The 576,716-nt window shown below is 36.7% G+C and overlaps 1 long non-coding RNA gene across 2 annotated transcripts; it reads left to right on the top strand.

The window, feature by feature from the left end:
* Positions 1 to 90,888: 90,888 nt before the first annotated feature.
* Positions 90,889 to 443,451, top strand: LOC110257000 (uncharacterized). Of its 2 annotated transcripts, XR_014840918.1 has the most exons (5): positions 90,889 to 90,928; positions 91,527 to 91,746; positions 437,705 to 437,828; positions 439,729 to 439,898; positions 440,353 to 443,451. It is a non-coding gene; the product is annotated as an uncharacterized LOC110257000 (long non-coding RNA). The 2 variants fall into 2 exon arrangements; XR_014840925.1 differs by lacking the exons at positions 437,705 to 437,828; positions 439,729 to 439,898; positions 440,353 to 443,451 and adding exons at positions 232,367 to 232,461; positions 303,276 to 305,105.
* The last annotated feature ends 133,265 nt before the right edge of the window (positions 443,452 to 576,716 follow it).

The following is a 576,716-nucleotide window of genomic DNA, read 5'->3' as shown; positions in this document are numbered from 1 at the left end:
AAGCAGTTTGGAAAAGTGTATCAAAAGAGTAAAGGGAATACTTAATGGAAAAGGAAAAGGGACAGCTATTATAATGGGATGGGAAGAAAAGTAGAGTCAGTATCATAGATGAACCATACTGAGTCCTCAAGGACCAGTGTTTGTCTGCAGCCATGTCAGTGTTTAGATCTTCTTGCACTAGTTCTCTGGTATTTAAATTCCATTCTGCTGATTCTTTTCCATTCTTGTTCGATTCTGCTTTGGTGAGCGCCATAGAATATTGTTATTTACAGAAAGTATCTTTTTTTAACAACACCTTTAATCTACTACTTCCACTTCCCAGAAAAAGTTCTTTTTTGTGTGTGTGTTAAGATACCCTTCTATATAATTGACAATTATTTATTGAACACCTGCTGAGTGCAGAGCACTAGAGATACAAATGTGTGTTTAATCCATTTGAGGATATTTCAGTTTAGAATGGGAAATATTACATATATTATTAAAAATAAAACATAGTATATAAAATTTATGTCATGAGTGGTACAGATAGTAAATACTGTGATGTCCTAATAAGGAGTAATTGTTGTATATAGTCTCAGCTGGGAAATGTCTTCAGCTGGATCCTCAAAAAAGCACAGTTTTGGTATAAGTGGAGATAAAGTGCCAAGTTTGCATCAGTTCATTATCATTGCCTAACCAATTTTTAAATTTAATTTTTAAATCACAGAACATTTTTATATATATGGTATAATTCCAGAGAAAGCTCCAGAAATTTCAACACTACTGAAAAGTTACAGTAATCAAAATAGTGTAATTAGCAAAAAAGCAGACATACAAATCGATAGAACCAAGGTAGAGAATTCAGAAATATACCCAGGCAAATATGGTCAATTAATTTTTGGCAAGGTTACCAAGGAAAGAAAGGTACTTCAAGCAGGAAATAATAATCACTTCTACAAATGATGTTATAATTTGCTAATTATACATGGGACAAATAAACAGCAATCCTTATCTCACACCTTAGACAAGATTTAACTTGAAATAGATATAGATCTAAATATAAACACTAAAACTATAAAACATTTACAAAAAACACAGAATATGAAATATTTCCAAACTTGAATTAGGTAAAGATTTCTTAGAAATCACACTAAAAGTACTTGGTGTAAAATAAAAGAAATAGGAGTTCCTGTCGTGGCTCAGTGATTAATGAATCCAACTAGGAAGCATGAGGTTGTGGGTTCGATCCTTGGCCTTGCTCAGTAGGTTAAGGATCCAGCATTGCTGTGAGCTGTTGTGTAGGTCGAAGATGCAGCTCAGATCTCACATTGCTGTGGCTCTGGCGTAGGCTGGTGGCTACAGCTCCGATTCGACCCTTAGCCTGGGAATCTCCATATGCCACGGGAGTGGCCCTAGAAAAGGCAAAAAGACTAAATAAATAAATAAATAAATAAAATAATGTCAGTGTGGCAGACAAAATACCCCAAATTTTCTTATACATTAACCTCCAGAACCTCTTAATATGTTAGATTGTATAGCAGAAAGGACTTTGCAGATGTGATTATGTTAGGAATTTGGAGGTGGGAGAAGGTGATCTTGGGCTGTCAAGGTGGGCTCAGTATAGCCATGAGAATTCATAAAAGCAGAGAGAGATGTGACTAAGGAAGAATTTCCAGAGATATGCAGTGTTCCTGGCTCTGAAAGTGGAGGCAGGAGAATATGAGTCTGGGAATGGGAGCTGCTTCTGGAAGCTGGACAAGGTGAGAAAAGACATCCTTTGCCAGAGCTTCCAAAATGGAATGAAAGATCTAGGTTGATTCAATAGAAACATGTTGTTTATAGTCAGAGGATAATTTTTCATCCTCCCCCAGAATGGATGTTTTGAAAATAAGACGTTATGTGGAAGTCATAATGATTCATTACAGAGGACGGTGATCACAGATGATATGACACCCACCGCTAACAAAGGCTGTCACAACCCCCCCTGCCTTGGTGGAACTTGATAAATTTCTTTCAGTATGGCTTTTCAGCTGTTCTAATTGCCCAGCCCAACTTGTCAATTCTAGAGTTTCTATTTGAATGGATGGTAGTTATAATAGTTGGAGGCATGTAAGAAATACTAATGAGAGGTTTTTTCATTTACCTCTGCAGAACAAAGAACCATACAGTGTCTTAATTTACAAAGTAATCAACTGCTTCAAGCTTTTTGCACTTGTATTGAATATCTGACCTCATTGCATCTTTCCTCACACTTAGGAGATGGCTCAGGTTTGAGAAAAGCCTAGAAATATTAACCTTCTGCCACTCAGTTTAAGGATTGAATTGCATGTCCACTCTTCCTCCACAGCTTCTGTTCCAGTGCAAACGTGGGTTTCATCTCCTGTCTCAATCGAGTATTTATCGTGGTGTTACTCTGTCCCTGTAGAGAACTCATTTGCAAGGATTACCCTTTTTCTCTTTTTCTCATGATCTCTCCTCAACTTGCTCTTTCCAAACAGTATTTAAAATCACTCAGATCTTGCCTTTCATCTCCCCCAGAGCTGTCTACACTAGCATTTCACAAACCAAGCTGCATACCAGGACCATCTGGGAAGACTCTTCACACACGTTTTGTCCTAGCTCGCTTATTAGAAGTTCAGATCAAGTAGGTATTCTATACGTATTAGTAACCTGACTTTTATATTATTCTATTTTATTTCTGCCTTAATCACCTTATTTTGAACAGGCAAGCAAATTCCGTGTAAATGTCAACGACTCATTTTTCATTTACACTATAAATTGTGTCACACTCTGCTGCTGTTGCACAAAATGGTCAAAGAAAAAAGAATGACATATTTTATGACATAAAATCTTGTTAGGAGAGAGCTTATGAGTTCACATCACATTATTTCTCTTTGACAATCCTTTATTGGCTAAAGAAATGATCATAATATATTATATAGATATAATATACATATATGTGTATATCATATCTGCTTTCATTATCTCTACTTTTCAATTCCATTCATTCCTTGGCTCATATGCTCAATAATACTTGTGTCTCTTTTTAGGAATTAAGCAGTTTTCCTGAGACAATAAACAGGGGATTTTAAAAGCCGTTTAACACGTTATTTGGCCCACTGAAAATACATTGACATATGAAAACTTGGAAATATTAATATTTAGAGAAGATGGATGTTTAGAAGACTTTGAAGTAGCCAGAAGAATATAACAGCACATAAATGTTTACTAAATGTTCTGTCCCTTAACTACCCTAGAAATGGAACATTAAACTGCTGTTGGAGACTTAAATGGCATCCTCAGGCACCTGTAGATTTGGAAATTTTAGCTATTTATACATTAAAGTCACACTGTGACAAAACCCTATGTAAGCCAGACCTATGGCTGCAAGTCATAGATTGTGATTTGCAGCAATGAAAAACAGAGCTGGTTCTTAATAGAGCAAAGCCGGCTTTCTATAAGAGCTTCCAATACAGGTTCAACTTTTGGACTAATCTTTTAAAGCTGAGTTTCTCTTATTTTGGAGGGCTTTATTTTATTCAGAGATGAATCATGTGGTGTTTCTAAAAGAAATGGCTTCAATGCCTGAACAAGCAGAGGCCTATCTGTAAGGGCTCTCTTGATTACATTGTCAGAGCGAGTGGCTAATTATTGTCTGTTACTAGACTTCTCACATAGGTCTTTTACAGCTGGTTTCTAGGTAGTTCTGTGTAGGTGAATTCAAGGCATGTAGGTATTAAATTCTTAGATACATTTAGCCAGCATTTAAAGAGAGTTTGCTATTCTCTTTAATGCTAACAGTACAGATTTCAAAAAGGAGCAGACTGTAACATTTCCCTTATTTTTTAATTTAAAAAATTTTTTATGGCCGCACCTGTGGCATATGGAAATTCACGGTCCAGGGATTGAATCCAAGCCACAGCTGTAGCCTAGGCCACAGCTGCAGTCACTGCAGTCGGATTCTTAATCCACGCACCGCAGCAGGAACTGCTTGTCCTTCCTATTTTTGACCAGATATCTGGTGTGCTTCCCTGAAATTCTGACTGGCCCAATTCGTTGCCACCGTTTATGTTGAATGTTTCTCCTGCACACGTGATTCTGTTGGCACTTATGTTTCTTCATTTGTACATTCAGCAGATGTTAGTTGAGTTCTGGGGATTCAGCCATGAACCAAATGTGTCTTCAGATAATTTACATTTGATTTGATGGTTGCTCTGGTGATCTTCATAAACGTTTAGCCTTGGTACACAATGAAATGCAAGTTAACCAGTTCAGAAACTCTCTACATTTTTAGGGTTATTGTTCCATGACTTGGTATTGAATTCCATGTTTATTTTCAGTCTTTTTTGTAAGTGAAAATCCTCTGAGAGCATATGTTGGGTTTCATTCTTGTATTTAGCTGTCCTTTCATTTATTGCTAATAATAATAACATACTGCTCACTGTCTACCGGTAATTGTTCTTTATGTAATATTTATATGGACGCTTTATATAAATTCACTCACTTTAATCTTCACAACCATCAAATGAAGTGGATACAATTGTTATTCCTCTTTTACAGACAGGAAAATTGTTGCATAGACAGGTCATTTAACTTGCCCAAAGTCAGCTAGCACGTGGCAGAACAGGTGTTCAGACCTAAACGGTCTGGCTCTGGAGATTGTGCTCATAACTGTTACTGGAGTGCTCATTTAGTACATGTCTTTTAATACTGTTCATGCATATCATTTTACTAGTTTAATATAGAACATATAAAAAGACATACGGCAGTATTTGTATTGCGACACTAACTTGAGCCAAATATGAAAGCATTTTTGTCAGACAGTCACTATTAATTCATGGTGTCTTTTGCGCACAGAATCTTCTACCTTTGTGCCTAAATATACTAAATGGTGGCATCACTGGGCACAGATGTTTGCACTCTAGGCACCCAAAGTTTTCACAGCTCTTGTATAGTTTTCTTTTGGAGATAAAAGAAGGGATATATGAAGAGATAAAAAGTGCTCTGGATGGAGTTCCCCTCGTGGTGCAGTGGAAACAAATCCGACTAGGAACGATGAGGTTGTGGGTTCGATTCCTGGCCTCGCTCAGTGGGTTAAGGATCCGGCATTGCTGTGAGCTGTGGTATAGGTCACAGATGCGGCTTGGATCTGGCGTTGCTGTGGCTCTGGTGGAGGCTGGTGGCAGCGGCTCCGATTCAGCCCTTAACCTGGGAACCTCCATATGCCACAGGTGTGGCCCTAAAAGGACAAAAAGACAAAAAAGAAAAAAAAAAAATGCTCTGGATGGAACTGTGTCCCTCCTAAATTCCTGCATTGAAGCCCTAATCTCCAGTGTGATGGTATTTGGAGGTGGGGCCTTTAGGAGGCACTTAGGGTCAGATGAGGTCATGAGGGTGGGACCCCCCCCCCCATGGTGGGATTAGTGGCTTTATAAGAAGAAGAAAAGAGAGAGATCACTCTGCCTTGTGAGGATACAGAAAAAGTCTGCAGGCCAGCACAGAGCTCACTCATCAGGAATGGAATAGGCTGGCACCTTGATCTTGAACTTTCCAACCTCAGAACTGTGAGAAATAAATGTGCACTCTTTAAGTCACTTGGTCTATGGTATTTAGTTAAAGCAGTCTGAGCCCACCATACAAGAAGGAGGGAAAAAAAGGAATTACGATGGAGTTCTCATGGGAATTGTAATCTGGCTTTAACCAGGTCTCAAACCTACTTAGTGCTCTGTTTTGTTTACAAAATGTCTTATAACTATGACTGAAGCTTGAATGTCTTACATATACCTTGTTATATATACTTAATTATATAAACATATGCTTAGCTGAATAAACATGTACTTTAAATATGTTGTTTAATATGTATATATGCAAATAGATACATTCTTGGTTGAACTTTGCAGTTTCATGAATTAAAATAAAATATATTATTGTAGATTATTTTAAGTATTAAAAAATTTCATCAGCATCATTCTTTATGTGTGTTTAAAGGTTATTTCCTGGCATGTATAGCTATCAAATAACATTCTGTTATTTCTTAACATATGTATTATTTGCTTGTATTTGTAGATTTGTTGAACTACATGAACAGATATATGATTGTGAGATCCATAACTCCTTTAAGAATTCAGACTAAGGTAGTATGTAATTACACTTTTGATTTAAAAGCTCTTCTGTAGAATTAGAGGAATAGATTTACATTGAGGTTGGTGTCTATAAAATCAAAATATATAGATTTTCCCATATTGATCTAGCACTGAGTAGCAGGCCTGAAATGTTTGCCCTAAAAACCCAGTGCCTACCAAATAAATAACTGACCTGAATTTGGAAATCTGAAGACATCACAGACACCTTTTGGTCAAAAGACTGTCAACTTCTAGAGGTGTCAATTTCTAGGATGACGCATTGTTTCAGAGAGCTGTGTAACTTAGCAAAAAAAGAAGAAATGCTTCTGGAACTGAGCCACATCCTGAGTAAGTGCTGAACTTGTGGATGTGGCTGGTGAACCACTTAAAAATTTAATTTTTAGAATTTCAATGTGTCAACTATGTTATCTAGGAGAATAGATCAAGTTTCATGACCAAGAGAACAATTGCGTATTTGTGCTCCACATTTTTTATATGCCCCAAACAACCCTATCATTTAAAGATATCTCTAATTTTCCTGAATTATTTAGGGGAAAATATGTGGGCTAGACTCAGTATTACCCTTAGGAGAACTCTCAAGTTATATTTCTATCAGATTTTAAGATTCAAAGATTTAGCCAGGACCAGTTTCCAAAGCATAAAATATTGTGTATGTTCTTGCTTATCTATTTGTCTGTGTGTGTGGGTGTGGGTTTAGGAATGGAGAGTTTGAATACAGTAATATATGGTGTATAAGAAAGTAGCTTTAAAAATAGAAAGCCATTGTTAACAAGATATAGATCAATATTATTAAAAATGTCCCCTCTCAACTTTCAATGTAATAATGATATTTACAGAAATATGAAGGAAACACATTGCAAAGATAGTTAATAAAGGTTTTTTTTTTTTAATTTAAGCTAAATTCTAAATGGCTTTAATGATGACTAACTAATGTAGAATTGGGAGTCGCATAGCAGGGGGAATTAAAACCATTTTTCTTTTCTGCTAGACTTGAGGCCATTTATCTGCCCTCCTCAGTTGTCACTGACTCTTCCTGAGGGCCATTGTTGTGTGTTGCTCTTTACTCACAGAGGTGGTTTTGTTTATTTCACATTTTTTATCTTTCATATGCAGTTCTCCACATAATCATGAAAATCTGCCTGTAAGCCTCAAAGCATTTAGACATGCTTTGAATTAAGGATCCAAAACATAGTAATAATATACCCGCAGAAGTTCTTAATACACTCTGCACCAGGAGGAGCCTCTTCTGTTACAGACAGCATGCTGGTTTTGTTTTCCGGGTGTTTTGAACTCAAAGGGAAAAAAATGTTAACTTCTTAAATAAAAGTGGTCATCAACCGCTGTTCTCATTTGAACATAGTTTGTCTTAATTTAACAGACTTTATGACGATGCATTTAGAATATTTTTTGTTTAATGATTTTTAAAGGCAGGCTACTCAGGCCACAGATGCTGTATGTTTCAAGTAAGGCAAAATGAGGTTGTCTCAAGCGTTGTCTTAGTAAAGCATATTATGTTTATTACTCAGAGAAGACAGGACAACAAATGTTGTGTAAAGCTGTTGAGACCTTTACTTTGAAAAACTGTCTTGGAGTTCCTGTTGTGGCACAGTGGAAATGAATCCAACTAGCGTCCATGAGGATGCAGGTTTGATCCCTGGCCTCACTCAGTGAGTTAAGGATCTGGCATTGCCATGAGCTGTGGTGTTGGTCGCTGACACATGGCTCGGATCCTGCGTTGCTGTGGCTGTGGTATAGGCCAGCAGCTGCAGCTCTGATTAGACCCCTAGCCTGGGAACTTCCATATGCTGTGGGTGCAGCCCTAAAAAGACAAAAAAAAAAAAAAAAAAAAAAAAAAGAGGAAAAAGCTGTCTTTGCTGATGCTTTTCTCTAGGATGATGTGGACAAGATCAACATCCTCTTCACGTGGTTCTCTCTTACTCTCCGACTTTAGCACCCTCTGGTCACATGGATGCCCTCCAGGAAGACTCCATGGCTATTGCAAAACAGCCTCTTCCATTCCTGAGTCTTTATGCCTACTTTCATAACTTCCTTCCATAGTTTTGAGTCTCCTGGCATTATGTTGGTACGTGGTGTCAGGGAACTGCATGAAGCTGCCTGTCATAGTACCTCTCCAGAGCTTCTGATGCTGTTATGTTGGCTGATGCTTGTACACCTGGGGGTCTCTCACTCCTTGAGAGCTGTGTCATCACGGTATGCTTCATGGAGGAGGTGGCACAGCTATCGATCACTAATGAACATGCTTCCTCACAGACTTACTTTTCAGTGGGCTTCTTTACAGGGAGCCCCCCCTGCAGCTTCATCTACACCTCTATGATGATTTACAGATCTTGCTTCTGGGCTCCAGACAAGTTTCTCCAAGTGGCAATTCCAGAGGGATAACCAGTTATGTTTGGTTCTCAAAACATTTGAAAATGAAATCAGCTCTACCATGATCACCACTGGGGCTTCCAAACTCCACCAGACCATTTCCCCCAGACAAAGTGTTGTCTGGGGTCATTTTAGACTTTACTCTCTGGCCTTCTCCCTCCCTTTCTCATTGACCTTTATTACATCAATGACTTACTGCTGGCCCCCTATCATTTGCATTGAACCACTGTAATAGTTTTGAGTTTGATCTCCCTGCTTTCAAGTTCCTAGTCCTACAATCTGTCCCTCTTCTTTTTAAAGAACAGAGAATGAAGTATAATTTAGACTCAGATTATTCTTGCCAGAGTTATTTTTCTACCAAGAAAATCAGAATATGTGATTCTCCAGCCTAAGTTCATGAAATGCCTCCCAGTGATGGCAGTTTTCTTATTTATGAAATGAGGATAGGAGGTGGCCTACGTAGTTATTGTAGGTATTCTATTAGACACCGGATATGGTGCCTGACATGTAATAAAAGTATATTGTTATTAATGTGGAGAGGCCCCTGAGCCCCTGGATGTCAGGTCTTTGCTGTATCCCTCTGGCTACCCTCCAAAGGAGACCGCCTTTGTCCCCCACTCACTCACAGGCTGGCTTTCAGTATTATTCCTTTTTGAAACTTCTCATGGCAGAAACTTCCCTCATTCCTGAACATGAACACTTTAGGAGGCCAAAGACTGCCTTGTTTAATTTCTTAAATAATACATGGGAAGCACTTAGCACTGAGCCTGGTTCTAGGAAGAAACTTCTCTCATTCATTAGATGCCATGTCTACACCTACACCAGCATCTGCATCTATACCTGTACCTGTCTGTCTGTACCTATATGTGTGTCTGTCTACATCTACACCTACATTTCCATCTATACCAATACCTGTCTATGTTTATACCTATGTGTGTCTGTCTATACCTACATCTATATCTACACGTGTATCTGTCTATAGGTATACCCATATCTGTGTCTCTGTCTAACCATGTCTTAATCCATATTTAGGTACATATCCATATCCAGTCATCCACATCATTAGTAGAATGATCTTGTTAAAATAAAATAACATGGAGATGAGGCTTAGAAATCTCCCAAGCAGACAAAACCTGGTAAGCTACATAAGAAAAACTAAATCTAGCTTTTTTCATGAACATAGTGAAACTTAGCTTATTTCTTATAAACACCTCTGGTAATCATAAAAGAAACCTAAGTTCTCTTCCTGAAAATGGTAGAAGATGATCGTTTTTAACTAATCCCCTGCTGTATGGAAACCCTCATTTAATAACCCATCAAGGTAGAGTTTAAGCGATCCTTATTTTTGCTTTAGAAGCCACCCTGTAAGATTACGCTTCTGAGCCTCGCGTCAGTTTTAGATTCAGAATATCCCAGTTTTGGAATATCATCCTGTGGGGCACAATGAAGTCTACTAATTATTATTTTTATTGTCCTGGTGGTGTTAATTTTGCCATTACTGGGTTTTGACCTTCCTTTTAAAATGTATGTTTCGATCAATCCCTAAGATAATATGAGGAAAAAAAGTATATATATGTATTACTGGGTCACTATGCTGTATAGCAGAAGTTGATTCAACACTGTAAATCAACTATACTCTAATAAAAATAAATTAATTAAAAATAAAGGGAATTACATATTGTAATGGAACGAAAAAAGCATATTTTGGAATTCTCGCTGTGTGCTGTGGGTTAAGAATCCAACTGCAGCAGCTCAGGTGGCAGCAGAGTTGTAGGTTCCATCCCTGGCCTGGCGCAGTGGGTTAAGGATCTGGTGTTGCTGGATCTCAACTGTGGCTTGGATTCAGTCTCTGGTGTGGGAACATCCATATGTTGTGGATACAACCATAAAATTTTTAAAATAGATAAATAAAATAAAATGTACATTTCACTATGCACACTTCTCTGATTTACACCACTCAAGTTTCTCTTCAAAGCCTAGAGAGTACAATTCAGAGCTCTTGGAATGTCAGGAAGGCTGTTGATCTGATTCTTGCTGAATCTCCAGTTGCTTCTCTACAGGAACACAGATGTCCCAAAGCTAAGGGGCTCCCTGGCTGTGCCTCTGTCATCTGTGCATATGCCATTCTCAATATCTGTTCACTTTTTTTTTGACCTGTTCCACAAGCAATCCAGGTATCAGTTCTGAGCTGTAGGTTCTAAGCAGTTAATCTGTATTATCTCATATGGGATGAGATAATTACCACCATAATTCCCAGCTTGTCATTGGGGAAACTTAGACACGACAGTATACCACTTGCCTACAATCATGTGGCCTTATTTCTCCACTAGCATTGAAATGTTGAAGCCAGAGACAGCGTCCTTTTCAAGTTTGATAATTCACCTGTGTAGCACTAACATTTGCTGGGGAAATAAAAAGTTTACCCATCATATGCTGTCAGACAGCATCTTCACCCTCATAGCTTTCTATAAAGTCAGTGAGCATTCCTACTTCACACCTGATTTTGACAGAATGTGTCAGGCCTCCAAAGAACCTGCTGCCCTTTTTCCTTTGGTTCATGGTGTTGCTAATTTGTGAATCTAAACATGGCTTAAGTACCCAAATGGTATCAGGTTTCAGCTCTGAATTTCCAGCCCTAAGAGTGGACTGTCTGATCTTCTTGAAGTAGGTTGCTCCCTGCTTGTGAATAGTAGAGTCTAGCAGTTCCTACATCAGTGTAGCACCAAGTAGCAAAGGGGGTCCTGGCGGTTGAACACAATAGGCATGGCAGAGATTCTTGTAGTTCAAACGAACTGGATGTGGAGTTGAAAGATACAGCAAATTAAAGAAGATGTAAAAAAATGAAAAGATGTTTCATGCTCCTGGATTGGAAAAATTAATATTGTAAAAGTGGCCATACTACCCAAAGAAATCTACAGATTCAATGCAATCCCTATCAAATTACACATGACATTTTTCACGGAACTAGAACAAACAATCCAAACATTTATATGGAACCACAAAAGACCCAGAATTGCCAAAGCAATTCTGAGGAACAAAAACCAAGCAAGAGGCATAATTCTCCCAGACTTCAGGCAATACTACAAAGCCACAGTCATCATGACAGTGTGGTACTTGTATCAAAACAGACATACAGACCAATGGAACAGAACAGAGAACCCAGAAATAAACCCAGACACCTATGGTCAATTAATCTTTGACAAAGGAGGCAAGAACATTAAATGGGAAAATGTCTTTTCAGCAAGTATTGCTGGGAAACCTGGACAGTGGCATGCAAATCAATGAAACTAGAACACACCCTCACACCATGCACCAAAATAAACGCAAAATGGTTTAAAGACTTAAATATAAGACAAGACACCATCAAACTCCTGGAAGAGAAAGATAGGCAAAACATTCTCTGACATCAACCTTATGAATATTTTCTCAGGTCAGTCTCCCAAAGCATCAGAAATAAAAGCAAAAACAAACCATTGGGACCTAATTAAACTGAAAAGCTTTTGCACAGCAAAGGAAACCATAAAGAAAACAAAAAGACAACTTACAGAATGGTACAAAATAGTTTCAAACTATGCAACTGACAAGGGCTTAATCTCTAGAATATACAAGCAACTTATACAACTCAACAGCAAAAAAGACAACCACCCAATGGAAAAATGGGCGAAAGACCTGAATAGACATTTCTCCAAGAAAGATATACAGATGGCCAATAAGCACATGAAAAAATGCTCAACATCCCTGATTATTAGAGATGCAAATCAAAACTACCACGAGATACCACCTCATACCAGTCAGAATGGCCATCATACATAAGTCTACAAATAACAAATGCTGGAAAGGGTGTGGAGTAAAGGGAACCCTCCTGCACTGTTGGTGGGAGTGTAAGCTGGTACAGCCACTATGGAGAACAGTATGAAAGTACCTTAGAAATCTATACATAGAACTGCCACATGACCCAGCGATCCCACTCTTGGGCATATATCTGGACAAAACTTTCCTTGAAAAAGACACATGCACCTGCATGTTCATTGAAGCACTATTCACAATAGCCAAGACATGGAAAACACCTAAATGTCCATCAACGGGTAGTTGGATTAGGAAGAAGTATATATACACAATGGAATACTACTCAGCCATAAAAAAGAACAAAATAATGCCATTTGCAGCAACATGGATGGAACTAGAGACTCTCATCCTGAGTGAAGTAAGTCAGAAAGAGAAAGCAAATACCATATGATATCATTTATATCTGGACTCTAATACAAGGCACAAATGAACCTTTCCACAGAAAAGAAAATCATGGACTTGGAGAATAGACGTGTGGTTGCCCTGGGCAAGGGGGAAGGAGTCGGGTGGACGGGGAGCTTGGGTTAATAGATGCAGAATATTGCCTTTGGAATGGATTAGCAATGAGGTTCTGCATGTAGCACTGAGAACTATGTCTAGTCACTTATGATGGAGCATGATAATGTGAGAAAATAGAGTTGAACATGTATGTGTAACTGGGTCACCATGCTGTACAGTAGAAAAAAAATGGTATTGGGGAAACAACAATTAAAAAAAAATAAAAAAAGAAACAGCTAGTGCCATATGTTGAAATTATAATGTTTTGGATATATTACATTAAATAAAATGTACCATTAAAATTAAAACAATAAAAAATAAAACAAAAAAAAAAAAGAAAGATACAGGGCTCAGGCTCCACGGGACCCTGTTCTGAAACACTGTGTCATGATCTAGGAGCAGATCTCAGTTCTTCACACTATAGCTGTGCAGGGTGCACAGTCTTTGGTGAGATTCAATGAGATGCTAATCCTGGGATTTGCACATCAACGAGGGTAGGAAGAGACATCTCCAGGTCTGTTGTTCAGTGACACTCAGATTTCCCCTCACTGAACAATCATGATTGATTAACTTGTCAATTGGCCAATTTGCCAAATTTATAAAACCTACGGTCATAACGGTCATAACCAAAGGTTATTTTTAATAGTTTTGACAAGACTGTTACCAACTTCAAAAACAAAGTTTGAAAAATGTTAGGAAGAATTTTTGACTTATTTACTAAATGTGGAATATATGTCTATTCTTGGCAAATCTGTAAATTGGTGAATTCAGCAAATTAGTCCTACTGTTGAGAAAACTCTTCCAATACCAGCATGTTTATGAATTTCAGCTCCAAGAGGACGTGGAACATGAGTCTCTTATTTAATATTGTTTTCTTAATTCCCAGGAGCATGCCTAGGTCATAATTAATTGAATAAATCTTTGTTTTATAGATTAATAAATGTGCTTATGTATGAGATTATGGTTAACTATTATGTATGGTTAACTGTTGTGTAGAAACGCACTTAAAAATGAGCATAAGCTGTGCCAGATTTCACGCCTGTGAAAATTTTGGTTAGCATTATCAAATTTGTATATAATTTGTAAGGTTGTACTAAACATACTTGAATTAGGAGAGCAATGGCTCCTTATAAAAGTACAACAAAATATAAACAGGGGTTTCTAGGCTTAAGTAAGCTTCACGATGACAACAATACATTATTTTAATAGATGTTTCAATTTAGCACGAGTATTTACCCAGAAACCAGCTGTAATGATTCAGAAATTAAGGGAAAATCATAAACTTCAGCATGTATGTGCGTAATCCATTCTCTCAGGCAACATAATGGTTTAATCAGTAGATGGTTGGAAGTCAGGCAGATAGTACAAATTTTGCTAATGTGCTACGTAATTTGTCTCATTTTCATGTGAAGAATTGAAATTGCCTGGACTTCACATCACTCACCACATTCACATTCACAGGCTCACCACTTTCAAACAATAGGGTTTTGATTGATTATACAATTAGCTTTATTACTAAGACAAATTGTGATCTTCTGATAAAGTGCTTTATTTTGGATAATCAAGGGTTATTTCAGCCTCAAGAAAGTAGTTGAGCAATGGAATGCCAAGCTGACTTATTTTCTGAAAGATCTAACTGAACTAGCCATGAAACATGAGAATATCATTTCCTAATTTTCAACCTCAAATATACTATATCAAATTGACTGGTTTAGGCAATGAGATAGTTTATTTTGACAACTAAGAATAGATGCCCAGCTGTCTTCCTGTTCTTAGACAGAGGTCTTAAGACTTAATCAAAACTGGGCTCCTGTTATTCAACCTGTATGATGTGTCAGGAACAATTATGTATTTCTTTGAAGATAAAGATAAGCTATAAGCCATGAAAGACAATATGTTTGGAGGATGACTGAGAGGTATAATGATGAAAAATAGAAGCTTCAAGGATGAAAAACACCAGGAAAAGCACATGTATATTCATTACCATATCCGCTGTTAGTTCTTAAATCCATCGGTTCTGGTTTTCTTCATCATTTTAAAAATGTGGATTAGTTTTGAAATTGTCATTGAAAAAAATCTTGCTTCTAGGTATAACTAACAATGCCTAAGAAATCTGTTAATTTATGCCAACTATGTGAAGTTAACCATTGTGTTTTTAGCACATCTTTATTACTCATATACCAAGTGTGTGTATGTGTGTGTATATGTATACATGCACATATATATATACATATACACACACAATTTTATATGTGTATATATGTATGTAAGTATATGAATATATTAATAATGGTTAGATAGTATTTATTATGTGTAATTTGCCTTTCTAATGTATGTGTTTGTATATGTTTAAAATCCCATAAAACAAATTCAATCCAAACCCACTGGGGGTCCAATATACTCTTTGCCATTTGGGAACTTCATGGTTCATAAACTGCAAACCCTCTGGCCAGCCTCCAAACTCTCTTTCGTTTGGTCCTTCTTCTGTGTCCATACTTTCTGACGGCAGCTCTAGAACATCTGAACCCATTTCCTTCTAGTCTCCTGCTTTTCTCCACTTGAAAAAACTACAGACTTATGGGCTCTGATCCCTTAGTGCAGCCTGTCCCTTAGTGTTTCTCTAAGAAGCGGCTTTTCTTACTGACATAACTGGTGTTCCACTGTTGTTTCATGCTCTCAGGCTGCTACCTCCCCTGAAATGCCTCATTCCTAGAAAATACTACTATTCAAACTCCTCCCCTTCCTAATGAGAAACTAATAACACCAATAGCAGTAATAATAATGATGAAAGTTACCAACATTTGAGAACTTGCTTAGTATGTGCTTACAATGTTACTGAATTTCATGTGTTCTCTACTTTAAAGAACCCCATAAACATATGAGGTAGGTACTATTATTATTTCTGTTTATAAAGAAAGAAATTAAAGCACAGAAGGGGAGAAGTGGAGCCTACTCTTACCATCACTATAAATATACCATCATCTCTGGCCACTGTTTCCTCAGTTTTTTCACCTTGATTGTGATGGTCACACTGGTATATGCATATGTCCAAATTCATCGAATTGTGTACATTAATTATGTGCCATTTTTTTGTGTCCTATCCATACCACTGTAAAGGACTTCTCTCTGTTTTATTGCCTGATGACCTTCCCTGTTTGTAGTTAATTCATCCCCTCTGTGTTCTGTATCTCAGTTCCACCGTCTTATTCAAAGGCATCACCTCTTATTTTCTCCTTCCCTTCTCCGGACGCTCCATTTCTATGTACATTTATTTTTAGAGCCAAGTTTTTTCAATTGTGCTTTTTGCTTCCTGGGTTTATTTTATAACTAAATGACTTTGTCATCTGGATTTTTTTTTCCTTTCTCATTTCCATTGAAATACTCATCCTAAGTTTGCCAGTCATCTTCCAATAGCCACAGTTAATGGGTGCCTTTCTTCTTTTATCTTTCAGAGCATTTGTTACTGCTGGAACCCCCTTTCTTGAATCACTTCTTCTAGTGGCTCATAAGTCAACAGAGTTTCTGGCTGTGTTTCCCTCACTTCTGCTGGTATCTTCTCTTTTGTTCACGGACAGACTCTCCTTTCTCAGATTGCTCTTCATGTGCTGATATTCCCTGGTTCTCTCTTCTTTAACTCTGTGCATATCCCTGAAAGATCTCACCTGCCAGTGATGTGAAAGTCAGTATTTAACCGTGGATTTATTTTCTTATTTCAAGTGTATTGCACTACTGGACAGCTCCGTGAAGCTCTCCTGCAAGTTATTTTATTTTATTTTTATTTTTTGGCTGCAGCTGTGGCCTATGAAATTTCCTGGGATAGGATTGAATTAGAGCTGCAGCTGCTGGCCTATGCCACAGCCACGGCAACACTGGCTCCTCAGCTTGTGGCACCATTGGGTTGTTAACCCACTGTGAGTGGCCACGGATTGAACCCATACCTTCACAAGACACTGTGTAGGGTTCTTAACCTGTTAGGCCACAAGGAGAACTCCTGTGAGTGCTTTTAGCTTGAACTCCTCATCTCCCCATACCCTCTGCCAACCCTGTCCTTGCCCTTGTGGTAAATGCTGCTCCTGTCCTGTTAGTGACCATGTCAGCAATAGAGATTCCCATGATAAGATCAGTTACTGAGCTCTGTCAGCTCTCCTTTCTGTCCACCCCCATTGCTGTTACCTAGTTCAGGCATATCTGGTCATTATGTGATGATCTTTGACCAGCCCAATAAACCTACTTCCTGCCACAGTTACCTGCACACTGTGCCCCAACACCAATGTCCAGTTTTCTAAGCATCATTCCATATATAACTATGCATTTAGCTCATTCGTTTCCCCTCTACTGTTCCTGATTACATCTGTTCACCTTCAGAGAGGGTTCATATGCTTCCTCTTCTAAGCAGCTTTCCCCCGATTCCCCCACTGGGTTATATGCTCCTGTTTTATGTCTCTCTCTGGGAATACCTGTAATGTAGAAGTTATCACATGTAATACGATTTTATGCAGATTTTGGTTTACTTGCTTGTTGTCCCCGCTAAACTTAAAGACACAGCATGGCTCTCTCTTGTTTATTTCTGTGCCTCCAGCTCTTCCTACAATGTCAAGTCAGAGTATGTGTTCAATAAATGCTATTTGAATGATTGAATGAATTTCAAGTGGCCACTTAACCAAAGGGAAAATAAAAGATTAAACTCATTTTCACTGCAACTATTGAGTGCTAAGTGGCAGGACTGAGAATAAATTTTCTCAGCTATCAAACGGTGTTTGTGTAAATATCTTGTCCGTATGCATTCCACATCATGAAGAGACAGATTTTTTTTTTCACCCTTCTGAATGAGACTTTGCATATACCCTGTGTGGTGAAATTATACAGAAATCAGAGTTGAGAGGAACGAGAATCTCTCAACTTTCCTAATAACATTTCTACAGCTTTGGGAGATTTTGCATTTTGCTTATATGCCTGCTCCTCAGAGTCACTGAGTCAAAATTGGAAGCTGCTTTTGGAATTATCTATTCCAACGCTATTGTTTTACATATGAGGAAGCGGAGCCCCACAAAACCCACTTGGACTAGGGCTGCTGAAATAAAGGACCACAAATTTGTTGGTTTACAACTATGGAATGTGTCCTCTCAGTTTTAGAGGCCAGAAGCCCAAGATCAAGATGTTGGAAGGACCAAGTTCTCTCTCACGGTTCTAGGGGAAAATCCTCCCATGTCTTTTCCAGCATCTCATGGCTCCAGGCTTTCCTTACATTATGGCGTCATCCGTCTAACCTCTGCCTCCATCTGCCCTTGGCCTTTGTCCCTGTGTTTTCTCCCTTTCTGTCTCTAACAAAGACACATGTTACTGGATTTAGGATGATCTCATTATGAGATCCTTAGTTGCATCTGCAAAGTCTTTTTCCAAATAAGGTCATATTTTGGAGTTCCCATCGTGGCTCAGTGGTTAATGAACTCATCTAGGAACCATGAGGTTGTAGGTTCAATTCCTGGCCTTGCTCAGTGGGTTAAGGATCCGGCATTGCTGTGAGCTGTGGTGTAGGTTCCAGTCGTGGCTCGGATCCTGTGTTGCTGTTGCTGTGGTGTAGGCCAGCAGCTACAGCTCCGATTTGACCCCTAGCCTGGGAACCTCCATATGCCTCAGGTGTAGCCCTAAAAAGACGAAAGATGAACAAACAAACAAAACAAATAAGGTCATATTTTGAGGTTCTGGTAGACATGTTTTGGGACTCCACCATGCAACCCTTTACAACTAATAATGGCAGAGTTGCAGCCAGGTCCCCTATCCTGTCCCTGATTTGAGCACAGAGGGAAGAAAGGTAGTTGACCGCGAGTGGGCCAAGTCTCACCTGTAATTCATTTTCTCCATTCGCTGTTACATATGTTCTGAGGCACACACAAAAGACCCGTATAATGAAAATTATTGAGATTCTGTTCTGAATGATGCCTCTAAATCTTTTCTACACTATTTGGCTCAATTATATTTGTTGATATATTTCCCTCCAGGAAAGAATCAATAGTTGCTCCATTCTCTCTCAGTGTCTACCCATCTTAGTTATATGTTTTCTTTCTATATATAAAAAAATAAGGTTGTGTTTTCTCATTTTTTTAATCAGAATCAGTTTTTCTCCTCCACAGACAAAACTCAGAGGACATTATTAGGCACGTACTAACCTTCACAAGAAGTATAATGCTGAAAGCCCAGTAAAGATGCTGGGATATGCAGAGAGTAGCTGTTATGTGTAATTGAGAGTGTTTCCCATATGTTCCTCCCAGCCAACCAGGTGAGGAACTTCAGACTTCAAGGAGTTAATTGAGCAATTCAGTGTCTGATCAAAGACTTAAACTGTGGGTGGCCAAGGCATATATTCTTCTCCAAATGCTCTTTGTATTAGTCTCTCTTGATTAGGTGTAGTAACAGAGATACAAGTAGAAATAATAGAACAACAGACTTTTATCTCTGGTGGCAGCAAACATCCATCAGAACTGTCAATAATTGTCATAGTATCTTTGATTGGAGTCATACTTGTGGACATGGGGTAAAAATTAAAAAAATAAAATTTGCCGGAGAGACAGGAAGAAGATAAACGTGAGTGAAGGGCACAGACAGGAGGTCACAGGGTGCAGGGTTTATAACTCAGAACAAGGTTTCTGACTTGGTCATGGAGAGTCATTGAAAGCTTTTTTTTTTAACATTTAAAAAAATGAAAGTATTGATTTACAGTGTTGTGCCAATTTCTGCTGTACAGTAAAGTGACCCAGGTAAAGTGACGCAGTATGTGTGTGTATATACACACACACACACACACACACACATTCTTTTTCTTTTATTATCTTTCACCATGTTCTATCCCAAGACATTGGATGTAGTTCCCTGTGTTAAATAGTAGGACCTCATTGACTATCCATTCTAAATGTAATAGTTTGCATCCACTAGCCCCAAACTCTCAGTTGAGTCATTGAATGCTTTTAATGGGAGGGGTGCATGATCAGTGAGGCAACTCTGCCCCCTTGCCTGTGCTGAGTTCTCATGCAGCCCCCCAGTGGTGGAGGGATTTCAGGCTTGGTGGTTTACCCTATTCTTGAGCTCTCCTGCTTGGGGAATTCTTTGGTAGGGCAGTATCTTGTTTAGCTGGTGTGTGAATCAGCAAGTATAGGGCATCTCATGTCATAGCCATCAATTCTCAACAAAGGAGAGAGAGGGGAGTTTTTCATCCCTTAGAAGGAAATACTGAGGAATTGATCCATGATCCCTAAAGGGATTGAGCTCCAGTTTCTCTTCCGAGCAACCTATTTGTTAGATTTTTTTCCTTTCTCTGTTGCTTTGGTTGTATTTCCAGAATCACATCCTAAATAAACTGCCTGCATTCAAGTCCACATCTCAGTGTTTTCTATTTAAGGAAATAAAATGAGGAGGGTTAGTACTGGAAGGTATATTAAAAAACAGACATTAAAAATAGGGTTCTGGAAATTGGGCCGTTCACTGGTGAGAGGGTATAAGAACCATTGCTGGTGGCAGTTATATGGGATACTCATAATCCACAGAATATTGTACCATCATAATTATGCAGTCACCTCTGTGGGTTGGTTAAAATAAAGGGGACTAAAACCAGTCACTTAGGTGATAACTCATGTACTTGATCCAATATGGGGACAATGGTAATTACATGGAGTGTAGGGTCTTCAATTTAACATCCCTTGAAGCCTAAAACAAGAAAAGGAAGGCTCAGAACAACAGCTGTCATTCAGAGAACAATTTAAAAAGTGGAAAACTCCTGCACCACAGGAAAGATTGCATTAAAAATCTGACAGGAGACAGACATCTGAAGGAAATGGAATGCATAAATTTAGTTAGTTCTCTTATGCAAAGGTCGGGGTTCTAATAATAAAGTACTAGGACCCTGAGACATGGGATGGGGACTTTTGGATGGACTCTCGATAGTCTTGAGCCAGACCCCTACCATTTCTCATTTGAACAGTTTGCCTGTAGTGTGACAAATCCTAACCTTAACCTTAATCTAGTCATGTTGATAGCTTCCAATCCCTCATGTCCTTGTCTCTGTTTTTCTGCTGGCAGCTGCCTTCAGGGACATAAATGCTTTCCACCCCCATGGATAGACTTGGAACTGGCTGGGATTTAATGTCCACTGGGGTAACTTTCAACAAATAATGGCTCTCACATCCCTCACCGGGTCAGTTAGGAGATGTGCTCTGAGTGGTCACTTGGAAATGCCCATCAGTGCTGAGGTCCAGTTGACCACAGTCATCATTGACTCAGGGCTCGTTACTATTTGCTGCCTCCTTTCCCTACTCTCTCACCTGTGCTTCATGTGACCACTTCCCAAACAACCCACCTACACTCAAGTCATTGATTCAGGGTCTAGTTGAGGAATCCATACTGATACAGAGGTATAAAAGGTCATTCTCGTTGCAGTCTGGTGGGAGTTTAGAGAGACTGTAGGGAGACCAATAGGGAATGCATTGAGTTGTCCAGGTGAAAGAGGCCAGTGGTTTAGACCAGGACCGTGGCTGGGCATGGGACAGTTCTAGAGATGGAATATACAGTACAAAGTTGACTGCAGTTTGAGGGAGGAATTGCTTAGGTTAACTTCCCACCTAAGAGATAGTAATAATTGCCCCATTGCTATCCTGGGACCCATGTCTGCTACCCCAGTGGTTCTTAGTTTTGGCTTTTGCAATATTTGGGAGGATATTTTGCTTCTAAATACATGTCCATTTTGGGGGTTTTGCTATTTATTTCCAGATCCCTTCTGAAATCAAAGCATTCAACTATATATACTTGATGCTCCATGTGTTGTCACCCATTGGATCACTTTTTAATTAAATTTTATTGATGCATAGTTGACTTACAATGTTGTGTTGGTTTCAGGTGTAGAGCAAAGTGAATCATTTATATATATACACATATCATTCCTTTTCAGATTCTTTTCCCATATAGGTCACTGCAGACTATGGAGTAGATTTCCCTGTGCTATATACTAGGTCATTGTTACCCATCAGATTTCAATTATGCTTTACGTGCCTTTTAAACATCTTCCAGTTTCTTCCAGGCTAGCCCATCCTCCTGTTTAACTCCAGTTGTTCTTTCTTGCTTCTCTTTGTGATTGAGCATCCTTGATCTAAATGAGTACTTGCTCTAGATAAGTAACGGATAATCATCAATTATGTCCCTACCAATTTAAACGAACCCTCCCCATCAAGTTGCCTTAATTCATGCAACTACTCAGATCTTCTGACATGTACTGCTATAAGGTAAGGATACATCACTTTTGTTAAAACTGGGTGCTTTTTGGGAGTTCTGAGTGTTATTTTTCTCTGTACATGAGAGAGAGCTTGAGGGCTTTAGATGAACTATAGTATAATTCCACTTCTTCCCTTGCATCCCACCTCTTTGCTGAAGTGGGTGAGCCTTCTATTTGGCTGAGAACACAACTCTCTCTTCAACTTTCACAACATCGTGGCAACTCTGTCTCCTTACATCTGGTGCATAAAGCATATAGTTCTGGCTCTTTACCACATCTCAAAATATCTGCATTTAGAAGCCCCTGTTAGTGAATTCAGTCAGGATTGACAACAAGCCAAGCTCTGGCAAAATCTTACCTAAGATCTTTAATATTTGCAAAGATCTGTGTATTTACAAAAATAAGAAATACACATGTAAAATGTTAAATCATAAAAGTGATATAACTAGTAATTAAAGGAAAAGTGTTACAAGTATCTGAAAAAGCACCATTACACTATTTCTGTGGCAGAGAAACATAGCTGTTTAGAAAAGCCCACATTCATCCTCTTCTTTCTGGCCACATTACTAGCCTACATTTTGTAGTTTCCCATAAAGTTAAGAATGCTATATGACTGAGTTCTGACCAGTGGAATCGTGAGCAAATATGACATCCCCTACCTAAAATTCTGGCTAGTCTCTGACTGGTGTATCTGTACCATCTATCCTCTTTTGATGGTCTAGAATGGAGACCATCACCAAGGTCACCTTGGAAATGATGCACTGAAACCTTTTCCCCCTTTGTCTTTCTGGTCCATACATCACAGTGTTGAGGTGGGCTGCCCCTACCTGTGTCTGCTCAGTACTCTTCCCTGAGCAAGAAACAAACTTTCCTGTTTATGCCATTAACATTGTTACAATTGGTAGCTTACCAGGTTATTATAGTACCACAGTAAGATTATTTCAAGTTGGATATTCTAAAGCATTCTAAAGTACATCTTTTTGGAAGATGTGGATTTGTAACTGGATCTTGAAAAACAGGGTAGGTTTTGAATTGGTTGAAGGAGGGGTGAATATTCAAGAATAAGATAATACAAAGCAAAAATCAAAGAGAATTTTTTGTGCAAGTTGATTTGAAAGGGCTCTGGAAAAATAAGTTTGGGCAAAGAAGAAAGATTTGAAGAATAGTTCAAAGCATGTATAATAGGATTGAGCCAGGTCGTGGGAGACCTTTAATAGTTGGAAAAATATTTGATTTTATAAGGTAGGATGTATATACATATGTATTTGAAAAAATGAATTTTTCTCTGGCACAATAAAGTAGTATTCTCATAAGTTTAATCTTGTGAACATAGTTGGAGGTCAAAAAGAACTTTTCCTGGAAGTCTAAGTAAGCGAAATGGCTATTCTAGCTATGAAGAGAACTTTTGCCTTCCCTTTCATCAATTTTAAATCCTGAGGATTTTCTTCAGTTTTGTAAATAAAAAGTAAAAGAAAGATAGAATTAGCTTTAATTACTTCTCTGCATACCAAGAATTTACCTCATTATTTTCATGAAATGAGGGACATGTATTCTTTAGAACAAAGGTTGCTTGACAGCATTTATAAAGGTCCTTTTCCTTACAGTCATCTCAGTCTTAGAGAAAGAAAGACATTATAAGAACAATCACATACTTACTGTGCGGTCTAAGTGCTTATGAGGAGGGTTATAGGCATTACTGTATAACAGGCATCACAGAGGGGGACAAGTTCATGTTCAGGGAAGCTTTCCACCACAGTGGCAATGACGGTCAGTGTGGGACATTGATTCTCCCTAAGGATTATCAGTTATTTTATGATGTCATGAGGTTGAATAGGGTTGGGGGTGGAGAATATCAAAGGGGCAGGTGGCAACTATGGAGGAAACATGAAACCACAGACAAATCAGGAGGAAATGAGCAATAACTACATGGCTTATTGGACGTTCTTTAGTGCAGAGAAGGAGAGTGTAGTGTAAAAGGGTAGGAAGGGAAGACCAGCAACCATAAAACTACGTTTCAGATACACCTATTTAAATCCATTAGAGCTTCCCTATTTGGGAAACTGCTCAGACAGTGGTTAGAGGAATAGGATAAATAGCACTAGTATCCTCAGTGATGTACTTAGGTCCATTTAAAATGTTTATTGTCAGGCTGCCTTTAAATTTACCAGAAAAAAAGAAAACCCTTGTACCAGACTAATGCATCTTACCTTAATTTCCTTTTAAATCACCTCCTCTCTGTTTAGCTTAAGCTTCGATTTCCTCACTTTAACTCCCACATTGCTCATAGCCAATTCTCCTTAAAATAGGTTGGATTTTTGGTTTTTGGTTGTTTGTTTAGCATGATCATCTGGAAACAATTTAAACAAACTCCTTCATACATAAGCTCAGATTTCTGATTTCTGAAGATTTTCAGAATGATTCGTGTTGACTGGTTAAATATTGGAACTGGTCCATAAGAGCAATAAAGACACTAGAAAAGGAAATAAATAACAAATGCTCATTCTTAAGACAAGAAAGGAGAGTCTGTATTCCACTAGCCTGCCTCTCTTCCCAGTGCTCCAGAGTCTCAGTAGTGTGCCTTGTGATTTATGCTTACACTTTCCTTTCATATAATTATTGATTACACAGGTCTAGTCTATCTTTGTTTAATGCATAAAGAGCAAGAAAGCCTTAGGATGTGTGATTTCCCATACCTATTACATTATCTAGTATGAATTATTATTTTTTAAGTTTTATTGTAGTATAGTTAATTTACAAGGTTGTGATAATTTCTACTGTACAACAAAGTGACCCAGTCATACATATATACATATCTATTCTCTTTCAGATTCTTTTCCCAGAATAGATTATCATAGGTTATCATAGAATACTGGGTAGACTTCTCTGCATTATACAGCAGGTTGTCCTTGGCTAGTTGTTCCGTATACCTCAGTCCATCTCTCCCACCAGTCCAAACCCCCAGTCCATACCTCCCACCACCCCACCTGTACCCTCTTTGTTTGTCATGAATTATTTTTTGAATGCCTACTTTGTGTTGGGGGTGAGGATGGGTCTTTGGTAAACCTCAGTGAGAAGATAGCTGTCTTATGGAAGTGATGTCAGGGTGAGGAAACAGAGGCTAAAGAGTAATTATAATGACCCGGGGCATGTGTTCTAATGGAGGAGGTGGGGTGGAATGCAGGCATCCAGGAGGGGAGCTATGCTAATCAATGGCCTAGAAATGTTCTTCCTGAGAAACTGATGCTTGAGACCTGGAGGAGCAGTGGAATTAGCCAGAAGAAGGTGATAGGAAGAGAAGTGTTCTTGGCAGAAAGAAGATTGTTGGCAAAGAACACGAACAGCTTAGTGAGACAGAGGAAGTGAACGAATTTCAGTACGTTTTAGGAATAAAAAATATTTTAGGAGATCCAGAATGGAATCTGGAGATGAATCTGTAGGCATAGGCCATACAGTCAACCCAGGAACTTATGTTGGATTTTATCTTGAGAGCAAGGACAATCCATTGAAGAGTTTCAGGCAGGAAGAGGCATGGTGTTACAGGGTGTCAATGGCTAGATTGGGACGCTTGAGATTATTGCATTTGTAATGTGGATATGATGGGCATCTATACTAGCATAGCTATGGTTATAAAGGAGCAAAAATGTGACACTTATAAAAACATCACGTGTTAGGGTTTATGTAGCTTACTGGTGGCAGGACTAGAATTCTGCTTTGTTGTCTTTCAATCTCTGATGCTGTAACTGATTCATGATGTATTGTCATTCATCCATTAATCTTCAGCATTTTAAAATGTGTGCATCATTAGAATATGTCTCTCAGCTTACAAGGCTTGGGCATGAAGTTCCTGTGAAGAGTTTTTTTACATCACATGAATTACTAAGAGCACTCATTACTTGAGGCAGTGTTTTCAACAACACCCTAAAATAACCTTCTGGTCTTTTAAGGATATAAGACTATTTCTATAGAAATTGAAGTGAACTAGCAGGTGAGAATGACAATATTTCAAATTTTTATCTAGCTTGTCACATTTTCCCTTGGGGCAGACTTCACTGAAGGAGACTTTAAAGAAATGGAATAGAACATAATATTCTTCAGATATGAATTTATTAGCATCTCTCTGGGGGTCAGAAGACACCCACAAAGCAGATCTTTTATATTGTGGGCTAAGTTCTCCACTAGTTTTTGGTTTAGAAATGTGCATATCTTTTGTCTTTCCAGAAGGAAGTTACTGACCAGGGTATTCTGAAGGTCCAATTATTAGTGGTATTAAAAACATTGATTCCTAAGAAACCAAATGATCAGTTCAACATTTAGATATTTTGTAGGTCTATATAAAAAAAAGGCTAACACCCTCTCCATGTTAATTTTTTGATTGTGGCGATGTTACTAAGAATCATTTTTCCAGAGTTCCCATTGTGGTGCAGTGGAAATGAATCCGACTAGGAGCCATAAGGTTGCAGGTTCAATCCCTGGCCTTGCTCACTGGGTTATGGATCTGGCATTGATGTGGCTGTGGTGTAGGCTGGAAGCTGTAGCTCCAATTGGATCCCTAGCCTGGGAACCTCCATCTGCCACATGTGTGGCCCTAAAAAGCAAAAAAAAAAAAAAAAAAAAAAAAAAAAAGAAAAAGAAAAAGAATCATTTTTCCTCCTGTAATTAAATGTGTTTAGCATTATCTGAGTACTGTAGTGTTTCTGATTGGTGTGTTTTAGGCCAAGCTGTCATATACCAATAGTCTTAAATAGGACATTTGTTTGCCCCAGGGAGCAGGTTTGTATGTTAACAGAAGCTCTAGCTCCTTTTAAGTACCTTTGAAGGAGGTTGGGTCCGTATTGCCCCAGATGCATCCTGACTAGTTCTGTGCTGAACTCAAGCAAGGATAGGCTTAGGTAAAAGCAAGCTCTTGAAAAGTGGGACTCAATCCAGTAAGTGCAGTGCTTGGATGAGTTTAGTAAATACCACCTGAGAAGACAAACACTGTGATCATGCACTTAACATTTTTTTCATAGCTCTGATAGCCTAAACTATGAATTGATACATCTAACGGAGAAATGGTTAAAGCTTCCTACATTCTGTCTCAATTTTTTCCCTTGACGTTCTTTAAGAAGTAGAAAGGTAGAAAAATAGATGGGTAGATCATTGTGGAGGCTAATCCCATTTTTCAGGTGGGGATTTGTTAATATATGTTCATCATTTATGATATTTTATAATATCTTTTTCAGTTATAATTCATCTTTGGTAAAATTTACTGGGAGTTAAGTGTAAAACAGGCCCAAAGAGTAGACTTTTTAAATTGAAGAAAATATAGTATTGAATCTTAAGGAAATTGACCTTATCAAGAAAATTCTACCATGGATCCAAAGCATATGCATTTGGTTTTGTAGTTAACATGTTGATCTAGTCTGAGAAGTCAAGATTCTAAATTTTTCTTTAATTATTGTTTTAATTCCAAGTTCAGATATTTGGAAAACAGCTTTAGCATTGTTGTATGACTGCATTTCAACCATATATATTTAACACATTGAGCCTTCTACAATTTCTTGTTAAGCTTCCTCAAAAACACTACTGTCAGCCAGCCTCCTCAAGCTCCTGGCAGTGATTTGATGACTTCATAAGATTCCTTCTCCTGTGTTCTTTTTGGTCAATATCTAAGGGGCTTAGTATGTACCAAGCTGAACTCTTGAATATTATCTTTTTCTATCTATAATCCTTTATCTTTTGATTTCCTTGTCTCAAATGTCACAGTCAGCCATTAGTAAATACTGATGACTCTATCTTGTGATAAATTCTGAACCAAGCACCTCCCAAACCTCCACAGCCAACCCACTTTCTTAAATCACCATCACCTAAGGAAACTGCTTCCTGCCTGCCCCCCCTGATTCTGTCCTCATACCCTTCCAGATTCTGCTGAGCATCACACCTTGGTATGATAAAAAGAGTCATCCTTTTATGGGCAAGTCGTGTCACTTATTTAGCCCCCTCCCCCAGGAATTGCATCCATATTTCTTATTTTAGACTTCTCACGAGTGGCATGTCATTCTGTAAGAACAGAGGTAGCCATTATTTGGTTATCCTTGTATTCTCAGTGTTTAGCCTAATTCCTAGCACCTAGTAGGAATGGAGTACATCCTTGTTGAATGAATGACGGTGTGGATGAATAAGTGAATGACTATTACTGTGGAGGCTAGTGGAATCATCAGGGAGAGCCTTGACATGAAGATTCCAGACTCTTCTCTTTCACAGGGGAAACTTCCGTTTCTCTATAATATCCAAGTAGAAAACCTTTGTTATATGCTTCTCGCTTACTAAGTTGTTTATTTGTAGCCAGATGAATTTAAATGGTAGTTTTTCTCCCAAATGAGGAATTCTATCTTATGACTTGCTGTTGAACACTAATCCCAGGGAAGCTGCAACAATGCCTGTGTTTGAAGCTGGGTTTCCAGCATCAGGTGGGGGATGGGGGTTTCTCTGACTTGAGAAAATTTCAAGGTGAAGGGAAAAGAAGTTCTTGTCCTTGCCCCACATTGACCAGGGCACCTGGGCCTGTCCTAAGTGACAAAGGACCTGGTAAAAAGTTAAGGACTGGGGAAAAACTAAAAACAGATATGAATTCCAGAGAAAGCTGTTTTATAAGGTGGAGTTTTGAAAGTTGTAAAAGTATAAATGTAATTGAGTAATAAAAATGCTATTAAAAATAAAAAATAAATAAAATTAAATTAAAAAAAAGAAAGCTCCTGTGATGAGAGAGAATTCATGGCAGGAAGAAACCTTTTATGGATGCCAGCGATGCACTGGGATGATAGTAAGCCTGGAGAGTGCTGAGTGGTTTCCGGCTTATGCCAAAGCTGGGCAGGATGCCAGACAACAGCACATTTTTGATAGAGATGAGGATTAAAATTAGAAAAGAAACCCACACTAGTCCTCCCCCTCCAAAAAAAAGTAGGAGCTTTTCTTTCTTTCTTTTCTTTTTTCTTTTTTTCTTTTTTTTTTTTTTTTTTGTCTTTTAAGGCTCACTTGCAGCAAGTTCCCAGTTCCCAGGCTAGGGGGCCAATCAGAGCTGCAGCTGGAGGCCTAGACCACAGTCACAGCAATGCCATATCCTAGCCTCATCTGCTACCCATGCTGCATGTTGCAGCAATGCCAGATCCTTCAGCCACTGAGCGAGGCCAGAGATGGAACCTGCATCCACACGGATACTATGTTGGGTTCTTAACCTGGTATACCATAGTAGGAACTCCTGGAGCTTTTCTTTTACTTAAGTACAATTCTACTTTTCAATATAGTGGTTTCATATCTAATAAAATTACTAAATAAATGACAGACCCTACCTCACTCATGTCTCCAACTCTCTATATTTCGAAAAAGACTGTTAATATTTATGGTCTCCTATAAACAGCTTATCTGGTGTCCACGGACATGTGATTCTTGGAAAAAGTCTGACTAATTTCTTCTGTTTACTGGGCCTGCCAGATGTTTATGACAAATAGGCACACTTAGTTTTGGTAAGTACTCAGTCAGTATGATATTTAGCAACTAGAGAGTTGGCCCCACTTTTTAAAACATGGTACTTATGAGAGCAATTTATGATAATAGTTTGAAATACCTGTGTTTTCAGTTTTTGTTTTCTCAGTAAAATAAGACACACCCAGTGGAATTGTCAGTCATCTGACTTTGTCAAATAATAATTTGTATGAATTAAATATTTTAATCATTGGCTATAAATTTTTGATTACACAGCCACATGGACAGATAATTTACTATCCACTTTTACGCATAGATGAGGAAGATACTTGAAGTTAAAATTTGTGGAGCTTCCTGGTTACCTAGCAGGTTAAGAATCCAGCATTGTCACCATTGTGGTGCTGGTTTGATCCCTGGCCCAGGAACTCCCATATGCCAGTGAGTGGCCAGAATAAAATAAAATGCTTTAGTAATTTGTGTATGCTTATAAATATTGATACACAAATGACACATTGATCCTGATATTCCTCTGTTATGTAAGCATTCATACCGAAGGAAAAATGACAATTAAGAAATAAACAGGGTCCTGGAGGTTCCGTACTTTTCACTCTCTGCCATTCTCTCTTTATAATCTTGCTTTATCACCTCAAGAGTAGTTCCAACACCACTGAGAAATCAGTGCTTACCTGAAATGCCATGTGTATGTGAAGAGGCCTAAATTACTATTTCTATAGGAGGGAAGTACAGTTTGAGTCTTCTCCTCTGGCTGAGTTTAAAATTTTAATTTTACTATGTCAGTAAAGTGAGTTGAAATATTTGTTTTGGATGTCAACAGAGAACAAATTCTGGGGATGAAAATCCTCTACATTTGGGGCCACTGACATAGTGACTTTCTGTTACCATGGCTAAAAAATATTTCCCCCTAACCAAAGCCAGCTAGCTTTCTGACATTTACTTTTTTCCTTTAAAGAAGTGTAATAGAAATATTTCATACCATAACTATTAGTACTCCTTATCATGGCCATAGGTTTTAAATTTGATATGTTTTCTGATGTCAGCAACTATTTTCTTCCTCAAGGTTGTGTCTTAAAGTTAAGCTATAAATGATATGCTTGTGTTACTCTATGTGCAAATTTATTCTTGTGTTTAAAAATTTCCAGAGAGATTGGATAATTGAAAGCTTTTTGGAATTTTAATGCAATTCTTATCAGAAAAGTTGCATTCATTTCCCTGGGATTGATGCTTTATCATGTCAAATGTCTGGAGGTTCTCTGGTTTTCTTTGTAGCTCGTGGGAACAGGTGCATGTATTTATAGGTAATTTACAAGGGGACATATTTAGCATTGCAGTGCTCAAGGCATCCTAGCAAATAAAGGTAACCAGGAAGGATAATGATCAACATTGGGACAGCTACGGTGAGATTGCTCAGGTTTTAATACTGGATCTAGATGTGACTTGTGTCAAACCAAATGCTAAACTCTGTACTTCAGTCCACTCACTAGATGAAAGCACAAAATATATTCGATACATTTATTATTTTTCTAGAATGACATGGTGTCCTAGAAAACAGTACATTCTCAATAGGGGAAATTTGCTGTAGCCTAGTAGTACTTCAAATGATATTTAATTACTTTAGTTATGAAATTTGAAGCCTATTAAAAATTACTGTTTTTTTTTGTGATGTTGCAGTATTTGTCTTTGTATAAGACAGAGAGGTTCTTATTTTTAAAGGAAAATGTCAGAGTAAGATCACCTCACCTTGAAGTAAATTCCTGCAGCATATTTAAAGCTAAATATATTAATATCTATTCAAAATAAAAGTCAGGGGTGGAGTTCCCATCGTGGCTCAGCAGAAACAAATCTGACTAGTATCCATGAGGATGCAGGTTCGATCCCTGGCCTTTCTCAGTGGGTTAAGGATCTGGTATTGCCGTGAGCTGTGGTGTAGGTTACAGACACAGCTCAGATCTGGTGTTACTTTGGCTGTAGTGTAGGCCAGTGGCTACAGCTTCGATTTGACCCCTAGCCTGGGAACCTCCATATGCTGCAGGTGTGGCCCTAAAAAGACAAAACAAAACAAAACAAAACAAAAAAAAGTCAGGGAGTTCTCATTGTGACTCAGCAGGTTGAGAACCTGACATAGTGTCCATGAGGATGTGAGTTCAATTCTTGGCCTTGCTCAGTGGATTAAGGATCTGGCATTGCTGCAAGTTATGGTGTAGGTCACAGATGTGGCTTGGATCCAGCATTGTTGTTGGTGTAGACTGGTAGCTGCAGCTCTGATTTGACTCCTAGCCTGGGAAGTGTTCCACATGCCTATGCTACAGGTTCAACCATTAAAAAAAGAAAGTCAATATATAATATAAAAAAAGAATAACCATAAGTGACATTCATTGGCCAGGCTTCACTCTCAGCACAGTTTACACATGACCTCATTTGATCACCACATCAACTAAATAAACCAGACTCTGGTGTTCAGCACTTTTTATAGAGGAGGAAACTGAGGTACAGAGAGGTAGGTAAGTTTCTCAGGCCATCTACAGAGTATCTGATGGTAGCAGGTTTTAGACCCAGGCTAACTGCATCTTTGACCCAGGCTAACTGCATCTTTGACCCACTTAGGACTAAACATCAAACATAAGTCAATTCACCAAATATTTATTGCTGCTATGTATTCATTGAAGTTCTAAATAATTCCACTATGCTCTCAGATATAGGGGCGGAAATAAAAGAGAATTTTAATATGTGGATTTATTCCTAAGATTCTTAAAGACTTTAGAATCTGACATATATTATGTCATTTTGCATTAAATTCCTGAGATAATACATGCATGTCCTCTATAACTTTGCAAGACATGATCTCCTTGGAGTTTTAGGTCCAGGGAATAATAATAATATTCATATATCTGATCTTCACAGAAAGTAATTATCCAATATCATTTTAACTTGGAATATTCAATTCAAATGGACTAATCTGTTCTCAAATTTGGATTGCCTATTTACATTTTTAGTTAAATTATAAGGAGGAGGAACATCAGAGGTAGACATTTGATGGCTGGGGAAGAAGTGTTGGTGTTTTTGATTGGCTAGCAACAGTGTGTTTATACTCCAGGGGACACTAAGCATTTGGGAGGATAAGAGGGTGAGAGGCACCAAAACAGGTATTTACTTCACCTGGCAAAATTCCTCTACTTTTTCCCAAAGGTTTTCTAGAGTGGTGCTTCTGACTTAGATTATTTAATGTAGGATGAGCAGAGATGGTGGTTAAAATGGAGTGACAACTGAAAAAGGTGGAATTCTTAAGCAACTCTTGCTTAATTCTTACTACACTTGTGTTATGGAGGGATTTTGTATACTTTGCAATTAGGGTTGGTTGAATGAAGTTAATTGTTGAACTTGTGCAACCACCTCAGCTAAGAGGCTGTGATGTTTTCTAAGAAAAGCAAAAAGCAACTATTATCAAAATGTCAGGTTTGCTGCATAATAACAGATTTTCCTCATTTTCTTCTTCTCTAAATCCTAGTGAGGATTAATAGTGATAAATATATTATTTAAGCCCTTTTAGCAGAAAACAAGTTTGGCATTAAAGAATGCTAACATTAAAACTTTTCAGAACATAAATTATTATTTTTATTATGCTCCAGATTTCCTAATGGGAGCACAATTACATGAAAATATTCAGTATGTTAAAAGGAATGAAAATGATCATTTTGAGGATTTCATTAGATTCTCAATTTCCTGATAGTACCACTATTCTTGAGAGAATACCATACCTATGAAAAACAGTGTGATTTCAAAGATTTATCAAGACCTTTATTCCATAGATAGTCAAATGATTTTCTTGTCAAATAAATACTTTACGACATAGTTAAAAATAACTGTTGGAAAATACCGGCTAATCCAGTGTTTGGAATGCAAATTACACCCAAAGCCATAACCCATGGGGTAGCTCTCTGGGTATTATTTCATAGGATTTTTTCATTTCCGTCTATCAGATGCCATTTCCTATGTAGTTTCCAGATTACAGCCTTTTCTCTGCAGCTAAGAAGGAACACGGTGTCAGACTCAGCTGATGGTCTGCAAGTCCCGGAGGACCACGCAGGTGCACAGACAGGAAAGACATACATTTTTGTGTCAGGGGGGTAATGAGCATCTTTTTTTTTCCCCTGCAGTTTTCACTGCAGTTCTTTGTTTGCCTGTTGATCCCAAACAATTCTTCCCACATGACATTCTGTCTCACAGGGCCCTTTATTCTTCCCCTACCTTGCAACCCGGGATGACTATGGAAATGCGAAATGAACATGAAAATAGAATTCTGACTTGGTGACATAGAAAAATAATGATGAAGGTAAATGATGAGCCCAGTTTTGATGTATTATTTAGAAACCTCGCATTGCTTTCAGAAGGCTGTTCCCCTGGGTACCGACAAGGCGTGACAGTAGGAAATGCAGTGATGGGCTGATGGAAGAGAATCGTGTTAAAACCGCTTCCCCCCCACCCCATATGCCTTTGTGTACTTGCTCAGGGGTCAAGAAAGAAAAAAAATCCCTTCTCACCAGCATGACTTATAATCATTACACTGCTCCAGATAATTGCACCCTGTTGGTAGTCGGTCATTAATTATTTGTCTATTTGTCAGGAATCATTTGCTATATGCTTGTTGTTCCCTTGCCTTGTTTGTCTGAATGGTGTTCTATTTTATTTCATTAATCATGCTCTTCTGTACTGTGAGGCAGGAGACCTAGAAACAAGGATGTATGTTTATCTAGCAGGCAGGTATAGCTTTCACTGCTAAGGTAACAAACAATGTGAAGGGATATTTTTACTGCAAGAGGCCATTTTCGCTTATGCGGTTTTGAAAAGATCAGAATGCAATCATTTTGCCTGTAGAAACCCTAGGTAATTCTGCAGTAGAATTAGAACCTTTCCATGCTGTACCTCTGCAGCCATATCATTTAGGTAGAACCTGTAAAATGTATCTTTTTAATTAAACAATAGACACAGGTTATCTGTAGGTTAATGGCCTCTGACTTTGACTTCATTACCAGTCTTCTTGTTTCTCGTTACCCTCTTTCTCCTTCCTAAAAAAATTAGTCAGTGACTCATTCTCTAAAGAACTTTCTCGGGAAATTGAAGATGGCACCTACTGCGGTTTTAGCAGTGAAGTTTGCAGTGCCCCATCCCATTAATGCCCACCTCCAGGATCCGAAGGGGCGAGTGGCCTCTTCGTGAATTTACCTGTGCAATGGGAGGTCAGTCAGTGAGGCCAGAGACTATTCCATGTGAAGGCTCAGACTTTGCTTTGAGGTCCGGTTTGAGAGATAGGCACCAAAGTGACCACTTAGCAGGTGTTGGCGGGTGGGGTTATCTTTAACACCGAATAATAAAATCAGGTGATAAAAATGGATATATTAAAGAAGACAGCACCTGGGGAATGATGAAAGAGCAATCCAAATGAGATAAGACTCTTGCTAAAGGTTAACCTGACCGTTTGATGAAGAAAAATTAGGATGAGAATAACCACGAGACAGTGCAAGGATGCATTATGCCCAGATTGAATGTTTAGGGGGAGGCATAAATTGGGAGGCAGGAAAGCACTTCTTAAGGGCTGAGTTAGAAACTATGCTTTAGAATCTTTTAATATCACTGTAAAAAGATAGCTAACCTATGATGCCTCAAATCAGAGACTAAGAAGTAACTTATAATTGCTACTGGTGGTTTTATTTACTCAACAATATTGAGATTCTATCATGTGTAAAAGGAAAATACAAAGAAAGCTTGCATTCTACTTTTTTTTTTTTTTTGTGGAAAAGTGAATACATGGGATGAAAGCTACTATCCATCTCTCTCTTGACGGGAGTTCCCATTATGTTCAGCAGGTTAAGATCCTGAAATAGTGTCCCTGAGGATGTGGGTTCGATCCCTGGCCTTGCTCAGTGGGTTAAGGATCTGGCATTGCCTCAGGCTGTGGGGTAGCAGAAGATGCAGCTCGGATCCCTCATTGCTGTGGCTGTGGAGTAAACTGGCATCTGCAGCTCTGATTTCACCCTTAGCCTAGGAACTTCCATATGCCACAAGTGTGGCCCTTAAAAGAAAAAAGAAGGTGTTCCCACCCAGTGATAAAAGCTGCAAATGCTCACACAGGAAACTATGAAATAGGGGCATGATGGAGTTCCTGTTGTGGTTCAGCGGAAATGAATCTGACTAGCATCTGTGAGCATGCAGGTTTGATCCCTAGCTTCGCTCAGTGGGTTAAGGATCTGGCATTGCTACGAGCTGTGGTGTAGGCCACAGATGCATCTCAGACCTTGCTTTGCTCTGGCTGTGGTGTAGACCATTCTACCCCTAGCCTTGGACTCTCCATATGCTGTGGGTGCAGCCCTAAAAAAAAAAAAAAAAAAAGAGAGAGAGAGAGAAAGAAAAAACAAGAAATAGGGGCCTGATGGTATTCGATGTTCCAGGAGAACTGTTTGTGCTGCTCCTCAGGGTGAGGGGTGGCGGGTGTGACACTGACAGAGGGCATATCTTCTGAGGATAAGGTTCTGACTAGCCAGGGGATATTGATCAGCAAAACCCATGCTTCTAAGCCAGAAAGCCTTAGCATTTTGCTATAGAGAATGACTCAAGTACCTTTACTCCCACAGCATAGAGAAACAGCTGGGAATCCTTCAGCTTGGTCCCAGGCCTAAGCAGGTTTCATTTACAAACTCCTGGTTTGCCTTTCTAGAAGCCTAAAATCAACCTGATAATGTGAATAAAAAAGGCTGAGAGGCATACCATAAACTAGAGGTTCTAAGGTCTTGAGTGCTTAATTGTTGCAATCAGCTTATTCATGTTTTAAATTTTATTTCTAAAATAATTATGTACTTTATGTATATACAATGGAATATTACTCAGTGATAAAAAGAATGAAATAATGCCATTTGCAGCAACTGGATGGACCTAGAGATTATCATACTAAGTGAAGTAAGTCAGACGAGAAAGGTAGCTATTGTAAGGTATCACTTATATGTGGAATCTAATAAAAATGATACAAAATAAACTATTTATAAAACAAAAAAAACCTCACAGATTTCAAAGTAAAGCTTATGGTTGCTGCATTGGTGGTGGGGGAAGGGATAAATTAGGAGGATGAAATTAACATGTACACACTACCATATATAAAATAGATACCTAACAAGGACCTATTGTATAGCACAGGAAAAAAATGGATATATGCATATGTATAACTCATTCATTCTGCTATACATCTGAAATTAATACATTGTAAGCCAACCATATCTAACAAAATTAAAAAAATAAAAAATCGAAAGTACTAAATTAAAAAAATTATGCACTATAAAAAGATGCTAGTGGTTTTGAAACTGTGGATTTCTATGCTTTGTTAGAAAATGTAAATATAAATGAATAGATCTATGTATGTTTTAGAAGCTGCGAAGTTTAATTTTATTTACTTCTCTAGATTTTGGGGCATCACCCTTATGGTGATGTTTGTTTGTTTCTTTAAGAAGTCCTACGTTAGGAGTTCCCATTGTGGATCAGCAGATTAAGGACCCAATGTTGTCTCTGTGAGGATGTGGGTTTGATTCCTAAACTCGATCAGTGGGTTAAGGATCCAGCATTGACACAAGCTGCGGTGTAATTCACAGATGCGGCCTGGTTCTGGTATTGCTGTGGCTGTGGTGTAGACAAGGAGCTGCAGCTTTAATTCAGCCCCTAGCCTGGGAACTTCCATATGCTGCAGGTGTAGCAGTGAAAAGGAATAAAAAGTAGTATATTAGGACTTTTCTTCCCAAGTTGTCTCCCCCTCTTTGGGAACTGCGCTAATAGTGTGAGTGCTTTTCCAGCTGGAATGTGGGCACATTTATTTAATCTACATTTGTTGAACTCCATCAGTGCCACCATTGCAGGGCCTGGGACATAGAGATGAATACAAGAGGCCATGCCCTCATGGAGCTTGCGTTCTAGGGGGAGAGAGAGAAACAGAAAGCAAGTAGCTACATGATATAAAGTCAGGTCATAACTGGAGCTGGAAGGAAACCCCGGGCCTCATGGGTGATGTGGTGGGCGGGGGAGGCGTTACGTTTGATCCCATATTCAGGGCTGCCTCTCTGATGCTGGGACAAGGCACTGGAGGGAAGAAGAAATGCTTTGCTGAGGTACAGGGAATGGACTGCCTCAGAAGATTAGCTTCATGTGGTTTATCCTGAAAGATCATAACTATTCCCTCTCTCTAAGGTTCTTTCTTACTTTCTCACGAGTTCATATTTTGTGCTTATGTGTATCACTTTGGAGACCTATATGGTTAGCTTTTATTTTATTGGTAATAAATTCCTTAGATTGCAGCTTGCAGATTTCTCTCTCATTTTGACAATGAGATATATTCACTCTCATAACGTCTGAGATTTCGTGTTCTGGGAGGATGGCCCACGATGGAAGGAAGACTGAGCCCTGTGCTGAGGAGATGTGAAAGGTGGAAAAGGCATGTGCTTGCATCACGAAGCTTTTACATTATTTCCGAATCAGGATGAATCACAAAGCCAGATATGGATTGATGACTGGTTTTGCAGAAGGGGCAGTGGGTTAAAAGGGTAGAGAAACACTGTTACAGTCCCCCTGAGATAGATCATCATTCTCATAGTTTTATTTCATTAAAAAAAAAATCCTGAAATGCTTACTCTCTTGGAAGAATTACACCGTTGGAAACATTAGAATTTTATTACAATTGTGTGTGTAAATTCTTTAGAGGAAATTTCATCTATAGCAGCTAACCCAGCCTGGCTCAGTGCAGAATTACTTGGAGAAAAATTGACATGTTTTCATGGTACCCATAAAGTAATCTGTATTTTCAGACAAAGAGCCTCAGAGTGGTCTACCTTACCTGGAGTTTATGCTAGAAGCCTGTGGTTGGAATTTTTTTTTAAAAACTTGAGGGGAATTTCCCATTGTGGCTCAGTGATAGTGAGCCTGACTAGTATCCATGAGGATGATGGTTCAATTCCTGGCCTCTCTTAGTGGGTTAAGGATCTGACATTGCTATGAGCTGTGGTGTAGGTCACAGAGGAGCCTTGGATCTGGTGTTGCTGTGGCTGTAGTGTAATTCGACCCCTAGCCTGGAAACTTCCATGTGCTGCAGGTGAGGCCCCCAAAATAAAAGAATAATAATAATAATAATAAAGCCTTGTGTAAAATAGCCCAGTTCTTACTGGAAGATAAATCCAGAAGAGGGAGTACATTGTATATTATGAATAATCCATGTGTACGAGGTGCCCAAGGTGGGAAGGACCTGTGAGGAAGCCTTATGATGCAAGATCTTTTCATCTTTGACCAAGTATTGCTTGGTTATTCAACGCTTGTAGTGACTTGAATTTCAAGAAGTCACATTAATGTCAAAGTTGAACTTTTCATACTTCTATTATCAGAAAGTTCAAAATGTACATCTGCCAACCTCTGGAGTTCTGTCCCATTGCATATAATCAGAAAAATTAAAAATGAACGTCTCATGAAAACAGATTCCCAGTGCAGAAGTTGAACTTAGTACCTTTGAAATTTAAGGCAGTCACTTAATCAAACAGATTACTTTGCTTATAGCTGATGCAAATTCACAGGTGTTAAATTAGCTTCAGAAGGACTCCCCTATTGTTTCTTAATAGAAAACTAGAACATATGGAGACTTGCACATGGAAAATAAGCATAAATCAAGTGTAAGAGACACTGAACGTTGTCTGAGCATTTGTCTTTAGTCTTCTGGGCATGCACGATTCGGTACCAATTGAGCTGTCTGATATGGCTTGCTATTTCATTTCAAAATAATAATGCATCAGTTTCAATATTTTAACTTTAACCTTCTCTGTAACTAGAGAAACTATTCAAATGCTTTTGATATAATAGTAGAGTGATTGTGTCTTTTGAGAATGACAATCAGTGCCTTCGTGATTTCACCCTATAAACTAATTGAAAGCTAGAAATGTGAAATGTGGAGGTGAGTTGCCTGTGATGATATTGGAGCCTTTGGGTATGTTTCTGAACAGCTAGGAAAAGAGAGGAAACATAAAGCTGGACTGGAAAGAGTTCTTTTTACCCCTGGGATTTTTAGACTTTCTCCGGGCATTTGGATTTTAGAAAAAAATTTATTTGGATTTGATTTATTCTTTTGACCTTGACGACATAGAGTATAGTTTTCTAGTCTTCTTATAGCAGAGTCGGGGTCTTAAATGGTCATATTCACACATTGGTTACAGATACCAAATTATATAGGTTATTTGTAGACCGTTGGTTCAATAAAGTCATGGAAAGCATTTCTAATCTATTGTTATTCCACAGAGACAAAACATCTGACCTGAAATCATAGCATAGATTTATTGTGTCAGTAGAGTTGTGAGAATAAAATAAGCTTGTTTTGGTCCCATTGTTTCAAAAACGTATTTCAGCATCTGTCTATGTTTTCACATTCGAAGAACAGCTACAAATCCCAGTGCCATTAAAACGTGGCAGTTGTTCAAGAATATCATCCCTCAACCTTCATAAACTGTTGGTGGGACTGTAAATTGGCACAACTACAGAAAACAGTATGGAGGTTACTCACAAAACTAAAAATAGAACTGATCCAGCAGTCCCACTCTTGGACATCTATCTAAACAAAATCATAATTCGAAAGATAGTTCATTGTGGCACTATTTACAATAGCCAAGATGTAGAAGCAACCTAAATGCCCATCGATAGAAAAATGGATAAAGAAAATGTGGTAGATATATACAATGGAGTATTACTCAGCCATAAAACAGAATGAAATAATATCATTTTCAGCAACATAGGTGAACTTAGAGATTATTGCACTATGTGAAGTAAGCCAGACAGAGAAAAACAAATATCATATAATATAATATATGTGGACTCTTAAAAAAACGATGCAAATGAACTTATTTACAAAACAGAAACAGATTCATAGACTTCGAAAACAAGCTTTGGTTAATAAAAAGGGAAGGGTTGAGGGGACGGGATGGATTGGGGGCTTTGGGCTGGCATATGCACACTTTTGTATATGGAATGGATGATCAACGGGCACCTGCTGTATAGCACAGGGAACTCTACTCAATGTTCTATGATAACCTATCTGGGAATGTCTGAGTGTTATGTGTGGCTGAAATCACTTTGCTCTACAGCAGAAATTAAAAGAACATTGTAAATCAACTATACTTCAATAAAAAAATAAAGACTAATGATAAACCAGAGAAAGAATACCATCCTTCATGAGTTAACACTTCCAATGAACACAATGATTGAAGGCATAAATGGGTGAATATATAAACCAACTTATTTGCATAAACAGAAATGTGAGGCATTATGAGATTAATGATCATGAGTTAGAGAAAACCTTGTCTCATGGATTTGTTTGGTGACTCCTCCATTAAAAATACCTCTCGAATTTTTTTTTTGCTAATTATTACAAAATTAAAGATCTCTGAAATTACTCATTTATTTTATATTAATTGATTCTCCCGCTAATTGGTCCTTCTCTGGCCTTTGTTGTTGTTGTTGTCATCATTATTCTGACCTGTCACCACTTTGCATCCACCTGCATTTATGGAAAGATACTGCTCCTGGACTGCCTTAGGAAAAACAAATCAATCAGCCACAGCCCTCAAACAGATAGGAACCATTTGTATGTGATGGGGAGGCTACCACCTCTGCTTCTCATTTGTAACAGCCTGAGGTTTCTCCAGAGAAAAAGGGGTGTCTGTAGCAAGTAAGCTGTGGGTTGAATTCAAATTTAAGACTTCCGTCTTTCTAGATTCTTATTCAGTTTATTAAGTGTCTTGCCTCCTGCTGGATAAGATACAGATGAAGAGATCGTGGTTTTCCTGGGGGTTTGAAACTCAGGTTAAACTGACATCAGAAGGGAATTCTCAAATGAATTTTCAGTAAGCGCATTGACAGTGTCAGAAATTTCAACTCTAGCAAACACAACGCTCTTTTTCAATTAATGTCAAGACATCAGTGAGCTTGTCGTTCTGTTACACTAACACAGTATCTATATTCTGTGGTTTTCATCATGGCCCTGTTGGAGGTGAGGTTTTTATGGTAGCCTGTTTCTTTGAATATCTATTGAATTATTTCAGAATTTTTTTAAACCTTTTTAATTGCCCTGAGGTTATTCTGATATGAAACCATCTCTTCCTGATCTGCAGCTCCATCCGTTGACTCAGTAAGTGGTTCAGAAAATCTTTCCTGAGGAAAGTATAGAAGGTTTCCATTCATTTGCTGGGCCTTTGCTGGGCCTTTGCTGGGCCTTTGCTGGCAAAGTATACTTATGTGTTCCTTGTGGAAAAACAGTTGCAAATTGTTTCCTTCTGATGTGTCTGATGTATTTCTAAGTATAGAATAGCTCACATAATTGATGGACAATGTCATACCATCAGTGGTAAACTGTGCATGGAGCAAAGACTCTGAAAAGTAGTCCCTCCTTCTGTGTTTTCAATAATTACATACTGTTAGCTTTTTGGGGTCTCAGAGCTTAGCAGTGTCTGTTACATAGATGATTAATAGTGACATTGCATCAATGAAAAGATGGAAGAATGAATAATGAATGTGTGAAACTTTGAAGGACTCTTAACTCACATGATTTGTAGAATGCCTACTATTTCTGAACACAGGCCTTTGGATGCCTACATGTCTGAGGCTGTCTGAGAGGGAACCATAAGACACAAAATGCAAAGAAATGACACAGAGCAAAGCATGTGGAGGGCAGCGTTTCTGACATGCACATCTCTTCAGCTACACATGCGGATGTGATAGTAAGCCTGGAAGATACTTTCTGTTACAAGGATAATAATTATTATTAATTATAAGTATAAAGTCATATAATATATGCATGGATCATTTTACATTTCTATTTGGTACAGATTCATTTGAACTTGGGTAAGCTAATTAAATTGTCTGCTGTGTTTCTGTATTTTTTAGGGTACATTTGATGAGTCAGCTAAGAGTGGCCCCAGTTGATGCCTTCTGGTTCCTGTGTCATGTTCACATCAAGGCCATGCTTCTTCCCATACTTCTTACTGCCCCAGGCCAGGAACTAAGTGTGGCAGGGATATCGGGGAAAGTGGGTTGCAGGGCTTATCCCGGGGGTGACTTTGCCTTGAGGACTCCCTGTCAACTTGGCTGAACATTGCTTGAATTGCTCTATAGTCCAGTACTCCTTCTCATCGATGCTCCTTTTTTCCTCCTCTCCTTCTGCAGGCATCAGACTTGCCCTGTGATCTGAATTATTGTCTTGCTTTCTCTTGCCTCCTCCTTCAGTAATTTTCTTGTGTATCTAATTCCACATTCGTATCTGCTTCCTGGCAGACCCAAAGTAACGTAAATGGTACAGAGAGTGGTCCAAAAACCCAGCAAAAGATGGAGTTTGGGATTGGCTTACAGTGGGTGGGGCCTGGGTTATCCCTGGACTGGGTGGAGCCCCACTGCAGGTGCCTTGCAGTTGCCTGTGACTCAGGCATTTGAAAGACAGGGGTGGGGAGAGAGTGGCAATGCTTTGAAGAAAGCAGACACAACTGGCTAACTTATGTGGAAATGCCCTGCAGAGGAATAATAAAGACTCAAGGGCCATTAACTATCACGTAAAGGGTTGTTACCTCCTGAGAGCCGGAGAGCCTCTGAGGGGAATTACAAAGAAGCTGTTTCTCCTTCAGTGGAAAAGCAGATGATTTTAGAGTTATAATCCCAGAGCTTCAGAGCTTCCCTCATTTCATGATTTCTTGTATGAACCATGCTTCTAATTTCCATAACCTTGATGCTTGAACATCTGCCTTACATGCATATATTAAATACACCTTTTTCTGGACACCTGGTGATATACCTGAGTCATCTTGTCTTGGCTTCCTGCCTCCCTCATTCTCCACTCCCCTGCTCTGAGGAGTCCTTTTCTGATAAAAGCTAACCAATCAGCATCCACACTCGCCACCACTTCCTCTCTTCTGCTATCACACTGAGGGCCACTCTTCACCTGCCCTAATCACTCCAGGGTCAGACAACTAGGGACAGCCGCTCTACTCCAGAGCCCCCTGAAATTACTCCAGCTAGCCAATCCTTAGTCTCCTGTGCTTTTCCTTCCTGGAGAAACCACAGTAAAAACTCTTGCCAACAGCTCCTCTCTCTCCTCTGCCTATGACAGACCCCAGAATTTCCCTCTGTGCCCCCCTCCCCATGGCAAGGCATCCCCCTCCTTTTGGGAATATGAATAATAAACTATCTATCTTTTCAATAGCAATCACTTCCTGATCAAGTGCCCTTACTATATCTCACATTTTCTATTAATACACTGTAAATTAAAAAAAAATATATATTGGTATAGAGTTGACTTACAATGTTGTGTTAGTTTCAGGGGCACAGGAAAGTGAATCAGCTACACATATACATATATCCATTCTTTTTCAGATTCTTTTCCCATATAGGTTATTACACAGTATTGAGTAGATTTCCCTGTGCCATATAGCAGGTCCTTGTGACTTATCTATTTTAGTAGATAGTAGTGGAATACATGGTATTTTAAATCAGTGTAGGCCAGTGCCTAAGGGAAATCCCAGCATGATCAGCTTGAGATATTCTGGATCTCATAAGGGAGGCAGGAATGTCTATGCCACAGGAGCTGTAAAAATGGGCTCAGCTGGTGTGTGCTGGCAGAAGCCAGGGGGGCACGCCTGGGGTTGGATCTTGAGGCTGTTTGACCAAGAGGATTCAAAAGTAAAGTTGAAGGAGCAAGTATTCATTGTCTTAAGGGTGCTTGTTCAAGCCTTGGAATTAAACACTTTGTCAGGGAGCCCAGGCTATGGGATGAACTTAATTGCTAGAGTGGCTCTTAGAATCCTGGAAATAAGTCATGACCAGTCCCCCAAAGAAGGAGAAATGAATGAGTTACCCTGGCAGATGGCAGAGGAAGGATAAAGAGTCTGAGAGGGAGTTGCCAGCAGTGAACATTTCAGTTAAGGCTGGAAGAGCTCTGAGGGCCCAGAGGACACAACATTCAGGAAAGGCATTAATGACTCGCTGACAGTCGGGGTGCCAGCATCACCAAGTTCAGGGGTGGTTCTCCTCTGAAGATCCTTAGAAATGAGCCAGATCCTCCAAGGGCATGATGTTAGTCTGGGGTAATGGAAATCAGGTGGTGAATCTGTTGTGATGAGATTTACTTAAATGGGATGTACTTATTACATGTGGGCTAGAAAGAGCATTTCTGGAACTCTTAGAAGCAGAAGAATCTCTGGCTTGCAACCTGGTGATGGCACAGCCTGATCACCACTCCCTGATGCTTCCTGTGTGGACATCCCAGACTTCGAATGTGTCCTGAATAGCCTCTTGACCAAAGGTGCCTCAGATGTGGGGCACATAAAAGAACTGGACCTGTACATATTTCAATAAATCTAGCTATATTCTTGCTGAAACTGCCTGATACCCACTGGGAAAAGGGAATCTGTTGAAGGACTATGGCCCATTATACACATGACCTCCAAGAAGGACTTATTATCCCTGTACTAGCCCTTGGGATACCCCTGTTCTTTCCCTCATAAAGACAAATTGGTATGAATGCCACTTTGTACAAGATTTAAGGGCCGATAGTGAGATTTTTATTTCCCTGCTTCTCTCTTTGTCTTCAACTCTAATACGATCCTATCCTCAATCCCAGAAACTGCTGCTTACTCTATGGCAATACAACCATGCTCAGCATTCTTTAGTATATCCTTCCTTTCATTTTTTTTTTTTTTCTTTTTGGCTGTGCCCATGGCATGCAGAAGTTCCCAGGCTAGGTACTGAACTCTTGCCACAACAGTAATCAGAGCCACAGCAGTGACAATACTGGATCCTTAACCCACTGAACCATCAGGGAATTCCTACCTTCCTTTTAGATTCACTGTATCTATTTGCATTCACTTAGGAAAATCAGTGATGCACGTGGACAGTTGTGCCCAAGGGTTTACAGAAGCATCCTCTTCTTGCAAATACTCAGCTATACCTGAATCATTAGAAACATCCAGTTTCCTGAGGGATCCACTCTTATACAATATATGAATGATATTCTGCTTATTCTCTAGATTGAGAGTCTTGCAGAATTGAATTTCTTCCACTTGCTGACATTATTATTGTACAGGGACTAAGTCTCTAAGGATAAACTTCAGTTTTACCAGAACCAAGTGTATTTTCTTGACCATGAAATCAAACAAGAATTAGGGGTTCCTTTCCCCTTAAAGATTGGAACATAGTCATGACTTTCCTGGCCAGTTAACAAGAGACAATTTAGAGGATTACTTGGTCCCGGAGGGATATGGTAGATATTGGATTCCTGACTTTTCTGGAACAGCTGTTCCTTCTTAGATGCTAATGACAGCTGACACTCCTGAAGCCTTACATTACAGAGACTCACTAGAGAATGGTTTTACAGCCTAAAAGACTCTCCAATGATCATAAATCTTTCTTCCTATTTGTACATTGAGATAAGATTTGCAGATTCTAACTTACCATGAAAATGGACATCAGAAACTCTTCACATTGTTTTCATGACAAAAGCATGCCTTTCTTGTTTGTGCACAGTGGCAGCAGCTCGAGGTCAGCAGAGGGTCCTGCTGACTTAGTCTTAGGATCTCCACTTAACCCCATGGCCCCTTGCACCACTCAGAGCTACCTTTTGATTGAAAGTTCAGGGCTTTTTTTTATTTTATTTTTTTTCCTGTTTCTAGACTGACTTCCTTTGAAATCCTTTATCTCTCACCTGCATGTATTTCTGTCCATTACAGAAACACCCTAAAACCCAACACTCTTCTTCTCCCATTAGAGCAACTCATGATTACTATAAAAATACTTGCGAGTTTTCTTTGGTTGTGTCTGACCTCCTTAAAACCCCTTTGGACAACCCAGATTTTGCAGTACTTGTGGGTGAGTCCTGTTTGGGAACCGAACAAGTAAACTATCAACCTGAACATGCCATCAGAACCCTCTAAGACTTGTTCAAATCCAATCCTCTCCAAAACATGAAATCTGTAAACTTTCCAAAATTGTAGCCCTTATAAGGCCTGTCGTTAGCAAGAGATAAGAAAGCAAATGTCTGTACAGAAATGCTTTGGGAGTGGTTTAAGATTTTGGTTTGCTTTGGAAGAAGTACCACTTAACTGCAGTTGGTGTATTCCAGTTAAATAAGCAACCATATGAAAGCAGTTTCAAGAAGCAAAGGCTCATTGTTTTTAGCAGATTAATATACTAAACAAGCTATGTTAACACATCCAGGCTGTCCAACATATCCAAAATTCAAAGCCAAGATGAATTTCCGACTATTGGCATCAGGCTCTCAGGCAATTCCAGAATAGGGCACCTGATTCTGATTCTGGAAACGATCAGATTGTTGTTTTACCCAGCCAGCTTCTGGTGGCACCAAGATGGTTATTTGGTCTGCATTGAGAGTCTGAAATAGAGCATCTCAAAAATGAGCTATAACCATCCAGAGAAAAGAAAAATTTAAAATATCCTGATTAAGTATTAACAGGGAAATCTCAGAGAACAGAACACATCTTTGTTGCATGTTCCAGCTGTTAAACGCGAGGCTGTTTGAAAACTGTAAAGGTGGGGGAGGCCATGAGCCAAAACTTTGAGGCCACTTAGAATGAATCTCTTAATATCCAATCCATTTGCAAGTGGATTTCATTCAGTTACACCCTGTATAATTATGAATATGTTCTTATATATTCTTTATTTTTTTCTTTCTAGGGCCTCACTTGTGGCATATGGAAGTTCTCGGGCTAGGGGTCAAATTGGAGTGCAGCTGCTGGCCTATATACCACAGCCACAGCAACCCTGGATCCTTTACCCACTGAGCAAGGCTAGGGATTGAACCCACATCCTCATGGATACTAGTCAGGTTTGTAACCTGCTGAGCCACAATGGGAACTCTCATGAATATATTCTTAATCACAGAGTATTGTCTATTTTCTGGCTACCTGGAATCATTTCCTTTCCATAAAGTACCATTTCTGATAGTAGCAAAGCAACTTTTAGATACTGTGTTTCCCACTGGAGTCAGACTTGTCTATACCCAAGTAACCAGGACAATTATTCAAAGACTCTCTAAGGTGTGGCCTGTCACCCAGAAGCCTAACTACTCCTGCAATTACCAGTCCTCAGAGAAATCAGGAGCAGTGGATGACCCATTAAAGTGGAAACTTGCAAAACTCTGGGCAACTTCACTTGCTCTTTGTCCAAGGTTTTACTGGTAGCTCCCTTGGGTATTAGGCCCATTGTCATAGGAACTTAAATACCATCCCTAGGGCTGGGTGCCTGTGCATATGGGGAACTCACCTCCATCCTTGACTGTGCTTGTTCACAGGCCAATATAGCCAGAGGTTGTAGACTCTTAAGGGCAAGCTTATTTTCATTAGGTCCATGTCGCTTTACCCAAAGATAAATCATGTGTAGCACTGCATGATGTTTAGCCTGAAGATCTTCTCTATGAAAAATGAGACCAATGTGAAATTATTCTCGAACTGTAGTGGAGGGGACTCTTAACCAAAAACACTGCAGTGAAACTCCTAGAAACTGCCCCTTGAATTCATGTCTCTTTGTCAAAAAGGCAGCGTACACCCATCTCCCAGACATCCAGGCTAATGCTGACATTCAAGCTCAAATGTTGAAAATCTCCTGGGCTTCCCCATAAGCAAATGCCATCATAAAGTAGGTGTTTTTCTCAAGAACTTTATATCATCACCCATCAATGCTGGGAGTCATGGATGGCCTCCTCATTTCTTCTCCTTTTTTTTTTTTTTTTTTCTATATTCCTGACTCTCATTTTCCCTCTGTTGGTTTAGAGATTTTGATCATAAAAGTGATATTCTTTTAAGTTTATCCCTGATGTGTGCCATTTTGGATAAGTCAATAATACACAAATCTATTAATATAAAATCTCCCTCTCTGCAGACCTGGCCTGGGGGTGGGATCTGTTCCAGCTGATCCCATTTCAGACTAGATCTTGGTTAAGATGCAGTGTCCAAGACTTACTGGTAATCTCTGTCAATGTTCCTCTCCATCCTCATTACTCTGTTTCTGCCAAGGCTTTGATGCTTTTATGAAGCCACTCACTCAACAAATAGTTGAATTTTAACTGCAAAGAAAAAAAGTCATAAGAAGCTTTGATGGCAGTCTCATCAGCAAAGAGGTTAGGATGGCTGTTGACCAGTAGTGAAGATCAGGAATCCTGGAAAAACAAAGCAAAACACCAGAGATAACAGAGAATAAACTAGTGCTTGGGAGAGTGTGGGGGATGGGTGAAATAGGTGAACGGGATTAAGAGATACAAAGTACCAGTTATGTAATAAATAAGTCACAGGAAATAATGTACAGCACAGGGTATATAGTCAATTATATTACAGCCTTGCTTGATGGATAAGGTATAAAACTACTGAATCACTATGTTGTACACCTGAAACTAACATAATATTGCAAGTCAACTATACTTCATTTGAAAATGAAAAGCAAAAGAGCAAGATACGGTCAAATATGGAGACTCAGAATGTCCACTCACCAGAAGGTAGACTGGGAAGCCTTGAGTGCCTGAAATCTGAACCTCCAACAGTGTTAGTCTCCATGACCATTCCCTCCCTCTGTCTTTGGTAGTCCCTGCACGAACTCGGTGTCCTGGCATGTTGATAAACCCAAGTCACTCAATCTCAGGCTCTCAAACCACAAGAATAACTCCTCCCTCTTCTGGGTCCTGTCTTCAGTGAATGATTCCCGAAACTCAAATATGGTGTTCCCCTCTTTCTAAAGGTTTATAATATCTCTTTCTTCCTCAAAGCGGCACACCCACACCCCCACCCCCACACACCTTCCCACCTCAGGGTCTGCCGGGAAGTCTCTCCTGGCTGCCTGTACTCTGCCCTGCCTAATTCTTGAGATCTCAGGATCAAAAATGTTGCATCCTTAGAAAAGCCACCTCTTTGACCCCTGCAATATGCTCTTTTCCTTATGACACATACACTAATTTTCAGTCATCTTTCAGTCTTTCCGCCCTAATAAACTGTTGATTCCCAAACATAAAGACTGGATTGGATTTGCAATCATTTTATCCCAAGCCACTACCCAGGGTGCTTGGCATGGTATAGCCTCTTGATACCATGTTTCTTGAACAATTAAACGAACAACATAATATTAGTTCATTTGTTCATAAGAGTATGCAGAGATAATTTCACTTCTGGGAACCAGAAGATTTCAAACACCTATACTACACGTTTCTGCATCATCTCTTTAGCAGAGGTACTTTCAAGCTGGGTTTTGTTTCATAACTGATGGAACTTACTGGTTAGTTCATTTCTCTGTCATAGGGAAGCATTCTCTCTCTCTCTCTCTCTGGCCATGCCCATGGCATGCAGAAGTTCCCAGGCCAGGGATCAAAGAAGCATTCTCTCTAGGTTTGTGAATATATGTGATCAGATAACCAACATATCTTGTTACTCCGAGAGCTCAGACTATTTCATTAGTGAAGAAGGAGAAGGAAGAGGAGGTGTAGGAGGATGAAGTAGCTTTTATAATGAGAAAAGTTTATAGTGGAACAAATTACATTTCCTTACTATATTATTTTGGAGGTAATTCAACTTAGCTCATTATACATGTAGAATTATCATAAGCTACAGTTTGGCTGAAAGATCTGATTTTTGCCTGATTAGGCAGGGCCTCCATTAGTGTGTGATGTGTTTTTCATGCCCTTTTAGAGGGAAAATTGTGAGCTGTCGAAACATGGATCTAAATGGAGAGATAATGCCAAAGCTTCTTCTAAAACACAGTAGGATATTTCAATTCTCTTAGCAAGAAAGAGCACAAATTTAATTATGGATCAAAATGCCTTCTGCATCGAGTGGAGAGAGGTGGATATTGGAAATCCTGCGCTGCTACTTATTTTTCAATATGACAAGAAACTAGAAACCTAAATATCCAAGTGATCCGGTTTATATTTATTCCCATGGTTTCTAATACATAGGAATGCTTCACACAGTTCTATCTGAAAACAAAAAGGTTAATGAATTTCCTGACAGTATGCTAATATATTTAAGCCTATTCTTATGGCCTCTGGCAACACACACGTTTGTAACCTATGGGGTGCTAGTAATTTACTGACAATACCGCATTTAGTAATAGTGAGGTAACACTTTGTCACATCTTACTTGATTATATCATGCCTGGAGTTTCACCCGTCTGGAAATAGATCTTTCCGTAATAGCACCACACGCTAAGCCCAGAGGTGGAAAACAAATATCAAGATAGAGAATCGGCTTTCACTTGTTTTCAGTGAATGTTCACTATGTAGAGTAGCATTTCTACCATCTACCGCTTTCCTGTGGATAATCTTTAAGCAATGGAAGCTATTTTCACTGCATTTAACACTTTCTTAGGTTGCAAGAAAAGTGATGTGAGTCCACTTTCACATTAATCATTATGAACTCATCTATCACGTAGCGAAGACATGGGGTCATGATGGGTGATCAGTCTCTGAACCACTATCAGCTTCAAGAATATGGCTCATGGCACATCTTACGTCTTTCATTGAACGGTAATAACATATAAAAGCAGCTAATAAGTAATTTTTGGAGTTTTGTAAGTGAAAAAGATCCCAAGCAAGACTGTTGTCTTTACTTATGTTTTTTTCTCATGACTCAGAATGCTTGAGAATATATGTTTGAAAAATATACTATGGAAAGACAATATACCTAATTTTTCAAGTTTGAAAGAAATATCACATAGCAACTTGCCCCAATAATTGTTAGTTGTAGGCAAAGTGATTTGTCAAAAATGTCTACAACTTAATGTCCAGAACATGTAATTATGTTAAATTACATGACAAGAATGGATTTACAGTTACAATTAAGTTTTTGGAGCTTAAAAGAGGGACATTTTCTTGGATTGTCTGGGTGGGCCTGACCTAATCCATGAGCTCTTAAGAGCACAGGATTTTCTCTCCCTGGAATCAAAAGACAGATGTGGCAGAAGGAAAAGGCAGTTGAGATGTGGGAAAGAAATTTGAGGTTCAAGAAGTGTTGGACCCCACAGCTGCTGTTTGAGGATGAAGGGACTGCGGGCTGAGAAATGCAGGAGAGACTCCTGGTCAACAGCCAGACAAGAAATGAGCATCTCAGTGCCAGACCTTCTGGGAAATGAATTCTGCCAATTACCTGAATGAGCCTGGAGGTGGGGTCTTCCCCACACCCTCAGAGAAAACACAGCCCAGCCCCCACCTTGATTTTGGCCTTGAGAGACTGCAGCAGAGACCCAGCTGGTCTTCGGATGAAACTGGGAGATGAAATCTGGTGTTTTAAACCACCAAATTCGGGTAGTGATAGAAAGCTAATGCATGCTACAAGATGAATGGAGGACCATCTATTAAAAGTTTTAAGAGTTTACTTGAGCAAAACTAGATTGAAAAAAGGCAATGCGAGAGTGGATAGGAGCCATGGGAGAGACAGAGAGAGAAAGTGGGCGAAGTAATAAAATTATTGATTGTTTGTAGCTTAAAGCTTAGTTGGCTATTTGTGATTGGTTGTCCTTAGCATTTTGATTTTGTCACCTTGATCCATCTATAGACTTAAATTTTGGTTTGCATGCGTAAGCCACCAGAACATTAAAGCCACCTGAGTCTGTTGGCCCCCTTGTTTAATTAAACACATGGTAGTCTTGCCATGTTAAGATTTAATGGATTAAAGGTCCGATTAAATGTATTAAATGTATAAGATATTTTATGGAAAGTATCCATCCACACATCTTGTTGCTTCCAGAGTTCATTTTCTACAAAATGTTCCAGTTTCTCAGTGGAGAAAGAAAAATGTAAAAACTAAACGTTTTGAACTCTTTTGAAAATCTTGAAGAAATGTATTCTGAGGCTGTTTTAAGCTTGGCAAAACGTGTCCTTCCATCTTTGCCTTTACTTTCTCACCTAACCAGGCAGCACAACCCTCCCTGGAAAACTGGGAGCCGTGGGTAACTCTGTCATGCTTCCATTCATTGAACACCTGCTGCTACACATCTCTGGTTATTATCTCTGCAGCAGATTTTGCCCTTGAACACTGTGTTCAGTGGAAGTACCAAAAGAGGCAGGCTGTTGACAAAAAGGACGATTATTTTTTTCTGTATCAGTCCTTTTAATTTAAAATGGAGCTGCAGAGAAGAGGGATTCTTTTGGCAGATTTCCTTGCCATTCCCATGGGGCCAAAAAGAACTACCTTTAAGATCTGAGGGCATGTCACCTAAGAATGTCCCCTCCTCCTGTTGTACTTTGAACTCAGGATGCTCCATAAAGGTTTGCAGAATGAATGAATCATGATGCGAGCAGTCACTTTATTATCAGTTTTGGGGGCCAAGCCACTGACTGATGAAGTCCAATTTTTATGCAAAGCCTTTCCCACGAACTTGCAGCAGCCCTGCCCTGTGTGAGGCACATTGTGTATAGTAGCTCATGTCAGTTGGAGTATCGTATCTGTACATCACAGGAAGGAGGGTGTCCTGTATTTCTTATCCTTAGAAACCTGCTTCTGCTCTTGCTCTACAAACAATACCCAGACCTCTGAAGTGCAGGATTTATCTGAAGCCAAGGGAGCAGTGATTCTTCCAGCAGCCATCAGTTTCCCAGATTGTGGGGAGGCTCAGTGATTTGCTGCCACGTGGGGACTTGCACTGGTATTGTGCTCATACAACATCTAACTATGTAAGATGTGCCCAGAGAGAGCCAGAGTGACATCTGTCAAATCAGAGAATCCTACCTGCCCTAGAGCCAGCAAGGACACACAATGCATTTCTTTGCACAGGAATGATTTCATTTTGAAATATACACATCATGAAAAAGCTTTCAGATATTAAGGAAGTAAATATTTCTTTTGGGAAAAAAACTGAGGCCAGAGTTCTAATATTCTAGGAATATTTAACTGTGAAATTGGACTTTTTGATTTTACCAGATCAGCTTTCTTTAAGGATTAAAGGAGACACTCCCTTATATGGTTATGTAAGAATTATCTTTTATCTTCTTTTTTTTTTTCATTTTTAAAAGTTTTGGAATTCTCATTGTGGCTCAGTGGAAACAAACCCAACTAGTATCCATGAGGCTGTGGGTTCAATCTGAGGCTCGGGTTCAATCCCTGCCCTCGCTCAGTGGGTTAAGGATCTGGCGTTGCCATGGCTGTGTCATAGGCTGGTAGCTCTAGCTCTGATTTGACCCCTAGCCTGGGAACTTCCATATGCCGCGGGTGTGGCCCTGAAAAAAAAAAGTTTTATTGTGGTATAATTGATTTACAAGATTGCAATAACTTCTGCTGTGTGTACAACAAAGTGATTCAGTTATACATGTACACCTCTTTATTCTTTATTTAGTTCTTTTCCATGGTCCAGAATGCTCAAGAATATGTATTTTAAAAGAATTATCTTATGAAAACATTTTATACTAAATTCTTTAAATTTGAAATATACGTCACTTATCCATTTGTTATGGGTTGAATTGTGTGCCCTTCAAAATTTTAATGTGAAATTTCTAACCTCCCAATACCTCATAAAGTTACCTTATTTGGAAAAAGAGTCATTGAGGATGTAATCAGTTAAGATGAGATAATCTTGGAGTAAGGTGTGTCCTTAATCCAGTACAACTGTTAAGATCATAAGAGGAGGGATTTTGGACATAGGCAAGAATGCAGGGAAAATACCATGTGAACATGAAGAAAGGCCTGGAACAGACCATGCCCTCAAACCCCTTGGAAGGAACCAACCCCGTAACCTTGGTTTTAGACTTCTGGCCTCTAGAACTTTGATATTTCTGTTTAAGCCACAGTTTGTGGTGCTTTGTTGTGGCAGCCCTAGGAAACTGATATTAATTTTTTAAAATCGCTTTTCAAGTTGCTGCAGTAACTAAATATATGTAACACAGGATGGCCTCCCTTTTAATCTCAAGTTGTATCTAAATCTTATTGAGAAATTATATTACTCTTCCTTCCCACTCTCCTGCCCAAACCTATGACTATACTGTCACATGGCAGAAGAGGCTTTGTAGATGCAATTAAGCTTATAAAAATAGTTTTAAGTTATCAAATGGGAGAATGGAGCTCCATCTTTTTTTTTTTTTTTTTTTCCTTTTCATGGCCAGCACATGGAAATTCCTGGGCCAGGGGTCAAATCAGAGCTGCAGTTGCCAGCCTACCAGCTACAGCAACGCCAGATGCCGAACTGCATCTGTGATCTACACCGCAGCTCATGGCAATGCCAGCTCCTTAACCCGCTAATCGAGGCCAGGGATAGAATCTGTGTCCTCACAGAGATCACATCAAGTCCTTAACCTAGTAAACCACAATGGGAGCTCCTGGAGCTCCATCTTCTCTGTCATCTGAGACAGAAATTCCAGTAGGCTCAGGGAACCCCTGAATATTTGAAGTAACACCCAAATATCTGCCAGGGTCCAAATGAGACTTTTATCTTCTATTATTATCATTATTTACATGGATTAAAAAACAGCCTTAATTTTACTTAAAACGTAAACGCATATTGAGGACAGCACAAGATTTTCGTACTGGTCAATTATGAGTCAAAAAATAAAAAGAGAACGGCTTCTTAGAGTTAATCTTTTATATTCTCGAAAGGACTAAAAGAACAGGAAAGCTACTCAATTGTTTTACTTAGCATTAAATTCCCTGTAGGAAATCCAGTTACACATGGAGACCTATATTATTTAGGCTAATAAATGGTAGTTGTGAAGATTTTTGATCTTTATTTATTTGTTTAGAGTCTTTTCAGAGTGATTGCTTTTTCTTAATACCTATATCTTGTTTATTTTTCCACATAGATTTTTAAATGTCTTCTAACGTTTTATATTTTTTGCCTTGTATTCTAAGCCCAGTAATTGCCTATTTTTCCTCTCCTCTCTCTCTCAAATTGGCTGTTATTTTCCCATCACTAACCCACACACTTACACGTGACCCTTTTACATTTCCTCCTCGCCTGAGACATTTTTCTCCCTTACCATAAGCCCAAGACACATCTTTTGAAGCACATAGAACATCTTTTATGTCAGGAAGCTGGTTTAATGCCCACATCTCTGGCATTACAGAATGCTAATAAAGATCCCTCCATGTGTGTGCTTGTGCGTGGCTGGGTGTGTGGACCCGTGTGGCACTTTAAGACCATCTTCTTTTAGTGACATCTGTTTTCAGTACTTTGCCTTTTAGGATAAATGGTTGAACATAGTCTTTTTTAAGCTTTATTGGTTCCTGGTTTTTGAAAATCTCAAGTTGTGTCTCAATCATTAGGGAGAAACGGCATTATTTTTTTTTTTTCTAAAAAAGAGTCTGTATAATTGTTTTGCTACCATTAGTTTGCAAAGTTATGAATTTAAATTTTTTCATCAAGCACAAGAGAGGGCTTGGAATGCTATGGAGACATGCCCTCAACTCCAGCCTCCAGGTCACAGGAACCTGGACAGGGACTCTTCCCACACTGTGTGCAGTCTCTTCTTTCACAGCTCCCTGCTGCGATATACGGTCAGCCCCAAAGGTCAGGCCATTAGGCTGCTTAGCAGTGAAGGAGAGAGCTCTCTTTGCCTTGCCATGAAGTAGAAAATTAATATTTTGAGAGTTATATAAAGGAGGTTTTGTGGACATCCTACTGATATGAGAATTAATTCATTACTTGCAGATTATTAATATAGGCTCAGCAAGTAGGTTTTTAAGATTGTTAAGAAGAGGAAAGTAGAGCGGCTAATTAAACCTCTCATTTCCTTTTTAGATTTCAGTTTGTAATTTTAAAAAAGTGTGTGATTTGGCCAAAAAAGTCTTTTATTAAAAATGAAGATTTAAAAACCAACAATTTTATAGACAAAAAAAGTCACTCTAAGGATCTCATCATTTTAGTGCCAGAGAAGAGACAGAGGAGCAGATTTTAATTTTCATGGTGCTGTCATAGACTGAGGACATCTAAAAAAGAATTGCCACAATTCCTCAGGTTTTGTGAAAGTCTCATTTAAAATTCTAAGGTCTCATTTTACATGGGAGAGAAAAAATATTATTCATATGCAAAATAAAGAGAAGAAATAGTTGATATAAATGTAATCAATCTGATTAGAACCATACTTTATCTTTTAGCTGCATGTGGGATTTAAACCTTTAATTCCCATCCCTCTCATTTATTTTCCTAAGACTCCAGCAGGACTGCTGGGCCATAGCTATTTTATGTCTTTGAATAAATTAGAAGAGGTTCCCCCTCTGGGTGGTTGGGGGTACTGTTCTTATGCCTTTATGAGAAGAAAACATCCCCAGAGCATCATCCTTCCACTGAATGGCTTTGCTGATGGTTTCTTATCCCTCAGGGTAATCTACTTTGGGGGCCTTTGGGTCATGCCTGACTGGCCAGTTACACCATGAGTTTGCCTGCTGGCTATACTACTACTAGCCCCATTCTCTTACATTATTGCCAATCTTCTTATTCTCAAGAAAAAGTTATGACAGAGCCACAGCTTGAGAGTCAGCTATCCATATTCCTACCTGGAGCTCCTGTTAGAAGAGAAAGAGATCAAGTGGAAACAGACCCATTTACAAATCAGCAGAGGAAATCCATGTCAGATCTCAAGGATCACTGGACACACGAGGGGAATCAAGAGCACGAAAAAGAAAAATGAAGATGGATGAACAACAAAGCTGGTACTGGGGAGATGGAAATAATAGAGAACATGAAATATAGCTAATATAAAACAACCCAACTTAAACATTACTTTCACTAACACATACACAGAGATGTTAGGAAGATAGTACAATCAATGGAAAAAGACAGAATGGTATGGAAAATGAAAAATTCAAGAACTTCAGTTGACAGAAATTAAAAAATAAATATGAGTACCTTCCCAAAATGTAGGGCAACAAGATAAAAATGAAACTGTCAAACCATTGTGCAGTGCACAAGTGAAATGAAGTTTATCGAGGGAAGTTAGCATGTGAGAAGCAGCAGAGTGTATGCATTCTCCTACATCTCATTGTCCGATACCACAGGACCGTTGTATGTGGTCTGTGATGATGGTCAGTACTGTGGTGAGAGGGGCTATCCCCTAATATCCCATGCATTTATGGATACGGCAAGGGGACATCTGTGTGACTTTTTTTTTAATGGTCTGACCTCTTTTTTTTTAAATAATGATTTTTATTTTTTCCATTATAGCTGATTCACAGTGTTCTGTCAATTTTCTCCTGCACAGAAAGGTAACCCAGTCACACATACATGCATACTTTCTTTTTTCTTACAGTGTCATGCTCCATCACAAGTGACCAGACATAGTTCCCAGTGCTATACAGCAGGATCCCATTGCTTATCCTTTCCAAAGGCTATAGTTTGAATCTATCAACCCCAAGCTCCCCATCCACCCCACTCCTTCCCCCTCGCTCTTGGCAACTACAAGTCTGTTCTCCATGTCCATGATTTTCTTTTCTGTGGAAGGGTTCATTTGTGCCCTGTATTAGATTCCAGATATAAGTGATATCATATAGTATTTGACTTTCTCTTTCTGACTTATTTCACTCAGTATGAAAGTCTCTAGTTCCATCCATGTTGCTGCAAATGGCATTTTTTGTTCTTTTTATGGCTGAGTAGGATCCCATGGTGTATATATATACCACTTCTTCCTAATCCAAACATCTGTCAGTGTTCACTTGGGTTGTTTCCATATCTTGGCTATTGTGAACAGAGCTGCAGTGAACACACGGGTGCATGTGTCTTTTTCAAGAAAGGTTTTGTCCGGGTATATGCCAAACAGTGGGATTACTGGGTCATATGGTAGTTCTATGTATAATTTTCTAAGGTACCTCCATACTGTTCTCCAACTTACATTCCCACCAACAATGCAGGAGGGTTCCCTTTTCTCCACACCCCCTCCAGCATATGTTATTTGTGGCCTTGTTAATGATGGCCATTCTGACTGGTGTGAGGTAGTATCTCCTGGTAGTTTTGATTTGTATTTCTTTAATAATCAGTGATGTTGAGCGTTTTCTCATGTGCTTGTTGGCCATCTGTATATCTTCTTTGGAGAAATATGTTTTCAGGTCTTTTGTCCATTTTTCAATTGGGTCGTTAGCTTTTTTGCTGTTGAGTTGTATAAGTTGTTTGTATATTTTAGAGATTAAACCTTGTCAGTTGTTGCATTGTTTGAAACTATTTTGCCCCATTATGTAAGTTGTCTTTTTATTTTTTTAATGGTTTTCTTTGCTGAGCAAAAGCTTGTCAGTTTGATTAGGTCCCTGTGGTTTATTTTTGCTTTTATTTCTGATGCTTTGGGAAATTGACCTGAGAAAACATTTGTAAGGTTGATATCAGAGAAAGTTTTGCCTATGTTCTCTTCTAAGAGTTTGATGGTGTCTTATCTTACATTTTAAGTCTTCAAGCCATTTTGAGTTTATTTTTGTGCATGGTTTGAGGATGTGTTTCAGTTGCACTGATTTACATGCAGATGTCCAGTGTTCCCAGCACCATGTACTGAAAAGACTGTCCTTTTCCATTTAATGTTCTTGCCTCCTTTGTCAAAGATTAATTGACCATAGGTGTCTGGGTTTATTTCTGGGTTCTCTATTCTGTTCCATTGGTCTGTATGTCTGTTTTGATACAAGTACTACACTGTCGTGATGACTGTGGCTTTGTAGTATTGCCTGAAGTCTGGGAGAATTATGCCTCCTGCTTGGTTTTTGTTCCTCAGAATTGCTTTGGCAATTCTGGGTCTTTTGTGGTTCCATATAAATGTTTGGATTGTTTGTTCTAGTTCTGTGAAAAATGTTATGGGTAATTTGATAGTGATTGCATTGAATCTGTAGATTGCTTTGGGTAGGGAAATTTTTGTAATATTAATTTTTCCAACCCGGGAGCATATAATATCTTTCTATTTCTTCGCATCCTCTTTAATTTCCTTGATTAATGTTTTATAGTTCTCATCATATGAGTCTTTTGCCGTCTTGGTCAAGTGTATTCCCAGGTATTTGATTTTTTGGGTGCAATTTTATAAAGTATTATGTTTTTGTATTCCTTTTCTAATATTTAATTGATAGTATACAGAAATGCAACTAATTTCTGAATGTTAATCTTATATCCTGCTACTTTGCTGAATTTGTTGATCAGTTCGAGTAGTTTTTGGGTTGAATCTTTAGGATTTTCTATATGTAGTATCATGTCATCTGCATACTGTGACAGTTTTACCTCTTCTCTTCATGTTTGGATGCCTTTTATTTCTTTTGTTTGTCTGATTGCTGTGGCTAGGACTTCCAATACTATGTTGAATAACAATGGTGAAAGTGGGCATCCTTGTCTTATTCCAGATTTTAGTGGGAAGGCTTTCAGCTTTTCTCCACTGAGTATTATATTTGCTGTGGGTTTTTATTATTTAAGCTAACCTTAACAAATTTAAGAGTATAGAACTTATTTCAAGTATCTTCTCTGAGCACAATGGCATGAAAGTAGAAATCAACCATGGGAAAAGAAATGAGAAAAAAACTATGTGGAGACTAAAAAAATAGTGGGTAAATGAGGAAATCAAGAAGGAAAGTAAAAAAATACCTTGTGACAAATGATAATGAAGACACAACCACTCAAAACCCTTGGGATGCCTCAAAAGCAGTGCTCAGAGACAAAATTAATAGCAATACAGGCCTTCCTCAAAAAAGAAGAAAAATCTCAAGTTAACAACTTAACCCATCACCTAAATGAATTATAAAAAGAAGATTAGGGAGTTCCTGTCATGGCGCAGTGGAAACAAATCCGACTAGGAACTGTGAGGTTGTGGGTTCGATCCCTGGCCTTGCTCAGTGGGTTACGGAGTTGGCGTTTCTGTGAGCTGTGGTGTAGGTCGCAGACGCAGCTTGGATCTGGCATTGCTGTGGCTTTGGTGTAGGCTGGTGGCTACAGCTCTGATTAGACCCCTAGCCTGGGAACCTCCATATGCTGTGGGTACAGCCCTAAAAACAGAAGAAAAAAAAAAGAAAAAGAAAAAGAAGAACGAACAAAACCAAAATCAGCAGAAGGAAGGAAATCATAAAGATCAGAGAGGAAATCAATAAAATAGAGATTCAAAAAAACAATAGGAAAAATAAATAAAATCAAGAGGTAGTTCTTTGAAAAGATAAACAAAATTGACAAACCTCTGGCCAGACTCACCAAGAAGAGGAGAGAAAAAACCCAAATAAACAAGATCAGAAATGAAAAAGGAGAGATCACAATGGATACTGCAGAAATACAGGGAACCATAAGACAATACTATGAACAAGTGTATGCCAACAAGTTTGACAACCCAGAAGAAATGGACAACTTTCAAGAGACTTACAGCCTGCCAAAACGGAATTAAGAAGAAATAGATCAACTGAACAGACCAATCTCTAGAAATGAAATTGAATATGTCATAAAAACACTCCCTACAAATAAAAGTCCAGGACCAGATGGCTTCACAAGCGAATTCTACCAAACATACAAAGAGGGAATTATACCCATCTTCCTTAAACTTTACGAAAGGTTGAAAAAGAAGGAACACTCCCAAAGACATTCTATGATGCCGCCATCACCCTAATACTAAAACCAAACAAAGATAGCATGAAAAAAGAAAAATATAGGCCAATATCTCTGATGAATATAGATGCAAAAATTCTCAACAAAATTTTAGCTAACCAAATCTAACAACAAATAAAAAAGATCTTACACCACGACCAGGTAGGATGCATCTCAGGTTCACAAGGATGGTTCAACATACGCAAATCAATCAACATCATACACCACACTAACAAAAGAGAAGTCAAAAACAACATGATCATCTCAATAGATGCAGAAAAAGCATCTGACAAAGTCCGATACCCATTCATGATAAAAACTCTTTCCATTGTGTGACTTTGTAACAGAAGATTGTCTTTGGTCACATAATGAGCCTTGCTAGGAAAGAGAGTCCTTAGAATCCCACTGCCTGTTGTCATCCTGATTTTCTGTTGCACTGACATCCTGAGCCTGTTCTTTGCTAAGCTATCAAGGAAGAGGAAGTAGGTCTGCAGGGTCATTTAGATGATCTCTCCTCAGAGACACTGATGATTAGGAAATGCAGCACTTCTGACTGCAAGAATTCCAAAATGAGAGGAGTGAGAATGCGGAAAAGAACAATGCTCAATAATAATAATAATAACAATTTCTTTGTGCTGGAGACAGACCCAAATCTTCATACTGAGAGAGCCTAAAGAATGAAGAAAGTCAGTGTAAGCCTAGACCAAGCATATCCTCAAGGTTCTCAGAATAAATAGGATAAAAAGGATTTTGTACTTGATGGAAGATATTATGAAAAACAGAGTATATATATGTATGTATATGCATAAATGACTGGGTCACTTTGCTGTACAGCAGAGATTGATAGAATGTTGTAAATCAACTATACTTTAATACAAAAACTAAAAATAAAATAACATTTAACCAAGTAAATAAATTTAAATGTTAAAAGTAAAACAAACAAACATAGAAAGAAGTTTCTAAAATCTTAGAAAGCAAAAGAAAACAAAACCAACTGGGTTATAATAGAGAAATTAGAATCAGACGGACAGCAGACGTTTATCTCCAAAATTCAGTGCTAGAAGATGATAGAGAAATACCTTAAAAATTCTGAGGAGAAATTATATGGAACCCAGATTCCAAACAAAGCTAAATTATCAATCAAGTGTGAGGCCAAAGAAAACATAATTTCAGATATTTGAGTGATCAAAACACCTCCCCCCCATGCCTTTGCTTAGAAAGTTAATTAAGTAGTCCAGAGAAAAAAATGAGAAATAAATCAAGATGTGAGTGTGGGATCCAGGAAAAAATGGATTCATGCCAGATAAGTGAGTGAGGGAATTTCTAGAATGATAGGTCATGGCAGTACCAGAGTTCAGAATGGAGCATAAAGACAGAGGCCTCCAAAGAGAAAGGAGAGAGAATTCCGCATAATAAATGATATAAATGATATGATTGAGGGTCAAAAAAATTAAAGCAACACAAAACTCCAGGAAAAAAAATGCAAACCTAAAGCTGTAATCCAAATACAAAGCAAACTAAAATGTGTCACAATAAAAATTCTCCGATACAGCATAGAAAAATAATTTATTTGGCATTTTTTACTAGGAATTTTGTATTTCAGGTGTCCTAGGGTCATGACATTGGGATGTAGAAAAAGGAATGCAATCCTCACACACTTAGTGACCCAAACAGAGAACTGATAGTCATAATAATATATTTCTGTCCATTGGCCTTTCAACTTTTGGAAATCAAGCCATAAAGAAAGCACAGAAAACTTGATTGTGATTAAAGAACAAAATGTCCATGTTTTCAACTTCAGAAGTCTGCAAGTCCAGTTGAGCAGAGAGCAGATGTGAGGAGGAAGTGAATGGATGGTTGAAAATATGGTGAGGGTGCTACTCTTCTCACCTTAGAGTGAAAGTTGACTGATACTGTCAAAAATTTTTGGAGTAGACTTGTGGTCACCAGAAGGTGGGATGGGAGAGGTAGTGGAATAGATTGGGAGTTTGACATTGGTAGATGCAAAGTATTACATATGGAATGGATGAGTAATGGGGTCCTACTGTGCAGCACAAGGAACTATGTCCAGTCTCTTGGGTTAGAACATGATTGAAGATAGTATAAAAAAAGTATATATGTGTGACTAGGTCGCTTTACTATACAGCAGAAGTTGAAGGAACACTGTAAATCAACTCTACTTTAATAAAAATTAAAAAAAAATAAAATTAAGCAAATAGACCAGTTTTTGGTCAGAGGAAAATGACTTTTGAAGAATAGAAAAACACTTTTATTTTAAAAAATTGATGGAATGGGAAATAGTTAAATATATTATTCAAAGATACTAAGGTAATTAATAGAAATTTTACATAACTATATCTTTTTATTTTATAAAAAAGGGTTATCTGAGTCAGTATAATGAACCATATTTTACCTTTATATTGGGTGATCAAATTTTTTTGTTAACATTTTCAAATGAAGATATAAATATATTCCTTCAAAACTATTAGAAGATTTAAACCAGAAAGAGTTAAGTGTTTGTCTCTGACTAGTGTTGGGATGGTGAGCTCTGGGAAAAGATGGGGAAAAGGAATACTACTTTTCATCATGAACCCTTCTCTACCACCTGATTTATTGTTATGAGCATTATTACTTGGTAGACCATGAAAAATCACTTGAAAATACTTGGAGTATAAATAATTCTATAAACATGAAAACAATCTGGTTTTCTTTAAGAATGTATCTTATTGAGTTTACATTATTATTTAATGTTATTTAGCATATTATTATACAAATACAAAAACTGTTCAATTATTGTGAAATATTGAAACAATAGTGATAAAATCAAAACTCCTCCTAACCCTCATCCAATCCTATTCATCACACTGGTAATACTCTATCATTTGTCCTATGATAGCATCTTATATACACTTATATTACACATATATGTATATAGGGCAGTTCCTATGCTTTTGTTTTATCTTTTTGCATAATTTTAACATAAAGAGACCTCTCTAAATATTGATATGCAACTTCTTTTTAACCTAGCAATATGTCACTGAGGGGTTTTCAGTTTAGTTTGTATGGATTTGCTTCATGATACATTCCTTTTTGTGTACTCTTATTTTCTCATATATAGGAACAGAATTCCTGGGTGATAGCATGCATGCATTTTAAATTTTACATTTATACTTTCTCATAAAGTATATCAAAATGCCTGTTTTCTCAAATCTTTACCTACAAAGAGTGAAATTAATGTATTACAATACAAGTAGTGTATTGAGACTAAATTACTATTTAAATTCATTGATTCATATTGTTTTATGAGATCAAGTTACTTCTCATTTTTCTGGAGAACATGTCACTTTCAGAGCAAAGGTATGGAGGAATAAATGCTTTTAGTACTCAAATATCTTAAATCTATGACAACAAATTCCTAATTTTAGATAAAATGGAGAAAGTTAAAAATTTAACTCACCAAAACAGACACAAGAAGAAGGTCTGAAAAATTATGTATCTACTTAAGTAATTGAATCTGCTATACATAAAGAAGTATAGTGTATTCTGGAGTGTAATCTTTTTTTAATAATACATGTTAGAAATGGTTTCTCCCCAGTTGTCACTTGACTTTTAATATTGCTGATTGTTCTCTCTGACATATGGATGTTTAAAAAATTTATGTAGAGTTTGTGAGACATTGCTAGTGTTCTCTGATGTATCCACTTCATCTCTTCTTCTGGGAAAACGGAAAAGTACTTGGTTGGCTTCCATAAATTTCACTGTGGCCACATAACATCTTTGCCCAGTGATATGTAATGAGAAGTGACATGTCACCTTCCAGGTGAAAGAATTTAAGAGTCAGTTTACAATTCTCCATGCCCAGTTTTTCCCCTGGAACACTGACCAAGGAAGCCATATATTCCAAATAGTACAACTGCTAACTGGGAAAGGAACTGATACAAGTAGAAAACAATTCTTACAAATGCAGATTTAAACCCAGGTGTATGATGGACTACTTTACATATAGAAATTTTCAAAAACTGTTACACTGGGTAAAAAGCAAATCCAACCATACGCTGTTTACTGGAGATAGATCTTAAATATAAAAAACCAGCAAAGTTAAAAATGAAAAGATAGAAAAGCATATACAGGGAAACTACATAAAAGATAGCATTGTGGTTATGCTTGTATTAATGTAACAAGCATAGAGATAAGGTGAACAGTTCATCATATTTAAAGTGTAAAAGAACCACAAAGATTGAACCATTTTTAATTAAAATGAATCTAATCATAGCACTCAAAGAAGATGAATATATAAGGAAAATTATAAAAATATTCAAATTGACCAAAAGAGAAGAAAAAATATGCACCTACATTTGTTTCGGAAAATGATAATACAAACAAATAAAATGTTAGAAGGGATATAAAATAGCTCAACGTCTTGATTAACAATTTGATTGTCATATACACAACACTTCACCCAACATTAGAATGCATGTTCCTTTCGAATACTTATTCATTATTTAATTAATCAACCATATTTAGAGCCATAAAGAAAGTTAACAGATTTTAAACAATTAAAACTTTGTGCAGTATGTTTGTTGACTACAACGAAATAAAAGAGACATGAAAACAAATATTTACTAGTAAATATTTCTAAATTAGACATTTTACCCCTAAATGACCCAAGAAAAGTGCAATGAGAGAAAACATTAGAACTAAGGGATTATAAAAATTATTATACATCAAAACTTATGTAGCTAAAGCTACATTTGGTGGGGGATTTATTTCCTTAGTTTAATTTGAATAAAAGAAAAATTGAAAAATCAGTGAACTACATATCTATCCCAAGAACTTAGACAAAGAAAAACAAATTAAATCCAAAGAAATCTTGCAGAAGAAAATTATATAAATAAGATAAGCATTTAGTGAAACAGAGAACAAAATTTCAGTAGCCAAAACCAACAAGGACAAAATTTGGGTTTTTAAATAGACTAGTAAAATTGATTAAGCCATAGCAAGACTAATAAAAAAAAGTCAATGTTAACGAATGGTGAATATTGGAGGCTTAAAAGGAATACTAGTACAGATCCTACAGAAATTACAAATATTAGAAGAGGAGATTCTGAACATGTCTATGACAACAGAATTTTAATTTAATAAAATGGAGAAAGTTCAAGAAGAATGTATTTTGTCAAAAATGACAAAGAAGAAATTTTGAATAATTTTATGTTTAAGTAATTTATTACAGTGAAAAGAGAGAGTGACTAAAGGTTCAGTGGATTTTTATAGTAAACTGAAGGGGCGTAAGATGTTGTAATTGAGAAGTCTGAGATCTAAAAGAACAGTGTTTCTTGCAAAAATGAATGTCTCTAGCATTATGGAGTAGGCAAGAACCTAATATCACCGTTGGAACTTGAGGGGTGTGAAGTGTGAACATATGAATAGCTTTTATTAGAGCAGCAGGGAAACTTTGCTAACAGAGGAAAGTTCTATTTCATTTGAGGAAAGGGGTTAGAGAGAAATATCACTGAAGAAATTTAGGATTTTTGGAACCATCTGAGATGCAGAAACTTATAAGTTAATTATGAATACACATTTTATCAGAAAATTTCAATTCAGGATTTTAAAGATAGTGATGTGGAAATGCTGTGTTCCAGTAAAAAAAGCAATTTGACCTTGCTCTTTTGGTAATTATATTGGTGACTGTTAAAAAATTGTTAGTGGGTACAATAGACATCTCAGACCATTTCAGGCTTAATTCTTCCCTCTTTCTAAGCCTTATCCCACCCAGAAATATAACCACAGAGGTAGATTGGGTTGACATGGGATGGGTTGATATGGGATGGTAGATTGGCTTTAAAAGGTAATAAGTTTTTTTTTTTTTTTAAAGGCCAAGGGTTTACATTAAAAACAGATTGTGCAAAGATAGCCACTCTTGCAGTGTGAACACCTCTGTGCATATAGCCACATCAAAACAACTGACAAAGTGTCAGGCATTCCTTTTGGAACATAATGGGGAGGTGGAGAGGAAAGAGTTAAATCATCTAGACTATTTTTATTCATACTTTTTCTACAGTGGGGGTGGATGTTGGTATACACTCCTGGGCAGGGTGGTGGGGGAAGAAAAAAGACAGATGACTTTGTCAGTGTGATAACTGGTCCCCCTGGTAAATAGATCAGGGATATTTGCTAGAATACCCTTATCTGTGCAATGTTCTTAACAGGATGTCTCATCGGGAATTCTTTCAGCTTTTCACCATTGAGAATGATGTTGGCTGTGGGTTTGTCATATGTGGCCTTTATTATGTTGAGGTAGGTTCCCTCTATGCCCATTTTCTGAAGAGTTTTTATCAGAAATGGGTGTTGGATTTTGTCAAAGGCTTTTTCTGAGTTTATTGAAAGGATCATATGGTTTTTATTCTTCAGTTTGTTAACATGGTGTATCACACTGATTGATTTGTGGATATTGAAGAACCCTTGCATCCCAGGGATAAATCCCACTTGATCATGATGTACAATCCTTTTATCGAACTGCTTTAGTATTTTGTTGAGGATTTTTGCATCTATATTCATCAGTGAAATTGGCCTGTGGTGTTCTTTTTTTGTGGTATCTTTGTCTGGTTTTGGTATCAGGGTGATGGTGGCCTCATAGAATGAGTTTGGGAGTATCCCTTCCTCTGCAATTTTTTGGAATAGTTTCAAAAGGATAGGTGTTAGTTCTTCTCTAAATGTTTGATAGAATTTGCCTGTGAAGCCATCTGGTCCTGGACTTTTGTTTGTTGGAAGTTTTTAAATCACAGTTTCAATTTCAGTACTTGTGATGGTCCATTCATCTTTTCTATTTCATCTTAGTTTAGTCTTGGGACATTGTACTTTTCTAAGAATTTGTCCATTTCTTCTAGGTTTTCCGTTTTATTGTCATATAGTTGCATGAAAGAAATCAAAGATGACACAAATAGATGGAAAGACATACCATGTTCTTGGATTGGAAGAGTCAGTATTATCAAAATGGCTATACCACCCAAGACAATCTACAGATTCAATGTAATCCCTATCAAATTACCAAGGACATTTTTCACAGAACTCAAATAAAATATTTTAAAGTTTGTTTGGAAGCACAAAAGACCCAGAATGGCCAAAGACATCCTGAAAAAGAAAAATGGAGCTGGAGGAATCAGGCGCCCTGACTTCAGACTATACTACAAAGCAACAATCATCAAAACCCTATGGTACTTGCACAAAGACAGAAATATAGATCAGTGGAACAGGATAGAAAGCCCAGAATTAAACCCACGTACCTACAGCCAACTAATCTATGACAAAGGAGGCAAGAATATACAATAGAAAAAAGACAGCCTGTTCAATAAATGGTGCTCAGAAAACTGGATGACTATATGTAAAAGAATGAAATTAGAACACTCCCTAACACCATACATAAAAATAAACTCAAAATGGATTAAAGATTTAAATATAAGACCAGATACTATAAAACTCTTAGAGGAAAACATAGGCCAAACACTCCCTGATGTAAGTGACAGCAACATCTTCTCAGATCCACCTCTTAGAATAATGACAGCAAAAACAAAAATAAACAAATGGGACCTAGTTAAACTAACTTTCTGCACAGCAAAGGAATCGCTTAACAAAATGAAAAGACAACCCACAGAATGGGAGAAAATCTTTGCAAATGAATCAACTGACAAGGGATTAATCTCCAAAATTTATAAACACCTCCTACTGCTCAACACCAAAAAAACAAACAACCCCATCAAAAAATGGGCAGAAGATCTAAGCAGACAATTCTGCAAAGAATACATATGGATGATCAAAAAACACATGAAAAAATGTTCAACATCGCTCATTATTAGAGAAATGCAAATCAAAACCACTATGAGGTACCACCTTACACTGGCCAGAATGGCCATCATCAAAAAGTCTAAAAACAATAAGTGCTACAGAGGGTGTGGAGAAAAGGGAATCCTATTACACTGTTGGTGGGATTGTAAATTGGTGCAACCACTGTGGAAAATAGTATGGAGGTGCCTCAGAAAACTAAAAATAGAACTACCATTTGATCCAGCAATCCCACTCCTTGGCATCTATCCAGGGAAAACCATGACTCAAAAATCACATGTACTCCAGTGTTCACTGCAGCACTATTTGCAATAGCCAAGACATAGAAAAAACCTAAATGTCCATTGACAGAGGAGTGGATAAAGAAGATGTGGTACATATACACAAGGGAATATTAGCCAGTAAAAGGAATGGAATACTGGCATTTTTAACAATATGGATGGACCTAGAAATTATCATGTTAAGTGAAGTCAGTCAGACAATGAGACACAAATATCAAATGCTATAAGCGACATGTGGAATCTGAAAAAAGGACAGAATGAACTTCTTTGCAGAACAGATACTAATTCACAGACTTTGAAAAAACTTATGGTTTCCAAAGGAGACAATTTGGGGGGTGGGGAGATGTGCTTGGGTTGTGGGATGGAAATCCTATAAAATTGGATCGTGATGATCATTGTACAACTATAAATGTAATAAATTCATTGAGTAATAAAAAAATGTTCTTAACAGGATGTCTCTAAAGACTGCCTATAGTGAATATGTTTCCTGAAATAATGTCATATAATTTGGATTTAAAAGGTGTATTTTTCATAACCTAAACAACTCCATGGTGAGGAAATAACTTTGAAGTACCTTGCTTACTTTGGGCCCTGGAACACTTGTCAGTGGCAGGAAGGACCTGAGATTAACCTTTAAAGCTATCTTATTCCCTTCTATTGATTATCTGTATCTTTGAAATTACAAAGTAAAACCTGTTAACAAATAAGATCTTTGATTCATTTGAATCTGAAGTGACAATATGGTCCTCTGTCTTTGCTCAGGCATCGGTGTGTCTGTGGTTTCAGAGGAGGGATATTTGTCAGCATTCAGCAATTTTTCTGTGGGAAATGGTCTCACATATAGGTGGATTTTCAATCTATTTGTGGGAGTAGATGAGCCTCACGTCCTACTACTTCACCACCATTTTTCTCTCCCCCAGAAGAGGCTTTTTTTTTTTTTTTCTTTTTTTTGTCTTTCTGCTATTTCTTTGGGCCGCTCCCGCGGCATATGGAGGTTCCCAGGCTAGGGGTCCAGTCGGAGCTGTAGCCACGGGCCTACGCCAGAGACACAGACACAGCAACGCGGGATCCGAGCCGCGTCTGCAACCTACACCACAGCTCACAGCAACGCCGGATCTTTAACCCACTGAGCAAGGGCAGGGACTGAACCCGCAACCTCATGGTTCCTAGTCGGATTCGTTAACCTCTGCGCCACGAAGGGAACTCAGAAGAGGCTTTTTTAAAGAGCTGAGTCCAAATGCTGAACACAGGTTGATTATAAGGAAGGCATTGGTAGATAAAAAGGAGCATGAACAGGGTAAAAAAATAATTCTGTGAAGGATATTGTCACCGGGAGTGACAAGAGATAAAGTTAATAAAATAGGATGAGGCCAGTGGTGAAAAGCATGTGCCATGCCAAGGGAGCTGACTCTGGCCCCCTTGTGGGAGGGAGGTTTACAGCAGAGAAGCAGGCCCAGAACTGAGGGAGGACCAGGTGGAGACACTGTGGATGCTCTTTGGAGGGAAGCAGGAGCACTGGTGAGGATGAACGGGCTGCCCATGAAGCCGATGCTGAGGAGGCAGCAGAAGGAATGCCTTTGAGAAATATTTAGCAGGAAAAGCTTTTAGGACTTGCTGATTTATTATAAGTTTGAGGTAGAAAATGAAGTCAGAGATGAGGGCGTTTTCAAGCTTGATTGGCAGATTAGGCAGCGATGCTGTGATAGGAAGTGCCTGCAGGAGAAAAAGCAGGTGTAAGCGGCACATGGTGAGAGCTCTGTTTTAAACACATAAAACTGGAGGTGCCTGTGGGTGCACTGATGTTTATACACCAGTTGTGACTGGTCCCTTGGAATCTGGTGAAGCTCAGGGTCAAAGTCATGTGAGCATCATCTGCATATAGCTAGCAGTTAAAACTGTGGAAGTATGGAATTCCCTTGTGGCTCAGTGGGTTAAGGATCTGGTGTTGTCACTGCAGCGGCTTGGGTGGCTGCTGCAGCATGGGTTTGATCCCTGACCCATGTCCTCAGATGCAGCCAACAAACAAACAAACAAAAAACTGCGGAAGTAAATGAGATTGTCCCCAAGGAAGGAATAGTATAAAAAGGGCAAAGTACATTCAGTTTAGTGTGTAATTTTTTACTGAGCACAAATAGCTATTTATCACTATATTCTTCAGGACTCTGAAGTTAAGGTAAACTTAATATGATCCTTCTATTTAAAAAAAGCATAGGATTATCTTCCTGGGTTACTTTGAGAATCAGCCTATTAGGATAATGTCATGATATTATCTAGTTTCCATAAGAGAGAACTCATGTCATGTACAATGATGTATAATTTCGTTTGTTCTCATTGTTCTAATGAATAGGAAATCTTGCTAGATCCAGTAAATGTGATGAGAAAGTCTAATAATAGGTACCATTTTTAAGTGCTTTTTCTATGCCAAAGATTTCATGGCAGGAACCAAATGTATCATTATATCTTTATCATTGTGTATTCAGTAAGCACTCAGTAATTGTTATACAAATGCAACCATGCCTATGTGAAGTCCTTTACATTTTTTTAGAAGGGGGATCTACATGCTAAAATAAACTAAAGACTTTTACTGGTATTATTAATAATCTCAAGGAATATAGTATCTTAGCTTCCTGAAAGTTTTTATTGCAGATAAGTAGCTCAAAACTATTGTCTATTGTCATTTCATCATTTTATGAGATTCTTTATTGTTAAGTTGAGCTGATTGCTGGCTTTATTAAAGTCAGTGCAATATTGGATTTTCATTGCAAAATTTCATTTTCTTGGGTAATAATGTTTCACAATGCAGTTCTGTTCACTTCTCACTTAATTTTCATTTTTTGAGCTTTTATTGTCATCTATATTTGGAACGGAATAAGCTTAAAGAAAACCTCTTGTGACTAAAGATTTCTTGTACTTCAACCTTTTGAGAATTTACTTAAACATTATATGTCATTCCATTATGATATTGACACATGGGGTTTGTTTCATTTTTTAGAAAATATTTTTTTTTTGCAAGAAGAAGGGGGCACTTCTGCTTTCCTTTCTGTATGACTTTTTTTGTTAGACATGATGAGAATTTGATGCACAAACTAACATTCATAGTATGGAAGACAGAAAAATGAGTATCAGAAGGAACTAAACAAGAAAAGGATGCTGGAATTAAGATGTGACACATGGCAGAGGATCTTAATTATAATGTTCTTTTCTTATAATTTTTCCTACCTTAGGAATTACTTTCTTATTTTGTGTTTCTGATGACCTTGATATTTCCTTGGCTGGTATTTGTCATTTTAGATTTTATCTTTGCTTTACTTGGAGATATTTAGGCTGAAAGTTCTCAACTGTTTCCCATTATTATGAACTTTCTCATTGGGAATAAAATTTCTCTTCATTTAAAAATCTAGTCGGTTTAATGCAGTCTTATAATGACTTATCACTCAACAACAGCATTTTGGATAAAATGTTAATTACACCATGAAACTTCAATTATCATAATGATGGTAACACTCGAATCTTCATTTTTAATCCCTTCAGTGAATTAACTCTTTCTTTCATGACAGTGTGATATAAGATGGTTAGCTTGTAAATTACAGAACAAGCCTGGTGGTAACACCAATTAGCCTTGTGACTTTGGATCAATCTTGGAAACTGTCTCACCTCAATTTATTCAACTGTCTAATGACGATATTTGACCTCCTTCTGGCTTGAAATTTCTGATACCGATTTTTGCGTTTGCTTTGTTTTCTTTTTGTCTCCTCTGTCTCCCATTTCCCACTCCTTTCCTTTATCATTTTACATGGTCAAATCTAAGAGCTCACCCTGAAGCCAGCGCTTTTTCTGCAGACATTAAGAATTAACAACCATGGTGCAATTTTACACCACTGTCTTAATTGTCCCTTTGGGGATTTACAAAGACAGCCCTGTTTGTGCCAGCTGTAAAAAGAAGGGCTAAACTAGTAACCATAAAAATATATGCTTAAAGCCTAAGGTGAAAATATTGTTTAGAATTTTAAATATTAAAAATGGTCTGGATTTATTGTGCCTTTGAGGCTGAGTGAGTTTGTGCAGCCTGATTTTATATGTGATAGTGCTATTTTTGTCAGTCGACACAACATGATAACATCTTTTGATGGAGGTCAGTGAAACTGTGGGTTGGAAGCCTTTAGGGGGTCACTGAAAGAAATATAGTCCTTTAAATGTCAACCAAAATGAAAGGACACTGTCATTTTCTATTGGTATTTATATATCTACCTGCACTTGGGGGAGATTTTCTTTTCTAAGCCCTCTCATTCTTCCTCAAGATATTTCTGTAAAAATAAGCAAATAATTTTGGAATGTGAAAAGCATGTCTGTGGATGTATTTGTTTAATGTTGATGCAAAGACCAGAAATAAAATCAAATGCCAGAAATATAAGTGTTTAAAATTTTAGGTAGGTAGAGAAAAACTATTAATATAAAGAAAGAAATACAAAGAAGGAAATCTATACTGATAGGTCATTGCTGGCAGAAGATGGCTGCCTATTTATTACTTTATACTGGAAATAAAAAATTGAAATATGAAAACTTTTTTTGGAAAACTACATTCCAATTGTAGTTTGAGAACAGAATTTCTAATCTCTGTGGCTTGTGGGGATCCAGAGACAGTCAGTGCAGTGTGAAGAATTTGGTCTGAATATCTTGATTCAGTGAAAATTTCAGTACACACACTAGCTGCAGTGTTAGGCAAGATACTACTTCAAACCCAAATCTTAGTTCATTAGCTGTGAGTCTGTGTAATTAGAGGATTAATAAGAGCATTAGAATGGAATCATAAGTATAAAAGTATCCAAGAACTATATAGATATAGTAATGTATCAATATTTTGTAGACAAATCATGGTTGTAATTCCAACTTCATATGTTTTGGTACCAATTTACCTCTATTTATACACTATTTTATGTCATAAATAATTCATGGTGGTTTAGAAGAAAATGGCAAAATGCAAATTTGAATAAAATTATAATTTAGAGAAGTGTAAATTAAAATAGGCAGTAGATTTCAGGGGAAAATTGAATCTCAATTTGTGGGCCACATGAGCCTAATAATGGTTATAGGTGAGGCATAAATTTGGTTCTGAGTTTCATGGAAAATGTAACAAAAAAGGAAAGTATTCATTTATATAGATCTTAACTGATAAGGCAATGCTTTGCTTATTTGAATATGGGATATGAGTGGCTTTTTCTGACATCTCCAAGATAACAAATTCACTTGGGGCTTTATAGAAGAGTCATTAAACAACTTAGGGATAATGTTCTCAAAAAAAAGAAAAAAAAAAAAAAGAAAATCCCCCAAACCTCTAAGGAAGGAGGGACTGTTCTGTGATTGCCCCTCCATAAAAATCCAGGATATAAAAGTGCATTACCATTCAAGTACAAGAGGATATGGTCTAAATCAGCATCTTTCTGATAATTTTGGTGGCTACTATGAAAACCCTAGATGATCAAGGGTTTTTTTTTTTTTTTTTTTTTTAGTCCACATTCCTACACTGGGGCAACATTTCACAAAGAAAAAAATTCATTTATTGAATGTTAATTAAACATTTACTATGTGCAAAATATGATTGTACTGGTGGAGGATGTCCATTTACAGAGGTTATTTGATGTTGGTCTCTGTTAGGGGTCTTTATCACATCTTCTCTCTATGCAAACCTCCATCAGAACCACTGTCATCCTCACAATAAACTGAGGACCTTGTTTCTCTCTTCCTGGAGAAAACAGAAACAGCTGAAAGGGATCTCTCCATTTCTCCTCTCCAATCTCCTGACCTACGTGCATCTACACCATGCACTTTGATGTTCTTCCTCCAGGACAGGAGCTGAGCTGTTGCTGACCCAGACAAAGCCATCTATACTCAAGGATATTATTCTGACCATTGACCCTCAATCTTCCTCATTACATTATCGTCTACATTATCTTTTTCCCCCTTTTTTCTGCATTGATCTTATCAGCATGAAGGCTTGTTATCGCCTTGCCTTAAAATATCTATTCCCCCACACTACATCTCCTCAGTTCTTTTACCATTTCTCTGTTCTATTTATAATAAGAATCCTTGAAAGATTTTTCAAATATTCCTTTTCTCCCTTTTTTTTGCATATGAAACATACTTGAATCAAATACCAAAACTGCTTTTGTCAAGGTTATCAGCATCCTCTATTTTGCTAAGTTAATGGTCAGTTCCCAGCCCTTACATTCCTGCCTTGTCATTTGAATGAAGTAACCACTACCTCCTACTTGCAACACTGCCTTCATTTGGCAGCTGGGACTCCATCTTGTCCTGGTTTTCCTGAAACATCTTTGCAGTTTCTACTTAGCATCTGTGACTGTTTCCTTTTCCCTCTGACGTCCCTAAATGCTAGAATGTCTTTTCTCTTTCCTAACTATAATCAGTAATTAATCTCTTGATGATCTCCTTATCTTTCATGGTTTAAACACCACTTAGACCAGTAGCTGTCAGTCCTCACTGTGTTCATTACTGCATGGTAATCCTCACTATATCTTAACCCAGGAAGCTTTTGTAAAGATCTGTGGTATAAGGGACCACAGATATTCTGATATATTTGGTTTGTGATGATGCCCAGGGAATGGCCTGTTTTAGGAGCTCTCCTGTTGATTCTGATGTGTTGCTATCAGAAGAAGAGTCACACATATTTAGGTGGAGACTGAACTCAGTTCTGAACCGAAAGAAGAAAAGACCTGTTTTTTTAGCCGCACACCCAATCAGTCATAAGTCCTAAATATCTCTTGAATTTCTCCACTTGCATTCTTGCCATTGATGCTTTATTGGGCCAATTGGATGAGATTCATAAACATAACTAAGTGTTCAAATGTTGAAAAAGCAATCAGCATCTTCTATTTCTCTTCCTCATCGCTTGCTTTAAATTCCTTGCCCTTAGAAAGTCATATTATTATTTCATACTTGTTTTCCTAAGTTTATGTTTTAGAGTAATCATAAATTAACAGACATAATTTTAGATGAGTGAAGGAGGTTGTATTAGACTACGTGAAATATGATTCAATATTTAACTCTGTGTGTGTAAGTTATCTGTAGGTGGGAGTGCTATAGATGGCTTAAGGCAGTTTATTTTCTTTGTACTAGTTTTGTTTTTTATACATAGGTTTTATAACTATAGAATACAGTAAATGACAATTTAGAGATGCATTTTCTTTTAAGAAAAAAGTCTCACAACATATTACTACATATGTATTCTACATATTTGTACATATTTTTATTGTATATATTTTTTCATATTTTATGTTACACATTTTTATACATTAGTTCAACTACTTTGCATACCTTTTGGTCTTAGTGACAGTAGTATTTTCCTGACTACTCTGTATGTTAGAAAACTATAGAAATAAAAAAAAAAAAATAGGAGGATTCCATGAGTTAAAACTCCAGTGCAGTTACACGGATTAAAAGATACCAAGTTGTCTGTGTAAGGTGGTAATTCTCTTTGCTTTTTTACACAGGCAGACTTCCCCTGGTATTGGCATCCAGCAACCCTGTGTTTTCATTAGCCATCATCACTTTTTAAATAAAAGGCATCTTTTTCTATACAAATTAAAAGGAAACCGCTTATGTAATTAAATCTGAAGAGCCTAACTTTCAGGAATGTAGATAGACTGTGCTTTTTAATAGCTATCTTGACCTTGTGTTAATAATAATATATTTCTCCTGCTAGGCTAAACATCTTCGCAGCTTGTAGCAGGGTAATATAAGGGTTAATTGCTTACTGAATCAAAATTAGTCAAGTTATGTTATTGTAATGAAATCAGAGCACATCTTGGTAATAACTCTGTCCACACTGCAGTTGCCATTTATCATGGTAACTCTGTCCACAATGCAGTTTGGTGGTATTTGGCTTGAAAAAAGAAAAATATGATGGAATCTTGCTCTTTATTTTCAAATAATATTTCCCCCAACTTAAAAAAAATCTCAGGTGTTTTCTCCAGAATATCCTAGTTAGTTGCCAGTGCTTTGCTATGGTGCAGAGTGCCAGAGGTAGAGTGTGGCATAGGGCACTTTTTGCTCTTTGCATCCCCAAACCATGCCAGGACCTTGGTTTCAAATTATTCATAGTGAGCTTGTCACAGTACTGTAAGACAGCTTACAAACAGCAGGACATTTCATTAGTTGGACAGTAAACACGGGGAAAAGGAAACCCATACAATGCAGGGGAGACTGAAGAATGCATTCAGTTGTCTATGAATAAATGATGTTTTTGACTATGGAATTAATCATTTGCTTACAACTTTCCAAAATTTGATTTTTATGGTTTCCCTTTACATATACAATGAAAATTGTGCTGTCATGTGCCTCCTTAGCAATTTAGACTGATTTCTTTATCCTCAGGGTGGCTTTGCCTGCTGTTTGGGGTTTGTGACTCTAGGTGGGGGTACAGGTGCATTACCAAGGACTGTTCAGGTTAGTTTTGAACTAAGGCTCTCAAAGACCGATTAAGGATATACTAAATTTCAGAGGTATTTTCAACTCTTTGTATTACAGAAAAGAGAATAATTGGTCATACTTCTTAATTTACCCATTAATGGCATGCCACTTCATGCACTGTCATGTAATGCTGTTGTCTTTTAGGGTTTGAAAATTAAGGAATTGTTTGCATCTGGACAAAACAGAATGGGATATAGAGCCCAAGCAAGACCGCTTCTATTGTTTTTGTCGAAACGACTCAAAAATTTGGAGCCTTAACTAATGCCTGCTTTCTGGCAAACTCTGAAGATAATGAAGGTGTTGCTCAAGAAAAGGAAGATATCTGGAAATTTTGTGATTCACCCTTAATATGAACAGTATGATTCCATTTTCCAGGCAATTCCACTTGAAAACAGTGATACAAACTTACCTTGATTATTCTTAAAATTTCCTATTTCATATTTTTCCCTTTCCCTAATTCTAAGGTAGGAGAGGGAGTTACATTTCACTCTGGAGTTGTGTACCATCCACAGTTTAAAATGATAATGCCTGTCCTCGGAGCAGTAAGTGTTTCCTAACCTCCAGGCTGAACCTCTTCCCCAGAGCTTCATGACTGTGAGCAGTTCTTTCTTTGCCACCTCTCTCTTCTCTCCCCCCTTCCTTTCTTTCTCTTTTCCTTCCCTCTTTCTTTTTCTTCCTTTCTTCCCTCTTTCTGCCTTCACTTTCTCTCTCCTCGCTTTCTTTCCTTCATCCCCTCTTCCTTCCTTCTGTTGACGTAAAACATACAAACAGCCAGCAAAACAGGTTTATTCAGGAAGAACTGCACTTTGGGACCTGCAATTTATAGTGAACCACAGGCATGTTCAGTAAATAGAGGAAAGAATGTTCTTTTATAGAGGAGAAGAGGAAGTTAGGAGGGGCTGTTATAAATAAAGAGCCCACTGGAGGAAACTAGGAGTTTCAAGTGTAGTAGCTTTTCATTGGCCGAGTTGTGATGGTCTTTCCTTGGCTGGGCTGTTGCTAAGCCAGGAGAAATTCTTCCTTCCTACTGCTGGGTAGTAAAGCAGTAACTTTTTCCAGCTGGATATGCAAAAGTATGTGTCTTCCTCTTAGCTGTGCAATTGATGACAAGTGGTAAGGGCTAAGAGCTCTCCCTTGTGGCCACTCACCTCTGTTTATATTAATTAATTAATTAAGTCCTTCCCACAGCAAATGAGGCTCCTGGGCCAGGGATCAGATTCGAGCTGCAGCCACAAGCTAAACCACAGCCGCACCAGATCCACTGTGCCACGCCAGGGATCAAACTGCATCCCAGCACTCCCAAGCCACTGCACCATTGCACCACAGCAGGAGCTCCCACGCAACTCTATTTTAAATTAGGTTTCTGATCATTAATTTTCACACTTCCCTCTTTCCTTCCTTTTTTTTTTTTTCCCCCTTCACTGGAGTGGATTGAAAAGAGTGTAGCCTTGGAGATGCATCCTGAGTTGAATTCTCCTGAAGCCTCATGCCTGTTGAGGAACCTTGGAAAAGTGGCTTAACTTCTTTGAATACTATTTTTCCTCACCTGTAAAATAAGGCTAATTCATAACGCTTTTCACATGTAGCTGGAGGGGGACAAAGGAGTGAATGTGTGTAAATCAGTTGTCACATATTATCACTTACACCTAAGTGAGGTTAATTTTATTTTCACAGTAGGAGCTGAATAAATGGCAGTTATTACCATGTGAACATTTTTTAGATATTTTAGTATATTTTTTTCAAGAATGTGCATATGTTATTTAAATGCAATATTATTTACCGTTTCTCAGTGGCTTAAGGCTATTTCACCTGGAGGTCACAAATCCTCACCTTTCTGATGAAGATCACCTTGGGTCAGGAGCTCACCTATGCACCAAGGGCACAGTCCTAGAGCCAGGCCAGACCAAGCAGCCTGAGACCTGCTTTGGGCTCTGCCGTTAACTAGCCCTGGGCCCTTTCTTGAATCTTTTCTTTGGTGGGAAGGGCTTTTCACTTTTTTATGGGATTGGAAAAGCAGATTAGGAGTTCCCATCGTGGTTTAGTGGAAGCGAGTTAGATTGGCATCCATGAGGATGCTGGTTTGATCCCTGGCCTCGCATAGTGGGTTAAGAATCCGGCATTGCCATGAGCTGTCGTGTAATTTCATAGATGCAGCTTGCATCTGGTGTTGCTATGGCTGTTGCATAGGCTGACAGCTACAGCTCTAATTGGACCCTAAGTCAGAGAACCTCCATATACCGCAGGTGTGATCCTAAAAAGACAGAGGGGAAAAAAAAAAAAAAAAACAAGAAAAAAAGAAAGAAAGCAAGAAAAAAAAAGGAGACTATATTGTCTGTCTTCCCAAGGCCACTCCTAGATTGGGCCAGGTCCAGATGGAAAGCCAATAGTTAGAGATGGGGTGTGATCAATTTCTCTTCTATTCTCTCTCACTTATTTATCTTCTCACCAGCTAATTCCCTGTGCTCTCCGACCCTGTGGGATCTGCAGGAGGGAGGACGTTTGATGGTGGAAATGAGAGGAAGGGACAGAGAAGGCTGTAATTAGATACTTTCATGGCACGTTTGTGGCTTCCTCAGACATTTCCTTCTCGCTCCTCCTGATGCTGGAGATCTCGCACCAGAAATGCTCTGGATTCTACAAAATGCATCTCCTCTGGCTTACTGCTGAGTTTTCCCTCAACCCATGGGGTCTTGCCTCTCCCCAAGCTGACCTTCTTAGACACCTCCAGACCAATATCACCTGGTCCAGGGGAAAGGTCAACGTTGGTCCACTGTTGAAGTTCTGATGGCATATGAGGTGGACTTAACTGCACACTGATGAATCGTAATAAAGGCTTTTTCTAGTCTTCTTTTATTGGTGGGGAGTGAGTGGTCACAGGTGCGTGGCTGGCTCCTGCCCCCTCACTTGCAAGTCTTATCTTGATGGTCTAGCTCTTCATTTTTGGGTGTGAAAGTGCTACCATTTTTTTTCTTTTTTAGGGCCACACCTGTGGCATATGGAAGTTCCTGGGCTAGGAGTTGAATCAGAGATGCAGCTGCCGGACTACACCACAGCCACAGCCACAGCAATGCCATATCTAAGCCGGCTTTGCAACCTACACCATACATAGCTCACAGCAACGCTGTATCCTTAACCCACTAAATAAGGCCAGGGATTGAACCTGCATCCTCTTAGATACTAGTTGGGCTTGTTACCACTGAACCATAATGGGAACTCCCCCAATTGTTGTTTTAATCTAAATCTTTTTGCTGAAACAATGAAGCAGTAATTTCCCATTTTATATCCTATTCCACTCAGACTGATGAAGGAAACCAGCTTTGCCATTTGTGTAGTTCTTGGCACCACTTCATAAAAGTGGAAAATGCATCTTGAAACCCCCTAGAGGTCCTTTGTAGCTTCTTTTCTCATTCCATGTATTAACTGACCCCATTTGTACTTCATTATTTCTGTTTAAATTTTAAATGATAAATATTAATTGACTTTCCAATGGATTTTATTTGATTGATTGATTGGTGATTGATTCTAATGGATTTATTTCTTATCCATCCCTAACATTTAACAGCTTTCAAGGTTAGGAGATGAGCCAAAAACATCCATCTGAGAGTGACATCGACAGAAGTGAAGCTGGGTATTCAGCTCCACTGGTTTCTGGAGGCCAGCAAACCATTCTGTTAATGTGCTCTTTGCTTTATCATTTGCTTCATAATTCCTGAACAGAACTGAGCTGTAGAACAGGATGCTGGAATAATTGCAGCAATGATAACTTGAGTGGCTAAACCCTGAGATGACTGAGAAATAGTGGAGGAACTGTGGAGAAAGGAAGTGTTTATTCCACACCTCCCAATAAATGAATAGCTATGAGAGCCAAAGAAAGAAAACAAAATAACCTCAGAATTAATAAATTATGGGAGGTCTTTCTCAAAAGCCATGTCTCATCTAGCCTTTTGACCATTTTCTCTTATAAAATATAAATATCAATAGAATCATTAAGATTTAAATAAAAAGGTTTTAAAAGGTACTTCTCAAGAGTAGACGGTGACCTTAAAATTGGACTATACAAATAAATCACATCTCACTGGCAAAGATGGTGCAAAATAAATTATTGAACTTTAAAAGGCCAATAAATTATGTTTTACTTTATCATGATATATTTTAATCAACAATGAAATTGATATATTACAGTCAAGTTTTCCAAGCATTTTAAGTAGAAAATTGTTTTTTTCTTTGACTCCCATAGACTGTCTTTGAAATTCACCCAGTGTAAGAAAATACAGGAAACTCTCTTGATGTGAAGTGACACCTTGTAAGATTCTGGAATATTTTATAATATATACAATCCAAGAGTGATGACCACTGCTTGCAACTTACTCTAGATATTCTCACATGGGCTTTTGTTGAAGCATATGGGGTTGATTTAAAGAGAAAATGCTGCTTCCAATTCTGTAATCACCCTCTGCTTTGGCTCTGGAGTATTAGTCTATTCTGGAAGCTAGAATGACAATTGGTGGTGTATTTTGAAAAATGGGAGGAGTTAATGAGGTCTTTTATTATATGATTATGTTCTCTGCTTTCCCATCTAATTTGCTAGAAGGTAATTCAACCTGTATTTTCCCATCACTTAATAAGGATGAATAGCAGCACAGTCTGTTTTAGGGGCTTTAATTGTTTGCTAGACATTGCATATCTGTTCCAAGAATGCTTATGATACTAGAGAGAAAGTTCCCTTCCTTGGAGTATTTCTGCCAATCTGACTTTTTGAATAAGATCTAACGGTAATACTGTGGAGAAGACCATTAGGTGGATGCTATCGAAGTCTTGGAAATGAATTATAGGCAATAGGAGAGTCCTAAAGGTAGGGGAGGAGGGAGGAAGAGCCTGCAGGAATACTGGCCAAGGCTTTCCTGTTCTTAACTGTAATGAAGCAGAGTTGTTCCTTGTTTAAATTGCTCTAGTTAAAAGTCATGAGTAAACTACTAAATCTTCATCTTGTGACGATTTTGTGATCTCTGTATGGAACATAGCATTCATTTCCTCCATTCTGGGTTAGTAATTTGTAGCATATTTCCTTGATAAAAGGTCTATGGCCCTCTTCTTTTTAAATTTTCCTTTTGATAAAAGGTCTATGGCCCTCTTCTTTTTAAATTTTACTTATGGTCATCAGAAATCTTCCATACATGAAAGTGCACCTCAGAAGTCTCAAAAGTCTCCTTATCTATCTATCTATCTATCCATTATCCATCTGTCTATATCTGTATCCATCTATTTATCTATCCATCCATCTATTTATCTATACATGCATTGTAAATCAGATAGTCCCTACAAGTTGCTATTATCTACAAGGAATGTGCCTAGTGCTGATTATGAAGCATGCTGGGAAACAAGGAGAAATAATGTAAGAGGAAGAAATGGTTAATGTAGAGAAATGTGGAAAAGAGGAGAGGTAGAGGTGCAGCTGGATTCAACAGGAAACAATCCCGACAGTGTCTTTCCCTGGAGCCTGTGACTTTGGACAGTGGAAAAATATTCTGAAAGCTGATGGTGGAATGGATTTGTGGTTGTTTCTGTGAGCCATGCAGATACCATAGAATAGTTGAACAATGATCAGGAAAGGGTGAGACTATATTCAATAATAGTTAACAATAAGGCTGAATTTTTTCTGTATATTCTCTTTGCAATTAAAAAATAAAACAAGTAGAAAGGTTCATCTTGATTTTTTGGCAGTGGGTAAAGCTATAAAGTTCCTCTACCTTCTTTTGTGAAAAATGAATAAAATTAAGGGCCAGATCAGTCATGAGGCTGCAGCAAGGAGGAAGGGTATTTGGTGTGTGACGGGAAAGTGTTTATGCTTTCTTCAGGCCTAGTGAGTCCTTTTCTTTTTGGTTGCCTTTTGGGATCAACGTCTAATTACTACCATTCAGTCCTAACCCCTAACATCTAACTATACCTCCAACCCTTCCATTCGTATAGTTCACACACTCTTGGCTGCCTCCAATTAGAGAGGTTGCTGCATCTGGGCTCCTGAAAAACCTGTGATTGATTGTTTTGGCCAGTTTAGTTCAAAGTATTGGAGCAATCCTTTAAAATGCTTTTGGGGGTCATTTGACTGGTGTACGTGTGTGTGTGTGTGTGTGTGTGTGTGTGTGTGTATACACAGATGTTTGTATATGGAATTGGCTTACGCAGTGATGAGGTTTGGTTCAGTGGTCCTTTGGGTTCTGTCTCCATGTCTGGTGCTGGAGTAGGAAGTTCAGGGCAGATGGTCGGAAAGGAGGAGCATGAAGAGGCTGGAATCCCATGAGTACAAGCTGAAATCCTATAAGAAGAGGCAGAAACTCATCCTCATTCTTGCTCCCTGTGATCTTAGTGACAAAGATATCTGGAGGGAGCTAGGGCCCTTCTTCATGTTGCTGAGATGCACACCTGGCCCAGGGCTCCTTTATACCGATGGGGTGATTCAGCAGATCAACAATGTGTGTAGGTGCTTCAAGGTGGCTTATGCCTCCCTTCTAAACTCTAGAAGTGCTAAGAACCTCTCCTCTGTGGCCTGTCCTAACCAGACACCTAACCTCCCAGGGGAAGGGAGATTTGGGGAACATTGTTCAACCTGTACACAGCAAGGTAACCAGTCTTGTAAAACCTGTGATGGCCATGGTGGCAATGGTGACATTGATAGCAGCTGACATGTACTGAATGAATGATTGCTGTTTATTAGGCACTGAGCTAAACTCTTCTTATGATTATTTCATCAGATCATAACCACAATCCTGTGAAGTAGATTCTATTATCTCCCTCTCAGATAAAGAAGCTACAGCACAGAGATTCCATAATTGAACAGCTAATACGATTGGAATGCAGATGGTTTTAAACAACTGTCTTCAAAATATCACCTCTGCAGCATGTTTCTTAGTATAAATGGTTTTATCCATCATTACAATGTCACCTTTGTGTTGAAGTGTGCACGTGTGTGTGTGTGTGTGTGTGTGTGTGTGTGTGTTTAAACATCAACTAGGATGACTATCCATATAGCCACTTGTCATCACAAGCAAGGTTAATAACTTTGGAATACTAAACGTTGACAGCTAGTAATGTAACTTACCCAAGATAACCAGTGTACCTCTGGTACAAAAGAGTCTCATGATCATTTCCCATCTCACTGCAAATGTTGTAGTGATCCTACTGTACTTTACAGATGCCATTTGTATAAAATTTGCCAGATCCATGACGTCCTGTAGCACATTGTACATTTTGCTGCATTTGCTTGCTTATGAATAATGCAGAGGAGAAATTCACTGGTGGTGCTACCTCGTTTATTCACTCTGGAATTCTTTGTTTCAACCAGAGCAGCTGTTCTATCAATGGTTGTTTACACTTTTTTTTCCTATAAAAGATTGTTTTTTTATTTAAGAAATAATTTAGTATTGAGATAGCATCTTTTCTAGTATTTCTTTCTGGTATTGGCTCACAAAAAGTAGCTTTTCAATATTGAAAGGGAGTCTATAGTATACCAAATATTATAAGCTTGATTCATTAGCAACATCTGTATTTTCATCCAACTGTGTAACAGTTTTCCCACATGACTTATTTTTTCTAACATTGTTTTTTTAATTTTTCAGCAATGTTTACCATGTTTTCCAATAATATTTGCTGACAAAGAAATGCATTTTACTTTGCCGTTGTACCATCTTTCATGTGTGTATAATCTCAGTCATTCTTTCTTTCTTTCTTTTTTTTTTCCTTTTTTGTCTTTTTAGGGCCGAACCTGCAGCACATGGAGGTTCCCAGGCTAGGGGCTGAATTGGAGCTGTAGCCACTGGCCTACACCACAGCCACAGCAAAGCCAGATCAGAGCCTCTACTGTGACCTACACCACAGCTCACGGCAACGCAGGATCCTTAACCCACTGAGCAAGACCAGGGATCGAACCTGAGTCCTCATGGATGCTAGTCAGATTTGTTTCTGCTGAGCCGCAATGGGAACGCCTGTCTTTTATTTTTAAGTGAGAAAACTCGACAAAGCCTTCTCAGCATTTGGAGTTTTGTAAGATACACTATTATCTTTTGCTGAAAACTTGAGGTGTTTTCATGTTCTTGATACTTACTTTTAAGATAAATTACTGATTATTAGCTAATATTTCACCATATACATTTAGCATATTGTAAATGATAAATGGTTTTCTTGATACAATTTTTTGGTCTAACTTTTATCAGATCTAATTACTTCACCATTGTTTTTATTTATTTGTTGTTATTATTTTTTGGTCTTTCAAGGCCCCACCCATGGCATATGGAAATTCCCAGGCTAGGAGCTGAATCAGAGCTGTAGCTGCTGGCCTACACCATAGCTACAGCAATGCCAGATCCAAGCCTCATCTGCAACCTACACCACAGCTCACAGCAATGCCAGATCCTTAACCCACTGAACAAATCCAGGAATCGGACCTGCAACCTCGTGGTTCCTAGTCAGGTTCATTTCCACTGAGCCACTATAGGAACCCTCTCCATTGTTTTAAAACTCATAAAACAAAGAGCTTTTACTAGAACAGTATGTTGACCACATCTAGCATTTTTGCTGTTTGACTGTGCTTTCATCATTAATATTATCTTCAGTTTTGATTTCTTGGATGCATCATTAGAACCAACCTCCCATGTTGTGGTTTAAGAAAAACTAGGAAGTATAATCTGGAACTCCACGAATTTGAGCCAGTGCAGATGGTTATATAGTTACCACAAATTTGGTTGTAAACATAAGTAGAATTTATTTTTTTCTCATAATTTTTAAATTAAAAAAATAGCTATAATGGGAAATTCTTAGATGCCATTTTGGAAGAAATTTTGGATACTAGGACATAACTGGAGATTAGAATTCTATCTAGACTTAGGAGAAGAGGCTGAGGAAGCTGCTAAGGCTGCCTTTCTCCTTGACCTTTAACCTTCACAAACATTGTTCAGTGATGCTCAGAGGTCATATTGGTGACTTGAGGCAAAAACTTCATGATAATCAACAGAATGTCCCTTTGCCCAGCCTCCCTGGGAACTTATCTCTCTGAAATCTCATGGAAGGGCCTAGTAGCTTGGTTGGGATGTGATATATGATTCAGAAATACAAATTAAGCATATTTTCTACTTTCATTTAAATCATTTTGACTGTTGAATAAATTGATCAATGAAAACAGAACATTTTTCTGGCAGGAGGAGAAGTTTCAATGAAATTACTGTGTAAAAGCATATGGCTTTTGTGTATTTTCATCAAAGCATACATAGCTTCTATACATTTGATTTCATTCAGTAGTTCTTAATTTGGTCTCTATTTCTATAAAAAGGATACTATAATACCAATTTTAAACAATTTGTGGGACAACTAGTAGCTATCATAGTCTCAAAATTCCCCTCTTTTTATGTATTGTGTTGGTTATTGACACAAAACTCTGTTACTGACACATACTGAATGAAGTTCATAGAAGGAAAATAGAGAATTAATATTGTTTTGGGACATATTTACCATGAAAACAATCACTCCTGAATATTTCTGGTAGTTCTGCCTATGGCCTTACTTCATAGTGACATCCTGTATAATATATACTTTGCTACCCAATGTAAATTGTGAACTAAAAAGAGACCGTAAGATTTTTGGCTTAGGGTAGCCAGTGTTATCTCACTGGTGTCAGTGAAGCTGTATAGAAAGGAATTCAGGATTAAGGAGGGTGATTCCCTCAGATTATGAAACTACTGTTTGCCAGGCTCCAGCCTAAGTCCTTGAGATTGACCCATGAAGACAGCATATACACTGTACAACAAAAAGTATGAAAGAGAAGGCAGTGTAATCTTATGTGTCAAAAATATCTACACTGCACAGAAAATTGCAGGTATCAGTGAACATTTCAGGTGGCTAAATAGAGACATTAAAGTAAGTGTTATTCTAGGAAAATGATTGAACTCTGTGGCCATTTGGACAAAGTGATAAGACTAATGACACGTGCAGAAGAGATGCAGACAAGCTCTCAGTGTCTGCTTTCTGGGCATTACCTGGATCAATTCTTGGGCTAAATGCAGAGCATCAGGGACAATCCTGAAGGATATTATTGAAAATTTTATTTCTTACAAAGTATAACATTGTTTCTCACAATACAAATATGCAATACCCACCCAAAATCTTACAGTATATACTTTATAATTCAGATTCTTGGGCATTCTAAAGAGTCAATAAAGTCTGCTTGTGGCAAATAGGTTTCTGACTTTTACAGCCAGGCATCCAAATGACGCTTGGTGATACTTATATACCTACAGTGTGTGAGAACTGCAAAGGCATGAGAAATGATTGAACTGATTCTCTGAGCACAATCTAACAGAATTCGTGAGGGGACTTAAGGAAATGTGACTTTTTTATCCAAGGGTGTATTATAGTCAAGGAAGGAGAGATTGAGAATAACCAGACTGCTGTACTTTCCTCTGTGATAGCAGATTTCAAAAGCTTAAGCGAAATGTCAGCTTCATTTCAAAGCACCAGTCTCTGGAAAAGAAATTACTGGAGATGGTTGAACTTCTCTTGCAATTCAATTCAGTGTGTAATTATTTAACTTTCTGGTAATGAATAGGGCGCAGTATCTAAAGATGCCAATATGCTTGTTTTCGTCGGAGCTTTCTGAGTTCCAATTTCTGAAAGAATGTGCACAGGACAGAGAACAGGCTATGATACTCTCAGTCAAGAGTGAATAGAAGGTGCTGGCACAGGAGTGTAGGGTAGAAGGAAAGTTGTGTCTTGAAATGAGCAGAGGTCAAAATGCCAGCAACACACATTTATTCATTTATTTGTTGATCTCACTGGCTTTTCATTTTACAAAGATCAGGTGAGGAAAGTTTGCTATTTGGGTTTATTGTGAAATGATAAGGGTTTACCTTTTTAAACTGCTACTCTATTTCTATCTTCTAAGTTATTTACCAATACAAGAAAGCTGTTAAGAGGACATACGTAAAAACCAAAAGAGGACCATTTTTCCCCAGGTAGACATAGCTTTGAACTTGGCACTGTTACTCCCTACGTCTTGGACTTTAGGAAATTTCTTATTTGGCGCATCATTCTTCTACTCTTACCTTAAAAATGAGAAGAAAAAAATATCTGAATCATAGATTTTTTCTTTGTTTACTCTTTTATAAAAATTTTTATTATGATTTATTTATAATGTTCTGTCAATTTCTGCTGTATAGCAAAGTGACCCAGTCCTACATATATACATTCTTTTTCTCATATTATCCTCCATCATGTTCCATCACAAGTGATTATATATATAGTTTCCTGTGCTGTACAGGATCTCATTGCCTGTCCACTCCAAATGCAAGACGACCAATACATCCCACTCCCTCCCCTCCCCATAGCAAACATGACTCATAGATTTATTGTGGAAAATAAAGAAATAATATAAACCCCTTGTGCAGATACTCAAAATGTCACTTTTCAAAAAAGTTTTGGGCTCCAATTTCTTCTTATCTTACCAAAGGCATTTGCAAATGAAATGGGAATTTGCTGAATCAGGTGGGTCATTTTTGAAATATGTGGAAGATGGGAGAAATACCAAGACAGTGCCATTTCGATTTTTAAACTGGGGATAATGTCAGATTTAGAAAAGTAGAGGTTCATGGATTTAATATTGGTCTACAGCAGGATTTTTATGCATATTATTCAAAGAATGGAATGTTTGCCTGTACAGGAGACATGAGACAACCAGGTCTAAACACGAGTTTGTTCACTATGAGCAAGTCACACCAGACTGACTGAATTTCCCTCTCTTTCTTTCTTTCTCTCTCCCTCCATCGCTCCTTTTTTCCTTTCTTCTGTCTTTCTTCCTTCCTTTCTCTCTTTTGCCACACTGGCGGCCTGCAGAAGTTCCAGGACGAGGGATCGAACCTGTGCCACTGTAACCAGAGCCACAGCAGTGACAATGTCAGACCCTTAACCTGCTGAACCACCAGGGAACTCTTAACTGAATTTATTTTGTTAAGGTGCATCAATCAGGAGACCTTGTCGGCCTAAATATATGAATTGTTGCAAAACATCTGTTTCTTTGTGCTTAAAGTGTATACTGTTATAGCTATGACTGTTGGATTAGGAATAGATTGAATATTAATATTTTTTCACATGTTAAAGTAGAAACTGAGGCCTGTGAAAAATGTTCACAATCTATTTGAACAAAAATCAGTTTGAATTGGGCAGCACCCCATCTAGCAGATAGAAAGGAGCTCTGAGGAGCTGTACAAAATGAGTTTTACAGGCAGAAGGAATTGGGAACATGGAAGTTATACTATATGAAAAAGCAGGTTGGTTATTACAGAGTTTCCCTTCTTTAGGGGTTGGTGGTGGGGGCGGGAGGGTGTGGATGGGGGGTGTTCCTCAGGCAGATGACCTAACTAGAGTCAACCAGGTGATTCCTGATTAACTTAAGATTCGGTTTCTGAGAGAACAAAAACTGTAACTAAGTTTAAGTCTTGGTTTGGCTCTGTGTGAATTAGCATAAGTCACTCCATCTTGAGCCTGTTGTCTTGTTTTTAATGCATGCTATTAATTTTCTTCAAAAACATGATGATAACCCTTTACAGCTTGTTACCATGGAGAATTAAGTTTTTGAATTTAGGTGGCTTGAGTGGTTTCCCTCTGCAGCTAGAGACCTATTTTTCTAGCAGTCTGTTCCTTTTAATGGAAAGACCAATGGGGTGGTTTTTATTAGTAGGGCTGAGTGTAGGTGCACAAAAGGGAGCCAGGCTGTGGATCCCCATAATTGCCAAAGTAAAGGCTCTTCTAATCTCCAGGGAGAACACTTAATTTGCATTTACTCCAGGGTAAAGCTGCCTTCTATGTTTTTGTTGCAGTGTATTTTATTTTTCCAGTATCTGATATAAAGTCAAGAGTTTGCTCAAGCTTCACTCTTTTATCTTGAGCTTGACACCCACACTGGTTTGCTACCTAGACAGACCACTTTCTTTTGAGAGTGGTTCTCAAGTTTTATTCAGAAAGTTAAAGCTCTTTCTACTCTCTGCCTAACTGGGGATGGGAGAGGCGGCACCCACTTGGCCAGCTGTCATGAATTAAGATTGTTAGTGGTTAACCTGCTCGTGAGCCTGAGGTTCACACCTGCTCCTTATCTCCAGTGCGTTTCTGCTGCAGTTTCTTCAGAGTTCTGGGGAGAGCCACCCTTTCCTCTGCTCTCTTGGGTGAGTGTTTCCCTTGGTTGTTATTTTATTTTCTCTTGGTCTGTTTCTCAGTATCTTGGGCTGTAATTTTTCCACTTCATGGTTTTCAGTCTTGTTATGGTTTTTCTGCTTCCCTTTATATTTTCTTTTTGTTCTTCCATTGGGACCTTGAGAGATAGAGAAGGTAAGCAGGCCCACTGGTTGTTTTCTTTGGTTCACAATATTTATGTGGTAGCTTTTCTGGGGAAAAAACTCCAAACAAGAGAAAAATCTCATTAGTCATGAGACACAGCTTTGTGAAGTGCTGACATAGTGTTTTAGGCCTCAGAGAAATAGTTTGCTACAAATAAATGTCATTATCTCAACCTTAGAAATAAGGAAACTGAAACTTAAAATGGTTGGGTAACTTGGCCTCAACTAATGAGCTAGGTGTTGGCCCAAGTCTCATGACTCCAAAGGCAAACTTTTATAGTAAGTGTAGCAAAAACCATTGCAGTGTATTGGATGAATTGAAAATATATTTCTAAATGCACTAAAAATCCAAGCTGATGTAATGAGAATATACATTTGTTGTCACTGTTTTTGCCATCCAGAGTTGTGTTACTGTTTATGTTTTTAGATGTCGAAAGTTCAGACATAGCAGATGTAAAACCGCTGAATCGCCAAGATAGTAATTAGTAAAAGTTCAATGTGCACACGCAAAAAGTTGGTGAGCTGGAAGCCCTTAAGCCAAAGATTAAATGAGTCTCAGAGGCCTGTTAAAGAAGCTCATGGAATGACGAGGCAGCAACTGTGTATTCCTCACACTGGTGGGTTTTAAGACTAGCGTTTTCTTGATGGTAAGGATTTGGTTAGTTTATATTAACTTGTGTGAACCATTTAAATTTCACTTAAGATTTTTCAGAGGGATTAACAAGCGACATAGGTCTAGTCTCGCTCTTCTTGGAAAACATGCTAAAGTCGTTTTTTGCTTGTATGACTGAAGTGGTTTTGTCTGTTCAAGAAGTTGTCATATTTGGTCTCTGTGTTTAACTGTAATTATTGCAACTAATTTAATTATATTGTACTAATAATTACTTATTACAGTGTGTTCCCATTATAAAAACTTGAGGCTTCATTTTCACCAAAAAATTGGTGTTAAAAATATTGCTCTTCCACACCTCTTAATGGAATTGCTTTCAATATTTCCTGAAGACATTTGCACCAAAATGGAAATTTCAGTTCAGAGATTAAGAGGTCTAAACACTTATGTTTTTATTGTATATTTATAAATCATTTTTTTTGTCTTTTTGCCTTTTCTGGGGCTTCACCCACGGCATATGAAGGTTCCCAGGCTAGGGGTCTAATCGGAGCTGTAGCCACCGGCCTAGGTCAGAGCCACAGCAACACAGGATCTGAGCCGCGTCTGCGACCTACAGCACAGCTCAGGGCAACGCCGGATCCTTAACCCACTGAGCAAGGTCAGGGATGGAACCTGCAACCTCATGGTTCCTAGTCGGATTCATTAACCACTGAGCCACGACGGGAACTCCAGACAAATCAATTTTTAAATGTTTCAATTAATTTGTGTCTCATAGCAAACTCTTTGTAACATTCTCATCCTTATTTACCTTCAGTAATTCTTCATATACTTAAAAATGTTAACGTAAGACTTAAAAATTAAACAACTTTTAAATGAAAAAAGAACGAAATTTCTCCAAACACAAAAACAATTTGTAAGAATGGCATTGTTTATCACTTTTGTAACTCTCAAGGTCTGGCTTAATAGAAGACAGGTGAGCAAACAATTCTTAATGAGCTGGCTTTGACTCTCAGTTCACCTTAAAGTACAGGGTATGGGAGATGAAGCTTAGTAACTGTTAACATAAAAAAAGGCAAAAAGTCTTTATCTCAAGATTTGTATGAGGAAAGATGTGTAAAAGCTAGCAGAAATATAATATTGGGTTTCCAATAAAAATAGGATTTAGTTCTGGTATTCTAAGTCCTTAATTAGTTAAACTACACCCAGAGTGTCAAGCCCAGTGCATGATTTATAATAGCTACTCATAATGCAAAGAGAAAATCAAAATACTTTGAGTTCTCAATGGCATGCGTTTAAAAATAATGATTTTATTCTGCGTGAGTGAAATGGATGCCAAAGGACTTAAGACTTTGGCATGTTAAGAACAGTGAAAAAATATAATTGGGGGAGAAAATTAGAATTATAGTCATTAAAAATAAGACCATAATCAGTCTTAAGGGGTAGAACTAGAAATCACACAGATAAGCAATTTGAGGTCAATATGAGGAGGAACTTTCAAACATCCTAGGAAATATAAAATCTGCAGTTAGGTCTAATGAATTTCTGGCCACTTTCTTGGAAATTCTATGGAGTTTCTAATGAGTTAAATTTGGTAAGCTTTATAATTGTGCTGCTCTGTAATAGTTAGCAATCCACCTTGATGGACTCTTGTAATCTATAGAAATTGAAGCCAGACTAGAAGTGCAGGTCAGGCTTTATTGGTACTGGTGCTGCACAAGGAAGTGAGAACAAGTAACAGGTGTCCTTACTTTCTTCCTGAGTGAGGTGGGCTGGTTTCTTAAGTGGGGTGAGTGTGGATGGGAGGGGATTGGTGGGGCTTGGGTGGCCTGCCATCCTTTGAGGGAGTCTACTCAGGCTCCAGCTTTTGCTTCCAGCACTTCAGAAGTGGCAGTTGGGTTTTGAACTTTGAATTTTGTTCATAATTTGCTCCAACCTCACATGTGTGCAATCATATTTGGTCCCTTACCATTTCTTCATATTCTGTTGCTCCAGGAGGCTTTTGTTCAGGTGCAAGCACTGCAGGAAAGGGTCCCAGGTCTCAGCCTTTCTCAATATCCCTTGAGAGCATTTCAGTACAACTCAAAAGTTAGTCTGGAATTGTAATCGCATGTCTGTATGACTCACAAGTGAGAACTGATCGAATTAAGTGATTAAAAACAATAAAACTGTTTGCAAAAGCATTGTTCCATAATTGGGTTTGTCTCTGAATCTCTAAAATTGAAGGACTTTCCTTGTGTTTATTACAAAACAAAGTAAGATTGGAACTAATTTTGGTTTTTCTATAAGCAGAAAAAAGGGAAACACAGTGTTTTGGGAAGAGATGTATTTGAGTTTGTCTTAAAGACAGTGATTTCCAAATAATTGGTTGTCTTTCAAGTATAATTTGATGTATAAGTTTTTTACACATTGCTTTTTGGAGACATCCTGATAACGGACTTTTTATTCAGTAAAGATTTCAAGGAAGTGTAATAAAATCTATTGTTTCCACAAAACATGGATTTGCATTGTCATATCAAGTCTATTTTATGGTTGGTTTTTAAAAAGCAGTAGTTATTACTGTAGATCACTCCATCTATTTTGATGGTAGATTGCTTCACTTGCTATTCATGTGGAAGATGAAAGTAGAAAAATCAGTAAAAAGTGTATATAGCCTAAAATCCTAGATAGTAAAGGAGAAAGTGGGATTGATGTTTCTTTAGCAGACAGGCTGGAGACAAGGGAACAAAATATCAATAGTACCGGTTCTAAAGTTTCCTTCGAATAACTGACTTTGAAAAATGACTCTCGGAGTTCCCATTGTGGCTCAGTGGTTACCGAATCTGACTAGCATCCATGAGGACACAGGTTTGATCCCTGGCCTTGCTCAGTAGGTTAAGGATCCGGCATTGCCTTGAGCTGTGGTATAGGTCGCAGACATGGCTTGGGTCCTGTGTTACTGTGGCTGTGGTGTAGGCTGGCAGCTACAGCTCTGATTCCACCCCTAGCCTGGGAACATCCATATGACAAGGTGTGGCCCTAAAAAGCAAATGCAAAAAAAAAAAAAAATGATTCTCGGGCTTGGAGTGTGTCATGCACTAGACAGATGGGGCCACGAATGCAGAGGTGGAAAGTTCAAGGTCCTTATCGGTAAGAAAGGAAATGGTTTTATGTGATTCCTAGGGCCACTGGACCACAAAGTGTATTTTTATTATGAATCATTTTATAGTAAATAAATGCTTCCATTTCTGCATAATGCTTTAGGCATATAAACAGAAAAGTCCTAAACAGAGTGGCCCATACAAGGAAACAACAAACATAGTCACCTCAAGCTTAGGATCTCTGGTAGATTCTTAAGGCAGTGGATGAACAAGAGCAACACAGATGGGGACAGAGTTTTGAGGGCAATAATAGTAGTTTCCCCAAATACTTTCCCTAGTGGTGTATGCTAATTTCCCTTCACATAACTTAGATTTGTCAACAATAGCATGGTAATTTTTATTGCTGTCGGCTCTATCCTTGGTACAATTTTGTTTTCATTTCTATTATGAACCCACTTTAAAAAGATGTTACCTTCTCTTGTCAGGTGACGTTGTTTTTGCAGATTGTTGAAAGCCCCCCCCCCCCATTCTCGATCTTGAATCAGCTGAGTTTAAGCCTTTCTTCCCAATGTGTAGAGGAAACAAGGTGAATGACACAACTCCCCCTACCACCTCCCCAGCCCCAAATCTAATTTAGGCTTCATAGCACAGTGAAATTTGCTGAGATTTTTAAAGAGGTTGGAGGCAGCCCCCAGCACTAGTTTAAAATGGGGGCTTCAAAAGGAAGAAAAGCTGAAAAGGAACAAAACAAGTGCCTCATTGACTCCCAAAGGGTGTTGTTTCCTAGTTTCACAGCCCAAATATGGTCTCAGGGTTCATAGCTGAGTACTTCTTGGAAGTGAAATGTGTATCTGAGTTAATATGTACATCTGAGGTGGGCATTCTGTGAGTATTAGTTATGGCCAAATCTCTTTATTTGGGTAAGGAATAGCACCAGGGACACCTTTTTGGAAGGTGGGAATAGAGATTGACAGAATCAGTTGATTCTAATCCTCTCTATTTTCAAAGCATCTTAGCATACCCTGGGACTCCATTTTGACTAGCTGAGTAGGTTTTGCCTGCTGCATCTGTTGTTTCCCCTCATGATAAAATCCTTCTATAGTTTGCCATCCCCTACCAAATAACATCCAAGTGTTTGGGAATGATTTATATCGGTGGATCTCAGGGTTGAGCAGGCATCAGAGTCACCTGGAGGGCTATTAGTATAGTTGATCCTTAGGAACATGGGTTTGAGCCACATGGGACCACTCATTTCAGTAGTAAATACTACATGGTACTACCCAATTCCCAGTTGGTTGAATCCTTGAATAGGGAACTATGGCTAATGAGGAACACCATATATGGATGGACAACTGTTATATGCAGAGTTTGGATGGCACAGATTGTTGGCACCCCCTCCCCCAATGGTACAAGGGTCGACTGTGCAGATCCTGAAACAGAGGATGGGGCCTGAGTGTTTGAATATCTAGCAACTCCCAGGTGATGCTAATGCTGTTGGCCAAGGGACCACACTTGGAGAATCAGCAGCATAGAATGTTTCCTTGATCTGACCAAGACCAAGGCTAGCCTAACCTTGGACTATTTCCTCATGCTCAGGGGGATTTGTCAGACTTTTCACAGTTCCCAAATAGGAGTGTTCTTTCATGCCCCTCTGCTCTGCCTTCTGCCTTGAAGGGTCTTTACTGAAGTCTTGTCTGAAGTCTGACTTGCCAGCATAGCCTGTAGGTCTCCCTTTTGCTGTTCTCAGCCCTTTAATTTTTATTTTTATATTTTTTATTTTTATTTTTTTTTATTTTTAATTTTTTTTCCTCTACCTTTTTTTTTTTTTCCCCACTGTACAGCAAGGGGGTCAGGTTATCCTTACATGTATACATTGCAATTACAGTTTTTCCCCCACCCTTTCTTCTGTTGCAACATGAGTATCTAGACATAGTTCTCAATGCTATTCAGCAGGATCTCCTTGTAAGTCTATTCTAGGTTGTGTCTGATAAGCCCAAGCTCCCGATCCCTCCCACTCCCTCCCCCTCCCATCAGGCAACCACAAGTCTCTTCTCCAAGTCCATGATTTTCTTTTCTCTCAGCCCTTTAATAAGTTTTTTAGTGGATAGAGTTTCTCAAGCCTCCTTAATTTTATTCTGCTAATTTTCGCTTCCCTTAGTTTCTGCCACTGAGTTTTGGGTTTTCTGGGAAGGACCATAATCACTTGTCAGGTTCTTAAGTTTCACCTTCATTTTATCTGCTCTGATGCAGTGGTTATGAGCAAGTATTTTGGAACCAGATGATCTGGGTTCAAACCTCAGTTCTCATGGCATGGTGCTGTCCGTAGCTGTGGGAAAGTTACTTAGCTTCTCAGAGCCTGAGCTTTCATCTATGTATAAGGATGATACTAGTAATTCCATTCCTTGTAGTGGGTATTAACACACATAAAGAATTTAGAGTAATACCTGGAAATTTTATATGAATGTTTGATGCTGTATTAGAATGTATTATCCACAGGACTTAGGCTTAAATATTTGTTGAATCAATGAATCACAAGTGATCCAAGAGACTGGGGGGTGGCCTCAGTAACTTGAGTTGAATGATGAGAAAATTTGCAGTTGAAAGTTTAGGTCAGCAAGAGCTGTACCGATATGGTAATGCTTTCCTTGTCAAATATGCAGTGTTTACACTTTAAATAACCTTTTTTAGAGCAATCTTATGTTCATAGAAAAATTGAGAAAATAATTCCTATTTGCCCCATCTCTCTGGCACATAGTTTCCCATGTTATTAACATCTTCTCATTAGTGTGGTAGATTTTTTTTTATAATTGATGGATCAGTATTAATACATTGTTATCTAAAGTCTGTAGTTTAATACATTAGGGTTACCCCTTTGTACAGTTGAGTTTTGATAAACTCATGTCACATATTCAGTGTTGCAGTATCATGCAGAATAATTTCATTGCCCTAAAAATGGCCTGTTACATCTCATCACCTCCCCCTGAAACCATGGCAGCTGCTAATCATTTTACTAAGTTTGCTTTTCCTAGAATTTCGTTAGAATTAGTCCATAGCCTTTTCAGTTTGGCGGCTTTTACTTAGCAATGTATACTGAAGGTTCTTCCATATCTTGATAGAGCTCATTTCTTTTTATTGCTGAATAATGTGTTATCTGGATGAACCATGGTTTATTAACTCCCCTATTGAAGGTTGCTACCAATTTGACTGTTAAGAATAAAACTGCTATCAATATTCATGTGCTGGTTTTTGTGTGAACAAAAGTAAATGGGTAAATATCTGAGTATGTTTGTTCGATAAGCCTGTTTTCACCCTTGTAAGGATCTGCCAAGCCGTCTTCCAATGTAGCTGCACCCATCTGCATGCCCAACAGTAAAGAATGAGCATTAGTGTTGCTGCACATCTTCTCCAGAATTTAGTGCCATTAGTGTCTTGAATTTTAGCTGTAATAATGTGTTTACTTTGTGTTTTCTTTTTTTACTTTTTTAAACAACCTCTTTCCCTTAATACGTCTTGATCAATTATTGGTCACGTGCTTGTATGGGGGATAGACGGATACACTGGAATGTCCGGTGCCAGACCTTTCCTGTGTTTCTAACTGGAAGCTAAACTGAGAGAAATAGGCCAATGGAATTGCATAAATTAAGGAGTGTAGTATCACTGACTTGAGTTACATGAGGAACTCCCTAATTAATCTTGGGAATAGGGCAGCACAGGCAGAGAACTGATCTCTGACCTAATCTCTTTTAGACTGTGCAGGGTTTCCATAATAACAATTCTCTCAACACAGCATAGGCAAAGCTTGTGAGGACTGGCAGGAGCCTTGGGTTAATGTAGTTGATGTTCCACTACTTAATCCAGTGACCTTCTGCACGTCACTTCACCTGTAGATCCCAGAGAGAGTTGTACTAGAGGATTTGTAAGATCCCTTTAAGCCCCCTAATTCTGATTCTAAAATCCCTCTTGGAACAGCTCTATCAGCCCAGAACAAGGGAGAGAGACCACACAGCCCTCACTTTGAGGCAGACGTGATTCATCACACACAAGACCCTCCTGAGTGAATTTTCAGCCTTTTGAAGCAGCTGAGATGTGTGACAGGGTGGCCTCAGGTAAATTTCTTTGGGGGAGATGCTGAAAACTTGAAAAAGGTGATCCTGCGTGTTGAGGGCCTGAGCAAGGGGATCACAAGGAAGTGGGGCATCTTTGACTAGATTAGGGGATTCATCGTTTGCAGCAGTAGCAGCAGGGGTTCTGGAAACAGTACAACACACCCATTTCAAGCACTCAGGTATACAGTGATACAATGATTCTGTCATGCTGAGAGCTTTTTATTTTTTTCACTGGTAGGTGAGGTTAGAGGGATTGTGTGACAAGCAAATTAAAAACTGAATAGGGTGAGCAGTGACACAGGGAAGAGCTGGGGAGTGACAGAGAAAAGCTATTGTCAGACAGCATGATTACACATCACGGCGCCTGCAGCTAAATGCATTTTTTAGGGGCCACTGAAATCACCTTTCTTCCTTTGAGACTGGCTGACTAGTGTGATATTGCTGGGGAAAAAAAAAAGGGACATTTAACTTTAAGAAAATGAAAGCTATCGCTCAAATTTTCCTGTCCTGCTTGTATCTTTATCTCCAGTTACATTTCCCACAGAGCTAATTGGTCTTTTTGAAAAGTCACTGGGGTGCAGGAAGCCAAATGGCTGTAAGTGAAGCCCGGATGATTTCCGCCAACTCCCCTGGGTCAGAGTTGTCCTTAATGATAATCATTGGCTTTAATAACTGTCCTTTATGGGAGCAGAGGAACAGAATACTGCTCATCCATGAGGCTATTTTAATCTTTCTGGAATGACCCCCCTGAGCATTTCTAAACTTCTTTAGCGTATTATCAACCCTGACTACCTGTGCTGGAGACCAAGCAGGCGAGGCCTCATCACAAAGGAAATAAAGCCATAATGGGATTGGCGGTCTTGCATCAAAGTGCAGAGGCAGGTGTGTGCCATGGGATGTCTGGCTGTTCATGTTGTGGGGACGGACTAGATCCAAGAAGAAATGGGCCCCCACATGATTAATGGCTCAGACACAATAGAAATTGAAATATTGGCGGGTTGGCCAGGCTGCAAGGCAGCCCCTGTCACACAGAGGTCCCGGAACTGGGGTGTAGGGCTTTACCATCTTCAACAAACGGGGTCTGTGTTCACCCTGGGCGCATAGCTGTTCTAGCCAAAGAGAAAAGCCTAGAACAATAACTGGTGGATATTTTTGGGGTCAGATTAAATAGTCACTTGGGTCACTTCTATTCCCACTCCATTTTGCATGAATTCCAAGATGGTTATCTCTGATGTAAACACTAACATACCTATTGACATATCTCCGGTCTGCAAGCAGAAAGACTTGATTATATTTTAATTGTTACTAGTATGAATTTGGGAAATTTCACCTGTTCTTTGTTAGCTATTGCATAATTTTGGGGTAATAATATCCTCAGAGTTGTTACAGGAATGAGGTAATACATGTCAACTTTGCTCTTTCTTTAGCCATGTCTAAAGCATGCAAAAGTTCCTGGTCTAAGGATCAAACACGAACCACAGCAATGACAATGTTGAATCCTTAACCATAGGGGCACCAAGTGACTCCTGTTTTATTCTAATATGTGCTCTCAATTCCATAAAGGAATATTTTAAAACTTATCAATATATTTTAAGAGCATCTATACTGTTTAGTATTCCACAACAGGTGTTTTGAATTCTGGGGAGAGGGGAGGAGTCACTGAAACTTCTAAAATGGTTAATTCTTCTCAGTAGGTCTCGATGAACTGTTAGTATTGGTGTATGTAGCAGTCAGCTACATTATTTAAAAACTGGAGAAACACCTATAAATACAGAAAGGTCAGTAGGGTCAGGAGTGTAATGTGTAGGAAGTGAGACGTGGCAGGGTAAGATGAGAAAATCAGGGAGGGGATTACAAAATGGAGTCACGTAAAACATATTGAGCCCATTGTGGGTGCTTTGCATTATGCTGATCTCCAAGGCAAATGCAGAACCATAAACCACAACTTTGTTGCTCTTCTCAGCAAGATTTTATGTAATCATAAAATCACAAGTCATGCTGATACCCATTTTAGGGACTGTTTTTCATTCCCGATTGCTAATAAAAAACACTAAAATGTAAACTACTCTAAGTCATTAATAATTTCTTAATTGTTAAATATAAAGAGGATAGTTTCAATTTCTCCTCTTAGTTAAACCCTGGGCTCCAATTGACAGGGTTTGCTGCTCCTTCCATCTTCAATGGCTACCCCTTGGGCTTCTGGACACTTTTTCTTCCTGGTTTTCTTGGCTCTTAAAATACTCCTTTTCCTCAGAACGTTCCTTAGAATGTACCTCACCCTTTGGATCAACACTCTATAGGTACTGACTTGGATCGATACCATAGTATCACTCATTAGCTTCAAATGCAAACAGGGCTTGCCCATGTAAAACTGCTGTCTTGCATGTTATCAATCTTGGTGATTGCCAGCTTTCATCCATCCATCAGTCATGCTTAATTCTTTCTTCTCCTTTAGACCTCCTCAATCCCATCAAGTCAGTGATGAGGTTATATTTTCATTTTGCTGACTTTTTTTTCCCCTTACTACCTGTATCAGGATATGATCAGTAGTAGTACCACTATGATGTATGTACATATATGTATTTTTTATATTACTGTTTATTACATTTATAGTTGTAAAATGATCACCAAGACCTAATTTTATATTCCATCCCAAACCCCTAGCATCCCTTCACCCTCCAACTTCTCTCCTTTGGAAACCATAAGTTTTTCCAGAGTCTGAGTCAGTATATATTTTTTCTCATTATGCTTCCACCTCTGTTACATGAGAGATTTGTCACAGGGATCTACACTTGACTGTGGGAGCTGGTTGAACAGTCTCTGGAAGGCTATTGTCCTCACATCTGGTGTTGGAGTTGGAAGTGTACAGCTTGCTCCCTGACCTACCCTGCTCCCAGTCACCATCTCTTAATTGGGTCATTTTTTGGAGTAAAGGCAGATGCTTGCTCTAGAGCCTGCAATGACTCCTTGATAACATGAATCAGATCATTTCTGTATAAACCCTCTGGTGATTCCTATTTCACTTAAACTAAAAACCAAAAGTGCATCCGCATGCTCCATGGAACTCTAACATTATGTCTGGTATGATACATTTTTTTGAGATAATCAAAAAGTGGTAATGAAATTGGAACTATGCAGACTAGTTAGGGAGTGGTTTTATAGACTGGTTCTCTCTAGGCTCTGACAGAAATGTGGGAGTTCCACACAGTCACTTATATCCTTTGACTATTAATGAGAAAATTTTAACACTTTAGTCATTTCATTTTCAAAACAATTTGGCTCCCCCCCCCCTTTTTTTGTTGTTGTTGTTTTTACTATTTAATCAAATACCCATGGATAAAATAGTAAATTTTTGCGGAGTCTATTACTCAAGTGTATGTTTTCTAAATGACTTGAAATTATTTGTAACTGGCAAATTCTATTTGAAGAGAATTCACTGGGCTGGTGTCTACTCAGGCTTGTCAGAGGGGAGGGACTGCCTACCATTGATTTTGAAATGACTAGGAATAAAAGCAGCTTTAAAAGGCTAGGGATGAATTGGAGTCACATTTCCCCTAACCGCTCATGTTAGGATTATTCATATGCATTTTTTTCTTTAAACACACATCCTAATTCCAAAATAATTGGTCACAATTATCTTTATTTATGTGCCTGATCACAATGAGGTCTTCAGTGGGAAAAAGCTAAATGCTTGTTACCATTGTTGGGCATATTAAAGTTGTTTGATAAATACATGTTGTCTAAACAGTATCTTTTCTGGTCTGCCTTTCTCCAGCTTCTTTATTTACTAATACTTACACAAACCTTTAGAAACAAAGTTGTCTAAACAGTATCTTTTCTGGTCTACATTTCTCCAACTTCTCCTTTATTTACTAATACTTATACAAGCTTTTAGAAAAACAAAGTTAAAACACACAAAATGAGACAAACAGAATTATCCTTGCCTTAAAATTGTACATGATTATGAATTCCTAATATGTTACTAGAGATTTTTATAGGAAGGTTAGTCTTCTCTAATCCTCATATACCTGAGCAAGAAGAACCAGTTGATAAAGGATAAAAAGAAATGTATTAGTAAAATAGCTAAAGAGTAAAATTGATAGATTTAAGAATTTAAAATCTTATTTTTCCAGTTATATTGAAAGATAATTGACACAGTATGTAAATTTAAGATGTGCATACGTATTGATACTTACTGCAGAATGATTACAGCTGTAGTGTTGGTACCTCTTTTTCATTATATAATAGCTTTTTTGGGTGTGTGGAAAGAGTTGATGATATGACAACATTTGATTCTCTTAATGTGGTATATTTCTTTATTGATTTGTGTATGTTGACCATCCTTGTACCCTATAGATAAATCCTGCTTAATTTTCATATAAGATCCTTCTAATGTACTAGTTGAATTCAGTTGGCTGATGTTTTGAGAAGTTTTACATCTATATGCACCAGGGATATTGGTCTGTAGGTTTCTTAGAGTGACCTTTTCTGGCTTTGGTATGAGGGTAGTGCTGGCCACATAGTGAGTTTGGGTGCATTTCCTCCTCTGCAAATTTTGGGAGAATTTGAGAGGGGTCGGCACTCACTCTCTAATGTTGGGTAGAATTAACTAATGAAACCGTCTGGTCCCGGGCTATTCCTCATCAGGAGGTTTTTGATTACTAACTTAATGTTGTTATTGAACTATGTGGATTTCCTCTTCAGGATTTAGTCTGGGTAGCCTACATGTTGCTAGGAACTCTTAAGTGCATTTTTGCTGTGTTTTGTCTTGTTTGGGCATCTTACCAAATAGGACAAATTTAATTTTTGGTTATGTGTACATTTTGTCTTTTCCTTCTATAATGCTTCATTGTACATACTCAGTGTACTTAGGCTTCTACCTTCCGATAGTGTAACCTAACTTGCCTTTAATTGGCCACTACAATGGATAATCTTAGCATTTCTCATACATATTTCTATTGGGATATATGCAAAATTCTCATTGTTATATATACCTGGTATAGAATTACTGTATTGTAACCTAATTGTAAAACTCAAGTAATGGAAGTAACAATGGACAGTTTTCCAAAATAGCTGTGCTGTGTTTGTCCCAGTGCTGGTGCCTGAGTGTTCCATTGCCCGTATGAATATATACCTATATTTTTATTTTGCAGCTTTCTAATTCTCACTAGGCTTTTGGACAATATCCAATATATACTCTGAAACACTGTCAACTTCTACTATATGAGAAAATAGAATATGCATTGAAACTGAAACTTCTATTTCCCATTTTATACACTACCCCCCAAAAAAACCCCAGAAACCTTAAGAATGCAACTGAACATAAAAGGAGATGAAGATATCATGGGTTATAAGAAGGCATGCTTGGCAAAGAAGGTGCAGTGTAGTCCTGAAGTCTAAAGGATTTCTAAAACACCCAAAGCATAGTAGAAAAAAATCTGGATTAAAAATTCCATTTTTAAATTTTCTGTGGTGCTGAGTAAAAGGATGTTCTTTTGGATTAGTCAAATATTATCTGTAATGAAAATTTCAACATTAATAGGAAACTGTTAAGAGATTTTAATATGAGATCATTGGAAAAATCTGATTTTTTAATGAGTATTTCAGTAAAGAGAAATGAACAAAAGGCAAGGTATTTTGAGAAGGAAGAAAAAGATTAATGCTCAGTAAGTGTAAAAATAAGTCCATAAGTTTCAGCTATCAAAATAACTGTTATTTTTATTTTGTCTTTCTGGAGCCATATCTGTGGCACATGGAGGTTCAGGCTAGGGGTCCAATCAGCGGTGGTCGCTGGTCTACACCATAGACACAGCAATGTCAGATCTGAGGCATGTCTGTGACCTACACCACAGCTCAAGGCAATGCCAGATACATAACCCACTGAACAAGGCCAGGGATTGAACCCGCGTCCTCATGGATGCCAGTCAGATTCGTTTCCACTGAGCCATGGTGGGGAACTCCATAATTGTTTTTTTAAATGCCTCTTTAGTATACAAAGATACTGAGGTTTTATAAAAGTGAAAACAACAAAATCAAATATTCCTGATATGCTACTAAAACACCTCAATGTCAAACCGAACTGCCCAGAGAGCCTGAACAAAGGATGAAAGGAGGCAGAGGCCCAGAGGGAAAATGCTGAGTTATTCAGTAATAGTCAACAAAGGCATCTTCAAGTCCCCCTCTCTGTCCCCTCATTCCACATAATGAGGCCTCAGCAGAGGCATCTGAGAGAGGTCTTGTCCAAAGACCCAGGCACAGAATGCAGGTCTTCATAAGAGTGTGGCTGGCTTGGAGTGGGGAGGCCTGAGTTCGTGACTGAAACTCCTTCTGAAGACTGCAGTGTGTTCTCTGCTCCAAGTCTGGGGGTGGTGGTTGTTGCAATGGAGACTGCCTCTGTCATTGCTTAGGGTCAGGCCTAAAAGGATCACACTTAGGATTTGGAATTGAAAGCAGACTCCTCAATGAAACTATTTTGAAGTTTAAAACTACAAGTGCCGGAGTTCCCGTCATGGTGCAGTGGTTAACGAATCTGACTAGGAACCATGAGGTTGCGGATTCAGTCCCTGCCCTTGCTCAGTGGGTTAAAGATCCGGTGTTGCTGTGAGCTGTGGTGTAGATTGCAGATGCGGCTCGGATCCCGCGTTGCTGTGGCTCTGGCGTAGGCCGGAATTTACTCCGATTCGACCCCTAGCCTGGGAACCTCCATATGCCGCGGAGCGGCCCAAGAAATCGCAAAAAGACAAAAAACAAAAAACAAAAAAAACAAAAAAACCCAAAAACCTACAAGTGCCAAAACTCACATTTTGTAAGCTGGGGAAAAAGCTTTCATACCTTAAAAATATAGGTGTCAAAATATCAGTGGACATGGCATTTTACTAAAGTTTAGAATAATTCTAATTAAGAAATGAAAGGATGATTGTTAAAAAAGATACCATACTATCATTAGGAGACGATATTTTTTTTCTCTGGAAAATCTGAGCTCCGTTAGAAAATTTCCAGTAAATAATATTTTGGAAAAGTGGTTGGAAAAAAAGTTAACTAGCAGTATACAAATAGCAACTAGTAGATAAAGGAAAACAAAAACCCGTGTCTTAACATAGAACTGAAGTCTCTATTACCTAGGAATAAACTTTTAAAAATATCAAGTAAAGGAACCATCAAAAACATCAAGATGACCTTTATGAAGTCTGTACAATATTTCTTCAAAGAAGTTCCTGAATGGGAAGAGTCAGTATTGTGAGGATGGCTTCATGATATTTTGACCATCGATGGATTTCTAGGTGAGTTTTTTTTTTTTTTTTTTTTTTTAAATGGAGCAAGTTGAATTTGTTTCTCTGCAAGTAAATACAGAGAAATGAAGCCAAGACTTGTGGGTTTTTTTGTTTTTGTTTTGTCTTTTTGCCTTTTCTAGGGCCGTTTCCGTGGCATATGGAGATTCCCAGGCTAGGGGTTGAATCAGAGCCGTAGCCACCAGCCTACACCAGAGCCACAGCAACTCGGGAGCCACATTTGCAACCTACACCACAGCTCACCGCAACGCCGGATCGTTAACCCACTGAGCAAGGCCAGGGATCGAACCGCAACCTCATGCTTCCTATTCGGATTCGTTAACCACTGCCCCACGACGGGAACTACAGCCAAGACTTGTTTAAGGGATTAAACATACTTGATACAAAAGGTGCTATAATGATACAAACAGAATTTCATGAATCAGATAGCTTAGAAACATCTATATTTGAACTTGGCAACTAATCAGACTCAAAGAATTGTCCATACCATGATATTAATTTAGAAAAAGCTGAATCTCCATCTGACATTTCATAATTTCCAGATGATTAAAAGATAAATGTAATTTTCTGGCATTATACACAAGTATTTCTATAATCTTAAGACAAACACAAAAGCCATAAAATTTTATGAACTTTGAAAATACTGAATACTTTAATTTTGTAAAGATAAAAATTACTCCATTATTTGGCATTTATACCTCTGCAAAGATTTAAATGTGCAAAAGTACCCAGAAGTTTTATACATTTCTTAACTTCATGGAAGAAGCACTTGCCAATGATTATATTGTGAAGATAGTCAACTATATTAATTGGACAATATCCATTAAAATATACTTTCCATCTGGCTATAGCTTAAATGGATGGATGTGGGAATGTGAGGGTTTTCATACTGGTGTGATGGAGTGTGAATAACGTCAGTAAGAGCAACTGGGAGATATCCATCAAGCTTAATAACACATTATTTCATGCTAACAATGTTACTAACTTGGAACCTGTCCACACATGCTGTAGCACACAAGATGTAGTAAATACTGTACCTGGGCTAGAGCTTACTTTGCAGATGGCACTCATTCCCCAACTGCTGGTAGGGTGGCTTATTGAGGGCTCACAGCTGAGTCTCCTGAGCACCAGCCTTGGCTGGAAGGTGACACCCTGAGGTGGCCCATGTTCAATGACTGGTCTGTGCAGAGTACAGAGGCCCTGCTGGTAGCCTTAATTGGGAACAAGTTGGAAGGTCCACTAAAGCTCCAGGGTTCCTCACGGGATCAACTAAGGTCCCCATGTAACTATCATTTTTTTTTCTCCCTCTGATTCTGGTGCCCTCACTCCCTTTGAGGTGTTACCTGGGAGGACACACCTTGTGTTAATTTCTAAAGGTTGCCATTAAAAGTGCCACAAAACCAGGCGGCTTAAGACATAGCCAGTTATTCTCACGATCCTGGAAATTAGAGGTTCAAACGTGAAGTTGTCAGCAGGGTCATCGTTTAAGTCTCCAGGAAAGAATCTACCCCATGCTTTTCTCTTAGGTCCTGGTGTTGCCATCAACCCCTAGTGTTCCTTGGTTCTCGAATGCATTCCTCCAGTCCTTGGATTGGTTGTCACGTGCTGCTCTGTCCATGTGGTTTCAAATTGTCCTCTCTTTGGGTGGCTGCCTCCCTGTTTCTTCCTTAAAAGATCGCAAGTGTTAAGAGGACTAACCCTGATGACTTCATCTTAACTTGATTATGTCTTTATAACAATCCTGTTTCCAAATAAGATCATATTCACAAGGCAAGTTAGGACTCCAGCATCTCTTGGGGTGCAGGATTCAACCATAACAGGCCTTAAAGTCTAGTATCACCAACCAGGGCTATGAAGTGTTACCTTTCCTTTCTGCTACACAGTTAACAGATTAGCATGTTCCTTCTTCTGCAATAACTTTCTGTAAATTCCTGAAGAGAAAATAAGATGTTGAAATAAAGTGTGTTTTAACCATGTAACAGTATCCTCATTTTTCTTCTAAATCAATTTAAAAATTCATTCTCATTTAGACAATAAATAGTGATTGGAGAAAGATTGAATTGATACACAGATAAAAATTTCAGTAACTCCGTATACAATTTTAAAACCGTGCTTATTTGCGTTTCCAATCTTCCAGAATATTTAGGCAATTAATTTGTGGATGTGTTGACTCCACTTGGGGTAGAGTCCTACATTTGGAGTTTTCCAGAGTTACACAAATGTGCTACAGTATTACTAACTGCCAGCTGTAATTTCGAGCCAGACTGAGTAACAAATGCATTATTATCTTTTGTGATTTTCTTGCCAGATTGCTTAATGTCTGACTATATGCCCTCACAAAAAATAGAATTGCAGTGTGATATGATGACTTATGATAGTTTTTTTTGAGGTATTTGGACAGTTACTGTTGCCATGTAAACAGCTTGATAACTTGACTGCCCGAGGTGCCTACAGAGTCTGGATAGGTGGCAGTTTTCTGAGGTTTTCCTAAAATTGAAGTCAGAAACAGTACAGAAGTGGTGCTATAAAAAATGAAAGTGTCTGGGAAAGGGAATCTTACACAATTAGTTCTGAATATTTACACTTGCATATGACAATGAAACAATAGTTGTATGTAATGACCATTGCTCATTACTACCCTTCCTGCCCCACCCCCACACCCTTAGATCTGCTATTCTTAGGCGCTTAAAGGTTATACCATCAAAGATGAAGACAATTATTTTAATGTCTCACCTAGAAATCTCAACAAAACCTGTGCAAAAGTGGCATAAAGTCTAAAGAAAGACAACCATTTATCTTATGACGACAACCATTTATCTTATGACGTGTTAATACTTTCTCTTGCAAGGAGAGCTTGGATAACTTTTTTCCTTCATGAAACAATTTTTCAATTTTTTTTCTTTTTTTTTTTTTTTTTGCTTAGACTGTTAAAACTGATTACAGTAAATTGTACTGTCTGTGCTCAACACCTAATTTCATGTACTGCCCTTCTTGAGACATCATCTCCCAGGGTGCCCTGGAAGAGTTGCAGGGCTCATCTAAAACAAAACCCTGGCACTCTGGCGCAAAACATCTGGCAGAGTTGTTTACCTGTCCTATGGCTTTCTTAAATTTGTCAGCTGTCTTTCAAAATTTGTCAGCTGTCCGGTAAAATTGGTTTCCTAATCATCAGTACCTAGGATAATCTAATAAGAAATTCAGCATTTTCTTGAGTATCAAAGATTCAAAAATTCCTGAAACATTTTATCATTGTAATGCCAATTGATAAAGTTTAGCCAAATGTTAACCCGAGTGGACTTATAGGTAAACTATAATTCTTGGAAATGACAATCTGAAGGTGAAGTGTACTCTTTATACTCATTTCTTAAAAGATTAACAGTATCTGCACCTACTTTTTTTTTTTTTTTTGTCTTTATGCACCCACAGCATATGGAGGTTTCCAGGCTAAGGGTCTAATCAGAGCTGTTGCTGCCAGCCTATGCCAGAGCCACAGCAACTCCATATCTGAGCTATGTCTGCGACCTACACCACAGGTCACAGCAACATCAGATTCTTAATCCACTGAGAGAGGTCAGGGATCGAACCCACAACCATATGGTTCCTAGTCAGATTTGTTTGTGCCGTGCCATGATGGGAACTCCTGCACCTACAATTTTAATAATGAGCCATACTAATAAACTTGACCTTTTATGTAGGTAAGTAATAATCACTATCCTTTTCTTTGCTAGTAATTTTTATCTTCCTATTGACATTATTTTTTTTTTGCCATCAATCAGTAGAAACACAAAACATAGTATCCAAACAGAGAAATTATTCCCTTTCTTTCAACAATTGGCTTAGTCTAAGTTGAAATCAAGTTTAGAATTCCTACATTAAATTTGAGTCTATATACTACCATGTCAAATCTTTAAGAGACCAGCAAAAAATTCTCTGGGCTATTTTTCCCGCTTAAATCCTAATTGACAGATTTTCAACTACCTTGCTCTGTTGTTTCCATATACTCCACAAAATCCTTGTTCATCTGGTCTCAACTGCTAAGCTGTGTAGATGTCACTCTGAATTATGCCCCAAAACTAAAGACCCTAAATACTGTTGTATAATCATCTGTCATAATCATCTGTCATTGTCTTTCTGTCCAAATATTAGCCTTCTCCTCTTTATACAATAAGCCTTTAAACAAAACACCTGCTCTAGGCCAGCTGGTTGCTCTCATGGGGCTAATAGAGTAGTAGAAGTGACAGACATCAAACAAAAATCACACCATAAATGGTTTCACTGCAATTGAAATAAGCTCTGTGAAGCTAAAGCACGAAGGGCAAGTTGTCTTGGTGAAAGCATTTCAGTGGACCCTGAAATGTTGGAGAGTAAAGGAGGCAACGTTTTGGCAGTCAGTTCATGAATGAAGACTCACTAAGAAAAAGCCCATGCAGCAGAAATTCAACAACCAGACCTCTGAGAAAATAGTAGTGCTCTAAGACTTGGAGGAAATGAGGGCCAGTTCATGCAAGGTGTTACATAGGAGAAACTTAAGGATGTCATGGTTCCATCTATGAAAGGCAGGAAGCCTTTTAAGGTTTTAATCTGAGAAGGAGCAGTGTCTATTTTGATGATAAAGTATTTTTATGGCTAGTCAAGAGAACTGGAGTGTGAATGCAGGAGCCCAGGGTATTGGCAAGCCAGTGCAGGATACTAGGGTGATGGTGGTAGCTTAGATTGCTGAGATGGATTTGAGGATGCATGAAGTGGAAAGGTGGAAGAAATACTGAGGAAGCTGAGTTGACAGTGCTTAGAGAAAAGTTAACTGGGTGTGAAGATGAAAAGCTGTTTCAGGAATGACTGGCTGGTCTCTGCACGGGCAGCCCTGGGCTTCAGTGGTGACATTTACTGGGAGAGGGAACATGAGATGAAGGGAAGCCTGTGCTGTCTGTCTGTCTAGTGTCAACTAGAAGAAATAGCCTAGTGAGACTTACCTGGAAGGAAAAGCCTGGTTTGGATTTGTCAGTCATTTGAGGACATGACATCACAGCACTGGTGTATGACCTTAGAACAGTAATTGTAAAACCCAAGGAGGGTACTTGGTAGCTGTGCCATCATTAACTCAGTGATAGAACTCAGTGATCATGACAACTGGACATATTCTCACTGGTGAATATAACCTTTCTAACTGATCAATCCCAGGGGACATTGCTCTGCCTTTCTCCCACCCCTTGGAAGTTTCCTCCAACTTCCTATCTAACAACCTTGCTTAGGAAGCTGACGGCCAATTCCCAACAGAGTTGAAGAGCTCCTCTCATGGAAACATTGTGATTCTAGCTTTTCCCCTTACTATACACTTTCTATCAGATATAACATTTAAAGAGATGTGGAATTGTGATTTGTTCTGGGATAGTTGCCTATGAGGCATTCAAGAAATGATATCAACTAGGTAGATGGATGTTATGATTGGGACTTAAACCTTGTATACTGAGCTGAAGAAGAGGTGTTGAACAATCCTCCAAAAACATGAAAATCATTACTTAACTAACTGCAGTCAGTACAGCACAGACACTGTTCTACATGCTTTTACAAGTAGCAATTGTTGAAACAACCCCAAAACTTTGATGCTGCTATTATCTCAGTTTTGCAAGTGGGGAAACTGAGGCATAGAAGGACCTTTTTAAAAGACATGGCTAGGAAGGCGGGGAGCTGGGATTATGTGGGCCAATTATAAAATCCAAGCTCTTGAATCCCTGTGCTATGCTGTCTAATAGTTGAGACTAACACCGAACAGGGGTCTAGGAGTCCCCCTTCAGGTACCCTGAATCACTCAACACTGACATCATTGTGGTGCTGACTAACTTGGAGAAAAGTTAATTTAAATCTTCCTTACTTGCTTCAGACATCTTACTTGTATTCTCTCTAGTCCTTTAATCTCCCTTTCCAACTATCTGAGGTTAAGAGCCACTGGAGAAGAATTATTGGGCTGGCTGCCACCATCTTGGCAGAGTCTCTGCTCCATCTCTTTTGCCTCCTAGTCAAGCTCCTTAAAGTTATTAAACTATAGATGTGATAAACTCATTTGAGTAATAAAAATAAAGTTATACCCAAGGATGAATATATATAATATATACTGTGTGTTTGTGTGTGTGTGTGTGTATATATATATATATATATATATATATATATCCCAATCAATTAAGCAGAGGTTATTTATTCCGAACTGGCTACAGCAAGAGAGTCTACCACTGTCACTTGGGTTGGACAAGAGACTGAAGGGCAGGTTGGTGAGTAGGGAAACTTAATGGTGAAAAAAACAAAAGTATGCATTCAGGTGTGTCTTGATGGGAGTCTGAAGGCTCATCAGAAGCAGGGTATCCCAAGTGATTGATTAGGGGAGCATATTTGGTTTCTTTGCTTGGTCCAGGTTGGAAGTGAAGGTAAAAAGTAGGAAAGCTATCAGTTACTGATAAGGTCTGGGCCTGTGAAGCTGTTGCCACAGAAGCTGTGGCTTGGCTTCCAGGGCTGGTTGCTACAGGTTTTGGGTCAGTGATCTTTATTTATGATCTGGCTAATAGCCTCTGACATGTTCCGTCTCTTATACCTGCTGTTCTTAAACTTTTTCATATTCTCGAAACATACTTTGCTTCTATGATAGTACATCTGTCCTGGGTTTAGTTCTCTTTTCATGTTTTTTTTTTTGGGGGGGGTACTCTTTCTTTGCCATTCATCTAGTTTTTCTGTTAGCTACATGGCTCCCCATCATTTGGAACATTTTCTTTACCCTCATCTCAGTTTCTCTGTGTAGAATTGTATGTTCTAGCCAGACTGCACTAGAGAAAATTCCAGCTGCCTTGGAATGTCTCTCCCATCATTTCCATCTGGGTAGCTAACACCTCTTTTAAACCTCAGCTTAGATACCATTTCCTTGGGAAAGCTTTCTGGGAACCCTCACCAAGTCTGAGATCTCGGAGTCCCAGCTTTTAGGTCACTGTGTTTAAAACACTTACCACATTGTATTGTGTCATCTATTAACTTAATGTTTTCCTCCCCCAAACTTTAAACACTACTGGGGAACAGTTACCAGTATAGTGTCCTGTGGAGCAGACAGCCTCTACATGTTTACTGAAAGAATGTAATGGTTCAAAACTGAAAGTAGAGTAAAGCTCTTGAGGTTCACAGAACTCTTCCTGAGCCCTGGAGGCTGGGGCAGGTCTGCTTCATGGAGAGATTTCTCCTGTAAGCGCCTAAGAATTTGTCAGCAGTGAGACAGAAAAAGATGAATTTAAGTCTTTGGACCAGAAAGCAAATGACTTAACACTTCCTGAAATGCAGGAACTAGAGGGCAGATGAGTGATGGTTCCTGAGGCCATGTGGGGAGTTGGGAAGTAGAGAGGGCTCAGGCTTCCTCCAGCCTCTGAATCATGGGGACTCCCTAAAACTAAAGGCCCACCGTAAGCACTCATTTGCCAGGTTCATTTCACAATACACATGTGAAAACCAAAAGTGTTTTTGCAAGCGGCAGTGACATCCATCTTCTGTCTTCAAAGTTCATTAGAAATTGAAAAATCTTAACCTGGAAAAAAACTTGAATGCCGTTGCCCCAGCACAGAGACCATCCAATGGTTTGTTATCTCCACTGTCCTTCTGGACAACTGGAATTGTTTTTAGTTCTCTGGTGTGAGCTGTTCTTGCCAAAAATTATTTTTCAATTTACTTTGTTTATAGATCAAAAAAAAAAAGTAGGAAGAACACAGTGAACACATGGCCTTTCATCCTCTAGGAACTTAATTATAGAAGGTTTTTACTTGTATGAGAAGTAAGAAACTGGCATCTGAGCTCTCATTTGAGGGCAGCTAAGCTGAGGAATATGGCTGAGCCCCTGAGGCTTGTTGCATTATAATTGGTGGTGTGAGGTGAAGAAGGGAATTAGAAATTCCATGGTAACAGGAATAGGAAAAGCTTTGAATCTGTGCTTCCTTTCCAGCTATCTCTGCTCTGTTTGGGTGTGGACTTCCTTGCATCCCCTCTAAGGCCAGATTGTTCAAGGAGCAAGTTAAGAAATTGTTCTCACCCTGGCAGGAAACCCGGAGTCAAGTTCCTATCTGCTACCTTTGTCCCTGCAATAATCCTTCTTATATGCTGCTCAGTCATTTGAAGCCCTGTGAATTTCTTGACTCCTTTCCCTTGCTTTCCAGTATCAGTCTTTTGTAGTCCTAATATGACAGTTGAAGCTTTACCTTGATTTTTTTTCCCAGGACCTGTGTGTTACTGAGCTCATAATTGTAGTTGTGGAGACTGATAGTTTTACTTTGAACTCAATTTTATGTAGAACCATCTGGAATCCTATTCTGGAATCAACTTCAGGTACATTTATAAATGTCTTAAGGGAAAAAAGTAAGATTTATTGCTATCTTTGTTCACTTTATAAATGTGAATTTGTTGGAAGAAGAAATTTTTCTTGCTATTTCTAGATCCTTCTCACTGGTCTAAGAAATTAATTGACATCAGAAAGAATAGGATATGAGTTCATTTTGTGGCTTAGCCATAATGAACCCAACTAGTATCCATGAGGTTGTGGGTTTGATCCCTCGCTTTGCTCAGTGGATTAAGGATCTGGCCTTGCCATGAGCTGTGGTGTAGGTCACAGACTTGGCTTGGATATGGTATTGCTGTGGCTATGGTGTAGGCTGGTAGCTGCAGCCTCCTATTCAACCCCTATCCTGGGAACTTCCATATGCCACAAGTGCAGCCCTTTAAAAAAAAAAAAGTCTTCACTTAAAGGGTGTTGGGGGTAATAGTTTGAGACTTGAATGGGAAGGAAAGCAATTTACTTGGATTGGAAAAGCAAATGTGTTGAAAAGTAAAGGTTTCCTGCGCCAGGCTGGATATTTCAATGATAGCATCAAGAAGCAATTGAAATGGAGGAAGAGATTCCTACTTCAGTAGATGAACATGTTTTTAAGCAAGGGAAGATAATAAACAGGGCATGTTTCCTACCTGAGCAACATAATTAAAATTCCTTTTTGGCTTTGCCTCTCTCTCTTTTTTTTAATCAATGTTTTTTTTTTCTATATTGAATAATACATTTACACATTTTAACATAAGTGTGGCAAATTTAATGTGAGAGTGAGTTCATTACAAGTATATAGATATTGGGAACCATACTTGCTTAACCTGCATGCAGAAACCAAAAGGTGCATGTTTGAGTGGCAGACATCTGATAATGAGGAAAAATGAATTTACTTCAGAAAAACTATTCATGTGTGCACTGTGGGTGACAATTACTGTAACCCTAATGTCGAGTGAAACTCAAATGCGTAGAGAAAATACTGATCATCCTATACTTAAGCTGTGATTTTTTGGGGGGACAAAAATTTGGCAGAACTTGCTATTGAAGTACAATGCTAGTTCATACTTATGTGAGATATGGAGATCTCTACTGCCCTACTTGGGAATGAATCATTTTGCACCCCGGCCAAAAGCTAGAAGTCCAGAGCAACACCTATTAATTAAATCCCTGAGCTAGTTGAGTCCATGGTCCAACACTGCTGGAAACCAATATGGCACATACTGAGATGCTGAATAGTCCATTGTCAGTGTGAAGCAGTGAGAAGACAGAAGGCAACATGAGAGGCAAAGCTCCGAACTTTTTTTTTGTTATACATTGGCCACTGTGTTCATTTTTAATGATCTTTATTTTTTTTAACAACGGTTTTAGACTTACAAAAATGTAGATGGTACAGAGTTTCCTTATACCTATTTTTCCCTATTAATACCTTATTAGTATGATGATTTTTTTTTATAATTGATCAGTATTAAAGGCCACACTTCAGATTCTTTGCTTTTACCTAATGTCTTTTCCAAGATCCCAGCTAAGGTATCCCTTTATGGAAAGTTGTCATGTCTCCTTGGGCCTCTCTTGGCTGTGATGTTTCTTAGACTTTTCCTTGCTCTGTGAATGAAGCTGACTGTTCGGAGGAGTATCAGTCAGGTGTTGTGTATGCTGCCCCCTCTTGGGATTTGTACGAGGTTTTTCTCTTGATTAGATGTGGCTATGGGTTTGGGGGAGGAAGACAACAGAGGTCAAAGACCGTTTTCACCAGTTCATGTTAAGGGTATGTACTATCAACATGGTTATCACTGATGTTTGCCTTGATCATCTGGCCAAAAGAGTGTGGGCTAGGTCCTGCAACTGTAAGGTTATCTTCTCCTCCCTCCTCCAGATCCCATCCATTCTGCCCTCTTGTGCAGGAAGTCACTGAGCATAAGCCACACTTGAGAAGTGGGGATTTATGCTTCAGTCTCCGTGAGGTGCAGTATCTACACACACTACTTGGAATGCTTCTGCAAAGGTTATTTACCTCTGTTACCTCACTTAACAATCATTGGATCAGTGTTAATGGCCTCATGGGTATTTTATGCTTGTGTTATCAATAATTGTTTTTTCTTACTCAAGTGATTCCAGCTTTGGCCATTGGGATCTCTTCCAGCTGGTTCCTAGGTCCCTTTGGTATAACCCCCGTCAGTATAGGGTCTTAGTAATTTTTCAGCTTTTTCTTTCTGGTGTTATAAGATATTCCATATTCATCATGTTTATTTCCTGCTGAAGTTGGAAATTGGCCAAAAATAGCAGGTTCTTATCCTAGGATAATGGTTTAGGAACCAAGGTCTGCATACTAGCTGTGCTCTTTGCATATGCATTGTCATTTCTTTGAGGTACCCTTGGCTGAGAGAATACAAATGTCTTTGTGTACACTAACTCATATGCATGTATACTTCCAAAAATATATTTTCTGCCCCAGGTCTGTAGCTACTTATTCCTGGATTCTTTGGCTCCTTTGGAGAATAATACCGGAAATCAATTATGGGTGCCAGGGGTGCTGTTGCTCCTGGGCTGATGTTGCTTCAGGGTCCTCTTCATTTGACCCAGTGAAGAACTAGATGTGCATATATCCTAGCTCATGTGTCTATAAGTCTGTGTGTAATTGTATATTACATTTCTATGTGTGTAATTGTATATTAAACTCAACTTGAGTCTCTACTGATGTCTTCACCACTAATCCACCACCCCCAGGGGTTGTTTCAGCCTCCTGCCCTTGCATACCTGTAAAATCACTCCAGTAGTGGGAAATCTGGTTCCCGTCCTCTGTTATCTATTTAATTGCTCAATTCCAGTACACGGAGCAATATTAGATTTGTTAACAAGTCATCCCATGGTGAGTAACCTCAACCAGAGTCCTGGGTGCAGCTCCTTTTGCCTTTATGCTTAGAGATACCACTCATTTCCAGAGTTAGTTAGGGCTTACCTGCCTCTCCCTCCTTCAGTGAAATAGTTTCATACATTTTTAATAGATTCTCTGGTCAGTCTGCCTTCCTTGTGACATCACTGGTTCCTCAGTGATGTGTTTTGAACTTGTCTACACTAAGATTCATTCCTTGTGCTGTAAGGTTTTATGATTTTGACAAATGGGTAATATTAAATATCCATCATTACATTATATGGACTAGTTGCACCTAAAAATCCTGTTTTAACTATTCGCCCTTATTGCTCCTTCCAGACTCATGGGAATCACTGATCTTTTTACTGTTTTACCTTTTCTAGAATGTCATGTAAATGGGATCATATAATATTTTAAAATTGAATCTTTGATTAAGAAAAATATTCTTTTAAGAAAAATACTCTTTTAAGGTTCATGCTACCAAAAGCATCCATGAAACTTAAAAGCATGTAGCTTAATAGCATATTTATTTTTATGCCTGAATAATGTTCCATTGTATGGATATACCAGTTTATTCCTCTATTTAAAAATGCCCCAAACTGGAACTAGGTTTTGTAGGATATATATATTTTATTAGATATCAATTTTAAAAACGGCTTGGTTAAATACCTGAGCACGCAATGGCTGGATCATATGGTAAGACTTTTATAGTTTTGTAAGAAACTGCCAAACATTTTTTTTTCCATAAGCAGGAAGAACTCATTTAAATTTCCCTTTGCCAGTGCTTTAGTTGGACTTCTAAGACATGGCATTGTAGTCATTGCTGAGAATGTGGAATAACCACTGCCTGGTCAATGGGCTTGGTGGCCTAATGATAGGTATATAAGGATGCTTACCTTCTTACTAAAGATTTTTAACCTATTGCTTTTAAAATCATGGAATCCAGATTAATATGAGACATGGGATAAATTACTTCACCTTGATCTCGGTTTTCTTACTTAGAAAATGGAAATGCGGAGTTCCCGTCGTGGTGCAGTGGTTAACCAATCCGAGTAGGTACAATTAGGTTGCAGATTCCCTCCCTGGCCTTGCTCAGGGGGTAAAGGATCTGGCGTTGCCATGAGCTGTGGTGCAGGTCACAGACATGACTCAGAGCCTATGTTGCTATGGTGCAGGGCAGCAGAAACAGCTCTGATTAGACCCCTAGCCTGGGAACCTCCATATGGTGCAGGTGCAGCCCTAGAAAAGACCAAAAAAAAAAAATGGAAATTCTAAAAGCCACCTTGCTGATTTCTTGTGATGGTTAGGGGTAAAGAAATGAATATAAAATTATGATATAAAATAGTTATTAATATTAAATTTATTGGATTTGTGTCACTATGATTTTAGCTCTACTGGTCATGAGAAGCTTTGAGGAGTTTGTGCTTTAATAGAAGAAGCAAGTAGAGATGCCTAAGGAAAAGGAAAATGAGGTAAGAAAGTTCAGGGGAGACTCTGAAGCCAGCTGAGCTTCAAGGCATGGGCATGAGGTCACCAGTTGTCATGAATTTCTTGGATTTTCTATGGTGAAAATCAAATAATTGGCAAATAAATAACAATTTCCTCCTAACTTTTCCACTTATTTTTCTGATTTTTACTGCAGCTACAAGAACTTGAATAATTGAATACAAGCTCTGATTATAGGCATTACTTCCTTGATAGTTTTAAAATGGTTTTTAACATTTTATTGAATTATTTTTTGCTAAAACCTTTTAGTAATCACTCAGGTTAAATTCATGTCTAATCCTATTACATTAATAATTTTCTCACAAATGGGTATATAAGCTGTTCTGCATGTATTGAGATGATGATGCTGTTTGTCTAAGCTGAAGGGTGAGACTGACCTGCCCTCTTTCTCATACTCTCCTTGCCAGGGTTTGGAATTGAGGATATAGCATTAACTTCAGAGAATAAAAGGGCCACCCTAATTATTTTTTTTGGAAGAGTTTATAGACACTTTGTGCTTTTTTGGAAAATTGAGAAGTTACCTGAAAAACCATTCGTGCCTGGTCCTTAGTGAGAACATTTTATTTATTGGTCTTTTTAGGGCTACACCCGGGACATATGGAGGTTCCCAGGCTAGGGGTCCAATCAGAGCTGTAGCCAATGCCTATGCCATAGCAACAAGGAATCCGAGCCGCATCTCTGACCTACACCACAGCTCAGGGCAATGCCAGATTCTTAAACCACTGAGCAAGGCCAGGGATTGAACCTGTTTCTTCATGGTTACTAGTCAGATTCATTTTCTGCTGAGCCACTACAGCAGGTCCAGAACGTCTTAATCTACTAATTCAGCCTATTCAATGGTCATGGTATTAGGTTGACTCTTGCAAACATAGGTTTGAACTGTGAAGATCCACTTATATGTGTTTTTTTAAATAGATATACATATTCATGTTTTCCATATCTCTTTAGACCAGAATGTATATTTGTCTAGGTTTTTAGGTAGAATGGCATATGATTCTCTTACAAGTTAAAAAAAATTTACTTGTACTTAAAATGATGATCCTGTTGATTCTTATTTTTTTACTTTTTACTTTTTTTTTTTTTTTTTTTTTTTTTTTGGTCTTTTTAGGGCTGTACCCACAGCTTATGGAGGTTCCCAGGCTAGGGGCCTAATCAGAGTTGTTTCTGCCGGCGCATGCCACAGCCACAGCAACGCCAGATCCCCCAGATCGGAGCCGTGTTTTCAACCTACACCATAGCTCAGGGCAATGCCAGATCCTTAACACCCTGAGCGAGGCCAGGTATGGAACCTGCAACCTCATGGTTCCTAGTTGAATTCGTTTCTGCTGTGCCATGACAGGACCTCCAATCCTGTTAATTCTTTAACTCATGCCTTAAATCATTCTTCCTGGCTTTTAAAAAACTATTTTAGGAGTTCCCGTTGCAGGTTTCATCCCTGGCCTTGCTCAGTGAGTTAAGGATCTGGCGTTGCCCTGAGCTGTGATGTAGATCGCAGATATGACTTGGATCCCACGTTGCTGTTGCTTTGGTGTAGGTGGGCAGCTAAAGCTCCAATTAAACCCCTAGCCTGGGAACCTCCATATGCTGTGGGTGTGGCCCTAAAAAGACAAAAAACAAGCTATTTTAAAAATAGAGGCAAATTGCTGTATTTGCTAATATCCATGTACTCTTGCATTCCTGCAGTAACAAACTTGGTTGCATTTTATATGGAATTTTTCCTTATACTATTACTGCTTCATGATTGTTTTCAAAGGACAACCTTTTGGCTCTTGCTCATATCTACTGTAAAATTATTTTCTATTCTATGAAATTTATAGCTCTCTTGACTGTGTTTTGATTTGCTGTTTTTTTATTAGACTGGATACTTGGCCTTAATTGTTCAGCCTTTCTCCTTCTTTAGTAAAAATATTTAAATATATAAAATTGTACTTTAATCCTTTTTCTTCATCCTACCAGTTTTGATATGTAGCATTTTCACTATTCAATTCTACATGTTTAATTCTCATAAGAAAAAACTATTGCCTTTGATCTCTGCTATTACTGTTTGAGAAAATAGTTGCCTGCCTTGTTATTTTTTGTTCTTTTTTCCCTTGATGCTAAAGGTCTATGGTTCATGCCCTAAAGTTTCACATCAATGTGTATGGATGTGCATTTCATATTTTATTGTTATACACTGTGTTCAATATACCTATGGATTCTGGTCTGTAGTTCTGGAAAATTCTCAAGCACTCCTTCAATTTTCTTTGCTTCATTCTCTTGTCTCCCTCTGAAACTCTCACTAGATGTGAGTTAGATCTTCTCATTATACCCTTTTTGTTCTTCAGCAGCTCTTAGAAATTTCTCTTCGGCTGTGGTTTGTCCCAAGTGATTATTTTTCTCCCCCAGAAATTGCTAGTACTATCCTTTTTAGTATTATCTCTCCACGAGTTCTTCCTATATTTTTAGTTCAACTTTTATTTCCTAGTTTTTCTGTTTTTCCAGTTCTGCCTTATCAGACTAGAAAAATCTTTTGTTTCTTACCTGTTTAATTCCATCCTTTACTTCTAACATCTATATGGATGATGTATTTTCACTGTTGCTGTCCTTGTGGTGCAATCTTTTTATTCTTGTTGACTCTCTTATAGTAACTTCATTGTTTTTGTTTTGGATAATTTCTTTGCCTTGAACTCATATTTGATTTAATTAATTTTTAAAAAGCTGTGGAACAAAACTGGGTGGTTTGGGGGAGTTTCTGTTGTGGCTCTGTGGGTTAAAAACCTGATGTTGTCTCTGGGAGGAAGCGGTTTTGATCCCTGGCCTTGCTGAATGGGTTAAGGATTCAGTTAGGTTGCAGATGTGGCTTGGATCTGGTGTTGCTGTGGCATATGCCACAGCTGCAGCTCCAATGTGACAACTAGCCTGAGAACTTCCATATGCTACAGGTATAGGCATGAAAAGAAAATTGGTTGGTTTTCCTCCAGGGGAAAAAAAAAATGTATGCTTGCTTCTGTGTGAGTCCTGGTTTGCTACAAATCTGGCACCACTTTAACTAGTGTTTTGTATATTATTTTGAGTGGCTATTGGCATTCTAGAGAAGGCAGCCTAACTGATACAGGCCTGAAGCTTAATATTTTAATCCTGGTGCTGAAAATGATAAGATGCCCCAAAGAACCTTCAGTCAGCATTTACTCAACCATTGCCTATTCTGTTAGTGTGCATCTGTTGTTTTCCTCCCTTTGTTTAGGAGGGTGGTGCATTTTCTTTAGAGACTGGATATGCTATAAAGAATATATTTCAGCAGTTTATCAAATCTAATTGTATTGCAGTGAAAATCCTTTCAGAATATTGAGTTGGTAATATTGCCAGAAGCAAGAGCTATAGTCTATTGAAGGCTTTGAAGATGTATATGCTGTCTAACTTCAGCTTCTGCTGTCTGATGGGCGCTATACACAGAAGAGCCCTAGATTCCCTCATTTTTTCCATGAGCACTGGAGTGATGCTTAATTGTAGTCACTAATCATTTAGAGAATCTTATAAAAGCCACAGCATCTCTACAAAGAGTATGTGCGTATATGATATTACATAATTTCAGAGGTTGCAGACAATTTCAGCCTATCCATGGACCTTTCATAAATTCAGATTGAGACTCTGAATAGGAGAGCTAATTTTATAAATGTTATCAGAAATGATGAGTTTGAGAAGGTGTAGGTTCAGTGTTCAGGAAGAAATAATAAGCCTATTATCCTCAGGTTCCTTCAGTGCTGCTTTAATATACAAGGCAAAACTAGTTCAACAACAGTTTGGATTCTGCCCATATTAAAAAGGTAGAATCGGCTTTTCTATTTTTGACAATTTTAGAAAGAGCAATCTTATTTCTCAAGTGGTTGGAAATGTAGGTCATTAACAGTTAAGGTCATTCATATGCTCAGTCCTTTTAAAACTAGGATTCAAAGCCATCATCTTGGCATGTAGGAGAAAGAGTTCAAGGAAACAACTAAGTTTGCATGATGACCTAGTGGGGTAACCTTCCATGTGACCTAAACCATAAGTGTTCATCAGGAGGCTGATGAACATTTCCTCTCCAAGGGATTTCATAGTAGAATTAGCAGGAAATAGGTCCATGAAAGACAGGATAGGTCCATGCAAGAAATTCTTGAGTAGCACTCAGTTATTTGTGGCCACGTAGAAGTATCAGAAGTTAAATCAAGAGAAGAGAAGCAGAGTGGATGCTGAAAGTGCTATGAAAACATCCAGAGCATCCCTTAGGAGGCCAATGCCCTAATCATCAGTCGTAAATGATGGCCATGAATGAGCATCAGTTATCATTTGCAGATCAGAGGTATATTAAGTCTGTAATTACTAATAAAATGTTATAGCTGGGGAGTGATTTATTTATGTAAATTAGACTGAATTCAAGATGATCTCTAAAATAGCATTAGCCTTAATTCAGTTGAATTCCAGTATACCTTTTGAAGTTGGTGTATATTTGAAAACTTAAACACAAACATAATGATAAAAATCTTTCCCCCTAGTCAAGACCTTAAGAGCCTTCACTAGGATCCTCTGGAGCTGGGATGCTGAGATTCAATTCCTATCTTTCCTCCTGAAAACCTGCTTGATTCACCCAGATTATTAAACTTTCCAGGGCTTCACTTTACTCATCAGGATAGTGGTAATTATAGGATTAATCTGAAATTTTTAACAAAACATAAAAATGGTAATTATGTAAAGCACTTCATAGTACCTGGCTTATAAAGGCATTAAATATTATCATTATCAGTATTGATTTTACTAAACCATATTGAGTAACTCTTAGGAAAGAAGGGCTATAAATGATTTCAGACGTTTATCTACCCTCCATGGGAACCTTCAGAATCTGGATTCATCCACAGGAGTCACACCCAGGGCCATTATCTATGTGTGGCATGGCAGAAAAAGAAAAGGAGTTAATCTCCCTCTTACAGGATCAGGCAGACTGAACCCTGTAGGCAGTCAAATAGCAGGGAAATACAGAATCTAGTTCAGGAAGGGGCAAAGGGTGAAGCTGAGCTCAGCTTGGAGCCTTGAATTGTACAATGTACCAAAAGCCTGGAGAAGGTAATAAAACTGCAGCAATGTCAGTGGTAGAAGTTGTATTTGTAGCGGTGTGAGCAACATATTAACAATGATGAGCAAATGACTTTAGCCAAGGATCAGATTTATATGAAAAGCATAAGCATAAAGAATTTTTAGGAGTTGTCATGTGACACTGAAGAATTCATTCTTCAGAGTTCCATGTGTGACTTAGCGGTTAATGAACCCAACTAGGATCCATGAGGATGCAGGTTCGACCCCTGGCCTTGCTCAGTGGATTAAGGATCTGATGTTACTGTGAGCTGTGGTGTAGGTTGTAGATGGGCTTGGATCCCTGGTGTAGGCCAGCAGCTATAGCTCCAATTCTCCCCCTAGCCTGGGAAATTTATATGTTGTGGGTGAGGCCCTAAGAAAAGAAAAAAAATTCATGCCTCTTAGATGGAATTGTCTCACAAAGAACACTTATATTTTCATGATCACTGGTGACCTGAAAACAGGCAGTTAGGCACTGTCAGTGTTTATCTCATCCTGTATGCCTATGGTAAAGGGGAAAGTGCATAGATAATAAAGTGTTGTATGAAAATACTTTTGGTATCTTTAATAAATTGCAAATCGTCTCAACCACAGAACATCCATATAATTTATGAGAGAGACTTTCTAGAAAACAAGCAAAACCTCTTAAGACTTGAGAAAATAGAAATATTTCTCAAATAGAACTAGAGAATGATAGCCATAAAAAAATTTCAGGAGCATGATGTGGAGAGCTATGGAAAGACTGTATTGAGATGACACCTAAAAACGAGTGATTCAAGTTATTTTAAAAGAAGTGTGGTGACTCAACTGCCTCCTGAAAACAGGACAGCAAGAAACATTCTCTATACAGTGTGAAGTTCCTCTGTCCTTCCTATTTCTAATTCCAGGCAAGGTGCTGTCGGCCCTCAGGAGCAAGGCAACAAATGGCAAGTTTTAGTCAGTGGTGTGGGCTGTGTGGGGCCTTTAGATCCTGTGCACACACTGAGCAACATCATGCATATTCCCATCAGAATGTTGACACCTGAACCTTTGCTGGAGCTCCAAAGGGAAGGTTGCAAAGTGCTGAGGATGAGCATCAATTCTGGGTTAGCTTAACATTCTCCTCCTGTGCCCAGAAAAGTAACAATTTCAACTGAATTTAATTCTATAATGAAACTAGGAATTGGAATCTCTAGGTGTTGAGCTAACCTTTTCTCCAGAGTCAGGTCTTTTTCAAAATGGTATCTTAGTGACACTGATGGCCCAAGGCCATCGAAGAACAGTGCAAAAAAAATTTTATATATATATACACATACATACATATATGCACAGTTCTCTCGAATCTTAAAAAGCTGGCTTTTTTAAATGAAAATGACCATTTTAATTTTTATAACCTTTAGTTATCTTGCCAATTTTTAAAAAAATACTGAAATACATTTGATTTTACAATGTCGAGTTAGTTTCAGGTGTATAGTGAAGTTATTCAGATAAATATGTATGTATACACCCACACACATATTACATTTCTCTTCCATTGTAAGGTATTACACGATAATGAGTATGGTTTCCTGTACTATACAGCAGATCCTTGTTGGTTATCTTACTTCATATGTAGCAGTGCATGTATTTTATCCCCAGTTTACTAATTTATCCCTCTCTTCTCCTTTCCTTTAGTAACCATAAATTTGTTTTCTATGTCTGAGTCTGTTTGGTAAATAAGTTCACTTGGCTTTTTTTAGATTCCATTTATAAGTGATATCATGATGTTTGTCTTTATCTGGCTTATTTGGCTTAGTATAATACTCACTAGGTCCATCCATGTTACTGCAAATGACATGATTTCATTCTTCTTTATGGCTGAGTAATATAAGTGTGTGTACCACATTTTCTTTACCCATTCATATGTCAGCTGACACTTTGTTTCCATGTTTTCGCTATTGTAAATAGTGCTGCAGTGAATATTGGGATGCATGAGTTTTTTGAATTATGATTTTCACCAAATAAATACCCAGGAGTGGAATTGCTGGATCATATGGTAGCTCTATTTTTAGTTTGTAAAGGAACCTCCATACTGTTTGTCCATGGTGGTTGCACCACTTTACATTTCCACTAACAGTATTGGAGGGTTCCTTTTTCTCCACAGTTTATCCAGCATTTGTTATTTGTAGACTTTTTTGATGATGGCCTTCTGAGTGGCATGAGGTAATTTATCTCATTTAAATTTTGATTTGCATTTAATAATTGGCCAGTACCATACCCTTTTGATGGCCAGTACCATGCTCTTTTGATGACAGTAGCTTTGTAGTAAAGTCTGAATTCAGGGAGCCTGATTCTTTCAGCTCCATTTTTTTCCCCCCTCAGGATTGGTTTGACTATTTGGGGTGTTTTGTGTTTCCAAACACATGTTCAAATATTTTGTTCTAGTTCTATGAAAGATACCATTGGTAATTTGGTAGGGATTGAATCTGTAGGTTGCCTTGGGTAGTATAGTCATTTTGAGAATATTGATTCTTTGATTCCAAGAGCATGATATATCTTTGCATCTGTTTGTTACCTTTAATTTCTTTCAACAAGGTCTTAGAGTTTTCAGAGTGCAGGTCTTTGCCTCTTTAGGTAGGTTTATTCCTAGGTATTTTATTCTTTTTGATGCAGTAAGTAAATGGGGTTGTTTCTCTAATTTCTCTTTGTGATCTTTCATTGTTAATATATATAAATGCATTCAATTTCTGTGTATTAATTTTGTATCCTGCAGCTTTACCAAATTCATAGGTCTCTAACAGTTTTCCGGTAGTGTCTTTAGGATTTTCTAGCTACAGTATCATGTCATCTGCACACAGTGATAGTTTTACTTCTCCCTTTTCAGTTTGGATTCCTTTAATTTCTTTTTCTTCTCTGGTTGCCATGGCTAGGACTTCCAAAACTATGTTGAACAGAAGTGATGAGAGCAGACATCCTTGTCTTGTTCCTGATCTTAGTGGGGAAGGCTTTCATTTTTTCAACATTGGGAATGATAGCTGTAGTTTTGTCATATATGGCCTTTTTTTTTTTTTTTTTTTGTCTCTTGTCTTTTCAGGGCCACACCTGCGGCATATGGAGGTTTCCAGGCTAGGGGTCTAATTGGAGCTACAGCTGCTGGCCTACTCCAGAGCCACAGCAATGCCAGAGCTGAGCCACATCTACCACCTATACCACAGCTCACAGCAATGCTGGATCCTTAACCCACTGAGCGAGGCCAGGATTTGAACCCCAACCTCATGGTTCCTAGTCAGATTCGCTTCTGCTGTGCCACAACGAGAACTCCTATGTGGCCTTCATGACATTGAGGTAGTTTTCCTATATGCCTGCTTTCTGAAGGCTTTTTTCAGAAATGGGTGTTGGAGTCTGTGAAAAGCTCTTTCTGCACCTATTGAGAGGATCATGTGGTTTTTATTCTTCGGTTTGCTAATGTGGTGTATCACACTGATGGGAAAAATTGAAAAAGACTTGCATCTCTGGCACAAATCCCACTTGATCATGGTGTTTGATCCTTTTAATATATTGCTAGATTGGGTTTGCTAGTATTTTGTTGAGTTTTACATTTATGTTCATCAGTGATATTGAACTGTAATTTTTTAAAATAATTGGTAATGTTGAGCATCATGTGCTTCTTGGCCTTCTGTATATTTCTTTGGGAAAATGTAAAAAGCTGCATTTGAATAAGGATTTTTGTTTTTGAAAGTATTCAAGCACTTAGTATCTTTAATCACACAATATTTAATCAGTTTGTGTTCCTCTAATTTACAAAGAACAAATTTTGCTGTTGTGTATGAAGGCCTACAACTTTTGGTTCTCCACACCACTTAATTTTGATTCCTAATGCTATGGATTTTTATATTTTATGTCCCCTAGGACTTCATATTTGATTCTTAGTATAATAATTGGAGTTCCAATTTGAATAGATATTTGATGCCTTTGCCTTTGCACATGTATATTTCAATACTAAATAATATATTTTCATACTATATACATGTTACTACAGATGGCTTATTTCTAAGTCCTTAAGTTTTTTGTTACTATTTAAATTGATAAATATAATTATACACATTTTAAAAACTTGTTTCCATGTTAGCATGCTAAATTTTAGTCATTTTACTAACTACCAATATTGTTGTTTTTTTCCCCAGATTGTTGTAGGATTATACAAGTTACTATAAGAAAGAGATCACATGTCTTATCCAGTGATTGTGCTGATTTAGTTCTTGACATTTCATAGAAGTTATTGGAACTTTCGAGACAGCTATAATTGTACTAGATGATTTTCTTGCCTAAGTCTTGATTTTAATTGAAATGGTTTTACTCTTGTGCCACTTCACTTTTGGTAAATCTTTTTTTTTTTCCATTTTTAAACTTTTCAATTTCCTATCTTATTTTAACAAATGTCTTTTTTGGCATTAGCCGATAATACCACATTCTTCCTTTAATTTCTTGATATAACTGTCAGTAGAGGAAAAAATAGAAGTATTGGAGTCTGTTTTAGCTTGGTCCAAAACCAAACCACAGGTGCCAGGCACTCTCCTATTAAAGAAGAGGTGAGTGATTGGCTGCTTATGTTGGACACACATATGTGGAAAGGTGAAACTGACTGTGTTCTTAGCAAGCCTTGTCTGTTGGAAAGTGTGAGGTTAAAGATGGATGATGACATTTTGCTGAGTGATGGTTGGCTCTTCCATCCCCATCCTACACATAATGCCATCTCCTCCTGGCTGGAGGAGGCTGAGGTGCTTGACTTTAACTAAAATCTTGGAAGAGAAGTTGGTGTTTGTCCCCAGGGCTACTAAGCCAAGGGACTGGAAAATCAGAGGCATCTGACATTGTGTAGAACTAGGGCCCTGTGACATCACAGTCCTATCATCACAGTGGGTGGAGGTGGCTGCTTTAGGGCCAGGTGAGCTGTTCTGAGCTGTTTCCGGGGGTCAGACGTAAACTATGCAGTGGGGACATTTTGGTGCCACTTGAGAGACCTCTAACTCAAAGTAGGCAAGACAACATCAGCCTCAAAAGGCTAGACATAGTCTCTTTTTAAAATTGTTTTTTAGGGCTGTACCTGTGGCATATGGAGGTTCCCAGGCTAGGGGTTGAGTTGAAGCTGTAGCAGCTGGCCTACACACCACAGCAACACCAGATCCAAGCTGCATCTGAGACCTCCACCACAGCTCACGGCAACACTGGATCTTTAACCCACTGAGCAAGGCCAGGGATCAAACCTGTGTCCTCATGGATACTAGTTAGGTTTGACAACCACTGATCCATGACAGGAACTCATATTTTTATTTATTTTTTTGTCTTTTTGCCATTTCTTGGGCTGCTCCCGCGGCATATGGAGGTTCCCAGGCCAGGGGTCGAATCGGAGCTGTAGCCACCGGCCTATGCCAGAGCCACAGCAACGTGGGATCCAAGCCGCGTCTGCAACCTACACCACAGCTCACGGTAACGCAGGATCCTTAACCCACTGAGCAAGGCCAGGGATCGAACCCACAACCTCATGGTTCCTAGTTGGATTCGTTAACCACTGAGTCACGACGGGAACTCCCAGGAACTCGTATTTTTAAAAAGAAAAATGAGGGCCAGCTGAAGTAATGTGGCCTGGGCCATAGTGAAGCCAGGCAGAGGGGCTCAGCGGGGGAATATCTGATGGTGTCCCAGCATGGAAACATGAATGCACTATCGTTGAGGGCATTCATGCTGAATTTCATCTCCTCTGACCTCTCTGGCTCATAGCTGTAATCTTGGAGAAGCCGGAGTAGCCTAGTGAGAAATTCAGGATAGAAGGAGGAGTACAAAAAGCATAAAGAGGGGGAAAGAGGGAGACAAGTGGCTATGCCAGAGAATCACCTGAGGCTTTTAATGTCCTAATGCCAATGCCACAATTAAATCAGAATCTCTTCCTGGTCGGATCCAGGCATTAATCTTTTAAAAATACTTCAGATTAATTATGGAGATGTGTTTCAAAGCCAGAGCTACAATCCTAGTGCTTTGGAGACCTTGTTAAAATGCAGATTCTGATTCAGTATGTGTGGCGTGGGGCTCAAGATTCTGTAGTTCTGACAAATTCCAGGTGATGCTGAGGCTCTATTCCTGGACCACAAGAGAGATACATGTGGCTCATTTTCCCATCCCCTCTGCCCTCTGCAAGCCTGAAGAAGTACTGAGTACTAGATGGGACATTTTAGAGACTGGTCTGAGTCTGTTGCTGTGACTGAAATGCTCAGAGGAAATCTATGTTACTTAAGACTGACTAGAAAGTTTAGAAGGCATGCCTTCTACATCATACTTGGGAGTAGAAACAATTAGGAATGGGATTGTATGGGTAATGGAGGGAAACTGTACATTTATTTTCTGCCTGCCCCATTAGCATTTCATTCCAACATTATAATAGAGTTTTAAAGTAGTTTTTCAAAATCAATATTCAAATCTTTCTATAAAATTGTGGAACCACTCTTGAATTTATAGAATACACTCTCCTTGTTATAATTGGGATGGAGAGATCATAGCCACTGATGCATGTCCAAGGGTCAGTCCTAGTTCTACCTCTTGGAAACCCTGTGACCTTGGGCAGCTACCTAACCTCTCACTGTTTCTGCTTACTAACAGGTCAGATGTGGATAATTGTGACCTGAGGTGGTTGTGAAGAGCAGTACAAATAACACTGAGAACAGTGTCTAAATCTAAATAAGTTTTCAATAAGTATAAATTTAATACTGTTAAAACTGAATTAGGCTATTATCTCTTTACATCTATCTAATATTCTGAAACTATTACTAATGTACATATATTCTGAAACTATTACTAATGCAATTATTAAAAACAGTTAAAATTTTACTTTGGAGAATTTTTTTCTTCTCCTTTTCTTTAGGATACTTCCCACTAGGAACCATTTGTCCAGTTGCCACCTTTAACCAATCATTTAGTACTAGTTTTTTTCCTTATTGCAGTTCATGGGACTTTATACATGTAAATAAACTTTCATTTTCTTAAAAATAAACAATTTTTAATTTGACTATATTTCGTTGTAAAACCAATTTTTCAAATTCTACTTTTGGCTCTGCTTAGTCCCTTTGCTTTTTGTTTTCTGTTTGTTTTTTAGCAAAAGTGCTAGTTTGCTTTATTTTTAAACTTTTTTCTTTAGTTTGGAAGATTGATATGAGCTGGATATTCCTGAGTTCTCAGAATATAATGTTAGGAGCAGGCTTCTAAATTTCAAGTCAGTATATTTGGTCAACTTTCTATTATGTATTCATAAATTTTTTGGATTCCACCAGTGAAAGTGTATTGGAAGATAAGTTTGTTTCTGCAGCATAACATAGGGTTAAATTTTAAACCTTCTGTGGACCCATAAAAGGTGCATCCTTATTCACAGATGATTAAAGTCTACTTATCTGTTCAGGTTTGCACACTGTTCTACTCAATTCCCTTCCTGTCCTCTCATGTATTATTCCAGACTTATGAAGATATGTATTGAAATTTCCTGCTGGATTTGTGTCCTTTCTGAGTGTTCCTTGCTTACAGAGTGCTCTGTTGCTTTATCTGTGTAATTGCTGCTTTGTTTTGCATCTCAGGGCTACTGTATTTCCTTCATTCGAGGTGCTGTTCTCACCTCACTACATGATAGCTCTTTATCTAAAGTCGAGTGCTTCTGACCTTAAGCCCATCTCCTTGGATGGTGATCCTATAACTCCTGCTTTCTTTGGTTTTTCTGGGTAGTTTGCCCACCCACTATAGTTGGCCTTGTTTTTTGACATTTTCTTTTAAATGTATTTCTCATAAAGAGCTTTTTTTTTTTTTTTTTTTTTTTTTTTTTGTTGTTGTTGTTGTTGTAAAGCAATACTGCAGTCTCTTTGGATAGGGGTTTTTTCCTGCTCACATCATGTATAAAACTCAATACACTATTCTTTGCGTTTAGTATGTAAGTGTGTTTGGGTGTTGCCCTCCTTTTCTTTTGCTGCTTAAGTCCTATGTTGACAAAATTTGCTGCACTTTTCTATCCATTTTTGGCCAATGAAGAGAGCCCTTTACTCTCACGAGTGTTCCTGCTTGGGTGATGTGTTGCATGGTCCTTGGATTTAGTGGTTACCTTCCCTTTTCTAAGTGTTCATAATCATACATGCATTTCTTTACTAAAGTATGGACATAGGAGTTCCTGCCATGGCACAGTGAGTTAAGAATCCAACTGCAGCAGCTTGGGTTGCTGCAGAAGTGCAGGTTTGATTCCTAGCCCTGCAGTGGGTTAAAGGATCCAGTGTTGCCACAGCTGTGGCTTGGATTCAGTCCCTGGCCCAGAAATTTCCATATGCTGTGGATGCAGCCATGAAATTGAAATAAAATAACTCTTTATGCAGCAACAGTTGTCACACCCTTCCTTCTCGGTCTAGAAAGGAGCTGTCTTTCTTAAAATTTCCCTGCAATCCTTTGCTACCCTGTGAACTAAACTTTTACTCTCTCCCTTTCCTCTTGGCCCCAAATCAGAGTTTTGACCTGATATTTTAGTTCATTTAATTTCAGAATATTAAGAGAATGTATTTGCAATATGTCTTTTATCGTCTTAATGTCAGGAATCTTTATTTAGCATTTATATTAACTCATATCATCATCATTCTTGATGCAACCCAATGTGGTTCCTTATTGTTTCCTGTCTTGGTGATTTCAGCTTTTTGATCTTTGGATGGTCTTTCTCTTTTTCTCCACTGGAGTTTTGTGGGTGGCAGAGTCACAGGAACTTTGCTGTCTTTGTGTGGCCATCACCCTGTGATGCTGCATTAACCTCCTGTGTACGGTTTTGCTGGCATGGTACTGCTAGTGGTTTACATCCATTCCTTTGCTTTCTTCCAGCAGATTGTCTCCTTTTAGGATTCTATTTAGGGTTTGTGCTAGTTTGTCCACCTCTGACATCTGAGCACCTTGGGCAGTATTTTCTTTCTGCCCATTGAGGTCCGAGGCCTGGAACACAAAAGTAGAGTCTCATGAAAACGGATCTTCTGGCAGCACACCAGTGAGCAGGTGGCTGGGACCCTTGGTCATAGGGTCTGTAGGATGCTGCACACCATTCACTTCCTCCTTAACTCAGCAACAGTCAGGGCAAAAGATGAACAGGCTTCTATTCTTAGGCATCGATGAGTGCCTGTTATGAGTTCCACTCAGACCACTATTACCTCATTGGAGACCGATTCTGGGGCACTTTCCTCTACTAAGGTCTCATTGAGAAGGGAAAGGGGAGTTTTGTCTGCTGTTCACTGCATTATCCGTAATGCTAAGAGCAGTGCTTGACATAAGTTAATGAACAAATGGCTGCACTTTAGAGGTAAAGTTAAACAGGGAGCTGGCATGAGTTTTGAAAAGTGATTTCTCAAACAACAATGTTCCGAGCATCATTTGCTCATTTATTGCGATAGGCACTTTTTTTATTCTCTAGAAATGTAGGTAAGTCTTAATGACTGAGAATAATAGTTAACACTGCTCATTTGTCATCTTTTTGTTTCCCCCAGTGAAAGGAAAGAAAATATGGTGAATATTTAGAAGGCTTAAGCTTATAAAAGGAATTTTTAATAAGGTCCTCTCTCAAACAGTGATGCTTCCAAGGATGCATAGAGTGCCTCTGAAGGCTGATCCCAGTGGAGAAAAGTGTCCTTGGGATGAATTGATGGCTGCAAAATCCAGCTTGTTCCTGTGAGGATGTCATGATCTGGCTCATAGGAGATCAGGAGCAGGACAGAAGTTAAATCATCATAGACTTATGAGGCCAGAGGAAGGAAAGGATGAGGATGGACAGGCAGTGTCCATACATAGTGACATTAGTGGCCATATTATGAGGCCATGGGGCAATGCTGGTGCTTGTAGGCATTCACCTTCCTTAGTACCTAATGAAGGGAAAGGAAATAGACACTGCTACCTACCTCTAAGAGTAGGCCCATAAAGTACAGTTTACAGATGCAGACAAAGGAGCAAGAAACTCCCTCTGATGGTTCTGTGCAGACATGCATCCTGAAATTGAAGGAATGAGGTCTTGGAAGTGAAGCATCAGACTGACCTGGTGGTGCCATTCTCTTTTCACTCTGGTTTCCTTGTCTCCTTTGTCTTACTTTCAGTGAGTCTGGACATGTTCCAGGTGCCCCCCAAGGAGGAGAAGAGCATTCTCCCAGGCATGAGAGTTGGGTGCAGGTGGTGGTAACCTTGAAGCCATAGAGCCCATGAGGCTGGCTTTGCACCTGGGGTCATGTAGGTCCCCCTGGCAGTGTAGCTGTTTCTGTTTCATCCTTTGTTTATAACTCAAGCTTTCAATAAAGTGGCATAACACATGAAGCCCTGATCTCAGCTGTGCTTTGGCGAGTTCAGGAAAAGGCTTAGATGGGAGAAAGCAGTCCATTCTCCCAAGTTTCCTCTCAGCCTTCCCATTGCCTCTCCTCAATCAATTTTGCTGGCAACTTCTCATGTCTCCAACTGACTTTAAATATTGGGGACCCCCAAGAGTTTGTGAATCCTTCTCATTGTGAGATTCCTGAAGGAGGGAGATACAAAGTCTGCTTTAAATTGTCTGTACTATTATGAAAGATAATGCCTGTTTTCAGCACACCAAACATACTGGCATCACACATATTCCTTCCTCTCCCATGTCCTCATGTCATATATCTGGTCCAGTATAAGTCTGATTGGTTCCACCTTCAAACTACATTATCTCTTCACCGTCCTCACTGTTAGCACTTTAGTCTGCCATCATCTTCACATGCTTTGGTGAGTCAAGTGGTTTTTCTGCTTTGCCTCTCTTCCAACCTTTGTATCCTCAAGACAGAAGCCAGAATGATCTTAAAACCAGGTCAGGTCACTCCCCTAGTGGCTCAAAAGGCCCTGTGAAGGCTTGACCCCTGTGATCTCTGCCCCCATCTTTCTCATCTTTGGCTCATTTTGCTTCAACCACACATGCCTGTTTGCTGTTCCTTGACCTCAACACATTACCCACACTCAGAGCCTTTGAGTATACACTTTCTATCCAGAAACCAAGAAGTTGACATAACTCTCCTTACCTTTTTAACCCTCAGACCTCACCTCTGTGGTTGCCCTTTGACCTTACTTGAAGTTAAAACTCCTTTAATCCTTACACTTCTCATTTCACGTCCTTGCTTTAACTCTTCTAGTACTTGTCATTAGGTGACATGCTATCATTTAATACTCAATTATTTTATTTGTTAATCCCAGTTTCACTAGGGTGTACACTCCATAAAATAATAGGTGTTTTTCTGTTTGCAGCAGCCTTAAGCCTTGGAAAGGTGTGTGCAACATAGTAGGAACTGAATAAGTTATTTGTCAGATGAATCAATCAGCCAGTCTCCTCTGAGACCTGGTGTTGGCCATAGGATCCTTCAGGTGGGAAATAAATCCTAGAATTGAGAATTACTCAAAATAAGCATAATAGTCTTAAGTCAAATAGTCTTAAGTAAAATGACACAACAGAAGTGAAATGGATGTCCTGGGGACAAACTTAGAGAGACACGAGAAATAAGTCAGAGGAATTCTCAAAATGAAGTTTAAAGTTTGACAGGTACAGGGGCTGCTTGCAAGCTAATGACATGTGGTCATGCAGAGTAATGTTACCTTTTGTATACATTGGATCTCTCGCCACTTGGTATACTTTTGTACTTATCTGTATCTGAGTATATTTGCACACACCAAAATGCACGAGAGAGAGTGTGTGTGTGTGTTTTGAAGGTCAAAATGTCAATGATTATGTGTAACACTTGATGGCAGATTTCTTAATTCTGGGTAGACTAAATTTTTAAAAAACAGATGCTTTGTATTTTTATCTTTTCCTGAAACTGGAATAAGTTACTTTTAGAACAAGAAAAGATGCTATCATGATGATTGTTAACTTACTTTAAATGCATTAGCATATACAGTGTGAAATTGTGTGTTTGTTACCTAGGTTCTAATCAGAAAATCAAAATTTAGGGTGGTTGTAACCAGGAAGCATCTATGTAAGAACTGGCCAATCTCAGCAGTTTTACTGCACACATTTCTGTCAAGTAGGCCATTGTGCTAATTAGTTTTTAAAATATCAAAAAATGAGTTTTTGTTGAAAATGATGACCTACCACTTAGCATGAAGAATTTCAGAGGTGGACTCTTTTTGGTGACGTGAAGGTAATTCTAAATACATGGATTGGCTAAAAATATTTTAAATATTCTCAACTATGCATGGATAGGACCTAAAACTTATACCTTCCACTTGTAGGAATGATGTTCTAGGCTAAACCCCTCAACGGTGACGTATTCAGCTTCTGATTGTCTGATCCTAGCCTTACGATGGTGAGAGAATCTTGCCTCTGGATTTTGGTGATGGCCTTAAATGAAAAAAAAAATAAATAAACTGGTAACAATAGTTGATTAAAAGGATAGAAGTCTGAGACTTTACCCAATTTATAGGTAAGCTGTAAAGACCACATTTTGTGCTCGACTGTCAGTAAGTATTCAGTTGTTAAATGACTATCATGTAGAATTATGTCTCAGGGGAGCATCCCTCGTATCTTGGTAGGTTATGGGGCTGGAACTCATACCTCTTCAGCTGGTAGTAGGATATACACATAGAAATGTAAGTCTGGTTATGATTTAATTAGATAGAAATGGCCATACTACCCAAAGCAATCTACAGATTCAATGCAATCCCTATCAAATTACCCATGACATTTTTCACAGAACTAGAACAATCCAAACATTTATATGGAACCACAAAAGACCCAGAATTGCCAAAGCAATTCTGAGGGAAAAAAAAACCAAGCAGGAGACGTAACTCTCCCAGATTTCAGGCAATACTACAAAGCCACAGCCATCACGACAGTGTGGTACTGGTATCAAAACAGACAGACCCTGAATAGCACTGAGAACTTTGTCTAGATACTCATGTTGCAACAGAAGAAAGGGTGGGGGAAAAATATAATTGTAATGTATACATGTAAGGATAACCTGACCCCCTTGCTGTACAGTGGGAAAATAAAACAAACAAACAAACAAACAAAAAAAACCAGACAGACCAATGGAACAGAATGGAGAATGCAGAAATAAACCCTGACACCTATGGTCAATAATCTTTGACAAAGGAGGCAAGAACATTAAATGGGAAAATGTCTTTTCAGCAAGTATTGCTGGGAAACCTGGACAGCTGCATGCAAAGCAACGAGACTAGAACACACCCTCACACCATGCACGAAAATAAACTCAAAATGGCTTAAAGACTTAAATATAAGACAAGACACCATCAAACTCCTGGAAAAGAACATAAGCTAAACATTCTCTGCCATCAACCTTATGAATATTTTCTCAGGTCAGTCTCCCAAAGCAACAGAAATAAGAGCAAAAATAAACCAGTGGGACCTAATCAAGCTGACAAGCTTTTGCACAGCAAAGAAGACCAAATAGAAAACAAAAAGACAACTTACAGAATGGGACAAAATAGTTTTAAATGATGCAATGGACAAGGACTTAATCTCTAGAATATACAAGCAACCTATACAACTCAACAGCAAAAAATCCAAAACCCAATTGAAAAATGGGCAAAAGACCTGAATAGACCATTCTCCAAGGAGGATATACAGATGGCCAATAAGCACATGAAAAAATGCTCAACATCCATGATTATTAGAGAAATGAAAATCAAAACTATCACGAGATACCACCTCACACCAGTCAGAATGGCCATCATTAGCAAGTCCACAAAATAACAAGTGCTAAGGGGGTGTGGAAAAAAGGAACCCTCCTGTACTGTTGGTGGGAATGTAAGCTGGTACAGCCACTATGGAGAACAGTATGGAGGTATCTTAGAAATCTACACATAGAACTACCATATGACCCCGCAGTCCCACTCTTTGGCATATATCCAGATGAAACTTTCCTTAGAAAAGGCACATGCACCCACATGTTCATTGCAGCACTATTCCCAATAGCCAAGACATGGAAACAACCTTAAATGTCCATCGACAGATAATTGGATTAGGAAGAAGTGGTATATATACACAGTGGAATACTACTCAGCCATAAAAAAGAATGACATAATGCCATTTGCAGCAACATGGATGGAACTAGAGACTCTCATACTGAGTGAAATAACCAGAAAGAGAAAGACAAATACCATATTATATCACTTATAATTGGAATCAAATATACAGCACAAATGAACCTTTCCACAGAAAAGCAAATCATGCACTTGGAGAATAGACTTGTGGTTGCCAAAGGGGGATAGGGGGAGGGAGTGGGTGTGGATTGGGAGCCTGGGGTTAGTGCAAACTATTGCCTTTGGAATGGATAAGCAATGATATCCTGCTGTGTAGCACTGGGAACTATGTCTAGTCAGTTATGATGGAGCATGATAATGTGCAAAAATAGAATATGTACATGTACGTGTAACTGGGTCACCATGCTGTACAGTAGAAAAAAATTGTATTAGGGAAATAACAAAAAATAATAAACTAGATAGTAATGGACTCAGTGTTTAGAAGGGGAGAAAGATCTAAAAATCACATGCCAGTCATTCCCTCACTGTAGTTGTTTAAAAATTTAACTTTTCTGCAAAGAATCATTCAGGTGACTTTTATGCAAATATCTGTCCTGCAGGCGGAGGAAGAAGCCTTTGAGTTGACTCTTTTTGCCTCTGCTGGTTATCTTAGCCCATTGATTCTTCTGCATGCTTTGGAGATCAAAGCATGTGAAAGATATAGAAAGAATGCTTTGCTTAAAGATATTAAAAATTGTGTTACATCTCAGATTCAATTTTCTGTTTGCTGTTTTACAGGGAGCGTAGTATTATTTGCCCTTAATTTCAACTAAAAGTGTAAATCAAAATATCATCCACAATTACCATTTATCTATTTTTCCAAAGGCAGATATGTAGATGTTTCTGTTTGAGGTTTCTCGTTTCCCTTTGATTTGTATCCCTCTTTAACACATGATGAAACTGGAAACATGTGCTCTGTGAGATGCCTTTTTTATAAGTCAGGCCCTAGGTCAGTCCTTCAATAGAAGGAAAATGCAAATCTATATCTGCTCCAACTTCAGAAGAATTTACCATGAGCTCCAATGATTCCTTTGGCGTTCAACAAATATGTCTTAATCTTTTGTCTACTTTATAGATAATTATTTTTTTAGGTAACTGAATAGTCCTATGTCCTCATCCTTTTACTGTTTCTTTCTTGAGTGATTTGACGTGATTAGGACTTGAATAAAATCATGTTTCCATCCATATTTGTCTAACATAAAATTAATACCATATATTTTGAAGGATAGTGTATTGCATTACCTAATTAGATTTAAAAAGATAAAACTACTGTAATTTTATAAATCACTTGTAATTTGTCACTTTATTTTTCAAATGGAAGCTGTTCTCGCATCTTTGCAACATCCTTTAGGTAGAAAGCATAATATAAAATGCTAATCTGTTACAGAAGAAATGGCCATTGTATAATTTGTACGTGTCATGTTTATCTGATTAAAGTTTTTCAATCTATTCTAAGCCTCAGATGGCATCACATATGCAAAACTGACTCATATTGAGCTTCGGCTGGGTCTGATTTTGCCACAGTCAAGGGTAATTGGACCATCATTTCTCTACCCTGATAAAGTCTTATCTTGCTGTGAAGCTCTTATGCATTTTGAATTATTTACTTTTTATCTCTGTGATCTTATAAGTCATTGGCCTCAGTTTTCTCATTTCTGAAATGAAAGATATTTTCATTGGAAAATGTTTAGGTTTCACTGAAGAACTGACATCCATTCAATGGTTATCAAGCACTGTTGAACAAGGACCGAGGATTCACAAAGATGACAAAAATTTTTATAATTATTATAGGTTTCCAAACTAGTTGGGAAACTTTTCATAGATAAAATAATAGATAACAATTTACAATGTCAGTATCTTTGAATGGAGTAGGACAAATTAATGTGTTAAAGAATTTCATTTACCTTCAAACATTGAGGCAACCAGAGGAGATTGTAGAAAGAAAGAGCTTCATTTGGATCACCAAGAAACTACAAATATCAGGCTTGAAGTTGTCATAGTGATCTTGAAAACTAAGGACTTGGCTAAATGCATAACCTGTAAGTGGTACTTATTACTGATTACTCTGGGTGTTACAATATACATGTATATTGTAATACTTATGACTGGTTTTGGTATTTTTACCACATTGAGTAAAATGTATAAATCTTACTTCCATTTAGGCCACTATAATCCCACTTTTGAAATACTGCCTTTTGTATAAGATTATATCATTAAGTTTAGAAAACTCATGAGGATGGTATTTTATATTTAGAAAACCGTATTTCTAAATATTTCTCCATTTTTCCATTGTTCTTTCTTGCATCCTGGAGCGCTCTTGCTTCTTTCTTTTCTCATAGGCCTTCTGTTTGCTGAAGCGTTGTTCTGCTGGTGACATTTAAAATTTTTTTCTTCATCAGAGAACATGTGTTTTCTCTCATTCCCAAAGGATAGTTTCACTGGATATAGAATTAATGGTTGGCAGTTCTTTGAGCACTTGGAAACTGTGCTACATCCTCTGGTCCACGGTTTCAGATGACAGATTTTGTGGCATTGAGTTGATGTTCCCCTAGAAATAATATGTCACTACCCTCTGGCTACTTTCTAGATTTCCTTCTTTTTAGTTTTTAGAAATTTAATTATGAGTTTTGACATGGATTCTCAGGGAAAATCCCTAGAATATAATCCCAAACTTCTTAAATCCATGTGTTTATGATCTTTGCTCAACTCAAGTTTTTAAACATTTATCCAAATACTCTTTAAACTCACTAACTTTAACCCCTCCTTCTGAGACTCCGAAGATGGGAATGTTGTGTCTTTTGTTACTGTCCCACAGATTCCCAAGGCTCCTTTTTCTACACTGTTTGCTCTATTGTTCAAATTGGGGTGAATTTTATTGATCTGTCCCCAGTTTGACTGATTATATGTGCTGTTATTTTCAGCCAGCCAGTGAATTTTACTTTTCTGTTATTGTGCTTTTCAGGTCTACAATTTCAATTTATTTCCCTTTTGTAACTCAATTTATTTGAGGTTTTCTGTTTTTTCAATTGCTTCAAAATTTGTTATTGGTGGTCGAAATGCTTTCAGCATGTTTTATCATCCTGGTCGGGTAATTGACACCTGCTCACATCAGTTTATCATTTTTCGTTCACTTTGATTTTCCTGGTCTTGAGTTTAATGGGTGATTTCGAGTTATATCCTGGATCTTTTGGCTCTTAGGAAACACCAGATCTATTCTTAAATTTTACCAGGCATATACCTGTTTGGGTTTAGCATGAAGATCCTGGCCTGCCTTTATTGGTTGTAGTTCTAAGAACAGTTTTCAGGGTCTTTCTTGTGGGATTTTGTGAGTTATCTTGTGCCATTGAGTCTCCACGTCCCTGCTGGTGATGATTCAGATGGGGCCAATGGAGATTTCCAGTCTGAAGCGGGGTGGCGTGGCTGTTGTCTGTAGGTGGGAAAAACCTCTTTCTGGCCCGTAGGGAAAGAGTGTTTCCCTGGCGAGGTACTTGTTGCTCTAGGATCCTCCTTTCCTGTCAGGTGTTAAGTGGGCCTCTCAGACAGGCACTTGTGATGGCAGCGCCCTCTTGCTTTGTGCCACTGATCTCCCAGTTTCTCTTGGTTTGGAAACAGTCTCAGGCCCAGTGGTAAATGGGGAAGGAGAGTGTTTCCTTGGGGGTGTGTTGATTCTTTTTGCCCATGGTATTGGGTTTGCCTGTTGTTGACAAGACTGCTGTTCAATCCACAGAAGAATGAATGAACCTGTGGAATGTACCTGGCTGCCTTCTAGGTTTAGGAGGTGAATTGGTGACTTGTATCTCCTTTTTCTGTTGGTCAGGGCATCATAAGATAACCCCATTGCTATTTTCTTCTCTAGTCCTGAGTTCCTAGTTGACCTTCTTCTTCCCCCTTTTTGGAGTTCTCCTTTGCTTTTCCTGTGCACTGTTGCAGAGTTTATTTTTGTACTTAGAGGAGCAGGGAGAGACAAGTTTACAACACTCTTGAACAGATGAAAAGCCCTCAGTGCTAAAATGTGGATTTCTGAAAACATCTTTTAAGAAGGGAACACAAGACTTTAACCAATGTGCTGAGAAAGACAAATCGAGCAAAGCAGTTGGAGCTTCTTCAGCTCTTCTGCTTGGGATCTTTCATGTTCTTTCTTTCTCTTTTCTATTCTTTTTTCTCTAAGATTTAGCAGCTAGTGTGAAAGTTTTGCACAGCCAAAGCAAGTGGAACTTTTGAATTTTGATCATTTCCTTTTAGTTATTGCCTTTGCTATGGAGATTATTTTTTTTCCCCTTCATGTAACTGTCACTTCAGGATATTATGTTTCCTAAGCTACTTTCCAGAATACAGAATATAGATATAGAAACAAATTAGTAGTTATAGTCCTACAAATTTCAACACTGTTGTTGAGAACCTACAACTGTATAGCTCTTATAATTTTCTGTGTATTTAGATTTGTTTTCAAACATACTAATTATTATCCTTTGAAATAGAAGTGAACATATGAAAAGTGATAAAATACAAGAATTTTAAAAACTTGTTTGCATTATAGGTAATACAAATTGAAAGTGAACACTGATTTATCCTTTTAAGTTTTTGGGAATCAGATTAATTCCCCAAACCCACGTTTTCAGTATGCAATTAACTTTGCACACAAAGGACTTGACAGATAAAATTCCGAATTTGCTCGCCTTTGAGCAATGTGATTGGCGGTGGTTCTCTGTAGGCTCTGGGAATTCAGTGTAGAAATATGGATTAGAAGTTATTTATGTGTTGCCTGTTTATCTTGAGTAATACATGTCAGTTTTTTTCTGCTGCTTCTGTTCTTAGGTAGCATCATAGTACATGTTGTGTGTTAAGTGGGTGCACATACCGTGTTGGTCATTGTTGAAATGAATGGACTTTGGTGTCCACTAGAAAGGCTCTCCAATTTTAGTTTGTCCCAAGTATGAGGTCATTTTCGTTTTTATACTTTGAAAGGCATCTCACCTTGTTCTTAATTTAGATGGCTTATCTTCTAATTTGTGCAGTACATTAAATAAAGAATTTTAAGGATAGACTGACTTAGAAGGAGATGGAAGCCTGAATCAGACCAAACAACACAGGACTCAGCTCTCCGGTAATAAACACAAAAGCTTTACATCTTCAAAGTTAAGATCAGTATTATACTTTCGACCATGCGCTCATTTGGATTATTAGCAAACACCTTTCTCTCTACTTAATTGGTGTGAGTTGGTAGAATAATTGCATGCTGCACTGTAGGTGGACATTTTAATTCTTGATGGAGCATCCGAAGGCACATCTATTTTTCTTGAAGAATTAGTTTCTTTAATGTTGTTGCAATATTTATGTGAGACTTCCTATCTACTTAGTGCTTATTTTGGAGCAAAGAGTGCTCCTAGCTAATGCTCCCAGTGGGAAATCAGAAATCTTTGCCCCGATGCTTGAGATTTGAAAGGGCTCTTGAACACTGGAAAGAGTTGTTAAAACCTCAATTAATAATTCAGAATTGCATGTTCTAAAAGAAATTCCAAAGAAAATATTCACCTTAAAGTGTCTCCTAGGGTAGAATTCACTAACCAGCAAATTCTGGATTGTCAGAATTATAATGGATTGTCAATCTGTAATGATTTTCATGTTTTAGTGGCTTGTGAGACAAGAATGTGTATAAATATAACAGAGGAAACATCTCCCCTGGTTCGTTTTTTTGTTCTTTTCCTCCTCATCTCAATCTCATCATTGTTGTTATTGTTCTCATCATCAGACTACCATCTATTGATAAACTATGGTGTCAGGTACTATGTAAGTACTTTATATGCTTGAGGGCACAAAATATCACTCGTTATTGACCTGTGTTATAGGAGTTTATCTGAAGATCTTTTCAGAAATATGTTAACATGAACTTTAAAAATTCTCAATTGAAAATAAAGCTTAGTTTTAATAACTATTGTTTTTTTTCCTAGCTTTGCAATTCTCATTAACCCAGTATCAGAATTTAGAGATTAAAAATTATAAGCAGTAAATAAATTCACATTTTGTCTCTAGTTACTATGGTCAGACTCTTCTTAAGTGAATTACATGTATTAGCTTAACCTTCAAAACAAATGTATAAAGCAGCCAAAGTAGTATTCTTGTACAAAGACAGAAATATAATTCTTTTTTTTTTTATTTTATTTTCCCACTATACAGCAAGGGGGTCAGGTTATCCTTACATGTATACATTACAATTACAGTTTCTCCCCCACCATTTCTTCTGTTGCAACATGAGTATCTAGACATAGTTCTCAATGCTATTCAGCGGGATCTCCTTGTAAATCTATTCTAGGTTGTGTCTGATAAGCCCAAGCTCCCGATCCCTCCCACTCCCTCCCCTCCCATCAGGCAACCACAAGTCTCTTCTCCAAGTCCATGATTTTCTCTTCTGAGGAGATGTTCATTTGTGCTGGATATTAGATTCCAGTTGTAAGTGATATCATATGGTATTTGTCTTTGTCTTTCTGGCTTTTTTCACTCAGGATGAGATTCTCTAGTTCCATCCATGTTGCTGCAAATGGCATTATGTCATCCTTTTTTATGGCTGAGTAGTATTCCATTGTGTATATATACCACATCTTCCGAATCCAATCATCTGTCGATGGACAGTTGGGTTGTTTCCATGTCCTGGCTATTGTGAATAGTGCTGCAATGAACATGCGGGTGCATGTGTCTCTTTTAAGTAGAGCTTTGTCTGGATAGATGCCCAAGAGTGGGATTGCTGGATCATATGGAAGTTCTATGTATAGATTTCTAAGGTATCTCCAAACTGTTCTCCATAGTGGCTGTACCAGTTTACATTCCCACCAGCAGTGCAGGAGGGTTCCCTTTTCTCCACAGCCCCTCCAGCACTTGTTATTTGTGGATTTATTAATGATGGCCATTCTGACTGGTGTGAGGTGGTATCTCATGGTAGTTTTGATTTGCATTTCTCTTATAATCAGCGATGTTGAGCATTTTTTCATGTGTTTGCTGGCCATCTGTGTATCTTCTTTGGAGAAATGTCTATTCAGGTCTTTTGCCCATTTTTCCATTGATTGATTGGCTTTTTTGCTGTTGAGTTGTATAAGTTGTTTATATATTCTAGAGATTAAGCTCTTGTCCGTTGCATCATTTGAAACTATTTTCTCCCATTCTGTAAGTTGTCTTTTTGTTTTCTTTTTGGTTTCCTTTGCTGTGCAAAAGCTTTTCAGTTTGATGAGGTCCCATGGGTTTATTTTTGCTCTAATTTCTATTGCTTTGGGAGACTGACCTGAGAAAATATTCATGATGTTGATGTCAGAGAGTGTTTTGCCTATGTTTTCTTCTAGGAGTTTGATGGTGTCCTGTCGTATATTTAAGTCTTTCAGCCATTTTGAGTTTATTTTTGTGCATGGTGTGAGGGTGTGTTCTAGTTTCATTGCTTTGCATGCAGCTGTCCAGGTTTCCCAGCAATGCTTGCTGAATAGACTTTCTTTTTCCCATTTGATGTTCTTGCCTCCCTTGTCAAATATTAATTGACCATAGGTGTCAGGGTTTATTTCCGGATTCTCTATTCTGTTCCATTGGTCTGTCTGTCTGTTTTGATACCAGTACCACACTGTTTTGATGACTGTGGCTTTGTAGTATTTCTTGAAGTCTGGGAGAGTGATGCCTCCTGCTTGGTTTTTGTTTCTCAGGATTGCTTTGGCGATTCTGGGTCTTTTGTGGTTCCATATAAATGTTTGGATTGTTTGTTCTAGTTCTGTGAACAATGTCATGGGTAATTTGATAGGGATTGCATTGAATCTGTAGATTGCTTTGGGTAGGATGGCCATTTTCACAATATTGATTTTTCCAATCCAGGAACATGGAATATCTTTCCATTTCTTTACATCATCTTTGATTTCTTTGATTAAAGTTTTATAGTTCTTGGCATATAGGTCCTTTACCTCTTTGGTCAGGTGTATTCCGAGGTATTTGATTTTGTGAGGTACAATTTTAAAAGGTATCGTATTTTTTTTTTTGTCTTTTTGTCTTTGTTTTGTTGTTGTTGTTGTTGTTATTGTTGCTATTTCTTGGGCCTCTCCCGCGGCATATGGAGGTTCCCAGGCTAGGGGTTGAATCGGAGCTGTAGCCACCGGCCTATGCCAGGGCCACAGCAACGCGGGATCCGAGCCGCGTCTGCAACCTACACCACAGCTCACGGCAACGCCGGATCATTAACCCACTGAGCAAGGGCAGGGATCGAACCCGCAACCTCATGGGTCCTAGTTGGATTCGTTAACCACTGCGCCACGATGGGAACTCCGGTATCGTATTTTTGTATTCCTTTTCTAATGTTTCATTGCTGGTATACAGAAATGCAACTGACTTCTGAATGTTAATCTTATATCCTGCTACTTTGCTGAATTTATTAATCAGTTCAAGTAGTTCTGGGGTTGAGTCCTTAGGGTTTTCTAGGTATAGTATCATGTCATCTGCATACAGTGACAGTTTGATTTCTTCTCTTCCTATATAGATGCCTTTTATTTCTTTTGTTTGTCTAATTGCTGTGGCCAGGACTTCCAAAACTATGTTGAAGAGCAGTGGTGAGAGTGGGCATCCCTGTCTTGTTCCAGATTTGAGTGAGAAGGCTTTCAGTTTTTCCCCATTGAGGATTATATTTGCTGTGGGTTTCTCCTAAATGGCTTTGATTATATTCAGGAATGTTCCCTCTATACCCACTTTGGCAAGGGTCTTGATCATGAATGGATGTTGAACTTTGTCAAATGATTTTCTGCGTCTATTGAGATGATCATATGATTTTTGACTTTTTTTTTGTTAATGTGGTGTATGATGCTGATTGATTTGCGTATGTTGAACCATCCTTGTGAACCTGGGATGAACCCAACCTGGTCATGGTGTATAATTTTTTTGATATGTTGTTGGATTCGGTTGGCTAAGATTTTGTTGAGAATTTTTGCATCTATATTCATCAATGATATTGGCCGATAGTTTTCTTTTTTGGTGGTATCTCTTCCTGGTTTTGGAATGAGGGTGATGTTGGCCTCATAGAATGTCTTTGGGAGTATTCCTTCTTCTTCAACCTTTTGAAAGAGTTTAAGGAGGATGGGCACCAATTCCTCTTTATATGTTTAATAAAATTCACCTGTGAAGCCATCTGGTCCTGGACTTTTATTTGTAGGGAGTGATTTTATGACCTCTTCAATTTCATTTCTAGTGATCGGTCTGTTTCTGCTTGATTCAGTTTTGGCAAGCTGTAAGATTCTAGAAAATTGTCCATTTCTTCCAGACTGTCAAACTTGTTGCCATATAGTTGTTCATAGTATTCTCTTATGGTTTTTTGTATTTCTGCTGTATCCGTTGTGATTTCTCCTTTTTCATTTATAATTTTGGTTATTTGGGTTCTTTCTCTCCTCTTTTTAGTGAGTCTGGCCAGGGGTTTATCAATTTTGTTCACCTTTTCAAAGAACCAGCTCTTGGTTTTATTAATTTTCTCTATTGTTTTTTGAGTCTCTATTTTATTGATTTCTTCTTTGATCTTTATAATTTCCTTCCTTCTGCTGACTTTAGGACTTTTTTGTTCTTCTTTTTCTAATTCGTTTAGGTGGAGGGTTAAGTTGTCCATTTGGGATCTTTCTTCTTTTTTGAGAAAGGCCTGTATTGCTATAAATGTCCCTCTGAGCACTGCTTTCGCAGCATCCCATAGATTTTGAGAGGTTGTGTCTTCATTATCATTTGTTTCAAGGTAGTTTTTAATTTCCTTCTTGATTTCCTCATTGACCCATTGGTTTTTGAGTAGCATGTTGTTTAGTCTCCATGGAGTAGGTTTTTTCTCTTTGCTTTTCCCGTGGTTGATTTCTAATTTCATGGCATTGTGGTCAGAGAAGATACTTGAGATAATTTCTATGCTCCTAAATTTATTGAGATTCGCTTTATGTCCCAATATATGGTCGATTCTTGAGAATGTTCCATGAGCATTTGAGAAGAATGTGTATTCTGCTTTTTTTGGATGTAGTGTCCTGAAGATATCAATTAAGTCTAACTTTTCTATTGTTTCCTTTAGGATCTCTGTTGCTTTATTGGTTTTCTGTCTAGAGGATCTGTCCATTGATGTGAGGGGGGTATTTAGGTCTCCTACTATGATTGTATTCTCATCAATATCTCCCTTTATGTCTGTTAATATTTGTTGTATGTATCTGGGTGCTCCTATGTTTGGGGCATATATGTTGATGATAGTAACATCCTCTCCTTGGATGGATCCCTTAATCATTAAATAGTGTCCTTCTTTGCCTTTCTTTATGTCTTTTGTTTTAAAGTCTATTTTGTCTGATATGAGCATTGCGACTCCTGCTTTTCTGTCATGTCTATTGGCATGAAATACTTTTCCCCACCCTTTCACTTTCAATCTATATGTATCTTTTGTCCTAAGGTGAGTTTCTTGTAGGCAGCATATTGAAGGTTTTTGCCTTTTTATCCACTCAGCCATTCTGTGTCTTTTGATTGGGGCATTCAGTCCATTGACATTTAAGGTGAAAATTGATAGATGATTATTTATTGCCATTTGATCCTCGTGTTCCAGTTGATTCTATGGTTCTCCATTCTTCCTTTTTTTTTTTTTTTTTTTTTTTTGGTTGGATGGTCTCCTGTTATTATCTGCTTGAGTGTATTTTTTTTTTCTTCATTTTTTGCAAATGCAATATTTGGTTTTGGCTTGTGGTTGCCCTGTTTTTTAAGTATGCTAACCCCTTCCCATAATTGTGTGTTTTAGCCTGATGGTTCTGTAAGTTCAAACACTTCATTATTATATTAAAATTAAGAAGAGAGACATACATACAAACAAAAAGGGTTATTTACCTCCTAACATCCCTTGCCCACATTTTATGGTTTTGATGACTCTTTTATTTTTTTCTTTTTAATTTTATTTTGTTTGAAGCATGTTCATGATTAAATCTGTATGCTGGCTTATTTGAGTGACTGCTCTCTGATTGCGGTTTCCTCAGTCCTAGTTCTTCCTCTTCTTCTTCTTCTTTTTTTTTTTTCTTTTCTTTTTTCTTCCCTTTCCTTCCTTTCTTTTTGGTTTAGAGAAGCCCTTTCAATATTTCCTTTAACCTGGGTTTTGTGTTGCTGTATTCTTTAAGTTTTTGTTTGTTGGGAAAAATTTTTATTTCCCCCTCTATTTTAAATGATATTCTTGCTGGATAAAGTATTCTAGGTTGCATATTTTTTCCTTTGAGCACTTTAAATATCTCTTGCCATTCCCTCCTGGCCTGTAGTGTTTCTGTAGAGAAATCAGCTGATATTCTTATGGGGGTTCCCTTGTAGGTAACATTCTGTTTTTCTCTTGCTGCCTTGAAGATCCTCTCTTTATCACTAACTTTTGCCATTTTTATTATGATGTGTCTTGGTGTGGGTCTGTTTGGGTTCAGTTTGTTTGGGGCCCTCTGTGCTTCTTGTATCTTGAACCCAGTATCCTTTAGATTTGGGAAGTTTCCAGCGATAATTTCTTCAAATATATTTTCCATTCCCTTATCTTTTTCTACTCCTTCTGGAATTCCTATTATGCGTAGATTGGCCCGTTTTATATTATCCCATAGGTCTCTTATATTGCTTTCCAGTTTTTTGATTCGGTTTTCTGTCTGTTGACCAGATTGAGTGATTTCCATTATTCTATCTTCCATATCACTGATTCGTTCTTCTGCATTATTCATTCTGGTTTTTACTGCCCCTAGTTCAGTTTGCATCTCTGCAAATGAATGTTCTAGTTTTTCTTGGCTCCTCCTTATATTTTCTAGTTCCTTTCTGAGGGTATCTGCATTACTGTTCATATCTTCTCTTAATTCCTTCAGTATTTTCACTATTTCTCTTTTGAATTCCAGGTCTGTCTGACTGCAGAGATCTGTTTCATTGTTGACTGTTTTAGGTGAGTTCTCCTGTTGGTTTGACTGGGGGTGGTTTCTCAGCTTCTTCATCTTGCTTGTTGTCTTCTTTCTCCTGAGGGAGTTGTACTCTCCGTTATCGGGTAGTGTTTGCCTTGTCACTGCCGTGGAATATTTCCTGAGGGCTGGCGTTGTTGGTCAATCTTTTTTGAGGCAGTGTGGCTTTTCTGGAGTGTTGATGGGACTAACAGTGTTTCTTTGAAGCAAAGGAGGACTTCCTGAGGGCAGACAGGACTGGGAGGTCCACCCCACGATGGTAGCAGATTTCACTTGGCTCTCAGCATCCCCTGGGGTCTTGGGCGGGTAGCAGAGCCCTTGGAGACTCAAGAGGCTCCTCCCCAGGGCAGCCCGATTCAGAAAGACCATCTGAGATCTTTTCCCGATTCGGCCAGGCTTGTTGCAGCTTTTCTGGGCTGCAGGGGGTCCTGCCTGGAGCTGGCAGTCCTATGCAGCTGGTCCACTAGGTCTCAGCACCCCTTGGGGTCTTGGGCGGGTAGCAGGGCCCTTGGAGACCCAAGAGGCTCCTCCCCAGGGCAGCCCGACTCAGAAAGACCGTCTGAGATCTTTTCCCAACTCGGCCAGGCTTGTTGCAGCTTTTCTGGGCTGCCTGGAGCTGGCAGTCCTATGCAGCTGGTCCACTAGGTCTCAGCACCCCCTGGGGGCTTGGGCGGGTAGCAGGGCCCTTGGAGACCCAAGAGGCTCCTCCCCGGGGCAGCCCGTCTCAGAAAAACCGTCGGAGAATTAGGTCGATCTATTCACGGCCTGGCTAGGCTTGTTCTAGCTTTTCTGGGCTGCAGGCCTTTTCTAGGGGGCTGGTGGTGTTTGGTGTTGCTCTGTGGAAGTGTAGCCCCTCCAAAGGGCAAGCAGGCCTGTGCAGGGACAGCCCCTGCGGTGGTAGGCTTCAGGCAATTGTTGAGGCCAGCCCTCCTGGATGGCAGGCAGCCCCAGGTTCGGCGAGAGCATAGGGGGTGGCGGGGGTGGGGGGAGGGAATGCACTGGGAAGCACAGCTTTCTGCTAGCTAGCGGGCCTGTAAGCTTGCTGTGGCGTGGGGGGTATTCTATGGGGACCCACCCCTTCTTCTCTCCCCTCCCCAGCACGGGCGCAGACCAGGTTCTTCTCCCAGGTTCCCTCTGAGGCGGCTTTCCACTTCCCCGCCCCTAGAGTATTGCTCCCTTCCTCTGCCACAGCTTTGTTTTCTAGTCTCCCAGGCAGTCTCTGCCCCGTCAAATGGTTTAGAGACCTCCCAAGCAGTTTCCGCTCTGCCCCGCCCCCCTAGCCCGGGGACTAATCTCTGGAGCTGAGGTCTCGGTGCCCAGCCCCCCCCCACCCCCCCCCCGCCCCAGGCGTCCCCCGGCCCTTTCTCAGGGATTAACCTTCGGAGGCTAGGTCTCGGTGTCCAGCCCCCACCCAGGCGTCCCCCGGCCCCCTCTCGGGGACCAACCTTCAGAGGCGAGGTCTCGGTGCCCAGCCCCCACCCAGGCGTCTCAATTTTTGGTGACTGTGCCTGTAGTTCAGATGGTCCGTTGGGTTCTTGATAGGTTTTTCCGTACTCCGACTTACTGCTACACTCTTCTCTGCATCTGGGGATTCCTCCGGTTCGTTTGATCTTTCCCCCGGTAGGTGACTTTCCAGGGTGCGGGATCCCTTTCTCCTCCTCAGTTCCCTTTTTGGAGCGCCCGTCCCACTGGGATTCACCTTCTCTCACTCTCCTCTTTTCTCCCGTTCTGCCCAATAATGTCACGAACTTCTTGCCGTTATTGGAGTTTAGGTTCCTCTGCCAGCGATTGGTTGCTGTTCTGTGCGAGTCATTTCTTCTGTAGATGTGCTTTTTTTGTTGTGTTTGTGGGAGAGGGCGAGCGTGTCCCCCTACTCCTCCGCCATCTTGTCCTCTCTCCCAGAAATATAATTCTTAAGTAATTTTCCTGTGGTTCATAGCTAGTGCATAGTGAAGCGGAATTGAAATCCATGTCTGTTTATAGCAGAGCATTGGAAAATTTGGTAGATAAAGAATATAGTTGATTTTTCTATCCAATATTTAAAATTACTTTGGATTCTTATTCATTCTTATAAGTGAAGAAAACCAGAATTTTTTTCCTCCTTGACTATTAAACTTGAGATAGGTTTTCAGTAGTTACTTAGTGTAATAGATTGGTTTTCTTTACTATGTCGTCTTGGTAAGAATAGCAGAATTCTATATAATAGTACACAGATACTTATCACATCTCTGGATATTATGTAGGGTGAAGAGCACTGTCTTAAGTCATGTGACAGGTTAATTGAAAACTCTATCAGGGAGTTCCCCTCATGGTTCAGCAGTTAAAGAACCCGACTAGTATCCATGAGGACACAGGTTCAATCTCTGGCCTTGCTCAGTTGGTTAAGGATACCGCTTTGCCCTGAGCTATGGTGTAGGTCGCAGATGCAGCTTACATCCTGTATGGCTGTGGTGCGGTGTAGGCTGGCAGCTGTAGCTCTGATTCGACCCCTTGCCTGGAAACCTCCATATGCCATGGTTGTGGGCCTAAAAGACAAAAAAAAAAAAAAAAAAAAAATCCATCAGTTTTGGTACCTCACCCCTGTGTTGGCAGTAGGTGGTGTTCTCTGGTTTATAACAAGTGTCCTAAAGTGTGAAGAGCCACTTTTGACATTTCTGAATGTCAGCCCAAATCTTCATTTCCACATCATTGCTATAATATCTAGATTTAGATAGCAGAAAAATACAGGCAAGCACTTAATATCTTATCCAGTGTCAGTGTCCTTTTCAATCTTTGAGTAGAGCCCAACAACCAGCATGTCTTTTCTTTCACACCATATCACTAATTAGAATTACATTTTTGAATTTTAATAGACCATTCTTTCTCATTGTTCTTAGCTTGTGGGAGTTAGTTCAATACTTTAGTTCTGAGAGAAAAGAAACTGCCTTAGAATTATATATTCTTGAAGTGAAAATCAAGTCCTTTTTTGCTAGATGTGCTTTGCTATCCTTTCTCCTCCAAACATGTGGCCACCGCTGATCTTTTTACTGCCTCTCTAGTTTTGCCTTGTCCAGTGTCACACAACTGCAATCATACAGTATGTATTTTAATGAGAGCTCAAATTCTGAATAACAGTCTATTATGTGGATATGACACTTGATCTGTTTACCTGTTGAAAGCCATCTTGGTGGTTTAGTTTTGGGTGATTCCAAATAAGGCTGCTATAAACATTTTCATGCAAGTTTTCATGTAGATGTAAGCTTTAAGATCAGTTGGGTAAATAATCAGTTTTGTAAGAAACTGTCAAAATGTCTTCCAAAATGGCTGTGCTGGCAACATGAGACTGTTTATCTATACCTTTGTCAATAGTTGGTATGGTCAGTTTTTGGATTTTTATCCAAATAGCTATGTATTAGTATTTCATTGTTGTAACTTGACATTCCATACTGACAAATGATGTGCAGTATATTTTAATACACTCTACATCTTTCATGAAGTGTCTATTCAGATCTTCTGCCCATTTTTAAAATGTGTTTTGGGTATTTTTAATAACTTAATTTTGAAATTATTTTGGACCTACAAAAGTGTAAACACTTTACAAAAAATTAGTGTATAAATGTCATCAAATGTACTAAACGCATCATATAAAAGCATAACTTAATAAAGTGTTACTAAGTAAACTGTAGGGCTTGTTCAGATTTTCCATTTGTCAGCAATGTTGTCTTTTCTGGTCCAGGATGAAAACTGATATCCTGTATTACGTATAGTTTCCAGTCTCTTAGGTGTCTTTTATCCATAACAATTCCTCAGTCTTTCTTTTTGGTCTTTGAGTGTTTTGAAGAATTCTGGCCTGGTTATTGGTAGGATATGCCTGCATTCAGTTTCTGATGTTTTCCTGATGCTTAAATTTTTGCTGCATGTTCTTGGCAAGACCACCACAAACAGCTAGCATGTCCCCCTCAGTGCGTCATGTCAGCAGATACATGAGGTTGATTTTTTTGTTGTTGTTGCCTTTCAGTTAATGGTGGTGTTAATTGAATCACTTGGTTAAGGTATTGTCTGCTAGATTTTTCTCCTGCAAGTTTCCCTTTGTAATTGATAAGAAGCTTATGAGGACCTTCTTTGGGACTGTGTAAATATCCTGTCTTTCATCATAATTTAGCATACTCATTTTAACCTAAGTATTACTTAGCTATTGCTAGATGGTGATTCTTTTTTCTATTTTTATCACTATACATTTGTTAGTTGGATTATACTGCAGGAATGGCTTCTTTCTCCCAATTTGTTTATTTGTTACATCAGCATACTCTTCTGGTTTCTTGTTCTGTTTTTATGGAGTATACTCCATGACTACCATATCTGTTCAAACTGACCCAGATTTGGCCATTAGCTGCCTTTTCAAGTAGGCAGCTTTGCCATTCTGACATGCCCTAAACTTGCTGCATTTTAAAACAGAACAATCACACATTATATGCCAATAAAAGGGAAACATATAAGATTTTACTTTAATACAATTGAAAAATTTTGTACTTAGGATGTGTGAGTATACATATATACATTTACTGTTTAAAAAGAACTTCACGTTGAATAATAATACTTTAAGAGTCACTATTGATTTTTTTTTTAATCACACAGTCTCTACAGTGTATTAGTTCTCTCCAGAAACAAAAGCAATACTCACCAGGTAGTTTTACCTAAACAAAGTTTCTGTTCAAGATGATAAGTCAGTTGATTCATTTACTCAATAAATAAAACTGACAACACAAGTCTGGGTCAACCAGGAAGGTGACCTTCTCCTTAACAATCTTTCTCAAGTCCATGCCTGGGAAATGATGGGAAAAGCTCACCCCTCTAAAATGATATTTCTGAGGCAACTCACAGCCTTTAGCCAGTGCCTTTAGTTATAAGAGGGAATGTAACAGAGATGCACTGAAGACATGCAGGGTGGTGTATCTGAATGTGGACACGTGACTGACAGCATGTCATGCTACATGCATGGAAGTAGCCTTCCCCTTGTATAGGAAAAAAGCCCCATTTCTACTTTAGAATTTTCTGCTCATACAATACATTCTTTTTATCTTTAGTTAACCTTTAGAGGTTTAAAGACATTGTGACCACAGATCAGTTCTATCCTCTGTTAATATTGAGCACAGAAACTTGCAGCCCAACATGACACAAGTAATTGCCAAGGGGGACAGAGGAGGAAGTGGGATGGATGGGGAGTTTGGGGTTGGTAGATGTGAACTGTTATATTTAGAATGGTTAAGCAGTGAGGTCCTACTGTACAGCACAGGGACTTATATCCAGTCTCTTGGGATAGAACATTATGTAAGATAGTATGAGAAAAAGAATGTACTTATATGTATAACTGGGTCATGATGCTGTACAGCAAAAATTGATACAACACTGTAAATCAACTAGGCTTTAATAAAAAAATCTCATGAGCTTTTTATTTCACACATTATTTTTGATTTGGGGTAGAAAAGCTTTGTACTTGGCAGAAATCCATATACGAGAATGAAATGGAGAGAAAATATCTTTGAAGAGATAAGAAATTACCAGTTTTGATTTGGCTCCTTTGGGAGAAATGAACCCATGGATAGTAAGGTCTGACTCACAACTCCCAAAGTGGCAGGCTTGGGAGATGTAGGCCAAAGAGAAGGAAGCCCGAGTTCCAAATGGCAAGGTCAGGAGAAAAATAAAGATTAATGATGCAGCCATCATGGTGGGGTGTATCTTGCTTGGGTGATGCTTGATCTTTTCCTTTCTCACAGAAGGAACTGAGGTCTGAACTGAGCAACGGCCAGGTCAAGCCCTGGCTTAGTAGCACTCACCACCACTGTGTTAATTTATGATTTGTTACAGTCACCTGGAGGAAAAAAAAATTGGATTGTGAGTGTCGCTGGCCTTGGTGAATGAAAGGAGACAAGTGGTTATTGCAACTGTTTATCTAGTGTATTACTATTGGGGGTATTTTTTAAAAAGAGCCTAAATGTTAACATGTCTACATCATTTTACTACTATTTAGTTGAGAGTGTTTGGTTTAAGTCTTAGAGTCAGAAATGATTGATTTTTGATCCAACTGAAACAGCTATGTGCAATAAAATTTTATGCCCAGAGACAGCAGTGTTGATTCATGAAACTCAGTTGAGGAAGGGACTATCCTAGAGCTATTCACAGCAACATAATCTTTTGACGTTCATGCCCTGCCCCCTTTTTTCGGTAGGCTTCCTGATTAAGACCTCAACTTCTTATCCCGCTTTTAAATTTTATTCCAGTTTTAAACCTTCTCTTATACTAAAAACTTGGAGAGTTCAGATAACACTATGACTTAAACACAGTGTGATACATTCTGTAACTCTTGTACTCTTTCTTAGTATTCCAACAAAGGTCATATTTAGTCTATGATGTTGTCTGTATCTCCACAGGATTTTATAACCATCTTTAACAAATACCACTCCAAATAAAAAAGGACAGTATCTGTGCTATTTACTTTTGACAGTAGCCCAAGATATGAATATGAATATTGGTATGAAGATTGATTATGATCATATTTTAAAATTGATTTTTCACATACGGTAGGTAGGACATACTATGTTGTACTTAAATGATGGGAGGTGAAACCTCTGAGTTTCTGCAGGTGCCAAGCCCTTTCTATGCGTTGTTGTGTGTGGCACGAGGCATATTTATCCAACATGTCTATGGTGGGCAAGGCCGTGTGTGCAAAGTATTGTGGGGAAGCTAGATTAAAAGGACTTAAAATGTGGAAGGGGAAATGAACATTTTGACAACCCAAATATGTTGGAAACTGTGAGCTGTGTGAAGTGCTGTGAGAGTGTAGAGGCCAAGTGAAGACCTGCCACAGGAAGGAACAGTGAACCTAAGAATGGATCAAAGTGAACACAAGAGCTTACTGATGAGAAGGTAACATTTTTGGATACCCTGGGCAGGAGGTGGTGGGGTTGGACTTGAATGGAAAGAAGGTCCATGTGGCTGGAGGGGAGGGGAGCTTGGCAGGGGGCTCAGGTGTATCAGAAGTAGTACATGAGGTTAAAGCTATCTGTTTGAGAATAGAGATGTCACAGAATTGGAAGGTAGAGGTATGTGATTTGTGATTAATATTGGCATTTTAAAAAGAGCTTTGCAGTTATTGAGTAGGAAAGAGAAAGGAGTGGGAACAGGAGCAGCATGAGGGGGGAGCCTGAGGGAGAGCTCAGGGAGAAAAAGCTGGGGAGGAGGGCAGTGTAGGAAAGGTGACCCAGGCTGTCTAGAGCCAGGGCTCTTAAGCAGTACATCGCTAAACCCCCATCTTCTCCCCCAAACACTGAGAACTGAGTGTTTAACTAATGGGCCATTGGGGCTTCCCTTCCTCCCTCTGAAAAGCAACAGCTATGAAGTGAGAGTAGAGCATTCCATATTTTCAGGCTATTGGCTGAATTCTTCTCTAAGTGACAGTCAGGTGGAGAGCCTCTCAGTTGACCTGCCCCAGGCTCCACTCCTAGGGGTCCTTAGTTTGTGATAGCATGACCCATGCTCCTATCTTACCCAGTGCCGGAGCACATTCTGTCCTGTGGTCATAGTCCAGAGCCTCTGTTGTGGCTCCCCCAGTTTCTTCTGGGGAGCTTGACACATAGGCCATCACTTAAAATATGTCTTAAGATGAACGTGGGATATTCCCTGAGGTCAAACTTTTATATTAAAAAAAAAAGCTACTGTCTTTCAAACTATATAGACTTTTATATTAAAATACAGAAGAATTCCCTGGTGGCTCAGCAGGTTAAGGATCCTGTCTTGTCACTGCTATGGTGGGAGTTCAGTCCCTGACCCAGGAACTAGTAAATGTCATGGGCATGACCAGAAAAAAAAGATTACCATACACTTTGTCCTAGTAAGATGACTGAAGTCAAACTCACTTCGGTGGTCATGAAAATACTGTCTCAGGGTGTTCCAAGACAATAAATGAGGTCTCTAGGTCTCTGTGCTTGACAGCAGAGTTGTTTAGTTAACTTTCCTTGTTCCTAAATCAGATTTCTCAGGAGAGCTGCTCTCGAAGCAGAATCAACAGGAATATCCACAGTCCATCTCTCTCAGTGGAATAATTAAGCATCACTGTAATTCTGTAGCCATCTTCCTGTCTAAATTAGTGGTTCAAACGCCCTTTCCTCAGTGAGGTGGAAAATAATGTAATATCTGGCTTCTTTTCTGCTGAAGAGCTAATAATGAGAAAACATCATGCCTGTCTTTGGCAAGTAAAGACCCCGGGAGAAATCTAAAATGTTGTTTCGACTAGCATCTCATTAAAGTTGGAAAACTATCATTTGAACTCACTGAATTTTTGTTTTGTTTTGCCTTTGGATGCCCCAAAATATTTTTGACTGTTGGATCCAAGAGAAATCTCTTGGAGTTAAACAGCCATCAGTATCTTTTTTGAATAAACGGGTTTACATTATGCTCCAATGGGGAAAAATCATTGACTCCATTCATTACTAAATAAAAATTAATCTTTTGGAGACCATAGATGTTTCAAGGGCCTAGTTTCTTGAATTTTTACCACCTGACTTCTTAAGATGATTATTTTTTACTGAAGTTCATTAGAATTTATAGAGTATTATGTTCCAAATCAGTGTTTGATATCGGAGTTGTGATCATTGCCTTCACCATTTAAAACCCTCAGGGTCCTGTCTACCCCTCTGCAGTATTATGAACTGTTGAGATATTTAATGAGGTAACCCCTGTTGCACTTACTCTCTCCTATATCCTGTTTTTTTTGGTTTTGTTTTGTTTTGTTTTTTGTCTTTTGCTATTTCTTGGGCCGCTCCCACAGCATTTGGAGGTTCCCAGGCTAGGGGTCCAATTGGAGCTGTAGCCGCCAGCTTACACCAGAGCCACAGCAACATGGGATCTGAGCCGCATCTGCAACCTACACCACAGGTCACGGCAACGCAGGATCCTTAACCCACTGAGCAAGGGCAGGGACCGAACCTGCAACCTCATGGTTCCTAGTCGGATTCGTTAACCACTGCACCACCACGGGAACTCCTCTCCTATATCCTGTTTTCTTGTTTTGTTTTGTTTTGTCTACTGTCTTTTTAGGGCTGCACCCACAGCATATGGAGGTTCCCAGGCTAGGGGTCGAATCAGAGCTGTAGCTGCCTACCTATGCCACAGCTTACAGCAATGTCAGATTCTTAACCTACTGACCAAGGCCAGAGATTGAACCTGAGCCCTCATGGATACTAGTTGGGTTAGTTAACCACTGAGCCATGACAGCAACTCTCAGGCATCCTGTTTTTTGTCATTCTCTCCTTCAGCAATTTTTGCTGTGATGCTGAGTTTGTGTGTCAATTTGGCTAAGTTATGGTCCTTAGTTATTCAGACACTATCTAGGTTTAGCTGTGAAGTTATGATAGATGTAACTAAAGTCCGTAGTTGGTTGACTTTAAATAAGGGAGATGATTCTAGATAATCTGAGGGGGCATGATTAAATCAATGGAAAGGATTAGGAGTGGAATTGAGGGTTCCCTGAGGAAGAGGTATTTCTGCCTTTGGATAGAAGCTTCAGTTGATGCCCAAGAGTTTTTTTTTTTTCTGCACCTCCTGTTTGTCTACTCTGTGGCTTTTGAACGTGCTTTGCCAGGCCTTATGGTCTTGTTAGCCTTTTCCTCACAGTATATATCTTAAACCTCTTTGCAGCTCTGTCTCTGGAGGAAGCCTGCCCTGCTCCATACACCTTCTGGTCCTTGAGGTCCTCACTATGCCCTCCCATGTAAGCACACTTTGCAGCCGTAATCCTCAAACTTTAATTTCCATGAGAAACTTCTGGGCGTCTTATTTAATAGAGATTCTCTCTGAGTCTGAAGTGGGGCCTGAGTGTTTCCATTTCTGCAGTCTCCTAGAAGAGAGATGGGTAAAATTTTTTGAGTAAAATGCTAAAGAGTAAATATTTCAGGCTTTGTGGTCCATATGGTTACTGTCACCACTGTTGACTATTGCAGTGAAGAAATAGATATAGACTTTAGTGAATGAATGGATGGTGATTGGATGTAAGAAAACTTTCTTTACAGAAAATGACAGACCAGGGGCACTATGATTGCCAATACTTGTCCCAGATTCTGCCAATGTCATTGGCTCAGGAGCTATGCTTTCTGTTGCAACACCTCAGAGCATAGGTTCAGAGCAGTAATGTATGAGCTTTTTCAAGGTCTTCGTGTTCCAGTGAGGGTACTGGGGTCTGTTTGCAGCTTGTGAAAGCCAGTTTTCAAATGTTTGGGAATTTGGTGAGCCAGTTGCTAAACAGAAGTATTTTCACCATGGATATCACTAAATGCTAACAGTTGGACTTTTAATCCCCTGGCCCCAGGGAATGAGGGTAGGTTAGCAACACATCATTGGTGTTGACTCTCTCAGGGTTATTTACAATTTGAAGTTCATCTAGATTAAAAGAATTGAAGAAATATATTTGTATAAAATGGCAAGTGAATTTTCAGCTGACACTCATTAAATATTACAATTTGACTTCTGGATGGAGCCTCTTGTTAAACACAAAGTTTGAGGCTCATCTGAATTTCTTTCTCCTAGCCATAGAAAAAGCTGGTTCAAAAATATTCATGGGTTTTGGCCCTTGTTTTACCTATTAGAGTGTGAAAGAGTATCAGCAGATATTTAGACCCTAAAGAGTTGGCGGGTTAAAAAATTAAAGGTAGCCTGATTTTTTTTCCCCCTTATATACTTGTTTAGTGAAAAGTATCATTGCTGAAAATCACATGTTGAGAATGAAAGGATCTATAGTCATTTGACAATATATACTCTTACTGGGATTTGAAAGATATTTTCTTTATTATATCAATATTTATTTTTTAACTCAATGAATTTTATTACATTTATAGTTGAACAATGATAATCACAACCCAATTTTGTAGCATTTCCATCCCAAACCCCCGGCCCATCCCCCTACCTGAAAGATATTTTCTTGTAGATAAGAGTGTCCTAAGTATAAGCTCAATTGGTAAGCATTTCTAATTAAAAAGTATCCTTAGAGTTCCCGTCATGGAGCAGTGGTTAACGAATCTGACTAGGAACCATGAGGTTGCAGGTTCCATCCCTGGCCTTACTCAGTGGGTTAAAGATCCGGCGTTGCCGTGAGCTGTGGTGTAGGTCACAGATGCAGCTCGGATCCCATGTTGCTGTGACTCTGGCATAGGCCAGCGGCTACAGCTCCGAATGGACCCCTAGCCTGGGAACCTCCAAATGCTGTGGGAGCGGCCCTAGAAAAGGCTATATATATATATATATATATATATATATATATATATCCTTAAAAAGTACCTGCTCCTCTTGTCATTTTATAAAGAGTTTACTGGAGCCTGAGAGGTGAAGTGAGTAACTGAAAAAATCCCAGGTCACAGCAGTACTGGGTGTGACGCTTGGCTGCCTGTCTTCCTGGACAGTGTTTGTTCTACTGTCCACCCCCTCCACTCAGTATTCTTTCATTCGTCATACGTGCCAGGCTGGGTGCTAGGTTCTGGGTATGCAGAGTTGAAGGAAAAATATTCTTAAGAAGCTTACAGTCTCCTCTAAGTAAATAAGTCGTTTGAGTGTGCTGGAAGTTTTAATGAAGGTAGGAAAAAAAAAATTCTCCAGGGGTGTAGAGAACAGGACAAAAATCTCTGTAAAGATGAGGAAAAAACATCCAGCAGTAGGAACACTGATTCCCTTTTCTAAAATGAATGTTTGCTGAAGGAATAAATGAATGGGGTAAAATGATTCACCTGCTGCCTCACAGTTGCATCACTCTTGTAGATCAGGTCTTTGTCTTACTATCACTGTTCTCTCCAGTAAAGGAAAGAGTTCTTTAGAGGAGCTAGTGGAAGGCTGAGAAAGGGACCCCCTGAGGGACCATGTATCACCCTATAAAGCCACTCTTCTAGGGACAGCCAGGGCAGAGTCTGAGGGGGTGTATTTATCAAATAACCTATTCAGAAATTGAAATCCAGCACCTCAGAGTGTGAAGAAGACAAGGAGGCTGGGTGGTGGTTTCTGTGGCTTTGAATGTGGCTTTGAAAGCACTTAACTCTCAGCTGTTAACTTGTAAACCTCGTTTCACTGGGCCCCTCCACTTACCTTTGGAAGTGAGTGCAGTGGTTTGCACTTGGCTCTTGAAAGACAGCTGTGCACTTCTCCCAAATTCCTGTTCTCAGAGGTCAGGGCGGTAGCCTGCAGTTGGCCATGATGGGGGCACTTGACCACAGAAATCGGCAGACTGACAGATGAAGGATAAGGGTTTGTTTGCGTGAGAGCTTGTTGATCAGCATCTTGTACATCTGTTAGTTTTTACAAACTTCTTGTAACAGGATAGGAGAAGTGGCTGGACCGACAGTGATATAAAGACAAAGTGGTTGAGAGACATGGAGAGAACCAGCTAGAGCTGGTTGGGTGGTCATGACAGCAGTGGTGTTGGAGGCACTGACACATTGCAGACTGAGTGTGGGAATATGTAGCCAGAGGGAAAGAGTTAATTCTCCATGCCCTGGGGTTGGGAACAAGAGTCACCTGCCTCTCACTCCTGCTGTCTTTGGAAACTGTTGTTGGTAAGTGCGTGCACACACCTGTGTATGGAGAGAAACCCCTTCAACACTTTGACTATCCCCTGAAGGTCCTGCTCTGAAATCTTTGTCTCTTGAGATTGGACACATTCTCTTGTCTTCTCCTTGCTCAGCTTGAAGGCAAGCTTGAGGGATTCAGAAAAAAAAAAAAAAAACCCATAAGATTTGCCCTAGATTTGCTTCAAAGTTGAACTGAGCTTTCACACAGAATATGTAGTGACACTCAATTTAACCTTATTTTTTAAAATGAGAGATTACATCTTGAAAATGAGAACTAAATGATCTTTACATCTTGGTGTTCCACTATTTATTGTTGGTTTTGGAAGTTTCTTTACTGGATTCCTTCTTCATTTATCTGATCTTTTTCAGATGTTCCCATTCCCGTCTTTTATACATTTCCTCCTCTCTCTCTGTTTGGAAATTACTCTTTTGCTTAGTTGGTTACAACAAGGAGCATTTTTGTCTCTAGGTGAAATCAATACAGTTGACCACAGAGGTCTTTTGCTGGCTAAAGTGATTTTGTGCATTTCTATTTGGGAATGCCTGTTTTCCTAACTTAATTCTTGTTTTCTACTTTGCTTAAGGGACTTAGAACAATGCCACCTAGGAGATATTAGAGTCTAACTGGACAAGCTTCTGCTTTCTTTCCTTTCATGTTGTCAGGCACCGCAGGCTGGGCTGTTGAATGGTAATGGGAGTGCTGTGTTCTGACAGCACTTCCATCTTGAGCAGCCCTCCTTCAGGCACCCAGGCTCAGTGCCTTCCATGGCCCCTGGGCTGAAGTCTGTATTTCATTAACATACCTCAGAAATGGTATTAAAATTGATTGTGGACAGATTTGATTTTCAGTAATATAGTTTCATACAGATTACTAAAAGGGGACTTAGGGATTTGTGTTTTGGTCACTTAATTAAACCTCTCATGCTCCCTCCTTTATTTTAGCTGAAGTCAGAAGTGCCCAAAGCTAATTGACTTAGTCGGGGATGAGACCGTGACTATGCATTCTCAATCCTGAATAATTATTTCCCTTCCTAGATTTTGACCTTGTAACTCAGATAATTTGAAATGCAGCCCTTTGAAAACCAATTTCCAAATATAGATCTTTTCCTGAGTGTGATTTGGGGGACTACTTTCATTAAACTGTTCAGAGATCTAATAAATTATTCCCCCAAACACAGCATCTAATACTTATAACTCCAAGGTAAAATAAAGAAACTTGTAAAGGCTAGAAAAAATATTTGTATGAAATCCATTTTAAATATTAAATTCTCCAAGGTAAATATACATAGATAAATCTGAAAGAAAATGTAACAATATGTAATATTCTAGAAAGTAAGACAATAAGTGCATTTGTTATTCAATTATTTCATCATCTATGAGAAATATTTTAAGGATGAAAAATTTTCCTAACATAAATTTTTTAAAATCACATCTCACTAGCAAGCTCCTAATTGAAGTTTTTATCCCTTTTGGGAAGTTCTAATCAAAATTATTTTCACTGTTTCGTGTTTTACATCTTGTACATGCGAAATATTGACAATATATTAGTATAGAACAGACTATATTAATCTATTTTATTTCAAATGCACAACTAGGTGTTGAGACTATGGTAAGTTATGTTCTTTGAAGTGCCATTTAGACGAGAAAAGCAAAAATATTGATGCACAGAGAATCAAAGTAAATTAATCTGATAATATAAGTGAAATGAACAAGCTGTGCAGTATAAATATTTTAATCACTTCTTGATCCAGAAGTGCCACAGCTACAAAATGAGCAATTATGTTCTACCTCTTGGGAGTCAACTCTAATTACAAAGCAGTAGGAAATTACTAAATGTTAATATTGTAAATATCAAGCATCAGGCCCTTGAATTTTCATATGATTTTTAAAATAGACTTTATTATAAATACTTTAGACCTAAACTATATAAGGCCAGGAGTTGGAATATTGTCTTTTAAGTACTTGACTTACATTATTCACCGATTCTAAGAACAGATGTTTTAAAAATGGGCAGTGGAAATACATACACATTTAGAAAGCTAGCAATTTAGGGCTCTCCATTCACTATGCCAGAGTATTTCTACCTGGAATCACAGGTCGCCAAAGGCATCAGGGGAGCCATGTATACTAAGAACTTCTATTTTGGCTTTTGGACTTGAGGCCAGGAAGGCTTAGTTACAGGACTCTGGGTTCTTTCTGTCAGCATGTATTTAGGTTCTGCGATAGCTCAGAGAGCACCTCTGTTCACAAGATCATGGAGGAAAAGGGCAGCTTCTTAGGATGCAAATTTGAGTAGGTACATGGGACATATTTTTACGTAGTATGGAGATCTATTGTAAGGTGACCTTGAAATTCTTGGCCATCGATACACAGGTATCTTTGTCCACTTATTCAATAAAATCCCAATTTAGATATTACTGTAAAGAAATTTGGCAGTTGTAATTAAAGTACTATATCACTTGACCTAAAGATAGGAAGAGGGCAAAGATGGGCTTGAACTAAGCTCATGAGCCCTCAAAAAGCAAAGAGCTTTATGTAGCTGGGCACAGAATGGAAGCCATAGGTTCGAAGCACTAGAAGGATTTGACCTGCTATTGTGGGCTTATAGATGGAGAGGACTAAAAGGCAGAGAATGAGGGCACCTCTGAGAGCTATAGGCAGCCCCAATTGATAGCAAGAAAATAGGGACCTTGATCCTATAACTGTAAGAGAAGAGATTGAGCTCTGCATGCTAAATGTGTGGAACAGATTTTTCCTACGGAGACTTCTGGTGGGCATTCAGCCTGACCAATACCTTTACATGGACACTTTCTACAAAATCAGGAAGAATCTCAACGAGTTCATGATGGTGTCATGACACTTAAGATAATCCTCAAATTTCGTAGTATAGTACAATCTAGAAAGTGGATTGCACACCTTTCTCAGTTGAAGAAACCTCTCAGTCCATACATCCCAGTTGGAGGGTCCTATACTCCCCGCATAACATTGGTTGTTAAGAATGTGTTCACACATAGTGAACAGACTTAGGGTTGCCAAGGGGGAGGGGGTGGGAAGGACTGGGAGAGACTGGAGTTTAGGGTTAGCAGATGCAAATGATTACATTTAAAATGGATAAGCAATGAAGTCCTACTGTATAGCACAGGGAACTATATTCTGTCTCTGGAGATAGACCATAATGGCATATAATGAATGTGTGTATATATATATATATATATATATATATATATATATATATATATATGTATGTGTGACTGGGTCACTTTGCTATGTAGCAAAAATGGGCACAACACTGTTAATCAACTTTAATAAAATAAAATACAACTTAAGAATGTAGTCACAGAAACAAATAATGAATAGATCTATAACTGGGTACAGAGAGAAACATTTTATGCAAAATTTTGATAAGGATATGTGAAGATCTGTTGGTCAAAATCAACTTGCCTATTACAAAATTCATTTTGACAAAAGCTCAGTTTATTACAAACTTCACATATTATTCCTTCCATTCTGATTCTCCATTTACATAAAATCTGACTCAGATCTTAACCAGAAGTTGACTGTGAAGCAAAACACCCTAATATTATTCTTTATACATAAAATACCCATGTGAAATATTTAAGGAAATTGCCAAGAATATCACCAATATTCATTTCTTCAGAATAAAGCCAAGAAGAATGTTTGCTGGCGTATTTTAACTATCTTTTATCATGTGTCAAGAACTCTCTGTGCTCGCCCAGTCAGTAAATACAATAGGAGTCAATGCCAATTTCCTGTTCATGACAGAAATTGCCACTGATTTCATTTCAACTTTCCACTGCACGGATGAAGAATGCTCCTTAATGTTCTACACTCCCTCTTCAACTTTGTTTCTGCTCTCATGTCTTCATTTGGGGGATGTTTTAGTTTCTCTCTGTGCTTTACATAATGCAGAATGCTTCTATGTCTTAGGCACAAACTCAAGAGTACCAAACTGACTGTTTCCATTTGAGAGATACGAAAATAGAATGTTTGGGGTCCTAGCCAAAAATCAGGGGGTGACTTCTGAGTCCAACTCTAGGTCCCTTTCTAGTATACAATGATAAATTAATATCATAATGAAAATGTATTTTGTAGGGTAGAAGAAACACCACTTCATAATTTCGGAGAATGTTATTTTGAAAGTGATATTATCCTCTGGTCTTTTTCGAGGGAGTGCTCCTTGGACACTGAAAGACCATAGATCCAGTGGCTTAGTGAGATTAGAACTGTCTGCCTCACTCAATAAGCATTCAATATATTCCCACGTTATATTCTCTAGACGCATGGATGTTGAGCTGTGCCCTGTGTTACCCACAGGATCAATTTTCTCATAGAATAACTAATAGTTGCACCCCAAATTGCATTGCAAAATGCTCCATTTAGATGGAAGAATGCCTGCAGCAAATCTGCAATGTCATGGTGAATGATGCTCACCTTAAAGCTTATAGACCAACAAAATGCAGCTTAAGTTGAAATCTATCTTCTGTTTTACTCCTTAAAAATAAGATGTACTTTTAAGTGAATGACAATGTGGTATTTAAATCATTTAATTTTACAAAAATCACACTAGTAAAATGATCATAGAATGAACTAAGATAATTAAACATTTTTGATGGGAGTATAGTTGACAAAATATTCTAGTGAAGGTATACAGCAAGGTGAATCATTAATATGTATAAATATATTCTTTTTCCCTTTATAGGTTATTACTAATGAGAACATTTTCCTTTGATATTCATAGATGCTCATTAATCATCTATTTTATACAGTGGTGTGTATGTTTTTCTCACCCTCCCAACTCTTACCCCCCTTGCAATGGTTTCACATATGGTAACCACAAGATTGATTTTGAAATCAGTTTGTTTCTGTTTTATAAATAAGTTCTTTTGTGTCATTTTTATTAGATTGCCCATATAAGTAATGTCATGATATTTGTCATTCTGACTTCCTTGACTCAGTATGATAATTCCTAGGTCCATCCATGTTACTGCAAATGGCATTATTTCATTCTATTTTATGGCTGAGTAATATTCCATTGTATATAGATATCACATCTTTATCTAATCCTCCTTTCAATGAACATTCAGGTTGCTTCCATGCCTTGGCTATTGTGAATAGTGCTTCAATGAATATTGGGGTATATGTGAGATAATTGTGTTTCAGAAGTAATTTTTTTTTTGTCTGATTGCTGTGGCTAGGACTTCCAGTACTATGTTGAATAACAATGGTGAGAGTGGGCATCCTTGTCTTGTTCCAGATTTTAGTGGGGAGGCTTTCAGCTATTCTCCATTGAGTATTACATTTGAGTTTGTCATAAATGGTTTTTACTATGTTAAGGTATGTTCCCTCTATACCCACTTTGGTAAGAGACCCAGCAACCACATTCTTGGGCATATATCCAGACAAAACTTTCCTTAAAAAAGACACATGCACCCACATGTTCATTGCAGCACTATTCACAATAGCCAAGTCATGGAAACAACCCAAATGTCCACTGACAGATGATTGGATTAGGAAGATGTGGTATATATACACATTGGAATACTACTCAGCCATTAAACGAACAAAATAATGCCACTTGCAGCAACATGGATGGAACTAGAGACTCTCATACTGAGTGAAATAAGCAGAAAGAGAAAGACAAATACCATACGATACCACTTAGGTCCGGAATCTAATGTATGGCACAAATGAACCTTTCCACAGAAAAGAAAATAAGGGACTTGGAAAATAGACTGTGGTTGCTAAAAGGGAGGGAATGGGATGGATTGGGAACTTGGGGTTAATATATGCAAACTATTGCCTTTGTAATGGATAAGCAATGAAATCCTGCTGTGTAGTACTGAGAACTCTGTCTAGTAACTTAATGATGGAGCATGATAATGTGAGAAAAAAGAATGTATACATGTATGTGTAACTGGATCACCATGTTGTACAGTAGAAAAAAAATGTGGAAATAACAATAAAAAAATTTTATAAAGTGATTTTTTTTCCCCTAGCTTTCAATATCCTATCTTATCCCCTCTCCCTATTTCAAAAGTACTTCTATTTTTGTATACATGTGTGTGTTTGAATGTGGCCATGACTCTGTATTTGACTTAGACTCCCGGTGAGCTGGTGTGAAAGTAGAGGAAAAGTTATGAATAAGAACTAATGCAGCTGTGCACTAGATCTCTAAGGGAAATAGCTAGTGCTCTTCCTACATGGAGTATTATGTGACTATGAAGAAATAATAAAACCTAAAAGTGTTGATATGCAATCTTCATGTGATGAAGTAAACAAATTACAGAACACAATGCATGTGGAATATTTATTTCTGCATTTAAACCCAACATTTAATATTCTGTAGTTATATATGCACTTGAATATATACATATATATTGGAGATCTCTATGAGCTGAAAAAAATACTTTTTGGGAAGTGTGGTTGGTGAATGGTTTTATGGTTCATTATAGTTTTTACCATATTTTTACCATATCATAAACAAATACCTAAGGTCTAGTGAGTTGTGGCAGCTATAGGGGGGAGTGAGAATCAGAATTTAAGAGAATTCCTCTTAATTATAAGTTCTGTGATAACAGGTACAGATCTGGCTTATTCAGTGCTGTACTATTAGTGCCTAGTTGGGTAGCTAGAACATGCTTAGATGCTCAGAGGCATGAATAGGGAGTGGTGATAGAGGTTTCTAGGCAATTGCTATAGACATAGTCTAGATAGAGGCAATGCTCTTTTAGAATATGATCCGAGGCAGTAATATTTTAGAGGAAATAGACTTTATCCAATCAAAAGGATGCTGGAAAAGGCTGGAGCAGTCATTAGTGCAACACCAATTGGGATGTTCTAGCAACTGTAGGAAGAAAAGTTCTGGTTGGAGAAGTGGAGCTGATATCCAGGGTGAAGGAACAGGCAGAAGGATCTGAAGTGGGGACACCTCCATGCACAGGAATGGTCCTGTGGCTGCCACAAACTGGGCTTGGAGCTGGATAACTAACTTATTTGAATCTACCAGCTAGTGTGTAGCCCATCTGCCCTGGCCAAGAATTGATAGGAAATTGTCAGAAACTAAGCCTGAATTGGCAACTATTAGTTGCTCCTCTTTGTCCTAATCCCATCAAATTGACTAAGGGGGTAGTTTGGATGCTTCTTTCTTTCTTTCTTTCTTTTTTTTTTTTTTTTTTTTTTTTTTAAGGGCCCCACTCAGGGCATATGGAGGTTCCCAGCTTGGGGTCAAATTGGAGCTGCATCTGCGGCCTACACCATAGCTTATGGCAATGCTAGATCCCTGACCCACTGAGCAAGGCCAGGGATCAAACCCACAATCTCATGGTTCCTGGTCGGATTCGTTAACCACTGAGCCACAACAGGAACTTCTGGATGCTTTTTCTTTCTAGCAGAGCTGTCCTTGGTGAAAGGCAGCCTGTTACCACCTTGTTGGAGTAACTATGTGGATCAGAACCTAGTTTTACAGTTATACAACGCTGGTAAGAAAGGTCTTTAATTGTTAGTGATAGCTTATATCCTTTAAAACTTGAAAATAACATTCATCAGATAACTATTTTGAGAGAGTCCTCCTGATAGCACTGATGGCTGCTCTTGGTTTTCCCTTTGCTTACATATCAAGGACTGGGTCCCAAAGTTTTTGATTACATGCTTCATTAGTAAAAGTTACAAGTACTTATATACGTAAGTTTTATGTGTTACACACACACACACACACATATGCCTTTTTATATACAAAAGTCTTAATACATTATATGTCTATTTTAGAGTAAGAGCGGAAATTATATATTAAAAGTGGACATTTTTAAAAGATAAAGTTTTTAAGAGACATCAGAAGTTTTCAAGTTCCTCCCTCACCCCAGAATATGGTCTTGGCTATCCCATCAGATAAGCTCCCTGGGGCTGCCGTTAGCACTACTGGAGGAGGACTAAGGCCCTGAGAGCTGCAAACTTTATCACCATGAGACAGAGAAAATGTAGACAGAATCAGAAAGAGAAACATAGATCCTACAATAAAGTGTGACTGCTGTTTGATAAGAGAGGGAGGAAAGGCCCCCAATATTGAATTTTTTTCTTCTTTTTTCCTCTTTTTTCATGTGTGTGTGCATGCATGCATGCTTTTTAGGGCTACCCATGGCATGTGGAAATTCCCAGACAAGGGGTTAAATCGGAGCTGCAGCTGCTGGCCTATACCACAGCCACAGCAACAGGGGATCCGAGCAGTGTCACCACCTTTATCACAGCTCACAGCAATGCCAGATCCTTAACCCACTGAGGCCAGAGTTCAAACCCATATCCTCATGGATACTAGTTGGGTTGAGCCACAATGGGGACTCCCCAATATTGATTTCTTGATTTTCTTTTTTACCCAGAATAATAGAGTGGCATCCACTCTAAGTTATGATACATCGCTTTTTATCCTTAGAGTAATATGATCTGGATGATAACCACATTTTTTAGCCAAAATATCATGGGGATGTGGCTCCCATGCAAATTTATGCTCAGAAATTCTATAACTCTAAGTAGCTGGTTTCACACCCCTTTTATTCAATCATGTCTCTTTCTGACTCATCCTGGGAGATGATGTCTTAGGAAATTCCTAACTTTTCTTGCTGGGGTTTCTTCTAATAGGGTACAGTCACCTCACCGAAATATGAGAAGGGAGAAAAAGCCTCCTTTATTAATCATATCAAATATGTTGACAAGAGATTTTGGTAGGTATTTACTTTATTCCAAAGACTGTTGTTGGTGCGTTTAATTCCATCTCACCTTTAGAAGCTGGACAGAAATCCACCCTTATGCAATGACTGTACTGACAGAGGATATTCTGGATACACGAGACTATCTATGTATCTATGTTTAGTAACTTTTTTCAAACAAAAACTTAGATACAAGGAACTATAAAGTTATCAGAAGGACTGGAGAAAAAAAAAGGGAGACAAGCAGGATATTGGAAGGTAGAAGCAGGGAGGTGGCATGTTTTCCCCTGTTTGTGTGGACACTGGTGATGTCACTTCTGGGTTCCTGCTCAGAGGCAGCACAGGTCCAAGCAACCACAGACACTTTCTTAGTAGCTACTTTCTGATGAAAGATTGAGGAAGAATTCTGCCAGAAATATGACTATTTTGGATGTACTGATGAGAGCCTGTCTAAACTAATTAGTTAGATTTCTGTTTTTCAAAATGATAAAATTCATTAATCTATTTCAGCAAATGTTTATCAATTGCCTACCTCAGGTAAGGCTCCTGCTCTTAAGTTGCAGAAATCTACTCATGAATCTCATTTTTCCACTTTATTGCTTAATACAGAGGCTAGACAAGTACAAGTTACATAACAGAACAATTTCCTCTCTATCTTTCCTCTTCAATCCAGCCACGTGGCTCTGATCCAGAGCAAGCAGGGCATCATCCAGATGAGAGCACTGAGCAGCGCTGCTTTGGTTGAATTATCTCTCAAAGGAACTTTGAACATAGATTAGCAATCATGTCTTCTTCTCTCAGATCTTGGATTATATAAATGTAGACCCAACCCTTGGCCCTATCATTATTTAATCCAAGAGGGTGTAGACATCAGGAAATTTCTAGAAATGCTCCAGTATTGGCTTTCCTCTCATTATTGCGCTCTCTTTTTGCCTCTAAACTTGGACATCAAAATTTCAGTATGATAAAGTTTTTATGATACTTCTAATTGTATTTATAGATACTTTTATTTTTCCATTTCTAAAAATAGAATGATTCAAAGATATTTCCTTTTGTTGTTGTCAATAAAGCTTTTCTCCCACTTTTGTTAGGTCTTATAATTACTGCATACAAAAATAAAATAGAAGGGTCCTAAGAGAATTTGAATAATATTGTGTAGACCAAAGGAAGAAGCAGCAGTTTCCAGGAAGGTTTTTTTTTTTTAAAACAGGCATTGTTTGAGGTGGACCTTACAGGATAGAACAATGGGAGAGAGTAGACAGACTATGGAAGGAATACACTCAAGATAGAATGATGAGGGTTTTTTTTTGTATAAATTTAAGTATGGATAAAGGGAATGATAAAACATAAATATTAGAAATGACCTTGAGTGCCAGGATTGATGCATAATTTTAATTCAGTAGTCATAAATAAAAATGTTAGTGCTGTTAACATTACAGGTGAATAAGGATAGTAAAAGTACACTTCAGGAAGACTAACCTTATTATAGTGTATAAGATGCTGAGAAGCAGTAAGAGACATGTTTGGAATATGTTAGATGGTATGGTAGTGGTCAAGTTTGAGTAAGGAGATCAATGTTGAGGGGACAAAGTTGGGTCAATGGAGAGAAGAAGATTATTTGAAACATTTCTGTCATGTCTTTTCCTTCAGCATTTAGGAGTACATTAAAGATGTAGTGGTGTTTGTGTATGTGTGTGTTTTGGTTTGGGTGGAGGAAGAAATTGAGCAATGGCGGAAGAATGAATTCCACCTTGAGATACTGAGGGCAGTATCAGTCTGCAGGTGATCAGATGGTTCTATTCAGTGACTAATTGGATGTATATATGTCTGGAACTCGAGAGAGTCTGAATTGAAGATTCAGAATTGGGGGACATTTACTTAGGAATGAGATTTAAAACCCATTACATGAATTGCAGAGTAAGAGAAAAGGAGTAAAGAATATGTCCAGGAGCGGAACACTGTGGATTCAAATGAGTATAAAGATGATTCAGTGGAAAAGAAATACAAACAGCAATTGGAACAGAGAAATGGGAAGAGGAGTTACATGCATGGGAGTATGAAATGGGAAAGTCAGATACTTGACTGTGCCTTTTGTCAGATAGCTTAAATACTTTGCATACAATTTCTAACTTAATTTAACCCTTCAAAATCTGTCTAAACAATGCATTATAATTTTCAATGTATAGAAGAAGGAACTGAGAAGATGAAATTTGGTGTTTAGCTAGGAAACGTGAAGCTGAATTTAAATTCCAAGTTGAACTGATCCTAAAACTTGTACATTTTGACTTATAAGATTGGCTAATACTTACCAGTGCCTTATTTATGCAGGAAGGGCACATATAGACAATATAGAAACCTAGATGTTTTCATCATTTTTTGCTTTTGAAAGAGTTCAGTGTGTGAAGAAGTCATCCCAGGAACTCAAAGCATGGAGGAATTTGCCCACATGGCTACTTATCCCAGATACACTCTCGAATAATCTGTCACGTTTGTAAACTAGATTGGCATTTGCCATGTGTATATTCATCTACACCTTTCTAATCTCCCACTACTCTACCTAGTTTCTGGAAAGAAATGCAGGTACCCTCTATGCCAGGTACCCTCTATGATGGTATCTTGTCCCCAGTCCTTGTCCTTTGCTAGCTCGGTGAGCTTCCCTGGGGTAATGTAGAAAACCAAAGGTCCAGACAAGAGCCAGTCACACTATAAACAATATACCTCCTTTGCTTTGGCCCATACTATGTCCAGTTTCTAGAACCTCCTGGTAGAACCTCACAGGAGAAGGAGCCTCCCCAAGTCCATAATGGAGAGAAAATTATGGAAGTTGTGAAATGATGAAGATGATTTGTATACTATTTTATCCCTTCAGAACAATGATCTGATCCCCTGGCTCATCTTTATGTCTGGGGAAAGTGTGTAGTTCTACACCTTGTCTGTGATGCCTGCTGGAGCCCGTTCTTGTCATGGAGTTTAGGACGAAGGAAATGCGGCCCCAGCAATGCTCCTCCCCTTCTTAAACCCTGCAGCTCAACTACTGGCTTGCACCACACTGTTTAAATCCTTAGTCCTTTCAGGCTCCTACACTATAAGACTAGGCACTGGGTGTCTGAGAAACTGGAGGTTGAGCAGCATGTCACACACAACCTGTATTTATCTGGGTCCCTTGTCAAAAGCTAAAGAAGCTCAGAGCTGGAGGTCGAGGGGACATTGCAATCATAACAGGTTCCCCGCAGCCCCTGGTGGTGAAGAGACAAATGCTTGTAACTTCCCCATTGAGAATTCTGATGGTCACTTTGCTGAAACAGGTTGAGACAAAGGTACACTGGCAGTTAGCCTGCACACCCACCTCAACCCAGGCTAGTCAGTGAAGGACTAAGGTGTTGGGTCCTCTGTGAGCTCTGCATGGGAGGAAGGTATAATCTTTTATTAAAAATACATTATGCTACTGTCTTGGCTTGGGCTGCTTTAATAAAATATCAGACTGGGTAGTTTGTAAACATTTATTTCTCACAATTATGGAGGCTGAAGTCTTAGAACAAGATGCTGGAAGACTTGGGGTCTTCCGAGGGTCCTCATTCCGGTTCATAGATGGCTATCTTCTCAGTATCATCTTCTATGGCAAAAGGGACAAAGAAACTCTCTGGGATTGGGTTATCTTTTCTAATGGCACTAATCCCATTCTTCAGGGCCCCACCTTCTGACCTGATCACCTCCCAAAGGCCTTACCTCCAAATGCTATGATATTGGGGATTTGCTTTCAACTTAGAAATTTTGTGGGGATACAAAGAGTCTAGAGCAAATCCTCAATAAAAAGTAATTTCTCTGCAGCTTGAATTGTGTATTCCACAAAAATCTATTAAGCAGACATGACATGTTTGCCTCAAGGATTTTACATCTAGTGAGAATCATCAGTGAACAAAGGAATATGTAAATACACATAAATGACACATTTGAGAAGTACTGTGAATGAAGCAAACATATGTCAACAGCCTAGTTTCAATTAAATACCCCATAGTAGCATAACGTAATGTGAGTAAATACATATTTGTTTTATTTTAACAAAGCCCATTTCTTTTCCTGTTGATGTTACCACTGTACACTCAGGCAGTCTAGAAAGCTAGAAAATGTTCTCATCCATCTCTAACTCCCCATAAAAAATTAGTTCACAAGACCTTTTTCTTTAAATCTATCCCAAATTTCCTGACTTGTGTTTTTCCATGTTTACTGCCTCATTGCTACATTCACATTTTAACTGTTTTCCCCTCCTATAGACCCACTTGCTTTTACTTCATCTGTCCCCTTTTGGTCAGCGATCTATCTGAAATATGAAATGGTCTCTATTTTAAAATTCTCCCATGCTTACTATAGTGATTCACAAAATATATCATGTGAAAGTGCTAGTAGATTCTAGAGAAATGGATATACACACACAGGTGTATTTCACAAATAGTTGGTAAAATTCAGAGTTTCACGATGTTAAACGTAATTGAAGGCCTTCTCAGTACCTTTAATGAGATCATGTGCATTGTATGTACCAGGCAGTCATAGTATGCAGCACTTCCATGATGTATGTGGTTATTAAATCTTGTATTGGAACTGTATTTCAATATACATTTTTGAAAATTGGTCCATTGTACAATTTAAACTTCAGAGTATAGTTTATAATCTTTTTTAGGATTTCCCTACTGTCTATATCTTTAACCTTCTGCCATTTTCTTGATGATCTACAATTCAGTAATTTTGGACTACGTCTTTACAGAAACAAGCAGTGCCATTCCATATCCCTATTCATCTCTTTGTACCAATCCTTCTATTAAGGATGTCTATATCTTCTTCAAGGCCAGGTTTAAGCATTTACTTGTTAGTAATGCCTTCTCTGAACTATCAGCTACTCTCTTCCCAAGGAGGACTGATTAGGTGTTCTTTTAATTTATAATCCTTACTTTAACAAGATTTAAAAAATCATAATTGTTTTATCTCTTTTCTTCCATTAAGATTCTCTTAATGGCTGGGACTATCTATATCTTATATACTCAGGATACCTTGTATAGTTCTCAATATACTGTAAACTATTTAGAAATATATATATTTTTAACTCGGTACATGACCCTGTTAAGTTTTCATAATCAGTGATGAAACATTAGCACCTACAGACCTGAAATGAGGGACTATATCTTAAACTTCTTTTAAATGTACCCACATTCTACTGCAAGAGAGTTACATGATATATGTTAAGACATTTGTTGGTTGAATGGTGTCTTGCAATTTTTCTCCTCCCTGGAGTTGACCTATCTTGCACAGTTATTCTTCCCAAAAATTCTTTCCATGTCCTTTTCCTAAATAACCTAGCTCTCCCTCATGGTCACCACTGTCCTATAAAATAGCCCTTACCCTGGCTTTTCTTTCCAGTCTTGAGAGTCTCCATTCATACTCTCAAGGATTATGAGTGGTGATGATGTCTTGTCACTCTTTTGTGGGTGTAGTCATTCTCCCGTGAAAGTTATACTCCCTGGCTCTATCCTTCTCTGTTTATTCTGTCGTCCTGCCACACCACCCACAGTGAATTTATTTTTCATACTGTCTTAATTTTTATTTACTTCCTAATTGAGCTATCATTGAGCCATGACATTTTAAATTTAGGGTGTACAACAGGCTGTGATACACTTTGTGTTGCAAAATAATTACAGTTATACTCCATGCTTTCTTGTTCTTCTCATAAACAGCAGATTTTGGCTTTACTATTTATAGCGACCATCTTTTTGTTTCCGATATTTTGATATATAGCATCTTCTTAGTCTTCTGGATCATTCTAACATGATTTTTAACGTGCTCACCTCTTGGCTAGTCATGACCTACATCGCCCAGACTAGGCAAATAAAACATTTTTTCCTAGAAATGGAGTCTTGAGCAGTTACTTGAAATATTGAAAAAGATGGGCACTTACTCACTCCTGTATTTCCATGATGAAAGTGAAGTTGAATTCTTGATAACTGACATTCAAAGTTGCCTTTGTCCATGGGCTTGAGACTGATTCCTCAGACTTTGGGGGGAAAAAAGGGGTTGATTTTTAATATTTCCAATTTCTTTGTTGCTGTTTGCTTGAAGTATGTAGTATTGGTTTTTATTGCAATTAATCTTAACTGAAATGAAAATTGATACCATAGTGGTATCTTGAAGTGACAGGCTGTAAAACATGAATTTGGCTGAGGGGAAGTTAGGAGGAGGGTTAGGAAGTTGGGAATTCTTACTATACAGGAGCAAAATAGCTGGTTGAATTTTTCTGTCATGCCTTGGGTCTTGGCATCATGTGATTTTCAAGGATGAGGGGCTGCAGAGCAACTGTGGCCTGAGAAATTTTTCCTTGTCCATTCATTCATCTGATTTCTTTTAACAGACCCTAACTTCATTTGGGTCTCAATTCTTCAGGTTTGATGTCTCATCTTTCTTCAGGAATAGAGCATGTGCTTTAGCTCTAGTGAATTAAGTCCTCAAACCTGTGGACAGTGTTTGTTCCAGGGCTGGGTTAAAATTAGAGCTAAGCCTAGGACTTTAATTGTAGATGCCTTTGCTACCAGATTTGTATATAGTATGATACGTAGTTGGAAATGCTCAGACATGTTACTACCATGTGGAAATGGATCTAAAGTCAACATGTAAAGAAGAGCAAAACCAAACCCCCAGGGATACAGAGAGATGTAGTCCTTTAATATTACTTGAGCCCTTAAATTCATGAAGCCAGCATTGACTTTTTTTCAGATACATGAGCCAATACATTCTCCAGGTTTATTAGATTTTTCTATCATTTAGAATTAAAATATCCTAAATTTTACACTCGCCTCCTTCGCTGAAGATTGAGGAACAACTTCATAATAATCTGTCTTTATAACAATGACCGCCATAATAATAGGGGATTTTAAGAGACATTATATAGATCTTTTTACCCTTTAAAAGTACGCTAACCTCAAAAATGGTCAATATTGGAGTTGCTGTCGTGGTACAATGGAAATGGATCCTTCTAGGGACCATGAGGTTGTGGGTTTGATTCCTGGCCTCGCTCAGTGGGTTAAGGATCTGGAATTGCCATGAGCTGTGGTGTAGGTGACAGACATGGTTCGGATCCGGTGTTGGTGCGGCTGTGGCAAAGGCCGGAGGCTACATCTCCAATTAGACCCCTAGCCTGGGAACCTCCATATGCCATGGGTGAGGCCCTAAAAAGAAGAAAAGACAAAAAGACAAAAAAAAAAAAAAGGTCAATATTAAAAATCCATGTTATTAGTATAATCTTACCAGTGTTTTTGGTCTCCATATGGCATTTGACTGCAGATCTCTGCACCTTAAGTGCTTGGATTATTCCCAAGTCACATCCTCCTCTTTGCCCTGGTTCACCCACAAAATCCAGGATCCTATTTCTTCAGTGATAGGAACTATGTTTTTGATAACTATTTTGGAAACTTCTTAGTGAATAGTGCAGTTAAACTATAAACTTGGAGGAATGAGGTAATTGATTATTTACTGAATAGTTCAGCCCTGGGGTGGGACTGAATTACATTTGGCTAAAACTACTCCCCTACTCATTAGAGCCTTGCCTCAGATGTGTGCTCAGTGATGAGTAAGATTCACCTCCTGTTGGCTTGAACAGTCTCAAATTTCACCTTGCTCTTCAAAACCTCAACTCAATCCCTCTTCTCTTCAGCCTCAGTAGATGATCTTTCTTTTATGTGAGAGAGAATATGGGGGCTTTCAGTAATCTTTTCAACTCTGACATTAATTTTATTTCTGTCAGCTGGCACTTTACCTCCAATGTGTCAAGGTTGGAATGTGAGCTATGTCTCTATTTAAATCCTCTAACCCACCTCCCACAATCTCCAGAGTATTTCTGTTATCCATCCTCTCTCTCATGTATATTTAACTTCTTCCTCTCCACTTAGTACTTTCCCTCAGGCTATACACACACTCATTCTTTGCCTAAAACAAAAATCTACTGCCAGTAATGAGAGGTGAGACAGAAGAAAGGGACTGGGAGTCAGATGGTTCAACACTTTGTATGTTTTACTTAGTAGCTTATGATTTTTTAGAGGATGGAGAGAGACTGAATTCAAGCAGGGGCTGGATGTGGTCCTATAAGCATTTTATTTTGTTAGCTATGTGCAGATAGTTGGTAGAGGTATAAATTGAACCTAAGACTAAATAGTGTTCCTGTAATGTATTGTGCCGAAGAGTAGATGCTGTTAAATGTTATATTTTTCTCAGTTGGCTTATGAACAAGTAAATATGACAACTTTGGCTCAAACATGTGTTTCTTTCAAAGCTTCTAAGTTTTAATCCATACTTCAATCACATTAGTTTTTTTTACCAGAATACTATATATTTCAAAGTAATAATAGACAGGCAGCCAATTTAGCTTTCTTTTTTGCCCACCAGGTGACAAAGTATTGTTTATATCCTGATATAATACATGGCTTGTAAGAAGATGGTCTTGCATAGGCAACAGCTTCTCCTTTCTGCCCTGTAAGACCTAGCATACTGCCAGGCAAGTGCAAAATACTTATGGAAATGCCGTAAGGTCCTGAGGGTTTCTTGTTGAGGTAGTTATTTAATTAAAAATACATTTTACTTGCCTTGGCCCAGTAGTGCAGAAGGCATAGCTGCCCTAGGGTTATGTGGATGGTTGAACATATGACACCCAACTTTGTGCATACCCAACCAACAGTATTTTCATTATTCACATATATTCACAGCCTTAGGGAGGAGGATCCCATACACCAAGCAGGATACACAGGGCTGTAATTGGGAGTGCAACTGCAACCTTGTGTTGACTTGTTTGAATAACTCTGTGGGCTGGCAGGAATTTGAAACCTGCTCAACCGTCCTACTCAGATAAGGAGGCATCTGCTTAGTCTGTTAAGTTGGGTTGTTTGTTTGGGGGACATTATTCTAGGAGCTGGATGGGGAGAGGAGCTTGTGTTTACATCATTGAGGCTTCTCAATTTTACTGGATGATTACATTATATTGTTCCTTGATTTTAAGCCTTGCACACTGAAGTGTGAATATATATATTGCCCATCTGACCCCTTGGAAATAAGAGCATAGAATCATAACAGATGAAGTAGTTTTCTTTCTTAACCACTTCTCCAGGCTTAGTGGTTCTTGTGTTTACAGAACAAGCTGTCGATGAAGCACAAAATCCATTCACAAAACATTGGCAACTTTTTGATTTTGGTTTAACAAGGACATCTCTGAACACAGCCAGCCGTACATTGTCTCCATTCCACTATTGAAAACAAGGGAATTAATTTAACAGTTATTACATTCTAATATGTATTAGAGTTAGGATTTTTATAATGCTATATTCCTTAGATAAGTAAAACATTGTTTGTGTAAAATCTAAATTTCCCTGGTGTATTATTTCTGGCAGCAGTATATTACCTTATCAGGAGCTGTAAAACATTTTTTACAATTATAATGTCTAAACTTTACAGAATTGATTTTGTTAAAGTCAATTATTTCCTCACATACTTATGTGTAAGGCAGATTTTGAATTTCCTGCAATAATATCTGATATGGGATCATCTTTATTTTTATGTTTCAAAATTTCAATATATTTTCTGAAGAAGCAATATTTTTGAGAGGCACATTTTTCTTATAAAATGCAGAGGCATGACAGATAATGTCCTTTGAGAGACTCTTCGTGACGATGGGAACTTCAGGTTTCTAAGTTCTAATTGTCTATTTTTCAGTTTCTCTGAATATTAGATTGACAGACTGGCATCACCTGAGCATCTGGTTTAACAAGGTATAAGGATGGTGCTGTATAGGCTCCTCCATACTTCTTGTTGCTGGTTGCTCCAAATGTGCACATCCTTGTCCCCACTAATTGTGTATGTGACCTTACCTTGGTTGTGGTTAAAATTAGGTCTTACTGGAGTATGGTGGGCCCTAATCCCCCAGGACTGCTGCCTTTGTAAGATGACCAGAGACGGGCACAGGGGCCATGTGATGATGGGGGCAGAGGTGGGAGTGATGTGTCTACAAGCCATGGAACACTAAGGACAGCTGGCAATACTGGAAGCCAAGAGATGAGCATGGAACACATTCTCCCTCAGAGCCTTCAGAGAGAATATGACCCTACTAACACCTTGAATTTGAAATTCTGGCTTGCAGAATTGAATGAATTCTATTATTTTAAGGTCATGAGGTTTGTGGTACTTGGTTACATCAGCCTAGTAAATGAAAACACCCTCCTAAGAACCAGCTAAAACCTCTTCATAACCAGCATCTGCAGAAGACACTCATTGACATTTAGAACCTGTTGTCTTAGAGTCAAACAAATGACTTTCACATAAAGAGATCCAGGATTCTTTAAGACTTGCTCAAGATGTGACTGACTAGAATTAGGGTCCTGTTGCAGAATTCCAGCTTCCCGATGGCTTTCCCAGTGCAGGAGATGAGGGAATTCTACTTGTATTATTACCCTAAATTTTTTTTTGGTGATCTCTTCTTTCCTCTTATTTCTTTGAAGATCATCCTTCTTGGTATTTACAATTCCAATAATAGATATATCAGTGGACACTTTTTATTTCACATGACACACATTTCTTTACCTTTGGATTTATATTTCTCATTAGTTCTGAGTTATTTACATCCATCATCTCTCCTAATAATTCTTGCTTCATTCTCTTGTTTAGAAATCCAATTAGATATATATAGTAAACCTTTTTCTGTTCTTGTCCCTTAATGGCAATCACATATTTTTTCTCTTTGTCTCTGAACACTGTGTGGATAATTCTTACAGTTCTATGGAACATTAAGTAATGATCTTCTCAGCTGTGTCTTTAACTGGTGTTTAACCCATCAATTAAATTTTTGCTTTTACATGAACACACTATCAGTATTTTGGTTCTTCATCAAATCTCTTGGCCTTTTTCTGTCTTGTTGCCTGCTTCAACTATTTTGTGGAATTATCATTGATGCTTTTATTCATTATGTTTTTCTACTCCAATTTGTAACTGAAAAGTCTGAAATTTTTAGGAGTCTAAAGCTGATCTTGTTTTTGGTATACTTATGCCAACCCTTTGTTTTCTATTATCAGATCTTTGATAATTCCTCTATGTAAGCTTATACTTAGATGAATATTTTCTGTGGGAGCCTGGAATATCTTAATTGAGGATGATTATATCCAAAGAAGATTGGTATTTTATTCAATGCAGATCAGTTGATACTAGCAAGAGTTTAATTTCTCTTTCTGGAGATTTTCCACATGCATGAGAGTGTTCTTTAATATTTGAGACTGGGGTTCAAATTTATCCAGGTTACAAAATAAGGGATTTTACAGTTAGTGTTGTTCTTGTGAGTGTTCCATCATCATCTCCTGCATTTCTTGGTTGCCCATTCACAGGTGCATTCAGTTGTAGGTCTTGTTATATACAGATAAATCATTGCATAATCATCTTTTACTAAGGTGACTTAGCTTCTATAATAATTATGTTTCTTTCTTTTTTTTTCTTTTTTCTTTTTGTCTTTTGTCTTTTTAGGACTGCACTTGTGGCATATGGTGGTTCCCAGGCTAGGGGTCCAATCGGAGCTACAGCTGCCAGCCTACACCACAGCTCACAGCAAACCCGGATCCTTAACCCACTGAACAAGGCCTGGGATCGAACCCATAACTGCATGGTTACTAATCGGGTTCATTAACCCCTGAGCCACAACAGGAGCTCCAATATTATGTTTCTTAATATTATGGCCAGCGTTTTCTGTCAGCTTCTCTCTGTTATTGTAACAATACCTGGTTTTTATCTTCTCCCTCTGTTTCTCAGTTTCCAGCACTGACTTTTCCATTAAGGATAAGCAGTCTCGTATCAATATCAAATTGATATACTTACATTTTGCTACCCCTTTAGCATTATTCCCAACTTTTTGAGCTCATTGTGTTTAAGTACTTAGTTTGTTAGCTTTCTGATATCTGGTCCAGGGCAACGGAAAATGTAAAAACCTGTCTAGTCCACCATAAACCTGGAAACACTAAAATAATTCTCCAGCATCTATGGAAAATTTTCAGTCTCAGTGGGAATTTTTTAATTTGAAAAATAGGAGCTTTGACATCTTAAAAGTATCTTAGAGCAGTTTGAGATTCACCTAAAAGTTGAGGGGAAGGACAGAGTTTGCCAGTACACTGCTTAAGCCTCCTCCACCCCCAACCCCACCCAGCCAACATGCACAGCTTGCCCTCTGGTCAGTATCCTCCACAGGGTGATGAATTTGTTACAGCTGATGAACCTAAATTGACACATCATAATCGAAGTTGGGGGTTTACATAGTGGTTCACAGTATTGTATGTTCTATGCAACTACACAATGTATGATATATTATAGTACTGTGTAAAGCATTTTCACTGCTCCCAAGTTTTTTGTGCTTGCGCTACTCATCTCACTACCCTCCCTAACTCCAATGACCACTGGTTTTCATTTTTTTTTTTTTTTAATTTTTGGGGCCACACCCGTGGCATATGGAAGTTCCCAGGCTAGGGCTCGAATTGGAGCTGTAGCCACTGGCCGGATGCCGCCTGGCCTCGGGATCCAAGCTGCATCTGCAATCTTACACTACAGCTCACAGCAACACCAGAAACTCGACCCACTGAACCAGGCCAGGGATAGAACCCACATCCTCATGGATACTGGTTAGATTCCCTTCCGCTGCACCACGATGGGAACTCCCACCATTGGTCTTACTATCTTCATAATAGTTCCTCTTCCAGAATGTCATATACTTGGAATCATAGCATATGCAGCCTTTTCAGATTAGATTCTTTCACTTAGTGATACGCATTTAAGTGTCCTTCATGTCTTTACAAAGCGGCTATACCATATGAATTTGCACCAGTAATGAAAGAGAAATCTTATTGCTCTACATCTTCACCACTTGGTGTTGTCAGTGTTCCAGCTTTTGGCCATCCTGACAGGTGTGTCGTGGTATCTCATTATAATTCTCAGTTGAAATATGATATGAAACATCTTTCATGATTATCTTTCATGTGTATATCTTTTCTGATAAAGCGTCTATTCAAGTATTTGGCCTATTTTTTAAATGTGTTGTTGAATTTTAAGAGTTATTTGTATAGTTTGGATAATAGTTCTTTATCATATTGTCTTTTGTAAATATTTTGTTGTATGTCATTCTCTTGGCATTGTCTGTTGCAGAAAGCATGTTTTTAATTTTTTTAAAGTATAGTTGATTTAAATGTACTAATTTCTGCTGTACAGCAAAGTGACTATGCATTCTTTTGAATATTCTTTTCCATCATGGTCTCTCCCAAGAGATAGGATATATTTTCCTGTGCTATACAGTAAGACCTTCTTTATCCATTCTAAATGTAATATTTGGCATCTACTCACCCCAAACTCCCAGTCCATCACTCTCCCACCCCCTTCCTCTTGGCAAATACAAGTCTGTTCTGTGACTATGTTTGAGAGCACATGTTTTTCAATTTTAATGATGTCCAACTTATCAATTCCTTCTAGATCGTGGTGTTGTATATAAAATATTGCTATCCCCAAAGTGATACAGATTTTCTATTATATTACTTTCTAGAAGCTTTGTAGTTGTGTTGAACATCTGGGTTGTGATTCATACTGAGTTTATTTTTGTAAAGTGTGTTAGTTCTGTGTCTAAGTTCCTTTTTCATGTGGATATCCAGTTGTTGCAGTAGCACTTGTTGACAAGATTATCTTTGGTCCTTTATACTACCTTTGTGCCACTGTCAAAGATCAGTTAACTCTATTTATGTAGGTCTACTGTTGGCATCTCTGGTTTGTTCCATTGATCTATTTGTTCTTCCACCAGCACCACACTGTCTTGAATACTGGAGTTTATAGTGAGTCTTGAAGTCTAGCAGTGTCAGTGCTTCATCTATGTTTTTCTTCTTAAATATTGTGTTGACCACTCTGGGTCTTTTGCCTCTACAGGTAAAATTTAGAGTCAGTTTGTCCATATTTACAGAAAACTTCACTGGAGTTTTGACTGGGATCACATTGAATCTCTAGAAAAAGTGGGGAAGAAGTGACACATTGACAGTTTTAAGTCTTTGTAACTATGAACATGGAATATCTCTCCCTTTATTTAGTTCTTCTTTGATTTCCTTAGTTGGAGCTTTGTAGTTTTCCTTGTATAGATAATTTGTTAGAATTATACCAAAACTTTTTTTTTGAAATGATAATATAAATGTGTTGTGCTCTTGAATTCAAATTCCACTTGTTCATTGCTGGTATATAGGAAAGTAATTAACTTCTATATAATAACCTTGTATCTTACAACCTTGCTATAACTGCTCATGAGCTCTATGAGTTTTGTGGTTAAGGATTTTCTCCATAGACAATAATGTTATCTGTGAACACAGGCAGTTTTATTTTTTCCTTTCCAATCTATGTACCCCCCTCTCCCACCTGCCAGTCTTACAGCACTAGCTAGCATTTCTAGTATGGTGTTAAAAAGGAGTAATTAGGGAACATCTTTACTTTTGTACCTGATCTTAGTGAGAAAGCTTTGGCTTTCTTAGCAAGTATGATGCTAGATGTATGCTTTTTGTAGTTACTCTTTATCAAGTTAAGGAAATTTCCCTTTATTCTTTACAAAGATTTTTTTTTTTTAATCCTGAAAAGTTGTTGGACATGGGCTCTTTTTTTTTTGCCAGTAAATTTATACTTTATTTTGGAGTTGCCATTGCGGGGCAGTGGAAACAAATCTGATTAGGAACCATTAGGATGTGGGTTTGATCCATGGCCTCACTTAGTAGGTTAAGGATCTGGCATTGCCGTGAGCTGTGGTGTAGGTTGCAGATGTGGCTCAGATCTGGCATTGTTGTGGCTCTGGCATAGGGCAGCATCTGTAGCTCCCATTGGAACCCTAGCCTGGGAACTTCCATATGCCATGGGTGTTGCCCTATAAAGACAAGAGACAAAAATTTACTTTATTTTCACTGTGGTTGAAAAGTTTGGTCTGAATGAGTTTTTTTTGAATTTAAATAGAGGTCCTTTTTGACCTGGTATGATATTCTTCCTCAAGGATTTAATGAAATTTTCTTGGTGGTCAAATACAGTCAATTTTTTTTTAATTAATGATTTTTATTTTTTCCGTTATTCTTAGTTTACAGTGTTCTGTTCTGTCAATTTTCTACTATACAGCAAAGTGACTCAGTCTCACACACACATGCACACACATATATACATTCTTTTTCTCACATTATCCTCCTTCATGCTCCATCACAAGTGACTAGATATAGTTCCCAGGGCTATACAGCAGGATCTCATTGCTTATTCACTCAAAATGCATCTATTAACCCCAGACTCCCAGTCCATCCCACTCCCTCCTCCTCCCCCTTGGCAACTACAAGTCTCTTTTCCAAATCCATGAGTTTCTTTTCTGTGGAAAGTTTCATTTGTGCCATATATTAGATTCCAGATAGAAATGATACCATGTAGTATTTGTCTTTCTCTTTCTGACTTACTTCACTTAGTATTAGAGTCTCTAGTTCCTTCCATGTTGCTGAAAGTGGCATTATTTTGTTTTTTCTTATGGATGAGTAGTATTCCATTGTGTGTGTGTATATATATATATATACACACCACATCTTCCTAATCCAATTATCTGTTGATGGACATTTGGGTTGTTTCCATGTCTTGGCTATTGTGAATAGTGCTGCAAAGAACATATGGGTGCATGTATTTTTTTCAAGGAAAGTTTTGTCTGGATATATGCCCAAGAGTGAGATTGCTGGGTCATATGGTAGTTCTATATTTAGTTTTCTGAGGTAACTCCATAGTGTTTTCCGTAGTGATTGTACCAATTAACATTCCCATCAATAGTGCAGGAGGGTTCCCTTTTCTCCACACCCTCTCTAGCATTTGTTATTTGTGGAGTTAATAATGATGGCCATTCTGACTGGTGTGAGGTGGTACCTCTCATAGTAGTTTTGATTTGCATTTCTCTAATAATCAGTGATGTTGAGAATTTTTTCATGGTTCTTTTTGGCGATCTTCTTTGGAGAAATGTCTATTTAGGTCTGTCCATTTTTCAATTGGGTTGTTGGTTTTTTTTGCTGTTGCGTTGTATAAGTTGTTGGTATATTTTAGAGATTAAGCCTTTGTTAATGGCATCATTTGCAACTATTTTCTCCCCATTCTGTAGGTTGTCTTTTTTTTTTTTTTATGGTTCCCTTTGCTGTGCAAAAGCTTGTCAGTTTGATTAGGTCCCATTGGTTTATTTTGGCTTTTATTTATAAATGCAGTCAATTTTTGTGTTTCATATGTGCTTGAAACTAATTTACATTTTCTACTTCTGGTTGCAGGAATGGCTTTATTTTTATATTTTTAACAATTAAAGTAAGCTTTATGTTTGTTTTATATCTTTAGTATATTTGATATTTTGCCTGTTTTATCTGTGTGTCTTTAAGAAAGATGTACTAAAATACCTTCTGAAATTAGTCATTTACTTTTATTATACTATATTCCTTTTTCATACTTTTTTTTTTTTTGGTCTTTTTGCCCTTTCTAGGACCACTCCTTCGGCATATGGAGGTTCCCAGGCTAGGGGTCGAATAGGAGCTGTAGCTGCCAGCCTATGCCAGAGCCATAGCAATGTGGGATCTGAGCTGCGTCTGTGACCTACACCACAGCTCACGGCAACGCCAGATCCCCAACCCACTGAGCAAGGCCAGGATCAAACCTGCAACCTCAGGTTAACCACTACACCACCAAGAGAACTCCCCTTTTTCATACTTTAATCATCTTACCAGTCTCTAAATTTTCTCAACCTTTTGAGTGCCTCATGTAATAGATACTACTTGCACCATTATCAATAACAATTATTTTACTCTTACTCTTGAATATCAGTGCCATAAATTTACCATGATAAATTTCTAGTCTCAGTTGTATCATGCTAGCCATGTGACTAAGTTTTAGCCAGTTGAATTATAAGGAGCATTCTTGGCAGAACTGTCTGGGATAGCTTCTAAAAAGAGAAGATTTGCTGTTCTTCCTGATCTTCATCCAGTTATCTGGAATTAGCAGGTCGTGACCGGAGCTCCAGCAGTTACCTTTCCCCACCCCCCACTTTTTCAGCCACACACATGGCATATGGAAGTTCCCTGGGGCCAGAGATAAAATCAAGTTAGTAGACACAAGCTATTACATTTAGGATGGATAAGCAATGAGGTCCTGCTCTACAGCACAGGGAACTATATCCAGTCACTTGTGTTAGAACATGATGGAAGATACTGAGAGAACAACTTTTTTCTTGTAGTAGGCAATAATGCTGTTTAGAAACCTGGAATATTGATTATCTTTTGCCTTTCTCTGGATTTATTTTATATTATCTCTATTTACTTTATGTTCTGAAAATTAATGAACTTGTCAAAAATTTCACCAGACCAGTATATCAGGCAAGGTCAATTAATAACATTGAGAGCAAATTGAGACTTTAAGTTCAACTCTGCTGAAATGAGAACTGGGAGAGTTTTGTAGTTCTGGGGTGAGCCAATGGAGAAGAACTGAAGGACATTCCTGAGCTGTAAAACTGCAAGAGAATCGAAGAAGATTTATGTGTCAAACTGTCCATGAGAGGGTTTCCCATTAGAAGTTTTCCAGAGAAGGTGCTCTAACAAAAGGGAAGTTGGGGAGCTACAGCCAGGAAGAAACCTGCTAAACCTTGTTCAAGCAGAGGGGAACCTTAAGACTATCTGGTTTACACTTTTGTATTGGCCTTACTGTGTTCATTAGCTTGGACACTTAATGGGACATTTTAATCTGGAGACTTCTGTCCCCAGAAATTCTCTGGGAGATTTCTTTTTTTTGCTTTGTTTCTTTTTCTTTTTTCTTTTTTGCTTTTTAGGGCCACACCCATGACATATGTAAGTTCCCAGGCTAGGGCTCGAATCAGAGCTACAGCTACTGGCCTATGCCACAGCAACGCAGAATCTGAGCCATGCCTGTGACCCACACCACAGCTCACGGGCAACACTGGATCCTTAACCCACCATCGAGGCCAGGGATTGAACCTTCAACCTCATGGTTGCTAGTTGGACTCATTTCTGCTACACCACAACGGGAACTCTGGAGTTTCTGTGCTATGACTTTGTAATACCTATGTCTTCTATCTTCCCTTTTTTAACCCTGGGATTTTGATTAATTATTGAACTTCCTGGTTTAATTTGGTATATTATCTTCTATATTTCTATCTCTGACCTTTTGTTAAACTCTCTGGGAAGTATTTTCAACATCTTTCAAACCTTTAATTGACTTGTTAATTTTAATATTTGATTTTATAAAAAGTATTCTAGTTTTTAAAAGCATGGATCCTGTTTTCTGGCTGTGATATAATGGTACATGCCTTCTGAGGAATCTAGTTGAAGATATTTATAATTTTTAAGAATTTCTATTTTTCAGGGGTCACTTTTGTTTATATTTGTCATTTCCAATGAAGTCTGTGATCTTTGTTTCTTAAGACAGAGGTACAGAAGAGCTCATTGGCAATTCTGAGCATATGGTCATGGAGGGCTTAAAGAATCTATTTATTGTATTTTAGGTTGATTAGCCTATCACTTTAGAAAAATCTCAAAATGCTTAAAGTATTGGTATTTTTTTTTCCTCCAATAGCTTTCAAATTCTCCAAAAAACCCTTCAGTGAACTTTCTAACTTGGATTTAGAAACCTGGATTCATTGGCTACTTGTTGATGTGGAAGTTTTGATTAAAAAAAAAAATCCACCTATCAGATTTTCAGTTTCAAATTTTATTCCCATTCTCTGACATTTTTAAGCAAAATGCTCTTAGCACAACCTCTATTTGCCTTCACTTTGACAGGATACTCCTGTGCAAGTATTTCTACCCATCTTAATTCTTCCTTACCACTCTTCCCTAGCTGTTCATTAAAATTTCTCCTCAGTTGATGACCCTTTATACTGTATCTCATCAATGCTTTTATTCTTTGCAATTTATTTCTTGGCGGGGTTGTAGGAAAAAGGGGTTGACAACCATGTGATCATTCTTTGTTATTAACTGGAATTCAGCCCCTTCCTTGTGTGTTTTAGTGTTGAGAGGAGACAAATTTGTTCCTAGTGCTTTGAATACATCAGAAGAAAATAGTAGGTGTTGGTTCCAAATGCTGAAGCCCAGATCATAAAATCTTCTAACATTGCTTTCCTAGAGTTGACTGGAACTTTGAGGGCTGGCTATATATGGGTCTGCAGGAGCCAGAAAATGTTATCCAGGACCTAGAGAGTGTTGATGTAAAGGATCTCTCTAGAAGGTTCACTGAGGGCCATACTGATGGGCCAGCTTCCTCTCTGTTGTTCTCTGAGGTACAGCTGCCAACCATGTCACGACAAACAGCAGTGTCAGTGCTATTTTTTAGGAGGTCAGGTATTGTTTAGTTTGAAATCATTGCCTAATCGTATTCAAAATTACAACTTCAAGCTGAAATTAAAATTAAGCAGTCTCTACCCTGTGTATATACTTTGAAAAAAATGGTCACTTCAGTACCCAACAAATGACTTAATATTATTTGTGGTGAAAAATAAAAGTTATTTGAGAAAACTAGGTTTTATATTGTTCTTTCTACCACCTGCTTAAGGAGAGCCACAGTTTTGATTTCCAGTTGGGTTTGAGATTCTCTAATTTAATATTAAATGAGCCTTTCTTTATCTCTAATATATGCTGATGCTTTAACTCACATAAATGCATGATTTGTTTCTTATCACAAGACTTTGTTATTGTTTATCAAGGGCAGGGTTATTTTACCAAAAGTGTAGCATACGGTGCATACATAGCACTCGTATATAAACATATCATGCACAAGAGATTAATACAATTTTACTTTTTCGAGTGATTAATATTTACCCTGGCAGCTGTAGCGTTTTAGTCTTCCATTAGCTGACAGATGTGAATAAGGGTTGCATCTTGCCTCTAACAACCTCCTATATCTTAATACGTGTTCATAGCTTAGGGACTATGAAATATGCTGCAAGAATATTTAGAACTCTCAGAGGAATTTCCTGTGGCTTCAACTGATTTTTTTTTCGCAAATATATTAAATTGAATATTTCTTCAGGGCAGAAAGTTGACTGGCTTGAAACTCACAGGTGCAGAACAATAAACAAAATTCCAACTTAAATCTGAGCATTTCAATGTGAGTCATTGGCTTGTTATAACCAACCTAACAAGCCCAGAGCATCACAAGAAATTGTAATGGAAATACTGGTTTATGGCTTTGAGTATGGGGTAAATAGCGAAAAGAAAATGTGTTTATATTTGAAAGATAATTACGTATACTGTCTTTGGTTATACTTGGAGGAATCAGAGAAGTCATGATTTTCACTGGCATTTTCACTGTCGGTGGCTAATATCACATACGCAAACCTGACTAAAGCAATAGTTATGACTTTGCTATATCATTTTCTATATGTGGTAAGTTTACTTTTATGTAAATAAGATGTTAAAATATGGCTTATGAGATTATGAAAAATGCCTAGATTTTTAATACATTTATTTGAATGAATAATGTTATAATATCCACAGTGGTAGAAAACAAAAGTAAAAATTGGAAAAGATATGATGTCTTATGAGTCAGGTATATGTAGTCTCAAAGTTACATGTGTATATTCACAAACATGTGTATAATTAGTGCATTTCAGTATTAGTATTGTTATATTTACTAATACTTAGAATATGTATCTATTAAAACCTATATACATATATGTATTTCTATATACACATTTGGACATTTGCATAGGAATTTCATAATTTTATATATTAACAAGCCTTTATTATATTTTTCTATGCATTTATTGAATAAATATTTGCTCAGAACATTAGATGCTTACAACATAGTGCTATGTGTACTGTAAACAACCAAATGAGGTATAATCCCTGCTAATAACATTCAAAATCTGACTGCAAAAAAAAGTATGTAAATAGTTGAATAATATGAAAGTAAATAACAGTTTTATACATAAAAATGCATTAGTGTCAGTACATATCACCAACTATTAACTTTCAAAAAAACTTTTTTTTTTTGAAAACTTTTAAGCAAAGGTGAGTCTGTTAAATTTAATACAGCATAGGGGGAACATCATTTTGGCAGAATCTTAGTCATGTCTCATAAAAGGAATTCAAGGGAGGATATTAATACAGTTTTAGGGCCTGAATGGAATGATTTTAAGGCAGGAGGAAGGATTGGACTGGGGAGAATTTAAGGTATAATAGCTTTACATTGGGGAGACACAGGAAGGCAAGATTTTTTTGGGGGAGAGCATTTTAGGGCTGCACCTGTGGTAAATGGAAGTTCCCAGGCTAGGGGGCAAATCAGAGCTGTAGCTTCCAGCCTACACCAAAGCCATAGCAATGCAGGATCCGAGCTGAATTCTGTGACTTACACCACAACTCATGGAAATGTCAGATCCTAGCCCACTAAGTGAGGCCAGGGATCGAACCCACATCCTCATGGATACTAATTGAGTTCTTAACCACCATAGGAAATCTCAAAGGCAAGATTTTTGATGAGCAAATGTAGAAGACCATAGTTAATGTGGACAGATGGGCTATTTTGTTTGCATTAATAGGGCTAACTTTCCAGGAGGGAGTATTTCTTTGAGTAAATATCCAAATTATTTCTACTCATTCTCAATACCACTTTACACAAGAGATGAAAATTTCATTTATTCTAGTATTATTTAAAAAAGGATCATGGAAATTTTTGGCCTCCCCCCCCCCCCAATTTTTACATTCTTCAGCCTCAGCTGGAGGATAGAATATTATTTTAGGGGACGTGATCAACAGACAGTCATCACTGTCTGTGTCACGGTTGCATCCAGAGTTTTTGATTGTAGTTGTTCCAATCTTTTTAAGGGTCAGATTTTCTTTTTCTATAAATGGAACATTATTTGTCAGATCGTTTGATGGTACAGTGGCTGCTGGGCAGTATTTAAGACTCCAGAGATCATATGTTTCAGCCCTGTAACCTGAATGCTAAGGGAAGGACTTGATCATTATTTTCAGTCTACGGCGATGTCAGTAGCCAAAATTAAACCAAGTGAGCAGAATCCCTTGTAACAGCCTCCAAACCTCTCAGAACTAGAACCATAAACAAAGCAAAATATTAAGTCAGTTATTTTATAGTTCCAAGTGTCTAAGACAATGCAGAGTATTAGAGCAGCAAAGATGAGTATATGTTAATTGGGTAGTTAAGAATGAGAACTTTAAGGTTAAAATGTAACAACAGGCAGAGTTTCTGGTTTTCTGCATTTTATTCTATGGATCTTGGAAGATACGTAATTCATATACTTGTCCTGATCATAAGGTCTGGGCTTAGAAGCTTTCTCCTCCTCCAAGATTGTCCGTTTCTGGAGCATTAGTAAAAATTCTCAGCTTCAGATCCCCAATCTGGACTTTTTCAGTATTTCGAGAATGGCTTAAATCTTTTTAATAGATAAATATCTAAGGGTCAAAGAGATTGTTGCACTACTGTTAAACTAGCTCCTGATTCGTCTTTTTTAAAATTTATTCCCCCAATCTAGGCTAATGATGAGTGTACAGAGTGAACCAGGGTTTTTAATTTTTATTTTTCAATTGAAATATATTGCATATGTAACATTGTATAAAGTATACATGCTGATATTTTACATTTATGTTTTAAGTATGATTACCATTATAATAATAGCACCTCTATCATAGCACATAATTATTTTTCTGTGGTATGAATAATTAACATCTGGCCTCTTAGCAAGTTTTATATATTGCTATTTGTGTTCATTATACTGTGCATGACATCAGACTTACTATCTACTAGTTAAAATTTGCACCTTTAAACAACATTTCTTCTGTTCGTCTGCCTATCCCTCTGCCCCCTGCCCCAACCCCAGACCTTATTAACCACTATGTTACTCTGTTGTTAGGAGTTTGGGTTTGTTAAATTCCACTAATAAGTGATGATAGCACAGAGCTTTTGTCTTTTTGTGTGTGGCTTATCTCATGTAGTCAAAGTTTTAGAGAGCTAATACTAGTAAATAGTTGTTAATTTTGGTGAGTTGCTATTATACTTAACTCACATTGTTTTTTCTAGGAGCAAATATGTCCTAGAACAAATAAACCAGCTACTTCTGCTTGTTCTGTTTTGTTTATCATATGTAAAGAAAGGATCCCTGCTCTAAATCTTAGTTTAGTTCTCAAGAAGAAATAGAATTTGTAGTAAAATACATTTTTTAGTTTTTGAGAGGACGAGGAGTCTAAAACCATCTTATCTGATTATCTTAGTCAATATGACTTCACATGAATTGAAATTGGGTATTGGAGTTTGCAAATCACTTTATGTAGAAACATGTTTAGTTTGTGCTAATGAATTCAGTCTACAGCTTTTGGGTAGACCACATATTGATTGGTATATTCTCATCCATCCTTTTCATGGAGCTTCAGGTTAGGCTTGATGTAGATCAGGGATCCTAAAACTGAGTTACACTTGTCACCAAATGTATGTGACACAGTGACCTGGAAATTGGTAGTTAAAGGAATTTCAAGAGCCTGAAACTTTATAAATTCTCTAATGTTTCTGAGCTGAGTCCTTTAGTCAAGTCATCATATTGGTTTTGTTTTCCACTTCTCATTTCGCAATTGCTTTTTCCCAGCATACCAAAAAAAAAAAAAAAAAAAAAAAAAAAAAGCCGTGCTGCTAGCATGTGTCGAGTCTCCCTGTGGTGGCTTATTCTAACAACACCTAAGGGATTGATAGAAACTACTGAGAATGTGTTGAATGATGGCATTAAGGACTGTTATAAGTACTAAAAATATTTTTATTTTGAACAATTTTATAAGCACCTAACAAGTACAGTTGTTTAGTACTAGATAAAAATAGGAAAAAATAATTGATAGAGTTGCCAGGTGATTTTTGACATTTAACTAACAAGGAATAAAAAATACTGCATATTGTTCTTGTTATAAAGCCTGTTCTTGCCTAATTTCTATAAACAACATGCCTTAATGCTTACATCTCCTTACACAAGAATTAGTATTGATGCTTAACTGTGTCTGGCTTTAGAGTGTTCATTAAGGGTATCTTAAGTGCTTTGGAAAAACATTAAATTTTAAAAAGCCTCAGCTATCAGGAGATAACATTTTAATAAGACTTTAATGTTTGATAGTTTTTCATGATATTTTGATAAATTATGTAAAATTACAATTTTACACAATAGTGTATAATCATTGTAATATTATAATAATTCTTAAGTAAAATTTTAACTTTTTTTCACTTGACATCAATTGTATTGGTAGGTGGTTAGGGAAAACAGTGTAATCCGAAATCCAAAATTTTGTTAGAGATATTATCTGCTAAAAAATAAGCATAAAAGATATATATATATATGTATGTATATTAGGATAAAATTGTCAGTAAGTGGTGGGGATTTGAGTTCAAGGAGAATCAGACATGGACAACTTACTAAATATTTTTTCGACAAAATTATCTTTATGTGTGAGTATATGTCTATTGGATATATATAGAAGATTTTAAATGTTTACTTAAAAAGTAAGTTGAAATAAAATTGAAATTCTGTTCATTTCAGCTATTTAAATTTAGAATGAAGGATTTATAGAAGAAATAAAAGTATATAAAAGCCAAGACTATATAATAATTTTTTGACAAATCAACACAGAAGCTTGTAAAAAACAAATAGATAATTCAGGGAAATTTTTGGCTATGGTCTTATGGATACATATTCACCAAATGTGCATAAATAGAAATAAACTTCATGAATAATCTTAATTGTGTAAATAAGTCACTGATTACACTTAATTGTGTAAATAAGTCACTTTTGCACGGCCATTAGGTCAACAATTTTTTATTTTAGTGTCACACCTATGGCTTATGGAAGTTCCTGGCTATGGGTTGAATTGGAGCTGAAGCTGCTGGCCTATACCACAGCCACAGCAATGTGGGATGCAAGCTGCATCTGCGACCTATGCCATACCTCATGGAAAAGCCCAATCCTTAACCCACATCCTCATGGATATAGGAGGGCTCATTATTGCTCAGCCACAATGGGAACTTCCAACTCAACAATTTATTATGCTTATAAAGTACTTTTTTGACAAGGTAATTGCTTTACAAATTATAAAATTAAATAACTTTTTAAGTACCTAAACTTAAAAAAAATGCTATTTACAGATTATTTACTGGTTAGAAGAAGTACATAGCAAAGATTCAGAGAAAAGTTGATCCTGTTTCTGGTGTGAGGAGGCAATCTTTTACTCCCTCAAAATAAGTGTTAGTAAACTAGGTAGGATTATGAAAACAACCATTTCCACCCTTAAACTCAACCAGTGGCAATGTACATATTGAGAAGTATTTCTGAAAAGGTGAGTGTCTGTGGTAATGCCTAGGACTCCGTTAAGCCATGCCCCCCTCACATGGGAGTTTTACCTCATATTGGCTGTGAAAGCCACCAGTCTTGCTGATTTGAAGCTGGGAAGCTTAGATACATTTCTGTGCTTTAAGTCCTTTCATAGCTCTTAAGTACTGATGCTTCATCAGTACTTAAGTTTGAATATCTTTCTTGTTGACATTATCTCCTCCTCTAAGTCCTTTCATAGTTCTTAAGTACTGATGCTTTATCAGTACTTAAGTTTGAGTATTTTTCTTGTTGACATTATCTCCTCCTCTCCTATTCCTACAAGGTAGCCTGCACTATTAGAGTCTAGAAATCAAGGGGATGATTTGCTTCCACAAAAAGAGCAATACTTAGGAGAGGGATAGAATATTAGGTACATATTGAGAAGATGTCTGAGAATCCACCTGAGAAATAAAAGTCCTCCAGGAGGGCATGGAAATGAGGGGCTGCAGGATGTGGTCATGAGTATTAAACTTTTGAAAACAGCCTGCTATGGAGTCAGTCTTCAGTGAGCCTTAGTTTTTTCTTTTTTCCCAGCTACACATGTGGGCAATACCATTATCCATTTAGAGTAAAAGTAATATCTAAGACAATTTTTTTTTATAAATTATAAACTTGACTTTCTGTCCTTATTCAAACCACTATGCATTTCAAGTCAACTATTAATAGAAATACCCTCAATAGTAACAGAAATTAAGGAGAATCTCTGCACTGCAGAACTTGGCCTTTAAATTCTCCATTCCCCTTTTCACATTCTTAATCTTTTCTGATCCTAAAAATCTCAGCCCCATATCCACATATAAGTATAATTTTATTATAAAGCTAAATATATTGCATAGGCTATATATCCTAAAGATAGATTCAGGAATTTTCTCAATTTTTGCCCCAGTATCACCTCTGTTATTGTCAAGTGATGGATGTTCTTATTTTTTATGAAAGAAAGTTTTATCGAATAATCTCAACAAGGTTATTTATCTCTCCTTATTAGCATATTTCTACTTAAGGTAGACTTAGAAAAAGCTTTAAAGTAGGCAGTCTTGAGGCATACTGCTAATAATAATAAAACAGATGATGTCATGGCTTAAAAATTACCAAGTTCAGAATATTTGAAATGCAAATTCCAGAGGTCATAGAGCATACAGTTCTACTTGGCTTTTGCTATAGCATTCTGCTGTTGAGATTTATTTCTACAGAATGTAAGTTATAATTATAAGGAAGCATACAGCAGAAAGCCAGACATCAAAAAAGTACAAACTCCGAACTTGCATAGGACAGTGTTATTTTAGTTTCGATAAAGTTAGCTCTTCATATTGAACTCAAAATTATCTCACATGCTTTTTAACAACCTCAATTTCTGGAAACCTTCTGCCCTTATGAAACCAGGAGGAAGGTTTTGATGATATTTTGCGTTTCAGAAATGTAAAACAACCAGTCATTACAGATGTTTGGAAGGAATAAAACTGTTAGAAAAATACTATGTTCAGAATCTTTTATGCTTTATGCAAGACTTTTTGAAAAGGTAAAATTGCCTCTGGCTGCATTCCCCAGGAAGAATTCAGAGTAGCTGGAAAAGGGCTTTATAGTCATGAATTAATCGGCAGTAACTCTTCTAAATAACTTGGTGTGATAATACTCTCATTCTATAAATAATACTATTCCCTGAGAGAGAAGCTTGTCTTGGCCCAATAGCAAATAAGTAGGAGAGTCAGAGGTAGGATTCTTGGAGTGGTTACATGGGCAGAACCTTTCAGGCCAGGAATGAATGAGAGGGTATTTGTCAATATAACATTTTGTGTCATTTCTGGAAAATGAAAGCATTCGTGTCTACCTTTTTGTTTTGGTTGCAAAGCCACCAATGATTGTGTCACAGTTGTGTTATCAAATAATTTATTAGGCTTTTGTGAAACAAGTAGTTTATGTAATTGGAAAAATCTCAAATTAGGTTCAAAAGGCAGACAAATATAGTAGTTTTTTCTTCTACATTTTTATTTTTTTATTTTTATTTTTTTACTTTTTTTTTTTTTTGTCCTTTTGTCATTTCTTGGGCTGCTCCCGCAGCATATGGAGGTTCCCAGGCTAGGGGTTGAATTGGAGCTGTAGCCACCAGCCTATGACCGAGCCGCATCTGCAACCTACACCACAGCTCATGGCAACACAGGATCCTTAACCCACTGAGCAAGGCCAGGTATTGAACCTGCAACCTCACGGTTCCTAGTCGGATTTGTTAACCACTGAGCCACGATGGGAACTCCTTATTCTACATTTTTAAATTTATATCTTTTAATGCATTCCTATAGTAGTTCCAGTATCAGAGTTTTATAGCTTATTTAGTGAACTCAAATGCCTAGCAATAGTTTACAAGAAGTCTGTGTAGATTCAGACAAAGGTTCTTGTTGAATATAGACAGATCAACTATATTGAATAAATGTTACTGTACTTTGAGTTAAATAAAATATGAAAGTGACAATTCTCATTTCTGACTAATATACTTTAGTGTTGCTAGAGCCATCTGTAAAATGGGCCCAGTGGTACTGCATCCAACTTCAAAGAAAAAATTCAAAACGTTATATAGGAAGAAAGTCATGAATTGAATAATAAATAACCTGAAGTATCATTCATTAACATTACTGTAGGGTAAATAGGTTTGTCAGCAACTTTATTACAAGTAAAAAACTGGTTTCCATTTTAACTTATTAGAAAAATATATTTACATTTTGGCATTTTAGTGAAAGGGTAATATACTCTAGCCTTGTTCATCTTATTTATATTGTCATTAACAGCTAAATGAAATAAAGCCTTTTAATATCATGCATTGAAATTCATACATATTTGTATGTTTATTATGTTCATACATTTAAGCAGATATTAATGTTCACTAAATTGAAACTGAGAGATGACTTGTTTGAAGACCATGAATATGCATAGACTTGATTTATTCTTTGGGGTTTAATATATTAGAGAAAATAATCAAATTTCACTCTTCTAAATATTTATAAATGAATTATGAAACACAGAAGGTTGCTTATATTGCTTATGCTGAGATGTGAGCTTATAAAATACAAAGTGCAAACTCTTGATCTAAGGGTATCCTATTATGGCAATATTTGGAGATTTTTGTAATTTCTTCCAAGGTCTTTCTGTTCCAAAATGAAAGTGGCATATAGGTTATGTGCCAGGTTCTGTGATATTGCTGTGGATCTAGGGCAAGAATGATAGGAACTCAGGAACTCCTGCTTTTATTAGATGCTTAGAGAATTGATTGCCCTTTGGAGAATGTGTTCATACCTTCTTCCTATAGGGCATGCCTTAGAATGCAAAAATAGCTTCCCCCCTCAAAGATGATCTTAATTAATAATAATGTAGAAACAAGAACTTAGGTCATGTTTAATATATATTTTAATTCCCTCCAGAAGCCAGAAACTTAATAGAGGTATATTATTAATCAGACTCTATAAATGTTATGCAGTAGGGTTCACTGTTCACTCTTACATGAATTCAAATGTACTGAAGGTTTTCTTGTGCCTTTCTCTACCTTCCCCTACATATGTCAGTGTAGGCAATAAAACTCTCGGTTGCACGATTAACTGTAATGTAATATCATTATGAAAAATATTTAGAAGTAAATGATTTCTTTTTTTCCCTATATTTGAGAGTCTTGTAAGAGAGTTCCAGTGCCTTAGAGTTGCATATTTAATTTTAATGCATTTATTTTAGTGTTTCCTGTCGTTGTAAGCAGGATTTTTATTCCCAGTCAATTTATATATCTGGAGGAGAAAAATGTTATTAATGGACACAGTAGCCTTACAAAGTGAAAAGAAAAAGACTTTGAGAAATTTGATAATTATAGAGCAAATAAGGTAAACCTTGTGGTTTTTGTTGGTGGGTTTTTTTTTTCTTTTTCTTTTTAGAGCAGCGTCTGAGTTATATGGACGTTCCCGGGTTAGGGGTCGAATTGGAGCTACAGCTGCCGGCCTACACCACAGCCATAGCAACACCAGATTCGAGTCATATTGATGACCTACACCACAGCTCACTGGCAATGCTGGATCCTTAACCCCAGAGCAAGGCCAGGAATCAAACCTGCATTCTCATGGATCCTAGTTGGGTTTGTTAACTGCTGAACTGAGAAAAATTCCCAACGCCATGGTTTTGACAGCCATACAGTGTACTCTCATTGTAACAGAAGAAACTTTATACATCACTGAGATACACACTTTGGTAAGACTAGTGAGCAGGCTGAAGCTCAGGTGGTCAAACATTTACCTGAGGTCACGTAGCTGTGGAAGAACAGTGAGGCCCATACTCAGCCCTCTCATACTTAGGTCTGTTTTTCACACCACAGTTTACACCCCTATATTATCATTTTTTTCAAGTTAAAACAATGTTTTTATTTCAATGATACCTTATAGCAAAAGGCAAGGCATCTTCTGTATTTGATGTGATGACTCTCTGATACAACTGATGGCTACTATTGTGAATATCCTCTCTTTAGAGTGCAGTAGAATGGATATTATATATGCCTTGAAGCAAACTCCTTCTGGGACAGAAGGCAAAATTAAATCTTGGGGTCATCCCTAATAGTGATTATAATATGCTTTGACATTTTATGGCAGATAGGAAATTAAACAAAGTCCTTTTTATGATGGCATTAGGATAATTTAAATAACAGACAATCTAATGATTATCCTGAAGACTTTGGCATTCCACATATGTTGTCATTTTAAATTCTGAGAGGAATGGGGAGAGTTGGGTATTTGTTGTCTTGTAAATATTCCAGTGAAGGGTTGTGCAGCACTTCATTTAGTTCTGTTGTCAGCTGTGATGTTAAAACATGGGAAAATATGTGGAGCCTTTGTGAAATTTTGCTAGAATTATAAATCAACACTGAATGACCTATTAAATACCATTTCACAGATGAACTCAAATTAGATGAAAATTTGTCCAATGCCTTATCTACTTGTATTTAACATTCAAATGTATTCTGTCAGCAAACAAAGGATTCGTAAGACAAATCACTTTGGGATTAATTCACCCTCTATCTTCTGGAATAGAAGTCAAAGAAGTGAAGGACATAATGTTTAAACTCGAAATCCTTGAATATTCTCAGTTTTCTATGCACATTTCATTGAATCTACTTAGCTTCAAGCAAATGCATTTTCTTAGGACCACTAGGTGTCATTGTATCTGTTTTTAAGTTTTTTAGTATGCCAATGGCTTTCCCATATCATGTTTTTAAAGACTATCAGTGATATTAGAGGATAAATACGGGGAAGGAAGGAGCTCTGATACAATGAGAAAGAGGGAATTAGACTCTAAAAAAAGATGATAGTATTATAAATAAGATGGTAAATAAAAGTTTTGACATTTTATATCTTCTTGAATAAAGTGTCAATGCCCTATTCTGTAAGATGGTATAATGTAAAAAAAAAAAAGCATAATGTAAAAAAAAAAAGCATTATGTAACGAAGTTCATTATTTTAAACTCTTCAGTTAAATGAGGGAAGAATGCATTGTCATATCAATTTTGCTTGAAAACAGTGTCATTGGACTTGTTTGTATTTTCAGCGTTTATTGTCCTATTATCAGAGGTGCATGTTAGATACTGTCTTGAAGTTTATATAAAATTGAGAAGAAAAGATAGTCTTTAACTTCATTGGAGTTGACCATACCTTTGGAGGAATAATACTTAAAGAAATACATGTAGTATATACCAAAGTATGGTATATTTTAATGTGAAATACAGTGCGTGTAACACAGATCTTGGAAAATTTGACTGTCACTGACTTCTTGCTTTGACAAAGACACAATTGTCAAGATTCCTCATTCAGAAATTCTGAATGTAAGGAGGTATTGGCTCATCCATTTTTTTTTTTTTTTGAAGTAAGACAAAATGCGTGGAAAAGTTCCATGATGACTTCTGCAAATCTACCACATGACCTTGGTAAAGGGTGGGAATGCACAAAATGTTGGACAGAGTGTTTCAGATTCTACCTTGGTGTCTGCCAGCCTTCCCCTAGTCATCAAGGAGCTTATGCCAGTGCCCTGGGTGGGGGAGAAATAGAAGAAGGATGTTCCTTCCTAGCCCCTCAGTAAACGTTTATTCACCTGTGAAATGTTGGAAAATGACTTTGACTTCACTGTGTTATGAGGATAAAAATGGTATCCATGAGGATTTTGGCAGAATAAAAAGTGGTTCATTCATGTTGGTAGCTCGAGGATAAAACTCATATCCTTGAGCTACCATATCTTTAGAATATGATCATTTATTGCCTAGCCATTATCTCCCTGAAACTCCCAATCTTCAGCTGTGGAACTGTCCTTGACCTCTCCAGCTCCCATGGCATGGTGCTTTTCCACCAGCCTTGCTTTATCTGTGCTGTATCCTCCTCCTAGAATGCCTCCATTTCATTAATTCCAACTTGTTCAAAATTAAATTCCCAAGGAGATATTTCTTTCTTTAAAATTGTATTTAGGTACTCTCTATCTTTTGGTGTGCCTGCAACTCTACTGTAATACACTCATGGGTGAATTGTTATTTCTCATGAGACCTTAATTTCTCCAAGGAAAGGTAGTATTTTATTTCACTCTGTGTCCTTAGCAATTTGCATACAGTTGGTCACATTTGAATTCAATAAACGTTGAATGAATATATATGCAAAATGTCTAATTCAGTGCCTTGTGGTTGTAGGGACACCATATTTGTTAACTTGTTTCTCTTTCTGATAGAAGATGCTTATGCAAGCTGATATCCAGTGGGGCAGGGGAGGGGGGAAGTGGCTAAAAATTGCCTCAAGAATCCTTCTTTCAAACTGAGACATCTGCTAAAAGGGAGACAGTAGGTTGGAATTTGATTTCCATCCTTTCCAGTCTACCTCAGACTCACAAAATTGGACATGTAATTGAAAATTATTTCAGAACATCGGTCTCAAGATGTGAAGATGGCATGAAACTCTGCAAATTTCCAAGCCTCCACAGATAATAATAAGGGTTTATGAAGAAATTTGAGAAAGCCATCAATTAGAGCTCTACACTATTTCATTAATTTACACTGTCAGGAGAATTGCATTACTAAACCTCAATAAAGGAATTAAAGAAACTGCAAGTAATAGTAAACTCATAACCCTGAATCTTATTGGTATAGTAGTTATGAATCCTGAAAGCTAAATACTAAACATGGCAGCCCTAGTACAAATTATACATATTTAACATATATAACATATATTAAATATTATATATACTTATATTAAACATTAGATAATCTTGATGAAAAGGATATATAAATACATCAATGCACACAGTTTTTCATTTTTTAAAAATTTATTGGAGTATAGTTGATTTACCATGTTGTGATCATTTATGTTGTACAACAAAATGATTTAGATATACATGTATACATATGCATTCTTTTTCAGGATTTTTTCCCATATAGGTTATCACATAGGTTATTTTTCAGACTCTTTTCCCATATAAGTTATCGCAGAATATCAATACGCTATACAGCAGGTCCCCATTGACCATCCATTCCATATACAGTGGTGTGCATATGCCAATCCCAAACCCCCAATCCATCCCTTCACCCCCCATACCTGTCCCCTTTGGTAACCATAAGTTGTTTCCAAAGTCTGGAAGTCTGTTTCTGTTTTGTAAATAAATTCATTTATATCATTTTTTAGATTCCACATATAAGCAATAGAATATAGTTTTTGTCTTACTCTTGACTTACTTCACTTAGTAGGATAATCTTTGGTTGTATCCCTTTTGCTGCAAATGGCATTATTTCATTCTTTCTTATGGCTGAATGATATTCCATTGTATATATGTACCACATTCTCTTTATCCATTCCTCTGTCAATAAACACTTAGGTTGCTTTTTTGTCTTAGCTATTGTAAATAGTGCTGCAATGAATTAATGGGGTGAATGTATCTTTTTGAATTATGGTTTTCTCTGGAAATATGCCCAGGAGTTGGATTTCTGGATTATATGGTAGTTCTATTTTTAGTTTTTTGAGGAAACTCCATACTGTTTTCCACAGTGGTTGTACCAATTTATATTCTGACCAATGTTGTAGGAATGTTTCCTTTCCTCCACTCCCACTCCAGCATTTATTGTTTGTAGACTTTTTGATTGTGGCCATTCTGATCAGTTGAAGTGATATCTTATTGTAGTTTTGATGTGCTGGATAACTATAAAACACTCAGAGGAATGTAGGGGTAGAACAGTCATTGACTATAGCAATATCTTTTCAGATCTACCTGCAGAGTAATGCAGATAAAAACAAAAATAACAAGTTGGACGTAACTAAAAAGTTTTTGCCCAGCAAAGGAAACCATAAAACAAAAAGACAACCTACAGAGTGGGAGAAAGTATGTGCAAATGAGGCAACTGACAAGGGGGTCAATCTCCAAAATACACAAACAACTCATGCAGCTCAGTATCAAAAAAGACACCAATCAAAAATGATAGAAGATCTAGGAGTTCCCATTGTGCCTCTGTGGAAATGAATCTGACTAGTATCCATGAGGATGCAGGCTTGCTCCCTAACCTTGCTCAGTGGGTTAAGGATCCAGGATTGCTGTGAGCTATGGTGTAGGTCGCAGACGTGGCTTGGATCTGGCGTTGCTCTGGCTGTGGCTTAGGCTAGCAGCTACAACTCTGATTTGACCTGTATCCTGGGGACCTCCGTATGCCTCAGGTGCAACCCTAAAAAGACAAAAAAAAAAAAAAGCTAAATAGATACTTCTGCAAAGAAGAGATACAGATAGCCAAATAGCACGTGAAAAAACATGCCCAACATCACTAATTATTAGAGAAATGCAATGCATACATTTTCATATGTTAGAAATTGTCCATGGTAACTATGGTAGCTGAATAATGCACTTCTTCCCCCAAGATGTTTATGTCCCTAATCTTTAAAATCTGTGAATGTGTTACCTCACATGGAGGAAGGGATTTTGCAGAGGTAATTAAGGATAGTGAGATGAAAAAGTTATCCTGGGTTATCTGGATCAGAGCAGATCTGGGAAAGAGGGAGGTAGGAGGATCAGATTCATAGGTGAGGATGACAGCAAAAGCCAGAGAGAGAAATTACCACTCAGATGGATTTCAACAGAGGGAAGAGGTCAGTCAGCCAGGGTTACAGGCAGCCTCCAGAATCTGGAAAAGGCATGGCAACAGAATATTCCATAGAGTCTCCATTTAGAATCAGCCTAGATGACACTTTGATTTTAGCCTGGTGAAACTTATTTCAGATTTATGACTTCAAGACTATAAGAGAATAAATTCATGCTGTTGCAAGACACTACACTTGTGGTGATTTGCTAAAGCAGCAGATGGAAACTAATACAATATAAGAGAAGACTAGAATGGGCAATTAGGAAATACCCTGCTTTCATCCATCCTAGTGTGCATCTCTCTTTGTGTCCATGTCTGTCTTTTCTAACGAGATTAGTTCTGGGAACTAACATTTTTGTCCATTGTTTCTGTCACCCAGTAGAACTCAAGACTTCTGTGTAGCACTAATGGCTGGTTTACAAAATGAGCTGAGTGGTTGCTGTTATATTTTGAATTTCCTAGAGATATGCAAGCTATCAATAAGTGACAGGGTTTCTAGCTAGCTATAGCATAACTCATATTTAGCAAGGGAATAAGAAAACATTAATGAATTTTAATCAGGAATGTAAGCAGATTCAGTTTTACACTTATATGTTTTATACCTTTAAAAAAGACTTGGAATTGGGCAAATTGTTAAATATGGTGAAAGTATAGATTTTACTTATTTTTTTTTGTCTTTTTAGGGCTGCACCCACGGCATATGGAGGTTCCCAGGCTAAGGGTCGAATCGGAGCTTAGCCGCCGGCATATGCCACAGCACGCTAGATCCAATCTGTGTCAGTGACCTACACCATAGCTCACAGCAATGCCAGATCCTTAACCCACTGAGCAAGACCAGGGATCGAACTTGCATCCTCAAGGATGCTAGTCAGATTCTTTTCTGCTGAGCCATGATGTGAACTGCATAGATTTTAAAAATCTGAATTAAATTGAATAATTACCTATGATTGTCTTGGAATCATGTATTTGGAAGAGATAGCAGACATCAGACAGCTCTGCTATCTAACACATGTAATAATCTCTTTAACATCAACTTTGGCAGATAACATGATGCCATTGCCAAAATGTGTGAAAATCTAGTTATCTGGGCTTTGCTAAGGTCATCACCAGCTCCTGATCTTTACACTCCAGCTGAATGGAATTACAGGGCATCATGTGACTGTAGTATCTTTTTCATTTCCCAAATGCCAGATTTTAGGCAGTGACACAATGATTCCTAAAGGAAAGTTTAAAAAATTATGTGGCATTATCTCACTGTAATGATAATTTTCTGCTAGGTTATATTTCTTGCATTTTAATATTTCAGATAGTTTTAAATGGCACAGGAATGACAGGTTAACTTGGTGATAGTAATAACTGGTGAATGATAATGATTACAACATTACAGATCTATTCTCATTCGAGATGTTTTTCTAACTGTTACAGTGTTTTAGTTGAACAGTTATAAGGCTTGATGGCGTCACCAGGTATTACTTTTATTGTTGCTGTTTTAAAGTGAAAACTTTCTGTACTCTAGGTGTGAGGAACTCAGAAGGTGACATTTCACTAATGACTCCTGTAAGAAATTGACAAAGATGGATGCGGTGCTTTTATTGATGGCCCTCGAGAAACATGGTGCTTTCAAAATGACATTAGAGTGGTGAAAAAAAAAAAGCAGTTTGCTTTTGTTTACAGAATAGAATATTACATACCCTAATTGCATAATGCATACAATTCTCACCTGTCTCCTACTTAAACATAGTTAATTATGCTGTTTTGCTAAGGTCTAATAACTTCAGTGTTATGGCTTAATAGTAGGCGACATGTTACTTGGTAGAACTTCAATAAAACTCACATATTTCACTGATAAAATCTTGTCACTCCCTTATGGATGGGGTTCCTATAGAAGAGTTTGAATTTGAATGATATGCAAAGAAAGACATGAGACTAAAACTTGTATTCAAGTAATGATTCCAAGTGTCAAGCTAAGAAATCCAGAGTTTCAAATGTAATTCAGTGATTATTGCTAATATGCTGATACCTCATGTGAAATAGTTGTGTCATAGGAAACAGTAATCATTAGAACTTTTCTTTTGCCCAGAGATGGCTGATAGAGAATTGAACCTCTGTCCCCTGTGCATGTTTGAGTCTGATCTGTCTCCCTACTTGAGCTTTCTTAATGTTTATTCTGAAAAAGAGAATAGTTTTCAGGTCTCCTTGGAGTTTGATTTCATGGGCCAAGTTCTCTGGGAAAGAGGCAAAATCAATTTCTGCCTTAGTCACCATGCCCTTCCCACCACCTCCGGCCACAGATAAGGAGATAGGACAGCAGGATAATAAAAGTCCATCCCAATCCAATGTGGTTCTGAGCTCACCACTTTGAACCCCTATGTGATGTATGTCATAGTCTAAATGAGTGTCCTGGTAAAGGAGGGATAATCATTGATGCATTCAACTGCTTTCTTCTCAAAGACTGGGTTAAGCATCCTAACAGTTCGCAGAATATTGGGAAATTTTCATCACAAGAATCTAGTTATTTTAAGACAGAATATGGTATGTTTCATATACTTCCCAAATCAAAATTATTATAGATTATGTACTGTATCCATAGGATTGCATATAAGATTACATTGATTCACCTTTTTCCTGAACTAAATGATTCTATGAGAACAAACCTCTTTTTTTTTTTTAATACCATTAGAGGACTATTTTTTATACCTTTAGTCTTGAGCTTAATATCTACTTATGTAGAACAGTTAAAATCCTTTTTTTAAGAAAGGAAAACTCCAAATACACATCTAATTATTTTTCTATACCAAATGGCAAAACAAATTACATAAGATATAATGAAAAGTAACATTTTATATACAGCTTTTCATCCTGACTCACTAAATCACATTAGAAAGTTTCTATGTACTGCTCGTTGGATTCAAGCGTCTGCTCTTTTGTATTGGCATCACTTTGTTATGGGGCAGAAATCAATTCTCATACGGTTTCTACTTGACTTTCACTCTAGAAAATTGTTTCTTATATTAGGTTTTTATACCATTTGACTAGGAAACCTGTGAACCTCTAGATGGGATAATGCAAGTTGTATTAAATAGGATGAGTCCTGATGGCTTGTAGATGGAAGATTGGGTATTCTGCAGCATGAAAAAGTTAAGTCTAATGACTCCATCATTACTTCAGAAGAAATTCCCTTCAAGTGAAATAGTGGACAGGGAGGCATTTTGTTCTTGCATGAATTAGAAATAGCTTTCAAGACTGTTTACCTAGTCTACAACTTGCTTCATTTTTTCTAAGGAAACTGAAGCCATTTACCTGAACAGATAATGATAACTTGATGATAAACTCCTGTATTCTTAATCTTGTTCTTGAAGAAATTAAAGCCTTAGACAGCCATATGTCAGAGGTACCACAGGTGGTGGCTAGACTAGTTGTATACCTTTTTTATTTTAATTTGAATCTAAAGAAACAAAAACAGAGAGGACAGTTAATCACTACCACTGTCAACAAGCTTTTACATTTCATTCTTATCAAATGAGATACGGAGGAAAACCAAACCAAAACAAAATGCAATATCCTCCTCTCTGTGGAGTATAAATGCATTAATCTCATCTGGATGAGAAACATTGGTTGGATCAATAAGACATTTTCCCACATTTCCCTGATGGCTACAAAGCCTCCAATTTCTACCCTAGCTATTAATTGATTCAGATTATATGAGATTGCATTGCATTATGAGAAAGTCACCTCATTACTTCTGATGCTTCTTTCTAACTCGAAACTGTTCCTGGTGACTTCTACTATTTTAGAATCTATTTAAGGTTATGTTCAGACTGTCCTTATTTTTTGTCCCACCATCCAAATAGCACTTACTACTTACACAATGACTTCCAAGTATTTGCTACTGAGTCTGTAGTGTATTAGAAAGTTTTGTAATTTTTTTTTGGTAGAAATTATTTTCAAGACATTTGTAATTTAAGGAAATGTTTAGACATCTAATATGTACTTTCTAGATGGCACTCTGTTGCCCATGTCCCTGGTGGAATAAGTCCCTTTAAGCAAGTGTTTTGTTGAAATGAACTTTATTTTTATCCGCAGCTTTCAGCTTCTTTACTCACTTCCTAGGACCTTTTGCTGACCTTGACTTTTGGGATGAACTTTTTTTTTTTTAATTTTAAGAAGCAGAGAATCTATATATATAGGCTTCTTCTCATCCCCACCCTGCAGTGGGACGAGCCTTTAACTTATAACATGCATAAAACATCAATCCTGAGTTCTGGAAATGGGAAGCCAAGAACTTTAATTTTAGAGCCACATCCAGGCGATGTGTTCTCTCATTCCCTCATGTGGTTCATGGATGTTTCTTCCTGTCTGCAGTATTTTAAGAAGCTCTGAGGGCCATAATTATGTTTGCATTCACCTGTGCCTGACCTACTTTTTTTTTTTTTTTTTTGGTAACAGATGCAATATTAACACATTCTTCATTAAAATAGTCATGTGTGTGCTTTTCTTCCATCTTCGACACTTAGAGACTATATAAGGAAATTATACCTTACCACGCTGAAACATAAATTTTGAAATGTGAGTTGGAAGATGATGTTACTTTCATGCTGTAGGCTTTTAAGTTACATGGTTAATATTTTTTAATGTAAAATTTTTTTGAAGTACAATGTTGTGTTGGTTCCAGATGTACAACAAAGTGATTGACTTATACATAGACATTAATGGTTAATTTTACAAGGGAGTTCACTGCACAGCACACATACCTCCTGATAGCATTTATTAAAAGTATACAGTACTAAACATGGATTCTAGGTCATAGAAGAGTTTTTATGGTTTTGTTGCTGTCCGATAAGTTATATATGACCATTGGGGGATTGTTTACCATACTTTTCCTTTGCCTGCCTTAATCTGGGTTTCTAGTCTTTCTTGGACTAGGGTTAAAGACTGACCTGTAGGGTTGATAATGGTGAGAATGACCTTTGAATGATCACCTTTACCCTGTAGATTTTCAATGTCCACATGACTTTGGGGCAGTATGACTATCATTTTACATTTATTGCTCACATCCCCTTGTCATTTTGATTTTATGATGACATGTCCACAATCTATAGTTGCCACATCTCATTGACTTCACTTGGTTACCTCTGGGCTTTCTCCTTGAGCACACTGAGGTTCCTTAATACAGTAAATCATCTCTGACCCCCAAATATACCATTATCAATATTTTTGTTTTATGGCAGGGCCAAAATTACTTAATCCAAAAGCAGTTTTTTTGTATTACAATATTTGACAGTTTTGATAAAGGTTTCATTTTAAGCTTATAGAATTTACCTTTAGGAGGTCACATAATTTTTTTAATTCACTTTTTATCTCTCTACAGTATAGCTTGCTCTTTTTAAGATACAGTAACAAGGGCATTAATAAACACATGCAATAGGATACTTTTTTATTGTAATGAGAAAAGGGATAATATTGTAGATATTGGCCAGAAATTGCTTGTTCTACTTAATGCATCTCAGCTATATTTTAAAAAATAGCTTAGTTTAGGTGTAACTGACAAAAATTGTGTATTTAAGGTATACAATTTCATGAATGGAAAAATGGGTATATTGTGAAATGATCACTACAACCAAGATAATTAATGCATCCATCACCACACAGTCACTATTTTCTGTTTATTTTGTGATAACACTTAAAATCTGCCCTCTGCAAATTTCAACTCTATGATAAAGTATGATTACCTATTGTTACCGTGCTAGGCCTTCGTAACTGAAACTTTGTGCTGTTTAACCAGTATCTTCATATTGACCTCAACTCCCAGCCCCTAGAATTTACTCTTCTCTCTGCTTCTGTGACTTTGACTATTCTAGATGTCACATGTGAGATCATTCAACATTTGTCTTTGTGTGTCTGGCTTATTGCATTTAGCATGATGTCCTCCAGGTTTCATGCATGTTGTCTCAGATACCAGGATTTCCTTTCTCACACATGAATCATAGTCCATTGAATGTATGTATGTAAATATATACATCACCTATTTTTTACTTATTTATCTGTTTATGGATACCTTAGTCATGTCCATATCTTGGGTACTGTGAATGCTAATACCGGGAACATGGGAGTGTGGATTTCTTTGGATAGAAGTCCATAAGTGGGAAGTTGGATCCTAAATATTTTTTAATTTTTTGAGAAACCTCTATGGTTCCTTCCATAGTGGTTGTACCAATTTACATTCTTGCCAACAGGGCACAAGTTTTCCCCTTTCTCCACATCATTTCCAATACTAGCTACTTTTTTCTTTTTGATAACAGCCAAACAGGTATGAGGAGATATTTCATTTTTGTTTTGATTTGAATTTCTGATTAATTTTGAGGTTTTTTTCATATACCTGTTGATCATTTGTCTTTTGAGAAATATCTTTTCAAGTCCTTTATTCATTCAAAAAAATTGCAACTTTTTGCTATTAAATTGAGTTATTATCTATTGTGGATATTAATTATGTATCAGATATATGGTTAGCAAATGTTTTCTCCTGTTCCTTAGGTTGCCTTTTTATTTTGTTGATAGTTTCCTTTGCTGTGAAGAACCTTTTTAGTTTGACATATTCCCACTTATCTGTTTTTTGCTTTTGTTGCCTGTGCTTCTGGTGTCATATCAAAAAAAAAAAAAAAAAATTGCCGAGACCAATGTGAAAGTTTTTTTCTATGCTTTCTTCTAGTAGTTTTAACTGTAGAAACTTCAGTTTCTTTTCAATTTGTTGACAAAAAGACAAAATTTCCTACTTTATTTGGAATCAACAAAGTAATACTAAAAAGTAACTATTAGGTAATTGCACTAAATAACAATAGCATAACATATGCAATATATATTTATCTTAAAATTTTTATTACGTAGGCCAGCCCCTTGCACAGTAAATCATATTAAGGGAGCTCCATGGACTGTTTATATTTAACTACATTTCTTCTCTGAAGTGACATCTTTTGACTCTGAAAAAACCACTTTAGACTATTTTTCTTTGGGATTTTTATAATTAAGAAATTAGAAATTATTGAAATGTTAAGACTTTCAGGAAGTGCATTTTTATTTTATAAAGAAATAACGGTTATTCACAAAGCAAAATAATGTCACAAAGTAGACATTTTTTTCACACAACAGCAATGGGTGGTTTATTTTGAATAAGAATTTCTAGCAACATCTTAATGTAACTTCTAAACTAAGAAACTTGCTCTCATAGCAATAGAAAAGATTAGTTGAATAATCATTTTAGCAACATTTCTACAAATCATGTTCTTCAGAAATTTGGAGTAAAGGGCATCCCCATCATTGCTCAGTGGTTAACGAACCCAACTGGTATCTGTGAAGATACGGGTTTGATCGCTGGCCTTGCTCAGTGGGTTAAGGATCTGGTGTTGTCATGAGCTGTGGTGTATGTCACAGACATGGCTTGATCCTGTGTGGCTATTGCTATGGCGTAGGCCAGCGGCTCTGATTCAACCCATAGCCTGGGAACCTCCACATGCTGAGGGTGTGGCCCTAAAATGAAAACAACAACAACAACATAAAAGTAAATTTGGAGATTTGCAGTAACCATCTGAGAATATTATGTGGAAGTTCCCACTGGATAAATTAACAGCTTTGGGTATTCTCATCCATTATAAATTCAAGCAATATCCTTGAGAGCTATTATATTAGAATTTGGAGTCTTTGAGTTTTTAAATAATAAGCAATTGTCTGAAATAGGATTTCATGGTAATCAAAGGTTTCCATTTCAAAAAATAAAAATCTCTTTTCATGTGGCCTGTCACATGCCTGAGAGTTGTGCTAGTATTCAATTGTAATCTGTTGTTGTGGTATCAATTATGAATCTGCAATTGTTATAGGGAAAGAGAAAACATGCTATGAAAATGACTAAAAGCCTCATTACTAGTTAAACATGGATGATGAATTGTAAACATAGTTGGAAGTCATAAGCTGTGTCAGGTGTGGTGTACATACATGTATATAGAGAGGGAGGAGAATATGTAAGTAGCAATGTGAGATGTAAAGAGAATTCATAAGATGAGTTGATCAGACATCTAAGATGTATCTGTGAGACATCTTAGATAAAACATAAAATAAGTCTATATCCTGAATATAGATAGGAGATGGAAGGATTCAGAGGTAGCTAATAATCAAGATAAATAAATGGGCATGATACCTTCAAAGCACTTAGAATTCATGGGATCTTAAGTTGACCACCTGCTGCTAACAAGTTTTGAGTCTCTCTGACTCCACCTATCTGCTGTCCAAGAAACATGTCCATAGCTATTCCTCACTCTAGGGCTGTGACTTGGCATTTCTCTGACTCTTCCAAAGAGCAAGTGTGTGTTGGTTCCAGGACTTCCATCTACTGAGCCCTCATTCAAATCCTGGCTCTGGTCTTGGTTACTACATCATCAGTAGAGAAGGCAGACGGGACAGAAAGAGTTGAACAGTTGCACGTAGCAACATTATACGACAGGGTTTAGGTGGTGTGAGCCTACATCTCTGCTTGCACTTTACACTAAGTATGTTAAATTGACTCATTTTTCCTCCTCAGAAATTTCATGATGTATTGTTTAACCACTTTTTTTTTAAGGGCTGCACTTGCATCATATGGAGATTCTCAGGCCAGGAGCTAAATCTGAGCTGTGTCTGCCACCTACACACCACAGCTCACGGCAACACCAGATCTTTAACCCACTGAGCGAGGATAGGGATTGAATCCGTGTCCTCGTGAATGCTAGTCAGATTAATTTCCCCTGAGATATGACAGGAACTTCTGTTTAACCATCTTAATGGGGTGGTTGAGCCTCTCTGTTCCATGATTTCTTGAATAGCCTGCTGGTTAGTGTACTTGGAGTCTAATATAGGATGATGGTAATATCCAACACAATACCAATCATTCCTTTCAGTCAAGAGATGGGAAGCTCCTGTTTAAAAAAAAAAAAAAGTAAAATAGAGACAGGAGTTCCCATTGTGGCTCAGTGGCAACAAATCTGACTAGTATCCATGAGGACATGGGTTTGATTCCTGGTAAGTATCCAGCATTGCCGTGAGCTGTGGTTTAGGTCACAGAGCTTTGATCTGACGTGGCTGTGGTGTAAGCTGGCAGTTTCAGCTCGGATTCAACCCCTAACCTGGGAACTTTCTAAAAAGCCAAAACAAATAAACAAAAAACAGGCAACATGAATGTATTTAAACAGTTATTATCTGAGGCTGCATTAGCTTTAATTTTTAGGGTAGCTAATTAATCAATAAGTGAGAAGGACTATGTAAAAGCATAAATATGACAATATTGAAAGACCTGAAAAAGATCAGTAAGAGTGGACTATGATAACTAAGTTTCAGGGAAAGTTCTCTTTATTTTTTTATTTTATTTATTTATTTATTTTTTGTCTTTTTGCCTTTTCTAGGGCCGCTCCTGCAGCATGTGAAGGTTCCCAGGCTAGGGGTCGAATCGGAGCTGTAGCCACTGGCCTACGCCAGAGCCACAGCAATGCCACAGCAACACGGGAACTGAGCCGTGTCTGCAACCTACACCGCACGCAGCTCATGGCAAGGCCGGATAGTTAACCCACTGAGCAAGGCCAGGGATCGAACCCACAACCTCATGTTTCCTAGTCAGATTCGTTAACCACTGCGCCACGCCGGGAACTCCGAAAGTTCTCTTTAGATGTGAGTAGATATAAATGTAGGGGACAGGAAGGATTATGCTGAAGTGGTGTCAATTTATATATCACATTACCTTATACTTAACATTCTGAGTCAAGAGGTAAACTATTAGAAGAAATTCAGATTAGTGCTGCAAAACTGATTGTACTTATATTTATTAAGAAATATTTTTATAATGGGAACGTTGCTTGATTTTGTTACTTTACTACTAAAGTCTTTTTTCCAGGTGTTACTGACTTATTTAAATATATTTATTTCCATCCAGGGATAGGTGTATACTTTTGCGTGCTTGATCTTGTGCTACCTCTACTCCCTAATGAATGTCATTCATTATGCTGGCTTATGTGTACGAATCTCTTTCTACCCCAATCTCATCCTTGCCCTTGAGGTTTGGAGACATATTTTCAACTATTCTTCTCGGCCTAGCTGATTTTGTGCCCCACAAGAGCCTATATCCAAAATGCCCCAACTCAATATATTGATTATCCCCAAACTCCAATATTTACTTCTTCATTCTCCAAAGTTACTTCTCTCTTAACTTTCTTTGGCCTGTGGAAGACTGTAAAGTTGAGAACCAGTAAGGCATCCTAGATTTTTTGTTGCTGTTGTTGAGCCTACCAAACTAATTATCACACTCTGCTAACTTTATGAATAGTCCTTAGAACTTTCCCTCTGTGCCACATGCCAATTTGCCTTTAAGTGAGTTGTTCTGTATCCTAAGCCAGATATTTCAAGTTTTCCTTTTTTCCCGTTGTTAGAAATTTTATTTTTTAATTTTATTTTAGTTGATATACAATGTCAATTTCTGATGTACAGCAAAGTGACCCAGTTATACATGTGTATATATACATGCTTTTTCTCACATTATCCTCCACGTTCCATCAAAAGTGATTGGATATAGTTCCATGTGCTATACAGCAGGTTCTCATTGCTTATCCACTCCAAATGCAATAGTTTGCATCTACAAACCCCAAACTCCCAGGCCATCCCACTCCTACCCTCTCCCCTTTGACAACCACAAGTCTGTTCTACATATCCATGAATTTCTTTTCTGTATACAGGTTCATTTGTGCTGTATATTAGATTCCAGATCTAAGCAATATCAAATGATACTTGTCTCTCTTTCTTGTTTAATTTAGTATGAGAATCTCTAGTCAAGTCCATGTTGCTGCAAATGTCATTATTCTGCTCTTTTATATGGCTGAGTAGTATTCCATCATGTATATTTCATCATGTATATGTACCACATCCTTTTAATCCATTCATCTGTCAATGGATATTTGACAGATTTTTTTCCATGTCTTGGCTATTATGAATAGTACTGTAATGAACGTAGGGGTACCTGTATCTTTTTCAAGGAAAGTTTTGTCAGGATATATGCCCAGGAGTGGGATTGCTGGATCACATGGCAGTTCTATATTTAGTTTTCTGAGGTACCTCCATACTGTTTTCCATAGTGGTTATACTAATAGTGTAGGAAGGTTCCTTTTTCTCCATATCCTCGCCAGCATTCGTTATTTGTAGACATATTAATGATAGCCATTCTGATCATTGTGAGGTGGCAACTGGTGATTTGCATTTCTCTTAAAGATGTTGAGCATTTTTTCATGTGTCTGTTGGCCATCTATATATCTTCTTTACAGAAATGTGTATTCAGATCTTCTACCAATTTTTCAATTGGGTTATTTTTTTGCTATTGAGTTTTATGTGTTGTTTGTAAAGTTGGGAGATAAGGCCCTTGTCAGTTGAATCATTTGCAGTTACTTTCTTGCATTCCATAGGTTGTCTTTTTTTTAAGGTTTCCTTTGCTATTCATAAGCTTGTCAGTTTGATTAGTTCCCATTGCTTTATTGTTTTTATTTCTACTGCCTTGGGAGACTGACCTAAGAAAACATTGGTATGGTTGATATCAGACAATGTTTTTCCTATGTTCTCTTCTAGGAGTTTTATGGTGTCTTGTCTTATATTTAACTCTTTAAGCCATTTTGAGTTTATTTTTGTGCATGATGTGAGGGTGTGTTCTAATTTCATTGATTTACATGAAACTGTCCAATTTTCCCAGTGCCACTTAAAGAGACTTTTTCCCATTTTATATTCTTGCCTTCTTTGTCAAAGATTAATTGACTATAGGTGTCTGGGTTTATTTCTGGGTTCTCTATTCTGTTCCATTTTTCTTTATGTCTGTTTTTGAACTAGTACGACACTATCTTGATTACTGTAGCTTTATAATATTGTCTGAAGTTGGGGAGAGTTATGCCCCCTCCTTTATTTTTTTCCCCCCTTATGATTGCTTTGGCAATTCTGGGTCTTTTATGGTTCCATATACATTTTTGGATTTTTTTGTTGTAGTTCTGTGAAAAAAAATGTTATGGGTAGAGTTCCTGTCGTGGCTCAGTGGTTAATGAATCCGACTGGGAACCATGAGGTTGCGGATTCGGTCCCTGCCCTTGCTCAGTGGGTTAAGGATCCGGCATTGCCGTGAGCTCTGGTGTAGGTTGCAGACACGGCTTGGATCCTGCATTGCTGTGGCTCTGGCGTAGGCTGGCAGCTACAGCTCCGATTAGACCCCTAGCCTGGGAACTTCCATACGTCACGGCAGCGGCCCAAGAAATAGCAAAAAAGACAAAAAAAAAATGTTATGGGTAATTTGATAAGTGTTACATAAAATATGTAAATTGCTGTGGGTAGTATGGCCATTTTAATGATACTCTTCTAATCTGGGAGCATGGGATATCTTTCCATTTCTTTGAATCCTCTTTAATTTCTTTGGTTAATGTTATACAGTTCTCAGCATATAAGTCTTTCACTTCCCTGGTCAGGTTTATTCCTGATGTGATTTTGGATGTGATTTTAAAAAGTATTGTATTTTTATATTCCTTTTCTATTATTTCGTTGTTAGTATACAGAAATGGAACCAAATTTAAATGTTAATGTTTTTTCCCACTACTTTGCTGAACTCATTGATCAGTTCAGGTAGTTTTTGTGTGGAGTCTTTAGGGTTTCCTATTTATAGGATCATATCATCTGAATAGAGTGACAGTTTTACCTCTTCTCTTCCAAATTTGGATGCCTTTTCTTTTGTTTGTCTGATTTCAATGGCTAGGACTTCGAATATTATGTGGAGTAAAAGTGGTGAGAATGGGCATCCTTGTCTTGTTCCAGGTTTTGGCAGGAAGGTTTTTGGCTTCTTTCCATTAAGTATTTTATTGGCTGCGGATTTGTCATAAATGGGCTTTATTATGTTAAGCTATGTTCCCTCTATACTCACTTTGGTAAGAATTTTTATCATGAATGGATGTTGAATTTTGTCAGCTGCTTTTTCTGTATCTATTGAGATGATCATGTGGGTTTTGACTTTCCTTTTGTTAATGTGGTGTATGATGTTGATTGATTAGTGTATGTTGAACCATCCTTGTGAACCTGGGATGAATGCCACTTGGTCGTGGTGTATGATCTTTTTTATATGTTGTAGGATTTGGTTGGCTAAAATTTTTTTGAGAATTTTTGCATCTATATTCATCAAAAATATTGATGTATAATTTTCTTTTTTGGTAGTATCTTTTTTTCTTGGTATTAGGGTGATGGTGGCTTCATGGAATATCTTGGGAATGTCCTTCAACCTTTTGGAAAAGTTTAAGAGCGATGGGTATAAGTTCTTCTTTCTATGTTGTGTAGACTGTGCCTGTGAAACCATCTGGTCCTTGACATTTGTTTGTAGGGAGTGTTTTTATTACATACTCAATTTAATTTCTTGCAAGTAGTCTGTTCAATTGATCTATTTTTTTCTTTTTATTTCTTGATATATATATATATATATATATTTTTTTTTTCTACTGCACGGCATGGTGACCCAGTTACACATACGTGTATACATTCTTTTTTCTCACATTATGTGTTCCATCATAATTGGCTAGTCAGAGTTTCCAGTGCTACACATCAGGATTCCATTGCTAATCCATCCTGAAGGCAACATTCTGCATCTATTTACCCCAAGCTCCCAGTCCCTCCCACCTCTCCCCTTCCCCCTTGGTAACCACAAGTCTATTCTCCAAGTCTTCTTGATTGAGTTTTATTGGGCTTTAAATTGTCGAATTTGTTGGCATGTAATTGTTCGTAATATTCTCTACAGTTTTTTGTATTTCTGCAGTATCCATTGAGATTTCCCCTTTTTCATTTCTCTTCTTCTTGGTGAGTCTGGCCAGAGGTTTGCCAATTTTGTTTACCCTGTCAAAGAACCAGCTCTTTGTTTTATTGATATTTTATTTTCTTCTACTGTTTTTTAATCTGTTTTATTGATTTCCTCTAGTTTCTAATTGATTCCTTTCTTTTCATTGGCTTACCTTGCCAAAACTGCAATCAACATCTTTGATTGTGTGATTTTTCTAAAGTAAAAATTTGATCTTATATTCCATATCCCATTGAAGCCTGAAAGGATTTCCCACATAACAAGGCCAAGTTATCTTAATCTGAGTTTTAAGGCCCTCCATTATCTGGTCCCTGCCTTTTTCTGTAATTATCTTTTTTTTTTTTCTCTCTCTTGAACTGCAAGTTCCAGCAATACTGAAAGACCTGAAGTTCCTGAAACACCATATTTATTTATTGATGCTCTTCTTCTAGAATGCCTTTTTCTCTCCTCCCTCTTTCCCATTTGCCTGGTAAATTCTGTCAGCTTTTAGTCCTTTCCAAAGCTCTTACTGTGTACTCTGACAATTAATCATGTCCTGTTCATGTTGCTTAGGTACTTTCATCTTGGAAATTCTCACCTTGTGCATATTCATTTGCTTTGCATTTATGATGTTATAATTATCTCTTTACTTAGTAGATTGTGAGGTTCTGAATGTAATAATGTACTGAGCACCAAGCATAATTTAGAAACTTAGCAAATGTGCTAAGCATTTGAACTGATGGTCTTTGGTATTTTTGGTGTGATATGTAAAATGTAAGCTAATGAGGTTTTGATGGTTTGCTAGTTTGTGAAATTCATGTTTCAAAAATGTACTACAATGTTAACAAAGGGGAAAAATAGAAGTGCTATGTGCCCTGCATATGTCCATGGAAATTCTTATGTGTAGTAATACATTACATCAAGGAAGCCTTCAGAGGGAAACAAAAGCCATCAGCAAATGTGACTAAAGAGACACAGGTACCAGCTGTAGTGGGGACAATGTACATTTCTTTGAATGTTAATTTTTAAGCTCTTAGAAAATTGTGAAAAACACAAAATTTACCTTCTTACCCACTCTTTGCTGTGCAGTTCAGCAGTGTTAAGTATATTTGCACTGTTGTAAAAGAGATCTCCAGAAATTATTGCATTTGGCAAAAAAAAAAAAAAACACTCTATACCCATTAAAAACCACTCATCTTTTCCCTTCCACCCACTCCCTGGCACCACTGTTCTACTTTCTGTTTCTATAAATTAGACTATTCTAGACACCTTCAAATACATGCAGTATTTGCCCTTTAGTGACTGGCTTATTCCATATAGAAAGCTATTCTTTGTAGCATTTGACTAAATTTCTTTTTTTTTTTTTAAGGCTGAATGTTATTCTGTTGTATATATATATTACATTTTATTTAATCATTTGAATATTTGGGTTACTTCTACCACTTGGATGTCGTGAATAGTGCTACTGTGAACATAGGTGTGCAAATATCTTTTTGAGACTCTGCTTTCAATTCTTTTAAATAACCCATGAATGGTATTGTGGATCATATGGTAGTTTAAAAAAATTGTTTTTCCCCTAGTGTTGACACCATTTTATAACTCCTGCAACGAAACACAAAGATTCCAATATCTCTACATCCTTACTCTTTTTAATAGTTATTTTAATGTGTTTAATGTTTAATGTCATTTCATGGTGTTTTAATTTGTATTTAATTTCTCTAATTTGTAATATTTAACGTCTTCTCCTGTCTTTATTGGCTATTGGTATGTCATCTATGGAGAAATGTCTATTTAGGTCACTTGCCCATTTTAAAATCAGATTATTTTTGTTGAGTTGTAGAAATTCCTTACATACACAGAATACTGACTCTATATCAGATATAATTTGCAAAATCTTCTCTTATTCCATAGGTTGCCTTTTCAATTAAAGATAATTTTGCTACTATTAAAAACAAATCTTAAGTTTGCTAAAAGTATACCCACCATGTGCATTTCAGCATACTGGGCTTTGGCTGGAAACTACAACTGTTAAGATGTGCTTGGATCTGCTTTGTCCTGTGTTTTATCAGCTTTCATGACTATACTGTGGCTCCTCTCACCTTGGTGAAGCTTTTAAAGTCTTGTTCCCTGCAGTGCCTAAAGTGGATGACAGTACAACTTAAGTTGTGATGTTTAAAAAATGATGTATAGAAATAAGGAAGAAGGGGACTAACATGGGAGCTTTACATGTAGATCTATATATGGTGTTCTTGAGCTGTGTGGGGATCCAACTTTTAGGATGGGGAGGGTGGGGAAAAGATACTCTGCTCCCTCAAACATAATGTTCATCAAATCCTATCCCAATCATTTGTATTTGACCTTAAGATTGTTTTCACTCTGATTGCTCAAAAGTCACCTGATTTCCTTAGCTGGACTAACTTCCATGTCTTCTTGCTGCCTTATTCTTCTTCCTAGAACTTGTGCCTTCCTTCCAGGTGAGCTCTACCACCTCCACCCCCACCCTGGCCTTGTTCCACTCCACCACCTCCAGCCCTGTTTACTTTCCTGTTAGACTTTTCCTCCCAACTCTGCTGAAGCATCCTTTTTGACTCTCAATCCACCTTCCTGTTTGACTCACTCAAAGTGAATGAGTTGCCAGACTTAGAATTTGGTGTATCTTTCCCACTCTCCCCCTTGTGCATTGTTCACTGTGAATGATTTTGTTTTAGTAGAGAAACAGTGCCTGGGAATGCACACACTTCCCCAGATCATTTTATTACCTTATAGGGATGCTCATGTGTGGCCATCAGGGTTCCTGCCTAGAAAGCACAAGCACTGTATGTACTCCAGGGACATAGGATCTCATAAAGAAATAGGGGCTTACACAGTGTAGCAAGAACTGGAAGAGTAAAGGTCAGGGAGGCTGATGGTGAAGTTCAGGAGTGTCCTTGTATAGACCTCAGCCAGAAGCTCCCAGCAGCTGGTTATCAAGTGCTTCCTGAGAAAAGGCTGCAATTCTAAAGAATCTCTGGGGAACTATCACCAACCAACACAGCCTGCAACAAGAAGGTATGTGTTTGTCAGGGGCTCTCCAGGAGCCCACCTGGCCATCTCATGTCACTCAACACATCTGGGTGCAACTCCCTCTAGAGAAAGTGCCTCCATGCTCATGTATTCCACATTTCATACAAGTGCTTCTCATGGACAAACTCAAATCAAGTCCTTGTGGAAGATGCATTTGCAATTCCTTGTGATGAAAAAAGACCTTAGACAAGTCTGGTAGCAATGCTGAGTTGTCCCAAACATAGAGCAGAAAAAATGCTGAAATGTGTGAAGAGTGCTGACAGCACACTTAGGCAGCTTTAAGTTTGGGCATCAATTTCACCTTAAAATATTTGCCTCTGACCATTCTTTGAAACTTTGTGGCAGGTATCACATGCTTTCTAGCAATTTGGTTTACATTTCATGTTTTCCGGCTCCCCCAAAAGATCACAGGCTCCTTTATGTTGGGACTGTGTTTTGGCCCTCTCTGATCCACTCTCACTCAGCAGAGATCTTGACCCTAGTAGATTTTCAGTGTTTGCTGCCTGATTGATAACCCTGTATTTCTTTAGTGTTTAGACTTCCCCAGTGAATGTGTGTGTGTTAGGACCCACTGAAGTGTCAGCCTGAGAAAAATGGACATCATAAAACAGTCCAAAATAGCAATGTAGCTGAATTGACAGTGAATGCCTTGAAAAATGTGCCATAAATTTATACTCAAAGAACATACATCAAGTGTGGTGTGTTCTTTGGTGAAATGTAAAAAGTAAGAGTTGGTCTTCTTAAAATGCTCTGTGCATTTCTGGGAATACACAGGCAGTGGAGCTTAGAAAATGTATTGAAGCAAACACAATGAGATTGGATTTTTAAAGTTCCACCAAATTTGAACAACAATCACCGGAGGGAAAATAAGCAATGGAAGTTCAGAGCTCTGGATACTTGGTGAATTAAGAAGGTTAGAGTCTAGGACACCTGAACATAGAACTCTTGATGACTTAGGAAGGTAACAGTCTAGAAGTGGGTGGCCTAAAGAGGGGACATCAAGCACTGGTGTTTCAGCCACTTGAAGTTATTTGGGGAGCCAGAGTCTCCCACTGGCTGCTTGGCCACCCCATAGTGTACAGGGTTGAGATTGCTTTGCTACTACATGTGGGTTCTGGTTTAAAGGAACTGGAAGGCAGGGTGAGACATTTCATGTTAAGCTGATATAGAAGCTGCACAGCTCATGTCCAGTCAGATTTTGCTGGTTGAGTACTTAGATGATTTTTATTGATGTGGTCATTTATAGACATAATGGGAGTTTTTAGGAAAGGTTGCCTTTTGGAGGTATAATTCCTTGGCAATATTCAGCATTTTAGAAATTGGTATCTGCTTTATCCATTAGATAAAGAGAACAGAGTCTACAGCTAGTGTGCTATTGTCTGAAGTTGTAGGTATTCTTTTACCTATGGAAAGAAACTCACAAAATATATGTCACCATATGCTTTTGCTATTTCTTCCCTGAAAACCAATACTTTTGATAATTTTATAACCTCTTTTGTGTCCCTTTAATCTTTAAAATGTTTTTGGTTTTGGATTGTGAATTTTAAAATTAAAATGTTTTTATTGGTGTACAATGTAAATAATAGATTCACTGTTATTAGTCCTTAATATGGGTCAGAAATACTGATTTAGTTTATCAGTAATTAGTGTATTTACGTACAAAGGGGACTAACAAATATTTAATAAATATGCTCTTTACCCTGGTGTCTGAAATATTTAATTGTATATTTTTCCTATTAATGAAATCTAAATTTGTACCTAGAAATATTTGTGGTAAAGTAAACTGAATGTCTCTTGTATATTAAAAAACACTTGAGGTAAATAAATCATCCTATGACATAAGAATACCGTAAAAATGTGCATATTTTTTGTTTTTAATTCTTTGTTGCTAAAAATCTGTTTTTTAAAAGAAATATTGGGAAATGTAGAGTGGAGCCTGAAAAGGTTGGTGATGGATCTGGAGGAACTTTAGGATAAATGCCATGTGAGAGATGATTTAAAGAACTAAATTTGAAAGGGAGGGTAGGCTTGACCTTCCTTACATAATGGTTCCTAATGATATTTATTTTGTGTTGCTTGAGGATAAACTTGGAGGCTAATGGAAGAAGTTGAAGAATGATCCCCTTTGGCCCTTTAAACAAAGGGTTTATCACCACTCAGAGCACTGCCTTATAGGGCAGTAGGCAGGTGAGCAGAAACTGAAGGATGCTTGCCTAACAGTTCACTAGAGAGGATAATGGCTTGGGAAGTAACATTAAATGACTCCAATATTCCTTTTAACTACCATATGCTAGGATAGATAAGCATAACTGGGCTCCTTTAAAGAGTTTTTCTGTTGTCTTGAGTGAGGCTAGATGGTTTGGAAGAAAATTGAAGTAGTTTGTGAATAACATGAAGTAAATTTGGGTGAAGATGTGTGCCCAGTTGATGGTCTCATCTTAGAGTTGTTTTAACAAAGGCAGGCAGAAGCTCAGCTCCCTGGCAAGAGCCAGGATTTGAGAGAATTTCTACAGCATCTTTGAAAAAAATCAGTGGGAGCCCTTATGTAGCCAGTAGTTGATCGATGCCTAAACTGTAAGGAACTCTTTAATGCCAGGAGGAATAAGGACATCATTAGACAATTTTGTATCTTCATGGTCAGAGTATTGAAATCTCCCTGTGAGCCTCTGTCTAATCTATGGGAAGGCACACATTCAGAATGTAATTCTTTTATTTAGAATACGTAGTTGTATTCAAAAGTTTAGTTTAAGAATTTTATTTCAGACTCTCAACTGATAGAATATAGATGATGAGACAAAGGCTTTCCTGTTAAAGATGTTTGAAAGTGAATTACACATCATCCATGACATATTCATTGTGCTCTTCCTTTTTATATGATGATATGAATATGATAAATTTTAAAAGAAGAGCCAATGTTCACTAGTGTTTATCACACTAAATGGGGATCTTATGAGTGTTAGGGCCTTTTTTTTTTATGGCCTAGAAGTGAATTAGCAGAATTAAATATTTCAGATAGGTGTAATTCTATATAATGTCAGATGGCACATTTACTTGTTAAAATTTTTTTTTAGAGATAAATTCTGTATTTTTTTCTCTACTCTGGCCTATCAATACTCTTTTTGCAAGACCCATTTCAACTTCTCTCTTCCATCCAACAAGAAGAAATTAAGTTCCAACAATAAGCTCAGTTTTTCTAATTGGTTAAAAAAAATTCTGCCCTTGTGGCTACTGGCCATGCCTTGCCCACGTTGATATGGATCTGACCATTTTTATGTTAATGTGTAATGTCCCAATCAGCTAAAAGATTTTCTTTTCATTCCTTTCCTTTTCCTTCCTAGCTTATTCCCTTTTTGAGCCCAACAGGCAAAGCCATCAGAGATACTGTCACCTTCCAGGAGTAATTCTCAAATTGTAGCCAAGTACAGTTGGGATGACCCTCTCTTGAGGGGACTACTTCAGAGTTCTTGTTTTATTCTACAAGGTCTCCCTTGAGGTCCCAGAATCATGAGCCCCTCCAGTCACCTGCACCAGTCCATGGATTGCTGACTTCCCCTTTACTGCTTCCTTCTGTCCCTTTTTTCCCTCTTGCTCCCCTACTGGTGTCTTCTGGCCCTTCTCCCAGAGCAGTTCTACTCAAATCCTCATCTCAGGATCATCCTCACTGGAACACGAGAGAAGACTGCTCTGAAATGCAAAGAAGGGCAACTCACTGTGGGAGATGTTTCTCCATGCCTCTCACATTGCAGCGGGTCTGTGAGTAGGAACACAGACTGCTTTGTTCTGGCCTGGGTGACTTCAGCTCTCCTGGCAGGGCATGTCCAGGAAGAGAGGCCAGTAACTGCCTCTGGGGCAGAGGGAAGAGCTATTTAACGTCCAGGATAGTAAAGATAGCTTCCTCGAGGCAAAGTCTGGCATGCTTGTGGCCCTGAGAAAGCTTCAGGGCCCTGAGCTCAGGGTTCCTTTCCTGTCACGCAGCCTCCTGTGTGCGGGTACCACCTGGTCCTTGCATTGCTGAAGCAACTTGGACTTGGAGCACTGTCCTCTGGCGGCTCTTATTGCTATAGGTAGTAAAGGTCTTTGTGACACAGGCATTTCACATCTTGTGCCACCATCCCTTATTAGCTTATGAGTAAAAATCTCAGACCCTCAGTCTTGAAACACCCACACAGGGAAAAGCCTCATTATGTGATTGGTGCTTTTTTTTTTTAAGCATGGAAAGTGCTTATAGATCTGAGTAGATGTTCTTTACAGCTCTGAACAGAGAGAGAGAAATTTTGATTTGTGTGAAGAAGGCAAAATGAATGAGCCTTCATGTTAGGATTTTTTTTTTTTTTTTTGTCTTTTTGCCTTTTCTAGGGCTGCTGGCGTGGCATATGGAGATTCCCAGGCTAGAGGTCGAATCTGAGCCATAGCCACCAGCCTACACCAGAGCCACAGCAACGCGGGATCCGAGCTGCGTCTGCAACCTACACCATAGCTCACGGCAACGCTGCATCCTTAACCCACTGAGCAAGGCCAGGGATCGAACCCGCAACCTCATGGTTCCTAGTCGGATTCGTTAACCACTGAGCCACGACGGGAACTCCCATGTTAGGATGTTTGAAGTAGGTTTGGAAAGGTCGCCAGGATGGCCAAGGTTAAGACCAGTATTCCTTACTAGAAACCACGTGAGGAAATATAAATGCAGAAGACATTTATGTGATATGGTAGAAATGAGAAATTAAATGTGAAAATATCATCCAAGTTATATTATGATGTGCCTTGGAAAAAAGATAGGACTCCATGAATCTTTTCCATATCCTACCCATTTAGGGACATGTCATGTCTCCCTTGAACCCCAAGAACATCTTATTTTCTTAAGTCTCATATATGCTCTGGGGTATCAAAGAGCTAGATAATCTATCATTAAGTTTGCAATGTCATAATATGGTAGGTATATGATAAACTTTATGAGTACAGTTGCATGACCACTTAAGTGAAATCACTACCAAAACATGAATCAAAAGATAATTTAGTTTAAGTAGAAAAATCCAACTAAATTATAATTTCATAGGAAAGCTTTTCACATTAATTTCTAAACCAGATTTCTTTATTCGTAAACAATTAAGTATTTTAGTTTTTAAATCTAGAAGGATTTCCCCAATGTTTTTAAAGTACTCTTTTTTTTTTTTGTAGTAGTGTCATTTAATACTCTATGAAAACAGCACAGCAAAATATTTAAGGCATCGATTCCTAAGGATCTTGTGGTATAAATTTTAAGTAGTTTTTGAGCGAAAGCTTGAACTGCTCTTTGTGCTCCTCTTCTAAAAGTGAAATGTGCTTATAGGTCTGAGTAGATTGTCCCAGGCAATCCCTTAAAAATAACATTTTGACACTGTATAGGAAAAGGGAAAAAGTGATTTTTTTTCTTAATAAGCCTTTTCAGAAATGTCTTTACATTTATCAACATTAAATTTGTTTTAAACACATCTATTTATCAAATCTAGAACAGATACTGAATACCATCCATGAAGAGGATATAGGATATAGTGAGTGGAAAAAAGTACACAGAAACATTTTGTAGAAGAGTGGTTGCCAGATCTTATTACAGGAGAAATGCAGCTTGTTGCCCTTTTTTGTAAATAACATTTTTTTGCTTGTTTGTTTTGCAACCTATATGTGCTCATTTCTATACATATCCTCTGTACCACTTTAACACAATGACAGAATTGAGTAATTGTGACAAAGACTCTATAGCCCATAAAAAACTAAAATATTTATCTGCTCTTTCAGAAAAGTTCACTGACTTCTTATAGAGAGTGTATTTCAGCGTAGCCCAAACATAAGTGCCGCATAGAGATCACATCCATGCATGGTGATCAGACAAGAGAAAAGTATTTTTTTATATTTTGATTGCTTAAAAAGTGTTTTAAAATTACTGATAGGCTTATATAGGGAATAATAATTTAAAAAAAAGCAAGCAATGGAAAGCTAAACATTGACTATTGTGAAAAATGTTGAAGTCTGTCCTTGCTAGTCCACCCCCTTGCTATTTCCTATTAGTTAGAGGCATCCATCCAAACAGGCACTTTTCTGTTGTCTCCAACATCTGGTGAATCCTCAGGAGGGTGATAATAAAGCAATCATCTGTGCCTGGTTCACCCTCCAGGAGTGGCAGGTAATAGGAAGCTTCTGCTTTCACTTGAAAATACGTAACTACACACTGGATTCTTAGGAAATTTAAAATGAACCCTTTCTTATATTATTGTTGTTATTTATAATTTACATTTCAGCTGCTTTTCACCAGCATTAAAGTCTAGGACTTGATAATTCCCATCAAGAGGTTAAAAAAAACCTATGGGCTTATGTGTTGTTCTCTACTAAATTTCAAGTGGAAGACATGGCTGAAGCAGTAAAAAGCTGTCTGTTGGAGGATTGCATTTCAATCCGATGTGGCTCATAAAGGAAGATCTAGTAGTTCTGTGTTCTTTGTAAACTTATGTATACAGGCAGCCACACATTCAGTGTGACTTTAGTGGAAACCACAGTCCCACCAGCTTACTAAATTGTTTTCCCTCGGGTTACTTTGCGCACTGTTCCTTCACTGAGTTCAGCCAGTACATCCCTTACTGAATGTGACGTGGTAGGTGGCAGTGATATCAAATTAACACTATGTAAACCATGAATGTTTCATTTAAAGCAGTTATTCGGGTTACCTAGCAGAGTCCTGGGGTGAAAAATCAGTTTTGATGGTGAAAGAGATGATGAAATGATTTTATATTCATGGGGGAAATAACCTGTGTCTGGTGTCACTTTTGAGCAGCCACAGGAACAGCATGTTCTCCTAGAGCATGAAGAGACTTATAATGGGAGTCTGGCATCGGGAGGAAAAGAGGCAAATACATGAGAAACAAGGAGTCCTTTTTCTCTATTTTTTTTTTTTTGCCAGTTGTCTATTTATAACTGATACTAAACAGTGACTTCAGCAGCCCAACTTCTTGGAATTGGGTTGCAGTAACAGATGTACTAACAATGGGTCTTGGGGGACCAAAATGATGATGTCATCTTCTGATTGTCTGAAGGTTCAGACACCTGGACCTTGTATGATTCTATGGGTTTGGGGTTGCCTCTGGCATTAGCTCTTGATGCTGGTGGACCAACATGCATGTTGGGATATTGGATTAAAAAAAAAAGGATGACTTAGTCTCTTACATTCAATTATATAACCCATTCAGTCTGCTATAGCCACTCTGAATATTTATTTTTATTTTTTATTATTACTACTTTTTTTTGGCTTTTTTAGGGCTGCACCTGCAACATATGGAGGTTCCCAGGCTAGGGGTCTAACAGGAGCTACAGCTGCCTGCCTATACCACAGCCACAGCAACGCCAGATCCAAGCTGCATCTGCCACCTATGACCTACCCCACAGCTCACAGCAAAGCTGGATCCTTAGCCCACTTAACGAGGCCAGGGATCGAACCCTCGACCTCATAGTTCCTGGTTGGATTTGTTTCTGCTGCGCCACGATGAGAACTCCTCAGTGACTGATTTATGGTACCCAATAATCCTGTGAATGTTAGACCTTGGAGCAGTCACCTCTGTCTTTATCTGGGTATTGAGTCTAACAGCATCTGATTGTGTTGTTACATGAAAGAGAGTGTGTTGTTGGCTATGATGAACCCCACTATTGAGTTCAAGCTAAATAATTTTCACACGGAATAATGCACATCTTCAATCCATAAGATTTGATAGTCCAACCAAAATATTAGTTCTTTTTAGAGGATCAAAAAAATTAATATTGTAGGTATTTTGTAGTGTTCTATGGAAATGTACTTTCCATAGTGTTCTATGTAAATTTGGTTTACCACTATTACCACAAATATGCTTTGTTGCTTTGCCTATGAAAATTTTCATTTATTTCTGTTATACATATGAAAGTAGAATTTCTGATACTTTCTTATTTGCTGATTTTGAAAAATTTGAACTTTAATCTCTTTTTTCCCTTGGGACATTTTCTGTTTGAAATATAGAATTTCTTTAAATTCAAGTTTCTGCCTTTTGAAGATTCTTGGTTCTTCCTGCGTTCCTGGAACTTTGGCTCCAAGGTGGCCTCATGGGACATAAAAGGAAATCCTTTTTCTATATGCAGCTGTATGTCCTCTATTCTCCATTTTCTTTTATATTATGTAAGTTCTCTCTAGCTTGGAGAATGCAATGAAAAATTTTATAACTCCAGGCAAAAGTGACACTATGGTTAGTACTAAAAAACTAAAGGGAAAAATGGTGGGGATAAATTTCAGATTTAGTTACTGGATGGGATAGCCAGGTTCATTTAGCATCTGTTTTCTTTGTCAATTAAATGGTCTTGGGGATAATTTGAGACTAAATGATCATTTGTCTGAGGCTTTGTGTCTTCCCCTAACATTGATTTAGAGAAATGAGGAGTAACCTTAGAGCTATGAAAAATTGAAAATGGTTGCAAAATGTTATAGAACATTCAGAAAATTTTACTACACAGATGTCAAGAAGCAAGTAGTTTCATGGAATGTACTTTAACTTAGGGAACAACTCTATTGCATTTTTATAGATTTTAAATTAGGTTGGACATTTCTTCCTACTCTCCTTGTTCTCTCTTGCTCAGACACATCAGAAAAACTCTGATTGGAAAAAAAAAATGTTGAATCACTTTATCTTGTATATTTCTTAGGTCTATGTGATAAAGCACCTGCACTGCAAGTGGGTACACTTGGTTTTACATCATTTCTGGGTGATGGGATTATTTCTCTCTAGTTACAATTCTAATAGTGACCAAAGTTAACGTCACATCCTGGTGAGTAGGATGTGGAGTCCCTCTGACTGCAGTTCTCTAGGCTCAGTACCTGAAAAAGACCTAAATCCTCAGGCAGGAAAGTAAAATTCTGAAGCCAGTGGGAGAAGGAGTTGATGCCATTCTCAAAGACAATCTTTGCTGAGTTTAGGCAGTAAGGGGGATAGCCATTGAGACACGGAATGAAGCCTCTTAGAGAGTCAAGGTGGAAGCTTGAGGAATAATAGAATGGGGTCTGAAACCTTTGCAAATAAGCTGTATTTGGTTTTATGTTACTCTTGACCTTTTTTTTTTTTCCATAGTAAAATCTTATATAATGGTTCAGATTTGTTTCATCTAAGATGATATGGAGTAGCAAGGAAAGGCTCCTGGGTCATAGTTTTAAAGTGTGTGAGTACATGGTGTTGGCAGCAGTGAAAATTAAGCTCTCAGGGGGAGGATAAAATTCAAAAGCAAAGTCATACTATTGAGGTATGGCTTCATTCCTCATATAGATTCATTTTTTTGTTGTCAATCTTAGTAAATCTGGTTCTGTTTTATTGCAGACATTTTTTGTTTTTTAAACTTTTAACCATTGATGTTTGTAAAGGAAGTATACCCCACAGAACTGTGCCTCATTCAGTATAGCTTTAAGAATAATAGTGTATCAGGAACTGGGAAAACAAAATCAAACCATGTGCTTCTTTCCCTAAGGTGGCATGGTAGGTTGAAAATGGCCAAGAATTATTTGTAGCTTCTCTCATAGAGAAATAAAATTCACCCCCTTGATGTTGAGTGAGCTTTGTGACTTACTTTGACCAACAGAAGGTAGTAAAATTGGTGGAGTTCTGAGCCTGAGCCTCAGGAAGCCTTGAGCTTCCATTCTCTGTCTCTGTCTGTCTCATTCAGCCTCTCAGAACCAGAGGCTGCCATGTGAAGAAGACATCAGTTGCCTTATTGGAGACATGCGGCCAAGACCACTACCAGCTGCAGCTGCCAGCAATGTAAGTGAAGGCGTCTTAGTTATTACAGCCCCATTCAAGCTGCTACATAACCAAGGTATATAGATCATGTACTTTATTCAGCATTAAAGAAGGGAATTCTGATATTTGCAACCACATAGATGAACCTGAAAGATGTCATGCCAAGTGAAATAAGCCAAATATAGAATGACGAATAGTGTACAATTTCACTTGAATGTGGAACCTAAAATAGTCACACTTGTAGAAGCAGAGAATAGGATGGTGGTTGCCAGGGGGTTGGAGGGTTGAGGAAATGGAGAGATGTTGGTCAAGGCACAGAGTTTCTGTTATGCAAGGTGAATAAGTTCCAAAGATCTAATATACCACATAGTGACTGTAGTTAACAGTATTTTATACTTGACATTTGCTGAGAGGGTAGATCTTAAGTGTTCTTACCACGCATGTATGAATGCAAAGAGCCATCCCAGAAGAGACCATCAGAAGAACTGCTTAGCCGAACCCAGCCTGAAGACACATTATTTGTAAGCAAATCTTTTTGTTTTTCCTTAGTTACTGAGATTGGGGACGATTCATTACTATCAGTAGATAACTGATACTGAAGGTTATGATTTTTCAAAATGGAAGACAGACCTGAAAAACAAACACATAATATGTGCATTCTAATAGGAATACATATGTGAATATCAGTATACTTTTGGAAACAAAGGTTCGATTGATGTCCTTCCCTTCGGAGCCTGGGTACCTGCTCCTTAACTCTGGTCCACTGAGTCTATATTAAATTGCCTGATTTCTTTTTTTTTTCATTTTTAAAATTCATTTTTTTTAATATTTTCCGACTGTACAGCAAGGAGGTCAGGTTATCCTTACATGTATACATTACAATTACAGTTTTTCCCCCACCCTTTCTTCTGTTGCAACATGAGTATCTAGACATAGTTCTCAATGCTATTCAGCAGGATCTCCTTGTAAATCTATTCTAAGTTGTGTCTGATAAGCCCAAGCTCCCGATCCCTCCCACTTCCTCCCCCTCCCATCAGGCAGCCACAAGTCTCTTCTCCAAGTCCATGATTTTCTTTTCTGAGGAGATGTTCATTTGTGCTGGATATTAGATTCCAGTTATAAGTGATATCATATGGTATCTGTCTTTCTCTTTCTGGCTCATTTCACTCAGTATGAGAGTCTCTAGTTCCATCCATGTTGCTGCAAATGGCATTATGTCATTCTTTTTTATGGCTGAGTAGTATTCCATTGTGTATATATACCACCTCTTCCGAATCCAGTCATCTGTCGATGGACATTTGGGTTGTTTCCACGTCCTGGCTATTGTGAATAGTGCTGCAATGAACATGCGGGTGCATGTGTCTCTTTTAAGTAGAGTTTTGTCCGGATAGATGCCCAAGAGTGGGATTGCAGGGTCATATGGAAGTTCTATGTATAGATTTCTAAGGGATCTCCAAACTGTTCTCCATAGTGGCTGTACCAGTTTACATTCCCACCAACAGTGCAGGAGGGTTCCCTTTTCTCCACAGCCCCTCCAGCACTTGTTATTTGTCGATTTATTAATGATGGCCATTCTGACTGGTGTGAGGTGGTATCTCATGGTAGTTTTGATTTGCATTTCTCTTATAATCAGTGATGTTGAGCATTTTTTCATGTGTTTGTTGGCCATCTGTGTATCTTCTTTGGAGAAATGTCTATTCAGGTCTTTTGCCCATTTTTCCATTGATTGATTGGTTTTTTTGCTGTTGGGTTGTATAAGTTGTTTATATATTCTAGAGATTAAGCCCTTGTCAGTTGCATCATTTGAAACTATTTTCTCCCATTCTGTAAGTTGTCTTTTTGGTTTCCTTTGCTGTGCAAAAGCTTTTCAGTTTGATGAGGTCCCATGGGTTTATTTTTGCTCTTATTTCTGTTGCTTTGGGAGACTGACCTGAGAAAATATTCATGATGTTGATGTCAGAGTGTTTTGCCTATGTTTTCTTCTAGGAGTTTGATGGTGTCCTGTCGTATATTTAAGTCTTTCAGCCATTTGGAGTTTATTTTTGTGCATGGTGTGAGGGTGTGTTCTAGTTTCATTGCTTTGCATGCAGCTGTCCAGGTTTCCCAGCAATGCTTGCTGAATAGACTTTCTTTTTCCCATTTTATGTTCTTGCCTCCCTTGTCAAAGATTAATTGACCATAGGTGTCAGGGTTTATTTCCGGATTCTCTATTCTGTTCCATTGGTCGGTCTGTCTGTTTTGGTACCAGTACCACACTGTTTTGATGATTGTGGCTTTGTAGTATTTCTTGAAGTCTGGGAGAGTTATGCCTCCTGCTTGGCTTTTGTTTCTCAGGATTGCTTTGGCAATTCTGGGTCTTGTGTGGTTCCATATAAATGTTTGGATTGTTTGTTCTAGTTCTGTGAAAAATGTCATGGGTAATTTGATAGGGATTGCATTGAATCTGTAGATTGCTTTGGGTAGGATGGCCATTTTCACAATATTGATTTTCCCAATCCAGGAACATGGAATATCTTTCCATTTCTTTACATCTTCTTTGATTTCTTTGATTAAAGTTTTATAGTTCTCGGCATATAGGTCCTTTACCTCCTTGGTCAGGTGTATTCCAAGGTATTTGATTTTGTGAGGTACAATTTTAAAAGGTATCGTATTTTTGTATTCCTTTTCTAATGTTTCATTGCTGGTATACAGAAATGCAACTGACTTCTGAATGTTAATCTTATATCCTGCCACTTTGCTGAATTTATTAATCAGTTCAAGGAGTTTTGGGGTTGAGTCCTTAGGGTTTTCTATGTATAGTATCATGTCATCTGCATACAGTGACAGTTTTGACTCTTCTCTTCCTATATGGATGCCTTTTATTTCTTTTGTTTGTCTAATTGCTGTGGCCAGGACTTCCAAAACTATGTTGAAGAGCAGTGGTGAGAGTGCGCATCCCTGTCTTGTTCCAGATTTGAGTGAGAAGGCTTTCATAAATTGCCTGATTTCTACATTCACTCTTTTCTTGGACTCCCAGGTACCCTCAGCTTTTTTGTGTTCTCCCTATCATGTTGACATCTTTCAAAATTGAATGTTCACCTGTTTTGTTTTCATCCTGGAAATTTCTAGATTTGTCTGTGAGCTTGATCTCATAACCTTTATTCTGACAACCATACATTGTCTGTAGTGTATTCTTAATCCAGGTATAGACATTTTATCTTGATTGCCTCAAAGTCATAATAAATTCATGATATCTTTAAAATAATACTAGCTAATATGCAGACCTGCTTCTCAGGCCATGCAGTTTATAGTCTAATTCATCGATTATCACAGCATCCCCTTGAGGCAAGTGGAAGTCTTACCTCTACTGAGAAATGAGTCTTGAGCAGTCACAGTATATGCTGAAAATTACAGGTTCCTGAGGTGATGGAACATCCTTTGAGCCTGTGCATCAGATCTCCCTCCTTAGTGTGCTCTCCCAAGTCAGAAAACGGGGACTAAACAAGCTACATTTCATCAGTCAACAAGTGCTTTTAGAGTCTCTCTTCTAAATACACCTTGTATATTTTGCCACTCCACTGCCATTGTTTAATGTCATGTCTGTATCCCCTGTTTTCTACCCTCATTAGTCATCTTACTGGTTGTGCTGTCTCTGGTCACAACCCAACTTGTACAGCCTTCCTATTACTGGAAAAACAATCTTAGACCAACAGACATCAATAACACATTTCCCATGGATCTTCATCTTCTGTGGAGTGAAATCTGAAGCGTCTTTTCTTTGGCATGGGCTTCTCTGCCAAAGCTTTTGCTAGGTGATTACTGCTGTAGAAGAGGAGCCATCTATTTTTTATTCCTTAACTACTTAGATGTCCAGATTCATTTTTTTCCCACTGCTTGCCAGTCTGGCCATCCGGGATTAAGTTTTGAATGGTTTTCTCCAGGCTGTGCATTTTCACAGTTTGGAATCCCTTCTCTCACCACAATCACCCCACCACACACACCCTACCACCCCTACACTTGCCTCTGCCCAGAAAGCTTTTCTATAGTGGTCAAATCCCAAGGCAACTGTGCTCTCTTTCCTGAAGTCTTCCTGGGTCTGCATGCAGATGTGGATGTTTCTTCTCTGTCCACATCTGGTGGTATTAATACTCTTAGGTTGGCTTTTCATTTATTCTCTGTGGTTCTAGAAGATAGGGAAAACTCACAGTTTGATCATATCTGTATCTACAGCATAAATGACAATGCTAATCACAGAATGTGTATACCCAGACTGGAGCAGTGAAAACTTGTTGCTACAATTTTGTGAAAATATAATGTTCCTATATCCTGTCTAGCTCTTTGCCTACTCAGACGCTAATTCTCTTCCAACAATTTGTGAGTCCATAGGGAAGTGTGTGTGTATGTGTGCACATATGTGTCTCATCCAAATGCATATGCACAGCCGGTACTGTAATTCACTTGAGGAAATAGCTGTAATGAAACATAGCTGTGGACACTGTATACAGGGCAAGAGGCAATTTGCAAGCTTTCAGAGATACATTTCTAATAAAAGGCTCTATGATCATTTCTACAAGATGAGGAGACTTTCTTTCTAGGCCTTTTTACTTTGACCTGAGGGTTCACCACATCTGATAAAAGGCATTAAAAGGGCAGACTTTGAAATAATCTCATCCAAGGGATGTTATGAGATGAATAGCAGACCATGTCCTGAACAGGAGGTTAATTGCCGAAACACAAAACATCCTTCGGGAAAATGCTGCTTGGAGGTATGATCTTTCAACCCTGGGGTGCCAAAATCTCAGTTCTTGTCATCAGATATTCTAATTACTTGCTTTGCACAAGAACTTTGTTATCGTGAGGAATTGGAAATCCTCTAATTAGCTAGGAATTAAAAAGCAAACAGAAAATTGAAATGTCAGAGGTCAATGCAAATAAAAGCCAGAGTACACAGAGCCTGGATAAAGAGGAAGCAAGAATCTGAGAATCATCAGAACATTCAAGAAGGGCTAATTAGCAAAGTAGTCTTTAACATAACTAAGGGAGCAATTATAAAGAATTACAATAAATAGAGCTACATAGTTGTGACAGGTTAAGAAAGCATGACTTTGTACTTGAGCAAGTAATTTCGAAACACTTGAAATTCTTACGTTACAAAGAAATTGTAAAGCTGAATCATGGCATTTTGTTCATAAATATATCTTTTGCCTTAGTTTGGTTTTTGAGGTATTCTTAATATTTAGTTGCAGTTTTTGTAATATGGTAGATTTATTTATGGTGTAATTTCTCATATATTCAACATCATTATCACTCTGATCAAGTCTATAGATTGCCTGGCAAAGCTTTCTGTTTGATCATTTCCCACTCAGCCTCCCCCTTCCTTCCCAACATAAGCATCTGTTTAGCTTCTATCATGAATATGAATTCTCATCCTTCTTTAAAGGTTAAGAAGCAAAATGAAATTTCCAAATTTATGCAATAACTTCCTAAGTAGACTCCTAATATTCAAATTTATACTTGTTCTCTTGGAATCAGAATTTATATGAAAACTTTTTATTAAAATCCTTTAGAAATTCTTGCAACTCTCTTTAGTGTGACTAGTGATAATCTTAGCTTGGCATCCTATGGCCAGTCTGGTCCAGCCACCAAAGTCCATTGCCTGCACTACTTCATTAGACATCTATCTGGTCTTGCAGTTTCCTTGCTTGCTCTGTAATAGTCATGCTCCACAGGGCACAGACATGACACTTGGGTCAAAACCCTAGATGGTTTCCTGTATGCCTACAAATTTATCACCTATGAATCTAAGCTTGTGTCCAGCCACTTCTCCCCAAATGGCTAGCTCCTTGGGCCTTGGGTCTTTGCACTGACCATTCCTCTACCTTGGGAACAGCACTTAACAAGTATTCTCATGTCTCTTTCCTTTACTTTCTTCTATTTCCTGCTTAAATAGCCCCTGAAGAATAAGACCTTCACTCCCCCACCCTGTAAAAAAAAAAACCACTATCTTTCATCTCCAACCTAGATTTTCCTGTATCTTTAGGTGCTTTACTTTTCTCTTGTGCATCCACTCCCACCTAAAGATATTAGTCCATATGTTAATTTAATTCCATTTGCCCATGGCAGGTAGACTTTATTCCTGGTAAATAGTAGATGTACAGTAAATACGTATTGCAATCTTCTGAGTTTATGAAATACTATGAAATCTAACTCTTTTCTCCCCCTCTGGCTTGGTTAAAGTTAACATTTATTTTCACTTTCCAAGAACTACTTTTTCTGTTTTCTCAGAACTCTGAGAATGTAAGCTCTCTTGTATCTAGAAAAAGCATGGCCTCCACTCTTGCCTACTATTCTGGTGGAATGTGAGTTTCAGGTGGGCAGGAGCCATAGCTGCCCATCCCAACTTGATGACCAGTACTTATCACAAAGCTGGGCACATTCTAGGTCCTTAATATTTAAGTAAATGACATAATTTTGCTAAAATTTTGTGGAATAATTCATGATGTATATTATGTAAAGTAAGAGCTATAGAATGGTATGTATTATATGATAAAATATTTGTAGAATATATTTAGAAACCAGAAAGCATCCTAATATATTCACTTTTGTTTCACATGTTTTAATAGGGAAAGCAGGGATATATCACTTACTAGTTGCTAGTTTGCAATATTTAACAAAAGCAAGTAAATTGCGCAAGGTAGTGGGGAGACCATTAAATATTAGACTCTTCAGAATTTTTGAATCATTCAGCAAGCAACTATTCTGTAAATTAAATGACTGAAAAAAATATAGATGTAACTGATACAGAGCTTGACATAACTTATTTTTCACTGTTTTCTATAAAGTATTTAAAAGACGTAAGATGACATCAACGTAGATAATTAGTAACAAATGTCAAGTGAAGTCAGGACTTATATCTATGTAAAATTGGTGCAAATGAAATGCAAAATATTTTGTTGCCTTTGGATAGTGAATGTAAATTTTCCCTGTTAGCATACGTAAAAAATTTGGTCAGTTATGTAGTTTCCTCTGCCCTCATATGCCTTGATGTCTTGGCAAACTTGCAGGGCCTTCAAGTGATTTTTGGAGAGATTCCTCTGGTTCTAAAGTGTAGCTCTAGGAACTATGTCTAGTCACTTATGATGGAGCATGATAATGTGAGAAAAAAGAATGTATACATGTATGTGTAACTGTGTCACCATGATGTACAGTAGAAAAAAAATAACATTGGGAAGATAAAAAAAAAATAAAATAGGGGTAATTATTCATTCTTGTGTATTCCCATTTAATCTTTACACAATACCATTATAGTATGTCCTATATACAAGCATACTTCAATTATAACAGTAATTTATTGAAGTTTATTGCACTTGGAATATAATGCATTTTTTACAGATTGAAGGTCTGCTGCAGTCTTGTATGGAACAAGTTTTATTGGTGCTGCTTTTGCAACAGCATTTTCTCACTTTGTGTCTCTCTCTCACATTTTGGTAATTCTCACAATATTTCAACTTCTTTATTGTCTTTGTTATGGTGATCTGTAATCCGTGATCTTTGTTACCACTAGGACTTGCTGAAGGCTGAGATGATGGTTAGCATTTTTTAACAATAGTGTTTTAATTAAGGTATGTACATTATTTCTTTAGACAAAGTGCTGTTGAATCCTTAGTAGACTGTAATCCTTGGTAGAGTGTAATCATAACTTTTACATGCTCTGGGAGACCAAAAAAATAGTAGCTCACTTTATTTCTGTGGTCTGGAACTGAACCTGCCGTGTCTCTGAGGAATGCCTCTATACTTCTGGACGTTAATATGTTAATGCAAACATGTCTGAATGTCAGAACCCAACATTTAAATTTATTAGGAAAAACAAGAAATCTCTTCTTTTAGATCACAGACAACCAAACATCCTTTTAGTTATCATCTTTGGCCATATTTATTTTGATGATCTGTTGTTAGGTCTATGCATAGCTGAGGTTTTTTGTCATCTTGGAGAATTGACCCCCTTTTCCTTATGTAATTTTGGTCAGTTGTTGAAGCTTTTACCTCCTGTACCCCAGAATGTTACTATATCAGGATATAGGCCCTTGAAAGAGCTGATTAATGCATAAGGGGGCTACTAGGTGGATCCTAATTCACTCTGACTACTGCTGTCCTTAGAAGAAGAAATTTGGACACAGAGGCAAGACCATGTGAGGATACAGCAGGAAGAGGTCCAAAGATAGAGGAAGCCTCAGGAGAAAGCAAAGCTGCCCACACCTTTCTCTTAGTTTTCCGGCCTCCAGAACTGTGAAGATAGACATTTCTGCTTTTGAAGTTGCCCGGTCTGTGCTATTTTATTAGGCTTAATATGCCATGTCTTCTAAAACTTGTATGTTGAAACTCTCTCCTTCACATGGCTGTAGTTGGAAATGGAACCATAAGGAGGTGATGAAGTTAGATGAGGTTGTAAGAGTAGACCCTTGGGCCAGTAGGATTGGGGTCCTTCTCAGAAGAGACAGCAGCAGGCATGCCCTCACTGTAAACCCCCCCCCCCTTCCAAGTGAGGTCACAGCAAGAAGGTGTCTGCCTGAAAGCATGGAAGAGAGCTCTTAACAGAAACTAAATCTGCCAGCTCCATGATCTTGGACTTCCCAGCCTCCAGAACTATGGGAAAATTTCTGTTGTTTAAACCACCCTATGTTGTGGTGTTAGAACAGCCCAAGCCAACATACACAGTTCTAGCAAATGATACTAGAATCCTCCCCCACCCATCATTCTCACTTCTTGTGTTTTTGGTCCGAAGACTATTTTGTCCAACACTAATACTCCAACTTTGTTTTGATTAGTGTTAGGATGATGTATCTTTCTCCATCTCTTAGGAGCTATTGGGGTCTTTTTAAAAAGTGGGTTTCTTAGCGACAACATTAGGCTGTGTTACATTTTGGCCCATTTTGAATCTATATTTTAATTGATAGACCATGCACATTTGAAGTGACTATTGAGATACTCAGTTTAAAATCTACCATATTTGGGAGTTCCCGTCGTGGCGCAGTGGTTAACGAATCCGACTAGGAACCACGAGGTTGCGGGTTCGGTCCCTGCCCTTGCTCAGTGGGTTAAGGATCCGGCGTTGCCGTGAGCTGTGGTGTAGGTCACAGACGCGGCTCGGATCCTGTGTTGCTGTGGCTCTGGCGTAGGCCGGTGGCTACAGCTCCGATTGGACCCCTAGCCTGGGAACCTCCATATGCCGCAGGAGCGGCCCAAGAAATAGCAAAAAAAAATCTACCTTATCTGGTTTTAACTGACCATTGATACGATTCCATTTTATCTCATTAGTGTACCAATTATACCTATTTTAAATCAATCATGAGTCCCATAGTGTTTACAATATGCATTTTCAACTCATATAAAACCAACTTCAAATGTGCTTCTTCGTGTGTAGTGCAAGACTCTTAGAACAGAGTGTCCTCAATTCTCCCCTCCCATTTCTGATGACACTTCTGATTCCTGGCCATGGCACAACCAAGGATGAGCCTGTCAAAGGCATTCTTCATTGCTGTTATAGCGCTTGGACTTTGAGCATTTCCTTTTGAGTCTTTCATATAACATCCGCATCTTTCTAAATATGTCACCCACATGTTCTTGCTTGTTTTCTATGTTTTGCATATTCATCATAAATTCATCCCTGACAGAATTCCAGCACAAGTATCGTATCTGGTTCTGATTCTGACGATTGCTTTGTCCCTTCAGACTGTGTTTTGTCTTTGGGCATGGCTTATAATTTTTAGTGGAAAGCTGAATGAACGTTTTGTGTTGAGTAATATGAATAGGTAAACACCTCTTCAGTGTGAGGATTTATGTTAATCTGTCTAGAAGTTGGCCAGTTTAATGTTTCCATAGCTGTAGATGGCAGAACCTTCAAATTCTTTTTTTGTCTCTTCTCTTGAGTTTGGGCCTCCCTAAATACTTCTCAGGGAGACTCACGGTGATGAAGCTCTTGAGCTGGGATTCACTTGAATCAGAGTCCTGTTGGAATGGTTATAAAGTGTACAAGAGGCAGAGTGTTGTAAATTTTTCCAGTTTTTGGGCTTTTAGTTGGTCTGTGTCTGGAGGTCTGTGGTCTTAAGATATATTTCCACAGTAGTATTAGCTCTTTTTACTTTGCTCCCCACTCCCTTTCCTGGCTTCAGCATTCATAATCTATTTTCTTGAAGCCCTAAACCCCATTGCCTATGTTTTTCCCCCTTAGGTTAGACAAAAAGGCTAGAGGGGGCTGGAGTTAGGTGTCTTATCCAGCTTCTCCAGACTATATAAGGGTCTGTTATGGAGAAGTTCTGAGTTTATTTAATAATGGTTAATAATGGTTATTCTTCTCCTCATTCCATCAGATGTGTGAGGGAATTTTTGTTGAATCTTTATCATGAAAACCTGGAGGTAAAGCATATAACAATAAAAACTCCCCTGCAAAGACTATGGAGTTTTTCACTTTCATGCTGGTATGTGAATTAGTCAAAAATACCATGTAAGTTTCCTAGTGGGTTATAGTTCTTGTGCCTTCAAGTCCAGGTACATTGACATCAGTTGTGTTTCTGTGGGTGTACCTTTTTCTGGATTTAGGGAAGCAGATTACCCTGTAAGCTTCTTTAATGGAGCCAACAAAGTCACTGATTATCAGTTGTTTTTTTTTGTTGTTGTTGTTGTAAGGACAAGAATGATTTTTTTTTCATTGTTGTAAGGACAAGAATGATGATATCCAAGCATATTACCTGTTGAAATTGCAGCCATAAATCCAAACACATCCTTTAACCTGGCTAAAGATAAACACAATACAGTTTTTCATCCATAGTTACACAAAAATTAGAATTTTCATCATGTTACATTGATCAAGTGAAGACTTGTAGGGCAGCAATCGAGCACAGACTGAGGGGAGTCAAGGAGGAGACAATAATAAACATCTCAGGGGAATACTCCAATGAGGAATGCTAAGGTGGTCATACGCTCAGTGTGTTGGGACCATAAAGTGGGTAGTGTTTACATGGAATGGGTGGAGGGTAAGGGAGATGCAGGGTGTATCCTTTAGATCATGGGATTTTTGAACAGTGCTGAAAATGAGATAGAAAGCTATTTAGGGAGTAGTGACATGAATAGACTGTGAGTTTAAAAGAAATGCTAATACTACCTGAAGACTAAACTATAGGCAGAATGTTGGAGAGGTTGGTTTAGGTGGAATAATATAGTAGTTGAGGTGAAAATTAAGAATAGATAAGATTCTCAATAGATAATGGATGCAGAATATAACTTTTTTTTTAATGGATGAGGTTGTGGGAGAAATAAGAGTCTGAGCTGTTGGTATTATTCTGTGAGCACACGCTTATCCTCTGGCCCTCATTCAGCTATTCCATGTGCTCCATTATTTACAAGAATAATATACTGGAAAGAGGGTAGGCTTGCAAACAGTTTGTATGGGAGTCCTTCACCCAAATCAGAGGTAACATCGTATAGCAGTACAAGGACTCTGGAGCCAGAGAGCCTGGACTCAAACCCTAGCTCTGACATTTATTAATTGTGGGATCTTAGCCTCTTGGAACCTATCTTTTCTTCTGGAAAGTGGGGATACAAATAATATCTACTTCACATGGTTGTGGCAGAGATTAGCTGTATTGTCTTTGTGCAGTATTTGGTCCATAGGAAGTAAAATCATTAAAAAAATTTATACTATTATTGGAGGTCTTAAAATGCATTATTTATTACTTACCTTCCAGGTGCTTTACAAATATCTCATTTACTCCTCAAATTAATCATGAGCTGTTTTATTCCTGTTTTATACAAGATGAAGCCTAGCCCCGAGGTTGCATAAAGGACTATGGTTCTGGTCACTGCTCCCCACCCTCACTACATCAGGCCCAGTGGTATAATGCATTTTGGAATTATTACCCACTTTGAGTTCTGTATGTCCCACCTGCACCCATGCATATAGTCCACTTGTTAATAGTGACTTCTATTACTGCATGCAATGTTACTGCTTTCCTAATGGAAATCTGACTGATACGGTAATTTGTGCCAGAACAAACCAGGAAGTCACCTCTCAAAGTAGGATTCTTAGATTGGATTGTTTACGTATTTGAGGATCTCATGGATAAACTTCTGACTGAAAAAATGGGCCAGGTATTACACAGCATACGGACATCACTATTTCTCACATTTTCTCCTGGCATGAGGTAGTGTGCAGGTGTGCAGATGCAGCTGGAGAGGTAGATGTCCAGGGATCCGACGACAGTGGCACTTGGTCACTATGGTGACAATGTTGAGGGGAAAGATTGTAGAATTACCTGACTTCTAATGGGGCTATAGAGCACACAGAGAGGAGGAAAAAAAAATTAAGCTAAAAAAATTAAGCTAAAAAAAGGGGGGGGTATTTATTAGGAGAAAAGCAAAACAGTAGAAAGAGGAAGAAGTGGTGTGTGTGTACGCGTGCACACAAAATGCAGGTGGTGGTGGTAGAGTCCCTTTCAGCCCTGTGTTTTATGAATAAGGTGGAGGGCAAGATACTGCATCCCTGATGACTCTGGTCAGCCTGGCAGAAAAGGAAATTTAAGACACATGGGGGCAGGGATCAGGCCTGTTTTATTCGCTGTAATAATATCAGCACCTACTTACAGAGCTTAGTGATCAGAAAATACTGGTTGGGAGTTCCCACCGTGACTCAGCGGAAACGAATCTCACCAGTGTCCCATGAGGACGCAAGTTCGATCCCTTGCCTTGCTCAGTTGGTAAAGGATCCGGGGTTGCCGTGAAATGTGGTGTATGTCGCAGATGTGGCTTGGATCTGGAATCGCTGTGGCCGTGGCTTATGTAGGCCAGCAGCTACAGCTTTGATTCCACCCATAGCTTGGGAACCTCCATATGCTGTGAGTGTGGCCCTAAAAACAAACAAACAGAAAAATACTTGTTGAAGAAAAGAAGGGAGCTTTATTATATGTTAGCCAATGATGGAGAAAGAAGGGGAAGGAGAGTTCCCCTAAACCCTCTGACTGGACCCCCAACCCCATGACAGAGGCAGACTCTCCACATTCTGCCTGGGAGGCATTTTTTACATGCAGTTTACTGTAATGGCTGTGCCTGGGGCAGATTCATTGCAAGGAGGCAGGGACAGGTGTCTGTGTAACACCCCTAGCCTCTAGGGCCATCACTAGAATTACATCCCAGTGAAGGAATCATGAACACATACTAGGGTCTCCAAGAGTAGGACACTCTACAGCCATTGCCATGATGGCTTCGTAGTCTCTCGTGCTAAAGATACTGAGACCCTGACAGAAACCCTCCTTGATCTGCCAACCCTTAGAATACAAGCTATTGTGATAGAAAAGGACAAGGAGCCTTGGATGTGTTTCCATGTTGCGTTAGGGCAGTGAGCCAAAGGCAATGCTGTGTTTCTGAGGAAAAGGAAATGATTGATCAGTGCCACTGTCGAAGCTGCAGAGATGTAGGGTTGCACTTCCTACCACGTTCCCACCACATCCCCAGTTTTAAATTGCTTGTTTGGTCACAGCAAAAGCCAGATGGATGAGGGAGAATGACAGGAAATTATTGCATGCTTAATCAGATGGTGTTATCAATGGTAGCTGGATTTCTGGATGCTAGCAAATCAATAGAGCCTCTGGCACCTGGTTTTCAGCTCTTGATCAAGCAAATTCTTTTCTGCAATTGTTTTCAGTAAAGAAAGATAAAGCTGTTTGCTTTGGAAAGGGACAAGGGTCCACCTTAACAGCTGCAGAGCCAGAGCCCTTCTACTCTCAGCGATGATGAGGTCCAGATATACTGATAATTTTGAAATCCCACTGCCATGGTGATTTTATCATGTCAACCCCATTTTTCCTTAGCCATTGATCCTTGGTTAGTGCTACCAGATCTATTACAAAAGATTTCAGTGATTTTGAATCTCAGATGAGGGATTCAGAATTTCTCTTTAAGGGGACCTGATATACCATATTCCAAATAGACCTGCTTATCCCTCTGATTTTTCCCCATATCATGACAATAGCTTCTCCCTTGAGAAAGACAAAATATTAAGTCATGGGTCACACATATCCAGATGCTCTGTTTTGTCTTTCAAAGACTGACTTTTAATCATGAATATATTGGCATTTTTAAACTCCGTATTTTTGATGATATAATGCAGTTTTATTCTCCCTTGAGTACAATTCTTTGATGCAGTTTTTGTGGAAGATGGTGGGGAATCTAGCAAACTACGCATTATAATCTATGAAGCAGTGGACCTAGAGCAGAAAAGACTTAAAATAATACCATTACTTTTAGATGAGGTAGATTACAACTCACTAGTTTAATATTGATCAAATACATTTAATATACCATTAGCATCTATGGAATGATACATTAAAATAGTAAAATGCCACTGATCAAAGGTGTTAATTAGGTGTTGAAAAACTTCAGTTGTTTTGTCAAAACAAAGCAGTGATTTTAGCGATGTTATAAGGTCTTAATTTTAGTGGCCAAGAGTCTTGATGGATTCCTTAGTAGAAAGAGAACTTGCTGATAAATTGGCTTCCTACACATATCAGCCAGTGATACCATTATTGAGTCTTTACAAGAGTCAATGCATAAATCTACACTAAAGTAGGGTATATTTTTGGCATCAAACCCTTAGAGCTGGCTTTGAGCTCATGGGGGTGAAGTGATAAACTGATCTTGGATTACCTGTTTTCAAAAGTGGAAAGCTCCAGGATGGTGCCATTTAATGATGTGCCTGTGAAATATCTTTGGATTGATATTAGCTAATGATAAATATTTACGTATACATGTATGTGTGACTGGGTCACCTTGCTATGCAGTAGAAAATTAGCAGAACACTGTAAATCAGCTATAAGGAAAAAATTAAAAAATCATTATGGAAACAAATAAATGCCAAAGTGCTTTGGTTTAGAATCTGCTTAATTGCTGTTACACAAAATTAATATGTTACATGTTCTCTGACCCTGAAAAAAAAAAGGATCATTCTTCAGATAACTACTGAAAAAATTCCAAAAGAAGGCTGAATCAGAAGACTAGACCAAGTCTAGCTGATGTTAGCTAGTATTTATTTATCTTTGACATGTACTGCAGAGAATGAAATGGGACAGTGCTATAGATTAAGTGATTTAACTTCTAGCCTTATTATTACCAGATTGAATCTCTAAATATGCCGGGTGGTTTGGGGGAGATTGCAGTGTAGCTCCTTTTCCACTTACATGAATATTTCTGTTCTTACTGGTCTGCCTTAGTTTTGGTAATGTCAGCCCTGGATTGTAGTCTTACTTTTAGTTTTGTCCTTCAGCCACAGTATCAGCTGTTAGTTGAATACTTTCTATGAATATTTCCCAGATTGGTCTTACTGAGAGATAATGACTTTTGGCTAAATGGATTGTTAGTCTATAGCATTAAATTGTGATGTGTATTTAAAAAGCCTTTATAATGTTTTAAAAGAATCTTAATCTTAACAAAATTTTAAACCTTTATAATATTTCATAATCATTGTCCATAGAAGCTTCTGATGCAGTTTATTAAATGTATTTTCAGATTATGTATATTTCAAACCATATTTTTATGTATTTTCAAATAAATACACATGTATGTAGATAGATCATATAGATTTAGATGTAGATATACACATAGAGGTATAGATAAACATAAGGATTCAGATATAGATAGTGATGCTAGTAATTATTTCAATAATTGCAAATATGGGGAAAAAACAATTTGAGAAATGTATTTTTACAAGAAAAATCCTGAGCCTTTGGTATTCAGTGAAGGTGCTCATTGAGAATTCTATATCATCTGTTAGCATGAAGCATATTTATATTTTCCAAGCAAGTGCTATATAAAATTTTTGAATTAGTAGTGAATTACTAGTATAACTTGTAAACAAACACACATTGCGGATGTAGATCCTCTAACTTTGCTACAGTGATTTATCCTCAGAGAAGAAGCTGAGTAACACTTCAGTGTGTACGTGGGACAGTTAGATTTGCTCTCAGTGGCTTGCTGGTTAACCATCAGAAACCAGTTTATAACCCAGAACCATTGTTCCTCTTAGGTTATGCAGTTTTCAAGCTGTCTCCATGAATTGCCATTTCCTATAACAACCACTTGGGAAAAAATTAGCAATAATTAATTAAAATATATTGGTGTGGTCATTTGCTACTGTCTTCTGCCTTTGAAAACAGGAGCTTATGACAAAATTCATAACGTAATTAGAAACAGAAAGCAACATTTGACACCCAATCTGCAGTGGATGACTACAAAAAACAATTTATTCATTGAGTTTATGTTGTTAATCACAAAATAACTTTCAGTCATTGTATCTTGATGACTATGTGGGAGTTTTGCACTTTTCAAGATAGTAATACTGAGTTTTTTTATTTATTTATTTTTACTGTTGACATTATGTTAAAATAGTCTGAAACTTAGCCAAAAACTCTAAAATTTAAGAAAAAAATTCAAATTTTAGCATGTTTATGAATAACCATATCTTTAACCACTCATAAGCACAATATTTAAATAGCTTGTTGATTTTTTATCCCAATATCTGGAGGTATTAATATTATATAGCAACTTAATATATGTATCTGAGAATAAAAATAATACTTATGGCATTCATGAGATTTACACTTAAGATAAATTCGTTAGCTTACAAAAAAAATGGTTACACATTATATTAAACTATTTGAATATAATCAGGTATAACTGTTAAAACCTTTGAAATTTACCATATGAGATTTCTTAGGAGAGGTCTGTATATTTTATTTAACAGTTGCCTACCTCAAATGAGGTTTGTAAGTAAACCACAAAAATTACTGTGATTTACAAATTAGCTATATGCAAACACAATTTTGGGGCTATAGGTAGTATTAAATGGAAGATGTTTTTGATAATACATAATTTTGCTGTGATATAACAAGTAGGTATATACATCTCAGCAGATTACTTCTTAGTGATAATGATTTCACATTGCTTAGTATTTTTCCAATGAAATTTACAGACAAGTTTATATATATTTTGGGAGTTCTTGTCATGGCTCAGTGGTAACTAAACTAAGTAGTATCCGTGAGGATGAGGTTTCAATCCCTGACCTCAATCCAGCGTTGCTGCAAACTACAGTGTAGGTTGCATGTGTGGCTCAGATCTGGTAGTGCTGTGGCTGTGTCTTAGGCCAGCAGCTGCAGCTCCTATTCAACCCCTAGCCTGGGAACTTCCATATGCTCTGGGTGTGGCCCTAAAAAACCAAAAAAAAAGTTATTTTAAAAATATGTACATACAGTCAGTAGGGTCAGATCCTATTCCCATGATACCTATGGGCCCTAAGCCTCTCACATAGAGTATTATTCTTACAATAATATTACTTTCAAGATACACTTTTAAGATATGTGAACTATCTCTCCTTTAGACATATAAAATTTCATAGCTACACTAAAAGTGTAAAGGTTATGCTTATGCCAGGGTTCTTACATTCAGAAAACTCATAAAGTTTTACAAGCCCTAGATATTGGCAGGATCTTGTTACCATAGCAACCCATAATCCATGGCCAGTCTTTCTTAATATTTAACTTAAGAGACTTAACGATTAGGCCAGTGAGATGCAAAAATAAAGCCGAAAATAGTTATGCAAAATTTGGAAAGTTAGTGATCACAGATACATGTATTTTCCTTTTTAAGAATTCAAATTTTTGATACTTAATGAAATTAAATTCATTTTAACAAATGCTTCAAAGTGTTTACTTTACATTAAGTCATGCATTAGGCATTGAGGGAAGAAACTAAATATGATTCTTAAGGGCTCCCAATTCAGTTATTGAACCAACTATCCATACCAGCTACTATGATCTGAGGACTTGGTGGATGTCTGGTCTTTTGTGCCATGGAGTCATTGTGTTTGGGGGCTAGAGAAGAGACTTGACAGAGCAGGTAACAGGCAATTTTTAATATGCACACAGGCACATACTTGGAATGAATGAGCACAAGTTTTATTGGGAAGGAATGGAGTAGTTGGGAGCAGGAGAGATTATTAAAGCTATGGAATGGTGCTGGACAGCTAAGTTTATTAAACATCTTGCTAAAATTTTGTAAGCTTCTACCACTGAGCATTTGAAAATGGAAAGATAATACTGCAAAAACTTGGAAAATACTGAACTCTTAAATAGGCTATTTGGTTACAATTAGGAAGATTTACTGAAGACAAAAGTTTAAAGTTAGATGTACTCAGGGATGGAGCAAAGGAATTGAATAGGAGAGAGTTTTCAGAAACTGAGAATAAAGAGCAGGAAACTAAAGACGATGCTGACAAAGTCATTTCTCTGGTTCGGTCATTGGGTCTTCCATATTGGAGAAAACCACATCATTTAGTTTTGGGACTAAATGATATTAATAAGTTTAACATGGGATAGTTTGGAATTGATGTATCTATGAAATACTGCATTTTTTGGTTAGCATGAGAACTGGCCTTCTGGTTCCTAGGAAAAAGAGGAAACTTAGCAATGCCAATAGGGCAATCTCTAAGTCACAGGGATATGGGAAGAGGTGGGAGTGAGAAGATGGAAAAGGAGGCTGGAACCATATGGTTGCTAACCTTTCAAGGCAGAGCAGGTGAGAGGAGTCTATTCACCAGACTGTGTGTCAGGATGTTCTCAGTCCAGAAATCAGCTCCCTTAGGTCAAAGATGGCTTGGCAAGTCTTTAATCTTATCTCTTTGACACAGTGATTGAGGATAATATTTTCAGTGTGAGCTATGCTAATAAATAATGCCGCATAGATGTGTCAAGGAAAATTTCTTTAACTTAAAAATGAACTCATCAAGTAAGATTAATTGTTCAGGATTTTTAGAAGTTATCACATATCAGGGTAAAAAAGTATTTGTTCATATTTATCTTCCAAGTAACTGTTAGTGTTGATAACTTTCTAAGTGAAATATGGTAAAGTCAAATACTTAGGTTCTATTTCTACTCACCAAGAACTAATTCGTACTCCATTGGATATTACTGTCACCAGTACTCAGTTTGTTTGAATTTTAATGTTAGAGACAGATATTTATAAGCTCTAAATGATCCTCCCTTTATGTTTACCTTTACCTCCTACCAATCTTTGTTTCAAATAGGATAACCCCATCTGGACTTGCCACTTTACACCAGATGCTGTAGAACTGTATATGGCACGATTCACTCATAAACATGTATACTGAGGATGTCTGGTGTTTCATCTTAGTCTGAGGAATAAGTAGCTTTAGTTTACAAAATATTGTAGCGGTTTACCTGGAGGCTGGAAATTGAAGAGCAGGGTGCCAGCATGACCAAATTCTGGTTAAGGCTCTCCCCCCAGCTTGTAGAATGACTGTTCTCACAAGTTCTTTGCTTATGAGGACACCATTTCTGTTGGTTAGGGCCCCTCACACTTTAAAAGTCCCATATCCAAATAGTCACATCAGGGGTTAGGGATTCAATGTCTGGCCTTTGGGAGACCTAATTCTGTCCAAAGTAATGGGAAAGAGATGGTGCTTGCACAGTAAGAGTTTTTAGAAAGATGAGTGTGATTTTGGTAAGTACCCAAGATCATAGCCATCACTTACTTACCAATGAATGTTATACAGATCTGATAAGAATCATACATTTTATTGCCCATAAATACTTTAAATGTGTACATATTTGCAATAAACTCTTAAAAAAGTTATTCCCCTTTTATATCCATCAGAAGTAGCAGCATTTTATTTCTTAAAAAAAGATTTTTAAGTAACTGGAACTATAAGATGCAGGATTAAGTGCAACTAAGTAGGATTGGGGGAAGGAACCTGTGTAAATACTGATTTTTGTAGGTGATTCCATTCAGAAGTCATCCAGGGTCTTAAAGTTTTCATAATGTTACTACTACCTATTACAAATATGAGAAGCACAGAAGGTAAAAGACAAGTAAATGTGATTTATCCTGGATTTTTAGACAGTACTTTTTTTTATTTTCTTTTTTTTTTTACTGCATAAAGAGGGAGAAAGCTTTTTAGTATCTTACATGCAAGGAGGCCAATAATTCTTGTTTGTATACTTGCAATGACATATTTTAAATTTCTGTTTTCAAATTGGGGGATGTAAAGTCTGGATGGGACATAAAAATATTTTTTGAAGCTTCTCTCATTCTCTTGTAATCTGTTGTTCATCAACTAAAATTTAACACATCCTGAGACGCAATACACATTCTTACCTATGCCTACCCATAGGAGGTTAGGAGTATGTGATAATCAGAGTATGACTCAGGTGTGAAACTACCCTCACACTATTTTTATCCAAATAGAAAAAGGCATGTTGTCATTGCTAATATCTCAAGTGCTGCTTTTTCTTCACATTGACTCGGGAGAGTGAAATACTCTGTAAATCAGGAGACTGATGTAGACTGTCAGTCTTCTGAGTCGCATTCTGTTAGCCACCATTTACATCCATCAAAAATGGTCTTGATGCTAAAAGTAGAGATCACGTTTTGCATTCTGCAGAGAACAATGCAAACATAAATTTAAAATGGAGAGTCATGATTTTAAAGTGGTTGACATTTGCTGTCATGGAGAAGAAAATTGCTCATCAAAATGGTAGAATATAGATATTATTGACAAATCTGTCTCCATCAGCATTTATTGGAGAACAGAAAAAAGTGTGTATAGCTAAAGATGAGAAGTTACATGAACAAAAGTTAAAGTGCAGAAAAAAGAACAAAACAATATATATTATCTAACATCCCATCCTTTCTAGTATTTGATAAAAAATATGTCCTCCCTCAGATAATCAATAAGTGGTTTCAAAATGGCTAAAGTAACCTTACTTATATGACACTATGTGTATGTGCGTTGGGGGGGGGGATCCTTAATTGTGACTTAGCTTCACAATCAGAAACTAACATTTTCCAGATATAATTACCATTAATAATTACTGTTGGCTTTTTCCTCTTCTGCCTGCTTTTTGGTCCATTTTTTCCTTTTTTCCAGTTACTCAGTAGGAGAGGAGATCCAAGCATCTATTAGAGAATCTTCTGCATGATAACCCTTAGTTGTTTCCTCTAACTATAAGTTAGCATCTTCATGTCTCATTGGTATCTTGGTGGGAAGACATTTTTACACTGACAAAAGTGAGAATCTAGATTACATAGTTAAATAAAATGATAATTTTTGCTATTATCTTGTAGACCTACCTTGTCTAAGCAGTAGCCAATAGCCTCACATGTCTATGTGAATTTCTATTAAATGGACATTTCATTCCTCAGTCTCACTAACCGCATTTCATGGGTTGAATAGCCCATGAATAACTTAATAGCCATGGAGATTAAAAAATTGATCTCTATACATAAAGGCCTTATGAATTTATCTGTTGTAAATTTATACATGAAATTTTATGGTCACAGGTGACAAAAAAAAAAAAAAAAAAAAAAACCAAGGAAACAAAACTAGGAGAGTTGTGCAGATTGACCATTGGGAAAAACTTTGGTTGTATAATTTTACCTTTTGTTATTCCTGATGGCTTATCTGGACTAGCTGACCTTTTGTGTCCTATAATTAGGATGGGGGTTAGGAGGAGGCAATAGACCATCCAGAGTCAGTCGAGTGGAGCAGGACAGCCCTAGCTGCACCACTATTGTAGAGAATTGAGAAGAATGTTTGTTCCAGAATAAATGGGGTAGGACCTCTCCAAAAAAGTTCATCCCAACTCCAAAGAGTTAAACTGGCAGTGGCACAAGACAGCCTTCCTTCACTCACCCCTGAGGCTCCATAGATATAAAACAGGTTCTGCAGCCCCATCGCTAGCAGGTGCACTCAGTTGCTCTGAAGCATGTGGAAAACTGCTCTTTGCCCTGTTCATACCATTATTCCTGAGGGACCTGAAAATCTGCTGTGTTGGTTGTAGTCAGGACTGTCACACCACGCTGTGCACCAGTGCTGCTGAACTGTGGCATTGCTTTGTCAAAGTTGACAGAGAACACGACTGTACAAGGAGTCAGGTTGCTGGGAGCACTGTAGCAGGGCTTCATGAGGATGTTAGGCAGGTAGTGAACTAGAGGTTGCTTTCATACATGGTCTCATTTTCTCTCCAGGTGCAAGCCTGCTTCCTGAGGGACAGGTAAGTGTTGAGTTTTCAACAGAAGTGCCTGGCCTGGGACCATCTTCCCCCACCAGTTATCTACTTGCTTCTCAATTTTTCTACCAGACTTTATCCCTTTCCCTAAGTTCTTCTTCAAGATTCCACAGGAGCATCATGACATCCAAAATCTCCTTGCCCTCCCACACCAAGAAAGGCTCTTTTTGTCCATTATGAACACAGTTTGTCCAAGTCTTTGTCTCCCATCCTCAAACTACAGAAGGCTCAATAGAACTTAAAAAAGCACTATGCTGCAAGTGTTCACCTGTATCCAAGAACCTGTTCCAGCTAAGGTGGCTGGCAATGTTTTTAAAAAATCATAATGGAATTTTCGCAGTGAATGGGGAGGACTTGATTCAATCCTACTCAATCCTCTCTTAAGCCATGTGGTTTTGCCCTGGATTTCCCATTTTGGAAATGCTATTTATGTGTAAATAGCACCCTTTCTATCTCAATCTTTTGTAATTAGCCATCTTTTGTTGACTGTTCCAGTGGACAACTAATCAATCTGAAAATAAATGACTAAATTACATTTTGATTTCCAGCTTTGCAACAAGCATTGCAAATCCTTTTGAGTTAGAGAATTTTCTTGTACATTGGGAGCTAAATATAATTGAACCTGTCCACTGGACTTAAGATCTTAGAGAATAAACTAAACAGAAAGCTAAAAGATAGATGGTACAAATCTGAGATTAGAAGTCATTAGTAGAACATCAAAATGTTTCACAGGAACATTCTGAGCAGTTCTAAATGTTGTGGAGGTCTCTTGGAAACATTCATCAATGATTACTTAAGAATTTCTTCTTTGACTGAAACTTTGGTGGATGCTGAGAAATGTTACATATTTCCACTTTGACCATATCTTCAAAATTTTCCATGTATTTATCACAGAACAAAATGCTTTTCTGTATTTTTCAGGTACCGTAATCGCCTGAATTAATGTGCTTGCTTTTAGTGAAGTGTCTCTCATGTCCTTTGAGGCAGTGTTATCAGATCACTGGAGACAGACGAGTTCTGTTTAAATGAACATTTCTCCAAAACCATATGCAAAGTTGGCAGAATTCCCCCAATTCCTTCTCTAATTTCTCAAAAATCTAGGGCAGTTATAAGAATTTAGGAGATTATGAAAATACTTTAAAAATCACAGCTCTTTAGCATTATAATATCTCATTAGGCATTTCTCTTATAACATTTTCAGTCTAGATGTTGTCATCCATGTGTATGTCCAGTTGGTGAGGTTTGGGGGCCCAGGAAGTTTGTATTGCCCTAAAAAATATTGCTGAACTCTCTGCTGGTTATCTTTACAGGGCCAAACTATTGCTAGATCATATAGATATGAGGATTTTGTTTAATTTACTCAAGTGTTGTCTGTCTGGTTCTCTGTCCTTATTGACAACAGTAAATATTACTATGTGTGTTTTTATGCTTTTTTCATATTGCTATAGGATGGGTATTGTACAATAAAAAAAGCAGTTCCTGTCGTGGTGCAGCGGAAATGAATTTGACCAGGAGCCATGAGGGTGCAGGTTCGATCTCTGGCCTCTCTCAGTGGGTTAAGGATCTGACATTGCCATGGTCTGTGGTGTAGGTTGCAGATGTGGCTCAGATCTGGTGTTACTTACTCTGGCTGTGGCATAGGCTGGCAGCTGTAGCTGCGATTTGAACCCTACCTGCGAACCTTCCTATGCTGCGGGTGTGGCCCTAAAAAGACCAAATATATATATATATACACATATAGTGCATACATTCCATTGTCTGTATGCACAATAGTTCACTTAGTGCTTTCTCTATACTCTCGCTTAGGTTTTTTCCCCCAACTCGGTGCATGTGGGTGGGTGGGGAAACTAGATTAAAAATTGGCCTCTCCCACTGGTGTTATTAGTAAATTCCGTATAGTTTTCTCATTAACAGCATCCCTAGAACAGATTTTAAAGGAGGCGTTCCCTTGACAAAAAATGTTTTAGGAAGGAATCCGGAAATGAACCACATGAAACTCTCACCCTGCCTTCTGCTTGATCGCTCTGGTCTTTGCAGAAACAGTGGTTCCTACAGCCAGGAGTTTTGCCATCATTTGAGGCCAGAGACAAGGTCTTTTTCGGGTTTGTGAAGACTGTGCTTTCCTGTGATGTTGCAAAATACTTTCTGCATGGTAGATAATAAATATTTGTTATACGGAATGTTAGATAAACAGAACTTTTTTTTTTTTTTTTAAAAAAAACCATCTAAAAAGGCCTATGTCAGACCTTTCTCCTTTGAGAAGCTTTCCATGAATTCTCCAGGCCACATGGCTTACTCCCTGTCCTACACTCTAATTGTCAGCATGATAACCCACTGATACTTCAGTGTGATCTAAGTGTTTCATAAGTATTAGATTTTAGTCTTACCTAGGGCATAGACCCTATTATTAGCAGCCCACTCCACCCCCTCTCCCTCCCCCACAGTCTTTATAACTCTCTAGCAGAGTGATCTCTTTAAACTGACAAGTAAATAGAACTTAATGGTTGATTGTTAAATAGGAAATCAGATTTTTACTGAATCAAAAATAACAATCAAAATTTTCACACTGAAAAGTAAAAAAATATGCCTAATATTTTAGAGAGAAAAATCAGAAAGTGTATTTCAACTTAGTTTTTGCTCATTATCCTGGCTTATTTACTTTTAAGCCTTTAGAGGAAAACCATTAATAATTTCACCAAAGTAAGGAGTATTAGTTTGTCTGTTTTAAGATAAACAAAGTAGAACTAATTTTTTTAATAAGAAAAAAAAAACTTTTGGGCTGACACAAAGTTCTCTGATTCTACAAAGTACTAGGAAAACATAGCAGAAGCCTTCAGCTATAGCAGGCAACAATTTCCGAGTGCCATTTGTTTCATATATTTGACAGACTGTCTCAAGAGAATTCTTCAGTTAGCCAGTACAGAAGGTTGTTAAAAGTATGGCAGGCATGCTGCTTGCTTTAAAATTACTTTCCACAGACTAAAAGTAGACATTATTATATATTTCAGTACTTAAGGAAATAATTTATTGTAATGATTTATTGTCATCTCTGCCTTAATCATTGTTAAAGAAGATTAAAATTAAATTACTGCAAAACTCACTTTAGGGGCCAAACCAAATGGCAACATTTATGTTCCCTCTAATTGTGCCAAGGGATTCAAAGGGTTTTTAAAAGGACCAAAAAAGTGCAATGTTGTTGGAAGCCAAGTTTATTATCAACTTTCTTTCATTAAGGATGTTTGGTTGAAAGAAACCCAATCAAGTTAATTCAAATAATTAATGAGTGGAGTTAATGAAAGGAGAGAGACAAAAATCATAGCCAGGCATTCTAAGATCCAGAATTGGGAACAGAGTGGCATCACAGACTTGTAGCTACCCTCCTTAACAATTTCTTTTTTAATTGAGACTTGTTTGGTTGCAAGGGGCAGAAACCTCTTGCAGTGAGTATAGAAAGAAAAATTAGTGGTTTTTGATTATACACACTTCTTGGATTATTTCATGCAGTCTCATGACTTAAATATGTCTCCTAATGACTTCTTAATTCCTTACTTTTTTGGAGGCATCTTTCTCTTTTCCCTCTTCATTAAGTTGTGATCCAATTGCTAACTCTTTTTATTATTCTCTCTCTTTACTTTCCATCATTTTATATTTGTGTATTTATGTGAAATTTATTTTCTTAATTATGATATCCCCCCTTCCTTTCCTCATTCAAATATAAGTCCTGAGAACACAGATTTTATTTGTCCATCAATTTATTTCTCAGTACGTAAAGTTGTATATAACAAAGTTGGAGCTTAACATTCATTTATAAGATGAATAAATTGTAAGCATAAAAAGTTCTATCATAAAATAATTAAATGAGGCCATTAGACTCAGGTGGCTGTCATGCATGGCAGCCTATGGAAGCAAACCAGAATCTAATCCTGTGCATACTTCAAGCTGACAAAATGGAAACCTGAGGACACCCCATTCACAAACAGCCAACCAGGCTGTAGGCTTCAGCCAATGAGCAATGTCTTTACTCTGCTTCCAGCTATCTCTATAAAAGTCTCTCCAAGTTCCTGTGGGTGGAACTTCCTAACTACTTCCTGTTTGGAGCTAGATGATTTAAATAGATTTTGCTCAAATAAACCCTTATAATTTCCCACATGCCTTCGTTTATCTTTGAACAACAGCAAAGTGCAGAAAATTCAATTGGGTTTCACTAGAACTGAAAAAAGTTATGAAACATTTGGCTTTACTTTCTCTTTTGGGTCACGTGTCATGTTGGCTCTGCTACTCTGCCCAGAACATACTCCTGCTCCTGTCAACACAGCCACTTTCTGCACATAATTATCAGCTGCTGGAGAAGCTCCAGCCCTGAATCTAAAGGAAACTTTAAACTTCCCACCTCTACCTCAACCCCTACTTTTTTTTTTTTTTTGGTCTTTTTGCCTTTTCTTGGGCCGCTCCCGTGGCATATGGAGGTTCCCAGGCTAGGGGTCGAATCAGAGCTGTAGCCACTGGCCTATGCCAGAGCCACAGCAACACGGGATCTGAGCCATGTCTGCGACCCACACCGCAGCTCAAGGCAATGCTGGATCCTTAACCCACTGAGCAAGGGCAGGGATTGAACCCGCAAACTCATGGTTCCCAGTCAGATTCATTAACCACTGTACCACGACTGGAACTCCTCACCCCCTACTTCTAACCATCTACTGAGGACTCCCAGGACTTCCAGTCTAGCTAATCTTAGACATCTGTAAACCACTCATCCAGAACAGATTGATTTCTTATCAGGAATCCAAACCTTAGCTTTTTTGTTTGGAGCCTCATAATATAAATCTGAAATCCTGGGTTCTCCCTTCTGCTGATGCAATTTGGGGGACAAAAGTTAGAGGAGGCAGCTTACCCACCTGCTTTTCTCAGCTGTTTCCAAAAGATGTTGCAAAAAGATGGACCTCCTTAGCTTTCTGCTTCACAGGGAATCCCATCTTTGATTCATTCATTTAGGAATAGTGCTTAAGCACTGATGGTGCAAAGCTGCTGCTCTGCAGCCTGGGCCAAGCAGAAGGCAAGAATGACATTTTTGCCTCTTAAATCTTCTCAGGGACACTGCAGAGGACCCTAGTCTCTTGCATCTCAAAATATTTCCTAAGCATGGATTTTTTTTTTTTTCCACACCACTTACTTAACCCTTTGTTGGTACAGTGGCAGTCCTCTGACCAGTTTTCTGGGAGGATGCAAATCTTCCTACCTTAATTAGTGTGTGGTAGTGGAACTTGAGCAAGGCAAATAAATGGGTTGCTCCAGATTGCAAGAAGTGTGATCAATTTTATTTGATACCTGACCAGCTTGCTGTCTGACCAGACTTGTCCATAATATACAAATCGGGCATAAAAACATAATCAGCCCTCAGACTTGAAGGACTACACCTTATACTTTTACAAAGGACTCAGTATTATTCTAATTCAAATTACTGTCTGAATCTCCCCTTGACCATCTTTGTTCACTTGCTCTACTTTGTGTTTCTTATGGTCCCAGGTAGCTAATGATCGATCACTCATTATTCTGAGATCACTTTCATTTTGCCTTTTAAAATTTCCTACTCATCCCAGCTATTAATTAATACCAGGGAACTGTTAAATTGTTGCTAGAGAAAAAGTATGTTCCCCGTGTATCCACACTTTTTTGATCATTTTCTAAATAAAATCTTAGTTAATGTGAATATGAATTTTAGGTGTATGTGGGGTTTGTGTATAAAGCGTGCACAACTATAAAAATTGATACTAAAGATTGTGATGATAAGTAGTGGACAAAGAAATGAAAGGTAGAGCTAAATTCCCAGAAAATTTCTCCAGGTTAAGAATTGTTTCAGCTTTACTATATCTTACAATTACGTATCATTATTATTATTATTATTATTTTACTGCTGATTTATTTTAAGTATTGCAAACATTTTAAAAGATGAATTGAGGCATATTAAAATTTATAAATTTTTTTGGGAAAAACTTGGTTTGATTTGCCAAATTGGAAGTGGTTTGACTCTCCATCAATGAGAGCTCAGGTTCAGACTTCTACAGGGAAAAGGGGAGCACAGTGAAGACATTATTGATTGGCAGTAGCTTAAAATCTAGTTGGCTATGTGTGATTGGTTGTCCTAAGTTTCATTTTTATAACCTGAAGCATTTATATGCTTGGATTTTGGTTTGCTGTCATGGTACTAGAGCCACGTTAGCCTAATGGCTTCCTCGATTAATTGACACATAGACAACTACTGTGTTAAAATAAGATGCAACTAATGTTAGTGTTTTCCTTTCATTCAAAAAGATACATGCACCTCAGTGTTCATTGTGACACTTTTACAATAGCCAAGATATGGAAACAACTTAAATGTCCAGCCAAAGAGGAATGGATTGAGAAGATGTGGTACCTAACACACAATGGAATACTGCTCAGTCATAAAGAACAAAGTAATGCCTTTTGCAACAACATGGAATCAACTAGAGATTTTCATACCAGGTGAAGTCCTAAAGAGAAAGACAAACACCGTATGATATCAATTATATGTGGAATCTAAAATATGGCACAAATGAACCTTTTACAGGACAGAAACAGACTCACAGACATGGAGAACAGACTTGTGGTTTCTGAAGGGGAGGGAATGGGAGTGGGATGGACTGGGAGTTAGGGGTTAGTAGATGCAAACTATTAAATTTAGAATGGGTAAGCAGAGAAGTCCTACTGTATAGTACAGGGAACTATATCTGGTCCCCTGTGATAGAATGTGGTAGATAATATGAGAAAAAGAATATTTATATATTGATATATATATGACTGGGTCAAGGCTGTATAGCAGAAATTGACAGAACATTATAAATCAACTAATAAAAATTAAAAAAAATAAAAACACAAATATAAAAAGTTAATGTTTTCTATTGTGACGTTAAAATGTGTTTAAAAGTCCCTGGTGAAAGTGAATGATACTTTTGCAGCTTATTTTCAATCTTTACATTATAATTTACCTACTCTGATATTATTAAACAATTTTTTTCTTGCTAAGTATTTGTGCAATACATCATTTCCATCCTTTTAAGATTTGGGGGCTACTATCTTTTAGATGTATATCTGATTAAGGGTATCTAGATGACTGACTTTTATTTGAGATTTTCTTTAAAAGGGCAGGTTAAATAAGTATTTTGGGAGAATGTGTATATTTAAACTTTGTCATCTTGGTTGTTTCCTATTAGCCATTTTTTTGGTTCTTACTTAATACTGAAGTATAATTCACATAAATAAAATACACCCCTTCTGGTATATAGTTCTATGGGTTTTGGCATAAAGACCTATAATACTAACATCTTGACATAAACCACCATATTTGACATAAAGACCTTAAGTACCAAGACAACAAAAAATATAGAGCAGTTCTGTCATCTTACAAAATTTCCTTGTCCCCCTTTCTAGATGTTTCCAACACAATTCCTGCCCCTTGCTGTGACTGTTCTTTGTCTTGCTAGAGGTTTTTTTTCTGTTCTCAAGTATCATATATAAGTAGAAGCATAAAGTATGTAGTGTTTTGAGCTTTTATAATTGGCATAACCTGATATGTATTCATTTTGTTGAATAAATCACCAGCTAATTCGTTTTTATTGCTGACTAGCATTCTATTGCAATAGTGATTGTTGGGATATTTATCCATTCACCATTTAAAGGGTATTTGGGTTGTTTCCAATTTTTTTAAAAAATTTTTTACTATTTCTCCAATACAGTTTTTTTCCTACTGTGCAGCATGGTGACCCACCCAGTTATACATATATGCATACATTCTTTTTTCTCACATTATCATGCCCCATCATAAGTGACTAGACATAGTTCTCAGAGCTGCACAGCAGGATCTCATTGCTCATCCATTCCAAAAGAAATTGTTTGCCTCTATTAACCCCAAGCTCCCAATCCACCCCACTCCCCCTCCCGCCTTGGCAACCACAAGTCTATTCTCCAAGTCCGTGATTTTATTTCCTGTGGAAAGGTTCATTTGTGCCTTGTATTAGATTCCAGATATAAGCGACATTGTATGGTGTTTGTCTTTCTCTTTCTGACTTACTTCACTCAGGATGAGATTCTCTAGTTCCATCCATGTTGCTGCAGATGGCATTACATTGTTCTTTTTTATGACTGAGTAGTATTCCATTGTGTATATGTACCACTTCTTCCTAATCCATTTTTGGATGGAAACTTGGGTTGTTTGCATGTCTTGGCTATTGTGAATAGTGCAGCAATGAACATGCCTCTGCATGAGTCTTTTTCAAGGAGAGTTTTGTCTGGATACGTGCCCAAGAGTGGGATTGCTGGGTCATGTGGTAGTTCTTTGTAAAGTTTTCTAAGGTACCTCCATACTGTTCTCCATAGTGGTTGTACCAGCTTACATTCCCACCAACAGTGCAAGAGGGTTCCCTTTACTCCACACCCCCTCCAGCATTTTTTATTTGTGGACTTATTAATGATGGCCATTTTGACTGGTGTGAGGTGGTCTCTCATGGTAGTTTTGATTTGCATTTCTCTAATAATCAGGGATGTTGAGGATTTTTTCATGTGTTTATTGTCCATTTATGTAACTTCCTTGGAGAAATGTCTATTCAGGACTTTGCCTGTTTTCATTTGGGTTGTTGGCTTTTTTGCTGTTGTATAAGTTGCTTGTATATTCTAGAGATTAAGCCCTTGTCCATTGCATCATTTGAAACTGTTTTCTCCCATTCTGTAAGTTGTCTTTTTGGTTTCCTTTGCTGTGCAAAAGCTTGTCCGTTTGATTAGGTCCCATGGGTTTATTTTTGCTTTTATTTCTGTTGCCTTGGGAAAATGGCCTGAGAAAATATTCATGATATTGATGTCCAAGAATGTTTTGCCTATGTTCTCTTCCAGGAGTTTGATGGTGTCTTGTCCTAGGTTTAAGTCTTCAACCCCTTTTGAGTTTATTTTTGTGCATGGTGTTGAGGGTGTCTTCTAGTTTCATTGATTTGCATGCAGCTGAAAAGACTGTCTTTTTCCCATTTTATGTTCGTGCTTCCTTTATTGAAGATTAATTGACCGTAGGTGTCCAGGATTATTTCTGGGTTCTCTATTCTGTTCCATTGGTTTGTCTGTCTGCTTTGGTACCAGTACCACACTGTCTGGATGACTGTGGCTTTGTAATATTGCCTGAAGTCTGGGAGAGTTATGTCTTCTGCTTGGTTTTTTCCCCTCAAATTTGCTTTGGGGAATTCTGGGTCTTTTGGGTTCCATATAAATGTTTGGATTGTTTGTTCTAGTTCTCTGAAAAATGTCATGGGTAATTTGATAGGGATTGCATTGAATGTGTAGATTGCTTCGGGTAGTATGGCCGTTTTTACAATATTAATTTTCCCAATCCAGGACCATGGAATATCTTTGCATTTCTTTACATCTTCTTTAATTTCCTTGATTAATATTTTATACTTCTCAGTATGTAAGTCCTTCACCTCCTTGGTCAGGTGTATTCCAAGGTATTTGATTTTTTGAGGTGCAATTTTAAAAGGTACTGTATTTTTGTATTTCTTTTCTAATATTTCATTGTTATTATACAAACTGTGACCGATTTCTAAATGTTAATTTTATATCCTGCTACTTTGCTGAATCTGTTGATCAATTCAAGTAGTTTTGGGGTTGAGTCTTTGGGGTTTTCTATGTATAGTATCATGTCATCTGCATATATTGACAGTTTTACCTCTTCCTATTTGGATGCCTTTTATTTCTTTTGTTTGTCTGATTGCTGTGGCTAGGACTTCTAGTACTAACTTGAATAACAGTGGTGAGAGTGGACATCCTTGTCTTGTTCCAGATTTTAGTGGGAAGGCTTTCAGCTTTTCTCCACTGAGTATTATATTTGCTGTGGGTTTGTCATAAATGCCTTTGATTACATTAAGGTATGTTCCCTCTATACCCACTTTGGTAAGAGTTTTGATCATGAATGTATGTTGGACTTTGTCAAATGCCTTTTCTGCATTTATTGAGATGATCATATAGTTTTTGACTTTTCTTTTGTTAATGTGGTATATGATGTTGATTGATTTGCATATGTTGAACCATCCTTGTGAACCTGGGATGAATCCCACCTGTTCGTGGTGTATGATCTTTTTTATATGTTGCTGGATTCAGTGGCTAAAATGTTGAGAATTTTTGCATCTATATTCATCAAAGATGTTGGCCTATAGTTTTTTTTTTTGGTGGTATCTTTGTCTGATTTTGGAATTAGGGTGATAGTGGCATCATAGAATGTCTTTGGGAGTGTTCCTTCTTCAACCTTTTGAAAAAGTTTAACAAGAATGGGTATAAGTTCCTCTTTGTCTGTTTTGTAGAATTCACCTGTGGAGCCATCTGCTCCTGGACTTTTAGTTGTAGGGAGTGTTTTTATGATATATTCAATTTCATTTCTAGTGATCGGTCTGTTCAGTTGGTATATTTCTTCTTGATTCAATTTTGGCAGGCCGTAAGTCTCTAGAAAGTTGTCCATTTCTTCCAGGTTGTCAACTTTGTGGGCGTACCATTGTTCATAGTATTCTCTCATGGATTTATGTATTTCTATTGTATCAGTTGTGACTTCTCCTTTTTCATTTCTGATTTTGTTTATTTGGTTTTTTTCTTTGCTCTTCTTGGTGAATCTAGCCATAGGTTTGTCAATTTTGTTTACCTTTCCAAAGATCCAGCTCTTGGTTTGATTGATTTTTTCTATTGTTTTTCAAATCTTTATTTTATTGATTTCCTCTTTGATCTTTATGATTTCCTTTCTTCTGCTGACATCAGGTTTTGTTTGTTCTTCTTTTGCTAATTCATCTAGGTGTTGGGTTAAGTTGGCGATTTGAGATTTTTCTTCTTTTTTGAGGAAGGCTTGTATTGCTATGAATTTCCCTCTGAGCACTGCTTTCATGGAATCCCATAGCTTCTGAGTGGTTGTGTCTTCATTGTCATTTGTCTCAAGATATCCTTTAATTTCCTTCTTGATTTCCTTATTGACCCATTGGTTTTTTAACAGCAAGTTGTTTAGTCTCCATGTAGTCCGTTTTTTCTCATTTCTTTTCCTGTGGTTGATGTCATTGTGGTCAGAGAAGATACTTGAAATAATTTCTATACTCTTAAATTTGTTGAGATTAGCTTTGTGCCCCTGTATGTGATCAATTCTTGAGAATGTTCCATGTGCACTTGAGAAGAATGTACATTCTGATTTTTTTGGATGTAATGTCCTGAAGATTTCAATTAAATCTAACTTTTCTATTGTGTACTTTAGGATTTCTGTTCCCTTATTGGTTTTCTGTCTAGAGGATCTCTTCATTGATGTGAATGGCGTGTTAGTCTCCTACTATGATTGTATTCCCATCCATTTCTCCTTTCATGTCTATTAGTATTTGTTGGAGGTATCTGGGTGCTCTTATATTGGGGCATATATATTGATGATTGTAATATCCTCTTCCTGAATTGATCCTTTAACCATTAAATAGTGTCTGTCTTTGTCTTTCTTTATGGCCTTCATTTTAAAGTCTATTTTGTCTGATATGAGTATTGCAACTCCTGCTTTCCTGTCTTGTCCATCGGCATGAAATATCTTTTCCCATCCCCTCACGTTCAATCTTTATGTGTCCTTTGCCCTAAGGTGCATCTCTTGTAAACAGCAGATTGAAGGTATTTTGCTTTTTAATCAATCTGCTACTCTGTGTCTTTTTATTGGAGCATTCAGTCCATTGACATTATGGTGATTATTAATAAATATGTATTTATTTTCATTTTAAACCTTCCTTTCCAGTTGATATATTTCTCTTATTTTTTTGGTTCCATTTATTTTATGCTTGAGTACTTTTCAGTTTTTGAAAATGTAATGTTTTTGATTTGAGGTTGCCCTGTTTTTTAAGTATGTTAAACCCTTCCTATATCTGCTTGCCTTAGCCTGAGAGTCATATAGGCTCAAACACATCATTAAAATAAAAAAAGAATGTATATTTTCTTACTTTTCTTCCAGACATTGTATGATTTTGATGTCTTTTTTTTTTTTTCCCAACATCTTCATGTTTAGATCTGTATGCTGGCTTATTTAAGTTACTCCTTTCCAAATGTGGTTTCCTCCATCCTAATTCTTCTTTATTTTTTTCTTTTTTTTTTAATTTAGAAAAGCCCTTTCAGTGTTTCTTTAAGAATGGGATTAGTATTGCTGTACTCTTTTAGCTTTTGTTTGTTGGGGAAATTCTTTATTTCCCCTTCTATTTAAAATGATATTCTTGCTGGATAGAGTATAATAGTTTGTAATTTTTTTCCTTTCAGCACTTAAATATATCTTGCCACTCACTTCTGGCCTGTAGTGTTTCTGTAGAGAATTCAGCTGATAGCCTTATGGGGGTTCCCTTATAATTAAAGCTTTGCTTTTCTCTTGCTGCCTTTAGAATCCTTTCTTTAGCTTTTGCCATTTTTATTATAATATGTCTTGGGGTGGGCCTGTTTGGGTTCAACTTGTTTGGGGCCCTCTGTGCTTCCTGTATCTTGATATCAGTATCCTTTAGATTTGGAAAGTTACCAGTGATAATTTCTTCAAATATATTTTCAATCCCCTCTTTTTTTCCTTCTCCTTCTGGAATTCCTATTATGTGTAGATTAGCCCACTTTATATTATCCCATAGGTCTCTTATATTGCTTTCATGTTTTTTCATTTGGTTTTGTCTGCTGTCCTGACTGGGTGATTTCCACTATTCTATCTTCCATGTCACTAATTCATTCCTCTGCATTATTCATTCTGCTCTTTGTTGCCTTTAGCTCACTTTGTATATCAGCAAATGAATTTTCTAGTTTTTCTTGGCTCCTCATATTTTCTAGTTTCTTTCTAAATGAATCTGCATTACTGTTCATGTTCATATCCTCTCTTAATTCCACAAAATTTCCACTGTCTTCCTTTTGAATTCAATGTCTTTCAGACTGCAGGGGTCTGTTTCATTGCTGACTGCTTGAGGTGAATTCTCCTGTTGCTTTAATTGGGAATGGTTTCTGTGCTTCTTCATCTTGCTTGTGTTTTTCTTTTTCTGTGAGTCTGGGGAAGCCAAACTAGTCTTGTAAGGCTACTTCTATGCAAGAATACCACTATGCATTTTTTTCGGGGGGTTACTATTTATTTCTGTTGTGGGAGTTTGAATAGTTGCCGTCTCTTTCTTTGGTGTGAGCAGGCTATTATTCCCAGGATGCTTAGTGTCTTTTAAGGGAGAAGGAGGCAATGAGTAGGGCCAGCAGTCAGTTCCTGGTTGTTGAGCTCTCAATAGCAGCAAGGACCTACAGGAACGTGGCACAGGCTAGTTCCAGGGCTCTAGGAAGTGGTAATAAGCTTTAGGCAGATCTTCAAGGTGACCAGAGCATTTGGCAGTAGCACCAGCAGGGTGTGTGAGTTCCCAGGGGAGTGAGAGCAACAACAGCTTGTGTTTGATTGCAGTGCCCTCCTCTGAGGTGATTGGAACCACAGGTGGTGCCTGTTCAGGGACCCCTAGTGGGAATGGGCCATGACTGTGTCTAGAGTCAATGATAACTGTGGAGGTTTGCCCCCACCACCTGTAGACCATGCATCAAGCAACCTGTCCCACTTAGCCCACCTAGGAGGTGCTGTACAGGCTGCTCCTTGTTGCATGATCCTGAGAAGTGACAGAAATCAGGCATGCTGATTTCATGCTCAGAACATTTGGCAGTGGCAACATCGGGGTGGGTGTGTCTCTAGGGGTGCAAGAGTTTCGGTCACAGTTTCCTTTTGTGTGGTGCCCTTGAGATGAATGGGGCTGCAAGTGGTGTCTGTTCACAGATCTCTAGTGGTGGTGAGCCACTTGCACCTCTGGAGCCAGAGATAACTGCAGTGGTTTGCCCCCACCTCCTGTAGACCACAACAGAACCACCTCGTCCTGCTTAGCCCCCACAGGAGGTGCTGCACAAGGTGTTCCTAGTTGCAGGCTCCTGAAAGGGACAGTGATCAAGCGTCTGGGTGCTGCCCAGAGCATTTGGCAGTGGCAGCTGCAGGATGGGTGTGTTCCCAGGGGAGTGAGAGCAACAACATGTGGTGTTCCACCACAATGTCCTTCTCTGTGGTGCCCTCTGAGGTGGTTGGGGCTGCAAGTGATTTTTGTTCATGTATCCTCAGTGGCAGTGAGCCATGCCCACCTCTGGAATCAGGGATAACTGTGGTAGTTTGCCCCCACTGCCTGCAGACCACATAAGCAGCACTCTGTCCCACTCAGCCCATGCAGGCAGTGCTGCACCAGCTGCTCCTAGTTGAAGGGTCTTGGGAAGGCACAGAGCTTTTGGCAGTGGCAGCTGCAGGATGGATGTGTTCCCAGGGGAGTGAGAGCAAGCGCATATGGTGCTTGGTTGCAGTGCCCTCTTTTTTTCTTTTTTGCCAACCTCTGAGGTGACTGGAGTCGCAGGTGGAGCCACTCACAGGCCCCAAGTGGTGGCAAGCCATGCTTCCCTCTGGCCTCTGAGACAATTGCCATGGTTTGTTCCTGCCACCTGTAGATCATGCAAGAGGCACCATGTTGCACTTAGCCCCCTGATGCCCCTATCCCACACAGGGGATGCCTGGCCACCTGTAGCCTAAACAAGGAGCTCCCAATCTCCTCTAAACTAGCAAGAGGCTTCTCACTGCCCATAGCCTGCATCAGAGCCGCCCCGCCCTATAGTTTCTGCTTGGTGCAGGAAGATTTCTATGGCGGTCTACCCCTCCTCCTCTCACCTTCCCCAAAAATGGCACTTTGCCTCTCCTGCAGGTCCAGATCTTCTCTTGGGTTCCCTCTGCTGTGGCATTCCCCTCGTTAGCCCGTGACATACTGCTCCTTAGCCCCTTAGGCTGTCTCCACACCACCAGACCCAGTCCTCTTCCTGGGACTCACCTCTGGAGGCTGAGTCTCAGTGCCCCAGCCCCACCCGAGCATCTCAGGTTATGGTGTTTGGGCTGGTGGTTCAGATGATCTGTGCAGCTCGCACTCTGCTTTGCTGTTCTCAGTCTAGCTGCTGCACTTTTCTTAGAGACTTTGAGGTCCTGCCGACTTGGCTGATCTTTCTGTCAGGTGGCTTCCCAGGATGTGGGTTCCTTTTCTCCTTCAGAGCTCTCTCTCGGGAATGCTAGTCCTGTCCTGATTCCTTTTCTCTCTCTTTTTTCTTTTGTTCTACCCAGTTATGTCAGGCATTTCTTACCTTTTATGGAGGTTTAAGTTCTTCTGCCAGCATTCAGGTGATGTTCTGTGTGAGTCGTTTTACATGTAGATGTGTTTTTTTGATGTGTTTATGGGAGAAGGTGAGCGTGACCTGTTACTCCTTAGTCATCTTGCTTCGCCCCCTATTTCCAATTTTGATACTTACACATAAAGACACCACAAACATTCAAATACATGTTTTTGTGGGAACACAAGTGTTCAATTAACTGGAGTAAATACTTTGGAGTGGGATTTCTGGATGTCAGAGTAGCAAATGATTAACTTTATTAGAAATTGACAAACTGTTTTCCAAAGTGACTACCATTTTGCATCTGCATCAGCAATGAACAAGCACTTCAGTTGCTCTACATCCTGGCTAGAATCCATTACTGTTAGTTTTTCCATATATTTATTTTAAAAATTTTAGTTATTATAAAAGCTATCTGGAAACATAGCATGGTGATTTGAATTTGGATTTTCCTAATGCCCAGTGATTTTGAACCATTTCATATGCTTAATTGTCACCCATATTTTGCCTTGGTAAAGTGTCTTGCTATTTTCTGAGGGTTCTTTGGGGTTTTATTTTTACATTGTTTTTGAATAATTTCAAATTCATAGGTGGTTGAAGATGCTACAGAGAGGTTCTGTGTGTACTTTGCCCAGTTTTCTCCATCGGTTATGTAATTATAGTACTGTATTAAAACCAGGACATTGACATTGGTAGAAAGTGTGTATATAGTTCTATGTCATTTTATCACAGGGGTTGATTTGTGTAGCCACCATTGCAACAATTTTTTTTTTCTTACAATGGCTTCTCTTTTGTTTTTTCAGCTCATAATCTCAGTGATTTCTGATGTTATCTTTGTCATTCTTTGCACTTGATGTAGGTTTGTTTTTCTTTTCCTAGTGTCTTGTAAGAAATTAGATGGATTTGACATTGTTTTTACATTGTGTTCAACATTGTCTTCTCTGAATTTAACTGAATTTCACACATTTTAAGTTTTATTTTTATTTAGTCATGGTATTTTTTTCCTAAGAAATGAGACTTATTCAAAGAACTGAGATGTGTTCTTTAACTGATGTGTATCATTTAGAAGTGTGTTTCTTGGTTTCCAAGTATTTGGAGATTTTCTTGCTGTCTTTTTTGTTAATGCTTTCTAGGTTGATTCCATTTTGATCAGAGAACCTATATGATTTCAATCATTCAAAGTATGTTTAGGTAGCTTTTGTGATTTATGACAAAATCTATATTGGTGAATATTCCATGAGTGTTTGAAAAAAAACCGTATATTATTGTTGTTGAGTTTTCTTTGGATCACTTTGTACTGTTCCATATGTCTCTGTTAATATTCCATTTCTTAAATTTTACTGAAGGTTTTATGTCTAGATTCATAAGAGATACAGTCTGAAAATTGTCAATGTCTATGTCTGGTTTTAGTATCAGGGTAATACTGCTTTCATAAAATGGTCTGTTATCTTTTCTTATGTTGAAGAGTTGGAGTAGAATTGCTATTATTTCTTCAACTGTTTGATTTCATTCAACAGGAGTGTCATCTAGGCCTGGAATGCTTTTTTTGTAGAAAGTTTTTAGACTACAGTTCATTTCTTCTGTAGATACAAGACTACACTTAATGTATTTATACTTGAGGGCTTTGGTAATTTCTGTCATTCAATGAATTTTTCAATTTCTTAACACTTGTCTAATTAATAGGCATAAAATCCATAGTGTTCCCATGTTTATAGGGTCTAGAATGACGGTAGTGATGTCCTTGTATTCCTGATGCTGGTAATTTGTTTGTACCCCTCTGATATGCCTAGTTAGAGCTTGATCAATTTTCTTATTCATTTTAAACAACTTCCTTTTGCTTTCATTGATATCCATTGGTCCCTCTGATTTTAATTACATTGTATTTCTATTTTTTTTTACACTATTGCTTTTCATGTGGTTGGTTGTGAATTTAATTTCTTTTCTGGTATCTTGATGTCAAAGTTGAGATTACTGTCTTGAGAACTCTGATAACTTAAGCATTTTATACTATACATTTCCTTCTAAATACTGCTTGTAAATCCTACACATTTTGATATGTTATTTGCAAATGTTCTTATTTTACTTTTGAGTTGTATATTATTTATAAGTAAGTGTTTAAATTCAAAATTTATCCCTAATATTACATGATCAATGACACTCCTTAACTCTGAAGAGAATTTTGGTTCCTTCTTTCATTCTCCATGATTCTTAGGGATGTTAGAATTGTTCTGAACTTACAAGTTACAGACAAATATGAAATATGTATAATCACTAATACATCTGTACTTTGATTATTGCCCTGTATCAATGTATAGGGTCAGTACAGAAACTTAGAAGAGACCACCTATTTTCTAAGATAAACTCTGATGGTTCATGGGATTTGTTCAGCTATTTTATCCTGGATACTTAGGGGAAGTTTGAAATTATTTTTTGTGATAATTAAAATAAGTGGAAATTTAAAGTTTTGAAAATATTGTGAAGAATAAGTATCATCTTTCAATACTGATATATGAGATACTATCTACTCAATTGAATGAGATACAACTTCAATTGAAATATCATATGCTTACACAAAGCTTTCATATATTCCCACATATTCCATTTCAGGAGCCCATGGTTGAAGAGGGTTAAATGTACTGTAATAGCACGTACTCCAGGCTAACTCTTAGAGTTATTGCATGGCTAGAAAAAGGATACTTGGACAATCTCAGTGATTCTCCATTAAGATTATCCATTTCCTATTTGTGATTCATCAGTCACTTATCCACTGTGAATATGACAGAAATTGACTTTATAAGAACAAAGAAGGATTTCACCTAACCTTGGGTTTGCCTCTTATTTCAAAAGCTGAAAATTATGTGAATTTTTAGATTAAATCTTGCTATTAATCAACTAGGTCTTATCCCATGAAACCATAACCCCTAAGACTAATGTAAGATCAGAGTTCTACAAGAGACCTATATAGTCAATAATTAGGACTCTGTGGGGAAGTGAAATATAGGGCATTGATGCTGAATTCTGCCAGGTATGTGCTGCACAGGGCACCTCATCTAAGGATGAGTCATGCATATTATACACATTAGGGTTGTATATGTCATCACATTTTTTCTGGAATGTGGCATTAAAGTGTCATAAGCATATTAATACATTAGGAAAATAGATGGAAGAAAAGTGTGTGGAGGTAGGGATGCTTTTTAGCAAATTTTACAAATGTGCTGTATGAACAACTGGCAACCCTGAGGATACTGAGATGACTCAGCAGCTCTTGATGGTAAAATACTTGCCTTTCTATCCAAAGCATAAAACTTACCTTCCCAAGAAAGCATTCTGGCTTTATAGCCCACCTATCCCAATGTCTCACTTCTCCTATGCAGGCCCTGAAAAAATACTATCTGGCATTGATAATAACGAAGACTGTAGAAAAAACACTTGTATTGTCATAGTCTTAAGCTTACATCAGCATATCCTTCTTAGTTGCTAACCATCAGAAGAAAGATGATAACACACATTTAGAGTGAAAAATGAGGAATTTAGGGCAATTTAAATGGCAGTCTTCCAGTTCTGTAAAAACTATAAAACTGAGCTAAATCATAGGATTCACTGGAGTGGTTGAGGAAGGGACAGTAAAACAAACAAAATCCCCTTATCAGTCTCTGGTTTGCCTTTTTTGGGTGCATTCTAGTGGGTCAGATACCTAATCAATGTGAGTTATTCAGCTTGGTGCGATGTGTGGCTTTGAGATGCTGATAGTCTACAGCATCCACAGCTCATGTTTGACCTTCACTTGAAATACCTGATCATTTTAGTAGATGGTAGTATAGCCTTGACTTAATTAAAAGTAGAAACAGTTATAGCTTAAAGACAAGGCACTGAAATAAAAATTATAACCTGAAAATATTTCAGATATGTGAGCTCAGAGCAGATAATTGACAAAATAAGACATATTTGAAAACCAGAGAGCCTCTATGGCAAGTGTAATACAGACTCATCTCTTCTGCTAAAAAAAAAAAAAAAAAAAAAAAATTCAGGATCATGCTATAATGGTGAAGCTCCATTTGAAACTTTGTGTGTTTTCTTTGTCAAATGCAGGGCTCTCAAAGGGACACTGGGGTCCTAAGACTTAAGGTTCATTTACCCAAATATTCTAATCCTAAAATATTTCTCCCAAAATATCTTTAAGCTTTTCTTGAGCAGAAGTAGCTTCTACTTCCACATGCTATGGGGGCAGCTCCCCCAAAAAAAGGAGGGGTGTCGGGAGGCTCAAGCTATTTTATACCTTACAGTGGCTAGAATATCAGCTGCCAAAAAACCATCATTGATGGTGCTCTCCAGGAGCAGTGAGTTTGCATCACTGCTGAGGAACTGAGAGTTGAAAGACTTCATATCCAGAGGAAGGAATTACCTCATATCTCAAGGATGCACACTGAAAACCCAGCCCTGGGAAATGTCTCAGGTAGCGGGGAGGTCAGGACCTTGCCCTCTTGGCACGACCAGCAAGGACAAGCAGGCACACTTGGGTCCAGTGGCAGATCACCTCTCTCAACATGGTGGTAGCTCATCACGGATGATGTGTCAGATGTGCTGATATTTTCACAGACCCATCAGCACAGCTGTTGGCACTCTGTGTGTGGCCTTTTATCTGGCTGCTGCTTTCTTCTCTTGCACTGTCATCAGGAAGGAATATGAACAGTTTGCCTCTAAATGGCGAGAACAGCACACATTGACTGTCTTGCCCTAGAGCCCTGTGACTCCTCCTGCTGTCCTTCATAATGCAGTGCACAGGAACCCGGGTGATGTTGATATTCTGAAAAACATCATGCTGGTTTGTTGCATGGATAGCATTATGTTAATGAGAACTGGTGATCAGGAAGTTACAAGAATGTAAATGTTTTGCAAAAGCACATGACCCAGGAAGTTGGAATAAACTCCACGGACCCTGAGGAGAATGCTGTAGCAGTAACATGTGTAGTAAAAATTGTAGGGCCTGGGTCCTGCTGGAGCCTTCTCCTCTAACATAAAGTGGCTTACCCTGATTTCCTGCTAGGAAGACAGGAAAGCAGTTGGTTGATACCTTTGTGATTTGGAGGCCTCGTATATCTCACTTAATATTTCCATGAGAGCATTTTCTAGGTATTGACACTCACTTCCTACTACTTTCTGTTGCCAGCCCTTCTGCATCCTCTCCTTCCACTTACTCTGCAATTCTGCAACTCTTTCTCTTCATTTTTTCCTAAGCCTCAATCTGTTTTCTGTTTCACAGCAGGTGCAAGGGGCCTCTATTCATTTTTCTGAGCTTAAATTGGTGTAAATGGTGAGGCACACTTTCATGCAAACTGTCCTTCAAATCTGCTTTATCAAGTGTGAAGTTCATCTTTTCAACATGCACTGTGCATGAAAGAGTGACTCTTGGTTTGACATTGTTAATTTGGTAACTGTGTTAAATATTTTGCTGACTGCTTAAATGTTAATATTTGTTGAAATAGAACTGTAAGGCAGGGTAAGAGTGCTTTTTAAAATTGGCATTGTCTCCACTATTCAACTATTTAAGATGCTAGTCTTAGGTTTAGATCTGAGTAAAAACGAAACTATAAGGAGGGAAGTTTCTGGTTTTAACATTTAGAACCAATGCAGATTGGCTAAGCGTTTGTTGACATGTTCAAGGAGTTTTACAAAATACTGAAAAAAAATCTTAAGTATGATGGAAGATAAAAATGTGAAATCTTTAAACCTGAAAAAACAGGACAGACCTGGCTCATACAGGGAATGAGTGTTTAAACTTCCAAGTATTACAAAGCTAATTGGGCATATTCTTTGTTGCTTTTTGATTCTCTGCCACTTAAGAGATGATACTTTAAAGAAATATAAAGCAACTGCTTGTTTTTATTTACTTTTTTTTTTTTTGGTACAGTGATTTTCAGCCTCGACTTTGAAGTTCAGGGAGATTCTCTTAAGCACAATTCACTCTGCTCATTTATCTGCTTAGGGCTGGGTTGGGTTGTACCCTCTGAGAATCAGTTCAGGTGTAATGCATTGCTTGTAATGATGCTAGGATAATGTCTCTTTCCTTGCTTTGCAAAAGTACTTCTGTGATATTTTTATTGGGGTAACAGAGGTCTTCAAGTTTTACATAGGGCCTAGAGCAAGATGGGGAGAGAGTGAGTACTAGAGCAGGTTGAAGCCATGGTCCAAGGTGTTCTGAGAAGAGACTCTGTGATCTGGGAGGTCTGATGGAACTGGAGGAGTCTGTGGGGAACCTCAGTATATGAATCAAAGCACCCCCCCCCCACACACACACCTAGGGTTTTGAAGGGAAGCCATGCCTTATATGGGACAGAATAGTCTCCTGTTTGAAAAAAAAATGGGAAGACAGCCACCCTGGTTAGAGAGTTTGGGTTGTAGGTAGAATACCCTTTGTGGTGGCAAGAGAAGTTGGAATGTCAGTCACCATATCAGTGGAGAATAGCAGACATTTTCAGAGGATGATGATCTGAATCTACTATCAACACCTATACCCATCCATCAGGGCTTTCAGAGATGGTTTTCATAAGCCCTTCAGAGATTTTAGGAAAAATAATGTCACTATTAACAACTTGCTTCTAAATAAGAAAGTAGACCTTTCCCTCAAATTCAATTATTTAATTGTTCTTCTCAAGTTAGCAGAGATAATTCTTTCATATAAGAGCATATGGCTTCTAAGAAAATAATATATAATGTAGAAAGCAGGAATGACATGGAATTCACACACTAACTCTGAATATATCACCAGGGAAGCAAAATTCTAGCTGATTGTGATTTTCCATCTCCAAGATCATGGTTTGCTCCATATTCCTTTGTTGATGTCACCAGATCTGTTTCTAGGGAGAGGCTCAAGGCTATTGTTTGAAACATAGTCCGAATTTGTTGTACATGTTCTCTTTCTTAGATGCTGACTTTTTAAAGTTTCCCAAAATAAAATGAGACAGGAGTTGAAATATGTTTTAATACTCTGGATAAGTTCAACAGTGTTTCCCCAATTGATAGGATATAGAGAACATTAAAGAAATATGGTTCTTTCTAGCCTGGGTATGACACAGAATAAGCCAGATCATGAATAAGCATTTCTTCTCTAGTGCACAGAAATGATACTCATGTTAATGAACCATTTGTCTAAGTGCATCTCAATGGTAGAAGCAAACTGGAACCTCTCTGACAGGGAAAGTCCTTCTGTTCTCATAACATATGGGAACATGACAGAAAAAGAATGGTATTGAGTCCAAATAGGTCTTTGTTAGTAGAGGGAAAGAATTAAGATTATCGAAGTTTCATTTACAAAGGAATTATTTTTCTCATTTAAGTGTTCGTTTCCCACAACAACAAAATAGCATGCCCCTTTGTGTTTTATGTTTAAGCTTTAAAATGAAAAAAAAAAAAAAGGTCATAAAATTGGCCAGAAAGATGTTAAATACATGGAGCTTGGTGAGGCACCTAAAGTTCTGGTTTTGAAGGCAGACAAGTGCTCAAATTTCATCCCTGTTCTTTCTTAGCTATGGTTTTTTTCTTTCTAACTTTTACTTTGGCTTATGATGAATATTAGGGGATGGCTTGTGATTAATATTAGGTGGCAATAAATATATGCTAATAATTCATCATTTATTTCAAGAACAGAAGGAAAAATCTGGAACAGGAAAAGGCCTAAGGATTTCTAACATTACACTTTTCAAAGTTTCAAAAATATTAATGATTTTCTTCAAAATAGAGAAGGCAGAGAAAAGAAAGCTAAGGTTTACTTAAATAATTATTGATAACATTTGGATTCCATGGTACATGTATGGGTATGCATGTGTTTTCATTTATATTAAATTTACGCAAAAACCCATGTATGTTTTACCACATTTGTTATAGATTGTAGTTAAATAATTCATATTGAGTCGAGAAACATTGTGTTTTCTGGAAAATACATATCTGTTCTCCTCTTGGGAGCAGTTAAAATGTAAATTAGAGCCAGTCCCCTCTCTCTGCAGTACCATCAAATAGCTTTATTCCTCATTTTAAATAAAACCAAAGTCCTGGCAATGACTTATGCACAGGAAGGTCATTCAAATCCCTATGCCCAGAACCTTCCCCCTCAATGCCGCTTATTTCAGCAGCATTTTTAACAGTACCCCTTTCATCTTCTAAAGTGTCCTGTTTGAAGGTAAGTCATCCAGCTGCTATAATCTCTCAGATTTCGCTTCTGCTACTCCACCCTTGCTTTGGTGTGGAGTATTCCAAATACAATCACCTGATGAATTATTGCATCTGGTGATGCTTCAAACAGGCCATCTTGCCCTGGGGCCTTTGCCCTTGACTCTGTCCAGAATGCTTTTCCCTGCATAGCTGTAGGGCTCACTTCCTCACTTGAAACAAGTGAATAATAACTAATAATAGAGTAGTTACCATGTACAAGGTTCTATGCCATGTACTTATCTTAACATATATTTAGCCTCGAAATAAAATTATGTACCAATTTATTATCTTATAGATAAGAAAATGGATATGGAACCTCTCTGACAGGGAAAGTCCTTCTGTTAACTTGCTCTAGTTGACATAAACTTAAAAAGCTTATGAGGCAGGGTTGGAATCAAGTCAGTTGGCTCTAAAACCAGCAGTCTCACCCGCCATGTGAAATTAAAAATACAAGTAAAAATACTAAACGTGCTCGGTCAGTTATCCACACTTCATAAAGTCCATAGTATCCCAAAGCATTACCTTATGTCAGGTATCTGAACAGATTTCATGATTATGAAGAAATATTGTTACTGGATTTATCTTTAAAATTCGAGACTTGAAAGGTAAATTGTGCAATTGTGCATCCTTTGAAAGATGTCACTAATGTTAATAAAAGCACATTTCACAGGGATTGGCTCACCAGAGTCAAAAATTCTTTGGAACTAAGCCCTTGCTTAGTTCAGTAAAATAAGAATTCAACTCACAACGGTAAAGCCTTCTTTAATGTTATGTCAATTTTTTTGTGTTGTTAGCCCAGTCTGCTCAGCGTGGTGCACAGAAAACTTCTTCTGACCCAAACCTCTGTTTTTCTTGTGATTAATATTTAAGTAAGCATTAATAAATACCAAAAAAAAGTGCCTAAAGGAATACAGTAGCATTTGTCTCTGCATTCACAGAGGGAGATAATCTTTCCTGATGTACAGCGTATCCATTCTCCTGTAATATTTATTGTGGAGTTTATCCCTCAAATTTTAACTCTTAGGACCTGCACTGAAAAGAGACTCCCCGTAGTACAAAGACATGACTCTATAAAGTCTCATTACTGTCTTTTGAAATCAGTGTCCTAGAAGCGGCTCTGGTCTCATTCATTGAAACAGTGTTAAAGGATATACTTTTTCTTAAAATTTTTATATTGTAGTGATACCCTTTTATTTTGAGAGTTTGTAAATAGTGCATTTAAAACAATTTCTTTCTCTAAATAAATTCAACTAGGATAGATATTGTAAGAAAACTCAGACATTTAATAAAAATATTCAGTTATTACATTTCATTATTTCCATTGTATGTAGAATAATTCTTGGTGTGTCTGTGTATATATATATATATATATATATATATAAAATACACATGTATATGTTAGATATGTACATACTTATTAGAAATACAAATTGTTATTAGAAATAACTTGATACATTGGAATTTTTTTTTGCATATGGGATGTTTTATGCTCAGTAATTGGGACTTCTAAATGGGATTCTGTTGAAGACAACGTGTGGACAAGTGTCACCTTTTAGTGTTAGTTTCCCCTGGAATGGTGATGTGGTAAGTGAGACCTCTGTGATTTCTTTTGCATCTAGTATATTTTTCTTTAGAAAAGATCTTGTGGAGGACTATAGAAGCTATAATGGTGTTCTTAAATTGAAGTACAATGAATTTCCTTTGAAGTGTGTCTTTAGAACCTTGCTATGTTGGGTTTGAAAGAATAGGTGTTGGTGGTTATTTCTGGTCCTCGTGTGGCTGTTTGATGTGCAGCTCTTCCTTGGCTGTTTCAAGTAGAGCAGTGACTCTTGTGACCAGTACATGGTGTCTGGTGTGATCGTCTTGGAACTGAGAGCGTTGAACCTCCCCATAAAATATCAAGTACATTTCCATAACCAGAATATTACATTTAAGGAATAAGACTGTGAAATAATCTCATGAATTTACATGGGTAATCTTTCATAGGAAGATGTTGGCCCTCAAATAGAGTCATCGCCATCTATGCTTACAGATCTGATGAGTATTGTCTAAGAGAAAACAAACTGAGAAATTTTCTGATAATGTTAAGATTTCTGACATGATGTGCTGGGCCCTCAAGTACAATCTATTGCACAATAAATTTAGCAAAGTACTTGGAATATAATATCCTCCTATTGGAGGCTACATTTATAGGCCTTTTATATATTAGAGGGCAGATTTTCACTCCTTGTTAAATAAAAATGAAGTTAGAGAGTATATTTATGTATAATTAATGCTCTCTATGGCAGAACTTTTTTGTTAATATTTAAGAATTAGATGAGCTTGAACCTTCAAATTAATATTTGAGTGAATTTCAATCTATTCTTTTAAGTTCTGTTTTGTACATTATATATTTATTGAGACCAACATTGCATCTTGACTATGTTTAAGGCAGGAGCTGCAAAAAAAAAAAAATGGTGAGAAAAATGTTCACTTTTATAGAAAATAGTTCCTTAAAGCTTTAGCATTTTGGGTAGATAAAATATACTTTCAGACCATATGATATACCCTTTATTTTCACAATACTTGAAATAATTGATACATGCAAATCATATTTAGGCAAGTCAATGTGAAAAAAATCTGAAGACTGTTAATATTGTGTAACCCTTGTAAACCTTTAGCAAGTGCCCATGTAAATTTGTGTTCAAGGGAATCAGTAAAAATAGCTGTCATGATGAAATACAGCCTACTTTTGAGTAGATGACTGGCTACTGGGTGCTTAAGGTTGACATGGCTGAATCTCCTCTCCAGGGCTCCTTGGATAGGCAGTTTCTTCAATGAACAGGAAGTATAAATTGGGAATGTATTGAGCAAATTGTTCAAGGTGTCTTATTCCAGAGAAGGAATAATTCCTCTGTTAATATTTTATAGCTTCATGCTAATGAGATTCTTTAGGTAGCAAGGAAGCAATTTAGGTCACAAAGTAGAGGTAACTTTGTAACTCAAGAGAAGACATGAACACTGAAATCTTTGCCAGAATGTTGTGGGCTTTTTCAGTGTTTGCAGTTCTCTGCTAATAAGGTGTCCCACTTAGTTATCAGTCTGCTTGGCCCTCGCTAGCTTAAGGCTTGATTTTGAAACTTGAGAAATCTTCCTGAGTTGAAGGAGAGATGGGGTGAGGCAGAGAGACATTAAAGGAAACAGTACAAATGAGGTCTGTTAGCAATGATCAAAAGCAAAATGTGAAGAAAAGTTAGCAGGAAGAGGAGGGTTATCCTTTTCTAACTCAGGCTAATGATATTTTTCCCCTTCAGATTCGACTAAGAATCTTACCTCAAAGCCCCCAAATGGGAGTTTTTTAATTCTTGTTTTGGTTTTAAATTTTATCCTCAAAATGAAATTTCTAAAACATATTAATGATATGGAAAGAACAAGAAATTAGATGTCGAAGGGCTGAGCATCCTTTTGGGGCTGTGCCCCCAACTAGCTATGTGATTTCACCAGGATAAATATCATCAGCCTGAGAAATAGAATATGGCCAGTAGGTTTCCTTATCCTTCAGATGATTTTTACATTTTTTTTGAAATTATATCACTCTACTAAGTGTGTTAAAACATTTTTCCTGTCTGGAGGGTTCATTTAGCTGTGCTTGCCTGGTTTGGCAAAGTGATAGGGCATCCCCGTACATCCCATTTCAGCAAATGTTTCTTTTATTATCAAATGGGTAGTAACTCTTCAGCAATCCTTGCTAGTCTTAAGAGCCATGCACCTGTCGTGGACTATACTTCATGTGAAATGCAAATATTGCTGTTTTTCCAGACTTCTGTGTCCTAATTACGACCTTGGAAAGAGTTAATGTGATGTCATTTTTACATAATAGATTTTTGACCTTGAAATAACATAAGCAAAAAGTATTTATGTTACATTTCTCCAGGCTGTTTTGAATATTCCTCCACCTGAAATAATCTTCAGAGATCTGTCAGTAATTTTATTGCACAGGAATTCATACAACATAATTGAACTATTGGGTATGAGATGCTAATATTAACAGCTTATGAGATGTGTAGATATAGGAACTGCCAGAATAGTCTAATATGTGAAAAGGAATATTGGTACCCCATTAAGTCAGTAAATTAAATTTGTTTATAGTTGGGAAAATGTATATTGGTTATTGGCATTTTAGAATACTGACAAACTTTATGAAAGTGATTTGTCAAACTTTGGTACTTGTAGCTGTGAGGGTAGATTGAGATTTTTCCAAAGGGTGGACTGAGGTTTTGAAAGGGTACAAGAACAAAGATAATTGTAAGGGAATACATTTTCAGATCTACTTAATAGTTGATGTCACATATTCCCACACAACATCCCGATACAATTTTGTATGAATAGTAAGTCCTTTATTCTCTCAGTATACTGAAAGGTAGTTGTTTTATTCTGTTATTGTTCTCTAAAATGTCATTAGGGGAAGTTCATATTAAAATACAGCCTAGAACAGCCAGTGTGTGTATTAATTTAACATCAATTCATTGTATAATTTGACATTATGGAGAATATTTGGTTAAACATCTAGCTGCTTCTTGGAATTTAGGTCATTTCCATGGCAATGTATGATGTAAGATAAGAAAAGTCATCTTCAAGAGGTTTGCTAACTTTATTGTGTGATTAAGAGCAACTTTGACCAAATTATTGTAAAAGCTAGTATTTTCTGACTTTTTTTTCTATGGCTATTATCCTGAATGAAAGATAGGCACTAGGCAGAATGAAAGTTTGATGCTACCTTAGTTTGGGGCAAAATGTATCTTAAGAGTGATCATCACCCTTCCTTTTCTTGGAGGCCTGATATATATGCCCCTTGGACAAGGGTAGGTGACAGAATGACCAGGTGGTGTGAGAGCTATAGGAATAATTAAAGAATTTCCAAAAGAGGGGACCAGTGTCAGGAGTGTGGGTGCCTAGTGACAAAACAAGGCAGGAGATGTGGCCAGCATTGGGAGCTGAGATGTAAAGTCTGAGAGATTGGCAAGAATGAGGAATGGCTACTGACAGCCGGAGCTGGGGAAACTTTTCATAGTGGTAAGAAGAAGGGCTGCCTCAACAAGTACTCCACTGAGCATCCCACATCCTGGCTATCTCAGGGAGCTGCATAATTGTTGACCTACATCCATTTAATGGGTCCTCAATGGGGTGGGCAACTGTCTCCATGGAGTGTTCTTCTGAAAACCTGAAAGCCGGAGATTTGTTAGGTTGTTTCTTTATATGAGTGACTCGTTGACCAGGATAATGCGCTGTGGCAACGCTGAATAGTTCATATTGTTATATCTTCAAGTTGAGTAGTCTTGTCTGCTACATCTACAATTTGCCATTTAACCCTATCCAGTTGTCTTTCATCTTTCATATCATGGTTTTCCATCTCTAGAAGCTTGCTTTAGATATTTCTATATTTTTTATGCCTCTACATGGTCAATCATTTAAAATCAGTTATTGCTTTAATATTATTACTAATTCCAGCTTCTATGTCATTCCAAGTTTGCTTTGATTGAGTGATTTCCCTACTTATGATGGATCATACTTTGTTTCTTTGGATTCCAGTCAAGTGTTACCAGACATGCAAACATTATGAATTTTTCATCATTGGATTTTGGAAACAGGTTTTTTTTTTTTTTTCTTGGATGCAGTTAAATTACTTAGAAGCAATGTGCATTTGCAGGGGGTGGGGTATGGGTTATTTTATTTTTTTTAGGGCCACATCCATGGCCTATTGAGGATCCCAGGCTAGGGATCAAACCAGAGCTATAGCCACTGGCCTATACCACAGCCACAGCAATGCCAGATCCAAGCTGTGTCTGAGACATACACCACAGCTCGCAAGCAACACTGGATTCTTAACCCACTGAGTGAGGCCAGGGATTGAACCTGTGTCATTAGGGATACTAGTCAGATCTGTTTCTGCTGAGCCATGATGGCAACTCCAAGGGTCTAGTTTTTAGGAAAGGTTAGGAGGGAGCTGTGCTTAGTCTAGGACTATTTATTTAATTGTGGTAAAATGGTATGGCCAAAGTAACTGGTGAAACAGAATTCAATTCCCATTATACTTTTTGGGGAGTCTGAGAGGGTATATAGTATTAGGATTTGAGAAAAAAATGTTAGACATAACTGTTATGAAAGTAAGTGAAGATCTAACCTTTATTGTTTAAGGATACATTGATTATAGTTCTTTAAAAACCAATAATGCTAAAATACTACAAGTAGTTAGCAGTTATAAATAATACAGAGTCAGGTGCTACTCAATACTTAAAATATTATTTACATGGTAAGTAATCTGATGTTTATGTGGGGTGATCAAATTAACTCCAGGAAAACTGCTTCTCTTCACCTCATTATTAAGTCTAGTTTATGCCATTTTCTACTTACTATCATTGGAAAATATATAACATATTTCCCTTGCACTTATGACCATGGTATTATGACAGTTAAGGACTCCGATTATCAAAATGATTTAGTTACTTGCTGCAGGTTTATTTGTAGCTTGGTGATAAAGTAATTACAACCAACTTTATTGTTTGTTTTTCTTAAATGTTAGTCTGTTGTGCTTTTTCACTCTTTATCATTCTGTCACTTCTTTTCTGCCTTTTAGCTATAATAGCATTTAAGAGCAGTACCTGTATAAAATAGTATTCTTTGGCTTGGGGTAAGATTTTTTCATATATTTTTGAAAAACTCAAAGGTTTTTTTTGATTTGCATAGAATCATATTACCTTACTCCCACATCCATATTAAATCAAGTCTTTTCTTCATGTGTTCATTTAATTGCCAAGAATGTCAGTAATTTTGCATATGTTTTCAGTATCTGCAACAAATTCAATTTTCCATTAATTTTCACTGCCATGTGAGTATTTCAGTTAACTGCAACTCAAAACTAAAATGCTTTTTTTTTAAATACCATGGTATGCATTTGTTTAAAAACAGTTTAAAAAACAAAATTAATAAATGATCTAAAAAAATTGAATAGAACTTTAATGAACATTTATTCCCAAACTGATAGATTTCAATTGCGTTTCATAGAAGAAAGACCTTATAATACTATCATGGGAAAACTTACTGTATAAAAGCTGTAAAAAGTAGTGAAATTATAAAATAAACATTATTTTAAAAATAGAGATGGACTGTTAAGAAAGAGAAATTTGTCAGGGCCATCATGAAGAAGAGGTGGAAAACTGGTGAGTAATCTCAGTGGTTTCAGCTATCTTTCCAGCCCTTCAAGTCTCAGTATCAAAAAGTCTCTATTTAATTACTATATGGGGACACTTAAGACTTTGAACTTGTGCAAAGCATGAATGTTCTAAAAGGTTTTAAAGTCTTTCAAATAGCCCATCCTATTGAAAGATTACAACCTCAGTGAAAAAAATGGAATTAAAGACAGTTTGGTCATTGTCAAAGAGACAGTATGAAAGACTGTCCTCTGCTGATGGATGAACAGGACAGAGTCATGCCTAAGAATTGGTAACAACTGGCTTGCTTTCAGTTCAATGTTCAAATATACATTTTCTCTCTGTTGAAGGAAACATCAATTTAAAAAATTAATAGGGGGCTTAAAAATAATGCTGAGCCACCTATACAACAAAATCAATTCTGCAGAGAAGCACACAGTAGGGTGTTTCACAAACGAGTTCAAATCCCATAAGAAAGACTCCAGAAGCCAGTGCTGGCAAAACAACAAATAGCAGAAACAACCTCCCAAGTTTCCAGTCATTGAATTAACACCTATGGACTATAGTTAGTATGTTTAAATTTTCAAAGAAATAGAAATGGAACTGATTATATAAGAAACCAGTTCAAAAAAAAAAAAAAGATAAGGGATATTAGAAAAACCAGGGCCTCATCCTTAACTGTTTGCAAAGGCTGAGTTTCAGACACACTGTGTTCTAGATAGAGAGGATGGAGCAGGTACTTGGGCATCAAGGAGAGGCTGAGAATTGGCCCACATGGCACACAATTCTAGAGAATCTAGTCGCACGGCTGTGTTGAGGAAGATGGAGAAGGTGAGAGAAGTAGGCCAGTCATGGACAAGAAAGCAGGAGTGGGGTTTTTCAGACAACTTATATTTGTCATCTCAATGAGGCAATTACTGTACTTTCTGGGATATGAATCTTGCCCTGATGACATGGGAACAGAGAAGTTATGTAGTGCTATGAGTGAGCTGAAGTCATTTCTAATTCATAAACCTTGGTTTTAGTCTTTCCTGATTTTGGGCTTTTCAGCTTTCCCCTAAATTCTTTTAGATTTTCCATGTAAATCCAATATATACTTTTCATCATTCAAGTTAGCCAGGTTTAGTTAATGTGGCTTGCATCCAAAGAATTTTAAAAATTACAAAATAGAACATTAAAAAGCTATTCACAGATGGGATTAAGATGGTGGAATAGAAGGACTGGAGCTCAACTTCTCTCATAAAAACAACAAAATTACAACCAAATGCTGAGCAACCCTCAACCAAATGGACTAGAAACTTTCATAAAAGATATCCTACTCCAGAAGACAAAGAGGAGGCCACATCAAGAGGTAGGAGGGGTGATCACATGATATAAGCAACCCCATACCTCCCAGGTAGGAAGCCCTACAGACTGGAAAGTAACTGTATCACAGAGACTCCCTACAGGAGTGAGAATTCTGAGCCATATGTCAAATCCCCACGCCTGGGGATCTGCCAATGGGAGAAAGAGCCCCCAGAGAATCAGCCATTGAAAGCCAGTGGGGCTTGTGCACAGGAGCTCCACAGGACTAGGGGAAACAGAGACCCCATTCTTAAAAGGCACACACAGACTTGCACATTCACTGGGTCCCAGGGCAAAGCAAAGACTCTGTAGGAATCTGGGTTGGACCTCAATGCAGTTCTTGGAGGATCTCCTTGGAAAATGGGGTGACTGTGGCTTGTTGTGGGGGAAGGGCATTGGAAGCAAAGCTCTTGGGAACATTCATCATTTTGCGTTTCTCTGGAGGTGGCCATTTTGGGAAAATCTGGCCTCACCCATCAGCGCTGAGAAGCCCCAGGCCAAATAATAATCCAGGTGGGATCATAAACCCACCCATAAGTAAACAGGCTGCCTAAAGACCCCCCAGGCACACAATACCTCTAATCTCAGGGAAAGACAATGCCCTACCCACCAGAGGGATAGGAATTAGCCCCACCTACCAGTGGGCAGGCACCAGTCCCTCCCATCAAGCAGCCTGCAGCAAGCCCCCATACCAACCTTGGCCACAAGGGGGAAGACCAGATGTAAAGAGAGGCTACAACTTGATTGTTTGCAAAAAGGTCACCACAACAAAAAACTGTAAAAATGAAAAGACAGAGAACTATAACTCAGATAAGGGAGAAAGAAAAAACCCCAGGGGGAAAAACCCCGGAAAATAAGTGACCAGGAGATTCTCAGCCTCCAGGAAAAAGACTTCAGACTGTTGATGCTGAAGATGAGGCAAGACATTGGAAATAAACTGGAGGCAAAGATGGATAACTTAGAGGAAACAATGAGCAAAGAGATACAAGATATAAAACTTAAGCAAGAAGAGATGCAAAATACAATAACTGAAACAAAAAAAAAGTCATTAGAAGCAGGTAACAGCAGAATACAGGAGCCAGAGGAACGAATAAGTGAGGTGGAGGACAGATTAGTGGAAATCACTGATGCAGAACAGAAAAGAGAAAAAAGATTGAAAAGAAATGAAGAGAGTCTCAGAGAACTCTTGGGACAACATTAAATGCACCAACATCCATATTATAGGGATGCCAGAAAGAGAAGAAAGAGAGAAAATAACAGAAAAAAATAGTTGAAGGAATAATAGCTGAAAATTCCCCCAAATGGGAAAGGAATCACTGACTCAAATCCAGGAAGCAGAATGAGTATCACATAAAATAAACCCTAGGAGGAATACCCCGAGATGCATATTAATCAAACTGACCAAAATTAAAGACAAAGAGAAAACATTGAAAGCCGCTAGGGAAAAGAAAAGAAACAAATAACACACAAGGGAAACCCAGTAAGGTTATTGGCAGATTTTTCAGCAGAAACTCTGCAGGCCAGAAGGGAGTGGCCTGATATACTTAACATGATGAAAAATTCTTCAACCAAGATTACTTTACCCATCAAGGCTCTCATTCAGATTTGAAGGAGAAATCAAAAGCTTTACAGGCAAGCAAAAGCCAAGACAAATTGGCAACACTAAACCAGCCTTACGACAAATACTAAAGGAACTTCTCCAGACAGAAAAGAAAAGGCCACAACCAGAAACAAAAATAACACAATGACAAGGTTCATCAGTAAAGACATATATACAGTAAAGATACGAAATCATCCATGAACAATTATGCTACCAAAATCAGAAATCATGAGAAAAGGAAGGTACAAATGCAGGACACTGGAGATGCACTTGCAATTAAGAGACCAGTAACTTAAAACAATCTTGTATGTGTATATATACACATATGTGTGTGTGTGTGCATATACTCCTATATCAAAACTTCCAGGCAACTGTGAACCAAAAACCTGCAACTGATACACAAATAAGAAAAATCAACTCAAATAAACACTAAATACCGTCATCAAACCATAAGAGGAGAGAACAAGAGAAGAAGGGGAAAAAAAGAGCAAAAAAAAAAATCCAGTTATTAAATTGGTAATAAGAACATACATATAAATAATTATCTTAAATGTTAATGGATTAAATGCCCCAACCAAAAGACATAGACTGGCTCAATAGTTACAAAAACAAGACCCATATATATTCTGTCTTCAAGAGACCCACTTCACTTCTAGGGACACATACAAATGGAAAGTGAGAGGATGGAAGAAAATAGTCCATACAAATGGGAATCAAAAGAAAGCTGGAGTAGCAATACTCATATCAGACAAAATAGACCTTAAAATGAATATTTTAAGAGATTGGAGTTCCCATTGTGGTACAGTGGTTAACGAATCCGATTAAGAACAATGAGGTTGTGGGTTCAATCCCTGACGTTGCTCAGTGGGCTAAGGATCCAGCATTGCCATGAGCTGTGGTGTGGGTTGCAGATGTGGCTCAGATCCTGTGTTACTATGGCTCTGGCATAGGCTGGTGGCTACAGCTCCGATTAGACCCCTAGCCTGGGAACCTCCATATGCTGCAGGAGCAGCTCAAGAAAAGGCAAAAAGACAAAAAAAAAAAAAAAGGATGGACACTAAATAATGATCAAAGGATCAATCCAAGGAAAAGATACAACAATTTTAAATATCTATGTACCCAATATAGGATCACCACAATTATATAAGGCAACTGATAACAACTTTAAAAGGATGGATTGACGATAATACAATAACAGTGGTGGACTTTTAACACCCCACTTAAAGCAATGGACAGATTATCCTAACAGAAAATCAATAAGGAAACACAGGCCCTGGATGAAGCATTAGACTAGATGGACTTAATAGATAATTATAGGACATTCATCCAAAAGCAACAGAATACATATTCTTCTCAAGTGCACATGGTAAATTCTCTAAGACTGATCACATTCTGGGCTACAAATCAAGCCTGGGTAACTTTAAGAAAATTGAAATCATATCAAGCGTCTTTTCTGAGGAGAATGCTATATGACTGGAAATCAACAAGAAAAAAAAAACTGCAAAAAACACAAACATGTGGAGACTAAACAACCAATGGATCACTGAAGAAATCAAAGAGGAAATTAATAAGTACCTAGAAGCAAATGACAGAAAGAATTGATACTCCAAAACCTATGGAATGCAGGAAAAGTCGTTCTAAGACAGAAGTTTTAGCAATACAAGCCTACCTCAGGAAACAAGCAAGAGTGCAAATAAACAACCTAACTTTACATATAAAGCAGCTAGAGAGAAAAGAACAGACAAGACCTAAAGTTAATAGAAGGAAAGAAATTATGAAGATCAGAGCAAAAATCAATGACATAGAAACAAAGAAAACCATAGGAAAAAATCAATGAAACTAAAAGCTGGTTCTTTGAAATGATAAATAAAATTGATAAACCCTTAGCCAGACTTATCAAGAAAAAAAAAAAGACTCAATAAAATTAGAAATGAAAAAGGAGAAGTAGCAATAGACATCACAGAAATACAAAGGATCATAAGAGACTGCTATATGAAACTATATGTGAATAAAATGGAAAACCTAGAAGAAATGGACAAATTCCTAGAAAAGTACAATCTTCCAAGACTAAGCCAAGATGAAATAGATGAACAGACCAATCACAAGTATTGAAATTGAAACTGTGATTAAAAAAATTGTAGCAAATATCCAGAACCATATGGCTTCACAGGTGAATTCCATCAAAGATTTAGAGAAGAGCTAACACCTATCCTTCTGAAACTATCCCAAAAAATTTCAGAGGAAGGGATACTCCCTAACTCATTCTATGAGGCCACCATCACCCTGATACCAAAACCAGACGAAGACACCACAAAAAAAGAAAATCACAGGCCAATTTCACAGATGAACATAGATGCAAAAATCCTCAGCAAAATAATAGCAAACCACATCCAACAATACATTAAAAAGATTGTACATGATCAAGTGGGATTCATCCCAGGGATGCAAGGGTTCTTCAATATCCACAAATCCATCAGTGTGATTCACCACATTGACAAGCTGAAGAATAAAAACCTCTCAATAGACTCAGAAAAAGCCTTTGACAAATCCAACACCCATTTCTGATAAAAACCCTTCAGAAAGTGGGCATAGAGGGAACCTACCTCAAAGTAATAAAGGCCATCTATGACAAATCCAGAGCTAACATCCTGCTCCATGGGTGAAAAGCTGAAAGAATTCCCACTGAAATCAGGAACAAGACAAGGATGTCTGCTCTAACCACTACTCTTCAACATAGTTTTGGAAGTCCTAGCTGCAGCAATCAGAGAAGTAAAAGAAATAAAAGGAATCCAAATAGGAAAGGAAGAAGTAAAACTATCCCTATTTGCAGATGACATGATGCTATACCTAGAGAATCCTAAAGACTCTACCAGAAAACTGTTAAAGCTCATCCATGAATTTGGCAAAGTTGCAGGATACAAAATTAATATACAGAAATCGACTGCACTTCTATATACTAACAACAAAAGATCAGAAAAAGAAATTAGGGAAGCAATCCTGTTTACCATCGCATCCAAAAGAATAAACTACTTAGGAGTAAATCTACCTAAAGAGACAAACGACTTGTACTCTGAAAACCATAAGACACTGATGAAAGAAATCAAAGAGGACACAAAGAGATGGACAGACATACCATGACTTGGATTGGAAGAATGAGTATTATCAAAATGACTATACTACCCAAGATAATTTACAGATTCAATGCAATTCCTATCAAATTACCAAGGACATTTTTCGCAGAACTCAAATAAAATATTTTAAAGTTCGTTTGGAAGTACAAAAGGCCAGAATAGCTAAAGGCATCCTGAAAAAGAAAAATGGAGCTGGAGGAATCAGGCTCCTGGACTTCAGACTATACTACAAAGCAACAGTTATCAAAACTGCATTGTACTGGCACAAAGATAGAAATCTAGATCAGTAGAACAGGATAGAAAACCCAGAATTAAACCCATGCACCTACAGTCAACTAAACTATGAGAAAGTAGACAAGAATATACAATGGAGAAAAGACAGCCACTTCAATAATTGGTGCTGGGAAAATTGGACAGCCACATGCAAAAGAATGAAATTAGAACACTTCCTAACACCATACACAGAAATAAACTCAAAATGGATAAAGACCTAGATATAAGACCAGATACTATGAAACTCTTAGAGGAAAATATAGGCCAAACACTCTTCAACATAAACAGCAACATCTTCTCAGATCCACCTCCTAGAGTAATAATAATAAAAACAAAAATAAACAAATGGGGCTTAATTAAGTTTCTGTACAGCAAAGAAACCCTAAACAAAGAGAAAGGACAATCCATGGAATGGGAGAAAGTATTTGCAAATGAAGTGACTGACAAGGGATTAATCTCCAAGATATATAAATACCTCCTACGGCTCAATACCAAAAAAAAAAAAAAAAAACCCATCCAAAAATGGGCAGAAGATCTAAACAGACATTTCTCCAAAGATGACATACAGATAGCCAAAAAACACACAAAAAGGTGTTTAACATCACTAATTATTAGAGAAATGCAAATCAAAACCACTATAAGGTACCACCTTACACCAGCCAGAATGGCCATTATCCAAAAGTCTACAAATAAGAAGTGCTGGAGAGGGTGTATAGAAAAGGGAACCCTATTACCCTGTTTCTGGGAATGTAAATTGGTGCAACCACTGTGGAAAACAGGATGGAGATGCCTCAGAAAACTAAAAATAGAACTACCGTTTGATCCAGCAATCCCACTCCTTGGCATCTATCCAGGGAAAACCATGACTCAAAAATATACATGTACTCCAATGTTCATTGCAGCACTTTATACAGTAGCCAAAACATAGAAATAACCTAAATGCCCACTGATAGAGGAGTGGATAAAGGAGATGTGGTACATATACAAAATGGAATATTACTCAGCCATTAAAAGGAAAGAAATAATGGCATTTGCAGCAATATGGATGGACCTAGAAATTATCATGCTGCGTGAAGTAAATCAGACAATGAGATACCAACATCAAATGCTATCACTGACATGTGGAATCTGAAAAAAGGACACCATGAACTTCTTTGCAGAACAGATACTGACTCACAGACTTTGAAAAACTTACGGTCTCCAAAGGAGACAGGTTGGGGGGTAGGGTGAGGCATGAGGGTTTGGGGTGGAAATGCTATAAAAATTTGGTTATGATTATTGCTGTACACTTATAAATGTAATAAAATCATTAAGTAATTAAAAAAACCTACTCTCAAATGTTCAATTTACTGCTGCCCTACACATGGTCTGTAGGCAAACCTTTGAATTTGTATACTCAGCTTTCAACCACAAAAAATGCCCAGTTAACCAAATACTGCAATATATTTTTGGAATTTATTTTTAACCCGGTTTTCTGGTATAGTGTTTTACCACATTAATTTATAACTTAATTTAATCATCCCTTCTAACCTAAATTTGTGTGTGTATATATATATATATATATTTTAAATCCCACCTAAAACCTTAAATACCATTTTACTTTCAGTTACATTAAACTTATTATAGCTGTTTGTATTTCAGATTAATTAGAAAATAATCTATCTAGGAAAATTTATTTGAGTATCCTTAGAAGTAGGTTTTCACATTGTTCCCTATAATAAAATAGATGTTTACTTAATTACCCAAAGCATAAAGACTTGAAATTAAAACCCCAGAAATCAAAAATATATGTCCCTTGGGACTTTATGTCATATTTTTTGAAACACACAAATATCACCTATATAATTACATATATTTATCATATATAAATATATATGTAAATATATAAATTCTATTTATGTACTATTAAAAGAAAGACAATGTACCACTAGGGGTTTAAGTACTTTTGATTTATGTATAATTTCTATTTTAATTATCAGATGTCAAGTGAGATTACTTCACTGGAATTGGTCTGAACTGACATGAATTTGAAAAATTAAGTGATGTTTTAATGATTTGAAAATGATACCAAAATAGTGTTAGAGATTTATTGAGTCATATAATTTATGATTTACAAGTTTTTCTTGGGAATTTTCTATGGTTTGATGAACTAAATTACAGAGTTTAGGTAAATGCTATTGAAAATAAGGATTTAGACATCTAGTAAGTCAAGATCACAATTTTATTTCCCTAAATAAGTATAGTTCTAATCAATTATAGATGGTGAGTCTTATTAAGAAAAACAAACTGGTGGTTTATATCTCTGTCCAATTCTACTTAGAAAAAAATAATTTCTAAATTCTGAGCTAAAGAGGTTGTAAATAAAGGTACCACCAATGGAAGAAGCTTTAAAATTAATTCAGTAATAATTTTTTTCCTCAAATTACCATAGTGAACTATATTATAGAACTATCATAGATCTCTACAAAGGAAGCTTTTAATTAAAATCTAAGTCATTTAAACATACACAAAAGATTACAAATATAAATCTTGTTATTTTCAATATAAATTATCATTTGACTAGATACCATTATAGTTTTAGTATATGAAACCACCTTAAATGCAAATTGTAATAATGACTTTATGCAATTATTTGTATGTATTCATTACTATTCAGTACATAAATATATGGACATGTAGGAATTTTTGAAAGTCTTTCTTTTAAATATTTTCTCATTTTGTAATATTTAAGAAACATGATCTTTCAGCTTAACTGTTATAGCCCATGGTTTGAGAGGGGAAAATTGACTGTAATGAACTTGTGCCTGTTTGAAATAGTTTTTTTAAAAAAATTCTGATACTTAGTTGAACATACTTTGAATAGAAACAATAGTTATTCAAAGACCATTTGGCTGAGTAAAATTGACAAAGCAATGACCTTGACAAATGAACTTTTACTACCAACAAAGACTTTGACTTGAATAAATAGCCTTTCCAGAATTTCTCTGGGGAATAAAAAAGGTAAAGAACATTTTGGATGGATGGATTCAACCATAATTTTTATTTTCACTCAGAGTTTCATTAGAGTTTAAATATTAAAAGTTTTTAAGTAATGAACCATAATCTTTTTAAGGGATCTTTTATATCTTTCAATTTTGACTTATGTTTTATAATGTGAATCTCAGTTACTTAATTTCTGACTAAATATATTAGCAAGTCATAGTGTTCCTATTTAGAATGTTTTTAAAAACATTAACATAATTCATGCGACACTTTTCTATGGCTCCTTTTCCTCTTCTGGGAAGTGTAATGAGTGAAGGTCAGGAATTTGAGAATTTTATAAAAGTTCAGTGGTGTCTTCAACTCACTGCCCCAAAACTTAAAACTGATTAAGACCAAGATGTACTGAAGTTAATATCATGAATCTGGAATATAATTCAATTTCCAGCAAAAATGAAAAAGAATCTTTATTGGAGCAAATGCCATTTAGTAGAGTGCGATTTTATATGCCTTCAGTTTAAAGCCTACTTTAGTACAGTACATATCAAAATAGATGAGAGCAGTTTTTCCTTATTCCTCAGTATTTCTCTGAGACAAAACAACAGTTTTCCTTGGTCAGAGATTTCTCATGGGAGTTTAAATCAGGTCCCTTAAATAGGGACACTGGATTGGTAAAATCCAGGAAGGGTGCTTGGTCACCGGTAGGTGAGGGACATCCTAGTGTCTAGGAATAAAAAGTAAATCATGGTTTTTGATGATGCCTCACTAAAGGCTTCATAGCAATAACTCCCTTCACTAGACAGGGTTTTCAGTGCTTCGTCAATATTAAGGGCTAGTCCATCTATTCAAAACATAGTTCTTCTTTTTTTTTTTTTTTTTTATTTTCCCACTGTACAGCAAGGGGGTCAGGTTATCCTTACATGTATACATTACAATTACATTTTTCCCCCACCCTTTCTTCTGTTGCAACATGAGTATCTAGACATAGTTCTCAATGCTATTCAGCAGGATCTCCTTGTAAATCTATTCTAAGTTGTGTCTGAGAAGCCCAAGCTCCCGATCCCTCCCACTCCCTCCCCCTCCCATCAGGCAGCCACAAGTCTCTTCTCCAAGTGCATGATTTTCTTTTCTGAGGAGATGTTCATTTGTGCTGGATATTAGATTCCAGTTATAAGTGATATCATATGGGATTTGTCTTTGTCTTTCTGGCTCATTTCACTCAGTATGAGATTCTCTAGTTCCATCCATGTTGCTGCAAAGCAAGCAATGAAACTAGAATACACCCTCACACCATGCACAAAAATAAACTCAAAATGGCTGAAAGACTTAAATATACGATAGGACACCATCAAACTCCTAGAAGAAAACATAGGCAAAACACTCTCTGACATCAACATTATGAATATTTTCTCAGGTCAGTCTCCCAAAGCAATAGAAATAAAAGCAAAAATAAACCCATGGGACCTAATCAAACTGAAAAGGTTTTGCACAGCAAAGGAAACCAAAAAGAAAACAAAAAGACAACTTTCAGAATGGGAGAAAACAGTTTCAAATGATGCAACTGACAAGGGCTTAATCTCTAGAATATATAAACAACTTATTCAACTCAACAGCAAAAAAACCAATCAATCAATGGAAAAATGGGCAAAAGACCTGAATAGACATTTCTCCAAAGAAGATATACAGATGGCCAACAAACACATGAAAAAATGCTCAACATCGCTGATTATAAGAGAAATGCAAATCAAAACTACCATGAGATACCACCTCACACCAGTCAGAATGGCCATCATTAATAAATCGACAAATAACAAGTGCTGGAGGGGCTGTGGAGAAAAGGGAACCCTCCTGCACTGTTGGTGGGAATGTAAACTGGTACAGCCACTATGGAGAACAGTTTGGAGATACCTTAGAAATCTATACATAGAACTTCCATATGACCCCGCAATCCCACTCTTGGGCATCTATCCGGAGAAAACTCTACTTAAAAGAGACAAAACATAGTTCTATATGGTTCTTTAAAGTATCTTTATCTGTGTTCCCGAAGATTACCAACTATTCTCCTCTTCTTCAGATTTTCTCATAACAGGAGGTGGTAGTTAAGGAGGTGAGGTAGGATGGAATGATTAGAATAAAATGCCATCTCTTGTGGTTTGGAAGTTATAGGTTGTAAATAAGACATAGAAGTACATGGTTCTTTCTTATAATCTAGAGGAAAGTTAAATAGTTGAAAAAGGAGGTAAAAATCTGGTTTTGTAAATAGTCCTATGTAATATTACTCAGTTTTCTTTGTCCACCTTACTTAAGCAGTGGAAAGAAATGCCTAATGCTATAATATCAAATACCCTGGCAGATATCAAGATGTAGTCATTATTTGAAATGTAAGCCATATTAGATTTGAAATGTAAGCCATATTAGATTCATTTTTCAGTGCTGACTAAAAGGTGAAAATAAGTCTTTTTTGAATGTTTACTAATAAATATATAAATATATTTAATGTAAATATATTTTATATAATATGTAAATATATAAAATATTGCATTTTATGATTTTTTTATACATTGATTTTTATTTTTTTCCATTATACTTGCTTTACAGCGTTCTGTCAGTTTTATACTGAACAGCATGCTGACCCAGTTACACATACAAGCATACATTCTTTTTCCTCACATTATCATGCTCCATCATAAGTGACCAGACATAGTTCTCAGTGCTACACAGCAGGAACTTATTGCTATTCCATTCCAAAGGCAATAGTCTTCATCCATCAACCCCAAACACCCCATCCATCTCACTCCCTCCCCCTCGGCAACCACAAGTCTATTCTGCAAGTCTGTGATTTTCTTTTCTGTGGAAAGGTTCATTTGTGCCATATATTAGATTCTAGATATAAGTGATATCATATGGTATTTGTCTTTCTCTTTGACTTACTTCACTCAGGATTAGAGTCTCCAGTCCCATCCATATTGCTGCAAATGGCATTATTTTGTTCTTTTTTATGGCTGAGTGGTATTCCATTGTGTATATATACCACTTCTTCCTAATCCAATCATCTCTTGATGGACATGTGGGTTGATTCCATGTCTTGGCTATTGTGAATAGTGCTACAATGAACATGCAGGTGCATGAGTCTTTTTCAAGGAAAGTTTTGTCCGGATACATGCCCAAGTGTGGGATTGCTGTGTCATATGGCAGTTCTATGTATAGATTTCTAAGGTACTTCCATACTGTTCTCCATAGTGGTTGTACCAGCTTACATTCCCACCAACAGTGCAAGAGGTTCCCTTTTCTCCACACCCCCTCCAGCATTTTTTATTTGTGGACCAAATAATGATAGCCATTCTGACTGCTGTGAGGTGGTAACTCATAGTAGTTTTGATTTGTATTTCTCTAATAATCAGGGATGTTGAGCATTTTTTCATGTGCTTATTGGCCATTTATATAACTTCCTTGGAGAATGGTCTATTCAGGTCTTTCGCCCATTTTTCAACTGGGTTGTTGGCTTTTTTTGCTGTTGAGTTGTATAAGTTGCTTGTATAATCTAGAGATGAAGCCCTTGTCAGTTGCATCATTTGAAACTGTTTTCTCCCATTCTGAAAGTTGTCTTTTTGTTTTCTTTTTGGTTTCCTTTGCTGTGCAAAATCTTGTCCATTTGATTAGGTCCCATTGGTTTATTTTTGCTTTTATTTCTATTGCTTTGGGAGAGTGATCTGAGGAAACATTTGTAAGGTTGATGTCAGAGAGTGTTTTGCCTATGTTCTCTTCCAGGAGTTTGATGGTGTATTGTCTTATATTTAAATCTTTAAGCCATTTTTAGTTTATTTTTGTGCATAGTGTGAGGGTGTGTTCTAGTTTTGCTGATTCGCATGCAGTTGTCCAGGTTTATCAGCAATGCTTGCTGAAAAGACTGTCTTTTTCCCATTTTATGTAATATAGACACAAAAATTCTCAACAAAATTTTAGCCATCTGAATAAAATGACATATAAAAAAGATCATACACCATGAACAGGTGGGATTCATTCCATGTACACAAGGGTGGTTCAACATATGCAAATCAATCAACATCATATACCACATTAACAAAAGTCAAAAACCACATGATCATCTCAACAGATGCAGAAAAAACATTTGACAAAGTCCAACATCCATTCATGATCAAAACTCTTACCGAAGTGGGTATATAGGGAACATACCTTAACATAATAAAAGACATTTATGACAGACCCACAGCAAATATAATACCCAACGGAGAAAAGCTGAAAGCCTTCCCACTAAAATCTGGAACAATACAAGGATGTCCACTCTCACCACTGTTATTCAGCATAGTACTGGAACTCCTAGCCACAGCAGACAACCAACAGAAATAAAAGGCATCCAAGTAGGAAGTGAAGAGGTAAAGTTGTCACTCTGTGCAGATGACATGATACTATATATAGAAAACCCCAAAGACTCAACCCATAACTACTTGAACTGATCAACAAATTCCTCAAAGTAGCAGGATAAAGCTTAACATTCACAAATGAGTCAAATTTCTGTATAATAACAATGAAATATTAGAAAAGGAATACAGAAATACAGTACCTTGTAATATTGTACCCACCCCAAAATCAAATACCTGGGAATACACCTGACCAAGGAGGTAAAGGACTTACATGCTGAGAACTATAAACATTCATCCAGTAAATTGAAAAAGATGAGAACTATAAACATTCATCCAGGAAATTAAAGAAGATGTAAAGAAATGAAAAGATATTCCATGCTCCTAGGTTGGAGGAATTAATATTGTAAAAATGGCTATACTACCCAAAGAAATCTACGGATTCAATGCAATCCCTTTCAAATTACCCATGACATTTTTCACAGATCTAGAACAAACAGTCCAAACATTTATATGGAACCACAAAAGACCCAAAATTGCCAACACAAATCTGAGGAACAAAAACTAAGCAGGAAGCATACCTCTCCCAGACTTGAGGCAATATTACAAAGCCAGTCATCAGGACAGTGTGGTAATGGTACCAAAACAGACATGCAGACCAATGGAACAGAATAGAAAACCCAGAAATAACCCTGGACACCTATGGTCAATTAATCTTTGACAAAGGAGGCAAGAACATGATGATTGTATTTAAATCTGAAATAGATATGTAAGAAATGATGCTTCATTTTCATAATGAGTATATCTCCTATATTTGTAGTTATACAGACTTTGTCCTAACTGTATATTTGTTATTTTCGAAAATATTTGGATTTGGCATTTAAAAAGTGAGATACTTATATCTTATTTAGGAATTATTTGGGAGTAAGAGTGATACATATGTAGTAGGACCACTTAAGGCATTTTATTTTGACTTTCATTGCAGCTATGCTTTTTTTCTTGATTTTCCACTGCTAATACATTTTTCAGCTTTAAAAATGGGAGATGTACACAAAATTTATGATGACATATTTTGCCTAATTATTTCTAGATTTCAGATTATAGTTTCAAAGTAAACAAATGCACATACTCACACAAAGAATAAATTATTTGGAGCAACTCTTCTATGAGCTTTGCTTTTCTTACACAAACAACTAATTATCACCTCTATCAAACTGTTTTCCTTTAGCTAATAAAGATGTCCCTGTGGCCTTATACATATAATTCCTCACATATATTTGACTCTTTTCATCTCAAAAATACTATTTTCACTTTTCTTTAAAAAAAGGTGATGGTTTTCCTATTTCTGCATATTTGCAATTTTAAGGATTTCAGGAGCAAGCTACAGGAACCTCAGTGGGACCGAGGGTGTAACAGTATAGCTGGGCTGCTAAAGGTTCTGCATCAACATGTAAAAAGCAATAGCAACAAAATGGTAAAAGCATCTCAATGGCAGCTAATCTAAAGACCTGCTATTTGTACTTAAGGCAGGATTCCAAGGTAAACACAGTTTAGTTGAATCATGGTTACATCTGCCTTGGGTTCCTTCCTCCTGGTCACACGTCTGATGCCCATTGTGTTGGACTTACGCCTGGATGGATCACTGTAATTCTCAATGCCTAGTGTTCATGCCTTTGTAATCCTTTCCCCCTGGGTATAAGTGGGGGCAAATAACTTGTTTCTAGCCCAAATAATAGAGCCAAAGTGATGGACTGCCACTCCCATGGCAAAGGTGGAGCCACTTTACAGATGTAATTCAGATCCCGAAATTGATAAATGTTGAGTTGATTAAGAAGGATATTATCTTGGGTGAGCTTGATTTAAACAGGTAAAGATCTGAAGCAGTGATTGTTTGCCTGAGTTGAATCCAAACAGCAGGAACCTCCTTTTTGGCCTGAGTCACCACCTTTCTGTGTGTGAAGGAACTGTGGGTGGTATGTAGGAACTACAAAATGCCTATAATTGCTAAGCATAAATTTCAGCTGACAGTCGGGAATACTATAGCTCTTACTCCCATCCCTTAGCTGCAAGGCAATGAATTCTAACAACCGGAGTAAGAGTGGAAGTGGACCCCTCCTCACTTACGCCTTTAGATGAGAATGCAACCCAATCAACACCTTGGCTATGACCTTGAGAGGTCCAGCTAAGTATTGCCTGGACTCTAACCCATAGACTGTGAAATGTTAACTGGCTGCTATTTTACATTGTGAAATCTGTAGCAACTAATTATGCAACATAAGTAAACTCATAGATTTATATTTCCAGATAGAGAAGGATTAACTTGAGGGAAATTGCTGTTATCCTATAGGTAATTCAAAGCAATGCTGAAGTTGTTGATACTAGTTGTTGTTTATTAACCTTCCTTCTCTTTATTGTTAACTTATTTTCATACTTTTATTTTGAATAATTGATTCTAAAATTAGGCGAGCTGTAAAATTAAAATCCATTTTAAGTATGCTTCTTAATGTTTCTTTATATATATTTAATTGCTGTTGGTAAGATATTTGTTACTTTTTTTTTTTTCTTTTTTCTTTTTTTTTTTTTAGGGCTGCACCCATGGTATATGGAAGTTCCCAGGCTAGGAGTTGAATCAGTGCTGCAGCTCCCAGCCTACACTGACTGGATCCTTAACCCACTGAGCAGGGCCAGGGACCAAATCTGCAATCCCATAGATACTAGTTGGGTTTGTTACCACTGAGTCACAGCAGGAACTCCTATGTTACATTTTAATGCAATACTCACCTGTAATACATTTGGCTAAGCCATACCAAATTCTGGTCTCCACAGAAAGGCATTAAAGTTCAAGTCAGTTTCTCTGTTCTATCTGACTATGTCCTGCCTTGAAGAAATATTCCAATTTTGTGGAAAGTGCTAGAGAAGAACATTTACATTCTACTGGGTTGCTCTAGCCCGTATATTGCTTAGTGAGCCCGGGGTCACTTAACACACTAGGTCTCCATTTCCCGGCCTGGCTGTCTCAGTTTCCCCTTCTCACTGAGCGCATGGTTCTAAGTCATATACAGGAAAGATCTTAAAAAATGCAACAGCCTAAATATTAAGATTACCAACCTGACACATAATTTAATAATATATCTGATACCATGTGTGCTGCAAATAGTAATAAACTAAGTCTAGTAAAGTCAGTCTTGCGACCAGTGTGTGGCAGGGCCACTGATCCTTGGAGGATGAGAAAGCTGGAAGTCTCAAGCATCAGAATCCATCTGCCACTGCCCTCTTCTTTTCTGATGCAACTTGTTGTATGCTCTTATGGACACCTTATCTTGCACATTTATGTCTAGTGCCATCTGGATGGTCTGGTTAACCCAGCATCCTCACATGTTTCAATTCATTATCTCATGTCCTGTTGGCCCCATCCCTCACTGTGTGATGCTGGGTCCTGCTACCTTGGTTCATAGGATAGTCTGTGGGCACGGAAAAGTCTGTGCATTTGCCATGTGCTTATCCAACCACAGCCAGCATCTTGTTGGTGACAGCAAGGCCACTGGCTATGGCCACTGTTTGCTCTTTTTTAAGTAGGTCTTTCTTTTCTGCTTATGAATAGTTATCACTCATCTGTTTAGCAAGTTCAAACCTATGTCAGATCCCTCATTTCTTACTAAAATTGGCTGAATGTTGTTTTTTGTATCGATTTATTCATTTGTCAACATAAGAGAATACATCAGAATATATCACCACCTGGGCTTTGTACTAAGTGCTGAAAAACCCAAATAAAACCCTTGTCTGCAAGGATTTTAGAACATGTTGGGAGTAGAGTAAGGATGTCAGATCTCTGCTTGTATATTCTCTGTCACTCACTGTCCATTAACACTGGATTCTGAATCCCTGGCAGCATTTTTCTAGATGCAAAGACTACAGGGGGACTTGACTCTTTTTGCATGGGAGCATCTCCCACTTTCCTGCAAACTAATTTCATGTAGGCACATTGCAGCAAGTTTAGCTCATTATGTGGGGGGTTTTAAAGAGGCATACATGGGCTCCTCTGGGCTCTAGGAGAGGTTACCTACCTCTGCATGAGTGGTTTTTGTGAAGATCCCTCTCAGGATTGTCTGGACTAACAATTTATTGCATTGTATAAAAAGTCCAGGTCAGAGTTGACAGATTAACCTTGCCCAGGAGGGGAAGCTCTCACTTTGAAATGCGAGTAGAGCATGTACAGATGCAGCCATTACTTTAAAAACATATGTGCAAGCAAGCAGAAAGGACCTGTGTTACAATGAAGTGATGCTGTCAGTGGCAGATCGCCTGTAAGCCTGCTCTCATTGCTTGTCTTTTGTTAGTTGGTACATTGAAAGTTTTTTCCCAGATATCTTGACTTCTAATTATGTAACTATATTCTGACCCCTCAGCATTTGAAGCTCTGACTGACATCTGGTGGCTTTTTGTTCTCAACCGAAGAAACATTCTGTCCATCCACCCACTTGGATTTTTGTGAAATCTGGGAACTTTCATGGGTTCCTACCACCTCTGGATCGATCATAATCACTTGTGTTTTTTCAAGATCTCTTTCAAGTTCTCAAAAACTGTTCACTGATGCAGAAACCGACACAGACCTAATTGATTATATTAAAGGGGAGCCAGACAAGGGGAATGGAGGAGGACAACACAACTACTGACATTAAAGTCCTATCTCTTCTTTCTCCCAAATTTCCTTTTCTGCTGCCACCTCACAGAAATCCTGTTCCCTGGCCCTTCCTCTGATGAGTCTGGACTGAGTGATTCCTCACTCTTCCTCCAGGATTTTCCTCTGAGATTTAAATGCTTCTTCATGGATGTTTGCGGAATAGCACCCCATCTCTTCTGAAGCCTCTGTGCTTCCTTGACCTGGACTTTCAAGAATGCATCTTTCATGCAAACTCAAAATTAAACAGTTATCTCAAAGACAGTAAATTCTGGTAAATGAACCTTATTTATTTATTTTCCTTTTTTTTTATAGGGCTGCACTGGAGGCATATGGAAGTTCCCAGGCTAGGTGTCAAATAGAAGCTGCATCTGCAACCTACACCACAGCTCACAGCAATGCAAGATCATTAACCAGGGATTGAACCTGCATCCTTGTGGATACCAGTTGGATTTGTTACTGCTGAGCCACAATGGGAATTTCCTAAATAAGCCAAATTTAGTGTTGGTTTTCAGCTTTGAAAACTTAGGTTTAGTTTTTCTCCAAAGTCTGACACATGAACATACTAGTCTTTAAAATGTGACTGAATTTGTTGAGCAAATATGTCCTAAATGAAGACATAACTATTTTAACATCCTTGGGACATGGGCTTTGGACTGTTTTTGTAGTGACTGAAGTGTATTGTGATAGGAAAATAGCACTACCAAGAATAGAATTTGTATTATTTAACAGTATATTTAAATTTTATGGGTATTAATGTGCTAATTTAGTGATCAAATGATTTTCTTTTAAGAAATAAGTTTATTATGGTTTTACATACACAAACTTGTACATTTTTAATGTATATAATGTAGTGAGTTTGGAAATATTAATCCATGAAACCATCACTTCAATCTATACCCTAAGCATATCCACCACCTTCAGAAGTTTTCTCCCACCCTATAATCGTTATTATTTTTGTGATAAGAATGTATAACACAAGATCTACCCTCTTAGCAAACTTTAAAGTATATAATACAATAATTTTAGCTATGGGAACTATGTTATGTGGTAGATCTCTTGGACTTGCTCAACTTAACATAGCTGAAATCTTATACCAATACCTATTTCCTCCTCCCTCTGCAGCCTAGCAACCATGGTTCTATTCTCTCCTTCACTCAGTATGGCTAGTTTAGAACCCTCATATAAGTGGTATCATATAGTATTTGTAATTCTGTGTCAGGATTATTTCACTTAGCATAATGTCCATCAGATTCATCCATGTGAGTGATCAAATAATTTAAAATGACTATTGCCTTTGCTGATAGTTATGGTTAGTATATAGCATGATATTGACTCTGTATTAAGAGAATCAGGGCTCAGATTCTTGCTCCAGGATTGACTGCTGTCTGCTCTTAACAAAAACACTTCCTCTATACTCCTCGATTTCCTCATGATTAAAATTAGAGTTCACTGATTATTTCACAGGATATCTGAGAGAGATTCATAACTGTTACGGTGGAAATGATACCAAATTCACTGGGCTATTGATTGGATTAAAAGAATTGTCTGGAACATGGTAGATGCTTCAAAACTTTTGTAAATACATCCTTCCTTTGGTTTCTTCTCTCTTTACTCAATGCCCATTCTAGTGTCTCTCATTTATGAAGAGAGCCAGAAAGTAGATGAGGAATAGATGCATTATGTTTTGAACTGGTTTTGCAGATGGCACATAAACACTTCCAATGTTCTTACCATTGCTTCATGATCTTTTCAAAATATTTCCCCTCATATTTAATAAATCATATGAAGATGCACAGGAAAGGTTTTTCAAACTTGCCTATTGATCCTGAGAATGTGAGAGGATTAGATTTAAAACAAAATTGTCATTTTTCCCTTTTCACACAAGAGCCATCCATTCAATGAGAGAGAGGCGGCCACTCTCCCAGAGCACCTTGGCGTGCAGGGAAATATTGGTATTCGAATTAGAGTCTAATCAGCAGAAGCAGACAGAGTGACGTGTTTCAGCCTTGTCTTTTTTGTAGCCAATTACCCCAGACTCCTAGTGTTCATGTCTTCCATGCACTTTCTTTAATTAGTGCTTTAATAGCTCAGCTTCAGAGAGTTGGTTCAGGAGAGAACTTTCCCAAAGCTGCCAAATGGTCACAAGCAGCAGGTGATTAAATTTAGTCTCAAGCACTAGGCATCTGCATGTGTTCTTTGTATCACTGTGTGCTTTTCAAGATGTGTTCCCAATAACTCCTGACCAGAGGGATGGGATGCTATCAGTAAATGCATTTTAAAAAGCTTCCTAGCATCATTAGCCACTGTCTGTATACTATTGATTTACATCAATTTTCATAATAAGGTTATTGACTCTCCATTAAGCACTAGGCCATGTTGGATGGGGAAGAAAAAAAATATTTGTGCAGAGATTATTGTTTTATTAGCCCTGAATTGAGAAAAGGAAAAAACAGTGCTTCAACCTGTTATTAGTCCTTCATGTTTTAATTACAGATGGGGCTCAATGGAATATTCTTGGTTCAGAGGTTTAACCCCTTGAATTATATACACTGATTCAATTTTATACAAACTGTGTTGATAGCCAGTAATTAAATCAAGAAAACCTCATTTGAATGCATCTCATAGGATTTGATACAATAACTCCCATAATATAGTGTTAAACACAGACTGTCAAAAATTTGGCTATTTTCTGAAACTTGCATTTTTTTTCATATTTATCATCTCAGGTTAGGATGCATGTTAACAATAAATTTGACAGGAAACCACTTTTGGTTTTTTGATAGGACATAAAATAATAGTGCATCTTATGGTGTGTTACATAAAGTATAGTATATACTTTTCTGCCTAATGGTTATCTTTACATTATACAGCTTGTGGTAAAACCCATATTACTTTTTTTTTTTTTTTTTTTTTTTTTTTTTGTCTTTTTGCCTTTTTCTAGGGCTGCTCCTGCAGCACTTGGCAGTTCCCAGGCTAGGGGTCTAATCAGAGCTGTAACCGCCGGCCTACGCCAGAGCCACAGCAATGCAGGATCTGAGCCGTGTCTGTGACCTACACCACAGCTCACGGCATTACCGGATCCTTAACCCACTGAGCAAGGCCAGGGATCGAACCTGCAACCTCATGGTTTTTAGTCGGATTCGTTAACCACTGAGCCATGAGGGGAACTCCCTCTATTACGTTTTTGAATTAACAAGTTACTTTCCCTCATTTCCTGGTTTGAGTCAAAATTGTTTTCTTCCTAGTATGTATAAAACACATATTTAATTTAAAGAAATCCTTAAGTGCAAGCCTTATCACTATACTAAAATCTTGTCATGTAAAGCTCAGATAGTCAAATTGAAATTAGAAAATTGACAGAACACTGTAAACCAGCTAAAAATGGAAAAAATAAAAATCATTGTAAAAATAAAAAAAAAATCAAAATCAAGGCCTGCATAAAAAAAATCAGTTATTTGGCCAGAATGTGAGAAGCCTGCAGGTGCATGATTGAAGGATCTTCGCAAATGCTGTGTCCTCACTCACAGCAGGTGTAGTGATGGGATGAATGTATCCTCCTGTTTCTCTGGGAAATAAAAATTGCAAATAACATTAACATCACCTGTCACAGATTAAGTATAAGGGGTAGTGTTTAGCATAAATGTTTTTTTTTTCCTGATTATGAACTGCCAATGTGTTTACTTAAAAAAATTCAAAGAAGAACATGAGTATTATGTATTAACATTTACATTATGGCCCAGAAGATCTTTCTTTGGAGATACATACACATAGACAGAAAGAATCATATGATAATGATATTTGAAACCTATTTTTTTACTTGAACAATATATTTAAATATTGTGAAATTACATAATAGCGTGCTGTTAGTCACCATGGAATGTAATAGTTGCAGAGTTTTCTATTGTGAGTATCAATTAATAATACAACAATGGCTAAATTTCCCTTCATATCTAACATATGCCAGGGACTGTGCTTTATGCTTCATGTACCATACTCCCACAGAAACTCTATCAAGTGTTTATGTTATCTCTTTTAACATTCACAATAATCCCATGATGTGAGAAAGAACTGAGGCTTAGAGAGAAGCATGTGATCTGACCAAAGTCACCCAGGCGATAAGTAGCAAACCCAAGACTTTTGTTCAGGCTGACTGATCTGAGTCCTCTACAGCCTTGCATAGCATTTATATCTCTACTTCTGGATCATTCCTACAGTGAGGGACACTCGGTATTTTTTTCATATAAACAGTATAGTGTTGACTATCCTTTTATATATTTTATGTGAAGTTAAATTTTCTTAGGATAAACTTCTTAGTTTCTTAAATATTGTGAAATTTCCCTCAAGATAGGTTGCAGTAATTTACATGCTCATACCCATATTTGAAAAGTACCTATTTCACTTCATCTTCACGATTACTGAGTATTAACATCTAGCACATCTAAGCATTATTGAATATTTTTAGGAGAGTGACCTGGCCAGGAACAAGATGGGATGTCTGAATCCTGATTGTCATACTCTTTTTCTAGGCCATCTCTAAATGCTACATGTGGACGTATTTTGGAAAGGAAATAAATGACGACTTGTTTTCTCTTCTGTGCAAATACTGATAAATTCAGAGTACACCACGATGCAGAGATTTCTGGTAACAATAGGGTGGGCACAATGTAGCCTAATCCTTAGAAGTTTCGGAGATAATAAAATTTTAAAAATATTTGCAAATCCTTCAAAACCATAATGTTCTTTTGAAGTCTCAAAGAGATTCCACACAGTGGTTGGCATTACTTTCATATACATTTTGATTTGGACACACAATATTCCTGGCTTAGAGAAAAGTAGAAATTGGTACATCCTATTTGATCTGATCTTCCAAATGGTGACATTTATCTCTGGCTTCATTCTCCCTGTTACACAATTGGTCATTTTTTTTTTTTTTTATTCTGGGTGAGGCATTAGAAAACTGATGGTATTATTGTTGCCCTTATATATTTTAGTGTTCCTGAAAACAAGGATATTCACTTCCATAACCATTCTATACTCATCAAGTCAGGAAAATGCCATGGATACAATACTATAACAGTTTGTAATATCTGAACACCTGATACAGATTTCACCAACTGTCCTGATAGTATCCTTCAAAGCAAAGTTCCAGATCATTCTGTGCATTGTTTGTACATCCCTTTTGTATTCTTTGATCAGAAATAGTTCCTCAGTCATTTTAATATTTCAATTTAATTGCGCTTTTGGCAAGATCATGTAGAAAGGGATACTGTGTTCTTTTCAGTGAGGTATGAGGTCGCTTTGTTCTATTACTGATGATGTGTTGGGTAAGGTAGATGTCAGCTTTTTCCATTGGAAACTTAATATTATTTGTCTTTTTAAATAGTAAATTGTGAGGTGGTTGAACATACCTTTTACTCTAAATTTCCTCTGCAGTTTTTACTGTTCATTGATGATTCTTCAGTTATTAGGATGATAGCCAAACTGCGATTTTTTTCTGGTCCAACTATGTAATGGTTGGTTTTATGGTTTTTCTATTGTAAGGAAGAGGCTTCCTTTCTTTTGACTGCAAATGACAGCCCCTCATTCATTAATTAATTCATTAAATATATGAAGAATCACAAGTCTTTATTTTAACCAATGAGTTATAATCTTTTAATCATATTTTTTTTTCATGCTCTATCTTGGCCTTGGCCAGTGGTCACACCCTTTGGATGTGTGTCCACTAGCCTTGGAGTACTTTACTGTTTGGCACCATATATTTTCCGATCATCTTGTATTTTCCATTTTCACTGAAAGTTGTCATTTTCCCAAAGTTCTTTTGTGGAGAATTGAATTTAGAAACCAAATTCTGGGCTATGGTGTGGATAATTGCCATGTGGGTTTAATTGCTCTTAAGCTATGACAAATCTAGCAAATAGATATGCCCATTCATACACAGGAATATGCAGTTAACTGTATTTATATCTTTAGACATATAGAATATATTTATTAATAGGTATTTAAAACTATGAATTTGCAGCAATGTCTTTAATTCCAGTTGAACATAATAAAGTTCATTATAGAATTCCTCATACCCATATTTTTTTCTTTGTTTTCTGACACTGAGGAGTCTTATTTCCAATGTAAGCAATGTATTGTTAATCTCAGAAAACACAGGGAAGTAGTTTTAGAGTTGATGGTCTATACTTCTGCAAAAAACCAAACAAAAAACAGTAAAGGCAGTATTTTTAAAAGATATTTATCTTTTCGAATAGTAATAAAATTACTATTCCATGAAACATAGAATGTGGAATATAGAATAAAACTGTGTCTTCCTTGAAGGAAGAAACAATTTCTTACGTATTTATCCTCCAAATAAGGAATTTCTTATGTATTTTTTATCCCCCAAATAAAGATATTTTTTTCCAACTTGAATCGGAATTTTGTAGGATAAGGGTCATCTGTCTTCAATATGGAAGCCCTTTAAGATGTAGAGAATCAAATTTGAATTTGTAGAAGGCAGGGATGAGATTTAGATATTTTTGGAAAGGGCTTTGCAAGGCTTGCTTTCATATTGCTCACACAGATACGGCTCAGTCTCAGTTATCTATCTGCTATCAGATGTTTACCCCTCTGTGGCCAGTTGTGTTTTATATAGAGGATTCAGAGGATATTAGAGCAATTTCAAGATTTACTTTCTGTGCACTACCCTGACAAAAGTACCGAAGTATACTTAAGTAAATAGAATCATTTGTGTGTATATGTGTGTATATGTGACTGAAAAGCCTGCTACATGCTTATTCGCCTATGTATTTAATTTTCTTTTCTGTTACTTTATAATAGCCACCCTATCAGCAGACATTTTCAAACTGGTTCTTCAACAGGAAGACTCGATGAACTCTTTGCTATGTGGCTAGACAGACCAGCTCTCCTCATTCCAGTGAATGTTATTTATTTCAGTAGGACCCCAAAAGTACAAACGTAACCGCTCTTTGTAATTTCATCTATGATAGTCTTCATTTTGTTAAATTTCTGATTCCCACACCGAAAAGAACCACATACATGGCATGTATTGAGTGATCAAATAGAAAGTTTAGAGCTCTAATATAATTCTTCAGTCTCTTAACCACAGCTATTTATATCCCATCCCACATTTTATAAGCCCTGATTTTGGATCAAAGAATGGTTGGAACTGTATTACTTACCTACATGTAATTTTGAAACATTTGAGTCTGTATGTCAGATGTATTAGCACTCTATTACTGCTAAAGTCTATAGGCAGATTAATATCCATAATGACTGTGGAATAGCTGATTGTATGTGCTGACATCCAGATTAAACAAATGCTGTATATGATACTGGGGGAAAGTATGTTGAAAGTCATTAATAATTATTAATGAAGTTTAACAAGGTGTTTGTCATTTTACCAACCAAATATCAAAGGAGCAGAATAAGTCCATATTTTCATGGCTTAGTTAAAACTGCTTTTAGTTTTTATTAATCATTCTCAACTTCTAGTTATCCAGACCAAATTATGCATAAAGCCGGGAAAACTTGTCTTAAATTCCTAATTGAAAGGATGGTCATAAATCAGGTGATTAGAGTGGCTCCTGAGGAACCACAGGAAGCTACGTGGTGTCTGAAAAGATAGTTAACATGATGAAAAGGGTGGTGAGTTAATGAGATGGTTCAGATTGCTCAGTTTAAAGGTACTGGTGTATGGAGAAAAACTTAACACCATCCTTTAGCCTTATTAGAGGGATAGCATAAGTGGAAACTCTTGGTTTGCTAGAGAGAGACCCAAATAGATTTTAAGATGATATTTTGCTATGTTTATGTTGCATATGGCCATCTCAGCAATCTGTATGTACACTTACATATATGAATCCTTAATGTAGCAATTTCATTTTGAGTTTTGTCTAATTATGGAATAGCATATATATATAGATATATTATAGAAATGTTCACTGAAGGATTTAATATCATAGTGGCATTCTAAAAAGAGAATGCTCAGCAAGTAAATCTTGCATTTGCACATAGTGGAGATGTGGGAAAGAGGTGAAATAGCTTTAAAAGAGAGGCTAGATTTGAAAAAATAAGGGGTAGATTTCCTTGATGAAAAGACAGATGATCTCATAGCATAAGGAGTGAGGAATGCAATTTATAACAGGATATTACATTTTAATATATGTACAATCACACACCAATATTCTGGCAGCATGAAATATCATTCTTTAAATAGACTTCTCTCTGGGAGACTGTGATCTTAGGGGTCTGCTTTATTCTCTGTATACTTTTTTGGCATAATTAAACTCATAACCATGGCCGAACAATTTCACTTTGTATGTTCTTTCACATCTAATTTCTCTAGTCTCCCCTCTCAGGTTTCATATATTCCATTCTCCAGATTCAGACATTCTCACCTCATATGCAGCAGATGATGTCATTTATCTAAGAAACGTGGAGCGATTGGGGATTTAACTACGTGCCCTCCCCCTATCCACTCACTAGTCCATGCCTCTGCTCATAGGCCCAGTGTTTCCCAGGTAAAATTCCTTGCTCCCTCATGGGGCTGGTGGCTACACCTGTGCACTAGATCCCATGCCTTTGAATCTATTTAATAACATAAGTCTAGCATTTTTCCTTTCATTCTAATTGTCAGTGCTCATTTCACTTGACCGATTAGCATTCGGCATAATTGATCAATCCATTCTGCTTTGAAATGCTTTCTGCATTTGGTTTTGAGAAAATGAACCTCTCTGATTTTCTCCCTAATGCCCTAAACATCCCTATTAAGTACCTTTTACTGGTATTTCCTCAACTCCCTTGCCTGTCTATACTTATCCTATTGGGAATCCCATTCAGCTTTTTGCCTTTAAACATTATTTATATGTTAATGATTTTCAAATTGATCGCTTTAGAGCAAACCTCTTCCTAAACTACAGACTGAATCTATACTTGGATCTTTTCTGGGATGGCTACAATGTAGCTTATTGAACACATCCAAAAGTGAAATCTTGATAGCCTTCACCCAAATTCAGTCTTTCAGAGCTTCATCTCAGTACAAAATAAAATCTCTTTTGGTTTTCAATTTAAAGTTTTCAGTCCAAAAAACCTTGATTTCCTCCCTGTCACTCCCACATCTCATCAGTAGTCATTTCTGTTTGATTTAGGATAAATTCAGAATCTGACCACTTTTCGGTTCTTTCCCCGTCATTCTCCTCTAAGCTTCCATCACTTCTTACCTGGACTACTGCAGTGATGTCCTAACTGGTTTCTGTTTCCTGTTTTTTCATTCATTCTCAATACAGCAGCCAGAAAAGATAATTTTATATAACACAATATAGATTTACAGTATACAAGTGTTTTTTATACGCTGTGAGATGACTATAATTAAGCTGATTAATGTATCCATCACCTCATAGTTATTTGTGTGTGTGAGATAAGAATATTTATGTCTACTTTCCTAGTAAATTTCAAGTATACAGCATAATATTAACTTGAGTCACCATGCCTTCTGTTAGATCTCCAGAACTTATTGTGTGTACCTAATACTTTTGAACCATCTCACCAACATCTCCCTATTCCCCCATCCCTGGAAATCACTATTCTGCTGTGCTTCTATGAGTTTGGATTTTTGGGTTGTATGTTATTAGTCTTTCTGTGTTTGGCTTGCTTAATTTAGCATAATGTTTTCCAGGTTCTTTCATGTTGTTGCAAATATAATTTTGGTCTGTCTTACGGTTGAGTAATATTCCTACACACAGATGTACAAACCACATTTTCTTTATCCGTTTATCAACATACACTTCTGTTCTTTGAAAATCTTGGCCATTGTGAACAATGCTGGAATGGACATGGAAGGACACATATGTCCTTCAGATTTGGATTTCATTCACTCTGGACACATACCCAGAAAAGAAATTACAAAATTATGTTCTGTTTTTTTAATTTTTTAAGAAACTGCCATCCTTTTACCCATGATGGCTCTACAAATTTATGTTCCTGGCAACAGGGTCCAAGGCTTCCCTTTACTCCATACCCTTGGCAACACCTGTTCTGTCTTGCAGTTTTGATAATAACTATTGCAAATGGCATGAAGTGGGATCCCATTGTGCTTCTGAATTGCTTTTCTCTCATCATCAGTGATGGTGATGAGACAGGAGGGAAAAGGACAGGGCACAACCTTAAAGAATGACACATTTGTTGAGGATATGACATAAACTGGGTAGAACCAACTAGTCACAAGATGGTAGACGATTCAACTTCAGGTGGACCTTTAGCCTCATTATATGTGCACATTGTAACACATCAGTTAGTGACACACTTACCAGATAGGATGGTCATGTCTCAGGTGAGTCCCTGGTACGGACCACCAAAGTGAGGGCCCTTGGCTTTACGCAGGAAAGAATCCAAGAGTGAGCTATAGTAAATCAAAAGCAGCTTTATTCAGGGGGAGAGTCCATAGACAAACTTTGGGCCATCTCAGGAGGGAAGCAGCTTCAGGGCATGGGTTTCTCTCAGAAAGTGAGAGTGGCCCTGAAATATGGAGTGCTTAGTTTTTATGGGCTGGGTAGATTTTATAGGCTAACAAGTGGGAGGAGGAGTCCAACTATTTTGGGGAAGGAACAGAGATTTCCAGGAATTGGGCCACTGCCCACTTTTTGGCCTTTTATGATCTGCCTCAGAACTGTCATGACACCTGTGGGTATATCATTTAGCCAGCTTATTACAATGAGCACATAGGAGGTTTTAGTTTTATTAGAAGTCGAATATTCCACCACCATGGGCCCAGTTGATTCTCAACAGTTAGGTACTCTCAATGGCTGTGCCATTCTTTTAAAGGTTTTATGCTGCCCCCTTCCCTCCTCTCTCACTTCTGTGCCCATTTCTCATCTATCAAAGAGTTTTACGTATGTATCTCCTTTAGGCTTCTTCATTCTCTTGCCTTGGTCAGTGTGCCTGTACCAACCAATAGCTCTCTGTTCTAATTGTTGTCATACCATGGCCCTTCTTGTCCCTATTTTCCTTCTGCTGCAGCTCTTCTTGTTCATTTGTGCTTACATTCTGAGTTTGATATTGACTTCTCAAATTCCAGAGAAATCTTTTCTGGTTTTGATTTAAATTTCATTGAATATATTTATAAAATTTGTAAAAATTGCTATCTTTTTTGGTATTTAGTTTTCTTAAATAATTTGCTTCTTAGAATTCTTAAGTGAAGTTTTATAATTTTCTATTTAAAAGTCTTACATAAATTTTTATTTGCTTTAATCCTATGTGTTTTATAGGGTTTTTTTTTTGTTTTTAGTAGTTAAAACTGGTGACTTTAAATGGTGACTTAAAAAATAAAAATGACTTATTTGCTTTCTGCCAAAGTGAAGTAGTTTGCAATGAGACAATATTTCTGTGAAGAAAATCTAAAGGAGAGAAAAAAGTTTAAAGCATGTATTTGAAGTCATCAGAGAGCTGTTAGCTGTGATGGGATCATTTGCTGGTCAGACACAGGTTAGGGCCTCAGAATCTTGGTTTGAGCAAAGCAGGCGGCTTCTATTTTAGGACAGAAATCATCATAGATTATGGTCAAAATGAGAGATGTAAGGGTCTCAAACATAGGGCTAGATACATGCTTAATAGATTCACAAGCTTTCCATGGAAGGCTAAAGTATTCAGCCAACTTCTACAAAATGAATTAAAATTTCCTGCAGTAATATGATGTTTAGAAGTCAAAGACCCACTATAGGGAGGGTCTGAGAACAATGTCAAGAATCAAGTTGTTCCTGGAGTTCCCTTCGTGGCACAGTGGAAACGAATCCGATTAGGAACCATGAGGCAGTGGGTTCGATCCCTGGCCTCCGTCAGTGGGTTAAGGATCTGGCATTGCCATGAGTTGTGGAGTAGGTAGCAGACATGTCTCGGATCCCGCATTGCTATGGTTGTAGTGTAGGCCAGCAGCTACAGTTCTGATTGGACCCCTAGCCTGGGAACCTCCATGTGCCGTGGGGGCAGCCCTGAAAAAATACAAAAAAAAAAAAGTCCTTCCCTTTTTGTCAACTTTATTGAGGTATATGATAATTAGCAGACAGAAATTTTAAAGTAACCATAATTACCATGTTGACAAGAATAGAAGGCTATGCCCCCTTGACATGCCTCTTACTAAACATCAAAAATGTTGGGAATACCAACAAAAATGTTTTATCCAAGTGTAAAAACTTGGATAAAAGTAGAACTTTCCTATATATTTGACAAAATAGAAACAAAATAGAACAAGAAAAAACTACAAGCAACTATGACCTCAGAATAATTTGAAGACAGAAAATATATTTCAAGATAATTAATATATATATGTATGTATATAATATATATATGTATGTGTCTATATATATATATCTGAACCTATCAAATCCCAGCAAGAAATTTTCCCCTGGTCTGACTCACCCCACCCTTGAGAGAATTGGCAGGGGGAGAGAAGGAGTTAGCAGTAGGTCTAAAGTTTGTCTAAAATCACCATCAGAGAGCAAGTATACCCTTGAGTCTAAAAAATCCTAAAATAAGTGCCCTCTAGATGAGAGCATGGTCTACTGGGAAGGGAGTTAAAAGGATCTTCCATTTGAAGTGGCATTCATTGAAATGCAGACTTTCTGGAGGAGGAAAAGAAGCACAAAGGAAAAAGAGAGACATCCTGTGACAACTGGGTGGTGAAGAAGAGAAACAAAAAGGGGAATTTAAGGCTTTAAAACAAAAGGAATCCAATGTACTTCCCTATACCAACAGAATAAGGGAATAAAAGTTTATAGAGATAAGAATTTAGGGAATTTTCTATTCCATTAGCACTTCCAGAAGAATTTTTACCCAGGATGAGCTTCCTGCAACAAGTAATGACTGGGAATGTACTTGCAAAATGACAGAAATGGGGATCATGACGAGAGACTGATATCCAAATGCTGTATTTGTGGCCAAATAGTAATAACATGTGGGAAATGCAAGAAAGAGACTAGGAACCTAGATGACTACTACTTAGTCAATAGTTAGGAATTAAAGGATATTATTAAAAACTTGACATACCTTTTAAGATGACAGAGACTAAACATCAAAAATGTTGGGAGTACCAGTGTAAAAACTTGGATAAAAATAGAACTTTTCTAAATAGCTGACAATGTGTGAAAAATTAAATTATCTCTAGGATAATTGCCCTCTCCTATTTCTATTGTTCTATTCTTAGTTTCACCTATATTTGATCCCATCTCACTACTATGTTTTCTAATTGTTCCAACTCTAATTTCTAGCCAGGTGACGTTTTATTTTTTTGAAATAATAACCATGTTAAAAATGTTCACTTTTTTTAAAAGGGAGATATTTATTTTTTGCTAATGCGTCATTTTTCCTGAGGAGTACCAAGATCATATTTGTTAGAAAGTATCTGAGTCTATAAAATGGGTTAAAAGGTCCTTGTGTGCCCTCCACATTATAGCATTCCAAGAGAAAGTACTATAGTAGCTGAGACCCTAAATTCCAGAATTATGTTACATTAATCATAATCCTGACATCAGTATGGCAGGATGGTTGATATCAGGCAATTACAACCCTTTCTTTATGCTTCTACTTCCTCATCTTAAAAAAGATATCTATATTATCACTATCACAAAAATAACACCTATATTGTTTTTATTATGACATTTATCCCACTAAATTGTTAGAAGAGTTTGCTTTTTTACATGTACCTTTAGATTAAGCCCTTTGAAGAGCTTTTCTGCATTGGGTTCATCTTTACGTTTTCACAACGAACAGATATTTGGCACATAGATGTTGCTCACATATTTTTGAAATAATTTTTGTTATATGCATTGACCATGCATGGGTGATATTGTGTATTTGTACCCATGTCTTATGGGATATCACATATGTCTGTTAGTCTATGTTATTTCTCAGAGTATCACTTTACCATGGTAACAAGATTGATGTATTCAGGTAGATGGAGCTCATAATACATACTGTTTTGAACCAGTATGATATAACAAAAAAATCATAATTAGTTAAAATATACAGCATCCTAACTACTGATGTCTCTTGTCATATGAAATACCCCTGATCTGTACTTTTAGTAGATGTGTTATTACTGAAAGTCTTTGTTTTCAGATTTTATCAAGAGTTTTCATCCTTAATATGTTGCAAAATAACGCTGTTACTGAATATATGAATGCCATTCTCCTGGTTTTATTTTAAAGAGATCATTAATGTTTTAAACTAAATTCATAACTACATTTTTCTTTGTTTTACTCATTTTCATTGAGCATTTTGTTTCTACACTGTGACTGGTGCATTTTTTAAAAAATTAACCTCCCTCTGCATGCAATAATTTTCTTAACTCTTTGTGCTTTTTAAAATTTGATACACACATTTAATATCTATATACTGTTTTCAAATTCAGTTGTTTTTAATTCAGCAATGTAAAACAAATCTTAAAATATCCAATTTTTTTAAGAATCCATTTCCCTAGGAAAAGTGACTAGTCTGACATTCTATGAAAATAAATACTGTACTTAGTTTGAAAATAGAAATATTTGACTATCAACTCTTAATGTTCCTGGATGAGAAAATAGGAAAAAAAAGTTAGTCATAGGATTCAGAAAGCAAACAACTCAATGGATATTTAATGAAAGCCATTACTTTAAACATAATAGAAAAAATAATTATATTAAATTGAGAGATAATTCAAATCAAAGAGGTTAAGATTTGTGAAGTAATGAACTATTTTTAGAAAAGAGTCAGAAAATATAATTTAAATATTTTAAAGGAAACACGTAACTCCATGGAAATAGAACACATTTTCAAAGAGAAATGAACTATTTGATTATTGTACTATGGATAAACATTTTAGTTTTTCTTAAAATCACATTTGAGAAGTACAAATTTTAAAGAATAAGATAGAAGAAATAAAGCTGAGTTATTTCTCCCTAGTGGGTGAGAAATAGCAAATAAGTTTTCATTCTCACTGTTTATAATTGGAGTGATTTATGTTCAAATACATTGTTTAAGGCTTTAAATGAGCCATCAGGGAGATTCGAGTGTATAGATTACAAATCGCTAGAGAAAACTAAGAACAAAGATAACACCATGAAACAAGAGAAAACAAGACAAAATACATGGGAAGGAAATGCCAACAAGTCTCATTTACTGCTCTTCTCTGCAGTTTAAGATTTCCTGATCCAGGTATCACTGTAACTATTTCAAAAGTTTGAAAATTGGAGACAAAACTAAGGAGTTCGCCTTCTAGCTGTGGATGCATCCACTACAACAATGTATTAAAATATTAATTTAGGAATATTAGAGTGTTAACACACCTGTGTGTAACAGTGAGGTTTTGCCAAATTCATGAAGTGCATTTTTTGTTAAAATGTTTTAATTGAAATGCATATACAGTGAGTGCATCAATGGTACCTAGCACGCAGCTCAGGAATGATGACATTATCAGCACCACGGAGAGTGCCTGAGACCACTGTCAGTTGGGTGACCATTACTACTTTCACCCCCAACAGTTTTCGCTAAAAAGTTTTTCTGTTTTTGAATTTTATGTAAATGGAATGACACAGTAGACTTCTTAGATGAGATCTATTTATGCTACTGTGTGTACTGTTCATTCTTATTGATTTATATAGTACTTCATTTCATGAATATGTTACAAATACCTAGTATATTTAAGTGTTTCCAGCTTTGGCCAATAATTGGTAGTATCTCTTTCCCCCCCTCCCATCCCCATATATATCATAAGCTTACTTCTGTTGAGTTTATTTGTAAGAGTGGAATGCCTAGGACATGGTGAGTGTAAACATCTAGGTAAAACATAAAATTAGTGATATTTGACTATGTTTGGCCCATAAAAAGAATATTGGTAAGCTACAAGCTATTCCAACAGAGCAGGAGGTGAAAGTGGACAGAATCTGGATTTTGAAGCATCACCATAACTGACTTTTATAGGTTTTTTTCTTGCTACAAAATTTCTTGCTAGTGTTGCTTTCTTTTTTCTCAACCTCCCCAATTAAGCCAATCCATGGAATGTCAATAAAATAAATTACTGTATAAGCACTTAATTTATTATTCTTTTTCCCCATCATTGTACAATCCCTGGGAAGGATGTTCATGCCCCATTGATTGGTGTATTTATTATGTATTCTGGCAAATGTGACCAAATAATTTTGCTCCATAAGAACCTCCATTTTGTGACTGTTTTCTAAGAGGAAGAATAAAATTGTCTTGAGAAGTGGGCACCCGTTTTTTAATTTGCATGAAGGTAGGCTAGAAGCCCCCTGATCAGCGATCATGAAACAGCAAATTCATACACTCATGGATACTGCATGTTATTCCGCTAGGCAGAGAGTGGACTTACCTAATTAAAATTATTGCCAGAGTTTCTTCTTAAATGACTCCAAATCAGAGAACTCAATATGAAGATCTAGTAGGGAAGATATAATTAGAAATGTATAATATGTGAATAAGGAGTGTATGTTGAATCACAAGAAGAAAAAAAATTAGGGTAAAGAATAAATAAATCGTTAGACATGAATATTTAAACATTAAGGCTATGGCCAAGAATTTTCCTTCAGTCAAATAAGCTTATTTTGAAAGTGAGATTTATAAAAAAACAAACAAACTTTAAAATTCAAGGCCTTCTGTTTTCAGAGGAAGCATTAAATTAGTGAAAATATTTTTCACCTTACTTAGCATTGTTTTTCTTTTTTCATAAAAACCTGACTTAATGTTTTATTTTTAAATATAACTGTTTCACTGTCTAAGAAAAAAACAAATGTGGTCTAGTTAAAAAAGAAAACAGGAAGCAAATATCCTTACTTTTTAGGGAAATTGCACTGTGACAGATGGTTCATATGTTAATAAGAATATTAAAATAATGTGCTCTGACCCCAAAAGTCATCATTTCAACCAGCTCCCTCAAATATGACATGGATAGGTTTAGGGAGGGTACTTATGGGAAGAACAAATGTTAAGGTCACAGCATTAATATAAACAGCATATATCATGTATATATTCATAGTTCCATTCTAATGAATTCATGTAATGTAAAAAATATTATCCCCCAATTACAAAGCCAGTCTCCCCCCTCCCCAGATACAGTGTGCTGTAGGTCATTAAAATGTCAATCAAAGGGACAAAATTATGTTTCATTCTTCTAACATTTAATTTCAGTCTCTGAAGTACATTTTAATTTTTCTTTATTTCATGTTTCTTTACCATTAATGAGGATATTACTACATTGGGTTGTTTAGTAGGAGAATTAAAGTAACACGGTACCATAATGCTTGTCCAATATGAGGCGTTTCATTGATTATTAAAGGAAATGGGGAATCATATCAGGTGTTTGTGATAAAGAGATTAGGGAATTTGCAAGGGTGTAAAGTATGTGACATGATACTGATGTTAGCGTGAGACAAATGCTTTAGAAAGCACATTTGATCCAACTCCAGTATATTTTGTACTTCCCATGATTTTCTCATAAATTTAAGCCCCATCCTATGTTTCTGATAAGGCTGCTGGTACCCTAGGGAGAGTGTTTTCAAAATGTCACTGTTTCATCGACCTGGTGTTAATGGTCTAAGTGAAAAATCAGGATAAGTAGAAATTAATGTATTTATTCCCAAAGTACTTATTGCCTAACAAATAGTTTTAGTCTCATTGCTACTGCAAGAGAGAATAACACCATGTTCTGCCCTCAAGGGATCTATGTGGATATGAAAACCAAAGTGTCCTTTTTTGGCTTTTTATTCCCTAAATAAGTGAGTCCTTTAAGTTAGGCAGCAGTCACTTAATACACACATGAGAGTCAATCTTGCTTTGAATAGTGTTTACTGCCAAAGTGAGAAACATATAGAGACATTCATTCTTAAGGCTGAATTTTATTTGAAGATAAGATATCAAAAGGCATATTCTGAAGTGGGAGGGCCTGAGTTTCACATTGCAGTTGCTTGAATAACACCACTTTATTTTTCTCTTTCAAAATATTTCTTTGAAAACACAATCATTATTCTTATCACTTTAAAAAATATATAGAATGAATTTTTACCCACTATCCCATCTCTCCCCTCCAAGTGCATTATCAAGAGGTGTGCATACTAACATTCCCAAATTAAATGCCATCGTGTATGTTTCAGTCACTGATGGAACATGACTATTTTTTACATAAAATATGATACTGAAGTGCACATTAATACAAGTGTTAATACAATGAGAACTGTGATATACAATGGAAGTTCCCTTAGTTTAGCTCAAATATCCCTTTAAAATCTCTCTGTAATTTTAGAGTGCTTCACTACTTTCCAGTATTACAAGATGCTTCAGGCTCATCTTGCATATTCTCTGCCCCAGTCCTGGAGTCAGTGGGTCCTTTGCTCAAAAAGCCTTGATTCCCTTTATTGGAGAATGGTATTAGTGACCAAGATGTGAGCATCAAGTTTGCTTGTTACTAAGGAGATATCATTGCTTCTTGGGTCTTTCGAAGAAAAGAGCTAAATAGCATATGGTCTACTAACTCATATATACACAAACATCTCTAGTGGTTTCCCTGTTTGTCCCTCTCTATATATATTAAGCTAAACCTCAGTTAATAGAAATGTCTTTGACTCTAAGGCAGTTCCTTGGAGTTCATTCAAGCTTTTTCTTCTCACTTATTTGTAACTTCCTCTAGCACTGTGAGAACATACTTTTGTAGTTTCTTTGGGATTTTCTACATCAACAGTCATGTCATTGGCAAGTAATTTTTTTTTTACATTTTAGTTTGTATTTTCTTTATTGCATTAGTTAGGCCTTCTAGTAAGATGCTGAATGGGACTGGTCAGAGACTTTGTTCTCTTCCATATTTTAGGAGGAAAGCATTATCTTTCACTTTTAATTATGTTAGCTTTAAGCATTTAATAAAATTCTTTATTTGGTTAAGGAATTTTCCTTCAGCTTATGGTTGACTGAGAGTTGTATAAAGAATGACTATCAAATATTGTCAGTTTCTTTTATTTGTACAATTATAAGCTTTTGAATGATTAATTTACTAATAGATTGAATTATATTAATTTACTTTTGAATATTGAAACAAACTTAAATTCATAGGATGAACCCTATTTTGTTGTGATGTTATTTTGTTCTTTATGGTTGGATTGTATTTCATAATATTTTGTTAAGGATTTTTGAGTCCATGTTAACAGAGATTGATCTGGAATTATTTTCTTTTAAAGTCTTTGAACGGTCTATGTTAGGGTAATACTGGTTTCTTAAAATGGGCTTGAAAGTATAGCTGATCCTTGATTAGCATGCTTTTGAACTACCCGGGTCTACTTATATATGGATTTTTTTTCAATAAATATGTATTGTAGTATTACATAATCCACAGACAGTTGAATCTAAAGATGAGAAACTGTGGATATAGAAAGCTGGCTGTAAAGTTATAAATGGATTTTTGACTGCATGGGGTCTGTAGCCCCTAACCTTCACGTTTTTCAAGGGTCAACTGTATTCCTTCTTGTTTATTTCAGAAGAGATTGATAGAATTGACATTATTACCTCTTTAAATGTTTGGTAAGATTCACCAGTGAAACCATATGAGTTTGGAATTTTCTTTGTTGTAAGGTTTGTAAATAATATTATATATATATGCGTGTGTATATATAATATGTAAGCTTTATATAGTCTATATACATATTATGATATATATTAAAATATATTAATTATTTTTTAATATATATTTTGCTGAAAAAAACTTTATTTCTTCACTTTTGAAGCATCATGTTGTCTTTGGAGCTGAATCGTTTTTGTTTTAATTGAAGGAGAAGAGCCTGAAAAAGTTTGATGGTGGCTTTTCTTCCTGTTTGTCCCTCAGGGTCACTGATGAACTTTGTCCAGCTCTCCCTGTGGAAGCCTAGAAGGCTTCTGGAGGAAAAGTCTGTGAAAATAAGGGGTCCTCCACATAGCGTCATTCCTGTGAGCTTCTCCTGCTCACTCTGCTTCACACTGGGCTGTGAGAAGTTCATCCAAATTACTGTCTCTGTTTTCCTATTTGTTGATGTCATCCGTAAACTTATGGTCCAAATAGCAAATCTCTGATCCTATATTTCCCTGCTTGTAGCAGGATTATTAAATTATGAAATTCTTTAATAAATATAAGGCATGGTACTTTGAGTTTGTTGAGAAATTACTCCTTTTCATCTAAATCATCACATTTACATTATGTAGAGATGTTTTTGGTGCTCCCAGGTTATTATCTTCTTGTCTGAAGGTTCTGTAGTGATAACCCGTATTTCGTTCTTGATGTTAATAATTTCTGGGTGTTTTTTGGTCAGACTCGCTAGAGCTTTGTCTATTTTATTAATTTCTTAAAAGAAACAGCTTTTGGTTTCATTGTTTTTTTGTTTTCCTATTTTCAATTTTTAAATTTTTGCTTTAATTTTTATTTTAATCTGCTTGCTTTAATTTGAATTTGTTCTTTCTCTAATTTCCTAAGGTAAAGGCTCAGGTTATTAATTTTAGATTTTCTTCCCTAATTTATATATTTAGTACTGGAAACTTCACTTTAAGAACTGATGTAGCCACATTTCACAATATTTGAGATGTCATCCTTTTTTTCATTTACTTCAAAAAAAATTTTTGGAGAGTTTGTCTTGAGACTATTTCTTGGACCTATGCACTTAGAAGTGTTTCGTTTACTTTCTGGACATCGGAAGATTGTCATCTAACTTTGTTGATTTCTAGCTTAATTCAAATATGGTATAAGATATGTACACATTATATGATTTCTATTTAAAAAAAATAAAGAGGAGTTCCTGTCGTGGCTCAGTTGTTAACGAATCCGACTAGGAACCATGAGGTTGCGGGTTCGATCCCTGGCCTTACTCAGTGGATCCGGCATTGCCCTGAGCTGTGGTATAGGTCACAGACGCGGCTTGGATCCCATGTTGCTGTGGCTCCGGTATAGGCCGGCGGCTATAGCTCCGATTGGACCCCTAGCCTGGAAACTCCATATGCCGTGGGAGTGGCTCTAGAAATGGCAAAAAGACAAAAAATAAATAAATAAATAAAAATAAAAAAATTAAAGATATGTGTCATGGAAAAGAAAATGATCTATTTGGCTAATCTTTTCTGTGAACTTGAAAAATGTTTATTCTGTTTTACTAAGTGGATTGTTCTATCAGGTTAGTTATATCAAGGTAGTTGAGAATGTTGTTCAGGTAATGTCTAGCCCTCACTAATTTACTCCTTGTTCTACCAGTTATCAAAAGAAAGATAGTCAAGTCTCCAAATAAAATTTTAGGTGCATCTATTTCTCCCCTGTAATCAATCCTTCAACTCTTTCCCTTGTGTATTTTGAAGTTCTATTTTAGAATGCATATTCATGCAAGATTGATATGTTTCTTGGAGAATTGCATTATGTAATATCCTTTATTATCTCTAAAAATTTTTCTTCTGAAATCTACCTGGTCTGAAATTAATATAGCTATTCCAATTGTCTTTTGGGTAGTTTTGAATGGCTTATTTTTCTATATCCATTTGCTTCTAACCACCTAAATTCTTATATATTTAATGTGGTTTTCTCATACACAGACTGTAAAAGGATCTTGTTTTTGCTTACAGTTGGACTATCTATATTTAACTGATTTAGAACAATTACACATAAAATAATTATTGATAAAGGTGGCTTAAAATCTACCATATTGCTAGCTATGTTCTTTTCATTTTACTACTTTTTTCCTTCTGCCTCCAAAGTAAGTTTTTATGATTCCATTTAATTTTTCTATTATGTTTTTGGGAAACTTTTAAAATGATAGATGTAGAGTTGCAATATACATTTTTCATTAATTAATGAACCCCTCGATACAACTGTATACCACTTCACATGCAGTGAGATAACTTTATAGCAGTATACTCCAGTCCCTCCCTCCCCAATTCTTTCATCTTATTCAGTTTATATATGTTCAAGTTTTTTTTTTTTTTTTTTTTGTTTGCTTTTTATCTATTTCTTGGGCCGCTCGCATGGCATATGGAGGTTCCCAGGCTAGGGGTTGAATTGGAGCTGTAGCCGCCGGCCTACGCCAGAGCCACAGCAACATGGGATCCGAGCCACGTCTGCGACCTACACCACAGCTCACCGCAACGCCGGATCCTTAACCCACTGAGCAAGGGCAGGGACCGAACCCGCAACCTCATGGTTCCTAGTCGGATTTGTTAACCACTGCGCCACGACAGGAACTCCATGTTCAAGTTTTGATTGTGCTGAAGGTGCTTATCTCTCTCTGTTTTATGGGATAAATGCTTCTCTGCATTCTCAGTTCTACCATCAGATCAAAATCATTTCCTTTTCCTGTTTTGTTTCTTGTTGTATAGCTGGAAAGGATATGTTAGCAGTGTTTTATCTTCAAATGGAAATTGGAACTTAGATCTAATTTCATATGTCAAAGCTAAGCATCATGCCATTTTATACATGAGTTTGATCACCACGGATTCTTGTATCTTTCAAATCTTTATATTTTTTTGTCTTTGAAATTCAGACTGGCTATTCTTTGTCTCCTTTTGGATATCCCAAGGACACCAGAGGTTCACATGCTTCAAAATAGAACTCACATTGTTCTAAACATCTCTTCTTAAGGTCTTTCAGTTAATGGGTTGTCCAGATACCCAAACTAAAGTATTCCTAGACGCTGTACTGTATTTGCCCCCTGTATAATCACTCATTAGGTACTCCAAATACTTATTTTTTGACTCATGACCCATATTGTTAGTGCTCTAGTTAAGGGGCTTTTTTTCTTGTTAACTTGGGCCTTATTTTAAACACTCCTAGAATGTTACATAATTACTTCTTATAAACATGAGTCTTTTTATGCCACCTGCCTAACATCTCTCAGCTTTTGCTTGTGTTACTTTCCTTGCCTAAAACAGTCTTTTTGAAAGTAGAAGTTTCTTCTAATAAGTTCTCAGCTGGATCTAAAGTATTTTACAGCTTTATTCTAATAAATTTTCCTCTAGGGACCCTTCAAAAATCTCCTTGGCTAGGAAAAGTGATGCTCTGGAGCTATCAGAGAACCAGATACACAACTTTCTCACAAGTAGGTTGTACTGCTCCAAAAATATCTGTGTTGAGGTTCTTTTCTGCCAGCAAGTTCCTTCAGGTCAACTAGTTTTTGTTTGTTTGTTTGTTTTTAACATTTGAATTTGTATCTCCAGCATTTGAGTTGATTTTTTTTTCTTTTAACAGGAAGTTGGGGTGAATAGAAAGAGAGACAATTGTAACTACTGAGTTGCAACCTTATTTTTTTTAAAGTAAATTTATTTATTTATTTTTGTTATTTTTATTTTTTTTAATATAATGATTTTTATTTTTTTCCATTATAGCTGCTTTACAGTGTTCTGTCAGTTTTCTACTGTACAGCATGGTGACCCAGTTACTATGGTTCCGAAGAACACAAAGGGATTTCTTCCTCGAATTAAGTTGGTCACTGGAGTTAGTGGTTTTCATTTGAGGCTTTTTTAGTTCAACTTTTTTAATGCTTACATATTCCATCAGAGAGAGTATGGTATATATGAGCAAAGGAAGTGAATTTTGTATTGTTTCCACATTTCCAAAACAGATTGGGCTGCTGCAGTTCCAACTTCCTAAGACAGTGGAAGTCTGAGGCTGTGCCTGCTTCACCCTGTGGCTCTGTTGTGACCCACGAAGCTCTGCTTCAGCTCTCCAGGCTCAATATACTGAATTGGGTGGTGGATGATTTATCCACACAACTCTCCCAGAAGCTGTAGGGTCAGAGTTTATCCACTGGCAGTTGTGCAATGCATTGAGAAGGTTTTTCTAGGAACAGAGAGATTATGATATTATTCATTCTTCAAAGATTTCCCATTTATTTAGGTTTATTCTCAGCTTCACACTTTGTCATTAAAGACACTGGAACAAACTTTTTAGACTCAAATATCAGAAATAATTTTGGATGGTGAAAGAATTTCATGATACAGCATGAGGCCTTTCAAATGGAGTCAGTCAGAATCAGTTTAAGGAACAGAAGAAATAGCACCTGGGAGTCAGGTCCTGGGTGGGCAGCAGCCATGGAAACTTCACTGTCAGTGTGCTACAGTTGTGACAAAGCATTTCCCATCCTGTGCATCTTCCTGGAGTATAAACTGCCAGTAACATGGTTTATCTTCAGAGTCTGTCATATCACACAACCAGGCACAATTTTGTCAGTCATTATTCATTATTCCTAGTTGGTAGGATAGATAGAATTGCTAATCTCTAAAAGCAAGAATGTATCACTCTGCCCACTTGCCCCTACATTGTTTAATTAACATCCACAACTTTAAGACAAATTAAAAATGGCACCATTACCCTAATGTGGCTGCCCTTTTCCTATACATAAGAAAGTACTGAAAGAAGTACAATCAAAAAAGGTGACAGAAGTACAATAAAAAAAGACAGGTGTTTAAAGATGACCTTGAAGGTGTCAGAAACAGCCTGTTTTGAAATCAGTTATATATATATATATAGGAATTCTACACTGTTTTTGGAAAAAAAATAATCACACTTTATTTAAGGGTTCATTTGCTAGATGACATCTATTATCTAAAATTTGAAGAAAAAAGAATATGAAACTTCTGATTCAGGCAACTGAGTCACTATTTTAAAATCTCCAGTGTAGTTCATTTCATTCCTGGACTGAGATCTTGTGATAGATTCGTTAGGTTCTAGGTTTCCATGGCAACAAGTCATTATTTCCAAAAGTAATTTGACACATCTCAAGATTTTGGCCCTTCTGTATTCCTATATGATGCTACAAAGGAAAAAGTGTTAGTTAACTTCAGAACTATTTCTAGTAGAGGCAGCAAGGGAAAATACAATATTTTCCTTCAAAACTGCCTGCCCTAGAGGAAGCTTAATTGAGATTTTTAGGAAAAGTAGTCTATTGGGGCATAAATCATCCTGATACCAGAGTGTTATTTTTCTATCTTGCAGGATTTTTGGAAAAATACATAGAGGATTAGTTGTGCTTCTTTTCAATTAAAGCTAAACAATAAAATACAAACCATAAACCCATTTAAAGTTGTATCTTTTCATCTTATTTAAAATGACAGATGATATTATTGGCTATTTTCTATGTGACAAGTCAATTGTGGAGTTTTACCCACATTGCATCATCTAATAATCTTTTACTTTAAAGGCTTATAAATAAAGAGCAGAATAAATAATATATGAGGAATTGATACAGAATTCATGTGAAAATTATCTTCCAGTTAGCAAGGCACCAAGCATACCCACCATTTTCTTTAGCTTCAAGAAGTGAAGCCATAGTGAAAATATAATTGAAAGAAGTCAGCTCACTAATCTCATGTGTAAGGCATTGGACTAGATGTTTTTTATATAATTTTAAACGAATTTTATGTACAACTCTGTGTGGTCAGTGGCACATCTATTGTATAACTACATAGATTAAGCTCAGGAAAATTAAATAATTTTGGTGATAAAAGAGAGCTGGAATTATGATTTGTTTCCTTATGATCCAGGTGTTTGTGTGCTTGCCATGACAATGTGTAGCCCATGTAGCCTTTTATTTACTTTGATTATGTTGTCACCTCACTTGATTCTATAAGAATGGAAGCCTAGGCAGGCATATTTTGCTTATTAGAGAAACAAGGGAAGGTTAAATAAAAACAGGGACAATTCTGAGTGGAATATTGGTGATTAGTATTGCTCACCAGTGATCATAGCTGACTGGACTCTTAAAAGTTAGAATTTATAAAGGGGCAAAGGAGATGGAGGAGGAGGAATTCTGACATGGAGGGCCATTATTTCTAAAATAATGACCCATTAATAACTTACCAAGAATAAGTACAACTGTTGTATAATAGTACATATAGTTTTGAAAAGTATGTATGATGGGAAATGAGATTTAAATTCTCAACATAATAATTACTGGGATTTCTAACCCAACAAGTCAGCACATTGTCAAAGAGAATCTTTATTGTAATGGAGTACAAATTATTTTCATGCTAGATTGTAAGATGCATGAGGTCACTCTTAAGCCAGCATCCATTTTTGTATTTTTACATTAGCTTGGCATTTAGTAGGCTTAATGACAATAAACTGAAGGAATTGGCAAGTTTCTTTGGTCTTTTCCTAGGTGATAAGCTACACTGCAGGAGTAGCAGGAAGGGAACCATAATACTTGTGTGTACTTGTATGTATCATATCACACATGAATTATATTCTTAAGCCTTTCGCCCCACTATATTGCAAGCTGTTTTAGGGAAGAAGTGCTGTCTGTTCCTTGTTGGATCATGAAAAGTGGACAAATCATGGCAAGATTCTAAATATTTATGGGATGAATTGTTAAAATAACTTCCTATTGTTTGTCATGGTCTGGAAAAAGGGAGTATTTTCAATATGAGAAGCTATCATCATCCCATACCAAAATTTTTTATTTAGTTTATACATTGAGTATTTAACAAAGTGGCCGACAAAACAAGCAACATAAATGATGAGTGGTTTGGAATATATACTAGTTTATAGTTATATATTGAAGATTTCTTTATCAGCTACTAAAGGGAACATGTAACATATGAACTTTTATTCAATAACAGTAGAAAAGAAATAGAGATGTGGGAAGTCTAACAAGTAGCCCTTGAATGAGTATAAGTTAGATATTTTTTTTTCTCTTAAATATAGCATATTTGAAATAAATCATTTGACTTTCTTTTTTAAAAGTATATTTTGTCATCTATCAGTCGTCACTTACATATGTATATATAAAACACAGAAGTTTCTGATACCAGAGCATGTTTCACACCAGAACATAAAATTTCAGAATTTCCCTTGTAAAATGGGGTTAAGGATCCAGCATTGCTACAACTGTGAAACAGCCCACAACTGTAGCATGGGTTCCATCCCTAGCCTTTGAATTTCCATGTGCTGAGGGTATGGCCAAAAAGAACATGTGATTTTATATTTTCTAAAGTTTTACAAATGAAGCATAGACACTATTTCTAGAATTAAAAAAATCATATCCTCAAGAAAAAAAATGTAGATTTTTTTACCTCCTTTTAATTGAAAATCTTATACAATAATCTATTTTAATTTTTATTTAAAATATTAATAAAAATTTTGTGAATTTTTTAATGTCACACCTGTCTTTGACATTGTGCTGATTAGGAATACATAGCAGATGTTAGTAATTGGCAAATAAACAAGAAGTTATTTAGATTCTGTTTATGTATTTTTTAATTTTTAAAATTTGAGGTATAGTTGATTTGCAATAATATACTCCATTAAATTATAAAATGTTGGCTGTCTTTATGCTGTGCGATATATCTTTGTAGCTTATTTATTTTATATGTAAGTTTGTACCTCTTAATCCCCTACCCCATCTCACCCCTCCTCCCTTTCCTTTTCCCACTAGTTTATTCTCTGTGAGTTTGTTTTGTTATATTCATTCATTTTATTCTCTTGATTCCTCTTTTAAATGATAGCATAAATTATTCATCTTCCTCTGTTTTACTTAATTCACTAAACACAATATTCTTGTGGTTTATACATGTTGTTGCAATTGTCAACATTTCATTCTTTTTTAATGACTGAGTAGTATTCCATTGTATATATAATGCACTACCTCTTCTTTATCCATTCCCATGCTAGTGGACACTTAGATTACTTCCTTAACTCAGCTGTTGTAAATAATGCTGCTGTGAACATTGGGGTACACGTAACTTCTTGAATTTGCATTTTCATTTTGGGGGGATATATACCCAGGGGTGGAATTTCTGGATAATATCATAGTTCTATTTTTAGTTTTTTTTGTGAAACAGCCATACTGTTTTCTACAGTGGCTGGACCAATTTATATTTACACCATCAGTGTACATGGATTCCTTTTTCTCCATATCTTTGCAAACATTTGCTATTTGTGTTCTCTTGGATGATAGCCATTTTGACAGGTTGAGGTGATAACTAGTTGTGGTTATAATTTATATTTTTCTGATTAGTGTTGTTGAGCATCTTTTGATGTGCCTGTTGGCTATCTATATGCCTTCTTTGGAAAATGTCTATGGAGGTCTTCTGCCTATTTTCAGTTGGGTTATTTAAACTGTATGAGCTGTTTATATACTTGGGTCATATCACTTGCTTTTAAATCTTTGAAGTTTAATTAGATCCTTTACCTAATTACCTAATTAAAGGATTTGATTAGGTCCTTTTTGTTTTTATTTCCTTTACCTCAGGAGACAAGAAATTCTGTTATATTTGGTGTAATAAACTATGTAAAAGGGTGTTCTGCCTATATTTAATTTATGGTGCAAACTTACATGCATTTTGAGTTTAAATCATTTTCTTATAGCATATAGAAAAATAATTTCACTATTTCCCATGTATCTGTCCAGTTTTCCCAGCACCACTTAATGAAGAGACTATTTCCCTGTTGTGTATTCTTGCTTCTTTTGTCATAGTTTTATTGACCATTAGAATGTGGGTTTATTTATGGATTCTTTATCCTGCTACACTGACCTACATGAGTTTTTTTCTTTTTTTTTTCTTTTTTTTTTGGTGCCAGTACAATGCTGTTTGGATTACTATAACTCACAATTCATGAGCATAGTATATTCTTTCCATCTGTTTGTGTCCTCTTTGATTTCTTTCATCAGCCTCTTAATTGTATGATTCTTTTGTTTACTTGGATTTATTCATAGTTATTTTATTCTCTTTGATGTTTTCAGAAAGATTTTTAATGTGATTTTATTATATTTAAAACCATTTTTTTTTTCTGGGAATAGTCCACGGCAGATACAAAGGTCAAGAATGCTTTACTTAGAATATATATGTGACAGGGTCACTTTGCTGTAAAGCAGAAATTGGCACAACATTATAAATCAACTATACTTTAAAAATAACCACCCCCTCCTCTAAAAAAAAGAATGCTTTATCTGGTGTTTTCCAGACAGAAGCTTCTTTACCAATGGGGTCCAGTAGGGAAGACCACTTGGTGCAGAGGTGTGATTGACTCTGGGTGGCACAGGGATGAACAGGACAGTCTTCAGTGGTCTCTGAGATTGCCACTCTCATCGTAACCTAATCTACAGTTCTCTTAAATATCACTGGTGCTGCAATGCACACAATTATCCATGAGTAGTACAGATTTAATTTCCTCTTTTCACTTAGGATATTTATTACAAAGGGAAAATTGCCTAGCAAAACATCTGCTCATGAAATCAAGGTGGTATGAATAGCAAAATAGCAAATATGATGGGAAAAGTAGAAATTTAACTTGTGAACCTAAAATAAATGTAGGCCATTAAAAGGACAGGCATTAGTCCTGGCTAGCTAATACTTAAAAATTCATTATTAGGTAGAAAATGTGGAAGGAATGACTGTTGGTGAAGAATAAAAATATTAACTCAGAACATTGTTCTGTTATTTTTGCTTCTTTTATTTTAGGGCTGCACCTGTGGCATGTGGAGGTTCCCAGGCTAGGGGTCAAATCAGAGCTACAGCTGTTGCAAATGCCACAGTGATGCAGGATCCTAGCCATGTCTGTGACCTACACCACAGCTCACAGCAGTGCCAGATCCCTGATGCACTGAGAGAGACCAGGCATCCTCATGGATATTAGTCATATTCAGAATCGTTCCCCTTGCACAACAGCAGGAACTCCAGAACAGAGTCCTTTGTCTGCAGTGATAGCTCATGAATAAACAACAAGAGTCCATATTGCATTTAGTCCATCTTCTACACAAAAGCCTAATAGATTCCCTGTGTACCTATGTGCCTCCTTTGAAACATGGTGATGTTTAAGGAGAGAAGGCAGTAGGAATGTGGGATTGTGGGAATGTGGGTAGCTTTTGTTCTAATTTTAGGAGTAAACTAATTTACCAACATTAATAATTTTTTCGTGTTCTTTAAAAAATATGGAGTAACTGGACCATTTTTAATTTTTTGTCTTTTCTGGGGATGCACCCATGGCATATGGAGATTCCCAGGCTAGAGGTCCAATCAGAGCTGTAGCCACTGGCCTAGGCCAGAGCCAGAGCAATGCCAGATCTGAGCCACGTCTGTGACCTACACCACAGCTCACAGCAACGTCGGATCCTTAACCCACTGAGTGAGGCCAGGGATCTAACCCTCAACCTCATGGTTCCTAGTCGGATTCGTTTCCTCTGTGCCACGATGAGAACTCCCCCCATTTTTTTTATTTCTATTTTTTTGTCTTTTTGCTATTACTTAGGCTGCTCCCGTGGCATATGGAGGTTCCCAGGCTAGGGGTCTAATCGGAGCTGTAGCTGCCAGCCTACGCCAGAGCCACAGAACGCGGGATCTGAGCTGTGTCTGCGACCTACACCACAGCTCACGGCAACGCTGGATCGTTAACCCACTGAGCAAGGCCAGGGATTGAACCCGCAATCTCATGGTTCCTAGTCGGATTCGTTAACCACTGCACCACGACAGGAACTGCCATTTTTATTTTTTAAATGTGTATTGAAATATAATAAATTGGCACTGTAGTGATAATTTCTGCTGTACAACAAAGTGATTAAGTCATACATTTACATCCATTCTTTTTCAGATTGTATATGATATTGCTTATATAAATGATGCCAACGAACTTACAAAGATAGACACAGACTTGTGGACTTTGAAAACAAACTTAATGTTGCCAAAAGGGACAGGTGGTGGGAGGGATGGACTAGGGGTTTGGGACTGGCATATGCACACTGGGGTATATGGAATGACTGGCCAACGGGGACCTGCTGTATAGCACAGGGAACTCTACCCAATATTCTGTGATAATCTATATGGGAAAAGTAACTGGACCATTTAAAAAAAGTTGACCAAATGTTTTACTAGTATGAATATTTTCATAATTTTTGAAAAGTGCCATACTATATTCAGTACACTTCATTAAAATGATGCAACTTTTAAAAGGGCTTTGTTTTTCCATCTGTGCATGCTGGAAGCACTCCTTTGAATACTGAATAACAGATGCTCTATGCAGTCTTAGTAGATAAAAATCAATTCTTTATTATTATTGCTGTGAAGATATATTTCTGTGTCCAAGAGCTCTACAATTAAGACTTTCCATATGTGAGACCAACCGAAGAAATACTTTTATGCCATAATCAATTTTATGCTAAGGTGTCAACAAAATTTATATTATAACAATTAACTTAATATCCAGCAATAGTAGAGGCAAGTTTGAGCCTTGTATAGTGCTTCATCTTGAACTGAAATTTTTTTATGTGTGCCATGAATTGATCAGCATTGGAAAACAGCAATAAGTTGATAGACACAAGTAGATATTCCCATTAACAGAGTGATCCTTTCAAAAAGTCTTTTATTCCAATTATGCTTGATATAAGCTTCATTTTAAACTAAATAACAGTTTCTTAAATTCTCTCAAAGGGACTTATTGAACAGAATTTTAAAATTGGTCTTGAGTCAAGCGTATGATTATGAACATTAATCTTTGTACCATAGAGAAGGCTGCAGGGTTGTGGAGCTCAGGAGGCTGCTTATGTTTCCAGCAAAAGGCCCCAGAGTGCTGTGCTTCTAGAATGGTGCATTTTTTTGTCTCCTCCCCCTCTTCTGCTTGGTCACGTCTCTCTGCCGATGTTAGTACATGAATGCTTCTGATGTGCAGGCTTGCTTTAGACATGATTATGTCAGAGAAACCCTGGTGGTGATTTGTCCTCTTCTATAGAAGGTTCATATACTTTATGAAAGCATTTTACTGCCCAGAGATCCTTGACAATTGTGAGCTTCTGGGCACTGTTGTATGGATCTGAGATGTCGTGAAATAGCATCTCTGATCTCGAGACACACAAGGACGGATATGCAGAGAAACTGCTAGTATTTTATTTACTCTGAATAAGTGATAATACAAGTTGATATTTATTTAGGCTCACTATTTATCCCTTCAACAATGATTTATTTAGCAGGTGCTAAACACTTGGCAAATACTGTTCTAGGCACTATAAATCCAGGGGAAAACAAGGCAGAGGGAATCTCTATTCTCACTGGAGTTTGTTCATTGTGAGGGGACAGATGAATGTAAACTGGAGAACTGGGTGGACAAAAACATCTTAATGGAGTCAGTGAAATCTAGATTAAAATTCCCATCCCATGTATGTTTTTATCTAGAACAAAATAGTTAAACTTGACTCTTCAGCCTCCTCACTGACAAATAGGATTTTATGGTCCTAAGTGAGAGTTTTTATTGACTTTTTAAAAAATACATGATGGAGTTCCCATTGTGGCTCAGTGGTTAACAAATCCGACTAGGAACCACGAGGTTGCGGGTTCGATCCCTGGCCTTGCTCCGTGGGTTAAGGATCCAGCGTTGCTGTGATGTAGATCACAGACATGGCTCGGATCTGGCATTGCTCTGGCTCTGGCGTAGGCCAATGGCTACAGTTCTGATTAGACCCCTAGCCTGGGAACCTTCATATGCTGTGGGAGGGGCCCTAGAAAAGGCAAAAAGACAAAAATAAAAATAAATAAAAATACATGAGTGTACTAAAAAATTATAGATAGGTAAATGGGAAATAGCAATACTAGTTATATGATTGATCTCAGGTAGACTAAATAATACTTTTTAGTACTGGAACATATGACTGTGGAACAAATTAATTATCTCCTCTACCAGCCATTTGTAGATCCCCCTCTGTGGCAGATATGAACAGCTTCTTTAACCAGTTTTTTTTTTTTTTTTTAAGCTGCTTCTCATTTGTCAGATTCTATTACAGATTATTGGAAATTGAAAAAGTCATGTCTTCATTGTAACTGTAAAGTATGTGACACAGTTCTGGAGGTTACTTGGAAAGCCTTTGTTTTCCCGATTCAAGCATCCGCTCTTATTTTCTTCTTTTTTGTCTTTTCAGGGCCGCATCCATGGCATATGGAGGTTCCCAGGCTAGGGGTTCGAATCGGAGCTGTAGCTGCTGGCTTATACCACAGCCACAGCAATGCCAGATCCGAGCCGCATCTGCAACCTACAGCACAGCTCACAGCAATGCTGGATCCTTAACCCATTGAGCGAGACCAGGGATTGAACCTGCATCCTCATGGATCCTAGTTAGATTTGTTTGCTCTGAGCCACGACAGGAACTCCAGTTTCTTCTTGATTGACACTGCAGTGGGAGAATTACAAAGATCTGGAGTCTGACTTAGATGCTGATATTCTTCAGTCTGACCTAACATCAGGAATAACCTACCTCCGGGCTTCTTGTTACCTGAGAAATAAAAAATCTCTTTGTGTTCTACTCATTCTGAGTTAGGCTTTCATTTATTTGTACTTGCTTCTGCTGCTCTTCTGACATTTTAAGTACTACTTTTTTTCAGTCCTCAAGAGTGGCAAATAAAAATTGTTAATAATTTGTTATAATCACTTTGACACTTCTCAATTATAAAACACTGGATAAGAAGGAATCCTTGAAGGGAGTTCTCATCATGGCTTGGTGGAAATGAATCTGACTAGGATCCATGAGGATGTAGGTTCGATCCCTGGCCTCGCTCAATAGGTTAAGGATCTGGCGTTGCCCTGTGCTGTGGTGTAGGTTGCAGACAAGGATCAGCTCTGGCATTGTCGTAGTTGTGGGGTATGCCAGCAGCTATAGCTCTGATTCCACCCCTAGCTTGGGAACCTCCATGTGCCATGAGTGTGACCTGCAAAAGCAAAAAAAAAAAAAAAAAAAATTCTGAGAGATCATTTATAGGCTGGAAGAGGCTAGGAAATACTCAATTTTGTTTTGCAGTAATTGTGTTAAATATCTCATATCACCGAGAGAAAAGATGTATAGCATAGGTTAATTATTATCTTTCAAAAATTATTGTTTTAAGAACATTTAACATGAGATTTGCCCTCTTAAAAACGTTTAAGTTTAGAATGTATTATTGCTGACTTATGGTACAATGTTTTATGTCATATCTTTAATGCATATTAATTTTCCTGAAGAGAAATTTATGACCATTGATTGGTAATACCCCATTTCCCCCTCCCCCCAGTCTCTGGCAACCACCATTTCACTCCTTCATTCTATCTTCATTGTATGAATTGTCTGTTTTAGATTTCTTGTGGGGGTGGAATCATGCAATAGTTGTCTTTCTGTGACTGGCTAACTTCACTAAGCATAATTTCCTCAAGATTCATCCGTATTGTCACCTATTGCAAAATTTCCTTCCTTCTTAATGCCGAATAAAACTCCATTGTATGTTTATACCACAGTACCTTTATCCATCCATTTGTCAATAGGCATTTAGTTTGTTTTCACATCTTAGGTATTATGAATAGTACTGCAGCAAACATAGGAGTGACAATATCTCTTTGAAATTGTGATTTCAATTCTTTCAGGTAAATACCCAGAAGTGGGATTTCTGAATCATTAGGTAATTCTATTTTTAATTTTTCGGGATTGTTTGTACTATTTTCTGTGGTGGCTGCACTATTTTATATTCCCACCAACAGTGTGCAAGATTTCAACTTCTTTACACCCTCCCCAATATTGTCTTTTTAATTTTTATAATAGCCATCCTGACAGGTGTGCACTGTGGTTTTGCCTTAATGTTTCTCTGATGATTTGTAGTGACATCAAGCATTTTTGTCATACATCTGTTAGCAATTTGTATGTCTTCGAAAAAATGTCTATTTAAAACCTTTGCCCATTTCTTGAGTTTTTTTCTTTGGTGTTAAATGTAAGTGATATGTTTTGAAAGATTTTCCTCCTCTTTAATTTTTGGGAAGAATTTGAGCAGGATTACTATTATTAATTTTTTTTGAAGATTGGTAGTTCACCAATTGGTAGTTCCAATCAGGAGTTATTGGTCCTGAGCTTATCTTTATTGGGAGGTTTTTGATTACTAATTTATGTTAGTTTTAAGTCTTTGCAGACTTTTATTTCCATGATTTAATCTTGATAGGCTGTATGTTTCTAAGTATTTATCCATTTCTTTTAGGTTATCCAGTTTATTGACATTTGACTGTTGCCTTATCCTCCTCATTTCTATGTAATGTATCTTCTTTCATTTCAGATTTTATTAGAATCATCTTTTTAACCTTAGCCTACCTAAAGATTTGTCAGTTGTGTTTATCTTAAAAATGTTTCATTGCTTTTTTCTCCCCATTTTGTTTATATTTTATATTTCATTTATTTTCTGTTCTTATTTTTTTTTCCTTCCCTCTATTCTTGGGTTGAGTTCTTATTTTTCTGGCTCCTTTAGGTATGAATTTTAGTAGTTGGTTTGAAATTTTTCTTTTTTTAAACATAGGTATTAGTGTGAACTGGTGTCTTACTACTGAATTTTAAACATCCCGTAAGTTTTGTATGTTATGGTTTTGTTTTGAATTCTTTTCTAATTTCTTTTTTGTTTTGTTTTATTTGACCTAATCATTGTTCATGATTGTGTAGTTTAATTTCCACATATGGGTGGATTTCCCAGTCTTCCTAATTTCCAGTTTCACATCCTTGTGGTTGTAAGAGATGCATGGTGTTATTTCAATCTTAGGTTTGTTTTGACTTTTTTGTAACCTAAGATAAGCTGTGTCTTGATGATGTGTATGCATGAGAAGAATGATTTCTTCTGTTTTTGCATAGAGCCTTTTATACATCTGTTAGGTGTTAGGCCTGGAGTGTTCTAGTCTGCTCTTTCTTTACTTTGAGTCTTGAAGTTCTATCCATTATTGAAAATGAGCTATTGAAATTTCCTATTTTTTTTTTTTTGCTGTGTTTCTCTGTTCTGTTGTGATTTACTTTGCAGATTTAGTTCTAAAATTGGGTAGATATATATTTGAAATATATCTTCCTGTTGAATTGACTCATTTATCATTGTATAATGTTCTTTGTCTCATTACAATTTTTGGCTTAAAATCTATTTTGTCTCATAAAAGTATACCCATCCCTACTCTCTTTTGATTGCCACTGAAACCAAATACCTTTTTTTTTCCCATTAAAGCATAGTTGATTTACAGTATTTCATAATTTCTGCTGTACATCAAAGTGACCCAGTCATACATATATGTACATTCTTTTTTTTTTCAATCTTCCATCATGTTCCAACCCAAGAGACTGGACATGATTCCCTATGCTATACAGTAAGATCCCACTGAATTTTTTTTAAATAACTATAGTTAATTTACAATCTTCCATCAATTTCTGCTATACAGCCAATTGAGCCAGTCATACATGCATACACACACACGCACATTCTTTTTCTCACATTATCATCTATCATATTCCATCACAAGTGACTAGATATAGTTTCCTGTGCTGTATAGCAGGATCTCATTGCTTATCCACTCCAAAGGCAACAGTTTGCATTTATTAACCCCAAACTCCCAGTTCATCCAACTCCCTCCCTCTCCCTGTTGGCAACCACAAGTCTATTCTCCAAGTCAATGTGTTTGTTTCTTTTCCATATATTAAGTTCATTTGCACCATATATTAGATTCCAGATCTAAGTGATATCATATGGTAATTGTCTTTCTCTTTCTGAGTTACTTCACTTAGTATGAGAGTCTCTAGTTCCATGCATGTTGCTGCAAATGGAATTATTATGTTCTTTTTTATGGCTGAGTAATCTTCTAGTGTGTGTATATACCACATCTTCTTACTCCATTCATCTGTTGATAGACATTTAGATTGTTGCCATGTCTTGGCTCTTGTAAATAGTGCTGTTATGAACACAGGGGTGCATGTATATTTTTCAATGAAAGTTTTGCCTGGATATATGCCCAAGAATGGGATTGCTGGATCATATGGTAGTTTAGTTTTCTAAGGTACCTCCATACTGTTTTCGGTACTGGTTGTATCAGTTTACATTCCCGCCAACAGTGTAAGGGACCCCTCTTTTCTCCAAACCCTCTCCAGCATTTGCCATTTGTTGCCTTGTTAATGATGGCCATCCTGAGAGATGTGAGGTGGTACCTCATGGTAGTTTTGATTTACATTTCTCTAATAATTAGGGATATTGTTCATTTTTTCATGTGTCTGTTGGCCATCTGTATATCTTCTTTGGAGAATATATCTGTTCAGGTCATTTGCCCATTTTTCAAATGGGCTGTTGGTTTTTTTGCTGGTGAGTTGTATTAGTTGTTTGTGTATTTAGAGATTAACCTATTGTTGGTTCCTTTTTTTTTTTTCATTCCTTCAACTTCAGCCTACATGTATTCTTAAATCTGTTGTGAGTTTCTTGTACTGAACATTTATTACTTTTATTTGTATGTATTTTCTTTTAATTTATTTATTTATTTTTGTCTTTTGTCCTTTTAGGGCTGCACCTGTGGCATATGGAGGTTCCTAGGCTAGGGGTCTAATCAGAGCTGTAGCAGCTGGCCTACGCCAGAGCCACAGCAATGCCAGATCCAAGCTGCATATGCGACCTACACCACAACTCATGGCAATGCTGGATATGTAGCCCACTGAGCAAGGCCAGGGATTGAACCCGCAACCTTGTGTTTCCTAGTTGGATTCATTTCTGCTGTGCCACTAGGGGAACTCCTATTTTTTATTTTTAAATTTTATTGGAATACAGTTGCCTTACAAAGCTGTGTTATTTTTGAGTGTATAGCAAAATTAATCAGTTATAAATGTGAATACATTTATTCTTTTTCAGATTATTTTCCCATATAAGTTATTACAAAATACTGTGTAGAATTCCCTGTGCTATACAGTAGGTTCTTGTTGGTTATTTCTTTTTTTTTTTTTGTCTTTTTGCTTTTTCTAGAGCCGCTCCCCTGGCATATGGAGGTTCCCAGGCTAGGGATCTAATTGGAGCTGTAGCTGCCGGCCTACACCAGAGCCACATCAATGCAGGATCTGAGCCAAGTCTGTGACCTACACCACAGCTGATGTCAATTCCGGATCCTTAACCCACTGAGTAAGGCCAGGGATTAAACCCATAACCTCATGGTTCCTAGTCAGATTCGTTAACCACTGAGCCACAACGGAAACTCTGGTTATCTATTTTATATATAGTAATGTGTCTATGTTAATCCCAAACTCCTAATTTATCCCCTCACCATGTTTCTCTTTTGGTAAATATAAGTTTGATTTTGAAACCTGTGAACCTATTTGTTTTATAAATAAGCTTTTCTTTATCATTTTTTTTACATTCCACATATAAATAACACACAATATTTGCCTTTCTGACTTACTTAGTCTTTTAATCTCTAGTTCCATCCATGTTTCTGCAAATGGTATTATGTCATTCTGTTTTAGGGATGAGTAATACTCCATTTTATGTATGTACCACATCATCTTTATCCATTTCTCTGTCAGTGCCTATTTAGGTTGCTTTAATATCTTGGCTGTTGTAAATAGTGCTGCAGTGAATATTGGGGCGCATATACCTTTTTGAATTTTGGTTTTCTCTGGATATATGCCCAGGGTTGGGATTGCTGAAACTTAACTGGTACCACCACTATGGAGAACAGTATGGAGTTTCAAAAAAAAATTAAAAATTGTGCTCAGCATTTAATTGAGCTTTTTTTTTTTTATTCATTCAGCTATTCTGTCTTTTTATGGGGAGTTTGATCTATTTACATGGGGAGTTTAATCTATTTACATTTCAAGTATTTATAGGTAGGAAAGGACTTACTATTGCCATTTCACTAGTTCTTAATTAACCTTTTCATTTTCTACTGTTGTCTTGTCTCTTCGTTGTCATCCTTTGTGTTTTTTGTATTTTTGTGTGTTGATATTATTCCTTTCTCTTCCTTTCATGTACCTTATATAGATATATTTCTGTGGTTACTTTAGGTCTTAATAATTTATCTTAAAAGCCTATTTCTCCCTGTAATTTAAGCTAAGTAACTTCAGTTTAGTTGCATGAAAAATCTCTTGTTTAACGTGTTCTCTCCCTGCTTTCTGTGATTATTGTCACAATTTATGTCTATTCATATTGTTTATCTTTTAATATATGTATTTGGTTATAGTTATTTTTAATACTTTAATCTTTTAACAGTTTTACTAGAATTATAATTGATTTTCCTACCACCATTACAGTTATACAGTATTCTGTGTTTATCTATTTATCTTTAACAACAATGTTCATACATTTTTATGCTCTCATTTTGCTGTTGAATATCCTGTTTTTGCAACTTGAAGAAATTCTGTTAGCAATTCTTGTAAGGCAGTTATAGTTGGGACCAGCTCACTCTGCTTTGTGATCTGTGCAAATCATTCTCTCTTGTACATTCTTGAAGGACATTTTTGACAGAATATTCGTAGTATTTTATTTATTTATTTATTTATCATATAGCACTTTGAATATTTTCTCTCTTCTTCTGTCCTGCAGGATTTCTCTTGAGAAGGGAAACGTGTGTGATTGAATCATTTTGTGTACAACAGAACTTGAAGAAACACTGTAAATCAACTATACTTTAATAATAATAATAATAAATTTCTGATATGGACACAAAAATTGATATTTGAAAATGTGACAAGTTGCTTTTCTCTTGCTGCTTTCAAAATGTTCTTTGTGACTTTTGCCAATTTGATTATAATGTGCCTTAGTACAGATTTTTTATAGTGTTTTTGGGCTTCTTGGATCTGGATCTCCATTTCTTCTCCCAGATTTGGGAAATTTTCTGCCATTATTTCTTTGAATAAACTTTCTGTTCCTGTTTTTCCTCTTTGGGGACTTCTGTAATTTACATCTTGGTCCTTTTGATGGTATTCATAAGTACTTTAAACTGTGTTCATTATTTTTTCTTTTTCTTCGTCCTGACTGAATTATTTCCCATGACTTGTCCTTGAGTCCGCTAATCCTTTCTTCTGTTTTAGTCCCTATATTAAATCTCTATAGTGAATTTATAAGTTGTTATTATATATTTATATCTGTGATTTCTATTTGATTTTTTTATACTTTCTATCTCTTTGAAATTATCACATTATTCATGCATTGTTAATTTTAAGTGAGCATCTTTGTAACAGTTATTTCTAATTCTCCTGGTAAATCAATAAATCTACTTCATTAGAGTCAGTTTCAGACTATACATCTTTTTCCTTTGTTTGGAACATCTTTCTTCTTCATCTTCCTTAACTCACTGCTTTGGTGTCTGCACATTAGACAAAGCAGGCCTCTCTTTCGGTCTTCATAGACTAGTTTTTCAGAAGACGTTCATCAATAAGTCTGGTCAGAGATTCTACCAATTCTTTCCCTCCCAGAGAAGTAGGAAACTGTGATCTTTTCCCATTACTCTTCACTTAACTGAGGGAAAGATGTTGCCTACAGTCTAAGCTGCCACCTCTTCCCAGGGGGTTAGACTCATCAGAGCTCCAAGACCATGAAGTCAGATACCTGTTGGTGGAGTAGGGTGGGTGGATCATCCTTTCCCTACACAATCAGAAGCTGAGAGCTGGAATTTTTCATGTGTGTTACACATGGGGAAGGTCTAAATCTACAGTATCTACCAGCTACAGCCTCAGTTCTCGACTGGGTGGCCAACCCATCAGATCTTCAAGATTGATGAGACACATGCTCGTTCTTTGGGAAGTTGTGACTGTGGATGCAGAAATCAAGCCTTTTCCTTCCTGAGTGAGACTGAGAGCTGCGGAATCTTTTCATGATCCTTTGGCCATGCACTGGAGGAAGGGACTCTAGTTAAATTGTGTCCTGAATCTTCCTTCCAACTTCAGTGAGTATGGCTTTGTGTTCTTCTAGGATGCAGGAGCTTTTCAATGAATTTCTGGATTTCCCACAGAGGAAATTTTTGAAGTTTTAGCTGAATTCTTGTGTTTTGGGCCAGGATTTCCTACTCTGCCATCTTGCTGATACCACTCTTATATGAATGTATTTTCTAATTCAACTTCAAAATCTGTCAAAGTAAAACCTGATGACCTTAGGAAATTGGATTCGCTTATGGCAATCCATTATTTTTTTTTTTTTTTTAGTATGGGAAAGTGTTACAAATATGGTTTCCTAACAACTGATCCTATGTTCTCCCTTTATGCCTTGACTTCAGAATTTCTCCAAGACAGTGGCTTACCATTTCTATAACTTCAGTGATTTTTATCTCTAAGAGATTCTTCTAGTAGGTGATTTGATATTTCTTTCCTTTCTTTACCAGATCATTATATACCTTGTGTTCAATTCTTGGACTATATCATTTATAAATATACCTAGGTATCTAAAAAGTGTTTATCCAGGAAAGTATTTTTCATATATATAATTGCATTTGATCAATTGATAGTGCAAATTTACCAAAAGCTCACATTTAAATGACCAGACACTGACAGCTTGAAATCTAGAAAGGTTTAGCATCATCTCTGCTAATTGCTGCCATTGCAAATTAATGGAAACCTTTTAAGTCTCTCGAGAGTGGTTATGCAACTTTCTACAGATAGGGAATTCTAGGCAGAACATAACAGATGCAGTCATTAATATGCAGCTGCATATGCTTCAAAGATGTGGGTTTTGTGAGTTTTTCCCTACCTCATTATGTGTCTTTTGCCAAAACAGATCAATGAGTCTCCCATCTAAGAAACAATGGACTGGTCCAGTTTAATGAAATTTTATCCCTTTCCATTAAGAATTGAGGAGGTAAACATTAAACTATAATCTCTTAGAAAATATTATTTTGACAAAACATATGGTTTAATTATTATTATATATCTCAGGGCTAAAATTACTTCACTTTTTTTTATTCTTGATCCAATTTCAGGAGTACTTAAAATTCAGAGTTTATATGAAAGGCGTGATCTATTTCTTTTATTTACATCATCAGTGTTTCTAATGTTCTCCAAAAGATACCAGAAACATAATACAGAATTTGTTTTCAACAACAACAAAGGATGAATGCAGTAGAATTTCTAAGGAAATTGCATTTAGGTAGCCATTTAAAAATGTATATGTACACATGTGTATATGTGTATGTATTTTATACATGTTTATGTGAATGTGTCTATATGCCCATATGTGCATATACATCAGGGAAAGGGGTGATGTTGGTTCTGACTAGTGACAACAGAGGATGTTAATCAGAAGTGGTAGAACTAAGCAAAGGGTAATATAAAATTGACATTTTCCTTGTTTCTTACTTACATGAGACCCAGATTCCAGGTACTTGCAAGTTTGAATTGAGATGGGAGACCATCTCTGAAGGACTTTCAGAGAGAGAGGCTCTATTCTGTTTCAGTTAATGGTAGGGCATTTTTTTTCAGATCAATTCCCCCACAAACAACAACAACAAAAAATCCATGAAGACTTTGTAGGACTAATAAGGCAGCAACAACCTATGGGACAATGATGCTAGGAAAAAAAGCCCCCCAAAAGAGTAATTCCTGACTTGCTCTGTTTGTTCCACATGCCATAATTCAAACTGTCAAGGCATCCTACTGGATTTCCAAATTATCAAGACTCCTACCACTTCTGATTAACATCCTCTGTTGTCACTGGTCAGAACTAACATCACCCCTTCCCTTGATGACTGCATAGCTTCTTAGTGCTTATGCCTTTTCAGAATCTTGCCACCTACATTCCATTCAAAGCTATTTCAACATAGCACTCAGAGTAATCCTTTTAAAAATAAGTCAGTCATGGCACTTCCCAGCTTGAAATCTTGCAGTGGCTTTTTATTCTCTCAGCTGACATTTGAAATTTGAAGTTAATACAATGACCCTACATTACTTGGCTTAATGTCACCTTACTAGTATAATTGTGTAATCTTTCTATTCAACTTCTACTCCAGTCTCTCACTGACTTCATTCATCTTACTGATGTTAATTTCCTCAAAAAAAGCATCTCCCTCCTATGCATACTCCTTATGGCTTTTCACCATTTTTCCTAGAATGCTTTTCTTGCAGGTTGACTTATGTCTCACTCTCCTCCTTCCAACTCTGGGAAAATATTCTTCTGCATTATGTTCTCAATACCCCTTATGCTGCTCTATTTTTATACCCAACACCATGTTTAACATATTATATAATATTCATTATGATTACTGTGTATGCACTTACCACCTCATTAGTGTAAGATAAGTTCCATGAGAGTAGCAAATTCTTATTTTGCATAAATATATCCTCATTCATGTGAGAGTCAGAGTGAGAGGAATTAAAATAACAACAATACTTATATGTTTGATAGAGGAAGTGGTAACTGCAAGAAGCACTGAAAATGATGACCAGAAATTATGAAGAATAAAAAGACAATGCTGCGGGTCAATTAATTAAAGCCTGATCGTGTTCATGGATTTATCAATAAGGAAATTTTGGGGAAATATTAATGAGGACTGTGTCAATGGAGATGAGGAATTAAAGTGAAATGGAACTGTATTGTTAGGTTGCTTTTAAGTTTTAAGAGAGGTTCAGATAGGAGGAAGGTGGGGATAAGAATAAAAATATAAAGAAAAAAAGAGAGCCAAAGATAAGAACATAAGATGAGATCTCTGACATCTGAGTAGGTGGGATCAGGAGCAAATGTGGACACAATATGAGGAGCATGTATTTCACTGTAACTAGGAGAGGGAAACACATGAATTCTCAGGCTGGAAAGTTATAAGGGATCTGAGAGATTCTGTTTTCTATAAATAGTGTCAGGCAGGGTAATATTTGTACTATGAGCTAAGTGAATGAGATTGGATGTTTGAAAAGAATAGGAAGCGTTTAAGTAGACAATGAGGAAAAAATATATAGCTGCAATATATGAAATAGGTAATCTGTGCCCGACCTTCAACTAGGAATGTAATTAGATTATGTCAGTGTCCCTGTAACAACCTGAAGAGTAGATATTATTTTCACATGAAATTTAAGATTAATAATTTACCCTGTGTTATAAATTAACAAGCAATTTTTACCAGTGCTTATGCCCAGGAGCCATGTTCCAGAGTCAGTGTTTTCAACCACTAAACAAGAGCCTCCATAATGGAAGAAATAAATGATTAGGGGAACAGAGGATAAATTATAGGGGATGGGTTTTAAGACATGGTTGAAATGGAAGTTTCCTACTTCTTACTGGCTTCATGCAGCAAGGTTGTAGGATATGTGTATGTGTGTGTATCTGGTAGTGCTCAGAATGCTGGTTGTAGGTATGTAAGCTGACATTTGAATCAGTTCATTGTTGCAGTTCAGTTTATTTGTATGTATGAAAAAAATTACAAATATTTTACAATGAAATACATAGTGATTAACTGGGGAATAAAAACTCAAGCAAAATCTCAGTCTCTCCCTATACCAGACCCTAGTTTTGGTTTCTGCTGTCTTACTGAACACTTTGGATAACAGAGTCTTGGTGGCCATGCCAGGCCTTCCTGGGTCCCTGGGAACTTGTGTCTTTCTGGCCAGTTGTGCCAACACCATCTTGGTAAGAAGGAATAATTGGCAAATTTGGTTTACGTATTCTTGGGTCCTGTAACATCTGTATAGTTGAAACTCTTGCCTGAATTTCTAATAATGGCATAATTACTTATCCAACTTAGAAGGTTTTAAAAAAATCAAAAAGCTAATAGAATGTGATATTCAATGTATTTTTTAGTTTTATTAATTAGAGCTAGTATATATTTTAACAATTTGATAAATAGGAATAGTACCCAAATATGAATTTAAGAGGTTTCACAAATGTCTTTTTAGGAGCCAGTAACAAAGTCTGTCTTAGGAGTTCCGGTGGCTCAGCAGGTTGTGAACCTGACTAGTATCCATGAGGGATGTGGGTTTGATCCCTGGCCTCAGTCAGTGGGTTAAATGATGCAGTGTTGCTGTGAGCTATGGTGTAGAGCTGCAGACATGGCTTGATTCCCACATTGCTCTGTGGCTTAGGCTGGCAGCTGCAGCTCTGATTTGACCCCTAGCCTGGGAACTTCAATGTGCCACAGCTGTGGCCCTTAAAAACAAAGTCTATCTTGACCTTTTGGAGGCACAATCAAATCCAATTGGATTCCAATTGAGAATTGGATTGTATTGGAATTGGATTGTAATCAAATTGGATTCTCACTGTGATTGTGGGATGTCTCACATGGGCAAAGGGAAGAACTATAAAGTCTCTGATGGGCAAAGTAAGAATGGACTTTGAATATATCTACACTCTTAAGCGAGCACATGTGTAATGACTTAGAATACTGCATCAAGTAACACAGATAGTATTATTTTTTCCTGAATGGATATTGAAGTATAATTAGCCAATGTGAGTGAGACTTCACTATTAGAGAATCTTAGAAGTTCACCAGCCTGGGTCTGATTTATAATGAGTAGACTCCCATGTAACTGAGAAATGGGACAGTTGTAGACTTTCATCATTATTGTAAAACCAAATGTTAGAGGAAAAAACTGAAGTGATTTTAGAGTCATTGTGCATACTTTCTGAATGAAAACATCAGAGCTCATTTTCTGACAAGTCCAAATGTGCTTTTGGTAACAATAGGGCTAAATGTTTAAAATTGGAACTCTCACAGATTTTCTGGCATCTATAGTGATCTTAGGAATCATGGGAGCTAAACTTTCTTCATGATGAGAACTGGATTTGTGTTAGAGATGAGTTATTACCTTGATTTATAGGACTGAAAAATAAGTAATTTATCAGTTGGTGGGACTAATTATATAGGAATATTTTTTAAAAATTTCAAATACCTAGAATCTTTATGAGAATACAAAGACTAAGCGATGGGTGCTAGGGTTGAAACCTGGAGGGGATTGTTTCTTCTTTTTGTCCAAGTTCAGGTTCTTGTGCTTCTGTCCTATCCTAGTGTCTGCAAGAATGACTGGCCATGTGAAACCCAACCTCTACAAGGGAACCCACTCTGCCTACATACCTGTGATCCCCAAAGAGAGATAAACTCAGACTCTAGATCCTTTCTAGATTACATATCCATACACAGGAGATCCAATAATACAATCTAAGTAAAAATGAAAACACCACCACCACCAAACAACTACAATGAGCAAAATTACAATCAATAGAAATACAAAATCAAAAGATTGGGAAATGTATTTGTGAATAAATGACAACATTTGATAATAGTAATGTGAAAAGTGTTCTTACAAAATAGAAAAACAAATGAATCAATGAGAAATTTGGTAAACTACTTGAGCAGGAAATTCAATAAGGTTTATGTCCAATTATAAAATATATGTGTATGATACTAGTAGCTCTAAGTGTAAATTTATATGAGATATTAAAAATATTGATAGGTAACATGGATTAGAATATGTTCATGTTTTTACATTGATAGGGTAAAGATTATTACAGCTTTATATAAATACAATTTGGGACTATTTAAGTTAAAAAAAACCTCAATCACTGATTCCACTTGTGCAAATCTGTCTCATACACAGACCATTTGAAGGCCATTATACAAAGATACAGTATATTAAAAAACGAAATACTAAATACGGGACCCCTGAAAGTGAATGGGGTCATAAATTATGGAATATAGATTTCCCACTAACCTAAAGTAGAGTGTTCTCATGAAATCTTTTGCAAGTTGAAATGGGATAATAGCAAAGAAGCTGTCACCTTAGGACACATCTTGCTAATGGATGTACAAAATAACTGGGAGTAAAGCACAGATGCTCACACTGTAAAAAGTCATGGTGGCTTGATGCCAAGAAACTGAATGTACTTCCCAGGAAAGGAGCTTGGCACGGCTGCTTTCCCTGTTCAGGTACACAGCTTGCTGCAAAACAAACACTGAATGTTATTTTTGCTTTTTGCACTTTTTCATAAAAGTGAATCTTTTATGGATTTTTTTTTTTTTGTTTAGTGAAACAAATACTAATGTGGGTCTTGCATGAAAGCTAAATGGCACAAAGTGAAACTTTTAAAAGAGGGGACATTAATTTAAATACAACGGAATATAATGAAGAAAATAAGGTGACTGAGTTAGAACTGTTAGCTTATTTTGGAAGGATTCCTCTTGTGTATTATTGAGCAATGCACGATTCCCAACTGTGAACTTAATTCTAATTTTATAAAACATGGCAAAATGTAGGTGTGACTTTGTGGATGAACATGCAGTTACATAAGTTATGGAAGGTCATCCATCTGGTTGCTGACATCAGTTACCTGCGGGAGTAATGGGATCCACTGGTGGGTGGAGAAAATAAAGTTGCAGATGAGTAAAATAAAGATGCTTGTGGTTACCAAAAACACATAAATATGATCCTATTTAAAGTCAGTGCGAAGAGGCACTTGTATAACTTCTTTTAGGTGTTAACCCCTCTTGTTGCATTCACATTCATGAGATGCAGTCTGTCCCTACTTATTTTTACAGTTACATTCTGGATTTCTATCCCTGATCTCCTTAACCAAACACACTTCTGCAAGACTATAAATCGTAAAAAGGTAAAATCTATTTCTTTATATGTTTAATTTGTAGGTATGCATCACTGCCATCAGCATAAATACCCACATCTTTCTTTGCCATGGAAGCTATATCCCTGTGTTCACAGCATCATATTGGAAGAAGTCTTTGCTTTTTATTGATTTTGTATAGTATTAAGAAAGTAAAAGCATGCAATGAAGAGAATACAAGGGTCTTCTTTACAAATGGCTTCTTCTTTTAATAAGCATTTTATTTTCAGCTTTGAAACATGTTTTGAAAATTTGTTTTTTAAAAAAAACTGCATTATATTTCTATTGAAGAAATGCTAACAGCTTAAATCTTTAACAAGATAATTTGGCTTAATTCCAAGACAGGTGGGATTTTCCCAGTGTTGTAAAGAGGGATATGAATCTTTGAACCTCAATTCTTCCATCTGGATAACTACAATACTCATCATGATTCAAATCCAAGAGTATCACTGAAACAAAGGGCTGTGTCCTCTGCTACAGGCAGTTTTATACAAGGGATGAAATGAGATTGAATTCACCATCTAAATAAATATGTCACAGTACAAAGTCCAGCTCACCTAGAGCAGATTTAAATTCTGGAACATTATCTTACCAGCTATGCTAAATACACAAGTATATAAAGCCAGGTTAGGAGTTCCCACTGTGGCTCAGTGGTTAAAGAACCCAACTAGTATCCATGAGGATGAGGGTTTGATCCCTGGCCCTGATCAGTGGGTTAAGGATCTGGCATTGCTGTGAACTCTGGTGCAGGTCACAGACACAGGTCAGACCTGGCATGGCTGTGGATGTGGCGTAGGCCAACAGCTGCAGCTCTGATTCAACCCCTAGCCTGGGAACTCCATAGGCCACAGGTGTAGCCATAAAAAAGCAGGAAAAAAAATGCAGGTTATTGGAGTGTTTACTTAGAACAGCAAATTTCTTAAGCTAGAGTACTTGAATTCACATTTATGATAATCCTTGTCTATCTCTTAGACCTACAGGGAAGTTAACTATTAATTACAACAAATATAGGAGTGTAGTACTTAAAAGTTCCTATGACAGACTATATCCTTGCATTCAGATATATTTTCAGAAAATATTCCTACAGAAGTAAAAAATATTATAGAAATTATTTCATAATGAGAACAGTTTAGCTGCAGATTCATGATAAAGTGATTTAGATACATTGGCTGCACACTGAGTTCAGTACACCATGACTAAACAGCCCCATCATAGCCTTTCTTCAATACCATTCTGAGAATCTCTGTAATGGGTGGAGGCCTTTCCTTCAGAAAGATGTAATCAAGTCTTAACCCTATTACCTGTGAATATGACCTGATTTGGAAGTAGGGGTTTGGAGATACAATAAAGTTAAAATGAGGTCATACCACATGGGGATGGGCCTGAATAAATGACTGGTGTCCTTATAAATAGTCAGAGATACACACAGGAAGGAGACCTTTTGGGAATGATTAATTTACAGATGCGGGTATTCCAAGGCTGTCAGCTCCCAATGGGCACTGGAAGAGGGGACTTATGTAGAGCCTCCAGAGAGAGGGGCCTTGCCAGTCCCTTAACTTCAGTTCTAGTCTCTAAATTCCCAGTGAATTCCAGAGGAACATGTTTCCTAAATGTGATATCTTAGAACCATGTTTTTCTGTCCGTGTTAAGAGATACTTGGAAATTTTTCATTTCAAATTCCATATCCAAGAATTGAGTTTTCTAGAGTTCCCCTTGTGGCTCAGCAGTTTAAGAGCCTGACATAGTGTCTATGAGGATGCGGATTCAATCCCTGGCCTCATTCAGTGGGTTAAGGATCGGGCATTGCTGCAAGGGGTGGTATGGGTCACAGATGCTGCTTGGATCTAGTATTACTATGGCTGTGGTATAGCCCAGCAAGTGCAGTTCCAATTTGACCCCTAGCCCAGGAACTCCCATATGCCATAAGTGCAGCCATAAAAAGAAAAAAAAGAGTTAAAAAAGTTGAGTTTTCCACTAGATGGTAAAAATCACACTTATCTGGAAATTCTTTTGTATAGTTTAATTGCCTTATTTGTAACTCCAATGATTATGGTATTTAGTAATAAGTATTATAGCAAAGTCTTTTTAGGAGAAATAGGCATTAAAACATACAAGGTCCTAACTCAGATGAAGTGTCCACTTTAATAAGGAGAAATAGACAGTAAACAAGTAAACAAAAACTCAAGATGACAGCAGGTGTAAATAAGCAGATGGAAAGGAATTATGTGATGGATGAAGAAAGAGACCAGAACGAAAGGGATGTCTGGTTGAGATGGGTTGTCAAGGAGGGCCTCCTGAGCAGGTGACACTGGAGTTGAGACATTGACAAGAGTGCATTGAGTTGAAGAAATGAACAATCCTAAGATCCTAAGGCAGGACCATCTTTACAAGTTACTATCATAAGACAAAGAAAAACTATTGCATTTTGCCCAGTGTGTGGTGCAGAGGAATGTGGGTAATGAAGCTGGAGGGGTGGGTTTGGGACGAATTGTGGAGGACATTTTATGGGCCATGAAATATGTTTACACTTTATTAAAACTTAGAATTGGCATTGAAAGATTTTGAAGGGAACTCCCAGAGCTCAACCTGATTCCCATTTTACAAGATGGCAGTGTGATTTTTTGGAGAAAGGTAATGTTATAAAAACAAGAGTAGCAACAGGTAGATGAGTTAGGAAGTTATATCTGTTGTCTAAATGGCTGGGAATGATGTGGCTAGAAGATGGCTGTGGCATTTCTCTGGAGGTTTGTTTGTTTTTTGTTTGTTTTTGTATCTTTGGGTTGTGGTGGTGAAATTGGATTAGGACCAGATGTGTGAGGGAGCAGATACTGAGATAAATTGCAGATTTTTTTGGCTTAAGCATGGAATGGATGATAGTGTCACTTACCAATATGTGGAAGTGTTTCTAGAAACTGTAACCTTAACAGGTGTGTGTTTACGAACCTTCCCCAGAGTTTAGGCATTTATGTCAAAGAAGGACCCGAGGTGAAATGTGAAATCAACTTGGGAAAGATAAGTCGATATTTTCAAAGCTAATCCCACCAAAAAAAAATGCTTTTTGTATTTTGGACCACCACTGAAATACTTCAAGTATATTAAAATATAATTAGAAAATAATATGGATGCAATACAATAAATCTAAATAAATTCAAAATAGTAACAACAGTGAAAAAATAATATGTCTCACTAAAGGCCAGATAAGTGCTTGGCTAAACAGTCAAAAACTTGCTGACAGGTGCCCTCAGGCAATTCAGGAGATGAAACAAAAATTCTTCACTGAGAAAAATCTTTCTTAGAGGTGGGTTATAGGCCAGACATCCTGGTCAGAACTTAAAGGTCATTTACTTGACAAATTCAGCAAATATTCATAGAGGTCAGTGGAATACAAGCAGAGAACCATTGGGCTTCAGCCTCAGAGCAAAAAATTGCTCATTTGACACTGAGTGAGAAGGGCAGGCTCTCCTCAGTAGGCCAGCTATCTACTCTCTGCTCCTCTCCTTAGTGATTGAACTCTTTTCCTGTTTCTGGAAAATGCCTGCTTCCAGACCTATGCTGTGATACACCATATAAAAAGCCCTGATGTTCACATTTGGAAAGGAATCTTTGGCTGATTGGTACAAAATCAGAAATAATTGCTCTTTCCATTATGATTTGGTGACAATAAAGCCTTACCTTTATGTCATTCGATACTAGATTTTTTTTCTTTATGTCCTTTGCCACCTTATTAGACCAAAACATGTGAGTGGATCTTACTCCTACAGTGGACATCATAAACTGACAAAGTGTTGATGGTCACAGATCTTGGCGGGAATAGTGTCTTCCTTACCTGGTGTCATTCCCGAAATCTCTATCACAGACTCACAGTCATAGGAAGCATTGCATTGTGTCAATGAGCATTTATAGCATTCCTCCTTCTCACCCAACTTTGGGTGAACCAGCATAAATGAGACATTCTGATAAGCTTATTGATAAATTGGAGACAGACAGGTTAGCAAAGTCCTTCAGAGTGTGATTAATGCTGTGAGTACACACAGAATGAATGCCAGCTTTCGCTGGTGGTTCTGCCTAAATTGAGGCTGAAAGACGATAGATTAAGATGATGAACAGGGGAGGAAGCATAGTGTAGAAGAATTAAAAACACAGGTGAAAGACATCCAGGCATGAGAGAACATGAAATTAGGAGGAAGCAAGCAAAATCTTGACTTAAAAAAAATAGGTATTAGTGCATCTCAATCTCTAAAGGGACTATTTCTTGATTAAAGAACACGATGAAAGACAATATGAGAAAGAGTGTGTATAGGTGTATGACTGGGTCATTTTGCTGTACAGCAGAAATTGGCAGAGCAATGTAAATCAACTATAATAAAAAATTTAAAATGAAAGCAAAACAAAGAAAATGCTTTAGAATCTATTTTATTCATCTGTACCTAATTGTTTAATGCTAAACTATTAAATTGCAAAGTTTTAGATTTACACACAAAAGTGTATTTCTCTTAACCTTTCCCTACTTTAGTGGGAGGAATACAGCTTTTGAGATGACATGATAAACATGGGATACGAATTAATGGTAATGAATTTGAATGAATATGATGCAGTACATTAAAATTCTTTAATTTTGGAAAAATCATTCTTTAAGAAAGTAAAATGGGAGTGCCCTTGCGGCTCAGGAGATTAAGGATACAGCATTATTACTACTGTGGCTCAGGTCTCTGCTATGGCTCAGGTTTGATCCCTGGACTGAGAACTTCCACATGCTGTGGGCATGGCCATAAAGAAAAAAAAAGTGAAATGAACTCTGTATGTATGAACATTTTAATTACTAAAATTAAGTGAGGTACATATTAGGTGGAATTATATGATGAAGAAACATTGGAGCAGATTATGACTTTTCAAATTTCTATAGCTCTGAACCACCAGGAACACACTTGTAATCAAACAGTTTCACTTATTGTATTTTGCAATATGGGAAAACACATTTTGGGGTCCATGAGGTGTCTTAATAAAGAGAATATTGGAAAGAACTCTTTAGAAGATTCAGGTTTATTGGCTGATTTGTGGGGAGTGTTGAAAGAAGTAGGGATTTGCTCTGAATTGGAATCAGGGTAATCCTGTGATTTATGTCTTAATATACCTTACCTACAAGGAGAGGAAAGTAAACCTTGATTAAAAATATAATTGGCAAAGAAATAGCAATCATGCATACTAGCCAGGATAGGAGATGTTTGGTCATTTTTGTGACATGGACAACTTTCATTCTGTGTTCACATATTGCTGTGGATTGGCCTTGTTTTTATTTTATTGATCACTAAACGGTGTTTTGATACTAACGTTCTGTGAAAATGCTTATTTTCAACACCAAGAATACCAAAGTCTAGTCAGTAGTGCCAGGCCCAGTTCTGAACATGGGGGACTGTTCTCTTCCTCCTCACTCTCAGATGTGATCCTAATGGCAGAGGCACTAAAATAGAGAAGATGGGAAAATATCACCAAACATTAGGAAGAATGTATAGATATGTTTACATGCTCATGTGGAAGTAAGTTTTTGTAATGTATGGGACAGGCGGAAGGTTGATATTCTTAATAAATGAGGTAGTTTTACAAGTCAAAATGATAACTACATTATTCAGGAATAAAAATACAGTTTCAGTGAAGACTGGCAATAACTCTTTAATAAGGTTTATAGGGATGTAACTGATTAATTATGATATAAAATGTAATGATCTTAAGATGTACTTTCCTTTGATCCCATAGTCCAACTTCTAGGAATTTCCCCAAAATAAGTAACCCACAAATGCTCAAATCCATGAGTACTAAAATATCTATTATAACATTTTTAACCTCTGATTATGGAAATTTTCAAGTGTGCACAATTAGAATGCTATAATAAACAGTCATATACTCATCACACAGCTGCATCAAATATCAACATTTTGCTAAGTTTCATTTCTGCATATCCATCTTTACTCTTCTATGGTATTTTGAAATACGTAGCAGACAACTGTACCAACAGGTATTTTAGGTTGCATCTCTAATTGGTAAGCTCTTTAAAAATAAATACCCATATTCTAAAAGTATTCATCTTGTCTTTATAAATATTTAATAATCAGTTCATACTGAAATTTATCCTCTTTTTCAAATGCCCCCTTCTCCTCATTAAAATCCACCAGGTCCTCACTATTGTGTTTCTTAACATCTTATAAGTCTTTCTTCCTATAACAGCACCTTTTTTTTCAATGCCAATGATTTGTTGGAAGAACCTGGTTATTTATCCTGTAGACTGTGCATCCTAGATTTAGCCAGCAGCTTCTGTGTGATGTTACTTAAATTGTTGCTTTACACATTGTATTTCCTATAAATGTAAAAAGACTGAGGCTTGACTGAGATTTGTGATTCAACCATTAGAATACATCATAGGTGGTTCTGTGAAATATCTATTGTTTCTTCTTTTGCATGAAGTACAAAATGTCTGGTTGCATCACCTCTGCAGATGCTACATTGATTAGTGTCTCAAGGTGTCACAGACAATCAGCTCCTCATCACCATGTCACCTAATAATTTAACATTGTTCATCGTTGTCCAGATCTACATGTCCTTTAAGTGTAATATTTAATAGTTTAAATGGGAAACAACCTAAATTTAACCATAGAATATTGAATAAATTAATTGGTGTCCCATAACAGAGGACTATACAATAATTAAGAAACAAATTATATGTATGAAATACATGGGTAGGAGTATTTTGGCTTATTGGGTTTAAGAACATGAGATAGTGTCCATGAGAAATAGCATTCGAACCCTGGCTTCACTCACTGAGTTAAGGAACTGGCATTGCTGCAAGCTGCAGTATAGGCTGCAAATGTGGCTCAGTTCTGACATGGCTGTGTCTATGATGTGGACTTGCAGCTGCAGTTCCGATTTAACCCCTGGCCTGGGAATTTCCATATGCCATAGGTGCGGCTGTAAAAATAAGTAATAAAAAAATACATGGATATATTCAACTTTTTTCATAACTTTTGAAGTCATAAAAACTTTGAATACAACACCGTTTCTTAGAAGATAGGACTTTTGTAAGTATATGGAAATCTCTAATATGAATTTTTATTTTGAGGTGTGTTCTGTAAAATTGCTATTTTTACAGAGTTTATATGTATCATTAATTTCCTATTTAGTATATAGTCAGTTATCACTTACAATTTAGTGTAAGTAAATGCAAAATGCTCTTTTCTTTGAATCTGTAAACCAGGTAGGTCTACTAGAAATATGTTGCTTTTCATGCCATCATGAGATTATACTGTATTCTTTTATTCCAGTGCTTTCCAAAGTGAGAATAATTTGCCTGAAAATTAATGTAAAATGGAAATAATACAATGATAACAAAGTGAGTTTATATAAAATTAGAATTTCTTAATATCCACTGAAACTGCTGATCATTTCTAAGATGCTAATTTCCTTCTTCACAGTAGGATCTGCCACTCTGAGGCATCACTGTTTTGATTTCTATGAGTTACTAGACAATGGATCTTAATTTTGACTGAAGTACCAAGTCCACCTTTGATTTATAAGTTTAATGATGCATATCAGAAGGTCCAGGATCTCAAGTTGTTAAAATTATATTTTCTTTTGACACTTGAGGAAAGATGAGGCCTTTGCCTTTAGCTTCCAGAGCAGGCACCTCAGGGCAAATCTAGCCAAAGACTTGCCACTGATGTTCTGTTCTATTTGCCATCACACCTAGGTAGCTTTTATTAACATCTCACTTCTATTTTTGGCAATGGAAATATCGTGGGGTGGGGGCAATTGAACACAGCCCTTTATATGTGTGTGTGTGTGTGTGTGTGTGTGTGTATAATGATTTTTATTTTTTCCATTATAGCTGGTTTAAAGTGTTCTGGCAATTTTCTACTGTACAGCATGGTGACCCAGTTATGCATACAGGTACACATTCTTTTTTTTATCACATTATCATGCTCCATCATAAGTGACTAGACATAGTTCCCAGTGCTATACAGCAGGATCTCATTGATAATCCATTTCAAAGGCAATAGTCAGATACACGCACCTGCATGTTCATTGTAGCACTATTCACAATAGCCAAAGCCCTTTTTTGAAGCTAGTAAGAGTCTAAAATCTCCTGGGAGAGTTAGGCTAACACTGACCCACAATCCTCTTTGAGGAGTGGATGCTGAAAATCAACACCCTTGCTAATGCCTGAACTCCCAAACTCGAGTTCTCTGGTGCTCCCCAGTCCTCCACATAATTTATTTATGTTGAATTATTTGCACTTGAGGAAAAGCTCTTAATATTCAATGTTGGTCAAATGTCATGTGCTACAGTAGCTAGACGTCTATTCACTAAGTGATGTTGGAGAGGAAATGTCATTTACACAGTGAAATTAAATGAGTGCCGAGTAAATAGTGTCACATTATTATGATAGCTGCATTTCACAAAGTATTGATTTTGCAGTTCACGATCAGCTTACCAGAAGTTAATTATTTTAACTTAGGGTTTGCAGAATGCAGAAGGATACTACACAAATCCTTCTAGGAGGTAGAAATAACAAGAGTCTGAAAAATCATTGTAGTAATTGTTCTCTAAGAAACTGCTGAATATTGTATGAAACATAACTGTGATTATATAAATACAATGCCATTTGATGAGGGTATATGTATTTAAATTTCTTAAGGATTTAAGAAATAAAATATAATGCAATCTTTAAGAAATAGATCTCCTTTAGAATAAGAATGTGTAACAAATAATTTAATTACAGTATTTGATATAAAATTCATATCTAGGAATAGTGAATAAAGAAAGTGCCTGTTGTGTTAAGTGTAGTGGAAAAACCTACAATTGTTATCAGGGCTTAAGGAAAGCTTAAATCTTTGCTACCTATCTACTTTATATCTACACGCAATTAATGTTATATTAAATCTGATATTTTTGAGGACTTAGCACAGAGGAACTTACATAATGAAATAGTGAACAAAACTGCCTTTTTAGGTTAGAATTGAAGGAAATCCTTTTGCCACTTTCTCTTAGAAGAAATGGCAAGTTTGGGGTTCCTGAAGTCTTTTCTCTCATTTAAAAATATAATAACGTGGCCTCAAATACTTGAAGACCCAGCGAGAGTCACAGTGCAGAATCTCACTCTTGGATAGGTTAATTTAATCTGAAGAGAATCTCCTTGGCCTTGGCAAGAAAGAAAATACTTTCTCACAGAGACAAACTAAGTTAGTGTCTTGACTGTGATTGTCAGGCTACCAAAGTAAATGTTTTTAACCATCACATTTTTCAAAAAACTTAGCATTCCATGGTTTCATGCTGCCCAGAAAACTGATTTTTGTCCCTGTTGCAAGTTTTTCATAGTCAGAAACTACACTTGACCAGAGGGCACACCTGTATAAAATGTTTAATAGCTCTGTATCTGCAAAGTGATGAGCTGATTGGTGTGCTGATTTTTTTCCCAAAAGTCTTTGTGAGTTGGGGTGCTGTGTCTAGGTCCACTAGGTCATCCTTAGCCTGACTGTCCCCCTTGGATAGCTTAACTATCAGAAACCTGAGTCTGTAGAACCAACATCCAGTCTTTGGATATGGTGAACCAGCTCTGGCAGGAACTGTTAGGGCAGCTAGTTTCCTAGATCAGAACTTTCCAAGCCATGTAGGTGGGTGAGTTGCAACTTGTGTTGTTGATCTCTCGGCTCTAGAGGTAACCAGGGAAGGCTGGGCTTTGGGTGATGAGCTGCCTCCTCTGTGTCCTCCTGGGTTCAGGACATACTATCTGCTTCCATGCCAAGACATGTAGAAGTTGTTTGACAAAAACATATACTTACAAGTCATCACACTATAATAGATCATGTGGCACTATTCATTCTTAATATTTCCGAAATGCAAATATGAATGGATGTGTTGGTAACCAGCACTAGGGTAACTTTACCCAGTTTAAGAAATGAAACAACAGTTAACTCTTGAAGCCCTTCTATCCCTCTTCCATTTCAATCACTCCTAAATAGATCCTTATAATTAAACGCTCTCTTGAATTTTTCATTCATGTGTGTGCTTTTAAAGTGTTGTAACATATAGATGCATTTATGATCATTTAGTACTGTTCTGTATGACTTTACATGACTCATTAAATCACTCTGAAACCAGCTTTTTTTGCTCAATACTATGGTTTTGATATTCATGTTGACAATGATAAATTTTGTTAACTTGTCTAACATTGCCTGGCACACATACAAAATTTATTCATTGTCCTATGGTCATTTCCCTGATGATCAATGTTTTGTTATTTTAAACTATGTTTCAGCAAATGCTTTTGTGTATATTTATATTTTTGTATATATTTCCATATACCTATGTAAGATTGGCATATTTACCTCCAGACTTATTAAATGTAGCTGAAGGCTCTATAGAGTGTCTCTAGCAATCACTTCTTCCTCTAATGTGTCCCCATTTCCTTCCATCTTGTCAACACTGTTATAGTCAGGTGTTTAAATATAGGCTAATCAAGTGGGTGGAAAATGTAATCTAGTTTTAATTTTTTTATCCTGATTGCTGGTGAGGTAGAACATATAGTTACATTGCTCATAGGCATTAAGTTTTGCTCTTCTGGAAATGTTTTTTCCCCTTTTAGATTTTTTTTGGGGGGAATTCTTTTATGGATTTGTGGACATTATAAAAAACAATCTTTTGAACATGAACTCTTTGTCAATCAACTGTAGTACAAATAACTTCTTGAAAGCCAAAATTTTATTTATGTATACAGTTTTTTTTTGACAAGTGTAAGATATGACTTTATACTTTTTTTGTGTGTGTGTCTATGTGTGTTTTGCTTCCTTATGCTTTGGTTTCTCTAAAAGATGAAGAATTTGCTTTTTCCACTCTGAGAGGGGTCAGAGGTGACCCTTAACAAACTGTATAGTTAGAAAGCAGTTCTTGGACATTGAGCCCTCAGCCTCTTTTTCTCAAGATCTCAGTGATTCTGAGGACTTTCCAGTGTTTGTAAATAAATTTATGTCTCATTAAACTCATGTAAATTATGTTTTTTGTAACTAAGAACGCTCACCAGTAAATAGCTTGCTAATAAGATTCTTATGTCCATTTGAGCAAATGTCATAGACCTTGTTTTCTGAAGGAGTCTTGACTTTTCCTGACCCTTTGTTCTCTCATGTATAGTCTAGAACCTTCTTGCCATGTTCCTATAAAAACTGTTGGAATAATCATTACATTTCCAATGAACAAAGAATATTAAGGGGGAAGATTGGATTTTTTTTTTTTTTGGTGTATTCATATCTCACAACTGGTGAAAACTCTATTTAGGCCTTGGATAGCATCTTTCAGTAATCACTTACACTTCCAAACTCTGAGTATTTTGTTTAATTCATTTATATATGATCTTAATCACATGAAAGATAATGCTATTATTTTAAAGCTTTGTTTTTCTAAGAGAGTTTTATCTTTATCCTCAAAGAGTGTTACATTTTATTCAGTACATGTTAGAGATTTCTTGGCATAACATAGTTTTTGTCTTTGTCCTCTTATTTCCATGAATAATAGATTTTCTAGTATTAAAAATATATTCCTAGCATAAATCACGAGTGCATGATATAAAGTCATTTTTATAAATTGTTGAATTTGGTTGCCAATTTCTTTCAGGTATTCTGTATCTATGTTAGTGAAATTGAGTCAATTTATTTTTTCATTTTGAAATGGAGTTAAATTTATCTCAAAAAGAGCAAGAAGAATTCCATCTTCTTTCCTGAGTATGGTATAGTTTTTGAAAGGTAGGGGTGACCCTATTCCTACAAAACTATATGGGTCCTTCTTTGTCTCTTTCACTCTTGCTCTCTTGTAAGAAGGCTATATTTTTTCAACCATTAATTCAGTTGTCATTATAGAAATATTCAGGTTACAGTACAGTTGATTGAGTGTGGACATATATTTTGGGATATTTTTCTAGGAAATTACCCTGATTAATCTATATTTTCAAATGTGTGGGCCAAAAGATGTTTATAATAGTCTCTAAAATTTACCTAATATCTGCTATAATTGTATATTCTCTACATCTCTTATCATTATTTTAAAAGTTTCATTTGAAGTTTATCTATTTTTTTTCCCAAATAAAGAGCATTTTCAAAACTTTTTTTTTTTTTTTTTGGTAATTTATGTTCAGGTTTATCATGATGAGTTTTTTTTTTCAGATTTCTTAATGTTATCAAACTTTTTATGTTGAATAGGCATTACATTTGAGCATTTTTCTTTTTCTTTTTTTGTCTTTTGTCTTTTTAGGGCCACACCGGCGGCATAGGGAGGTTCCCAGGCTAGGGGTCCCATCAGAGCTGTAGCCGCCGACCTACGCCAGAGCCACAGCAATGCCGGATCCCAGCTGCGTCTGCGACCTACATCACAGCTCACGGCAATGCCGGATCCTTAACCCACTGATCAAGGCCAGGGATTGAACCCACAACCTCATGGTTTCTAGTTGGATTTGTTTCCCCTGTGCCACGAAGGGAACTCCACATTTCAGCATTTTTCAAATAATTCTACAAATAAATAAGTCTCGAAGCTTCCCTAGGAGTGCCATTTTAACTACATCTGAAGTTTCAAGAGTACTTAAGTACTACTAAGTTTACAGTTTGAAATATATTATAATCCCTTCAGACTTCTTTCATGGAAATAGGTATTGAGAAACGTAATTATATGTGTGTCCAGATATGTCTTAATTCCCTTAATTATGGCTTAGTAATTTTCTTAAAGTGGACCTATATGTATGTACCTAGCTCTCAGGCCAAGAAGAAAGCATGGTTTCAGAAAACATCGTCCAGTTCCCTCTGTCATTCTCCTGTTATGTCAGAGCCACTATCCTGACTTTAGCTTGCATTTGAGCTTGGTATACATAGAATAATAGAGTATGAGTTTTAATCATGTTTTCCATCTTTTAATGTATTTTATTGAATGTGTAGATCAGTTATTTTAAAGTTTGCTTCCAAGGTCTACATGAATTATTGATGTTTTTAATATCTTTTTTTTAATTTGGTTGTTTGGTCTTGTTCCTGGCAAAGTCTTGTAATCATTGACTGAGTTCAGGTCAGTTTGAATTAAAACAAGTGTATGGGAGGTCCTGATGACATTATCTTTGACCCAAGGCAATCCACCCTTTTTATGCTTGCTGACATGGGGCTGATGATCTAAACTATCTCATGGGACTAAGTTTGAAGATAGTTAATTTTTTTCTCCTTGCCTCTGCTTTGACGCCTCTGGTATAACACTATATTTTAGAATTTAAACTGAGTTATTGGTGGGCTTTTCTTTTTTGAGCATTCCTCTGCTTTGATCAGCATAGCTCTGTTTTACTGAGAATTTCTGCTTGGCATTTTAAGGTCCTGCTCTCTGTAACTTCAGGCCTTGGCAAATGTCTTCAGAGAAAACTGGATCTATTTCAGGACTAGTTTTCTACCACACCTAACTCAAAGGGATTTTACCCCTCATAACTCCAATCTGTCTCTCCTGCTCCAAGAAACAGCAAAAAGGACTTCAGATTGTCCTGTTCACCAGTCCTGGCCTTTCCCTAAAACATATTGAAATTCTTGGAATCTTGTACTTTGCCCACTTTGACAAATATATTCCAGGGAAAATGAGTACAGACCATCTGCTCGCTTCTCTGGCTCTCTGCTGTCCAGAATCCTGGATCTTCTAGACTGTTCATCTGTTCCCTGGTGCCTACAATAGATTCCCCATGCTGTACCTTCCCCCATTTTCATTTGCGTTCAGTTCATTGCACTTATCAACCTATTTTACTTGAAAGAGGATTTTTTTGGGGGGGGGCATTACCAGTTCTGCCATAATAATAGAAATGTAAGTATCACTTAATTTTTAAAAATTACAATGACCACATTTCAGAAGGTTTCATTAGCTGTTTTTGACTATATTAATGGTCACCAAAAATAACAATTTTGCTGCTTTTATGCTATCACAAGCTGTAAAAAAGTGTATTTTTTTAACTATGTTTCTAGGAGAGTGGCATTCCAATAGTGTATCAATATACTGTATTTTAAAAAATTAACATATAATGAACTTAGAAAATATCTAAATTTAAAAATGTGTATTACATAAATCTTACCTGAATGATAGACTGTTAGGTAGACTAAAATTGTATTAAAGCAGATTTTTTTAATAAAAATTGTAACACTTAATTTTATATAATATTTTAAAATCAAGATTTATCTGATTTTGATGTAGATTTGTAAAGATAGAATATAAGACTACTTATATAACAATGTCATGACAATATTTATTTTTTTGGTTCAACCTATAATGATTTAGCAAAATATTTTATAGCAAAAATGCAAAGAGTTTTCAGAGAATAAATTTCCACTATGATGAAAATCAGTATTCTTAGGGGTGTTAAACCAATCTTGGAATCACCAGTTGATTGAATACACATGACTTTTTAATAAAGATTTTTATGGAATCCTTGGAATGAATAGCTTGCTAAATAGCAAAACAATTTGAGAATAATTTTGTGTATCATAAGACAAACACACGTTTTACATTAGAGACCTCCTTTCCCAACTGTCCATTTTTAGCAAATACCTCCATGATTCTACTGGAAACAAAACGTCCCATTCTTTGACTCCCAACTTGAGAGAAAATAATTAGAAGTTAAATACATCATGCTAAATAATATATTATGCCTTAGTATGTTGGTTTTTATCCAAATAAATAACTTTTTTCTTTGATATTTTATCATTTTTTAGATTTTTCCCCAAATTTAGGTAGCTTATAGACATATATATTTGCCTATAAATTATATAGATATATTTGATAAAAATGTAGGTAAATACATTTTACCTAAAGCTACATGATCTTCTTGACTTTTAGCTGCATAATACATTTATTGGAAGATAGCTAGAAAGACTGATCAAATAGGAAAAATTAATCCATTTAACCTGAAATGATAGCTGAAAAGCTCATTTTTAATTCATTGGAGTATTCATTTTCATTGATAAGCCTATTTAGATCCACTTGGTTAGCTGTAACAGAAAAGTAATCTTCAAATACATCATGCATGGTCTTTAAATAAGATACAAAAATCTATAAATAGGTTGGAAAGTAATATTAATGCTGAGTATAGCACTATGAATAAGAAATGTTAAGTGTCAGCTCAACCTTTACAATTGCTTTGCTACAGTGCTTCTCATCTATACCTGTGGTAATGATAATACAGGGGAGTTTCCAATTAAATTATGTTGGTTTTATTAAGGAATGAATTGATTCTGAATTCATTAATTTATAAACATTGAAATATAATAAGAATGAGGTCTCCACTAAATTGCACAGCCAATAATAATAACTGGCAGACATTTTGCATTTAAACAACTAAGTGATGCTTTTTAAATGGTGAGAGAAGTGGGCTCAGTGGAGCAATTACTTAGATACTAACCTTTTTTATAACAAAGTGGTGTGAGAAAATAGGCAATAATTCAGTCTTCGAATACACTTTAAAAGTTTTTAACTGCAGATACTTTTAAAATTGCAGCTATCCTGCAGCATAATATCTAATTTTACACAGTTGCTAAAGATAAATGATTTTTCCTGATCAAATTATATGAGGATGAATAATTTTATACTATATAATTGGTGAGCTGGATAATTCAATAAGTCCATTTGCTATGGTTGAATTCTTTTCACAAGTAAAATTTCTATAATGAGGAAGGCAGTTTTGTCAAAACAGCTGCCAAATAGCAATAGCATTAAAAAATTAATCAGTAAATTAATTAAACATTCTCTGGATGTAAAACATGTTACATATTGGAGAATGTAAGTAGTTTGGCAACCTTTGTAATGTTTTCATCAAAGGATTGTAGGAAACAATATAAATATGATACCTGTTTTGCAAATATGAGCTGCTTTCTAAGGAGATCATCCTATTGAAAATATTTTTTCCCCTCAGCAAATGAAAGTTTTTTTTTTTTTTTTTATTTTTTATTTTTTTGTCTTTTTGCTATTTCGTCTTTTGTCTTTTTGTCTTTTGTTGTTGTTGTTGTTGCTATTTCTTGGGCCGCTCCCGCGGCATATGGAGATTCCCAGGCCAGGGGTCTAATCGGAGCTGTAGCCACCGGCCTACACCACAGCAACGCGGGATCCGAGCCGCGTCTGCAACCTACACCACAGCTCACGGCAACGCCGGATCGTTAACCCACTGAGCAAGGGCAGGGACCGAACCCGCAACCTCATGGTTCCCAGTCGGATTCGTTAACCACTGCGCCACGACGGGAACTCCGCAAATGAAAGTTTTTTATTGATTCTTATTAAAGTATCCAAGTATTAGAATCATATTTTCAATAAGTTACTATAAATTAATATGTTCTCTAAGCCACTTAGTCCCCATTTCCTATTTTAATATCTCCCTTTCACATACTATAGTGAGTTTTTCCAAAACTATATGGAAGAAATACACTTCTCATAGCAACTATTTGACTATTGTCTCTACTTGCAGATGTAATTGTATATATACCTATATATTTACCCTTATTAGATAATTATAGAGATTGATTCATATTTGCACATCAACCAAATATATTGCATATTTTTCCCCTTCCTTATTGCCTTAATTTTTAAAGGATGGATGCCTTTCAGGGTTGACTTCAGAGGTAAGTGATCTGCAGTTTTTATAAATATCTGTAAGCTATTCCTATTGATTTTGAGGATTTTTGTTCTAAATATATTAAAGCGTATTACATTCTAAATTTGGAGATGGGGCAATAACTATCTCTCAGCCTTTTGACTACATTAACTTTAGTCATTGGAAACTTTTTTCAGGCCCACTTCATGTTAGGTATGGTGTAAAAATTCTAGTCCTCAAAGATAACTGGAAATAATCTAAGTCAAAGTACCCTGTTTGGTAGATTCCCATGCATTGAGCCATGTTTCCTTCTTGCCTGATCTGTATGGAAGGGGTGTTATATCCTCCACTCATGTTGGATTGGGTCATAAGACTTGCTTTGGCCAATAGATGTTAATAGAGATGATATAAAAGGCGGGCTTGAAATGTACTTGCATGTTGCTGACTCTGCCGTGGAATGAAAAGAGCTGCTTTTAAGCATCCTGGGCCTTAGAATAAATGCATAGTAGTTGGACTGAGTGCACCTGGAGGGAGGGGCCAAGTGTAGTTGGATGCTCTGTTTGAAGTAAGGTTGCCCGGCATGGCCTAGTCCAGTTCCACCGATCTCCAGCCTGCCCACAGATGGCACGAGTAGGAAAACATGGACATTTGTTTCTGCACCTCTGAGTATTGTAGAGGCTTGTAAAGTGGTTTTATGGAAACAGTTGACAGATCCTGGCTCTAGCCCCACCTGATTACAAACTAAACTCAGGAGTTCCTTTTATGAAACCAACATAGTGTCCCTGAAGATGCAGATTTAATTCCTTGCCTTGCTCAGTGGGTTAAGGATTCGGCATTGCTATGAGCAGTGGTGTAGGTAGTAGACGCTGCTCTAATTCTGCCGTTGCTGTGGCTGTGGTGTAGGTTGGCAGCTGCAGCTCTGATTTGACCGCCAGCCTGGGGACTTCTGTATGCTGCAGGTGTGCCTGTAAAAAGAAAAAAAAAAAAAAAAAAAACTAAATTCAGCAGTTTTGTCCCCTCCCACAGGTACTGTTAGTATTTCTGAAACTGTCATGAGGACATGTCAAAAGTGTTTATGCCTTTCTGGCAGGTGCTAATCTCTGGCATCCAGTGTGACATCTAGGCTGCTCTGCTCTATAAGAATCATTTCCCAGTGATGCTCTGGGTCTCACCCTCTGAGTCATCCTCTTTGCAGGAGAGGTAACACACATACTCATAGCTGAGCACCTTCCTCAGCCTACTTGCTGCCAGTAAAACTTCAGGATTCCACCAGCCTCCATTTATCCTGCACTATCTCTCTTCCTCCCAGGCCAAGATGATGGTGTCTCTACCAAAATAATTTTCTCAAAACAGTGTAGATAAGCTACAACCTAAAAGTTTTTGGAATCTATGTCTTCTCTACTTTTGGCCTCTGAGAGGACCGTGGCTTGGTAGAGAAGATCTTAAATACCTTTGTTGCCTCAGAGTCTAGCAGTTTGGGGGACATGATACATTCTCAGTAAATGCCAGGAAAACAAAATAAGACGTATAGCATTAAAATTTACTAACTGAATGGGCTTACGTACTTTCAAAGTTCTTAGAATTTTAGATAATAGTTCTGTTTTTAGTTTAAGAAAAGTGGATAGCTGATTAAAACATTACTTTTTTTGTAAAAAAAAAAAAAAAAAACAAACCATAAATCTTAAAGATGCTTCATTCATTGTTGAATTCCTAGGACTCAGCCCCACACATTTTATGCAATATAAGCCAGGATGTATGAATAGCTTCAGCACAGAATGCAGTAAATCAGAGGGAGGAATGGACCAATACAGTGCTGCATCTGGAATCAGATAAAAAATCCTCTGTAAAATCGTGTCTTGAGCCCTGGAACCAGGGCCTGGGTTCAAGTACAGTTCTAGGGATTGTTGGTTTTATGGCTTATGGTGAGACTATTCATTTTGACGTGCTTCCACTTTTTTTTTTCCTTTTCAGAATAGGATTGATAATAATTTCCGCTTGGATTTTTTGTTGGGGTGGGTGAAAAATCGGATGAATTAATGTATGAAAACCTCCTAGCATATCTCTTAGCACAAAGTGCTCTATGAGTATGTCATCACTACGGGAGCTGCAAATTCCAAGTAGAGGAAGTACTGCCTACCCAGCATATAGCTGCTATAAACAGATTTTCTCATGGAGATAACTTCTCTATAACTGATGCTCCTTGTTGTAACTTTACCTCTGCTACTCAGAGGCACTTAGAGACCTAATTCATTGAAGAAAAAAATGTAGTACATTTAAGTTGTATTATTTTTTTTTCCTTTAATCCAAGGCTGGAGACTTTCAAGGGACCATAGAATCTCTTAGAGCAACAGTATTCAAACTGGTGTTGTAGAAAGTCTTGATGGGAATTTATTTCTAGATGCATGTGTACTGCTCCCTAACATCTGCCAAGATGTGCCTGAACTCTTTCAATTTCCCCATTTACCTCCTTTCTCCAGCAATCTGATCTGTCTTGCTTTATAAAAGTACAACTCTTTGCCCTCTGGAATCCTATATTAGTGCACTTTTATGGAGGATGAAATCCTCCTCCAACAAAAGACATAAGAATGCTTTGCTCTTAAGGCAAGTCTGAAAGCAAAGCACTTCTTGAGAACACAGTTTCTTGACAGCGAAAGAAGAAATTGTATAGGGGACAACACTCGTCTCTTGAGGTAAAAAAATACCGGAAAGGCTCATGTCACCCGCTTTCAAAATTCTATCATCTATTATCTAAATGTGTATGTATGTATCTATCATCTGTTAATTTTCCATTCATTGATCATCTATCTGGATACATACTTTAGAATTTGATCATAAAGTGAATGGTATGGTGAATAATGGTCCCCAAAGATGGCAGACTACAAGGCATCTCCCAGGAAATCTGTGTCAGACACTGGTGTCGTGAGGAAAGATCCTGAGACAAGATTGCTCTGGGAATTGGAAAACTAGAGCCTTCAGGGAACTCAACTTGGAAAAGATTAGAGAAGACTGGCTAGTATTCTAATACCTGCAGGTACACTTCAATAGGGAGGAGTGGTGGCAAGGATGTGAAAAAACAGGGCATGGATTCCTGGGAAAAAGATTTAGAGGAAGAAATAGTAAATGAACAGTATTTCTCAAGGCTTCCTCCCACCAACCTATTCCTACTTCTGTGTCTTCTTCCAATCACCTCCAGCTTCAGCAAAGTAACACCTCCTGGACTACTTTCTAAAATCTCATCTTCTTTGTAACTTCATGTAAATGAAGTAATACACTATGTTTATTACCTTTCTGTTTGTCTTCTTTTGCTCAGTAATACGTTTTTCACATCTATCCATGATTTTGCATAAATCTCTAAGTATAATGCCCTAAATGTAAAATGTATATGAGATTAATTTTTATATTACAGAAATGTATTAATATTTATTATATTTTAAAAGTAAGATTAATTTCAAATATCAGGGAGGGAGAGGGAAAAACAAACAAAATTGAAACCAGAACAGGACACCTAGTTAACTTTCTGACTGTGCACCTTCATGGGTCCATGGTTATGAATCATGTGTTATCAATTCTCCATTATTAATATTATTTTCAATTGCCTTTTTTGTATCCTAATTTAGATCATGAGATTCATTAAGGCTAAAGTTTATCAAGCTATATTTTGTGATTCTTTATTTAGTGGTTCTAGGGACTTCAAGCCCAAACGGATTTTGCTCAGTTTGTATTCTCTATATCATCTATGAAAAATTAACAAGCGAAGGCAAATTTAGAGGCTTACCTTATAATAAACTGTATGTTTATAACAAGTGGTTAAATTGAAAACTTTTGACTATCACTTCCAAGGAATGAATAAATATTATAGTAAATGCTGAAGCATCACTTGTGAGCTCCATAAGGAAAGACAGGCAGCTTGCTTTGTTTTGTCTTAGATTTGCTTTGATCTCTGTGTTCTTTTCCTTTCTAACTGATGTTCCCTTATTTATTCACTGAGCATTTAGTGCTCACTTCCCAAATGTCAAGCCCACTACCAACAGGTGGGGATACTAATGAGGCAAGACCTGGTGAGGTGGTGGTGGAGCAAAGGAGACAGATAAAGAAGCAAAGAACTCAGAGTCAATGTGATAAAACTCTAAATTAATGACAGAGCCTCTGCTTTTAACCTGTTTACTTTTCAGGATTTTAAAAGTGTTAAACTGTTGAAATCTATTGTTAATGCGTTTCAGTGTGCTTGATTGTTCTCAAATACTTACTCTTTGCTGGGGGCGCGCCCAGACATTGATTGTGATAGTCTATAAGTTGCAAGGAAATCTGCACTCCCCCCCTCACCTCTTATCTCCACTGAAAAGGTAAATGTCTCCTATCCATTGATTTTTACTTTGGTCTCCTATCCATTGATTTTTACTTTGGTCCTGTGGCTGCCATTGTTTGATGGAATGTGGGCAGAAGTGACATTGTGCCACTTTCACGACAGGCACCTATATTTCCACTCAAGCCTTTGGAAGCTCCTGACCTCTGTCATGAGGAGCCTGCTATGCGGTAGCCATCACCACTTGAGCCAGGATCAGGTAAATGGAGAAGTGCCCCAACCTACCTGCATATTCACAGCATGAGTGAGATGCCTAGTCTAATTCAGATCAGCATGGGAAGAGACACCACAAGACTCAGCATGTGATTGTTAGTAGGAAAAGGTAACACAAACATATGCATTGTTCCTGTATCCAGAGTGAGCATTCTTATTTGGCATACGGAGTGGTAACCTCCAGGACAGGTGTGCTCTAGAGTCATACAGGAGTCCACACCTGAGCTGAGCCTAAAGGTCTAAAAGTAGAGAGTCAGGGAAGACCAACTTGGAGTGAACTGAATTGAGAGGAATTACAAAAAATGATCCTAATAGAGGAGTCAGCATCTGCAAAGACGTATGAAAAACAGGATTTCTGAGAGCTTCAAGCTGTTGAGTGATGCTGCTCTGAGATGAGGACAAGCAAGAGAGAAGACTAAGCAGGAAAGTGGTGAGTAGAGTTGAAATACTAGTTATCCTGTCACTGGGCTTTAACAATCATCAGTATCTCTCCCTGCACATTTCATTTCATACTGTTTTAAAGCAAATCACATACAGAATGTCATTTTACCCTTAATGCTAAATTATGCTTTAACCATGGAAATGATGAGGCTATCTAATGACACACAGGAACTAGAACTTTGGGACTGTGAATGTACCTGTGGAAGGTTTATTCCCCCAAAAAATTTTTTTTGAAAAAGTATAATGATGCACAGTTCATTTGACTTCATCAGGCTTTTAATACACTCAAATAATTGTTGAGTTTAATTAAATATGCAATTTAACTTCTGATTTCATTTTCTGTGATTTGTTTGTAGGTTAATATAAATGGTCACGTAAAATGCTCCCATAAGAATAATTTAAGTCATAGAAATTTGGTATTGCCTCATTGTGCTCTGCTGTTTTCCAGCACTAAAATCACCAACTTGTGCTAAACCCAGTAATGTGAACCTCCAAAATGTTTATGGATATATGATGTTCTGGGTGGAGTTTATAAAATTTCTCTTCAAGTGAGATTTTTAAAGAAATGCTTCTTGTCTGTTACTTTTGCTTCCATTTAACCTCTTCCCGGCATTTATTCAAGTATGCTTGTATCAGCATGTTTTGAGTAACAAAATAAAACATAAATTGCTAAAAATTGCATGTTATTTTTTGCCAAAATTTAACTTTCCTGCTAAATTTTTCTAGATAAAATTCCATATTTTTGGACATTTTAAGGTCAGAAATGTGTCAATGGCAGTGAAAAAACATGTGGGTGGAAGCTTCCTTCAGCAATGACTTTGCTACTGATTATGCTCATGAATAAAATGGAGAAGTTATTTCAGTATTTATGGCTATAAGATCTTTTTTCCACTGTGCTAGGTGATATATATTTTTAATTATTAGACTTGTGAAATCATACTGCAATTTTAGGTAATTAGGCATAATTTGAGGTTGTCATGGGTAGTAGTAATAATTCAAGAAATAGAAGCCAGAAGACTTTCCTTCTATAGGAACATTCCAACCATGTCTATAGGCTAGAGGACAGTAAAAAGCAAATGATTTACATGAATGCATATGTGTGTATACACATAAAATTTAAAAAACTTTATTTCAAATTGTTAGAATTAAAAACTGCAGAAACAATACAGGAAGTTGCCTCACATACTTCATCTTATTCCCTAATGATGCTATTTTACATAATTATAGTACAAGTATAGAGAAAAGTACCTCTACATTGGTACATTTTCATTATAGCGTAGACCTCATTCTGATTTCACTATTGTTTCCCAATTACATTTTTTACATTCAAGGAGTACGGGAGTGCTTCCCAAGATGCCCTATTGTGTATAATTTTTTCCCCTTAGTCTTCCCCAGACTCTGACATTTCCTCTCTCTTGCCCTGTCTTTCATGACCTTGATAATTGAAGAGATTCCTTTTGTAGCCTCTCTTTGAATTTGGGTTTGTCTGGTGTTTTCTCAGGATTAGAGTAAGGTTATGAATTTTTGCAAGATTACAAGAGAAATGGTATTCCTTAAGGCATCATATCATGGGATTTAGGATGTACATGTGTCTTACTACTTCAGTGTCAGCTGGGTTGACATAAGTTACTGCAAAGTTACTGTATTTCCCTTCCTAGTTGATAGGTATCTTGGAGAAGATTCTTTGATGCTATGAAAATCCTTTTACTCTATAAACTCACCCACAAATTTTAGCATCTTTTGAGGTACAGTGTTCTGGGACATACATTAATACTATGATATTTTTACCTGTTGGTGATTATCTGCCTCCTACTTTGTGTTAATTGAAGGTCTATTGTGAGGAAGATATCTCCTTTTGTTTATTCCTGGGATTCATGATATTTTGTTATTTTCTCAGGTTGTTTCAACTCTGGCCATTAGGACTCCCTTCAGGTTGGCCCCAGTGTTCTTTTAACAAGCTCATTTCATGTTCTCTCTGCTTTTTCAAGCATTTTCTCATGGTTTGGCACCACAAAATGATCTTCCAAGTTCATCTTGGCTTTTGCCAACTCTAGCCCTGGAATCAGCCACTTCTACAAAGAGTCCAGCCACTTTTAATGTGAACACTGTTTAGAGACCAACATGTGTGGGTGATGGACTGTTGTTACCTAGTATATCATTGTTTCTGGCCCTCTCAGCATCCAGAGCTGGGAAATATGCATATTAACTCACAGATAGACATATCTATAGGTCTGAATGTATGCGTGTGTGTGTGTGTGTGTATATATATATATATATATAAATCAGATATGCATAATTCAATATACAAGTTATCCTCACAGACATATTAAATTCATTTGCATTTGTTTCATGGCAGTTTTACAATACCTAAAAATCATAAGATTTTTGTGGGAACATGTTATTTCACCCATTTTTTTTTTTTATTATATGACATGTCTAGAATGGTTCCTAGGATGTTTCAGAGGACTTCTATTGTTTTATTCTGCCCAGCATCCTTTCCAGTACAGACTCTACTCCACTCCCAGTAAATTACAACTCTGGAAGCCTGCCAGTCATAATTCACCTGTTAGACTTTTCTAGAGAAATGGAAGTAGTAAGTATGATATGATGTAATATAAATTTATATATAAATAGAAGGGGAGAAAGGGAGAGACAGAGAAGAGAGATTTTAAGGCATTGGCTCCCATGATTATGGAGTCTTTCAAGTCCCACATCTGCAGGGTGAGCAAGCTGGAGGTCCAGGGAGAAGCTGATAATTGCAGCTCAAGTCTGAAGGTGATCTGCTGGAAGAATTCCCCTCTTTTCTCAGGGAGTTTTCTCCATAGACCTTCAACTGATTGGATGAGGCACACCCATATTAGGGAGGGTAATCTCCTTACTCAACTGTATTCTGATCTGAATATTAATCTCATCTAAAAATATATTTATAGCAACATTTGTGTTTGACCAAATATCTGAGTACTGTTTTCTAGTCAAGTTGATATATAAATTTAAGCATCATAATGTCCACTACCCACTTTCCCCCACTCTCTCACAAGGGGCGGGGGTGTAACCTGTCCTATTTGAAGTGTTTCATTCCTTTGTTAAATGAATGGCTCAGATAGTAGGCATGTTACTCAAAAATAGTCAATCAGAACTCTTTATTGCGATTGGTGTTTGGGCAATGAAAGGACCAGTCAAGCTTACACATGCACTGTGGAAATGTCAGGTTTGCTGTGGATCCTTCTCATCCCCACCTCCCAGGCGTGTGGAGTGTGCATTAAATTTTGATTACAGTATTGAATAATCTCTGAAGACATGTGTATCTCTGGACTCCTGCAACATGTATGCCAATAAATTTCAACATTTTTCTTAGATTTATTTGAACTAGGTGTCTATTACTTGAAATATTGATATAGAAACTAATACCAGGGTGTATGGTATATTGCAAATGACAGGCAACAAAATACTAGCTTTGCTGTGGTTAGGTAAAGTGCCTGCACTTGCAGGAGGAGGCTGCCAGTTCTTGGCAGGGCAGTAAAGCAGCTAATTAGGCCACCCCTTGCTGTGGTTTGGAACTCAGATCATGAGTGGACAGGAAGCTGGGGCTTTAAGGAGCAGATACAGAAAAATAGCACATATTAGAACCTGTTTGCTAAATAACGAGGCATTCCTTACACCATGAGTAAGCACATGAGCTTCAATTTAAGTTTGACAGAGCAAAGTCCTAGGATACTGTTTTCTGGAGAGAGGATAGATGTCCCTAGACCAGCATCCATGAGCTTTGGATTATTGTGCATCTTGCGAAATCACCAGAACCAACTTCAGCAAATAAAAGGAAATATAACAACAAAGGATGAGATAATGTTCACAGAGAGGGAGCCCCAATGCGGGGGCCAGGGTGGAGGGAGCAAGAAGTCTCAGCCTATTTTGTCTTCCCCACCTGAATGGATCGTCAACAGTCATGTTAAAGTCGTGAGATGGGCCAGGGTGCAGAGAGCAGAGAGCAGTTCATTGCCTTACCTCCTCCAGATTTTTTCATGTGACTCTCGAGAGATGGGGCACAAGGTTAAGAGTATGTATGTTGAAGCACAGAGCACTGTGCCTACTGCTCAGGGAGAGAATTTTAACATCAGGAACCAGAAGCATGGGCTAGACATTAGTCGACAACATATACAGTATTATTTCCTACTCACAGCTTCCCTAAGAGGTCCTATGAGATATTGTCCAATAACTGTATATCTTCTTTATTTACTACCTTCACTCTGTTACATATTTCTATATGGAAATTCATGTTTTTAACTTGTAAATTCAATTCTGAGTTTTTAAATTAAAAAAAAACCTGATTTTTAAATAAAATCGACCTTTAATGGCAGTACTCCATTTAAAGATACTTGCCACAAGTTCTGTATTTTATATTGAAGTGTGCTTGATTTACAATATTGTGTTGCTGCCATACAGCAAAGTGATTTAGTTGTATGTATATGTTTGATATTATTTGCCATTATAGCTTAGTAAAAGATACTGAATATAATTCCTCATGCTATAGAGTTAATCCTTGTTGATTATTTAGGTACAATAGTTTGCAACTGTTAATGTTCTGGAATTAACAGGTCCATAAGATCTATTGATAATTTATTTTTCTCCTTTTTTTTCATTTCTTAAAAATTTTGGGATTTACTTTCTCATGAATCATTGCTCCAAATGAATCCCATATCTTCATTCATAGTGCGTATATAATATTACATACTCTCCTTTATATATATATATTTTTTTCTCCTCTTTTTTAAACCACCTCACTGTAGGAAATTAGGCAACTTGAGTTACTAGTTTGGTGTTGGTGTCTGTTTTGTAGATTATCATATTCTACAGTGTGATTTGCTAGCAATATATAGCATTTTTCAGAGCTGAACAAGTCAAGGAAACATAATAGTTCTATATTCTGATAATGATTGAATATTGAAATGATTATCAAAATGCATAGTCAAGAATGGAGTTAATTTTAAGAACTTTCTATTTTTTGAAGATGAACCACAGATTGCTCTCTTCTGATAATCCAAAGATAAACTCTCATGTTTATTTTCTCTCCATTAAAATATGAAAGAGCACAGAAAGTGAATTTGAAAAGTTAAAGGCACAGAAGAGATGGAATTAATATTAAACATTAAGACTTAAAAATCACCACATGCATTCATAATTATTGCTAAATAATACACTTGTGAATAATTTGTATAGCTGCTCATTCCCATACTCTCATTAATTTTAACACCAGAATAAATTATCCAAGGATATGATCATCACAAAATCCAGATGTGTTACTTCCTCATATTATTAAAAATGATTAAATGAGTATAAATGAAAATTATGGCCAGTTTAGTATTGAAATAGGTCTAATATTTAACCTATAGCTGTTTGGTGTGCCAAGGGAGGAATGCACAAGAACAAGTTGGTAAAGCAAGAGAGATTTATTAAGGCATCAGAGGGGGACAGACTGAGCTCACGATGTGCCAGGCCTGATTGTGCGTTGGTGCTAGGCTTATAAAAGATCTGTTGTTGGATGTAGTTCATGGTGGGAACTCGTGGCAGGAGCAGGAGCAGCGGAGAAGGAGGAGGGGAAAGTCAAGGGGAGGGGTAGGTTGTTCCATGACAGCGAGCAGTTAATCCTTGCAGGTGGTTAATCTATGCAGGCAGTTGTTTTCCACAGGCCATTGTTTCTTCCTGGCCAAATTGAGCATCCATATTCTGAGAGAGTGTGTCCACAGCAGGTTTCCAAGGTGAACAGCCACATTTGGGGTGTTGGGGGGGAGTCTGCCTCCATCCTCCTGGGAACCTATCAATAGGTATGGTAGAGTCATACTGCCCTAAATGTGAATATAGAGAATACAGTTTTTGTTTTTTCAATAGATTCAGATAGTTTTCTCAATAGAATTTGATATCCTCCAAGTCAGGCAAAGCTTAAATTCAAATCCAGTGTTTCTAAACACAATTTGTTTATACTAGTCATTGTTTTTGTAACTATGAAACCTGGTATTTTAAAGATAGATTTTTTAAAATATTTATTATGCATAGCACATAGCATACTTTGGCACAGTGCAATATATGCAAATTTTTTTGATATTAGGTGGACTATATGTCATGTATGATACTTTCCATTTTCAATGTCTGAAGTCCTATATTGTTTCAAAACTCTTTCCTTTTTCTTCTAGTTCAGATAAAATATAGGTTTATCAGAGCTTTTGTAATTTGGAACTAACTTGGAACACTAGTTTTGTAGGATAATAACGGGTGCTACTCACAAAAGAGATTATATAATCAATGAAGTTTAGGGAATTCTGAATTAAAACTTAGAGAATAGAACTTTCAGATTTATCTCACTTATTCTACCACACTACCTTTTCTAATAGAACTGTAGAACAACCTGGCAATCCTGCATAATGAAACACTGCATTGTGTCACTATTTATATTTGAAAAACAATTAGCATTGATCTTTTAATTCTACTGCCTGTGCTGAAATTGTTTTTACATTTAACAAAATTATTTGAAAATTTGGAATGCATTTTAAAGTCTAAAATAAAATATATTCTAATGGTTAGCATTACAAATATGTATTAAGCAAAAAGAGAAGCACTAAATTATGTTTGATAGGCAATTCCAAAAGTATTAACCATTCCTTCCAGTAGATAACATTGTAAAATATATTGCTTTTGGAGTTCCCACTGTGGCACAGTGGGTTTAAAAATCCAATTGCCGTGGCTTGGGTTGCTTCTGAGGCTCAGGTTCCATCCCAGGTCTGGTACATTGGGTTAAAAGGATACGGGATAGGTTGCAGCTATGGCTTGATTTAATCCCTGGCCTGGGAACTTTCCATATGCCATGGGCACAGCCATAAAAAAATAAAGTAAAATACATTTCTTTTTAAATAAGCATATTATATACTTATATTTGAAATAATTTAAATGCATTTTTAACTGTATCACTTTGTAAAAAGAATTAGAGGAAAAATTGTTTCTACACAAAATATATTGGAAAAGATTAGTATATAGTATAAAATTTTGCTAGATTTTCTAAAAGGACATACTTCTTAAAATAATGTTTTTCCCTTCATTAAAATGGTAATGTTTATCTCTAGATTATTACAGTAATTTATAATAAAATTAATAAAATAAAATTTACATTTCCCATATTTTTACCTTCCAGATAAAATGACTTTAATATTCCAACAAATTTTACTCTTTATATAGCTTATTTCAAAATAAAATTACATAATATAAAATTTCTTCATTTTTCTTATTTCTATAATTATAGGATGCCATTATTACAAGTATTTACCAAAATTCTTAATAAAGACGTGACAATAGAATCAAATAACAATTATGGATTCATCAAGTTCTATATTTCTTTTTTACAGATTTCTTCATTTAACAACTCTATATAAAGCTACAAATGAGCCAATGTCTGTTGTAAATTTCCATTTTAATGTTTTACATTTTTAGTTAATATTTATTGTGCTTTCCTATTTTTAGGTATAAGAAATGAATCGATATAAAGTTACAAGTGTATTTTAGTGATGATGGCGCAGAATCAAAGAGGTTAGAAATATGACAAATATGTGGCACAGTGATATGAATTGGATTTTTTGAAATTGCTCAGTATTAGAAAATAAAATCATAAAAGTAATTTGGAAAAATGGATGAATCATAAATTTCAAAGATAAAATTAAAAAATTTTATGGGGATTTCTGCAAATTGTTAAGTAGGTAAAGGTTAACAAAATTTTAGGACGTTTAATTGGGCAGAAAGTAAAGAATAGATGAATGTGAAAAAGGAAGTAGGAGCAGGTTAATACAAGTAGAAAATAATTTAAAAGTCTCATACAAGACAGTGAAAATAAACTCTTTTTAGAAATTAAAAAAGAGGGGGTACATTATGAAGGAAGATTAAGTGGGATTTACTAGTGAACTGAATGTGCAGATGAAACAAATCATTGAAATTTGATGCATGGGTTATTGGGTGGCTGATGATGCCACGCTCAAAATATTATGGAAGAGCAAGATTGTTTTTTCAGAGAAACAAATATACATAATATTTGCAAAGGTTTGAATAGCTTATGAAGCATTTTAATTTATAGCGTCTTGTTCCAGTAATCAGAGCTCTCACTATTGAAGTATAAGATTCAGCTCTTTATCTACATTAAAATCAGTGTAGGATAATGATATGACAGGGATGTGAAGGAGTTTTAACTTTGTAGAAAAGTGGTCACCTCTTTACTCCATGATATATTAAGGCAATGGCATTGGAACACATTTTCCCAGTACTGCATTAAATTGTCAGTTTAACTATTTACCTTCAAATGTCCAGGATCCTACATTTAAGTCAATATCTAATTTTTGCAAGCTAAGTATCATTTTGATATTGCAATGGCAGCTACAATATTGGATCCTTAACTGTTAGGCCACCAGGGAACTCCCTAGAGTATATTTTTAAATGGAACTTTTGTTTTTTAGTGGCTTCACCAACAGTACATGGAAGTTCCTGGGCCAGGGATTGAATACAACAGACCCTTTACCCACGCAGTGGGGCTGGAATGGGGATTGAACCCATGCCTCCATAGCAACTTGAGACCCCCAGTCAGATTTTTTCACCCACTGTGCCACAGAGGGAACACCTAAATGGAGCTTTTAAAATTAGAATTATGCTAGACTCAATTGTTGAATTTTATAATGAGGCAACTGATGTCCTACAGTGATACTAATTCATGTTTATCCATGTTATCTGTCACATGAATTTTTTTCATTTTGATTCCTGTATATGTAACCATGAAGTTTAAGGCAGTAGTCCAAATACTTCATCCCAGCTCCCAAGATGTTTTAATAGCACCAAAAAACCCCCCATCTTTGCCATCATTATCTTCATGGTTTGTTACTGGTGTTTAAAGAACAACTGTATTGTATAATCTCCAGAAACATACAATTGCATGCACTTACACAGGTATATATTAGGTCTTAGATGACATCCCTGTTCTATGACTTCTCGACTGCTTGACCAAAACTACATTTTTAAAAAATTACTGAAGATCAATGTTTCTCTCTAAACAACTGGGACAATAACATGAATCTAGTAGAGTTGCTCTGAAGACTGTTGTGTCTCAAATTGGACAAATACTTAATGTATTAGTTTCCTTGAGCTGTTATAACAGAATTCCACCCACAAAGTGGCTTAAACAGTAGATATTTATGATCTCAGTTGTGGAGGCTGGAAGTCTAAGATCAAGATGCTGGTTCTTTTCAAGGGCTGTGGGGGAGAATCTGTTCTGTACCATTTACCAGCCTCTGGTGGTTTGCTGGTGACGTGTGGTGTGCTGGCTTGTATCACTGCAATCCCTGCCTTTATTGCTGATGTGATCATCTCTGTGTGTCTGTGTTTGAATCTCTCGCTTTTATAAAGACAGCATTTGTGTCAGGTTAGGGCCCACCATGACACCTTTGACTTTCTGAACTCTGTAAAAACTCGATTTCCAAGCAAAGCCACATCCTGAGGCACTGAGGGACTCCAACATATATTTTGGGGGAACAGGGTTCAACCCATAACCATGTGTGCTTATATAGCACTAAGGAGTGAGCAAGATAAAAGGTGTGTCTTCAAAGATAAGAAGCAACATGCTTTAAGAAGGCAGAAGCAGGAGAGTCTAGTTAAGGCCCAGTGAGTAGCCTTCCTAGAGGCAAATAGGTTTGAAATATGATAAAGCAGCTTATGAAATGGATCCAGTCCATCATTTGACTCAAATAGATTTGCTCAATAAAAATACATTTTTTTTATTCTTTTCTTTTTCAACCCTCTCCTTCCCTTTTATTTTTTGTGTGTATCACACATACTCCATTCTTAGAGTATGGAATCGGTCCAGAAAATGAATTAATTCCCCTTTGGTTTTGCTAAGCCACTCTCTTACTGTTCCTCCAGTGTGTTCTTAGAGCCTAAATTGACACTGTCTTGCCACAAAGTCTAGAACACCAGTCTGCATTCACACACTACTTTTTGTTGCAAAGAGTTTAGTTTCATATAAAAACAAGACAAACTGCCTTTATATTGTAGAGACGGACAGAATTCAAAGGCATGAAATCATGTCTGATCTTATATGCCATTTCATTAACCCCTTTGTGGTAAAACTGAAACTTAAACCGTCTTTTGAAGCTTTTTTATTCTTGCTCAGTGATGTGCCCTTATCAGTCCCTTTATTCATTTTCACTACATAATACAATAATAACAAAAACAACTGAAATTTTCAGCATATTAGTGTTACCTTGAATTACTTCACTATGCTCTAAACTAAGTTTATAATAGTGTAGATTTTGGAATGTGATGAAAATTGATTTTTTGACATTAATTTCATTTTTAAGAGGAGCATAAATCAGTTGCTTTATAACTTGGAAATATGTTATTGTTTGTAGTACAATATGTATTGAATTTCAGTCTAGCAAGCCACCCAAACCTGTTATATACCAGCAATGCTGTTGTCCAAAGCTATACTTGGGTTTCAGTTAACTATCATTATATACTCCATTTTTTCTTAATCACCTGCAGAAAAATAAGTTGTAAGGAAGGAGTTTGAGGAAGAAAGATCTTTTAGGGAAATTAGAAAAATCTTCTAAATACTGTTCACTATTTTGGAAGCTCTTTGGGTAAATATAATTTATCTCAGCAGGCTTAAGAATTTTGAAATAAAATGTTAAAATAATTTGCATCTAGGAAAATTGAACTTGAAAATCTGGAGAATTTCAAGTAACTTAGAGTAAAACATTTAAAAATATTACCACAGATTAATTTTCCCTAGTAAGAAAAAGTTCTACCCCCATATACCCTCCAGCTAGTGTGCTATGCAAAAATTATGTTGAACGATCACCAGCAATTCCATCTTTGCCACCTTCCAGGTATGGGCCTAAGGTAAAATATCGAAGACTTTTTTTTTTCTTTCCTGGTTGAGAAGAGAGTCAATCAGACAGTAACCATATGCCTGTTTAGTGATTGTCTTTAAACAAGTAAAAATCAATTATATAATATTCAAAAGATGTAGTGTTCACCTGTGATGCTGCTGAAGATATCAAATAGTAAACAGATTACCCCTGAAACTGGAGAATATGAAATTAAGGATATGGGCCATTTTGCCAATACAGTATTGCAACTGCTCAGTGAAACTTTGCTCTCTCTGCTGTTTCTGTTGAATGACCAAGAGGATTAAAAAAAAAAAAATCTGGGTGAACAGAAGGGACTGTTCAGGTGGATTACTTGTTGATCCTCAGGTGGCTCCACTTTCCATAGGCTGCCCTATTGGGGATGGGTGGGGGTGTTGGGATGGAGTGTGAGCTCACCGAGAGTGGTGCACCTGTGACTGTCACTTGCAGAATATAGAGCAGCCTCACTAGAATGAAGCAGTCATATCAGGGCCAAACATGAGCCCCCGAATGATGATATGCCTGTGACCTCAAACCTGCAGGTGTCTTAATAAAGGAGAGTCCTTGATGCTTGGAAATGTCATTCAGCTCTGTGGAGGACAAACCTGTAGAATAAACTGTAACCTACTTACTTTTCCAGCTGCCATATATAAACTTTAATGAGGAGAAAATCTGAGCCCTTCAAAAGCAGAACATCCCCTAGAGTAAGGAATGGCTGCTGAGTAGAATTGTTCAGGTAGTAGATTAACACTGGCTAAAAAGACAAGGGGGTTTCTATGAAGGTCTAGCAGCTCAATACTGAGCCCTGGAAAGAAGGGAACAGACCCCAATGCACATAACTGCTTGACAAAAGGTTTTGTCAGATTCTTGGCTTGTATCCCGGCTCAGATGGATTAGAGGCAGTGATCCTGAAGGAAAAAATGCGGAGGGGTCCAGGAGCAAGATGCTGAAATTGCTCCATCTGTGAAGGCAGTGAAATTTGCAAATGTAGAGTGTAGTGCAATGAGTGACACTTGGGGATGCCTAACTCAACTGTTGTTAATAGAGCAGTACCATTTTGTAGATATATTTGCTGCACTGACAGGGCAAGCTTGTTGCATAGGTTATTTTACCACTAAAGCTAGAAACAGGTCAATTGATTTTTCTAGAAATTCCTTACAAAGATGCAAATAAACCAAGCCATTCTTTCCTTTTTATGCCCTAATTTGCTCTGAAATAGCCAACGTACTTCTGTGCTGATCATTAAATCTCACTGTGTGAAGTACTCTCTATTCTTTTATCTGACTTGTATGAATATAGTCGCAAAATATTTAGTGCTTAAAAAATTATGCTGTATCTAAATCTATCGAGCTATCCATCTCGCTTCAGTTAGCCAAGATTTAGATTTTTGCCAGTTTCAGTTAATATACTTGAAAATAAATTCTAATTATTATCTTACTTATACTTACTAGGCTATCAAATATTCATTTTAATTTTCATCTTATGTTGTAATATCTACTTTTAATAACAGTTTAAAGCAATTAAGGAGATGGAAGGTAACATAAAACACACAGCATCATTATTACTGTACCATTTTTCATTTAAAATGATAATCATTTGTTTAACCAACTTTAATCTTTAGAGTTTTCATGATGGGAGTTCCCTTTGTGGCTCAGTGGTTTAAGGACCCAACATTGTCTCTGTGAGGATGGATATTCAATCCCTGGCCTCACTCAGTGGGTTAAGGATCTGGTGTTGCTACAAGCTGTAGCCTAGGTCCAGATGCAGTTTGGATCCTGATCAGCTATGGTGTGGGCTGGCAGCTCTAGGGGTGATTCAGCCCCTAGCCCAAGAACTTCTGTATGCTTCAGGTGCATACATGAAATGAAAACATTTTAAAAAAAGGGCCTGATTGTTTACTATTAAAAAAAATTCTAAAGATGCATGCTTCATTTCTAAACTCCAGATACAGGGAGAAAGGGACAAATTCTAATCATTATATCTTCATTTTAGTATGCCTGTATTTTATTAAAGTAATAACACATTTTATTATTTTAATTACATGAATCCATACTCCCCTGCAAAGTGTATACAGTCAAGATGCCCAAATTAATACTACTTACTTTTAGTAGTTGCTTTTATGTAGCTATAATTAAAAAGGTTTGCCATTGATCCAAGCATTCTAAAAACACCTAGGAGAGCTAGAGAAAAAAATACCCATTCATGATTAAGTTTATGGTTTACTATTTTTTTAGAAATAATCCCATACTCAATAAAGAATTTTCAGAGTGTCACCTTGATTACAGATGCAGTGTTTGGAAACTTGACTTTGGGGTACAACCATGACAAAGTTAGCCCCCCAGTCACTGATGTCACTGAAAGCTATATATGCTACTCCTGGAAGGAGAATGAGCCTCAGGTGGCCAGCCAGAACCTTGAAAAGGGGAAAGCAACAAAGACAAAAGTGAACATGTTGAGTGCCTTTGCTTGCGCTCATCAAACTCACCAACCCAAAGGGCCATTCCTTATGTCCTAGGAAGGAGTAATTGAGAGGCCAGAAGTATTCCTCTAGTGGAAGATTCTTCCATGTGAGAAGAGGCATCCAGAACATGGAATATGTTCTTCTCCTATAGTTTAAGGGTTAAAATAATTAACGGACTCACATTTACTGTGCCTGCCATTGTTTCTCCAAAAGACATCAATTAATGGAAATAATAAACTTGGAGTGATTTAATGGTAATAATGTCTCTTTTTTCGCTTTTAGTCCATTTCATAGGATCTTTAGAATTTGGGCATGTTAAAATTGTGATATCTTATAGTTATGTATGAAATTTCTTTTTGGCAGAACAATGAATGCAGTGCAACTGTATTTTAGGCACATAAATTCTTTTTTTCTTTTTATGTCAAAGCTTAAGTTTCTAAAAATATGTCACTTAGAATATTTGAGGGGGTTTGTTACAGCATCGTTTTTAAAAAGTTTAAAGTGCATTGTAAATAATTTGTGATTACAATGGTAAAGAATTAGTGACATCTGATTTAACCTTTTCCAGATTCCTGGTTAAAAAAAAAAAAAACAAAAAACTGATGACAGTAAATAACAAATTAAAATAATGGAAAGTTTCACCAGGCCTGGGAACTTAAAAAAAAAAGTTTCTGGGTTAGTGTTAATAATAGTTCATAAGATGTATTTGAAGGAAATTATAAGGCACAGTAGGTATAGTTACTAAATTCTTGACTCAATATGAAAGTAAATGTGGACCTAAAGTAGCTATAAAAAGTAAGGTACAACTATAAATGTAATAAATTCATTGAGTAATAAAAAATAATAAAAAATATTTTTAAAAAGTTAAGGTGAAATCCTTAACTATGTGAAGCTATTTCCTGAAATGCTATTGCAGACTAAAGATATTCACAATGTTTTTTCTACAGTATATTGTTGATGGTTTTATGTGATGTTAACATTTAATTGTTTATGATTCATAGTATGCTAGAGCACTGGATGTGTTATTTTTATATACGTCTTTGAAAGAGTTTACATACACAATATTACCAGTGAAAAATAAATGCGGCCTTATTAAGTTAAGCCCACAGTGATCTAAAACATTTGCCATTAGCTGTGCCTTGCTTACTGTTTTTAATCAAAGATTCTTGACCAGTATCATCAAGAGACATGGACAAGGATACCGAATATCATCTTGCCACTCTTTTCTTTATGGTTTGCATTAAAAACCAGTGAGACAGCAACTAACATACAATAATTTGAAACATTCCTCTGAATTGTCCTAGAAATATCACAACGCTACATCTCATTGGTTTGTTCTTTAATTTGCAAACTATTCATAAATTCTATGTGGGGGTGGTGTGCAGGCTTAAATTTGCAAGTTAGCCATTAATGATTAGTTCTCATTCTGCTTATTTTTCTTTCTCTCTTGTGCTTAATGATTGCAGTCTGTTTCATCATGTTGTAGCTTGGTGTTTTACTGCTTTGTGTTGCCATTTCTTAAAAGTGTTAAGTTCTAACATTTATTTTACTTTTTATAAATAATTCAAGCAATATGTTTAGAAATCTATTAAATATTTATATAAAATATTAATTATTAATTCACATTAAGCAAAAGCAATTTAATATTTTCAGTCAAGATCCTGAAATGCCTATTTTCCTCTGGAAAACTCCACCTACTGTATACCTTTTCAACTGGGCATGCCATTCATGATGATGATTCTAGCTAAACAGGTTACTGTGCTTCCTGAGCTCTGTCAAACTTATCAGGAGAACTTCAGATCACATTTAAAACTGCCCTTTCTGGGTACTCCCTTTTATTTCACAGGGGCCTCAAACTCAGCATATCCACATATAAACTCATTATTTCCCTAGCTCCTCAAAACTGACCTTCTGCATTCTTTTTTTTTTTTTTTTTTTTTTTTTTTTTTTTTTTTTTTTTTTTTTTCAGAGCTGTACCTATAACATATGGAAATTCCCAGGCTTGGGGACAAACTGGAGCTGCAGCTGCCAGCCTATGCCACAGCAACAGCAATGCCAGATACAAGCCGTCTCTGCAACCTACACTGCAGCTCATGGCAACACCCAATCCTTAGCCCACTGAACGAGGCCAAGGATCGAACCTACATCCTCATGGATACTAGTTGGGTTCATTGCACTGAGCCACAACAGGAACTCCCTCAGAATCTTCTTAATAATACCTTCTCTCTCAAACTGCCTCTAATAGGTCATTAAGCCACATTAATTCTACCTTGTAAATATTTTTATATTGACATTCTCATGCTTATATTTCAGAACCTATTATTTCTCACTTGGGAAAAAATAGCTTCCTATAAGGACAGCTTCTCTCTCTCTGCATGATAGGCTCTTCGTGGAAGGACCACTGGCTTCTTAATAAAAGGTAAAAACATAGATACTAGATGAGGTTGTTTTAATCTGAGGATATCTCTGGAGATTGTGCTTCTGCGGGAGTTATGGAGGTGGCAGTCCAGCTACAGAGGCAGGTACCGCGCTAAAAAGTTCACTCTTGTGTTCCATGCGTGTCGTTCTCCACCAGGGTGGATGTAATGGAAGGGAATGGTACACTATGTGGGGTCCTTACATTCTGCAGAGAAGCAGTATTTCCTGCTTGTTTCATAAGATGATTTTTAAGGATAATAAAGCTTTGGAAAAGCCTCAATATTTTGCATAATTTTGTTGTGCTGTAGCCTTCTGATTTTATGCTATCTAGTATTTTCTGTGGAGGGGGAAAGATCGTGAAAGGTGACAGGATTTGCCCCGTGGTTAGGCAGGCTTCACCACATGGAAGGGATGAAAAGAGATCTAAGGAGAGGAGGAATCCACAGGGGAACAGCACATCAAGAAAGTACTTGCAAAGTAACACTACCTTATCCATGCCACCTTTCCACTCCTTTTCTGCTGAAGCTTGTGATGTCTGTAAGAAGCAAAGTCTGGCGTCGTTATTTGCTAACTCTCAGTACCTGTAGACATAGGCAGAAGCCATCAGTGCAAGGAGAATGAAAGTTCGAACATGGAGAGATTACATAGGGAGTAGAAAAGGCAAGTGATATTTTTAGTTACTGCAAGGTGGGCAAGGCAGCCTTTAAAGACTGGATTAAATAAATGGAGGTAGGGGTTAGATGGTCACTTCAAGATACCTCTAATCTGATCAAGGTGTTGGCGCTAGTGACACTGGTGAGGATCATAGGGGAGAGAGTTGTACTTCCCTCAGCAAGACCTTTGAAGAGGCACCAGGGGAGTACTCGAAGTCTGCATTTGATGTGCTGTATGAAAGAACTGCCATTGCTTATTCACAGTATGGTGATACTCAGCAACCCTGTAGCCTTAGGGAGACCAGTAGTGGCAGAAAATTAGAGCACAGCTGACCACTGATGTATGGCACTTAAATCATGGGCATTTGTCAAAGGAAGGAGAAGGGTAAAGCAGGAAAAGGAGAGAGAAAGGGCACCATGCTCCTCTTGGGACTCTACCAAGACTTCTGAGGAGAATGTAGTCCAGCATTTCATTCCTCAGCCCTTACCTGACATATGACTGAGAGTGGTTCGCAGAATAATACCTGGTCTCCATGGATTTCTATGAACATGAGGGAATGTCTCATAGAGGTTACTCACAGGAGAGTTCCCAGGTCCATTCTCAAGATCCATCATCAAACTCCATGCTGTGGATGAAATTTTATCATGTACAATTGAATTTTATGAGATAGGTGGCTAGTAAGGGAACAAAAGGGACATTGAGCAGCATTTCTGTCAATTATTTTAATTTTTTTGATTCCCTACTTAATAACTGGTGGTACACCTTTTCTTTCAAGCAAGTTCAACTTCTTTTGGTTCTGCTCTCAGTTTGGCTGCAAGCAGCATCCTTTTCTAATCATAGTAACAAAGAAGTTGACTGATAGTAGCCCTCTTGCTGGAGTTTGTTTTTTTCTCTATTTCTCTCTTTCTCCCTTTCTTTCCCTCTCCTCCCCCCCTTCTTCCCTCCCTTCTTCCCTTTAACTGTGAAAGGTATTGACAAGCAGTTCAGGAATGCATTGCAGGGGGACAGGTAAGGATCAGGAATGTGTACATATTTCTAATTATGATCTTTGGACCATATGACAGAATACTGGGGAATGAACAGTTCTGAAATCTAAGAGGTTAGGTGATAGTGACATGACCAGAGATGTTATTTTGGGGGTTTATTATTTAGAGGAATTTCTACTTAGAAGTCTCTCTTTGTAGAGGTGAGTTCATGTTCAATAGTGGAAGAACTCCTTATTGGCTATGATATTTCTTCTTGTCCTCTGTGGAGTCAAAGAGTACACGCACTGGGCACCTTGGCTCCTTTGACTTCATTGCGTAATTATTTGAAACCTTCCCCTCCCAACCTTGAGAACCCACTACATCACCCTCTGACCCATCACCTTCCTGGAGAATATTCAGTGGAATCTAGTTGCAATTTCCTTACTTCCATCTTATGGACTTATTCATTGGCTGCCAAGTAACTTAAGACCTAACACGGTTGCAGGCTTGTGTTAGGTGTGTAGATTGTTATAGTAAAGATTTATAGCCATAATCCTCTGCATTCTGACCTTGTTTATTTTTTACATTAAATGCACATTTAACTTCCACTACCCATCATAGCTTACATATTTTTGTATTGTATCTGAAATCTTCTTTGAAATTATAAGCAGAATAAATCAAAATAAAAGAACTTTTTCCCCCAAAAGAGATTCATTATTTTTCTGCCTTTGAATTAAATTGATTAGTTTTGAGAATGATGAAAGGTACTGTTACATCATTCCCAAATCAGAGTCCAGCTAGTAGTAACTAATGGCATAACCATAAGATACCATCAAATCCTGTGTTCAGAACTTATCCTTGAATGTAACCAATATTAGCATTACGGTCTTTAAGTCTGAATTTGAAATTTAGATATTGGGTCACTTAAGAGCATGGAGTGACCACAAACATATACATATCAATTTGATTTCTACTTTTAAATAACCTTGACCAGATATATGCCCAAGAGTGGCATTGCTGGGTCATATGGTAGTTCTATGTATAGTTTTCTAAGGTACCGCCATACTGTTCTCCATAGTGGTTGTACCAGCATACATTCCCACCAACAGTGCAGGAAGGTTCCCTTTTCTCCACACCTCCTCCAGCAGTTGTTATTTGCAGACTTATTAATGATGGCTAATCAGACTGGTGTGAGGTGGTACCTCATTTTTGATTTGCATTTCTGTGATAATCAGGGATGTTGAGCATTTTTTAATGTGCTTGTTGGCCATCTGTATATCTTCCTTGGAGAAAAGACACATGCACCTGTATGTTTATTGCAGCACTATTCCCAATAGCCAAGACAAGGAAACAACCAAAATGTCCACTGACCGATGATTGGATTAGGAATATGTGGTATATATACACAATGGAATACTACTCAGTAATAAAAAGAACAAAATAATGCCATTTGCAGCAATGTGGATGGGACTAGAGACTCATACTGAGTGAAGTTATGTCAGAGAAAGACAAATACCATATGATATCACTTATATCTGGAATATAATATATGGCACAAATGAACCTTTCCACAGGAAAGAAAATCATGGACTTGGAGAATAGACTGGTGGTTGGCGAAGGGGAGGGAGTGGGATGGATTGGGAACTTGGGGTTAATGGATGCAAGCTATTGCTTTTGGAATGGATTAGCAATGAGATCCTGCTGTGTAGTGCTGAAAACTATGTCTAATAATTTATGATGGATCAAGATAATGGGAGAAAAAAAATGTATACATGCAGGTGTAACTGGGTCACTATGCTGTACAGTTGAAAAAAAAAAGTGTACTGGGGAAATAACGATAAAAAATAACCTTGAAACTAGGAATTACATATGAAATTTAGAGGCAAATATTCTGAGGTCCATTGTTTTTAAAGTTTTTTTTTTTTAAGTCTATACTTAAAAAATACCCTGAAAATATGATAATGTCTATGGAAAAAAGCTAATGATGAACTGGAATTTGTTTCTTCTTTTAGTAAAAATAAGTTGGTCTTTTTTAATGTCAATTATGTGCATTGGTCCTGAAAGGTAAAAAGACATCTCTTGCTTTGAGTATTTTGCTGTGGTTACAGTTGCTGTTTTTATACATTGCTTGTATCCGAATAGTCTGAAAATAATTAGTTCTGTCAGAAGTGATCCTTTCTTACACTCTTTCATCGCACATCTGATGTAGGAGAAAAGATAGGGGTTAAAGGAGAGAGCCAGCTCTGGTCTCACTTTCTCATATATTTTTATTTTATTTCTTCTCAAAGGCAGTAATCTGTGCTCACCTCTGGGTAGTCAGCCCCCAAAGAATGTGTGTTATGCCTGTGATAACAGTAGGACAAAGTAACTCACTTTACTCTCTTTCTGTTTTAACTTATTTGGGGATTTTCTTACGCCCTCCACACACACATGGATAATGTATTTCATTGGGCATATGTAATTTACTGAGCTTTTTTATTACTATGAAACCCAATTATTGCAGAAAAAGAAAGATTGCTCCCATAAATACTCTCATGTTAATCTTGTTTCAGACTAGTGTTACAGGTACAGTGCCAGGCGTAAGGCATGCTTGCTAGGTGCAAGGAAGGAGAAAATCTGGTCTGGTGTAAGAGAGAGCCTTACACAGCCAAATTCAAGGGATGCAGATTGTGGCATTTTTAATTGTTTGGTATTTATTTTGATTTGTCTCATTAATGATGGAGTGGTGAATTGATAATGAAAACTTTAGAGTAAGGTGAATAGCTGCATATTTATTAATTACAGTGGATGTGGTGATTTTCAAAATATATTTTGAGTACTGGGTTTTTTAATCTAATAGCTTCAAGAGCTGAGCAACTGAGAAGAGTTGAAATGTATGGATTAATAAGCAGTGATTCAAATATATTTTATACTTAGAAATATCCTAATCAGCCATTATAAGTATACTTTATAAGTTCTTTGTTCATCTGACCATTTTGTCACCAGCATGTGTGGCTGTACAGAATATTATCATAGCTTGAAATATTCAAATGGCTTGCTTTTTATACTCTTAATTATAGCAAATCAAGTATACATTTTTATGTAAAGCTGCTGTCTAACGATATATACATATCATATACATCATTTTAAAATGTATATACATATATAAACTACAATAATCCAAAAGTAAAACATTCTATAAGATTTAGAATATATAGGTGTTTGAATATACCAAAGAATCTTTGAATCTTTCCTCCTTCTGATAAAGGAAAGCTTCAGTTTCAGCAGTACACATTGCACTGAGTTTGCCCCTCTGAATTTTCCTATAATAGCATTTTTTTAAATTTTAGGATGAAATGTTCTGAGTATGTGAAGAAATGCATTCTATTAAACATTTTCATACTTCTCCATCATTCCAAAGCAAATGGTTTACGCTATAATTATCTTATATTTGTGGGCATTTTTGGTATTGGTATGACTTCTGAAGTTTTTCCAGGAGAACAGGTGAACATTTCTTCCAACATCACTCAAGCAGAGTTTGAAGCAAGTGATGCCCGTTTAAACACAGGACTAAAAATGGAGTTTCATCTCTTGCCAATAAAATAAATGGAAGGAAGTGGAGGGAAACTATAAAATTCCTGAAAATCTGTCTTTCTATCTATTTACTTTTTATCCCAAATAATATACTGAGTTTAAGCTTGTTCCATGTTGCAGAATGATCTTAAACAATGAGATAGCTTTCTATACCTTTGATGTCATATTACCAACATTCTCTGTTCCAAACATGGATTTTGACTTAGGAAAAAAAAATATGTTTTTGTTGGAATAAAGAGGTTAAGTAACCTCTACACTAAGGGTGCCAGGGTATGAGCATAAGTAGCCAAAACTGGTGCTTTGCATTAAAAAAAAATGTTCTCTGAGAACTGGAAGACCCATTATTATTTGGCTTTTGAAAACAGAGCTTGAACTCTTAAACTCTTGATAACCCTTGGTCTTAGCAGCCACAGCCCTAGGAGCCACACCTGAGGAAAACCTATGAGAGCCTATGTTCGCCCAGACTATGCCAGGCTCAATGATGGGCATCTTGTACAGATATCATGATGTGCTGAAGTTTAGAAGTTCTTCCTCTAATTTCTGAGTCATATTGTTTGTTTTCTTCCAGATATAGAGTGGGTTTAAAGCTCAAACATAATGGAAATGGCTTTTTTTTTAAACCAAAAATGGGGGCTTGCAGTCAGAATTAATTTGATCTTAGAAAAGTAAGCAAAGGTGTTATTTTTAGCTGCTTAATATTTGGCAGGGTAAAGTACAAACCAATTATGAGGTCTGTTAAAGTTTGAGTAGGGAAGTATTACTCAGTCAGTGATGCTCAGTAAGGAATATGTCATAAGGAATAGGTGCTATGCAGTTGCAGCCAGGGGAACACATCTGTGCAGAGCTATTAGCTTTACATGGGAGGCAGGGCCTGGAGTTGCTGTCAGTAAGCCAGGATAGCACTGGGATCTGCAGAAGTGCTGAAAAAGCACAAATTGGAGCCTGTAAGGATGAATTGTAACCTACAAGGATAAACTAGAACTTCCATTAATTTCCTGCCATCTCCAACCTAGATGCTGTGGGTGACCTGCAGGAGAAGCTGATCCCTTTCTTTCCCCACAGGATTGGACACATGCCTGGCCCAGGCATAGAAATGGCTAGTAATTGTTCCCGTCTTTTCCCAGGGCAGAAAACCATTTTGTCTGGATGCTTTGAAACTAGGCAGGGTCACTGGATGGTGCTGGCCAGTGGATTGTGAAGGAAGTGAGGTGTGTGACATTCACGAGCTGTTGAGCTTTTCTCTTCCTTTGTCACAGTGACTATGGAAGCATCCTTCTGAGGTTATATTAATATATGAATCTGTAGGGATCACTGAGCTTTCACCTGGAATTTCACCCAACATACAGGAGGTGACATGTGTGAAAGTTGTTGTTTGTTATGCCACAGATAATTGGACATTTGGTTATTTATTATAGTCTATCCTACCTTGAATAATACATTGTAAAGCATATTTATCTGAGAATTAAGTAATATGTAGAAATGAAGAGTTACCAGCTGTTCTGATTTGCTCAGAGATCACTTTAATGCATAAAAGTGCTCTGGGCATAGGGAGTATATGATGCATTGTAACATAATATACTTACATATTGCATAATTAGAATATGAGGGTTTTATTGGAAAATGAACATGAATGGTGACAACTGAGATTTTTATGAATGCTGAATAACATAATTGGTTCAGGTGATCAAGCTTACCTCTCCTATAAGTGAAATAAGATTATATACCTTCTCCTCCTTCAAAACATCATTGAGGCCAAATATCCCATCTCCTTTTCCAGACTTCAGCAGAACATAGCTATTGTCTTTGAAATCTTAAGTTTTGAGATGGATCCACTGCTGGCCTCATGGGTAAATTCTCTAGTAGAATAATGAACACTTAAATTACGGGAAATAATGTCCTGGGTTGAGAATCATTAGAGTCTATCAGTATGCAATTGTTATTTTCACTTATTAAGAAAAACTCAAGTATAAAAAGTATAAAATATATAGTATAATTCTTGAAATCTTTTAAAAATATTTTAATGCTAATTTAGGCAGAATATTTTATTTTTGAAAACATATTTTAGTCCGAGTTGTGAATTTTGACTCAGACTGAGGTGAGACATCTGGCTCATAAAATGTCTCAAACCTCAAGTCACTTTATATATCTGGAAATCATCCTATTCACACATTTCTTATAAAACATAGAAAAATAAGGAATATCTCTCTTTGAGATACCATATGCCATTAATATAAAATTCTTGGATTTCTTTTGTGCACTTGTACAGTTGTGGTTGCTAGTATATGGTTCATAAAATCTTTGGTTACTTTATACATTTGAAATTTGACAGACCTATAACAGTTTCCCATAAATGACAGCAAGTCTAAAGGTGGTTGGGACACAATTCTTTGGTCTTTTTGCATAACTGTGCATAGTGTGTCTTCAAAAGGTCACTCTGTAGTTTCAATTCCAGCATCTTCATTGTGTTCTGGGCAGGAAGAATGATAAGAGAAAAAATGAAGCCATAAGAGAATGCTCACTGTTCAGGGGATCCTCCAGAAGCCTATAAGGGCTTTCGTGTGCATCTTATTTATGGCTGACTACATGAATAGGATTCCCCTACCTGCAACACAAGGACTTCTCTTTCTTTCACATCTCTCTCTCTCTTTCTATACATATAGATGTCTAAATCATCTCTGTGTATCTATACCTATGCCTACTGTATTGATGCCCTCAATGATGTCTGTTAATAAGAAAAGAGAAGCGTGTGAAGTGTGGATTTTTGTGGGTGCCCGGCCAGTCCTACTAATTGAATCTGGAATACACAAAGATGATCAGTACCATATATACCCAAAGAGATCAGGTCCCATGTCTTTTTTACTGTGTCTCAAACACCTAGGATATCTGGCTTATCATAGGTCCTAAGTGAATAATTTTGAAGAAAGGAAGAAGGAATGGATGCTTATTTTAAAGTAGAGTGCCTTCAACCTCTATCAAGGGATGGTTCTGTTGTTTTCCTTCAGTTTTATATTTATTTTCTTCCCGTCATTATGTTGCACAATGTGGTGATGTTGCTAGAGTTGTGCTTTTGCTTTCACTACAAGTGTACACGTGAGGGATGTGTCAGAATGCACTCAGTGTGCCTAAACAAGTAGATTTCAAGATGAATGATTTGGGATCAAAATCTGATCTGACTCCTTTGACTATCAGTAGTTTGAATCGCTGCAATCATAGAAAGGCGTTGACCATTAATATGTTAACTATATTCACCTGCTAGAATCATTAAATATTAGTACAGAAAATAACTGTAGATTTTACTCTGTGTGCCTTACAGATGAGAACATAGACTGAAACTTGTCAATCCTATGTTTTCCTTTACTCAAAATAATCTCTGTTTATTGCTTTTGAAGTAGCTTAATTATTCACGTATAAAGAGTCCTAGTTGTCATGGTGTAATACGCTTACCCAATCAAAAAGGGGCTGCCAACATTTATAGTATCATCTTTTCTCCACTGTATATTCTTGCCTCCTTAGTCATAGATGAGTTGGCTGTAGGTGCGTGGGTTTAATTCTGGGCTTTTTACCCTGTTCCACTGATCTATAGTTCTGTCTTTGTGTCAGTACCATACAGTTTTGATGACTGTTGCTTTGTAGTATAGTCTGAGGTCAAGGAGCCTGATTCCTCTAGCTCCATTTTTCTTTTTCAGGACTTGTTCTTATTCTGGGTATTTTGTGCTTCCAAACAAACTTTAAACTATTTTGTTTGAGTTCTGTGAAGAATGTCCTTGGTAATTTGATAGGGATTGCATTGAATCTGTAGATTGCCTTGGGTAGTATAGTCATTTTGATAATACTGACTCCTCCAGTCCAAGAACATGGTATGTCTTTCCATCCATTTGTGTCATCTTCAATTTCTTTCCTCAGTGTCTTATAGTTTTCAGAGTACAGGTCTTTTGTCTCTTTAGGTAGGTTTACTCCTAGGTATTTTATTCTTTTGGATGTGATGGTAAATGGCTTTGCTTCCCTCATTTCTCTTTCTGATCTTTTGTTGTGAGTATATAGAAATGCCATCAATTTCTGTGGATTCGTTTTATATCCTGCAGCTTTGCCAAATTCATGGATGAGCTCTAACAGTTTTCTGGTAGAGTCTTTAGGATTCTCTAGGTATAGTATCATGTCATCTGCAAATAGGGATAGTTTTACTTCTTCCTTTCCCATTTGGATTCCTTTTATCTCTTTTACTTCTCTGATTGTTGTGGCTATGACTTCTGGAATTATGTTGAATAGTAGTGGCAAGAGCAGAATTCCTTTTCTTGTTCCTGATCTCAGCAGGAATTCTTTCAGCTTTTCACCATTGAGAATGATGTTAGCTCTGGGTTTGTCATATATGACCTTTTTTATGTTGAGGTAGGTTCCTGTTACGCCCACTTTCTGAAGGGTTTTTATCAGAAATGGGTGTTGGATTTTGTCAAAGGCTTTTTCTGAGTCTATTGAAATGATCATGTTTTTTTTTTTATTTTTCAGTTTGTTAATGTAGTGTATCACACTGATTGATTTGTGGATATTGAAGAACCCTTGCATCCCTGGGATAAATCCCCCTTGATCATGATGTACAATCCTTTTAATGGACACATTCTTAGAAAAGTACAGTCTTCCAAGACTAAACCAAGATGAAATAGAAAAGATGAATGGACCGATCACAAGTACTGAAATTGAATTAGTTATTAAAAAACTTCCAACAAACAAAGGTCCAGGACCAGATGGCCTCATAGGTGAGTTCTGTCAAACATTTAGAGAAGAGCTAACACTTCTTCTTCTGAAACTATTCCAAAAAGTTGCAGAAGAAGGGATACTCCCAAATTCATTCTATGAGGGCACCATCACCCTGATACAAAAACCAGACAAAGATACCACAAAAAAAGAAAATCACATGCCAATTTCACTGATGAACATAGATGCAAAAATCCTCAAAATACTAGCTAGCTGAATCCAACAATACATTAAAAGGATTGTACAACAGTCTGCAATTCTGAATGAAATTGGCCCAGTTAAAAGGTATGTCTTCAACACCTTCTGCTTAGACGGTATCTCCTCTAGGGTTAAATTTGGATCAACCAATATAAATGATACCTGAAGAGGTATAACAATAAATTAACCATTTCTAGTGTATATTATGCACTAGTTTAAAATTTTTCCATATCAGTACTAAATAGTATAGAATAGCAGTAATTATCAGGGACCTACTATTGCCAGTTAACAGAAAGATGCTTTGCATATAATGTTAATATCAACTCTTGCAACTATTCCTAAATAAGTATATATTTTAATAATGGTCAACATATTATTAGTGCCTTCATTTTACCAATTTCTAAACTAAGATTGACATGAAGTAACTTTCTCAGGAACACATAGAGATGAGCACATGAAATATATCACCTGCATAAGCAAAATATAGCTTCATTCTAGTATGGGTCACCCTATAGTAGAATACTGCAGAAAATGCATGTTTATCATAAAAACACCGTGTCAAAAAAGTAAATCTAATGTTTTAAATTGCAATTAATAATGGACTTGGACTGGTTTTACAGTTATTGAAGTGGTTACATTTACATTTTAAAATGATGTTTCTGTGATGCTTTCTTCCCCAAAAGATTCTTCAACTTCTGTTAAAATATTCAGCTGTATACAAAATCTAAATATATGTGACACCCATATAGCATTTCATTGTGTCTAGTGATATAATAACTGCTATGGATTTTTGAGAGGGTCATGAAGCCCCAGGCCTTTAAGTTGAGAAGTTTGAGAAACCATTGGAATTTTTTTTGAAAACTCCTAGTTTTTTGAAAACTTATGAAAGTGGGTTTCATATTGCTATATTTAAAGTACTAGCTATATTAGGGTTCACTAGAAAAACACAGCCAATAATAAGATTTGTGTATGTATGTGTAATGTATATGTAGGAAGGTCCTGAGGACTTTTCTTTCAGTGTGGGAAAGGGGGAGGGGATTTAAATAAGAATAGTAAGGAAATCTTATTTTTGTGGCAATGTGTAATCTTTTCCTAATTAAATGTTGCTATCACATACCCACTTAACAGACAAACCATGGAGTAATAAGAGCTGAGGGACATAGGACAGTCAATTGACCTCTGACAATGACCTCCACCTGGAAATAAACAGCACAGGAGCCCAGTGAGCCCAAGAGTCAATAGTCCCACCTGGGGACAGACTTGCACAGGACCTGAAGAATCTTGAGACAGTTGACTCATAGCTTTGGAGTGTCCAAAACCCCCCTGGGAACTTTCGCCGCGGTTAATCCTCCTGACTGTGGGAGTTGAACCTTCAGTTTAGAAACAGAAATTTAGTTAAAATTTATAGAAGAGCAATTCACACTTCTAACTGAAACTCTTGCCAATTAGGTAACTTTTTATGAATGCAGGGTCCTACTTTTAAGTTTCAACAAGTAGCTTTAAAGTAGAATGGCGATGATATTCAATGTACCTTTTTCATTTACTACACTCACTCCTTTATTCAGAAACTATGATTAAATATCTACTATGTGTCAAGAACCATGGTGCCCTAACCACACCTTGCCTGTTTACCAGAGGTTGCAACTTTGGTTATTTCATCTTCACACCCCTCCTGGTGATAAATTCCATCAGTATTAATATTAGGATTTTAGCACTATTAAATGCTAAAGATACTGATTTGCCATTCTGAGGTATCAAAATTTAACTCCACAGAAAAAATATGATTCTGATCAGATGATTGAAATCATTGGATGTTATTTGTTATTTGATTTCACATTTTTATTTAGGTATAAAATGTTGTCTAGTTTTTGTTGTGTGTGTGTGTGTGTTTTTAATAATGAAAATGGTTTTATCTGTGGGGTCCTGTCCTAGGGAAACAGGTTATGTGCCATGGAATCAAAAAGCCATATGCACCTATCTGAACACATCCATTTGGCTCTAATCACCTCAACTCCTTTACTGCATATTTTAGTCTACTTGTTCTTCATAAAGCTCATATGAGTGATAGCAACATTTTCTGCTGTTTTGGGGGGAAGGGTGAATAGGGATTACAAATTATTAGCTTGATTTACCCAATATAAAAGTACAGTCATTTCTCACAATAAAAGTTATATATTGGCCTTTTCTCCTTTAGTTATTTTTTTTGTAATATTATATTTTTCTTCCATTTTTAAGAAAATCTCCCGAACAGTTTAACAAGTATTTGTTAAACTTGTTCACTCATTATGTGCTTTAAGTCAATGGGTGCCAAATACTCATCTGTAGATTAGCTCTATCCTATATTGGCAGTATCATGGGGTATTGGAGTAAAAATAAAGATTTCATCCACCACACCTGCTACTGGCATTTAAACATGTCTGGGGTGAGGCCATGATAAGCTATTATTGAGTTAGATTTAACAAGATAATAACAGTAATTGATAAGTACCAAAGTCAAGAAGGGTTTCTAGTGGGAAGCAGTCATCTCCCTGCATCCACCCTATGGGCCTTTTGCTTTTTTGTTACAAGACCATAACTTATTGTTACTTGTTTTTTATTACCTCTCCTAGTGATTAACTCCAAATTATTAGTGATACATTTATGTCTCTATTTGTTAAATTGCTGACTTAAAATATCACCTATTGATGTTGCATCACAAAATATCTATGGGATATTATTTAATACAAGAATGACTTTACTTCCTGGTAACTGAACCCCTGATTTCTTTTGAAAATACATCTCCAACCAATTTTTACATATGAATACAATGGCCTTTTTTCCTATGCTATATCCAGGAATCTACTACAATTAGAGACTCTAGCCTGATAATAAAGTCAGTTCTGTGGAAAGCAGAATAGAAGTATAGGAAGAAGAGAGTTTGTGATATTCTTTGCTCAAATATCGTATATATCTCATGTAACTTAATGTCCACTGGCAGACTTTATGAGCCATTGTTGTATTTATTCTTCAGTTTGAATAGACTTTCTGTAATTGGCAAGTAGTTACGAACTGATTCATTTAGATGACTCAGTATTAAAGATAATTATTTCTAAAGCTGCTTTTGAAATATGTTAGATACAATAATGTAATTCTTTTTGAAGAAGCTTTATTAAATACAATTGCATTTGAACATTAAACATTAGACTATCTAGGAAACATCTTTAAAAAGGGGTCAAGACCTGCAAGATATTAAAATATTTTTAAAAGCTAAAATAATTCAGTATGTATGATGTCTTTAAGGGAAGAAAAAAGAAACAGAACACAGGGACAGAGAGATTTCTTAGAGAAGTCACCTAAACCATAATCCAAAGAAGAAAACCGTTAAACTGGACTTCTTAAATATTAAAAGTGTCTGCTTTTCAAAAGACACTGTTAAGCAATTGATAAGACAATGAGAAAAAGAATAGGAAATTTATTCACAAATGGTATACCCTATTAAAGACTTGTATCTAGAACATATACAGATCTATCCAAACTTGATAAGAAAACAAAGGCCCCGATACAAATACGAATAAAAGATGTGAATATGTGAATAAAAACTTCAACAAAGAAGATTTATAGGTGACACATCAGTACATAAAAAGATGCCCTATATCATTAGTCATGGGGGAAATGGAAATTGAAATTATGAGATATGACCAGCCATCTATTAAAATAGCTAAAATTTAAAAGACCAATCATACAAAGTATTGGTGAGGATTTAGAGGGAAATTTCTAATACAAAAGGTAGAATTTTCATTATACTGCCAAGGGGAATGTAAAATGATGTTGTACTTTGTAGAAGAGTGTCATGAGAAATTTAATGTATGCTTTCTCTAATCCAGCCAATTCATTTCTACTTATTTAATCAAAAGCAGTCACTAGATATTTCCATATGAACTTTGTATGGAAACAACCCAGTAACTCGTAAGTGAATTAATAAGCAAATTGTTATAGCTATGTAATAGAATATGACTCATCCACAAAGTGGAATGGATCATTGATGTTACAACATGGATCAATCTCAAAATAATGATGCTGAGTGAAAAATATAAATAAATACTTCATTCCATTTATATAAACTTCGAGAAAATACCAACTAACACGTAGTGACAGAAAGCAGATCAGCGACAATGTAGCAACAGTGTGCAGGTGTGACTAGAGGTGGAAAGAGGGATTATAAAGGGTTTAGAGAGAAACATCTGGGAGTGATTTATATCATCATCATTTTCATTGTGATGATGGATTTGTTTGTGTTCATAAATCAAAATTTATATTACTTGCTATATTATGCTTTATTGTATGTTAAATATACACCAATAAAGCAATTAAATAAATCATTAGACATGATTTTTAATTTTTCCTGCTTCTAACTTGAAAAAAGTGATCTGGAAATATTATATCTCCACAAAAATAGAGAAATATTTAGCAAGTTATATGTAAGTTGTTTTTTAAATTCAATAGGAAAATATTGATTAATAATTTGTTTTTTGAGTAGATTCTCAGCAGCTCATATGGCTTTTTTTTGTATTTCAGTGTCTTTTTTTTCTTTCCAGTTTGGTTGTTTATTAAGATATAATTGACCTACAACACTGTATAAGTTTAAGGTGTACAGCATAATGATTTTGCTTATATCATTAAATGATTATCACAATAAGTTTAGTGAGATCCACAATATTTACTTTTTAAATTTGGCATCCAGTATGTCAAAACATTTGTCAGTCCACAAGCATATTAAGTGTGACTTAATGAAACACAGTTGTATACACTTTGACACCGTAAACAGTATTTGGACAAGTGGTAAATAATCTATGTGAATTTTAATTCTGCTCTTAACATTACTCAAATGCACTGGATCTTGTTGAAATTTTATTTTATTTTATTTTTTGTCTTTTTTCCATTTCTTGGGCTGCTCCCGCAGCATATGGAGGTTCCCAGGCCTAGGGGTTGAATTGGAGCCATAACCGCTGGCCTATGCCCACAGCCACAGCAACTCGGGATCTGAGCCATGTCTGCAACCTATACCACAGCTCACAGCAACGCCGGATCTTTAACCCACTGAGCAAGGCCAGGGATTCAACCCGAAACCTCATGGTTCCTAGTCGGATTCGTTAACCACTGAGCCATGATGGGAACTCCTGGATCTTGTTGAAATTTTAAAAAGAAAAAGTGAACTTATATTAAGAGGACTTGGCCATCCGTATGGCCTCAGTACTGAAAGCAAACATTGATGGAATACTTTTCCCTGAGTGTCATTCTTAGGATTATTATTAATCTTACAGAGCTAATAGAAAATCAAGGCCACACATTGAGGTAGCATGACTGATGCCCTCACAACTCAATTCTTATTGTTTTTCCTTTTTTGCCTCTAGTTCTGTTGTACGAGATCAATAGAAAATATAAGTTCTGGCCTCAGCCACTCCTATTGCATTAGTCCTCATGTCTCCTTAAAAGACAACATTTATTCCTTTTTTTATGATATATTTGCTCTTTGTAATTTACACTAATTTTGTTGGGTTCCCATCAAGATATCTTATATTCATGAACTTGAATTTTTCTCCTCACTTAATCAAACACCACGAGCAAGCTGTCATCATAAAGACATCACTTTGCCTTTTTTTCCTGAGTTATTTTTGTTGGTTGAAATTTATGCATCTTTTATTTTTCTAAGTCTCTGATTTTATTTTGGCCCATCTCATTCAATAACACCACCATACAACACCTCTTTAAAATTTTCACAGTATGATATGCAAAACATAAACATATGACAGATGTTGTAAATTTGCCTAATTTGATTTGGGAAAAGAAATTGGGTCATTTATCTTAGTGAATTCAAAATATGGTTTCAGTTAAATGTGTGTTTATGTGTTTATTTATTTTTTTTGTAAACATTAAAAATTGAGACAAATCTTGATGGCCTAGCTTTTAAAAAAATTTCCCAGGACTCTACTTCTGCTTAATTAGGGTGGTTCTCTACAGTCAACAATCCTGTTATATTACAAGATTTGCATTGTTTCAAAACCTTTCTAAACTGCTAATTGCTTGAAATCCATCATGGTTGAGTTATAATTTTTCATAGTTTAATACATACTGATTTGAGTAGGAGGATTTCAGAGATGTGGAAACCAAGAAATTGTATCCAAATCTTCGACAAGATCATCAGTATCCAGGAAAGCTGTTTGGAATTGAATCCCTCACCAAACTCATCTTTTAAACATTTCTATAAATTTAATAGATAATAAACACAATGAGTAATGAAGGCCAAGAATAAAGGACACAAAGGGTCTGGAGATACAGGTCTCAGGCGGGGCCTCTGTAATCTGTCATCATGTTATTGCATGCAGGATAAGGCCAGGGAGTCATGATAGCCTTAGTGAACTGCTCTCTGTGACCAAGATCAATTTTCCAGGAGATGTCAGAGGTGTGAGGGGTCAGACCCCATGCTGCTGCAAATGTGGAAATGAGATTCTGGGTTCTGAGGGGGACGTCTAGGTAGTGTGCCAGACTGTGCACTACAGTGGTCCCACCAAAATGGTCTTTCTTGCCCCAAAGGCCAGCCTAGAGGTCAACCTGGAGTCTCTTGTCTGGCTTTTCACTGAATATTTAGTTAGGGGACTTTCAACTATATGAGTATAACGCTGGACTGTTGAGTAGCGTAGGAGCAGTGGGACAAAAAATTAGAACGTTATATATTTTGTCTACAAGGAAATATTTAATAGATTGTTATTTCAAATGAAATGTAGAAAGAAAAAGACCAATCAAAAGCCATTGCGTCGTCTTTATTAAAACTTTGCAACATGAGAACAGTTTACATGACTATAATATGGAGAGGAAGTAGATTATAATTTTATAAGCAGAAACTGAGGAAGATTAGTTATGGCTTAGTTTCATTCCAGGAATCATACTGTTGAAATTTTTAAGCTCTGGGGAAATAGAAGTTGTATTATTCACAGGAAAAGAGGCAGAGATGGCAAAATCAGGGCCACAGTTAAGCAGCTGTTGATTGGTCAATTTGCATTTACCAAAAGTGGTGGAAAAGAACAGTTGAACCTAAAGTATTGCAAGGGTCCATGTCACATTTTAAGCTCTTCAATTCTTCCTTTTGTATAGCATTAGCTTAAGGGATAATATGTTTAGGCCAGTTGTCAAAAGTCCAGATTGTCACCTCTACCTGAGATTTCCATTAGTGCCCTCCATGACTTTAGGAAATGATTAGATTTAGAGTGCATCCAGCATTTAGTCATAGGACTTTTTTTTTTTTATTTATTCGGCCACTGCAAGCATTTATCCAAAGGGAGTCCATGAATCAGTATTTAACACTCTGAGGAGGATGGAGTGTAGGGCCCTGAAGCCTATGAACTCCAAAAATAGAATAATTAATTGTCTCTGAAAAGTTGTCCATTGGTCCCACTGTTTTATTTGATTCTAATTCTAATTAAGGGGAGTTCCCGTCGTGGCGCAGTGGTTAACGAATCCGACTAGGAACCATGAGGTTGCGGGTTCGGTCCCTGCCCTTGCTCAGTGGGTTAACGATCCGGCGTTGCCGTGAGCTGTGGTGTAGGTTGCAGACGCGGCTCGGATCCCGCGTTGCTGTGGCTCTGGCGTAGGCCAGTGGCTACAGCTCCGATTCGACCCCTAGCCTGGGAACCTCCATATGCCGCGGGAGCGGCCCAAGAAATAGCAACAACAACAACAACAACAACAAAAAAAAAGACAAAAAGCCAAAAAAAAAAAAAAATTCTAATTAAAAGACATCCCATCCTCCATCTGGAATCCCTAATTCCTATGACTCAGAGGATGGGACAAGAGCCAGGTTCTCAATATTTTTTCTCTTTCATGTCTCATTCCATACCCTGTCAGTGAGGTATTTTCACAACATCAAAAATTACTCCTTAGAAATGAAAACATCAGAATTAAATTTTTAAGAAAAGTTTAAAAAAAAAAAAAAAGGGGAGTTCCCATCGTGGCTCAGTGGTTAACAAATCCGACTGGGAACCATGAGGTTGCGGGTTCGGTCCCTGCCCTTGGTCAGTGGGTTAATGATCCGGCGTTGCCGTGAGCTGTGGTGTAGGTTGCAGACGCGGCTTGGATCCCGCGTTGCTGTGGCTCTGGCGTAGGCTGGTGGCTACAGCTCCGATTAGACCCCTAGCCTGGGAACCTCCATATGCCGCGGGAGCGGCCCAAGAAATAGCAAAAAGACAAAAAAAAAAAAAAAAGAAAAAAAAAAAGAAAAGTTTTCATGTTTATTAATTAGTAATCTGGAATTTTAACCCAAGAGAAGGGACTGAGAAAGACAGAAAAAGAACAAAGCAAATGAGGCAAAGAGTGTGTGGTAGTCAGAGGCGTTCCTGAATCTTGGATCATGAGTTTTGGAGAGAAATTTCCCACATTTTTCCCTAAGGTTCTTTGGCAAACTGTCTCCTTTTTTGTTTGCTTCTAATGAATACCCAAGGGTTGTGTTTTATTTCTCCTATTGGTAGAGAGGTACAGAAAAATTGAATTTGTATATAACACCTTTGAACGAAGATGTGCTCCTTAGGGTTCTGCTCCTTGAAGTTTTCATGATGACAGTAATCATGTGGAGTGCCTGATGAAGTCTGTTTCACTGAGATCTAAGAATACTCTTGTCTCGGTATCATGTTCAACAAACTAGTTTTGTGGGTAGACGCTGAATATAACTGTTGATTATAGACTTGGGCAGTGTCTACGCTAATTGTTCAGCTAATTCTACAAAATTCAATTCAGGGATAACGTTCTTCAATTTCCATTGATGACTGAAGATCAGGTTGATAAAAGGACAACTGAATTTCTGGGTGATGAGCAGTAACTTGAAAAATTCTGTAATTGCAGTTTCTATAAAATGGGTACCTCTAACTGAATAAATAAGTTGATTTGTCTGAAGGTGGAAATACATAGAAAAAATCAAAAAAGACAGTGGTAGGTCAGTTATTTAACAAGGAAAAGTGACTAACCATCCAGAAAATAGAAAACAATGAGAAAATAATTACATCTACTCTAATGTGACTGCTATATAAAATGCATCTACAAATTTTCAAGGGTACATCAAAGCCTTTATCCCTGTTTATGGTCTACCCTTACAGTTTTGCCAGAGTTAATTAGTTTGGCAGGTAGCATATGTGCTGGAAATAGCCTCAACTCTTTTGAGTAAAATTGTTGATGTTGATCTAGGCTTGCAACTAGTTTTTCTCTGAACATTCTGGCCATTGAGCTACTTTAGCCAGCATTAGCAAAACAGAAGAGAGTGGAATGCCTCCTTAAGAAATATCACACACCATTGATTTATAGGATTGTCTTTCATGATTATTCATTATCAGCAGCTAGACTACTGTTGATTCTCCATGGCCTTTTGATTTTTATCCTGAGACACTATGTAATTGCCATTGATTTTCCCTGATGTTGATATGCATTAAAACCTAGACACAGATATTAATACACAGAGTTATTTACCATTCCTTTGTGCTTGGACATGAGTATTCTTCTTTAACCTGAGAGAGATAGGATCACCAAAGTTATTTATGCAAATGTATTTTATTTGTATATAGTGCAACTATGAAAACTGAACTTGTGATTTGTCAGGTCCCTTTTTCCCATTGCAAGTTAATTTTGGTATACAAAGAGTTCTCAAAATAGTTAAGAGATAATTAAAAATTAGAGAATGCTAAAAAACTAATTTTTATTATTCTTCCATTTTTAAGGCAAAGGAACAAATCATTGTATTATCTGATGGAAATCCAGAAAAAGGTTTAGGTGTAAATAAAATTACAGTTTTGAAATTTTTGAACTTGGAGTCTTAATATGAAAATGGTAGTTAGGAATTGACAAAGGAGTACAGATATGAGTGTAAATATATATGAGTATGACATATTTTTATTGAAATGCAATTGATTTATGTATTAGTTTTAGGTGTATAATAATTCATATACACACACACACACATGCATATATAATGTTTCGGATTCTTTCCTATTTAGGCTATTACAAGACATAGAATATAGTTCCCTGTGCCATACAGTAGGTCCTTGTTTATCTGCTTTACACATAATACCAGGTGTCTGTTAATCTTAACTCTTAATTTATCTCTGCTCTCCACTTCCCCTTTTGTAAACATGAGTTCATTTTCTATGTGAGTCTGTTTCTGTTTTGTAAATGACATTTATCTTTATCTGACTGACTTCACTTAGTGTGATAATCACTAGGTCCATCCGTGTTGCTGCAAATACTATCATTTTGTTCTTTTTATGGCTGAGTAATATTCCATTGTATCTGTACCACATCTTCTTTATCTGTTCATCTGTTACTGAACACTTAGGTTGCTTGCATGCCTTAGCTATTGCAGATAGTGCCACTACAAACATTGGGGCGCATCTATCTTTTCAAATTAGAGTTTTCATCATTTCCAGGTATATGCCCAGGAGTGAGATTGCTGGATCTATAGTAACTCTATTTTTAGTTTTTTAAGGAACCTGCATACTGTTCTCATAGTGGCTGCACCAATTTACATTCCCACCAACAGTGTAAGAGGATTCCCTTTTCTCTACACCCTCTCCAGAATTTATTTGTAGACTTTTTGATGATGGCCATTTTTAACCAGTGTGAGGTGATACCTCATTGTACTTTTGATTTGCAGTTCTCTAATAGTTAGCAATGTTGAGCAAATTTTCATGTGACTGTTGTCCATCTGTATGTCTTCTTTAGGTTTTCTGACCATTTTGGTTGGGTTGGTTATTTATTTTTATTGAGCTATATGAGCTGTTTGCCTCTTTTGGAAATTGAGCTCTTGTCATTTTGTTTAAGGTTTCACCAGCTGTACAGAAGGTTATAAGTTTGATTAGGTTGCATTTATTTATTTTTATTTATCTTTCTTTGGGAGATTTAACTAAAAAAAAAAAAAAAAAAAGTTGGTATGATTTAGGTCTCAGAATGTTTTTCCATGTTCTCTTCTAGGAGTTTTATGGTGCTGTGTCTTATATTTAGTCCTCAAGCCATTCTGAGTTTATCTTTGTATATGGTATGAGGGAGTGTTTTGTCTTCATTGATTTACATGCACTTGTCCAGCTTTCTCAGCACCGCTTGCTGAAGAGACTCTCTTTTTTCCACCATCTATTCTTGCATCCTTTGTTGAAAATTAATTGACTATAGGTGTGTGGGTTTATTTCTGGGCTCTCTAGTCTGTTCCTTTGATTCAAATGTCTACTCTTGTCCTAATATCACACAGTTTTGATTAGTGTAGCTTTTTAGTATTGTCCAAAGTCTGGATGGTTATGAGCATAATATATATTTTTAGTGTAAGTTACAATTATTGGAAAACCACAGCAATGTGGAAAAATTGTTATTCAGAAGGTAGCTTTTTCAAAAAATAAAATTTTTTTTTTTTGCTATGTGGAGAGACAATAGTTTGGTCATTTCATAGGAAAGAATTTGACTTTTTTTCTGTATTATCAAGTAATATTTTGAAACAAAAGATGTATAAGCTATTCTCCTTATGGATATAATAAATAATTAACATTAAACCAATATTTTGACCCAATCTTTAATAATTTTTATTACTTTAATGTTTATAATTTTATGAACACATTAAACTGTTTATAAATTTAATGTAAGTATATGTTTAGATATACACAAAAATACTATCATGTAAATAGATCATAAAATCAAACTTTTAATTTTAGCCTTAAAGTACAATGCTTAACTTCATTAGCATATTAAAGGAATATTTTATTTATTTCTTTATCCTTTCCTCTCCTCTCCTCACTCACAGCATATGGAGGTTCCAAGGCTATGGGTAAAATTGGAGCTGCAGCCACAGCAACACCAGACCCAATTCATGTCTGCAACCTATACTGCAGCTCATGTCAATGAGGTTCTTTAACCCACTGAGCAAGGCCAAGGATCGAACCTGTGTCCTCATGGATATTAGTCAGATTTGTTTCTACTGAGCTACAATGGGAAATCCTAAAGGAGTACTAAACCCCAACATATGTTACATGTGTTTTATATCATGTACATTATATACACATACATATATAATAAAGATTCATGTATATATGTGTATACATTTTATTTGTGTATTTGTTTCTATGTATTTTATATGTATAGATATGATTATATATAATCCAAAAGTGTTTCACATTTTACAACTTGTAAGAATAAAGGTCACTTAAAGCTAACATTAGTGATCAAAATTTGTATTTGTTAGTTACTCTCTTGATATTATCCACATTAAGGATCAAGAAGTATATTTTTAATGAGCAGAAGTTCTTTGTAAGAATTCATGATAGTAAACCCTTTAAGAAAACAACACCTATTTAAATAACATTTAAAGGCAATTTTAAACATGTGTACAGTAAATGATTAAGAGAAGTTTGTTGGTTGCCCTGGACTCCTGAGAAGTAACTGCTAAGCTCTTGCACTGTCTTGCCTGATAAAAATACCCTTATTTGCTTGGAGCCCATCAATGCAAACAACATGATTTATAGTGGGGGCTTTGGGCCTGGTAATACTGGATTGACTTCTGGAGGGACTAAAGGCTGTGGGCCATGTGTTCAGACATTAACATGACAGCCCATGTAACTGAACCTCCATAAAACTTCTGGGCACCCAGGCTTGGATAAGATTCCTTGGTTGACACTACTCTATGTGTTTTATCAGAGATTATTTCCAGGAGAGATAGGTACTGTCGACACAATTTTCCTGGGAGAGAACACATAGACACTTAGGACTTGTTATTCCTAGACCATGCCTTATGGGCTTTTTCCTGTGGTTAATTCTAATTTATCCTTTCGTTGTAATAACCCATAACCCAGAAAATAATGACATTTTTGAGTTCTGTCAGACCTTCTAGTGAATTATTGAACCTGAGAGTTGAGTTAGGGACCCCCAACTTGCTATGGTATCAGAAGTGAGGGTGGTTTTGAAGACCTTTGAATTTTGAAATATTCAAATTCTAAAATATTTATAAAATGGCTGGTAACTTATTTGAGTCTTTAGACCAATGCAGGTCATTTAGAAAGTTTAAAGCATGAGAAGGGTAATCCTGATTAATGTATAAACTAGAATTTTGCATCGATGGATATTTATATTATAAAATATAGTAGGAGATTCATGGTACATAATCTCTAATCCTTTAGAACTTATTCATTCCAGTCAGTACCAGGAAGCATGTACTTTTTCACAAATATTACATGAACCCTCACAAATTTTCTAAACCCATAAATTCATAAACTAAATTTTAAAGACTTATAATTCATCTCTGTAAGTTCTTCCTTTGTTATTTGAACCAGAGATCTTATAAGTAGTAAACAAGTTTATAACTAGACTGAATTTCTCAGTTGGTTTGCCTTTGTCATTCTTTTTTGTTTGGTTTTTACTTAGCTCATATTTTTTAAGCAAAATAAATTGTTTATTCGTTTTTACTTCTTTTTTTAAACTGTTTACCTGAGATAAATATTCTTAGAGTACAAACATAGTGACAGAACTTTGATCAATAATTCTCCAAAATTTCCCAAGAGAGGGAGAAAAAGAGTGGGAGATGGAGAAAAATGAAAAGTAACAAGAGAAATAAGTGGGAGCTGACCTCAGACAGTTATTAAATTATCATTGGGAAAAACCTAATTCTATTCCCTCCGCAAGGAGGGGAGAAAAAGTAGGTGCAGGAAACTGATCTGGACACAAACACATGCACTCACACAAACAAATATGCACTCCCACACTTAGACACACACAAATGCAAGATTTATTACAGCTGGTTGAAATAAGGTGATTTCTCCTTTATATGAATTTCTCTTTTAGACAGGAAAGACTTTTCCCTTGTAAATCTCTGAATGATACTCTTTTTGTGTCCAAAATTCTTAGAAATTATTATTTTAATTCTAAAATGTCCTTGGGGAATGTTATGGACCAAATGTGTCCTTCCCACATTCTTAGGTGGAAGCTCTAACCCCTCAGTATGACCGTATTTGGACATGAAGCCTCCAAGGAAGTAATATGATTGTGTGAGGGCCTAAGATCCCATAGAATTAGCATCCTTATAAGCAGATACCCCAGAGGATCTCTGGCTCCCTCTCTCCATGTGCACAAAGAAGAAGCACGTGAGCACAGTGAGATAGTGGCCACTTAGAAACCAAGAGAACAGGCTTCAGAATACAATCTTCTCTGCTGGCACATTGGTCTTGGATTCCCCAGCCTCTAGAACTGTGAGAAATAAGTTTCTGTTGTTTAAAAACATCCAGTCTGTGGAACGTTGTTATAGCAACTCTAGAAGACTATGATGGTGAGATTTCTTCAGCATTCGATGTTTGGTGCTGTTAATGCCAATAAAAATAGTATTTAGAGAGCCACTGGCTTTGGCTACAGCCATGCTGGTGGAGAAAATAATAAAGAGCGTGTACTCTCCAATTACAACCAGTGATATATCATTATCTCATACATTAAAGTTACTATTGGTGATAATAACCATAATAGTAAAGACATGAGAGGGGCTATTACAGATGACGTCAGCTTGCCAAAGGAATTGGAGCTTGCCTAGACGTCCAACTCCGAGCCACTCTAACAGGAGTAAAACCAGTGTTGCTTCCAGGCTCTGTCCTCTAGTCTGGGTAATGGGAGTCTGGTCCTGATCCAGATCACTCAGGAGAAAGAAAGAACAAGCAAACGCCATTAGATCAAACCTTTCATAAATACATTACAGTAAGAGAATACCTCAAGTGGTGGGGTACAGTTGGCTTAGAGGTCTTATATCTTAGAATGGGAAAGGATAAAGTTCAGTTTTATTCTGAGAACTGTTCCCTGAGTTCTCAGAAGTTCTGGTAACTGCATTGGTTAGCCATGGGATAGGATGCAAGACACCAAGACTGCGGGACATTGCTTAGCAGCCATCTTTCCTCAATTTGGATTTAGCAAGGGCAGTGGGAGATATAATTGAGGAGAACATCATCTTACAAGTGTCCGTAAAGTTTTCTTTTTCTTTTCAATCTGTCTGAGAAGCATCTTTCACAGAGACATATCTGTAAATTACCATTTGACTTTTCACTTCCAAGTATGCTCCCTAGATTTCTCCACCACAGCTATTGGGAATCCAGCATTTCAATTGTACATGACAATTAACGTGATACTTGGTTGATTGCCTTGCCTCCTAAATCCAATACATGAACAACTTTTGTCACCTCTACTTTCAAAATTCATGTACAATCTGATCTGACCACTATTCAGCATAACCATATTTTTCTTCAAATATACTTCTCCATCGTTGCTTATCTAGACTATTTCAAGAGCTTCCTAACTGTGCAGCCTCAGACATTAATTTCCATAGAATAGCCAGAGAAATCCTGTTAAAATGTGGATTAATGCATGTCATTTTCTTTGTACAAGATCCCGATGTGGTTTGCCATCTCATTAGATTCAGTAATTTACCTTTGCCTCCAAGTTAATACATGATCTGGCTCCTGGAATACAACTGTAAATGTAACAGTTACTAATTGTAACTTTCACTCATTCTAATCCAGAACACTGTTGTCCTTCAAATGGTCCTGAAACATCCTGCCTTTGTTGATTTCTAAATCAATAATTGAATGTGGAGCATGAAACAGCAGTAAACTCCTAAAACTGTGTCATTGGCAAAAAGTTACTGAGTTTAATAATGATTGAGAATGTAACATTCTCCAAGCACTTAAACACTAATTCATGTTAAAGAAACATAAAACTGAAATAAGTATTATTATTCACCATTTTATAGATGAGGAAACTGATGAGAGGATTTAATGTGCACAGAATTATCTGACTAATAAGAGGATTCCACAGTATCTTTTTTACCTAAACCATGTTACAAGATAACTAAATACCCATATCTACTACAAGCAAGTAAAGTACAAAGGATATACTTGCCAGCATCAGGAATTTGAACCTTTTTAGAAGACTGCATAATTGATCATTTCTGGGACTTAGGCAAGTATTTTGAGCATCTCCTTTGTTAGATTTTTCCTTGCATTGGCAGTCATTGATTCTAGAAAGTTATCTTTAATTATATAGCATTAAGTTAAGCAAATGAGCCTATTTTCCGGCTTGTATTCAGTAGCACTTCATGGAAACATAGACACTGCAGCGTTTGAGCTGAATTTCCATTCATACATTTTTCTTGTTGCAATTTGTCTTTTCTAACCATCAGCACATTTTCCCAGGTCTTTTCTAAAATCACCAGGTAAAGGTTCAGTAGCAGCGGATAGGAGGGTGAAATGTATTTAACATCATCTACTCTGCCAACTGCCCCAGACAACCTCCTGATGCCTTGACCTTCCTTTCCTTGGGTCTTTGCAGTTTGAAGGAGCAGGACATCTCACAGGCATACAGATATTCTCTGGTGTCTCTCATATTCCCAATTTCCTATGCTTACTTTGTGGTGAAGCATATTTTGCAAATCTCAGAGGATAGGCTTCCTACAAAAAACCTGAGGGAAAAAAATCATTCACAGGTAACTAGACTGATTGAATGGTTTACTCAGTCACTTGAAATCTTTTGCCTGTGTCTCTACCCTAGCACCTCATACAAAACTCTTTACAGATCTTCATAATCGGGGTATCCCATCACCTCTAAGTCCTGCGCCCTGGTCACTCAGCCCGGATCCTTGGTACCCAAAGGGAGCAGAAGGAAATTCAGGGTAGTTTGGAGAACAAACCAGTCACTCAGCAGTTGCCTATGTGCCTTAAGGCAAGTAAATGCACAGTATTATTCTGGTATAAACTTTTGTGTTTGATGGAAAAGGGATAGTTGTTTGCTTAATCCAAGGAAGGTTTTGCTTTAAAATTTCATTTAGCCATGTTAATAGAGGGTTTTCTTTCTTTTTTTTTTTTTTCCTATTTACATTGCTTTCAAAATAGATGGAAATTCCCTTCCACAAAGCTGACCTTAGGGTATTTTTTTAATTACTCAAGTAATTTTATTACATTTATAGTTGCACAATGATCATCACAACCTGACTTTATAGCATTTCCATCTCAAACCTTCAGTGCATCCCTCCACTCCCCATCCTGTCTCATTTGGAAAAAATAATTTTTTCAAAGTCTGTGAGTCAGTATTGTTCTGCAAAGAAGTTCATTGTTTCCTTTTTTTAGATTCCACAGGAAAGTGATAGTATAAGATATAGATGTCTCACTGTTTGACTGACTTCACTTAGCATGATAATTCCTAGGTCCATCCATGTTGCTGCAAATGCCATTATTTCTTTCGTTTTAATGTCTGAATAACATTCCATTGTGCGTATGTACCACAATTCTTTATCCACTCCCCTGTAGATAGACATTTAGATTGTTTCCATGTCTTGGCTATTGTATATAGTGCTGCAATGAACATTGGAGTACATGTGTCTTTTTGAGTCATGTTTTATCTGGATAAGATGCCCAGGATTGGGATTGCTGGATCTAATGGTAGCTCTATTTTTAGTTTTCTGAGGAATCTCCATACTCTTTTTCACAGTGGTGACACCAATTTACATTCCCACCAGCAGTGTAGTAGGGTTCCCTTTTCTCCACACCCTCTCTGGCATTTATTGTTGGTAGGCTTTTTGATGGTGGCCATTCTGGCCAGTGTAAGATGGTACCTCCTAGTGGTTTTGATTTGCATTTCTCTAATAATGAGTGAAGCTGAACATCTTTTCATGTGTTTTTTTGCCATGTGTATGTCTTCTTTGGAAAATTGTTTAGATCTTCTGCCCATTTTTTGTCAGGGTTGTTTGTTTTTTTGGTATTGAGCTGCAGAAGGTGTTTATAAATTTTGGAGATTAATCCCTTATCAGTCAGTTCATCTGCAAAGATTTTCTCCCATTCTGTGGATTGTCTTTTTTTTTTGTTTAGGGTTTCCTTTGCTGTGCAGAAACTTTAATAAAGTCCCATTTGTTTGTTTTTATTGTACTTACCCTAGGAGGTGAATCTGAGAAGATATTGCTGTGGTTTATGTCAGAGAATGTTCAGCCTATGTTTTCCTCATAAGAGTTTTATAGTGTCTGGTTTTATATTTAGGTCTTTAATCCATCTTAAGTTTATTTTTGTGTGTGGTGTTAGAAAGTGCCTTGACCTTAGGTTTTTGAGGTTAGAGTTATAGTAAGTTTTCATAAAGAGTGTGCATTTGTGTGTTCAAATGAAACAACAGCCATTCTTCTATAAAAATACATAAATTTAATTGCAAAAATTGAAGGTTAAAACTTATACAATGGGATGTTTTCTTGCAGGCTATTTACTATGTACTGACAATTTTCTATGTCAGCAGCTTATAAATTAACACTGGGCTGAGGGAAAAAAGAAAAGATTTCACACTGATGGACAAGAGGGTCTTAGCAAAGGTTTGGTGACTGGAAATTATTGCTATATATGTAACAGCTATTAAGTGGAACTTTATGTCCTTCAAGGGAGTTAACTAGGAAAAGCCAATTGAAAGGAATGTAACTATTCTCTTATTTGAAAAAGCTTCATATATCAAAAACTAACTACCTAAATGAGGTATTTTATTGGCCAAAGCACTGATACATTTCTTAGGTCTTTTTAATTTCTGTTGTTTACTGAAAAAGAGCACAGCCTCAGAATTTTCTCTCATACTTGTTTGTGCAAAAACATAGTTTTTTTTTTTTTTTTTTTTTTTTTTTTTTTTTTTTTTTTTTTTAAGTACTGCCAACTCTCACTCTAAGGGACCATTGACTTCTACCTATAATATTCTCAACTATCTTTCATCAGAGCTTTCTGGTCTTTACTAAATTGCTTAATGAAAAATACTATCACTTTATTTTTTTACTTGCATTGTTTTTCCGATGATGAGTACAGTTGCTGTATATCTCTGTGTTGTTGATCTTTGCATTTTCACACCTATGATTAACTTGTTCAAATGTTTTTTACATTTTTTCCTTATGGGCTATTTTGTTTTGTTTAACTTCATGTAGTTAAAGATTGATTTGTCTCTACTCATATATCCATAGATCTGTTTTCTCTTGAGGTGGTTCTTTTCTTTCTAGTGCTTATCATACATTTTTTAAGTTGTTTTTTATGTTAATATTTCAGTGTCATAAATCTTCATTTTTAAGCTTTGTACTTTGGTTTTAAAAGCTGACATTTAATAAGGAGGGTATACTTTTTTACATATTGTGCATTTTTTTGTACATCTTCACACTAAAATATAGTTGCTCTCTTAATGCAGAGCTGTTTTTTTTTTTTTCTCGGAATTATTAGTTTTATTTGCCCCCATGTCTTTGTATTCATATTTCTAATATATTGTCACAGTTTCATTTATCAAACTCTTAAATTTAATTATTTATTTAGCAATCATATTTTCAGTTTCCAAGAACTCTTTCTTTTTAATTTATTATGGCAATTACATTTTTAATGTTTAAGAGCTCTTTGAAACAGTCTCTTGTCTCATGATATATTAAGTTCCTCTGAAATACTAATTAGAGATTTTTGTTTCTCCTTGCTTGTTACTAAACATTTATTTTTTTGAATCAAATGTTTGCTTTGGATTTTTAATATTTTCTTCTGGGGAAAAAGGGAGATGTGCCTCTTCCAAGTTATAGGCTTTCCTCAAAGGGCCCCAGATGCTTCTTGCCCAGGAATATTTAAGAACAAGGTAATGAAAGGTTCACCGTGAGTTAAGTATAGAGGTCAGGGTTACAGATGTATCTTTTGGGTGAAGATTTGGAGAAATGTCTATTTGCTGGAATTCGCTTATACAGAAAAGATTGGCATATTTCTCCCTAAGTATTACTTCTTGATATAATTTTTTAATTCTTGCCCAGAGTAACAGATGTTTAGATACTAAGTCATCTGTGAAGAAGTGAGGTGTACTATTTCTTACACACATTTTTTATTTCTCCCAAATATGTAAACTAGGTACCCAGCATATGCTGATTCCTCACCTTCTCAGAACTGCAATACTACCCACGAATTTTCTGGGATATACCTCTTCCAGCTGGTTTCCCCATTTGATATTCAAATTCTTAGTATATATTAAACTTTCTTATAGCCTGACAATCACCTGTTTATCTATACTAGCTTATAGTAAAAAACAACTAATAATGTCATGTATTTCCCATGGTATCTTGGAGATAAGTAAAACTCACATATCGCCAATCTAGCATCTTAAAACTGGAACTTTTTTTTTCTAATTTTCATTTGAGGATTAATTAAATACTTAGTTGTTTGGCATTTCTGACTATTAGATATATATGTAATTAACTTTATTATCCTGTTATGAATTGAATTTTGCTTTAGAAATGTATTTTATTTCTCAAATTCATCCAGAGAATATAATTATCTTGATGGCTTTGGGTTTAATTCTACAAATTTCAGATTAAATGTACTTGAAGCAGCAAAAGTGTCTCTATAGCATTGTAAATTCCAGCCTCTAACTCTTCAGCAGAGATGAAGACATTATAGAAATGTTTCAAGTTAAACAATATAAATAAAATTTATTTCCTAGATTTATATTTATAAATTACTAGACATGCATTTATATTCAAATACTTAGTTTCAACACAAAATAATTACATATATTTTCTAGAATATATTGAAATTTTGGGAAATCAATTGTGACATTTTATAAATTTAGAGTTAAATCACTCTTAAGTGGGCACCTTTTTAATTAAACCAATATTATCTTTTATGAGCATTGTCAGTGGGTGAGCGAGAAATTGAGTTCCTCTAATCATTAGGATATTTTTAATCTCATGGATAAAAATAACATAGTTTTAAATTACATAAAAATGAAAGCTCTTTAAGAGCAATGGCTAAATTTATGTATTCATCCATCTTTTTTTCTGTCTTAATCTCTTATTAGAAGGAAATAAAACACATATGTGAATGTGTATTTATATACATATATGTACATATAAAGTATTTCAGATTTCTCTTTTCTGGAATTTTAGTTTTGATAAAGGGTGTATAATTCATCTTATCTATAATAGCTACATTTTACAGGAAAAAATTTCCTAAGCTTAAAACAGATGACATCTTTGACTGTTACACACATTCTGCTGTGTACTTCAAAACCTTTTTGTCTTTTTTTATATTTTTTAAAATGTTTCCAGTTAATGTATGCTCAAGTGGTTAATTCATATCTTTATCTAAATTTTCAGCTGTCTGTACCTGTATCACATTGTATACGAAATGTAACTTTAGATAATAATCACAATCTATTTTCATGCTGTGCAATACCAGTGTGCTTGCATAATGTACATGCTCAAAAAAGAGCATTTGGAATTAAATTAGATGGAATTCAAATTATTTTCCATACCTAACATCAAGATTTTCTTTTCTAAACATATTTCTCTTTTTCTTCTGTTTCCATATACAATACTTTTCTGAAAATTATCAAAATCAGATGATGTTTCTTCTCTGTATCTTAAATTCTCAAGTGATTTTCATGCTTCTCAACACATTAGCTACTAGAGTCCTTTTCAACTTTAAGTGATGCAGTTCCCCATGGCCAAGAATATATATATGTTTGTAAAATAAGTATAAAAATCAAACCATGAAGTAGAATTTATATTTGGAGCCCCGATCACTTACACTGCCTTTCTTCTGAACTCCTCGTTGGTAGCAAATCTAACTGGAATCAGGTGTTACTAATAAACACACCAATCAAAAAGAACAAGACCGATTCTACATCCAAAGCCTGAGAGACAGTTCATTGCAAGGATTTCAGATGGCTCTGAGTTAAGCTTTTTGGGACCTTTCCTGATTTTAAAGTATGTAAAGTAAGTTTTGCACTCAAGTCATGGCTGCTCCTTCATTCAAGCTCCAATCTATAGAAATCACTTGTCATGCGATAGCTTTATTTATCTCTTTATGTTTATCTCCTTCTCTAGATTTAGAGCTTTTTTGTGGGAAGAAACAAAAATGTAAAAGACCTTTAAAAAGCAGTGCCCCATAACTGCAAGATGAGTCTCCCAGTTGTTCCTGTACTTCACCGAGGTCCCCCTGCATAGAGAATGGAGTTGAACCTCTTCTCAAGCCTCAAGGTTATCCATGATCCAACTCTAGTATAGTGTGGTTAGAGCATGACACACCAAGGTCAGACTTCTAGATCAATTCCCAGTTCCTTCATGATAGCTTTCCTGTCTGTGACCAAATTTTCACACCCATCTTAGAGTGTGTCATAAACATTTTAATGAGTTGATTTTTGCCACGTGTCTTTAAATTGCTTTTCAAAGTAATATCAAATATGACATAATTTTTGCATTTAGGCAATTCAGTGATCAATACAACCTAACTTCTGTGCAATGAAACAAGGCACTAGATTTTGCAAAATAGAATTAAAAAAATAACAACCACCCAAGAATTTTGTAAAAATAAAAATTCCCCATGAATTATCATTTGTGTTTAAAATTAGTCCAGTTACAGGTCTATCATGAAAAATAAAAATAAATAAAATCAAGGGCCTCTTAAGTAAATGGAAGGATAGAAATACTCCAATTTCCCCTTTAAGCTAAAATTGGATGAGCAAATCTTTTAACAAAACTCCAGAAATGTTAGATGCTTAGAATGATCATATAAGATAGAAATACAGACAGAGGATACACACACACATACACACACCTATTCCAGAACAGAGTATCTGTATTATGATGTTCTTTTCACAATTTTGTGCAATGACATTATTCACTTTTATTTTATTTTATTTTATTTTTTTTATTATTTTCTCACTGTACAGCAAGGGGGTCAGGTCATCCTTACATGTATACATTGCAGTTACAGTTTTTTCCCCCACCCTTTCTTCTGTTGCGACATGAGTATCTAGACATCATTATTCACTTTTAGAAAAAATTACCATATGTATTTTCTAATTTATGTTTATAATGTTTCTGAAGTGCTTAGATAAGTAAGTTCAAGATATAAATATTGTAGTAAATTAAGATAAATCACTCTTTGAACATTTGGACCTTGTAGTATTTATTTTGCAGCCAAATTGAGAGGATCTCATTATTTCCAAGGATGAAGGTGGGGGGGAGTCTTTCCTCTGATCAAGATAGGGAGCCATTTGAAAATAAAATACATAATACCTGGGAAAAATAATTTTTGTATTGATTGTAAATTTTTTTAAATTTGGTAGTTAGTAAAGGAAGAATTGGCCAAAGATGGAGTGACAGACAACGTTATCAGTGATGTACAGACCGGATGTTAAGATTCTGATATATTTGCTAATGTGATTATTCTGAAAGTATTAGGAGTAACTACAAATGTTACCATCTCTCTATAAAAATAAAAAAACATTAAAAGTTCAATGCAAATTACCGTGTGAATATAAAATTTAAATCCTCTGTACCTCTGCGGATTTTTGAAAATGGCATGATATCCATTTTTTTTGTCATAAACATTTTAACTTATTTTCAAATCTCCAAATCCTATATCTTATGAATTAATTTTTCTTAAATTTCTGCAAGATAGAGGACTGAATAGAGTGGGTACATACCTATGTCCATTTTCTATTTCCATTTTTCTTTTCACATGAGCTCAAGTCAAAATGCTGTAAGTAATATTCTTTGCAGTGCTTCTTTACTATCATCGATTTTAGAAATACCTAATGGTATAATGGAGCCTTTAAACATTCGAGAAAAAAAAATTCATACCTAAGAGGTGTTTAAAAATACATCCCCCATTGAAAAGATCTGAGTGAGAGCAATAGGCTTTTTTGAAAGAGATCTGCTTTTCTGTTGCATTACTTATGAGAATCCTTTAAACAGAATGCAGATAAACATATAGGGATGCATTAGGTAAATATTACAGTCTAGTATTTGCATTGTGTTGCACTCAGTTCAATTGCTTTTGTTTGAGATAAACTTTAGATCTGCTTAGAAAAGGTAAACATAGAGGAGAAATGCTTTGTACTTTTCTGCACTGTACATTCTTCAAGAGCAAATTAGCCTTTCACAGAAAGTGTGGATGTGATGTTCTTCACCATTGTTGGCCCTGCTTCTGGTTTTATACCTAGTGCATAGTTCTCTTTTTATGGAGGAAAAACACTAAGTGAAATACTAAGGGCATATATTTCTTTGAAACATTGTCCACCTATTTTAGGATGATGTGTTTTAAACATTGTTGGTTTTTACAGTATTGTTCAAAGGAATATATAGTAAATATTAAAGTTTTATGTATATAAATGCACTTAAAATAATAGAAAATATGTGTGAATATATGTGACTATAGAGACATATGAAGGATATATATATGTAGGATATATAAAAATATGATTTATGTGTATATGAAAAATATAGAGAGGGAATGTTCTTGGTAACATTTTTATTCATGTATACTAAAAATAAGATTTTTGTCCTCTTTTGACATCCTTTTTTTTTTTTTTTTTTGTCTTTTTGCTATTTCTTGGGCCGCTCCCGCGGCATATGGAGATTCCCAGGCTAGGGGATCTAATCGGAGCCATAGCCACGAGCCTACACCAGAGACACAGCAACGCGTGATCCGAGCCGCGTCTGCAACCTGCACCACAGCTCACGGCAGCAAATCCTAGTCGGATTCATTAACCACTGTGCCACGATGGGAATTCCTTGCCATCCTTTTAAATCTTTTTTTTTTTCCTCCAAAGTGAATCTTAAGTGAATACTATTAGATGATAAAATCATGTCCTCATAATCATCACTTAAGAACTTTAGTGGAAAGATATGTTGTAAAGGTAGGCACACTATGGTAAAGTCTTGGACACATCAAGGTTGTGGCATATGTGGCATAGTTTCTTTTCCCTCTAGGGACTTATTCTTTGATTTGGTGTAAAGTATATTTGATGTAAACTAACTAGACAATTTGCTGAAACTCCTGTCATAACTTTTCATTTTTATTCCAAAATGACATTTCAGTGATATTTTTATTTGTAATTCCATCTGTTAAAGTACCAACAAAGAGAAGTTGTCTAACCAAATCACTTCATTGTACAGCAGAAATCATCACATTGTAAATGAACTGTACTCTAGTCTTTCTTTTTTTTTTCTTGTTATTTAATTTTTTTCCACTGTACAGCATGGGGACCAAGTTCCTCTTAATGTATGCATTTTTCCCCCACCCTTAGTTGTTGCAATATAAGTATCAAGACATAGTTCTCAATGCTACTTAGCAGGATCTCATTGTAAATCCATTCCAAGTTGTATCCAATAACCCCAAGCTCCCGATCCTTCCTACTTCCTCCCTCTTCCCCTATGTAGCCACAAGTCTATTCCCCAAGTCCATGATTTTCTTTTCTGTGGGAAGATTCATTTGCGCTGGATATTAGATTCCAGTTATAAGTGATATCATATGGTATTTGTCTTTTGTCTTTCTGGCTCATTTCACTCAGTATGAGAGTCTCTAGTTCCATCCATGTTGCTGCAAATGGCATTATGTCATTCTTTTTTATGGCTGAGTAGTATTCCATTGTGTATATATACCACTTCATCTTAATCTAATCCTCTGTCGATGGACATTTGGGTTGTTTCCATGTCTTGGCTATTGTGAATAGTGCTGCAATGAACATGCGGGCACATGTGTCTCTTTTAAGTAGAGTTTTGTCCGGATATATGCCTAAGAGTGGGATTGTGGGGTCATGTGGAAGTTCTATGTATAGGTTTCTAAGGTATCTACAAACTATTTGCCATAGTGGCTGTACCACTTTACATTCCCACCAGCAGTGCAAGAGGGTTCCCTTTTCTCTACAACCCCTCCAGCACTTGTTATTTATGGACTTATTAATGATGGCCATTCTGACTGGTGTGAGGTGGAATCTCATGGTAGTTTTGATTTGCATTTCTCTTATAATCAGCGCGATGTTGAGCATTTTTTCATGTGTTTGCTGGCCATCTGTATATCTTCTTTGGAAAACAGTCTACTCAGGTCTTTTGTCCATTTTTCCATTGATTGATTGGTTTTTTTACTGTTAAGTTGTATAAATTGCTTATATATTCTAGAGATTAAGCCCTTGTCCATTGCATCATTTCAAACAATTTTCTCCTATTCTGTAAGTTGTCTTTTTGTTTTCTTTATGGTTTCCTTTGCTGTGCAAAAGCTTTTCAGTTTGATGAGGTCCCATGGGTTTATTTTTGCTCTAATTTCTATTGCTTTGGGAGACTGCCCTGAGAAAATATTCATGATGTTGATGTCAGAGAGTGTTTTGCCTATGTTCTCTTTCAGGAGTTTGATGGTGTCTTATATTTAAGTCTTTAAACCGTTTTGCATTTATTTTGGTGCATGATGTGAGGGTGTGTTCTAGTTTCATTGATTTGCGTGCAGCTGTCCAGGTTTCCCAGCAATGCTTGCTGAATAGACTTTCTTTTTCCCATTTTATGTTCTTGCCTCCTTTGTCAAAGATTAATTGACCATAGGTGTCAGGGTTTATTTCTGGGTTCTCTATTCTGTTCCATTGGTCTGTCTGTCTGTTTTGGTACCAGTACCACACTGTTTTGATGACTGTGGCTTTGTAATATTGCTTGAAGTCTGGGAGAGTTATGCCTCCTGCTTGGTTTTTGTTTCTCAGGATTGCTTTGGTGGTTCTGGGTCTTTTGTGGTTCCATATAAATGTTTGGATTGTTTGTTCTAGTTCTGTGAAAAATGTCATGGGTAATTTGATAGGGATTGCATTGAATTTGTAGATTGCTTTGGGTAGGATGGCCATTTTTACAGTATTGATTTTCCCAATCCAGGACCATGGAATATCTTTCTATTTCTTTACATCTTCTTTAATTTCTTTGATTAAAGTTTTATAGTTCTCGGCATATAGGTCCTTTAGCTCCTTGGTCAGGTGTATTCCGAGGTATTTGATTTTGTGAGGTGCAATTTTAAAAGGTTTTGTTTTTTGTATTCCTGTTCTAATATTTCATTGTTGGTATACAGAAATGTGACTAATTTCTGAATGTTAATCTTATATCCTGCTATTTACTGAATTTATTAATCAGTTCCAGTAGTTTTTGGGTTGAGTCCTTAGGGTTTTCTATGTATAGAATGATGTCATCTGCATACAGTGACAGTTTGATCTCTTCTCCTCCTATTTGAATGCCTTTTATTTCTTTTGTTTGTCTAATTGCTGTGGCTAGGACTTCTAAAACTATGTTGAATGGCAGTGGTGAGAGTGGGCATCCCTGTCTTGTTGAGAAGGCTTTGAGTTTTTCTCCATTGAGTATTATATTTGCTGTGGGTTTGTCATCAATGGCTTTGATTATCTTCAGGAATGTTCCCTCTATACCTACTTTGGTGAGAGTTTTGATCATGAATGGATGTTGGACTTTGTCAAATGCTTTTTCTGCATCTGTTGAGATGATCATTTGGTTTTTCACTTTTCTTTTGTTAATGTGGTGTATGATGAACCATCCTTGATTTGCGTATGTTGAACCATCCTTGTGAACCTGGGATGAACCCTACCTGGTCATGGTGTAGGATTTTTTTGGTATGTTGTTGGATTCGGTTGGCTAAGATTTTGTTGAGAATTTTTGCATCTATATTCATCAAAGATATTGGCTGATAGTTTTCTTTTTTGATGGTATCATTGTCTGGTTTTGGAATTAGGGTGATGGTGGCATCATAGAATGACTTTGGGGCAGTGTGCCTTCTTCTTCAACCTTTTGAAAAAGTTTATGGAGGATGGGCACCAGATCCTCTTTATATGTTTGATAGAATTCACCTGTGAAGCCATCTAGTCATGTACTTTTATTTGTAGGGAGTGTTTTTATGACATCTTCAATTTCATTTCTAGTGATCAGTGTGTTCATTTGGTCTGTTTCTTCTTGATTCGGTTTTGGCAGGCTGTAAGATTCTAGAAAATTGTCCATTTCTTCCAGATTGTCAAACTTGTTGCCGTATAGTTGTTCATAGTATTCTCTTATGGTTTTTTGTATTTCTGCAGTATCCATTGTGATTTCTCCTTTTTCATTTCTTTCTTTCTTTTTTTTTTTTTTTTGGTCTTTTTGTCTTTTGTAGTTGTTGTTGTTGTTGTTGCTATTTCTTGGGCCGCTCCCGTGGCATATAGAAGTTCCCAGGCTAGGGGTTGAATCGGAGCTGTAGCCACCGGCCTACGCCAGAGCCACAGCAATGTGGGATCCAAGCCGCATCTGCAACCTACACCACAGCTCACGGCAACGCTGGATCGTTAACCCACTGAGCAAGGGCAGGGACCGAACCCGCAACCTCATGGTTCCTGGTCGGATCCGTTAACCACTGCACCACGACGGGAACTCCTCCTTTTTCATTTCTAATTTTTTGGGGGGGTTCTTTCTCTCCTCCTCTTAGTGAGTCTAGCCAAGGATTTGTCAATTTTGTTTACCTTTTCAAAGAGCCAGCTCTTGGTTTTATTAATTTTCTCTATTGTTTTTTGAATCTCTATTTTATTGATTTCTTCTTTGATGTTTATAATTTCCTTTCTTCTGCTGCCTTTAGGTCTTTTTTGTTCTTTTTCTAATTTGTATAGGTGGAGGGTTAAGTTGTCAATTTGAGATCTTTCTTCTTTTTTGAGGAGGCCCTGTATTGCTATGAATTTCCCTCTGAGCACTGCTTTTGCAGTGTCCCATAGATTTTGAGTGGTTGTGTCTTCATTATCATTTGTCTCAAGGTGTTTTTTTAATTTCCTTCTTGATTTCCTCATTGACCCATTGGTGTTTTTGGTAGGATGTTGTTTAGTCTCCATGTAGTAGGTTTTTTCTCATTTCTTTTCCTGTGGTTGATTTCTAGTTTCATAACATTGTGGTCAAAGATACTTGAAATGATTTCTATACTTTTAAATTTGTTGAGGTTAGCTTTATGTCCCAATATGTGGTCGATTCTTGAGAATGTTCCATATGCACTTGAGAAGCATGTGTATTCTGATTTTTTTGGATGTAGTGTCCTGAAGATGTCAATTAAGTCTAACTTTTCTATTGTTTCCTTTAGGATCTCTGTTGCTTTATTGGTTTTCTGTCTAGAGGATCTGTCCATTGATGTGAGGGGGGTATTAAAGTCTCCTACTATGATTGTATTCCCATCAATTTCTCCTTTTATGTCTGTTAATATTTGTTGTATGTATCTGGGTGCTCCTACATTTTGGGCATATATGTTGACAATAGTAATATCCTCTCCTTGGATGGATCCCTTAATCATTAAATAGTGTCCTTCTTTGTCTTTCTTTATGTATTTTAAAGACTATTTTTTCTGATTATTGCAACTCCTGCTTTCCTGTCATATCTATTGGCATGAAATATTTTTTCCCACCCCTTCACTTTCATTCTATATGTGTCCTTTGTCCTAGTGTGAGTCTCTTGTAGGCAGCATATTGAAGGTTTTTGCTTTTTTATCCACTCAGCCACTCTTTGTCTTTTGATTGGAGCATTCAGTCCATTGACATTTAAGGTGATAATTGATAGATGATTATTTATTGCATTTTAAGCCTTGATTCTATGGTTCTCCATTCTTCCTTTCTTTTTTTGGTTGGATGGTCTCCGATTATTTTCTGCTTGAGTGGTGTTTTTTTGTTTTGTTTTTTGCTTTTTTTTTTTTTCATTTTTTGCGAATGCAATGTTTGATTTTGGTTTGTGGGTGCCCTGTTTTTTAAGTATGCTAACCCCTTCCTATAATCGTGTGTTTTAGCCTGATGGTCCTGTAGGTTCAACACTTCATTACTATACTAAAATTAAGAGAAACAAGCAAAAAAATTTTTTTTTTAACAAAGAGTCTATTAATTTCCTTACTTCCCTTGCCCACATTTTATGATTTTGATGACTCTTTTTCTTCTTTTTATTTTGTTTTAAACATGTTCATGATTAAATATGTATGCTGGCTTATTTGAGTGACTGCTCTCTGATTGTGGTTTCCTCAGTCATCTTTTCTTTTCGGTTTAGAGAAGCCCTTTCAATATTTCTTTTAGCCTGGGTTTTGTATTGCTGTATTCTTTTAGCTTTTGTTTGTTGGAAAAAAAATTTATTTCCCCTTCTATTTTAAATGATATTCTTGCTGGATAGAGTATTCTAGGTTGCATATTTTTTCCTTTCAGCACTTTAAATATCTCTTGCCATTCCCTCCTGGCCTGTAGAGTTTCTGTAGAGAAATCAGCTGATAACCTTATGGGGGTTCCCTTGTAAGTAACATTCTGCTTTTCTTTTGCTGCCTTTACGATCTTCTCTTTAACTTTTGCCGTTTTTATTATAATGTGTCTTGGTGTTGGTCTCTTTGGGTTCAACTTGTTTGAGGCCTTCTGGGCTTCCTGTATTTTGAACTCAGTATCCTTTAGATTTGGGAAGTTTCCAGTGATAATTTCTTCAAATATATTTTCAATCCCCTTATCTTTTTCTACTCCTTCTAGAATTCCTATTATGTGTAGATTGGCCCACTATATATTATCCCATAGGTCTCTTATATTGCTTTCATGTTTTTTCATTTGGTTTTCTGTCTGCTGTCCTGATTGGGTGATTTCCATTATTCTATCTTCCACATCACTAATTCGTTCTTCTGCATTATTCATTCTGGTTTTTACTGCCCTTAGTTCAGTTTGTATCTCTGCCAATGAATTTTCTAATTTTTCTTGGCTCCTCCTTATATTTTCTAGCTCCTTTCTGAGGGTGTCTGCATTATTGTTCATATCTTTTCTTAATTCCTTCAGTATTTTCACTATTTCCCTTTTGAACTACAAGTCTGTCAGACTGCAGAGGTCTGTTTCATTGTTGACTGCTTTAGGTGAGTTCAGCTGGGAGTGGTTTCTCAGCTTCTTCATCTTGCTTGTTGTTTTCTTTTTCTTGGTGGTGTTGTACTCCCCGTGGCCATGCAGGGTTCGCTTTGGCACTGCTATGGAATGTTTCTCAAGGGCTGGCTTTGTTGGTTGGTCTTCTTTGAGGCAGCATGGCTTTTTATGAGGGTGGGTGGAACTGACAAGGTGTCTCTAAAGCAAAGGAGGATTTCCTGAGGGCAGACAGGACTGGGAGGTCTGCATCGAGATGGAAGCAGTTTTTACACCCCTGGGCAGAGTATGCCCTGGTGTTTTGGGGCTGTGGGGCTCTTCCAGGTGACTGGTGGTGCTGGGCAGCTGTTCCTCAGGAGTGCAGCACCCCCTGAGGGTGGGAGCTGCTAGCTGGGCCACTGAAAACCCAAGGGGCTCTTCCCCAGGGCAGCTGAATTGGGAGGACCGCCTGGGGATGGAGGCAGATGTTGCACAGCTGGGCCGAGCTTGTTCTGGCTTTTCTGGGCTGCGGTCCTTTTCCAGAGGGCTGCCGGTGCTGGGTGCTGCTCTATGGGGGTGTAGACCCTCCAAGGGGCAGGCAGGCCAGGGCAGAGAAAGCCCTTGCGGTGGTCAGCTTCCCGCAAATGGTGAGGCCAGCCCTCCGGGATTGCAGGCAGTCTCAGGTCCCGTGTGCGAGCATGGGGTAGGGGGAGGGGGAATGCACTGGGAAGCAAAACCTTCTGATAGCTGGCGGGCAAGCAAGCTCGCTGTGGTGTGGGGAGTATTCTATGGCAGCCCACCCCTTCTTCTCTACCCTCCCCAACACTGGTGCCTTGTCTCTCCTGCAGATCCACCTCTTCTGCCAGGTTCCTTCTGATGTGGCTTTCTGCTCCCCAGCCCTAGTGTATTGCTCCCTCCACCCGTGATGCTCCCCTTTCTAGACTCCCAGGCAGTCTCTGCTCTGCCAATCCAACAGACTGTTTCCTAGACCCCCTGGGGAGGTCTGTTCCCTGCGAACCAACTGACGGGTTCCTAGTTCCCCAAGCAGCCTCTGCACCACCAACCCCAGCCCTTTTCTGGGGACTAACCTCCAGAGCTGAGGTCTCGGTGCCCAGCCCCAACCCAAGCATCTCTGTTTTTGGTGACTGTGCCAGTAGTTCGGATGATCTGTTAGGTTCTCACTCTGCTCTTCAGATCTCAGACTTATTGCTGCACTCTCCTCTGCATCTGGAGATCCCTCTGATTCGGTTGATCTTTCCATTGAGTAGGTGACTTTCCAGGGTGTGGGATCTCTTTCTCCTCCACAGTTCCCTTTGGGAGCGCCCATCCAGCCAAGATTCCCCTTCTCTCACTATCCTCTTTTCTCTTGTTTTATCCAGTTATGTCTTGCCATTATTGGAGTTTAGGTTCTTCTGCCAGCAATTATTGCTGTTCTGTGTGAGTCTTTTCACCTGTAGGTGTGTTTTTTTGTTGTGTTTGTGGGAGAGGGCGAGTGTGTCCCCCTACTCTTCCACCATCTTGTCTCTCTTCTCCTAGTCTTTCTTTTTTCCTTTTTTTTTAAGTCTTTATTAGAGTAAAATGAGCCAATAGATCCCTAGAGAGTGCAAGAGAGGTGAGGCAATGCCAGTCTGCTTTTTTCTAATTTTTTGAAATTAAATATATTTGCATATGGGTGTTTTTTCCTGTAATAAATTGAATGTGTTTTTATTATAAAATATAGATAGATAAGCCCAAAAAGGATAAATGAAGGGAAAAGAAAGGGGGAGAAAATTAAGAAATAGAAATTCAAAAAAAAAGAAGAAGAAGAAAAATACAGATAGCTGGACAGAGTAAGTAAAGGGAGACAGAAATTTGGCAGGAAAGAAAAGGAAGGGGGAAGGAAAATGAAGGGAAAAGGAAAGAAGGTAGGAAGGAAGAAATAAAAGGTAGTGATCTCCACATAGAGTACGTCTAATATATCTGTGTCTCTGCTCCCAGAGTTGGATCTATTCCCACCCCAGTGCCAATTTTTGCTACGCATGGGCACTGGCCACTGAATGTATTGTTCCCATTAATCTCCAGATTCCTGCTTTTCAACGCAATTATTCATTTCCTTCACTTTTTATTTTTTAATAGTACTTGTCTTTGTGTAGAAAGCTGGCGAGATCGGAGGCTGAGAATTACTATTATCTGTGTCTAAATACAGCACTGATGGATTCAAAAGTACAAACAACTCATATGATTGGTCCAGACCCCTGGCATTAAGAGCCAGGAAGATAAACAGAAGGAATATAATTATTCACTTTTTTGTGTGTGTTTCTCCAATTTTTTAGTCACCTTCTAGAGGTGAAGCCAAGGTAAGCCGTTCCCTGAAAAATGAACTTACAGTGGGTAAGTTCCACAGTAGCTGTCAAACAGAAATGTCATTTTGAACAATCGTAAAACTTTACTTATAAGCATAGTTTATAATAATTCTGACTTGCACTTCTGGCTATAGAAATTTCTAGGTTTAACATAAATATGCAATACCCATTTCTGCCTTTTTCAGCTGTCAACTTCAACCTGTCTCATGTCTTTAAAAGTTTAATAACTTAGATTTGTGTAGCACTTATGTGTTTTCAAGTCAATTTAAAAAATAAAATTTCATTTCATTGTCAAGGAACCTCTCAGATGTCAAAATTAATATTCTGATTTTAGAGACAAAGGAACCAAAGCCAAAGATAACACCTGGATCTTCCTTGGTTATCTGGACTAAAACTGGCAGAAAGGAGATTGCTACTCAACTTTTGTGTTGCCTAGGTTTTGTGAAATGAGGGCTCTTTCTGTTTTGTTTTCCTTTTCATTTTATAGGACAAGCATCTATAGGGGGAAAAGCAAGATCTTTCTAACCTTTGTTCCCCCTTGGAAATGCCTGGGGTCCTCCTGGGGTTTATCAGCCCCACTACAACCATCCCTACGTGCCCTGACAGAAATGATGTTTTCTCTCTCTTTCCACATGGAAGAGTTTGTCTTACAATAGCAACTCATATTGGAAAAGGACTCTGGCCATGAAGGGAAAACTAGGGATTCCTTTCAGACACCATATTACCTGAGATCTCCTCTGAGTGGTCCAAGAAACATGGAAAGACCCAATCACTGAAAGCAGTGCCTAATTTGTATAATGTTTGCCTAGGTTCTACTCACTCATGCATTCATTCACTCATGTAAATGTCTGTGTTGAGCTGCCTCCCTAGGTGACAGACCTGCATTCTCAACCAGCTAATACCCTTAATACAGAGTGAAGGAGCACCTTAGTTTTGTGGAAGATTTGCCACCAATGTTAAGATTCTGTTCTGGATGGGGGGAACCTAAGATTGGGGGAAAAAAAGTTTTAAAAACTAAAAGACAAGGAAAAAATTATTATGTAGCTCTTAACAAAACTCTGGCTGTGGGAAACCCTGCTTGTGAGAAATGTCTGAATTCTCGTTCCAATTTGTAAGACATTCCTGCACCATCCCTGTGGTCAAGGCTCTCCAGTGATGAATGAATCTGACTTTTACATGCCTGGCTAGTTAAGCTGTTTTTGTTAAATGATTCATTAGACTCAGTAAATCCAGAAAGAGGAGCTAGTTAGGGGAGAACAATATTTCATGCTTGCTTGTTAAGCTCTTTCTTCACATAATGAGCAGAGTTTCAAAACTTTTGACTATACTGCCACCAGCAATAAAATACTTTGCCGAGTTATGGGTGGTGCAGCTTTCTGTTTCTGTAACCTAGCTGCTGCAGATGGAGAGAACTGGTGAGGGCCAGACTGTCACATATGCTCCATTATCACAAATGAAGAAGTATTGAGCATCAAACATTATTCCTTATTCTGTTTTGACTTTACTATTTTTTTCTCATGCAACTGTTTATGATAAAATGCTCAGCTCTTTAAAAAATATAAGTTTGTGTGAAAAGAAAGAATCATTTTTACTTTTTGAAAGGAGAAATTAAATTGCATCCACAGTTCTTAAAAGTGCATATGTGTGTACATGTGTTTCTGCTTTGTTAATCCATAGCCCTGTGGAATATAGGGTCAACTTGAGCATAGTAGTTACATTGTGGAAATTAAATATTTGTGATATATGTAATATACACCTTATAGAATTTTTTCCGTCATCCTTAAGCATATATTTTAAAAATACTGAAGGTAAAATGCAGCAACAAATCGTGACATTAAAAAATGTAAATGAGTTTGTCTCTTGATAGATTAGAATTTATTATAAGGCCCTACCACTGATTACTCTAGTATCTTATCAAAGATAAGTGCAATTATAATTGAGTTTTCCTATTAACAAGTGAGACGGTTGTCCACTAACATAGAGTTTTTCCCACAAAAGATTTATTTTGATTAATGTATTATAATCTTTATTACATATTCAATAAAAGGATATCTCCAAATAAGCTTTTCATATTTATTATGATGGACCCATTCTGTTCTCTAAAAAGACATGTATTATTTACATGCATTTCTATCATTTTTATCATAGCCTATGCAGTTAAAAATTTCAGAGAATAGGAACTATCTTCTTAGTTTCAAAGACTTTGTGTTGGTTGCACTGTTGGGAGCTCTCCTTATGATAGGAGATTTTGAGCTTTCTGTGTTTGGTCTTAGATGGAAACTAAGAGATGTTTTTATGTGTAATTATTTAATTTCCATTATTCACCTTCTGAATTGAGGTATTCTTTGCTGATTCAGGAACTATTGGCTAGTATTATGGATTTTATCACAATATATGACTTTTTTTCTTATACTTTAAACATTTGTCCTGGATATTTTTGCTTCATGCATTCTATCATACTGCTCTCCATTTACATAAATACCTTTTTGAAAGATAAGAGATGCAAACTTTGGTTAATTTTAGGTATATTGTCTAATGTCAGCCACCCAACACTATTTCATCTTGATAATTCTGAAGTTTACTCACTGATGTATTTTCCAGTTGATTTCATGATCTCCACCCACTCCCTCAATCTCTCTTCCACCCCACCCAACTTTTTCTGTGTAATATTTTAGATCCTAGCTTTTTAATGTTCAGGGAGGGAGTCTGCAGTTCCATCACCTTTTTGTTAATGGTCAGATAAAGATGTCATTGCAATTTATACTTATCATATTCAAGGCCTTTTTCAATGCCTATTGGCACTACAGGTGATTGATGGTCAGCAGGCAATTGTTCTCGTACTCTTAAGCATTAGATTAAGGGTCAGAACACCTGACACTCTTTACGTGTAATACCAAGAACCTGTGTTGAGGACAACATTGCTCCTGCATGTTATTTATCTCCTCTGTGAATGAAAGGGTCTGCAAAGAGAAAGGGTTTGGAAATAATTGATTAAATCCCTTCAATTCTAAGATTGCATAGTTTCTTCTAAGAAACACTCTCTGTTTACCGTGGATATTGTGTTGGTCAAGAGCAAATACAGCAAGATTTACTCAAAGTGAATATTTTATTGAATGAGAAACAAACTTTCCATGAGTGGGGAGCCCTCAGAGGAGAGTGGTTAGATGTTCAGCTCTCAAGAGTCACAGCTCAGCTTGTGAAGCACAGTCTCCTGAGATAGGAATCGCTTCACCCAGCCCAGCCATGTCTTGTGTTGATGCCAAATGGTCCTCTCACCAGATGTAGTGTTTGGCTTTCTTGCAATCTTAGAGTAGAGAGAGTGTATACAATGTTGACAGCATGGAGATGATATTAAGAGTTTGCTTTTGTTTCATCTCTAGTTCCTCATTCCCAGTAGGGTAACCACAGGGAAATTGTACCATTTTCAGGAGTGCAGCTACTCAGGATGGGTTTAGTCTACTTCAGGGAGATGGCAACAATAGAACATACATGTACACATGCAGGCAAGGTGAGTATGTGTGTGATAAGCATTTTACTGTTATCTTACTGAAATCTGTCCCTTAGGGAAGGACTTGAGAATGTGTATAACTCTGTACTTTGTTCACCATTGTTAAAAATAGGAATTGGAAGCTTATGATCTGTGCTATTTTGAAGAAGTTAAATCATCTGAGCTCACAGAAAAGAGGTGTCCCACACTTTGCTGTTCTGAAGTTGTCTATACTTGAGAGAAGCACACAGTTTTCCATCTTGGTTGCTTACCAGAAACTTTGATTCTTTTTCATTGCATCACTTAGTTTTTTGTAGCTGACTAGTTAGGAAGCTTTACAAATCTTCCTGATGACCTGAAGAAAACTTAAGTGTTAAGGTCAGAGTCAGCATTTGGGGGAAAATCGGGATAGTTTAAAGTTTGGTTATTGTGGCCCTTGAGTGTTTGGTCTAGGAGTATATCCAAACTGGCCTCTGTTTTGGTTTTTCTTTCACATTTCCTATACAGGAGCTCTGTGAGGGGTGGAGGGTGAAGAATGCATGACATGCCAGGTGCAGGTGATTAGACAATTGCCACAGATTGCATATGTCCAGGCAGTTCTAAGAGTTGAAAGCTCTGAGAACAAACTGAACTTCATTGTCCATCTCCATCAGAGCTCTTGAGTGACCAGGTGCACTGTCCATGAGCAGTAATGTTTTGAAAGGAAACTTCTTTCCAGAGTAGTAGGTCTTGACAATGGGCTTAAAATCTTTAGAAATCCATGTTGTTAAAAACACATGCTGTCATCCTGGCTTTGATGCTCTATTGATACAGCACAGGTAGAGTAGATTCAGCATAATTCTTAAAAGCCCTGGAGTTTTTAGCATGGTAAATAAATATTAACTTCAAAGTAAAGTTGCCAGCTGTGTTAGCCCCTAACAAGAGAGTCAGCCTGTCCTTTGAAAGTTTGAAGCCAGGCATTGACCTCTCCTGTCTAGGTATGAAAGTCAAGAAGATGGCATCTTCTTGAAATGTAAGGCTATTTCATCTATATTGACAATCTTTTGTTTAATATAACTACCTAAATTAATGGTCTTAATCAGATTATCTGGATAACTTGCTGCAGCTTCCACATCAGCACTTGGTGGTTCATCTTACACTTTTATCCTGAAATAGCTTTTTTTCTTTTTTTCTTTTTTTCTTTTTAGGGCACCACCCGTGGCATATGGAGGTTCCCAGGCTAGAGGTCGAATCAGAACTATAACTGCCGGCCTATGCCACAGCCACACAGGACCTGAGCCACATATGTGACCTACATGACAGCTTACTGCAGTGCCAGATCCTTAACCCACTGAGCAAGGCCAGGGATCGAATCTGAAACCTTATGGTTCCTAGTCAGATTCGTTTCTGCTGCGCCACGACAGGAACTCCAACAGCTTATTTTAATAAACATTATGAACCCACTTCTACTAGCTTCAGAATTTTCTTATACACCTTCCTCACTTCTTTCAGCCTCTACAGAATTGAAGGGAATCAGGGCTTGTTCTGGATAAGGCTTTGGCTTAAGGAAATATTGTGACTGGTTTGACTTCTATCCAAACCAAACAATAAGGCCGTTTTGCTTTCTTATCACTAATGTGTTTACTGCAGCAACACTTTTAATTTCCTTCAAGAACTCTACCTTGGCATTCACAACTTTGCTAACTCTTCGGTGCAAGAGGCCTAGCCTTTGGCCAGTCTGGGCTTTTGACATGCCTTTTTCACTAAGCTGAATCATTTCTTACCTTTGGTTTGAAGCAAAAGATGTGCAACTCTTCCATTCATTTGAACATTTATAGGCCACTGTATGGCTATTAATATAAATATGTGTCTCAGGGAACAGGGAGGTTGGAGAGAGGGATGTGAGGACAGTGCTGTTCAGTGGATCGGTCAGAACATACACCATACTTATCAATTACGTCCCCCATCTTACATGGACACAGTTCATGGCACCTCAAGATAACTGCAATAGTAGCATCAAAAGTCACCCTAACAAATATAATGTAAAAGTTTGAAATTTTGCAAGAATTGTCAAAATTTGACAGGGAGACATTAAGTAAGCAGGTTCTGTTGGAAAAATGACTCCCAATAGTTAAAAAAAAAAAAAAAAAAAAAAAAACAGTGTGAGAAAGAGTGGATGAAAGGAGGTATATATGCCTGTATTTAATTAAAAAAAAAAGACAAGAAAATTCATTGGTGTAGAGAATTAAAGAGAAAAGGAGACTAAAATTAGCACAAAAGATTATCAGATAAAGAAAAAAATGTTCTAAAATAACCTCAAAATTGTACTTTAGCTTTAGATAACCAAATCTAGTCAGAAGTCCTTCAATTATTTATTTTTAATATTTCTCATAAAGTGCTGTTATTTTATAGATAAATAGTCTTTTTTTTTTTTTTGGTCTCTTTGCCTTTTCTAGGGCTGCTCCCACTGCGTATGAAGGTTCCCAGGCTAGGGGTCCAATCAGAGCTGTAGCTGCTGGCCTATGCCAGAGCCTCAGCAACGCAGGATCTGAGCCGCATCTGCGACCAATACCACAGCTCACCGCAACGCCGGATCCTTAACCCACTGAGCAAGGCCAGGGAACAAACCTGCAACCTCGTGGTTCCTAGTCGGATTCGTTAACCACTGAGCCACGACGGAAACTCCACAGACAAATATTCTTTATTGATGAGTAAGAATTGAATGGAAGTATATAAATATTGGATTTATCTTTACTTCCATGACTGGTGAAATATATCAGTGAAATTCTCATAAATATTTGCCAATCAACTTCTTTTTCACACAGAGAATTGCCTGTCTTTCAGAAAATGAAACACAGAAGACTCTTGCATACAAACTACTTAGCACATTAATATGCATAATTTGTAATGGCTGTAAATCAATTAGGACATTGACAAAAATACAAAGATGCCATTGATTAAAAATAAGGTAAGAGATAAAACTTTATAATTGAAATTTTTTGTTGATCTCTGTCATGCCATTTCTATCAAAAGCAAGAGAAATGAATTTTATGTCTGAAAGACTGCTTATTAAGATTTTGAGCAAAGAACTCTGAAGACAAAAAGAGCAATTGTCAAAATAGATGATTGAAGTAACTGTTTGTACAGTGTGCCACTCGGAGATGCCAAGCACTTATTACTGTTTATAGTGGAATAGTAAAGATAGGATTGAACATCTGGCATTTTTTTTTGGATTAGTACACTTCACTCTTTGCAGTTTAAATGGATCATGATTAAAATACAAACATTTTTCCTATTCTCAAAACCACTCTTTACCTCTTAGAAAATTTAAAAGGGATTGGATAGGAGTTCCTCTTGTGGTTCAGCGGGTTCAGAACCTGACTAGTATCCATGAGCATGTGGGTTCGAGCCCTGGCCTCACTCAGTGGTTAAGGATCCTGCATTGCCATGAGCTGTGCTGTAGGTTGCAAGTGTGGCTTGGATCCAGCATTGCTGTGGCTGTGGAGTAGGCTCCAGCTGCAGCTTTGATTCAACCTCTAGCCCGGGAACAACTGTAATGCCACAGGTGTGGCCCTAAAAAGCAAACAAACAAAAAAGTCCCCAAAGGGGATCGGATCCAGTGAGATAAGATCTGAGAGAACCCTGAGCAAGAGCATTGTTTGCTCTTGTTACAGTGTAATGATAACATTTTAAAGAAATCTGGGCAGTCATCTGCCTGCTTTCTATTTTGCATCTCCAAAACAGCGTATATCCAGGTAGAGATATATGGTTGTGTGTGTAAGTTCTTAGGTTTTAATCACTATAATAGCAGTGCTTTGTGGTTCATGAGGACTGCAGAATTAATATTCAAAACATACATGTAAACATTCCATGAGTTGCCATTGGAGAGGCTGACCTCAGTTTTCTGTTTTTCCTTTCGTTATGTTATGTCCTTTTATTATACATATTGAGCAATAGTTGGGCTTGAGTGTTCCTCTGTGTTGCCCTTAAGAGCATCATAGTCTATTAGCCATTATTACACATGTGTGTGCACACACACACATCCCTGTAAGGCCCTGGCCTTTCCAAGCTGACTGCCATCCCATATTTGTCATCTGTATATGGTAGTTTCAGCCACAGTGCCTCTGCTCTTCTGAAATGTATTAATTCTATTAATGATAGACCACTTTTTTTAACATTTCCTATCATATGGCTTAACCTATAGGAAAGGACAATCTATTGAATTAATGGTAATGCCAATTGCCTCTTACCAGCATATTTCTTAGGTGAGCTGAGGAAATCCAGAGGCATTGAGATAGAATTCTATATGACTATTCACACATCCGCTGTCAGGGCAAATCCTTCTCTGTTGGCCCTGATTTTGGCCTTGGAGATTTCCTCAGCCTGAGAATGTTGCATCTCTGAATTTTGACCATTGATCCCCCTGGGTCCTGTACTTGCTTGTACTCTATGTCCAGTAACAGGTGACACTGGAGTCCTAGAGCCCTCTGTCCTACATGGCTTGTTTTAAGGGGATTATAAACTAAATTGTGAGCATCTACTCATTACAGTGTGTCAGGGACCCTTGACATGAACCACTTATCAATAATTTGTCCTTATCAATAATAAGTTGTCTGTTCCTCTCAAGTGACAAAGACATGGCAGAAGCTCATGGGTCCCCTTCTGTCCTGCCACACCCAGGTTACCACAGAATGGACCTCCTGCAGAACAGAGCTAGGTGCAATATGCTCAGTAAGCTAGTGCTCACTTAGCAGCAAAACCCACTTGCCAGAGTTCCCATGGAGATTCTGGAACAGCTCATCAACAAGCTGCCATAGGGGTGGCCACCTCTTATAGGCCATGGGCTCCCATTCTTTCTTATTCTGCAGATTTTGTTGAAGACATGCCTCTCCATTTGTTGTAAGCAAGACTTTTGACCAGTCTCTAGGGATCTTGAATGATTATCGTTACTGGCTTTGACTCATTAAGTAGATAACTTCTGGGGGAAAAGATTCTCCACATTCCTCACGCTGCCATTCTACAAGCCCTGCTTCATCAGGTAGGCTTTAGTCTTTTTTACCTGCTCTGTGTGTCAACATCCCCACCAGGCTCCTCTGTGTTTTATTAACTACACTTGGACCTACAACCTTTTTGGAGGTAACTTTGGGTCACCCTCACCTCGATGGTGGGTCAGACATGCCCAGGACTATATGTCACTCCCCCGCTAGTGTGGAAGCCTAGAACCAATGATCTGTGTTGTAGAGTACAAACACTATGGTCATTTGTCCCAAAGCAGAACACACTCCCAGGTGTGATGTGCAGTCCAGAGCTGTTCACAGCCTCAGGCAGGTTCGCTAACTCCCCTTTCGCTATCCTGTTGCCTATTCACTGCGATACCTCTCAGGGATACTTCCTTAAGAAACTGATAGCACTTAAACTCTTAGCTCTGTATCTGACTTTGAGAGAACCTGAAATAAGAACAAGACTTTTATCACATTCCTATGGCTTTGCAGGAGCAGCACCTGGCAGAAAGGAGCAAGTCCATAAACAAAATGGGCCGTGACAATAAAGATGACAGAACCCCATCTAAAGTCTTAGTACAGAATTTCAGTTCAAGAGGTAATAAACAGAGATCATTAAATGATTCAACTGCATGTCAAGTTTTGGTCTAGAAGTCCTATTTGGTATACAGTAATGAAATAGCAATTTGCTGTTGTGCAAGATTTAAAACGAAAATGAAGGTGGGAGAGCCATGCACTCGATGGAATTCAAATCATCTGACTTATGTTTTCCTAGTTCAACAGGTGATGCCAATGGAATTCAGGCAATGGGTCTATATCATAAACCTTCCGTAGAAGTAGGTGAGGAGGGTAATCTCTTCGGAATTGAGGTAATAGGTCAACTCCATGAACGGTGTAGCAGATATTACAGATTTTTAACTACAATCAAAAAGGCAGAAAAATTTCCTTTAACTTCCCTAAATGCTTATTTATTTTCATTGTCAATGTTCCAATGTAGATTTTTATCCATTAAAATTTGACCTAGGTTTGTGTGCGTGCTTATGTATTGGTGTGCATGGTTCTAATAAAGGGTTCTATAAGAATGTATATACCATAGATTTTATAAAATCTGTTTCAAAAAAGGCTTGAAAGGAAGCTAAAATATTTTCAGGGTATAATTCAGGGAGGAGGTTAGGAAGGACATACCTCATGGATATTGTATAAATAAACTGTATAACATGGATTTTGTGCCCAGGGCTATAGGTAGCAGAGGCCAATGAAGAAGAAATAATCAGAGAATATAGGGCTTTTGTGTTCTTTTGATTTTTTTTTTTTTGCAGTAATAAACTTCTCAGCAGTTATCCTTTGTCAGCCAAAGCCTGGAGAGAATATATAGCACTTTCCTCCATAACACAGAAATAGTAGAAATAATAAGCTGGTCCCAAATATTCATGAGCAGTTGCAGCAACAATAGTTCTCAGATTGGATAGAAGAGAAAAAATGTGAGGTTGCTTTCTTCTCAGCAGTGTTCACAAATAAGATGGTATCTCTGAGCCTCTTGTTGAGGGAAAAACAGTTAAATTTTGAGTAATTGTATATGAAGCAATATAAAGTCTCTGCTGTTAGAATATCATGTCATATTCAAGTAATAATAGTGCATTCTTGCATAACTTTCCCCACATAGTGATTTTCTAAGAAGATGCCCCAGGATTATATTAATGCATTTAATTAACATAATTCATCATGAGCTCCTAGTTAGTATGAGAATTCGACATATTTCTCCCCTGTTATTACAAAGTTCCCCGATTTCGTGTGGGTTTGACCTAGTTTACAGTTGCTTAGTATTTGAGAATCATGCCATTTTTGCTTCCACATTGCCCTTCTAACTTTCGAGATGCTCATGCTACAATCTCCTGGGGAATTCTCATTTATCCTGGACCACAGCACCAGACAGTGGCTTTCTCAGCAGTTAGCTGGCCTGACTTGCTCAGAAACCTATGGTTCACCCACAGATCAATCACTAGGGGAAGAAAATATTTTTTCTTATCACTTGTAGTCTCACCCTCTTTCATCCTGTTTTCTTAAAGTCTTTTTTTCTTGATGTCTCCTACTCTCTCCCTTCAGTGAAGGCAAAGAATCCTTCTGGCTTCCTGTAGAAACATTTTCTCATAGACATCCTGGAGATTGGCCTTTTGCATCTAACAGAATAAATCATTGGCTATTTGTTCTTTACTGTAAGGTTATATGAGAAAGTAACAACTCGACATTAATTACCATGCTGCATGAGTGAGCTGGAGCATTATTGGAGAAGCAATATCTGATACCAAGTTTGACAATGGAAAAAAGAAAAGCTCTATGTGCAAGTGAAGTAAAAACCATTCCCAAGCTGACTCTTAGGGTCACATTAATTTCCTAATCAGGATAGTTTGTTGTTAACCTACTGTATCACTGTAACTAAATATTAGTTGCAGTATTTTATATCTGGTGTGTATATATGAGTATATGTAGATATATGACTCATGTAACTTTTGTGAACTGTATACATTCCAATTAGAAAATGAATATCAGTAATTTGCATCTTTGCAATGTGCTGTGTAAGTAATCTCATCACGTTTTGATAAAAGAAGGTACATAACTGAATGGTTCCAAAAAGCAATTGTAGTAAAGTTGCCATCTGGCTTCTGCACCTGCAATTAAGTTGGCAGATTTGGACACTGGTTTCTCTGTTGCCATATAAAAAACTATTTCATCAAGTCTCATTATCCTTGTGCAGATGACACCATTGACCATTTCTTTTATTCTTTTTTTCTTTGTTGGATTTTGTAAAAATCACTATTCTCATTCGTCTATGATACTGGCCATTTCTGGCTCTTTCTCCCCCTCTCACCTATTATTATGATTGTACTTTAAATTTTTATATCCCCCAGGATTCTCTATTCATGGCTCTTGTTCAGATAGATTTTTCTCTCAGTTGAAAATGGCTTTTCAACTGGCTTGTGCAAAGAGAATTTATTGGCTCAAATGACAGAATAATCTAAGGGTGAGGTGTGTTTCACTTTGATAATCATAAATATGTCACCAAGTAACAGTTATGCCCTCTCCCCAGGATCAACTCAATTCTCCTCCTTCATGTGTAGGATTCATTTTTATGAACAAAATGCTAGCAAAAAGGCAGGTGGAAACAAGCCCGACTGCCTGCTTGCAAATGAAAACCTAAGGGGAAGCTCACTGGTTGCTTTCTGTGAAGCCCCAGTGTAAATGTTAGCAATATGTTGGCTCTGCGGGTTCAAATTCCTATCCAGAGGACAATGACAATGAGCGAGGTATGCTGACTTCCATAGGTTAGTGGACATTTTGAGCAGCAATTCTTTGTGCAGAAATGTCTGGGCTTTGGATACTATTTATCTCCCTTACACTTGGGAAGTAATATCAGTAGAACCTAGGTAATTGCGTCTTCTGACTTAGAACCAAGTCTTTTGAAGTATCTCTCAATACCAATAAACCTCAGCCTAAGATTTGTCAAAAAAAAAAAAAAGTGATGGTAACCCAAGGGGAAATAAAAAGAAGAGTAATACCCACTTTTTGTTCACAAAATATTTTCATCCTAGTAAAGTTTGTCAAGGAAATGATTTATCACAAAGTGCAAATAATTGAGTGCTAAATAGAACTATACATGAGATACAAGAACAAGTTTACTCAAGAGTAATTATTGTTTTTTGAGGCACTTTCAAAATTCTTCAGATTAAAACTGAAATTCTCACTTTTACACAAAAAGAATATCAATCACACATCAGAAAAAAACTTGCCTCAAATCACATTTCCATAGAAGGAGGCTAATGTAATTATTTATTTTTAATTATTTTTATTTTTTCCGTTATAGTTGGTTTACAGTGCTCTGTCAATTTCTACTGTACAACAAAGTGACCCAGTCACACATATATATACATTCTTTTTCTCACATTATCCTCCTTCATGCTCTATCATAAGTGAATAGCTATAGCTCCCTGTACTACACAGTAGGATCTCATTGCTTATCCACTCCAAATGTAATAGTTCGCATCTCTCTCAGTCCATCTCTCTCCTCCCCCTCACCCTTGGCAACCACAAGTCTGTTCTCCATGTCCATGAGTTACTTTTCTGTGGAAAGGTTCATTTGTGCCCTGTATTAGATTCCAGATGTAAGTGATATCCTATTTTATTTGGTTTTTTTCTTTCTTTCTTTTTTTTTTTTTTTTTTGTCTTTTTGCCTCTTTGCCTTTTCTAGGGCTGCTCCCGTGGCATATGGAGATTCCTAGGCTAGGGGTCTAATCAGAGCCATAGCCACTGGCCTGCCTACGCCAGAGCCACAGCAATGCAGGATCCGAGCTGCATCTGCAACCTACACCACAGCTCACAGCAACACCAGATCCTTAACCCACTGAGCAAGGCAAGGGATCAAACCCACAACCTCATAGTTCCTAGTCAGATTCATTAACTGCTGCACCACGACAGGAACCCCTGTTTTTCTCTTTCTGACTTAATTCACTTAGTATGAGAGTCTCCAGTTCCATCCATGTTGCTGCAAATGGCATTATTTTGTTCTTTTTTTATAGCTGAGTAGTATTCCATCATGTTTAGGTACCACATCTTCTTAATCCATTCATCTGTTGATGGACATTAGATTGTTTTCACGTCTTCACTATTGTGAAAGTGCCGCAATGAACATACGGGTGCATGTATTTTTTCCAAGGAAAGTTTTGTAGGGATATATGGCCAAGAGTAAGATTGCTGGATCATATGGTACTTCTACTAATTAGATTTCTAAGGTTGCTCCATACTGTTTTCCATAGTGGTTGTACCAATTTACATTCCCCTGAACAGTGTAGGAGGGTACCCTTTACTCCACACCCTCTCTAGTATTTGTTATTTATTTACTTGTTAATCATGGCCATTCTAACTGGTGTGAAGTGGTACCTAATAGTAATTTTGATTTGCATTTCTCTAATAATGGGTAGTATTGAGCATTTTGCCCAACGTGTATCTGTTGGCCATCTGTAAATCTTCTTTGCAGAAATGTCTATTCAGGTCATTCACCCATTTTTCAAATGGGTTCTTGGTTTTTTTGCCGGTGATTTGTATAAGTTGTTCGTATATTTTATTTTATGTTTTAGAGATTAAGCCCTTGTCAGTTGAAACTATTTTCTCCCATTCCATATGTTGTCTTTTTGTCAAACTGACAAGTTTTGGATAGCAAAAGAAACCATAAAAAATACAAGAATAACTTTTTCTTACAACTAGGATCTGGGGACTATTTATTGACTCACAGAATAAACAAATTTGTGTGTATATATATATATGTAATATTGAGAATTAAAGAACATTGTGTTATGAGGAAAGGCCTTGTAAAAACCTGGACATATATAAAATAGTGTAACACATTCTCTTCATATAATAGAGAAGGACTGATTCAGGATTAAATGGAGGGAAACTGGCTTAGTAAAATGGTGATTAATGCTGAGCCAATATATGGTAATACATGCTTTAGACTGAAAGAGGGTATGTTATTTTCTGTAATGAATTTTTATTTCGCAGAAGCAAGGTAGGTCAGTGATATCTGTAAGTTTACTAGTTTGCGAAGTTGGCATGAAGGTCAAATTTTAAGTATTACAAACATTCTGCTTTGGTGATCCTAGAAAGTCCTAAAAAAAAGAGTCTGATAAAAACAAGAGTCTAAGAAAATACTTAAGTATATTTTTTTACTTTTAATTAAAAAATACTATATAGCACATATATCAGGAATTAAGGATGTGTATAATATGATGAAATTGAGAGTAACTGAAAGTATACAGTTTTCTTTTTCAAGATGAGGCTTAGATTCTGCTGAGTACTGTCAAACTAGGCACCATCTTTCAATATGTGTGGCAAATTTTTTTGGTTCCTTTGTCAACTTTTTCCAACTTCCACTGAATGTGTTCATGTCCAGTTCCTTTAAGAACCAAATCAACTCTATTCCAAAGAGGTGTTAGAGATCAGGCATCTTTTATTAGGAAATCCGCAGTTGGCAAAGATAGCCGAGCAAGCATGTTGCCACCTCAGGTACTTGCAAGTGGAACTTCAAGCATGCCTCTGAAGCTCATGATTTGCATCTTTTTGTTATTTATTTAGTCGCATGAAAAGCAAAAAAAGGACAAGATGTGCATTACGAGGTTGTAGAGCGAGGTAAAGTGGGAGTTCAGAATTTGTTGGGGTTTGCCCCACTGGGAGCACAATGAATTCTATATTCTTTGTTCGTGGTTACACTTCCTAGATGGTTCAAGACTCCATTGCACCACTATGTAACCTGATCACATAAAAAACATTCCACCTGAATTAAGGAGTCAGTTCTGTCCTCACTCTGTTACTTGCACTGTACTCTCAAAGTAAAGGGATGTTTGCCTCAAGTTGAATGCATACAGTTACTCAGGCTGAGTTGCATTAATGTACAGAAGTAGTCAATCAAATATTACAAAAAGTAAGCTTCAATTTTCCCTATTATTTTTTTTCATTAGAAAGCAAGTGTTTTAATTGTAAATGAAATCTGTTTCATTAAATTATTTGGGGGTGTTATTACACTAAGAATCCAGGAGCCTTTGCCCTGTGGCCCTTTGGGGTACCCTTAGTCTCTAGAAAATACCATGACTGCTGCACAGGTACTTGGTACCGCTGGTATTCTAGATTTTAAATAATGGTTTTATAATATTAGTGAATTTGTAGGTGCTGAGTAAATCAAGGCTTTTTTTTTTTTTTTTTAACCAGGAGTGGAGCCAGCCCTTGTAGAAGCCCATGCAAATGCTTGGGGGTATCATTGTTCTGATGAAATACGGGTGGACTATTCTATTGGGCAGAACACTAACCTCTTCTTGGAGTGTTTTCTCAGAATTCCCTTGTGACAGTGGTTCACCCATGATTTGTAAATATATAAAACATTTTCAATATCTATGTATTGTTTGAAGATGGAATTAAAAGTAGCCTCTCTGAAAATATTCCTGTCACTATCATTTGGTATGCATCTTTCATTTTCAATCATTCCGAAAATATATGGCACCTACCACATACCAGGCATTGTTCTGGAATCTAGGTTAACAGTGGAAAAAACCTACAAAAATCTCTCTTCCCACGCAGCCTAAGGAACTCAATTTAAGAGCCTGATTACAGTTTTAGAAATGCAGATTTCCACTGTGGTTATCACTCAGAATTCTCTAAGCATTTAAAATGCAGCAAAATAAAATCATGTGTATATCTGACGAGATAATGCTGCTGGTATTCTTAAAAGAGACCAAAATGATATCTAATCATAATAAGATATATTATTAGTATTGGTGGCAACTAGCAATATAAAATTGAATGAATATATTTTATTAGCTAGTGAATACAAAAGTAAAAGCACAGTTTAGGAAATCATTTTCATTATAAATTATTTTAGATGTATCCAACTACAAACTAGCAATTTGATTTTTAAAAGTTTTGTACTCAATATAAACATGGATATATGATATGAATAATCAAGTGAATTCAAATAAGTATTCTTAAAATTCAAAAATTTATGTAGTATAGTGAAAATTAAGGGGTATGTTTAAGCAGATGCTGTCTGAAAAGAGCTGAGGATAAAAGTTCTGCTTCTAGTTAGATAATAATGTTGATGCTAGGTAGACATTTTAATTCATGTGATAACTAATGAGCATATTACATTGCAAAATATATATTTTGCATTCTGTGGAAGCTGAATTAAGCAGTACCATGAATATTGGTCCCTATTGGTATAAGCAGTTTCTATTCTGGATCTTTTATGAAATGGCTATTCTCTGGAAAAACATAAAAGATTTATGAGAATTATTTAAAACATAAAGATTCCACATAAGGCATTAAAGTTGGAAAGAAAAATAGGACACATAATTAAGGAAGCTAGTTCTGTTTTTTTGCTGTACTTTTGCAAGTGTTGCTAAACAAATCTTTTTTTTTTTTTTTGCATAAAGGTAGGTTAGAAAGTTTGGATAAAAGGAAGAGAATAGATAGTTTTCAGGGGTGGGTTTGAGTTATGGTTAGCTGCATTAAAGAGGATCAGCAGAGTAAGTTCAACATGATGCTGGTAGAACAAAGACCTAATTAAGTTATGGATGAGTGTCAGTAATATTTAAACAAAACTAAACCAGAAATAAATGATCAAGAGTCAACATTTAATCAAGGTAGGAGAGGGTGTCAGAAACAAATGGGGCAATGGGTGATAAAATATACAGAGATGAATGATTAAATGATATGGAACAAGCTCTAAAAGCCAAATATTGTAGTGAGGCTGACCACACCTGTGTGTTATGAGCAAAAAGGGCCTACCACAATCCTCTCTCAAGAACATGTTTGTCCCTAAATATCACATTTAAAATCCCACAGTTTAACATTTCTTGTTTTGGTTTCTGAAGGATTTTGTTCTTAAATAATCTTTCATTGATTCCCAGGCTCATTAGTTCACTCTTTTCTTATCTGTGCTACCTGATCCAGCATTTAACAACATGCACCCATTAGTGGCCCCAAGAAGAAATCTTCAGCAGTAATGCCCTTTTTGTTGACTTTGGTGAAGTTCCGTAAGGTCTGTGTTTTTGGGTTTATTTTTTTATTTTATTTATTTATTTATTTATTTATTTTTTTGTCTTTTTGCTATTGGAGGTTCCAAGGCTAGGGTCCAATCGGAGCTGTAGCCACCGGCCTATGCCAGAGCTACAGTAACGCAGGATCCGAGCCGCGTCTGCAACCTACACCACAGCTCACGGCAACGCCGGACCCTTAACCCACTGAGCAAGGGCAGGGACCGAACCCGCAACCTCATGGTTCCTAGTCGGATTCGTTAACCACTGCGCCACGATGGGAACTCCTGTTTTTGGGTTTAATTTGGACTCTTCCCTTCATAAAGAGGATCACATTTCCTCTTTATGTGTTCACTGAAAATAACCCTTACCACACATCAACAAAAATAAAGGCTCAAAAATGAAGGGAGCAGGGTTCTGTTGGTGGTCCTTTATAGAGCAGTGCACTCTGGTTATGTCAGCTCAAAATGTGTTATTTTCATTTTACCATTTCTATTGAACGGTTTGATGATTTCTGGAGAAAGCAATGTCTGCCAGTCAAAATGCAAGATAATGAATTAGCAATCCTGTGAGTTTGTTCAAAGCAGATGCAAGTTTTGTGAGGCCTGAAGCTGGTACAGTCTGGCCAATAATCTTTTAGGCATGCATGCGACCTTACTAAAACTCAATTAGGTACAAGGCCCTGGAAGGAACCTATGCAACTGGAAGGCCCTGAAGCTTCATCTTCATTAGCTGCCCAATAAATCTGTCTCTGTTTATAATATAGTTGTTCCTCATTCATTAGCATGCATGGAAGGAATGGTAGAATGAGCAACAGGTTGGCCTTGGAGCAGCAAGGAAAATTGAGGAATGGGGGAGTTACCCTCATGGCTCAGCAGAAATGGATCTGACTGGTATCCATGAAGCCACAGTTTCCATCCCTGCTTTTATCAGTGGGTTAAGGATCCAGCTTTGCTGTGAGTTGTAGTGTAGGTCAGAAATGCGGCTCAGATCCCGTGCATCTGTGGCTGTGGTGTAGGCCAGTAGCTACAGCTCTGATTTGACCCCTTGCCTGGGAACCTCCGTATGCCATGGGTGCAGCCTTAAAAAAAAAAAAAAAAAAAAAAAAAGACAAAAATTGAAGATTGGCTATGGCTGCCAGTTCACTGATTGCTTTCACAGACTGAGGCTGAGGATGGTATCACTAAAATATCACCTAAAGAGCAGAAGTCTAGGGAGCAACAAATCTCAACTCTTGACTTTTTAATTTGACACTCCCCATGGTCTCTGCATTGTGTGTCTTTTACTTTTAAAGGTCCTCTCTCGGCATTCAGCACGGGCTAAATCTGCCTTTTAGTAGTTCAGAAATGGATATGGCATTCTTTTATGTCTGCCTGTATTGTTATAGTAAATATATTAAACAGACCTTTCTATACCAGTATATCATTTATCCAATTATTAATTATTAAAATCTGTTATGCATTTAATTCCATTCTCCCAAAAGCTATGTTGAATTCCATGTCCCCAAAACCTCAGAAAGTTAACTTATTTGGAACTGGTTCAGTGCAGATAGAGAAGATGAGAAGACTAGGGTGAACCCTTAATCTAGCATGATCAGTGTCCTTATGAGAAGAGGAGAGACATGGACCCACACGGGGAAAGTACCATGTGACCACAGAGGCAGACTGGAGTGCTATGACGGCAGGTCAAGGAATTCCAAGGATTGCCCCAGAAAACCAGGATCTAGGGAGAGGAAAGGGCCAGTCTTCCCTTAGAGGTTGCAGTGGGACAAGGTGATATCAAACTTGGAGCCTCCGGAACTGTGAAAGAATACATTAGTTCTCTTTTCAGTCACCTAGCAAGCTAAATACAACATCTACTCATGATGAGAACTAGGGTGTTAGCATACAGCAAAGAGCAAGATGCCTACTCCCTGTCCTCATGCAGTTAATACTGAGGAACTTTGACTCTCACGAGCCTCTTTCTTTCCATCTACTGTCTCCATGTGACAAATGTGATAAAGGGGAAATCCTTCAGATTTCAGTTTCTTCCTCTCAACATGTGGAAAAATGTCCAACATGCAGGTATTTTTTGATTATTAAATAATTTATATGTGAAGCTCCCTTTTCAACCAGAAAACACTGAATAATGGTTGGAAGGAATTGTAGCAGAATTGAATTACTGGATTAAATCAGATGATTTTGGCTGCAAATGACAGAAATTCAACTATGACTCATTTAGACTGAAAAAAAGGAAATGAGTTGGGAGGCTTGAGTGGTGGCTCCATGAAGGAGAACTAGTTCAGGACAGTCATTTGCAGCCATTGGTAAAGGATTGTATAAGAATGTGTGACACACAGATTGATCTGACTCTAGAACAATAGAGGAGTATTTCACAGGGTGGGCTGGAAATGATGGGCAGAGAAAAACAACATTCATTAAAAGCATACAACTTTGGGCAGTTCCCTGGTGGCTCAGAGGGTTAAGGATCTGGCACTGTCATTGATGTGGCTTGGGTTGCTGTGGTGCAGGTTAAATTCCTGCCCCGCTCCCCCCCCCCCGCCCTGGACTTCTGCAAGTCGTGGGCACAACAACAACAAAAAAGTGTACCAAAAAGGCATACAACTTCAGGCTGTCCCCTTTCATTTGAATCACAGCTCTCCCACTCACTATTGGATTTTAGGCAATTGAGCATTGTAAACCTCCAGGGATTATTTTCAAATCTGAGATAGAGATAACTATTTTGAAGAGGTATTTGTGGAGATTAATTCAGATAGTGCTTGTAAAAGAGAGCAGGAAACCCAATTGGTATTGTTTGTCATGGCATTCAGAAAAATGTTTGTCCCACCCTATCCAGTGCCCAACCCCCCCACACCATACACCTACACAATCCTAATACCAGAAGCCTGTGACTGTGTTGAGTTATATGGGGAAAAAAAACAAAACACAAACAAACAAACAAAAGTGAGCATTAAGGTAAAAGAAAGGATTAAGGTTGCTAATGCACTGGCTTTAAAATAGAATATCCTGGGTTATCCAGGTGGCCCAAGATAATCCCAAGGATCCTTAAATGAGGGAGAGGGAAGTAGAAGAATCAGTGTCGGGTGATTTGACATGAGAAACTATTAAGTCTTTTACTGGCTTGGCTTTGAAGATGGAGGAAGGTGGCTGTAGACCAAGAAATGAGGGAAGCTGGAGAGGCAAGAATAGAGTCTTTCCTAGAGCCTCCAGAAAGAAACACACCCTGGATGAATAACGGTGATTAACTCAGGGTGTTAGGTCTCCATGACACAAAGATAATCTGAATTTGTTCCAGCAGCAACTGGCAACTAAGACAGTTATTATAATCTCATTGAGAAATAACAGGACACTTACAGTGCTAAGAAAGGTAATGAGGATACTATAAGAAGAGACAGATGACCCTTCGTGAAACTTAAACAATACTAAGGGGAAGGCACTTCAGAGATGATTCCAATACATTGTGATTAAGTGCTTGATAGAGATGAAAACTTTCTCAACTGACAGGAAATTTAGGATGAGGTCCCAGAAGAGTATAAGTTTTAGGGAGTGTATTTCATGCTTATGGAATTGCCTGACTCATACCTTGGGAAAGAAATATGAAGACAATTATAGGAATTCAGGGCAAATAAAGTTCAGATTGAAGGAGTAAGGAAGTAACAAGAAACTAAGCCAGATGTGCAAGCACTAAGGATCTAGTACTATGCACACTTTTACCCTAGCCTGCCCTTCCTTTTCTATTCAGACCTACCTCTTCGAGTACACTATTCATACCATGCCGTATTATCAGCCATAGAATAATATAGAAAACCAACATAAATATCATCACTCTTGACTGGTTAGATTGGTTGGGTCCAATAATTAGACATTTGTTTTAACTCGGATTAGTGAAGTAACTTCTGAAAGCCTATTTTTTTTTAAACTAAGAAAAATGACATTAAAAACAAGTCCTTTTCTGCTAGGTTTGTTTTGAAGATTTAATGACATAATACAATGTATGGCACATAGTGATGCATAAATGTAGTGTAATGATGGTAATAGTAATTATTACATCACTGCAATTACTGTTGTAATATTATAGGTATCAGCTCAAGAAGGACATTGAAAGCCAAGTTAAAGAATTTGAACTTTACACTGAGCAATAGGGAACCAAGGAGGATTTGTCATAGAAAGGGAATGATTTGATTACATTGCACAATAATCATTGCAAATAACATATAGGAAATATTGACCTTACCTATTTTCCTGCACAATACTTACTTAAAGTAAATGGATGAAAACATATACACCTCACAGACATAGAATACAGGAGAGATGATGCCAGAGGAAGACATGTCAGCCAAATTTTGGAACATGGTGAGACCGATGGACAAGTAGGCACTGAAGGAGCAAAGCAAGGAAATTGAAACCTAGACGCTTTTCGTGGAGATAACAGATAAGAAGCAAACCTATTTGCAGTGGACACTTTGAAAGGCTCATAAATTTGAGGGACCGTGGTCCTCTAAAACCTGGTATTGAGGGAGGAGCCAAAATTAGGAGAGAGAAATGTCGCTTTTAGCCATTATTTCCCTTCCCAGGTCTACTGTAGCAAAAGGTGAACAGTTGAGTCTTAAGAAAAGCTGAGCTGGAAGAGTCTGGAGAAATGGAAACCAGACACAGGTAGGCTAGGAGTGAAGGACCATTCTGTAGAAGGGAGATCTGAATAAATGCTTGCATGTGGAAAGGATAGAGGCTCTTGCACTCAAATGTTAGAATTCTCACGACCAAGCTGACTCCCTCTGCCATGTGACTGGAGTGTTCTCTGTGGAATATGCTCATTAAAAAAAAATACTACAACTGATGGCATATATGTGTCACAGAATGTGCTGAGTCCCTTCCAGACTTTGTTGTAGGGCTAGCAACTTATAACTAATGACTTCCTATTGACTTTCTTCCTTTTCTCTTCATTAGGATTTTCCACCCTTTACAATATTATATAGATAAGAGTCTTAAATTATTTTTTCCACTGCTATGTTCCTAATGCTTAGGAAATTGCCTGACACAGATAAATGTATTTGGTAAGTAAAATTGAACAATCAACTTTTTACCTTCCTATGATTTATTTCCTTCACAGTCAAAAGAGATCAAAGTACAAAAAAAAAAATCAGTTTGGAATAAGGAGAGGTAATGCAATGAGCAGAATTAAACTTAAAAAGGAAAACTAAATTAAAGGAAAAAAAGATAATGCATTCATATCACAAGAACGGATATCTTTTTTTTTTTTTTTTTTTTTGTCTTTTTGCCATTTCTTGGGCTGCTCCCGAGGCATATGGGAGGTTCCCAGGCTAGGGGTCTAATCGGAGCTGTAGCCGCCAGCCTATGCCAGAGCCACAACAGCGCGGCATCCGAGCTGCATCTGTGACCCACACCACAGCTCACAGCAACGCTAGATCATCAACCCACTGAGAAGGGCAGGAATCGAACCCGCAACCTCATGGTTTCTAGTCGGATTCGTTAACGACTGCACCACGACGGGAACTCCCGGATATCATTTTTTTTTTAAAGCAACTATTTTAGTAAGAAAAAAACTCTTGAAAATGAAAAACTTTAAGAGCAAAATTAAAAGGTTTTTAAAATCATTGAATGACCATGATGAAAATACAGCTTGCACATTAGAAGTAATCCTCAGGTATTGAGAGATAATAAATAAAATGACCAAAATAGCTCTAGAAAGCCCAATACCTAGTTAATAGAAATTCCAGAAAAAAATTTTTGAGGGAGAATTAATAATGTTTAAAAAATGAAGAAAAATACAGAAATGTGTAATAAATGCAGATTAAATGGTTCCCTTGGCTTGCTTAGAAAAAAAAATGAAATTACTTTCAAGTAGATAACTTGATGATAATACATTTTGTTGCTAAGGAAAAATAGATGAGTCCTAAGGGGTGTGATTTAATATTAAATAAATGTTTCTTGTGTTGTTGCTTTGTCTGCCTTTTTGTTTTTTTTTTTTTTTTTTTTTTTTTTTTTTTTGATGTAGTGTTTGAATCATAGAAGAGAACTGAGCATGTTTTCTTTTTTTTGTCTTTTTTCTTTTTTTTTTTTTTTTTTTTTTGCTATTTCTCTGGGCCGCTCTCACGGCATATGGAGGTTCCCAGGCTAGGGTCCAATCGGAGCTGTAGCCGCCAGCCTACGCCAGAGCCACAGCAATGCAGGATCCGAGCCGCGTCTGCAATCTACACCACAGCTCACAACGCCGGATCCTTAACCCACTGAGCAAGGGCAGGGACCAAACCCGCAACCTCATGGTTCCTAGTCGGATTCGTTAACCACTGCGCCACGACGGGAACTCCCTGAGCATGTTTTCTTTCTTTTTTTTTTTTTATTTTTTTTTTTTTATTTTATTTTTTTTATTTTATTTTATTTTTTTTTTATTATTATTTTTTTCCCACTGTACAGCAAGGGGGTCAGGTCATCCTTAGATGTATACATTGCAGTTACAGTTTTTTCCCCCACCCTTTCTTCTGTTGCGACATGTTTTCTAATGTCAAATCAATGCACCAACAGAGAGGCAGAATTTGAATGTACCCAAGAAAGAGTATCAAGGACTAAGTAATTATATCACCATTCACAAATTGTCTTCTGTTTTTTTTTTTTTTTTTCATACTTATTGCAATTGTGTACGGAGTCTCATTACTTTGTACTATGAAAATAACATTTTAAGATGCTTTTTACATTATTTTGTTTCCTTGTTTACTTGGATAACACATTTTAAGGATTTGCCAATTTTAAAATAGAAATCAAATTGGGTAAAAATAAATGCTTAAACATTCCTCTACCCTTGAACATTATTTGTAAAATTCACCTATAACAATATAAATAATACTGTCACTAGATATTATATCAGTTTACCAATATTCCGTAGGCTTTTGTAAGTCAAAAAAAAATCAGTACTAAACATTGTAATAAACTATTATTAAGGTATTGGTCCAGCAAAATATTTAAAAAAATTAATCTTTTGAACCTGACTTTGAGAATTCTGATCTGTTGTCTTACTCCTGGTAATAACTCAGACCTGATATTTTATTTAATTGAATGGGGCTAAAAGTGGGGAATGTTTCCTTTCTTGACCTTAAATCAATGAGTATGTTTCTTCAATCTTAGGATTTGATAAATGCTTGAAAAGAGACCCACATGGTTATTTAATTACAAAATAGTTCATTTTAAAAGATATATAACTAATTTGAAAGTATTGATTTTCAATTTAAATAAACTACAGTGCTTAATTAGAAGCATAATCCCTATATCGCCCAGTTTATAGTTTTATGTATCTCTCCATTAGTTAGCCAATAAAATGACACTTAATTTAATAATAGGCTATAGAACTTAAGATTTGTATGAAAATCAAACTAATCACAGTTATTTAATTTTTGGTTTAATTCACAATCTTGGGTCTTACTGTCAAGGCAAGTTGTTTGCTTCCAAGCCCATCAGTAGCAATTCTATTAAATGTCTTTGCAAAGGAAAATCTTTAAGAAACACCAAATCTACTGGACATGGTAATGAAAGCAACTCTGGAAATAGCACTTTAACCTAAAAGTTACTGTAAAATAATCCAATTCTGGATCCGTTAAGCTGGAGGTCACTGTGTTTCATTGAATGTTTCAGCTTTTATTAATCATTCTGATTTGTCAAACATTATGTGCAATGGTAACGTAAGTCCACTTTGTGAAACAATGAGAATATTGGCTCTGGAAGACCTGGGTAACCATGTTAATATACTGAATAGAATCAGTGCATGAGTCCGTGTTTTTATCCTGTCACTTCATCCAGACTTTGCCTTTTACTGCTTTCCTTGGATCTGGCCCAGATGTGCTCTGGTCAACTCTTTTCAGTGCAACATCTTAATGTAGCCTTTGCTCCTCTCCAATTACAACTAAATTCTAAGGATTCCTTTTTTGGGCATATTGGTTTATTGAAAACTGGATTTAACTTCTTTTTTTTTATTTTTTTTTTTATTTTCCCACTGTACAGCAAGGGGGTCAGGTTATCCTTACATGTATACATTGCAATTACAGTTTTTCCCCCACTCTTTCTTCTGTTGCAACATGAGTATCTAGACATAGTTCTCAATGCTATTCAGCAGGATCTCCTTGTAAATCTATTCTAGGTTGTGTCTGATAAGCCCAAGCTCCCGATCCCTCCCACTCCCTCCCCCTCCCATCAGGCAGCCACAAGTCTCTTCTCCAAGTCCATGTTTTTCTTTTCTGAGGAGATGTTCATTTGTGCTGGATATTAGATTCCAGTTATAAGTGATATCATATGGTATTTGTCTTTGTCTTTCTGGCTCATTTCACTCAGTATGAGAGTCTCTAGTTCCATCCATGTTGCTGCAAATGGCATTATGTCATTCTTTTTTATGGCTGAGTAGTATTCCATTGTGTATATATACCACCTCTTCCAAATCCAATCATCTGTCGATGGACATTTGGGTTGTTTCCATGTCCTGGCTATTGTGAATAGTGCTGCAATGAACATGTGGGTGCACGTGTCTCTTTTAAGTAGAGCTTTGTCCGGATAGATGCCCAAGAGTGGGATTGCAGGGTCATATGGAAGTTCTATGTATAGATTTCTAAGGTATCTCCAAACTGTTCTCCATAGTGGCTGTACCAGTTTACATTCCCACCAGCAGTGCAGGAGGGTTCCCTTTTCTCCACAGCCCCTCCAGCACTTGTTATTTGTGGATTTATGAATGATGGCCATTCTGACTGGTGTGAGGTGGTATCTCATGGTAGTTTTGATTTGCATTTCTCTTATAATCAGTGATGTTGAGCATTTTTTCATGTGTTTGCTGGCCATCTGTATATCTTCTTTGGAGAAATGTCTATTCAGGTCTTTTGCCCATTTTTCCATTGATTGATTGGCTTTTTTGCTGTTGAGTTGTATAAGTTGCTTATATATTCTAGAGATTAAGCCCTTGTCAGTTGCATCATTTGAAACTATTTTCTCCCATTCTGTAAGTTGTCTTTTTGTTTTCTTTATGGTTTCCTTTGCTGTGCAAAAGCTTTTCAGTTTGATGAGGTCCCATGGGTTTATTTTTGCTCTAATTTCTATTGCTTTGGGAGACTGACCTGAGAAAATATTCATGATGTTGATGTCAGAGAGTGTTTTGCCTATGTTTTCTTCTAGGAGTTTGATGGTGTCCTGTCGTATATTTAAGTCTTTCAGCCATTTGGAGTTTATTTTTGTGCGTGGTGTGAGGGTGTGTTCTAGTTTCATTGCTTTGCATGCAGCTGTCCAGGTTTCCCAGCAATGCTTGCTGAATAGACTTTCTTTTTTCCATTTGATGTTCTTGCCTCCTTTGTCAAAGATTAATTGACCATAGGTGTTGGTTTATTTCCGGATTCTCTATTCTGTTCCATTGGTCGGTCTGTCTGTTTTGGTACCAGTACCACACTGTTTTGATGACTGTGGCTTTGTAGTATTTCTTGAAGCCTGGGAGAGTTATGCCTCCTGCTTGGTTTTTGTTTCTCAGGATTGCTTTGGTGGTTCTGGGTCTTTTGTGGTTCCATATAAATGTTTGGATTGTTTGTTCTAGTTCTGTGAAAAATGCCATGGGTAATTTGATAGGGATTGCATTGAATCTGTAGATTGCTTTGGGTAGGATGGCCATTTTCACAATATTGATTTTTCCAATCCAGGAACATGGAATATCTTTCCATTTCTTTCCATCTTCTTTGATTTCTTTGATTAAAGTTTTATAGTTCTCGGCATATAAGTCCTTTACCTCCTTGGTCAGATGTATTCTGAGGTATTTGATTTTGTGAGGTACAATTTTAAAAGGTATCATATTTTTGTATTCCTTTTCTAATGTTTCATTGCTGGTATACAGAAATGCAACTGACTTCTGAATGTTAATCTTCTTCTTAATGGAAAAAAAAATGGAGAAATGATGCAAAACAACACAATTTAAACATTGGAAATTAGGCTGTTGTATGACTGAAATCTGCCTTCCTGTCATCAGGACTTCTTCAAGGATAATTATTCTGGATCATGGATCAGGGAGCAGACACTAAAAGCAAGAAAACTTGGCTGGCTGAGTTGGGATGACAGAATACAGAATTTAGAGACTCTGACGAGGCTAGAAGTTTCAGAGTTTCAGTTTGGGAGAGGGAAAGCTACTCAGAAAAAAAGCAGCTTCAGGAATTCTTGTCGTGGCTCAGTGGTAAGGAACCCGACTAGGATCGATGAGGAAGAGGGTTAGATCCCTGGCCTCACTCAGTGGGTTAAGGATCTAGCCTTGCCGTGAGCTATGCTGTAGGACACAGACGTGGCTCAGATTAGGCAATGCTGTGGTGTAGGCCAGCAGCTACAGCTTGGATTCAACCCCTAGCCTGGGAACTTCCATATGCCATGGGTGTGGCCCTAAAAAAAAAAAAAAATCCTTGATTGTTTGCATAAAGTAAAAATCCACGTCGTTGGGCAAAGAGTAAGCAGGGAGCCCTGAGCTGAAGAACCCTTAGTTCACACCGAGATGGGACATGTTCTAGTTTGCACTAATTCAGAGTGGAGTGCTTGCAAAGATCCCACGGGACATGCCATAGCAGCCACAGAGGAGGCAGTCTTCAGTAGGGAGGGCACATTTATCTCATATCAGAGTACATATACGAATGTAGGAATGAAGTTTAAGAATATTTTGAAAGATTTAAACTGAACTTCAGGTAACAGCAACAAAATCCGTATGTTCAACAATGTAAAATACACAATCCTCAGGATATAATCAAAATTTCTAGAATGCAAAACTCAAGAAAACATGACACATAAACAGAGTAAAAAATAATTAGGTGGAACACAAAAATGATAGCAGTGACAGAGGACATTCCAAAGCTGCTAAATGGTATAAAACTTTGTTTAAAAAATTGTGGAGAAATTGGATCTAATAAACAGAATCGAAATAGAGATGAGAAACATATCTAAAATTAAACTATCCACTAAATGGGATTAACAGTATAGACATTACTGAAAAAAAAATTAAATGAATATGAGCACCTACCTGTTGAAAATGTCCAAAATTAGGACCACAGTCTCATTGACCTGCAAGACAATATTAACAAATGAAATATATGTGTTAAATCATACTACATTAAGCCAGTAGTACATGCACTCTTGGATTAATTAAGCATTGGGAATATCACTATATTTCCAAATTTATAAAACTGTGCAGTAGGCTAATCACTTATGTTCATTAAAACAACTCATGATTTGTCATTTATCTTAATGATTGAATTAGGAGTCTGGAATCAAGGTAGAATATTAATTTCAAAATTCAATGTGAGACCAAGAATAACCCTTTCTTCCAAAAACTCATAGGAAAAATTGTGCATATGGTCCATGCTTATGTTATTTTTTTTAAGTAAAAAGATATTTGGTTGGGGTTTCCATGTGTTTTTGTGCATATATATATGTGTTTGTAGGTTATATACTCCGAGTATAATCCTCAAAAATTTTTTGTTTGGTTGATTATTTTTAATTAAGGGAATAAAATTTAATCAAATTACATTTCTTGAAGTGCAGCAGTAGGCAAGACAACTGAATTCTACTGGAGTGTAACTTGGTGATTTACAGAACGTATTGTCTCAGAACATTATAATGTTTTGCTTTCTTGACATATTGCAAATGAACTTGGCTTTAAAGAAATGTATTATTCTTGGTCACTCTGGTCCTCCTACTAGAATATTAAGTTCTTTGCATATACTAGGCCTATAAAATATTACAAATACATGAAGAGTAAATAAGCATAAAACCATACATGTAGGAGTTCCCCAATGGTAGCACAGCGGAAACGAATCCAACTAGGAACCATAAGGTTGCAGGTTTGACCCCTGGCCTCGCTCAGTGAGTTAAGGATCTGGCATTGCCGTGAGCTGTGGTGTAGGTTGCAGACTCGGCTCAGATCTGATGTTGCTGTGGCTGTGGTGTGGGCCAGCAGCAACAGCTCAGATTAGACCCCTAGCCTGGGAACCTCCATAAGCCACGGATGCGGCCCTAGAAAGACAAAGAAGAACAAAAACAAAAACAAAAAAAAGAAAAAAATACGTGTACATATTAACCTATACATTCAAGACAATTATGTTTTTTTGCTTCTTTTATTTTTTGTTTTTATTTCTTCATTTATAGTTGCTTTTTACTGCAGTGATTATGTATTTAAATTTTTCCTCCTTGAACTGAGTTTTGCACATTTCATATAGGTACAATTGAAAAATGACAAGAGTTATGTAAAAATACCTCCTTCTTTTAAAGATGGGAGCTGACTGACTTTTTCGACTTGGGGGACCAAATAAAATGCATATTATCATACAACATCAGATCATCAAAAAAAAAAACCCACTAGTATTTGTTACACCTATGGTTAAACTCATATTTTCTCTTAATTCCCCTACATTTCCTTATACCAATATCTACATATTAAGTAGACTAATATATGAAGTTTTAAAAACCAGTATTTTTTTCCATTTAATGTGAGTTATAAAGGTATGCCTTTAGCTTTTTAAAGTCTTGTCATCTTCACCTCTATTATTCACTTGTGTTGCTTAAACTTCTGTTGCTTAAACTTTTTGTGTTTATATTTATGGTAGTGAGAAAGATCTGAATCCTGTATTATAAGCAGAGATGGAATAAATTCAAGAATAAATTGTCATCTATAATAGTATTAGAAGTATCAATTTATGTCATAAAAATAAGTATTTTGTATTTACTGGAACTTTCTTATTTTGATAAGGAAACAAATTAAAGCCTACTTATCAAAGTGTGACTTTTTATAGAAATTCTCTCTCCATGAGAATTTTTCTCCTCATTACACCACAACATTGGATTGAGGGATCAGCCATCAAGGTTGAAATGACAAATTGATTGATGATGATCAAGGCAGAGTAAAATCACACTTTAGAAATATTGGCCAAATTTTGTGTCAGAAAAAATCAGCAAATAGGGTTTGAAGCAAAAGCAATGAGAGGAGAGAAGAAAGAACATGCTGTATTTGCTTTGGCACCTTTGGGGCACTAAGTATTTGCCAAATGTATCCATTGTCAATCACTGTGACAGAGTGGCCAGGCGATTCTCTGCACCAGGTCCTCCTCAAATTCAGGTTCTAGAAGACGGGACACGGGACAGTATACTTATGAAATCTTATAGTAAGTGCTATTCACACAGTGAAATAGAACATGTAATTGGTGAGAATAGCTTGTTAATCTCTGGAACCTTGGAGAAATTACAGGGGAAAAAGTAAAATAACACTCTCAGTTTAATGAGCTCCCTGTGACAAATGCATTTTAATAAAAATCATTCCATTTTTTTGCGAATTGACTCCCTCCTAAGTCCCTTCTAGGGTAAATATTTATTTGGCTATTTAATGTCTCAGTAAATTATTTTAAGATTTTCAAATAAAATATATCAGGTGGTCTTCACAAAGAAAGTGGAAAGCACATTTATTGTAATACTAAGAATATACAAAGTTTTCTGGAATAGTTTTACTATGTTGTCTTTAATTGCCTTAATAATTTTCCTCAAACTGAAAAGAAATTGTATATAAAACTAAAATTTTGTAAAAATGTTAAAGGGAAGTTGTAAACCCTGTATTTAGTAATTCAGCTACTGATAGAGCACATTTCAAAAATAACTTTAATAATTGGTAGTTGCCTATTAGTAGAGTTTTTTTTTTTATTTCAATACCAAATATAAAGACAATTGTGAGGAGTTCCTCTTGTGTGGCTCAGTGGTTAACGAATCCGACTAGGAACCATGAGGTTGCGGGTTCGCTCCCTGGCCTTGCTCAGTGGGTTAAGGATCTGGCATTGCCGTGAGCTGTGGTGTAGGTTGCAGATGCAGCTCGGATCCCACGTTGCTGTGGCCCTGGCATAGGCCAGCAGCTACAGCTCTGATTAGACCCCTAGCCAGGGAATTTCCATATGCTGCAGGTGCAGCCCTAGGAAAGGCAAAAAATAAAGACAGTTGTGGATTACAACATTTATTTTACGTGTGAAGTAGTGTTTTATAAACTAAAATTAATCTTGTTAATATAATTTCTGCTTCAAATGACCAAAGATATTAAACCAGAATTATATACCAATTAAAATATTTTAAATACAACCTAGATCTTAATCCTAAACACATAAACACACAGTTAAGCACATAAAAAAAGAAAATAAACCAATTTCTAGTATCTCTATATAAAGAAAGATTAGCGCTATTAACAAGCTGATTTAAATCCTATAGTCAGAAAGATGAGTAAGTAGGTCACTGTATACATTTATATTTTATTTTTTAATTAAAAACTTATTGTACATGCAGTTTGAAGTCAGATATTTTCTAATGTTTGGAATATTTCATAGGTTATTATAGGTTATTAAATGCTAGATTGAAATATCTGCATAATTTTACATTGTTAGATTACAAACACTTTGAAAACATATTTACAGTTTTAAACATTAATATCAATATATTTTCAACATATCCAAAATAAGTTATATACTTATTAAAAATTTGTGTTCATTAAAAATTAGTTTGACAGAAAAGAGAAGTAAAAAGAAGTAGTATAACAGAAATAGGAGTAGTCTGGTAATTGATAGAGTATGTTAGTAATTTTACTATACTCTGAAGATAATAAACATTGCTTTGTTTTTAATCATATAAAAACAATCTCTAGAAAACTATAACAATGGAAATAGGGTAGCTTATAATAGTTACTTAAAACAATCTCAGGTATTTGTTTACCTGGGGAAAGTATAGAGATATTAAATAACTTTATACTTAATTGGAAAAAACAATTGTGATAGTTACATCTTGGAAGAAAGGTGGAGATGAAAATCGAGATTTCATATATTTTATTTAATCTATACATACATGAAGATGGTATCTTCAACTCTGGGTAGTGAGCACATGTTTTAACTGATTACTTTTTTTGTAAATTGTAATAGATGCAGTTATGAAACATTTTAAAAATAAAATATAAAGTAACAAAACAGGTAAATAACAAGTTCTCAGAAATTCTGTTTTTAGAATAATTCTTTCTTTAGTTCAAGTTTATATTGTTTTCCCAGAAAAGATCATCAGCAAGTTAAAATGAAGGATGAGCTAAGAGCCCTGATCAGGGGATGGGCAGATTTGCAGACCCAGCACCTTGTCTCTTCATTCTCTTGACACTTGGATAGAGCAGGTTCTTCATTAGCAAATGGGTTTTCCAGAAAGCCGCTTTAGTAAGCTAGCAGCCTCTTTTTCATTGCTGTTTAATTAATCCAAATTTCACCACTGGAAGTATAAACCTATAGAGCAATTTTATGATGAAGCCTTACAAAATTATCTTGAAAGGGTTAGAAACCTGCATTTACCCTAGACTTTAATTGAAATATAACCTGTGAGCTAAAAAAAAAAAAAATTAGTTTTCATTTATATGTATAATTATGCCCCAAGGTATTAAGTTACTTGACATTTTATTATTCATATTTTAACTGTTGCAACCTACTATGTGTGAAATTCATAATAATTTACTGAAACTCAGAGTATTGAAGAGTAATATCTGTGTATATAATGATGTAGAAAATAGTAAAACCGTGTCTGGGAAATAAATGTGAGACTGTAAGTTTAATTTTTGGTTTCATATGTATTTACCTTTCCAAAATTTTTATGTATTATAATGTTTTGTAGTCTCAGTTGATTCTGGTCATGTGCCTTCCTTGATGAAAAATGTGAGTTATCAGTAAGACTATGACTATATTTGGGACAAGATGTGCAAGATAGAGCAACATTTATTTTCCAAATTTGTTGTTTCAGGAAACTGATGAACATTGTACAAAATTAACTGTATATTTTTGACTATGAGTTTTATATCCCATCCTCATAAACTCTTAAAAATGATCCATCAAAACCTACTTAGATGTGCTAAATAGGCATTTAGAGAAAAAAGTTCTATTTCAGTAGCATTTTCTTTTATAGATAATTTCAGCATTTAAAGATGTGACAAAAATAAGGCATGTGGGAAAAGACACAGCACTTTTGATACTATTCTTTTTGATTTAGAAAGTTTGTGTATTTTAACCATTTGTGCTGTCTTATCATCAGATAGTTAACCATGCCAGAAAGTAAGACTAGAGTGGACAGAAATTTTTTTGTCATAGAAATGTTCCTAATACTTCTGACTCTTAAGGATTGATGGTGAGGTTTTGTAATGTATGTTCACATCAATTTAAAAGCAAATATTATTTTGTAAACTGTTTATTGTGGTACATGATGTTAAAAAAACAAACAAACATAGTCCATCATTGCCCTTCTAGAAATAGCACCCTAATCTTTTGAGTCCTTCATCAGAAATTAATCTAGGAAATCTAGAGTAAACTGACATCCAGAGGCTCTTTGGCCAAGAAAATACAAAGTTTAAATTATCATTTGGATTCAAGGTTTATTAGCATCTAATCCTTGGAGCAAGGAGTAGACAAAACCAAAGCAATGTCCAATACTTCTTTTGGGCATATGCCAGTGTTATTTGAGACCAAAAGTCCACCTTGTAGACCACTATCCACAGGGATTCAGGAAGAATATTAAATTTACTTCTCAAAGTATAAATCATGTGCATACATACAATGCTCTGATGCCTTTTTAGTAAAACAGCATTTCTCATGAGAATTTGAATGCCGCCAGAGAAGCAGCTTTTAATTAAGAATATAAATAATAATGTCTCTCAGGAGGGTGGTAGAAATAATCAGTGGTGTCAAAAAATTAACATTTTCCTTTTTTTTTTTTCTTTTCCAAACTGTCCCTTACATCTCAATTCCTACCTTGTAAGATAAATTCTTAATGAAACTTTTGTGCTTTCTGGATCTGATGGGGGTATTCACACTGATGTTTACTTTCCCAAAGCAGCAACACCTGTGACTCCATTAAAGTATAAAGACCCTTTTATCTTCTAAAATATTCATTTTTAATTCATAATGGAAGGCACCCAGAGAACTTTATTTTTTAATACTGAATCAAATTGGCCACTCATAGAAAAAGGCTTCAGCTGCTGCTGTTGTAATGATTCATCTTACATCATACCTCTTCTCCAGGCTGCATCTTGGTGTAAATGAGGGGACAAAGAAACCACTGCGCAGCCAGAGGTGTAGAATGTGGCCACAATTCTTGTATCTCAGAGGCTGAGACCATTTTGGTCACCAGGCAAAAGCTTCATTTTTCAAGTTGGAATGAAGTACAGTGTTGATATGAAGCAGTGCTTTTGCTTGGGCTGTTATAACAAAGTACTGCAAGCTGGGTGGCTGAAACAGTATAAATGTATTTTCTCTCAGTTCTGGAAGTTGGAGTCCAAGAAGGTGTTGGGAGGTTTAGTTCCTTCTGAGGCTTTGCTCCATGGCTTGTGGATGGCGGTCTTCTCTCCATGTCCTCACATGTCTTCCTTCTATCCCTGTATGTGCCCTGATGGCATCTTCCAAGGACACCATTTAATTTGGATGGGAGCCCACCCTAATGACCTCATTTTAACTTAATTACCTCTTTAAAGGTACTAACTCCAAATACAGCCCCACTCCCAGGTATTGGCACATGGATCTCTGGGGGCACATTTCAGGTCATAACTCTAGAGAGATCCTCTCAGATTAACCTCAGTGCTCAAAACCCTGAGCACTGAGGCATCCATCATACCCCAAACCACTCTTGATGCTGCTAGTTACGTGCTAAGTAAAACAAAACAAAAGACAGACGAAGGGAGCAGTGCAATGGAAATATCCCCCGAAAGTTGTAGGACACGTCTAGACTGACTCAGAAAAGCAGAGAGATACAGGGGTGCAGAGGAGGAAGGGGAACTCAGTGCTGCATACTTTCAGAGAGTACGGGCACAGTTCCTGCAGAGAGTTTCCAAATATGCAGAATGAATGTGAATTGAAAACGAACTGCATTCCCCTCTGTTGAACATTTTCTTTGAAATAATGCAGACATCCTAATGAATTCACTAAAATATTTGTAAGAAAGAAGCAATTTATTATTATTGAACACATTGCTCAAGTGTAACTGTAAATATGTTTGTGATTTTTGAAAAAAAATTTATCCTTAAAAATATATTAAGGATAAATATATTCAACTATAGGTTCATAAACGTGTTATTCAGAAAGTCTTAATACAGAATTTTATAATTTTCAGGTGTGATTGATACAGGTTTCCTGACTCCTAATAAATCAAAGTTTTGTATAATCCCCTTTTTTTGATTATGGGAGGAACCAGTAACTGCTTTTAGCTGGTAGAATATGGCAAAGGTGACAGGAAAGTACTGTTGTGATTTTGTTATGTAAGACTCCATCTTAGTGGACTGGAGCAAGAAATTCTCCTTCTAGCCCAAGAAGCAAGCAGCTACCTTATAAATGTCTTATGGAGGGGACCGTGTGGTGGAGAGCAGCAGGTGGCCCCCAGGAGCTGAGAGTGGCTCTGTCCCATAGTCATCAATTAAAGGGGTCTTCTGCCACACTGCCTCCTTGAGAGGAAGCCCACCAGTGTCCTGAGTTTGGAAGTGGCTCTTAACCTACTTGAGTCTCATGATGAGAATGCAGCCCAGCTGACACCTTTTCTTTTTTTCTTTTTTCTTTTTTTAAGGGCTACTCCTGTGACATATGTAAGTTCCTAGGTTAGGGGTTGAATTGGAGCTTCAGCTGTGTGCCTATGTCACCGCCACAGCAACCCGAGATCCAAGCTGCATCTGTGACCTACACCACAGCTCAGGGCAATGCCAGATCACTCACATCCTCGTGGATACTAGTTGTGCTCATTATTGCTGAGCCACAACAGGAACTACCCCAGCTGACACCTTGATTGTAGCCTTGTGAGATCTTGAGGCCAGAACCAAGGGAAATCTTGCTGGGACTCCTCACCCATGGAAATGAGATAATCAATGTGTTTTGTTATAAGCGCCTAAATTTTGCCGTCATTTTTACATAGGAATATTTTAAAAAATTTCTATTATAGATGAGTTATAATGTTCTATCAATTTCTGCTGTACAGCAAAGTGACCCAGTCATATATTTACATACATTCTTTTTCTCCTATTATCTTCTACATGGTCCATCACAAGTGATTGGATATAGTTCCCTGGGCTATATAGCAGGGCTTCATTGCTTATCCATTCTAATTTTTGAAACTAGTTTATTCAAAATGTAAAAAATGTGTCAGACTGTGTGTGTCAGTGTATCTTAAAATAAGGATAATCCAAAATAATTTTACCTTTGCAATAGAGATTTTTCTCATTTTCTTTAAAAATGGTTGTATTCTGATCTCAGAATAGCATTTCAAAAACTATCTTTCCCTACAAAACCCAGTTACCCAATTAAAATATTTAGTGTCTTCCTTCTGCCTACACACTTCAGGAGATTTTTTTTTTTTTTTTGTCTTTTTTGCTATTTCTTGGGCCTCTCCTGGGGCATATGGAGGTTCCCAGGCTAGGGGTGTAATCAGAGCTGTAGCCACCGGCCTACGCCAGAGCCACAGCAACGCGGGATCCGAGCCGCGTTTGCAACCTACACCACAGCTCAAGGCAACGCCGGATCATTAACCCACTGAGCAAGGGCAGGGATCGAACCCGCAACCTCATGGTTCCTACTCAGATTTGTTAACCACTGCGCCACGACGGGAACTCCAGGAGATTTTTGCTGATACTGTTTTCAAAGCACTGGACCTGGTCATATGACAAAAGCAGTCCCCCCACCCCAGCTCCCCATCCTAGTTCTCTCTCTTCTGGACACTTCTCTCTCTCTCTTTCTCCACCTTCTCCTCTCTGACTCCTGTATGGTTCCTCAAGTGCTCCCTTTCTCTCTCATTCCACCACCACCTCCTCTTTCCTATCTCATTATCTGACTCAAACTAGGTAAAGCCTTAAAAAGAATTAATAGAAATAAATGGTTATATGTGCTAAAATAGTTTAAAATGAATGCCCTGACAGCTCTATAAAATGGTGAAACGCACATTATATCAGCCAAAAGTGTAACAAAGCAATTGGTTTACTAACGTATTTGAAAATATTTTTGTTAAATTATAGAATAACTAATAATCATATGATAAGGAATCATATTAATAATAGAGATGAAATATCCCTAGGGTAGATATTAAGCATTGAGAATATCTTTCACTCAAAGCTATGTATACATATTCTTTTACAAATAAATAACCTTTAGCCTTAGGGGTATATTTTTGTGTGTGTATAAATGTTAAGTGTGTGCATGTGTATTTATCCCTATTAATTTACCATTCTTGTTACACTCAGTTGAGTAAAGATTTAGTCAGATACTCTTAGATTTGTAAAGATGAAGAGTGGTGAAAGGTCACTCCCAGGGTCTGCCTATAGTAAGAACTAAATGGATAGCCCTCCAGTGCAAAGTCAGAGAATGATAGGCTGCCTGTCAGGGACAGTGGGCAAGGTGATGAGATTGAAGTGATTAATCTAGATAAGATAAACCAGTTTTACAGCCTTGAATTTAATGATTTATGAGGGAGTGGTGACAGTAAAAAAAAAAAAATGTAGAGATAGTTTGTTTAAAGGAGGATGAGAGGAAGGGAAACAAACCCAGACACTCTTGAAGAAAGTAAATAAGCAATACCATAATGAAATATAAATATGGGAAGATTTATGAGGATAGGTCATGAGATTTTTGAAATTATAAATATTGGCTAGAGATACAATATTATCTTTATTTGGTAAAGTACAATTCCTTAGAATATTTAGCCATCATATTTCCATCCATATATACACAAATATATGTAGTAAGTTTATACTACGTCAATGCTATGCTGTCTTAGGCTATGAAACTTCTTCTGAGACAAAGCACTTTGCATGAAAACATATGACTTAGAATTCTTGCCCAATAACATTTTTTGAGAGTTGGCAAGTGACGTCTACTGAAACCCCACATATGTATATTGTCATATACTTAGAAATTAAATATTTGTATATATTCAAAAGCTCATTCTTTTAAAAATGATTTCAGACTAACTTGATATTTATAGAAGTGTTATAAAAATAGAAAGCTCCTCCATATCTATCCCCTACCTTTCAATAGTGTTATCATTTTAAACAACCATCATACACATGTCAAAATGAAGAATTTAATACTGGTACAATGTTATTAACTGAACCACAGACTTTCTTTTCCTCCAGGTTTTTCACTATAGGATTCAATATAGGATATCTCATTGCATTTTTCTCATCATGTGCCCTCATTCTTCTCCAATATATGTTTATTTCTTGGTTTTTCCTTGTGTTTATTGCCCTTGATACTTTTGAGGAGTATTGATCTAGTATTTTGAAATATTTGTTCCTCAACATGGGTTTGTCTGATGTTTTCTCATGGTTAGGAGTTTTGAAATTTTTGGAAAACTACTGCAGAGGTGAGTGCTCTTAGAACATTCTATCAGGAAGTACAAAGATGCCAATTTACCTTGTACAGTTTGCTGATTTCTTGGTTAAGATGGTGTTTCCACGTTTCTCCACTGGAAAACTACTATTTATCTTTTTTTCATACGCTATTTGTTGAAAGTCAGTGGCTAAACCCAGACTATTCTGAGAGTAGGGGAATTAAGAAATGCCTCCTAAAGAGAGGACTATCAAGGCATTTGTGGACACTTTTACCACAGTAACTATAATATTTGGGAGGAGAAACCTTGAGGATATGCAAATATGTTTTTTCTTACAGTTTTGCCTACTAACTTAATTTTTTCCCCATTAATCTATGGAACATGACTGCGATAATGATTACTGCAGTTTTTCTTCCCTTATTGTTTTTAATTTATTACTTAGAAATCTTCTGTAGAAAAAATTTGTCCTTTGTCTCTCATTTATTCATGAATGTATTATTTATATCAGTGTGGATTCATGGACATTATTCCTAAGATTGTAATCCTGTACTGTATTAATTTTGTTGCTCATATTATTTGGCTGTTGGGAGTTTTTTCAACTTTGATCCTGGGGAAGAATGATTTTCACTTAATTATAGTAGAAAATAAAGTTGATATAGAGGGTAAAATAAGCATATAGTCCATGGATACAATAAACAAGTACACCTTTCTAACCATGAATAATGCTTGTACCTTATGCACAGGCCCATACTGAGGTGCCGATTTTAACTTCCAAAGTGTGAACACATATTTTTACTGAAGCTTTTCTTTTTTAAAAAAAGATTAATCATACATTATTAGTTTTATTGTTGAAACAATTTAAAATAGATTAAAATATCTGTACCAAAGAGATACAGTCCTATACCTAAGATTACTTGAATAGCTGTAATTTATATGCATGTATTTTTAGGTGACAGTTGTGGCAAGGAGGGTTAATTAAGGAAAACCAGTTATAAAACAAAAACAAACAAAAACCCAGGAGGTACATACTGGGATGTATCTACTGAAATACTCCACGTATGCAATGATAGCAAATATACACACATTTAAATTATGCACTGCAATATCTTTGGGAAAATTATTTAGACACATGTAATACAGTGATTAACTTATTCTTGATATTATGTTTAAAATCATCCCCTAGTAAACTCCTTAAGCCCTATACTTAATAAGTCAAAATGGCAGAATGGACCAATGATGGAACACGTTGAATATTGGCCTTCTTTTCAAAACAACCACAGTACGTTACAGGCAATTTCTTTTCAGTTTAACATTCCAATGAATTTACAAGATTAAGTGCTAGCAATTCAGAGGCTGCTTTTCTTATATATTTTCTAGTTTTTCAATTTTAGTGGACTACCCAGCCTTCGGTTTTTAAAACTTTGCTTAGACACAGTAGACACAGATTTAATTACTTGGTTATATTGAGAATTAAAAAATACTATTCCTAATCCCAGAAAATGGATATATATATAGCATTTGTTTTTTTCTTTTTTTTTTTTTTGGTCTTTTTATTTGTCTTTTAGGGCCACACCTGCGCATATTGAGGTTCCCAGGCTAGGGGTCCAATCGGAACTGTAGCCACTGGCCCATGCCAGAGCTACAGCAGTGCAGGATCCAAGCTGTGTCTGTGACCTACACCACAGCTCACAGCAACACTGGATCCTCAACTCACTGAGAATGGCCAGGGATTGAACCTGAGTCCTCATGGATGCTAGTCAGGTTTGTTAACCACCAAGCCATGATGGGAACTCCTATATTTGGTTCCCTTAATTGCAGTAATTTAATGTTGAAAAAAATCATAACACCAAATACAGGCTTTGGATTACTTATATATAGTCTTAGAAGGATAAATACATATATTTAATCCTAAATATAAAAACAATTACAACAAATTGTATAAATGACATATTGGAATCCATAGGATTTAATACACTTAATATATTTTAGAAGTCTTGAGGCATATATCTCACTTTGTCTTTATTTCTGTTCTAGGACTGATATTTACAATGTTTTAAACTTAGTTGAGTAATATTTAGGGATAATTAATGGCAGATTATGAGGAAATAAAGCAGACTCCATTTTTTCTCTTTTTATTGAAAGATAGTTGACTTGCAGTATTATTTTTTTTTAAATTATAGTTGATTTACAATGCTGCTGTACTGCAAAGTGACCCAGTCATTCATATATATATATATATATATATATTTCCTTTCCTATATTATCTTCATCATGGTCTATCCCAAAGGACAGAACATAGTTCCTTCACTATAAGTAGGACCTCATTGTTTATTCATTCTAAATATAATAGTTTGCATCTACTAATGCCAAACTGTCCATCCATCCCACTCCCCCATCCTTCTCTCTTGGAAACCATAAGTCTGTTCTCCATGTCCATGAGTCTGTTTCTGCTTTGCAGATAGGTTCATATTTTAGATTCCACGTATAAGTGATAGCATATGGTATTTGTCTTTCTCTTTCTGACTCAGGGGAATCTCTAGTTGCATTCATGTTGCTGCAAATGCCATTATTTCATTCTTTTTTATGACTGAGTAGTATTCCATTGCATATATGAACCACACCTCCTTAATCCATTCATCTGTCAGTGGATATTTTTTTTGTTTAGTTTGCTTGTGTCTTGGCTTTTGTGACTAGTGCTGCTATGAACATATGGGTACATGATTTACAATATTACATTGCTTTAAGTTACACAGCACAGTGATTCAATATTTCTATAGATTATACTGCATTTAAAGTTATTATAAAATAATTGCTATGTTCCCTGTGTTGTGCAATATGTCTTTATTGCTTATTTATTTTATACATAGAACTTTGTATCTCTAAATCACCTTGTCCTGTATTAGCCCTGCTCTCCTTTCCCTATACCTTTCCTCTCCCTGTAGTAATCACTAGTTTGTTTTCTATATCTGTGAGCCTGATTCTTCTTTGTTATATTCACCAGTTTTTTTATTTTTAGATTTTACATACATATAAATGATAACATAGAGTATTTGTCTTATTTCACTAAGCATAATATCCTCTAGGTCCATACATGTATGTACATATGTGTATTCTATCCCTTTATCTGCTGATGGACACTTAGGTTGCTATTAGGAGATTTACAAAATGTGGTGTTGGGGGAGTTCCCATAGTGGCTCAGTAAAACAAATCTGATTAGTATGTATGAGGACGCAGTTTTGATCCCTGTCCTCACTAAGTAGGCTAAGGATCTGGCATGGCGATAAGCTGTAGTGTAGGTCACAGATGCGGTGCGAATCTGGCGTGGCTGTGGCTGTAGTATAGGCCGGCGGCTATGTTGCAATTCAACCCCTAGCCTGGGAACGTCCAAATGCAGCCCTAAAAACACCATTCCCCCCCCCCCAAAAAAAAGATGTTGGGGATAGTGGATAAGCCAAAGACTTCCTTTGTAGTATGATTTTGAAGATGTCCACAGTGCCTAGTTTGCTCCTGTTTCCCTGGTACGTGCTAAGTGTCTAAGGCAGCTGGCTGCTGTCAATTTCCCTTCAACCTTTCCTAGAAGAACACATTGGGATGTTGGGGGCTGACTGCAAGCTACTCTTCTCTCTCCCTTCCTTCTGGAGGAAGAATCTCAGGACCTTCTTCCATCCTGCAGTGCTCGAGGCTGCTGAGAACCCCCACCTCCTTTCTTAGTCTTTAGTTGTCCCCACCTCTAGCATTCTAATTATGTCAGTTGCCTCAGTGCTCTGTGTGCAGTGAGACATAAGTAAGTCTTTGGGCAGCAACTCGAAAAGCTGCCATATCAAGTGAATGCTTCACTCACTCTTTCCTATAAAAAGAGTGGATCTGAGAGCTGAGCAATGCAGGTTTGGAGGAGGGGCTATAACAGATAAACTGCTCCCCTTACCATTTCAAAATATTCTTTTTTTTCTCAGTTTTGTGTTTCTCTAGTGTGTTGCAAATTCTTAACTGTAAGTTGGAGTTTTTATAAAATATTTTGGTCCAAATATTGTTTGATCAGTGTTTCTATCGAGGGAAGATGGCTATACCATTATTTTGCTGAGGTTATGCCTAGGATTTATTTTAAACATTTATGGCCTTAGGGGACTTATAACTTAATTAAACTTAATTACGTTAAATTTTTAAAAGTTCTTTCATTTTCCTAAGGGGGTTGAGGTTTTAGTAGCATCTTTTAAGGTGACTGGAGGGTGTATGTTTAATGACTTGAGAGTATGCCCAGGTCTGTGTACCTGTATGTGTCAGGATAGGACTGGACAGTGCTATAGCAAATGAACAAAGCATCGGTATTTATTTCTGAACTCAAATTCAGAACCAGTGACTTCCTGAGCTACTGTTCTCCAGGTGATCACAGCTGACAGAGGCAGCAAGCAGCATTCTGGGCGTGTTGGGCTCCCCTGGTTGAGACATTAGGATATGAAGAAAGACTGGGAAGTTATTCTTCTTGCCTGAAATTGACACTCCTTATTTCTCACCACTCTGACTGTTGCTAAGGTACTAATCACATGCTCCTTGCAAACCACAGGTGATTGTAATATACCTACCTTCTCAGAGGACTGGAGAAATGAGTATGGGAGGTTTGAGGTGTCTCTACCACAATGGGAGAAAGTAAGTTAAAAAGATGAGATTTTCACCAAGAATTTGCAGAGTGCCTTACATTGATTAAAATATCTAAATGGAACAAATAGAGTGGTTAGGTTACCAAATTTTCTTAACTCTTATATGAATAGAAAAAATATTACATAGTTATTTTTGCCATTATGTTTTTGTTGTTAAAAACATACAAAAAAAAAAAAACTTGCTAAAAGTGGCCATGAAAGTGTCATTGTTTAAGTTTGGAACTTGTCAATGTGAATATTTGCAAGTTCAGAAAAATTATAAACATATTTGAAATTAAGAACAATTACATGAAAGAAAAAAATATGTATTTTCTGTGCATACCCAATACATGAGTTCACCCTGTGATTTCACAAAGAAATAATGATCAGATTGAGTCTTTCCAAATCAACATATCAAGAAAAAATGCTGTGTGCTGGAACCAAAACATTTCCATGGGGCGGTGTAAAGAAAAGGAAACGACATTATAATTATTTAATTTAGGAAATTTGTTTTCTCTTTTTACAAAAAATGAAGACAATTATTCTATTGATACAAAGGTACATTGAAAAAATTATTTTTTATATTCACTGAAATGTAATTTATATTCAGTAAATAGTTAATGCAAAAAAATTTATTTGTACTATTTAATGAGTTTTGACTGTTGTATATGCTCTTATAACTGATACCTCAGTGAAGATATAGCACATTCCAGGAGTTCCCATTGTGGTCAGCAGAAATGAATCTGACTAGCATCCATGAGGACGCAGGTTTGATTCCTGGCCTCGCTTAGTGTGTTAAGGATCCAGAGTTGCTGTGAGCTGTGGTGTAGGTCGTAGACATGGCTGAGATCCCAAGTTGCTGTGGCTGTAGTGTAGGCCAGCAGATACAGCTCCAATTCAACCCCTAGCCTGGGAACCTCCATGTGCCATGGGTTTGGCCCTAAAAAAGACCAAAAAAAAAAGGTACAGAGCATTCCTGTTTCATACTTTTTGTTTTCATTCTTATGTTTGGTCCATGATCCATTTTGAATAATCACTTGTGTAAAATGTACACTAATAGTGGAAATTTTTTAAAAAGAAATAGAGCATATTAAACAGAAACAAAACAAAAAATTTAAAAAAAAATGCTTTTCAGGCAAGACATTTACACATAAAGACTATAAGTAAAAAATTTTTTTAGCAAATTTAGGCAGTTAAAAAACAACTATGCTAATCAGTTTAGGTTAGGTTATATTGTGAGAACAAATAACTCTAAAATATCAGGAGCTTAAAATAATGCAGTTTTAAAACATATGCAGATTGCAGTCTAATGTAGGTCATTCTGGGGACTCTGCTCACTGCTGTTACTGAGCGATCCAGAGTCCTGAATATGTCATTATCTTCTAATGCTACCTCCTCAAAAGAGATGGCTTCACCACCACCATATGGGAAGAGAACTTGTAGAATAATACGCCTAAAAGCTCACAGACTCTCAAATACTTCCACCCAGAGATGTAGTTTCAACCAAGTCTCATCAGCTAAGGCAAACCACATGGCCATTCCACCTTAATGTTAAAGATAATGTAATTTGTTTCCTTTAGCTTCTTTCCCAGCTTTATTTAGGTGTAACTGACACAAAACATTGTGAAGTTTAAGGTATACAATGCAATGATTTAATATTTGTATATGTTAGGAAATTATTACCACATTAAGGCTAGTTGTTTAACACTCCCATCATTTCATGTAGTTAAAATTCTCTTTATTTGAGGAGACTTTTAAGGTTTACTCTCTTGGCAACTTTCAAGCTTGTTAAGAGATGTTAACTATGACCACCTTGCTGTATGCTACATCCTCAGACTTGACTCATCTGAAAATACTAGATTGAGTACCACAGGAAAGGAGAAGTGGAAAGTTCTCTGAATACTAGTATCTACCAGATACCCCCAAAAATGCTAAATATTTAATCAGATCTGAATCTTACTATGTTAAATGTTCTCAACCATCAGTGTCTTGCTATACACTTATAAAAGATACACTGTGAGTATAGTGAAAATTGTCGTAAGTTGAAAAAATGATTTTAAAATCTGCATTTTACAAAATCAAAAAAAAAAAACCTTGAGGTTATCAATTTTATTGGGATGTATTTCCTTGGTCTTCATTTGAATTGTTCATTCTAATTGCTAATATTAGGGAGAAGGGAAAACCTTAAAAATGACAAATGTAGATCTGGATATTTTACAAAAGAGAACAGTACTATTGATTTTTGATATTTATTTCACTTAATATGCTAGTCATTCAGAAATCCTGAAAATAGCTTTGCTTCTGTTTTATTTCAAGTCAAGCAAAGCATCATGTGATTGCTAATGTATTTAAATTCCAAACATGTACAAATTAAGAACCAGTCTTCTGTTAAATAATGTAAAAATGTAATAATTGGCATATAATGTACAGAAAACCCCTGGATATATGATAATATTTATAAATAAGACCAATTGCAATTCATTTTCTTAAGAAGTGAAATGCATTATAACTGAATAAATGAACTTGAAAACCTCTGCTCTTGTTTTAAGGGCTTGGATAAGATATCGGACAGAATAAGTAATGAATTTGGGGAAAAAAGATTTGTACATTTTATTTTCTTATAAAGTAAAATGTTTTTCCCCCTGTCTGTTAAATAAGATATGTTCTCCTTGTAAAGGGGAAAAAAAAAATCCCTTGACCATTGGTTTTATGTGATTTAAATCAGTAATTCTAAGAAAACCGGTTCAAAATCCTTATGTAAGCCTTTTTACAAAGCTCAAAGCTACTGACATTATTCACATGAGATCAAATATTTTTAAATTGAGAAGTTATTTCTACCAATAAGTTACCCAGACTGTTTTGGTAGCCATCTCACTTAATTTTGCTTGGGATGTTGGTATATTCTCTCAAGGAAGTTAATATGTTTTCTAAGAAAAAGGTATTATATCTCTTCTATTACCTGGCACTTCTAAGTTCAGGGCCCAGTTATATTCTGGGTCCCCTGTCATGGTGGCTGTTAAGCCCTGGAGCTGCATAGATGAATAACTTGCACAAATCCTGCCTTTGCAGAATGTGCACATGATATATAGAATGTGGTCAGATTGACATTATATGTCAACCTATCTCTAGCTACTCTCATAAGCACTAATGTTTCTGGAAAGATCTGGGCATATTTCATTCTCCATTTATGAATCACCGGTTTCTCATTTACAAAATGGACTATATAGTTTTGCTGACCTATATTTGCGAATTTTGAGAAAACCAATTATAATTGTTCAAAAGGTATATTTGTTTCACAATTCATAAAGATATGTAGGTATTGTTTACACCCCTTTTAGACTTGACTGACAAGGATACTCATATATATGCTATTAATATTAATTAACATGTGTATATATATATAAATTCAGCTGAATCCATAGATAATACTATAAAGCATGTTTTGGCAAGAAATAATGATTTTCAGAACAGTAGCTGCTAATTATATGTAAGAACAATTACTAATGAAAATTGATTTGGTATGACATTTATGTGAAAATATGCATATCTATATCTTTTTATAGGTGTTTAATGTAAAAACCCCTAATTACATTAAAAATAAAATTGATGTTTGCTAATGGTTAAATCAAGTTATGGTGGTGGAACAGGATGAGTAGATAAATAAAAATGTTATGGACAGACTTATGTTACCTGAAAATACTATACTAAAACAGTCCAATATACTGTTTGTATAAAGTTATTTATGGTAAGAGCTTAATGAATCTACTCCCTGTGTTCACTCTCAGTCCAAAGTTATTCCAGTTGCATAGACTTGAATAAGTTTTTTTCCCCTTTCACATCCTAAAATTTATCATCTGGAATATAGTAATGATAATAGTGACAATAAAAGGAACTCATCTACTATAAGAGGGTGGTTCTAAGAATGGAAAGTGATCCAGCATTTAAAATACTTAATAGATTGTCCAAATCATAGCAATCTTTCAATAAATTTGAAGTTATTAATAGTAAAGATAATGATAGCATAAATAGACTAATTACCTCCCCTGAACATAAAGGTGAATTTGCCCTACCTCAGTCAACCAGTAGGATTAAGACTATTAATATTCCAGAAGGATCTTACAAACTAAGACTTGCTACTATCAATGATTAAGTATCCACATTCCAAAATCAAACATTGCCATGTAGCTATTCTGCCTTACTTCAACTAATCAAGACAGTGGAGAACATAAAATAACATGTCATTAAAGCTTCCTGAGCCAGTCTAAGACAAACCCAGAGGATGGAATCTCTTAGGGAGTGTAAAATAAGGGTAGGTGGGGGGCTTCTGGAACAATATTTCATAATATCCAATGATACATTGTCTCAAACTTTTCTCTGTGAATTATCTTACCCTTAATATTTAAATTTCATTAATGGAAATTATCCCTGTTAAGCCCTTAATGGATTCTTAAATATGCTTTATACCCTTATAATACAGCATTTGTGAATTAAAGGCAAGCTTCACAAGGGTGAGTTTTAGCCAAGCTCCTATATGAATCAACGTAAATTATCAATATTAATTGAACTTCGCTGCAGATTTTTTCATTTTGAAATTGATACAAAATTTTAACTTCCATTTAATGATTGTATACTTGGTTTACACAAAGAATTAGAATAAAACTTAAAAATTTATATAAAATCCAAAAAGATATAACTATTTCAAGTAATAGAGAAATTAGGACAATAAACCTATGGATAAGGAAATAATCAGAGATGACTTTATACAGATAAATGCAGATAGTATGATCTTACGTAATGAAGATATGCTGTTTGCCTCTAAGCTTCTGGTGGTCTTCAGAGCAAAAAAAAAACAAAAACATAATCCTTTTGAAAGTTACTGCATCTGTAAAATCCAAAGACAATAGAATTACTGAGGTTACAGGATATCATGAAAGAAGACATTCTTTGTATTCTTTAATAACCAACAATTTCTCTTTTGTTATGTTAAATTTTAACATTAGCTAGCATTTAAAAGAACAAATGATTTAAGGTTAGTAGTTATAGGAATATTGTACAGTAATAAGGACTGTGGTTCTTTTAAAATACAGTCTGGGAGTTCCTGTTGTGGTGCAGTGGTTAATGAATCTGACTAGGAACCATGAGGTTGCGGGTTCGATCCCTGCCCTTGCTCAGTGGGTTAAGGATCCGGCCATGAGCTGTGGTGTAGGTTGCAGACGCGGCTTGGATCCTGCATTGCTGTGGCTCTGGCGTAGGCTGGCAGCTACAGCTCCGATTAGACCCCTAGCCTGGGAACCTCCATATGCAGAGAAAGCAGCCCAAGAAAATGGCAAAAAGACAAATTAAAATAAAATACAGTCTGAGGTAAAATAAGCTAAGTATGAACTAATAGTGTATTAGGATCAATGATAAAAACATTTTAAGTGTTTTTAATAACTTAGCAGAGGGTTTAAGACAGGCTTTTATGCATTACTGACAGAATAGGGGAAATAAAATACTAACAAATGTATACATTATAGATCTTTGGAGTATTTAGCAAACAACTCATTTAATTTCTGGAAAATTTCTAAATAATTTCAATTACTGTTTTTTTTTTTTTTTCCCAAGGAAAAAATAAATGCTTATAGAAGGCCATGTAACTGTTATACCATTGGCAGTACCTGTGTTTAATCCTTAGTTTATATGGTCCTTTGTGGTTTTTTCAATTATTAAACATGTTCCAGTTATATGTATTTAAAAAAAATGTCCAAAATGCATCCTATTATATGGACAATTGTTTGGGATGCATTGTCATCCTTTAATTGCGCTGCAGACATCCTGAAGTGAAGAATTATATCCTAGAATCTTTGGTATTAATGGGCCTGTAGGACCCACAGCACTCTCACAATACTGTATTTTGCCATCTAATTTATAGAACAATAACCAGTGAACACTTCTGGAGTGGTCAGCATTTTCCAAGTTAATTAATAGCCATCTTCTGTATTTACTCCAGATCATACTATCAAAGATGCATTCTGCTGACTTTTGCTGACATTAGCAAAATAGGAGTTGTTTTCTCTCCAAAGAAAGATGTTCTTTCTCCCTCCTGCCATTTCAGGCTTCTCTGATGTGAAGGCACAGAGACAATATCCAGTGAAAGACTAAACCGGACTTGGAAAACTGAGGTGCTGTTGTGGCTGAGGCAGCGACTCAGGCCATATCTGTTAAACCTCATATTTTACTGTTCTCAAGATTAACTGGAGCCAAAGTAGTCATCTCCCTTGTCTAAATCTTTTGAGTAGTTGGAGACACAAGTACCAGCCAACAACTTAATTATGCATTTTAAAAATTGGCATTAACTCTTTTCTCTTTCCTGTATATATTCTTTTCTAATGCCACAAGTCACAGTAAATTGCTCATTAAACTTCAAGCAATGCTATGGAATGCTTGCTACCATTTATAGGCAATGCTCTCCAAAGTACAATTAGAGGGAGTATTATGACATAGAACAATGGAGACAATTATTTCTGAAGTTTATTAATGCTAATTAGCATATGGCATCTAAGACAGCTGCTGATACTTCATTGCTAAATACTGAGGGACTAATTAGTGTTTGATGTTAATTAGCTGCTTCTGCATGTGCTTTGCCCCTGGATGCATATGCACTGTCACCATCAGGCTTTTCAAAGTCTGGCCCTCCACTCTGCAAGAACATGATGTGGCATTTACGAGTTCTTTCAGAGTATGTGGCATTCTTTTCTAATACATAGACCCTGAATTGCTTCAATAGGAGTTTAATAATCAGCTTGTTATTCCACTTTTCATTTAAAACATACCAAGAAATCACAGATTTTTAAGTGCTAAAGTGAAGAGTATCCTTTAATTTATCTTACATTTTTTTCATGTTCTCTGATAAGGAATATCTTCAAATACTAGAGATCACTGGTATAAAAAGTGTTTGGGTTTAATTTATTAAATAATCAAACTGACTTTTGCTTCTGTCAATTTATACTTAATCATTTATGATTAAAATTCATTATTAAACAAATATATTAATTATGTACATTTTTCTTGTGCACCAATTCAGTAACTCTTTTTCATTTCTGATTCTTGTCCTCTTGTAACTAAAGCAAAATATTTTTTTATTTCTTTTAAATCCTGGTATAAGAGTTTACTCATAAAATCCATTGTTTGAAAATACCAAATTTTATGTAAAGCCAGCAATCTAGAAAAAGTTTTCATGTTAGCCTTAAAAACTTTCAAAGACGCTGTTAGTTTGCTTGTTTTTCTGGGTATTTGTTGGGTGAGTGGAGAGTGACTAATACTAACAATTTGCTCAGAAGTTCTTATGACTATCAATTTTACTTATATACATGTTGAATAACTTCAAGTAGAATTGTCTCTGTAGTTAGTAAATGGACTTAAGAATTCGGTTTAGAGTATGAACTCTGTGATTATTGCCAGAACTCGGCCTCTGTCATCGGGTGCCAAATAGCAACAGGGAGACAGAGTTTTGGGAGAAGGAGAGAAAAATAGGTTTATTGCTTTGCCAGGCAAAAAAGATCACAGCAGGATAATGCCTTAAAGACTGTGTCCCCACCCCCCTTAGGAGAGATTGGGAGGTGGTTTTATAGTTTTGGGAGTGAAAAATAGGGCTGCAGGTAAGGATCAGGATAGAGGCAAGCTTGCATTGTTTTCAAAGCTGGTGTTCAGTACTCTAGTGGTCTTCTTTCTGGAATAAAGAATGCTTAATTAACATCTTCCATTTCTTGGGGGTTTAACCTCTGTAGAAGAACTCAAAGATATTGTTATCCATATTCCTTGTGGAGGGACCAAGACTCTTCCCCTAGAGCACCACTGATGCTTGATTGCTCCTCACCAGTCTCTGCGACCCCTCCCTTCCCTGATTAACAGCTGTTTGAACCTGCCTTTTGGAACCCATGGAAGGTCATGGAGGCTGAAATTTATTCCCTAAAAACAAATAGTGGAGGACTCAGAAAGGTTTGTGTGATTAGGAGCCCCATAGGGCACCAGCTTGATCATATGACTAGAATCCACAATGATACGATAGTTTAACATTCTGAAGATAATCTCTGATTTTAATTTCACATAGGCACAATTGTTTTCATGACAATATAGGTGAACCATCTGAAAAATTATAAAGAAGATTTAGATTTAATAATAATCACTCAATGATTTTTACTCATTAGTTAATGTCTTTTAGATGCTTGATGCTTAGGCAATTGGTATGAATATATTATGGTCCATGGCATTAAAAAAATGAAAAAAGCCTATCCACAGTGAAAATTATACAATCATTTGTCAAAGTTACAAAACTACAATATAATCAAAATATAACTGGCCAGAAAACATGGAAAAGAAGGACAGAAAGGAAGAAAAATAGTGAAGAATAAATAACTCATAAATACATTCAACATTAAAAGACTCATTATCATTTTTCTGGATTGATTTCTCATTAGGATATTTGAACTCTGGAAAACAAAGAATAGACCTACTAAATAAGCTGTATTTTTATTTCTTTCTCTTTGTCATCTTCAAAGTTATTTTTTGTCATTTTATTCATAATTTTACACTGTTTTTTAGATTTCAGTTTTAAGAACATTAGATTTCACGAGGTAAAAAATGAGAGAGAAAACTGAAAAACTAATTGGCAGTTTAATAACTTTGAATAGTAAAATACAGAAATACATAAATGAAATTGAGGTATTACAGTGAAAATTACCCCAAATTTGACTCCTTGTATTTTTGTGGCATCAGGCCTCAATGTCAGGTTGCTAGTTTGTAAAATGAGAATGACTCCACACAGCAGAATATTCAAGAGTATGTTCTTTGACTGCTTTGCTTCAAAGGGCTTGGTGACTTAGTTGCTGTTTCTCAGTTTTTCTATCTGTATAATTACAGTGATAAATTTGTCTGTCTGTCTTCTACCAGAAACTCTAGGAAAAAAAAAAAAAAAAGGCCAACAGCAAGTATTAAAATGCAAATATTTGGGATATGCAATATCAATAATTTACCTCTAACTCTGGTAATGTCTCTCCCTTTATTGAGAGAGTCTTTTTCTCTCTTTTAGCAGTCTCAGAAGTTAATGACACTAAAGTTGAATTTCATAAAAGGTGCACCTTAGTAGCCTCGTGTCTGAGTTCTAAGGTTTTTTATGATACCTAAAACTCTTAATAGTTTCATTAGTTTTGAATTAACTCTTAGCTTGTTGTCATTTAGGATGGAGTGTATCAACCAAGATAAATAATTCAGGAGGCTGCAGATAAGTTTATCTGGGATCTTGAGTCCTGCAATTTGGGCAACACAGATACAGGTAACCCCAAATGGTGTTTAGAGAAAGAGTCAGGGGCTTATAAAGAATTGTGATTGGCTCTAACATTCTGGTGTGAGTTAGAATATACTTGTCCTTAAGGAGTCATGAGATTTTTTTACAGTAAGATTTCTATAAGTAGTTAGACTCATTATTTTAGGATTAGGGTCGAAGAAGTGTGCTCAACTGCTGGCAGTTGTTCCATATGACTTCATCAGCTCAAAAGGTCATATTCTGAAACTGACAGCACTTATGGCTTGAACCCAGCCAAAACCCAGATTGGGACTCGAACCCATGGTTTTTCACTCACCTGGTGTCTGGACTTAACTGAGAGGTTCAGGTTCTTTGTGCCTCAGCACAGAAAGAATTCAGCAAGAGACAAAATGATAGGCAAGAAATAGATTTATTAAGATAGGATGTTTGTGAGAGATGAAAGTGGTCAGGTGAGAAGGCTCTGCCCCCTGGATCAGGTGGGCTGCTGTTTTATAATCCAAGGGGAGTGAGGTGGGGGGAAGATGGCCTCTTCCTCTTTCTTCAAGTGGTAGCTCCTCCTTGGTATCTGGTAAGAGAGAGTATTTGACCTTATAAGGTCAAACTGGACTGTCCTGGTGCTTATTCAAATCAGCAGAAGGGCGGTCCTTAAACTTCTGCCCTTGGTCTGAACCTGAATGCAGGCCCCACCCCATCACCCACCCAATAATCTGAGGCATTTTTCACATCTCCACTAGTGAAGCAAGCCTGCCTCATTCTGATGGCCTTCTCGAGCCATCAGTGCTCTCCCAAAGTCCCCTAGGTTTCCCTCTCTATCTCTGGCCCCTTGTTGGGACTTCTACAACTATCCTCTGTAACTATTCTGCTCCATCCCTATCAGTTCCATCTAGACTAAGATGTGCATAGGCCACACTTCCTTAATGGCCTCCAAGCTCCATTTTATTTATTTTGGGGGAATATTTAAATTTAAATAATTTTTATTAAAATATAATTGATTTATAATCATTTCAAGTGCACAATATAGGGGTTCAATATTTTTATAGATTATACTCCATATAAAGTGATGTGGGCTATATTCCCTGTGATATACAGTATATCCTTATAGTTTATTTATTTTATATATAGTAGATTGTACTTCTTAATGCTCTTCCCCTACCTTGCTGCTCCCCAGATTCCTCTTCCCACTGTTAATCACTAATTTGTTCCCTATTTGGCTCCATTTTGGGGAAGCTTTCTTACTCACCTGAATTTGATTTTCCTTTCAGAATGGATAGGAAAAAGAGATCTTAAAATATACTACCTGCAAAAGACATATAGTAAACAAATTCCATGCAGGCTCATATTCAGATATAAACTGTGATAGAAAATAACTACTATTGATCAAATTGACTGACTTTTGAATATAGATCATTTTACCAAGATGGCTTTAACTTCCCCCTCATCTTTCACTAAACTTTAGAGCATTTGCTTCAGAAATTGCTTAAATGTAAGTCTCTGTCCCTTTGAGCTGTAAATCTCCCAGTTTCCTGTTAGTTTTTAGCCCAGGAATGTCTTTCTCAAATGCCTGGAGCCCATACTTTTGAGGTGCAATCTCAGAGTTCCTATTGTGGCTCAGCTGAAATAACCTGACTAGTATCCATGAAGATGCAGGTTCAATCCCCATCCTTGCTCTGTGGGTTACTTATCTGGCATTGCCAAGAGTTGTGGTCTAGGATGAAGATGTGGCTCAGGGCAGCTGCAGCTCCTAGTCAAACCCTGGCCTGGGAACTTCCATATGCCACACTTGCAACCCTAAAAAGTAAAAAAAAAAAAAAAGAAAGAAAAAAAAAGAAAAGAAATGAACGCAATCTAGAAAGCTGGTGCTCTTTCTCCATAGTTCCCTGGAGGGTGGGAGCCACAGTCGCCAATTACTGCAGTTATTGCCCATGAGCAAACATAAGATCTGATCACGTTGACCAATCTTCCTTCCCCCACTCTCCTCCAGTACTTTTTTCTATTCACCCCAATATTACTATAGTTTTGAGTAAAGTCTTCCTTGCCAGTTTAACTCTGCTCAGTGACACTTTTCCTTGAACCCTCAAAAATCAATCAGATGTTAATAATCTTGAATTTTTTGATGTATAAGAATATTGGAAAAATGGGATATTTTACTAATATTTCCAAAATGTATGAGTTGGTTTCTTCACTAAACATCTTTAACTGTGTGAAAACTAAAATAAGTGAACAAAAAAGATTCCATGCTGATTTGAGTTTAAGAAGTTACTATACTGTGTCCAATTAGACTTTAATAATAATGGTTTTCTAAGACTTTGTGGTCTCCAGTGATACAGTTTTGGTACTTACTATTAAAGAGATATGACTTTAGGAGTAATTATAAATTTAAATCCAAATTTCTATTTTGCTTTGCTTATCTGTTAGAAAAAAAAATAGGTGATTTATTTTGCATCAGGTTGCTGTTTCTCATGTCTCATAGTCACATTTAGTTAAATAGCTCCTCCCTAAAATCTTTTCTAGCCTTTGTACAGCACTATTATCCTTCCGAAGAGTCCTAAAGGTTATAGCAATTAGAATATGCTGTATCTTTCTTTGCAACTACCATTCAAAAGGTCTATTTTAATCATGATACTTTATCATAGATCAATAGCCCCCATTAAAAGGATGCTTTTTTCTTTCTCCTGACCCTGCTTTCACTATGCAGAGAGTTGCAAATCAGATATTGCTAAAACTTACCTAATTATTTTCTTCCACTAAAACATCTAATTTGGCTAGGGGAAAAATAAAGAACCTCATACATTTTTTTTAAGGGAAGAATTTGGCCTCTGCTGAATATTAGTAGACTAATGATTTTAATGAGGCAACAGGCTAAGGATTGGTGTGAATAGAAGCAATGACAGGTAGTGACTTTCAGGATATAATGACAGGCAGAGAGGTACTGACCTGTGCTTCTCAATTACCAAAACAGCTTTTTGCCCTCTCCTACTCTACTGTTGAGGCTTTTATTTTGTGAGCTACCTCACACAGAAATCTTCATATAGGAAGGGCAGGTTTGGAGAGGACCTCATTTATACCAATGTGAGGCCTTCCTAAGGCTATTTAAATAATTCCTGAGAGGTGAACAGTTGTCATGTGCCATAGATAGTTATTGTATGTTAATTCTAAACCCATCCAGGTTTTTTAACCATTGACTAATATATAATTACTCTCAGTGCAACTCCTTAGGGCAAATCAGTTCCTGAAAAATTACAAATAAAACAAGTAGACAGGCAAAGGTGGGTATAAGTAGATCTACCAAAAAATACTTAAAAATAAAAAAACCCGCCACTTCTATTTCATACAGGGAAGGTATAGAAATATATGATTCAGACCCCAAATGAAATTAATTCCTAATACTTTCTTTCTGAACTTTGAACATTTTATCAGACACCAAATGTTTAAACTAAGAAACATAATTGTGTTGATTATTTATACAAACTGTGGAGACTTTTATAAAGTCCTCTAATTATGAAAGTTTTTAATTATTATAAGCAATAGATGCAAAGATGCCACACTTACCTGTGTTCATCATCCATCTTTAGAGTCTGGAGGTCTCTGGCACATACTTGGTCCACTGTAAATGTTTGTTGAATGAGGAATCAACCAACCTATCATACAAGGTATTTTAATTATTTTAACAAAAAGGAATCCTAATCCATAATAGGTGAATATATTCAAATAAATGTAGGCATTGCATCTTTATGCTCATATAAAATACATATATATATAAGTATGAACATATGTAATATGCATTTTTGTTGAGCCACATTGTAACTGCTTGTTTTTTTAAAGTAATTATGAATTTCATAAAACATATTTTGTCATTTAATGATATTTTAGGGTAAGCTTACTTTAATAGTTTAAGTATTATTTTGTATTCATGTAATCCTTATATTCTGTGTGGCTTGTTGTTTAAAATACATTTTATTGCTTAAGGCTAACCTCAATCACATTCTCAATTTCACCAAGCCAAACCTAAGAAATCTGCATCATCCTTTTAGTTGTAATATATTTACAATGTATTAAAAGTAAATATAGTTGATAAGTGTATGGATTCAGTGACTCTTTTTTTTTTTTTTTTTTTTTTTTTTTTGTCCCTTGCTTGTTAGGTCATGGCTAATTTGCAGTGTGTTATTAGATCTTGTGAACAGGAGACTGGCATTTGCCAGCTGACTCTACAAAGATTGAAGCCACTGCAGCTGCTGACCCTCAACACCCCCTGAAAAGAGCTGAGGGTGGAGATCAGGAGTGAGGCACTCTGTGCTCTGAGAAAACTGACAGAACAAGTCTTCAGATAGATATTGTTGGGAGATTTTATGAGCCCAATTCTTACATCTCTTTGTATCTAGAAAAGAGCTAAAATCCTTCATGGTGACAGCTGCTCCACGTGACTAGCAATAACCTTCACAAGACTAGCACTGACTTTCTGTAAAAAAAATGCATGCTTGTTCCATGTACTTCCCACCCTTTGATCAAAATCACATATTTACTGACCTTCCCCCCTACCTCTTTGGAATAGTTTTTCAGAGCTCTCTGAAATGCTGCCTTCTAGGCTGTAGTACTCATTTTGCTCCAAATAAAATTTAACTCTCAACTTTTAGGGTGTACATATTTTTTAAGTGAACAATCTCAGATGAATGAAAGAAGGTGTCTGTAGATGGTAATAATATAACTATCAGGATGTTATTACAATGCAAGAAAACTAGATAAGCTATAGTATATAAATAACAAATTCCTTTATGTATGATTAAAATATGGGATTCTTTTATAATTGAGCCTCATATTCAAGAAGTTTATTTAAATATTTTTATTTCCAAACCCTAGTGATTAATTATGGTTTATAATTTGTCCTTTCATTTTCTTTTTTTTTTGCCCAAATTTACTGGGGTACAATCAACAAACAAATTGTACTTAGGGTATACAGCTTGACTATTTAACATATGTATACCCTGTGAAATCATTGCCAAAGTCAAGTTAATTAACACAAATATCACCTGACACTGTTTCTGTGTGTGTGTTAAGAACATTTATGATCTTAGCAAATTTCATGTATGCATGCAGTATTATTAACTATATTCACCACTCTGTATATTAGATCCCTGATCTTATTCATTTATAAGTGAAAATTTCCACCCTTTGACCAGTATCTGATTTTCCTTACTATACAGCCAGTGATGATCATCATTCTATACTCTATGAATCTGAATTATTTAGATCCCGTATATAGGTGAGATCACCCAGAATTTTTCTCTCTGTGTCTGACTTATTTCTCTTAGCAAAATATCCTCCAGGATATATGTTGTTGCAAATAGCAAGGTTTACGTCATGTTTATATATGACTCATACTATATATATATATATATATTTATATTTATATGTAGTCACATTTTCTTTATCTAGTCATCCCATGCCAAATGCTCAGATTGTTTTCATATCTTGGCTCTTGTGAAAATTACTGCAATGAAGATGGGAGTGTGATAACGCTTCCTGAAACTGATTTCATTTCCTATGCTTAAATAGTCAGAGTAGGATTTCTCTGAGTAGTTTAGTTTTTTGAAGAATCTTCATGCTCTTTTCCACAGTGTTTGTGACAGTTTATATTCCCACTAATTGTATAAAAGTTCCCTTTTTTTTTTTCATACTATTGCCATCACTTGTTATCTCTTCAGTTTTTAATAGTAGCCATTCTAATGTGTAAGGTGATGCTGTGATTTTGATCTACATTTTTTAAAATTTTTATTTATTTTATAAATTTTATTAGATTATAGTTGACTCGCAATGTAGTTTTAACCTCAGCTGTATGTTAAAGTGAATCAGTTATGCATACATCTATTTTTTCATATTATTTTCCTGTAATATGTTTACCAATTATAGAATATTAAGTAGATTTCCCTTTTCCTTGATATTTAGTGAGATTACTGTTGGCCATATGTATGTCTTTGAAAAATATCTATTTAGGTCCTTTGCTCATTTCTTATTTTTTTTTTATTGCATTGCATGAGTGCCTTCTATGTTTTAGATATTAAACCTTTATCAGACATAAGATTTGCAAATAATTTATCTCATTCTGTAGGCTGCACTTCTGTTTTATTGCTTGTTTCCTTTGCTGTCCAGAAGCATTTTTGTTTGATAGAGGCTCACTTGTCTTACCATTGTATGTGTTTTGGCAATTGTATACAGTTAGGTAGCCACTATCACAACCAATATATAGAATATTCGTGTCTTCCCCCCAAAGTTTCCTCATGAACCCTTGTCCTCAATCCCCTTTCTCCACCTACCTTGTCTCTCACTCTGGGCGAAACCTGGTCTGACTCGTGTCTCTATGGCTTTGTTTTCCCAGGTTGTTATATAATAAGCATCATAAAACTGTAGAACTTTGCTTTTACTTAGATAATGCTTTTAAAAAATAAATCAATGTTTTTGTATTTTTCAGCTGTTCATTTGCAATGATTACTAAGTAATATTTCACTTTATGGATGTATTACAATATTTTTTCTATTCATTAACAGCATGTGTGTTATTTTCAGATTTTGGCAATTATCACTAAGGGTACTGTAAATATTCACACATAAGTCTTAGTGTAAGCATGCTAATATTTCTCGGGTAAATTCTTATGTGTGTGATGGCTATACCATATAACATATTTCTATTTTCCTATAAAATAAACTGCCAAACAGTTTTCTAAGATGGCTGTAGCATTTTTCACTCCCTAGGACAATGCTATGAGAGTTCAAGGGGCTAGCACTTGGCATTATGAGAATTTATGGAAGTTAGCCTTTCAAGGTGTAGTGCCATCTTGCTTTAAAATTTTCTTTCCTTAATGACTAGTACTATTAAACATTTTTTCTCATATTTATTTGCTTCATTGGTAAATGTTTTCAATTTTTTTTAGTTATTGGTTTTCTTATTAAATTATGAGAGTGCATTCAGATGTGTATTTTGCAAATAGTTTCTCCCAGACTGAGGATTTTCTTGCCATCACTTTGTCTTTTGAATAACGCAATTTTAAATTCTTATGAAGTACAATTTCTCAACAAAATGTATTGTGAGCTTTTTCTTCTTATCTAAAGGAGATTTTCTTAACACTTAATTAGAACAGCCCCCATTACATGTGTTTGATAACAGCTTTATGTTCAGGGCAGATTAAATTTGGATACTGATGCTTTATATATAAATGCATGCACTGGAGTTCCCATTGTGACCCAGCAGTAATGAACCCGACCAGTATCCATGATGATGAAGGTTTGATCCCTGGCCTTGCTCAGTGGATTAAAGATCCAGTGTTGCCATGAGCTGTGGTTTAGGTTGCAGACACAGCTCAAATCTGGTGTTGCTGTGGTTGTGGTGCAGGCTGGCAGCTGCAGCTCTGATTTTATCCTGGTCTGGGAACTTCCATATACTGTAGGTGTGGCCCTAAAAAGAAAGTGTATATATGTGTGTGTGTATGGATATAATGGATAGATGTGTGTGTATATATATGCGCTAGTATATGTGTTAGCTTTTGTATTAATGATACATGCAGTACTAATATATCAGTACTGACAGTTCTCACTATTATTAAGATAAAATATTATGAAGCTTGAAAAAGTATTTGGAATCACATGAAATAAGGGTTTCACATTATATTTAAATTAAATTGCTTTATTTTTACTTTTAAGTTGAAAATTAATATACAAGATGTGAGTGAAGCTCTGGGACCCTTGAACATCAAAAATAATTTGAGTTTCAGATTTTTTTCTTAAAACATAGATCATCTTTTCAATAGAGTATTATAGTTAAATATTTATTCTAAAACAAAAATTGAACATGAAGAAGAGACTTTGAACATGTTAATTGGAAAATCTGAAAATAATTATTTCGAGTATAACTTTTAAGAAACATATATTTTACCTCTACATATGACTGGAACCTCATAATATATTATCATTTTTGCCTTAAACATCCAAAGCTTATGAGTTGGTGTATTTACACAGGTATCCGGAATAAAATTTGACTTGTAAGGCACAAGAAGAATCAGAATATTATCACCCGTGTACCTGACACAGACACATATGTCTGCAAATTGGGGTCGCATCTTATTACTTCTCTTTGTGTCTCATGCTTCTAAGATTCAGGATGTTGTGTGCAAAAGAGTGTTACAGACAAATGTAAATATGATTTACCCTAGAAAGAAAGGTGCCCTTTCTGTTTGGAAGCCTTGGTCTGGGGTCTGTTTGTATCTCATAGTGGTTGAGTTGGTTCTTGGCTTCAGTGCCTCCATCACTCCCTTCAGAGCTTTGTTTGCACTGGCACCCAGATGGTGGTCTGCTTTATATGCACACTATAAAGGTCTGGGCACCTGGGGTGGTAGAGGAGGATTTCTCTGGCCCTCCAGCCCTGCCCCAACCTTTAGAGAGTTGTGGGTTGCTGGCTTTGTTGAGGGACCAGGAGAAAAAGGGTGGGTTGTGCAGATGCATCTTTTCAGCCCTCAGGAGTCTAATCTCTCATGTCAGCCTGTAGCTAGATGTTACATATTTATTACAATTTTGACCCCTTTAACCTTACCTCTTTTTTTCCCCAAGATTATACACACACACACACACACACACACACACACACACACACCCCACTCCTCTCATTTCAGCAGAAGATAAAGCTGTTAGGGTCTCTTTTCTAGCGAAGCCTCCTCTCTTCACATTTTCCACAATTTAGTATTGTTGTGTGTCTTTTTATCCTCAGCTCCATGATGGGTAGAAATCTCATGAGATTATGTGATTTATTCATTTTACTCTTGTTCTTAGAATGAGTGTGATGACATCTTGTGACTTCTGTATCTTAACTGAAAGCAGATGGATGTAATATTTTCTTTTTAAAATAAAAAATGGAGTTATCAGCATCTAGCATTTTTTTTCCTATGTTGTACCACATGCTTTTAATTAGACTCACACTGCTGAAATGAAAGACATTTCTCATTTATGACCCTGCAGCCATTCTTAAAAATCTCTGCTTTGAATGGGGCTTTTGGTCACTGTTAATTTATTCACGTGTCAATTACTCATGATCTGGTCCTTCACCTATACCTTTCAGGACTGTTTCTGAAATGGTGAAATCATGGGATGTACTATATGGCCAAGGTAATTCCAAGAGTCTTCATTTGAAACTAAGATTGTTGGCATCTCCTTTAAATTTATGTTTATGTGCCCATAAATTACTAAATTTACGTAAAGTACTGAAATTAAAAAAACAAATGTGAGCATTTAAGTAATTCAAATCTAACCTATTTTCTTGATAAAATACTTATTTTCTTCCAATAAAAAACAAGTATGCTGAAAGTAATTAAGACAGAGTCTACAGCTTCTACCTTCTTAGAAGAGCTCTTCTCTTTCTTTTGTTTTTGTAAAAATATTAGATGTGACTTCTTTGACAGCTCATACACTGTTACATTTCTCCATGATTGTTTAAAGAGTGGTTACTGCAATTAATGTCTTCTTTGTGTACTTTGCAATTTGTAGGTCAGTCTGTTTCCTTCACAGAATCTGGTATTTTGGATTTTTAGCCAAATAAATGTCAACACAGTTATATTTTAAAGTTCTTTTTTTCTGGCTTTGGAAAAGTCAACTTATTCAAATAATACCTTCATTAAAAGTATGCTTTTCCATTCTTGACCTTTGTTGTTTTATGGTTGTAACTTTTATTTCCATTCTTATAACAGTTACAGTTAACTATGGAGTTCCTCAAATTTTGGCATACACACATGTAACTGTATTTTCCAATGGACAATCTCAATTATGGGCATCAAAATGCAATGTTATTTTTGCCCATGCAAAATTTGTCCCATGTTATGTCTGCATGAATAAACTGCTTAAATACTATATTAGCTAGAGTACTTAATGCTAATTTCTGTGACAATAAAAATGTGATCTCAGTGACAGAGCAAAACTGAATCTTATTTATAACTCACATTGCAGTCAATGTAGAGCGTGGGTCTCTGCTCTAAATGGTACCTCAAGGAAAGACTTTTCTCCATTCTTAGGGATTCTTATAACACAAAGGTTAGCCTGGGATTGAAAAATCTAGCTTTTGAAGCTACTGGCTGCCTCATTAGAGAAGAACCAAAGATTTCTTTTTTGCCTTCTATTGAACACATCTAGTGCTATAATGATCCTACTTGCAGAATAGGTTTGGGCATTGAAGAGGAGAACATGGATATGGAAGGGTTTCTGACATCAAATGATTGCCAAGGCCAAAAGTGTGAGATGTCACAGGGTGTGGGGAACAGTCTCTGATGGACCTCTATTCTCTTTCATACAAGTTCATTGGAAAATAGCAAACATTTTGTTAAACATCTATTGTGACAAGCTTTATTTCATCTTCTCCTTTGATCCTCACCAGAACTCCCAATTTGGCACTGAACTTTTGTTTTATATAGAATGGGGCACTGAATGTTTGATATGAAAAGCAGCTCCTAAGCCATAAAGTAAATAAATCCTAGATAAAGTAGAAAAACACACTTTAAAATTACTTATTGTAAGCTTTGAAGAATTTGTGTTGCCTCTAAATAGAGGATCCTTGTCAAAGAATTCCCTATTTTTCCCCTCTTTTTCTTTATAGTTGTTAAAAAAAGAGAGAGTTAGCAAAGGAATCCAGTTAGCAAAAGAAATCCAGTACCCAGATTTAAAATAAAATACCTTGACTTTTAGCACAGTCATATAGCATAGAGACCTAGTGCTATGATCCCTTCTTTTTTAACATTACTGTTGAGTGAGAGAAAAGTTGTACAGTGCTGGAAATACTTTAGAAATTCATAAAAAGGTTTATTCAGATTGAATATTTTCCTTTGTTTTTTAGAATACTGAACAGAGCAGAATAGATAGCTATTAAAATATTTACTAACACTATAAATTTACTTCTAATATTAGGGTGTATATAACACTGCATATGTTTATTAGCAATATTATGTTTATTGTTGACAATAATTTTTATTTTGGAATCAGGTTGGGATTAACGGTTCAGAGGTACTGTAAGTGAAAGTTGGAAAACTTTTTACATTTCATCTATAATTATAATTTAAAGTTGAAGAATAGATGAGATAGCACAGTGAAGAAAATTTACCACCTCCTTCTTTGTGCCATGAAATTAAAAACAAATTATTTATTGCTCTACATGTCAGCTTGAATCAACAAATGTGCCCTTGAGAGGGAGTTATGTAATATTTTTCTTTTCTATATTATGCATTTATCAGTGCCGGATATAGATTATTCCCTAACTTGTGAAGTGCTTGTGCATATGCTTTTGAATCAATGCATATACATTAGAAAATGGAACAATACTTTATAATAATACATTGTCCTAAATAGTCACCTTTAGAAGGGTAGGAAAAAAAAACATGAAAAGGGGATTCAACTATGCCAATATCCTGTAAAATGCTGTAGAAAATATTAAAAATTGTAAAAGTTAAAAGAGTAGTTACATTTAGTTGAAGATGTATAGAAATATTTATGATGCTGATAAAATGTGAAAGGAACAAATTTATAGAGTAGAAATAAAGCAAAAGAGAGGAAGGTTTAATGCATCTTCTAGACAAAAGGAAAAATTAGAAGTAAAAAGTATCTACTCGTTAACTAATAATATTAAAACTGGCTGAAATTTAAACCTTGTCTAGAAGAAAAATAGGAGATCAAAATGGGAAGCCAATTTAGAGTAATATTGTAGAGATTCAGAATTGAAATACTTATCTGTCAAAAAATTATTGAGTGCATTACATTATTCTAAGCACTGGGGATATAACAGTTAAACTCAATAGGCAAAATCCCTTTTCTACAGGAGGCATATGCTAATGGTGAGAGGAAATGAAGATAAAAGTTTGAAAGAAAATAACTAAAAGAGTAAAATATATACTTCTCAGGATAAAATGCTATGCTAATAATACACCAGGAAATGAAAACGGGAGTGTTTAAGTCTAGTAGTGAGAGTTGGTGATTAAAGGTGAGTTAGGGATTAGGAAAAGTTTTACTGCAAATATGGAGCAAAGACTCGATGAGACTTTTAATTTGTCCGAGAGAAGGGCAGGGAGATCCAAGTTGGAACTTTAGTGGAATTATAATTTGAAAACCTTTAGCATATTTAAACTGATAATAGATAAGTTAACCAAGGGAAGGAGTGAGTGTATAGATATGAAAGAAGATGAACATAAGCTGACCTGGTTATCTAACTTTAAAAGCTTGCAAAGAGCTTGAGAAATATCTGGCAGTCCAGGGTAGAAAAGCCAAAAGAAGCTGAGAAAACACACACTCTCTCCACATAAGAGAGAACAAAATCAGGGAAATCGGGTTACATGAAAGGCAAACTAGGAAAGTATTTCTAGAAAAAGAAAAAAATTATTTCAAATTCTGCTAGGTATATAGTGAAATCAAGTCTTAGGAATGACCGATATCTAGGTCATTAGTGACTTTGAGGAGACTAACTCCAGTAGAATGATAAGGATGAAAACATAGTTGAACAGAGGTCAAGAGATAAGAGAAAGAAAGGGAAGACTGACAAGAAGACCAGGAAACTCCTGAGTCATACTACTGTCTCATGAGTGGAGAGTGGATAGTTAAGGCTGTTGGGGTCAGTGGGACAATCCTTAGCCAAATGTCCTTGCTTAGGTAAGATGAGATGGAGTGTAGTTTACAAGTGGGATGATGATCATTGCATAGGAACAAAAACTACATTTCCAAATGAAGAAAAGTGAAGGCAGAGGTATAGTTGGATGAACATGTATAGTGGTGGGAGTGTGGGTAGTTGTATTCCAATATTATCTACTCTGATAGTTTTTATTTTCTGTATTAAATAGAAAGATGAGGATGCCAAGAACAGATTTGGGTTCCTGGTAGATAAAAGACAGGAACTTCTCTTATGTTAAAGGAATGGGCTAGAGAAACAGTAGGATTGCTAGGTAGCTGTAAGAGCCTGATACAAAAAGAGTTTATAAATTTAATGTGAATCTGTACTTTTCTATGCATTTTTCTCTAGACACATTCAGCTGTGCAGTTTTGTAACAGAGTTGGAGAAAAATTAATCTTAACTAGCATTGCTGCTTTGCAAGGCAAATGGGATGACAGAAATGGGAGAGTAAAGACTGCACCACAGTGACTTAACTGGTGAACTTTAAATCTGTATTGGGAAAGTGTGGTCACAGGACTGCAGTAGACCTGTGAACATATGGCAGAATGAATGGATTTCAGGTCTTAACTTGAATTTAAATGCTGTTGAAGTGAAGGTAGGAGGTGGTTATCTGGAAATATTTGAAGTAGTGGATAGGGTGGGACCCAATAAATTGTGATTAGGGAGAAGATCTGGCTTTTAGAAGTGTCAGGGGTCTAGGGTATGGCAGCTAGGGTAATGGAGAAATAGAGTGCATGAGAAGTCAGCCATCTGAGCGACCATGGTGCTGAAGTGTTGACTATTAGCTTTTAAAGGTTAAGGAGGAGTATCCTTAGAGAAAAAGACACAGAGCCAGATCATAGAATCTTCAAGGAGAGGGTCGAAGTGTTGATAGATGCCTTGGGGAAGGAATAACAGGTGATACAGTCTTACAGCACAAAATGAAAGCTTAGATGTTTGAAGGAAGTGGAGGAAGATGATGATATGGAGAAAGCAAAGTAGAAAGTGCAATACACAGACCACACCCCAAAGTGGGTGACGCCTGGGGCCAAAATTACATGCATCTTAAGACAGATGCAGGAGTCACAGAATCCTTATAGGAGAGCCACAGGTCAGAGGAAGACAATGGGAATAGTGGCAGAACTGAAAATATGGGGACCTTTTCTGATAAAGAGCTGTGAGTTCCAGAGGGCACAAAGGAGGATTTTAGAAATTGGTCAAGATGGGAAAGGCTCATAACACAGTGAGATATTGGAGCTTTAGAAATGTCTGGCAGTGCTGGGATTCCTGTGGTGCCTGAAAAGGAGGAGAAACTCGCAAGAGAAGTCAGTGCTCATAGTCTAAATTCCTGTGATGGAAAGGCTAGAGTGCTGGAGTTTGGGGCAGGATGATAGGAGGTGGCTATATATATATATATATATATATAAACACCACTTCATGTTTACTGATTTAATAGATTCTGATTACAAAACATACAAATATAGAACTGTTGGTGACTTTATTTCCCATCACCTATGATCTTCACATAGGAAGCTGAAAGATTCAATTAATAGAATTTTAGGTTTTATTTGAGGAGACATATGAAAATAATTAAATAGCAGTTTTAATTGTCTAGTATTTATATGATTTAAAGATTCTCTTGATGGGGAGACACAACACACTGACCCTCTAGGAAAGGTGAAAGGCATAACCTCTCCTTACAGCTCCAAAGAAAAGAGACTGTTAGGTGGGGTTCCCTGGGTGCTTTGCTGGGGACTAGATAATGGCAAGCTGGAGCTGCAAGGGCATCTTAGGCATAGCAAACAGGATGATGTTCCCCAGGTGTCTGGAGCTGCCTTCAGATTCCATAATTAAAATAACTATAAAGACTTCAAGGGAAGAGGGGCAGTTCTTAACTGTCTGTTACCTGGACCTGGAGTGACCAAGTGTGGTTCATGGTAGACCTAGACAGTCAAAGCCTAATAAGAGGGGGTTGGACTGGGGAGTAAGCAGCTGCTCAAGAGAAGGACCTGGCCAGTCTCAAGCCAGGGCCTCACAAACTAGCTCAAAATAGCATTTAAAAAACACTATATTACACCTAGTAAAGGCAATTGTTAATCAAGGGGTTTAAGACACTTTCATCTTTAACCTCAAAAACTGACCTATTTAACACTGAGTTCTGATACTAAAACTAGGCAGCATGATATATCTATTTTTATTATACAGTTATAGAGTTCCATTTAGGTAAGTTATGAAACAATTATGACTTTGCAAGTTTTACTCGAACGACATTTTCTCTCTTATAAATGACATGGCACATTATTGGTGTTAGAGCAAAATGCCCTGGTTTCTTCTAAGATTTAAGATTAAATGCTAAAGCATTCCAATATTAAGTATTTTTTTAAAAGATGGTTTCTTTCTAAAATCTGATGCGTCCAATTTCTAGAGCAGCAGCCCATCATGAGGGATTTAATAAGGGCGTATTTCACCACCAATCGCATATTATCAGCAACCATCCTAAGTCGCTCTTTCCTCTAAGTGGGTGTCATAGCTGACATCTTTGACTATGAAAAGGTCTGATGTGCAATTGTTATGAATTGTAATCCATCCAAAACCATGCTTACAAGTTAAAATGTTCAAATAGTAATTCATTTCAGATACAATGTCTAACAGGTGTTCTTCAAAGTGACACTTGAGTACTTGCTTTTTACAAGCCGCCTTAGATTGTAGCATCTGGCAATGTATTATTCCTAATTTCAGTTTCTCAGTGGCACAATTGAAAAGTACCTGAGTGACTGTCTTCAGATGAACATGGCCCTTGTGTCAAAATAAAAGTTCAGGCTGTAGAAAATTGCAAAATTATGAAAGCTCTTTAGACAAAATTGTGATCTGCTGGTTTTTGGCAATGCAAATAAAAAAGCGTTCTTGGTACAATTCATCTGTTTGAAATCCCCTTGCATTGCTCTAAAGTGCTCCTTAATTGACTGGTAAATCATTCTATGATCAGTTTAGCAAATTGTTTTTCTCTTTTTCTATGCCGACTCTGGGGAAATTTGGGCTGTTTTATGGTAACCGTTGCTTTTTTCTTCTTTTCAACTGAACCACCATAACCTCCGCATTCGATAAACAAGTTCAAAAAAAGAAATGATGCATCTATGTGTGAGAATTCCAGATACTCTTGGAATTAAGTAAATAAAGCACTTCTGCCAGTAATTATTGAATTTGAGACTTTATATTAGCAACTGAAAAATTCAAGCTTTCTAAAAGCCAGATTCCCTCTAGAGGAATTTGAAAATAGAATGTTTACAAATAACCGAGTCTGGGTTTACAGTCTTTCTCAGACCAGACCAGGGGCTATGCTGTTACCACCACAACCATAAAGCCAATTCATTGTAAAAAAAAAAAAAAATTAGTTACAGTGCAATGATAAAACAATATAAGAAGATAATGTAGTTTAAGCTTTTCAGAATGCTGCTGTGTCATTCAGTAGTTACAGCTGTAGCTGATGTTGTTCTAGAGATCCAGGTATAATCATGTAGTCTGCCTTTGACTAACTTCTCCATTGTCCATCCTCTTCTCCCTTGTGTTGGTGCTTCCACCAATTACACCTTGAGGCATTTTGTGTACATGCCTTTCCAGGGTGACCTGCTCTCCTCCCTTTATGGATTGATTTTCTAATTGTGTCATCGGTGATGGTTTGGCCTCTTTTTGAGATTGTAGAAATTCCCTGAAGCCCTCTGGGCCTGGAGGATTTCTTTTAGCTTTTGCCTTTTCGGGATTTACAATTGAGTAGAGATACCTTCAAATCATATTTTCTAAAGAGCGTCTGTCTGTTCTATCTGAAAGGACAATTCAAATCTTTTGTTTGCCCTGTTCATCTTTTCTCTTTCTTCAGTGTAAGCTTTGTCACATAGCTGTTTTCCAAATCATTGAAGATTCATTTTTTCAAAGCTGTAGTTAATATACTAGTACTATAATTTCACTGAAGGAATCAGATCCGCACACATTATTGCTTAATATTTCCAGCCCACCACATCTTTTATATACCACTTCCACAGATTCATTCTCTTTATTAATTTTATACTCATCATTTGAATAACTGCTGTGCTGTGGGAGCCATTGGTGTGAATGGAGCGTTATAAAGTTTTATTGTATTTTATTATTGCATAACTGTTATGCCAATAAACATATTGAAGGAAGACTATTGGTATTTAACATGTAACAAATTCTCAGCATAATGTTATTTGAAACCTTCATTTAATGCATGACTAAACCTTGTTTCATAGACACAGAAGATTTGAATGAAAACCAGCTCATTTTTACTTATAATAACAAAGATGCTCTAATAAAAAAGAGATCTTCAATTTACTACTTGAACTCATATCTGTCATTGAAATGGAAATAGATTTGTGCATTAAAACAGAATAGGGGAAAGCATGGGAAAGCGTAGTAAATCTGGAGAAATTTAATTTCATTATAATTCATATAACTTTGATATTTTTGAGTTTCTCTTTTGTCTGTCTGGCATTATTCACTAAATGAGAGAGAGAGTATTCACATGGTTCAGAGGTAAGGCTTAATTATCTAATATTTTTAATTGCTTTGAGATCACTGATCTCAGATCACTTTGTTGTACTTTTGTGCTGAAAATGAATTGGGGTGTAATTCAATGATTCAAGTCCAAGATTAAAAAAATCTTTACATGTCATAGGGTAAAAAACTGAGGGAAGGAAATACTACTTGGCTGCCCTTAGTTTGAATACACTGTTAAAAATTATGTGTTTTGAAATTTGGAAACATAAGTTTTTATTTTTGTTCATTTTTTCTTTTTCTTTTTTTAATTTTTGTTTTTTTAGGGCTGCCACTGGTGCATATGGAGGTTCACAGGCTAGGGGTTGAATGGAGCTGTAGTTGCTGGCCTACACCACAGCCACAGCAATGCCACATCTGAGCTGCATCTGAGACCTACACTACAGCTCTCAGAAATGCCAGATCCTTAACTCACTGAGCGAGGCCAGGGATCAGACCTGCGTCCTCATGGGTATTACTAGTCAGATTTGTTTCCTCTGAGCCACGATGGGAACTCTGTTTATTTTTAATGGTCACACTCATGGCATATGGAAGTTCCCCAGGCCATGAATTGAATCCAAGCTGCAGCTGTGACCTACCCACAGCTGTGCCAACATCAAATCCTTTAACCCATTGTGTGGAGCCAGGGATCAAACTTGCAGCTCTGTAGCAACCTACTGTCTGATTCTTAACCTGCTGTGCTGCAGGGTACTCCTGGAAATGCTGATTAATTATAAGAAATTAATCTTGGGTTCCTTTTGAGACCTTGTTACCACTCTAAGGACAGTTTGTTTGTTTTCAACAAAAGGATAAAGAAATTTCAGTATATTTTTGCATGTATTCTTCTTTTGTTTATTTAATCAGGCACTTTTCAGGAAGGTGGAAATTTGCCTAGAGATATAACTAATGATTGAATATTCCAGATTTTCACTTCCCGAGGAATATGTATAATTTCAGTATGGTATTCACATTCTTTGCAAGGACTATGGGTACTGTGTACTTAAGGCTGGTGTGAAGTATAAAAACTTTCCAGAGGGGGAAAAATACTCTGCATATTAAAATCTGTATTCCCAGAGCTCGTAAGAATACTTCAAAGGAAAAGGTGTTCTTGCATTTGTGGATGATTCTGTCTTTGGAAACATCTAGACATCAGTAAGTACAGCCATTTAAAGACCAGTGAGCAATATCCTATGAGCTCTGATCCCATTGCGATACAAGATCTAAGAGCTGGACAAACTCAAAATAACAGTTATGTTAAAGCTAGATGGGAGGGTGTGGCTTGAATCGGATAAGAGTGCATAGATGTTCTAGTAATTGTTACCCTGTATTAAACTCATTCACTCTGTATTAAACTCATTCACTCAGTTGTAGGAGGGCTGCACAGACTCTGCTATCACATACCCAACCCTTCAGTGGCTCCCCCCTTTGCAGAGGCTTTGCCTTTCTTGGTGAATTTTCCTCTAAGCTAGCTGAGAATTCATCCAAAGGGCACATTTACCACAAAGTACCGGAGACGGTTTTGTCAAGCTTGATCCATTCCTCCTGCCAAATTCATCTTACTAGAGCAACAGCTCTTCCCTAAGGGAGAGATGGTTGAAAGCTGGTAAATGGAACTCTAACTCAGAAATGTTAGGAAATACTTTCTTCTTAGGCTCAAAACAAGTTCTTCTTAGGCTATATTTCTGGAGCATCTTGCCATACATCCTGGGGAGACAGCTGATCATGAAACTCTTCTCCCAGCTTCGAAGCCACTTTTCATTTTGCTTCGTGATTCCAGGAGCCTGTATTGCCCATTGGAGGTAGAGTCTGAAGGTGGGCTTTGATGAGGGGAGATAATAAAGTGAAGGAGAAAAGGGAATTGTTTCTAGCTGTTAACACTTTCTGGCCTTTTCTTCTCTCTGAGTCACTGACCAGTGAAGTGCTCCTCCACCACTGAGGCAGCAGAAGTTCATAGAGAAGTAGTTGAACTCACTTCATAATGTTTCCAACACTCCCAGAGCATCTTTACACCTCTGAGGAGATACAAGCACCACCTGGCTGGTCACTGGTACTCCCCTGGCCTCCCTACCACAGAGCCATAAGCATTAGCTGACCCTCCTCAGAGGTCAGAGGATTAACTCCTTGGTTTCTTTTATTGGGCTTCCAAGTTACTCCATTTCAGTTTTACTCTAGGAATGGTAGGTATTCTCAAATTTGCTTCTACCCACTTTGCACCAAGTTACCTTAATGTTTGTTTTTTTTCCTTTGCCTCATCAATAACCTAGTTAACAATGTTTTATACATTATTGATAATTCTTGAAGTAAAATTTTTTTTGTTAACATGATAGGGTTTCTCTCTCCTGACTAGACCCTGGATGTTAACTTTGTCCATATAATAATCTTTCCAGTATCAAGAACAACTGCCTTGGCTACCTTTTCTCTAGGATTCTTGTCTTTATTTAGTATCATGGTAATTTTGTGGTAAATGCATTTCTGTTTTATTAATCCTTATACTGTATGAGACTAACAGCAGACATAGGTCAGGTTGGAATTGCCATTGTAAAAAATGTTGCAAGTGCCACATCCATGTGTCAACCATACAATGCCACAGGTTAGGTTTCCTGCAAGCATACTCTGAAACAGGTGACAGTGTGCAAGATCTGAGTTAGGGAGGACCCTTGGGGTCAGTGCCTCTTCAGGGGAGGGGAAGTCAGAAAAAATGGGCAGAGAAGACAAGAGGTGATGTCAGTTTTCGGATGCCTCAGCCAATCACAGGAGAACCTCTGAGGATAAAATGATCCCTTGGGATTGTTTGAAAATGGGCTGAAGCTGCCTTTTTGTCTATTAGATTTAGGACATTCTAGGAAGGGTATGACCTTGTGAGTTGCCTTTTTCCACTTAAGGTAATTGGTGGGTGGGGGGATGTCAACTGAAGTTAATTTGGGGCTAATTGAAGGAGGGGAGGATGAACCAGGAGATGAAAATATTTTTAGCAGGGTACTCTCATCCTTAGATTTTATATTTCTGAGAGTTCATTCCTATGATGACTTAAAGGTAGGACTGAGTTGAACATGGAGGATGATGGAGACAGGGGACCTAGAAATCTCTGAGGGTTTAAGTTCAGGCATGATGAAGGAAGGGTGTGTTTAAAATAGGCTGTTGAGTTCCCATTGTGGCGCAATGGTTAACGAATCCAACTAGGAACCATGCGGTTGCGGGTTCGATCCCTGGCCTTGCTCAGTGGGTTAAGGATCCAGCGTTGCCGTGAGCTGTGGTATAGGTTGCAGATGTGACTTGGATCCCACGTTGCTGTGGCTCTGGCATAGGCCGGTGGCTACAGCTCTGATTAGACCCCTAGCCTGGGAAACCCCATATGCCGCGGGAGCAGCCCAAGAAATGGCAAAAAGACAAAAAATAAAAATAAAAGAGGCTGTTGAGCATTTAGGGATGGACGAAATGCAAGGGAAGGGAAATTGGTAATGTAAACGTGAGTGAGTTTATAGCTTGTACAATAAACTGATGCTGTAACCAAAATGGAAATTAAAAAGGGAGAGATGTAGTGGGACACTGTTTGGATAAGCACTTTATATTTGTAGTGCCTGAAATAAATCCCATTGTAATTATTTCTTAGACATTTGTATGATGAGGTCGGCTTAGGTCTGGAAATCAGATATAATTCCAAGCCATATATATGGGTTATCAACATGTAGATAATACACTTTGAAGTCATAGGACTGGATGAGAACACTCCAAAAATATGTGCAAAAGAACATTAAAGGATTGTGATCTATCACTTTTGTGCCTCATGTGGTGATGCTATCAACAAAAACTAATATTTTTTTTCTCCCAAAAAACCCCCCAAATTCTACTTGATTTAATACCTTTTTTTTTTTCCCTTTTGGAGGGGGGGAGAAGAGGATGGAATGGAAGTAGAGATGGGGTGTAAATAAAGACCAGACATTAACTCTTGATAATTTCCTTCCATTAGATTTACCTTGTCTATCCTGTCAAACTATTTTTGAATTTGAATTTTTATCATCTAGAATTTTTGCAGTCTCTCCAATTTTGTAAAACCTAACTTTGGTGTGTGTTAGGTTTCTCTAACATTAGGTTCCTCATAACACCATTCCTCTCTCATTGAAATATCTGATAAAATATTAAAAATAAAAATGTAAAAATCACAAACCTCCAGGTTGACATTCATTTATTATTATTATTAGTGATAAAATGTTGGAACTGTAGATAATCACATGTTATTCATATTGTTTTTCTTCATACAATATATACATGTACAGTTGTACCACAATCTATTATGGAAGGCTTTGCTACAGAGTTACTGAAATACAGCTGCATAATGTAAACTATGTCTCCTAATCTAAAATTATTCCTTGGGAAAATCCACTGATCGCAGTGTAGCTGAGGGCCCAAAACCTATCTCTGTATTTATTCTAAAAAACTCATATACTGAATTTCCTGCAAAATACATACCCTATATATACACAATCAACCCTAACTCTGAATATTTATTATGATTGCTTTTTGGATAAAGCCTATTGTGTTAGATGGTGCATACACATTACAATTCTTTAACAAACTCAAAGTCTGATGTAGAAAAAGTACATTAATTGGTACTCAGCTTCATCACAGTTCAGAGGCCCAGTTTCATTACGTATGTGCAAGCAATTAGGCAATAAGGTAGAGCAATTAAAAGCGAGTGCTCTAAGGTCAGACTTTCTGCATTCTTATCATATTAGTTTTGCTTCAAAACTGTGCCTTGATTTTGATGATGTATCAAATTGGGAATCAGAGTGCTTACCTTTGGTAATTGCTGTGAGATTTGACCAAGTTAATAAATTTAAGTCCTTAATGGGATAACTTAACACTGAGAAAGCACTCAGTAAATATTATCTATTACTGCTACATATTTACCATACAGAGCTTTACTGTCTGAATGTAGCAAAAACTATTTATCCATTATAGTTTTTTTTTTTTTTTTTTTTTTTTTTTTTTTTGTATTTTTTGCCTTTTCTAGGGCTGCCCCCGCGGCACATGGAGGTTCCCAGGCTAGGGGTTGAATCAGCTGTAGCCGCCGGCCTACGCCAGAGCCACAGCAACGTGGGATCCAAGCCGCGTCTGCGACCTACATCACAGTTCACAGCAACGCAGAATCCTTAACCCACTGAGCAAGGCCAGGGACAGAACCCGCAATCTCATGGGTCCTAGTAGGATTCATTAACCACTGTGCCACAACGGGAATTCCTATCCATTATAGTTTTGATGAACATTTGACTACTCTACCAATGGGACCTTTACAGATCATGCAGCTATGTAGATTATACCCTGTATACAAATTTCCCTAAAGGGTCTATCTGTAAGCAAAATAGATTGGTTACAGGTTGTGACTATCTTTGATTTTATTTAAAATTATTTTTTTGCTGCCCTTGTACTAGTTTGTACCCTATCAGCAAGGTGTAATAATTCTTAACTATTTTTCATTCTCAAAAATACTTCGATTTAATTCAGAGTTTTATATTTTTTCCAGTCTAGTAGGTGTGCAGAGATCTATCCTGTGGGGATTTCTCTCCTCTGATGTCTCAGAAAATTCAGCACCCATTCATAATGTATCATTTACTTAGATTTCTTCTTTTGTGAAGTATGAGTTTAAATATTCGCTTATATTCCTCTGAGGCTGTCATATTGTTACTGATTAGTAGCAGCTCTTTAAATATTATGGGTATGGGTTCTTTTTGGTTATGTATTTTTAGCAAATTTCTCAATCTATAGCTTATATTGCTGCAAGTTGTCTTTTGATAATAGATTTGCTTATGTTAATGCCTAATAACTTCACTATTTCTTTTTCTTTTTACTGTTTTCTGTCTTGTTAAGAAATACTTACCTATCCATGGAGTTCCCGTCGTGGCACAGTGGTTAACGAATCCGAGTAGGAACCATGAGGTTGCAGGTTCGATCCCTGGCCTTGCTCAGTGGGTTAAGGATCCGGCGTTGCCTTGAGCTGTGGTGTAGGTTGCAGACGTGGCTCAGATCCCGCGTTGCTGTGGCTCTGGGGTAGGCTGGTGGCTACAGCTCTGATTCAACCCCTAGCCTGGGAACCTTCATATGCCGCGGGAGCGGCCCAAGAAATGGCAAAAAGACCAAAAAAAAAAAAAAAAAAAAAAAAAAAAAAAGAAATACTTACCTATCCTAAGGTCAAGAAAATACTCTTTAACATTATCTTCAAAATCTTTGCTGTTTTGTTTTCATATATAGCTCTACATTATCCCAGGAGTTGATGTTTATATGTGGCTTAAAGTTCCAAAATATTTTTTCTTATAGCCAGTTGTTCCAGGACCATTTATTGAAAAGAGCAAACAAAATAAGTAAGTTAGAGCTTCATGTAATAACTTATAAATGTATATACATATTAGGTTTGAAATTTTTGTTTTAAATTTTACATTTTAAGGTTTACATCTTAGTTTTGTTGGGGAACCAAATGAGATGTAAAATTGGTGACTAAAAAATCCTCACTATTTTGAGAATCAAATATATTTTACAAATGAATAAATTTTCCAAGTTAAAATTTAAGGTAAATTTTTCCTATTCATATTACAATTTCTTTTAGGATGAAAGGAGAAATACTTTTTATGTTTGTTATGTATCTTTACAACACCCATGGTTCTAAAACTTTGCATTTTCTTAGATATACTATGTGCAGATTATGCCTTTTTTTTTTTTTCCCTACTTGCCTATTCCTTGACTTTTTTGCATTCTTACCTTTACACGTTGCTTCCCAAATGTCTTCTTTGAGTACCTCAATCTTGAAATTTGTGCACCTATATTTGAAACTGAAGAGTAGAAGGATAAAAATTTTTAGTAAACCATCTTATATATTTTGATTGACATATATTGATTAGAATTAATATATTTTTCAAGAAATTAAATGTTAGACACCTTATATTCAATTTTTCATTCCTTTATATACTTATATATATTTTATTTAGCCATGTTTAAATATTTCTGGGATGTTTTAATATTTTTACATTTTATGTATGGTTGTACAAGTTATTTTTTTTTTCACTGAAAAATCTAACATAGTATCAGAAGCTAAAAACTATAAATAGTAATATGTATCTTTTAGGTACAGATATAATAAGTTATTGTATGGTCTACTTTCAATGAAATTGAAGTGGTTTTCATGTAACGATGTAAACATTAAAACATGAAATAAATAAGAATAAATTGTCAATATGTAGACTAGATGTTTGTCAGTCAGACTAATGTAGTGTTTAAGTTTTTTTGAAATTATATTTTTATTTATACATTTGGGACCATAATTCCTACTCATAGAACTATTATGAATCATAAATCTTGAAAAATGTTAAACTTTTCCTAACTATACTGTCACATATACTATTTTCTCTAATTGAAAAGTTACTTCCTGAAATCTTTGTAGAACTTATATCTCTTCTAGTTTCAAATTTTTCATAAATGCTACCTTTTCTGAGACGTCATTCTAACAAATATAGGATTTTTTTTCTCCTCACCCCGTTTATTGTATTTCTATTAAACATTTATGTAAAGAGTCTTTGTGTTAGATTCCCTAAAGTCTTACTTTATTACCCCAGGTCTTTGTTTATTTTTTAAAATTTTATTGGAGTATAGTTGACTTAAAAGTTTGTATTAGTTTCAGGTGTACAACAGAGTGAATCAGTTATACATATATATACATCCATTCTTTTTCAGATTCTATTTCCATGTAGGTTGTTAGAATATTGAGTAGAGTTCCCTGTACTATACAGTAGGGTCCTCGTTAGCTATTTTATATATAATGGTGTGTATGTGTTAATCCCAAACTCCTAATTCATCCCTCCCCTCCCATGTTTTCCCGTTGGTAACCATAAGTTTAGCTTCTAAATCTTTGAGTCTGTTCCTGTTCTGTAAGTTTTTTTGTATTTTTTTTTTTTTACTAAATTCCCATATTAATGATCTCACATGATATCCATCTTTCTCCGACTTACTTTCCTTAGTATGACACTCTCAAGGTCTTTGTTTATTATGTGTATCTTCATCACATCTTGAAGTTCAAGTTTTTCTAGTTGTTTTTAAAGTAAGAAAATTATCCCCAACTTAAAAAGAAATTATGACAATAACTTTAATCAAGCATGACCAGATCCTTAGCTCATGTAATCTCCAGCTCTGGTGAGTAATTACTGGGTACTAAAAAAGTAAGTGAAGGTTGTGGGACTTAGGTGGGGATTCTTTTCCAGGGTCAGTTGGTTCCAGAACCTAGCCTCTAATAGGGTTGTCTGCTCACCATAAAATAAACAGAACTCACATCTGCCAAATTTTCCTTCGAATTTTCATTTTTACTTTTTGACTTAGCGGGTGTCAAGAAGCTTTTCCCCAGTGTTTTCTCCAGGAGAAAATTTCAGTTCTAACATGTCCTTATTCTGAGTTGATTTTATTGTGTGTATGGTGTAAGGTAAGAATTAAATTTCAGTTGTGATAAGTGGATATTCAGGTTTCCCAGCACCACTTGTTGAAGAGACTATCCTTTTCCTCTTGGGTATTCTTGGCACCCTTCTCAAAAGTCTGCTGAATATATACAAGCGGTTTGTTCGGGGCTCTGTTTGGTTCCATTGCTCTGTATGTCTGTCTGTATACTGCACACTAATGTTTCAATTACTGTAGCTTTGCAATGTATTTTTAAATCAGGAAGTGTGGTGTTTCCAGCTGTTCTTTCTCAGTATTGCTTCAGCTGTTTTGAATCTTTTGCAGTTCCATATGACTATGAGAATTGTTTTTCCTACTGGTGTTAAAAAAAAAAATGCCACTGAGAATTTGATAGGGATTGCATTTAATCTATAGATTGTTTTGGGTAGTATGGGTGTTTTAACAATGTCCATGAAGGCTGGATGTCTTTCAATATTCTTCTGCTTTAATTTCTGTCATCCATGTTTTGTAATTTTCCTTGTACAACTCTTTCTCCTCCTTGGTTAACCTTATTTCTAAGTATTTTTTTCTTTTTGTTGCTATTGAGAATTGAATCATTTTCTTAATTTCCTTTGCAGATAGCTTATTCTTAGTGTATAGAAACACAACTTATTTTTGTATGCTGATTTTGTATTTTGCAAACCTGACCGAGTTCATTTATGAATTCTAATAGTATTGTGTGTATGTGCATAATCTTTAGGGTTTTGTACGTATAGAATCATGTCATCAGCAAACAGATAATTTATCTTTTTCTTTTGAACAGATTTATTTTACTTTTTTTGTCTTATTGCTCTGAAACTGTAAAACTCCCAGAGGAAAACAAGGAAGAAAAGCTTCTTTGCATTGGTCTGTGCAGTGTTTTTAAGGCTATGACACCAAAATCAGAAGCAATAAAAGGAAAAACAGACAAATGGAACTATATGAAACTATTTGTAAATATAAACAATTTGTAAATCAAAATGAATAATCAACAGAATGAAAAGACAGCAAACTATGTATGTGATAAGGTGTTGATTTCTAATATACATAAGGAACTCCTACTACTTAATAGCAAAAAAATCCCAAAGAAACCAATTAAATAAGCAAAAGACTTGAACACACATTTTTCCAAGGAAACATATAAATGACCAACATGTGTATGAAAAGATGCTTAACATTGTTAATTATCAGGGAAATACCAATTAAAACTTGAGTGAGATATCACCTCACACCTGTTAAAATGGCTATTATCAAAAAAAAAGAGGGGGGAGATAAAAAAAAGTATTGCCAAGATTGAGGGAATAAAATGGCCTTGTAGAGCTTTAGAAATAATGAAATATATTATAGCCACTAGTGAAAAATTTATGAAGTTTCCTCACAACATTAAAATTAGAACTACTCTGTAACTGTGATGAGTAACTCAAAATAATTTCAGTATCTCTCTGAGCATTAAAATACTTTAACTTTTTTTTTTAAATCACAAAATATATTCCTGAGATTTACCTATACTCGGTTTTACTAGGAATGATGCACTTTGTCCAAAAATTGCTTGTGACCAGTAACACATACATAGACAAAGTATCAATGGAAACAGCTTCAAGATAATTATGTAATTAGAGCCCTTTGAGCATGTTCAATAACTAGGTCAGAGTGAAAGCAAAAGAAAACATGACTAAGCAGTATTTAGGACTCTCTTGTTTGGCTTCAAAAAATCATTTTAAGCTTACTTTTAAGGCAGTGGTAAAAAAATATTGGTTATTTTACATTCTGAAAAGAAGAATTAAAACCTTCCATGAATACACACTAATTTAGGGAAAAAGAGACTTTCAAACAGAATTTGAGATGCAAATAATCAATAATCTTTCAGATTCCTGTTTTCTAAAATAAAGATTAAAAGAGAATTTCCAGGTACTCTTCTCAATGAGTTCATAAAATTATTTTATAATAAAGTTATTACTATCAATATCCACATTAAACTTGATTTTTCCTATGATAAGAATAAATATACATATCATGCTAATTTGTAATAAGTGTAAGAACAAAAAACCTTTTAAAAAGATACATTCTTTGGCTGTTTGGACTTGGCTTTGAAGATAGTAGGAAACAAGGGAAGGTGTATTTTAAGTTAAATTCCTGAAATTATATAGAAGATGCCTAAATATTTCTACAAATTTGAACAATGACAATCTTTAATAGTAAGGATGGCATTACAGATTAAATAATGCATGAAAAGTAAAAAAATCCCTAATCTTTGTATGTAAACACATAAATATATGCTTCGTATTGTGCTTTTTAGGAAAATTCTCTATTTAAAATTTTAATTCATATGGAATAGAATACATACTTATTTCATAATTTAAACATATATTATTTCATTTATATAAAAGAAATGCACAAACATTATGGAAAGTCTCAAAAGCACATTAACAAATTTAATAGAGACCTTAGGTCATTTCAGGACCCACAGAGAATCAATCATTGTTAAAATTCCAGTCATTTAGATAGTGAATGAGATTGCAAAGTGAATACATTTCATATTTACATAATTTTTACATGTTGCACACATAGAGTAAAATTTATATATTACTTTTTATCCTCATTAATATGATTTTAAAATATCTATTAACCTGTAAAGATATATATCTTCTTAGGACTTTTTAAATCTCTCTTTATAGGGGCAGAGAAAGTTACAGAAAACCTTCTGGTAAAACTTAAAAACTTTTTTGTCAGACAGATGTAAATGATTTCATATCTCCAAGATTAAATTTGGTACCTTTGCAATAAAACAACCAGAAAAAGCAACAGCTTTTTTAAAAGTGCAAAAGGATTCGCTTGACAGTTTATAAATTACAGTGCAGGTGTATGAAGAAAAGACACATATTTCCTTAAAAAATGTGAAATGAGAAAGAGGAAAATAGCCATCTCAGATTTTAAAAATACATTATAAGAGAAAGTTAAGACAGTTAAGCTCTTAAACGTAATTGAGATGTTCTTGACTGTTGCTTATGTGATGACGGTGGTGATGATAATAGTAATGATGATAAAAGGAAGAGAAGGATGAGAGGGGGAAAGGAAAGGGAGCAGGAAGGGGCAGGGGTAGAAGGGTGTTACAGGAAACTTTTGACAATGTCAGGGAGAATATTTTTCTAGGCATGAATTTTTGAAAAGTGTAACTACGTTTTACCATTTTATCCTGGTCACTAGTTTTAATGATTTCTGAGTCAGTGCACAGTCAACTTGTCAGGTGTTCAAAGTAAGCTGCTGATGTCCTCTACAAGGGAGTCTAAATATAAAATAGCCACGTTATCACATTGCTAATGGGTACCTCTGAATAATTCAACACCAATAATAATAAGGGATAAAAAGCTGGCCTATATTTCTGCATTATGATTCAGGGTAGTAATTTACTCCTAATAACCAGAGTAAATGCCTTTTATTTTTTTCCCTGTTTTTTTTTTTTTTTTTCGGCTTTTGTTTCATTTATCATGCTGGGAAAAAGGAGTAATGTAGCAGAGGGGGGTTTAAACTAGAGACTCAAGATTTATCAAGTAGTTGATGTTCTGTGTCACTTAATTTCAAAAAAGGGCCCAGACTTAAGATTGAGAGAGTTTAATGTCAACTTCCTGTTATCAACATAGGAGCTGGAAACAGGAAGGCTAAAAAAGGTAACTTGGGCAAAAGATGATGAAGTTCTTAGATGTCATCAGAAGTATTTTTTTTCCCTGACTGTGGTTTCCTGTAATGAAATATAGGGGTGAAAGGGAGGAGATATTATGGTAAAATCTTGTTACGCCATCATATCAAAGTTATCTTCCAGAAAGCAAAGTATTCTGAAGGCAGTATTTAGAGCGTGTTGAATGATTTGTAAAACTAACTTCATTATTGTAAATCTAATTTTTATTTTCTACATGAGTGACATAGATAATTTAATAATGAAATTAATTCAATTAATGAGTTAAATAATTTAACCAAAACACAGGAGAGATATATGACTTATATGCTGTTAGAGTGTTCTACTAATTACGGTATGTATTTATTTTTACATTTGAGAGAAAGGTCTGTATACTTACTCTCCAACCACATTATTAAAGGCAAACCAAGTGACCTAAGGAAGAAAGTCCTCTCAAATTCTCCCAGTTTATTTTTTTTGTTGGCCTCGTATACCTCAAAGAACTCAGAAAGGAAGGTTTTACTCTTTTCTCTCCACCTCAAGGAATATACATTCTTCAGAGCTATGACAGGGTGTTCTAGCTAAAGTAAAGCTCAGAATTCCCAGTAACAAGAGGGGTTCGTGCGCATCTATCCTTGCTATAGATGAATCAAGTGCTCCACTGTGGTGGGCTGGAGAGTACACAGTGAACTCTAATGAGGGTGGACAAGTTCAAAACTGTGCCTGAATTCTCTGATGAGCTCTGCAAGAAGGGGAGGTTATAGATAAACGTGGGGTCCTTTCCTCAGCAAGTTTACAGTTACACAGTTCAGAGAAATGACAAGCAACCTTGGTTTTCTTTAAAGTCCATGAAATCCTCTTAGTCTAATACCCTGTGCAATTGCATCTCGTATTACATCCCAGTTCTCGGCACTCTATTGTAAGCTTCACCTCACTTCCCACAATTTAAGTTCCTCAACATACTCTCTGCAATGCCTTTCATGGATCCCAGATCTGCCTCTTCTATCTCACCTGACCTGAATCTTACTTTGAAAAGGTACTGAAATTGTAACTCTCCCTCAAAAACAATCCACATACTAACTGTTCCACCCGAATGCCTTATCCCCCAGCTGCCTAGCTTTTCCATAGGTAGTAGTATATTTTTGATACTGTTGAAATGTTTTCCTTGGTGAACTTTTCCAGAAAAACCCAGATAGAGGTATCTACTGTCTTTTGCGCAGTGACAACATTCAGTTCATAGCTTAATGAAGCATGGTGTTGGAAACAATCCATTGTGCGTTTCTCTCTTCAGTTGTTTGTGAAGCTCTGCTTCCAAAAACATATCTCATATGTGCTTCTGTCAGATACACACACACACACACACACACACACACACACACACACAACATGTGTGTGTGATTATTATTTTTATATATGTATATATAATCAACAGTCATTCAATTATTGACTAAATACACACAGTTTGTTAAAATAATGACTTATCCTTAAAAACCCTGGAAAAATTACAGTTAAAACAAGGTCAACTTTAATGGATTTCCAGTGATAATTTAAATGTATATTTCAGGACTTGAAGAAATGCCTAGAGAGGAAAATTTCAAGAAATGGCATTATTGCATTTTTGGTTTAAGAAAACTTATGTCATATTCTGACCAACAAATTTGAAGCAAAAGAGAAAACAAAAATTCTAAGAAGCTATGTATCCTGACGTATAATTATTTAAGCTAATTTTTACTTTTTTATGTTTAAAAATATCTAGTTTTCTTGGAATACAGACCATGTAATTATATTCTTTTGTTTTTTTTCCCCCCAAATCAAAGACTTTATATTGGATATAAAGATTCCAGCTAACACTAGGACACCATCATTATTAGTCAAAAAAAGTATAAGTAATAAGTACTGGTTATAGAATCACTCTGGCTGAACTCCCAAAATCCCTGTGCTTGAATAGAAAATATAGGTTTGAATTTTGAGAGGAGGCCATGCGAGGTATCAGACATATAATTTAAAAAGTGGAATGATGGGAAAAAAGTAATTGGAGCTATGAAGAAAATTTATATCTAAATTTTCCTTACCTGGTTTTAAGGATGTAAAAATAGAGAAAATTTTTTAACATGAAGGTTATAAGGGAGTTCCCATCATGGCGCAGAGGAAACGAATTGAATCCGACTAGGAACCTTGAGGTTGCAGTTTGATCCCTGGCCTCCTTCAGTGAGTTAAGGATCTGGTGTTGCCATGAGCTGTCATGTAGGTCTCAGATGTGGCTCGGATCTGGTGCTGCTGTAGCTCTGGTATAGGCCGGCAGCTACAGCTCTGATTAGACCCCTAGCCTGGGAACCTCTATGTGCTGTGGGTGCAGCCCTAAAAAAAAAGACAAAAAGCCAAAAAAAAAAAGAAAAAGTTATAAGTATATATACATTCAAATGCACAAAAACAAATATTTAAAGTAGTTTTGTGTTTACAAGTTTTAAGTCTCTAAATTAAAAGGACTAATTGACTCTAGGTCAACTTATAAATTGTTAATATAGCACTCTATGAACCACTTTTAAGAGTTGAGTAGGGCAAGACAGTAATGAAATCAGTATTTGCAGAGTATTATATCATTGGCTCATATGGAAAGCAAAAGTAATAGAGGTGAAAGTTGGCAGAAACTTTATCATCCACTCAATCCTTGATGAAATTTAGGAATATTTCAGTGTTTTAGGCATTAGGAATAAAGACATGAATAAACACAACTGGCTTTCCTAATATCTTCTGACCTTTGGGAAATAACACCACATGTCCTGAGTTGATCTTTTATAGTGTTACGTGAAGACAAAGGGAAAAGTAAGCAGTTCCTGCGCCCACATCTACACACCCACATAAATGCCCACTCCACATTTACCCACTTCATAATTACTATAATTTTATGTGTTACAGCTAATATTCTTATCAATGAGGATTAGTCCTAGAATCAATAATGGTTGTTAGACTATATTTAGGAAAACAGGTTATACCTTTATAAGTAAATTGATATTATAGAAAAGCAAGTGAAGGTAAAAGAACAATGGTGAGTCAGGTCCTGGAGGATATGATAGCATAGACATATTACTACTCTTGAGAATATTCAAGAATGAGTAATTGCACTTCTTTAATGATAAAAGCAGCTCAACAAATCTGGAACAACCAAACTGACTCAGTGAAATAAAAAGACTATCATTTGTTATAAAATTTTATATACTTTAATAGTGACTTTGGATGTATCTTATAACTCTTCAGATAAATAGTCCTGCTTTTAGAAATGTGTTCTGATAGCTCCATGAGCTGGTCAAGGAAATCTCTCAAAGAAACTGAGTAGTACTCAATTTAAATAGTTAAAATGGCAGTAAAACATCATTGGAAACTGATTTTGCAAGTTCCATATGTATGGAGTTGAGGATCATTTTTTTAATGTTTATTTCCACTTGACTAAATTGGAAAAAAAGAATGATTCAGTTTATTTTGATTTATGGAATGTCATGCTCTATTTGGATAAACATTATTGAGATCACTGCCTTGAATACCTGGAAATTTCTTATAGCCCAGGCACTTTTATTATTTTACTCCTGAATTCCCCATCAAGCTCTTTTGCATTTCATTTAGGTAGTAAAATCAGTTGAGCTGCATCATTTAGTAACTCTTATTTCACCCTCCATAAACTCCACATTCTGCCTTAAAGGGTACAATAGCATTAGCAGTTTGCTTTTCTTTCTTTCTTTTTTTCTTTGAGGCTAAAATGTCTTAGGTTTGAAAACTAAGCAAGTTGTCTATAAATGTATTTTCTAGTCCATTTGTTACATCTGCAGTAATAAGTCTCCACATTTGGTAATTCTCAGTAATGTTTGTATAAACATAGAAGACATTTAAATTAGTGGAAGGACTTTTTCACATGTTATGTACGCTGTTGTCACTGTGTGTGGCCTAGTATTAATGTGCTCCAGGTTTAATGGGTTTCATTTATGGTAAGCCTTCCCTTTAAAAAAAAAAGGAAAAGAAAAAAAAACTTGCAAGAGAAATAAATGTGTTTTGATTTATGGAGGTTTATGTCACCAGTTTTATTGGATTTCCAGCTTTGGGGTCAGGTATATCTTCTAAGGGAAACAAGCATTCACAGTAACCTGCCATTTGCAACCAGATTTTGGCTTTTCTTTCTTTGGACACCTTACCATTTCTGTTCAACCTGACTCTGACAATGCTCTTGTACCAAATATGCCTTCTAGGGGCCTGGCCCCTGAAGATAACTTAGTAATGACATATGCAAGGAATATTTTTTATAAATTGGGCTCAGTATTAGCATTTGTCTGAATTCATATTATAAATGCAAACAATAATTGTCTTACCACTGCAATTTTATTAAAATGTTGTCTGGGAGACAGAATAAAAGCCCAATTTTGCAGGACCATGAGAAGTATATCGACTTTGTCATTTAATTACTCTTTTTATGAACAATAATGTTATCCTCGTTTCCTCAGCGAACTGCTTAACAATTATTTCTGTTGTGGGAAACTAGCAATCTTGACTTTTTAATCAGTTTAACTATTTCAGAGGGAAATGATTATCTTTGTCTATATATGTGTCGCCACAGAGATAGATGCATGGAAAACAGTATATCATGCTTCTTCCCTTGATATTTCTTGGGAAGATGGAGTTAATGCATGGGTATGTTGATTTTTAACTTCAGAGAACTTTTAAATTGTTCTGCATAAATATGTAAGGACATATGTAGTCTCTGCTTCCCACCATTGAGGAAAATTAAAGGAAAAGATTCAGATTAATGTTCTTTAATCCCTTCACAGCTCTAGAAAACCCCTACATCCAGAAATCTCTGAAGCTACTTGGTATACTATCTGTAGCAGTTTTCACAGAAGAAACAGTTTATTTAGGAATGCATCTGGAAAAGGGTAAACATTTTATTAGTTATTAATAAAATTGATAATGGACCAGAGAATCTGGGAAAAAGTTATGAGTTTAAAAAGTGGTCATTTTAAGCCATTTTTCTTAATAACTAAGATGACAAAGATAAATAACAATGACAGTAATAATGTTTATTGAATTCATATCCCATATGAAATAACATTTCTAATTTAATCATTATATAGTCCTGATGTGAAATTACCATTTGAAATCAGCATCACTCTGGTTCAACATTCCTTTATCAATTGGAGTCCACTCAGAAAAAAGACAAACTACTCTAGATATGTCTAATACAGAGAGGTTTTCACAAATGAGTTGGTTGTAAATGTGCTGGAAACCTGGAGAAGCACCAGAGGAAAGAAAGATGTTACCAACGACCATGAAGCATTTACTGGTCTGACAGAAACCTACAGCCTACAAGACCATTAAACTGCTGGAGTTTAAAGTTTCTAGCACAACTGCTCTTGGAAGAGCATCGTCAATGAGCAGAAAGTGGGAGGAAGCTTTCCTGCTGAGAGCCCAGCCCTCAAGTCACTCACCACTCTGCTGTCATTAACACAAGAATCTCCTGGAACAGAAAAATAAATGATGTTTCCTCTTCTCACTTCTTCCATTGGTCTAGCAAACTTCTTATTGGCAGAATGCTTTAGAAAGGCAGCTCTCAGGACTGCAGGAAGAGAGTTTGTTATTGTCGTGTTTTATTTGCTTGGGTTGGTTTGTTTTGTTTTTGTTTTTCTTTTGTTTTTGTTTGTTTGTTTTGGTAGGTTTACAATCCCAATGCTACATAGCATAATATGTAGATGGAGAATGTAGGCGAGACAATGGATAGAAACCAGCACAAGTGTCCTCATGCCCAGGAAGGAGGGAAATCCTGCCATTTGTGACATTGTGGGTGAGCCTGGAGGACATCAGGCTGATTGAATAAGCCAGATTCAGCAAGACAAATGTAACAGGATCCCACTTAGTTATGCAATCTAAAAAAATCTGATTCATAATGACAGAGAGTAGAATAGTGGTTGCCAGAGGTTGGCAGTGGGTGGAAATGGAGAGCTGTTGGTCAAATAGTACAAACTTCCAGTTACAAGGTGCACACGTTATGCAGATGTAAATAGAGCCAGGTGTCTGTAATTAGTAATGATGCATACTTGAAATTTAGCCTATTAGTAAATTTACTTTGTGCCATGAAATACCACATATGGAAGAAGGTATTGTCTCCCTTGGGTGGAGGTCAGTTGAGATGTCCTGTTAGACTCTTGTATTTTTGTCCTCCTCAGTTACGTACTCCTCGTGGTTAATCTCATTTGCTTCCATGCCTTAAACTGCCATCTGTAGTCACTGATTCTTCTGATCAGTGCTGAATTTCTAATCTGTAATCTTAACAAAATTTCTCTGTGCTATTTTCCCTTAAATATTGGATCTCAATATTTCATCTACTGCTTAAAAAAGCTTTGAGGAAGGCAGGCCAGTACTCCACATCATGTTAGATGAACATTTTGGGGATGTGGACTTGGCTGAGAACTTGGCCTCAGATTCTGCCCCACACACCCCCACCCTCTGTGGATTCTTTTAGACATGGTTAAATTGCAAATCGTGTTGTATTGTGATATTTTTACATATCTTTCCATTTGTAGATCATGGGCTCTCTATGGGAAGAGGAAAAATGCCTATAATCCTCTGTGTTTGGGGAAACTAGTTCTGTGCCTGGCCTACAGTGAAATTAACAGTTTATTGAACAGTCACCCTTGGCATCCAAAGGCTTCAGAGAACTAATTCTGAAGCATAGATATTGATAAAGTGTTTCTCCCCTGCAAGGTGGATATGTGTGAGAACCAGGCTTCTTGACAGGAACTTTCAAAAACGACCCAAGAAAAGAAATCCAAAGTAGGATTCACACTTGAGCACAAAAGCTAGTGGTTATTAGATTGTGATGAATGTGTACAAGTAACTACACTACTTAAAATAATTTTTGGAAAAATATAACAAGTCTATTCAAGTGCTTGGCATGATGATTTAACAATCAAAATATTAAGATTCTAAAAGATCCTAGAATAAAATATGTATAATGAAGTATTAAAATTCATTTTATGAAGTCAGTATTATATTTTCAAATAATGGAAATACCTGACATTCAACCATAACTAGTTATTGGTAAATTGTGTATGTGTATACATCAGCAAAGATGTTTAGTTTCATGGCTCAGTGAAAATTAAAGCAGTATTATAAGGAAAACCTAGTGCACACACTCAAATTCTTCAGTTAAAATTCTGTAATGCCCATTCTTCTATCAGCAGTAAGCATTTCAACAGCACTTAATTGGGGAAATAGTGCATAATTATGGGATTCAGCCATCAGTAATTGCTTTGATGAAAATTTGTTATGAAAATTTGTTATGAAAGACCAATAATAATAAATAGTAAACCTATATTTTTCATTTAATGTAAAAAAATGTGCTGAAATAGAACACACAGTAAAGTGTATAAGTAATTTCCACACCAGCCAAATGATTTTTCACAAATTGATACATCTATCTAACAGCACCTGAATCAAGTAGAATTTTAGCACCATCCCCTGAAATGGCTTGTGGCCATTTTCCAGGCAAGTATATTCACACAGTAACAACTATCCTGATTTGTAACATGATCATTGTGTTTTACAGTTTTTAATTTATGTAAATGGGGTCACATAATGCCTGATTTTATTGGTTCAAAGTTAGTGAAAAACATCCATGCTCTTCCCTTGCATGTAAGTACAGGTAATGCATTCGTTGGCGAATAATATTGCATTTAAAGACTAAACTATTCAGTCTTTCCACTATCCACTACTGATGGATAACAGCATCCTTCTTGTCATATTCTTTTTTTTTTTTTTTCCTGTTGAAAGTGTTTTAAAATGTCGTTGGGATAATGCTTACACAACTCTGCACATACTAAACCATTAGACTGTAAACTTTAAAAGGTACAATATTACATTACTCAAATGCTATTTAAATGTAGCTGTTTTAAAAATAGTTCCACTATAAAAATCTCCACATATATCTTGTGTTTCATTCAGATTATATACTTGAGTATAGAATGAAATGTGTTTAGATATGTGTGCAGGTGTATATGTATGTGTCTATAAATGCATATATATTCAAATATATATATATATATATACCTCAACCTTTAGTAAATACTGCAGACATTTTTAGAAGTGGATATTCTAATTTACATATTCACCAGTAGTGTATGAGACTTTCATTTGCTCTACATGTTCACTGATAAAAATTAGTTTTTCATTTCAGAAATTCTGGCAGTTGTGTGTGTAATCTAATTTTGGTTTTAATTTGCATTTCCAAACAAGTAATTAAGCTAGGCTCATTTTCCTATGTATGAACATCTTTAAGTTCTCCTTCAAGGAGTTCCCTGATGATTCAGCCGGTTAAGGATCCAGCATTGCCGTGGCTGTGGCTCAGATCAATGAACATGAGAATACAGATCTATCTCATTAAGATCCTGATTTCACATATTTCGGATGTGTACTCAGAGTCTGAATATCCATTTCTTTGCCCATTTTAAAAATCATGTTAGTTACTGCTATTGAGTCATGTATATTTTATATATTAATTCTTTATCATATGCATGATTTGCAAGTATTTTCTCTCATTCTATAGATAGCCTTTTCACATTATTGATTGTTTCCTTGCCTCACAGGAGCTTTTTAGTTTTATGTAATGCTATATGTCTAATTTGCTTTTGTTGCTTATATTTTTGGTCTCATCTGAAATTCATTGCCAAAGCTAAAGCATCAAGGAGATTTCTGCCTATGTTATCTTCTAGTTGTTTTATGGTTTCAAGTTTTAAGTCTTTAATCCATTTGACTTGATTTTTGTGTGTGATATAGAGGTCTAATTTCATTTATTTTCATGTATATAGACGGTTTCCTACATCATCGTTGAAGAATATCCTTTCCCCAATGTATTTTCTTGGCATCTTTATCAAAATGAATGTGATCGCATAGGCTTAGGTTTATTTTTTGGATCACTATTCTGTTTCATCAATCTGTGTGTGTTTTTATGTCAATGCCATGCCATTTTGGTTACTGTAGCTTTGCAATATATTTTGAAATTAGGATGTGTGATGGTTGCAACTATTTCTTTTGTTCAGTATTGCTTTGACTCTATGGGGTCTTTTATAGTTCCATATACATTTTAGGATTTTTTTTAGGTTTATTTAAAAAAATAAACTTGGGATTGCACCAATAATTGTATTGAGTCTGTATGTAAAGCACTTTGGGTAATATGGACATATTAATAATAATTTTCCCAAACAGTAAAAACAGGATGGATGTCTTTCTCTTTGTTTCTGATTTAATTTTTTTTCACAGGTGTTTTATAATTTTCAGTATATAAGTCTTTCATTTCTTTAGTTATCAGTAAGTATTTTATTATTTTTGATGCTATTGCAATTGGAATCAACTCCTTAATTTGTTTTTTAGATGATTTTTTTCTTAGTGTATAGAATCATAACAATTTTTTATGTTAATTTTGTGTACTGAAACATTGCTGAATGTATTGCTTCTGAAAGTTTGTGTGTAGGTGATCTTTAAGGTTTTCCACATAAATAGATCATGTCTTTAGCAAACAGATTATTTTCCTTCTTTCTTTTCAATTTAGATTCTTTGTTGTTTTTCTTATCTAATTGTTCAGGCTGCTGTTTCCAGTACTATGTTGCCTAGAAGTTATAAGAGTAGGCATCCTTGTCTTGTTGTACACCATAAAGGGAAAACTTTCATGAGATTAGCTGTATGATATTTATATGTCGAGGTGAATTTCTTCTCTTCCTAATTTGTTGAGAATTTTTATCATGAAAGGGTATTAAATGTTGTAAATATTTCTCTGCAGCTTTTGAGATGATCATGTGATTTTTATCATTCGTTCTGTTAATTTGATGTATTGCATTGATTTGCATATGATAAACCATTCTTATATACAAACTGGAAAATTCTCACTTGGTTATGTTATATAATCCTTTTGATGTATTGTTGAATGAAGTTTACCAGTATTTTGTTTATTATGTTTCCATAAATATTTTTATTGGCTTCTTATTTTCTTTTCTTGTAATTTTGTGATCTGGTGTTGATATTAAAATTACGCTAGCCTCAGAAAAAGTTTAGAAAGTTTAGAAGGATTGGTATTAATTCTCCTTTACATGTTTGGTAGAATGAAACTGGTCTGAGATTTTCACTGCCAGGAGTTTTCTTTTTTTTTTTTTTTGATTACTGATTTAATTTATTTAATTGTTATTGATCTGTTTAAACTTTCTTTTTCTTCATGATTCAGTACTGATAGGTGTATGTTTCCAATAATTTATCCATTTCTTCTAGGTTGATCACTTTATTGGCATATAATTGTTCATAATAGTTTCTTATGTTTTTTAAGAAGTTTCTAAGACATTATTGTAATATTTACTCTTCTATTATGGTTTTAATTCATTTAGTTTATTAATTATTTTAATTTTTAAATTAAATATTCTTTAAATTTTTTAGTGCTTTATAACTTTCAAGAATTTCACATGGATGATTTTATTTAATCCTGTAATAAACCTTTTTTCCCTCCTCTATCATTATATCTCCCCTCTTCACTTCCTTCTTCCCACTGGTAGCCATTAAGTTATTCTCTGTACATTCGTTTTTTGTTTTGCATTGTTACATTCACCAATTTATTGTATTTTTTGGATTCCACATATAAACGATACCATACAGTATTTGTCTTTCTCTACTTGACTGATTTCACTAAGCCTATGGCCCTCTAGGTCCATCTATGTTACTGAAAATGACAAAATTTCCCTTTTATGACTAATTTTCCATCATATATATATGTGTATGTGTGTGTGTCTTCTTTATCCATTCATCTATTTATGGACACTTAGCTTGGTTCCATACCTTGGTAATTGTACATAATGTTGCTATGAACATTGGGGTCCATTTATCTTTTCAAATTAGTGGGGTCTTTTTTTGTTTGTTTTTGTTTGCTTGTTTGTTTTCTAGGATATGTACCCAGGTGTTGGGTTCCTAGTTCTATTTTTAGTTTTATGAGACATCTCTTCACTGTTTTCCACAGTAACTACCACCAATTTATGTTCAAACCAACAGTGTACCAGCATTCCCTTTTATCTTTGGCCTCACCAGCATTTTTTACTTGTATTCTTTTTGATGATAGTCATTCTGACAAGTTTGTAGTGATAATTAATTGTGGTTTTGGTTTCAATTTACTTGAAGATTAGCAATGTTAAACATCTTTTCATGTACTTGTTGGCCATCTGCATTTCCTCTTTCAAAAATGTTTTTTCAATTTTTATGTCCATTTTTTAATTGAGTTGTTTGGTTTTTTTGATGTTGAGTTTTATGAGCTATTTATAAAATATTAAACCCTTGGATATTAAACCCTTATTTGTCATATAACTTGCAGATAATGTCTCCCATTTGATAGATTGTCTTTTCATTCTGTCAATGGTCTTCTTTGCTGTGCAAAAATTTTTAAGTTCAATTAGGTCCCATCTTTGGGATTTTTTTGCTTTTGTTTCATTTTTTTTTTTTATTTTGTCTTAGTTGTTTTAGCTGAGGATTTCTTGATTTTGTTGATGTTTTCAAAAAATAATCTCCTAATTTAATTGAATTTTTAATTTATTTTATTCTCTATTCCATTTATTTATTCTCCAATTTATTACTTCTTTTTTCTATTAATGTTGAGCTTGGTTTATTGTATAGTTCTCTGAAGTATAAAATGTGGTTGTTTACTTAAAATCTTATTTTAATGTAGGTGTTTATTGTTATAAACTTCCCTCTTGGTGCTGCTTTTGCATCATGCAAGTTTTATGTTGGGTTTTAATTTTTGGTTCTCTTGGGATATGTTCTAATTTCCCTTTTTATTATGTCTTTGGCTCAATGTTTGTTCAAATGTGTGTTTTTTAATTCCAAAGCATTTGTGAATTTTCCAGGTTTCCCTTTGTTATTGATTTATTGTTTTATCCCATTGTGGTTGGGAAGGATATGTGGAATAATTCCAGTCTTCTTCAATTTTTAAGAATTATTTTGTGACATGACATTTGATCAGTCTCAGTCAGTATCTCTGTGTGCCTAAGAAGAATATGTATTCTGCTTCTGTTGAGTAGAATGTTCTATATATTTATATATATATATATATCTGTTATAGCCATTTGCCTTATAGTGTTGTTCAAGTCAGCTGTTTATTGGTTTTCTGTCTGGATGATCTATTGTTGAATGTGGGATACTGAAGTATTCTGTTATTGTATTGATGTCTATTTTTCCCTTCAGTTGTATCAATTCTTGTTTATAGATTCAGGTACTCTGATGTTGGGTGTATATCTATTTATAACTATTGTACCTTCTTGATTAATTGAATCAATATTATGCAGTGTTATTTTTGTCTCTTGTGACAATCTTTGACTAAAAGTTTATTTTGTCTTATATAAGTATAGCTGCTTGTGTTCCCTTTTGTTTATTTTTGCATGGAATATCTTTTTTCCATCCCTTCACTTTCAGACCATGCATGTCCTTAAATCTAAAAATAAGTCTCTTATAGACAACATAGAGTTGAATCCTCATTTTGCTTTTGTTTTTCATACACTCTATACCTTTTGATTGGTGAATTTAGGCAAGTACATTTAAAGCAATTCTTATATATGTAGAATTGCTGTTAACCATCCCATGAAATTTTTTCTGTCAATTTTGTTGTTATTGTGTCCATTTGCTATTTTCCTTTTTGATTTCTCTTTGTCTTTTCAGGCTGCTATAATAAAAATACCATTCACTGGATGGCTTATAAGCAACAAACATTTATTTTTCACATTTTTTGAGGCTGGGCAGTCCAAGGCTGGGTTATTCAAGTCATGGCCAGATCCATTGTCTGGTGAGGCCCACCTTCTGGCTTATAGACAGCACCTTCTAGCTGTAACTACACAGGACAAAACGGGATAGGGAGCACTATTGGGTCCTTTATATGATCACTAACCTCAGTCATGAGGGCTCCATCCTCATTATTTGTGCACTTCCCAGAGATCCTACATCCTAATCCTATCACATTTGGCATTAAGTTACAATATTAACTGTTTGGGAAACATAGTCATTCAATCCATAGCAGATTTGATCATTTTTTGTAGTGATGTACTTTGATTATTTTGTCTTTATTTCTCTCTGGTTATTTTTTTAAAGCTGCTACATGTTATTTTTTTGTGTATGTGGCTACATGAGATTTGAATAAAAATTCTGTCCTTGGACAATTCAGTTATAATTCAGATAAAATGTCTCAGGACCTTTTGAGTTCACTAATTATTACTATATTCTGTTCTATAATTTTTTTTTTTTTTATGTCTTTAAGCATGACATCACAAAAATATATTTTCTTTCTTTCTTTCCTATTGTTTTTTCATCTATGTCTTTTTCCCTCCTTATATTATCTCACTGGATAGAATATACAGTAAAATGCTAAACAGAAATAGTAATAGTGTTTTCATTTTAGTTTTTTTTCTCTAAGGTAAAATGATTTAGATAATCCTTCATTATATATGATCATTGATTAAGTGATTTTTTTTCTTTTTCAGATACCTATTCATTAAGGAAGTTTCCTGCAATGACTACAAACAGCAGCACTTCTGAGGTAAGGTTATTTTTTTTCCCTTTTATTAATGTGGTGAATTATGTCAGTAAATTGTCAAATGTTAAAATTTTTATTCTGCAATATACTCTGATTTTTCATGATGGGTTTTGATTTTCTCTATTGCTGGACTTGATTTGCTAACACTTCAGTCAAGATTTTACTATGTATATTTATAACAAGGGTGGATTTGTGTTCAGTTGTTATTGTTAGAATGTCCTGAGGATTTGGTTAAGATTTTAGTGTCTATATTCATTACAAGGATGGATCTGTGTCTCATTATTGTTGGAATGTCCTTGTCAAGATTTGATATTAAGGTTAATATTGTGAGATATAATGGGTTGGAAAATATTTCCCTCTTTGTCCTCTTTAAATTTTTTATAATATTGGTGTTGTTACTTATGAAATGTTTAATAGAATTTATTGAAGAAGATTTTGAGATTGAACTTTTTACCATAGGATAGATTTCAATAATCAATTTGATTTCATTAACAGTAAATTTTTTAGAATTTTTTCAATTATGTTTTTTAAGGCATTTATTTCATTTTTCATTGTCAAACTTGATTTGAAGTTAGTTATAATTTTTTTTGGTGTCTGTAGTGATGCTTCTTTTTTGGGATTTCTCTTTCAAGAGTCCCATGCTTTTCCTGCTGAGATTGCTGAGTACCCCTGGTTTTCTATTTTCTATTTTAATGGTGGTGTTGGGTTTTTCAAGTTAATGATCATTGCAAAAATTATTATTGACTAGTCTTTTCCCTCTATTTTATGATCTTAATTTTAATGATTTCTGTTCTTATTTTGCTTTATTGTTTGGATGTTGCTTTGCCTGTTCTTTTTTGTGCTTCCTAAGATGAAACTTGAAATCATTGCTTTTAAAACTTTCTAATGTTAAGGCTTCAAATTCTCCTCTAAGCAACTCTTTAGCTGCATGTAATGAATTTTAATATATTATCTTTTCATTAGAATTCTGGTTAAACTATTTTAAAAATTTTATTTGTAATTTACTCTATTTCGTTCTATGGGTTATTTGGAAGTAACTTGTGTCATTTCCAAACTGTTGAGACCCTCCTCCTGCCTGACTTTTTAATTTCTTTCTCTCTTTTCCCACCAATGACAAAGGGCATATACTGAATGATATAAACCCTTTGTAATTTATTGAGGCTTGCTATATAAACCAATTTAAGGTTCAGTTGTGGGAAAAAAATGGTATGTTCTTGAAAATTATGTGTATTTTGTTTTTAAAATGAATCCGGTAATTAAAGGGATTTTGCATAGGGCTACATTTTCCATGTATTCTTAGTTTTATATTATTGTTTCTTATATGTTTCAAGTGTTTTAGAGGTCTTTATATTTCTATTAATCATTTTTAATTTTTCTATTTTGCAATAAACTAACATCATAGCTATAATACATTTACCTTTTTAAAGAGATGATAAAATATACTCTTGACTTACTTAGCTGAGTCTTTTGAAGATAGAGTGTGTTTTGATGATCTGTATGTGTATTAAATTACCCTATGATTTCTTATAGCTCAGCTTAGAATTGCTCTAAATTTTTAAATGCTGTGTCATGAAATATATTGTCAGAAGCTTGCAGAATTTGTTCATAGTTACTGCTATCAACTAAATTCTTGGTTTGGGGATTTTGTTGTCTTTAAGGAATAATTTCTTCAAGTTCCCATCCTGGCTCAATGGTTAACGAATCCAACTAGGAACCATGAGGTTGTGGGTTTGATCCATGGCCTTGCTCAGTGGGTTAAGGATCTGGCGTTGCCGTGAGCTGTGGTGTAGGTTGCAGACACAGCTTGGATCCTGTGTTGCTGTGGCCCTGGCGTAGGCTGGCAGCTACAGCTCCAATTAGACCCCTAGCCTGGGAATCTCCATATGCCACAGGAGTGGCCCTAGAAAAGGCAAAAACAAAACAAAACAAAAAGAAGAAAAGAATTTCTTAAATTGTGTGAAATTGTTTGCAAATAATAGAAACCTGCCTGAATCTAAAAGGGCAGTGATAGTGAGAGGTGGATAAAGGATCTGATGAGTTTCTGGGCAGTTACTGAGACTGTGCTCATGCTTTTGAGTCTGATTACCTTGTAAGCTTTTCTCTGCATGCTCACATGCTTGCTATAGTGGCGGATGTGCAGTGGCCAAAGCGTATTGCAGTGAAAATGACCAAAACTGGGCCAAAGTCCTGATGACATTTCAGGTCCAGTGCTCACCACCAACTAATCAAATTGGTGTCTGTAACCTTTAGTTTAGCCTCTGGTTGGCTCCATGTGGCGCTCAGTCCATTCTTGAAATAATCAGCTCTGACAGGAGGCCCAATTCACCTGAGACGTGTAAGGTTATTGAGACTATGCAGTAGGGTGTGTGATATTTCAGAATCTTAGCACAAATTGTGAGGAAGGAGACAGTGAGGATTTTGACTCTGTTAATCCTGAATCAGATATGATAAAACATTTCTTTTCACCCTAATTTAAAGGTTTAGAATATCTTTAATTTGACCTGATCTCATTTACATTATTTGTTTGAGTATTATAAAATATGCAAATTTGATAGACAATTATATTTGCTAAGTAATGAAATATAAATTTATTTCCATCATCAACAAAAAGTTCCGTTTTATTCATAAATGACAAGATAAATTTGAGAAGCATGATGTAAACGAAAATAAATTCCCCTGATATTTTCAATATCTCTTGTATTTTGTTCTTTCTCTGAAGGTACTCACTTTAGAATCTTCTGTCTTATTATTAGTGACATCTAGTTAAGGAACTGAAAACATTTATTTGATTTAATATAAATCATTATGCAGGTAGTATATAGCTGTGGCTATTAAGGATTAATAATGTCATATTTATTAAAGACATTCATATTCTTCTTTGGAATAGTAAAACTGCATGTGAGAAATTAATGGTTTTAAAGGCATCTTAAATACTTCATTTTTATATAATTAAAATGCACCTCGAATGGTCTTATAACCCGTAACTTTTTTAGGACAGACATCTAAGTGCTAATCTTTATAAATTCAGCCTATATATCTGATTACTTTATACTTCACTGTGATGATACAAGCATTTCATAGAAAGTAAAAATAATATTACTGTGAAAATGTTTGCTGATAGAGGCTATTGTGTTCAACTAAATTAGCGTAAGTGATTATTCTTCAAAAGAGTCAGTTTTATTTTCATTGTTCCCAATTGTATATCTTATTTAGCTCTCATCTTCTTGAGGCATTAGAAAATTTCATCAGGTTGGTAAATTTTAATTAACATAATTAACACTTGTTCACAGTTGTTTTTGATGAAGCTTATGGTTATGTGTATCTTGGTAGAGAGCTACATTCAGTGCAAGCCCTGGTCCTGGGCAAAGTATAAAGTAGGCAGAACTTGTCTTCAGCATTTTATCCACCTTATTTTGAAGATATGTATATCTTTTTAAGAATTTCTACTTCAGAAAGCCCAGTTATTATTTACATTTACTTTCCTCTTTCTGTAAGTTACAGCAGGATCAGGCTAGGGTTGGATAGCATAGGATGCAATCCTGATGCTGCCTGGACTTGATTACTTAACTGTTCTAAACTCAGTGTCCTCAACCCCTCAACCCTGTAACCCTGGAAAAATTCCAGTTCTCTAATGCCCATCTAAAAAAAAATGGGTGTTATAATTGTACCAAATATATACCCTCAAGATGAGATTGGAATAAGATAAAGCATATTAAGATTTTGACACAGCACCTGGAGATAGACAATTACTGATTGAATGTGAACTGCTGTATTGTTAGAGAGACTAATGGTCCTCTAACAAAGAGTCTCCAATAGTGTAACTGTTCAAACATAAAATAAGTGGATCTTTCTCTCAAATAATGATGCATGGTGGACATTAAGTTGACTTTGCTTCTTGCAGTCATTCAGCTGTCCAGCCTTTTTCTTCCTTTTCTGTCTTCCTCCTACTTTTAGCTCCCTCCTCCACTTCCCCTCTCCCCCCTCCTCCTCCTTTCTAACAATGCTGATGCTGCTGGTGCTGGTGAGGATGTTGGTCTTTTTTTAGAGGTATTCCTGTAATTTACTCTTTGGAGTCTCTTTTCCTTCCATAATGTCATCTCATTAGAGCACTATTAATTTGGCAATGTTGTCAAACTAATTTAAACCTGTTTTATGGTTGTTCCATGTCATATCTTTCAGTGCTCACCTTTTAAATAAAGCTTAATTGTCTTTATGCAAATGAGTAACAGATAAGGCTTGACATCACCTGGGAAATGCCAGCTGGAAAGGTGGGTCACAAGAGAGGGATTCTCTTAGTCATGTTTCAGCAAGTTCCTATCATTCTGGCACAATATTCTTTGGTTCTACACTTTCTAGAAACAAATGGAATTTTTCAGTCACTGTTTTCTAAGTGATTATCCTAATAAAATATGAAGATTTGAAGCAAAATTTAGTTATTTAAGAAAGCTTTCAAAAGAATAACAGTATTGCATTCATTTGCTAGTACTTCATTTACTAATTGTTGTTTCACTTGGGGGGGAAAAGAAGGAAGCCATGGGAAAACAACATGCACCAGTTTTAACTACCAAATCTATTAACCTATCCACATGCTTAACCACATGTTCTGCCTTCTCCCTGGTACAAAGGATGAATGCCTTGTAATCTTAGCTAAGTCCTTTTCCATATTGGAATCCAGCCTGCTTTAGAGGGAGTGACTTGCTCATGTGATCTTGCAACCCTTTTGTGTACCTGTGTTCGTAATCTATAGGGCTCTTCAAAGCATGGAGTTCAAGGCAGGTACCCAAGGGAGGTACTGTCTGAAAAAATCATATTGTGTTGACATGGTTGAGTCAGTTTCATCAGCATAAAAAGTAATTCTAATTTCTTCTTAAGTCAGAGTAAAATCAACCCTTTCTTTTACATTTAATTTCTGGGATAGATTCTGCCTTGGGTTTGTTTATTATTTTAGTCTAAATACCAAAAAGTATTTGTATTTTGATTTTTGAGAAAATTTTTTACATGCATTTAAAATCTTCCTATGGGGAGTTCCCTTTGCGGTTCAGTGATGAACGAACCTGAATAGGATCCATGGGATGCAGGTTCGAGCCCTGTCCTTGCTCATTGGGTTGGGGATCCATCATTGCCATGAGCTGTGGTGTATGTTGCAGACTTGGCTTGGATCCTGCATTGCTGTGGTTGTGGTGTAGGCCAGTGGTGGCAGTTCGGATTCCACCACTGGCCTGGGAACTTCCATATGCTGCAGGTGTTACCCTAAAAAGCAAATAAAAATAAAAATAAAAATAAATCTATATGTGGCTTTATAGAACTTCCTTGAATAATGCCTGCTTTTTGCAACTTAAAAACTCGGGAAATAGTTCTATTTCCTTAGATGAAGTGCCAAGTAATTTAATTAATACATTTACTAGCTAGCAATGTAAGGTCACAATAAAATAACATGTGATCCTAAGAATTTGTATTTTTAGTATATAATCTAGAAATACAGTGACAAGCCTATAAAATACATTTCAAAACTTATTTCTCTTTGATCAAGTTTCTGCAATTACCAGTTATTTTATGACTAGGATAAATCCTAAGCCTTCTGGTATTTCAGGGCTCTTTGAAATATTTTTAGGGGATTTTTTCACTTTCTTATACATTATTTGAACAAGATAAACTTGAAGTAGCACATTACATTTTATGTACAGTCTGGTTTCAGAAGTACCATGTATACAAAATAATCTGCCAGCAATGTTTTACTTCTCCATTAGATAGAAGTTTATGAACATACGTTTCGAAGAGCAGCTATGTACTGAAAACCTTGTCATTGTATTCCTCATTAACAGCTGAAATATTTAAATTAGAAAATGTTTGTGTTCAGGTGTGGTAGTTAGTAGACACATGTATCCCAAGTATGGATTGATCATATTTTCCCTGCTACAGTAGAATTGAATCTCATAAAATAAGCTCTGTAAAAGATTTTTATCTCTGAAAGTGCCATGGTCTTATGTTTCTCAGGTAGGGGATCTATTCTTTTCACTGTCCAGATACAGAAAAGTCTTACATCAAGGCAGTTCATTCCCATCTGTACTATTAAAGTGGAATTGCAAGTCCTAAAACTAGGATAGAATTAGATGGCCAGATGTTTAAGTGAATTGCCCATCCTTTGGTAGGGTTATTTTAGCTCTCAATGAGTGTCCATAAATCAGTCATTTAAAGGAATATTTCGAAAAATAATATCCTTATAGTAATTTATCAAGACTATTAATTAAGCCTTTTTTACATGAGGAAGCAAAAGTCTAACTGGAGTCATCCTCATGAATTTCTTCTCAACACACATTTATTATTTTTGGCAATATGATATGATATTTGAGTAAAATGAAACAGTGTGTACCATTATAGGAGGCAACATTGTACAAATGCTTTCATTTAAAATGATTAATTTTTAAATTAATACTTTAAAGGGTATTTTTAATACGCAGCACTGATAAAAGCTTCTGGATTGCTTTTATGTGAAGTCCTTTACTCAAATAATTTTAACACCATTTCCAGCTATCTGATTAATAATATTAAAGAGAAAAATGTTCATAATAAAGTTAAAATTGTAATATGTCCTGATATTATCATTGGCTTTAAAGATAACCATTTTTCAGGAAATATCTGTAATGTTGGTAAAATAAAAATTGTACACAGATATCAGTAACAATAGCATAGGGATGAATTTAACCAAGGACGTGAAAGATCTATACCCTGAAAGCTGTAAACATAGATGAAAGAAACTCAAGAATACAAAAATAAATGGAAAGACATGCTGTGTTCATGGATCAAAAGAGTTTCAGGTGTGTGACTTAGTGATTCAATGTTTTTATAGATTACACTCCATGTAAAGTTATTACGAAATGTCTTTGAACAATCATCAAAATATCCATTACCATTTTCCTTTTGGAAGACTCCATTTCGTTCTTTAAAACCCACCCCCATTGCAATGTATACATGTAAGGATAACCTGACCCCCTTGCTGTACAGTGGGAAAATAAAAAAAATAAATAAATAAACTTGTTTTCCCTCACAAAAAAAAAAATAAATAAATAAAACCCACCCCCAATTACTTTCTTCATGACATTTCCTTGATCTATTCAAGTATAACTGATCTCTCCACTTCTCTCTCCTTTCAGTGGTATGGATCTATCTAGTCTTCATTACATAGCACTAGTCCAGCTGTGTTATAGTATTTTCATTTGTTTTCATATTTCTAATATCCAAAGAGCCAAATCTTTTTTCTCATGTCTTTTTCCCCCCAAAATTAAATTTTTATTATTTTGTCTTATTTTCCTTTTTTCCCTCCAGCTTTATTGAGGCACAATTGACAAATAAAATTCTACATATTTAAAGTGTACAATGTGATGATTTCATATACAAATACACTGTGAAATGTTTACCCAATTAAGCTAATTAATACACCCATCATGCCACAGAGTTGCCACTTTTTTTATTCACCTTTTAATTTTTTTTTAGAATCCATTTACTTTATTCGTACTTGACCAGTTCTCGTGCACTTGTGTGTGTGTAAGCATGTAAGTGTGTGTGTGTGTTTAGTTTCATGGAACTTCATTACACAGTAAGATACAGAGAAGTTCCATTATAATACTCTTTTATGCTACTCTTTTAGAGCCATAGCCTCCTTCCTTGCTTTCTCCTTCGTTGACACTTGGTGACCATTTTTTTTCCATATCCATAATTTTGTCATTTCAAACCTGCTATATAAATGGAATCTTAAAATATGCAACCTTTTGAGATGACTCTTTTTTTTCAGGCATCATTTTTCCCTTGAGATCCTTCAAGTTGTTGCATGCCCTAAGAGTTTGTTCCTTTTGAACTGTGGCATAGAGGTACCATGGTTTAGCCATTCATTTTTTTCTCAATGCAGTACTTTTTTATTTTAATTTTAATTTAATTCTATTTATTGTTATTTCCCCCAACACAGTTATTTTTCAACTGTACAGCATGGGGACCCAATTACACATACAAAATTGTCTGTCAGTGGACATTTGGGTTCTTTTCATGTCTTTTCTATTGTTAATAGCACTGCAATGAACATGCAGGTGCATGTGTCTTTTTAGAAACTACTTGAACTGATCAACAAATTCAGCAAAGTATCAGGATATAAGATTAATGTTCAGAAATCAGTCACATTTCTGTATACTAACAATGAAACTTTAGAAAAGGAATAGAAAAACACAATACCTTTTAAAATTGCATCCCCTAAAATCAAATACCTGGGAATACACCTGACCAAGGAGGCAAAGCACTATAATACGCCCAGCACTATAAAACATTCTTCAAGGAAATTAAAGAAGATATAAAGAAATGGAAAGATATTTCATGCTCCTGGATTGGAAAAATTAATATTGTAAAAATGGCCATACTACCCAAAGCAATCTACAGATTTGATGCAACCCCTATCCAATTACCCATGACATTTTTCACAGAACTAGAACAAACAATCCAAATATTTATATGGAACAACAAAAGACCCAGAATTGCCAAAGCAATCCTGAGAAACAAAAACCAAGCAGGAGGCATAACTCTCCCAGACCTCAAGTAATGTTACAAAGCCACAGTCATTAAGACAGTGTTGGTACTGGTACCAAAACAGACATACAGACCAATGGAACAGAATAGAGAATGCAGAAATAAACCCTGACACCTATGGTCAATTAATCTTTGACAAGGGAGGCAAGAACATAAAATGGGAAAAAGAAAGTCTATTCAGCAAGCATTGCTGGGAAATCTGAACAGCTGCATGCAAAGCAATGAAACTAGAACACACCCTCACACCACGCACAAAAATAAACTCCAAATGGCTGAAAGACTTAAATATACGACAGGACACCATCAAACTCCTAGAAGAAAACATAGGCAAAACACTCTCTGACATCAACATCGTGAATATTTTCTCAGGTCAGTCTCCCAAAGCAATAGAAATTAGAGCAAAAATAAACCCATGGGACCTCATCAAACTGAAAAGCTTTCGCACAGCAAAGGAAACCAAAAAGAAAACAAAAAGACAACTTTCAGAATGGGAGAAAATAGTTTCAAATGATGCAACGGACAAGGGCTTCATCTCTAGAATATACAAGCTACTTCTGCAACTCAACAGCAAAAAAGCCAACAACCCAATTGAAAAATGGGCTAAAGACCTGAATAGACATTTTCCCAAAGGAGATATACAGATGGCCAACAAACACATGAAAACATGCTCAACATCCCTGATTATTAGAGAAATGCAAATCAAAACTACCATGAGATACCACTTCACACCAGTCAGAATGGCCATCATTAATAAGTCCACAAATAACAAGTGCTGGAGGGGGTGTGGAGAAAAGGGAACCCTCCTGCACTGTTGGTGGGAATGTAAGCTGGTACAACCAATCTGAAGATGAGTATGGAGGTACCTTAGAAATGTATACACAGAACTACCATATGACCCGGCAATCCCATTCTTGGGCATATATCCAGACAAAACTTTCCCAGCCATTCACTTGTGAAAGACATTGGAGTTGTTTCCAGGATAGAGAGAGTTCATAAACCTGCTATGAACATTTGTGTACCATACAACATAGCTATCATACCTTCGGGCATTTATCCCAGAGAAATAAAAACTATGTTCACACAAAAAACTATTTCTTTTTAATAGCATCCTTTCCTTGGGTTCAAGATCTTGTCATATCTACTACATTATACTGATAATTTTTGTAATGAATCTCCTTTTCCCATTTTTTTCTCCACATATTTTTCTTGCAGTTTTATATAGTTTTTACCTGTCATGTTGGAAATTTTCTCAAATTTTGTGTCAGTATCAATTAGGAATGAGTCCCTCCAAGCTGGTTGGAAGTTTTTGTGCTTTGGTAGGCCGTGAAGGATGAGGAATCACTCTGGAGCCATAGACATTTTGCTATGGAAACCTCAACAACCACTCTATGGAGCCTCTTTTCTCCAGAGAGGCATCTTCCAATCTTATGTCTGATCTCTGTGCAGGGGACACAGGTCTGGGATTCTCAGCACTCAAATAGTACATTTTCCTCACTGTCTACTTCAGTGTGCTTTTATGTCCACTGTCTTAGACAAAGTCTCCTTGATCAGCTCAAGCAGAGAATAATTTCCCTATTGGCTGTGTGGAAGGATTGTATGTTTGTGTGTTGGAGGAGTGGGGATGAGTAGGAGGGAGTCGGGGTTTTTGGGAATCTAAATGCTCCAGACACATTTCTAACCAATATTATTTTTTTTAATCTTTCTTTTCTTTTGTCTCCTTTCCTTCCTTAATTTCTCTCCCCTTCCCTTCCCTCTCATTTTCTTTCTGTTTCTCTCCCCCTCTTTCCTTATTTCTCCCTCTCCGTTCCTCTTTCTTTTTTTTCTTTTCTGTTCTTTCTTTCTTTTTTCCTTCCTTCCTTCCTTGCTTCCTCCCTCCCTCCCTCTCTTTCTCTTTCTCTCTCTCTTTCTTTCTTTCTTTCTTTCTTTCTTTCTTTCTTTCTTTCTTTCTTTCTTTCTTTTTCTTTCTTTCTTTCCCTTCCTTCCTTCCTTCCTTCTCTTTCCCTTCCTCCTTCTTTCCAACCAGCTCCTTTAATTCTTACCAAATTTCTAGTTTTGGGCTGTTAAAATGTATTTGCTTATTACTGAAAACCCATTTTGCAGATACTGTCTATTCAGTTTTACTCATTATTTAATTATCCTTTTACCAAAATATTTTAATCTTTCATTAATGTTTTCTTTGCCTCTGTTAACTGTTATATTCCTTTTTGAAATGTCTTAAAGGTGTTTTCACAAGGAGAGGTGACAAGCTTGTATGTTTAGGTCATTATGTTTTAAGTGAAATGCATTTAATTCTAGCTGAATTAGATTTTATTTTCATCCTGTTTATTTTGTTTTGATGGCATTAGCGTTGGTGAATGTATTTATAATAAATTACAAGCATTTAAAAATGGGATTGCAATGCCATTGACCACATAATGAAAGAACCTTATCATTGTGATAGAATGTGAGAGTGGAATATCCATATATTAAATCTGTATGATTTAACTTTATAGCAATTACATGTTTTAAAAAAATTAATCTTAAGTCTCAAATATGTGTACTAATAGTGTTTGAACATCTCATATATATATATATAAACATTGCTATTTAATTTTATTGATATTCAGAATTACTCTATGAGAGTCTGGAATGTAGGAGTTATGACCAAGGATCTTAAAGCATTAATTTGATACTTCAAAGAACAGAGAGTATTAGTACAACACCAACTTAACCTTTTCCTAACATATGTTCTCTTATTACTCAAGTCATGTTATTCCTCAGGAACAGAGTCTGCTAATTACAATAAAGTGCTTCTCAGCATTAGTTTACATTGATTCTCCTGATGTGCATGATACAGTGGGAATTTAGAATATTGAGGATTCCTGTTTCTGACTTTGTCAGAAACATACAGCCTCAAAAAGTACTATTTTTTCTTAATTTTGAATTGTCTTATTATTATGTCCTAGATAAGAAATAGTTTATTTTATTTATATCTTTATAACCTTCACTGAAGAAAATAAAGCATACTTGAATCCTGAATTCTAGATAAAAATGTAATATTTCTGTTAACTCTGAGAATAATGCAAAATTTGGATTTTTTCAAAGTTTTAAATAAATTTTTTAGAGACCTTTCCATTGCTGATGTAAATTTCTTGATTTTTCAGAGAGCTAATTATGTCTTTTAAGTTGACAAAATTAAAGATATGGCATGAGAATTTTGTAACTTGGTGAATATGAAAGACTAGATTTGGAGAAGTCACTGTGGAAACATGATTCTTTCAGAGATACAGTCTGGGAATTAAGAGGGAAGAAGATAATGAAGGAAATAGCATGGCAACTGTCCAACCTCTACCCATTGGCTGTCTGATCATTTTAGCCGGTATCATGGATTAAAACACTGTTTATAAGATGATCATTACCAAATTTATATCACTAACCTGAATCTCTTGGACTCATCTCATGTCCTTCCTGATATTTCCATTTGTACATGAAGGCCTTGTCATATATAGCTGTCTCTATTCAAGCCACTATCATCAGTTACCTTCATCTGTGCAATTGCATGCCAACCTCTGCTACTTCTTTTTATTTCTTTCTTTCTTCTTCTTCTTCTTCTTCTTCTTTTTTTTTTTTTTTTTTTTTTGGTCTTTTAGGGCCACACCTGTGGCATAAGGAGGTTCCCAGGCTAGGGGTCCAATTGGAGCTGTAACCTCCAGCCTACACCAGAGCCACAGCAACATGGGATCTGAGTTGTGTCTGCAACCCACCCCACAGCTCACAGAAATGCTGAATCCTTAACCCACAGAGCAAGGCCAGGGATCAAACCTCATGGTTCTTAGTTGGATTCGTTAACCACTGAGCCACAATGGGAACTCCCCAACTTCTGCTACTTGTAGCAGTGTCCCCTAGCTTCTATTTAAAATGGAAGCCACAGTGATCATTTTAATGAGTAGTTAAAGCTACAGAGAGCATGATGTGGACTTGCTTTGCTCCTTTGTCTCCTCTAGGACAGTTACAAATCCTAGACACCATGCAGTAAGCATCTGAAGTCAAAAACTGAGAAGATGAAAGAGAAAGGAAATTTAGCTAGGGACTCCAGGGCTGGAAGAACCTGTAATTATAAGGTGACTTACAACCCATTCCCTCAACAATTGGGGGTAACCCAGGTCTAGCATTTTCAGACTGCCAATCTAGAAAAAGCAGGCAGTATAGATAGGCAGGCTCATTTCTCCCTAAGATCAAAGGCAGGGGAGGACATGACATACCTGTTGGCAGACTCTCTCCTCCACTGAATCTAAGAATCCCCTTCATATTGAGAGACACCGGATGTCAAGGCTTTACCTGTGAAGGGGAGACTGCCAGGGACGAAGTACCCAAATAGGGACCCTCTTTGTAAGAACCAGGTGGAGATTCTCTTCTTTCAATGGGCCAAGGAGAATGAATACTAATAGATATGAAGTGGTTTGTGTGGGAGGGCGGTTAGAACGCTCTAAAGTTAGAGTGTGGTGTTTTTTGTTCAACTGTGAAAATACTAAAAACTATTAAATTGTACACTTGAATGAATTTTATGATCTGTAAATTATATGTCAGTAACTTTAAAAAAAAAAACAATGTCATCTTACTACACGCCTATCAGAATGGATAAAATAAAAATGGATAACACTAAGTGCAAGAAATTGTTTCACTCATACAATGACAATGAGAATATCAAATGGCAGTGCCTCTTTCAGAAGCAGTTTGGCAGCTTCTTACAGAATAAACATACAATTTAACCATATGTCTAAGCAATGGCACCCTTGGGCCTTTATCCCAGAGAAATGAAAATTCATGTTCACACAGAAATCTGTAAATGAATGTATATGGCAGCTTTATTCATAATAGACCCAAGCTGGAAACCAACCAGATATTCTGTAACAGGTGGATGGTTAAACAAGCTGGCTACAGGCAATATATCGAGTACTGCTCATCAATTAAAAAAAAAAAGAATGGACTCTATATGCATGAAACAACTTGAATGACCTCAAGAAAAGTATGCTCAGTGAAATAAGCCATCTCAAAAGGATACAGACTATGTGATTATGCTTTTACGACATTTTTGAAATGACAGAACTATGGAAAAGTAGAACAGATTTGTTAGTTGTTCCCATGAGTTAAGGAGAGAAGGACAGGTGGGGAGTAAGGAAGATTAGTGTGATTATAAAAGGACAATATAAGGGTCTTTGTGCTGATAGAACTGTTCTGTATCTTGACTGTGGTCCTGGTTACACAAAACTACAGATGTGATAAAATTGTAGAGAACTAAATGCACAGATACGCACACACATATTAACTGACCGTAATTAAACTGGGGAAATATGAATAGGAGCAGAGGATATTTGTAAGATGTTTTCCTGATTGTGATATGAAAGTTTTTCAGGATATTAATAGTTGAGAAACTAGGTAAAAGGTAGACAAGATATCTCTGTATTATTACTAACAACTACATGTGAATCTTATTTAAAAATACTGGTTTTATGAGATACCACCTCACACCAGTCAGAATGGCCATCATTAATAAATCCACAAATAACAAGTGCTGGAGGGGCTGTGGAGAAAAGGGAACCCTCCTGCACTGCTGGTGGGAATGTAAACTGGTACAGCCACTATGGAGAACAGTTTGGAGATACCTTAGAAATCTATACATAGAACTTCCATATGACCCTGCAATCCCACTCTTGGGCATATATCCGGACAAAGCTCTACTTCAAAGAGACACATGCACCTGCATGTTCATTGCAGCACTATTCACAATAGCCAGGACATGGAAACAATCCAAATGTCCATCAACAGATGATTGGATTCGGAAGAGGTGGTATATATACACAATGGAATACTACTCAGCCATAAAAAAGAATGACATAATGCCCTCTGCAGCAACATGGATGGAACTAGAGAATCTCATACTGAGTGAAATGAGCCAGAAAGACAAAGACAAATTCCATATGATATCACTTATAACTGGAATCTGATATCCAGCACAAATGAACATCTCCTCAGAAAAGAAAATCATGGACTTGGAGAAGAGACTTGTGGTTGCCTGTTGGGAGGGGGAGGGAGTGGGAGGGATCGGGAGCTTGGGCTTATCAGACACAACCTAGAATAGATTTACAAGGAGATCCTGCTGAATAGCATTGAGAACTATGTCTAGATACTCATGTTGCAACAGAAGAAAGGGTGGGGGAAAAAGCTGTAATTGCAATGTATACATCTAAGGATAACCTGACCCCCTTGCTGTACAGTGGGAAAATAAAATTAAAAAAAAAAAGAGTATTTTCAGGACAATACAAAGATGGTTTAGGTTAGCAGGCACTGTGTTTATCATTGTTATCTAAAAATAATTCAATAAATACAGATTTTAAAATTTTCAAAAAAAAAAATAAAAATACTGGTTTAATTTTAAAAAATAAATCAAGCTCATGTTATATTTCATCTGAAAAAGCCTTACAGGGCTTTTCATTTCATTCAGATTAAAAATCAAAATTCTTACAAGAGCTTTTCAGAGCCCTATATGATCTGGCCCTATCAGGTCTCAGGTACTGTAATCACCCATTCATTTACACAAGTCCAGCCTCACTAGATTCTTTGCAATTGCTCAGAAATGTTAAAATATTTGCACAGTCTATTGTCTCTGATTGCAATGCTCTTCCTTCATCTATTCATGGAAGTACCTCTCTTAATTAAGGCCTCTGTGTATTGGGCATGCCTTGAGATTCTTTTGTCCCCCTGCTCTTACTCTAGCTGTTACTGTAGCAACCGACTCTGTGCAGCTATATCCTGACAGCACCATGTATCTGCAACATTCATCCTGGTGCTTATCTTCTACTTTATCATGAGATGCTGGCAGAACCCATATCAATTGAGCAGATGCATTACAAACTTGGAAGTGTAGGGCATTACAACTTTGAAAACATCCCTTTCCGTTGTGTAATGGGAGCTAGTGTCCAAGCTCTGCCTGAAGGGACCCCTTGGGTGGACAGTGCTGAGACACAATCCATGAGACTGTTTAGAGGATTCTTGGCAGTTGGATTGTATTTCCTTCCTTCCATATCTTATCCTTCCTTTTGCTCTTCCTTGTATCACTTGCCAAAGTAAGTTGCCTGCAAACATAACTCTGTCTGGAGTATAAAAACTTAGAAATCTTGGCTCTCTCGAACTTTAATCACATCTAATTTTTCTTTTTTTTTTTTCTCCTACATTGCTTTTAATATGCTAGGATAATGTATAATTGACCTTTATCCTTTCCAGCTCTAGGTATCTGCCTTTTCCTGCTGGAAGTTCTGTTCCATGAGAGAAGAGATCCTCATTATATTCATTAATATATCTTAAGCACTTAAAAAGTGCCTGGCATGTTATATTAATTTTACAAGTATTTGTTTAATAGGCTAACTGGTTTGAACTTCACATTTCTAAGAGAGAACATGTTTTTGATGAACATCTTAAAAGAATCTTACATGATTCTAGTCATAAGCAGAACTACATTGCCGCCACATTTATTAAGGCAGATACAGAGTTGGAAAAGTTGACGCTGCCCATATTCAGTGCCTCTCTGGCACCATTGTTAGAATACCTGGAGATTGATAGATTTTGTATGGATTTTGGCACCCTTCCAATAGATGTTGGAAGATACAATCTCAAAGGGAGTAAATGAAAGATAATTGTCAAAAACTGGGAGTTGGCACAAAAAGGAAGAACAGATACCATCAGGTGTAACTGAGAGATGAAACCTAGTAAACAGTATAGAAGCTTAAGACAATGTGACAGTGAGTGAGCTGTTATTCCCATGCAGGTGAATTGCAACTTTGAGGTCCTGTGGCATCTTCAAAAAAAATTGCACCACACTCTTCGTTTTACAGAAAGTGAAATCAACTCAAACCAACCTAAACCTGGAAATAACTAAAAAGCTCCCTATTCCACACAGGCAAAGAGAGCTAATCCAGGATCCCAAAATTACAGGAAAGAAATGTGATTGGCAAGGTTTTCCACCTTAAAGAAAGATTCTGGGAGTTCCAGTCGTGGCTCAGGGGTTAACGAACCTGACTAGTATCCATGAGAACACAGGTTCAATCCCTGGCTCTGCTCACTGGGTTAAGAATACAGTATTGTGGTGACCTGTGGTGTAGGTCGCAGATGTGGCTCGAATCCCACATTGCTGTGACTGTGGTGTGGGCCAGAAGCTGCAGCTCCTGTTTGATTCGACCGCTACCGTGGGAACTCCATATGGCCGTGAGTGTGGCCCTAAAAAAGACAAAAGACTCCCCCCCCCACAAAAAAAAAGAAGCTGGGGACACAAGCACTCTGGGGACAAAAAAGAGAGAGGGCAGGAGCGAAGAGAGCAATGCAAAGACAGAGGGATTAACAGCCTCCCCAGGCTGCTGTGGTAAAACTAGACCAAGGAGAAGGGAATGTGTACTTATTGACTAGAAGTTAATAGCAGATAGCAGGAAAAAAAAAATAGTAAGAAAAATGGTCAAGAGAGAAGAGAAAGCAAAAAGAACTAGATCCGTGTGGCTTTTTGAAAGCACTGGGGAAAGTTTGCAGCAAGAGGTGAGTCTTCCATTCCAGCTTTTCTCACTATCTGGGAAACAGTGAGTGTTTCACTCAGGGAGATGTTGTGCTTACCTGGGGAGGAAATACTGTGAGTGGCAGTAAAAGGAAAGGCAAGCTAATTAAATCCTTCTTGTCTCAGCAGCATAATCCGGTTGCTTGCATTTCTGGGAGCTAAAGTGGGAGGCCTGGAGCCTTAATAGGAACAGTGTAGGAGTCTTCCCTGGGTCCTGGGACCAAGGGATACCCACTGCCTTTATTCCCTGCTTCCCTCTTACCTGCAGACAAAGCCCAAACTTCTTCATCTGTCTTTCTCTGCCCTCCACAATGAGCCTTAACCTGTATTTCCAAAATGGTCTTTCGGTAAACTTATCTTACACTTCTATCTGACATTCAACTAGAATATAGCCTATGCTGCTTCTGTCAGCATCCTGTTCATATAATTTTTTTCTCCCTATAGGTCGCTGTCTATAAAACTTATACCTTTCCATTGAAGGCCAAATCTAATGCCTGGAAAATTCTGCCTGGATTCTCCCAGACAGATATGGGTTGATTATTATCTAAGCCATTACACTATTTGCCTGCTTAAGGTGGGACTCCTTACACATATGATTTTTCTGGTTATTTGAATATACATCTTTGTTATATTGTTAGCCCCTTGAAAGGGTTGGGGAGGGGCAAGTTTCCCCCGCTATCCCTCTGGAGTTCTCATGGCTGAATTAACAATAAAATTGACACAAGACAGCTTAACAGGAGTAGGTCACAGATGTGACTTGGGTCCGGTGTGGCTGTGGCTTCAGCTGCAGCACTGACTCCACTCCCAGCCTGGAAATTTCCATATACCTCAGGTGCACCTAAAAATAAAAATACAAAATAAAGTAAAAAGGAGTCAGTCATCCATGGCTCTGGGAAAAATAAATGAAAAAAAAATCACGAGTGGTGTTTAATACGTAAATCTTACTTAAGCGTGTCAAGTAATTAGTCTATCCCGAAGACTCGATTGGCTAATCCCATTAGTCAATATTTCTAAATTCTTTCTGTACTATTCTCTTCCCATTAAGAAGTTTGGAAGATGGTTCAATTATACCAAGAAGATGCAAATAAACTATTTTCCATTCCATCAACAGAAAACCTAACAGCATGTGTAAAACATGCCATCCTTTAAAAGAATAATTAAGTATAAAAAGTGGGTATCAATTTTCCTATTTTCTTGTGAGAATTCATTATCTTGACACATTACCTATACTTCTAAGTAGTTTAGTGTTATAAGTATTCCTTATATTCAAATGAAACACTGTTCATTTATTTATTTATTATTATTATTATTATTATTACTGTTATTTTGCCTTTTCTAGGGCCGCTTCTGCGGCATATGGAGGTTCCTAGGCTAGGGGTTCAGTGGAGCCGTAGCTGCTGGCCTACACCACAGCTCATGGTAACACCGGATCCTTAACCCACTGAGCAAGCTAGGGATCAAACCTGCAACCTCATGGTTCCTAGTCGGATTTGTTAACCAGTGAGCCACCACGGGAACTCTGAAACACTGTTCTGTTTAAATATAGAGTTGAAACTCCCAATTTTTCTCTTTAATATATTCACCTTTCTATGTATCATTGTGTATCAATATACAATTATGTAGCATTGATACATAGTATATTTGATTAGAAATTAAAATGTGATAACATATATCATTACATAGGATTGATATATATGCATCAATATATTAACCTGTGTATATGTGTATGTATGTGTTTATGTGTATCAATGTATTAAAGAATTTTAAACATGGAGGGGACCTAGGAGACGGTCCACACATCTAATAGCAGAAGGGCCACTTGACCTCAGAAGGAAATAGATTTCCAGAGACTGAGAGACTGTTCTTATTTTGCGTCTGTTACTCTTTATCCGCTTTGTGTCTTGTTTTTGCTTCTCTTCCTTTCTGACTGCTCTCCAGTGTACTTGTACACTCTGTCGGCCTCCCCCACCACTTCCCACATGGGGCAATAGCCCAGGCCGTCTGCCCTCACTTGTCTTCCGGTGAAACAGCACATCTGATGAGTTTTCTTTTAATGCAATGTCCAATTTCCTGGAGAGAGATTTTGCCTGGTTCATTCAGACCTCGGATGCCGCCACCTCAGTAAGCTGAGGTGGTGCAAGAAGGATGGAAGAATCAAGATAAAGGCTTCTTTTGGTCTTATCCTGAGAGGGCCTTTGTCTATCTAGATCTCAGAGAAGTGGAAATAGATGGAATAGATCCCTAGAGGTTTCTCTTGAGTTCTATTGACTTTAACATATTTTCTAAGGAATAGGAACTTGTTTCATCTCTTCTTTGAACTGTATTCATATGCTGACCATGGCAGATATCCAATTATTCCTTGAGACTTATGACTGTCTTAAATTTCTTGAGCAGTTCATTTTTCTACTAGAATACCAGTGGCATTTCTTTAAGATATCAAATTATGAAGCATTGGCAAAAGATTGTTCTCTGCATACTTCAAGACATTATTTACGTCTAGGTTTTTCTCAATCTCTCTTGTAAGTGTTGGAGTTTTTTTAATTTCTTCTAGATTTCATTGCCCTTGTTCTTTTCAATTAATGGCAACATGACAAATAGTAATAAAAATTAAAAATTACATCCACTGGATTTTTACTACATGTGCAAAGGGTGGGTTATGTGCTTTTTGGTATGAATCCATTTGATTATTACCATGTTATGGCTTGGATACATTGATTACCACTTTTTGTAGAGAAAACATTTTCTTATACAGTCAAACTGTAAATATATGTCCTCACAGCTTTATCAAATCTACTAAATTTATGGAATTCTGTATTGGAGACCATAAAGTGAGTCCTAGTATTTTCTCCAAACAGGTATAAACAAAAATTAATGTTCTATTTCATACTTGAGCTATTTCATATTGATGGTAATGTACTAAAATCCCTATGGCACAAAAACTGGCATGTCTTTCTGTGCTTCATTGCAAGTCTATGGCACAATATATTTATGCTTATAAGAATTTCAAGGCTGAGACAACAGTGAGCAAAAATAATTTTGTTGACCACAGCTATTTTGCTGCTCTGCTACCTAAGACATCTTTCCTTTTCTAAGGAAAGATGGATGTTCTCAAGACAGTCAGTGTTGGGGAGGAAGGGGAGACATCTGTCAGATTATTCTCTGGGTCAAAAATTGAAATTGTTCTTGTTAGAACTCTGGAGATATTGTCTGGCTTCTTTATGAACATAAAAGAGTATAGTTTGGCTTAATGTGGGAATAAATTAAAAGCTTCCAAAGATTAAAGAGAAGGTCTAATGGGAAAAAAATGGAAAAATAACACTTTTTCTTCTTATTAAACATATAACTAAAACTAGTTGATATTTTAACAGACACTGAAATTAATCAAAAAGGAAACTATTTCTTGAGATTTGCATGTTTCCTGGTTTAAAAATTATGCCATTTCACATCATTTTTATCTCTCTATAGTTTATATATATGTAAAAATTTACATAATTATACCCAGTTTAGGTTTCATTATTATGTTAAAATAGAATTTTAAAAATTTGTAAAGAAAAACAATGATCAAAGCACACATTTGCTTTCTATTAAGAAGCCAGGAATGTTTTTGACTAAACATTTTCAAACAAAAAAATATGTTGCCTTTTGATAAGCTAAGCTTGAGTGAAAGATTATTCTGTTCTGCTGTTTAAATAAAATAATAGATTTATAACTGGATAGCAATATCATATCCTTACAATGTAACACAAAGGGAGATATTGCCCAAGGGTTATCTAGAAGGTATAGTTAGTTCATTCATGAGCTATCTCTTCATTAAATGTTCCCAGTTTAGTGACATTACAGTTCAATTTGTATGTGTATTTTTACAATAACAATGCAAATAGTTTCAGTCCATAAAGACAAGTAACTCCAGAAATTGTGGTTTGTCGTTCTGTTGACATCATTTTTTTTCCTTCAGTCAAACCCAGCAATCCTATCCATCTATTAATATATTTTCTGTGACACTCTATGAGCTTATTATACCATTTTACTTGTTCCTTTATCCATCATCAATTGACGGGCTAGTGGGAATATTGTTTCTTGGTTTGTGCCTTTGATGATATCCAAACTCAGATGAATGATGGAGATTTACTGTGGGCGAGGCCCAATGCAGAACCTGGTTTTCTAGTTTTTTGGTTCATCTCTCTTCACTTCTGGAATAGTTTCATCTGGCCCACCACTTACTCCTATTTCTTCTCTTTTGCTAGTTTACCTTGAAACACACAATGTGTGTTAACATCAAAATCAAGTCCACATCCTCTTTTATAGATAAGCATTGTTGATTCCTGTCCTTAGATTTAAAATTCATAAAATATCATTCATTTTAAAGGAACAGATTCTCAGTTATAAATGATGTCTCCTTTCCTTTTTGATATTCTGAATGAAAATTGTCAAACCGTAAGTTATAGTGTTCTTCAATTGTTTGTAACATTACAAAAAGGGATAGATTTGTCTAATATGTTCATTTCCTCACTGTGCTCCAAAATTTTAATTTATGGGGTGATATTACTATTTCCAAATATGGAGAAGGTTAAAAAACTATTCATCTGCTCAATCTGAGAAAGGAGATTATACTTAAATATGAGATTATACTTAAGTATACTTAAATACTTAAAATATTTGCTTAGGTTTTTGTAGTGGGCCAGATGTTACTACTCCAGATCTAAGATTTTCCCTAATAGAACCTTTAATATAATGTAAACTGCATTGTTGACAAGGTCCAGTCAGCAAACATAACTGGACACTGTTGAAAGTAAAAATCATCAATAGCTTTGATGTACCACAATAACATTCAGAGCAGCAAATGTTAAGCAGTGTTGAATAAAATAATGTCAACAAAGTCACCAAAGTTATTGCACCCCACAGACACGATGATCTTACATCTGTCATTGAATTAAAAGGTAGCCTTCTCTTCCTCTACATGTATAGCATACTTTTTTTTTTTTTTTTTTTTTTTTTTTTGTCTTTTTGCTATTTCTTGGGCTGCTCCCACTGCATATGGAGGTTCCCAGGCTAGGAGTCTAATTGCAACTGTACTGCCAGCCTACGCCAGAGCCACAGCAACGTGGGATCTGAGCCTCGTCTGCAATCTACACCACAGCTCACGGCAATGCCAGATCCTTAACCCACTGAGCAAGGCCAGGGGTCGAACCTGCAACCTTATGGTTCCTAGTCGGATTCGTTAAGCACTGCGCCATGATGGGAACTCCTTTTTTTTTTTTTTTTTTTTTTTTTCTTGAGTTAAATAGCATTGTAGAATTAGTTTGATTTTTCTCAGGGCATTCAGGAACCTGTCTTTCACACAACAGAAAAAACATTTATTTTCTCCTCCGAAGCATTTATTTAATGTAAGGTAATAACTGTATCTCTGTTGTGAAATTTGTCTCAAGAGTATACTCTGCTATTGATATATGTAGTCACAGGAGAAAAAAGCATGTTGAAAAGAGCATAAATCAAAAACATGTACACCAGTATTTCAAAAGATGAATTCTTTGTTCTGTATTTTTTAAAATTTTAATTTACAACATACTGTCCCCAACTATTTCAGCAGTAGAAATACGCTTGGGAGTGTCTTCAGCATCAAATGGAGGTACTGTTGAATTTGTAAAAGATTTTTTTTCCCTATCTTAACATGGAGAAACAATTCCTGTTTTTGTGGAATGCATAGATCAGGGATCTAAATACAATGTTACATTCATGTCAAAAGACATTCAAAAATCATGCCTTTGAATTCTTATTTTGTATTTAAAACTGTTTTACTTCAATGCATAATTGAATACTAGATAAGCTTTTACAAGTTAAGTATTTAATAGTTTGAATTTTGTGTCACCAATAGATTGATACTTTTTAGATTTTGTTTTCCTCCTAAAAGTTCAATTGTTTTGCCATAAATTTTTAGTAGTGAAATTAATAATTTCACCAGAGATAATTTATGATTGTTTCGAGGAGATATTTTCCTATATTTTCCAAAAGTTTCTTATAAACTCTGGATATTATATAATTTTAGATTCTACTATACTTTATTTTTCAATTATAATTTAATATTTAGTGGAGTTTCTATTCAACATAGAAATGGAGTTTCTATACAACATCAATACCTTGATGTTGTTTATACAATTTATTTTAATGGGCTCAAACTGGTCAGCTTATATACCAGTAATGATTTTTTTCTTAAAAATAACATACTCTTATTAAACAGAAAAAAGGATTTTAGAAAGATCATTGAGCTCACAAAATTAATTATAAACTAGAGAACTGAGCTTGAAATACAGGAAAGAAGAAAAAAAAAAAAGAAAGGAAAAGAGCAGGAAGAAGGGAAGGAGGGAGGAAGGAAAGAAGGAAAGATAGCCTGGTCACAATAATCACATGAACTAGTCAACATAGAACGGTCTATTTAAACTATTTCTGTAGACAACGGTAATCAACTCTTAACTCTGTAGGTGACACTGAGTAATCTCTAACTGTGCTGACCTTTGCACCCCCCTCATCAACATTCACAGTTCTGGGAGAATATTCAGCTTTTAAAGATTAGATCATATTTGAATGCCCTAGTTATTAGCACACTGAGATTTACACAATAAAGAAATTTTCCAAAATTAGTAAAGATGTTCAGATAGATATATTTTTTAAAAAGTCACCATAGTTTAGATTTAAAAATTACTTAGCAAATCAGTAAATATATTTGTATGTTTTAACAAATCAATAAATGTATCTGTATACATGTATATGTAGACATTGTCCACAATTTTCCAATTCCAATTTATTTTTTCAGTCTCTGTATTCAATATATACATGACAGCATGGAAAATATAGTTAATGAATAAAAGTTTTAATATTCAATACATAAATACAATCATTACGTGGTGGCTTGGGGGCACAAAGATCAAAGAAAGTAACAATACAGTATGGCACAGGTGAAGTTATGCTGATTGTTGACTTGATCTGTCTGGATGTGTCAAGTTTGTTTTAATATTCCAATTTGTTAGTGGAGAAATAAGGCTCAGAGAAGCTCATGTGTTGACCATGATAACACAGCTGCTGTGTGCATGAGTGTGTTCAAGATTCCACTCCCATTCACCTACTAAATTGGAGAATGGACCTCAGCTTGAACTCAACAGCTCTTCTGTTTTCCCTGCCTTGAGCCCTCTCTGTATGTGTGGTACTTCCTGTTCTGGTGTCTGAGAATAGCTTCTCTATTCCATAGTAAAAGGAATCAGGACAGTATTAGGGAATAGTCCTAAAATGCACCACTTTGGGATAATGTTCATTGACATTTGCCTTAGTGCTTAAATCTCAAGGAAAAAGCGGTTTAAATAATGAATTAACTCTCTTAGCCTGCTCCCTTATAAACAGTTTTGAACAAAAGTGCATTACTTGTACAAAGAGAAAAATATCAAATTCTCAGGTAAACAAATCAGGATACTAGAGGTGTCAGTATAGACTGCATATCAGGTAGATGAAAGAGAAGGATAAAATAGTCCAGTACATTCAAAATTAGTTCATTCAGCAAGGAATTCAGAGCCTCTGTGAATCCGACCTCACTGTTTGCATGAGGAGTCTATACATCTCTGTATGTCAGTTACTCAGCCTATGTTACAGAATAATTAAAGCAATTTCTTGACTCGTTTCTAATCATTTATTTATTTATAGCTACTTGTAAACTATTTTAATAAGTTGCTTTGTTCATTTTATTGGTGAGTCAAATAAAATGATTGCTAAATGATTGTTTTGAAAAGTTTTAAAAACTGTATTTCAAGACATTAAAATCTTAGAATGCTTAGCTTGGAAATAATGAGTGTGACTAGGTGATAGAGTTTAATTGAATTGCACATAGTAGAGGAGAATGAGGGATCTTGAAATCAACTCAGGAAAAGTAAAAGCTTTAAGTCAAGATGTAGTACTAATAGAATGTAAAACTACAGGGTTTATTGTTTGTAACTATGCATGTCTTGAGAAGTTAATATGATTTCCCCAATGATAGTCACAGACATTCATGCTCAAGGGAAGCTGTCCCCTGGCTCAAACTGTAATATATTTCTTATCTGCCACCAAAGATCTTTTTGTGCCACATTCTAAAAAAAAAAAAAAAAAAAAAAAAAAAAAAAAAAAAAAATTGAAAAATTCTAAGCAATTCCTTACAAGTGGTTTTAATGTTATTGCCTTATCTATTATTTCTAGTTGTACACTTGTATGAAAACATTCATGCTGTGTCCCCTTTTTCCATGATGCAATTAGTTCTCCAAATTTTAAATGTTTATACATTATCATGCTTAATGGATGGGTTGCTGTCTGAACATAATTTCCTCTTTCAAGATTTTTCTTATCATTTTGTTTTTGATATTTTTGTGTTTTGTACTGGCCATTATAGCCGAAGAGTATTTTCACTGAAAAGTCACGGCTGGGATGGGAACGACAGGAAGTTAAGCACTTTTTGAAAATCTGAGATTAAAAAGCATGACTCACAGCTTGATATTGTACAGAAAAAAAAAAGTGGTTTTGTTAGAACGATGACATGAAAATTGGTTGGGGAAGGTGTGGGGCATGTGGGAAGGAGAGACTAGATTATTTAAAGCCTCTTTTTTTTTTTTTTTTTTTGAAATTTGTATTTAAGGGCATAAATTTCCAATGTGTGTCCTAAAAAAAGAAATAGTCTAAAACAACAAAACTCAGGGCAACATAGTGTGGTGAGTATACGGATATACAAATAAAATTGAGTAGTGGATATTTTTTCAAAAGTATTTTTTTAAAATTGAAAGCCAGGGTTTCTATAATATTAAGAAAAGATACCAAATCATCTTGTTTCCAAAATGGCTATATTTACCTATATATGTATGTACACAAAATTATAACTTACATCATCTAAAAACTATTATGATTATTTTGCTTTTTTACTGCTTCTGGCACTTACATTTTGGCTGTTTTTTTCTTACATCTATTTAGGGACCAATACAGCCTCTCATCAGTGATTTATTTGTTAATTTATTTATTTTACCCAAACTCATAGTAATTCACATTTTGCCTTTTTTTTTATATTGTCCTCTATTAATATATTTTACTGAAAACCCTCTCATCTGGAGACTGGAAAAGTATGATAAACCCTTGAAATTATATACATTTTTCACTCTTTTATCAATCCTTATTAGTGATAGCTACACTTGGCACTTTATGTACATGTTCTGAGTTAATCCCTTCAACAAAAAGATGAAGTGATATTGTCCCCTTTTGAAAAAGGGAAACTTTAACAAATTTTGTAAAGAAACATGTTATCATTGCAATGTTAGCAGGTGGGTTGAAAATGGGGAGTTTGTTCATTTTTGGTGTCCTTCTTTTCAATTCTGTTTGAAAGTTTCCTTTACCCTGCAATGAACACCATCCCTGCTGTGTCTCAGTCAAATTTTATCCCTTCCAACTTGAAGACTGTTTAAATGTTTCAGTCTGTAATCTTTTGTGATTACTCATTGACCTATGTGAAATTGGGTGAGTCAGCAAGACATAAAAAAAGAAAAAAAAAGTGAAAAAAAAGAAATTAGTGAATTATTTCAAAGTCTTCAATAGACCGAGATAAATTTTAAGGTGGGAATCCTTTAGATATTTTGCCAGTTTTTTTTTCCCTTTGGGCTTCCAAATCCCCCTATTTTTTCTTAAAATAAGCCATGGTGATATTCTTCTGAAATATAGATGCGCAAGTATGAACAGTAACTACATTTGAAAATAATAGGATACTTAGGGAATTAGATTGAGACACAAATAGTGTATTTCACTAGAGACTCACTATATATTCATGAATACTTTAAATATGTTGAACTTCATTTTTCAACATTTTTTAAATGGACTTTTAAATATTTGCATTTATATCTTAATATCTGTAAATCTTTTTAAAAATAACAAAATGCATAATAATTATATGGCCAGAATATTCTTCCTACTCAGTATCCTGAAAGCTTACGGGATTTACTATTTCTTCCATAGGATATATATAGACATTATTTTTCTTGGCATTAAACACTACATCCTATTACACAAAAAGGAAATAGTTGACCCGTGGTAAAATATTTTCATGAATCATAGAGTATTTTTATTACATGCATCTATCACTCCTATAATTATTTAAGTGCAGTGGTCCAGCTAAGTTTTTAAATAAGTATTATTGCTATGCTAAGAAAGGCAAGAACATTGGCTGATGTAAAACACTCAATGAAAACCAAGGGATTCAGAGGTGAGGGAAAGAAATGTAATTAACAAAAATACGTAACAGAGTGAAAATAGTTGCAAATATGGTAGATTATTAGTCCAGTGATATAAATAAGTACTTCAGATATTAGCTGGAAGAATAGTTATAAATATATTCATACCAATAAGACACCTAAAATCCAAGAAAATAGGATATCTTATCACCATAGAAATAACATCTGTTTGGCTTTGGAGGCATAGGAATCTAATTATAAATTGTCATCTCATTGCATAATAGTTAATATACGCATATAAAGCCCTACCTTAGAGAGCTAAGGTAAACCAGAGTCATAGACACCTTTTTACTTTAGTAGTCTATACAGTTGGATTACATTATTTAGGATGAATCTGCAATATTTTCATTAGATATTAAGATTTCATATTAACTTCATTCTTTCTCTTACTGGAAAGACAGTTTGACATTAAAAATTGTCTTCTCACATCACCTTAGTCATTTTCAGTACACAAAATCCTTATTTAGCTGTTCATTTATCTAAATGTTACATTTACATAATACCAAAAATAAATTGTTTTTATATACATAGGCTGCCTTTCCTTCCCCCAGGATAAAGAAGTGTCTATCTGTTTATATCTATCTGTTAACTATCATCTCTCTACCTACTATCTATCTGTCATCTTTCTCATGCTATTAGAATTCAAATTACTGTAATTAGTGAATATTAAATAATAGTATTATCTTTTTGAAATATAATTTTCTGTATAAGGTACACATGATAAATTTTGAATGAAAATGTTCAGAACATGGGAGTAGGGGTAATCCAGTTGTCAATTCCCTTATAGTATTACTTTTTATCTTAAAGAACCTTTAGCAGATATACAGTAGACAGCTCATGACTTCAACATTAATTCTGCATTTTCTGGCTTGTTCCATATGGGGGAGGGCACAGGAGACTTCCCAGGCTGCTTGATGTGGGCTAATCTGCCCGCTTCATGGTCTTTGGGTAGGAGCCAGGGGTAACATTATGCTTGCTGCCTGTAATCCTTTTCCTTCTAGGGCCCTGGGGATGAATAGAGATTGCCCCCTCCCCACTGGCTGCTATGGGATCCCTGGGGCCAGGCTGTCCTGAGGTTGCCACAGGGACTCTCATTTGACTATGGAGGAATAAGCCAAGCTGGCTGCCTTCTGTGGCTCCATTGGTGACACATTTTCTGTGTCTGTCTCTGTCTCCTTTTGCTGTGTTGGGGAAGTAAGATACCTGTCACTGTGTTGTTCCTTCCTTCTATCCTGGGTCTTAAACTGATTTGCATTCTTTTTACTGCCTTGCAGAGTCCCCATTTGGTTGCCTCTTGCATTATTTCCAGGGGTTATGATTGTACTTAGCAGGGTGAGTGTGGAGAAAGGCATCTATGCCATCTTGTCTGAATTCAAATCTTGTCATTTCTGTGCTGCAGTATTCTTTCTATGAAAACACAACAAAACTTTTTTGAACAATTCAGTTTGTGAGCATCTGTTCCTGTGTGTGTGCATGTATATGCACATATGCACATTTATAACAGGATATCTTATGCTATATCACCCAATACTATTGCATTCATGTATTTTCTCATGATATTTCCGATAGTTTTTGACTCACCTGTGTTGATGGAATGGTATTTGGATCATAAATGTTTATAACAACTATATCTTTGTGACTGGAAACTTTTAACAAAATAGCCTCTTTTCCTACTCAACATTTCAGATTTGAAAATCACTTTTTTTTCTGATCGTGCTCTGACTTCAACTTCCATCAGTTTGTTTTCCATATGATCTTGAATAGTATGTTCAATCTCCTACCACTTCAGTTTATAAAATGGTATAAAGTTGAGGCTTTGTAACCAGTGACACCTGGGAAAAGATGCTACAGTATTCCCATGTTGGCTGTGTCACATTGGGCAATAGGTTTTACCTCTCCTCATCTCCACTTGTCATATTTAAAGTATAAGTTATAATAAACCCTACTATAGAGATTTTATGACACATGACTACCTGAACATACCAGTCCCATGGTGAAATTTTAATATATGCTTTTAAATTTTATTTTAATATATAATAATTGTATGTTGTATATTATATTAATTATGGTATAATAAATATACCTATTAAGATATAATTATATAATATACAAGTATATATATTATGTTAATTATGTTATAATAATTGTATTATTGAGAAAAATTACTATTAATTTTCACTTTAAGCTTATTTGTTTTATTTCATTTTATAGCATCTCCAATAAAAATTATGATTTTTTGGTCATTAAGTTTTTTGGTTGATGTATTCATATGAATCTATATAAGAATTTCTCCCATAGATATTACTTAAAGCGGCAGGTCATGTGTTATTTTTAATCATCTCTGGTTTAGTTTATAACTAGGGCTTATGAGTCACAAGCTATTTCTTTGTAATTTCTTTATTCTTTATTTAATTTTAGCAGTAAAACCTTTTGGCCTTTATGTTTAATAGTCCCAATCTGTGAAGTTTTGAAGAAAGAGACACATGTACTCTGGTGCTCAGATTAGAATCTACCTTGAACAGGAAAATTATCTCCAGTGGGGGAGCTGAAGGGAAAACGAGCACATTTCAAGTTGTAATTCAGAAAACTAAGCACTAAATTTCTAATATGTAGTAGGCATTGTGCTGATGCATTATGTATTTCTCAGAAAACTTTCATGGTCAGTTATGTTGTTACTCTGTGGTCAGCACCTATTCTCTTTTACTCTCTCTGTAAATTCCCAAAGAAACATGTATGAAGTCCATCTTTCAGATTAATAATAATTTTTTTTTCTTTAGCAGTTTCTCCCCTTTTTTTCTGAGCATCTTGAGAGCAGGATTCATTCTGCTTTGATTTTTCTGTCCTGGGCATATAGCACACTGTGCAGCACATATTTGGTTAAATGAGAAGAATAAATTGTCTGCCCCTGAAAAAGTAGGGAGACTCTGTCAGCAGTCTTCCTAGTGGGAATTCCTCACAGAAACCATGCTTTATATTCTATAACATATAACGGCTATTGGTGAGACTTTGTTTCATTATACAGTGAACTTGTATTTTAAAATTATAATCGCTGGAGCTGCCATATCCAGAAGGATGTTAATTCACTCTATTGAGATTGCAGCTTAAGTGACTACTAATATATTTACTTTTGTGAGGTTCAGTCTCAAGGAGCAGTAACGTGATGAAAACAGAGAAAACTACTGAGTGCATTAGAGTGTGTGTGTGTGAACACTTGTTAACCTTATGCTTGCTGCCTGTAATCCTTTTCCTTCTAGTTTAAATTGTGCCTTTGAGACTTTGCATTCTGACGTCATAAATTGTGAGAAAATTTAATTTTTTTTCTTTTTTCTTTCTTTTTTTTTTTTTTTTTTTTTTTTTTGCTTTTTAGGGCAGTACCTGCAGCATATGGAAGTTCTCAGGCTAGGGATTGAATCAGAGCTGTAGCACACACACCACAGCCACAGCAATGCAGGATCTTAGCTGTCCCTGCAACCTACACCACAGGTCATGGCAACACAAGATCCTTAACCCACTGAGCAAGGCCAGGGATTGAACCTGCATCCTCATGGATGCTAGTTGGATTCGTAATTCGTTTTTTATTTTAGGATTGAATACAATAGGGTAATTTCAGAAAGTAGCATTTAGTTCATCGAGACTAACATTCCTTTTGCAAGTTTTCTGCTGGCATCAAAGTACATATCTGAATAATGCTCTTATTTATTACAAGATGTTTACATTTTAAAAGTCTGTGATAAGTCATATTTAATTATAAGTGCTGGAAATGTCTATGTGCAGAGGTATTTTTGAAATACAGAACTTGAAATTTTTTTTCTTTTTTTTTTTGTCTTTTTGCCCTTCTAGGGCCGCTCCTGGGCATATGGAAGTTCCCAGGCTAGGGGTCCAAGTGGAGATGTAGCTGCCAACCTATGCTGGAGCCACAGAAACACTGGATCCGAGCCATGTCTGCAACCTACACCACAGCTCACTGAGCAAGGCCAGGGATCGAACCCGCAACCTCGTGGTTCCTAGACGGATTTGTTAACCACTGAGCCACGACGGGAACTCCCAGAACTTGAACATTTTTTAGGTTTTTTTTTTTTTTATTATAGTTAATTTTCAATGTTCTGTCAATTTCTGCTGAACAGTAAAGTGACCCAGTTATACACATGCATTCTTTTTCTCACATTATCTCCATCATGTTCCATCACAAGTGACTAGATATAGTTCCCTGTGCAATACAGCAGGGTCTCAGAACTTGATGAACATTTTTTAATAACAAAAAAAATTCAGTATAAATTTGTGCTTAAGGTAAGGAATTTCCACTTTAATAACCCCTTATTTATTCAGAGAATACATAGTCCTCTGTTGTTAAGAAATGACACATTTGGTAATAATAAAGTTTTTTTAGTTCTTGAGTTTTCATTCTGAGAATATTATTTGTTTAAGGTTTTGTTTGCTGACTTAAAGCTATTAATTTTGCTTGGAAATTGACTTTTGTGATGTATGAAAACTTATAAAGCTGTCAATCATACTGGAAAAATATTTGGCTCGTGGAAATCTTGATGTTAGATATGCATGTTTTGGGAAAATTAACAATCTGGTGTGCTCTCTGTAGAAGTTAATCAGTTGATAGATTTAACTATAAAACATGTTCCTGCTTTGCTGTTGACAAAGCTAGAGAGACAAAACTTACCTATACATTTTATCATGGGCTTCCTTGCTGAATAATGAAACATTGGTAAACTCATTTCTGATATTAGAGATGGCAGAACTTATGTGGGGAAAAAGATTATTGGAAGCCATTTATTTAGCAGTGTTTATTTTAAAAATCTGCCCACTGGTACATTTTCCTGCTTATTTAGACATAGAAAGATGTTCTTGTGTAGCTTGGGAATGACATTACTATAGATGCAAACAATAATTTACTTGACCCTGTATTCTTCAGACTTTCATAAGAAAATATGTTTAACATTAGGTAGCATTTAAGCTGTACATTTTTAATTTTCTTTCCATATTCATACATTAGTTTAATAGCTTAAAACCATATTTTCACCGTGTATCCCCTTGGTTTTACAATTTTCCTACTACTATTAATGCTAAGTCATAAAATACAGTGACTTATTACTGATATTTTGGTAAGCAATACTCTAAAAGGAAAAACAGAAAAGAAATACTCCACTGATACATTATGCATCTTTCAGGAAATATAAAATATGAATAATCATGATTAGGATGAAAACTTTAAACTTACTTTTCTGCTTAGCATTTATTATTATTATTGTTGTTATTTTTAATATTTATTTCCCCAATACATTTTTTTTTTACAGCATGGTGACTCAGTTACACATACATGCACACATTCTATTTTTGAACATTATCATGCTCCATCATAAGTGACTAGACATAGTTCCCAGTGCTACACATCAGGATCTCATTGCTAATCCATTCCAAAGGCAACAGTTTTTATCTATTAACTCCAAGCTCCCCAACCACCCCACTCCCTTCCCCTCCCCCTTGGCAACCACAAGTCTATTCTGCAAGTCCATGATTTTCTTTTCTATGGTTCATTTGTGCCTTGTATTAGATTCCAGATATGTGATGTCATATGGTATTTGTCTTTTTCTTTCTGACTTTTTTCACTCAGGATTAGAGTCTCTAGTCCCATCCATATTGCTGCAAAAGGCATTATTTTGTTCTTTTTATGGCTAAGTAGTATTCCATTGTGTATATATATCACATCTTCCTAATCCAATCCTCTGTCGATGGACATTTGGGTTTTTTCCATGTCTTGGCTATTGTGAATAGTGCTGCAATGAACATGCAGGTGCATGTGTCTTTTTCAAGGAAAGTTTTGTCTGGATATATGCCCATGAGTGGGATTGTGGGGTCATATGGTAGTTCTACGTATAGATTTCTAAGGTACCTCCATACTGTTTTCCATAGTGGTTGTACCAATTTACATTCCCACCAACAGTGCAAGAGGGTTCCCTTTTCTCCACACTCTTTCTAGCATTTGTTTTTTGTGGACTTATTCATAATGGCCATTCTGACTGGTGTGAGGTGGTATCTCATGGTAGTTTTGATTTGCATTTCTCTAATAATCAGGGATGTTGAGCATTTTTTCATGTGCTTGTTGACCATCTGTACATCTTCCTTGGAGAAATGTCTATTCAGGTCTTGTGCCCATTTTTCAATTGGGTTGTTGGCTTTTTTACTGTTGAGTTGTATAAGTTGCTAGTATATTTTAGAGATTAGGCCCTTGTCATTTGCATCATTTGAAACTATTTTCTCCCATTCTGTAAGTTGTCTTTTTGTTTTCTTTTGGGTTTCCTTTGCTGTGCAAAAGCTTTTCAGTTTGATTAGGTCCCACTGGTTTATTTTTGCTTTTATTTAAACTCTCTTTAACTTTGTTATATTTGGTACAGATAACTATTTTGAAAAAAGCAAAAAAAAAAAAAATCAGAAAAATTGGAAAATGAAATGTAGGAGTTCCCATCGTGGCTCACTGGTTAAAGAACCTGACTGTTAACCATGAGGATGTGGGTTGAATCCTTGGCCTCACTCAGTGGTTAAAGATTTGGTGTTGCTGTGAGCTATGGTGTAGGTCACAGATGCGGCTTGGTTCCCTCCTAGCTATGTCTGTGGCGTAGGCCAGCAGCTACAGCTCTGATTCAGCCTCTATCTTGGGAACTTCCATATGCTGTGGGTGAGGCCCTAAAATGACCAAAAAAAAGAAAATGAAATGTATGAAATATAGCACCATGATGTACCTCACATAGAAAATGTATCTTCTGTTAAAGAACATATGGATAACATTTATGTATGTAATAATTCTCTTCACAAAATTCTATATAAAAAAATGGATTTCTACTCAACATTCTATTTCCCAACTTTAATTTTGTTATTTACATAAGAAAATAATTGATAATTTGATTAATTTATATATTATACACATATTTCTTGATATACTATACACACACACACACACATATGTATATATAAATACCTGGCTATGATCCATGATCTGAAGTACTTTTGGGATTTTTTTAATTTCCCCATTTCTACTTATACATTTTAAAATCTGTAAAAATTAAAAAGAAAAATATGATATATATGCTGTATACATATCTATATATTTTATATATATAAACAAAAATCTTTTATTATAGGCTTATCAGTTGTTTCAAAAATTGTAATACAAACATTCATATTTCCTAAATGTTTGTGTTGAAAGCAGAGTAAAAGTTTACTCAAAGTTGTATTTATCTTTTATGAGATTACAAAAATGAGTCTTTCCTTTCCCCTAGAATGTAGTTAATCTTATATATCAAGTTAGAAACTAACACCCTCCTAGGAACTAAAATAGGCCTCTTTCCAAGTCTCTCAAAGGTTTTGTTTGGAACCTGGTCTCAATGTTGGTGGGAAATTTTTCTGAGGACTGTGGTAAAAACTGCCCCCATGTGGAGTGCAGTCGAGTGATTAAAGGTCTAGCTAGGCTCTTAAAACATGGGAGAAATTGATATTTCATATGTGTATCTTGTGAAATTACAGAACATCTGTAAATGACAAATTCAGTTCAGGATACAGGCCACAGGAAGTGAATCCCACCTCCTCTTCAGGGAATTTCCTAGGAAGGGAGAAAGGAGAAATGGGAAAACCCTTGGCAATATTAACTCTTGGTAACACCTCCCTGAATTGGGTTAAGGTGGCAGTCTGCCCCATTGGCTCATTGGGAGCTCGGTAGTCTTGTGGGTTTCCTTGAAGAGGAATGAGTGATTGCGGAAAACAGCGTTCTGCCCATGTCTTCAAGCTCCTGCATGATGCTCAGGTAGCCGAGATGGGCTGAGCCTGCCCAGGTTGGGGATGTCACCCAGGCACAAGGCACTATCTGTGGAGGGAATAGGTAAAAAGCATTAACCAAAAGCTCTTGGGGCACCAGAACATCTGCTGGGAAACTCTGAGTATTTGCTTAGGCTGCAGCCTGTAACAGAAACCCATCCACAGCTGAGGCCAACAGGAATTCATCTTCCTCACTTCCCCACAGAGCAGCTTATCAACTTCATCAGCCTATTTCATCACCATCCCAGGATCCATCTGTATTTCTGCTTTTCTATACTTTGCTTGTGACTTTCATCCTCTGTGTCAAGGCAAAAATTAAACACACAGAGACACACATAGAAACAAACTTTTTGGCAAGATTTTAAAAGCTCTTCTGTGACTTGCAGTTACTTCTTAGAAGTCGGCACCACTTCTGGGTACAAGTGATCCTGGAAGCATTTTATTCTGGAGAAAATGCTTCTCAAAACAAAACTGAGATTCTATTACTAAGAAAGCAAGGGGGGTGGACAGCTAGTAGATACCAGGACTATCTGCCCCAGTCATTGCAAGTACAGGCATTCATCTTTTTAGTCAGAAGTAAGACTGTTTACTAATTTGAATCTGACCATAACTCTAGTCTGCTCCATACTGAGGAAATAAAATGTCCTTTTATTTTCCCATCCACATTGGAGATGGAGATTTTATATATTACAGAAATCTTAACACTAACTTGTATTTTATATTCAGTAACATAAAATTGGTAGAAATTAGTTTTATATACCAGGCATTTATATTTTTAAAATACAATGGTAATCGATTAGAACGACTACTAAAAGAGGGTCCATTAATAAAAAGATAAATTTTTAATGCATTAAGCAATTTAATAATTGCCCGATGTTTGAGAATATTCCAGTTTTATGTTCTCCTAATTTTTCTTTCTTCCAGCGATATAATGTCAGTAGAGTATGATTCACCATAGACTCAATGTCTGAAAGCATTAAGATGTTCTTTCACATTTAAAGCAACTGTGACAGCTGTCTGGCAATCACGAGGAATAATGATGTGGAAGACTTTCAGAAATGACTTGGGCATCTACCAATGTCACTTGTCATCTAGAGATTTCATTCCTGCTAAAATGCCCATGAAAATTATAGGAATCAATTTATTTTGCTTGGAGTTATATCTAGAGATAATTTCATACTTAGAAAAATGATATAAATATATTGAAAGTATATCAAAGAAAATGTCCTTGATTAAGGAGACCATCAGAAAAAGTCATTTTATTAAGAAAACTATCTATTATACATACAATATGGTGACTATTATAAAGTACATATTTCTCATAATTTCACTCTACTTCCCACCCATTTTTTAGATGATGTATTAAACACTTGGGACTGTGGAGTTCCCTTTGTGGCTCAGTGGTTAATGAACCTGACTAGGATCCATGTGGATGCAATTTGGATCCCTGGCCTCGCTCAGTAGGTTAAGGATCCTGCATCGCTTTGAGCTGTGGTGTAGATCGCAGATACAGCTCAGATCCTGCATGGCTGTGGCTGTGGCATAGGCCAGCAGCTGTAACTCCAATTAGGCCCCTAGCCTGGGAACTTCCATATGTCAAGGGTGTGGCCCTAAAAAGCACACACACACACAAAATTTGAGACTGTAATTATTTTGGTTTGAATCCATTTAATTTGAAGCGAATCTGGCCACTAAGCCTTCTCAGATTAAAAAAAAAACGTCTTTCTTTTCTAAATTTACATGAAACCAATAAGACTCTGGTATTTTAATTATCAACAGTTCTGAGAATTTATTTATTGAGCTTAAAGTTTAAATGACTTTATTTTGCTATTAAAATTATTATTCAATGAAAACTGTTTTTGCCTTGCCTCAAGCCCTTTCTTGGACCAACATGATGTCATGGAAACAATTTTGTTGTTAAAGTGACTTTTAGTTTCCAGGTATAAATATATAATAGTGGCATTTTATTGGTGCTGGTTAACAGCACATTGGCTTGGATGCTTAAATGCCAAATCATATCTTGGGAATTCTCTGGTGGGGAAGGATCCTATCTAAAACCTCACATTTGCAGAGATATGTTTGTCTAACGGGCAAACCATGACTAAAACCAAGGATCTGAGTCATTGTCTCCCATTTGTTTAAAATTGTTCTGTTTTCATAGAGATGGGGCCATACAGCTTGGACCAGATCACATAATGGAAGGGTTGCAGATGCCAGATTATCCAAATCCTTAACCTCAACTTTTGGGACCCTCTAAACTTCTGTGGATGGATTTTTAAGATATTGTATATATAAATTCTGACAAGTCTGGCCCATTTTTTTACACCTATGTTCTTTTGAGTAAAATTTTGGTATTCGTAATCAGATTCTCAAAGGACTCTGACCTATAACGATTAAGAAGGACAGATCCAGGCAAACCTGTCAGTAAAAGGCAGAATCCGGACTCCACAGCAGATCTTTCTAGTTTCTGTTGAGGGCATTTCTTCTTAACCAAAATACCTCTCATCATGAAGGTAACCTTTCTCTGGTGAAGAAGTATCATTTTCCTTTTTCCCTGAGATGGAGCAAATGTGTCTGTTTTTAGACAAGTTTGCCAGCTTGTGTTACCTAAAATATAAGCAAAATACCTTCTCAGAGATGGAAGAACAAAGCCAGTGAAAATCATATGTTGGCAGTGTGTGTGTGTGTGTGTGTGCGCGCGCACGCACGTGTGTGCGTGTTTCATACCTGTTGTGTGAAAATGGTTCTAGGCATTCTCTCGGTATTTTCTTTCTTTCTTTTTTTTTTTTTTAGGGCTGCACCCATGGCATATGGAGGGTCCCAGGCTAGGGTTCTAATCAGAGCTACAGATCCTGGCCTACGCCACAGCAGCGCCAGATCCATCCGAGCCACGTTATCGACCTACACCACAGCTCACAGCAACGCTGATCTTTTAACCCACTGAGTAAGGCTGGGGATCGAACCCACAACCTCATGGTTCCTAGTTGGATTTGTTTCCACTGAGCCGTGATGGAAACTCCTCTCAGTATTTTCTTGAATGAAACTTTTGTTGTGGTGCCCTAGCTCTCTTCCCCAGGAATCCTGAGTCATCATGCTGACCAACACCCCCAATTACAGACAGGTAATTTCTCAAGGGAATGAATGAGAGCACTTGCCCATTAATATCCCCTAGTAGTTTGGAAATAATCAAGAAAGCAGAAGATATTCCAGGCATAGAAAATATCCTTGTGCTCACCCTGCATGTCTACTATGGGTCATCTCTCTCACTTTCCCTCAGAAAGTGAGTCCACAACCAACATGTTTATATGAATGTCAGCAGCTCTTGGCGCCTTGGTCTTAGAAATCACACTGTATTCATTTCCACCTGTCCCTCCAAGCCTCTCATGCAGCTTGAATGCTTGAGCATCCATTTAATGCAAGTAAAGGAAATAAATAAATGGATAGACACACATTGAAGCCTGCTCACTGATTGTATAGATCACTTGTTATTTTACACTTTAATACATAAACTATCCCTTCAAGCTAGTTGTTTTCCTGAATAACTATCGACTCTGCTTGAATTATATATCCTGAAAAGAAATGTTTTTTTTTTGGAGATGTTCCCACTTGTGCTTGCCTGCGAAACGCTGGAAAATCCTATTCAGAACCTTATTGCCTCAATTCCTCTTCAGTGATGCCAGTTACTCATGCACTGTTTTCCACTTCTTTGTCATTTAAATCTGCAGCTGACATGACTGTGCAGATGAGATTTTTTCCCATGTGGCACACATGTGCCTTTTTAAAGTGCAGGGCATGCAGCCTTCTGGAGGGAAATTAAGCCCCTTCATTCACTTTCACATTCTTAATATATGCAGGGGAAAATGCAGTGAACACAAATTGCTCTATAAAACATCACTACATTTTTTTTTTAATTTTAAAAAAAGTTTTAGGGAAAATGATTCATGATTCAAATTGAATGCTTTATGTTATGTAATAGCTAAAATTCAGCTCAGCAATCAGTGTACAAAGAGTGAGGAGATTTCAACCCAAATTTGATAATACAGAAGAAAAAAAAATATGGGCTGTGTGTCAGTGAGCTCAGGCTGCCATGGATTGGATGGCTTGCAAAACAGACATTTGTTTCTCACAGTTCTGGAGGCTTGGGATTCCTAAATCAAGGGGCTGGCTGGTAGAATTGGTTCTTAGTGAGATCCCTCTTCTTGGCTCATAGAAGGAAACTTTCCTAATATATCTTCACACGGCAGAGAAGAGGGGAGCTCTGCTCAGTCTTCCCTTTCTTAAGAGGACACTGATTCCATTCTACCACGCCCACTCTTATGACCTCTTCTAAACCTAATTTCTCCCCAAAGGCCTTACCTTCAAATAGCAATTTCTTAAAGGTTAGAACTTCAACATAGAAATGAGCAAGGGAGGGAAAAGCATATTCATTCCGTATCAGGCTGTTAACAGATTTCTAAGTCCATCTATTCACTGTCTTCAGGTACTTTGTATTATATAATACCATTCATCATTTAATGGTTCTCTTTTCAAAGGGAGAATTGAAGTCATCTTTACCACCTGTGCTCTGTTTATAATTTTATATTATACAATTATTTGGTATATAACGTCTTTTCAGTTTTCCACCACAATCCTAGTAGGCATATATGTCACTCTATAGGCTATAGACTTTAACATGGCCCTCAGGATGCTTGCCTCCTGACTTCACACTCTCTTCTCAAGTGTGGGTAGAACCTATGACTTGCTTACCATCACTAGAATAGGGTGAAAGTGATGGGATAGAAGTAGGACACTACTGTGTGCAGACTTATTTCTGTTCTCGTCTGATTTTGAAGGGAACTTGGTTATGAACACTTTCCTAGTTCACCTTCCCCAGTTGAGTCTCTTATCATCACAGCCATGGCTGCCACCTGAATACAGTTGAGTGAAGGCCCAGCTAAGCTGTGCTCTGATTCTTGACCCACAGAAACTGCTAAGGAAGAAATGGGTGTTGTTTCAAGATGCTAAGTTTGTGATGATGGTTACACAGCAGTAAGAAAGTAAAGCATACTGGTTTCATGATACCCATTTTCAGTAGAAGAAAGTGTCACCAAAGTTTGATGGGAGATCCAAGATAAAAGATGAATAAATTGATTTTTAGAAAAGATAAAAATCTCCGTCCAACCCAGACAGTGTTTGGTGGGGGTGTCACCGTTTTTCTTTAACCCTAACTGCCTCCATGTGGTGGAAAGCTGCTCCTTCCGGGTGGTATATTCTTTCATTCACTGGGGTGGGCAGGGATGGTCTTACTGTCTTACCAGCAGAGATTTATACTTTCTGAGAAGTCCTCCCTCTGGGGAAAAGAGTAATGGAGGCAAAATCCAAGAATCCCAAGCTGCCAGCTCTGATCCAGTTACCACTCTATCTTCCTCTACCTGGCCTCACCTACTTGGCCTCCACCCACACCCACACCCCTGCCCTCCTGCCAAAGAGAAAGATGGCTTAGCTGCTCAGGAACAAAGCCTTCATGTTAATAGCCACCTATGAGTACTTAACAGTAGAAATATTCTTAGAAAACACAGTAACCCCACACATACTCATAGACTTAAGATCAGTATTTTGTTCTGACCTCCTATGATAAAGGAGGGAGGGCCACTGGGTGTCTTTAGAAAGTAAATGGAATGGAACTGATACTGCAGCTTTGAGATAAGATGCCTCCTATGAATCCACATTTCTTAGGGAAAAGAGTTAATCTGCAGAGAATATAATCTGTCATTTAGTTTTCAACAAAAATTATAATACTTCGAATGGGTCCCTAATGCTGCTCTATATGACAAGTTTTAACATATAAGATTCTTGACAAAGCAGATAAAAATGTTTTTCCCCTTTTCTTTAAATACCTCCATTTTTGTGCTAAAGGGCTACTTATTTTCTTTGTCTTTATTATTCATCCTGAGGGAGGCTTTAGAGTCTAGAATACAGTTAGGCCAGGAGCTCTAGAAGGAAGGGCATTTTAAAAGCAACAACTTCAGTAATTTAAGGTATTTTACAACCTATTACATAATTATGTCTTCAAATATGTATAAGGAGCAGAATCACTGCTGTAAAACATACACAGGGGTGACTTATGACTCTGTTTTCACATCACTGCTGAGGACAAAAGTGGGACCCCTTGGCTGTGGAATGTTGGTGTTCTTTACCAAGCACAGACACAACTATCAGCAAGACTGAGGATAAGGGTAGAAACAAAAGAGAGAAATAAAAGGGAAGAGAATAGCTTGTTCCACTTGCCTCTTCAAGACAGGTCCATATATTCTTTGAAAAATCTATCACACTAAATCAAAGATGTCGGGTGCAGTAGGAAATGAACTCGCTTCTCTTTGAGTCTTGTTGGGGAAGGCTATGGTTCTTTCTAGCAAAAACCTGACATCTTGCTGTTATTCCTGCTCTCCTAATCATCTTCCCAGGAATCTGCACTGCATAATCACTGTATGTAAAACCCAGAACATATGGCACAGAAAACTAATTACTGCATCAATATTTCACTTTGTTGTCAGTGATGGAATCTTTGTGGCAATTCTACAACTGTAGCTAAGCAGCAATGCCAACATTTAAATACTGTCAATGATGACATGCCATCTCTACCTATCTTAAAGTCGTGTCTTACGGAGTTATGCACTTGCTGTGTTTATGAAGTAGTTTAACCTCTAGAGAGGTACTAACTGACCTCTTAAGCAGTCCTTCTCTATCATGATCAAGCCTAATTAGGAGCCATATGCTCCTATGGTTTGTTTGTACACTATGGATATACAACTAAAAATAAAACCTGCTCAAAATTCAGGCTGTAAATGAAAAATATTCCTTGACAGTGTATGGGTACACCCATCAGTCAACAAAGCTATTAGGCAGAGACACAGTTGATGTGTGGATACAGATAACTACTGAGTGATGGTGATGGTGGAGGTGGAAGTAGTGGTGGTAGCTGTTCACATTCATTGAGGACTCATTATATACCCCACAGTTTTCTAAACATTTTCAGCAAAGATGATCTCATTCAACACTTAAAAGAACACAATAGTTGGGCATTTTTATAAGCATCTGTTACAGGTGAGAAGGGCATTTAAATGTCTTCCTCAAAATGAGTCCACCATGGAATTATAAAGGTGGGATTTAAATACAGTTACCAGATACACTGACACTAAAAATAATTTTCTATCGCCTTCATCCAATATCTGCAACTGTATTTATCAGCGTTTGCCACATCTTGTCCCATGGAGAAAACCCATCATGGGTCATTATTGGCAAAATTTTGAGGAAATAATGCAAATATAGTTAGTTTTTGATCCACAAATTCTATTTGTGGACATTTTCCCAACTGAAAATGGGTGTGTACATAAGTCCTTGTGCTATAATCATAGTCAAAGACTGGAGACATTGTAAAATTCTCTCCGTAGTTTGGCAGGTAGGTAATTATGATAAATCAATCTAATGAAGTACAATGTAACAATTCAGAAGAATAAGACAAATTTACCAATTCAGATAACAGTGAGATTGCTATGATAGATTATTAGAGTCAAAAGTCAAGGTATAAAACAATGCTTAAGTTACGTGTTGTTGGAGATATGCAAATAGTACTGGATGGAGGAGATCTCAGTGGAGGAATTCAGGGTTTTAGAGGGAGACTGATTTTCATATTGATTTGCTTTTGAATTTCTTACAGAAGCAAAATGTAGCATAAGGAAAACAAAGTGCATGAGGTAAAAGGTAAATTTGAAAAGAGGGAAACAGGGCAGGTGCCAGGTTCACATGCAGTGAATTATTGCCCGAAGGTGGACTGCATCTCCGCATCTTGAAGCTTGTGGTGGTGTTAGAATCAGCACCAGCAGGACACATCAGAGGCAGTGGCTGGAGGGCAGCAGGCTGACAAGCTAGTTTGTGAGAGTTCTGCCCAAAGAGCAGTTCCTCCTAGAACACAGCATTCTTCACAGATTTTCTGCTGTAACTCTTAGAGCAGACTCTCAATTCTCTTTCACTCCAAGTATGGAAGTACTTCATAGTCATGTCAAGGGCAGACAATGAAGGAAGTTGTCTAACACATCACACTGCTGGATAGTGAGGGAGATGGCATAAAACTATGGCATTCCTGATGTCAAATCCATTCTTTTTTATACTGTGTATTGGAGAAGGCAGGTCTTCCTTCCCTGAATGGGAGGAGGAGAGAAGAGGAAGGGAGAAAGGAGCTTGGGGCACACTGCACATAAGCAGATAAAGCTCTATGCCATGGTCCACGTTTCCCGTGGAATTTTCTGGACATAAACCTTCTTCCACAGAAAACACAACCTTTGCTAAGGTGCCCCCGGCTTGTATTAATACCTGGTGTTCTTTAAAGGAACATGAATAAAATGTGCTAAGAGGTTTCCCAGTTCAGGAGGCCAGCTACCGCAATGACAGGATCCAGAGATACTGTTCAGACTAGCTGGAGCAGGGGGCAATTTCCTGAGCCTTTGCTCAGCATCTCCAGGAAGGGGAATCTTCAGGAGGATGACCACAAGCTTTGGCTTTTATAATGCGCTGGACTGACTTAACTTGAATTGACAAGATTCCTTTAAGGAATTATGTGAGATACATAATTGGGACTTCCTTCTTTTGAAAGGCAGGATATGACTAAAATTGTCCCACAAGGACAGTTCTTTCTGCCTTCTCTCCCCCTTTTCTTCTACTAGCACGGAAAGTGGATTACATATCACATAGATAGACACATATGTGCATGTGCCTACATGTATGTATTTATAACTATTTACAGTAAAGAAATATTGAGTCAGGAGTCATAAGTTCTTTTGTTTTCAGTTTCTGCTTTATTTTCTCATCACCAAGAAGATGTTGAACTTTCTAAAAATTTCAGAAAAACTTGGAAAAATACTACCTGTCTTTGAGGATTTGGAGGAAGTCACACAAGTTGTTATTACAGGTGTTAGCTATTCATAAAATGTTATAAACTTCTTTTTCTCTCTTCCCCTCCTTCCTCATGCCTTAAGGGTACACTCAATACCATAAATAACTTTGTAGATGGGTGCTGTTGAAGGGTCTGGGAAACTTGACCATGTTGCTATAATGTGCTACTGAGGATAATACTTTTATAAATATTCCAAGGAATCTAGAAGAGAATGCCAAAAAAGGTATGAATCCAAATGTGATCTTAGGCCAGGAGTATGACCAGAAAGAAAAAAAAATAAGTAAAAGAAAAAAATTAAGTAAAAGAAAAAGGAAGCTTCTCTATTGCTTTTGTGTCTCCCTGTACTGTACTCTTTTATATGCCTCCTGCTTCCAGGGTCTTAAGTCAGACTAATAAAATTCATGCTTTTAAACCACCTTATAGGTTAAATGGACTGGCTTGAAAATATATCTACTATTTGTAAAAAATATTTCTGGATGGAAAATGTGATCTGAAATACTAAACAAGCAAATGACTTTTTGAATTAGAATTAGTCATTTAGGACTGCCTGCATTTATTTTTTTTTAACCATTTAAACCCTTTTCAGTTTCATTATTTCTTGACGCTTTGATATAATACAGATAGTATAGAATCTGTACAAGCTAAAGTTAAAATACTTCATTTCTAGATAGCTCCAATTAAATCTGTTTCTCCTCTTCTCTTTGAAATATAAGATTGTGAAATAATTTCTATAGGATTCTTAGAATAAAATATTATACCAACTAATTTAACTTGGGAAAAATCTCATTTATTATAAAACGAATTATACTTTAAAAAATGTATTTCTTATAATTTATCATCAATATTTAATGCATCTTATTTAATAATATGTTATTCTGACCAGAGGAACTTTCCTAGTGTGTGGTTGTCTCTATGGTATTGAATAAAACTGCCATTTTTCAAATGAGTGTGTATACATACACATTATTAAGGAGACTAATTTTTTTTTATTAAAATTATTTTCCTGATAGGGGAAGCAATCCATTTTAATAAAACACTGTTCAGAATAGCAGCTACTTCAGACTACATCAATATTAAATCCTTCACTGAATCAGTTTTGTAACAATTTAAATTTGCAATCAACCTCTTTCTGTACTGACAGAAACCAGAGCAACCAGGTATATCTTATCAGAAGTAACTTTCTAAGTTACTCAGATCATAAGCTTTGCTTGAATGCATTTTTTTTTTACTGTAAGTAGTTAAATCATCTCCTATTTGGATCAATTATCATTGATAATAAATTCATAGAAGCTTCTTCACTGGGGAATTTAGAGAGGTAATAAGAACAGCAGAAATATCTACACAGATATGTCCTATTTTTAAAAAAATAATACTAGGGCAATATCAGGTCAAGGCACTAGCTCTGTTAGACATTATTCTAGATGTAATCATTTTATTCTTTAGCACATTTGTCAATATAACAATGATATATAGAGAATGTATAAAGTGGAGAGAATTTGTATCTTGACGTTCCCTATTATCTAACCTTTCATTTAGGATATAAAGATATAGCAACAATGACACTATTTCTATGTTTTAACATGAATACTTTCCTTTTGAATCTTAGCTAACATGTAGATTTAAAAGTTTTTGCCACTTGTGAAGATTATGTGGATTTTATTTCTTTAACCCCAGTTTTCCCGGTAAACTTCCAAGCTTGATGATGGAAAACTAAGTATTTATCAAATACTCCATTTGAAAAACATCTGTAAGGGATTATGAACTGGGTCCCATAAAGTAAAAAATGGGGTATTAAAAATTCCCTAGAGAATCAAGAGAAAGCTGAAGTAGTTACACAATAATTATATAAATTATTTCCACAGATAATGTCATGCCTTTTGCAAAATGATTTGTTTTCATTTCTATTGGTTCTTCCATGGAAACCTTTAAGAAATTATTTCCATTTCTCTTACCATTGCCTTCATTATTTCATACCTGGTTGATGGTTATCATTCTTCTAGCCTCCTCCCACTTTTTAGTCTCTTCTTTTGCCAGTTTATTAAAAATTGATTTTCCCTAAAATTAGAATTCATTTTGTTGCTTATTTTAGAAGCCTCACTTTCTAGTGAGAAACCCTTCACCACTAGAATTTGTCATTAAAATAGTTACAAATTTCATTTCCCACCTGATGTCCTTCCTTCTGTCTAGATACTCAGCTTATTTCAACTACATTTAGTGAATATCACCAATGTAGAAGTCAGTACTTAGAAACAGGTATTAAGAATTTAGAGATCAGTAGGACAAGCTTCCTGTCTTGAGAAGCGTTAAGTCTGGACCAGGAATCATATTTGAAACAGATGTAGCCTCTGGTAGAAGCACAGGAGAATATGACCTTAAATAGACTCATGTTATCCCCATCCTTGATAACCTGAACAAGTTCCCTGATTGGAAGATCTGGAAGTGGGGAAGCTGCGGGGGAGCAAAGAAAAAGCCAGATATTCTATGGTGACTGATGCGGGGAGCGCAACTTGGCTTTCTCTGTTTGGAAATGAGTTGGAAGTAGGAGGAAGACAGAAGGAAACGGCATAAACATAGGGAAACTGGCAGTCATTGACCAAGTTCTGATCTCCCTGGGACAATTGCTGCAGAAGTCGTGGTTTGGTTTGTCAGGCTCATTGCTACTGAAGTTGTGATCAGAGTTGTTTGTGATATGTTATCTGATAAATGCCCATTTGTATATTCACTTTCCCAGACTTGAGCTTAAGTATATTGCTGATGAAATATTTACTGTGTATTCCTCTCCTTACATAGTAAATGTTTAACAAAAACATTACTGAATGAACTAACAATACATTACTTCTTTAATTGTCTGAATTGGGTCCTTAGCAAACATGTCACTCTTATTAACTGATGTTTTAAGGAGAGTTACAAATTAATCTCTGAACTTAGGGAGCAATAATACTTTCTCAAGTTAAATGTGGAAATGTTTTCAATTTTATAGGAAGCATGCATGAACTTATAATAACTTAAAGAACATTGTTTTAATTTGGTCCCAGAAGAATGGTGCTGATGTGGAGAGGGTTATATGATAGATCTGTAATTATTTCCCAGCTGTATCATCTTAATAACAGGTCTTCAATATGGTTAGCTTATTAGTATCCCTCAGGTACAGGCTTATGCTATTCACAAATAATTATAGGAATAATTTAAAAAACTGAAGTGTAAATGTGTATTAAACTGACAAGTATTACTCTTGTCCATATCGATTGGCTAGTCATGTACTTTCTCTCTCTTCCTACAGGAAATCAAATTAAGTCAAAATAAAATCAGATGTTGCTTTGAGAACATGTCACCAGCTCACATATGTTCCATGGTATTTGAGACATACGTGACTTAATAGTTCGTCAGACTATTAAAACAGTCTGATGAACTCAGCTCTAAATGGCAATACTTTCCTTGGGACAGAATACACTTCCTCCTGTGCTGTGCTTTAAGTTCCACACGTGCTTGCATTATGTTTTTCGCAGATCACTTACATTATATATTCTTTTTGCCAAATTATTTATTAGGGTTATTTTATTATTTCAGAGATAAAATTTGTTGAGATTGATTCTAGTCATTCAGGTTGCAGTGGAGAATGTTTAGGTTGAGTTCTATACATCTGCTCTGAGGTTTTCCACTTCACTACTCCATTTCCACATATCAATCTCCCATGCTAATTCCTTTTCCACAGAGTTACAGGTAAACTTCTTGAAAATGTCTAAATTACCTCTTTGACTGCTGGCAGCTTTCTTTTCTTTCTTTCCTTTTCCTTTTCTTCTCCTTCCTTCTTTCCTTCCTTCCTTCCTGTCTGTCTGTCTGTCCCCACTTCTCCCATGCCTGTCACAGTCTATTGTTGCTGAGGTCACAAAGGCATTCTCTATGAGACAGTTTGGTCCTCATTTTGCTTGACCTTGCTGATGACTCAGTTCCTTAGAAGACTTTACCCCTTCTTGGTGCATCGTCATGGGAAATTTCCCATAAGTGAAAGAAGAGTGTTATTTAAATTACAGAAACCAGAATGAATAAAGATGTTGTGTTTGGAATGTGGGCTACGCAAGTCTCAAAATCTTATCAACATTTCTAGGCTTCTGAAGCTGAAGAAAAACATAATCATATAAAAAGAATAGAATGGAAGAAAGGAAGCAAGAAACAGGGAGAAATTCATGGAAGTCACATGAAAATTCTCCCTCTAGATTTCTTCCTGGAAGGTTAAGCTATTTAAGTGGACTAATTCTAGGTCTGGTATCTATAGAACTGATTAGAGATGCTTCTCATAGACAAGTTGGGTAAGAAATGGTAGATGATTTCCTAAGTGGCTTGTTTTTAAGAGAGAATAATAGGAAATCTCATACATGCTACAGAAGTGCAGGGGGTGAATCCTAAGAGTTGTACCTTTAAATAAGCACTGAAATGATTTTCAAACTCCCAAGTAGTCAGGAAATATAAATTAAAATAATGATGAAATCTCATTTCCCATTAATCTGTCTGGAAACAATTAAAAAAGCATAATATTGTCAAGGGATATGTCAACATCTTGGCACTCTTGTATGTTATCTTGGAAATGTAAAGCACTATAATTTGCAAATAGCTCTTCAGTAATACACATTACAATTAAAAGTGTATTTATTTCAATCCAACAATTCTACTCCTGGGAAAATTTTCCATGTGAATATAAGCACATGTACTTAAAGAACTGTGCACTAAAACATTATTTATAGCAACATTAAATGGAATGAAGTTAATACTCATCATAGGAGACTAGATGAATAAATGATGATACATCTAGTGATGATACTCAAAATATAAAAAAACAAGCAAAGGAATGTAAACTTATGTAAACACATCAATTTAAATATATGCATTTTTATTAAATTAAAAGAACTTTATGACAAAACTGATTATCAAGTAATTTGTTAGTACAAATCATTCATCAAATCATTCTAATATTTTCTAAATCACTTGTAGATTTTTAAAATAAATTCTTCACATATTTATTTGAAGTAAATGGCCCTACTTAAATGCTTCCTTGTATTGTTATACAATTTAACATATGAAATTGTACTCTTTTAATGATTCAATAATAAATTTGGTTTTTACTGGTCACATCAGATTTTCCTCAAAATCGGTGAAGCTTCTCTCATCTTTTGTTAACTTAATTGCAGTAAAACAATTTGACCCTTTGATGGTGTAACTTTTACATATCAAGTATGTCCATTATCAGCTCTATTCACAAACAGTAATGGAAATGTCCATTTAACTGCACAAATCCTTCATATAAGCACATACATGAGGAAATGTGAAAGAGTGAAAATTCTGTTGTCAAGCTACACCTCTGCCCCTAACTTTTTGAGTAAGTTCTGTGTGCTTCTGTTTCTTCATATGCAAGATGAAGGCTGTGATAGTCTGATTTTCTAGTTCTCAAATAGGTCAGTTTAACCTCAGCCTGGCTCTGAACAGTGGCCATGTCCATGTTAAGTTAATGTGAATGCTGTGTCTGATAGGTTCTCTCTAGATTTTAATCACTAGTCATCATCAGTGGAGAATGGAATTTAATAGGGGAAAGTGTTCTTTGGCTTCCATGGTGATCTCCAAATGCAGGATGGGCACCATGGCTTAAGGACCTGCAGTACCCACTCACTTGGTCTCACTTTCCCTCAGAGCCCAGCATGCAGTTTCCATGAGGCACCCAATCATGTGTGACTCCAGGAAAGATAGACTCATGGTCATGCCACAGTTTATGGGGTTACACTGGCATTGTTCACTGAGCTGCCAGCACCACCATCAGTTTCCTGTCTCCAGACCTGACGTCTTGATCCACTCTGCTCAGAGGGAACTTGGAGACTCAAGCAGGTGCATGGTGCCTGTGGTTGATTGATAGTCAAGTGTGTATCTTCAAGAGAGGCCA

The sequence above is a fragment of the Sus scrofa genome, chromosome 1 (genome assembly GCF_054392235.1).
Source record: "Sus scrofa isolate SSC_HxYL_T2T_F1_AM1 chromosome 1, Sscrofa_HxYL_maternal_Yorkshire_Landrace_v2.0, whole genome shotgun sequence".
Lineage (NCBI taxonomy): Eukaryota > Metazoa > Chordata > Mammalia > Artiodactyla > Suidae > Sus > Sus scrofa.
The sequence above is the reverse complement of the archived record's forward strand: the minus strand, read 5'-3'. Positions and strand labels throughout refer to the sequence as shown.